The sequence below is a fragment of the Trachypithecus francoisi genome, unplaced genomic scaffold (assembly GCF_009764315.1).
Source record: "Trachypithecus francoisi isolate TF-2019V2 unplaced genomic scaffold, Tfra_2.0 Lachesis_group19, whole genome shotgun sequence".
Taxonomy (NCBI): domain Eukaryota; kingdom Metazoa; phylum Chordata; class Mammalia; order Primates; family Cercopithecidae; genus Trachypithecus; species Trachypithecus francoisi.
In genome coordinates, this window is record NW_022681464.1 from 21,010,658 (window position 1) to 21,587,373 (window position 576,716).

Consider the following 576,716-nt stretch of genomic DNA (forward strand, 5'->3'; position numbering starts at 1 on the left):
CGAATAATATTTTCTCCACACTTTTTTGGTTGTTTTTTTCTGACTGGTATTCAACTTCTCTTTTAGAACAATCTTAAACAATGTAATCAGGGTACTCAGACTTATTCCTGGATTGTTAAAATATTTACTCCTACCAACCATTTTGAAATAAATAAAGATACTTAAGCCCTGTCTTCTAAAATGCCATATCAATGAAAAGGTCAAAGAACTCAAGAAATACAGATTGAAACCTAAATGTAGGGCAACGGTAACTGATGAAAAGAATCAATAAATAGTTACATTTTAAAGTATTTTGTCTTAAATGAGCCTGTTTTTAGGAAAAACTTTTATTTAAGCATGAGGCTCTTCCATCTAGCCCTTTATTTGCTCAATACCACCTTTTTAGATTGGAAAAAGATCGATTTGCAAGATAGTCTGATAGACATTCTTTAACATACTATACTTGCCTGCCAGATACCAGTAGCAGCCCCTTGACAGTTTCATCCAAACTCCAAACTTTGAAGTGTAGTGAAATCATTTTTTAAAGGAAAATAAAAGCTTTTATCCAAACATCTTTATACTCCCCAAAGTTGGCCTGTTTGAATGGTCAGCTCCCACACTTGGTAGCTCTACGGTAGTCTGCTTTAGGTCAGTGGAGATCATGGGCAATCTTCCCGGAAATGACAAGATCACTTTATAAAACCTGGCCATGTTTTGCAACAGTTGGTTATTTTTGCTTCAGAGAAGCAGGCAATGAAGAAATATGGCAAAGTATGAGGAAAAGCACATTATGGCAATATGATGCCATTTTTTCATATTCTGTGTATATTTCAATGCTTCTGTCATTTGGAATGTGGCCTTCCCCTGGTTAAAGATCATGAGATTTAAATAGGTGTGACCCAGCACTTTATAAACTCAGGGCTTTTAATGTTGATCACGTAAACACTTAGCTGCAGTGTGTATAACAAAAGGCATATATGAAAGACCTACCTGTGTGTTAAGCATTATGTTAATTAAAGGTTATAACCACATCATTATGTACTTCAGGAATTTAGATAATGATTATCTATTCTTTCTTTTTATGTACTACTAATTTTAATGTAGTTCAGTGATACATGCTTAAGAATATGTGCTTTTAATACTCTGATAAAAATGACTGTCAGAAAGTGAATATATTTCACACTTCGTACATACTCCATTAGTCATTAGTAGAGGAAAAAATGTGAATAATTTATTGGTGAAAAGTTTGAATTAACCTGCTGACAACTTAAATCATACGTAAAGGTTCCTAAGGGTGTGGGGCTATGGGGGAAAATGGCATGCTGTTTGTTCATAAGAAGGATAACTCCTTGAAGGACAGAGAAAATAATTTTACCTTCTACAGAAAAAGTCAGCATACAACTAACTAATCTATTTCCTTATAGTGTAATCATCTTGGGTAAATTATTTCTTTACACTTTATATTTATAACTGTTTTTAATTATAATGATTCTGTATGGATTTGCCCACAGATATATATATGTATATACACATATTCAAATGCATTTATTTTTATTTATTTTAATATTTATTTATTTATGTTTTAGAGAAAAGGTCTCACTCTGTTGCCCAGTCTGGAGTGCAGTGACATCACGGCTCCCTGCAGCCTCGACCTTCTAAGCTCAAGCAGTTCTCCTGCCTCAGCTTCCCAAGTAGCTGGGACTACAACCATGAACCACCACTTCTGGGTAATTTTTAAATGTTTTGTTGAGATAGTATTTCCCTGTGTTTCCCAGGCTGGTCTGCAGTTCCTGGGTTCAAGCGATCCTCCTGCCTCAGCCTCCCAAAGTGCTGGGATTACAGGCATAAGCCACTGCACCTGGCCTGCATTTATTTTTTATTTTTTATTTTTATTTTTTGAGGCGGAGTCTTGCTCTGTCGCCCGGACTGGAGTGCAGTGGCCGGATCTCAGCTCACTGCAAGCTCCGCCTCCCGGGTTGACGCCATTCTCCTGCCTCAGCCTCCCGAGTAGCTGGGACTACAGGCGCCCGCCACCTCGCCCGGCTAATTTTTTGTATTTTTAGTAGAGACGGGGTTTCACCGTGTTAGCCAGGATGGTCTCGATCTCCTGACCTCGTGATCCGCCCGTCTCGGCCTCCCAAAGTGCTGGGATTACAGGCTTGAGCCACCGCGCCCGGCCGCATTTATTTTTAAAAGATCCATTTTAGATCATTTCATTTAAAAACGAAAAAATCTACATTTAGAATAAAACTAAAAATCACTAAAAAGTATAAATTACATGGAATACTATTCTACATAGAGAAGATACAGACAGGAACAGGAACTGAGGTATAATGAGAGAGAGTTTTTGAAAGTGGGGAGTAAGAATATAAAATAAATGAATTGAGATACTTTGAGAACTGCTAATTCTAGGTAAAATCTAGGTGAATAATAATAATAAAGTTAAAATGTATTGAGTATGATGTTATATATGTAATTTTTTCCATTTAATTCTAAAATGACCCTTTAAGATTTGATGCTATTGTTTTGCCTGTTTTCAAATGAGGAAACTGAGGCACAAGTTATGTCTGAAGGTTGCACAACTTTAAATAGCATCAAACCTAAGAAGTTAGCCCAGCAGCTCATGCTCTTTAACCCTGTGCTATGCTGAGCCTGGCTACTGTGTCCCACCTCAGGGTTTGCCTGCCAAGAGAGTCCACAGCTCAGAGCCATGTGCTATAAGATTGCTGATCAGATGATTTTCCAGCACGATCTTCATTCACTGACTCCACTTCCTCATCTCCCTTTCCCTGATCAGTCCTGCAATCAGGCTTCCATTCTCACCACATTTTATAAAATAATGTTTTATTTTGAAATCAAGTTTTTTTTTGTTTTTTTTTGTTTTTCTGAGATGGAACCTGGAGTGCCGTGACGTGATTTTGGCTCACTGCAACTTCTGTCTCCCAGATTCAAGCGATTCTCCTGCCTCAGCCTCCCCCAGTAGATGGGATTACAGGCATGCGCCACCACATCCGCCTATTTTTTTTTTTTTTTTTGGTCTTTTTGTATTTTTAGTAGAGACAGGGTTTCACCATGTTGGCCAGACTGGTCTTTAACTCCTGACCTCAAATGATCCACCTGTCTTGGCCTCCCAAAGTACTGAGATTACAAGCATGAGCCACCAAGGCCAGCCATATTTTAAAATCATTTAAGACTCATATAAAAAGCAGCAAAACTAGTACAGAGTTGTTCTGTATCCTCCCCAAACTTGGTATTATCAGCATTTTTTGTATTAGCCATTCTCAAAGGTATGCACTGGTATCTCCTTGTAGATTTACTTTACATTTCCCTGATGGCTAAAGATACTGAAGATGCTCATTTGCCATTCGTACACCGTTCAAGTCTTTTGTCCACTTTCAAATTGGATTTCTGTGGTTTTTTTCAATTCTGAGTTCAGAATTCTTGATATGTTTTGGATAAAGTTCTATATCAGTTATATGATTTGCAAATATTATCTCCCTTTCATAGCTTGTCTTTTTATCCTCTTAACAGGATTGCTCTCAGAGTTAAAGTTTTTAATTTTCTTAAAGTTTAAGGCCGGGCGCGGTGGCTCAAGCCTGTAATCCCAGCACTTTGGGAGGCCGAGACGGGCGGATCACGAGGTCAGGAGATCGAGATCATCCTGGCCAAAATGGTGAAACCCCGTCTCTACTAAAAAAATACAAAACCTAGCCGGGCGAGGTGGTGGGCGCCTGTAGTCCCAGCTACTCGGGAGGCTGAGGCAGGAGAATGGCGTGAACCCGGGAGGCGGAGCTTGCAGTGAGCTGAGATCCGGCCACTGCACTCCAGCCTGGGCGACAGAGCGAGACTCCGTCTCAAAAAAAAAAAAAAACAAAAACAAAAAAAAACAAATAAAGTTTAAATCATTGGTTGTTTTCTCTTAGGGATCATGTCTTTGGTGTCATGTCTAATAACTTTTCGCCTAACTCCAAGTCATGAAGTTTTTTTTTTTCCCTACATGAAGTTTAGGTCAAGGTTTTTTCCTATAATTGTCCAATGTTCTAACACCATTTGTTGAACAGACTATCCTTCCTCTCAACTAATTTTTGAAACTATTTTCACCAGGGTTGCTAATGGCCTCCTACTTTCCTGATCTAAAGGAACAATGACCTGTAACACATTTTAGCAATGGAGTGTTGGTGTAGACTGTATGCTTTGTAACAACGGTGACACCAGGAGTTCCTTCACCTGGGCATTGAGTGAATGGAGGGAGAGTGCTGGCCTCATCCATCACCCACCGGAGGGGTGCAACACATTCAGAGTGGTGGGAGCAGCCCTGACTATACACTGCCTGCTCATGTAGCACGAACCAGGTCTGTCTACACATATTTTCCTAAATTGTGATAGACAATGATCTTTCAGGAATATTTTCTATCTGCACTCCTTGAAATAAGAAGATAATATTGTAGTTTTAATTTTTATTTTAAATATTTTTTCTTATTATAAGAGTAATATAGTATATGCTCATTGTAAACAATTTGGAAATTACTTAACACCTCCTCCAGCTCTTCTCTCTCCTCCCTTCTTCCTTCTTTTGCTGCTTTTCTTCCTTTTCATTCTCCTTCTCCTCCTGCTGCTGCCCCTCTTGCCCCTTCTCCTTGTTCATAGAACTCATATACATAAGGGTGGTCTACTTCTGTGGAAGAAGGAAAAAAGTGAGAGAGAGAGGCTTAGATGGATGGAGGATGGAGGTTAGAGCAAATATCATAAAAATAACATGTTCAATCTTAGTAGTAGGGACATGGAAGTCTATTTTTATTTCTTCTATTCCGGTCTGTAGACTTGAAATGTTTCAGAAATAAAATAAAAATGAATAAAAGCCCTCAAGGCATTTACTTTCAGATGAAGAGACACTAAACATTTATGATCTTTTTTATTAAATTATACGGTACTGAACTAAGAGGTTAGAGGCAGAGCATCCCCACCATCCCAGAGATGAAGAAATGCTGCTCCTGAGTATTTAAAATGCACTAGTCCTTTTCTTAAATGATATGAAAAATAAGAGAGAATGTAATCTGTCCTGGATGTTTGGGTAGGTGACAGATGGAAGATGAATGAGGTATTTTCTGTATAGGCATACTGTTCTTTGCTATGTATGACAGAATGAATAAATGACCTGCATGGCAATTTTGGAAAATTTCCTGATGTGTTAAGATAATAAGAGCAGGCAAGTTAGCTGACTGGGAGCTATTAATTCAGCAAGTTAGAATTGCCATTCATAGTCAAGTCACAGATTTTACAGAAGTTTTTCTAGGTGTAGTTTGCTGATGAATCTGTAACTTTTCAATATGTTCCCTTTTTTAGACATCTTGGCCTCCATCTGCTACCTGATTAGGCTCTGGAGACTTAATATTGAAATATAAATATTAATAAGCTCTAAGGATGAAGGTATCTGTCTAAAAGGTACAGCATTTTTAAGTTTGCACCTTGCAATGGTGTCCATGTTCTAAAGTGAAGTAAAGAACTAGCGCAATGATTTAGATGATTCAAGCAAAAACACTTTACAAAGCTCTAATTACCTGGACACTTAGGCCAAATCTATTTTTGGCACAAAGTATTCAGACAGCTACTTCATTTTGCATAGACAGATACAGATTATGTCAAACTCAACTTGTTGCCTATACTTTAACACACACATTTTTACAAATGCTTTTTTCCCCCTTTGGAAAAACTACAGCAATGATTTTGCTTGAGAAATTTTCCTATTCTTGGAATCTTGTCTCTCTTTGGACAAGCCTCTTGCCTCTACGGGGTCTCTTGTTCCTTCGCTATAGAATGTAGGGTTCGGACTTGATGAACTTTAAGCTCCCTTTCATATTCATGCTTTTAGGTAAAAATCTTTGCGAGCTCTCTTTTCTGTTGGACTTTAGTTTTTCAACTGGGATATGATGTTAGGTAATCATTCTCCTGCAGAACTGGGCGCTGAGGGAGGGAGGAGAAAGTGAGCCACCCTGATCCACACATTCTCCATGCAGGCAGAGAAGACAGCATATCTTCACAGCTCTCCCACTGTGTGGCTGCTTGGGGGAAAGATGCTGCCAAATGAATGAAAGAAAGAAGGCTGGAATGGTGAGTGACCAGATCACACCTGTAGGAGTTTGGACTTCAGTCTCTAAGAGCTGGGGTACCACCTGAGGTTTTCAGGCAGCACAGTTATATATTTCAATAAAAGAACCTCTGGCTAAAGTGTGAAAGATGATGGGAGAACTAAACTGGAAAATGAGGCACAAGGTAGGAGGTTACTGCAGTAGTTTAGGTAAAAAATGACAAAGGCATAGACTAAAGCAAGTGGAGAAAAAAGAAACATTTGAGAAATTTTAAGGAGCTGACTTTGTCACAGCTCCATGGGTAATAGGGTGTAATGAGTGAGAGCGAGCACTTAGGGTATCTTGCCTGCTTCTCCATGCAAATTTTGCATTCTTTTCTATACTACATCCTTATGTATTCTAATCTAAAAGTAATGTTTTGATTACTACTGATTACAGTTAAAAATTTCAGATAAAATTATCTATGTTTCTTCTGTGTATTCAGTTTGAGAAGTGCGGGTATAGAAAGGGAAGAAAAAGAGGCAATGGTTAGAACCCTAAAGAAAACTAACATTTAAGGGGCAAGCAGAGGTAGAGGAGCTGGTAAGGAGATTAAGGAGGAATGGTCAGAGAAGCTGGGGGTGACGCTGAGAAAAACGTTACCATGGAAATGGAGAGAGGAGAGAACTACGGGGGCGAAAGACTAATAGGGTCACATGCTGCAGAGAAGTCAAGGAAGTTAATGGAAATATTAACTTTGAGTTCAGAAATTAACAAAGTCTTGTTGATTTTAGTGAAAGCGCATTCTGGTTACAGACACTAGATTGTCATGAGTTGAGAAGTAAATGAAGAGTAGAAAAGTAGGGCAATGATCCTGAGCTACCCTTTTCAGGAATCTTGACTGTAAAAAGAAAGAGCACTGGCAGTTTGTTCAGTGGGAAGCACAGCTTTTTTGTTTTTGTTTTTGTTTTTCAAGTGTCAGAGAGATGAATATTTTTGTTGATTGAGCAGAAAGACTCAGTAGAAAAGGAAAGACAGAAACTATAGATAATTAATCTCAATCTTTCAAATTCTAGAAGGTAAATGGGAAGTTTTAAAGGTTTTAAAATATATATACTATATCCTTTAACTTTGATTTCTAGAATGTTATCCTAGTTTTACATGCTTTGAACAATTTTCTGTAACTTAAACTCCACAATTAGAATTGTATCTTGAATATTTAATTAAAAACAAAATGAACAGAGATTTGTACAATTTTAGCATCAAAAAATTGGTAACTGCTTACATCCTCAACATTGAGAAAATTTCCATTGGCTGCTGTAAGAATATTTAGGTGAAAATTATTGCGTTTTTGTGTTGGATAGGTTAGACAGGCTCAAAATACTTGTCATACCCAGGAGCCCTTTCAAGATGTTCCTCCCCACTTTTTTTCTTAAATCATATTTATTCAGGCATAATTTACATGTAAGAAAATGCACCCATTTTAAGTGTCCATTTCAAAAAGTTCTGACAAGTTTCACACCAGTGTAACCATCACCATGATCAAGATAAAAAGCACTTATATTACCTCAAAGAGTTCCCTTCCCCTCTTCCTAGTTCATCCTCACCCTGCTACTGGCCATAGGAAATCAGGGATTCCTGACCTGTTTTCTGTCACCATAGATGTGTCTTTTCTAGAGTTTTAAATAGCATAGTGTGTACTCTTTTCGTCTGCCATTTTTAGCTCACTATTATGTTTCCAAGATTCTTCCATGTTGTTGCAAGCAAATATTGGTAGTTATGCCTTGTTATCATTGAGTAGTGGAGTCATGAATATACCAAATTTGCACATCTATTCACCAGTTGATGGACATTTAAGTTGTTTTCAGTTTTCAGCTGTTAAGAATAAGCTGCTATGAACATTCATTTACAAGCCTTTGTGTGAAGGTATATTTTCATTTTGCTTGGGCAAATACCTAGGAATGGAATTGCTATATCATAGGGTTAAATGGTAAGTGGTGTTTAGCTTTATGAGAAACTGCCAAACTGTTTTCCAAAATGGCTATACACTTTTTACATTCCCATCAACAATGTATGAGAGTTCCAGTTGTTGTATACTCTTCCCAACCCTTGATAAATCAGCCTTCTTTACATTTTAGCCATTCTAATGGGTATGCAGTGGTCTCTCTTGTGTGTCAGTGATGACTCATGATATTGAGCATTTCTCATATGCTTTTGGGAATTTGTGTATCTATTTTTAAGTGTTGTGTATTTAAATCTTTTGCTTATTTTAAGATTAAATTGTTTGCCTTCATCTTCCTGAGTTGCAAGTCTTCACATATTCCAGATTCAAGTCCTTTGTCACATAGAAGTATTATACACGTTTTCTTTCAGTCCTTGGCTTTTTAAATGATATTATTAGTGATATCTTTCCAAAAGCAGACATTTTAAATTTTAAGTCTGACTACTTTAAAAAAAAAAATCATGTTTTTTTATTACTTAGGAATCTTTTTCTATTCCAAGGTTGTGAAAAAAATATCTCAGTTTTTCTTCTAGAAGTTATATACTTGGGAGGCCGAGGTGGGCAGATCACCAGAGGTCAGGAGTTCCAGACCAGCCCAAACAACATGGAGAAACCCCGTCTCTACTAAAAATACAAAATGAGTCAGGTGTGGTGGCACACCTATAGTCCCAGCTACTTGGGAGGCAGAGGCAGGAGAATCGCTTGAACCTGGGAGGCAGAGGTTGAGGTGAGCTGAGATTGCATCACTGCACTCCAGACTGGGCAACAAGAGTGAGACTGTGTTTCAAAAAAGAAAAAGAAAAAAGAAGTTATATAGGTTTAGCTTTATATTTAGAACAATGATCCATTTTGAGGTAATTTTTATGTAGGATATAAAGTAAAGATGTTGGGGTTTTTTTTTTTTCCATAGGATATCTAATTATTTCAGCACCATTTATCGAAAAGATTAGCATTTTCCCATTGGATTATGTTGGCACCTTTGTTAAAAGTCAATTGATCACATACCAGCAGGTCTATTTTTGGGTTTTCTGCTTTGTTCAATTTATCCTTCACTACTATGTTACTCTCCTAATAACTAACTTTATAATAAGTCTTGACATTAGGTAGAGTAAGTGCTCCAACTATGTTCTTATTCAAAATTGTTTTGGCTATTCTATATCCTTTGAATTTTCATATAAGATTTAAAATCACTATGTTAATTTAATTCTTCAAAGCTTACTGAAATTTTGATTGGAGATGTGTTGACTCTATATATCAATTTGGAGAAAAGTTGCCGTCTTAATTTAATTTGATTTGGAGAAATTCTGAAACAGTTTCTGCAGAATTGGTATTTTTTTTGCTTAAGTATTTTATAGAATTCAATAATGAAACCGTCTGAGCCTAAAGCTTTCTATTAATATGTGGTAAGACTTTAATTACAAATAAACTTAATTCATTTAACAGAATGATTAAGATCTATTAAGATCAATGTCTTTGAACTCACTTTTGTTAATTTTCATCTTTTAAGAATTTTGCCTATTTCTTTATCACATTTACTGATATAAAGTTGTTCATAACATTCACCTATTTTTCCAGTGTCTGTAGGATATGTACTGATATCCGTTTGCTATTTCTGATATTGGTAATCTGTATCTTCTGTTTTTAATTTGTTTTTGATCATTCTAGGTGGAAGTTTATCAATATGATTTATTTTTTCAAAGGCTAGGTTTTGGTTTAATTATTTTACTCTACTCTCTCTTTTTTACTTTATTGATTTTTGCTTTCATCTTTATTATTTTATTTCTCCTACTTACTTTGTTTTAATTTGATTTTTTCTTTAGCTTCTTAAGGTCCATAACTCCTTTTATGGTGTGGCTTCTGCATACTGTGCCTGGGGTCACCAGACTGGTACCATATGGCCCCAGCACACTGAGAGATGATGGACCTCAGTGAGCAGCTGATGCCATGTATTGATTTGCTGTGGCCCGTAAGACGTTATGGAGTAAAAATTCTTTTCAAAATCATTGAAGTGATTAATGGATAATTGTATTGTTTCTGTCAAGAGGTTGAGAGCAAACAACAGAGTGAAAGTTTAGTTGTGAGAGTAGAATATTCTCAGATAGTGAGTATTTGAGTCAAATAATGGTGCCCACTGCCACCGAAGGGACAGCAAAGTAGTTGTTAGCACTGCCTTGGATGCTAGAAGACATTGTAGTTTGTAATTAGGTTCTAATCTTGGTAGAGCCTGGTTGTATGGCTGATCTTGCGTTTCGACAGGGCCTGGACGTGTTACTGAGTTTGCCTTTTCTTTGCATGAGTAACTTTACCATTCACTCTTCTTCATACTTGATGTTACAAAGCAAGTCTCTGATCAACTACTCCTGAGAACCAAATGGGAAAAATTTTAGTGATAAAGCAAAAACAGAAGACCCAATTTTATTTGTGTGTATTGTGTGATTCCATGGCAAAAACATGTAGAAAATAATTGAAAAGAAGTATATGGGATTATACATAACTTTCATTTCCTTGTTTGTATTTTTCTTGCTGAAACCAGATTTCTTTAGACCTCACTTGCCTGTATATAAAGATATTAAGTGTAGTAACCCAAATATCTCTGGCATAATTCCCTGCCTGTTTACGCAGAACTTGGCTCCTTGTAAACCCACCTCCTTTTCCAACATAAGGAATTCCTAAACATTATTGATCTGAGGTAGAAACTAGGAGTATCCTAGACTCAAGTAGGAACCTTAGCGATATATATTTTTTATCACTAGCATGTATTACAATGTCTTCATTATTCTCAGATTCTATATTTTCACATTTATTTATAACCCCAGATGAATGCTTGCAATGTTTTCTGGTCACTCATGGACATGTGCAGAGTGGGGAAAAAAAGAAAAAAGGAGCCACCACAATGTTACCAGCTGCGTGAGCAAGGTGATGTCTGCCTTCTTGCTTCAGCTCTCATGCTGTAAACAAGTGTCCTTCTAGTGGTCTATTTAGTGCCATGTTTTTTACACTTTTGTGCTTTTTGTTAATAATTGTGCTGTTTGAAGTGGCCCCAAAGCATAGTGCTAAAGTGCTGTTTGGAGTTCTTAAGTGCAAGAAAGCTTTAATATGCTTTACAGAGAAAACATATGTGTCAGTCTTGCTTCAGGCATTAGTTACAGAACTATTGGCTGTGAGCTCAATGCTCATGAATCAGCAATATATATTAAATAAGGTGTTTTTAAACAGAAACACAGAAAAACAAGGTTATGTATTGATCAGTTGATGAAAATGTTGTGATTAGAAGCTTGCTGGGACCTAACTCTGTATTTCCCCTAGGAGCAATGGTTCAGGATCTACTAATCCAGTGTTCATGGTGGCTTTATAGAACACAACTATCATAAATAATGAGAATTGACTGTATTTTAAGAGGGAAAATAAAGATCTAACAAAAAATACAGACTAGAATGCATATGAACCAGTAAGATTAACATTAATAATTCTAACTGATGGAGGAAGGCCAGAAATTGTAAAAGGATGTGGGGTCCAAGATCCAGAAGCCAGGTACCTTTCCATCTTAGGCTTGGGGGAAAGAGATAAGGGAGTAATCAGAGGAAGAAAGTTTGAGGGGATGGAAGGGAATGGCAGAGTTGAAGACCAAATTTAAGGAATTAAGGTCATCTACTAAAGATGATGTGGGGGGTTAATCAAGGACTCAAAAAGGATGTCAGCATTTTGGAATAGTCACTGACAGGTACTAAGGCTAAAAAATGAAATTGTACTTAAAATGAAAGAACAAACAACACTATTATAATTTATGACTTTTTTTATTAAGATACATAGAAAAATGAGGTTTATAAGCAGATTGTATGGAATCTATTGTACAGATTGTTTAAACAGGCAGAATACTCATAAAATAATATTGTTTTCCCTTAGCCCTTGGCCAGGCTTCTATATTGGATGTGTGGTGGCAGAACTATCATTTTCAGGCAAAATGTATATGTTCTTGATACTAAAATAAATTGTTTATGTGATTTTCAGGTGCTAGTCTTTATGTTGTATGTTTGCAGACATCCACTTAGTAATAATTGGCAATTATTTATTGAATATCTACTAGATTACAGAAGCCAGAAATACATGTTAAACCTAGCCTCAGTCATCAAGAATCTTAGCTCACAGTATATACTCCCAAATGAAGAGACAATTATTTTTCAGTGTGGTGAGTGCTGCAATGGGATAGACATGGGATACGTGGGAACAGTTGGGAAGCCTGAGACCCAGTCCTGGAGGTTTCATGAACGAGAACTGGACTGAGATAACTGGGCTACAAACAGCTGGCTGGGAGGGATTCTAGGTGGTACAAAGACCCACAGATACAAACCACATAAAATTGCATACCAGAATTAATATCAAAGTATCTATTCTATTCTATGTTTGTATTACATTGTCAAAACCAGTGGTTGGCATGAGTGCTCTTATAATTTTTCTGTGTAAAGTTTTATGGGACAATTATCACAATCATCATCAAAATTTTAATGTCAATATTTCTATAACTTGCATTTATTATTTATTCTTTTAAACTATTACATGTTCTGCCACTTTGATTATAATCAGAATATATTTAAACTTTGAATGGCCATAAAATAAATTGTTATAAATTTATAAACACATTAGGCAGAAATAAAAAGAGACATTTGTATGTCTATCATTAAACTATTTTAGAAACTCCACAAAGATGGTTTAAGAACACATTTTGTCACATGGAAAGGATTTGGGGTGAATTTTTAATTTAATATCTTTATTAACTAGCTTTTCTTAAATAGTTTTTAATAACCCTTAAGCATTTTTTATGAGCCAATAGTTTTCTCCCAAGCAAAGTTGTGAGAAAATGTTCAAGTAACAAACCTTAAAGTTCAGGATTCTGGCAAAGTTTGACATTATAAACACATATATTTTTTGAAGAATAGATAATTTTTATAAATAGTCATCTGGATGAATATTCTCCTTGGAAGTGGTTTGTATTTCAAATATAATAAATTTTACATTGATTTGTCTGTCTTTTGTATATGGAATAGGAAATATAAGTGATTTCAGATGTGTTGGGAGTTATTTTTATTCTTCAATTGGCTTTTATTAAAACACTATCCATATAATACTTCCTTGCAACTAGAGTCTTTTTTGCTTTAGGACAATTTAAAATTACATGAGTATTTCTTTTTTTCACACACAGACTCATTGAAAACAGTTTGGCACTAATTAGAGAAATTCATGTAAGCTATGTGGCCATATATCGCATATTAGCCATTTTCTCCGACCTATCAATTGGAAGAATGTTGCTGTGGAAATATGGAGAACAGTATTTAAAATATATGGTTAAACTGCATTTGGCAGTTATCAGAGCTTGCTAAGGGATCTTGCATAATATTAGATGTATTTGAAAGTGTATGATTGGTTTAAGGAATACCACTGTGGGCTTTTTATTTTCTTCCCCAAATAAGTCATTTGAATTCCTATAACTTTTTCTGCATAAGATGAGTGTTGTACTTCATAAGAAATGTGTTATTTATGTCAGTCTATTTCCATGATGCTGCTGTGGTTTCAATTTTATATTGACATAACATAGAGTCATGAATGGGCATTTGGGATATTTTAAAAGTCATTGAATTGATATATTTGAACGGAAATGCTGTCCATTTTTCTGTTTGCTGTTGGAATTAGATGCAGAATGTTTGCATTATTGATAGAGGGCTTTGGGTTAGTAGTTTCATGCAAGTAAATGGGATGTACTATTAATGACAGAAATGAAATTATTTTAAAAATAGTTTCAGTAGAGGAGAGAGAAAAACTAAGTTATTAACTTGACATTTTAGATATGAATTATTAAGTTCCTGAATATGAAAACTTTATATCACAGAGGTATAGCCAAGGGGAAAATCATATTTGCTTTAGACTAAATGTAGCAGTAAATGAGAACCAGGAATATTCCCTCTTGCGATATCTATGATATATACATGATAGATTTCCATGTGAATATCCAGATGTTGAAGAAATTCTCAGTCTTTTTTCATACATTATAGTGGACAGTTGTTACAACTATTAACTTTATACTGTATCATAGCAAATTGTGGACTGCTATTCAGGTTAAGCTGTGCTTATACACAGTTCTCACATAACTAAAGCAAGTGAGTGAGAAAGATACAAGGACATGCATGAAGTCATTCTATATATGAAAAGAAGCAAATCATTTTAAAATATTGATACTTCACTAAGGCAAGCCATGCATTTGATCATTGTACACCAGTCTGTTCCAATAGCACACTGAAAAACTGCTGGCCTAGAGGACTCTGGCTATAGAGAACACCCATGCATTATAAGTGATCAAGATGTCTTTATTATCAGTGGAAAGTGGCATTACAAGACCTGAATTAATTGCAACATACGGATTTTATTGGATTGAGCTGTTCACCAAGTAGCACTATTGATTAAATGCTAAGATAAATGCTTTGATGAAATCTTGAAATCAATAAATCTATTTGCATTATGACTTTAAATCATTTGTTATTTTAAATGGATGTGATGGTGAGCCATCTGGGAATACAATTTGATGAATTATAGATAAAAATAATGATTGGACTTTACATCAATTTTTGATTTTTTGGGGGGATCTCCAGTTGGGTGCCATTTCTAGAGATTTTTGAGAATTAGGACTTGGGCACATTTGAATAAATATTATCTTCCAGGCATTGTGCTTGGGAAGGATGTATGTCCTTGTTAAAAATAAAAGCATTGTTTTCCTTTGGCAATTGGGTGTTGTTTAAAAGATGTAAAGATGTAGTTACCCACAACGACATCATTCTAAGACCTGGAAAATGGAAAAGGTTAAGATGTGGAGAACAGTGGCTCTCAAGTTTTTCTTCAGTGGAGAGATAAGAAATTAAACAACAAAAAGAACATGACACAGGAAACATTTAAGGTGAAAGAATGTTATTTTTTTATAAGAATAACTGAATTAAATATTTTCCTTCAATATCAATTAAAATTTTTTGAAGGAAATAACATAAGAACTTTTTCTTTGTTTCCTTATAAATTATTTATAGGGCAAACAGAAGACTTTCGAGCAGGACACTAAAAAAGACAAGGAAAACCTTGGTGCCGATGAAATGCTAAGTGAAGTGTTAGGTAGTTTAATGTACAGTGTAGAGACATGTAGTATTGGCTCATTTCTGTAAACAATGAAAGGATTGTGTCATTTTGATTGCACTCCCTCAGGTAATTTCTCAAATGACGAAATGAATGTATCTGCATTTCTAATAATGAAATCAGCTTCATTGCTGGAATGAGATCCTGGTAGCAGACTTCTCAGTCATCTTGCAGCAATGTGGGTAAGCTGTACCTACTGGCTCTCTTATTTATTTAACACCTTTATGTCAGCAGTGGTCTAAGTGGTGGGAGTACATTTTTTTTTTTAAATCCGTGATTTTTCAGTTTACTGAGAAGAGTGAATGTAACAAGTATAAGACATTCACAAGGGAAAAGGGAAAAAACAGCAGCTGCATTCTTCCCCATCTCCCCTGCCTATACATATAAGACCTAGCTTAGTCATTATGACTGATTGTGCAAAAACATTACTCACAAAATACCCACACACATTTCCTAATACCCATATCATGAAATAGGATCATTTGACTAGTTATGGTCAGTGAGTTGGAAGTAGAAGTAGAATTGATATAGTTCACTTCCAGGAGAAAGCATTATTAACAGGTATGTGATGCTCCAGTTCTCTCTTCTTCACTGTGGTGACCCGGAAGCCATGTGTTCTAGATGGTATAGGTATAACAAGGAATTAGACTGGGTCCTTGAGTCATCATTTTGAAGGGAGCTATGCTTAAGAGCCTCTAGACTCAAGGTAGACTTGCTATATGTTAATCCATTGATAGATCATGATTGTTGATCTTGCAGCATAACCTCTTGTGCTGACTAATGGTTTGCCAATATCTGATATTCCCCTGCTGCTGCCATCAGTAATCCAGAAATGAAACTTCTAAGCACATTAACAGTGTTCTAGGAAAATTTAGGGGACTAATTCTTTAATTCTTTAACTTATAGTTTAAACATATGATAACTTAACCTTAATCTCACCTACCCTTTTCCCTTACTACAAACTTTTCACTTTTGGCCCAGTATTTTAGTTGGACAAAGAAAATGTGCTACACTCGAGTAGGCTAGGTGATTCCTATTCATGCCTAACCTTGATGTTGCTGGATTTTTGTTAAACAGGATCTTTGGAACTTGAACCTGCTGAAGGTAACAATAACAAGTCAGCACAGACAATCACTACTTAAGAGAGATTGGTGCTGATAAGCACTCTAATGACTTCTGTTGTCTGCATAATGATGATGGTGATGGTAATGCTAATGTCAGCTAACATTTCTATGGCACTTTAGTATGTACCAATCATGAGTTTAAATTCTTTTCTATATACTAACTCATTTAATTTATAGTTAATGGTGTTCCCCAATTCTACTTCTACTCGCTGTGAATACTAACTTCATTTCACTGCTCAGTGAAATTTCTCCCAACTCCTCCAGAAACAATGATCACTTCTGAGCTTCCTTACCACTTGGTACATATTTTTGTTAAGCATGTATAAGATTATATTGTAATTATTTGTTGATGTGTCTCGACCATCATATAACCCACAAGGGCTGCTTCTTGTTCAATTTTGTATTCCCCAAACTTACACATTGTCTAGAACACCAATCAACATAAGATGAATGATTGAAAACATAAATTTAATAAATGAGTGAATAAAGAATTGAAATTATATGAGTTTTTCTATTTGTTATGGCCAAGAGAGTACCAACAAATAAAAAACTGGGAAAATGGTCTTTTTACAATGAAAACAAAAGATTTTTACAGCTTTAGAGTAACCGTGAAAATTTATAAAAATAATTTTAGACTTCACCTTCAAAGCAGCTTTTAATCAGGTATATTCTTTGGCCTGAATAATCAGATGTGACCTCAATGGGGAAAATAACACAAGAGCATTAGAAAGACAGATTTGTAAGGAGTCTCTTTTCGTGCCTAGAAGTTGGTATTTTATACCCTTTGGGACATGGGTAGAAAATGGCCTAGTGGTCCTAGCTAGGGTCTAGGACTTAATGGAGTGGTTCTCTATAATCAGATATGAGACCTTTTAAGTAACTTAAAGGCAAAACTGCAAAAGCGTAAAATCTAGTAGCAAAGCAACAGTGTTCATTGGCCTTCACTAGGATTCAAGGTTCAAATTGTTATTATTTGCTATTTAATAAAAGAGAAATAATGCAACTGAAGGTTTTCTTTCAGAATTAAAGCATTCTGATAAATGATTCTATTGGAACTTTGACATAATTTTTATTCCAATTGGTTAAAGTCAAGGTCATTGATGGGTATGTGGACTTCCAGGCAAAAAAGGATGTCTCAGGAAGAACTCTTGAACATTCCTTACTGTATTGTCAACTTGGGAAATATTAAGGCTCTGTAATCTTCAAATCCAAAAGGAAAATAAAAAAAATCTACTTCTATGATTAGTAACATTAGTAGTAACAGACGTTTATTGAACTCTTACCATGTTTCAGGCATGCTGCTAATCCTGTATGCATTTTACCTTGTGAAATCTTCCAAGTATCTTTTTGAGAGTTGTGTCATTATTTCCATTTTACTGATAAGGAAACTAAGGCACAGAGAGGTTAAGTAAATTGCCCTTGTCACAATCTCACATAGTTAATAAGCAACCCTAAAGCTCAGTTCTTAATCTAACACTGTACAGGCTCCCTATGGATGGGAATGAGCTTCTTCTTTTTCTTCTTTTCCCCATCTTAATTGGGGTATAATTGACAAATAAATTCATCTATATTTAAGGTATACAACTTGATGCTTTGATATACCCATACATTGTGAAGGGATCACCAAACCACAATCAAACTAATTAACATATCCATCATCTCCCAAAGCTACTTTTCTTTTGATATGGTCAGAACACTTAAGATCAACCCTCTTAGCAGATTTCAAATATAAAATACAGGATTATTTACCATAGTCTCTATACTGTATAGTAGATCTCCAGCACTTATTCATCTTGCATAACTGAAGCTTTGTATCCTTTGATCACCACTCCCCATTTCCCCTAGCCCCCAACTCCTGGCAACTGCTGTTCTACTCTGTGCTTCTATGAGTTTAACTATTTTAGATTCCTCATATAGGTGAGATCATACAACATTTGTCTTTCTGTGTCTATCTTATTTCACTTAGCATATTATCCTCAAAGTTCATCCATATTGTTGTAAATGGTAGGATTTCCTTCTTTTTCAAGGCTAAATAATATTTGTGTGAGTGTATGTGCTTATTGTGTATCACTCCCGTGGCTCTTTTCTGTGTTGCTGAGGTTAGGGAACAAGCTGGACTAGTACAAGGCTCATTCCTTTTAGCACCTTCCCACCAAAAAGTACTTTCCTCCTGGGTCTACTATGGTTGGTCAGGAGGCTGGGGAACATACTCTTTTCTGAGAATCCTTTGCAACCGACAACTCTAATCTGGATTGTGCCTAAGATTGGACAATGGGGACTTAAAAGAAACTGCTGACTCTCTCTGCCATTCAAAGAGACAATCTATGCTGTGTTGTCCAGATATCTCATATATGATTTTTTCATGATTCTCTGCATGATAAAAATTTGAAGAGACCACATGTTTTAAGAAAATATTATAAAAAAGAAAGCCAAACAATCTGAATTTCAATTTAGGGCTAATGAATATCTGGAACTCTTTTCTGCAGACATTTTTATCACAGGTGGTTGGACCATATTTCTTTTTTAAACAGCTCATAGGTGCCTATACAAATTATATAATTAGAAAGATTTCATCTTGTGGTAAATGGAAGTAACCAGGGAATTTTAAAACTATCTGAGCATAGTTTTGTATCAGTAATAATAAAAATAACAGATTATGTTTCACAACTGAATTTTGATATTTGTACAACTCAAAGTACTTTTACTAGTGTATTATATGATTGGATTTATAGAAACAGTTTTTGAGGTACATAGCTTGGGTGTTCTTATGAATTCTTACTTTATAGATGAGGAAACAGATGCTTGTTAGGTTACATGACTTGACCACAACTAATGGGGACTCACATCATATGCTCTGCCTTAAACCTCATAGTTTCAGCTTTGCAGCACCTGACCTCGCTACCCAACCCATAACTCAGCTCTGTGGCCAGCCTCATGAGGGGATTAAGGAAAAGCGGAAGAAGAGGCCTAAGTAATTTTTTCATAGATATTGAAAATTGATTCATAGGACCTGGAAATTCAAATGTTGAAAGCACAGCTATTGTCACAGCTAATTATGGGGTTGCAGATGAGTTCAACTTATCTGGGCTCAATGACTAAGGCTTTTAGATTCTCTCCTTCCCTCCCTCCCTTCTTCTCTTTCCAGAATTTGTTTAGCTAAAGTGACTTATGATTCATTCAACAAATATTTACAAAGCCCTAATCCTTGCCTAGAAAATGTTCTTCTCTGAATGCCAACCTGGCCCCATTGGATTCGAACAGTAAGTTCTGAAAAGAGGATCTAAGCTTTGGCATACTGTTATTGGTTCAGTATTGCCTGGCTCCTTAGGGACTTAAATGGCATAGTAATTGGGAGCAGAAATTCCCATTATTGTACACATGCTATGTATAAGACATAATGCAAGATATTTGGGATGAGCAGAAAACAAAATGCAATAAAACATATTCCTTAGAGATCTTATAATTTAGCAAAATAGTTTCTAGGCCTACATATTATGTGCTAATTCCTATTTTTTCCTGTCTTAAACAATGTAGATTCTTCAGTATTAAAAGACCTAGTGTAACGAGGAAAAAAGATGTATTCATTTGTTTGATACATAGTGAGTATCTGCTATGTGATCAGGTAACATCCCAGGCCCTGGGGAACCAAAGCAGCCTGAAACCACCTTATAAACCCCTGCCTTAACTCAAATTGGGGGAACAATTTGAAAAGAAATAGACATAAAAACTAAATGAAATGGTCCAAATTGTGTTATGTGTAATGAGGCCAAACATAATAATAAAATAAAAAATCAAGGGGCTAAGAAAAACACATTTGAAGAAGGGACCTCCTTTAGGTAGGATGCTCATGAAAGCATTTGGAGGGCTTCATTTAATCTGGGACCTAGGGATGAAAAGAGTTAGTCCTATGAAGAGAAAGGGGAAAGGCCTTCCAGGCAGAGGGAACGGCAGCAAAAAGTCAAAGGGCAGATTTCATTCCCACCAGGGCTGGGGTCAAAGATTCAAATGATGTGGTCAGGATTTGGTCCTGCTCTTCACCTCACAGCTCTGCTTTCCTGTGTAGTAGTTTCATTCTGAGTCATGCCCTCACCATGCTCATGGCCAAGGCCCCATGTCCTGCTTGGGGTCGAGAGTACAGGAACCCACGGAGGGAGGATTTTACCAGAGGGAAAACAGATTCTGGGTAGGTAAAAACAACCTCCCCCTCCCCCATCCCCAATTTGAAAACCCTTGAAGCCTGAAAGAGTTCCAAACAGATGGAGGACGAGTGTGGCAGGTTGTGGGAGGAGAGCCGCCAAGATTGGGTGGGGCTGTTAGTGAGGGATGCATCCTCTAGGTGTTAGGAAGAGCAGCTTGGATTGGATCCTAAGAGCACTGGAAAGCTGTTAAAGGGTTTTAAATGGGACTGATATAATTTGATTCATCTAATTTCTAAGTTTTTTTCAAACGTTTAAAATTATTCTCTATTTGAAAATAATTTCAAATTTATGGACAAGTTGCAATAATAAGAATACTATGTGGGATACTCATGTACCCTTTGTTCAGATTCACCTAGTGTTAACATTTAGTCTCATTAGTTTTATTATTTGCCTCTTCTATCTGTTTCTCTCTCCCTCTGTCTCTCTCTCTCTCTACACACGAGAAAAATCACACACATAAAACATGCACATATAATATTTTTGAGCCATTTTAGAGTAAGTTGCATTTTGTCATCATAGCATTCTACCCCAAAACCTTCAGCATGTTTTTATTACTAAGAATATTCTACGATAAAACCTCAGTACAGTTAGCCCCTTCAGTACATTTAATTGTAATACAACATGTTAATGAAATCTAACATCTGTATTCCGGTGTTGTCAGTTGACCCAGTAATAACATTTACAGATTCTTCCCCTCTCCTGTACAGGATATAGTATAAGATCACATGTTGTATTTGGTTGTCATGTCTCTTTAGTCTCTTTTAATCTGGAACATTTCTGCAGCCTCTCTTTGTCTTTTATAGCATTGACTTCTTTGAAGAATACAGAATGTTCCCCATTTGGGGTTCCTCTGATGATTCCACATGGTCAGATGGAGATATATGTGCCAGACTGAAATACTACATAAGCGATGTTGAATCTTTCTCACGGTTTCACATCTAGAGGCACATCAAGTCCATCTGCCCATCACTGGCAACACTAATTTTGCTCCCCTGGTGCAGGTGTTGTCCAATTTCTCCTGCTTCTCCTCCTCATTATTATATTATTTTGAAGCACATAAACAAGCTGTCAGGAGTTACCTAAGACCATGCAAATATCCTGTTTCTCATGAAAAATTTCCCCAGGATTTGGCATCCACTGATAATTTACTGGAATCAATCTTTGCTATGATGATAACAAAATGTGATTTTTCCAAAACTGCACTCCTTCCACATTTTATCGGTCAGTTCTATAAGCAAGAATACTACCCTCTCTTATTTCTTTATTTGTTATTGGTGTGGACTCACTGACATAGTTTTTCTAATAGTCTATACTTTTTTACTGTTCCTGTTTTAGTCATGAAATTGTACCCAGATTTGGCCAGTGATAGACTTTTCCAACTGAAACCTGAATCTTGTGACATGTCCCCATGAAATTTTTTAAAGTACATTTTTGCTATGTGGAAAAACAAGATGTTTCATGATTACCTGTACTTTCCTTGACCCAGCCTCAGAATCAGCTGTTTTTCTGAGAATCCCTGGTATTTGTTAGGGGGAATGGGCATGGAGACTAATATTTGGGTGCTAGGCATACAAATTGCTATTGGCATGGCTCCAGAGGCAGAGGCAGAAAATATATACACACATGTAAATATGGATACCTACATGTACGTGTACACACACACATATACATCAATGTACACACACACATGCATATATACAAACACCTACATATTCTATTTCTAGTTTAGAAATCATGTATTGACACTTATACCTCCAATTGTAATCCACTCCACAGGGTTGTTCATCCTTATTCCTTTTACAGTTAGAGTTTGACTCTCAACAACATCAACATACTTACATGTTTGCTCAATCCTGTAATGCATCTGAAATAATTTCACACAATTGCTTCTCTTTGTCACTAAACACATCCAATTGTATTTTTTTTTTTTTTTTTGAGACAGAGTCTCGCTCTGTCGCCAGGCTGGAGTGCAGTGGTGCAATCTCGGCTCACTGCAACCTCCGCCTCCTGGGTTCAAGCGATTTTCCTGCCTCAGTCTCCTGAGTAGCTGGTATTACAGGTGCGTGCCACCACGCCCAGCTAGTTTTTGTATTTTTAGTAGAGACAGGATTTCACCACATTGGCCAGGATAGTCTTGATCTCTTCACCTCATGATCCACCTGTGTTGACCTCCCAAAGTGCTGGGATTACAGGCGTGAGCCACCGTGCACGGCCCAAACGTATTTTAAAAGTTCAGGGTTTGGGCCAGGCACAGTGACTCATGCCTGTAATCCTAGCACTTTGGGAGGCCAAGGCGGGCGGATTGCCTGAGCTCAGGAGTTCGAGACCAGCCTGGGCAACACGGTGAAACCCCGTCTCTACTAAAATAAAACAAAAAATTAGCCAGGAGTGGCGGCGGGCACCTGTAGTCCCAGCTACTCAGGAGGCTGAGGCAGGAGAATTGCTTGAATCTGGGAGGCAGAGGTTGCAGTGAGCCGAGATCGTGTCACTGCACTCCAGCCTGTAGGACAGAGCAAGACTCCATCTCCAAAAAAAAAAAAAAAGTTCAGGGTTTGTTTGTTTTTCTCCTTCTCCCCTGGCCTCCCCAAGCCTGAGGGTATATAATAAAATATTGTGTTCACACATGACTTAGATTCACCCTCTCTCTCTTTTTCTCCTTCCATGTGATCATTTATTTGAACTACAACTGGGTTCACTTGTTTTAGTTTTATTTCAGCTACAGTTTTTCCTCTTTCCCAACCTTGTTGATTTAATCTTGTCAAGACATTAACAACCTTCTGAAAGAAAAATTAAATGGGAAGTTATCCTCAGAGAAGTGTTACTCCCTCTCACATCCCTTCCACCCTGTTCACTCTGCTCCCAACCCCTTGGAGGTAACCAACTTCATTGCTTTCTAATGAATCTTCCTTGAACTTCTTTTTTAAGGATAAGTAGGTAAATTCATGCTTTCTTGTTTTCCTCTTTCTTTCTTACAGAAAAGGCACATGTTCTATGTGTTGTTTTGTACTGTGCTTTTTTCAGTTAACAATATCTCCTGAAAATTCTCCATAAAAGTTCATAAATATTGTTCTTTTTCTTTTTCATAGCTGTGTAATACTCCATATGTGTATGTATCATAGTTTTTTTTTCAATCACCTATGCCCCAACATTTAGATAGCTCCCGATATTTTGCCACGATAGATAATGCCGCAATAAAAGCCTCTTCCATACATGTATTTCCATATGTTGGAGAGCTATCTTCATAGTGAATTTCTAGGCATGGAGTTGCTGGATAAACAGCTAAATGCATATTTACTTTTATTAGTTATTGAAAAACTCCCCTCCATAGAGACTGTGCTATTTCTTCTGTCCCTCCTGCAATCCATTTGAGGGAATGAAATCTCTACTACCTTACAAGACAAACTTATCCTTTGCCAAACTTTTTGCCATCATTTCTTATTTGAATCAAGTTCATTTTTCAGGAGATTTTTTGGGAAGGGCACATGAGTACATTAGGAAATAATTTCTTGAGTTCTTGCATGCTCAAAGACATTTATTTACAGCATTGATTATTGAAGAACAGCTTGGATGAATATAATATTCTTAATTTACACATTTTTAGTTTTGTTTGAAAGTGTTGTTACTATGTTTTGAATATGTCCCTGAAAGGTCATGTGTTGGAAACTTAATCCCCAATGCAACGGTGTTGGAAGGTGGGGACTAATAAGAGGTGACTAGGGCATGAGGGCTTTAACCTCATGAACAGATTAGTGTCATTATCATGGGAGTGGGTTATTTATCTCAAGAGTGGGCTTGGTATAAAAACAAGTTTGGCCTTCTCTTGCTCTCTCGCTTTTGTCCTCTCTTGCCCTCCCACCTTCCATCATGAGATGATGCAGCATGAACGTCCTCATCAGATGCTGGTGCCATGCTCTTGAACATCCCAGTCTCCAGAACTGTGAGCCAAATAAACTTCTCTTGTTTATACATTACCCAGTCTCAGATATCCTGTTATAGTGACACAAAATGTACTAAAACAGTGGATCAGTTGTTGCCTTGTTTTGTATGTTGTTTTTGAGAAGGCTGATGCCAGTTTATTTCTCCACCATAAGGTGGATCTTCTAGTAATGACTTCTCTCAGCTTTTGTTTATCTGAGAACAACTCTATTTTCTCTTCATTTTTGAAAGACAGTTTTGCTAGATACAAGATGATTGGTTGACAGATTCTCTTAGCACTTTGGATATTTCATCCCACATGTTTTAGCCTCCATCTTTTCTGATGAAAAGACAGTTGTTAATCTAGTTGGATTCTCTTGTAGAGGCCAATTCATTTTTATCTTGCTGCTTTCAAGATTTTCTTTTCTATTTGTCTTTCAAAAAAAAGTCAGGGTGTGGATCTCTGTGTTTATGCTATTGAGAGTTCATTTTTACTTCTTTGTTTACTTCATTTTTATGTTTTTTTTTTTAATTCTCATTTGAATCTAATTTTGGGTACCTTTTGATTTCTGATATAATTTCATCTTTTTCTCTCTTTCTTGAATTCTGTCAACTTTCTTCTTTCTCATTCCCCTCTATTTCCATTCTTGATTTTTGTGTTTGTAATTCAAGACTTTTTCATATTTACAAATATTTGTGTAAAAATGTTTAATTCTGTTTGGAGTATTGTATTACAATTTCTTCAGCTTTGTGGTTGATTTTTGGGGGGAGGGGTTTTATTAACTAAAATGTCTCAACTCACATTTTCTGAATTTTTCTCCAGTTTTTATATGGATGTGGTCTGCTATTTGTACTCCTATTCATTTTGTAGTCAGTGCTCCTAGTTTGACAATTCTCTATTCTGATGGTTCCACCCTCTATGTTGCTTTTATGGATGGTGATGTTTGATAGTGTGTCAGGAAGACAAAAAATTAGTGTGCTTTGTTTTTTTTTTTTGTTTCTTTAATTATATTATTTAATTTAGTAAATATCTTTAATTTTCTTTTCTCACATTCTACTTTTCTTTTACTGCTTATGTTTCCAAGGGTTACGTCTCCTTTCCTGTACAACTAATTCTTCCCCTGAGTAATGCTTCTCAGACACTGTTGCTTCTGGTGCCATCATCCTCAAACCTCTTCGCCTTTAGCTGGTGTTGTTAATTATCAAGTTCTCCCCTGTGATTAGTGTTTACTGCTGGATTTTTCTCTTTCTGGGGATGCTTTTGTTTGTACCATGTTTCAGTTATCTATACCCCTTTGATCTTTTTATCGTCTCTTAAGGATTGCCTCCCCAACTCTTTTCACCCACAGGCTTGTAGTAGTAGGTAGGCATCAGGAGCTCAGCTGGAGTTGCTTTATTTGTTCTACATACAGAGGATTTGAGTGTCATGATATTCTCTCTCATAATAATACTGCTAAAGGAGTGGATTGTGTATGATTTTATTTGCTCTCTTTGTTGGTTTTTTCTTCTTCTTTTTTTTTTTTTTTTGAGACCCCAGGCTGGAGTGCAGTGGCACATCTCGGCTCACTGCAAGCTCCGCCTCCCGGGTTCACCCCATTCTCCTGCCTCAGTCTCCCAAGTAGCTGGGACTACGGGCACCCGCCACCTCTCCCAGCTAATTTTTTTATATTTTTAGTAGAGACGGGGTTTCACCGTGTTAGCCAGGATGGTCTCGATCTCCTGACCTCGTGATTCACCTACATCGGCCTCCCAAAGTGTTGGGATTACAGGTATGAGCCACTGCGCCCAGCCTCTTTGTTGGTTTTCTGTGTTTTTCCCAGGGGGTGGAGGGTGAATGGTAGATTCAAAATTAGGTGGTCACCACGAACCATTTCTTCAAAAATAATTTTTTTTTTTTGAGACAGGATCTTGCTGTGTCACCCAGGCTGGAGTGTAGTGGCACAATCATGGCTCACTGCAACCTTCGCCTCCCAGGCTCAAGGGATCCTCCCATCTGAGCCTCCTGAGTAGTGGGACTGTAAGTGAATGCCACCATGCCTGGCTAATTTTTGTATTTTATTTTTTTAGAGATCGGGTTTCGCCATGTTGCCCAGGCTGGTCTTGAACCCCTGGGCTCAAGTGATCTGCCTACCTTGGCCTCCTAAAGTGCTGGGATTACAGACATGAGCCACTGTGTCTGGCCATTTTTAAAAATTTTAAATTTCTGAAATCAAGATGTATCTTACAGTTATGTAATAAGAAAGCATTATGTCATAGTCTAAATGGTATGTGCTTTCTGATATACATATCTTGTGGAGGTGTGTTTCTCTGCTACTATTTACAAAGCACGTTAATACTTATTACTTGTTTTTCTCACAATGTTCCTATTGGGGTGGCAGGTCAGGTATTGAAATTATGATTTCACAGATGAATAAGTACAGGTCTGATGTGACAGAAACATTTATAAATGCATTATAAATGTATGCTCTCCCTGGCTGGACCACATTTCTCAGACCCTGGCTCCAACCTTACCATCAAGCATAGCCATTTGGCTAGTTCTAGACATTGGAATGTGAGTGAAAGCGAAATGTGTCACTTGTAGACCAGACTCCTAAGAAGCAAGTGAGACCTCTCCACACTCAGTTTTCTTTTCCATTAGCTAAAAGCAGATAACTCTAAAGCCCCAGTGGATGGAGAAATTTTTAAAACTGGATAAGTCTCAATCCTTGAATCATTGTATGGAGGAAAGTTGCCTGCATTGAATATTTGCATTGAACTGTCCTATGAACAAGAAACGATTTTCTATTACCAATGAAATTTTGGTATTTGTTCTACAGCTGGTGTTATCTTAACTCGTGTATCTGGAAATATTGGATGTCTTACACAATATCTCATAGTTCCTGAATGGTTGAATGATGGCTAAGGCCCAGATCTCTTATCTCTTTGTTAAATGTTTTGATGGGTCTCTATTGCTTAGGTACCATGGGATCTGGGAACTGAGCATGCTTTTTATAGAAAACTCTGAAAGTAGGTAAGTAGATAGTTGCATTAAATGCTCAATTAAAAAATTATGTTTTAGATTTTGAAATAGGTAAAATGAATACATCCATCCTGGATTCCTTATAAGTCTGTGCAACTGATTCTAGAGAATATTGGGAAATAACAACTATTAGTAGGATAATATCAGTTTTTTTGTGGTACAAAATGAAATGCACTTCTTAACAGTGTGCATAACATTTTATCCCAGATGGCTCTCTCTTTTGCCAATTTTATGTGGAAAGCAACAGCTTGTCTGGGAAAATGCCTAAATACTCTTTCAGGTCAAAGTTGTCCTCACATAACAATACACTCATGTGTTTTTCTCTAAGAAAAGAGCTTCTAGGAAGGCTAGGATCATACTAAAGTATAGTCTGTTCTGAAAAAAATTCAATTCTAACAAAAGTATTACATTATATTATCCAGGGACTGATGATCTCATTTATGGATAATGGTCAAGAATTTATTGTTACCAGGTTTTTGGTTAGTACTATTTTGGTTAGTACTCTTTCCAATATTTTCTTTTAAAATAGTTATCGGTCATTGGAGGAAATGATGTCAAAACTTCCACAAGTTTTTTTTTTTTTTTTTTTTTTTAATGCTTTCCTTGTTTGTTACTCTCTGTCCATTTCTGCAGTTTGCAGCTCTGTCTTGTACACAGCTGTTTAAGGTTGCTACCTTAAACCTGACTCCAGTAAATGAACTTGGAGACTTTTTTTTAACTTGAAAAATCTCTCACTGGGTTCTCCATGGTCAATTTGGAGAGTTGGGGAGTTCTTTATAGCGTACAGGATGGGTGGGTGCCCAGAGTGTGACAGAAAAGCAAACACACAGCCCTGTAGCAACTTTGAGAAAGGCTCTGATTCAGTCCTACATGGAGACATGCTGCTGGTTCCTCCTCAACTCCTTACTCCTTTATGGTTATAGTTTCTGTAAGTGCAAAAGTTCCATCTTCTCTTTGCTGTATAAGACAAAGTCTACCCTTTGCATTCAGAAGAGTCCCGTGTGATGGGCAAGTATGCCTTACCCCATCTGACAGGCAGGGAAGACTGAGGCAGTGTCTACTGGGCCCTGGTATGAATGGGTGTCTATAAGGTTAGAAATGGAAACACGAGTGCAATAGGATTTGTTGTGACTGCAGGGTCAGGCCAAGTCAGAGAGGGTACAGGAAAGTTCCGGCTCAAAACCTGGGAAGACAGAATGAGGCAAAGATCAAAGATGGGAATTGAAGTCAACTGTATGAAGTCAAGTGCTCCGAACGAAGATACCAGTATAAGCAGAGCAGGATCAAGACTTAATTGAGTCTTTGATCCCTCCTTAACGACTAAAGTTAACTTAGCCTCTCCCACCCCTTTTTTTTTTGGAATGGTATTTCCTTTAAGGACTGTTTAAGAAATTCCCAGCAGGGCATGGTGGCTCACGCCTGTAATCCCAGCACTTTGGGAGGCTGAGGTGGGCGGATGACGAGGTCATGAGATCTAGACCATCCTGGCCAACATGGTGAAACCTTGTCTCTACTAAAAATACAAAAATTAGCTGGACGTGGAGGCTTGTGCCTGTAGTCCCAGCTACTCTGGAGGCTGAGGCAGGAGAATCGCTTGAACTTGGCAGGCAGAGGTTGCAGTGAGCCGAGATCACACCACTGCACTTCAGCCTGGCGACAGAGTGAGACTCCATCTCAGATATAATAATAATAATAGAAAAAAAGAAAAGAAATTCTCTGGCCAGTTGCGGTGGTTCGTGCCTGTAATCCCAACACTTTGGGAGGCCGAGACAGGTGGATCACCGGAGGTCAGGAGTTCAAGACCAGCCTGGCCAACATGATGAAACCCCATCTCTACTAAAAATACAAAAATTAGCCAGGCCTGGTGGCAGGCGCCTGTAATACCAACTACTCCGGAAGCTGAGGCGGGAGAATCGCTTGAACCCTGGAGGTGGAGATTGCAGTGAGCTGAGATTGCACCAGGGCACTCCAGGCTGGGTGACAACAGCAAGACTCTGTCTTGAAAAAAAAAAAAAAAAATTCCCTAGGGTTCCTAATTCTCTTTAAACCTTTCTGGTCTTTGTCCATTTACTGTGTGTGTGTGTGTGTGTGTGTGTGTATGTGTGTGTGTGTGTAGATATGTTTCCCTATGGGGAAATACTTTCAGAGTTTTGGGGTGAGATGCCAGAAAGTACTCTTTCTGCGGCACACTTGACCAGGATTTTCTCTGACATCTTTGAATTCCTTCTCTGGGCAGTGGTATCAGCTTGGGTAGCTGTAAAATCAAGCACTGAATTTGGGAGTGTGGATTCAGCTGGTAGATGAACTGAAAGCCAAATTTTGATCAAAAGAATGCTTTCTGTGTTGAAGAAGCCCTAGGAAACCGGGGTGGAAAAGCCCTCCCTGACAGAGAGACTACAGAGCACTAGGTCTGGTAGCACAAGAGATTTTGAAATCAGAATTAAAAAGCAAACACCTCTGCTTTGCTGGAGGTGTTATCTGGGGAAGGAAATGCAATTAAAAGATCATGGTCTTAATCAATTTAACTCTCCTGTCCCTATGTGGCTTCCAGAAGAGAAAGTTTTCTTTAGTTCTATTTAACTAGAGAGAAAAAACCCCACAAGACCGCTATCAGATTCTCCTAGTCCTTTGCCTTCAAAGTTCATTAACTGACAGTACTTGATAGAGCCGCTCAGAGGATAGGCAGGGGCCATCTTCAAAGGCCGCGGTACTGACAGGTTAGACTGAAAGGCCAAAAGGCAGCTGGGGAGGGAGGGTGATATAGAGATTTCTGAAGAGATTTTCTGAGGTGAAAAAAAGAGAGAGAGAGAGAGAGAGAGATAATAGAAAGCTGCTGAAGGCAGAAGAATTAAATATAAGTGCCCAGTAGGAAATATTGGGAAGTTTGCATTCCTATCTGACCACTTTCCCCTCCCTTAGGTTTTGAAACTATTCACAGCCAAATTTAATTCAATTGTACTAGGACTTACGTTATTGTGAAAAAAAAAAAGATGTTGGTTGTATAGGGCTCTGATTTTATTTTATTTTTGAGTCATCATCATCAATACAAACAATATCAACAGACTAGATTTATACATTGGTCTGTAAGAACAATTTTGGAAGACACACACATGAACTTTCTAGGATAGTTTTTCACCTCAAAATGACATTTAAGTGATATTATTTATCATCTCCTAAGTGAATGTTGTTCTCAAAATTATCCTTTACTCTTTCCTTACAGTTTTATATTTTCTTTGGTAAGGACAATGGTCATAGTCCCAGAAGCAAACAGAAATTAGGTTGATCCTTAAAGAAAGTGTTTAAGAAACACTAATGACACCATCATTTTTTTCTAATAAAAAATTTTTATTATTAGAAAAAAACGGTGGTCTCAGTTCTTTCCTTCTTCAGAATATGGATGTCATTTCTTGAATTCTGAGTTGTCACTTTGGTTTGTTAATTATAGGCCATGCCTAAGGAAAATTTTATTGACTTATTAAAGTTTTCTAGGCCCAAAGATATATTAAGCCTGCATCACCAATGATAAGAAGTCTAGCAAAAATCCAGACTTCTTCTATCATTCTCTCCTAATAGTTTGTTTTGAAAATTGGAGTTTTATCCAATGTGAAGTTTACCTACACATGATCACTTGCCCCTGCTCAGGTCTTTGAACGCAACTGAATCTGAAGAATCCTAGCTCATGGATGTGGGTTAAGTGTTGCTGTTTTCTTTGTTCAGAAAATATTGTCTAGGGTAACAAAATTACATAGAATACTTTTTAAGCATACACGGAAGAAGAACTTGGCTGTTGATGAAGCTTTTGGTCCACAATTCATTGAGTTTATGTAGAAATTCAGCTTCATTTTAATTCCACCAGATCCAGAGTTTAGTTTGGGCTTTTGTGTCACAAGTAGAGAGCACATAGGCAGAGAATGTATGCCTTTTAGGAACATCACCTTCTGTTTTCTTGCTTTCTCTTTATGAATTTCATGCATGGATATTAAAAACTTTGGATAGGGCCGGGCGCGGTGGCTCAAGCCTGTAATCCCAGCACTTTGGGAGGCCGAGACAGGCGGATCACGAGGTCAGGAGATCGAGACCATCCTGGCTAACACGGTGAAACCCCGTCTCTACTAAAAAATACAAAAAAAAAAACTAGCCGGGCGAGGTGGCAGGCGCCTATGGTCCCAGCTACTCGGGAGGCTGAGGCAGGAGAATGGCGTAAACCCGGGAAGCGGAGCTTGCAGTGAGCTGAGATCCGGCCACTGCACTCCAGCCTGGGCAACAGAGCGAGACTCCGCCTCAAAAAAAAAAAAAAAAAAAAAAACTTTGGATAGTAAATGATCTCCATAACAAAATCTTTCATTTGAGAATGTAGTGAACTCAGTTTTGTCATGCCAAATGTTGGTTTTGAAATTTAATGTAATTTAGCTGCAAAGAATTCTTTGCATTTTTGAGATGAGTTATGGTTCTACTACAAATGCTGAAAGAAATGATAGAATGATAATGTGTTCTTTAGGGTGAAATTTGAGTTGAAGATAGATTGATATGAGAAGGACAAATGTTCCATTGAAACCCACTATGGGTGTTTGTAAAACTGCTCAGAACCCAGTGATTGCTAAGTGTTTATTAATTTTTGTTAGTTGTTCTTCACAACAGACTTCTCAAGTGGGCTGCATTATTATTTTTTATGCTTTAATTGTTAGAATCTAGTTCATCAGGGCTGATACCAGGGCTGACAGTACAAGTAAGAGAGAAAAAAATTCCTAATATACATAAGTAAATGAATAAAAAAGCAAATAAGTAAAAAAGAAAATAGGTGAGTAAATGAATAAATGAATGAATGAATGAATAAATAGAAAGTCTGTTGGGAATGACCTCTTCAGATAATTCTCATAGTGACCCAACTATCACACTGTGAATGGCTGAGGAACTATCATTTGGTACAAAATGGTTATTTTTTTTTAACTTTTTTTTTTTTTTTTTGAGACGGAGTCTCGCTCTGTTGCCCAGGCTGGAGTGCAGTGGCGCCATCTTGGCTCACTGCAAGCTCTGCCTCCCAGGTTCACACCATTCTCCTGCCTCAGCCTCCCGAGTAGCTGGGACTACGGGCGCCCACCACCTTGCCCGGCTAATTTTTTGTATTTTTAGTAGAGACGGGGTTTCACTGTGGTCTCAATCTCCTGACCTTGTGATCCACCCACCTCGGCCTCCCAAAGTGCTGGGATTACAGGCATGAGCCACCGCGCCCGGCCTTTTTTTTAACTTTCATTTTAACTTCAGGGGGACATGTGCAGGATGTGCCAGTGTGTTACATAGGTTAACGTGTGTCATGGGGGTTTGTTGTACAGATTATGTCATCACTCAGGTATTAAGCCTAGTATCCACTAGTTATTCTTCCTGGTCGTTTCCCTGCTCCCACCCTCTGGCCTCCAGTAGGCCCCAGTGTCTGTTGTTCCCCTCTATGTGTCCATGCATTCTCATCATTTAGCTCTCACGTATAACTGAAAACATGCAGTATTTGGTTTTCTGTCCCTGCATTAGTTTGGTGAGGATGATGGCCTCTAGCCCTACCTGTGTCCCTGCAAAGGACATGATCTTATTCTTTTATATGGTTACATAGTATTCCATGGTGTATATATAACAGTTTCTTTATCCAGACTATCATTGATGAGCATTTAGGTTGATTCCATGTCTTTGCTATTGTAAATCGTGCTGCAGTGAACATACATCTGCATGGAGTGTTTACAATAGAAAGATTTATATTCTTTTGGGTATATACCCAGTAATGGGATTGCTGGGTTGAATGACATTTCTGTCTTTAAGTGTTTGAGGAATTGCCACACTGTCTTCCACAATGGTTGAACTAATTTACACTCCCAAATACAGTGTGAAAGCGCTCCTGTTTGTCCACAACCTTGGCAGCATCTGTTATTTTTTGACAAAATGGCTGTTTATACTTGAAGAAAAATAAATGTATTCTGTATTTTTTAAACAGCATCAATAAGAACAATGCTATGTCCAGCTCCACCAGGTGATTTACAAACTCTGTATTATTTGTATTTCCAGGTATTCATGCAGCATGCTCTACCCAAATGAAAACTAAATTCATAATGAGGAGACCTGGATTTGAATTCTAGTTTGCCATGTTATTTGCATGACTATCAGTAAATCACCTAATTTTTCTAAGACTCAGTCTTCTCTTGTATAAAATGGACGTGATAATAATCCTCTCACAAGGATGGTTTTGAAGATCAAGCCTGATAATGGTTATTAAGGTGTGTTGTAAACTGGAAAGAGCTATAGAAATGGTGAGAATTATCAGGTATTACAACTATCACTTTTTTCACACAGACAAAGTGTGAAGGTGCCACTGGGTGGGCCTTGAGCCCATTAGGTTATTATTGTTCCAAACTTGAAGACAATAGAAACCTGCTAAATGAATGTTAACTGTGTTTATGTTTAAATAATTTCCCTTAATAACATATTAAATGTATTACCTAATCTGATAATTAAGCGTGTTATTAAATAATTAAATTTATTTAAATTTATATAATTATTTAAATACTTAAATTTATAATTATATATAATTATTATAACTACTCTATAATTATTTTTATATTATATATAATATATTATAAAATATATAATAATATATATTAAATATGTAATTATTAAAGAATAAGAATTATTAAATATGTAATTATTAAAAAATTAATATATAATTATTAGATATTAATTGCTAATTGGTTATGTTATATAAGTAATCATAATTAAAATATTAGTATACAATTTTGAATTCCATTCTCATCTGTGAGGTTAAAAATCAGCAGGGGGGAACCCTTTGTGAGTTACAAGGGAAGTGTAAGAAACCAGTACCCTCACACAGTATTTAAGTGCTTTTGCAATAGAACTTTGAAATCCGAATGTAGTGCTTTAAAAAAGGCAGTTCCTGGGGATATGGGAATATGCATGACCATACCTCTTCGTATTTGAGTGACTCAAATATCTGCACTGAGACACTGAACTATGTAAAATACCTGAGATACTTAAGCATTTAGGAGAATTTTTGGTTTGTTTTAACTGCTAGACTGGAAGGAAAGTAAAAAGCTTCTCAGTTCTATCTAGTGAAGTTGATTATTGCTACCTTACGTGACATAAGCCTAAAATGATAAACATTCATTAAAAAAATTAAACCTACAATGAATTAATGAAGTGGATAAATCCTCAACTCCATCCACATGAATCCATTGCAGAACTCATGATGAAATTACCGTTTCCCAACCAAGCAGAAACCACTGAGCACATCCCTCACCAAACTACCCTGGGGCTTGGTCTGCAGATTCCAAGTGTCATATACCACTGCTCTTTACCTTCATAAACAAATGCTTCTACAGCAGTGGGCCAGGAGGGGAAAGACGGCTTGCTTTCAACCCCAAGGGACACGAGCCCTGCTTGTGGAGTGAACTCCGCTGGGGTGCGGCAAGCAGGAATCTGGCTCAGGAACACCGAGACCATTGTCTTTAGAGGCAACAAAAGGGGTTGTTGAAAAAACCAAGCTTTAATATAAAGCCAAAAATCTGCGCTCATCATTTTGTGTTTCTTTGGCATTGAACTATGGCAGCCACTCTCCGCTCCTGCTGCTGTTTATGTTTAAAGGAGGCCTGCAGCCATGGAATGGGAGCCAGCTTTCAATATCTCACTCCTAAAAACAAAAACAAAAAATCCCTCTATCGTTTCTACTCATGCATCCTTTGACTTCCTGTCTGAACCTTTGGGGCTGGGGAGATGGTGGTGAGTGACAGATCAGCAGGATTCTTCACACCAGAGCCTGAGAACTCTCCCGGACAATTCTTTCATAACCAGATACACATTTGTGTTTACTTGGAGGAGGGGGACAACATTCCTTTGGCATTGGGTCAGATTTTCTTGTCTTTTACATGTGTGTGTATATATACTTTTTTCTGGTTCTAGTTGGACAATTTCTGTTAAATCTCAGGAACAGTGGAGTGTAATCATTGTGGAGTTTATTTCAGCTTCTTGGCTGGCAGTTACATTGGCCTCTAATCGTGAGTGGTGGAAGAACTGCTGCATTACATAACCTTTACCCTAACTGCCTGAAGAAAGACAGCTGAAGGGGAGGGGAAGGTGATGGAGTGGGACTGGTAACTAGGAGGGGGCAAGGGTCACTACAATGTTAATTGGTGTCTGCAGATCAGACCCATTTTTCTATGGTGAATAATTTAAAAACAATGTCATTCATTAAATGAACAAATGCCCTTGACTTCTTAAAAGAGGTGAAGGGAATTGATCACAGTAAGTTCTCTGAACATAAAAATTAACTAAGTTTATAGTGCTGGAACTGATGTGTGTGTAATAATAGTGCATTATATTTGAAGGGTGAATTATATTTCTTCATAGTGCTTTTCATTTATATGATCATAAATTACTGTATATTTATATTTTATTGTGTTACTTTATTTGGTCATCACCATAAATCTGTAAAGAATTTAGAGCAAGCATCCATACCCTCGGTGAGAAGTTCATTGAAAATAAGAAGTTACGTGATTTGCCTCGGGTCAAGTAAGCCAGTCTCCTACTTGATGCTTGGTGCCCCTTGATTTTTCAATGTATCATTTAACTTTATGGAATGTTAGTCCCCTAGCCAAACTTAATGATTCAACAGTTGTGGTACAATCAAACGACTACATGTCATCCAGTGAAAATCTCTATAGCACATCCCTGTTCTTTAATGTACCCAGTTTTAACCTGGAAAAAAAAAATGCCGCAGAAACATCATTGCTGCTTTCTGTGGGTCCAAGTGATGGCACATGGCACATGGCACATTCCTTTCTATTCCATTTTCTTTTCTGCATCAAAACAGGCTTTTTACTTGATTTCAGTGGTCTTTTCTTTAATTCTCTTTTGTATTAGCTTAGGGCAAAGTGTCTCTTGTCCGCTAAACCTTAACTTTGAAGGAGTTGCATTTCTTTAGACCAATATTTTACAGGTTACAACCAAACCCGAATGTCACCTCTTTCCATCCATATTTAAAATGCTCACAATATATGCTCACAATAATGAATCTTCCCAGTCTAAAGTGGTTGCTGGAGTCCCTGGTCTAAGTAATCCACCCCAAATCCTTTCTTGACCACATTTCTAAAGACCCAGTGAAAGCTGATAAATAAAAAGTAATTATAGAATCCTATGAAATCCCAGTGAGCCAACTACCCCTCTGAAGTGTAACTATTCTATGAGTGTTGTGAACCACATTGGTCCATAAAGAAAGAACCTGGAGTGGCTCATGCCTGTAATCCCAGCACTTTGGGAGGCCAAGGCAGGCGGACCACCTGAGGTCAGGAGTTGGTGACCAGCCTGACCAACATGGTGAAGCCCAATCTCTACTAAAAAATACCAAAAAACTAACCAGGAATGTTGGCATGCACCTGTCATCCCAGCTACTCAGGAGGCTGAGGCAGGAGAATTGCTTGAACCCAGGCAGCAGAGGTTGCAGTGAGCTGAGATTTTGCCACTGCACTGCAGCCTGGGTGACAGAGCAAGATTCCATCTCAGAAAAAAAAAAAAAAAAAGAAAAGAAAAAGAAAAAAAAAGAAACTAAAGGCTCCTTCTACCTCAAAGGAGTTATCTCAATAAATATTTGTTGATGCTAAACATCATAATGGGTAATGTTTCTCTTTATTCATCTTCCCAAATAGATGTTTTGAGGAATGTTGAATGTAAACATTTGAGGCATTCAGTGAAACTCCAGCTATGAGCACTTCCTGCCTCCAGCCTTTTGTTTGTTTTCCAGTGAGAATGTGTAGTAACCCATTTCAAACTCTGGCTTGCGTTTTTTTGTAGTGAAGGCTCCCCTGGAGCTAGGAATGCCAAGGCAAGAATTAGCCAGATTGTAATCTTTGTGCCTAGCAGTCTGACATCACTTGTAATCTCTGCCAAAATTCCTTTGGAAACAGATGTTCCTAGAGGGGGAATGGTAATCATTTATCCTCTTACATTTGTTCAGTAAATGCTGATTTGTGGAAAATACAAGGATTTAGGTTATGGTTAGGAACAATTCACTAAGGATATACCTTTTCAGATAGAATAACCATTATTATTCCAAAACATTTTTTCTTCTTTCACAGCATTTCTCATGCTTGAATTCAGGCTTTTCCATCTACTTACAGTCAGGAACAGTCACGTATATGCTTTCCCATGCTCCACCTGAAGTGGCTCCTGTAGTAAGCTGTAGGTGAGTAATTTACATATCCTGGTAGTATTTTCTAATCACTAGCCTAGTATACAATATAAACTTTAAGCCCTCCTTCTTGTGATTTGTAGATTATCTCTTTCATCCAAAAAAGTGAATGATAACATAAAACTCTAAAAAGGATCATTTTTTTGATGACTGACTTATAAACAAGGAAAACTCTGGGTCTCATATCATTACTGTGATCACAAGGTCCTTGGGCCACTACAATGAATGGATGTATATTGATATATGTATCAGAAAAATACTGTCTCTGATATAAAAATATCAAGGATTTAGTTTTTTTATTTTTGTATTCAAGGAATACATGCTGTGTGGAACATAAAGCTGAGTGAAACTGATGTAAGACTGATTTGTGCTTGCCTAAATCTCTATGCAAAAATTCTTTCTTTATTGGTCGTTACCATTGAACTGAAAGTATTTTCAGTTGAATTTTCATCTGAACGAAAAATCAGCTATTGGTAAGGATGTAAGTTCATTCAGAGGTGAACTCTTTAGTAACTGCTGAAACATCTTACCAGGAAGTCTTAGAGATCTTTTATGTAATTTGTTTGTTCTGTAGTTTCTGGATCATCAGAATTTGCTTATTATGTATTTCAAACCATGAATTATTAAAAAACTAAAAATAAATTATGTTAGGACAAGTTTCCTCCAGAAATTGCAGGATGGGGCATTCAATAATGTAATATATGAATCCCACTGTATGTTGGTAACTTTTTCCAGAAATGTCAGGGTGTTACTCTTATTGTGAACAGAAGTCTTTACAGCATTTATTAGTCTTTGATTCAATATGGAAAAATCTCTAAGGGCCAGACTGTATATTCCCTCTGCAGAGTCCAAGCTCACATGTGTCTTTCCAGAGTCAGTTTCAATGCCCCACTGAGTTTCCAGGGGGTGGGATGGGCAGTGGACAGAACAACGCAGTGGTGAAAATAGGGCTGCATCTCAGCCCTTCTGTCTAAACTCATGTCTGAATAATTTGATTCTGTTCTTACATGAACTAAATGATGTCTTCCCTTCAAGAGAATGGGAGGGCAAGTTAATGATCTAGTCAAAATTTTGGAGGTGGTCTCAAGAGTAAATTTATTCTCATAGCCAATCACTGTCTTTAAAAAAATTTCTATATCAGTTATTGAGATTCAACTTCATTTTAATGCACTCTACGATCTAGATGTGTAAAAAACTCGAATCCTTAGGTTATCTCATTTTAGAAACACCAAAGTAAATCCACAGGTGTTCTCATTTTAGATACCTTCAAGTGAATTCTGCAGCTGATGCAGTCCAGCAAGACATCAGAATGAAATCCTTCTAAAAATTAAGCTTTTGATAGAAAAGATATGTTCATGGTAGAATAAAAAAAAATTTTATTTTGTCCCCAAAATGTCCCACTCTAGATTAACAACTTACATGCTGTATGATGCAGAATTCAGCTGAGAATTGTTACCTGCTGGGGTGCTCGAACATCTCTGTTTTCTAGGGTGACCAGTGTTTTGATCTGACGGGAACTGAGGATTTACTCAGGACTTGGGGCTTTCAGTGCTAAACTGGGTCAGTGTGAGGCAAGCTGCTGAGTCACTTTCTGAAAAAGTTCTGGCTCTGTTGTCAGGTATTTTTGTAGCTCAGGGGTCAGAATACAAATCAGCGTCTCCACTTCTTAGAACAAGCATCACTTCCACCTAGTTTTAGAGCACATGGGTTGCTGCATCAACCTCCTGTTTCTAGTGCTTATCAGGGTCTATTCCAAATAGACTTTCCTCTATTCCAAAGCTTTCATGAAAGATTCTGACTGTGACCACTGATATTTAGAAATGTAGCCCGAGGAATACTTTGTCCTCCTTATTTTCTTCATTTCTTCTATAATTTTTGCTCAATTACTTTGCGTCAGGCATTGGGTTATGTGATGTTTCCAATGAGGGCAGGCACTGCCTACCACAGGGTTAGAATCTGATAAGGCAAATGAGTGAACAAGCACTATTAACAAAGCTCTGTCCCTTCATCAGGCCTGGTCAGATCAGGCCAAAGCTATGGTCCTAGGATAAATTCTGTCCGCTTTGTACAGCTCAGCTTCACAGATTTGCAATGTAGCATTCTGCTAAGTGGTCATATGAAGAAGAACGACTTTGTGCTTTTTCAGAAAAAAAGTTGAGAACTATCCCTTACACAGTTCAATATTCATTAAACAGAGATCTGTATAACACAGTCAGCTCTTTGTATCTGTGGGTTCTGCATCCACAGATTCAACCAGCCACAGATAACAAATATTCGGAAAAAATAAAAAATAAAAAAATACAAATTTTAAGAAATATGGTAAAACAACTATTTGTATAACATTTACATTGTATGAGTGTTACAAGTAATCTAGAGATGATTTAAACTGTATAGGAGGATGTGCTTAAGTTCTACGCAAATACTACATTATTTTACATCAGAGACTTGAGCACCCACGGATTTTGGTATCAGTTGGTGGGGTGGTTCCTGCAACGTATCCTTGGTGGATACTGAGGGACAATTGAGAGAGTTCATGGCTGGAAAATCATCTATCTCTGTAGTTGAACAAATATGCTTCCTTGTAGTGGACAGTGAGAGCCAGGAAATGAAGATAAGTTTGACACGCAGTTTTCAGTATCTTTTCTTAGCCTTGATTTAGTTTTCCGGTAAAATGATATTCTCATTTTTATAGTGTTAAAATATTTTAATCTCTCTCCATCAAGGGCTCTCTTTGCAACAGAGGGAGAATATTTCTTTTCTTCCATATACTAACCCCTTCAAAGACAGCATTCTTTTTCTATTTAAGGCTATAAAGGGGTCAAGCATGGTAGCTAACACCTGTAATCCCAGCACTTTGGGAGGCCAATGTGGGTGGATTGCTTGAGCCCAGGAGTTTGAGACCAGCCTGGGCAACATGGTGAAACCCTATTTCTACCAAAAATACAAAAATTAGCAGGTGTGGTGGCACACACTTGTGGTCCTAGCTACTTGGGAGGCTGAGGCAGGAGGATCACCTTATATATGAGACTTGGAGGTCAAGGCTGCAGTGAGCTGAGATTGTGCCACTGTACTCCACTGTGCAACAGAATGAGACCCTCTCTCAGTAAATAAATAAATAAATAAATAAATAGATACTAGCTGGGCATGCTGGCACATGCCTGTAGTCCCACCTACTTGGGAAGCTGAGGTGGGAGGATTGCTTGAGCCCAGAAGATAGAAGCTGCAATGAGCTATGATTGCACCATTGCACTCCAGCCTAGGTGACAGAGTGAGAACCTGTCTCAAAAAAAATAAAATAAAATAAAATAAAAAAATAAATAAAAAGGCTATAAAGGATTTTGGTTTTCAGAGGACCATTGTTCTGAAATTGACTATGAATCAGAAAAAAGTTCTTGCCCTAAGCTTCTCTAGTGTTCTCCAACCAGGACCGCCCTCTTACTCCTGACTTTTGCCAATGAAATCTTAGGGGAAGGTTTTGAGACTGTGTGGTTCTTAGTGTACATCACAGCATTGCTGCAGAGTCTGATGTCTTAGAAAAACATTTGGTACTGAAAATATCTCTTCACCTTTCCCTAGTCTTCCAGTTCTCTTTTACTAGCACAAATAGTGTTTAAAACAAAAATTTTCATTTTTAATATATGTTGCTAGGGCGACCAGAAGACAGCAGCAGGAATTAAACCGAAGCCAAGAAACTGAGCACAGTTCCTCGGGCAAATCTTAATCTTGGCTGATGCCATATCTGGTGGGGGCGAGCTGAAGTCTACTTCCCTGTGCATAGAGAGAGAAACCTGCTTTTGAAACTCCTTCCAGAAGCATACCATCTTTTCATAAGTGGGAAATGTCTTGTGTTTTGCCTTCTGTTTCTTGTTTGATGGCATGCCTGGCCTTCTTTCCTATTTTTACCTTGTCTGCAGATTTTTCCACCACAAAGACAGTTCCCAGATAATTATCCACTCTTCTGCCTAGTGAACAAAAGGAAGCATAATCTGGACTAACTAGAGGTTGAGTATCCCAGGTTCTTCTCAGGTTATGGTTGGCTGAGCTACACTTATTGAACACCTGTTGTAAATGACCATCATGAAGATGAAGCCATGTAGGTTCCAGTTGTGGTTTCCCCATGGAGTGTTCTGGGCAAATCACTCTGTGATTTTGTTTTCTGTATCATTAAAAGAAGAGAATATTACCACCTTTCTAAAATGGGTATTGTGAGGATTAAATGGAAAGAAAATAGATTTTGTGGAAATTGTAAATGTTACCTTAACACTACACCAATGTTAGTTATTTTTTCTCAGTATCTGAAATTTGGGAGAAAAGAATAAAAGAGAGAAATGAAGAACAAGAGGAAGAGAAGGAAGAAGAGAGGGTGTGTGGATTTTTTACCTTGAGATGTTTATACATGCATGGCAGAGAAACAAAAACAAATGACATGAAATGATGCTGTAAGTTGGGAAATTTTATACATTTAGTTGGCTCTGCTGATTGTTCTAATTACCAGTTCATATGGTTTGGCTGCATGCCCACCCAAATCTCATCCTGAATTGTAGTTCCCATAATTCCCACGTGTCATGGGAGGGACCCAGTAGGAGGTAATTGAATTGTGGAATTGGTTTCCCTGATGCTATTCTCGTGATAATGAGTAAGTTCTCACAATATCTGGTGGTTTTATAAGGGGCTTCCCACTTCACTCAGTTCTCATTCTTTTCTCTCCTTTTGCTATGTGAAGAAGGACATGTTTGCTTTTCCTTCTGCCATGGCTGGAAGTTTCCTGAGGCATCCCCAGCTATCCTGATCAGTGAGTCAATTAAACTTCTTTCCTTTATAAATTACCTAGTCTTGGGTATGTCTTTATTAGCAGTGTGAGAACGAACTAATACAGTTAATTGGTACTGAGAGTGGAGTGCTGCTATAAGGATACCTGAATGTGGAACACAACTTTGGAACTTGGTAACAGGCAGAGGTTGGAACAGTTTGGAGGGCTCAGAAGTAGGTGGGAAAATTTGGAATTCGTAGAGACTGAAGGGCTCAGAAGACAGGAAGATGGTGGGGAAGTCTGGAACTTCCTAGAGACTTGTTGAATGGCTTTGACCAAAATGCTTATAGTGATATGGAAAATGAAGTCGACTGAGGTGTTCTCGATGGAGATGGGAAACTTGTTGGGAACTGGAATACAGGTCACTCTTGTCACTCTTGCCATGCAAAGAGACTGGTGGCATTTTGCCCCTGCCTTAGAAATCTGTGGAACTCTGAACATGAGAGAGGTGATTTAGGGTATCTGGCAAGAAACATTTGTAAGTGGCAAAGCATTCAAGAGGAAGAAGAGCATAAACCTTTGAAAATTTGCAGCCTGACTATTGTGATAGAAAAGAAAACCCCATTTTCTGGGGAGAAATTCAAGCAGGATGCAGATATTTGCAAAGATAACAAGGAGCCTAATGTTAATCACCAAGACAATAGGGAAAATGTCTCCAAGGCATGTCAGACACCTTCACAGCAGCCTCTCCCATCAGAGGCCTGGAGGCCTAGGAAGGAAAAGTGGTTTCCTAGGCCAGGTCCAGGGCCTTCCTGCTGTGTGCAGCTTTGGGACTTGGTGTCTTGCATCTCAGCTACTGTAGCTATGGTTAACAGGGGCCAATGTACATCTCAGGCCATTGCTTCATAGGGTACAAGCCCCAGGCCTTCGCAGTTTCCACATGGTGTTGAGCCTGTGGGCACACATAAGTCAAGAATTGAGGTTTGGGAACCTCTGCCTAGATTTCAGAGGATGTATGGAAATACCTGGATGTCTAGGCAGAAGTTTGCTGCAGGGATGGAGCCTTCATGGAGACCCTCTGCTAGGGCAGTGCTGAAGGGAAATGCAGGGTTGGAGCCCTACACAGAGTCTCTACTGGAGCACTGCCTAGTGGAGCTGTGAGAAGAGGGCCACAGTCCTCCAGACCCCAGAATGGTAGACCCACTGACAGCTTGCACTGTGCACCTGGAAAAGCTGCAGACACTCTATGCTAGCTGGGATGGGACTATACCCTGCAAAGCCACAGTGGTGGAGCTGCCTGGGGCTGTGGGAGCCCACCTCTTGCATCACCGTTACCTGTATGTGAGATATGGAGTCACAGTAGATCATATTGGAATTTTAAGTTTTAATGACTGCCTTATTCGATTTTGGACTTGCATGGGACCTATAGCCCCTTTGTTTTGTCCAATTTCTCCCATTTGGAGTGGGCATATTTACCCAATGCCTGTACCCCCATTGTATCTAGGAAGTAACTAACTTGCTTTTGATTTTACAGGCTCATAGGCAGAAGGGACTTGCCTTATCTCAGATGAGACTTTGGACTTGGACTTTTGAGACCATACTGGAATGAGTTAAGACTTCAGGGGACTATTGGAAGGACATGATTATGTTTTGAATTGTGAGGACATGAGATTTGGGAGGGGCCAGGGGCAGAATGATATGGTTCGGCTGTGTCCCCACCCAAATCTCATCTTGAATTATAGTTCCCATAATCCCCACATGTCATGGGATGGATGTGGTAGGAGGTAATTGAATCATGGGGGTGATTTCCTCCATGCTATTCTTGTGATAGTGAGTTCTCAGGAGATCTGATGGTTTTTTAAGGGGCTTCCCCAACACTTGGTTTTCATTCTTCTCTTTCCTTTCAGCCATGTGAAGAAAGAAGTGTTTGCTTTCCCTTCCATCATGGTTGGAAGTTTCCCAAGGCCTCTCCAGTCATACTGAGCTGTGAGTCAATTAAACCTCTTTCCTTTGTAAATTACCCAGTCTCAGATATGTCTTTGTTAGCTGCATGAGAATAGACTAATATACCAGTCAAGTGTTTGCCTAAAAATTATGGTACTCCCTGGAAGGACATTTATTTTGTTATGAAGAAAAAAAAGAGGCAAGATAGTTCAGAAAATAAGAGTGGCAATCTGGTGTGTTTTACAAAAGGATCTAATATACCCAAATTTTCTATCATATGGAATAGCAATTTCACCTCAAAAAAACTCATCTCCTTTTTATTTAATTCGAATAGCTAAAATTTTAAAATGCCAGTTTGTTTAAAAACATTTCACATTTAACTCTTACAATTTTTGAGACAAACAGGTTACTTTTACACTTTAATACTTCAGTTGTAAAAATAGTTCATGTTTACTTTAGAATATGCAGAAAATATAGAGGAAGAAAGAATGTTTTAAAAATTTATCCAAAGTCCTTTACCCAGGGACAGTCACTGTTAATACCTTAAAATATTTTCCACCATTTTTTTCTATTTATAAATCAAAATTATATTCACATGGCATAAAATGTTTTCATTCTCCCCAAATTTCCTTTCTCAGAAACAACTAATTCCACCTCTTTTTAAAGCTTTTTCTTTTTGTGTTTACCTCATCTCTAAATAATATATTTGTGTTTCTTCTTGTTTTATAAGTTTTAGGCATTGTCTATGGACTTCCCATTACGGAAAATGGCAGAGAAGTTAGCTTTGCCCCTCTACCATGTATGTGTATCATCTCCCACCTTCTCCATAGAGATTTTGGTTGATTAACATGCTGTGCTTACATTATTATATTGCATATGCTATTTGGAGATGAGATTCAAAGCTGAGATATATGGCTTACTATGATTAGTCTTTTTTCTTTCTTTCTCTTTTTTTTTTTTTTTGAGATGGAGTTTTGGTCTTGTTGCCCAGGCTGGATTGCAATGGTGATCTTGACTCACTTTAACCTCCGCCTCCCAGGTTCAAGCAATTCTCCTGCCTCAGCCTCCCAAGTAGCTGGGATTACAGGTGCCTGCCACCATGCCAGGCTAATTTTTTGTATTTTTAGTAGAGACAGGGTTTCACCATGCTGCCCAGGCTAGTCTGGAATTCCTGGACTCAGGTGATCTGCCCACCTTGGCCTCCCAAAGTGTTAAGATTACACACGTGAGCCACTGCACTGGGCCTTATTAGTTTTCTTGAACAAGTTGGGGATGAATCATTACCTAGTTTTTCTTTTTTAGTTATTTTCTAAATGTAAATAAGGGTTAATGCAGGTTTTTCTCAGCATGACCATCATACAATTTTGGGAATCTGCTAAGAAATGCAATTGCAAATTTTCAAAAAGTGAAAGGAACTTGGATCCCTAAATCAATACTTGGAGGAGAGCTGCCTACTAATCAGGAACTCCCATTTTGGGGTTTAAGCCATTGTTCTATGTGGGTTTGATTTTGTAACAGCTGAGATTATCTTATTTAATTTCTGCACCATAGACCACTTTTCTTCTAGGGATTTTTCTTTTTCTTTTCTTTTTTTTTGTCTCTTTGTCTTGGTCTCTAACATTTATGTGAAAGGATCTACTCAAATATCTGATTATACTTGATTGTCTGCTCCTGTTTAAGAGTGGGGGTCTAAATAGCTGATTTGTAGTCTTAGCATATGAGTGGAGCTGATTGAACACGAGCTTTGCTTTAGGGTGCTCTGCTTGGGCCCATGTCAGCATGTCTAGGGCTTTTCTTTTGGATTGGTCAGATGCTCCAAAGAAGGCTCTTTCCTCTCTGATCTGAAGGTAAAGGCCTAACTGCCAGTGTTCTGTGTGTTGAGAAAGGTGGTTGGAGGGTCTCAGAATTTACAATGTATAGGATTACAAAATTCCCATGTGTTTGTATGATACTCATCCTTCAGTTAGGCCTAGTATCCTCTAGAGTAGACCAGACCCCTCTCTCTTGCCCTCTCTGTAGTATGAACCTCCTGTTTTCACCAGAGTGGGAGAAGGACAGTCACCCAGTGGGGTGAAGAAGAGAAGAGGATCTAGGATTTGTTTCCTCATGAGCTTTCAACAAACTCTGTTGTGTGTCCCATTTTCAGAGGTACCTGGTGCCAATTCCTGAGACTTGAGGATTCTGGTTGGTTCTCAGCACAGGAGTCGGCCTGCTCTGATTTGCTAGGTTAGTGACCATGAGCTCATTTGCTTTCCAGTTTCCAAAATGTTATTTCCTCTTCCATTTTCTCCAAATGTGTGCCTTTTAAATATATTATCCAGAAGCTCCTACTCTTTTTTCTGTGCATATTTCTACATAGTTGTATGTTTCATATAAATTTTTAAAATCCCACTTTAATGATTGTTCATAGCAGACACAAGTGTTTGATCCTGTTATTAAGTTCTTCAGTCATTTATAGAGCAGCTTTATCAAGATGCAATTCACACATCATACAATTCATCTATTTAAAGTGTACAAATTAGTGATTTTTTTTAGCATATTCACAGTTGTGCAACCACTAACATAATCAATTTAAAAATATTTTCATCCTCCCCCAGAAAGAAACCCCATATTCACCAGCAGTCATTCTTCCTTTCTCCACAACACTAAGCAGACACTAATCTACTTGCCTCTGTGGATATGAATATGCATGTTCTGGACACTTCATGTAAATGGAATGATACAATATGTGGTCTGTTTTGACTGATTTATTTTACCTTGCATAGTCTTTTAAAGGCTCATCCATGTTGTTTCATGTATCAGTATTTCATTCCTTTTTTTTTTTTTTTTTTTTTTTTTTTAATATGGAGTCTCACTCTGTCACCCAGGCTGGAGTGCAGTGGTGTGACCTCGGCTTACTGCAATTTCCGCCTCCTGGGTTTAAATGATTCTCCTGTTTCATCTTCTTAAGTAGCTGGGATTACAGATGTGTGCCACCACACCCGGCTAATTTTTTGTATTTTTGTAGATACGGGGTTTTGCCATGTTGGTCAGGCTGGTCTCAAACTCCTGACCTCTAGTGATCTGCCTGCCTTTGCCTCTCAAAGTGCTGGGATTACAGGTATGAGCTACTGCACCCTGCCCATTTCATTCCTTTTTATCGTCAAATAATTATTTCATTGCATGTTTATACCAAATTCTGTTTATCCATTCATCAGTTGATGGACATTTGAATTGTTTTCATTCTTTTCGCTATTATGAATAAATGCTGGTATAAATATTTATGTACATATTTCTGTGTATACATGTTTTCATTTTCATAGGAGTAGAATAACAATTCTATGTCATATGGTAACTCTATGCTTAACATTTTTTGGAATCGTCAGACTGTTTTCCAAAGTGGTTCCATCATTATACAGTCTCACCAGTTTATAACCATTTTAATGTCTATGCATACATATTTATTTGCTGCAAAATATTGCATTGTTTAGATATACCATGATTCAGTTAACTGTTTTCTGTTGTCAGATTTTTAAGTATTTATATTTGAGTCTAACAAGTTTAATGTCTTTGAAAGTCCATGATGTGGTGCTATTGAGTTGTAAAGCATGAACGTTTTAGAATCTCTCTTCTACCTCCTTCATTGCCCAACCCCTCTGCCTGACTACCCCACCATACACAATCTTTCACAGGTGCATATTTTTAGTAGCAGATATTCCACTTTCTCTAGCATTGACTGACTTTGCTCATTTAATAGGTTTTTAAACAGGTATAACACAGTTTTAAATTCCAGTCATTTTATTCCTAAATAGGCTGAATATATTTTTCATATTTATCTTTGAGGTAATTTACTTTTGTGTGAATTTTCTGAAAACAAAAAACTATCACCTTCATTTTATAAATGAGGGTCACAAGCTTCAGAAGGGAAAAAGGGAAAGGAAATGAAGTTGTTGATCTTCCATCATGTTCTGGAACCTTGCTAGGTGCTTTGCATGTACCTTTTCACTTAATTTATCTCTCAAAGTAACCAATAGGTAAGATTAAACAAACACACATTGCCATAAAGTGGCAGAGTCATTTTTTAAAGTTTATTTTTACACATCAAAGAGGAGGGGAGGGTTTTATAACTTAGCCTTTCTTCCTCTGAAAGTAATGGAGGCAGATGAAATTGCAGAAGTCATAAAAGAAAGGCTCCTCTTCCAAAAATAATGATTACATATATCCTTTTCACTAAAAAGCTATTTAGAGAGTCAATAGGGAAATATTTTCTATATCAACTTGGTTGTTATAAGCCTATCAACAATATGTAGATTGTCAGCACTATCTTTGTGGATTGATCTCACCAAATGGAAACTAGGAAAAGGAGCAGGCTTGCGAGGGTGTGTGGAGATGGAAATCAGAATCAACTCTGTGGATTTATTATAGTACTCAACTCCCTTGGGGCTTTTAGAGGAAAAGCAAACATGACTTTTCACTCAGTGTTCCTGAAGATTTCATTAAGAACATAGGAGTTCTTCAAGCTTTAAAATAGCAAAGAGATTCTTTGAACATGATTAAATCAATTCAATTCAATACTCATGTGACAGGTTAATTCCCTGTTCTTATCTTACTTGACTTATCCGCTGCATCAACACAGTTGATCACCACCACAGCTCCTGATTTTATTCCTACATTTCTGACCATTCCGTTTCAGTCTCTTTTATTATCTCCGTAGTGATGATGTCAAGATTTGTAGCACCAGTTCAGACTTTCCTCCTGAATTTCAAGCCTGTATTTCCAGTACTCCTCCCTCTTTTCACTTGAATGTTTAATAGGCATCTCGAAGGTATTATGTCCAGAAATTAGCTCCTGAAATTATACCCACCCAAATTCTGCTGTTTCCAGTGTTCTTGGTCTTAGTAGTTTAACTTAATTCTCCCAGTTATTTGGGCTCTCAAACTACTTTATTATCCTTATTTATTCTCTTTCTCTCACAGACATCCAATCTACCCACAAAATCTGTTGGTTTGACCCTCAAAATGTGTTTAGAATATAGCCATTTTTACTCTACCCTTAGTCTAAACTATCATTATTTCTTTTTGTTTGGATTATTGTGGTGATGTCCTAACCAATCTCCCTGAAAGATTATCTGTAAAATTTATTTCTATACACCCTACAGGCACAATGAACTCTAGGTAGAATAAATTCAGTGAGGTCCACATCAAGACACATTGTAATCAAACTGTTGAATGTCAAAGACAGACAATCTTGAAAGCAACAAGAAAGTAGCAACTATCATGTACAAGGGAATCTTAGTAAGATGAACGGTTGGCTATTTATCAGGAACTATGGAAGCCAGAAAACAGTGGACATATTTAAATTGCTGAAAGAAAAAATCTATCAACCAAGAATTCTCTATCTGGCAAAATTGTCCTTTAAAAGTGAGGGCGAAATTAAGATATTCCCAAACAAACAAAAGCTGGGGGAGTTCACTGCAAGTAGACCTGCCCTGAAAGACATGCTACCAGGTGTCCTCAAGTTGAAATGAAAGGACACTAAATGGTAACTTGCAGCTGTATGAAGAAATAAAGATCTACAGTAAAAGTAACTACATGGGCAAATATAAAAGCAAGTATTATTGTGTAGTATAATGGAGAATATATGTGGTCTCTCTGGTCTTTGTACCTGGCTCCTGGCACAGAGCTTCAAAAGCCCTTGGAATTACCTGAGTGACAAGAGTATATCTTTTATGCTAATGAGGTGAATATTTGTAGGCTCCTAGATAGCTTCAGAATGGGGACTGGTCACTGGAAAGATCAACCACATGATTAGATGATGGCAACTTCTGGGAAGGGTATCTTTATGTTCTATATACAGGAATCCTCAAAGTTCAGGTGATGCTAATTCTGCTGGTCACTGGACTGTATTTTGAGCAGCAAAGAAATAACATTTGTTAAAACTGGCCAGACCATATCACCTGAAGCGCTTATTAAAAATACTGTCCAGATTACCTGACCCTACTCTACATCTGCCAAATCAGAATTAATCAACTTCTCAGGAGGCTTTCATAATTCAATAAATTTGGGAAATGCTGAGGTAGGGCAGAGCTAAATGTGGCCCCTAAGAGATGAAGTGGTGAGTCATTGAAATACAGCCCAAAGGGGTGTGGACAGGAGCTGCTGGACATGCCCTTGGCTCTCACCTTCAAAGGGAAGTAAGTGGACTGTGTGAGTTCCCTCTCGTGATTATCTTAGGCCAATATTTGCCTTTGTAATTGATGGAGAACTTCTTAATTTCTCTTTCTAGTGCCTCTAGAGTGTTGACAGCTGTTTCCATGGACTTCAAATCAACCCAACCCTATAAGCACAGACTTTCAGCACCATAGAGTCAGATTTCCCAAAAATGCTATTCTTGAAGTGTAGAGCCAGACTCACAGGTCCTGTAAAGAGAACAGATCTTTGAGCACGTGAAACACCCAACCTTCCATTGCATGGGACTCACAGAGGTTCTGAGGGAGAGATGTGAATGGAAGGAGTGATTATCACTGTGGACTCTATTTCTTCCATCTGTGCATGCAAGATTTATATCTGTATGTGTTTGTTTTAAAGTTTTATTGAGGTATAATTGATATACAATAATCTGTACCTATTTAATATATACAATTGGATGAGTTTGGACATACATATACCTGGGAAACCATCACCACAATCAAGGTAATAGACATAGCCATCACCTCCAAAAGTTTTTGTGTGTCCCTTTGTGGTTTGTTTCTGAGAAAAGAACACTTAACATGTGGACTCTTGACACTCTCCTTGGATCTCTTAATTTGATTGCTGTTGCTGTCACCACATTGACCTCCTAGGCCTGCTGATCCTCCTTTATCACTAGCTCTAGAAAAAAAAACAAACCAAACACCACAAATTCATTTATTCAGTAATTCAACAAAAAAACCTTTGAGCACTAAATATTTGCAGAATACATGGCTAGATGCAGAGGATTCAAATAATTGAGTGAAGTCACATAAAGTGTTAATAACAGTGTGCGACACAAACATGAAATATGTTAGCTGTTAGAATTTCAAACTCACTTCCATATCAATTATAATCAGGATTTCCATAAACAGCAGAATAGTATTTCTATCAGATACCCGCAGATGCTAATAAAACAGTAGAATGGTTAAAAACCATGTGTCCCCCAAGGCAAGAGAAGGTGAGCTATTTTGCCTCAGTGGCTCAATATTCCATCAATGGGTCCCGCTTTAAACTGCAAGTACTTACCTGCCTTCCTTCTTTCAACAGACTGACTCCAGGTTGCTTTAGGAAAGATTCACTGAAACAAAGGAATAAAACACCCAAGATATAGTGTTTTTAAAAACATTTTTTAATGAAGAAATAATTCCACTCCAAAATATAGACACACAATTAAATAGTTTAATCACTTCAAAATATAACATGTCCCCAGGAGGTTCCAACACACACACATACACACAAAACAATACTTAACAGCAATACAAAAATCCATACAATAGTAGTATTTTTTTTACAATACCAATGAATATTGTGAAATCTTTAGTGTCTCTGAATTATTTCAAATGGTGTCAGATTGCAGTAGTCATAATTAAAAATGTCTTACAGTTAATTCGCCTCAAGATGTAACACTTCTGATTTTTTTTTCTCTTTTTGGTTCAAAAGTAAAAATGCCCTTTCTTCTAAGGACAGTGGAGTTCTCACTTGTGGCTCCTGGTGTGGAATCGAACCAAGGTGAATGCAGCAACCAAAGGTTGCTGGATTTACAAGATGTATCTAGAGTTAACAGCCAAGAACTAATAAGGGTGGACAAAGATGATCAAAATAAAAGCAGACATCATTGCTAAATTATGATGCAACAGTTTGGCTCATGCATATAAGAAAATACATAGTATATCACAACAAAGGCCACACACTCTTAATGCAATTCAGTTCACATTACTACTTACAAATGAACCTTCCCTGCCTTATAGGAGATCATTCGAGAATCCATTTTTCACAATCTCCAGCACAACTCCCTCTGACCAACCAAACTTACCCCAACTTCCGTCCTGACCAACCACAACTGTTTCCTGAATCCCATGCAGATTTCACCTTCCTCCCCTCCTCCATTAACATGGCGCTGTGGGGGAGGGTTGGCTGTGTTAGACCAGTGCTTATTAATAGGCTACCAGCTCTGATGGAGATGGATGTGCAATTCATTGTGGAACAAGAAAGAAACAACCCCCACAAGATGTAGTTGTATCTAATGGACACGACAAGTGAAACCTGCTGGGTTTGCACTTAGAACAGGCCCCAAAAGTAAATCTGGAGAGCCAAGGAAAGAAATCCACCAAAAAACACAAAACCCCAAAATAACACACGCCATTTTGTCTCGGTTACAGGACAGGGGTGCTTGAGTCTGGTCTCAGTGCTGACGTGGAGCTAAGAGAAAGAAAAGGTGGCTGGTTAGTCAGAAATTGGTCATTGGCGGCAGTTTCCAGAGTCCTTGCAATGGCTTTATATGATGGTATCAACAACCATGTGATGGAGTTGGTTGGCAATGAAATAGCTATGACAACGGGGAAGGTTATCAGCAGAACAGTTCAAATCTTAGACGAACATTTTGATGTAGAAACACAAAGAAACAACATATGCCAGCTCGGTCCAGTCAGTGGTGGAGTGCCACGTGCAGGATTTAAGTTCTGAGTTCAAGAACTACCTGGCTATGATTTCGAGCTGACAGCATTATAGGTAGCTGGGATGTAGTGGTTTTCAGTACTGAGTATGAGGCACCAGTGGCCACCTGCTCCATCTAGAGAGGTATGGGTTCACAGAGGATGGGCAGTGGAAAAGAGATGAACATTAAGACACCCCAACAAAACCCGCAATAAAAATCAATCTGTGCAAAGAAATCTGAGAACTGTGCAGTTGTGCCACTTTGGTGTCAGCCTGTGCTCAGGGACATTTTTCAGGCGGGTTCTCTGGAGAGATGTATGATTAAGTATGTCAAGGGACAGGATGGGCCTCTCACTAATGCCAATCGAGCACTTTATCCCCAAGGCAAGTGATTTGGTTTCAAAGGGCAGCCAAGGAGATGATGTCTGACCAAACGCAGACATGTGAACATCGTACAGCCACCCTCTGCAGAGGGGGCATGAAGATGTCAGGACTCGGCTGGGCATCCACCAACTACGAACTTTTTGTGTGGGTTTGGAGGTTTTTGCCAGTCCCAGAAGCAAAAGTGAATCACAGAAACTTTCTTGCTTATTCTGAATAAGGCCTTTTCAGAGACTTTATTATACGAACTTCATTCTAAAGCAGTAGTTCTCAACCTTTAGCGAGCATCAGAATCACCAAGAGGGTTGATTAAAACAGATTCCTGGACCCACCCCGAGCGCTTCTGATTCAGTAGGCCTGAGGTGGGACTTTAGAATTAGTATTTTGGAGACTTTCCTAAGTGTTGCAGATGCTGCTGGTCCGGGGGACACACTTTGAGAATTATTCTAAAATGTTCTCTCCTTTCTTTTAAAGGAGAGGCAGGAATTCCAGAGAAACTGCTAATTTAAGCCTAATGTGTTGAATATGTCGCAGGCTTTTAAAAAAAAATCAAATCTTGAAGCAATTAGAAGATTACTTTTTCATTTTCCCCAGAATTCCCAAAGGAGGTCTTTAGGGCCCTCTAAAGAGGGTCCTTAGAAAAGACTATCCCAGTCTTTTATCCTCTTGTCTTTGATAGTTCTGTTGCACTTCCGCTTTTCACTGAGTGCAAAATCCCAACTCAACCTAGAAGAGCCTGTCTCCTTTCACATGACCACAGAAGGCTACATGCAGAACACCAGGTGGCCAGCTAAGGCAATCAACATTCAGAAATAAAAGGAGAGCGAACGTTTGCAAGCGCACTTTAAGCCTGTACATTTAAAGCTGAAGGCCTCCAAACAACTTGATAGGGGAACTTGTGAACGAGCAGTGCTGTTAAAGACATGCTTCCTAAAGCCAAAACGAGAGGAACAAGACCATGGAAGAGCAGAGATAACTTTAGTCCGTTTGGGGATCTTATGGCACCTGTGGTTTATAAACAGCTTTAGTAACGAGTATTTCAAAACATAGTTCACAGTTTTTAAGAAGATCTGTGCTGATTTTTAAAAACTAGATTCTATATAATTTGAATGTTGCCTTTTTTGAATATGGTATCTATTTGGAAAAAAATATTTACACTAAATTCTATGGCTGATTTGTTAGAGTATCTTGAAAGAAAACAACCCCAAGTTGGAAAGAGGCCCCAAAGAATAGATTATTCCTGGTGTGTTTGGTTCAAGTCACTGCTCACAGAGACTTGGAGTCAACTACAGACCATGCAGGCCAAGGACCCTTCTTGGCTTCCAAGCTCTGAGTCTGTACACTCAGGAACCAAATTCTTCAGGGATAGTGAATGATTGCAAGTGGTTGTTTTATTCCAATTGCTGTGAAAAAAATGTACAGTGTATAATCAACTGTTTTGCTAAAATCCAAACAATTCAGAAATCAAACGTCTAGCTATAAACAGTATTAATATTGTCATTGTAAACTGAACAGGTTCAATATCATGTGCAAAGGTTTAAAATGCTTGTTAATACTGCCATTGTGTCTAACAGCAGCATGGGTTTTCAGCCTGTGTTTGTTTGCTTTTTAACCAGAGATGAACCATGTTACAGAGGATGTAGCTGATAAGTTAACTTTGAACAAAAGTCTTTTTTTTCCTTCTCGAAACACATACCTATACACTAAAAATCTTAGAACAAAAAGTTAGCTGCACTATAGTCATCAGAACACAACTTTAGGGGTGGGGGGATTGTCGGGAGCTGCTGGGTGTGGTGGCTCCTCTCTTCGGTGAGGCTGCTGCCAGGCTGCTGTCTTCCTCCTCTGTGTGGCCACAGGGCTCTCCATCATCACCAGTTTTCATGTTACTTTCATCATCTGTCTGACTATAGCTTGCCTGGGAATAAGGAATGTGTAATTTTTTTTAAAGATGCAAATTGTTTCTAAATTAGGGTTATGAAGCTTAGGATCCCTCCCTTTCCCCAATACAGAAGAAAGCACACATGCACGCACACACACACACACACACACACATGCACACACACACTCCTTTCCTATGACAATCAGGAATTAATGTCCTAGGACACTGTGTGCTATTGCATCTTCTGGAAGAGAGGACAGGAAGTCCTCTATGTGGATCTCTTTCTTAGTGGGTACCGGAGGCGTCTGGAGGGGAAAAGCAACACAAACAGAAATATTTGTGCTGTCCTTTGGACAAAGAGATAAAACCAGTGACCCATCATTAGGATGCCACGTTGGTTTTTAAAAAATCTACTGTGGATGGTCCAATCCTCTATCTTCCATTAGGATGTGAATGGCCAAGGAGAGTGGTGTACTATGTGGCCAGAGGATGTAACAGGGACAAATTCAGTACCTAAGTGGGCCAAAATTGAGTCTTGGAGGACCCTAAGCTGCGTGCCATTATGTATACTGTTTCTTCAGAAGTGGCTAGTTGAAAACCAATAAGCCGGGTTTTAAACTATTCACTCTTTTTAGTATTGTATGTTGATAAGTGCGTACTTATTTTCAAATAGGTCTAAAGCTCTTTTTGAGCAGATGTTGCACCTTCTGTGTCTCTGGCATCCACCTTCTGCCCCTTCCCCATGCAAGGCTCTCTCTGCCTTCGCGGATGACTAATGTCAGGCTGATGAACTGGCTTCAGACCCTTGGATAAGAGACACATATACTTTGGGATAATTTCTGGTCTTGCAGTATAGTCAGAAAGTCTAAACAGAAATATTTTAATAAAATAAACTGGTCTAAAATATACCTGTACTTCTTGGTTACATTAAGAAAGAGTACAATAGGAGAGAGCCAGCTGCTAAAATGAAAAGCCACTAGTTTTTGTAACATTCTATCAGGTTTTAAATGAATTTGCCTATGTAGCTGATTGAATGACAGGCTAGTTCTTGTTCAGAGTTCTGTGGAATTCCGGCTAGGTAGACTACAGGATGCAGTAAATGGCAAAGACTACAACTGTCTAATTTTTCAGTGCTAAATTTGCAACAAAAGATTTAAAAAATGGCCTAGGAACTTCTAGCGTACTGACATTTTTAGCTTTTAGGTACCAAATACTACTTTTTATCTGAGTTTAAGGCAAGCACATTTTATTAGACTTTCAAAAATATTTTTCTAAGAACTAGCTACTGGTGTTTAAATAATGTGCAGAACAACAATGATCAAATTGCTGAAGCTAAGAGAAAGAAAATGCTATTAAAGGAAAAGGCCTGCCCCTTGGGACTAAGTTTGTTATAACTGGAGTGAATATTTTCAGAAACAGCTCCTGGGAATTTTTTCGTTCTAGTTGTAATGAGTCAGGAGAGCATGTGGCGTGGCACTCTCAAATCCAAGAGAGGCAGAATAGAGAGTGGTCAACGAGCTCCTTCCTCACCACTCATAAAGTATATAATATGATCATAGCAATGACTCTGTGATTTTCACTTGCTTAATTTTAACCTGAGGACTGAGACAGGATGTCAGTAGCATTTGCACTAGCATGTATTCTTTCTTAATTAGTATGTCATTTAACAGATATTTGTTCCTTTTTCAAATTATTAATAGCAACCAGCATTGATAGCATTACTGTCCACTGCACTATAGACTTATGGGATTCCATGGTTGGGAAAGCGCAAATGTTTGGGCCAGTGCAGTCAGAATCCTTTGAGAGGTATATTCGCTTTGAACTATCATGGGGGTATCTAATTGGCTATTAACTGGAGCCAGAGAAAAAATCTAGACTTAGGGAACAGTGTGGCCCCCAGTGTGCCAAGTCATCACATGTAGCTGCGTCCTAGCCTTGTTTATAAAAGTAGAAGAGAGAGAAAGCCAGTTCTGGGTCCCAGTGTTTCCCGTACACTTAGGTAAACACTATGGCAGCTGCCAGGTGTTGAAGTGCTATAAAGCACTGAACACAGGAGCAGGCATACATGTGAATGTTCATAATAAGTGATAATGTGCCTTGCACTATGCCAAGCTCTTTAAAAACTATATCCCAGTGAGTAGGATATGGTTTTTAATATGGGCCTCTTCTGTGGTGATACATAATACCAGCCTCTTCTGTGAGGCTATTATGCAATATGTTGTATAGCGGAAACTGAGGCTAATACAGGTTTAATACTTTGCCCAAAGTTTTGCTGCTAGGATTTGGTGAAATCCATATTTGAAATGGGTCTATTAGAGTCTGGCGCCTAAGGTTCAGACCACTACAGCCAAGTGATTCTGCCAGTCCAGTGCTAATCTCTCTGCATTAAAAAACTACTGAGGATTCCCCACATATTTAGGTAGGGCTTTGGAGTGGTTTCACATGCCATGAAAATCATATTTTAAATTAATTTATATACTGCTGAATTCCACAATGGATTTGAATCAGGTATTCCAAAAACATACAGCTACAGAATTTTTCCTCTGTTTGGGCTCTTTTGTTCTTTTTAATAATGCATGGCTTTTCTTTCACTCATTGAGACACACACATTTGATCTCTTGAGCCCCAGGTATAGTGTGACTAGTAAGCTGGCCCATCTCTAGAGGTACTGACTTTTCCTTTTCAAGTGCTAGAGTGGCTACAAACTCTGATATTGTCATGGATTGGTGATGTGACAAACTTATTGGTAAGTTTCATAGCCACAGAGGATTACTGGAACATCTCTAGGTTTAGAAGTTTTGTGCCAATTTTCCTAGCTAATAGAGTAAGAAGTCAACTCCCAAGGATGTCTGGCAAATCTCCACTAGTTTATAATGAAACACTCCATAGACTGAGATGATTCTTTGATATCAGCAGGGAAGGAGGGTATTTTATCACATAGAAAGAAATGACTACGAGAAATGATTGTGAATTTACATTACAAGTTATCAGAATTGAGTGTATAGTGGCTATATTTCCTCCTAAATAAGACGGTACTTACTTGAGAGGAGTGTGATAAAAGGATATTGCATTCAACCTTGCAAGCTGACCTGTGGGTGACAAAGGACACAAACGAGAAAGGTGACACGTCAAGTCTGTGATGCAGTCAAGCTGGTGAATTATTTGGCAGGAAGCCATGCGCAAAGACACAGAGAGAGAGTCTATTGAATGAGAGTAGCATTCCAATCCATTCAACAACCATATGCTCACAGAGCATTCAAGGAAAACCACTTTGACATCCTCCAGGGCGTATGTTTTGAGTGGAGATACACAGGCCTGTTATATTCTCCCAGCCTCTTCCCTGTCCTTTTCTTAGAAGTCATGAGGCATGGAAAAGAAAGGAGAGGGAGAGGGAGCTTAATATTTACGAGCGATGGTAAAACCTCCAGTTGAATCTTAAGTCATTAGTAGAAATTCCCTTCATTTTACACATAGAAGGTTACATTTTTAATTCATTCAAATGAATAAAAATCTAATATTTTATATGGAATAGTGTAAGCCTGCCTCCCTTAAAGAAAAAAAAAAAAAACCTAGAATTTCAGTTAACTGCTGCCACTGAAATACAGAAAGTGACATGAGCTCAAAGAGGGAGGCCTAATAGACGCTTCTAATAGCATGAACCAGAACACGGGTTACTTAGTCACATTTTTCTTTCTTTCTTTCTATACAGCAGAGCCTAATGAGATATGTGTAGGAATGCCAACCCTCAGAGTTCCCAGAGATGCCCTGGCAGTTTCATTCCAGGCTGGTTTCCTTCTGTGGAGGAACCATGGAAGGCGCCAGGAAAACTGCACTCTCCACGGTTTGCAATCAGGCAACTTTGCTTCTGAAGCGTGGGAGCATGGCTCTACATATATAGTCACTCATGTTTTTCTTTTCCCCTCTTTCTTTGGTATGGCTAGACCAACATTTTAGTTGCTTCTGAAATGTGGTTGTTAAACTGAAAAGGCAAATGGAACATTCCAAAGAGGCAAAACTTTGTTTTTATATTGCTGGGATGGAATTGGTGGGCTTCCGTTTGTCTCCTGCTACAATCTTCTTGGAAAAATATTTCAAGGCTTTATCTATAGACATATGAGAAATAGGAGATAACTTATTCTTTCTGCTTCTCTCTCTCTTTTTTTTTTTTCAAAGTAAGAGAGGCCACTGCTGCCCTAATAATATCCTGAAAGGCTGGGTATGGTGGCTTATGCTTTGTAATCCCAACACTTTGGGAGGCCGGGGTGGGAGGACTGCTTGAGACCAGAAGTTAAATACCAGCTTGGACAACATGGTGGACCCTGTCTCCACAACAAATAAAAACATTAGCCAGGTGTGGTGGTGTGCACCTGTAGTCCCAGCTACAGGAGGCTGAGGTGGGAGGACCACTTGTGCTCCGGAGTTCGAGGCTGCATAAGCTATGATCGTGCCTGGGCAACAGAATGAGACCCTGTCTCAAAAAGAAAAAACAAAAACAAAAACAAAACAAAACAAAACAAACAGAAAACAAAGAGCAAAAGAATGTGCAGAAAACTTGTCTGGCCATTCGATAGAAAGTCTGACAGGATAAAATAACCAATGAGGCCCAGGAAAAAGCTGGTCTCAACCAGGCAAACATCCCTGAAATACCAGAACCCCAAGCAAACGCCTGTGAATTAAAGGGAAAAGGAACACATCAGGAAGACAAACAAGGCAATAGAATGATCTCCACGGGGAAATGCATGGCTTTTAGGATGAGTCGCTGGTTACATTTATTCCCAATTGTATATGTCATGTTCAGTGAATTTTCAGGTGGCTAACATACTCCAGTACATCTGAAAATCTGTCCGTCCACACCTTGCTGAACACAGGCCTGCAGTTCCCCCAACATTTCTCCATGAGGTTTGCCATTCTCCTACTTACACTTGGCATGAGGTGGGCAATGAGGAAGGCTGAGGGCAAATAATTCAAGGGAGGTGGTGGGTTTTATGCTTATTCAATTTTCTTGTGCCCTGCTCTTTGCATCTATTTAAAAATAATTATGAGAAAAAGCATCTTTCTTAATGGGCCTGAGTTTGGACTGTTAGTTATCATGTTTTTTTCCAATATAAGAAGGCCACTTATCACTTTCTATGGTGGAATTTAAAAGAATACATGGTGAGTGACAGTTATAAGAAGTGGGTGCAGTGGCTCACACTTGTAATCCCAGCACTTTGGGAGGCTGAGGTGGGCGGATCACGAGGTCAGGAGTTCGAGACCAGCCTGGCCAATGTGGTGAAACCTCGTCTCTACTAAAAAATACAGAAATTAGCTGGGCATAGTGATGCACACCTGTAGTCCCAGCAACTGGGGAGGCTGAGGCAGGAGAACTGCTTAAACCAGGGAGGCAGAGGTTGCAGTGAGCCAAGATCACACCACTGCACTCCAGCCTGGGTGACAGAGTGAAACTCTGTCTCAAAAAAAAAAAAAAAAAAAAAAAAAGAAGCATTTACTATTTGTACTGTCTAGAAGACATGGATTAAGGAGTAAAATCAGCATATTTTGGAAAGGGAGGGTGGAAGGAAGGAGAAGGCCTCGATTCTGCAAGTCATGTCAAACACCCAGCTACCAAGGGATTGAGGCAGAAGAGGTGGGGTGGGTGGGCCTGGATCCCGGTACCTGATAGGCTTCATCCTGCAGTTTCTGTTTCAGGTATTCCTCCATCTTGAGCTCATTCTCCAGCTGCCGGACAGAGTCATTTTCATAGTTTTCATCCTCAGGCCGCACATAGGGATCTGCATCCTCCGTAACCCTGAGAATAAACCACAGATGACATTTTAGAGTGAATCTTAAAAGAGAATTACAAGTGGGATTCGTGTGTGAGCTATAGTTTATTGGCACCTTTATTTCTCCTTAGTTCTCCAAGTCACTTGCATGTCTTCTTTAGTAATACCTAAAGAAAAACTTGGAAAAATTTTGGAGGTTGGAAGCAATATATGATCAAGGTATTTTCATACACAATTTTTTTATGGCAGTTGTGGTCATAGGTCATCTCTCTTTTCCTAGGGTTTACTGAAATGGGTTGGCTCTTTAAATGTTCTATAATTTTCAAAATGGCAAACATCTTTTGAGGGGATACAAAGTTTTCCCAATCTGAGGGCTCTTTTTATTCTTCTTCAGAATAGAACCCAAGATCGCTTTCTGTATGGAGAGTGAGCCCTCTAGTGAAGTAATTCTTAAGGACATTTGGTTTTAATTTAATCTCTTTTGTGTTACCCACACATGCACATACACATATGAATGCACACCACATTCATGCCTTATTTTTATAGAATTAAGTCTTAGAATATCAGCTAGTCGATGCCAGGAGGGCTACTAACCCATAACTCTTGATCTTGGCTCTAAATCTGAAAAAAAAAGCATTTTAATTATCCAATTCCACTCTGAAATAAATAGTTAAAAATGACTTCATTCCCTAATGTAGGACTCTGTCTCCATCTTTTCATCCTAGACTATGCAAAGCTCTTCATGGGGCTGGACATAAGCTTGCTACCTAAATCAGAGGACTAAAAGATTCTCAGGGTAAAACACAAGGACATGTTTAGACAATAGAGATATTAAATTATTCCCTAAAATGAAATAAGTGGTCAAGAAGAAGTTTCTAGGCTGGAACTTGAACGTCGTTGTTCGTGTTTATTTATAGCTGTACAACATGTTCTGGTTATTTTTGGAGGTTTGGGGCCAGCCTAAATGGGTCTGCCTCTGCCTCTGTTAACTTTCCTTCCCTAACTCCTGAGTCACATGTTGGTAGCTGGTACTGCTACTGAGCATACCAGGGCTAGCAGATTAGGGTGGCCTCAACAGTCTTGGACTTTAGAATTGGGACAAGGAAATTCTAGCTAACTGCCATATAAATGCTTAATAATAAAAAGTCAAATAGATATGCATTTACCAGACAAAGCAGATGACAACTAATTCACTATTTTGAATAACAAATCCAACAATTCTAGAATACAGAAGAAAGGACAAGAAAGCAAACTCTATTAAGCAGCAGCGTACTGCCATGTTAAGTCCCATTATAATGGTTTTGTTTTGATCCTATTCTCTCTGCTGCTTCACAGCTGACTCTCAGACCACACCTCTTGATAATTCTCCATGATTACTGATGGTTTATTCACTGCTTGGATTGGGAGCCAAACACCAGAAAGGCCTCTGGTTAGTTTCTTCTCTGAGTCTTTAATATGGCCAGTTTATTTTTATACACTAGTCTGAAGTACTTTTCGTATTAAGCAACACCACCCTTCTGTAGTATTTTTAGCGTTCAGACACTCCCTCCCCCAGCTTTTGGGTCAGCGTTTGCCCACGTTTCCCGTAACTCCATGAACCATGGTCTCCTAATGGGCCACTTTCTTCCCTTCTTTGGTTTTCCTTCTTTCCCTTCCAAGTTGGGCTCTGCAGCTCTGTCCCAGCTTTGCCTTTGTTTCTCAGCTTTGGTTTTCTCTGCTGATTACTTTGAGCTGATCCAGGGTCACAGAAAGTCTAGTGGGGACGTCACTGATACTGCTGGTTTCTGACAAGCTCCAGAATTGGGTGGAAACTTTCGCAAATAAGTCTTTAGAGGGTCAGATTTATACATATTCAACAAGTCAACCAAACTGGATTTCTTTATAATGAGATTTTATACATGTACTTATTTCAATTCCAAATATTTATATGATGTTGTTTACACCAATTCTGAACAGAGACCTCTCCAATGTCATGGTATCCTCTAAGTGCAAATACAATAAGTTCAGAAGATAGGATGATTTATCTCCTGAAGTAGTCTGAGTCCTAAAAGGGTGGCAGCAGTTTTTTAATACTATTTTGTATAGAACTAGCACTGTGCCTTGGGCAAGGCAGGCTCTTCAGAGGCACTGGTTGGTTTAGGTTATTGATAACTCTCTGGAAATTGTAAGAGGGGAGATATTAAAATGCCGAATTTAAATGTAGCACCATTCTGTATCTCTGGCAGAAAAGAAAACTATGTCACCCCTTTTGAAGGTTAAAAAAAACCCCTAAACAGTTATGCTTTTACTTTCTTATTGCCTCCTGTGGATTGTTTTGTTACTGAGAAAATGCCTCCAAGCGGAAGATACTCACATGTCGCCATGCATGGTACTTGTGGTAGCTCCACTGTGAATATACCCAGGTTTTCGGGCATGGATTTGCGCTAGAAAAGCCTTTTCAGAGGTTGGTGAGGGAACAAGATCCTCAAACTGAGTCCGTGCAAATTCAGAATCCACATTACTCTCTGTTTCACTCCCAACCTCTAGCAGATACAATTGAAGAAATAAAGAATGACTTGTTAGATTTTTTATGACCTGCAAATAAAGGATCAGGCTTAACAAATCAACCTGTGCTGTGTAAAATGTTAACCAGTTATCATATTTTAATCAAGTACATTTTTATTTTTTCAAAATAAGAATTGATATTGACATGAATGACTATAAAATCAGTTGGTATACAGCATTTTTTAAATCTCAGAAATGTGACGAGGAATTTTTGCCATCTTAGTAACTGATTTAACTTTTTAAAACTTGTGGTTTTTCCCTTCTGTAAGAGTCTTAACTAAAATTGTTACTTTTGCTTAATATTACACTAATTTAAGAAATATGAGTTAAAACCTAAACCTAACCATAAAGTATTCACCTAAAATGCCGAAAATATGAACTTAAAATATGAAGTGAACCCTATCACTTAATACTTTAAAGAATTATGAGTATAAACTAACAGTACTTAAGACTTCTACACCAAGGATAACTTTATACTCATCATTTGCTAGGGCGGTGGCTACCTGCCATTAATCATGATGTATTAACTACTATCATTTAATTCTGTTTGGTAATCTTAAATTAGCAGCAACAATTTTCAATTGAGAGGCTTTAAGAAAGTTAAGTCCAGGATTTTTTTAATACTGAAGTTTTATTTCTCATAGCTGTTGTAATCTCAACCATAAGACCATAGTCTTGCCAGACAAATCTCTTGCTAGGTCGGCCTTAAGGAATAGATGGAGCTGTATTAGTAACTGGTGGGATATTTATTTGCATATTCATACTGCTAAAGTTTTGAACACTCTTTGTAGTATTAGGAGGATAAAAAGTCTCCTTAAATTTTATGCTATTTATTTCTGGGCAGATCTATCTTCAGGGAGATTGCAAAGGTAAATTTCAATTTGAAATTCAAATTCAAATGATCAGGCATTCTAAATGAATGAAACCTAAATAGATAAGGGCTGGAAATCCCAGCACTTTGGGAGGCTGAAGCAGGATGATCATTTGAGCCCAGGAATTCAAGACCAGCAAGACCCCATCTCAAAAAATAAATAAATAAAACATTTGACCCTATAAAATAACTTTAGCATCATGTTGTTTTAGGTCACCATAGATGTGAACAGTGCCTGTCTTTGGATTCCAGAATTATAGGTCAGTTTGAATATTTTTCGTTGTTCTTTTCTGCCTTTTTCAAACTTTCTACATTGAGTATGTATTAATAGTCTTTTAATAAGCAAAATATAAACATTACTTTAAAAATCTGAATAGGCCAGGCATAGTGGCTCACACACTTTGGGAGGAAAAGGCAGGAGGTTCACTTGAGGCCAGGAGTTTGAGACCAGCCTGGGAAACATAGCAAAGACTCTGTCTCTATGAAAACAAACAAACAACATTAGCCAGGTGTGCTGGTATGTGCTTGTAGTCCCAGCTACTAGGGAGGCTCAGGTGGGAGGATTGCTTGAGCCCAAGTGTTTGACATGCCAGTGAGCTATGATGGTGCCACTGCACTTCAGCCTGGCAACACAGAGAGATGCTATCTCAAAAAACAAAACAAAAATTAAAAAAAAACAAAAAACCTCAAATCTGAATGGACCAACAGAATACCACGTAGAGCTTTAAACAATCTTTTGATATTAGACAATGAGCAGATCTCTAGGAGAGGCCCCTAGCACTTATGGAGCCCTCCATGATGAGCAGATAAATGAAAGGGAAGCAAGAGCTCACCAGAATTCAGCTCTTTCACAAGAGAGGACATAGTGTTAGTGATGGAATCCGCAGCCACTAGCAAGTCATTCCTTAAATTTCTTCTCGAACCTTCAGGGAAGAAAAAATAATTTAAAAAACCAAAGCCTTCCTTTTATCCTACATTTTTATGTTGTTTGTTTATCTTTCCCATTAATAACCTAAAGCAAGAAAACTTCTAAGACTTCTCCTTTTCAGAAGCGCTTTGGTGCCTTTCTGGAAAAAACAACAACAGCAACAAAACACCGCTTAGGGCAGTGGGTCCTGCGGCAAGAAGACATGGCTCATGATGGAGCTTCATATATTATTTGTCCAAATGGGGACAATTTTGAAAGTGAAAGAGAGCAGTATGAATCAGACTGGCTGACCTGGCAAAACTGGGATGGTCCCAGGTAAACCAGTGTGTGTGGTCACTTTTCTTAAGAGTAATCCTGGCTGGGCGTGGTGGCTCATGCCTGTAATCCCAGCACTTTGGGAGGCCGAGGTGGGCAGATCATGAGGTCAGGAGATCGAGACCATCCTGGCTAACACGGTGAAACCCCGACTCTACTAAAAATACAAAAAAATTAGCTGGGCGTGGTGGCAGGCGCCTGTAGTCCCAGCTACTCGGGAGGCTGAGGCAGGAGAATGGTGTGAACCCCGGGAGGCGGCACTTGCAGTAAGCCGAGATTGCGCCACTGCACTCCAGCCTGGGCAACAGAGCAAGACTCCGTCTCAAAAAAAAAAAAAAAAAAAAGAAAGAATAATCCACACAGATGAAAAGTCAGGTTTGCCAGGAGAGCTGTGCCTTCCTAGCTGCTGTTACTGTTCTTGCCCTTACCTGGTGGCTGAGCACTTTTGATTCTGGTCTCTACTAGGACATGAGCTGTCTCCTATGAGGGCTCCCGGAGCTCTTCCTGCCAGTATAAGTACCACTTGGGAATGGGAAACCCACATGCACTGAATGCCCCCAGAGTGTGAGAAAGGGGTGAGGATTCTTGTTTCTTCTGCCAAGATATGGGCAGATGCATGTCTGATACTACGAATTGGAACTTCGACTGTGTTTCTTAATGGCAGAGAATGATTATTATTTTGTTTCAGGCACACTAAGGCTTAAATGGATGCTTGTGATCCAGCCTGGGAGTAGAGAAAGTAAAACGAGATAATTACCATAACATCTTTGAGAAAAAAATGGTTCAAGATTCCAAATACCTAACTTACAAATGAACTTAGGTGGCATGAACTCTTTATAAGTTAAAGGCTACCTACAGGCCACATTTCATTCTGTCATTTTTCAGAAAGTAATACTAAATACAATAATAAATATGTTTAAATTTAAAAAATCACAGTAGTTAAGTAAAACATTTATTATAATGGAATCACAAATTGATTTAAAATATAGTAACTTTCTTTAAAATATGATTTAGAGAAGGGATATTTTTCTTTCTAAAAATTAAAATAAAAAAAGTTATTTTGTGAATTACATTTTTAAAAACTCTTGAGTTATGTTCAGTGCCTAGAAGAAAAAGTTCTAATATAGATCCTTCCTTTTCCCTCATCAGAGAGTAGAGAGTTCATCATTCTCTCTCACTGAAGTGTGTTAAGATTTTATCACCCCTCCACATGGATGAGAGTACCTGTTTCCTTGCACTCTTGCTATCCCTGGATATTATGATGTTTCAGAACACTTTTTAAATCTTCTAGGCAAAAAGCGATACTTATTACAATTTATATTTCTACAATTATATCAGAGGTTGAACATCTTTTCATATATTTATTGGCAGTTTCTCTTTGTTCTTCTGTCTGTCCGTATCTTTCACCTGTTTTTGTTTTGGTGGTGGCTTTTCTTTCCGATCTCTACATGATTTTTGTATAACTGAAATTATGAAACTTGATTGACACATATGCTGGAAATGGTTTCCTCAAGACTGTTTTCTGTCTTTTAACTTTGTTTATGATCTCCTTTGCCTTAAAACCCATAGTCAAACACGTCTCTCTTTTCCTTAGATCTCTATGTGAAGACTTTGAAGAATGTTCATGATATATTGCTAATTTAAAGAAAATGCAAATTGCAGACCCCAAAATGCAATGCATGATCCTATTTGTGTGAAAAAAAAACAGTAAAGAGTATGTGCCTATAATCACATCCTTAAACATATCTATTTATACATAAGCAAAACTTTGGGAAGGATCAAACTGTTAGTAGTGGTTACTTCTGTGAATGAAAGTTGCCAGGTGAAGGTCTACAGAATGATTTTTTTTTTCTTATTCTCTATAAATTTAAAAAGTGATAGTAAGAAGAGGTTTTAAAAAGTGTGAAAAATATTTCTAAATTAATAAAGTCACTCTCCCTGTCATGGGAAAGTGCTGGCTGGCATCCCCATCCCTCTTTGTACTCCTCTAACTGCAGAGGCCCAACCCTGTAGCCCTACCTTACAGAGGCAATGGTTCAACTCTTTGGGGAATCTGAACAGGGAATCTGTCAAATGATTAAATGTCCTTCTTGCTTACCTCATTGCTAAAGAGCTGTGATTACTTATCTCAGTCTTGACTTTAATATAAAGAAAAGACAATATGAGATAATATTCTAAGAATTAAAAAAAATGGATTGCATTTATGAAGTTTTCTGGGGGTCCTGGTGAAAAGATTTCCTGTCTTTTGATGAACAAAGACTTACTAAAAAATAAGACAGGATAACAAAAGCCAAAGGAAGGTAAAATGGTGAAGTGAGAACAAATCGGTGTCAGGAGTTCCCAAAATGGCTGGCAGGCCCGGCTCTGACACCAGCCATGAAAGACTCTTCAATATGAAGTCATATGTTGCTCTGACAACTCTTGACCACTCAACAGACCTTGGTGACCTATTTGTCACATAAAAGCAGACCACAACAAAAAATAAAGCCACTTACTTTGTGCAAATGCCTCCTGTACATCTCCCCCTACCCCTGTGAGGGAGTCCTGCGGCGTGTGCGTCGGGGTGGAGCAGGCTGACGCTGACCGGACGGGCATGGGAATTGGCCTGCTGATGGTGTGGCTGGGGGAGGAGCGGGGAGAGCCAGCCCCCTGAGTCTGGAGAGACAATGCGAGTCATTAATTTGCTTTCCCAAGAAAATGTCATATATCATCCCCAATGCCTCAGTTGATGGTTGAAAACAGTGATAATGAAATTTCAAAGCAGGAGAAAATCCTAGGTAATTGAGTTGGTAATCCTAAAGCTAATTTGCAGGTGCAGATAATTTAGGATTTTCTATGTAATCTGAAGTTTGGGTTAAATATTGAAAGCCAAAAATATTTTTTTTTTTTTTTTTTTTTTTTTTGTTGAGACGGAGTCTCGCTCTGTCGCCCAGGCTGGAGTGCAGTGGCCGGATCTCAGCTCACTGCAAGCTCCGCCTCCCGGGTTTACGCCATTCTCTCGCCTCAGCCTCCCGAGTAGCTGGGACTACAGGCGCCCGCCATCTCGCCGGCTAATTTTTTGTATTTTTTTAGTAGAGACGGGGTTTCACCGTGTTAGCCAGGATGGTCTCGATCTCCTGACCTCGTGATCCGCCCGTCTCGGCCTCCCAAAGTGCTGGGATTACAGGCTTGAGCCACCGCGCCCGGCCGAAAGCCAAAAATATTAATACAGCATTGCTCTACAGTATATGAGATGTGTGCCCATAAAATGAAGGTACTGTTAAATGCAGATAATTACAAGGTGTGGATACTTTCTCCTTGAAGGAAGGTCTCCCAGGAATAAGAAGACATTAAGGAGAAAGTTTAAAATACAAACTAGAAGACTATTTGCAATGGATGCTTTCTAAATTTTCAATCTGACTATACTAGCATCATCTTTAGAGGATAAGAGTTTAAATTATGTCATACAATATTGTGCATATTAAGTCTCAAATTAAGAATCAAATGAAGTGTAAATTGTTTTATCTCTATTTTACAGTAAAAGTTGATTTTGTCAAATTAGTGACTCAGGGATTCCAATGGGGAAGAAGAAACCTTGTTTTCTAATTTTTTGGTATTATTTCCTGCAGGAAATGTCCTTCTCTTCTCCTGTGAAAAAGCAGTATTCTATCAGGACAATAAGAATAGTAGGATTTAAAGGCAAGTAAAGAAAAAAGTAGAAAACAACTAAAGGAACTTATCTTTGTACTATAGTTTTTGGCATGAAACTATTCTGAGACTGTCACACCTCGAATCTTAAGGATTTGTCTCTAAATGAGGTGTCTTGTAAATATTCTCCCTGTTTTAATAATTAGTTGACAAAAGAAGTCAATCACATGCATAAGAAAATGCAAAGAGACCCTTGAGTGCATACACAACAGATTAGGTGTTCACATCAATTCCATCCCAGTCTGTTTGCTGTGGTCGCTAGAGTGAGAATTCTTCTCCAGCAAGGCCCAGAGAGTCATCATTAACCCATTCAAACTCCCAGACCAGAGCAATGCTCTGGAATATTCCATTTAGAGATTTGCTTTGGGTTCAGTGGCTTGTGGTTAAAACACACCACATCAATCCTGAAAAAATGCCATGCTGTTAACTCCGGGGCTCAGCATCACACATAATTGTTAAAGCCATAAACTGAGAAAAACCCAGAATTAAAAATGGAGCAAAACAGAACAGAGCACAGAAAATATCTCATGGGGTACCCAGTGGGCTGAGGGTCCCATTCTTTCACTCTTAACAGTACCTTGTAATGGTCTGTCCAGGCCCAAGGAAGAGAACTTTGCCCAGTTGTGATGCTTTTGCAGCCTGCTTCCCTCGGCCTGCTCAAGGAGGGATCTGGTTTTCCCCAGCAAACTCTGGCAGCTCAGCCCCATTACCTTGAAACCTTCTGCTTCTGAGCTACCACTACATCCTTGACCTTCCCATGCCAATAATAAATAATTTCACGTTTGCATTAAGCTTTATGATGTTCAAAGGGTTTTCACATACACTCTCACTGATTTCTCTCCATGCATTCTCACTCTGAATGTGAAGTTGTGGAGCCCAGTACTCAGAGAGGTGAAAATAATTGCTTCATCAGGAGACAGAGCCAGAGCAGCAGGGCTGGGGCTGAGCCCAGGGGCTCTGAGTGCCCTGGGCTGCGCGGGAGCCTTGATGGCCACGGCTGGCAAAAAGTCCCTCAATGGAGACAGATGCTGATGAAGTGCCCTGAGCTCTTCCTACTTTGGCAATTCCTCTTGTACATCCTTTTCGAGGCAGGGCCCTTAGCAGGGCTCCTGAGCCTGTTGTCTCTGTCCTCTTTATCAAGGGACCAATAATCACAGCTGGGAGTGGGGACTAGAGAAGGGAAGTTGGACAGAGTGGTTATTAAGAAGTAGGATTCTCTTGGCTATCAATGTGGGTTACATTCTCATCCCTGGGAACCCAGGTTGTCTTCCATGGTGGGAAGTTCACAATAATAATACAACTCCACTTTTGTAAGTAATTCACAGTGTATTAAGCACTTTTACATACACTGTTTTTTTTCATTTTCCTAGTACAGTGGTGGGAGTGGTACTATTCTATATTTGAATAGCAATTTGCAGTCTGTAAAGCACTTTAGCCCCTCATACTTCATGTAATCCTCTTAACAACCATATGAGGTATTATTATTCCAACTTTATATATTAGCAAACTGAGGCTCAGAGGAGATAACTGGGTTACCCAAGGTTTCTGAGCAAGAGAATGGCAGAGATTATCCCTAGTCTTTAGACTCCAAGCCCAGGCTTTGCCATGCTGATTCTAAGGACTGTGGGCACTGTGGCCAGCCATCATATGCTTCCATCTATGCTTCACTAGTGTAGAAAGGTTCAGCAGCCTGAAGAGGGAACAGGCACAGGGCACAGACCCAGCACGACCACCTTGTGGTGCTGGAGCAGTGTCCTAGGGGTTCCTGCTACTGGGCCAGGCAGTATCTTTTAGTTGCTGGATCACAGAAAAGGTGTGGGGGTGCTCAGGGTGGTGGGAGGGGCTTTGGACTGTTTATCAATTGGTACAGAAGTACAGGCCTACAATCTCTTATTTGCAATTTTGAAAGCCAAAAAAGCTCTGACAAACACTGGTCATTCCATAATGAATTTGGTCTTAATGGATGTGAGGCAACTGATAATGATATCTGCATCATATTGCTTTTCAAAACTAGATACATTTTGAATTCTGGAACATATCTGGATCTAGTGATTTGAGATATGGGGCTAGGGACCTTTTTTCACTACTTTAATGTCTGTTCCGGGGCTGTAGTGCATACCAGCCTTGATTATACCTCTTATACCAGGTTCTCCAGGGAGCTGGGGGCTCCTCCCTCTAGGCAGCGTTTGTAAGTAGACTCATATATCTGGCTCTTCCACCTCCTTTTCTGTGAGCCTCTCCCCATCTCTTAGTGCACTGGGCTCCTCTGCTAATTCCTGTGGGTCTGAGGCATGCCCCACCCTACCTCTCTCTGCTCAGTGCCTGGTCTCAAAGGCAACTTTTGCTACTCCTTTCTGTGGGCATTCTTTTTCAAAATTCCCGTTAGTGGTTCCACATTAAGAAGAAAATAATTGGCTCTCGTTGTGTGTTAAGGGAAAAACAGTTGACTGAATCTAAATTACACCAATGTGTGAATGATGAATAGCCACCATTTCCCAAGGGAATCTCTAATTGGTGCAATTTTGTGCAGTATGATTATGTGAAGAATTTAGGTGGAAGATCCTGTGCTGAAGAGAATAATCAGCTGCATCTTTCCAACAACTGGCAACTCCCATGTCACATCCAGCCTTTACCCAGACTTTTGGGGGTAGGACACTGACACCCTGGGTGATCACGGCTCCATCTCTCCATGTCAGGACACTGTCCAGTTTGATGCATAGCATCTTCCTAGTGCCTACCCACTGTGAGGAAAGCCATCTCTGGCCTTCCTTCCTGTTCTGTTCTTGTAGGAACACTAGGAAGAGGCAGTGGCCTCTTGGCATTGGGGCAGATCAGTGATGATGTCACTGAGTTTCATTTTCACAGGAAGTGGCCTTGGTGGAATGGTGGCTTCCAGCCTGGTCATGAGGCACAGTTGTCTGCTAACAACTGTAGAAGAGTTAGAGTGAATAATCTCTGTGAATATCCCTTCCTGGAAATTACTCAATGATTAATGGAGCAAAGACTTAAGGGACAATGGTCCATGCAGATCAATATATAGATCTAAAATTCCCAAGGAGAGAGTTGATTTATGGAAGAAGGAAAACATATATCACACTTGGCAAATTTAAAATAGCTCACTTCCTGGAGAATAAATGAAAAATTAATTTCTATGCACCATCCTCCAAGTCTACTCAACTTGCTGTTGTATCAATTTTTTAAAAGTCTGACAAGATTCATACATTTTTTGATATTTTCCAGGAAGTGTTTTGGTTTCTATTCACCATCAGAAACGAAGGATGCTTCATGAAAAGGAGCCAATGTCTAATTGTTGAATCAGGACCCCCTGGTGAAAGAGCAGAGAATTATATGTCCCCCTCCCCGCTAGACCTGAAGAGTCTGCCTCTCAGTTTGGCTGAGAGTGCAGTCTGGTCACGCCTGGCTGCACCTAGCATCCTGGGAAGGTGCAGCAAAGCAGTGTTTAGCAGCATTCAACCCTGTTTTCATCCTTATTCTTCCAATATAAATGCACTGACTATCCTCACATTGATGATAATTTTTATAATCAGCCTTTTTAAAGTGGTCATTGTGAATAGAGTGTTGTGGGGGTACACAGGAGGTGATTAATTCTGACTGTTCAGGCAGGAGGCATCATTTGACTTGGGTTTTAACAGTAAAGATTTCCAGGCAGAAATGAGAAAGTGTGGGGAGAAGAAAAGAGCAGAGCAACCTGGGCCTTGGAATAGCAGGAGCAAAGCATGGGAAATCTGAGACGTATTGTGGAGCGGCCAATGGGAAGGCCATTGTGGCTCTGGTGTCAGGCTGGTTGCTGGGTGTAGAGAGAAATGAGGCTAGAAAAGAGAGACGGGCAGGTCTGGGGACATCCAGGGTAGACTTTACTGTGAACCAGAGAGTCATCTTCCAAGGCTTTTAAGCAGAGAAATAATATTTACTTATTTAGAATTAATTATAATAATCAATACTTAATTTTAAAAAGAGTGAGTCTGGGAGGGTATGTTTTTGAACACTAGACGACCATCTTTATATTGCAGTTGATCATTTATGAGGTGAATTATCCCCCTCCCTCGCTTTTGACTGGTTCATGCCTGCATAGAATACCCACCAGAGAGGATGAGCAAGGAAAAGCCAGGAAAGTGAGGCCCAAGCTGGTTATTGCTGGCCTGCTAGTATTCCATAAAGTGTTTGGAAGAAGTAGAAACCTGATGACTACAATTTCCTGACTTAATTGGACCATCCAGTTATAAACAGAGAAGAGAATAAGGGTAGGAGATGGAATTTGGAATGATGCTTGACTTTTTTTCCCCACCAAATTAGAACAATTGTATTACTTAACATAATACCAATGTATAGACATTATCTTCCCAAATAAGAAACAGTTTGATCCCAAAGTTTAAAATGTAGTTTAAAAAAATGAATCCTTATTATAAGTCTGAAAAAAAGTTCTGCAAATTAACATAAACTTAGTTTTATCCTTGACTAAAATGTGCACCCTGTACTAATCACCTCTCTCAAACAAAAATGTTTATTATAGATAAAACTTTCAGAAAAAATATCAGATGTTTCACTGCACTCATATAGAATATCTGTTACTGGCAGCCCTTCACTGTATTAGCTGTTTAATATACCTACTCAAATTTTGGCGAAAGCCACACTCTGTAGATATTAGTATATCTAGGATCATATCTGATGTTACCAGAAATAGGAAATTATAAACTTACTGAACTTGTCTGTCACTATGGCTAACATAAAAATGACTCTTTTTTTTCTACTTTTAAAAGCAATTACATGAGATCTAAACAAATTAAAAGTCATTTTCAAATTTCTTTCCCTGATGGAGACACTGTTAATGAACTGTAAGGAAGAGAAGTGAATGTGTGTGGGTGTGTGTATGTGTATGTGGGTATGTGTAAAATATGGATCAAATTTGAAAAGTTTGTATATACCTGTGCGTATGTATACCTATATACATCCATTCATACTTATAGCTGACATATAAGATTTTACAAAGTGCTTTCACATCCAGTATCTATTAAAATCTATACAATAATCCTATTAGCCATGGATTATCAATAGTTTGAAATTAATGACCATGTAAGTTAAGCTTATAGCTGTGAGCAAAACTCTGGGACCACTGTAATTCAGGTCTAATTCCGGTAACTTTGCTAAGAAAACGAATATTGAGACCTTACTTTGTGGAGTCAAAGTCAGGCTACTCAGTTTTAGACTGGTACATAATATTTGGAACTGGAAGTGTACCAGAAACTCTGGAACATATTGGTACTGCAATTATACCCCAGCTGCTTTCATTATTAAACGTTTTATGAGTGTTCTTTTTATGGTTCCTTCAATAAATCTTAAAGATACACAAAGAAGAAAGAGGGTAGGATAACTTCAATTCAAGTTTTGTAAAAAAAAATTTATTGCTTGTGATATCATAATCATCACATTGTATTACAGGCACTATTTTTTTTTAATTCATGTTCTATCCTCGAGAGGGATAAATTCATGCATTACCTCTATCTAACAAGAAAGAATGAAGTAGAAATTATATATGCCAGTATAATAAAACACTACATTGAACCACACAGACTTATGATAAAGCAAGGAGAGGTTATTAAATCAAGTACAATTTGTTGTGTGGGGTGTTCTAAGTCTGGTTTTACAAAGATAATGTCCCCAAAGGGGAGAAACACTCATAAATAAAAACAGAATTTAGAAGCAGATGCCAGTCTAAAACCTCTAAATTCTCTCCTTAGATCATGTTTTACCATAAGAAGTCTATATTTGGACCGCATTTGTTTATTTCTTTGCAGAACCGCCTCTCTAGGACTGGGATTGATAAGGTTCTGCTTTTAATTTTGACTGAGGTCAGTATAAGAAACAGCCACATGAAATCTATGACTGCTTTCTTTCCTTTTTTATTGTCCAGTACTCCTATAAAGCTCCCAGTGAAGACTTTCATATTTTATGCCAACAGAAATTTTGTTCCCCTGAGAAGTGGTATTTCTGTACCGATAAAACCACCGATATTTTCTTTTGTTTGCGTCATTGCCTGAACGTGCAGAGTAACATCCTTGTCCCTTAAGATTAGCATATTCACATTTTCTTTAGTTTTTGATTTTTCTATTTCAATTTTATGAAGTCACTGTTTATATCTTTTGTTGTAAGCTGCCTCAGGTCCTTTTTGAAAAGAGGTTTGTGTATAAAAGCAAAAAGATAAATGAGTGAAATAGGCAAACGCTGTCACCACCCAGACGATGTATTGCTGACATCTGGGTGATGTGGGCCCTGGTCCTTAGGTACCTACACTGCAGTACCCGCCGTTGGGCCCCTGAGATGCAGAAGCTGCTGAGGGGCTTGGTGGAGAGGAGCTGGAAGGTGAGGGGGCAGTGGTGCCACCTTGGGGGCACTGCCGCAGTTTGGCTCTGTGCATCCGTTTACGAACTTCCTGGTCCACAGGAGCCTTTCAAGATTGTGCTGCCTGGGAAATGGCCGGGAAGGTATCCCCAAGGCAAATGGCTAAAGCAAGGCTGATGACGACACGATGATTGCCCTCTCTCTCTGCTAGGAGGAGGGAGGTTATAATTGAACCTTATTTCCTTTTTCTATGCATGTGCTAAGTAAGAGACAGGAAAGGAAAGAAGCCATTTGCAGAGAAGTATCATGAAGAAGGCATTTTTCTTTACCATGATCTAAGTGTATTGGAAATACAATAGCAATACCCCATGTATACATTCATGGGCAATTATACAGGCTGTAAGTGTTACGTGTCCTTCACCCAGGGGGACTGTCTTCTGTTAAAATTTGACTTTAATTTAGTAAAGTAATTTTTTTCACAAAATACAAAATAATGTAATACATTATCTTTATTGTCTGACATTACAGATTGATTTTACACTTTCCTTTTTTACAGACCATGGGAATGAAGGGTAAAAATGTGTCCAGCATTTTCCAAACATTCTTTGTTACACACAAACACACATAATGAATAATAGAAAAGAGCATACAGAAGAAATAAAAGATATGTTGAAGTTGGACAGGCTGTGGTTCTAATTGATCCATGGAAATAATGTGAAACTTTTAAATAATGCTAGTGAGTGGGATATATTGTCATACACAGCGTAGTACATGCACTTGAAATTAAAGCTGCTTTTAGTTTGCTTTCATTTAATTTGATTTGATTTTTTTTCCCTTGAGTATGCTGCTCCCCCTGCTGGCTCTTGAGCCTGACCACAGGTTCAGACAGCTCCAGTTTAGAAAAACTGGAAATGCGAATGCCCCTATTTCCAGAAAACAAAAACAAAAACAAAAACAAAGTATGTAATGACCCTCTCATCTCCCCGAGCAGAAAGGCTCTTGGTGCTAAGGAAAAAGCTGGGAGTTCCTTTTAAAAAGAGATTATTGTCAACCAACAGTAAGCATTCTGTTTTGGGGAGGAGCCAAAAAGATGGGTAGTGAACAGTCAGTTACGGAGTACAGTCTTTCCCTCACAAGACTGAGCACATTTTGGTGAGCCATGGGGAACAAGGCTCAATAATTGTGTGATGAAAATGGATTTAATTGCCTGATTTTTATAAAAAGAGGTTTCACAGGTTTTTCAGTAAAATGAAACCGAACTGAACACTCACAGCGTGAGGGGGTGTAGAGCTTAGCTTCTGAGTGCTGCAGGTTTTGGGATGACATGAACCTCAGTGTATCTCTAGTGAGTGTGTTGAGTGTCTCTCTATTAAGAGAAGGGTCTGATCAACAATTTGAAAAGCATAAGACTGGTTTGAAACTTATACCTCTGGGGATCTAAAATGTTTCCAATAAATGACGATTCGGTCCCTTTTCTAAAAGATGTCATAGTTCTTCTTTTGATGCTGATAGTAGTGATAGTTATAAAAATGCTAAATTTATATATCTCAATTCAAGCACTACATTGAAAAAGAAGCAAATTAGTATGACTTTTTTCTCTTTCCAAACTGAAGCATGAACATACATTAGAGCAAAAGCAATGAGAAAACCGCAGGTCGGCAGGCCCCTCCACTGTTAGTTAAGACCTGCAGTAGGGGACATAACTTACTCCCTGCTTCAGTTCTTCTTCCTACAGAAAGATTGAATCAATAACAGTTAGATTACCCAGGGTTCCAATAAGAGCATGTATACAGTGTGAAGGAATGCAAGATGAGGAAACATCAACACAGCTTTGATGGCAGGTCCAGGCCTCTGCCACCTCAGTGACTATCACTCCAAGTCTACTTGGTTACTTGAGACTACAGGCCCATCTCTTTTCTCTGCATGTACAACCATTTTTCAACACAATCCATCTCTCTATCCTGATATGTGTACATCCTGATAAAAGGCGGTGCTCTGTTAGGCTAGGTTGATACCAAGATGGCTGGTGGGAAATAGACTTCTAACTCATAGGGAAAGAGTCATAGCTATGGTGACAGAAGCAGGAGGAACATAGGGGGCAGTTTTCAAAGCTTCTTGTCATTCACTGAGGGGAGAGATAGGTTCAGTCCTTTTCATTTGGTATATTTGGAAAGGGATGCAGAGAGAGTTTTTTTGGGGGGTTATCAAATAAGATTAACAGACCAGAAACAGCAGCAGGTTATGAATTATCTAGTCTTGTTTTGCCCAAGATAGATCAACAAAAATTGAATTCTATACTGCACATGTCTAACTTACTGAAAAGTCAGTTTTGTTGAGTAAAGATAAAGTATTCCCAATACCAATTGCTAAAGAGGATACTGATGGAGGGAAAAGTTGACTAAGGAATAAAATAGAGTAAGGAAAACAAAAGAAAGGTTACAAGAACAGTGGCTGGGACAAAGTAGCTTTCAAAAAATATTTGTTAAAAAATAAAAGAAAGAAAGAAAGAGGGAGAAACCAAGAAAGAAATTAAAAAAATGAAGAAAAAGGGGGAAGAAAAGAGAAAGGTAGACAAACAAACAAAAAAAAAAAAGAGAGAGAAAGAAAGGACAGACAAAATAAAAACAACAAATGTTGGTGTGTTGGGGCTGTGGGACATCCATGGACTGAAAGTTGGGAGACCCTGTCTCGCAAATGAGCTGCCCCAGGGTCTTCCCTTCATCATTCTCCTATCAGAAGTTTCATTTCCTGCCTTTGGCATGTCACAGTTCCAATCCATACTGGTTCTTGCTTGTTTATGTCAGGCAGGATGATCACGTGGCACTGATCACATGGGCTGACTATAGACATGTGGCCATAATTTGCCTGCCTTTGACTTGAAATGCAATTTAATGTATACTAAAGAAGGGAATAAGGCTTTACTCAAAGAAGAATGCCACTTCCCAATGTGAAAAATAGATTACAGCACTCTACAGAAGACTTCTGTAAATCATCTTATTTTTTTTTTTTTTTTGAGGCGGAGTCTCGCGGGACTGGAGTGCAGTGGCCGGATCTCAGCTCACTGCAAGCTCCGCCTCCCGGGTTCACACCATTCTCCTGCCTCAGCCTCCCGAGTAGCTGGGACTACAGGCGCCTGCCACCTCGCCCGGCTAGATTTTGTATTTTTAGTAGAGACGGGGTTTCACCGTGTTAGCCAGGATGGTCTCGATCTCCTGACCTCGTGATCCGCCCGTCTCGGCCTCCCAAAGTGCTGGGATTACAGGCTTGAGCCACCGCGCCCGGCATATCATCTTATTAAACACTTTACTTGCAGAAGAGAAAGGAGATATTCTCTCATAGAGTTTGTATTTGAGATCACTAGAAATCATGTGACTTACTGATAAAGCACACTAATGGAATAAAATGTTTTACTGATATTAACAGTCACTCCTCTTAATTTAATCAGAATTGCTGAAAGCTACTAAATATAAAATATTTCTAAATAAATCCAGTTCTATTACTTGCAGACATAAAGAAACTGGAAATAAGCCAAGAAGAAGTTGCCCCATGAAGGCCCTCAGCAGTCTGGTTTCAGGAAATGGATAAGAATGTGTTCTATTACTGACAGCTACTACTACACTGGTCTAAGAAATTGTTTTACATCTGAGTTTGAAACAACATGTTGAGGGAAATCACATACAGCAATTGGAAAAACCATTGCACATTATGTGCAAAAATGTTCACAGATGACACGGAAAATAAGCTTAGGAAAAATTTATTTGGCAGGTCTTACCTTTAGCAGCTTCATGAGACCCTCCAACTGGACCATTAGCTCTCTCCGGCTCTCCTGGAGAGCAGACATTCTCTGTTCCAGCTCATCTTTGCGCTGTCTGAGAAAGAAGCAGCTGACATCAGAAGCGGCATGCAACTCTCTGAGCTAATCACATTCCCATTCTTGAGGGACTTGTGGACTATCAGAGAAAGGGCATCTCTGGGTCTCTGACACAGTTACCAGGCAGGGAACCGTTATCAAATGAATAAACAATTATAGCTGGAGGTGTTTCTTTTATTTGTTAGCAGCCACACTACATCAGAATTAAAGTCCTTTTAGACATTTCGCTTCCTTTAGACCTTTCTACCTTGAATTAATCAACCATTGAATGAAATATTTTCTGAATGCTTACTATGTAGTGGGCCCTGTGATGTGCCATGGGGTCCCTTGAAACAAACAAAAACCAAATTGTCACCGAAAAAGGCAAATCCTCTAGATTATCCAAATCTAAGAACCCTTTTGCAAATTCACAGAAAATACTGATCACCTTAGTATTTGGAAATATGATTTAGAAAAGTACATTTGAAATCTTCAGCACCCATTGAGGTGTCTCTCAGAGGTAAGATATTAATAGCACATAGATACAATCCATTAAAATTTTTGGGTTTGAGTTTGATTTCATAAAGTGAAGTCAAAATAAAGGCATTTCTACATACTTGTTCAGCAAGTGAAGATGATATATAAGGTTCATACTCACTTTTGTTTTGTTTTACAGACCTTTTATTAAACTGTCAGCAAGAATGAAAACAAGTAAGGACAATCTATCCTATCATTTATATTGACACTACGAGGTACCAAAAATATCTTTAAAGGGGGAAAGAAATGAAACAGTATGATGAGGAATGTTAATGGTTCACACTTCTGAAATATATGTATACTTTTCAAATAAATTCCAAATCTATTACTGAATGATTATTACTGAATAAGTAATACATACAATTTTCCCATTGCCCCAAAGATTTCTGAGTTTGAAATATTCATACTTATATACTAAAACTGCACAGAAGCTTTAAACATGTATGTATTAATGTATAAATTGATATGGCTAGTCCCAATGATAGATATCATATTAAATGAAACTGACAAGAACTCTGCAATGAAAAACTGATGATATAAAAATGTCACCGTGAGCTAGGTCAATGACTCATTCAATGGAAAGATATTTTGTGGGAGGACAGGTTAGTGATATAAATGATACTTTTCTATTTTTTTCTATGTTTTTTAAGAGACAAGGTCTCACTCTGTTGCCTACGCTGGAGTGCAGTGGCATAATCATAGCTGATTGTAACCTCAGTCTCCTGGGTTCAAGCAATCTTCTGCCATCGGCCTCATGAGTAGCTGATACTACAGGCGTGTGCTACCAGGCCTGACTAATTTTTTTTTTTTTTTTGGTAGTTTCTCACTATGTTGTCCAGGCTTGTCTTGAACTCCTGGCTTCAAGAGCTCCTCCTGCCTCTGCCTCCCAAAGCAGTGGGGGTCATTTCTAATTTACTTTCTTACAGGCTTCTTCTATAATGAATTATGAATTTAAAAGTTATAAACATTTCTCCATTCTTTTTGAATAAATTGATCTTTTTAACTTTATAATTAAAAAATGTAAATATTTAAATTTATATTTTTAACTATTATTGCCACTTACAAGCAATCCTTACAAGAGTAAGAACTGCTTACTCTTGAAGCAATCCTTCTTTAAATTTCCTTTAAAATTGGTTCTTTTCTGAATCCAGAGTATGAGAAACATTGTAATTTTATATGCTTTAATGGTATCTTATTTTAGTCTTTGTCTTCCTGGGTTGAAGCATTCGAATCTCAAGTCTTGCCCCATTCAAGAATATTCCTCAGTGACAAATCCAGGAGGTGTTCTTTCTCTTTTTTTTTTTTTTTTGACCTTGTTTGTGTATGGTGTTCCAGGTACATCCACAGTAGTCCTTGGCACAAGAGCAGATAATGTTTCTGATTTCTTTTCAGTTCTCTTCTTGATAATGTTCTGTAATTTTGGCCCTTTGGCCACAGAAGCACTTTGGGAAGAGGGTTAAAGCAACCTTCTAAGACTGTAGGTGTGATCCGCCCGCCTCAGCCTCCCGAAGTGCTAGGATTACAGGTGTGAGCCACCGCGCCCAGCCGTTAAAACCTACTTTCTTTTAGAACAGTGTTAGAACAATTGTCAAAATTTATTAAGGGTTTATATTGAATACAATATATCAACATTAACTTTCCTGAATTGAAGATGGTATCATGGTCATACAAGATAATTTTTTTCTTAGAAAATATATACATAAATTACACACAATTATACAAATTTTTTACGAAAAAATTTCTCATGTTATATATCATATATAAATACATAAATATATACAGTAAGTGAAAGGTATGATATCTGCAACTTCTATGTGACTTCTGTGAATCTCAGTTTCCTTATCTATTAAAGGATTAGCATAACAATGCCTATCTCCTAGGTTTGTTATAGCAATTATATGGGACAGTGTATGCAGAGTTAGTATGCAGCAAAGTGTCAGATGAGCGCATAGAAATGCCTGTCATTCCGATTCATTGTCAGTTCTGGCTGTGACTCAGCTTTCAGTTTTCTTGTGGTGAAAGTGAAAAGGGAAAGGGAAACATGATCGTTTAGAAAGTTCGTTGTGGTTTTAAGACAAAAATGAAAGTATGCATTAACGAAAAACAAAGCTCTGCTGTGCTCAGGTGTTACAGAGTCTGAAGAGCAGAGCAAAGATAGAGTCCCCGGAAACATCCATGCAACCAACAGGAACTTGGTAAAATCCATAGTCATAAAGAACCTGCTTCATTTCTTCTTTTTGTATGGCGGAAGAAAACGGGACTAATTCTGACAAGGGTTTCTGCGAAGAGGCATCTGTACTTACTATAAAAAGTGTTACTCAGAGTTATAGATATACCTGGAACATATTTGGCACCCAAACTGAAAGATGAAAAGAATGGGCCGGGCACAGTGGCTCACGCCTGTAATCCCAGCACTTTGGGAGGCCGAGGCAGGTGAATCACGAGGTCAGGAGTTCAAGACCAGCCTGGCCAAGATGGTGAAACCCAGCCTCTACTAAAAAAAAAAAAAAAAAAATTCCAAAAATTAGGCGGGCGTGGTGGCACGCGTCTGTAATCCCAGCTACTCAGCTACTCTGGAGGCTGAGGCAGATAATTGCTTAAACCTGGAGGGGCGGAGGTTGCAGTGAGCCGAGATCACGCCACTGCACTCCAACCTGGGAGACAGAGTGAGACTCCGTCTCAAGAAAAAAAAAAAAAAAAAAAGAATGTAATCAATACTTTCCAACCACAGGTGCCTTGTGAAAGATCAGTATGATACTTACATGAGGGAATGTCTTTGAATTTAGTATCGTGTTGTTTGCCACATAAATACACTGGAATACCAGCCTTATTCAAGGCATGGTATGAAGCTAGTCTGAAATGGAGCCCACAGCAAGACTTTCATTTTGCAGCGTGGGAGTAGCAGGAGAAACCACATTTCTTTTCCAAGGCCTGCTACTCCCTAGCTTCTGACTCTGAGAAGTGCACTGAAATGCAGCGGCAGAATCTGATTGAGGCAGAAGAATAGGGTCTGGAGGCAGCGAAACTAAGGCCGATTTGTACCGACTTCCTAGAACTGAATGAAAAGGAAAACCTCACCTTTCCCACCCAAGTAACAAAAGGATCAGAGGCTACTCCCTTTGTACGGCGAGGCAGAAGAATAATAGAAAATGCCTCTGATTGGTCCCCTCCTGCAACCAATCAAATGTTTGCATTGGATGTAACTTTGCAACTTCACTTCAGCCTCTGATTGGTCGCCTCCTGCAAGCAATCAGAGTGGTCCTGGGCCAAGTCCTCATTTACACAAGGTGTACCCAAGTAACTAATGGGAAACCTCTCGAGGGTATTTAAACCCCAGAAAACTCTGTAACCAGGGCTCTTGAACCGCTTACAGGAGCTGGCTCCTACTCTGTGGAGTGTACTTTTGTTTCAATATATCTGTGCTTTCGTTGCTTCATTCTTTTTTTGCTTCGTTTGTGCGTTCTGTCCAGTTCTTTATTCAAAATGCCAAGACCCTGGACAACTTCGTAGTCAAGACCCTTCACAGGTAATAAGATGACTTCTACAGTCCCTTCTAACTCAAGTATTTTATGATGACAGGCTAAACAAGACTAGGCTTTTACATTCACTTACAGTACAAGAAGGTGTGATGCCTAACACTAAAGATCTGAATATAAAGATATTGGAGACCAAGACTGAGAAAAAATCAGACTCCTTTTAGAGTTGGAGTAAATGTTTACATTTAAAAACCTGTGATGTTTATTTAACTGGTTATTTCTAAAAAGTGCTGAGTTCAAATTGTTCCTAGTGAGACATGTTGTTTTTGATCTAAAGAACACTGCTGGCCGGGTGTGGTGGCACATGCCTTTAATCTTAGCACTTGGGGAGGCTGAGGCGGGTGGATCACCTGAGGTCAGGAGTTCGAGACCAGCCTGACTAATATGGTGAAACCCCGCCTCTACTAAATACAAAAAAATTAGCTGGGTGTGGTGGCGCATGCCTGTAATCCTAGCTACTTGGGAGGCTGAGACAGGAGAATTGCTTGTACCTGGAAGGCAGAGGTTGCAGTGAGCTGAGATTGCGCCATTGCACTCCAGCCTGGGCAACAACAGCAAAACTCCGTCTCAAAAAAACAAAAACAAAACAAACAAACACTGCTTTTCCCTGTACCAAATGAAAGAACAAAATATAAGCAGCTTCCCTCTAAATCCCCCAGATATCAGCAATTAGGTGTGTGCTATGAAAAAAAAACAAAAACAAAAACAAAAACAAAAATAAAAAACGTCAGCAGCTAAGGTAGCTGAGGACTGTTTTCTGGCTAGACACTGCTAGACTTTCTCAAAGATCTCACGCATATCTATTCCCTGAGATGATGTGGGTGCTCTCTTACCTGAGGAGCCGGAGTTCTGCCAGCAGGGTGGGGTTTTGCTGTGCCTTCTCTGGCGTGGGCTGAGAAGCTTGTTCATGCTCTAGCCGAAGTCTCTGGATCTCCTGTAAGATTTCTCTTGGGAGAGAGGAGGAAGGTGAGAAACCAAGGTTAGTTAGCTTTCAGGACACTAACGTCGGAGCAGATCAAGGCCAGCAGAACAAAGGGAGAAAGGATCATCCTATGTTTAGGAGCAGAACCGACCTTCCCTAACCAACAGATTCCAGTGTATTTAAGAGACTTTGACTACAGCTAGGTGCTGTGGGTGCTGTGGGTGAGGGAAGATTGACTTCGTTTCCAGTACATCCAAACCTTGAAGCTTCTGCAGCATGTCGTTGAGTTAAATCACCAGGACCCAGTCATCTCTCTAGCAAGTAATGTAATGCAGTGGTAATGTGTCCGACTTTGGAGTGTGCTGCTTAAGAGACAAAAGTGCATCTTCCTGTTATTTATGATCACACTCTGCCACCATGAAGTACCTGCAGCTACGAAGTAAGAGGAGCCTGAAGGGAAAATAAGGATAAATGGGGCTCATTTCACAAAACTAAGTAACCTCATTCTCTCACCAAGAAGGGACTTCTCATACTGAATTTATCTGAGAAGACCTGAGTTAGACAAAATTCTTTCTCTTTTTTTTTTTTTCTTAAATCTCTCAGCCTTAACAATGGATCTCAGGGAAGTCCACCTTAGAAGGAAAGTGCTTTTAAAAAGATTCACTGTAATTGAGTCTGTGACATAGAGTCCTATTAGTGTGACCTCTGTCGGAGGTGAGATGTGTCAGTCAACTATTGATGTCAGAGCCTGGGCTTCCCTGCATTTGGGTGAGCATTAGGCTAGCCATAAAGGATATGTGACTGGCAAGGCAAATTATCCCTGAGAGAGTCAGAAGCCATTAAGCAGTGTTCTAAGTCATGTATTCTTGGGAGCTGGGGGTGTCAGTTTCCTACTCAACAAAAGGCATAGGAGCCAGTAAGATAGAGCAAAGTACTGCGAATGGAAGGTGAATTTGGTGGACAAGGAAGTAAGTGGCTTTCCATTTTGGAAGGCTGATTTAAAACTGCTTGCTTCACAAAACCCCCAGAATCAGGAGGCTAATGACTAGTGAGTCATTATACCTTTCGTGGGTGTGGTGAGAAGATGGAATTGTAATTCAGTGGTTTTCAATCTTTTTTTTTTTTTTTCTCCTCTTTGGGATTCCATGGAGGAATCCTTTCTTTAAAAGAAATATGCCATGGATACCCAATAGGTCAGACAGTTTAAGGGGAAGGGTGCTGCTGGGGTTAAAGAAATGATGACAAGTCCCTGTGTTGCTGGGACCTGCTGTGCCCTCCCAGGTGCCCCTGCAGAGCCCTCAGGATACCATAGAGCTCAGCCTGAAAATCAGTGCAGTGGGATTTCCAAGATTTCCTCCAGGGCTAACACCCTGATATTCTATGACTCCTGCTATTCTCTTTGTTGATTCTAAAGACAGAAACATGACAGAGCCATTTAGTCCAAGAAAGGAAAAGAGAGCAGCAGCTCTGGTAAGAAAAAATAAGAAGAGCTATATAACATGCATCAAGTAGTTAGTCTGTACCTGGGAACTCTGCTGTCTGCTTTAATATTATTTTATTTCATTCTATAACAGTTCTATTATATATAGGTACCATTATTATCTCTGTTTAATGAATGAGAGAATCCAGGCACAGACCAGTTAAAAGATTTCCCCAAGTTCAATAACAAGTAGACGGCAGAGGTGATGTGAATCCAGGCTGGCTAGCCCGAAAGCCCACATATATCAGCCTGCCTCAGTCTTCTGGTACATGCTTTGCCAGGTCTAGCCAACACAGGCTGTGACTTATACAATATAATTTGAAGATTCCTGATACTCCTAATACTAAATGATTGACTCCACCAAAGGTGCTATAAGGGACCATTATCTTCTAAAGATCATTGCTGAAATGTCCGTGATTACCTGGGGTAGACAGAGTCATTAAATGAAGTGAGGAACTCCATCCTCCCCTTAAACTCACAGACCTGATTACTGGGTTGTCACCTTAGAGACATGGGTTCTCTGGGTGGGTTTTCATGGTGCAGTAGTATTACCTGAAGGAGCTTTTGGCTCTGGGATGTCTAGAGCGCACCAGGCTGCTGACTCAGAAAGATGAGCTCAGGATGCACTTGCTGCTCATCAGAGATGGGTTGGGGGAGCTCTGGAACCCACAAAAGAACTCAGGGACAGAACGTATCTCTCTTTCTGCTTCTCACTCCTGTTTCTTTTCTCTCTCTCTAGTTCTTAAAGACATGGATTTAGAGAGTATGATCCAAAAGTGTTCAGGAAACAAGCAACAAGAGTGATATTAAGGCATGACCAGGGTTATTGGGGCCTTCATGGTGCTTCCTGCTGATTCTGGTGTCAGAAATAGACCCATATGGAGGCAGATATCCCTGGGTATTTCCTCAGAAGAAGTCCTGCTTTCCCCTCAAGTGTGTTATCCCCATGCCTGAGTGGAAGCAGAGTATTGGAAGGGAAAACAAAGTGCTCTGTAGGTTAATTAACACCGCAACCGAGATAAGATATTCGTGAGCTTGTGGATTTCTGTTAGTCTTTTCTTTCTAAGAAGGGATGTAGGCCTGATGCTGCAGCTTGTGAAAACTCTGGTCAGGGTTAACCTCCTTTTGATATTCCACAACACCCCTTTTGACCTTGACGTTTTATCCCTTCTCTTTGTATTGGGACAGATGAATAGGAGGAAGGAAACAACAAGAGAGTGAAAGAAAAGAGGATTGCTAGTAAAATCGGAGTTGTGTGAAGGTTGTCGTTGGAAAATCTGGAATCCCTAATGGGAAGTTTAGAAATGAGTAACAGAATCTTGTAAATTAACATTTCAGCACTATTTTGCCTTTTGTCTAATCATCTCCTTTTTGGGTTCCTTTATTTTTATTTCTGGAACCATCTATCTAACATAGTTCCTCATCACTTCCCACCAGCTTCTGGTCAACCCCTTGTAAATGCAACCTGCATATTTAGTGAGCTGATTACTTTGCCATAAACATGCGGACATTCTGTCACTTGCCTGACCACTGCTGTCCATCATGACAGGATAGAATTAAAATCCTTTGGTCTGGTATACAAGCTTCATATACTGATGTTTTCATTTTATTCTTTATTCGATTCGTCAGTGCTAGCCTGGCAAGTGTCTTGTTGCTTTTCTCAAAGTCTGTGTGTATTTTTACCTGGAATTCTATCTCCGAACTTTCACTGCAAAATTTCACTATCCTGAAATGTCCTAAAAACTCACCTTCCCCATGAAGTTTGCCCTACATAACCTAGACCACAATGATGGTGAAGTGGGTCATGTTGGGGAAAAAGAGTAGAAATAACACCTCACATTTAAATTTTTATCTGTAGAATGGGGATGATAATAGTCAATCTGCCTACATTAAGTAGTTGTTCTGAGGACGAAACGAAGCTATATTTGTACACATGTACTTTAAATGTATTTTAAAGTTGTCCTTATTCTCGCTTCAACTCCCCAAAACAAAGACCCAGGTTTCTTACTGCTGCCACCTGGAAGCTGTGAGCATATGTTATTAATACCAGCTGTGGTCCCTTCCCCATTGGATGGCTCCATGCTCGTTAGCAATCATAATATGTCTTAGAGAAAAGGGACTAAGGGATGGAGAAGGGATTATGGAATGATGTCTGGTAGAAACTCCAAATGAACAGACTACAGGAAAAGTTAGGTCCTTCTTCAGAAAATGGCCTCAGTTCTGGTGTTCATTCAGGCCTCAAGCTGGCATAGCCTTCCAATAGCAGATACAATGGTTGTTTTTATCACTTCTTTCCTCCTCTCTTCTTTAGCTCTTTCTGTTGCCTTATTATGGGACACTGACTGGCTTACTGACATCTGTTAATTCTGAGTATTTTAAATAAACCTCTCCCACCATATATTATTGGTTTACTTTGTGGACTGAAAAAAAAAAAACCCCAAAATAAAACAAAACTGTTTTACATTCCAATTCTAACATTTGCTGAGGTTATCAACCATAATATTTTGTTCCAAAAAAGCCGAAACTTTGGATTAACTCTAATTGTCAATAATTTAAAACCGGTTTATTTTGCTTCTTTTTCTTGCCATATTTCCAGTGCCCGAATTGATGTAAAGTATCAGTACATTTGAGGACGGCCCCTCCATTCTCCTACTCCCCATTGCCATCAATGTCATCAATACTCACACAAGCTTTCCATGAACCACAAAGTCCAATGGTTCTTTTACACTGTTTGCCTTGAGCCCTCTGCCTGCCAGCTCAGCTCATACACTTTCTCCAATGCCTGCCTGTCCCCACTTTTACTTGCATCCCCCAACTGCCCTTTTCCTTTCTGTGGGTTCTTTCTCCTACCTTATTTTAAGTGCCTTTGCTCATTTGAAGCCTTGGCTCCCACTCTCAATGCTTGTTTCTGACTTGGCACAATTGCTTGCACATAGTAGATATAATAAATGTTATATAAAATACAATAGGTAATTTTACAGACTTGTGACTATCCTGAACAACTTCCAATTTGTATGGCTATTTTTTTCTAATTCTTCATTATGCGTCTACTCTTTCCCTTCTTAATTCTTTCCTCCTATTATTTGCTACATTGAGAGGGATCACGTGACACACTTTTTTTTTAATTTAATTTTTTAATTTTTTTATTCCAGCTCTGATGTGAGCACATCTCCCCGGGGCTCAGAGTAGAGCAGTAGTTTCAAAGGTGATGGAGTCACGGTGTCACATTTATGAAGCTATTTCTATCCTAATTTGCGGTTTCCTAATGATGACAACCAGGTCTCAAGACAACTAAGCCAAAAGCTTTCCTTACTAGAAAAAAATATGAAAATGTGCCAACCAGAGTTTGCACCTTCCTTTTTATTCTTTCTTGAGAACTTTAAAGGATACTTTGATCATTTATCCCCAAATTCTCAGGTTAAACTTTACAGGCGTGAAATAATTATCACAACCTCCTCCTTTACTCCACCAGTTCGACCTCAAATGTCACATCAGCGTTTAAGAATGGGATTAAGCGTGGAAATGTTTTAGTGCTGTTTCAAGAAACATGTTACTAGAATGTGTTAGGTTGGTGCAAACATAATTGCGCTTTTTGCCATTAAAAGTAATTAAACATAATGGCAAAAACCACAATTACGTTTGCACCAACCTAGTACAAATTGTTCCATGTTGGGTTTCCTCAGCACCAAGTTTGAGACTTAACTCAGCTATTCATCATTTTCTCACTCAATGTATGCCTACTGAGCTTCTACAATTGCCAGGCCTGGTTCTGGGCTCCAGGGACCATTTAGCCACGGACTCTGTTCTCAAAGAACTTCTGTTTCAGTCAGGGAAGACAGACAATCAACAAAGAAACACACACGGTTATTTCAGACGGTGATAAGTGACACCCCCCCGCCGCCCTCCCCCCACACACAGGGGGATGTAATTGAGACTAGTTTCTGGGCTGGGGCGAGTAGGCAGGATGAGACAGGTGGTCTTTTAGGAGGTGATATATGAGCTGAGACCTCAGTAATGAGAAGGAGCCAGCCACACAGAGACCCGGAGGAAGAGCTTTCTAGGCTGAGGGAATGACAAGTTCAAAGGCTGTAAGACAGGAGGAAGACACGGGAGGCGGGAGTGTGCTGGGCAAGGTGAGCTGAGGCTAGAATGGCAGGAGGGAATCAGGTCAGGTAGGACCTTGCAGGTCACGGTAAGAGGAGTGGGATTTAACTGAAGTGTGATGGGAACACATTAGAGGGTTTAAACCTGGAATAACATAAGATTGATGTTTTTGAAAAGGACAGGCTGAACTGGGTGGTGGTGGAGATGAGCTGGACAATTTTTGGGGTGTATGCCGTGGAGGCAGACTGTGAGTCAATCTGTGTTGAATAGAGGAAGAACCTGCTGATGGGCTGCAGGTGGAGATCTCTGCATGTTTGGATAGAGTAACTGGGTGATGGTGGTGTCTCTCCAGATGCCTCTTTAGCGCAGGGTCCCTCCAGGGGTTCTCTCCAGCGAGCCTCCTACCTGTTTCTGGGTGGTAGAGACACCTTCTACCAAGTACCCAGGAGGCTCCTCCTGCACTAGAAGCTCTTGAACAAAATTAAGTACGTCAGCAAAAGGGAAGTGAGACCGTCTAGAGGGGCAACATTAATTGCATTGACATCTCAGAACTATACACACACACGCACACGCAGTTTTCTCATGAAGCTTCTGAAGTTCTAAAGATCTAAAGACCAGCTTTTCGGAAATGAGCATCACTGACTGTAGATGTCTTCCCTTGAGTATGCACACAGGGTGTAAAGCCCTGAAACTTTAAAGCACGACCATAGGTTACTAATGAATGCGCACGTTGATCAAACAAGCCAGCACGTCTACAAAGCCTCACCTGTTCTTGTTTTCTAGCTCAGCAATCAGCTGCCTTTGCTGCTTATTCGCATCGATGGTGAAAGAGATGTCAGGAGCACTTCTCTGCTGAGTTGGCTGCTGTAAAATAAGTAGTTTGCAAGATTTCATATTGAGAATGTGAACCTATGTATTTGGGAAGGCACGAGTCATGAGATATGCAGACAAGGAGGAGGGAACTATTTCTATCAAAACAAAGAAAGCAAATACATAAAATTCAATTGCCATTCTTCTCCTATGGACCAACTTTTCTGTGGATCCGGAGCACATCTGTCAAGTGGAAGACAGAACAGAATTCTCTGGCAGGCAAACACACAAAAGGTAGGAAAAATGATTTTTCAGTTTTCTGACTGAAAATTTTTGGGAAGTGATTTTATTTTTGCCACATTATCCTCATTGTACCTATTCTTTCATTATAGGTGGCTTTAAAAGATGTTGCACTGTTGAGAGGGTGCTTTCTCTAGAGTTACTGTTCAATTACTGTAATATACAATTAAAAATATAGTTTTAGGCCAGGCATGGTGGCTCACGCCTGTAATACCAGCAATTTGGGAGGCTGAGGCGGGCGGATAACTTGTGGTCAGGAGTTCGAGACCAGTCTGGCCAACATGGGGAAACCCCATCTCTACTGAAAATTCAAAAATTTGTTGGGCCTGATGGCACACACCTGTAATCCTAGCTACTCGAGGGGCTGAGGCAGGAGAATCGCTTGAGCCTGAGGTGGAGGTTGCAGTGAGCTGAGGTCATGCCACTGCATTCCAGCCCGGGTGACAGAGCGAGATTCCATCTCACAAAAATAAATAAATAAAAATATAGTTTTAAAGTCATCGTTAGTAAGACTTACTTTTCTGATTCTTCTAATCAGCAAACTTTTATGTATTTCTTTATTCACACATGTAATTTTAGATTGATGAATTCACATATTCATGTATATTCTTTGATTTGCTTCTTCTACCTTCACACCACTCCAGCCCATCATTTTCAGTAATGCAATCAGCTTTAACAACTGGTATACATGCAGTCATAGCTTTCTCCATTCTCAGATAAATATAGATATCATTAATCATATCATACCATATATATATATATCTGTGTGTGTTTATGTATATTTAGTCAAGGATTTATTTGGTGTTGTTTTACAAAAATGGGGTCAGATTATGTATCTTGCTTTCTTTGCCTTACAGTACATTTTAGAAATTCCTCCAGACCAATTTTTTTTTTTTTTTTGAGGTGGAGTCTCACTCTGTTGCCCAGGCTGGAGTGCAGTGGTGCAAGCTCAGCTCACTGCAAGCTTCGCCTCCTGGGTTCACGCCATTCTCCTGCCTCAGCCTCCCAAGTAGCTGGGACTACAGGCGCCCACCACCACACCCAGCTAATTTTTTGTATTTTTAGTACAGACGGGGTTTCACCGTGTTAGCCAGGATGGTCTCAATCTCCTGACCTCGTGATCCGCCCACCTTGGCCTCCCAAAGTGCTGGGATTACAGTCATGAGCCACCACACCCGGCCCTCCACACCAATTTTTATTGTTTTAAAAACAAATTTTTAAAAATCACAACTAATCTTTCTACTGAAGAATGCAAAGCTTTTAAAAATGGCAACTGTTGCCTAAGCCAGATGCAGAGAATCTTGTCCTGCTTTTTAAACCTAATTGTAGGAAAGATGAACTTTTGTAAAGGTTTTGCTTTTATAAAGCTGTCTATGCATTTTAATTCACACCTCTTTTCAGCAAAGAATGACTTGTGTAGCTAACAAGAAATTTTGAGGTCCTACATTTTAGATTCTAAATTACTTTCGATAGCTAATTCTGGCACATGGCAGCACTGACTTGTGGTTCAAGATTTTCTTCTGATTTCATTACATAAGACTTCCTTTTCTGGCATATACTTTATGTATTGATAAATGGTAGAAACTTATCTGAGCCAGTTGTGAATTTCAGTTATTGCTTTGCTATGTATATTAATTGATCAGGAATTATACAGAAAAACATTGACCCAAGTAAATGACCTTTCCATCTCATTTCTGTCATTTTACTAATCATGATTTATTCAGCTAATCATACTATTCTTAATATGTGGTTATGAAGAGATTTACAAAGGAACTAGAATTAATGTGTGGACGGTATCTTTCCTATGATGGATCCACAAAGGTTATATATAGTGCATGTAGGCAAGGAACACGAGTTACTAATGTTCTCTAGAAAGAAATGGAACAAGACTGGAGAAGTTAGTGCATATATAAATAATAACATGTGCATGGAGATTGAGCAGTCTGCCAGGGATCACTAACTCAAATGCTGAAAGGGGCAGGGAAGTAACCCAAGGGAGGGAGAGGGAGGTGGGCCAGGGTAAGGGTTGTGGCAAAGTGCCACATGCTTGCCCTGTCCGAATCAGCAGAGGAATGCCTCCACTCCAGCTGCCTGCTGTCAGAAGGAATATGCATTTGATCTGGTCAGTCTTTTAAGATAAGATGAAAATCCAGACTTTCAAGGAAAGCCATCTGATTTGTAAGTCCTGACATCTAATAAAGAATTGAAAACACTGTAGGGCTCAACAAAACATTTCTGGGGGACAAATTTGGTCTGCAGGCTGCCATTTTGCAATTGCTGGTTTATGCAGTACTTTCATACATTTTACTGTCTCAGTGGATGCTAATAACAGGCAGCACTGACATATATAATGAGCATATTTACACCCATGTACAGACAAGGAGACTGAACTCAAACAAGCAGTGCTTTGCATGAGGTCATGGAGAGCTGGGACACACATTGCTAATCCCATATTTTGGTATACCATAGCCTCTGTTTATAGAGGTATATGCATGGATAAAGGCAAGAAAACTTGGAAAAGAGGTTTTTCTGGAAACTTTGTTTTGCTTTTACTTTCAAGTGACTCCTGGAGGCATTGCTTGTCCTAAAATCTAGTTCTCCCATATTCTCAGCTGATTTTATATTTCGATTTTCTTTAACACGTTTGTTTCTTACTTATGTCCCTTAAAATTTCATATACTCCAATTACATCTTTGTTTCACCACATCTGATTTTGGGGGCACATAGCACACTTTTAGCCTGCCCTGGATCCCTTCCATCTTGCTCATGGTAGTTTCTAACAGTGTTACAGTTGTGGATGTCACAGAGAGCACGTGCCAGGGCTAATGCAATGGGTCATTATGCAGCTCCCATCTGGGATCATTAGGTTAAATGCTCAGCATGAAGGGCTCTGATAACTGCAACATCTGATGTGAGAGGTGCAGGCAACGGCTTCCTCACTTGCTCCCCACCACTCTTTGTCCTTTTGACGCACTAATTGCAACTCACCCTCAGTCAGCACAGATGAATTCCGAATCAATGTGTCGAGCTGACAGTTGCTTTTGTCTCAGAGACAGACACAAATGGAGAAAGCTTTATTATTTCTACTGGTATATTTTAAGCGTCACTTGCAACTACTCTACCTTAAATTTAGTGCTTTCACTAACCACACCTGCTTTAAATACATTAAAGGAGTCACAACCAGTCCTTGCCCCCTTCCTCGGCCCTTCATATGGAGTTGACACTGAGTGAAGGGGCATGTGAGGATTCCAGTTTGACTCCAGGGTCACACTACTGTGGATGGTTTTGTTTCTCAAGTCTTCCATTTTTAAACTGTAAATTCACCACCAAGACACCACAAACATAGCAACAAACACATGTGCAATAAATTAGCACAAATTGTCCTGGTAATCAGCACCAGCTATAACAATAAACATGACATATAAAATTCAAGGACCCCAGATGCCAACAGATGACTCCTTTTACTCCAGCTACTTACAGATGAAGAGGACTCTGCTGCCAGCCTTGCCGCATACCTGGCGATTAGCCTGTGTTCTTCATCAAGCCGGTTTGAACTCTCAAGCATGCTATTAAGAACAGAGCAAGAAGGAGACTGTTAGGAAACTGAGAAACACTGCCGCAGTCATATTACCACCAGGAGTTTTTACTATTTCAATGTTTCAGTGCAAAAATTTTGCAAGTGACACAAAACCCTGTTAGATTAACAATCTCGACTTGAATTTGTAACATGATCTAGTATGTAGTCAGGAAAGTCATTAATAAATCCTGTCTTCAGTCAATTCAATTGTCTTACTAAGAAAGCCTCATAGAGAGGTGACTATTCTGATCAACACATCTGATGTAAGAAGAATTTCTCCTTTTATTGCCTTTAATGTTTTTTCTTTCCTTATTACACAAGTAACACATGTCCAAAATTAACATGTTAGAAAATATGAAAGCAAGAAGAAAGAAAAAAAATCATTGTGGTCAATGTCCAGTGATCCCTACCTGCTGGTATTACATTCTCATGTAATTTCCTCCCCTGTAGGATGGCCTGGACTTACTAATCTGCTTCTAATGAATAGCATATGGCAGAAGGAATGGAATGTCACTTCCAACATGAGATTATAAAAAGACCATGGCTTCCATCTTGGGCTTGCTTGCTTTCTCTTTAGCTCTCTTGGTCTGTCTGGTGGGAAAATAGCTGTCAGGTCATAAAGCAGCCTTTACGGAAAGATGTAGGTGATGAGAAACCCAAGCAAGCCAGTTACCACGTGAATGAATCCCCATTGGTAGAGCCTTCAGATGAGATCACAGCCTGAAGTGACATCTTGATTGCAACCTCATGGAAGCCCTTGAACCAGAAGGACCTAGCTAAGCCAAACCTGGGTCTCAACCTACAGAAATTCTGAGATGATAAATGTTTGTTGTTTTAAACTACTAACTTTTGGGATAATTTGTTATGCAGCATAAGGTAACTAATACAAGTCTCATCTATACTATTACTACCTATTTATAACCTGCCTTTTATATTTACTTCCAGAGAAACAGAATTATAGTAGTGACTCCCAATGACATTAATGGAATTTTTTAGTGCCTCCTATAAATTTACAGAAACTATTCATACTAGAATAAGGATGATCTGAGTTCCTAAAAACTAATGCAAATAGAAGCATTATTAATTCTTCTGTATTTCAGAAAACTTCACTCTCTGAAATCCTCCATTCAAGACTAAGTTCTGGGTGCCATTAAAAATAATTCTACGAAACATAACAATAGCACTAATCTTGTTAACAGACTAGTTGGTTGTAGTTTGGCTTATCGGTTATTGTGGTATGTTTCAGTTCAGAATCAAGATCAGAAACTAGTTCCTCTCATTCATAAACATATTCTTCTGCATCCATTCTTATACTTACAGCTCGTCCTTAAAGAAATTAACTCATAAATACATATTGTAAAGACACCCTCTTATGCCAATATTAAGGTTGTAAGAATTATTCATTGTAATCACTTAGATCCATATCAAGTAACATACTATTATATCATTTATATGTACATTTACAAATAGAGTAAACATGAAACATAGTGTTTTAACCTTTGTTGTGAAGTGAGAAGATGAGTGAGTAATTATGTTCTTCCAGCATTTTGGCTATGTCACTTTCAAATAGCTCTTCTCTGGTTGGCTGAATCCACTATATAACAGGTTTTTTTTCCTGGTCATTCATAAGACATTCCTGTCTTCATTATCTCTGCTCTAGCCTATACTCCTTATATATATAAGCTATAGCTGTCTTCATGTGCATACTTCCACTCTAGACTTAGCCCTTTTCTCTGAGCTATAATAAATAACTAGAACATTCCTGGATTTCCCTATCTAACAACTGATTTCTCCTTCCTCAGAAAAAGAGGCTTCTCTTTCCTTTTGCTCAAATGAGATAATATATGCAAAAAGCATCAAAAGAGTGTGATGCCTGGAACATGTGAGGTGCTCAAAAATATTAGTTAATACAATGTTATTATTATTTTGCCTTTTAAGTAACATGTTCATATCCATTAGTAATCCTTATCTCCTTCAAAATATCATCTGCCATCTGACAATTATCTAGAGCAGTGCTTTTCAAATTTTAAAGTGTAAGCACATCACCTAGGGATCTTGTGAACATGCAGTTTCTGGTTCTGTGGTGGTATGGTAGGGGAAGTTGGGAGGGTGGGACCTGAGAAAATGCATTTCTAACAGGCTTCCAAGAAATGTCGACAATATTGGTCCAGTGTACTGGTTCAACACAGAGTATCAAGGATCTAGAAGATCTTGAAAACAAAATGGAAAACACAAATACGTGAAATGAAGCCAAAATATAAAGGATATAAAAGAGAACGTTTTTCATGAGTATTTAACAGATATAAACATTCCCTTAAGACAGAAAATTGTCGGATATTGGGCTTACATAATGTATAGTATCAATCCCAGTGGACTGAGATTTTATTCAGTACACAAGTTTAGATTTGGAGTAAGAAAATAATTTTAAGAGCAAAGGCAGAGTTAGCTCTGGAAAACTGATGCTTTAAAGCAGATGTCTGCCTTTATAAAACAATGTCTGCATTCTGCAATTGTTAAAAATAATAACTGAATTCCTTATTACAGCTTCAATGAAAAGGAGAAAGTTACACTGTCTTTTCTTTAGACATCAAACTACCCCACAAAGAGACAACCGAATTTGATTTTAACATGTTTGTCATTTCTGGCTCATGTATTAGGGACTATACATCTAATTCAACACAGTGTGTGTGCAGATTACAATGCCCATTGCTCCAGGCCCAGGAACATGATCTCTTTGACACCTTGAAAGTGACTTTGTCAGAAACATTTGTATTTTGATAAATAATTTTAAAAACCTTGATAAAAACTTCTGATAAAAGTATCTTTTAAAATGAATGACTAGCTAGTGTAAGTAATATGAAGGTTATGTTTTTAAAAAGCTTCCTGGAAATGTAAGACGTGAAGATATGGGATTCTGTACAGCAAGCAATAACTCATACTTCCATGCCTTTCCTCCCCGAACACTGAGTGAATGAGGGCCTGTGTGATATATTACCCCTTTGTGCACATGAACAATTTATGGGTCCACATGTGCCATTTCAGCATGTTCAAATTACACAAGGGTGAAGGAAGCATTCCTCTGATAAATTTCTCTATTTCAAGACTTCAATTACAAATAGTTGAAAATGAATGGTCAATAATCCCTAAATCATTAAAATAAATACCAATTCCAACACTTTCTCCAGCCCTAGCTATTCATTTCAGGACTTTATAATCAGTAATCTTGCTACGAGACTATGATGAATTAAAAAGTGATTGCAGTGTTGACTGCATTTCAGAGCAGGAAAATCCATTATTTTGAAAACACTCCACTTCCTACCTGAAATGCATGGCCAGTGTCTGTTGCCAGTGATTTCAACGTGGCATTCTAGGAAACTCAAGTGGCCCCAGCTGAGCTAGGGCTTGTGAAAGTGTGATTTGGCAAAGATTTCTGGGAACTCAGGGTTTGTTCACATTCCTTTGATTTTTTTCTGGGCCTTTTCTGCTTTCCAGTTTAGGGTAGTCAACCAGAAAATACTGTGATCCAAAGCATATAGCATATATAAATGTAAAAGCAAAAGCATATATAAATGTTTCTATATTTTCTTTTCATATTTTTTCTACTACTCTGGATAGTGATGGGAAATTTATCACTAGAAATTAATTTAGAAGGCCATTGAGTTTCATATACTACTCTTCTATTAAAAGGATTAGTGCCTGAGAAAGCATTATTAGTTAACTTAAATGGAAGATTGCTTTATTAGATTATTTCCTATCTTTGGCAGTTGGTTTAGAGCAAAATGCTAAGGGAATAGAGCACTTTTTTTGGCATTATAGGAGTCAGCGAGCTCAAGAGAGTCAGGGTAGAAAGGAACAAAGTGACAATGGGGACCGAGAAGTGGTTTTATGGGACTAGAGAATGGGGAAAGAAACTAACTCTCAAAGCTCAGTGTAGTGGCCCTCAGTGATTTGGAACAACAAAAAAAGACAGGAAATCATGAAATGGCAATCTTCATGGATAACAATAAGAGTTTACCACAATAATGGCTTCCTTAAGTGAGACCTTTAAACTCCTTTATCGAGACCCTGACTTCAATAACCCCCTACGTTACAGTCAAGGTCATACATTCTACCTTCTAAAAACTCTCAGACTCCCCCATTTCCTTCTATTCCAGCTGTTCCTGATGTGACAGTCTTTAGATTTATATTTCCAGGATTCTAAGGAAATATCTTTCTCAGAAGTCCAGTTCAATAATTGAAGTTCCTAAAAATTTTACTAAAGAAAAGGAGTTATGTTAACAGGAAATGAAAACTCGTATAAAAGAGACACTAAGTGTAGATAACTCTTCTTTTTTTCTTTCAACAGATTATAATTTCTTTTTCAAAAGATTGCAGTAAACTCACATTTTTCAAAATCAACAAAATGTATTAAAGACAGTCAGTCAAATCTTGACCTATACATTAAAAATATTAAAGGCATACAATTCAGTGGATTCAGTAGTGAAGTGGGTTATGGATTCAACTGTGTCTCCCCCAAGATTTATATGCTAAAGCATATGAATACCCCCAGTACCTTAGAATGTGACTATGTTTGGAGATAGGGCCTTTAATTACAGTTAAATGAGTTCATATTGTGGGGCCCTAATCTCATAGGACTGATGTTCTTTTAAGGAGAGGAAGAGACACTGGGGTAGAGAGAAAAGATTATTTAAGGGCACAGCAGGAAGGTGTCCCTCTGCAAGTCAAGGACAGGAGAAACCAACCAAGCTGGCACCTTAGTCTTGGACTTCCAGCCTCCAGAACAGTAAGAAAATAAATTTCTGCTGTTCAAGCCATCAAGTATGGCATTTTGTTTTGGTATTCTTAGCAAACTAATACAAAGATGAAGAATAGAGGGGGCATTAAAATTAAAAAAATTCTTGCCCAATTATCACTTTAAGTTTTAAAAAAAAATTTAGAACACCCTATTAGTTGCTCTGTCCATATCAGTGAATTGCTGGTGCTTACTTTGCCCATGTCTACCCTCTACACAAAGCTTAATACTTTAATTTTTCATCTATTTTATACTCCTATCCTAAATGTTCAATTTAAGTGCTACTCTATAACAGTGATTTTTTTAAATAGTAAAAATTCTAATTTTGCTAGTAAAGTTTCTGACTACTCCTAACAATTTTGTTTAGGGTAAGATGGAATTTTTTAGCTACAGCACTACTGATATTCTACAATATCAACAGATGTTTATAGAGCACCTACTATGTGCCTGTCACTGTGCTAGATGTCAGAGATAAGGTGATGAACAAGTTGGAGAGGGTCCCCGCCCCACTGAAGATACAGTAAGTAGCGAGTCAACCAACCAGCCACCAACCAACAAACTAACCAGCCAGCCAGCCAACCAACCAACCAACAAGCCAACCAGCCAACCGGCTAACCAGCCAACCAACCAAACCATGATTGCAGCTGATAAGAAGAAAATAAAAATAGTATGCTATAATAGAGACTAATATAGGAGACCTATTGGGGGAAGTGTCTTTAATCTAAGATTGGAAGCTAGACAAGCAAGTTCATGTGCATATAGTAGGGGTGAAATGAGAAAGAATGTTCCAGACAGAGGGGAGAACTAGTATTGAGGTCTTGAGGCAGGAAAGAACTTGGTTCGTTGGAGGAATTGATCAAAAACTGACATGAATAAATGTAGTGATTGAATGGGAGAACCCCAAGAGATCTGAGGCTGAGAAAGGAATAGGCAAGGACTAAGTTACATGCAGATTTGTACACCATGGTGAGTGGTCTAGGTTGTAAACTAGGTCCAATAGGAATCTATTTAAGAGTTTTAAGCATGCAAGTTAATTAAAATTTAGACCTTGTAAATGAAATTCTGAAATAGGCATTCTTAGACATCTTTTTTCCCCAAAGCATAAAATATTGTGGAACAATTTTAAACTAGATGGATTATTAATCCACTTAACAAGAAATCTATTGGCAACACAAATGTACACTTTCTTGTACTTGAGAAAAATATAAGCAGAACAATTTTAACCTAGTCATATGACATCAGGTGTCTAATCAAGTGACAATGGTTAGAGATAGAAGTTCTGGGCTGGTTTCAAATCATTTGGTTGGTCCACTACAGACCCTGGCTATAAACTAGCAAGCCCAGGCACTTGACAAGCTTTGGGGACAGGTAGTAAAAGCCTACTGTATCACATTTTCAGACTCCTTCTCCTGCAATGAAGAAGATGCACACAAATTATTAAGGCTTTTAAAACTTCGTTGAATTAGGAAGGAAGCAGAAATTCTCCCCTGAGCTGCAGTTTATTTATTTTACTTATCTGACATCAGAACCAGCAATGACATAAGTGTTTCTTTAGTAGCCAACTATTACAAATAAGTCAGTTTCCCATTGTGTTAAGTAGTTAATATAGGGTATAAGAGCCCCGCATAGAGTTATTCAGGATTATGTCTGAATAACGGCAAAAACAAAGCTTTTCATAGAGAACGGCTGTAAGGTTCCTGTTTGCGGAGCATCTCATGAAGGGTGCACAGGCAAGGAGGCTAAGGAATGGGGTGGAAAATGGATGGGACCCAGTGTCATAGGGCCTGTTTGCAAGCACTACTAGCATGTGACTTTAGATAAGTCACTTAATGTCTCAAAGCTCATATTTTTTAAACAGTGAGATGGAAATAATCATATCCAACCTTCTAGGACTATGAGAAGTAAAGTAAATAATTTGTGGAAAAAGGTTCTGTAATTTTTGAAGCATTTTATAAATACAAAATTTAGTATTCATACTCCAGCTGTTAAGATAAAAGAAACTGAAGACAAAACTCTTGCCCTTTTTGAAGCTTACAATTAACGTGAGAAGTCACAACTCAAGGAACTGCATACATAAAAGGTAACTTTTAAGAATCACCATTCCTGTTACTAGTATGTGCTCAAAATGTTTGCTAAAATCAAATAAAAACACTAGAATAAGATATGCAGTCTCAGTAAATACGTGGAGGATGCAGTGTGAAGGAGGTATCCACAAAAGATCCTGAAAGGCATGTGTTGATGCGGACTTTACAAAAGGTGATGAAACACAGTGGTTATGAACTTGGATGGATAATGGTTAAAATCTCTGTCCCAATTGTTATAGCTGTGGGACTATGGGAGAGTCAGGTAAGCTCTCTAAAATGATACCTTTACTTATCTATAAAAGGTGGACGATCTTATTTACTCCATGGGCTTACTTTAAGAACTAATTTAAGGACTACTTTAAGGAGAAATTATGTATACAAAGCTCTGAACATAGAGCTTGGTATGAGGTAAGTGTTTTACAAACACGATTATTATTACTATTATTATATGTCTCACTGTGACTTGATGGTAAAGCATTGTAGCTACAATGACGTTAAAGGAGGTAAGAGGTCATTACATTACTTATACAATCATGGCAGCTGTGAGGAATTGTTAGGATCTAACAAAACATAAAGAAAAGGGAAGAAAACAAGAAATTTGAAAAAGTTGGAATTTTTTAAGGATAGAAAAAAACGATGAGAAATACGGAGGATGCAGGTATTAAAACCAAGCCCCCTTCATTGATTGGTTGGTCTTAAATTCTGCTTTATTTTCAAAATACAAATCACATTTAGCTTTCATCAAGCAGATGCAAGGTGTCTCTGCTGAGACAGATTTATGGTCTTAAGTAACCATCAAGTCAATATGATGAATCACTTGAGTAGGGAAAATGGCTGGTAGTGACAAACGCTGAGCTTTTCTCTTTGGAGATTTATTTGTTACAACCTTAATTAAGAAAAGGTCAAGAAAGAGCAGTAGAAATAACTAGAGTGTGCTTAGAATGATGAGAAGAGGACACAGGGTGAGATTGCATCATTGCCTTACAATTGAATCTATACTGACTGTATTCTTCTTCAAAGATGAACAATACCATTAACAAAAAAAATTCAGTGCTTAGTTCTACTGTTTCAGCTACCATGTAATACTGGAGTACCAAACTCCTTGGGAATAAAGCAATTTTGTAGTTTTGAGAGGCTGAGTTGTGAAAAAGTGGATACTATGTAATCTAGAAGCTCACAAAATTTGAAGAAAGGGATGGATTTAGGTCAGCTGAAGGGTGCATTTTTATCCCCTTAAACAGTAGGATCTAAGGTAAAATTAAACTAGTATACTGGTTATACATTTTTAAAAACATAAGATACATGTATGTACTAAAGCACATAAATGTTCATCAGTTCATGAGAACTAAAAATTATGTACTAATCTTGCAAAAATAGGTCTAAGAAGCAGTAATAGGAAGAAAAGAAGCAGTCATAGGAAGAAATAAGTCAGCTTACCTGACTCTCCCATAGTCCCACAGCTATAAAGTAATAGGAAGAAAATAGGAAGAATATTTCAAGAAAACTTGAAAATATTCAAGTGAGGAGGAAAGAGGTCCAGAAACAAAGTGGCTAATAACATCAAGGGGTGAGGGCAAGGAGCACGGAGCAATGGCCTAGCATCTGAGGGATGCGTTGGTGAAATACTAGGTTGGTGCAAAAGTAATTGCAGTTTTTGCCATTACTTTTAATGTAATTGTCATTAATTTTGCCAATTACTTTTCCTCTAATAGTAGAGGAAAGAGGACTGGTGATGCTAAAGGTTTGAAACATTTTAATGGAAATTGAACCCATTGGCTCTCTTAATAATTATAACTATGGAAAATCCATGGGCCCTTAGTTCAGAGAAAATTGAAGTGATTGAGAAAAATTGACATATTTTCAAGGAACTGGTTTGCTAAATATGTTTATAAAACAGTCGTCTGAACTAGATTGAAAAATACACATGATAAATACAAAGTTTGTCCTTTTCCTTTAATTCAAGTTGCAAATCCACATTTATTATTAACACCAAGTAACTTTAACCAGCGGAAGGAGTCTCCTACGTCACAATTAAAATGGAGAAAAGCCTTTTGAATGGCTTTATCCAAGCATACAGGGCTATCTTAATTCCTGAATTTAACATTTCTGAAACTAAGTTTTGTGTATTCCAAGATGTAAAAGCAGGCTTTAGCAGGATGATCATCAGAAGCATGTACAATAGAATTGCTGAAAGACAATTGTTCCCACTGTTATCATTGTTAAATGATTTCCATTTTGTGATTCAATTACATCACATTTTTTCTTTTTCACTCTTATCTTGAGTAAAATGAAGCATTGTTTTCCAAATCAGCAGAGACATCCATGTCCTTGGATAAGACAAATTCTTGTATCATCATCCTGTGGTAATTTGGCATGACATGTAGCACAGAACTGAATGGTGGGGCCTGGAGTCCTGAATCTACCTGAAGGCTAATATTTAGCAAGGCATCCCTTATGCAAGTTTTCGCTTTAGCTAATATATAAACAAGGATATGAATCTTATGGTTTCTTCATGGGAAGTATACAAACTAACATCACAAAAGACTTCTTAACTGAATCAGTTAACAGTGCTTCAGTGTCACCACTGGCATCCAGTGACCTTGCTCCTTGCTGAGACTGCTTGTCACCAGCTCAGACTGCATCCCTCTCTAAGGACAGTCAAGCAGCCAAACCTGCACTAACCATGAGGGGTTGTTCCGGAGCATGTTGACATACAACCCGATGAGAACATGTTCATCAGCTAGCCTGTCTGCCACATTCAGGCTGTACTGTATCCTGAAACAGGGCAGGGGGAAAGAAAGGGTGTTGTTAAGAGAGGTGGACAGAAACAAGCAGAGAAGGTAGGAGTGAGTTTTTGGTAGAAAAGGCATTTAGAAAACCAAGCAAGTAAAGGAAGGGTAGTAAGTGATGTGCTATGAAAAACACAAGCGAAATCCAGGCAATAAAACCCACAATTCTATTTCACCAACTTTAAAAATAAAGACTTCCATTTAGGTCAAATAAAGTTTTAGAAAACAGATTTACATTTTTCAACCACTAAGGCCAAGGTATTCATCTGTACAGTAAATACATTGAAATGGGTTGCAAGCAAAGATTAAATATCCTTCAGAAAACCGAATCTTCAGCTTAGTCATTTCAAAAAAGAAAAAGACACAAATCTGGGAAAGTGAATAGCAACACAGATGTGTCTACTGGAAATAACTACTTAGTGCTGTTAATTGGGTTAGAGCAGAGCTGCTTTTACTGAATCAAAGATGGTCTTTCACACACAAAGCATTTTTGACAAAAGAAATCTCCATTTTTAGTTTAGTTAATGCAGGGTTCCAGTACACTCTGGCTGAAACTTACCCTTTGCCCTTCAGAAAAGCTGGAGCAGCCCTAGCCAGCAGTTTGTTCTGCTCTACTTCACTGTCCTTGGGAGGAGAGCTAGTTAATAAGATGGGAAAGCCAAGAAGAGCGTAAACACCGCAATGCATTCAAGAATAGAAACTGGCAACAGACACTCCCAAGTCTAGATCCAAGTTCCATCTGGACAGATTTCTTATTATTTTGAAATGTTCAAGATGTTTCAGATTTCCACAGAGTTCAAGTAGGAGTAGAAACCCAGCCTGAGAACACAACCGCAATCACCATGATCCCAGATTTGACCTCTGCTATTTGCTTAACAAGAAAGCATTTATACTGGGTATGCCTAGACATAATGAAAATTCATTCAACATTTATCATGGCTTAGCATGTAAACAGTCCAGCAGTTCACTGAGTCCTGCCAGCCTTTAGATCCCACTCAAGAACTTTAGCCTTCCCTACATCCTCCAACTTTCTGTGCTGAGTAGAAAGACTTGAAAATTACCTAGCTAGAGATTGCTTCATATTGGAAGTGTTTTACTACTCCATGCAAAAGCCACATGATCTTGGCTGTGGAGCTATAAAGAAAATTTTCAGAGAAACAGAGAAATATACCTTTGAGTCTTATACATATATGTTGTTATTTCTTATGTTTATATTAATTCAAAGCTAGTGAATATAGTCTCATTGCTAAAGCAAATTCTTAACATTATAGATTCATTATGGGAACTACTCATTTTCTTTAGTAATTTAAATGGCAATTTTAAAGTTTAAAATACAGTTTTATTAAAGTACAAATAGAAATATAAATAATAATTCATTAAGTGTGGCTACAGTAAAGTCATCCGAAATCTACTGTGACAATTTGTAGTCACACTACATTGAGAAATATGGTATTAATTCTTAGTATTACAGTTGTATTGGTTGGTAATATGTTTAAAGAAAGTTTGCTCCTCTATAGGTTAAGTAAGAATTTGCCCTGCACACTGGTAAACCTAAAATTATCCTACTCCTTATTCATGGAAAATAGAAAAATAAATTGTCTGTCTTTGTTTGAATGCCAAATATTTAACTACTTGGATATAAATTATGAGATTCTGCCAAAAATTTTCAAGAAACTCTAAATCTACTAAATATATATATAATGGTTTATAAATTAGTTAAAATCTTAAAAACTTTATACTACAAGTTTTAAGGCTCTATTATAAAGCACCATTCTTTCAGGCCATGAAGTACTAAAAAATATAAATTTATACATATCACATTAGAACTATGTACATTATAGTTGGAATTCTTGCTTTATAATACTGTATATTAAAAGATTCCTTGAATAGTGAGGTCTCTGATAAATTTAATATTAAATTTGATTTGTAAAGAAAATGACTAGCAAAGAGTAGACATGCATGTTTGGCAGATGAATGACATTTTCACTCAGCTCTTCAGAAAGGCATCTGTTATACAAATTATTGCTGTACTTAAAAAGTTCAACTGTATCCAAACAAAACTGACATTTTTTTTTTTTTGAGATGGAGTCTCACTCTATCACACAGGCTGGAGTGCAGTGGCATGATCTCGGCTCACTGCAACCTCCACCTTCTGGGTTCAAATGATTCTCCTGCCTCATCCTCCTGAATAGCTGGGATTACAGGAACACACCACCATGCCTGGCTAATTTTTGTATTTTTAGTACAGATGGGATTTCACCATGTTGGCCAGGCTGGTCTCGAACTCCGGACCTCAAGTGATCTTCCCCCCTTGGCCTCCCAAAGTGCTGGGATTACAGGCGTGAGCCACCATGTCTGGCCCAAAATTGGCTTTAAAAATAAATTAGATTGTGTTTTAGGAGAATTTACTTTCCTGATAACCTTAATACTTATCTTTATCCAGCATATTGATGTTTTCCTTTTAAAACTGCAAAACCTGCCCATCAGGGCCAAATAACCACCTTCAGCCATCATTTTCTGTGATGTACCATGATCCCACCAAAACACTGCCTGTGTTCTGTGATATACCATTACCCCACCAAAACTGCATTCCAAACTATGTCTACTGAAGCAGATCTCCATACATTCATTATGCAGTACCTACAGTACCCCTGCTGCCCAATACCCCCCCAATTATTTTTTGTAACTAAAGATAGATGAATCTATTACATAATTTATTTTGGATGCTTGCAAAACCATTCAAAACACTGTGTGAAACATCCATAAGTCTTCCCTCCAAACTAAACTATCTCCCTGCCTTCTTATGCTTCTCTGTTCCTTGAATCCCAGAAATTGTGGCAATAATTTCTTAAGCAAATAGCTAATTGCATAGGGACAACCTCTCACACTGAACGTGCAAGATAACAAGCAAGAATCAGTAGAGAAAAGAAACACAGGAAGGTCAACCACGAAGATGTGTTTGCCACAAATTATTCTGGTGAAGTTCTATGGGAGGAAGAAGATGTGTCAGTGAAGGCCCAGAAATGTGGGTCCACCACCCACCACTGACAAAGCCCAAGCATGGAGGAGCCCTAGCCTCAGCATTGTGTAGGGGTAGGGCTGAGAGAAGGGGGCAATAGGCCGGACTTTCCTTTGGTGGCCTTCTCCTTTTTTTTTCTTCAAATCTTTGGGCTCCTCTCCTCCTTCCCCTACTCCACTTGCCTATCTCCCCTCTCCTCTTCCTTTTCTTCCTTCTTCTAACCAGGTCCCTTCCTCCCTCAAAGGAATGAGACATATTCTATGTATATACATCTCTTAACTTTTGCTGTCATTTTCTTTGTGTTGGCCCTTGCCGGTGTTGGTTTAAAGAAATAGTTTAAAATCTTTTATCTTCCTTTCCTTTCCCATGAGGATTCTTAGAAAAAACAATTCTTGGAAAATAGGGGAGTTACACCATGAACATTTATGAGTTTCTGGAAATAAACTATTTTGTTTTGCTATAGCTCTTAATTTTTAGTGCCAGAAGAACTTCTAACTTTTTAATACTCACTGTTGACATAGTTTCTGTAATTTCTAGAGTTAGCTTCAAATTCTTCTCATCATCTGTTTCTAGGAAGCCAAAAATATGACCACGTATAGAGGAAGCCAAATACATGATGAAAACAAGACAAAAATAGCCACTCTTTCAAAATGAAATGACTCAAGAACCTTGAGAGTTGACTGGGAGACAGGTTTCACTTAAAACTTGGGTCTTTAAAGTCTTTTCACTTGAAGTACTTTCCACCAGAACCTCTTCTAGCAAAGTGAAATTTTTTCTCTTGAGTTGCTGTGAAAACAGTGATTGCTATGGTTTGAATATTTGATCCCTCCAAACTTCATGTTGAAATTTGATCCTCAATGTTGGAAACAGGGGCTAATGGGAGGTGTTTGGGTTATGGGGGCAGATCCCTCATGAATGGCTTGGTGCCATTCTCACAGCAATGAGTGAGGTCTCACTCTATTAGTTCCCTTGAGGGCTGGTTGTTACAAGTAGCCTGGCACCTCTTCTCTGTGGCTTGCTTCCTCTCTCCTCATGTGATCTTGGCACAAACCAGCTTCCCTTTGCCTTCTGCTGTAAGTGGAAGCAGCCTGAAGTCTCACCAGAAGCAGATGCTGATGCCATACTTCATGTACAGTCTGCAGAACCATGACCCAAATAAACCTCTTTTCTTTTCTTTTTTTTTTTTTTGAGACAGAGTTTTGCTCTTGTTGCCCAGGCTGGAGTGCAATGGCGTGATCTCGGCTCACTGCAACCTCCACCTCCTGGGTTCAAGCAATTCTTCTGCCTCAGCCTCCCGAGTAGCTGGGATTACAGGAACCCGCCACCACACTCAGCGTTTTTTTTTTTTTTGTATTTTTAATAGAGATGGGGTTTCACCATGTTGGCCAGGCTGGTCTCAAACTCCTGACCTCAGGTGATCCACCTGCTGTGGCCTCCCAAAGTGCTGGAATTACAGGCGTGAGCCACCGTGCCCAGCCTAAACCTCTTTTCGTCGTCGATTACCCAGCCTCAGGCACTCCTTTATAGCAACACAAAGTACTAAAACGGTAATGATGTGGGGCTTACAATGATCCCTCAAGGCTCTATATTATCACAGTCTTTTATAGACTAATTTCGATTCTAAACTTTCATTTTGTAGCTTGGCAGTTTGCATGGAGAAGTTAAGTTTCTAATTCTTTGTGGGATTTAGGATCAGGCACAATGGAACCTACTTCCTGACTAAGGAAAGAGTGCTTCCAGCATATCATTGTGTCAGAATGTGACAATGGCTTTCATACAACCGAGCCTGAGCTTCAAAAGCTTCTTCTGTTCTACATGCCTTGTCTTCAAATCAGAATGTATTCTTCCTTTTAAGCTCTGAAACTGGGAACTATTTGGGGTTCAACTTGACCATGGGATACACTTTTTCTAATCTGAGTTTCAAAGAGAAGCAAGACTATCATTTCTAAAATTATATGCATACAAATCTCTTTTTCTTATTGTCATCTTTTTCTTTTCACTAATCCCTTGCTACTGTATGAGCACATCCTTTCACACACATATTATCACTGATGGTTGTGGGAACAGCCATGCCTTGGAGAGCATGGCATGGTAAATTCTGAAGTTCATATATCTGCTGAAAGAAAAAAGGTAGGAAATATTCCTTTAGACTTTATTTTCTAACAAAAATCTTTAGCTTCTCACCATTTCCCTTTTTAGACCTTTGGAAAGTAGCATATCTAAAGATAAACATAAATAACTTTCTTCCAAAATTTTTCACACACACACACACACAAACACACACACACACACGACACAATGGGTTCTGGAAAAGTAGAACAATCTCAAAATGTTTCATACTTATGAAAAAAATTATCCCCTTAGCTTTGAAGGGTGATGACTGATGCCAATAGTTTTACTTCAGTGAAAATATTTGGGAGTTGGTCCAAAGGTAACAGAATCACACACAGATGCTTCCTGGATACCTGAAATATTATTTTTAAAAACCACTTCTGCTAATGTTGAGTTACTATGTTAGCCCTTGACAAAGATTATTTTTTCTTTTATTGAACATGATATTAAAGGCCTGGCTGCAGTCTCACAGAGAACAAATATTATAGAAACAAATTATATTAATATAGAATAATTATCACAATGGTTAAAAGAAAAACAACATTTGAAATATAGCAAATTAAGAACAGATATTTTCATTTCTATTCTTACATTATTAATAAGCTTGTGTGACATTTAGATTTGTGAAGAATCACTTACAAAGTTGGCTGTCTCCTTAAGTATCTATAGTGTATAAAATTTTCCTTCTCACTGGAATTACATAGTTTAGTAGTAAGGCCATCACACTAATTTAAGTACAATAAAAAAGAATCCACAAATCTTTTGTCAAGAAATAATGTCTTGAAACATTCTGTTTCTTTTTTTCTAGATTTCAATAGCTTACATCTGAAATATAAAATATCTATTACCTGAAAATTCATAGACCAGTATTAAAAAATAGGTTAGTGTCTCAGTGGGAAAATTAGCTGTCATCAATTCAGGCTGGCATAGAAGCTGAACCATCTCAAACAGGTACCATGGAAAAAATAAGAATTATTAGGTCATATTTAATTTACTACATTGTACCCAGGTATCATCAAGTCACACTAATTACACTTGAGTCAAGAGAGCCTCTAGGAAAGTTTGCTTGTTGGTACAGGACATGCAGAGACAATAGCCAAAGCAACTCTAGTAGGAGAATAAAGGTTACTGAACTGAACAAGACAGGTGACTGTGGTTTTAATCATGCACTAACATTTTAGTATAGAAAATTGTTAGGGTTGATGTGTAGACTGGTGTAATTCCAGTTTGGAAAAATCTAACATATTAGTGGAGCTCTGGGGCTACATGAAGTAAAGAATTATCTGCAGAGAGTGATTATTTCAAATTCATAAAATTTCATACAACATGCCCAGAAAGTTTGAAAAGAGTGAGAAATCTTCAGGGTGGTGCCAGATGTTGATTTAAAAATTTATCTGTTTTATGACTGAAAATGGATGGGCATTAATCTTAGAAAAAAATAGATATGAAGAAAACTTTGATTTTCAAAAGGAAAGGCTACATTCAGTGTCTCAAATTTATTTTTAGCCACTTTTGATTACCAAATCACAACTATTTAAAATGTAGTTTGAACTTTTTGAGTCAGATTAAAAGCCAGGGTTGTTAAGTAAAGAATCTCTGCATAAGCAAAAACATTTTTTAAAAATGAAAAAGGCACAGTATATTAGCATTTCTTGGGTTGAAAACCCAAACCTATCAATCAACTGACCAACAAGTCAACCCAAAAAATAACTCACAACTGCTGCTCCTCTTGGAGGGATCAGGATTTGGGAAGTATCTGGGGTGGGTGCACTCTCCTCATAGGAACTACAGAGCCTAATGCAGTATCATTTTAAAATTTATTTTATTTTATTTATTTATTTTTGAGATGGAGTTTTACTTTTGTTGCCCAGGCTGGAGTGCAATGGCACGATCTTGGCTCACCACAACCTCTGCCTCCTAGGTTCAAGCTATTCTCCTGCCTCAGCCTCCCGAGTAGCTGGGATTACAGATGCCCGCCACTGTGCCTGGCCAATTTTTGTATTTTTAGTAGAGATGGAGTTTCACTACTTTGGCCCGGCTGGTCTTGAACTCCTGACCTCAGGTGATCCACTCGTCTCAGCCTCCCAAACTGCTGGGATTACAGGCGTGAGCCACCATGCCCGGACATCTAATACAATATGATTAATTAACTACTTGTTATTGCAGCAAACCAGAAACTAGCATATTAGATTGTGTTCAACATGCGGTATGAATTATAAGCAATTTCCTAATATTTGGTGGAGTGATAAGACCTGGCTAAATGTTATATAGTATTGTCAACGTGATTCCTTTTGTGAGTGCTTACCACTTTAGAGGTTGCAACTATGAAAATACCTGTGAAGACTTTAAATGATGTTTCTAAAATTGGAGGTAAAAGGAGTGTGACTAATTTTTTTTATTAGTCTTTACCGTGACTAATGAAGAAGTTTGGTCATAGTGAAAGAAGCTTACTTGATGTTAAAAAGTATTGGTTAACTTTCTCATATAAACTAAGTAAGGATTATGGCAAGATAATTAAGATTTTAAAAAGGAGGCATGATGCCAAAAAAGATAGCAGATCCTAAAAGGCTCAGAGCTGTGGGCAGTGAAGGGGAGAAAGAGCCTTTGGGACCTGGCTTTGTGGTCAGTCCTTGCAATAATATCTGCAATAATAATAATAAGCTATCTTGCATAAGCTTAGATAATGTTGCTGGCTCACCATACATAGCTCTTAGAGCTCTTTCCCTAGTGGTGATAATAGATTTCCCTCAAATCAGCCATTCTTTCCTATAAATTTATAAGAAAACAAAATAGATTTAGGCATACAGTTTACAATCAAGAAAATGAATGAAGTGAATCGGTCCATTGATTATGTTATATGACCCACATTCTACCTAACTTCTAACCAGCACTGAATGTACACATGTGCACACACACATAGACATACACACATGTAAGACTTCAAAGGACCAAGGGAGAGTGCCTTTGAGAATCCCTTTTTTTTTCCTTTTAAGTAAAGGAAAAGTGAATCAAGTACCTAGCTAAAAAAGATGTAAGAACAGGGAATAAGACAGATGATGCTGGTAACCAGAGGTACACACTCATAAATCTGTATGAAGTAGATTACTAGGATGTTGAAAGATTTCAAAGTTTTATCCCTGTGTCTTTTGAAGATCAAAGTGGTAGGCTTGTAAAGAGCCCTAGGTGAATAATGCCAGGAGTTTGTGGGGAGGATTCTGGAGTGGGGATTTCAATTTATCCTCATTCGGCTTTATCTTTCTAGGATTTGTCATGATACAAACTTAGGCTAAAGAAAATATGGAGAACTTACCTACTTTCTTGGTGCTGCCCTATACTGACCGGCACTATGCTTGGCTTGCTTAGGTTTTATTTCATTGTTGGGATGGGGTAGGGGTGAGGGCAGAGCTGTAGGTCATATTTCTTTGGTTCTGTTTCAGTGATAGAAGTACAAGACCTTTAACTTTTGCCTACATCTGGCATGATGGATTTCTATCCATCTGAGTTTACTGACACGATGAAGAAATCAAAAGTGATTTACCACCAGCATTATCAAGTGATAGAGAATAAGCACTGAGAACAAGCAACTGTTTTTGAAATTGTTACTTCATTAGGAATCAGACTGCCCTCCCTGGGGGGAAAATGGATCAGGTCCAATGGGACAGAAAGGTACAAGTCCTCAAGTCTTTAACTGCAATGAGGTCCAGCTATATGACATTGTCCTAGCCTCACCTAGTTAATGATCTTTCCAATAGACTCCTTAATTCAAGAGTCTTAGAAGTTACTATCTGGGGTTTTTGCAAATTGTACAAAAGCAGAGACTTGTCCAAACAAGATCCAGCTTGATACACTTCACATATATAAATCTCTTATATACTGGTATGAAGCTATGAAATCCATAAAATATGTGGAAAGGAGAGGAAAGAGCTGCAAAGTCCAGCTCAAGTTGAAAAGTCTCAACACAATTTCATTAAACCCCAGAAGACCTCTATCTCCAATAAGACATACTACGAGAGGATTTTAGTGCTAGAGTAGAATGACTATGAGTCTAGCTATGGAACTACTACTATGATTAGCAATTCAGGGCTGGGATACTGACCGTGCACCGTGATCAAGCTGATTTACGTACTGCTTTATGAGGGAATGCTCTTCAGCCACAGGGCTGGATGCACTTATCCCCTCAGGTAACCTGAGGGATTCAAACAATGAGACCTCATTAAAACTTCCCATGGACAGAGCAAGGCCCACTCAGAGAGGAAAGACATTTAGTGTACACAGCTTTATTGAATAGCACCCTCAAAACAGAAACCGTAGGCCAATCTCTGTGGTGATAGAAAGAAATGTGAGCTTTAAACAACATATCTGTGGTTCACAGAGAACATTCCAAAAGGACTGAAAATGGGAAAAAAGGGAAATAATCATATTTTGGGTTAATGGGTACCATGTACCCTGGAGGAACCAGAACAGCTCAAAGTATTATAGGAATATTTTAGGGTAGAAGAAGTCATGTTATCCATCTAGACGCATCCACCAAAAGCACCGTCCGAGCTGAAATGATATAAAATGACCTTCAGTAAGGATGGGGTCTACCTCTGCTTGACATTTGCAGAATGCAGAGCTTCCTAATAAAAATACATATTTCTAAACATCACGTCAGGTCTTCCCTAGACAGATGCACACCTGTGTCTTTTTACAGACTTTACAGTTTATGATTTTGTTCCAGAAAAAAAAAGGTTGAATTTGCTGGTGATTCTAAAAAAGAGTGCTAAAAGGAAGTTACTGAGGGCCTAAACCATATTATTCTACTGTGGATGTTCTGCTGTATAACTGTCTCCTCGTTTCCACTTGTTACAGACCTCGTTTATACATCAGAAACACCATATTCTGTTTATTCTGCTAATTACAATTATGGGGAACATCTTCATCTCAGGTTCCTGTTGATGGGCACATACAGGAACTCAGAAGAAAAAATCAGCTGTGTTCTTAGTCTCAGTGTCTTCAAATCCTCAGTTGAATGTACCAGGATATTAGAATGAAACTGGCACCTTATAAACCTCTTCAGGGAAAAGATGAATTATGTGCATTTTGTGAAATATGAGGCTGTACATTTTTTCTGCTGAAAGGCATTTGAAATCTCATGTTCAATTACTCACTCCAATTTTCCTTACCTTTATTTTTGTTTTCCCGTGAGCCTTCTTCATGTATTTATAAAATAATTATCTGGTGCTTGATTCGCAATTATTTGATCAAATGACTCAGAGCACCTGTTGACCCTGCATCTGTCTGATGCTAACTCTTAGAGAAATATTTGCTTCTCCTGTTTCTTGCTCACATGGGAATGGATCTTGTGCAAAGAAATGAGATGCAGATCCACCTTTTAAAAAAGTTATTATTATTATCGATGAAATTGCTTATATGGAAACTACATTTCCAAGTTTGGTCTTTAGCCTCTAGCCTCAGGAACTCCAGGGTTCACCAACAAAGGATTCTTTTGTATCTTAGCTTTAAATAATGACACGCTTCACCATTTATATAATAACACACCATTGCATCTTGAAATTCCAGTTCCTTGACTTCAACAGACCACTCTGAGGACTATGAAAGTGACTTCCTTAATAAGATGGGAAGCATGTGTGTCAGCAGTAAAACTGAAACATACCCCACATTCTTACTGTGGATACATTACAAATGCAGGTTTCCAGACATGACATTAATCCCCAAAGCCACCATACCCCTCTTTAAATGCATACAAATGAATGAAATTGAAAACTTATAATGGATATTTGCAAGCTGGTTTCCAGTAATACTCTGCCCTTGGCTTGCATGAGAATATTTTTGTTACCACAAAATCAAGGCTCATTACCAAAGAAAGGGCTTATTTTATAATAGGGTTGGAACTTACCTCCTGGTAATAAAAGGACTTCCTGAGGAGGGAACAGAGTGGGAGAACAGGGTGTCATTCATGCTGGTTACAGGTCTGGGAGGCCTAAAACAAAAGACAGTGTGAATAGAAAGTTAAAACAAATAAAAGTCACACATATAAAACTCTCCCTCATCCTTCCAGGAAAGGGGATGGGAAGATCTGAGTTCTATCTTTCTCAGGATCAACAAGAAATCTTACATTTTCCAATTAAATTCCTTAAGTGTTTTAAAGTAACATTTCCTTGAGAATATATAATCTCAGGTAAACACTGGGAGGCAGATCTCCAGACATCATGTGAATGTTGATGCATGAGCTTTGAGCCTTGATATTTAATTGTACAATATTCTGGAATGAAGCAAGGATGTGAATGTTGATGTGAGCTTTGAGCCTTGATATTTAATTGTACAATATTCTGGAATGAAGCAAGGATGTGAATGTTGATGTGAGCTTTGAGCCTTGATATTTAATTGTACAATATTCTGGAATGAAACAAGGATTTTGAAGAAGGCAGTGGTTTTACTGCTACTGCCTTCTCAAGAAGCCTTGAAGACCTGATCACTTAATCTACGTTCTCTTGGAAAGAGGAAGATTCCTGAGGCTTTGGAAGGTTCTTTCTGTGTTCTCCATGATGACGGGCCTCTCCAACATGCCTGGTCTGAAAGGACACAGGCTGTACAATCGTATCGTACCTTATTTGCCTTTGCTCTAAGTGAAGAGGCAAGTAAGCTCCACAAGGATTTATGAAGTTAGTTTCTGTTGTTTGGGTGATCCATATGATAGAGTATATGGTGTACAGCATCCCGTAAGCTTCACTTGTTTTCTTATGATAAGAGAAGGAAAACAGAGTTCAATTTTCCTCAGAATTGTTCATGGTTCTAAACACCAAATGCATGGAGTCCATCTTCCTTGGTCTGATTTTCATTTCATTCTGTCATTCTTTTCCTATCATGAATGTTTTAGGTCAGGAAAAATGATAGGACTAAGATCCCTATCTCATCTCCAAGCCATTTTGAGTCTTTTTTAGGTTCAATATAGGATAATGAATGGTAATATGAGATGGGATTTAGAGTTCAAAAGATGGAAAATGAGATGGGGCATTTTCTGAATCACAGGAAATTTCAGTTTCACTATAATTCTACATTTGAGTTTGACAGTATAGAACATTTTGAAGATGAGACATTAATTATAGTAGCCTAAATAACCAATTTATGTTGGCTTAAGAGCCAAATTTGTAAATGGTTTAATTTTTACTTTAGAGAACAGCTTTGGATTCTACAACAAAGACATTCTGGGAAAAAAGATAGACTTGTATATCCCAATGTATTGACTGGAATGGACATGAAGCTCTGCAGGTTTTAAAATGTCAGCATTACATGCAAAAATTCATTGAGACTTAGAATAACAGTCTCTGGGGTTAGGGATAAAAGATTACAAATATAGTGCAGTGTATACTGCTCGGGTGATGGGTGCACCAAAATCTCACAAATCACCACTAAAGAACTTACTCATGTAACCAAATACCACCTGTACCCCAATAACTTAGGGAAAAATAAAAATAAAAAAATAAAAAATAACATAAATTCATCAAAACTTTTTTCATGGTAGCTGGTGCTAACCTATATACTCTGAGATTTTGTAAGACATATCATCTGTTGGACGAAGCCAAAACAACAGATTCACTATTTCATCTACTCTAGACAAAACTGAAGTTCTGAAAACAATCTTAGTGTTTTGCATTACTTATCTAAGATGCATCTTTGATATATAAGGGAGCAACACAAGGCTAGTTTAAAACTAATTCTGCTTTGAGTTGAACATTAGCAATTTGGAAGAAGGATGCTAATTTTATACAAATGTCCTCTGTGAATTATGAAAAGTTTGATCTGCTAGATTTTAAAACAGTGAACAGAGTATAACATCTTCGTCGTAGCTTTGCAAAGAGTTGAAAAAAATACTTGACCTGACACTTCTGATTATGTCTTTTTTTTTTTTTTAACTTTTCCATCTTCCTCCATGTCTAAAAATGAGAAAACAAGTGGATTTAGAATGCTTTTTAACTAGCTTGATAAATGTATTCTATTGAATCCGGTCACTACAAAGCTGAAATCAAGGTTTTTCAGCAAATGGCTTTGTTTAAGGTCTACCATTGAAATGTTGAACTTGGGACAAAGAATGGCTAGCCCTGGCACCAAATGGTGGTTTTCAGAGGAACTGAAATTCCTATTTCTTCCACAATCAAATGGCAAGTTACCTTATCTAACAAAAACATATTTGGTTTTACGTAAAAGAAACAGCTCCACAAAATAGAGTAAGTCATAGGGGCCTTCTGGACAAGATCTTCACAGAGGACAATTTTATATAAGTGTCATCCTTGTAAACCGAGTGTACAGCAATAGAAGACTTAGTTCTAAACTAGCCTCATATTGTTCACTTGTTTTGTGTCTCATCCCCACTTATGATCATGATTATACATCTTCACAAGTAGACTGGAAACTACGGCACTACTTACCAAGTATCACTTTTGGCAGCGAAAAATTGAACCGAATAGAGACCATTAATCATGGTAACATTTACAAGCAATACAATAGCTAAGAACAAATGTCAAAGTACCAAAATGTCACCACCTGCTCATTTCTATTTAAGGACTAATACATGACTGGCAGCACCTCTCCACAAGATGGGTAGAAAATCCCTTGGCTATAGTAAAAAAAATGGCATTTTCTGTGGGTCACATGCTTCATTTCCATATGCAAATGTACATGTGTGTTTGTGTGTGACAGAGATATTAGTACTGTAACCTGTTTAAAAATCCTATTGATTCAGTCTCTCTTTTTAAAATTTATTTTTTACCATATCTAAGTCTACCTGTAAAATGTTAATTTGTTATATAGTCAGACTGTGCCATATTTTTGCCACTTTTTTCACATTTAAGTTGTGGCCAGGTGTGGTGGCTCACACTTATAATCTCAGCCTAGGAGTTCCAGACCAGCCTGGGTAATATAGAGAGACCCTATTTCTACAAAAAAGAAAAAAAGAAAAAAAAAAAAAGAAAAAATTGGAACTTGAGTTTTAAACGAGTAATAAAAATATTTTCTAATGTTTTCATTAGGTATTGATAAAGCATTTTCCACTTATTATTTTCTCAATTTTATTTATATCTTATAATGCTTTTGCTGCTCAACTTTGGATGCAGTATGTATTAGAGGACTAGTAGCAATTTTTTTTTTTTATTTTACTTTAAGTTCTGGGGTACATATGCAAAACCTGCAGGTTTGTTACACAGGTATACATGCGCCATGTAATAGCAATTTTTTTTTTTTTGAGTTGGAGTCTTGTTCTGTTGCCCAGGCTGGAGTGCAGTGGTGTGATCTCGGCTCACTGCAAACTCCGTCTCCTGGGTTCACACCATTCTCTTGCCTCAGTATCCCTAGTAGCTGGGACTACAGCTGCCTGCCACCACGCTCAGCTAATTTTTTGTATTTTTAATAGAGACAGGGCTTCATCGTGTTAACCAGGATGGTCTTGATCTCCTGACCTCTTGATCAGCCTGCCTCTGCCTCCCCAAGTGCTGGGATTACAGGCGTGAGTCACTGTGCCCGGCCAGCATTTTTTAACAATAATTAAGCAGCAAGATGTTCATTTAACAAGACTGTATAATGTTCAACATCAAATTTTATGTCCATGAGCTCTATAATGTTCTACATATTTCAGCACTATGTAAGGACATACCATTATCCTTCACTTAAACATTTACATCATGGACTTTTTTTCTGAATATGTCTTTGAAGAATTTATATTAATTTACAAAATCAACACACCTTTTCACAGTGGCAAAAAAAAAAAAAGTGTTTTATTTTGTCTATGCTATAATTCCCAATGCCCAGAACCTCAGGTCATCAGCACAGGACAGAGTATGCCCATCAATATTGCCAATGCTTGCACCCCACTCACTGCTCCCTTCTTACCTCTGTCTGTAAGCTTATCCATGGGTGCAACTGATATGGACTGGGATATTTTTGTGACACTACACCCAAAGAATGACAAAGATGTGGTTTGTACTACAATTAAAGATTGCCTAATAAATTATTTAGGAAAGCACAGGGAAAGGTCAGAGAGGGAATGAGGGTGACCAAGGCAGAGTTACAGCTAGAAAATATATTTTTATTGCTATGTATAGTTCTAAGGAACATACTTTTAGGGTGATTTTTGCTAGAGACTCAATGATAAAGCTTACTTCACATATTTCTGCACTATGACAATATTCCTTCTGCATAAGATCTTTATAATTTAAGTCACATTTGGGAGTAATAAATTAAGGGCATTAAGTGGAGGTGGGAGTATTGGTGTGTTTTATTTCTTTTTTTTTTTTTTTTTTGAGACGGAGTCTTGCCCTGTCGCCCAGGCTGGAGTGCAGTGGCCGGATCTCAGCTCACTGCAACCTCCACCTCCCGGGTTCACACCATTCTCCTCCCTCAGCCTCCCGAGTAGCTGGGACTATAGGCGCCCGCCACCTCGCCCGGCTAGTTTTTTGTATTTTTTTTAGTAGAGATAGGGTTTCACCGTGTTAGCCAGGATGGTCTTGATCTCCTGACCTCGTGATCCGCCCGTCTCGGCCTCCCAAAGTGCTGGGATTACAGGCTTGAGCCACCACGCCCGGCCAGTGTGTTTTATTTCTTAAATTTCACTTATTTTCACTGTACAGCACTGTATAAAAGTAGTGGAATGGCTTATTATAAAATGATATGGTATGGAATGTCATATATTTTTGTCTAATTTATCAAAATATTTACATACATTTGGAAGAAGTGTGAAAATTCATTAATTCCATGTACATGTTCATTATAGCAGATTAAGAGAGCATTCTTTTTATAAATGATTAAGGCTTAATACCATTTTTTTAAATGTCCTTGATGTGCCTATGATAATTTAGAACAGTTAAATGAGCAATGCATTTTAAAATTAGAAGTCTCAGAAAAAAGACGTGGATATCTACTCATGACAATAGCATTTGAATAAAGAAACAAATATGGAAAAAATTTCTATGGCTAAAAATAGAACAAAAATATTCTGTTCTAAAATAGACTTGACATTCTACATCCAGAATGTCTTGTATGTTATTTCAACAATTAAATATCTTGTACAATTTGAATTTTAAAATTAAAACTTTCACCCTGGGAAAATATGTTATCAGTGAGTAGAGATCAGTGTTCTGATTCAAGGACTCTTGAGGATCTGGTAAAATACATAGAGGTTTTCTCAAAAGAAGACACATTTTGTACAGAATTTTAAAATCTCTCCATGGAACATAAACTAAGAATGTATTCTGTAGCTTAGCCCTCAGTTACTTCAATAAATGACAAAACAGATTATATTGCCCCATAAGTCAAAATTTAAAAATTATTACTCAGCCAATTAAATACCTCTCTCTCTCTCTCTCCCATACACACACACACACACAGACACACAGACACACACACCACCCAATCCTAGCACCCACTGGAAACAAGGCCCTGAGCTAGATAATACTCCAATGTGACTCACTGTGAAACAGACTTTTACATTGCAGTACATCACTTCCTAATTCTTTGGAGGACTGGGAAGCAGCAAAGCTCTTAGAGCCAGGCTATTCACACCCACACCCCCTATCTTCATGACACCCAGCAGTTCCGTTGAAGGCTGCTTTCTTGGGGTGAAACTACTAGCAGGGCTGGTAGGAAATTACTCTCAGCATAGCTCAGGGAGCACCAGCTGCTCTCACTTTGTTGTGGTCATTTATTAGCAACTTAGTGATTGTGTCTAATTGGCTATGGGAAGGAAAGTCTAGACCTTAATAAGATCCTTCATAAGCTCCTGTGAGGTAGATTGCTGCAAGTGGTTGGCCCTTTGGGACATTTCCCAGATTTATTTATCCCTGGCTTATTTTAAGGTTTATTTATAGAAGCATAATTTCCAAAAATAACCACATTCTACAGAATTAGTTTACATTAGCTTCTGGAGGCTGAGCCCATGCCAGCTTATAAGCTGAGAAACAGGAGCCTTCAGGCTGTGTATACTGCTGAGGTCAGAGGTGCCTCAAAGCACCCCCAGGAACAAGCAAAACAAAGCCCCAAAGTATTTATACAAAGCTCACAGATGTGACGCAGCACAAATTGTTTGGTGGTATTTGCTAAGGTCCATCGGAGAACGTAGGTGCTGCTTCCATGAAGGTCTCATACCTACCACAGTGCCCCTTCTGGATCATATGCTGAACTGCCTGAAGCATGAACTTTGCATTGTTGAATTTCTATACTGGTAGGTCCCATCAGCCCACCTCTTGATGTCAACATGCAAACACAGGCCCTGTGGTGTGACAGGTTCCACTGAACTGTGGAAAACAACAGGCAGTTCATAAGGAGGCATCTGTGACTACATGGTATCTAATTGTGTATAGAAGCAGGTAATGAGACTCTTTCTTCTTGTGAGCCCAAGGTAACACCAAGGAAAAAATTGTTTCTTCTACCTAAGCCCCCTTGTTATCTTGGCCACCCGCGGGAGGTAGCAGGGATGGCTGGAAGGACCATTTGTTGGTCCAATACCTTCTGCCATGAAACTCACACATACTTTGAAGAAAAGAATCTTTGAATATTCTGATAAATTTTCCCACCACTCCCCCTTCCCCTGCACAGGCTATGATTCTTCTAAAGTTATATAGCTTGGGATGAAAAACAAAAGTAATTTCTAGGTTTGCTGGCATCTTAAACTGGGTCTGCAGAGCAATAAAGAGCTTTTATATTTGGAACTCAAAGCACATACAAAATTCAGGAATAATATGCTGTAAATCATTTTTTACCACAGTGATCCCATTGATCGTTAACTTCCAATGTGCAGGCACCACTAACATCCATATTTTGTAACTAAGCTGTCTGAAATATTTTCCACCTCCAGGTGAATTATGTTAGTGTTGCATATTTCACTTGTCTGCCTGGTGGAAGTACTGTATACCTCAACAACAACAAAAAACTATAAGGGCATTACTCTGACTGTTTTAAAAAATTAAATGAAAAATCTTGGTTGCTGACCACTGATAGGGTATTGCCTTTGTGTGGCTCCAGACATGTGCCCTTGAAGAAAATTTTCTCTTTACTGGGAGGGTAGAGATACTCACACGATGTGAGCCAAGTTGAGTGGCTTCTCAGGCTGATCTGGGAACATGGGGTGCAAAGGTTCACGGCTGGAAGCACAGCTCAGGGACTTGCTTAATGCATTAGTCAGCTTCTTAGCAGGTGATTTCTGGAAAGAAGAAGGAAGGTAGAAGTGACAACAGCTAATATATATGTAATATTTTATCAAATGATTTGCTTTACATAATAGATATTCATTCATGGAAGAAATCCTTTTTCAGTGCTAACTCTGAGTCCGGAAGTTTGCTCAATGCTGGGAAGAGAGTTTCTGAACAAGCTGCCTCCTGCTGCTCCGTGTCAGCAAATGCTACAATAAATGGAAGCAGGCATTGTGCATGGGGCACCTTCGCTGGGACTTAATGGGCCTGCAGGAGTCTTTCTGACAAAAACTCAGCAGACTAGGAGGTCATTCGGGATGGGGGAAGCAGCAACAGTGAAGGGAGCCCTTCTGGGGAGGAAAGCAGGAGGCAGATCATCAAAATCTTTATATGGCTCGTTAAGAACTGTCTCTTTATCCCCAGGACAGAGGGAGACCATGAAGAGTTTAAATCACAGGCATGACAGCATCAGACCTGATTCTAGAAGGACTGCTCTCACTTAAGAACAGAAAATGGTTTGTGAGAAAATAGGTATGGAAGGAAGATGAGCAGAAGGTTTTGCAGGAATCCAGGTGCAAGAAAGATGTTTCAGGTGTGGCTGAACACATCCAGTTAGAAGTGAAAATGAAACTTCAATCTGCGTCTTCAGAATTTGAAATTCAGGTTATTTCCAGAGAATCATGCTGCCTCTTTTTCGTTTAGATTGTTGGGATGTTTATCTTGACATTATGCAGTCAAAATTATATAAAAAGCAGCCTACCACATATATTAGGTTGGTGCAAAAGCATTTGAAAGTAATGGCAAAAACTGCAATTGCTTTTGCACCAACATAATAATAAAACTTTAACCATATTTTTCCTTTCCATAAGGAACCATTTCAAATTTTGTCACTTTCTTTTACATCTAGAGTCCTTAATTGGTAATAGAATGAAGTGACTATTATCCTCATTTTTTAAAAGCAAAGTAGTAAGAGCATTGCTCAAGAAATCCCTCTGGCTTTTGTTAGGAGATGTAATTCTTAGAACAGTTAAGATAGCAGCAACAGCAGCTCTTTGCACCACAAACCATAGGGCCTTCTGTCTTCTCAAGAAGTCTGATCCTTCTTTGTATGGATAGTGCCCTGGAATATAATTTTAGAGTCTACAACCCCTAAGAAAGAGGCTCCTTACGTGGATTTAGCATTTACGTAAAACAACTAAATCTGATTAGTTTTCAAACACCAAATCTTTTAGGATATGGGGTCGAAGTTTGAAAACTGGTCATAAGCTAACAATAAGAAAACAGAAAGTTTTAGCTCCTATCTTCCAAACTAAATTGTAGTTCATGATCCGTGTTAATCTATCTATCTATCCTCAGCATGACATAAACAACAGTGAGGAGTTGCACTGGAATTGGCAAGTTCTCAGTATACTCTGCCTTGGTGAAGAACTGTTACTTGAATTCAGAATCTGACTGGTGATGAAGTACTAGTATATTTACACTGAATATTAGTTCCCAATAATAATTCCTAGGAAGAATATTTTGATTTCAGAGGTATATTCTGAAGACTTCTTTAAGTAAAGACTACAGGTTGAATTGAAATACATTAAAATATAGAAAAACTCATAAATACGTTGGATTTTCTTGTGACAGAACTTTCCCAAGAGGTGCTGGAAGGGCTGATGGTATATCCCACAAGAACCAATCTACATACCCTACAAAAACCCATCCTTGAAGAAATGCACAAGGGCAACACTGCTGGAACTGATCTTTGAGTTTAACTAAGATAAACGTCAATAAATCATAATCCACTTGAACAATGAGCTCACAGAGTCACATTTCCTCCCACAGACCTGGTGCCACATGCTCCTGAGAATACATCTATCACACAGACACTCACATGCCACCTTTGCCAGGTTGGTCACTCAGACTTTTCATGAAAAGATGGTTTGCTAATATAACCACAATCTCCCCTCCCCACCCTCTGCAGAAAAGTAAAATGGAACAGTATTATTAAGTCCACACTCTCCTCTCATACTTGTTTCTTTAATATTCTAGTCATGCACTTAAAAGAACTCCAGAATCTAAGAAAAATAAAACTAACAATAATTTTTAAGCCATTTCCACCAAATAAAACTTGGAAAAGATTTTAACTTACTGTGAATGTAAGACTATGTTCCAGAAGGTCCTTGCTGTTCAGTTGTTATTTAAATTGGTACTGAATTATCTATATTCCAAGAAGTAACATAGTTTTGAGTCTTCCTATATTTTAAGTCTCAGGAAGCTACACTGGGTTCCAACAGAATAAGTAAGAGCACCCAGTGGGGTGGAGGGTGGGAGGAAGGGGGACTGAATACTAGACCTGGGATAGAAGGTAAGTTTGCCCTTTAATTCTGCCACCATCCTTGGTATTCCCTTTAATTCTGGGCAACACTCACACATCCAACTCCAAGTATTGCCTGGACCTTGCCTTACCCATGACGTGTACTCTTTCATTTGGTGCTGGTTGCTATGAGAACCACCGGCATGTCCCCTCCAGAAGCAGTCCTGACAGAGCTGGTAATTGTGACACTGTTGGCATCGGTAGCGAAATCCCATCATACTCTCACTGTGGCAGTAGGAACACTCCACCGGATGGAAGACTAAGGGGGACGTAAGTGAAGAAAAAACAAGAAAACAAAAATATGAACCAGAAGAAGGAAAAATACAGCCTTACAGGAATTGTACCTTTCTTCTCTGCACCACGATTTCAGATGATACTTGATTTGGGCTCAGAAAAACATTTAGTTCATTCCTGGATTCTCCCACAACCCTTTTCAATCATGCCTGCGGGGAAATGAAATGGGATGGAGAAGAGGTGTCCTTTTAACAACAAAAATCTCTGTAATGCCATTTGCTCTTTCTATTCCCATCTCTCACATTACAAGAATTTAAATTGCCCAAACAGACTTGCCTTTACCCCAAACTGCTCTCTGTCTCCAGGAGACCAGCACAGCTCACTGGAAGACTCAGAAGCACGAGGGGTGAATGCCGATTGTCCAGCGGGAAGAGAGCAAATATCAGAGACATGGAGAAGGAGAGGAAGAAAAAAGAAAGGAAGATGGGCAGAGAGTGGAAAACTGGATGTTGATGTGAGAATTAAGTTACTTTTTAAAAAATGGAGTGACTAATGGCTTACTTAACGACTGGTGTTGCCTACATCTGACAAACAGATTTTTTTTTTCTTTCCTGAGGCAGGAGTATAGGGCCCTAAAAAAGATGTGTAAGTTATCTGAAAACAGTTCTAAATAATTCAGATACCTCAAGAGACAGTTAACTTTCTTTGGTAGGAAATTTGAATTATAAAGCAGGCAAAGCAAAATACTACATTTGAAGCAAAGTAAAATATTTACATTTAAGTGATCAAATCCAAGTAATTATCTACATGCTATGAGCTAGATACTAAAACAACAATAACAATTCTTGCCTTTGGTAAAGCTATTCTCTGGCCTAACCAGTCAGGAAAAACAATACAAATAATGAAGATAAAAAGCAAAGTGTAAAAACAAAGACATAACTAGCTCTGGACGCACTGTCTTCTAAACAAGTGTCATAACCTTCCTTTCTGGCTCTTGAGAAAGACTGGAGTGGGACTTGAATCTAGGGACAACTGTTCTGGGACAGTGCCTAAGAAACTGATCTCCTGCAGCAGGAAATGCTGAGAGAGAAGGAATGAAATTATGGCTTTATGATTGGAAAATGACTAGTTCTAGAACTGTAAACAGTAACATGAACTCATTTTGCATAATAACATGGACCTTGATTGCTCTTCACTTCTGCATATGGATAAACAGAAAACTATGATTGTTAGTGATTGCAAAAAAAAAAAGTAAATTCATTCTTTAAATTTTCTCTATTAGAAAAACAGGATAAATTCATAACTTTTAACTAACTGAGATAAATAAGGGCAGATGCTCAAAATTCTGAATGATAATTTAAAATTAAGCTAACTTGAGCTTCAATGTATATTAAAGAAATACACAGAAGTTGAGTAATATATAGAGACTTAAGTTAAATCTCTAGTAAGAGATATAGACTAAATTATTTCCTCGTCAAGTCTGGAGAAATTTCAGTTACATTGAACAGTAAGTAGGAACACCTAAAGATTAGATGGAGGCACTGAACTGTTTCATGTTTAAATTTCTGTAAACTTTGCCCCAAACTGTATTTCATACTGAAATCTGGATATGCCAACAGTAGTTCCTTTTATCCTAGAAATACTTGCGTTAAAAAAAGACATGATACGAAAGTTATTTTACTCTTCTCTTTAACGTTAGTACAACTATTGAAAGCTCACAATCTGGAACATATGACTAAAGACTAACAGGGTGCTATCATCTATTTTTTTTTTTCTCATTTCTCCCACCTATTTCTGGTTGAGTGACTGGGAAGAAATAATCAGTGCCATGTATGCAAATTTGAGAAATTCAGATCTAAAACAAACACAAAATAATGTCACACTCCTTGTTGAAGTTCGCCTTCTATTGTGCCAAGTCTTTGAACCACACCTGACTTGTAATTAAGAAGAACACCGTGAGATTTCCTAAGTTTTTAGAACTGACAGTCCTGAGTTTTCAGTGGTCCTTTAAGGCCCTCCCGAACAGGGAGATGGCTTACTTCTCTCCTAAACAGAACGAAGAGGCACTAAATAGGCTTCCCTAAAACAACAACCTGGGCTTACTAACTGTAGAACTAATGGCCTAATTTCAATAATTTAAAAAATCACCTTTGCTTGGTAGTAACTACTCACCATTTTCCACATTCGCTAGTCGATGCAGAAGAGGCAACCAGACCAGACACTGCGGGGGAGGATCCGACATAAGTGTGTCCAAGAAACCATTTAACGTGACTTTTTTCTGCATTAAAAAAAAAGAAAAAAACAAAAAAACATAAATTTAGGACAGAGAATCATCTCAATTTACCTGCTATGTAAATATCATATCATTTGAGACTGAAACAAAAGAGCACTCAATAAACCTCTAATATCTGAAGAAACAGAACTTGCCAAATGTGTTATTAAACTAGTTCAGAACTGAAAACATTGCTTGCTTTTTATACCTAAGCATACATAGGACTGAATTCTCTCCACTGAGGCTGAGTCAATAGTATCACCAGGAGGAAAAGAATTCTGAGAGCATCATTTGTATATATGAAAGACAGTATAAAAATAATGAAGAAAAATAAAGAATTGAAATTCTCCATGGGATTTTACTCAAGAATGCATCATAGCTCACTTTATAATTTTCCTATCAGTCAGTCTTCTAAATTTATAGAACTTCCCTTTTGAGCTTCCTCAACTTCCTTAAGTACTAAATATTTAGTGGTTAATGTGAATGGTTCTGTTATACAAGAGCAGAAGGGAATCCTGTTAGGACAGAACCATCTAAATTTTTTAAAACTCGTTCCTTTTATTACTTTATATATAATTCCTCTCAATTCAGTCTGCTTCTTTCTCAATATCCAGGTCCTTTAGGATGTACAAAAGGAATGCATTGTATCTATAAGTTCCTTTCAAAATGATAAAAGAAAGCTATATTAATACATGTACTGTAATGGTATAAATAACAAAATACATATTTATATGCAAAAATCACTACTTGAAATTTTGAACTAGAATATCAAAGGGGATGGGATAATTTTATTTATTTATTTTTAAAAAGTATTTATTTATTTACTTTAAAGATGGGGGTCTCACTATGCTGCCCAGGCTGAACTCAAATTCCTGGTCTCAAGTCATCCTCCTATCTCCTCCTACCCACCTCAGACTCTTGAGTAGCTGTTATAGCCAATTCATTAAGTACAAAAATAAACTGGTCTTATTATTTTTATGTTACCTCTTTTCATACTTGAAATGATCTTATTCATTTTGACTATTTGTCATACTGGCTAAAAATCACTCCTGGAAGTTTCCAACAATGTTGTTATGATTTCAACATGTATAAGTTGCCTAACATCAAGGATATGTACAATCATAGAACAGTCTAGAGGATATTTCAAAAGAAAGTTTGAACATGGCAACATCACATATAATTCTTGAACACATAGACACATAGATCCTTTTTTTCTTTCTTTTCTTTTTTTTCGTTTTTTTTTTTGAGACAGGCTCTCACTCTGTGGCCCAGGCTGGAGTGCAGTGGCACAATCACAGCTCACTGAAACCTTGAACACCTGGGCTAAAGGGATCCTCTCATCTCAGCCTCCCAAGTAGCTGGGACTATAAGTGTGTGCCACTACATCTGGCTAATTCTTTACTTTTTTTTTTCAGAGATGAGATCTTACTATGTTTTCCAGGCTGGTCTTGAACTTTTGGACTCAAGCTCTCCTCCTGCCTCAGCCTCTCAAAGTGCTAGAATTACTGTGTGAGCCACCACACCCAGCACAGGTCATTTTAAGACTTAAAAAAAAAAAAAAAAAAAACCCAGTCCTATTACTCCAGCTGATTTTGAATGAGATGTATTCTGAGGCATTAGCACATTTACCAATTCTTCTATAATACACTACCTAAAATTCAAGAATTCAGATATAAATGAAATTATTCTTGTTTCCATGATTGGGTGAAGTAATACAACAGGTAGTTACATTTCCTTGAGTCAGATCATCTGCATATTTGTAAATATGAACTGAAAGTGCACAAAACAAAAGCAACAACAACAACACAAGAGTAACATTAACAGATGGAATTAGAAGACCAGAGTTAAAAACAGCCCCCTGCCCTCACTAGCTATGAACTTTATATTGTTAAAAAAAGAATCATGTTTTCTTTGTTAGGTCACAGGTTTGTTGCAAGCCATAAATCAGATAATTCACTTTGTGAGGCATAAAGCACTATAAAAATAAAAGGAGTCATACATTTAGCATGCCATGAGAAAAGTTGGAAAGCAGTAAAATTGAATGAAAAAATAGATTTGTGTTTTGAAGTGATTGACCCTTTTTTTTTTTTTTTTTTTTTGAGATGGAGTCTTGCTCTGTCTCCCAGGCTGGAGTGCAGTGGCACAATCTCGGCTCACTGCAACCTCCACCTCACGGGTTCAAATGATTCTCCTGCTTCTAGCTGGGACTACAGGTGCCCACCACTATGCCCGGCTAATTTTTGTATTTTTAGTAAAGACGGGGTTTCACCATATTGGACAGGCTGGTCTCAAACTCCTGACCTTGTGATCTGCCTGCCGTGGCCTCCCAAAGTGTTGGGATTACAGGCGTGAGCCACCTTACTTGGCCGATTGACGCTTTTAAAAGTTAATTTCAGTAAAAAGAAAAGACTTCCTGACTCTTAATCAGTAAAGTACAGTGTAGTGAGCATTTGTTTGTATGCATTTTATGGGGCAGGGATATACTTTTTTTTTTTTTTTTTTTTGAGACAGGGCCTTGCTCTGTCGCCTGGGCTGGAGTGCAGTGGTGCCTTCTGGGCTCAAGCTATCCTCCTGCCTCAGCCTTCTGAGAAGCTGGGACTACAAGCATGTACCACCATGCCTGGCTAAGTTTTTAAAATTTTTTGTAGAGATGGGGTCTCCCTGTGTTGCTCACACTGGTTTCAAACTCCTGAGCTCCTGACCCTCGGCCTCCCAAAGTCCTGGGATGATAGGGGTGAGCCACCACACTCAGTCAAGAGGCCTTTTCAGTGGACAAAATGTTAGTTTGGATTTTCAAAAAATGGTAAACTAACCTTTGATGTATGGATTTCTATGCTACTACTAGGCTATGCTGGAGAATGGGCCTGGAGTCTCTTCTACATGACCGGAGAGGTACACACATGGATAGCCCCTAAACTATGCAGCTTCCCAGGGTAGCTTGAGCCATACCCAGTTAAAACACATCACTTGGAACCCCAAATATATCATGGTGTAGAAGATTTAGGCAGCTGTGTTTGCCATATTTTGGGCCTCTCAGGTCATGATGTGGCAGATGTTGGGATTCCTTGCTGGTATCCTTTGTTAAACCAATGTTAAAGCTTGTTGCTGGGTCAAGCATGTGTTTCACATGAGGCTGAATGAGACAATTAAGCCCTTTTGAAAGTGCAGTGATAGTGAAAATAATGACCCTGAGGGTGTGGTGATATGGTTAGGCTTTGTGCCCCCATCCAATCACATCTTGAACTGTAATTCCCAGGTGTTGAGGGAGAGACCTAGTGGGAGGTGATTGGATCATGGGGGCGGATTCCCCCATGCTGTTTTCATGATAGGGAGTTCTCAGGAGATCTGATGGTTTTATAAATGGCAGATTCCCCTGGGCTTTACATTCTTTCTCTTTCCTGCCGCCATGTTTAGAAGGTGGGTCTTTGCTTCTCCTTCACCTTCCACCAGGATTGTAAGTTTCCTGAGGCAGAACTGTGAGTCTGTTAAACCTATTTTCTTTATAAATTACCCAGTCTCGGGTATGTCTTTATAGCAGTGTGAAAAGAGATTAATACAGAAGGGTTGTTGTAAGGATTAAATTAGACAATGAAAGGAAAAAATTTAGCACAGTGCCTGGCTCATGGTCAGTAAACACTGTCTATTATTGTGATCCAGGGGTGCTGGGTTTAGATACTGCTTCAGAGGTCATTTGTCAGAGGCTGAAAAATACACTACAGGTTGCTATCACATAGAAGAATTTGTCCGAGTATTTGTGACCTGGAATGACATCTAGAAGGAGAGCAACCACTGTTTGAAAGAGATACTTCCTTAAACATATTTTTCTCCTACCTGTTGGGAGAAACAGGATCTGGCTGACTGTTCTGTGTAACCAAATGAAGGACCTTCAAAAACTGCTGTGGGTAGTTTGAGAACTTCCCGAAGGAATTGATCATATCGTCCATAAACCATCACCCCACTGGAGTCAGAAATCATTGAGAAAATATCTGATGAAAGGAAAAGGAAAGATATTTATTCATCACATGAACATTCTCCACTGTTTTTGTTCAATATATCTGCTATAAATGACAAAAAAGTAGCAAAATAGATTTTTTTAATGAAAGAATGATATAAAAGCTAATTTTTATGCTTAAATATTCCTGGCATAATGTTTTCTCTGGTTTCTTTTGGTAGATGATTCTGGCACATAGCAATCACAAGTAATTTGGGTAAGACTAACATTTTAATAAGAGAGAGACACTTATTAAATGTCTTTAATAAGACACTATCTTTTTGTTTTGACTCTCATGGAGTTCAACAGGAGAAATTTTTGTATATATGAGAGAGATACTGACTTCATTTGAAACATAATGAGAGTTTTACCGTAAATTTGGGGTGTGTGTACATTCATTTATCTAGCTAGAAATTTACCAATTTATAGTATCACTAAAACTTTCAGATTTTGGTGTAAGATATTTGAAAAATCAAAGACATAGTGAGGATAAAGATGTAATGACAAACACTTGATTAACTTCCTACAGAAGCAGAAAACTTTCTATAAATTACAGTTTTCTGGGTGGAAGGCACTTGATTTACAGGGAAGGGTTTTCTGACTCGTGTAGTGAAGAGGAAGCCTGGCCTTGTGGATGATCAATGAGGTAAAGTCAGGGTCCTGGATCTTTCTCTGAAGGGCCTGTGTCTTCACTGAACCACTGTTCTTCAATTTCTGCCAGTATGTGCACTTAATGAATATTAATGACATAATTTCCCAAGGTGCTTTATAATTCCTCTGTGCAAATCACTATTAGAATGAAAGGGTTTGCTATTATATAGTTTGTCACCATGCTAACTAGCTTGTCACCAAGCCAGCACAGCTGCTGGGATAAACTGCTGTGAATGTGCTACCTCTATTCACTTTAGGTTTAATTTTTCAAGGTCAAAATGTAATCTGGAAACATTGTTTTTACACCAAAGTCAGATGTTAAGCATATCACAGGCTTTTATTGGATTATGGTTTTGAGAACATGAATTGACTCTCATTTTCATTAAATACTCCATTTATAAAGGGTTTCTGCTGTTTCAAATAGTTTATTAACCATAAGACTATAGAGCTTCTATCTGAGTAAAAAAATTAATGTATGTATTTATGGGCTACAGAGTGATATCTTGATACATGTGTTCATTGTGTAATGATCACATCAGGATAATGAGCATTACCCTCATTTCAAACATTTATCATTTCATTGTGTTGGGAACATTCAACATCTTGTCTTCCAACTTTTTGGAAATATACAATAAATTTTGTTAATTATAGTCACCCTACAGTGCTATAGAACACTGGAACGTATTCCTCCTATGTAGCTGTAATTTTGTAGCCATTAGCTAACCTCTCCCTATCCCCCTCAACCCGCTGCAGCCCCGTACCCTTCCCAGCCTCAAATAAGCACAATTCTACTTCCATGAGTTCAGCCTTTTTCTTTTTTTTAGATCCCACATATGAGTGAGAACATGCAGTATTTATCTTTCCATGCCTGACTTATTTTACTTAACATAATGTCCTCCAGGCTCATCCCTGTTGCCTCAAATGACAGGATTTCATTCTTTTTTATGGCTGAATTCTACTGAGGAGTTGAGGTTGTGTTCAGAAGATGTTGAGGGAGATACTGAAGAATTTAAAGTAGATCAGTGCGTTAGAAACCCCAGGGGTAGGCATAGAGGCAAAACAACCAGTTTAGTAATAGAAACTCAATAAATATGCAGTATTTTCCATAATACTAGTATTTTAAAAACAAGTCCTCCCCAAAGCTTTAGAACAGCACATGACATACTAGGCTTACAGCACTGAATTTAGAATACCTTAAGATCCCTAGAACTATCCAGGATCCCTAAGGCAGAAGTATAAACAAATGTTCCAACCCATTAAAACAGTTTATAATTGGGCCAAGAACAGTCTGACCAAAAAGCAGTATTATTAGGTAAGTTTATGTTTAGGTTGCCATGGCACATGACTGCAGGGGGCGCCCTTCATCTCCTAGGCTGTGTCAATGATGCTCCCTGAAATTACACAGGGAACACCCTACCAGTGAATGGTAGCCCTAATTACCGGAAATTATGTTGCAACATAGTGTTGTTTTCTCTTTTAATGCATTTTAAAGCATTAAGAAAATCAACTTCAAATTTTCTGTTGCTTTCTCTTTGTTTTTTAAAATTTCTGACATTCTTAATTATTCTTGCTCTGTGTTCCCCAACAGTAAGGGAGTAGCTGGAACAAGCTAAATATCTCTCATCCCTATGCACAAAAATAGAAAAATTGCCAAACAAGCACAGCTGGCATTTTGGCTTAACGTGAATTAGAAAAACTTTACAGAAGGGAAATCAAAACCCTCAAGCCTGTAACATTCCATATCCCTTCATTTTACTTTTTTCTTATTACAGAAGCAATGTAGAAAATCATGACCTTACCTGTTTTTTTGTTTTGGTTTGGTTTTTTGAGATGGAGTTTCGCTCTGTCGCCCACTGTAGTGGCGTGATCTCAACTCATGCAACCTCTGCCTCCTGGGTTCAAGTGATTATCCTGCCTCAGCCTTCTGGGTAGCTGGGACTAAAGGCATGTGCCACCATGCCTGGCTAACTTATCTGTTTTATCATTAAAATGCAAGCCAGCAAAAGAATACAATAGGAACACCCACAAGCCCACTCACCAAGGGGCAGCCATGGTGTCCGTGGGTAGATTTTGTGGGTAAATTTGCCTACATTCGCTCATTCAATTAATAATTATCACTGAAACTAGAAATATTCATGACTCAGGATATTCATTTTTGACCAGCTAACATTCTGGAGAGATTTTTGTGACCAAATTAACTTTAATTAAATTGTTTTTGGTCAAATTGATTTTAACCAATTTACCTGGAAACGGCTAAAACCATCTTCCTAGGATTAACTATATGAAGAGTGACTCCTCAGTCAGAGAACCAGGGACACTTAAGGGTGTGATTCAGGTGCAGCTGCTCTCAAAGTGGGGAATGCGATTTATTGGCGTCACACTATCTGTATCTCTACAGAGTCTGTGATATTGTGGAACTTGTTTCTGCAGACTAGAAAACTTAGTTACCTCCAAGGGGACACATGCATTTGTTGCTTCTTTCACTGCCCTAAAGAGGATAGACTTTGGCCACTAGAGAGTGCTTTTTGGAGGTTGATGGGATGTGGTGAGGAGAAAGCATTGTAGCAGTTATACTGTTTCCTTTGAACTCCTGGACCTAAGAGAGAACTGGAAGGGTTTTCACAATTGTAAAGATCTGATCAATAACTTAGTTATATCTTGAGATTTGTAATTATGCTGACATTGCTAGTCCCTTACCTACCAACCATTCCCTTCATCTTTATTTGTCCCACATTTGTTCGTGGGTTACTCATGGGTTGAGGGAAAGGGATGGCCCTTCTGAGCCCAAGAGGTAAAAGTGGACTATACAATGACCACTGCTGTCATACTTTTCCTCTAACCAGTAACTAGTTTAGTAATTGGTCTGAGATGCCACCCTAGGTGATGAGCTGTAAGGGCTGGGGGACCTCTGTAGTGAGATGTGACTTCCGTGACTGTCACCCCCACCAGCCCCCCTCCTCCACCCTCCACCCTTACTCGTCGGAGGAGGATGAAATCTTACACTGAGCAAAGCTGAGTGGAAAGATAGCAAACACCAGGACTTCGAGGGCTCAGAATTAACCTGGTATGTTAAAGGTTGACAGACGTTCTGAGATGCAGAAAACTGGTTTTCTTAGTTTTCCTCAAACCTATTTTAATATGGGACCCTTTTATCCAGGTACCTATTAATATAATATTAAATAGGTATTTTTAGATATCTCCCAAGTGGTTTGTTTTTTGTTTAGATTTGTTTTGTTTTTTACATTTATCTGATGTCCTCTTTGTAAATGGCCAGTTGGGGTTGGCAGACAAGGTTCTCAGAACTTCCTTCCTCAGCCTTGGTTCATTTTGCTAAACTTTCTCTTTCTGGCTTAACCCTGAAGGAAATGCCCGAGGATTACTCTGAAGCTTTTTTTTTTTTTTTTTTTGAAAAAAAAGTCCTTGGTGTCAGCACCTTCTCTCTCAAATAAGCACTGAGGTAGATAGTTTTTAATTTTCTATATCTTTCAGGCTAACAAAAGAGAAGCTCCATGGCTCCTCCTAAGGTCTGGCTAGGCTTCTCTGAATCCTGGCTGCATTTGGCTCTCATAGAGGGAAGTCCCAGAAGTGAGGGAAGCTGTGTGGCTACCTGAGGCTACCTGAGGCTTTGTTGTCCCTCTCACTTACTCACTGATCCACTGAAATGATTCCTCCCTGGAGCATCTCCGGGGAAATTTCAAAGGAACAAAAGGTTTTTTTCTGTGTCTTTCTTTATTCTTTCCTTTTGGGTGGATCAAGAAGCAAGAGATCTCATTCAGAAGAGGACAGGCAGCAGGTGAGCCTTGTGCTGTGAGTCACACAGATGGCTGCATGCAGCCAGGTGTGACTCTATGGGTATCTCACAAAATCCCAAAATTTAGGATAGAGAAGGAGGCTGAGGACTAAAGAAGGGAAGTAACTGCCAAAGGATGACTCAGAAAATTGGTCACACAGCTGGGCTTGCAACCTGGAACTCCCAATTCCCAGAACAGTGCCCTTTTTAACACAGTATTATAGCCCCAACTCATACTATTTAGGGGAAAGGATAGGGTTAAATGGAAATTTTAAATTTAAACAGCAGCATCAACATCATTTTAAACCATTTAGAAATAAATATTGTTGTCACCCACCCTCATCCTAGGCCTACTGAGTCAGAAATTCTTGGGGTGGGACCCAGAAATCTACGTTTTATCAAAGCCCCCAGGTGATTCTGATGCACGCTAAAATTTGTGAACCACTGGTGTAGGAAAAAAAAGCCAGGGTTCAAATTCTGGTGTCATCTTAGCCATATGGTTAAACGAGTCTCAGTTTTTTTACCTAAAGCAAACAAACAATCCCCAATGTGTTGTTGGTTAAGGAACTCTACCATATTTAGAGACAAAATATTCATTAAGGCCCATAATTACTCAATGTACTTTAGCTACCATGCTTTTATTGGCATCTAGTTAACTCTGTCAGTGCTGTCTCTATGTAATTCCTTATTCTTCTTTCCTGACATTGTTGGCTTTGAAACCTTTGGAGTTCCTAGTGATTTGAGTAGTGCTGGCTGAGAAGAATGAGGAAATGTGCCAGGAGCCTTGCTTTTAGAAGACTTAAAGGGGAAGGTTTCCCACTAAGCCTTCATGTCCCTATCATCCTGTACCACCTGTAAGGCAGTATAGCACAATTAACTGCAAAGAGCGCTTATTTTACTTTAATTTCAGAAAGAGGCCAGTTGGTGATACTCAACAGGTTTTAAGTAGAGGAAAACATTCATTTCATTAGCATTTATCTAATATGAAAATATCGCTATGACAAAATCCAAACATCAGTGAAAAATGTATTTCAAACAACTCTCATAGAATGAGGAAAGATACAAATGGGCAGGGGACATGGGGGAATGAGGGAGCAAAAAGGGTAGTACCTAGCGGGGAAAAGCAAAGAGAGACACAAGGAATAACTTACATCTTAATTTGTCCATGATCTTCCCTCCACACAATGTGGCTAAAGCCATTTTGACAGCAAATACTGAAATTTTACCATGGCCTTCCCTGTTTAATGGTAATAGAAAAAACAAAAACAAAAACAAACAAAAAAAAACATGATGTAATTTGGAGCACTTCCAGCAACAAGGTTTGACATTTTCCATTCTGTGGAAATCACAGGATACATAGCTGCATGCCTTATGTGAGCACATTCATTTTATAAAAGGTTGTGAAAACAATTCAATGCACATATCTGAAAAACTGTCTATTCAATGTTTCCTTTTCTTAAGAGACATTAGAATCTCTTAGCTTATTCTTTGTATATGTCACTTGCTCAAAATATGGGCTGATAGCCAGAGGAATATCTACTAGCTAACTATGGATTTAAATAACAGAACAAGCTTTTCACTTGGAGTTTCATAAAATGATTTTTGCACACAGTAATTCCAGAGTTTCTATAATTTACTTAAACAAAGCTTCAGAACTTTTTTTTTTTTTTTTTTTTTTTGTCAGAGAATTTCTGAATTTGAGGTTAGGGTAACTATGGGGACTTTTTCATCACACATTTTTTTCAACCATCATTTCCTACCCACAAGCCAACTGTGCTTATGTGATATATTTACTTTTCAAAGAGAGCTGCTATTTTAAAGGGGCAAAAGTAAAAGCTCTGGCCGAGCATGGTGGCTTACGTCTGTAATCCTAGCACTTTGGGAGGCTGAGGTGGGCAGATCACCTGAGGTCAAGAGTTTGAGACCAGCTTGGCTAACATGGTGAAATCCTGTCTCTATCAAAAATACAAAAATTAGCCAGGTGTGATGGTGCACGTCTGTAATACCAGCTACTTAGGTGGCCGAGACACAAGAATCGCTTGAACCCAGGAGGTGGAGGTTGCAGTGAGCCAACATCATGCCACTGCACTCCAGCCTGGGTGACAGAAGGAGACTCTGTCTTAAAAAAAAAAAGTAAAAGCTCTGTTTGAACACTTTCTTTCTACCCAAATGACATAAGTGCTGCCAAATCTTCATTGATTCAGGAAGTATAACAAATCTGTCCTTCACAAATGTGATACAAAGGGGATATGATAAAAAGTATAATGTTTCAGCTAAATGATTTTCCAGCTGGAATCAACTGTTTATTCTCATACTTTGGAATCAGAAACAATACCGTATTAGTAATTCATTTATTTGATAGTTGCTAATCTTAAGAATGATCAAAAGAGTTATTTAAAATAATAATGTGTCTGAAAGGTAAGTAAAGTTTGTATTGGTAAAGCCTTATTTTAGTACATGGAATAAATACATGAATAAGATTCATATACCTTATATATGAGAGGAATAAGATACAAAGAATTGTGGTTTTGTTCCTTACTATGTTTCAGGGAGGGATCATGTGTTATTTATCATTATTGCTGTCATTCTTAGTGTAATACCTCAAGTACAACCAGCCAGAATGCAAAATTGACTGAACCCTATGCTAGTGACTCTTTCATATTTATTTCTAAGCCTGAGCACCAGATTTATGTAATCATTTATCGGAAACCTTCATTTAGATACCTCATGCCAAACTAAGTACGTTCAAAGGAGAACTCATTATCTTTACAGAGCTCTTCCATAATACTCAGACTAACCTTAGTACTAACCTGCTGTTCTTCCTGCAGTCCTTCTGCTGGTTATTAGAAACACCATGTACCTAGTTACCTGAAAATGAATCCTGAGTTGGGATCGCCTTTGATTTCTTGCTCTTCCTTAATTACTACCACCCCGAACAAATGTTTGAAGGACTCAGCTAGACCTGTTACCTGTATGTTGAATCAATTCCCTTCTTTTCATTCCCACTGTCACTGCTTCCATCAGCTCTTGCTTTAACACGGTCATAACCTCTGAAATGATCTCTCTGCTTGCACACTCTTATCACAAATTTGACCATATTATTTCATTGCTTAAAATCCCCTGGCCACCTTTTGCCCTCAGGATGAAGTTCTAACGTTTGCTCTTGGCACACCCAGCAGTCTCGTCTAGTCTCCTCTGCTACCATTTCTGTTGTTGTACTGCACACCATGGTCAAACTGTTCAATGCCTCCTGGCCCCTCCCCTTCCTAACATGGTCTGCCCACAACCCTCTCATCCATTTGTCAAGATGCCACTCAATATCATTATTCACCCTGCTCTGAAAACAGCTTTTCTCCTAGATGTCTAGGAAATCACTCTGCCCTTCACTTTTTACCTATTATGTGTCATCTGTCACATTGAATGACCTTGATGTGTTTTTTTACATGTCTGCAATGTGACTGGATTCTACATTGTGAGATCCTTCAGTGCAGAGATGATGTTTTCTGAATTGCTTGAATTCCTAGCGCCTAGCACTTGGTCTTACACAGAGTTAGTGATTAATACATTTCTTATATTACGGAATGATTAGTAATCATGATAAAAGTTACACCTAGAATTTTGAGTGTCCAACCACTCAGTGAGTTGTTTATTAATTTTAGTGCAGGTAGCTGTCATAGAAATGCAATGATTTTGTAAAAACCATCCTATTCAAAATTATTGCTGTCCTCCCATTATATGGATAACTGGAAGTATCAAACATCTGACTTCAGGAAGTAATTAGCTTTTTTCCTAAACTGTAACATGGTTCAAATAATGAGAAAATCTACAAGGTATGGAAAATTAGCAATCACACAGCAATAATGTGGTCCTCAAAATGCAAAGAAATTGAGGAGTATTATATGTGAGGCTTCAAGAGCAATACAGTTCCTTTCAATGAACCCGAGAGAGAATAATTTATTTAAAAGGAGAGGGTGGACCACAGATGATTTTGGAACAGAGAGTTCTCCAAAGGATGAAACAATGATAGCTCATAGGTGTACTCTTAGACCTTCGCTTTTAATGAAGAAGATCATGGGGAGATTGCCAGTCCTGTATTGTTCCTGGAAATGGAAGACTGATGATATTAGATCCAACAGTGGTTATATTAATAGAGCTATTCTGCCAAATTGACACAATAAATCTAGATAAATCACCAAGTGGAGGGCAGCTGAATGAGAGTTGTGCAGGAACTCAAGGGTGAAATTAGGCCACTGGAATCTATTGTTATGCAAGCTACTGTGCCAGATTGCAAATGTGACTCTGTCATGAAGAAGGATTCTGGGGGTATGCAGGGATTTAGGTCATGGTAAGCACACCAAGACTGGGTAAGTTCCTACTTTGCTTACCCCAGGCACTGGATAAATATTAATGGGGTTTGAGGAGTGGGTAGAGATGACTGACTCTACAACAGAGAATGGGAGCACTAAAGACTTAAATAGAAATGGAGCTTTTAAAAAAGAACATTTTTTGTAAATATAATAGGGTGAAGAGGAGGGTGTCCAATTTTAAAGAGAGGGCCTTTAAAAAATATCAACTTTTTTGGAAAAGTAAATATATCACATAAGCACAGTTGTATTGTGAGTAGGAAATAATGGTTGAAAAAAATTTGTGATGAAAAAGTCCCTCTAGTTAGTTACCCTAATTTCAAATCCAGGAATTCTCCAACAAAAAAATTATGTTTCTGAAGATTTGTTTAAATAAATTATAGAGGCTGTGAGATTATTCTGCACGAAATTATTTTATGAAATCCAAAGTGAAAAGCGTCTTCTGTTGGCTACTTAGCCAACTACAGTTAGGTGGCATATATTCCTCTGGTTATCAGCCCATAGGACCAGGGCCCCTATTTCATTGTGAAAAAAGGCATTGGCATTAACATAGGAAGCAAGGATAGAGAAAAGCTGATACATCCCAAATGGAAAAATGTAAGCGCTATGCTCATCAGGAATTGTCATTAGTTGGGACCAGTTTGATTTACAAACAGCCAATAAAATCTGTTAAGTGTCTAGGAAGCAGAAAGACAAGTGCATGAGGATGGACAATGGGAAGCTCCTCAGAGTCCTGTGCAAACGAGCAGGAAAGCAGCATATTGCTCCAAAGTGACTATGTCTATGGCAATGCCTTTGCAGTAAGGTAGTAAAACTGCACCCATGGAACGCTGGCTGTCAGCCGCAACCCAGGAAGCCAACCCGCCTGTCTGTGCTGAGGTTGAAAAACATAGATTTTCCCTAAAACTTCAGGCCAAACAGCCTGGGAGTGGGGCAGCATCAGGAGGTGCACAGAAAAAGTCTATATACTTCTCTCGCTTTTATGAAAAGCCATGGCAGTATGCCTTCAACTTCATGTGCAATTCTGACTGCTATCTCAAGACATAAAAGAGCCAGATGTGTTTGAGACTGGATGCATCACAGGACACAAGTCTGGATGAATCACAGACTTTTAGGGGCGGGGTCAGTCTTAGGAGTCTGTGGTGTGGTTCAATCACATGGCCACCTAAGTCTTTGTGAATTAAGGCTGCTAGTACAGTTAATTCTTTGGTCATATAAAAAGAACAGTAAAAGCTTAAAGAATTAATATTAGCATACCATTTTATTATTAAAATAGTAATTGGCCGGCGTGATGGCTCACGCCTATTTGGGAGGCTGAGGTGGGCAGATCAAGAGGTCAGGGGATCAAGACCATCCTGGCCAACATGGTGAAACCCTGTCTCTACTAAAATACAAAAAATTAGCCGGGCGTGGTGGTGCACTCTTGTAATCCCAGCTACTTGGGAGGCTGAGGCAGGGGAATCGCTTAAACCCAGGAGGTGGAGATTGCAGTGAGCCAAGATCCCACCACTGCACTCCAGCCTGGCGACAGAACGAGACTCCGTCTCAAAAAAAAAAGTAATTTTATTTTTAAAATAAAATAATAATATTTTACTTATAATGTTTTCCATTTCAATGTAGACAGAAAACACAGTGCATAATACACACTTTATTCATTTTCTCCATTATTGTCTTTCAGCATAGTGGAATCTGTTCTGTTTCTAAGCCAATTACCCTGGAAGTTTTGCCTATACAAACTTTACTTTCTTGTTCTAGATTTACATTCAAAAATTCTCAATAAAATTGTGTATTGGCATATAATTAACATGTAACAATGTATTTAAGAGAACCAAATTATCAAAAGCACAAACTGAAATGGCTTCATAAATCAGTTTCTTTAAATCTTTTATCTTCTTTTACATTTTGTTTTCTCACTCTGAGACTTTTTAAGTTATTCTAGGGGACAACCGATTGAAAATGGAAAGAGGAAGGCACTTACTCTTTGGTTAAAATATGTATAGTGATTTGTAGAGTGTTTTATGTTAAAAATTTGGATTACTTGGAAATTTGACTTGTCATAATAAGACGTGAGAAACTGCTTTAGTCTGGCCTGGGTTTCCCATAATCTTATAAAGAGACAAACTGATTTCTTTCAACTAAGAATATATTATTTATATGGAAAAGTTGCAGGGAAGAGAATATTTGTTTTTGACAGGAAGGAAAAACAACAAATAGATATTGATCGATAGGTGTGGATGCTATGTACAGAAGGTAAATTTTCTCCAAATTGCCAACAGAGTTTCCTGTTTGAAGTTACAAAATCCCATGAGAAATTCAAAGTTCTTTTAAGTAAAATTTGAATTCTGATTGATTCTTTCTTGAACAGGCAGAAGGAATTATTTCTCTATTTAAGAGTACTAAAATCAGAAGCTCTTCTTTTACCAACATATTTTACAAAAACATTTGGTAAGCATTTTTGACAAGCAGAGGCACAGCACTCAAACTGCTCTTTCTCACACATTTTGGTGGCTTAACTAACGGAGAGAATTGCTTCCTCCCTCTGCTTCCACAACACGCCTCTACTATAACACATTTTTTATCTGAAAATTATTTTGCTCATATGGATCACTCATTTAGTCGCTCAATAAATATTGATTAGCATTGCCCTAGAGGCTGGGAATATACAGACGAAAAAGGTGTGGTCCCTACCCTTCATTTGCTCATAACATATTGGAGATAGAGGGTCAGAAACAGTTAATTTTAATACAACACATTTTTCAAAGGGTATCTCATCTCATTTCATCTTGTCTTACTTAGTATTTATTCCCAGTCTATCATAACACCTACCACATAGCAAGCTCTTTACATATGTCAGTTCAATTAATGAATGCACAAGTGAGAAGCAACTTTCTGATTTACCACTTAAAATTTATATTGAGAAATATAATATGTTTGAACATGATGATAATGATTGGCTTTATGGCTGTTTCTTTTAGATTGTGCAGTTATGTGATGCCTTGAATTTAGAAGTGATCACATGCATAATTAACTCTTGTTTTGGGGGTTAGTGAAGTTAACCTGTGAACAGATAGCATCTCTCTGGGCCACGATGTTAGTAAAACACCTGGGAAAAAAGAACTCCCATAGCCCCGGGCTAGGTGAGTTTGCTAGCGGTTTCTCCAGAACAGAAGGGCCAATACTGTTGGAATGCCCCCATATCCCTTGAAATTCCTCATTCCTCTTGAAATTCTACCTGCTACTCATTCAAAGTATGTCAGATAAATGATGAGTGACATTAGGATATTTAATGTATCTACAGCTGTGAAAATTCTTTGGAAAGTGATTCCATTTTAGCAGCATGTAGAAATTTTGAACGAAGTATTTTTCACTAGAACAAGATTTTAGTTAGTACAGGAGAATGTTCTATGGACATCTTGAAATTTAAGACGTGCAAAGAAAAAAGTCACTAAGCCAAGTAAACACTGTTTTAAATATCTAGTCTTGGCTGTATAGATAATAAAAGAGAAGAACATTTGGTTTTTTATAACTCTTCTCTTTTTTTCTTCTTTGCTCTCACAAATCTACATAGTCTCAAACATGAACAATACTTTTTTTGGTGCACAGAGAAATGGTTGTTACTTTGTAGTACATTTTGCATTAAATATCATAATCATTTTTAAAATTCAAAGGGCAGAAGGATTTTGGCAGAGTTCCAGGCATTTCATACCCATGCGTTTGAAACAGTTCTGTGATCTTTTTTGTAGCATTGGAAGGCTCAGCAGTGGGCATGGGTGTTCAAATGGCCCAGTAAGGTGCAATATGGCAAACAGGGAGGAGAATACCAGGATTTTGTATTCTCTACGTAAGACTATTATATGATGGATTTGTAGTTCTGGGTAGCTGTCATAAAACTGATCCTAATGTTACAATGTAAAACATGTTAAGTCCAAATATTTCTTCCACATATACTCTTTCAAATGTGTCTAAATACCAGAAACTGGAAAGATTAGGAATGTGAGCATAAGAATAATACCCTGTAATTAGCACAAGTCTGGGAGAAAAAAATGTTAATTAATTTTCATTTAAAAAAATGAAACAGAAAGCATGAATAGAGCTGAGCTGAAAACAGTTCCTGAAACAAAATGAGTTTTCCCCCATTTACCTCATTTAGTATGATGCTGTATGACCTGCAAATTATTTAACCTCTTTCTATCTCCTCTACTAGAAACTCATGATAATATAATGCCAAGTCAGTAAGACAGTTGACACATAGTAAATACTGAGTACATCTTATTTATTAATACAATTATTATCATTATCATGGAAGACTATAGCTTGACCTCTGAAAATAGGAAAATCACTGTTCCTTTTAATATTTATTATGGTCATACCATGATTTTTGAGTGAGTATATATGATAATGTTATTTGCTAGAAACAAGGCTACAGTCACATAATCTACTTTATGAAGAGCTGTCTTAAGAAAGAAGATACTACTGAATTGAAATGAGATTGAGTCAAGACAACTTGCTTTTAGCGTTTCCTGGGGAAGCAGGGAGAAGGTGAGAGAAGTGCATAGAATTCTTTTGTAAAAATAGGATCACCCACAATGGTAACCATGAACACTTGTTTTTTTTCTCTGTGGAGCAGAAGTAAAAATAGAGGGTCTGAATCTAGGTGACTGGGACTCGCTAGTCTTTGTAATATACTGGAGATCAAGGAAGACTTAATCTCAGAAAAAGAATTAAAAGAAAACTGGCCAGACATGGTGGCTCACACCTGTAAATCCCAGCACTTTGGGAGGCCGAGGCAGGTGGATCGCTTGAGTCCAGGAGTTCAAGACCAGCCTGGGCAATATGGTGAATCCCTGTCTCTACTGAAAACACAATTACTAGCCAGGTGTGGTAGTGCATGCTCGTAGTCTCAGCTACTTGGGAGGCTGAGGCACAAGAATTGCTCGAACCCGGGAGGCGAAGGCTGCAGTGAGCTGAGATTTTGCCACTGCACTCCAGCCTGGGTGGCAGAGTGAGACTCGGTCTCAAAAACAAACCAAACAAAACAAAACAAAAAAATCTTAGTTAAAATAAATTAGTATGACAAGAGCTAAGAAAGATCAACCTTGGATTTTCATTCATTGATTCATTCTTGTGTTGGCTGTGGTCTCAGGAGCTGTTGTTCATTAGAAGAAGAATAAAATATGGTCCTTTCCTAAAGAAGTCTGTGGGAGGCAGTCATATAAACAGTCAGACATGCACTATAAGCCAATAGAGAATCAGGTGCAAGGAGAGGCGGACCTGTGGAAAGGTGATCAACTTGGCCATGGCAGGCGAAGGGCTCCACAGAGCCTCAGAGTTTGTGACTGCACCTCTCAAAAAGGCTGCACATTATAGACTTTTAAGAATTCTTTTCATCTTCTAACTTTCTTTTGAGTTACTCTCTATTTCCTACAAAATAATAAGAACAATGTTAAAGTTCCTTTGAAGACTTCAAAGAGATTTCCCACTCCTCAACAGAATATGGACAAGAGGTGACAGAAGAAGCTGCTGCCAGTTTGCTGGGGGGATTCTGGAGGAGACAGAGGAGTAGAAGGCTCCTGGCAGCAAAGGGGAGGTGGGAGACCAGTTCCTGGGGTGATTGGAGGAAAGGGACAAGAGGAAGAGACTGGCTCAAACTCTGGCTGCTCCCTCACATATGTTCTTCCCTCTCAGCCCCTGGTCTTATTTCTGATATCTCTTTTCCCATCCTTCTCAGGCATACTCATCCATTCCCCTAGACACCTTAAAAAAATAACATCTGGCCGTGGAGAGATTTGCTTAGAACTTGGTTGGTAACTGCTCTCTGGGTGACCCCCTCCTAGGAATACAGCCATTTTTAAAAGGAATGTCACAAAGAACAAAAATCTTCTGACTCAAGGAACTGTGTCTTCAGGGACAGAATGGCAAGAATGAGCATAAAACACTGGGGTTCACTGCCCATCCCCAACATTGTACAAATCATCTACAGATGTAGTTATATCTTCTGAGAGGCTGACTTGCCGATGAGCAGAGAGAAACCTTGTAACCAGGAAACTGATTACAGTCTGCAGTGAGCATCCTGGTATGAAAATTGAGATCCAGGCCGGGCGCGGTGGGTGGCTCAAGCCTGTAATCCCAGCACTTTGGGAGGCCGAGAGGGGCGGATCACGAGGTCAGGAGATCAAGACCATCCTGGCTAACATGGTGAAACCCCGTCTCTACTAAAAAAAATACAAAAAACTAGCTGGGCGAGGTGGCGGGCACCTGTAGACCCAGCTACTCGGGAGGCTGAGGCAGGAGAATGGCGTAAACCCGGGAGGCGGAGCTTGCAGTGAGCTGAGATCTGGCCACTGCACTCCAGCCGGGGAGACAGAGCGAGACTCCGTCTCAAAAAAAAAAAAAAAAAAAAAAAGAAAATTGAGATCCACTTTTTTTTTTTTTTTTTTTTTTTTTGGTGAGAGAGGGAATGCTATACTTGGGGAGCTATGGCTGTGAGAAGGTCAATCTGATTCTCAGAAGTACATCCCAGTAAAGGAGGCATCAATCCTCATCTCAGGTTACCACTTTCTTCACAGAGTTCAACTGCCTGGGAGTCTAGAGAATCTTAAGGCACCACCCACTTCCCCCCAAAATGGCCAGGTTTCTTTGAATCCAAGTTCTTACTCTTCATGAGTTTAAATCACTATACTGCCTGCCTTTCCTTTTTATTTATTTATCTTTAGTATTATTTCTTCAGAGTCTAGGTTCTTAAGGCATCTCTAATTTTTATTTTGGATTTTTTCCCTGTTTATTTATATGTCAATTTAAAATATGGCAAATGGGAGAAAATCCCTTAAATGTCTCAGTGATTCTGTAATAGCAACAGCACATCTTTCTTTTACTAGTATCAGGATCATTCATGCCTGCCAAAATACAGACGGTTCCCTTAAACACTTGGACTCTGTCGTGGGACAGGTGGTAGGAAGTGGCATCAGATTTCCACGCTGGGTCTCATTTGGATAAATAGGAGTTCACTATTATAAGAAATAGAATTTGAACATTTATTTTATTCTTAGGTTTATCTTCTTATATTCACTTCTAAGTTACATATCCAGTTAGCTGTACTTCCTGATGGCTTACATCTCACATCCAAAATTCCATGCCATCAGATGGAAAATTTGAGTGTCAGTAGAACTGCCCATGCTCACTTGCTACGCTAAAGAGGCAAACGCAGAAGTGTCTGCAGAGTAGGATCTCTACATGGATATGTTTATAAATCTTTGCAGTGAAATTTGTCTATGTGGATGAGTTTATAAATCTACTACAATGAGATGATTGAAAGTATACATCAGGAGGCTTCCTATCTGTAAGAAGAATAGGCACCACATAAACATTACTTCTGAACTTTTTTTGTGAACTGTTCCTTACCTTGGGATAGATGTCAAACTTAGCTTTTCATCAGTCTTGAAATGATTCAGCTATATTTTCAGCAGCTATTTAGAGACCATTCGTAGATCTGTATTTAGAAGTGATCTAGCCAGTATTTCTGACCAAAAGTGAAAAATCTAACTATATTAGTGTGAATCCTATATATTTCACAAAATACCCCCTTCCTTATTGTTAGTCTGGTTTCTAGTCTATATTTGTGGAGTGGGTGCAAATGATTCTTTGGCTTTGATTCTTTATGAGTTCTCTAGCAATACTCCAGGATTTAGTGAGATATTATATTTCTCTTTTTGCAGTTTCCATTGTTACATTTCTAACAAATAAGTCCCCTGACATCTTTAGGGGCAAATCTGAAAGCTGTCACACTCTTGTCACAGGGCCAGGTTAGAAATGCCATTATAGAAATGCCATGGCCAGGTTCCATTCTGCTGCTTCTGCTGCCTGTCATGTGGAACCACAGTCCTCTTTACCTGCCCCACCATCCAGTTACCATAGTGATTAAGCCAGAGCAGTACATCTCTTTCTGAAGTGTGCACAGCCAAAGCAAAGAATCTACCAACCTGGAATGCTAGTTGTAAAACTGCTGATTTTAACCGAGGAATTTCTCAAAATACAAACATCACGAACACAATAATGCACACTGGAAAAACTGAGCAGGAACGATTCTGTTAACACTCTAAGTTGCAAAGTGACAGCTGGTAGCCTTTGTGAATTGCAAAATAACATGAGCCTGGCTGGAACATCTCCACTGCGGGGATAAATACTTCCAAGCATTGGCCAGAAAATGAGACTAAGTAACACCTTCTGAGAATCTTAAAATGCGATTGCTGAAAGGTCAGGTTAGCAATTTTCCTTTTTAATATTCAAAACAAGCAGTGGAAGTGGACAGGGTGGTACTAAGTCCAGGTTGGAGGCTACTGGCAAAAAGCCCTCTTGAAATTGTAGGCTGAGAACGTAATTCAGGGTAATCCACATATACCTTGGTAAAGAAACTTTTGTTGAACACCTAAGTCCCCACTCGGCCACTAACATGCTGCGAGACACCAAACAAGTGACAATTTCTTTGTGCTTCAATTCCTTCATCTGTAAAATGAGATATTTGGACGAACAGTCTTTAAGATCTCAGGCAGCCCCGAAATTCTCTGATTCTAAAAGGGCAAATTACACAAAAATGAAGCTGAGCTTCAGTTGTGGTCTGTGGACAGCATCCCATTATTTTATGATTGAAACACTTAAATTGACCAGTTCATTTAACGCAAGTCATAGTTACTTTGACTGGGATAGTTAAGAAACCTTTTTCAATTTCTCTCTTGTTTGCTGTAGGGCCTTGTTAGGACACCTCAGAAACACTGTCTGAAACAATTTGCAAAGAAGAGAGTTAAAAACATCCTCCCACTTCACGCTTCATTAAATCGCTCCACAGGCAATCCTCTCCAGCATCCACAGCTTCCAGGAAGCATGGGATGAGTTAACTAAAGGTCAGTACATAAAATACAACTGTCCTCAAGTTCCTCTGGCACCATTTTACTCTCTAGTCTTTTTCACAGCATTTAAAATTTATATTCAACACACGGAGGCTTTACTGACATAAGCATCCACTGTAAGAAAAAAGAGAGTTAAAAAAAAGAGAGAGATAGAAAATTATTTGGGAAAAAGACCAAGTAAGAGAGGAAGTGGAAGCCAAACATGGAGAGAGGAACAGACATTCAGAGGGTGCTTACGGATCAAACGCTGCAAGCAGGAAGTTAAGGAGGAGGCTGATGGACTGCTCCACATGGATTTGGTGAGTAGTTGGCATCCGTTTGTTGAGCTGGTAAAAAATGGTGGAGAGCACAGCCTCTAAGCGGGACACATTGAGTTCAATGTTTGGGTCCAGGTTGTTCAGAGCATTTTCCCGCAATGCTTCTATGACATTCCATATGTCCACCAGGTGCACTACAATTAAAGCAGAGTTAACACATCAGCCCAAAGTAATGGAAGGCAAATACATTAGTTTACTTGTCCCTCTGTCCTGTTTTTTTCTAGGTATCTCACATGTGTGCAGCTGTTGTAGGGGGTCAACATAAGTAAATGAACATAGGCTGTGCATTATCTCTAAGACTTGATGTGCATTATATAATAGCAAGCAAATGATTTACTGACCACCACAATAGATAGTTATTTCCAATCTTCACAGTCACCCCTGAAATACAGCTGTTATCCCTATGTTACAAGTAAGAGAACTGAGGATCTGGAAACTGAACTGACAAATGCAAAGGTAGAATTGGAGTCAATGGCAAAACTGGCATTCAGATCCAAGTCTATCGGTTTAAAAGTTATTTCTCCATTGCACACCCTGCCCCCTCACAAAGAAAAGACCAACACTTAAATTCTAGTGTTTGAAAGGATGTCCAAATTACATTTGAGTATTTAAAATGTTTTCATTTTTTTATGTGTTTTTTAGTAGTATGCTTTTGGAAATAAGAAAAAAAAGGAAAGTTAAGGTAGGCAGGAAGACAAGGTAAAAAGGAAAAGTTATGTACACATTGCAGCAGCAGCAGAACTAAGTCACAGACCACTGAACTAGGCTAGTCAAGAACAAGAAGTTTCTTGGCTACATTATTACCAACTGATTTAAGTCACGGTTACTTTCACTAGGGTAGTCCAGAAAACGATTTCTATTTTCTACCCTATTTGACCTGAGGTCTTGTTACGAGATCACAGAAACTATGACCACGACCAAGATAAAGAACACGTCCTCACCCTCAAAAGTTTTCTCATGCTCCTCTGTAATCCTCATTCCCTGTTCCAGGCAACCACTGATTTGTTTTCTGTTGCAAATTTCAATTCTTAATAACAGTCATTATGTAGTACACACTCTTTTTTGGGGGCTGGATTTTTTTACTTAGTGTTAACTATTTTGAAATTCATACATGTATTGCTGTATGAATACATGTATTGCTGAAAGTATCAATAGTTTCCTCTTTTTATTGCTGAGTAGTATTCCGTTACATGGATACATCAAAATTTGGTTATCAACTCACTTGTTGATGAACATTTGGGTCATTTTTCAGTTTTTGTTTATGAATAAAGTTGCTATGAACAATCGTGCAAGTCTTTGTATAGATACATGGCTTCCATTTCTCTTAGATAATGGGGGATTTAAAATATTAAAATCATTAAAAATTTAAGTAAATACTTAGAAATGAAAAGTCTGGGTTTCATGGTAGGTGTATGTTTAATTTTTAAAGAGAGTTCGAAGGTATTTTCCAAAAGTAGTTGAACCATCTTACATTCCCATCAGCAGTACACAAGAGTTCCAGTTTATCCACATCTTCACCATTTAAGGTTGACACTTCATTACGCTTTTGCATTTGCAAATAAATATTTTATTCTCAATGAAATGTAACAATTAGTTTCCGTTCTTGAGAAATATGGACTGTATATATACTTTTTCACTAACAGCTCCCTATTTTCTGTCTTCTACCTCATTGCTCACTCCTGGCTCTACACCTAATAAGCAAAACTAGCATCAGCTTCTACTATGAATTGAACTATGTGACTGTTTTCTTGGCTTTTCTCTTTACGTTTGCTTTTCAGAACAGATCTATGGTTTCTGACTTTTGGTATAAGAGAAGCTTATCACCAATTTCTTCCATTATAATAACAAATGGGCCAACTAGCCAACAGTCTTTTGAAGTCAGATCCTTTTCCCAGGCTAAGTTTAATTGCAGGATCTCTAATCACAGGACCCTAAGAGAGACAGCAATCTGTGCAGACATTCTGATTTTAAAATAGGCATGATGAAAAAAAACCCTGAAGTGTGGCTCTCATAACTAACTTTGTGTGCATATTGAGATCTAAGAGATGAGTGGATTATGCAAATATCTGAACTAAAAGCAAAAAAAACAAAACAGGTTACATAGAACCGTTACTGTGTCCTTTACTTGTATTTTTGCTGTTACTTTTAACAATTACTCAAAATAATGTTTTATGTTATGAAGGGAAGATACCTGCGCTCAAGGAGCACTGGACTTGGAATCCAAAGACCTAGGTTGCAAATCTGGCTCTTCTATGACAAGTGCATGACCTCTTAGCCTCTAAGACTTAGAGTCTCACTTCCTTTATCTATAAAATGGGGCTGGCATTCCTAAAAGGGAAAAATGCATAGAGTAAAAAGTGGTAGTTCCTGGTACCTAGCAGACAATGTATTATAGATGAACAAGTGAATAATGTGAGTCATGTCAAAAGAAAAATATATTGCAGTATATCTCTGATTTGGAGCAGATAAGTACAAATCACATACCAACAAATACTTAAATATTTATTAGTTTTGGAAAAATTCAGATTTAAGTGAGTTCAAATTTGCAACCTTCTCTGTGTATCAATAATTAATCAACAAGGAAATTATTTGTATTTCTTGGTGTTATTTATCCAACTCTTCAATCTAGCAAGCAAAACACTCCCAGGGAAATGGCATTCATAAACAAAATTAATTAATTAATTAATTAATTAAAATTCTAGTGGGAAAGAGCTGGGATTCCTCTAATTACTCTCTATAGATTTGATCTGTGAATTTTCTGAATCTAGTCATCAGGATGTGTCTGGGTGCAGGATGCAAAGACAGCAGTGCTGATGACATCCAGCCTGTCGTCCTGCTTGGTCCCTGTGACCCATTCTCACCCAGCTCCTGGTTGTGGATCATGTGGAACAGGCATCTGGGGAGAGGAGCATGGACTGGGAACTTGAGCATGGGAGGGAGATGCGTAGATGTTAAGAAAGCTAAAAGGCTATGGCAGAGGGTGGGAATCTGGATGCTTGTTTCTCTCGATGAGCCATTGTAAGGAACAGGAAACCCTTTTAGAATTCCCAGGTGTGGAATTATCCAGGCCCATGGGAGTGACCACAGGAGTGGCCTACATAAAGTTTCCCACATATGCATGCCCACATAAGGGTTCTTTAGTACTTCAGCCTCAGTGTGAGCAGCCTGTACTCATCTCTCCCCTTGCCGGCCCTGGGATTCCCTTCCTTGGTGAATGCCACCATCCTCCCGCTCCCTATTCTCCCTCCAGGAGATTTAATTTCTGGCTTCTATCAATGACCAAGTCCTATGGACTGTATATCTCCTAAACATCACTGTAATCCTGCCATTTCCAGGAGCCTTTATTGCCACCACCCAATTTCATTACCCAATGCTATCATGCTTACTGGTTGGCTGAGTCAGTTCTTTCTTCATTCTTTCTGTACTCCCTTTCTACTCACTGCAGCCAGAGTGTAATTTCTAAACTGTAATTTGACATGTCACTTGTATGCTGCTTAAAATCGTATGCTGCTTGGAGAATGGCGAGAACTCGGGAGGCGGAGCTTGCAGTGAGCCAAGATTGTGCCACTGCACTCCAGCCTGGGTGACAGAGCGAGACTCTATCACAAAAAAAAAAAAAAAAAAAAAAAAAAAAAAAAAAATTGTATGCTGCTTAGAGTCCTTTAATGACTTCCCATTAATTTGAAATCTAAACAAGGATTGCAGCTTATTTTTTCTTTTCTTTTTTCATCTAGCTCCTGTGTATTGTCATCTACATCTCATCTGCTCTACCTTGGTGTCAACATCACTTCCTCAAGGATATCTTTCTGGGCTGGATCAGAAACCTGTCTCCAGGTTTTATACCCTTCACACGCACCACCTTAGAGCTCTGTCCTTCCCCATCACAGCATGTAGTGGGCACTCTTGTGTGGACCAACAGGTTGTCTGTTTCCCGTTCTGTGTTGCATGTGGCACAGGACGAGACTGTGTCTATTGTGATAACTGTAGACACCCCTAGTGCCCCTCACACTGCCTTACACATCCTTACACATAGGAACTTGGTAAATGTCTTTTGACTAAATGACAGAATGACAAAGAAATGACTCAGCAGTGAAACAGGGTTTTCTAAGGATGCATTTGCTTTCTAAAAAGCAATAAGGCATAGTCATGAAGAATCATAGAGACACTGGTTTGAATCCTAGGTATCCCGTCAGTCTAATTACTTTACTTCTCTGAATCTTCATGTTAGAAAAGTGGAGCTGAAAATAGCATCTACTTTCAGATGATTACTATGAGAACTGAATAAAATAATGCCTGTAAAAACTTGGAATAGGGCATGTCATGTAGGAGATAATAACTGTTAATATTATGAACAAATACTAGAAATCATATGAAAGTTATTAAACATAAATATGCTGCATTTACGTGCTTACATATTCAAGGTCCTAATATAAGGAAACATAAAAGAAAAATATTTCATTAATAATAATTCTGGCTAACTGTGAGAATAGATAATTAGAAAATGATTTAAGTAAAACTAGTTTTCATTATTATGTGCAAACACTGTGGTAGATCGTGAGGACTCAATATAAACAATACAGATGTGGTTCCTGCCTATGGGAGCTAACAGTCTAGGGGGAAATACAGACATGACTCACATAATCACACAAACAGATGATCAGAAATGGTGACATACGGCCGGGCGCGGTGGCTCAAGCCTGTAATCCCAGCACTTTGGGAGGCCGAGACGGGCGGATCACGAGGTCAGGAGATCGAGACCATCCTGGCTAACACGGTGAAACCCCGTCTCTACTAAAAAAAATACAAAAATCTAGCCGGGCGAGTTGGCGGGCGCCTGTAGTCCCAGCTACTCGGGAGGCTGAGGCAGGAGAATGGCGTAAACCCGGGAGGCGGAGCTTGCAGTGAGCTGAGATCCGGCCACTGCACTCCAGCCCGGGAGAGCGAGACTCCGTCTCAAAAAAAAAAAAAAAAAAAAAAAGGTGACATACTGTGACATATAGTATGCTAGGTATAAAATGGGATTATGATATGGTCATGATGGGGCCAGGAGAACAAGATCAGGTTGCAGGAGCACCATAACTGTGATAAGGATGTGGCTCTTTCTGCGGAGTATGAAGACATGGGTTTTAAGTAGGACAGCGACATGATAAGGAATGCAGCTTAAAAATGTCATTTCTGACTTTAAGGTAAGAAAGGAGTGGAGACGGAGAGGCACACAGTGGGAAGTAGTTGGAGCTTATTGTTTTAGTTCCAATAAGGCATGGCAGTATTTTTGTATACAAGGTGGTACTATGCAGAAAATGCTGTAGTCATGCACACCGTACCCATATTTTCCAGCGGTGGCATAGTGGAAAGAATTCAGATATTGCAGCCACAAAGATTAAGGTTTCATTCCTGGCTCCAGAAATAACTGCAAAACTGGGCAAATTTTATTAATAAAAATAAAATGTAATAATATTTTGTTTATACATTGTATTATTCCTTTTTTATAAATGAGGAAACGAATGCCATCCAGAGGCAGTTATAGTGAGATTAAAAGAGAACATGTATTCACATAATAGGTGCTCAAGAAATGAGCTATTTGTGTTAAAATAACTAAATACACTCTGATCTAAAGCCATACTATTCTATTATTAATTTATAAGATCTGTGAGTCCAAAACTAAATTTTAGCCAAGTATCCCAATTTCAATAAGTTAATCAACCCATAATCTTGATGACGTATTATGTGGGTGAAGTAAAAGAATCACAAAGTGCATTGCAGCCACAAAAGCAGACACTTAATTCAGTTTAGTTGTCATACATTTTGAGTTAGCGGAGTTTAAGTTGATTTTACCATATCGGGTCATTAGAAACCTGGTGAGGAGGCTATCTTTCATAAAGGTTTCATGGAAACTTTATTTCATTGGCGACTACCTTGGGAGGTGTAATCATAGTGCAGAAGGTGCAGGAACCGGAGCAGTGGCTGAGTTCCCCTACTGACTGTCCCTATGACCTTGGGCAAGTCACTTAACTTCCTTAGGTTTCAGTTTCCTCACCTGTAAAATGAGGACAATACTATTTTCTCCACTACATGGTTGTTTTGGGGGATCAAATGAGATACTTCACGTAAAGCACTTCACATAGTGCTTATAATAAGCATCGTATAATAAGCATTCAGTATACATTAGTTATAGAGAAATTTAAGTATCATAGTCCTTTGTTTATTTAAATAGGGACACTGAGAAATGCTAAATTGAGATTCATTAGGAAGTTATTAAGAAGTCTGCTTTAAAAGTCTGACAGTTGTATAAATATGTTGCTTACTGTCGTGCTCCTTAAATCATTTTAGGTATTTAGGTTGTGCAATAATGATTATGAACCACTAGATGGCACTGTTCATATTTTACTAAATAGCTATCAAACTTCAGTCGTCCGTAATAGAGCACCTGTTACTAGGCACAGGAAATAGGAGGAATTCCCTCATCTATACAATTGCATATATTTTATATTAATATATAGGAAAGGCAACATTTTACATAATGAAATTCCTTAGTTAATAATAACCACATTGAGAACAGACAAAATGCATTCTTAATCTAATATTTAGTTCTTTATGGAATCTTAAAAGTAACGACATTAGTGTTGATTTCAGGCAGTAATTATTAAGACCTAAGAGTTTGTCTTTATATACATAAATGGAAACAGACAAAGCTTCAATGGTTTTCTATAAATCCAGGCAATCTCAGGTAGAAAAGGGCAAGGTTTGGGTATTGGGGGGAGAGTTGCAGATGGGTAAAGGAGAGTTTGTCGATCTCAAGAGATACTTGTAATGTGTTTTCTGACATCTTGTGCCATTTTAAGGAGAGATGAAGTCCTTCATTCACAAGAGATGACTTAAATCCAAGCGTCCCTGGGAAAAGTGCTAAAATGACAAACCTAGTTATACCTAGACAGAGATGGCTGATGTCGTAAATTTTATTAGAAATAGTAGAATCATAAAAGTTGGATAAAATATGGGGAAGAAAAATATCAAAAAGACAACTTCAAGATTTAGCCTATTTTATGATTGAGTCCAGGGCCAGCCTTTCTTGAACCCCTGAGGCTGGGTCCAAGTCTCTGAATCTAAGCATGATATTCTTTTTCTAAAGCATTTGGTGATCTCAAAATTCTCAAACCCAGACTCTACCACCTCCTGATTCCAAAATATAAGAGAGTGGAAAAGGGTTTTGACAAAACTCTCTGGGTGATTCTGACAACCACTGATTATAAACTTTTAGAAGGTTTTCAAAGAGCTTGCAGCTGAGAGAAAGGTCAGTAGACAATTATCTTATAGTGACTTAGCTTTAGTCATTATGGAATAGTGATTCTCAACTGTGGCTGCAGAATGGAATCACCTACAAGGTTGTAAAATGGATTCCTGGTGATACCGCTGGTCCAACATCACATTTGTAGTAACAAAGCACAGGCTATTTAGAAATGCTGCATGTTAGGCTCCCACACAGACCTAGAGAATCATAATCGGCATTTTAGCAACATATCTAGGCAGTTTGTGTTCACATTTAAGTACAAGAAGCACTTCTTGAAGTCAGTAGTTCTCAGTCCTTTGGCATCAAGACAGCCTGATATGTCTTCACAGGTTGTGAGTTGTATTGCAAGAAGCTGATTACCATCAATTAATTTATGCAGTTTAAGAGTGATTTGTATAATTATGTATATACATATTATTTTAGAGGGGTTTGAGGCTTACATCCATAAGAAGGTCACTCATTGCATTATGATATGCTTTAGTTAGGAGAAAAGGAAATTGCAGTTATGCTGGAAATTGGATATAATCTGTTGATCTGTTATTGGGAATACATATATCCTCTTGCGTGTAGACAGTGTTGTGTTTGTGCGCATGTGTGTGTGTGTGCATCCATGCACACGCTCCCTCAGTCTCTACCCTGCCTTCAGTGCTTAAAGTGAGGGCGACTGGTGTCTGAGGTTTCTGTTATGACTTGTTTTCCCCTCTTTGAGATATGCAGGTATATGCAGGAATCCCCATAGCAACAAGGATAAATTGTTTCTCCTGAAAATGCATCCAGTTCTCCCCTCCCTAGATATAAATTTCCTGACCTTCAGTGCAATATTCCCAGTATGAATTTTCCATTGCAACTACACTCTTCAGAGTACAATAACAAAGTTGAGGTAATATTTCTGATTAGTTTACACAGCGGGTTTGAAGTGCCAATTTGTGTTCTTTCATATAGCAGATTCTTAAAATACGTTTGCTAGTTTGTAGAAAAGTTAATTATGGAGATTCATTCTTTTAGCTATCCAACAAAGTTCCGACATCCTTAGAACGAACAGATGAACACACATATAAGCATTGTCTTGTTCCTACGACAACTCTCAAATGCAAAGTTTCATTCAGTATTCTAAGCACCAAGTAGACTTTAAGTAAAAATGCTTTTAAGGAGCTCACATGTGGGCCAGGCTTCACAGAACTAGGGTGTGAGGAGGTGGGGAGAGGAACTCAGCCCCTTCAGAATGTCAGGAGTGACACTAGGTTCCTCAGACTCATTACCCTAAGCTGCTCACTGGCGCATTTTATAGCCTTCCATCTTAGTCTTATAACTTCTCTCATACAATAAGTATTTATTCAGTCCTTATTGTGTTGCAGTGCTCTTCTGGCTTCTAGAATTGGAGTGTACAAGGCAGGCAGGACCCTGATCACACAGAACTTTTATGTGTGTTGGAGAGGGAGGAGATAGAGATATTAAAGTGCATTGAGCATGGAATAATAATCTATTTTCTCTCCTTTTAGATTTCAAAATGTTCAATTGGCCTATAAAAATTGTACATATTCAAAGGTATACAATGGGATTTGATATTTATATATACATATTATTTATTTTCTCTTATAGAGAAACATGAACTGAGAGATAGACTGGGATTCATGTGTTTCTTCATTTGTACAATGGGAATAATAACATCTTTTCTGATAGTGTTCTGAGGAACAATGAATATGTACACGGGAAAACAGTAAAATATAAAGTACTATATAAATTTTAGGCATTATTCTTATTTTTGAGAGCAAACAGAGAGGCATTAAAATTTACTGTCATATTCAGATAGAATTATAAACATTTTCCACTCACAAAAATTCTTTCAATTCTTTGCCTCACTCTGTCAGTTATAAAGATATTTGTCCCTTAATATGAACTGTCTTCTATAACTCGAAGTTTGTTTTCCCTTTAACGGATGAAATGATGTTATAAATTCATGAGAGACTATATCACAGTGATTACTAGTTCAGTACAATTTCAAATTAAATATTTCAGGGGCCGGGAGCGATGGCTCACACCTGTAATCCCAGCACTTTGGGAGGCCAAGGAGGGTGGATCACGAGGTCAGGAGATCAAGACCATCCTGGCTAACACAGTGAAACTTCGTCTCTACTAAAAATACAAAAATTAGCCGGTGTGGTGGTGGGCACCTATAGTCCCAGCTACTCGGGAGGCTTAGGCAGGAGAATGGTGTGAACCCAGGAGGCGGAGCTTGCAGTGAGTCTAGATCACGCCACTGCACCGGAGCCTGGGCAACAGAGCAAGATTCCGTCTCAAAAAAAAAAGAAAAAAAAAAAGAATATTTCAGTGTATCACTAGTTGCCATGCATCAATCACACATGCAGGCTGTAACATATGGAGAAAGACTGCCATATGCATTTACACACAGAGCTGGGAAATGGAACAAGCAGCTAGATTTCATAATAGTTTCAAAGAAATTAAATCCAACCAGCATTTTTAAGGCTCTGCAATGCATTGTGATTGATGTTATTGATGATTTAACAAAATATGAGAGCCTGACTATAAAAAACATTGTAAGTCTCATGGGGAGAGATACACTCAGATGACCTAACTGAAGATCACCACAAGACACTCTGTTATCCAAAGCCCACATCCATAGTGCAGATTAAAAAGAAAAGTGCTACAGGAGCTCAAAATACAGGAATGCTACTGTGGGCTGGAAACTATGTAAAGATTTGCGAGAGGAGGTAAGGCTCAAGTTGACTCCTAAAACACAGCAGAAAGTGCATAGATGGAGATAAGGAGGAAAGGATACTTCAAGAAGAAGTGGATTCAGTGAACAATGGCACAGAGCAAAGAACGATGATGGTGAATTTAGATTTTCTATTGACTTGATAGAGCCAGAGAAATTTGTGCTGGGGCGTAGAGGAAAGCAGGGTCTAGAACTATTCGTTTCTATTGCCCAGTATATAACGCTCTTAATTTTTCAATGAGTGAATATCTTTGTTTTTATATTTTATTAAAGATTTGAATCTCATAAAGTTAAATGTTTAATTTCATTTTCAGACTACGATGTGAGCTAATTCAGAGCCCCATCTGAAGCTAAGAAGTATGGTGGTGGAAACCAGGGCTGTGCTTTAGAGCCACGAGTGGGTCTCAAACTATCGAGTCTGATTCCATAGGTCTTGAGTGTGGCCAGGGCATCTCTAGGTATAATCAGCTCCTTAGGTGATTTTGTTAGACAATAAAGTTGGAGAACCACTGCTACGGAGCACAACTTAAAGAGTGGAGTTAGACAAGAGACAGGAAGAACAGAAAACTGATGCTCCTTTGATTCAGAGGAATTTCCTGGGAGCATTGTGGCCAAGAAAGCCAGGTGCAAATTACCTAGTTGTTAAGAGTTCTAAAATAAATAATTTATTTGTATGCCCTTATTCAGGCCTCTTATCACGAGAAAATAGTATTTAAAAATCTTTTGGGGAAGAAGGACTCAGTTAAATGGTATGCTTTGCCAGGGTCAAGAGATATATTTTGATGTGATTACACTGAAGCTATTAGCCATCACCCACATTAACCAAACACTGAAATCAGAAAGAAAATGTTACTAAAGGCACAGTCTTCAGATTTGTTTTCCATTAGTGAGCATGAGCTATACCTTTATAAAATGTGAACCCAAACAACAGCTGAGTAGCTCACCAAGCGTTTTTATGCTTCCAAACTCAATGTCTTTCTGGCTCTGAAAGCATGCTTTTATCTTCAAGGCAGTTCTCTTTGCTAAGGATCCTTAGAGAGAAGCATCATATCTTACAGAGATAACATTTTAGTTTCACTTTAATTTCCTGGTTAAGGTGATGTAATAAACCTTCATGAAAAGGTCTACAACATATTTTTGGTGTAAAATCAAATTTAATATCATGCCAATCTTCACAGGCCCTGGTAGTACATCCATTGCCTATTCGGAAAAGGCACTCAGTATTCCTTAAATTGTGTCTGTAGACCAGTATCATTATTCAAAATGAGGTATAAAAATTGTTGACTCAATAACTGTCATACTACAAATTAAATCTAAAAACATTCAATTGAACAAGCATTTATTAAGCCCGTTATTTTCAAAGTATTATACCAAGGATTATAAAAATAATAAGAGAAGGTAAATGAAAAGACAGATCTGAATGATAACTAATTTCTTATTGCCAGTGTTTAACTTTATTCAGAATATTAATCACTTTAGAAGTAAGAAAATCTTGTATCTTATTTCTCCTGGGGATAGTCATTTTATAAAGGGCTTTTAGACCTCACATCTTTAATGTGGTCTTACCATTCCCTACATTCCAGTGCCCTAATCCAGGCTTGTAAAAGCCTTCTACTTAGAAGCAAGCCTCCTACTCACCTCCACTTTCTGTCTCTTTCTTTCTATCCTAAGAAATATTATAAGGTTATGCTCTGGTCATGTCATTCTCCATTGCCTACTGAGTAAAACCCAACAGGGTAAGCATGAAAATCAGTGTTTGGACCTCAGTTTACTAGTCTGTAGTCCCATCTTCCACTATTCTCCAGCTTCTTGCAACAGTCCTATGCTCTAGCCACACTGGATTTCTTAAATTCCAGAACATTCCCTTGGCTTTCTTGTATGTGCCTTACTCAGCCTGCTCCCTCCACCAGGTGTTCCCTACAATCACCGTCCCTCAAGGTAGTACACACATGCCATGTCCCTGAGGATGCTCATTCTGATACCCTCAGGTAGGATTACTTTCTCCCTTTTGTTGCTCCCAGGGCCCTTCACGTATCTATTGGACCATTTATGACACTACACATTTTCCATAGTTATTAATAGACAAGTTTTTTCCTGAATTTTTTATATCATTCCATAATTGGAATAATAAATTCCAATTCTAGCATCTTGGGGACATGGGCTATGTCTTGTTCATCTTTGCATTCCTCTCAATTCTTTGCATAATACCTTGTTCAAACTGGGTTCTCAATAATGCTTAGTGAATGGAATAGAGTAGGGCACCTACTGGATGCCCGGCATTATACATAATTCTTAGAAGCTTTCCCTTTACCTCAGTGTTCTAAGAAAGCTCCATAAGGCTTTACTGGACATAGTTTTCCACAGAACCTTTCTTATTTCTTATGTAGTAACTTGAGCTGTGGCCAGAATCCTAGAAGCCAGAGGCCACATTCTGAAAGAGCATCAATAGGGCCAGCAGCCATGAGGAATTGTCTCCTACTTGTCCTTTAGAACTTTTGAACTCACTGACCCTGAATTACGTGCCCACCTGGCCAACATAAACTCAAATAGACAAAGTACAGCTGGCCATTGAAAAAAGTGAGTAAGCAGCAACTGTATTACTTTTTCTGCATTCATTCTGTACATATATCTATATCTATACAATTCTCTGTACAATGAGAATAAATACAGATAAATAACAGAAAATCTATTTTATTAATTAATTAATTCATTCATTCAGAAAATAGCTGTGGCCCAGCTCCCTAGTGCACAGAAAGTTGCTTGGGAAATAGGACTAGAATTTGGGATGAAGAGATCTCTAGGTGGTTAATCAGCAGTATGGGTCATTAGTTATCTTGAGTGAGGTCATCCATAAATCAATATAGTATAAAGAATATGACGAGTGTATCTTTTGTTAAAAAAAACGTTAAAAGCCAATGCGATAAGTTTTAGTGATCTATTGCACAGCATGGTGACTAAAGTTAATAATGTATATTTCAAAATTGCTAAAAGATTAGATTTTAAATGCTCTAATCACAAAGAAATGATAAGTATGTAAGGTAGATGTATATGTCAATTAGCCTGTTTTAATAATTACACATGTCTACCTTATCATAACATCATATTGTACTCCATACATATTAATGTATACTACTCTTTTTCAATTAAAACAAATTTTTTTAAAAAGCCAATGAAAAATAGTGATGAAGAACCTTGAATAATGAAAATCAAGTGGGTGATATTTCAGATTCCTCTCGTGTACCTTCCGAAATCCTCTTGGCCCTGCCTCTTTCTCCTGCCCCTGCACATGTAACTGGTACCACATAGATTTCAACCAGGTTGATGCAGCTGCAACCGGACAAAGGCTGGCCTCAGGCCCTTTCTGCATACCTCTGATGTCTCAGTACAAACACCTGGAACCTAGCTACCACTCACACATATGCAACCTAGAAGCATGAGGACATTAACTCCTGTAGGTAACCATTGACCAATGCAGGACAGAGCAGCGAGATTAGAACTCCCTCCCTCCTTTTGTCTCCTGAATGGGCAGTTCTGGAGTGCACTGGACAAGGTTTCTTGGAAATTCCTGCACTGTCTATCAGCTTTCCTCCTTTCCTAGTTTCAGTTTGTTCTGTGTTCACTATCCCAGTGAGCTACTTCCATGCAAGCTTTGTCTGGAGGTCCGCTTCCTGGGGAAACAGACTAAACACTGGTCCTAGTAAAGTCTCTTGTCTATTCCTGGTTGAATCCTCCCAGAACAATAAACGAGAAGAAAATGATGATTATGACCATGTTTGAAGCAGATTCTGATTCTTGTTTAGTTATATAAATTTTTCTCAGTTTGTTTTTCACAGCAATATAATATCACTGTTTTTATTTAGCACTGTTTAAATTGAAAGATAAAATGCATCATATTTGATGATATCAAAAAGGTTGATTATTTTTCTGAGAAAGTAAGCTGCTTAGGAATGGTGCCATTACTATCAGTTTTACAGCAGGTTTGCTGGTCCACATGCTTTTCTCAATGTTCCAGTGTTTTTTGGTGACAAGGCTTGACAGATATTGTAGGACACCAACTGTCTACTATAACACTTGGATAATATTGGGAAGTTAGAAGGCTCTGTAATTACATGATTTTATCTGGTATTTACCCAAGGGAAGCCACTTAATATCTCTTGTACTATGCTCTCCTCACCTTGAACAAATAGAACTTTATAATTTCTGATAGACAAGGAGATAAAGCAGAAGTCCTAGCCCAACACCATCAATGGTTAAAAATAGCTACAGACAATTTATTTAAATATGTTATAGATATACTTGATTTTGTAACTACCGTAATTATAAGTAACCCCTTTTTCCTTCAGAAAATGACATTTGGCTCACGAGATTGACAGGGCAGATATCCGTTTATGCAGCCAAGTATGAGAATGGAATTACTATTTGATAGTAGATCCACTATCCACTGTTTGATACTACCGATCTACAAAATCAGAAGCATTATAATAAAGAGAACACATTTGTTAGATTGTAAACTTGAGGTTATTCTATTACTAAATTTGTATACTAAGGAATATTACTATCTAGAATAATTTAAACTAATGGAAAAATCTCATTGTACTTTTCTTATGCTACCCCAGTTAGATTTTTTCCCTTTTAAATGCAAAGATAGTGCCAAGAACAAACATTATCTGATTGACACACTTCTAACTGTTCCTGAGGATAGACTGTTGTTGTTATTATTGGGGGAGGGAGCTTTGAAAAGGGAAGAAAGGGAAAATCCTTTATTGGACAATTCAGGCTTTTAGATTTCTTGCTACTGCTGAACATTTTGAAGATGCTAAAGTACGTTGTACAGACCATGCTGAGCAAAGATTTTGGAAAGGGCCTGGGAAATTAGAGTAAGGGAAAGAAAAATGAAATAAAAACTGGGTTTAGGCCAAGGAAAAAGCTAAGTAAGTTATCAAGATAGCTACCTCTAGAATGTGCATATCAGGTTTCTTATGATCATTTACAAGCAGCTTGAAGTGACACTCCAAATCTGAATAATATCCATGTCCCTCAAGGTACTCAGTAAGTGTCACGCATAGAGTCATTACTCAATAGACATTTTATGAGCCCATCTGCACATATGGGTCAAATGCATTCTGTGTGCTAGACACTGTGCAGGATGTAAACAGTGATAAGACACAAACCAATTCTTATCATCCTGTCTTGTTTTCCTCAGATTACTTGGTCCTATCTGAAATTGTTGTTTTCTAGAATGTAAGCAACATGAATGTTTTTTCTGTTTTGTTTACTGTTCTGTCTACAGAGCACCTGGCACATGGAAGGTGATCCATACATAGTTGCAGAACAATTTTTAAAAATACTTTTTCCCACTAACACGGTGAAACCCCGTCTCTATGAAAATACAAAAAAAAAAAAAAAAAAAAATTAGCCGGGCATGGTGGTGGGCACCTGTAGTCCCAGCTACTCGGGAGGTTGAGGCAAGAGAATGGCATGAACCCGGGAGGCGGAGCTTGCAGTGAGCCGAGATCATGCTACTGCACTCCTGCCTGGGCAACAGAGCAAGACTCCATCTCAAACAAACAAACACACACACACACACAAAAAAACAAAAAAAACCTTTCCCTATAGAATATAGCTTTTATGTTACAAGTCATTGACAAATAGGATTGTTTTGTAAAGTAATTTTATTTTCACAAACATTTTTTAGGGGTACTATGAAGGTCACTTAACCATGTGCTTGACTTTCAGCCATTTTAGTCTATACCCCAGAGGTTAGTCTATTTGGTGGCCATCACTGAAAACAATGGCTGAGACAACATTTCCAGGATATTAAAAAAATTAATGAGTACAGAATTTTTGTTTGGGATGATGAAAAAATTTTGGAAATTGATAGTGATGATGCTTGAACAACATTGTGCATGTATTCAATGCCACTGAACTGTACACTAAATGGTTAAAATGTTACATTTTAACAACCTTTTTAAAAAGCATTGAATACATTTAACTAGAAAAAGATAAAATACGCTATAAAAAGAGTGGAGACAATCAATGCCACTCTACATTGCACTTAATGTAATAAAAAATGCAATTGTCTTTTTAAAAGTCTTTTGCCTGAATACATTAGCTGTTGCTGTTTGGATGGTAAATTGGCTTGGGTTTTTTTTTTTTTTTCTTTTACATTTGTATTTTTAAGGCTTAATGTAAGCATCCCTCCTCATCTCCTGTAGGAGCTTCTATGTATCAAGCTTTAGAATGATCCTCTTAAGTTCCAGTCGATTCTGAAGTCTCCCAAATAACTTAGGAAAAGAAAACCTCAATCTGCTGCAAGACCCTGCTGTCCCTGTGAAACCTCACAAATCCACAGGGCTTTCTCTGTGAGGGGTTTTGTCACATGGCCTTCTAGTCATAGGTTCAATAGCTGGGCTTCTTAAAGCTACTGTGGTTCCCTCACTAACACAATGATGAGGGTTAAGTGTTTTAGAAGCCTTATGGCAAGAAAAGTCAAAGTTCAGATCATTTAAGAGGAAAACAGACCTAGGGGTTGATGTGGTTTGGTTCTGTGTCCCCAATCAAGTCTCATCTTGAATTGTAATTCCCACATGTGGAGGGAGGGATCTGTAATACGTACGTGCCAAGGGAGGGAGGCGACTGGATCATGGGGGCAGTTTCCCCCACGCTGTTCTCATAATAGTGAGTGAGTTTTCATGAGAGCTGATGGTTTTATAAGTGTTTGGTAGTTTTTCTCTTGCTCTCTTCTCTTTCCTGCTGCCTTGTGAACAAGGTCCTTGCTTCCCCTTCACCTTCTGCCATGACTGTAAGTTTCCTGAGGCCTCCCCAGCCATGTGGAACTGTGAGTCAATTAAACCTCTTTCCTTTCTAAATTACCCAGTCTCAGGGAAGTTCTTTATAGCAGTGTGAAAACGAACTAATACTGTGTGAAAATGGACTAATACTGAGCATTGGGGTAAACCTAGAAGAGATCTATACATATTTTTCATTTTTGAAATACAACTTAATGCCAACACACTAGGTAGACCACCAGTGGTAATTTATTCATTTAAAATTAATAGGTACTGAACCCTACACTTTCTCTGACATCATTTTCTTGTTCAAGAGCTTCTCCCCAGTAGTCCCAAAAGGTTAATTTAGTTATTCAGTAAGTAGTTTTTGAACACTTATAATGTTCTAGGTATGGGGGATATGTCAGTACATAAGATATACACTGCTCTTTGCCTTTAAGAAGCCTATACTCAAGTTGGGAAGGTGTAATAAACATAACAACTAAGTAAATTACATAGCATAGCATCTATTAGAATGTAATAAATACTTTGGGAAAAACACAAGCAGTAGGACAAGATGGATAGGGGAACTGGAGTGTTAAATGGTGTTGCCAAGGTAGAGAGCTCACTGAGAAGATGACAAGTGAGCAAAGACTTGAGAAAGATGAGGAGGTCCCCCATTGAGCTCTCTACAGGAAGAGAGTTCCAGGTGAAGGGAACAGCCAGTGCTAAGGCCCTGTGTGGGCACATGCCTGGTATGCTTCCAGTGAAGTAAGGAGGCCAACGGTGGATGGAGCAGAGTAACCAGATAGGAGAGTGGGAGGAGATGAGGGCAGAACGGAAAAATGACTTGAACCTGTGGAGCCAACTGGGCCATTTTCAGGACTATGCTTTTACCATGAGGGAAGTGGGGAGCCACTGCAGGAATCTGAGCAGAGAGTTGACAAGACCTAATTTGGGTTTAGATGTCCCATGGAGATTGACTTCATTTTGTGGTAGAAAATATTCATGTGGGTCAGGCACAGTGACTCATGCCTGTAATCCCAGCACTTTGGGAGGCTGAGGCGGGAGGATCACGAGGTCAGGAGATTGAGACCATCCTGGCTAACTTGGAGAAACCCTGTCTCTAATAAAAATACAAAAGATTAGTAGGGCGCAGTGGCACGTGCCTGTAGTCTCAGCTACTCAGGAGGCTGATGCAGGTGAATCGCTTGAACTTGGGAGGTGGAGGTTGCAGTGAGCTGAGATCGCTCCAATGCACTCCAGTCTGGGTGACAGAACGAGACTGTTTCAAAAAGAAAATGCTCATGTGTTATTTCCCTGTGCAGCTTCTCCATGTTTGGAGGATGTTTTGGGGGTGTTGTTACTCAGAATGGTTGATTTTTGACTTCTCTCTCCCACCTTTCTTATCCTGCTCCTTGTCCAGATCCTGCTTTGGTTCCTTTTTCTCCCTCTACGATGATAAGGAAATTGGAACTTGATATGGGAAAAGCTTTCGATAAACAGTGCTGAACCTCATCAGCTGTGTGAAACAAAGTGTCCACTCCCCTTCTAAACCTACAGGGTTATTCAGTCTCAGTCCTGCTTTGAGTTTTATACAAAGCATATGTCCCAGTGGCTTTTACACATCTGAGCAGTCTTCTTTCTCACAGATGTCACTGGAGTGCAGGTCCATGCTTTACTGTGTATAGCAGAAAGTGCAGGTCCACGCTTTACTGTGTATAGTTTTTTATGGCTGTGTGGCAAATAACCACAAAGTCGTAATCTTTTTTTTTTTTTTTTTTTTGAGGCGGAGTCTCGCTCTGCCGCCCAGGCTGGAGTGCAGTGGCCGGATCTCAGCTCACTGCAAGCTCCGCCTCCCGGGTTCACGCCATTCTCCTGCCTCAGCCTCCCAAGTAGCTGGGACTACAGGCGCCCGCCATCTCGCCCGGCTAGTTTTTTGTATTTTTTAGTAGAGACGGGGTTTCACCATGTTAGCCAGGATGGTCTCGATCTGCTGACCTCGTGATCCACCCGTCTCGGCCTCCCAAAGTGCTGGGATTACAGGCTTGAGCCACCGCGCCCGGCCAAAGTCGTAATCTTAAAACAAGAATCTTATTAACTCACAGTTCTGTAGTTAAGAAGTTAGGTACAGCATGCCTGGTTCCCTGCTCAGGGTATCGCAAGATTAAATCAAGATGTTGGCTGAACTGAGTTTTCTTTGAGAAACTCTAAGGAAAAAAATACTTTCAAGACATTTGTTAGCACAATTCAGTTCCTTTTGATCATAGGACTGAGGTCCCTGTTCCTTGCTGGCTGTGAGCCAGGCGTCTCCCAACATCTAGTGATTGAGCATGTGGCACTTTCCATCTTCAAGCCAGCAATGGCATGACAAATTCATCTGTCCCTTCAAACGTCTGATTTTCTCTTCTGCGGCTGCCAGAGAAAACTCTCTGCTTTTAAAGGGCTCATGTGTTTAGTTCAGGCCCACCCAGGTGATCTCCCTATTTTAAGGTTGGTTGCAACTGTGCAATGTAACATAATCTAATCACAGGAGTAAATTCCACTAAATTCCCAGTTCTGGGGATTATTCATGGGATTGCTCAGGGGATAGGAAATTTTAGGAGCCATTTGAGATTGTAATTCAGGTAAAGATGTTTTGGACCAGGCATTTGTAGTCAGCACAGAAAGATGTGGATAGATTTGAGAGATATGTGAAAGTGTAACTGATGAGATTTTTATAATTGATTCAATTTGGGTTGAGATAAGAGGTCAAAGATGATGCCCAGATTTATGGCTTGAGAAACTTGATGAGTCTTGGTACCCTGTGGGAGCAACCTCTCTTTTAAAAGGATTCTCTGAATAAATCTTCCACTTTTCTATTACCAACTTCTATCTCTCTTTCTCTTTACTCTTCAACAAGTGAGAACAATATACTGAAAAAGAAATTTTTATTGCCAAAGAAGTATACTAAAACAAACATGCATTTACGTAAAGTTTTGGTAAGAGAATATGCAAATAGGGATATTCCCAATGATCCACTTTGTACTCACACTGTTCTCCCCATAATCTAGAATAATGCTTGGCATGCAGCAAATGCTCAGTCTCTGTTTGTGGAGTGAATAAATAAATGACTGATTGCTAATAACAACGAATGTTAACAAAACCTCAGTGAAGAGTGAACCAAGGTGACATCAGGAGTGACTTTCTGATGGAATCCCAGGTGTGATTTCTTGGGAGAAGCTGCTCTCCCATCCCTGTCCTCCCTACTGAACTCTGTTTTATTTCAGTGTGTGCTAGAGGCCTGAGATCCCGGGAGCCAGGCATTGGGAGAACCCCTTCTGGATATCCCTTCATTGCTCTGCTGACTGGCTCCAAGCCAAGCAGGCAGTTTCCCAGAAACAAGGCTTGGCAGACAACCAGGGGAAGGTCACTGAATCTTGCCTTGGCACCTGTTAGATAGGGTTGGGAAGCTTGAAACATGTTCTTTTGTATGCATCACTCTTTCCCAACTCACAGGAGCATTTTAAGATGATGGTTTTTCCTCAGTTGTGAAAGTAAAAGTGTTTACTTGGCACAGATTCCATGTATAATGCAGAAGCAGAAGAAAGGGAAGGAAGTCATTGTGTGTTACATCCAGATGCCTAGAAACGAGACTACAGGTGTGGCTTAGTTCACAGGTTATGCAGTGGTAGCAGCTTAAGCAAAGCTTCCAGCATTCTCTAAAACAAAAGTCTACTAACAAGAAAACAAAACCCTGTATTTTTAAGATCTTAAAAACAATTAACAGGAAGAAGTAGCTTTAATTAAACCCATATCATAACCATCAGGACTTTAAAATCATTGCTTTTGTCATTCAGAGGTTTACTCTGATTAAGGGGAAATAATTTTGCCATAGGTCCAGGGTGCCAGAGAGGAGCAGTTTTTCCACTGTCCTATTACATAAGCATCTTTAATAGGTTTGTTTATATTCCACTGCCACCACCAACTTTCCCACAGGGAATTTTTGGGAACACTGCAGTCTAGCACAATGCACCTTCCTTTATTCTAAACAAGTGTCCAGAATGATTCAACATCAGGAATGAAAATATGCAGTAAAAACATTTGCAACAATACAAAGATAACTATGCTCCAAAGGTTAGTCATCTGCAGTTTATTTCCCCAACTGTGAATATTCCTGCTTTTCCTGCTGGCCTCCTTGACTAGGGAGAATCCTCTGATCCTTCTCCTTTAAATACAGTTCTTTCTCTGGTTCGATTTCTCTTGCCTGTGTTTCCGACATTAAACTTTATTTTTACATCCAAGATTTTCTACATCGTTATCTGAGAAACACAAGAGTCTATGTTCTTGAGCAGTGTGGCCGATTCCTGGTGCGTGGTGTCACATACTTTCTCCTACTTATTCAAACCTAAATCCAGGGGCTGCTGTGAAGGGATTTTGCAGATGATATTATGATCCCAAATTAGTTGACCTTAAAACATGGAGATCATCTGAGTGGGCCTGATATAAACACGCGCATCACTGAAAAGCAAAGAGTATTCTCTGGCTAGTCATAAATTGGGAAGTCAGAGAGGACACACTAGCTGGGCTGGAAGAAGCCACAAACTCCCATGCCCTGAGCAGCCGACAGGGGCCATGGGGCAAGGAATAAGGGAGGCTCTAGGAACTGAAGATAGTCTCCAGCTGACAGCCAGCAAGGAAACAGGGCCCCAATCCTACAACCACAAGAAAATAACATTTTCCCACAACGAATGCACTTAGAGGAGAACCCTGACCCCAACATGAGAACCACAGACCCAACCAGTACTTTGATTTTAGTTGTGTGTAAAGCTAAGCCGAAAATCCAGCCATGCTGCACTGGATTTCTGACCTACAAAAACTGTAAGATAATTAATGTGTGCTTCTTTAAGCTGCTAAATTTATGGTAATTTGTTACCCAAGAATAGAAAATTCATAGTGGCAGCTACAAATCCACATATTTAAACATGAAGCAGGGAAGAGGAATATATTGATACACTAACTGGAAGAAAAATGAGTGGGATATTACTATTTACTACTAAAAACATAGCTCAAGTCTACTCCTGCCACAAAAGACAAGTGTTCTTCTATTCACCTGACTGGTGAGAAATGAATCTAGTGGAGCATATTCATTCATTCACAGAATATTGATTCAGGACCGACTAGTTATATGGGACTCACTTGGATTACTTTTATGGTGATAGAGAAACATTTAGGTAAACAGGTAACTGCATTTTTTTGGTTCACAAGAAATTTGAAAATAAACTCAGAGACAATAACATAGATAAAGGAGGTGTTCTAATAACATATCTGAATGAAGGATACCTTTAAAATACTTCAATTTCTAGAAAAAGAGTATGCTGAGAAACTCTGACAGCCCAGATACAATTATAGACCTTTTCTCCTCTTTGCCTTTTAAACAAAATTTTAATTACATTTTAGTTGATATGACTAACAGAAGGAAAATTCAGGCTGTGACCAACAGGGCTAAAAGATGGTGCAATGTTAGCCGTGGGTGTAAAATAGAGTGTTCCCTTGCCTTCTGAATTTTGTTCCTTCTATTAAACAGGAGGGATTACATATTTCTGATTTATTTCTCTTGTTGTCCTTTGTTGTTCATGAATCTAGGGCTGCCTTTGATTGACTCCAAAGTAATTTCTGAAAAAAAAAAGATCTGCTGACATTACAGGGTATCTGGATCATTAACCACATCAATGCTGACCAAGGAAATAATGTTCTAGTAGAAACATCTATTTGTCTAAAATAAAGGCTGAGATGATGCCATTTTACATATCCTTATGAGAGTTTATGGGGTATTAATTTTTGTGGAAAGTTAACAAAAAATCTGGAAGCTAAAGAGAAGACTATTGATTAAAAAGGATTTAAAATATTATTTGTATTCTTTGTTCTGCTCTATTCCTTCTAGAATATAAAATAATCAACTTAGTGTCCCCTAATTGTTTAGAAACACTCATTATTTTATTCTGTTAGAGAATGTGCCAGTTACATCATGGGGAAGGTATGGCAGGGTACAAAGATAAATGGTAAGGGGAAGAAGCGATTTGGAAAGGAGAACCCTTTGACTTAAAAAAAAAGATGGGTTTTACAAGTGTCTTTTTTTTTTTTTTTTGAGACGGAGTCTTGCTCTGTCGCCCAGGCTGGAGTGCAGTGGTGCAATCTCGGCTCACTGCAAGCTCCACCTCCCCGGGTTCACGCTATTCTCCTGCCTCAGCCTCCCGAGTAGCTGGGACTACAGGCACCTGCCAGCACGCCTGGCTAATTTTTTGTATTTTTAGTACAGACGAGGTATCACCGTGTTAGCCAGGATGGTCTCGATCTCCTGACCTCGTGATCCACCCACCTCAGCCTCCCAAAGTGCTGGGATTACAGGCGTGAGCCGCCACACACAGCCTTACAAGTGTCTTTTACAGCAGGGATTGGTCAACATTCTTTTTGAGGACCAAGAGACAAAATCAGGGATATTATATCAGTACATATATAACAAGAGAGAAAAAGAATTTACACAACATTTTTGCTGAAGTTAAATATCCAATGATTGAGTACATTAAGAAAATACTGGCCTATCAATGAGAAGAATGTAATTCTTCTTGGGAGTATACATTTTTAAAAATTGGGGTTACAAGTTAGTGTTCCATTATCGAATCGATTACAAATATTCATCTGTAAAATCCATTAGTTCATTCTCTATAAAAAAGTAGGTTCTGGGCCTCATTTAGTTCATGGGTGACAGTGGCCTCTTGTTCAGAGTCCTTTTAGAACCCTGGGAACTGATTATTCTTGGCATAAATTAGGAATTGAATAGAAGAAAATAAACATGAATGTCAGTGATAGGAACCAGTTGTCCATATGGAAAATCATAAACAAAGTAGGCAAGCGCTGTGGGGAAGGAACTATAGGGAATTAACCAACATTTATGAAATTTGGATTTAGATAATAGATTTAAAAAGAAATCTCCTGAAAACCTACACAGTCTGTGCTTTATCCAGACAATATTCATCTTTTTCTAGGTGATAGCTTTACAAGAGCCAGTTTTTGTTTTTTCCTCCTTTATGTAGTTTTAATACTTAGTTTTGTTAGTATATGCAATGAATTTTAATAAGGTATGGACCTAAAAGTAAACAATCTATTTTCATTGAAGATCCATTGATTTCTATGAAGTAAATACTATAATAAGTTTCTGCTCGTTTTAATGTTTGTGTCCCCACCAAATTCTCATGTTGAAACTTAATCCCTTAATGCGATGGTATTACCAGGTGGGGCCTTTTAGCAGGTAATCGGGACTTGAGGGCAGAGCTTTCATGATGGGGATTAGTGCCCTTATAAAAGAGGCCCCAGGCCAGGCGCGGTGGCTCATGCCTGTAATCCCAGCACTTTGGGAGGCCAAGGTGGGCAGATCACCTGAGGTCAGGAGTTCAAGACCAGCCTGACCAACATGGTGAAACCCTGTCTCTACTAAAAATACAAAATTAGCCAGGCGTGGTGGTGCATGCCTGTAATTCCAGCTACTCGGGAGGCTGAGGCAGGAGAATCACTTGAACCTGGGAGGTGGAGGTTGCAGTGAGCTGAGATTGTACCATTGCACTCTAGCCTGGGCAACAAGAGCGAAACTCTGTCAAAAAAAAAAAAAAAAAAGCCCCAGAGGGCTGCCTTGCTTCTTCCACCATGGGAGGACACAGTGAGAAGGGGCCACCTATGAACCAGAAGGCTCCTTTCCCTAGATACCAAATCTGTCAGTGCCTTGATTTTGGATTTTCTAGTCTCCAGAATTATGAGAAATAAATCTTGTTTATAAGCCACCCAGTTTATGGTATTTTTGTTAGAGCAGCCCAAACATAATAAGATACTTTCCAATAAAAAAAAGCACTTACAAATATGCTACCTACATTTTGTTTCTTATTTCTTTTATTGTAGAGTAAAACTCCATTATAAGGTATCATAATCTATTGTGGGTTAGGTTTACTGCAGACTAAAATTACTTTCCTCTAATCAGGTCACATATTCAATGTTGACTAATGTTATGTCATGTAAACATCGCTGCTTCCGGTTGGCTAACTTTCTAGAAGGAAGGTTTCAACTTTGATTAAGATAAGCCAAGATCAATTATGTAAGCATTTTACAAATACCTCTGAATATCACAACTGTTGTATTTATTGTTAGAAAGGAAAACTCTGCAAAGACATATAGTACTTGCATTTCATGCCTCTGATCAGGGTAGAAACAATTTTTAAAAGCTTACTTTAGCAAAGCATTCACAATATGCTTGTTTTTCTTCCTTGGACCTTAACTTTGTCTAACTTTTGTAGAGCGTAATGTATTTTCTTATCCTGAAATACAGGAATTTTATAAGGTACATTGTAAAACAAATAAGACTTTCCTGATATCTCCTTCTCTAGGAAAGTCCTACCATGGACCCTCATCCCCAACAAGTCAGGGCACTGACTCCCTGAAGCTCTCACATACCACGTACGTATTTCTATCATTATCTTTCTACATGGTTTTATAAATCTTCTTAAACGTCCACATGGTCAGTTAGATTTTGAGCAACTTGAAGGCAGGGATTACATGTCATTCATCATCACACTATCCTTGGTACCTAGCACAATACCAAACATATGGCAGGAGCTCATTATACATTTACTGAATGAAGAGGTCAATGAAGGGACACACTGAAGGGCCACTGGACAGGTATAAGCTTCGATTTTCACCCAGGGATGGATTAGCATCCTCACTTCTTCCCTACTGTTTTTTCAAGAAATTCCAAGACAATTCTGGATGCAGGATAAGGATGTGGACCAGAAAAGTACAGAAAGAGGAAAAGGAAATGCCCAAGAATGAGAAAGGGTCTTTCTCAGAGAGCAGGAGGCATGGGATAAGGCCTGTGGACCACAATTGGGGACAACACAGTGTGTCTACCTTAATGTTGAGTGCAGTGTTGCCAAGTCCCTGATTCCTTCCCTTCCCTTCCTTTCACTTCCTTTCCTTTTCCTTTCTTTCTTTTCTTTGTTTTCCTTTTTCGCTTTTTCTGGGGGTTCCTTCTTACCATTTTGTAGTCTTTTATTGGAAATCTCTAGCTCTCCTGAAAGGAGCCTCAGCAAGGCTCTGCTTGGCAAAGCTCTAAGGAGGACAGAGCTCCTACCACTTACCCTCTGCCTTCCCCTCCAATTTTGAAGCCATTGTAGTGGTAACACATGATAAGAACGTGGGACAATCACATCCCTTTTAATTGCTGAAAACACGGAGATTCTTCTTTTTGTTTTTAATCTGGGTGATGTGTTTGAGGGGGAAGAGGAAACTTCTTCTGTGGGAACATTTTCCTTGGCCCCTAACACCAGCACTGGAAATGGCTTTATTGACTCGTTAGGACTACAAATACACAAGAAATTCTTTCAACATCTGTAATACTTTTCTCACTACTCATTTTAGATTGCTTTAGCTTCCTGTGAGGAGTCAAAACACATATGTGATGTGTGACCAATGCTATGGTTTGAATGTTTGTCCCTTCTGAAACTCGTGTTGAAACTTAATCCCCAATGAGGCAGTGTTGAGAGGTGGGGCTTTTAAGAGGTGATTGGTCATGCGGGCTCTGTCCTTATGAATGTATTAATCCACTCATGGATTAATAGGTAATCACAAGAGTGAGGCTGGTGGCCTTATAAGAAGGGGAAGAGAGACCTGAGTTAGCATGCTTAGCCTCCTTGCTATGTGTGCCCTGCACCATCTTGAGACTCTGCAGAGAATCCCAGTAGTAAGAAGACTCTCACCAGAGGCAGCCCCTTGACCTTGGACTTCTGAGTCACCATAACTGTAAGAAATAAATTCCTTTTCTTTATAAATTGCAAAGTTTCAAGTATTCTGTTATAAGCAACAGAAAATGAAAATAAGACAGCCAACTTATATTTTTCTTCTAACCTCTCCTTCCCCAAACTTCAGTCCCATTTTTAGCCATTGGGGCTGGGGAATAAGATATAGATGAGAACTTGAGGAATAGATGCATCTTCACAGTCATGATTAGCTGTAAGCCTAGAAGCCTGGGGCTGAGGTGGCCTGCCCAGGGTCCTAGGAAACACCTGCTAGAGACTCTGAGAGGGTAGACATGGGGAGACACCTGGTTTCTACCTTTACCGTGAGTCTAATGACCATGCCAGTTATAGTAGAATTATGTGTGTGTATCAGGAGAACATTATGGTTTTCATTTTTAAGAATTCATCCAGTATTAATTAAAAAATAAGACATTAATTTTTATAAGTTTTTTTTTAAAAGAAAAGAATAAGTTCTTACATATGAACTATGAATCAATATTTTTTTCCAAGAGAAAATGGATATGGTAATACAATGGAGGTGTTGGCCCAGCAGAGAATAAGACTGCTCATTGTGACTAGTGATCTAGCTTACTGCTTACATTTTTACATTTGAAAAAAAACTGGAGCGAGTTCCTTTGCTTCTTTAAGTATTGTCTCTTTTCTTATTTTTGTCTGATGTACACAAATGTAGTTAAAACTCTGACACAAAGGGCTAATTTTGCTCTTTCAGAAAAAAAACTTAAATGTTTTCCAAAAGCTTTAAAATATTTTCCTGTCCTTGTAAAAGAAAATACAAATATAAGGGGGATTTAGTGTTTGATATTTTATAAAGTTCTTGGAAACCATTTTGATGGCACGCATTTATGATACCAAGGTTAGAGAAAAGAAGAAAAACATCCATCCAGATTTAAACCATTCCAAGGTCAGAATTATATTGTTTTTGTATCCAGAGGTTCATCCTTTTAGTATGAATTAAACAGTTCATATGCTTTAGTATTTAAGCATAATTCAGATTTCAAGGCTACTTAGGAGTCATCTCTACCATTTGTACAGCATAATACCCCTTTTATTGTTGTGTAAACGTATATGAGTATTATCAATATTTGTAAGATAATCTAGTTTAATAAACTTAGTACTGAACGTAAACTCTAGGATTCTTGATGGTAATTAGTCCAATCAACTGGCATACTTACAATTGCATTTCTTCTGAACAAACCTAAGCTTGCATGCTGTTCTGTAGGTGGAGAGTCGGATGCGATCCAGATCTTGAGCCCCTAGTGCGGGGAAAAAGGACACATATGGTATGCCATGTACACAGAAAGAAATTTACAATGTTTACAAATAAAACAACTGCCGAGATGATCCTGACGCCTAATTTTATTTTTATTAGAATATAAATATAACTTTAAGAATTGAACAGGTCTGTCCTATTCAAGGACAGGTTCCTCAGGTTCTAGGGAAAAAGAGCACACACATGTAATCAACATTGGAGATCAGGTTGTAAACCATATTCATGGATCAAGAAACACAATGTCATCCCTGTTGTGTCCACCACTTCTGAGAACAATCTGCTCAAGCTGTGACCTACAGTGAAACAGCTAGATGATATACATACTATCATCAAATAAGCATTTAAAGTGCATTGCTATTGGTCATTAGAACCTGGCTGTTAGGTGACCATGTACTAACTGTTGAGCATCTTCTCTGTGTGCCCTTAGGCCAACTGCTTTTAGAGCTTCAATGTTCTCACTTGGAAGATGGGGATGATGATAATAATAGTACTTATTTCACAGGACTGTTGTAAGGATAAATGAGTGAATATACCTAAAGCACTTAAACACTGTCTGGCACACAGTAAATGCTGCATAAGTATTCATTTTTATTACTAATAACTTTCTTGTGATCCTTCCTGTCACTCTCAGAGGAAGAGATGCCTGTCTAAAACAACCTCTACCTTTTCTTTTATTGTGGCTTCCAGTTCCTTCCTAACTTGGAGCATATTCACTGTATTCTTAAACTACTTTCTTTATTCCACTCTTCCACTTAGGAGTCCAGCATGGCTCCTGATGCCCAGAACATCAGGTCTAAAAGCTCCGCTCAGAATCCAAGCTTGTCTGCAGGTTCTTTCCAGCTTACCTACCTAAGGACATTGCCCACTACTTTCTACCACAGAATCTCTCCTAGGTAGGCTTGGTCAGTCTCGTCTCAATACCCTGCAGATGGGCTGCTTGTTACATCAAGACCTGAGCTCCTAGTATTCCTCCCATCCTCCTTTGAATGAGTTAATCTCTAGACTGTGTCTAGAACACATTAGACTTTCAATAAATGTCTGCTTTTCTGAGTTTGTACATATTTGTTTTTTCTAAGCCCATGATTGTGGTTCATAACAGATATAAAAGCATGTATTGAACTTTTATCTTTACCAGTCGTATACTTATAAAATGTGCTATGTGAATCCTTTAGAGTAAAACAGAATAGCAAGTAAATGAACTATCCTGGAAGCAATGATATTAGAAGGCCAATTAAGTGCTTTCCCAGTGGAACTCAGGATGAAGCAGCAAGTGTCCCTCACTAGGGGATTTAGCATTTCCTCAGCTCAAACCGGTATCTTCAGATTCACTGAAAGTGTTGCCAATAGTGCTATTACTTTGTGGTTTTATCAAGAAGATCATTAAATGGTCACTCTTAATAAAGCTTATTATTTGACAAACAGGCTTAGCGACACTGAGCACTTGAGGGATTAAAGAGATGGGGAACTCTCCTCACCCACTGCAGGAATTCCCTTAGAAATGTTCTCAAGAGGCCGGGCGCGGTGGCTCAAGCCTGTAATCCCAGCACTTTGGGAGGCCGAGACGGGTGGATCACGAGGTCAGGAGATCGAGACCATCCTGGCTAACACGGTGAAACCCCGTCTCTCTTAAAAAAATACAAAAAACTAGCCGGGCGAGGTGGCGGGCGCCTGTAGTCCCAGCTACTCGGGAGGCTGAGGCAGGAGAATGGCGTGAACCCGGGAGGCGGAGCTTGCAGTGAGCCGAGATCGCACCACTGCACTCCAGCCTGGGCGACAGAGCGAGACTCCGTCTCAAAAAAAAAAAAAAAAAAGAAATGTTCTCAAGAGATGAACATTTAGCCAATGGCCATGTAGGATTATTTCCAATGATAGAAAAGATTATTACTTATGAAAATAAATGAACTTTAAAGTAAGTAAACTTTGATTCTGTCACTTCCCAGTTGTGTGAGTTTCACCAAGTTTTTCCATGGCATCTCAATTTCCTCATGGATAAAACGAAATAAAAATATCAACTTTACTGGCTGGTAATAGACAGATATAAAGTCTTGACTTCTGCACTGGGAACATAATGACCACTTAACAGTAAATGGGCCATTTCTGAACAAAAATATGTGATAGAAGTGTCTTTTGTATGTTTGAGCTTTGATTTGCCTCTTGTAACTTCAACCTATTTGATCTGGTTTCCCCTGGAGTCACATACTCTTTCCCCCTGCCACTTGAGAATTCATTTCTCAAATATTGCAAAGCAGCTACATTATCATTATTAGTGTCTTCATTACCATCTGAAAATTATGTGCAAAAGTTCTTGTCATCATGGACTTTAAAATTTAGCTGGGCAGGTAGCTTCTCCTTGGCTTTTTTTAGGGTAAAAGATGTTCAACTCCATGGCCATTTCAGGTATAGTGTTTATCTGTTTGGCACCCAGTAGGGCTTCAATTCATGGCAGTTGTTATTATTATTTTCATTAAGATCAAGCATGGTTTGAGACCCCTAAACATTCTAGTCACCCTGTTCTGTGACTGGCTAAAATCTCTGTAAAATTAGGTGTCCAAAATTAATGCCAATAGCGATTGCTTTACCTGTGTAGAATATACAGAAAGCAATTATTACTACCTTTGATAAGGACTCCTAACTAATGTGATCTTTTTGAAAAAATAGATGGCTCATTATGCCACTTTCACTAAGTTTGAAGTTAATTAAAAAACTACTTTTAAAAATCATACGCACTTCTATATAAGTCAAATCTTTTCTATTTGCTATTTAAATGCCTATTTTGGAGCTAAGGGTAAGGCTTCGTATGTATCTGGTTAGTTACTTTTAAAATTTAGCTCATATTTTGAACTTTTCTCAATCTTTTAAAATTCTTCAGTTGTCACTGGAACTTCAAAAATCTTTCCTAGTTTCATGCCCTCTGTAAATCTGAGACACTCATGTGGGGAATGAGCTCTCTAGGGTGCCCAATAACCAGAGACAGAGAGACTATCAGAAATACCTGAATGCTAAATCTGCCTTTGCTCCCAGATGAGGATGTACTTTTATTGGTGCTAAGTTTGGCTCAGCAATCAGGAGAGTCTCAGTATCTGTAAATAATCACTTAAAAGAAAACATTAGGGGCACAGATTATTTGTGTAAGTTCTTCAAGCATAATGATTTAAGCTCCAGATGAAAAGAGGTTTGTGATGTGGTACATAGTTAAGTTTCTCTGTTTCCGCAAGACCTTACCCTCTGAGCACAGTAACCCTGGCACCTCTGCACTTTCCTCTGATGGAAGTCCTGGGGGAAATATGGCAAAGGTGCACTTCTCCAGGATGCAGTAAAGAAGGATGTGGAGATGCTGCTTTGGGCCTGAAGTGCACTGACTGCTCTCTACTGTCCTATCACTATGTGGACTTAACTGACCCTGTGTTTTGTTCAAGAATCAGGAAGAGGTCTGTAGGTCTATAAATGTTGTATAAATTCTTCCTGGTTGATGATGTAAGCCCTGAATATTAAAAGGGATGTGGTGAACAATAAAATTTAGTGTGTCAGATATAGCAGCACACAACCATGCACAATCAATGTATGTGTTAACTGCAGGATCCATCCAGAAAGGAAACAGAAGAAGCGGGCTGAGATATGACACATAGCCTCTTACTCTGTTTATCTGCCTTGTCAAAATAAATTTTTCTTTCTCTGCCCCAACAAACCATGAACTTAACCCAGTTTTACATGTGTGGTCTTTTCTTGAAAGTTTATAAACCCTCAAACCTACTTGCGATTAGTTGTGTGACTTCTGTGTCTTCATTTGAGTCATTGATTAAAACCAAGGACCAGAACAGGGCCACAAACAGAGCCTTCCAGGATACTACTAGAAGCTTTCCTCCAAGTTGATGGACCCATTAGTTGTGGCTTTAGACATGGTCATGACATTCCCTACAAATCTACCTAATTGTATTGTGACCCAGTCCACAATTCCCCAACACATGCACAGTCTAAGAGTTTTTGTGAATATTTTGCTGAAATTAACGTTAATTTTTATCAGATGGTATTTTCCTGATCTAGCAGTCTGGTAATCTCATTAAAAAGTGTTATTAGCTGACTTAATTTATTTATTAAAAAGTTGGAATTTAAATAAATGAGTAAAGAAATAAAATCAGCAGAGCAATCTTTGCTTTTAGCATGTTGACATGTCTAGAATTACCACTATATTTTGGCCAAGATCTAGAAAAACATCCATTTCATTACGAAACTTATAACCAGTTCATACCCTAAATGCCAAAGAATCTATACTTTTTCTTTTTAATAAAAAAGTACAGAATTTTCCCATCACATTTTTTTCAATGTACTCTTCATTATTTTTCAAAATAACGGATAGTGGTTGTTTTCTGAATTGTATCACTGGGATATAATTCTTTAAATCTGGAGATTCCACTCATTTAAGTGATTTCTTAGTTTTGCTTCATACTAACACAGTGGGGGATGACATACATAATTAAGGGTTGAGATAAATACTATTTTCTCTACTTCTACATATATTTGAAACTTTTCATAGTAAGAAAAACTAAAACAAATTTATTTAAGGCAACTTAGTGCTCTTGCACCATCTCCTCAAGCCTCTTGTACCCATGTCATAGTTGGAAGGAAGTAATAAATATGACAACAAAGACACAGTTAAACTCTGATTGTTTGCACTGTTATCAGCAGCTTATATAAAAAATTGGGTGATTTTTTTCCTTTCTTCAGCCCTTTTTAAAAAGATTCTCTTTCTTCCCTTCTCCCTCTATCCCTGCTTCCCTCTCTCCCTCCCTCTCGCTCCCTTCTTTCCTTCCACGTTTTCCCTACCCATTCATTCGTTCATTCAACCAATCAATCAACCAACAAATCAACCAACCAGTCTTACCTAATTTTTGGTTTTAGCTTTTGCACTCTGAACATTTTCACACAGTTTTTGTATGTTTTGCCTTCTATATTTTGAAAGCTTGTTATAAAACCTTCTATTAATATATAGCCATTTGATTCTTAAATATCTCATTCATTTAAAAGTTTTGCTAAACATATATTTACAGAATAAAAATGAAGCCTATGATGAACCTGATGCCTGAACTCTGCCACACTTTATCACTGGCTGTGTGTGTGTGTGTGTGTGTGTGAAGGAGGGAGGGAGAGAGAGAGATACTGAAGGAGAGAGAGACAGAGAGAGAGAGAGAGATACTGAGAGGAAGGTTAAGGAGTTTGGGGGTGAAAAATAATTGCTACCTTAGGTAGCTGAATGGGATAGAGTCTCCCTCACTGAGCTAAGTAAGGTACAAACAGGGAGGAATAGGTTTGTTGATGGGTGAAGACAGTTTTGGGCTAAAGACTTTGAGTTGCTGGTAAGATGTCCAAGTGGAGATATCCATAGGACAGTTGGATATAAGGATTAGTGCTTTAGTATATTCCAGAAATTATCAATAAGCACACAAAATGTAGTAGTGTGCTCGACTGGGCCAAGACAAATATTTTACCAACAGGAGACTGCACAAGTAGGGCTATTCTATATTTCTAGTGACAAAATGAGGCACAAACTTGGGAATCGGAGTGTCCTCCTCGCTTCTGAACTGTGCCCAGCTGCTTGGCAGTTGTTAAAAGACCGTGTGGCTTTGGGAACACTAGAAGGCAGCCGTCTTGGCAGGGATGATAGGTATTTTTGTGATGGGCACTATTAGTGGAGTGACAATGAGCCCTCCTCAAGCTGTTCATTAGAAGAAGACTTGACAACAAGTAGGCAAGGCTGGAAGGGAAGTTTAGTTTATGTGCTGACTATTTTGGATAAGCTGGCTCATGAGAAATGGGAGGTTGTTTTGGGGGACTCTGAACACTCAAGAGTCATAGCAATAAACGTAAAGACTTGAGAGAGAGACAAATTGTATATGGAGAAAACTGGTCAAGAAGAAAACTTTAAATTCTCTGACTTCAGTGTCTAGAGGGTACTAAGAGACAGAAAGAGAGAAGTAGAGGAGACAGAAAAAGCAGGAGACTAGGTTAGGATGGTGACATAGAATTTCTGAGGTGGCGATCCATGGTGTTAGTATCTTAAAGAGATTGAGAAGCATGAGAAACGAAGAAGCGGGTGAAAACAGTCACCATATCCATGATAACCTAGGGGGGCGGAGTCATTCAGGTCATTTTTCTGAATTTTTGAGATTGGTGTTCTTAAATTCATAGTGTACATTTCAAAATCATGCCCTAGGTTCCTTTCCAGTCGTGCATGTGCTGACTCCAGCCAACACTCTCAAGGACGGCCTGCTTTCAAATAATTCAACAGTACTTAGGCCGGGCACAGTGGCTCACGCGGGAATTCCAGCACTTTGGGAGGCCGAGGTGGGTGGATCACTTAAGGTCAGAAGTTTGAGACCAGCCTGACCAAGCATGGTGAAACCCAGGGCGTCTCTCCTAAAAATACTAAAAGTAGCCGGGCATGGTGGTGCACCTGTAGTCCTAGCTACTCGGGAGGCTGAAGCACAAGAATTGCTTGAACCCGGGAGGCGGAGGTTGCAGTGAGCCGAGATCACGTCACTGCACTCCAGCCTGGGCGACAGTGTGAAACTGTGTCTCAAAACATACACAAAAACAAAAGCCAAAAACAGTATTTGTTGAGTAGTTTCATTTCCCTCCCTTTGATTTCAGGTCCCGCTTCTGCTGAGAGACCAGTGGCATCACTCTCATTTCTCCCCAAGACCTTCCTTACCTTCTTAGGCAGACTTCCATGTTCCCAAAGAGTGTTTTCCAATCACGTCCCTTCCATTAAAACCTACCCATCCTGTGCCCCATCGGCTTTTAAACAAGCATTGATTCAGCATCTAAGGTCAATGATTTGAAGGTACATGTCCTAGGTCTGTCCCTAAAAAGGAGTTCACAGCAGTGAGTGGTATGGACACGTTCACGACTACCATAAAAGGCTAAGTAAATGTGCTCTGAGAGTAGAAAAACAGAAAAGGAGAGTTTAATTCCAAGAACAAACAATTTATTCTGTTAAAAGTCAGTCTGATAAACTTACTTGAGCTGCTAAACTTATCTGCTGGCTGAAAAAGCCAAGGTGAGGGTGACGTTTATATATCTATATTTTTTTTCTGAGACGGAGTCTTGCTCTGTTACCCAGGCTGGAGTGCAGTGGCGCGATCTCGGCTCACTGCAAGCTCCGCCTCCCGGGTTCCCGCCATTCTCCTGCCTCAGCCTCCCAGGTAGCTGGGACTACAGGCGCTGGCCACCACACCCGGCTAATTTCTTTTTTGTATTTTCAGTAGAGAGATAGGGTTTCACCATGTTAGCCAGGATGGTCTCGATCTCCTGACCTTGTGATCCACCTGCCTTGGCCTCCCAAAGTGCTGGGATTACAGGAGTGAGCCACCGCGCCCAGCCGATGACGTTTATACTTAACTAGAGGGTTTTTATTTTTTTCAGCTGTAATCCAAGGTCGTAAGCAAACTGATAATTAGGGCATTATTGTGAAGACAATATTTGGTTAAGGGAGAACTTGTACAGAATTTCTTAAAGTAGGTGATCACCCAATTTTTTATATAAAGCTATTATTTCTGTTTGTTTTTTAGTCTATGCTTCTCTTAATTTCATTTCTTTGCTGTTTCTTCCTGCTTCTGCTGCTTATAGTAATGAGCTAAGAGCGAATGTTTAACACATATGTGCTGCAATCACCTGAATTTGCCAAACTTTCTTATCAATTTTTGTTATCAATTGCTGTTCCTTACCTTTGCTAAGACCAAGACCTCCTCAACTTGCCTGACTTTAGATAGACTTCTTCCTTCCTCTAGGCTTCTGACCTCTGTTTTCTTACAGCATTTACTTTAGAAAACTTTTCATTGTAAATTCTTTCTCTGTCCCTTTGAGATGTAAATATCTTGCCAAGTTTACAACCCAGGAATGTCTTTCTCAAGAATGTGGGTGCCAGCCCTTTGAAATATAATCATTGAAGGAGATATCACCTCTATCTCCAAGTCTTATCGGGAGGGTAAAAGCCTAACTGTTAAATGTGACAATTAGCAAACAGATGGCCTAATCACATTGACCAATCTCCTCCCTGAAGTCCTCCAGTATTTTTCCCCAGTGCTTAAAAGTCCTTCCTGCCTTTTGTTCCAGGGAAGTTGAGTTCAGTCTTTCTTCCCTGTTGCAACAGTCTTGGATAAAAGTCTTCCCTGCCTGTTTAACTCTGTCCACGACAACTTTTCTTTCACATTTGCAATTTCTAAAGCAAAGAATCTCATTGGCACTTTCTTTTGTTGTTTTTTCTTTAAATATTTCTATATAATACTTAGATGAGAAGATTTACAAGTCTAGTCCTTTTTGCTCCCTGTCTACAAAGCACAGGTTCCTAGAAGTTACTTTTCGAATCTTGATGTCAGTCTTCTCTGATAAGGGTTTCCTTTCCTTTCTTTGGTGTGCTGCTGATACAGCTGGAATACCCATATATTTTTCAACCATTTAACACATTCTCAATGATATTACCTTTCTCTTTTGTATGACAGTCTACATGTCAAAATCAATTGCTCCCTTTGAAACCAGCCAATTGTTTTATCCAGCAGAATCCTACTTATTGTGGATGTGTCATACTTAGTGCTGATATAAACATGTTGCTCAAACTAATGAATTGTTAAGGTCAGACGTGTTTAGCTGTTTATGCCAACATTTGATTTGGAACACCCAGGGAGGAAAGATACATATTTGTTTGGCTTGTTTATCTATTCTGACCATTAATCACAAGAACTCATAGAACTAATAAAGCTGCAAGACATCACTGTAATGTTTCTATGAAAAGATAAAGTTATAATTTGGGAACTGAATGCACGATTTTCCTAAGTCTCTGACACTTGAAGAAAAATTTAGAGTTGTCTTATTTCTATGTCTCTAAAAACCATATCGAGCTTTCTTTGAGTTGGGCAATTTTAATTTAATAAACATTTGTAACGTATGTATTTGTCTGAGCCAGGCACTATATCAGGTTCAGAAAGCATTGGGATACGTAAACTCAAAAAAGGATTTACAAAATCGTTAAACAAGCATACTTTTATAGTTCTTACAGTGTGCTGTCTGATATAGTCTTTAGTGTTATAATGGTAAGTTCAAAGATTTCCCCCGAGATTTTATTGCCTTTTTAGGGTAAATATTTTTTTCTACTGTGTCTGAGAAGATATTGTCCCATGATGTACTCTTGCCTTTTTAATACAAGAATGTGCTGTTGGAGGATACCTGTGCTGCTTTGGATTTTGTTTAGATGGACAGGTACTCACTAGGCTGCTTGCTTTGTTGGATTTGTAACTGCACAAAGGCCACAATTCCAGGTGAAGACACAGTACCACACATGGGGTCTAAGAAATTGGAAGGCCTGGCTGAAACTCTCCCAAACACTCTAAGCACATTTCTAAAAGTGGAAAAAGCAAGGAACACGATTGAGATTCCCCACATCAATTTTAATTTTCTTTCCTCTTTGTTAGTTCTAATGCTATCTTGGTACCACCAGATTATTGAGGAATGATAAAGGAAAATATGAATCTTATTATCTGGGACTTAACTTTTTCTGTTCTGACCCTCATTCTTGCCAATCCCTTTCAATCTTTAGTAGGAACCTAATTTTGTCTACTGCCTTCTTAGGGAAAAAGGCTTACCACTCACTCCTGCTCATCCTCATTCCACATGCAGGAAGAAGAGATAAAAAGACATGAAGAGAACCATGCTTTTTCCTTTACAACATTCAACTTGAGATGTGTGGTTTTCCCCCTAATGTCAAGTTCTTTTTCTTTATGAAAAAGAAAAATGATCTACGAGGGAGATGCTACCAACCAATTACTTATACAGCAACTATGCACTTACATAAACCAATAGCCTTTATTGACTAGATTCTTCACTGGAGTCAGTAACTTAGTTTGGGTTCCCTTGTGTAGCAGGTCACCTCTAAGATCCATTTATCTTTTATTTTCCTTAGTATTTTTTAAAAAACCAGTTTGCAGAATAGATTCTCCTCATGTAGAACATGAAGTCTGAATGACAGTTTATAGTTTGGTCCAGTAATTGTGCCTAACTTCTCCTTTCCACGTAAACATATGATATCACTTCGCAGGGAAGAAAGTCAATAATTCATTTCACAAATTTTATCTAGTGCCTACAATATGCCAGCTGCTGTGACAGTGCAGGGGGATGAACACAGACTTTAAAGTTTAGTGGATTGTATTAATGTCAATACTAAACAGTGTTTATCAAGTGTCTGTGTATGTGCACATGTGTGTGAATGTAAATATATAGGTTTATAAACATTTTCTTCCATAGAAAATATACAGTCTAATAACAAATTAGGATGAATTACTGACTAACTGAACTCTTGCCAAGTAAGAAGTAAAAAAGGCCAAAATGTACACTTCATGAAAGGAACTTAGGATCCAAGGAAAAGTACAAATATCATAAAGATAAGTGGTTATTTCTAGCCTTTCCATGAGTATTCAATGGAAACTATAGGGTGTTCCTTAAAAGATCCATACTTACTCATCTCTGCAAACAGCTGTCTTCTTTCTGCCATGGTATTTCCTCTTTTCCCACTATCTTCAATCATTCTATGAGACAAAATGGTTACAACACATATTATCCTCACGCGATGGAGGCAAGAAGCCATTTCTCTGTAAACATACTTGCTGTACTTGTGGCACCAACATATAGAAAACCTATTGAAAACCATTTGTTTTAAAAAGTACAGCTTTACTTTTACTAACCTAAATTGCTGCGCATATTTTTCCATATATATTATTGTTGTAGTTGTTGGAGGGGGTATAAAATTTTTATTGTCTAACATAGAAGTAACTACTGTAGCAAATGACCTTGTGCTATAACTAAATACAACCATCTACCATCTGTTAGGTGATTTGTTTCACATTCAGTTTCTCTTTCAATTTTAAGAATACTTAAGACTGGAGAACAGATATTGTGGATCCCATTCAACAGATGATGAAACCAAGAGTCTCATGGACTTGGTGAATGAAGGATGCAGACGTTTGGACTCCAAGACCAGTATGGCTTCCATCTCATCCTGTTGCCAGTTGTCCCTTATGCACTCAAAACCTCAATTTATAAACAGGTAGTCTTCTAAATGTTCATTTCTAAGTTGAGTGTTTGGAACTTGCAACAGTTCCTGTACATAACAACTTCATGCAAGGTGGTTAGATTCAAATATCTTTCCTTAACCATACTATTGTCTGCAGTGGAAACTATATAAACTATACTATTAAAATGCCAACAGTTAAAACACAGAATTAAAATATGATAGAAAAAATTAAATAATGAGAAAGTTAATGGATATGTTTAGTCATGTAGAGGGCTTTGGGCTAAATATCAAGAGTTTTAGAGGTTGATGGATTTTACTTTTTATTACATCTAATTTAACTTTTAAAAACCAAAGTTTCCTCTCATGTGCACATATATAGATGCACATGTATGTCTACCACACTGACTTCTGCCTTGATTCTCAGGCATAGTTAACAAAAGGTGTAGTTGCATGGGTTTTTTTGCCTGTGCCTATGGCCTCTGCTCTTTCTCAAATCTAGGACTTTGTCCATGCTCTTTTCTGACAGGATCGTCCTCTCCCTATGCCAAGCTAACTTGCTGTCACCCTCAGCAAGGTGAGGTGTCAAATCTCAGTTTGTCTATCTTCCTCTGAAATCTTCCCCAACTTTCTACAACTGCCTGGGTTCGGTGCCTGTCCTCTGCATCTCCACAGCACGCATTGCCTTTCAATTCTTGGCACTCACTCAACAAACAGCATGTTCACCACAAAAAAATAAGTTGGTGAGGTGATGGATATGTTAATTAGCTTGGCTGACTTTTCCTACAATGTATACAGGGATCAACGCATTACATTGTACCCCATAAATATACACAATAATTATCTGCCGATTAAAAATAAATGAATGAAAATAAAACAAGCCTTTACTGAGTGCCTTTCATACTCCAGGAACCCTACTACACTTTGAGTGCCCCACAGCAATCAAGCCAGGATCACATTGTCCTATGAGCACATCACAGTGATCAAGTCAGGACCCGCTGTCCTCTGAGTGCACTACAGTGATCAAGTCACAGTGCTTGTCCTCAAGGTGCTTATACTGTAGTGGTAGAGATACAGAAGCATAACAGCGATTAAGACACAATGAGGTAATTACAGCCATAGAAGTGGAAAGAAAGATGTGAACATGAGAGGGGTTGATTTCCTGAGGATCAAAACTACAGCAGAAGACTGCTCAAAAGGTAATGAGCTGTGTACAGAATGACTCAACTGAGGGTAAAATTAAAAAAAAAAAAAGGTGATAAAAGTGATGTTTATCAAATTGATTCAGTAGCCTGACCAGATGCTTTTATGCGTGAAGCCCATTGCCAGGAAGGGAAGGAAGGCTGTGGAATAGCTTTGGTTTATGGAGTCAAGGGAAGAGAGTGCACACATTCACAATGGGTTAGATAATGTACCAGGGACTATCCTAAATAACTATTGAAAAGGAGTAGAGTTATTAATGAAGCTTCATCAATTTGGTAACAATTTGTTGCTGAATATGGTAAAAAACTTGCTTTTTATAAGATTTCATACACGCAGGTAAAGTTGGTATATAGATCTGGAAGAAAACACCCCTTTCCTAATTCATATAACCTCATCTCCTATATTTCAGAAGAATTGGGTAGATAATACTGACTTTCACAAAGTAGTATGAATATAGCTTCCAAAGTTTACTTCAAGGGCTCAGAAGTAGAGTTGAGGCAATAAGAAAGATAGAGGATAGAATGAGTGATGTGTTCCTGGATCTCCGTGTTAGAACGAGATGAAAAGAATGATTAAAAATAAATCACAAAGGATGGCAGTCCAGGGAGCTCTGATAGAAAATATCAGAGGTAAAGACTGGCATCTGAACTTGCAGGCCTTGCTGCCTGTACTACTTGTTTTGCGGTGTTGTGACAACTCTATTTCTATTTAACATTTTGTCTCTTTCTCTGTACGGTTTTGAGAGCACTAACTTCACATATCTTAATTCTTCACAGTGCCCAGCAAAATCCAACCAACAAATGATATGGCCAGCTTGCATTTATTGAATAAATAATGAAAGAGAAAAAAAAAAAACAAAGAGGAAAGAGAGAAAACAGCAAAACAAGCTAAGTTTGGTTTCCATGAAATGAACTTTCAATTATATTTCCCAAATCTGACTTATAGAAGAGTGAAATTCAAATTGTACTAGTTTCAGAGATTACTTATTTGAAATGAGAGAAACTAATTTACATTGCTTATAATCTAGGACCATACATTTGAAAGCAAAATCAAGTCTTATGAAGAAGTTGAAAAAGATGCAAAGTACATTGATGTCAACTTTTGTTTTATTCCTCATTTTTTTTGATTAACTAACTCGTAAAAGAACCATCATTAGTTACACAATAGGTAGTAATTCTCACTTCTAGGTCAAATGAGTACCTTGGAAGAGACAGGAAGAACCTCTGTGGTATGAAATAATAGAAGGCACAGAATATACTTATAAATATAAAAGAAAAATAACACACTTCTCATTTTACCCCCAGAGTTTTCTGGGAAGTAGTACAGTCAGATAAAATTGAGAATATTCACCTATTACCCATTGATCATAGTCGTAATAGTAAAAACGGGAGGCCTGCTAGATTACACTTTACACTGATTCAGTAGAGGGACTCTGGGACAAAGTAAGCTCATGAGTTCAACAGGCAGGGAGCACCACTGTGGGCTCCTTGGTTTCCAATTTAACTGTAATCAATGGGATCTGAGACACACAATGCCTGACTACATTCTCACTGCCTTGGAAAGAGAGAAGAGCATGTCATTCTGTAGGGGAAGGACCAGGTGCTTTTACAGAGAGCAGTTTTGTTTCTGGAGTGAGGGAAATTGACAAGGAACTCTGCTTTTCATGAATTTCAGTACAACAGCTGCCCAAAGTCATATGGAGGAGGTGAAGGGGAAGATAACCCATTTGTGATGACACTGATGTGTGCCACAGGGCACGTGGCTCACTGATGAGCCCAATTTGGTCAGTTTCTGTTGCTCCTTCATGTACATAAGATGCTTGCAACCTTAGATTTTTACAAGAAGATTATATAAATGTCAAAAAGGTGAAAAGAACTAACAGTGATAAATAAGTGATGAGCCCTGTCAGATGTTTCCTTTACTAAAGCTCAGTCCCACAAATTATACAGGACATATGTTGTTTTCACTTATAAGAACCCATCCATTCATTTACTTAAGAAATATTTATAAAGTAGCTATACTTTGTCAAATACACTGGTAGTTTCTTGAGACCCAAAGACTAATACAACATGATCCTTGTCTTCAAGAGGCTTGCAACTTTGAAAGGGGGAACAGATTTTTCTAACAAATAATTAAAATTTGGAGTAATATGTACCATAATGAAAATATGTACTGTTAGATGTAGTAGTTTATTTCTCAGATGATCTGAAAGAGGATCAAAGAAAGAAGGACTCTGAAACAGAATTTTAAAGAATAAATGGGAATTTTTTCAGATGAAAAAGAGTGGAGGAAGGGCAGATAGAATCGTGATGAAAAGCCGGGAGCTTTGAAACAGGGATGGTGCATTTGGGAACAGGCAGTTGCTCAATATTGCTGGGTGCAAGTGTGAGTGGAGACACTTCAGAGATTAACAGGCATCAAATTTAGAAAGCCATCCTTGTCATGTTTAGACAATACAGGGCTTTCCAATCGAGGCTAGATGCCATCCAAGGTTTAAGTAGGAAATTGATGTATAGAGATTCAGGTTTAGGAAACAACTCCAGCATGGTGAATGGAAGGAAGACTGGGTAGGTAGGAGGGTAGGGGATGGGAGCACATGATTAAGGGAAGAGTCCAGTGAGCTGCATACTTCTGTGCTTCAGGAGTGAGACTCATGTCTTGCATTGAAGCATTGATTTGAGAGAGATTTAGAAGACACATTTGATAGGACTTGGTGACTGCCAGACCACATAGAGAATGGCAGACGAGAGGATCTCAGCTTTTTCTGTCCCATATTAGGAAATAATCTTTTGCTCCCATGGCATTAATGAATTTGTGGGAGGTGAAGTCACCGTCACCCTTCTTCAGAATGGTCATTAAAAGAGGGTTGCACCGCTGGACAGGGATGGTTCCAACTCTTTGTCCCCATGTATGGGGAAGGATGAAATAACAGTAAAACAGTTCAGGAACCAGTAAGAAATAAAGAATAAATCCAAAGGTAGGGCACAGGGTGTTAGAATAAATGTGAACTATATTTTGGCGTAGTGAAATGAATTCACATTGAAATATCACATCCTGAAGTTACTTCCTTCATGGCACACCTTTCATCCAACACCATACATAATAAATACATATTACTGTTACACATGACATATAAGAAATTTTAAAGGCAGAAGCTGAAACTAATGGTGCCTTACATTTGTATAACTTATTAAAGATTATAAAATGTTTTTCCCTGTAACTTTGTGAGGAAGTCAAAAAGATATTACATTCTCAAGTTATAGCTAAGGAACTTAAGACTCAAGAAGGTAAAGTGGCTGCCTAAAAACCATAAGGTATTTTCTGGCATGACAAGACATTGAATCCTCTTTTTTCTGTTAATTATTAAATCCCTAAGCTAGTATAGATTCCATTTACCAGTAATCTTATTCCAGATGCTACTGTTCAACGCAAATTAAGATTTTCTGAAATTGGTAAACTGAAAACAGTAAATAGGACTTGGTGATTAACAGGCCAAAAGGAGGATGGAGAAGGGTCATAGCTCTCTCAAACCTCACTGGGAAGTTCCTTTGTGTATTATTTCTTAATGGAATCCTCCTGTTTTAGGACACTGTTATACTGGAAATAATCAGGGAGATTAAAAGAATTCCCAGTGTCCGGATTTATGTAAACCAGACACATAGAAACACACCAAGTCACACACTGATTCACAGTCTCGTGATTTAAATCCACAAAAGGGGGACAATGTTTTTGGAAACGTCTGGCTCTGCTTTCTTTTGCTCCACTTTAGCAAACACTTAAGCAGACTTTGGGTTTAATATGATGACAGCGTTACCATGCTTTATTTCCTACATTTTGCTCCAGGTGAATGACAAGAAAATGCTGCATTCGGCAATCCCCAACTGCTACACTCCCTGAAGTTAATAACCACAATGAAGGCCATTTCAAGCTCCTTTCCTCCTTTAATTGATTTATTGGTGGCATATAAATGCCTGTTTCCATTTCTGTTAATGAGGAAGGCCTTTGATATTACTTTCTCAGATTTACATTCTAGTCCTAATCTTTGGCAATATAATAAAAAAGTATTCAGAGCTCTTTCCTGAGGCAAAATATAATTGCATTTGATTTTACTTCCTAGTCCTTTATCTAGATGAGCCCGTGACAGTACAAAAATGCTGTTACTAAAATACAAGGTTATAATGACTTTCTGACTTTGTCTTTTACTTTGCACATCATCTTCTACTCTTGGAACTGGTGTCTTATTTATTATTATTATTTTTTTTGGAGAGAGGTGCATGAGCTCACTACTTTAGTATAGCGACCAGCTAGATGGGTTATCCAGGATTTGGTTTCCCTTATCAAGTGTCCAGCATAGTAGTTCTCAGCTATGACTGCCCCTCAGACTAGCCTGGAGACCTAATCAAAAATGCAAGTACATGGAGCTACTGAATCTGGAGTTGGACCTGAGCATTTATACTAAGAGCTTCTTGAATGGGGGAAAGTTAAAAGCGTTCCCCCTGGGAACTGAAACTAAATAAAGGATGCCCACTTTCACCACTTCTATTCAACATAGTACTGAAAGACCTGGCCAGAGCAATCAGACAAGAGAAACAAGTGAAGAGCATACAAATTGGAAAAGAGGAAATCAAACTGTTGTTCTTCACTAATGATGTGATTGCACACCTAGGAGGCCCTAAAGACCAGTCCACAAAGCTCCTAGATCTGATTAATAAATTCAGTAAGGTCTTAGGATACAAAATCAATGTACCCAAATCAGTAGCATTGATATACACCAACAATGACCAAGCTGAGAACCAAATCCAGAACTCAATCCCTCTTACAACAGCTGCAAATAAAATAAAATAAAACAAAATAAAATACTTATGAATATACTAAACCAAGGAAGTAAAAAATATCTACAAGGAAAACTACAAAACACTGCTGAAAGAAATCACAGACGACACAAACAAACAGAAACACAACCCATGCTCATGGAGGGGTAGAATCAATATTGTGAAAATAACCATGGTCCCCAAAGAAGTCTACAGATTCAATGCAGTTTCCATCAAAAATACCATCATTGTTCTTTGCATAACTAGAAAATAAATCCTAAAATTCATATGGAACCATAAAAGAGCCCACATAGCCAAAGCAATACTAAGCAAAAAGAACAAATGGAGGTATCACATTACCCAACCTGAAATTAAACTACAAGACTATCATTACCAAAACAGTACATTACTGGTATAAAAATAAGCACATAGCCTAGTGGAACAGAATAGAGAACTCAGAAATGAAGCCAAATACTTATAGCCAACTGATCTTCAACAAAGCATACAAAACGTAAAGTAGAGAAAGGACACCCTATTTAATAAGTGGTGTTGGAAAATCTGGCAAGCCACATGTAGAAGAATGAAACTGGATCCTCATCTCTCACCTTATTAAGAAATCAACCTAACATGGATCAAAGACTTATCTCTAAGATCTGAAACCATAAAAATTCTAGAAGATAACATTGGAAAAACTCTTCTAGACATTAACCTAGGCACAGAATGTATAATTAAGCCCTAAAAGCAAATGCAACAAAAACAAAAATAAATAAATGAGGCCTAATTAAACTAGAAAGCTTCTGCACAGCAAAAGAAATACTCAGCAGAATAAACAGAAAACCCACACAGTGGGAGAAAATCTCAAACTATGCATCTGACAAAGGACTAATATCCAGAATCTATAAGGATCTCAAACAAATCAGCAAGAAAATAACAACTAATCCCATCAAAAAGTGGGCAAAGAACATGAATAGACAATTCTCAAAAGAAGATATACAAATGGCCAACAAACATATGAAAGAATGCTCAATCACTAATTATCAGGGAAATGCAAATGAAAACTATAATGAGATACTACCTTACTTCTGCAAGAATGGCCATAATTAAAACGTCAAACAATAATAGACATTTGTGTGGATGTGGTGAAAGGGAACAATTTTACACTGCTGCTGGGAATGTAAACTAGTACAACTGCTATGGAAAACACTATGGAGATCCCTTAAAGAACTAAAAGTAGAACTATCATTTGATCTAACAATCCCCAAAGGAAAAGAAGTCATTATATGAAAAAGACACAATTTGCAGCACAATTTGCAATTGCAAAGATATAGAACCAACCTAAGTGTCCATCAACCAACGAGTGGATAAAGAAAATGTGGTATACATATACACCATGGAATACTACTCAGCCATAAAACAAAATGAAATAATGTCTTTTGGAGCAACATGGATGGAGCTGGAGGCCATTATTCTTAGTGAAGTAACTTGGGAATGGAAAACCAATTATCGTATGTCCACACTTACAAGTGGGAGCTAAGCTATGAGGATGCAAAGGCATAAGAATGACATAACGGACTTTGGGGACTCAGAGCAGAAGGCTGGTAGGGAGGTGAGGGATAAATTACTACATATTGGGTACAGTGTTTGCTTCTCAGGTGACGGGTACACCAAATCTCAGAAATCATCACAAAAAAACGTATCCATGTAACCAAAAACCAAAAACCACCTATACCCCCCAAAACTATTGAAATAATTTTTTTTTCAAAGGATATGGGTGACAGTGGACAGAAGCCAAACTATGAATTAAGCACTTTTCTGATTATAAAAGGGCAACAACCAGAACAAAATTTACAATCAAAGATAAAATAATTTAAAATAATTTCTCCTGAGGCTTAAAAAAGTATACCTATGTAGAAAAAGAGAGCTCATTAAACATTAGTTGAGTTAATGCAAAGAGACACCAGGAAAAATTATCTTAAACTTCCCATAATAGGTTAATGAAAATAATTCTATACTTACCCAAATTTCCTCGAGAAAACAAAAATCAAGCTGTTTTTGGTGTTCTATTTGCAGTAGATTATTACTGAGCTGATAGTGTCTATAGAGTTTTGAGATTAATTGTTAGTGTGTTTCAAATTTTATAATAATCTACATGTTTTTGATATTTGAAAGAAAAGAGAAAAACATTCTGAAAATGCTCAAGGGCTCAGAAAATTTACTAAACATGCATATGTCTGGACAAAGTGGTTAAAGAGCAACTCAGTCAGCTAACAGTTTAATTAAAATAGAAACACAAGAATATAAAATTACTAGTGTATCTGAATACATGGTAAACATTAAAAATAATAGTTAATAAAAATTGCATCTAAAGGTACTTTAATATGTTACAAATCTGAAAGGTAATGTTAACTTTACTATTATGAGAATATGTTAAATGTAAATGACTTAAAGATAAGTGAGATATTAAGATATATATTACACTTACCAAACCCATGTATGCAAGAATGGGTGGAAAATAAAAATATAGCAAATACTTTATTTATTTGTCATCCTAAGTTGTTACATAGAATAATAAATGTTAAAAACTTTTAAAAGAAAATTTTAGGAGGAAGTATTTGTAATAACTAGTAAACATTGACATAACATTAAGAGCATTGAATATATAGCAAAAGTTTTAAATTTTTGAAAAAGTGAAACAAAGTATGAAAATTAGAAAAGGTTTTGCTCAAAGTATACAAGTAAACATATGTATTATGGTAATAAACACAAATATTTATTTTTTCTCTGTCACAGAATAATCTTAGAAATCTGTGCTGCTTATGTGAGTGAAAACTAAAACTTTCTTAGAAATTTAAAAATGAAAAGAACTATACAGTTTTATTCAATAAATTCAAATCAAATGAAAATAACATGGTTAATTTTACTTGAAATAGTTAAACATATTAAAAAGCACTAAATGAGAAAGAAGGTAATTTTGTATTCATAAGAAGTGCAAGTATTAAAAATATATTTGTAAAGCATTGTGGTTTAAAATCCAGGGTATTAAAATATAAAGAAATATTAAAAATGCAAGAAAATGTTGGAAACATAAAAAAAAATAAAATAAAATAAAACAAAACACCCTAAGTGCATCCAATACATGGCTAGCGTTGAGTGGAAATATGCGAGTTGAGTTTGAACATGAACTTACTTGTACAACGTTAGGTTGGAATTCTTATGCTGCTTTGCAATATGTTTCTATAACTCAAGACCCACTTTAAAATCTACTTTGAGCCAAGGGAGAAGATATTTTTTTCTTTTAGAGGAATATAAGTATACATAAACACATACATACATTGATATGGGTAACTAATGAGGCAAACTTTAAGAAACAGAAAAATGCCATTTAAAAAATGACAGAACCATTTTTATTCTCTACAGAACTACTCTCAGTGGTTCTTTCAAGTCAGGAAGAAACCTCTTGTTCTGAGTAAGAGTGTACAAGTTGCTTAAGGACATTTGGTTTCATTTGATTCATTTGGCTTGGTAAGAGGCTAGGTACTTCTGCTGAATAGCAGCTGGTATCACACCACACCTCCCCTTACTATGAGGAAAGACTGCAGAGCCAGGCTGGGAGCAGATTGGCAAGGGTAGAAAGGAACTTTTTGGAAGGATGATGATCCAAATTCAGACTCTGTCATGCATGTGAGGTTCAAAGTTATTAGAGTATCTCAGAGGGACTGGGGAGCCCTGCCAAAGGTTGAGCTTGATCAAAAGGACCTCCAGAGTCCCTGTGGGGAGACTATCATAGGCGGGGTCAGCTGTACTGCTGCCTTTAGAACTGCACCAGGACCTCAGATTTTTTTCAGATAATCATGTTTTATTCAATATGATGTATCTTGGGCGAATGACTGTGTACATGTATGCATCTGTATTTCTCACTAGCAATAATGTTATACACATAGGCCCACTTTGTCACAGGGGAATGAAGGCTGAGCCTCACCGTGGAGAGAGAGGCTTTCTTGTCCTCCTGCAGGGGTAGCCAAGTCCTTGTCTTGGGGAAAGGGTATTAGGAAATGACTGCCTTCTGATCATTTGGCACTTTCTCAATTCAGTGTAGGACATTACTATTCATAAAGCATGTCTGTTTCTTTTTCCTGCATATTAAATAAATACAAACAAATAATCTGCAGGATTATTTATAAATGAAAAAAAAAAAAACCCAAATAATTGAAAAGTTCCCCTCCCCAAATTAGAAGACTGTTTTTTATTAACCTTGCAATAAGACAACCTTGAAAGACAACCTTGAATTTTGTAATTGAATTTTTGAACTCCACTTATCAAAGTGGGGAGTATACTGCATATATGCATAAACATTTATAAAAGTAAAATATTTTGGAGTACTTTTAAAAATGTAATTCCAAAATTTTTTCAAGTGACTGAGCTAAACTTGGCATCCCAGCAAAGAGGCTGCAACAGCACAAGCAGGTATTTAGCTGGCTAAGCGGTACGATGCTGCCTTGTCTATATTTTAAAGATTTTAGACCCTTTAATGAGCTGATGAAGGTATGGACCCACCAAAATGTTCATGTCTATATACACACAACTAAAGGAATTGCAGTTCTTCCATGGGCAGGTTTAGGAGAAGAAAGTCAGGATTTGGTGAGAATCAAAGGTAGTTTTATTTTATGTGGAGTGCCAACTATTAGTGAAATGGCAGCAGCAGCCAATTACAGTGGACACATCTACAGAGCAACTGCCCATGGGACAGGGCAAGAAGGTTGCTGGCGACCTGCAAAGGCTAAGGTGGAAGAGTGATGGTGGGAGAAGGCGCTTCTCATGCGCTAGGAACCAGAGTGCCTGGATACACAACCCAATATGATGGTCAGGCAGAAACTTGCATCCTGAAAATCTCAAGTGTTTTAGGACAGTATTAGCATGACTCTTGGTGCTTAAAGAATTCTAAACCATTATTTGTTTTTGAAGATCTTAGAAAGAGTAGTAGAAAGAAATAGATCCTTCCTCGTCCAATTCTAATGTGCTGAACAAAAATACTGGGGCTGCTACTGGCCATGGGCTAATTGTGATCTGGGCTTCTGAAATTATGATTTCCATAGGAGAATTGGGGAAAAGAGAGAGAGTAAAAGCGTAGCATTGAACTAGATGTAGGCTAGGGAGGCTTATATGCTTTAACATTTTCTTTCTTCTTTTTTTTAGTGCTGAGTTTGGAGAGTTGGGAAGCAGAGAGGCAGGAAAATATATTGTTTTCTGCAATAGGACAAAGTATCAGACTTCTGGGAGAAGAAATAATAATAAATAATAATAGTAATAGCCACGACACTATTTAAAACAATTATCATTTTAAAAAGCTTACTATGTTCTGAGTACTATGCAGGCCCCTTCTCACTGTGTTCTTGTAAGAACACCATCATGTTGGTATTGTTAGTCTCTTTTTACCAATGTGAAAACCAAGATTCAGAGAGATTAAGATGATGCTTAAGTGGACAATTTAAGGTTTCAGACTAGACATGTCTGACTACAGATCCCACTGAGCTTCTTGAGGAGGACCAAAATGGAATTGTATGAAAAAACTCAAAGGAACTGCTCTGTTTTTCCCGAGGGTACTGGTGGTGGGGCGCTGCCTGCACAGATACACAGGGACATAGGCTAAAGCATAACTGAAGACATGTGTAAGTGAATTCCAGAGGGAGCTGGGCAGGATGGGGTTCATGGTTTGTGCAATGGCCCATTTTTGCCAAGGAAAGAGACTTGTGAGCCATAAGTGCCTATCTCCTCTGCATTCCCCCATTTTCTTCCACCTCTCCTCTTCTTTCCATCTTATTCTCCCATTCTCTGCTCCAACTTTCCCTCCCTGCTCTTTGTTTTCTTTTCCTTAACTCTGTTCCTTTATTCACCTTCCTCATTTCTATGTGTATTACAGGGAATGTGACTAAAACCAACAAGCTAGACCAGGAAAGTATAGTGGGAAAAGAAATACCAAGAGAGTTCCTAACAGTCATGATATCCATGATGTGTGAATCCAACAGTGGCATGGTGCGTTATATCACTGTATAGTCAGAGCACAGACGTGCCTTTGCGTAGTCATGAAGATTCTTGAATGAATCAGTGAGGATGGAGGGGGTTGCCATTTATTTGGGGTGATTTTTAGTGAAACTAGAAAATTCTCTTTAACATGAAACCTCTCATTTACTATGTGTCACTGAGATGTATCTTGAAATTTCACCATGGGAAGTTTATTTTATGTCATTAATAAAGCAAATTTCCTTGGGAAAATCAGAATTCGTATATTTAATTTGGTTGTTTTCTTCTTCATACCTGCTTGAGATAAACACAGTGAAGAGGTGGCAATTTTGATTCACTGGGAAAAGGAAATAATAATGGCTCTTGCCTGCTTTCTGAGGAGTCTAGCTCTGGACGATACTCTCCAGAGGCCACAGAATGAAAGCATCTTTTGAGATAGGGAAGATGAGAGGGTCAACAGCAGATGACGGCTAAGATGGGTGGGTGGGAGGATGTCAATATGACCATCACTGTATATCTACAGATTTAAGACCAATAGCAAAACTTAAGAGCACAGGGTTCCAAAGTCACTACATGAAGGACAGGAAAAGATGATAGAGCATGTCTATTAAAAATTTCTTTTAAATCCCTTTCCTCCCTACTGATTCTACTATATGTTTCTGCAAACTTATTTGTACCAAAAATATTTTTAGAAAGTATAAAAAATTCTAGATTGCAGAAGGAGCTATTTTGATTTTTAATAAACATGCATTTACAATGAGGACATAAGAGAACCTACATTTAACAAGTTTACAATCTAGTTTTATCTATCAGTAACATGTGGCATAGAGATAAATTCATAGCTAAATATTAAATTAATTAATATTATTCTATTTTTTCCTTCCACCACTTAAATTCTTTCTGTAGTGGATATCTTAGGCTGATATCATATAAAACAACTTAGAAAATAGGAATATTTAGAAACAACCTAGAAAACAACATTGTAGGGACTCTGATTACTGTTATACAATGAAAACACAGCCAAGTCAATGGGGTTAATGAACATAGATGCCAAAACTAAATAGGCCACATGGAAAAGAAACAGGCAGGGGGTATGAGCAGCCAAAAGTTACGGCTGCAAGATCTCCAGCAGTAAACAACGGCATTTTGCATACCACGGTTCCTTTTTCCTAAGACCAGGGTTGACTGGCAATGACAGGAATACAGAATAGAAAGAGAAGAAACAGAGACAGCCCTTATTTCTTGCCTCTAGATCTGTTCCTATAAATTATAAAGCTTTTAGTTTTGTCCCTTCCATTGAAGAGATTTTTTTTCTGAAATTAAGGGAAGACTGGGAGAAATGTGTTTCTTAAGAGAGCCATGGCTCTCATTTGGTGACTGCCAAGAATTTGAGTGAGGAAGAATAGCTGGTGGGAAGGAGCCTTCTTTTTCAGTCTTCCAGGCCTCCTGCATTGTCCCGGTGAGGCAGAGGCATGAATGCCAGGGTTATATAGCCGGAAGAGACCCTGAGATTCATTCACTGAATGTCATAACAATAACAATAAACATTTACTAAGTGTTTCCTCTATGTGAGTAGGTGCTGTACTAAGCATTTCGCATGAATTATTTTATTTATTTCTTATCCTAACTCTGAGAGAGGCCATACTATATTACCCTGTTTTTAAGAAGAGAAAACAAAGGTTGATGAAATAGACAGAATAATGGACCCTCAGAGATGTTCACATCTTAAACCCCCCAAATTTGTGATTATGTTATCTTGACAAAAGGGACTTTGTGGATGTGATTAGGGTAAGGATCTTGAAATGGAGAAATTAGCCTGAATTATCCTGGTGGGCCCAATGCAGTTATTTGGAGTCCTCATAAAAGGTTGAGGATTTGAAGATGGAGGCAGAACCCACACACCAAGGAATGCTGATGGCCTCCAGAAGCTAGAAGTGGCAAGGAAATGGGCTCTCCTCTAGAGCTTCCAGAAGGAACGCAGCCCTGCCAACACTCTAATTTTAGTACAGTAAGACCCACTTCAGACTTCTGGACCTCAGAACAGTAAGATAATACATTTGTGTTGTTTTAAGCCACTACATTGGTGGTTGTTTGTTAGAGCAACAAGAGGAAACTAATACAACTGAGAAGGGTTAAGAAATTTTCACAAGATCACATTGCAGATAGCCACAGAACCAGGATTTGTACTTAAGAAATCTCTCCTGCGGCTTCCTAGCCATCAGACTGTACTACCTCCCTATTCCTTCCTAGACTCTACTAGCTCCTAAATATCCTTTAGAGAGGCCTACTGTGATTCCTAATTGTAATGATTTAATTTTATCTTCAAGTTAGTTGGTGTTATTATCCTCATTTTGTTGATGAGGAAACTCAGGCTTAGAGACCTGAAATTTAAAGAACTCAAATTTAAAGAACTCAAATTTGAACCCACGTCAGTCTAACTGACCTTTGTTCCAACTTTTAGCTTCTTCATCATATTGCTATTTGACTAATATTTATTATGTATCAGACATTACTCAATATTTAATAAATTGACTAATATCAGGAAAGTACAGACTAATAATATATTAACTAATATCAGATATGAATATTAGTGAATATTTATTGCATATCTGATAAATGCCAGCATAAAACAGAAACTCAAATTTGAGTACTTTGGACCTTAGTAATTCTTGAAGACACCTAGAAGGCTCACAGAGGAGTCACTGTATCAACTATGCTCCAGGAATATTCTGCTCCAAAGGGTTGGTGATGAAATCCTTGGACATAAAGTTACCTTGACAAAAGCTTTTCAAACTCATGAGTTTCCTGATAAGAATTAGCTAGGCTACATTCTGAAACCATTTAAGTGTCAATATATTTAGTTAGCTCTGATTGCTTAATTAATATGAACAAATTTAGAAGAGGTAAATATAGCAAAGATTATTTTGAGGTTATTAAAATATCAGCCCACATATTTGGCTATCATGATAGAAGAATCATTGCAACCCCAATACCACATATCAAGGACTGCCTGAATGGGAGGATACCCCGCTTATTCTAGCTCAAATATTATGAAACATAAAAGTAGCTAGTTAGCCAAAGGGTATGAAAATGAAGTGCATGCTCCTGGGAACTTTATGATCCCCAAAAGCCAGTACCTCAGTGAATTACATTAACCTAATTAAAATATCACATCCTTTTATTATGTTATTCTTACCATAATATAAAGGACAAAGTTATATACAATACAATTATGTAGAAAATGGACTTGTGCAGACAACCAGAATACAAAGTTAATTTTTGTATTATAATTCCACCAAGTTAGAGTTTGTAAATGGAACAAGTAAAAATACCCATACATACGTCATGCTTCTCTGATTCATGATGCCTGTGCCTCCAATCACCTCCGCTCCACAGACACACTACTAGAAACAGTCACCAGGATACAAAATAAGACTGTGGCACATGAACAAAATATTTGTAGCCAAAAGGCATGAACACTACTGTGGACACTCTTTCTTTTCTTTTTTTTTTGTTTGTTTTTGAGACAGGATCTCACCCTGTCACCTAGGCTGCAGTGCAGAGGTGCGATTATAGCTCACTGCAACCTTCACCTCCTGGGCTCAAATGATCCTCCCACCTCAGCCTCCCGAGTAGCGGGGACCACAGGCAGGCACCATCATGCCCTAATTTTTAATTTTTAAAGTTTTATCATAGAGACAAGGTCTCACTATGTCACCCATGCTGGTCTCAAAACTCCTGGGCTCAGAATATCCTCCCACACTTTTGAGACCATAACAATCATGCTTGCGATGTGTCAATATGTGTCCACTCACTAAATCTCTAAATACTGAAAGCACATGTTCCAGATTCCAGCTTCAGTGTCTGCATTTATGGAAACAAATGTCCCCGAACCTGGTGAGAACACAGCAAAAGGACTAATAAGCAGGAGGCTAAGTGTCTCAGAGTGAACAAGCAGTTCCTTTTTAACAAAGCCTTTTCCCCAGTGGTATTCAAGCCATTTCCTGATGGTTCTGGGCACACAGACAAGCAACCACCACTTCACTGTCCTTCAATGCACAGAGGCAATGATGCACTTAATAGCACCAGTGACTTCAAAGACTTAATGAGTCTAAACTACTACCTGGAAATGATTAGACGCTGAAAGAAATAACTACTAAAAAACTGTCCTATAAAAGCTCCCAAAAGGTGGTGAAAAGGATTCTGGGACTTAGAAAGTTTACTATATGTGATGAATATCTACTTGGAACTCCCACAGTGTAGGAATCAATCACAGAGATGCTCCCTTCCAGCTGAGAGCTGTTACATCATTAGGCTTGAAACATGAATCAGTCCTATCTCTTATATAAGGTCAGGACATCTCAAATAAAAGCCAGACCTGCATAACATGTCAGGGCAAACAAGAATGGTGTGTGAATAATGGAGTCACACCACGAAGTTTCTCACCATTACTTCCCCTCTAGTAATAGGTATCTGTACTACTGTTCCCAACTTGACAATGTCACATGATAGGAACAATGGAACTCAGAAGTCAAGCAATAGGTCCACGGCTGCCTAGTGAAACAGCAAAGCCAAAGCCAGAATTTAACATTTTGGGCTCCTGGTTAGAGATGTTTTTCTGTTTTCTGATTTAGAGATCTATTTCTTTGAGCCAGTTCCTCCTTCTAGTGTAAAAAACACTTCAGAACGCCTAGCATGAAATGAATATGGGATGTCAGGGACTGGGGAGGTGAGGAATGAGAGACCTGGAGTTTGCAAGTGATTGTCATAATTACAGGAGTCCCAGAAGTCCTTTCAAGGAAACAAGTCATTGCTCTATGGCACATCTGCCTGGAAATGTTTTAAACTTCGGTTTTTATTCTCCAAGGTCCATTAATAGTCTGCAAAGCAGGCAAGTAAATGAGACTTTTGAATGACAAAGCTTTTTTTTTTTTTTTAAATTATACTTTAAGTTCTAGGGTACATATGCACAATGTGCAGGTTTGTTACATATGTATACATGTGCCATGTGGTGTGCTGCACCAATTAACTCATCATTTATATTAGGTATATCTCCTAATGCTATCCCTTCCCCCTCCCTGCTCCCCACAATAGGCCCCAGTGTGTGATGTTCCCTTTCCTGTGTCCAAGTGATCTCATTGTTCAGTTCCCACCTGTGAGTGAGAACATGTGGTGTTTGGTTTTCTGTTCTTGCGACAGTTTGCTGAGAATAATGGTTCCCATCATTCTCAACCATCATTCTTGACAAAGCTTTTAAAAGTATGATGTGCCTTTGTTCATCCAAACTTTAGGATTATACCAATATTTTATGGAAGTGTGTGAGGGGAAGACTGTGAGAGTTAAGAATAGAAAACGAACTAGACCTTGCACCTCCAAACAAGAAGACAACGATGATTACTTTAAGTTTTTAAATATGTCACTTTTAAAGAAGGACAAATGTGTTTATTTTTAATATAAATCCCACTTATATCCTAATCACAGAGAATCAGTCATGTATATTTTAGTTTAAAAAGCCCAAGCGTAGTATTCCATGGTGTGCAACAATAGAAACAAGACTACTAGAGTGGGGAGGGAGGAAGGGGAGAAAGGGTTGAAAAACTAACTCTTGGGTGCTATGCTCAGTACCTGGGTACTATGCTCAGTACCTGGGTGATCATTCATATCCCAAATCTCAGCATCATAGCACACAATATACTCAGGTAGCAAGCCTGCACATATACCCCCTGAATAGAAAATAAAGGCTGCAAAAAAAGTTCAAGTGAATTATGCAGCTTTTCTCTGCAAAACTTGTCAGAAGTGATTTGCAACATGATCTCGGAAACTTTCTTTTCTTTAGGCATGCATTCTGCACTAATCCTTCATTAATGTGCAGCTCTGGACTGTTAACTATGTATGCACAAAACGCTAGAGGTGTGCAAAAAGGCATGACTAGCAGACTGGCATTTTTCACCATCACGCGCTCTCCTCTATCAGACATCCTAAACTCTGAACACAGCACAGGGAGAGATTTGTCACATCGGGACAGCAGATAGAAGGAGAGGATAAAGAGACTAAGGTGCAGCTAAGAGGGTACAGGGTGAAGAGAGACGAGTAGGAGGAGAGTGGCCTCCAGCCCAGCTTCAACAAAATGCCTGAACTCAGCCTGGTTTACTTGCTTGGTAATCTAGATTTTTAGTAAATCATATGTTTTAAATGGCAAAAAGCCAATATGGGCATCTTTGTTTTAAATGAAGTAAACATACTATGTTGCTTTGTTTCTGAGGCTCCTGGAATATTCTCCTCACTAGCTGGGCCTGTACTGTGTGTACCTTCCTCTGTTTAGATATTATGCTTCTATTATTGCAGCTCATATTACATGAGCTAATTTAGTAGACATGCTTGTTGTATCTGATGGCCTCTAGGGTCAACTAAGATGCTTTTTGAGAGAATGGCAAGTAAAAGCAGGATGGACTTCCTACTGCCTTTAATTTGAAGTCCCAAATCCTTAAAGTGGCTTTGTATGTCCGAGTCATGTGGTTCCTAGGCCCATGTCTCTGTGTTCACTCATATGTGCCCTAGTGCCTTTCCTTCTGCTGATCCCATTGCTTGGAATATTCTCTTTTCTCTTCACAGTGCATATCCTAACCACTCTTAGCCCCAAACCTGGCTAGTTCCAATAGGCATGTCTACCACAGTGCAGCTTTTCCTAATTTCCCTAATATACTCTAGTATATACTCGAATATACCCTTTTATAACATCCCCATAATTGTCTAACAGTTATAGCAATTGTAGTCATAAAATCTTTATGAAATTGTTTTATGTTGGTGTCTGTTTTATTCATAGGACTGTCGGTTTCATGAAGGCGTGTCTCCATGATGTTCACTAGTGCCACTTGTGCTTAAAATGAGTGAAGTTAGGGAGCACTACACTGACTACAGCCGGGTCAGGTGGCTTATACTTCATAGTGGAGGAAAGAAAGAGCTCTGCAAGGACTCCTATGAACAGGACTTAAACAATGCAAGCAGTAATTACAGAATATAAATCCAACGGTATACACACAGGATGAATCAGAGAGGAGAGAGACTAAAGCCTTGGAAGATTTGACCTGGAAGGGCTGGCAGTGAGAACTCACACATCGAGGCCTATTCCCAAGAACTGGGAGGCTTCGTTTCTCTAAGCATCCCTTGGTTGTATGCATCGTAAGAGGGAGGACACTAAGGAGATGATTCAGTTGGAGCTAAGGGAACTACTTAGAAAACAAGAGAAATCTTTCATTTGTATCCTTATGGCTTCAAATATATTTCTAAGAGACAGAAGAAGAAATAATTACTATTTCACTTAAGTGAGGCTTCACAATCACTTTACCAAGTAATTTTGTACACATATATCATTTTACATTTTAAACTATATGTTGTTTGTGGATATGAACTTAGATAACAGCCTTCATAGGTACAACTTGCCTCAATTTCCTTAACATATATTAGCTAGTGCTTCCTTTGATGATTAAGATAGCCTTTTATGTATACCATATATAGTTCTGTTTCAGTTAAGCCCCAGATGATTAATTTTGGATAACTGAATATTTTCGAAGAATTCAAATATCCTTAGAATACTAATACTTCCACTATACACCTGTTTAAAAATGAATACAAATGAACTTTTACTACTCCCTGGTTTTGAATGAAGCCCATTCTTCCCAAGCCATACAAGGTGAGAAATGCTGCCTGCACTATATGCCCTTCTCACAAAACCGATGCCCTGTGGCAAAGTAGGAAGATCAAATTATATGAAGAACGGGAACAAAGTTATCCCCCAGATTTTGTCATTTCTAGAACCAGACAGACTATTTTTAGGTTTTCTAAATCCATTACTGAATTTTCCATCATTACTTTTAAACAGGACCTATGCTCAGATGACTTGGTTGATTCACACGGTTTTTGGCCAAAATGTACTATGAACACTTTTTGGAGGTTCATAATATCATGTTTATTTTAATGCACAATTTTGAATATCCCAAGAACATACTGGGCAAATGTATTTTAATCCTAAGAAGTTCAAGGCATTTAAATGAGGCCTTAAATTTCAGAATACTGAGACTTTTACCTTTATAAAGTTGACTTTATCTTCTCTGTCCACCCTACTGATTTTAGAACCCAGAATTCTGTCTGTACAATCTTCCATTTTTTCCCCCTTATCTGTGACTCCATTTTAAGATCCATGACAAAATAGCTACGAAAAATAATGAAATTCCTCCTTTGGTGATAATATAAATGGGAAATGTACATCCTAAAATGTTTTGCATGAGCAGATTTATTCGTATTAATTATGGCTCATATATAATTCATTTGAAAAGATTCTCCTACAGCTTTTAGAAATGAAATCTCTAAAAAATGAAAACAAATGACAAATAGTGCATGCATACATATGTGTAATGTGTGAATACTCATTATGGAAAGTAACATTTCAGAGTTTAATGTGGTATTGCTCTCCTTTATAACATTTATCAGTGTTAGCCAATCTGAAGGTGCAGCTACAAACTCCAGTACTCAGTCATTAGTGTTTGTGAGAGCTCTTCACATGCAGGGCATTGAACCAGAATTTTCAACTTCATAGTATACATGTCCTCTAGGTATATTTTCTGTATTTTGGACATGTTTTCCTATTGGCTTCAATTTTTGAGTGAGAAATAAATTCCAAAGGGAGTAAAGTCAAAAGAAGTGGTGACTCTGGGGGTGAGTTGGGGTGAGGATCCTGTGTGAGATAACAAAAGGAGATGAAGGTGAAGAAGTGGCTAGCTTCTCATGCACTGTTTTAGCCATCTTATTTGAAGAGTACACCTTAACAGTTAGGTTGTGAGAGGGACAGCATTAGGAAGAGTAGCTAATGCATGCTGGGCTTAATAGCTAGGTAATGAGTTGACAGGTGTAGTAAACCACAATGGCACATGTTTACCTATGTAACAAACCTGCACATCCTGCACATGTACTCCAGAACTAAAAATGAAAATAAAAATATTAGGTCCAGAGAGAGCTGCCTCTTCTGGCTGGTCCACAGAATGATAACGTGTTGCAACATGAGGCCAGGCAATGAAATAATGCAATGAACTGCAAAGAGTCACATGAATTAATAGTAATAATAATAATAAAATAAAATCAACAGCAAAAAAATCCATTAAAAAATGTCTTTGTGCTCTTCTTGGTCTATAACACACATCCTTTAGTCCCTAAGAGCCTAGCATATAAGGTTGCCACACTTGGCAAACAGTTTTTTAGTATAGGTGTGATGGTTAATACTGAGTGTCAACTTGATTGGATTGAAGGATACAAACTGTTGATCCTGATTGTGTCTGTGAGGGTGCTGCCAAAGGAGATTAACATTTGAGTCAGTGGGCTGGGGAAGGCAGATCCACCCTTAATCTGGTAGGTACAATCTAATCAGCTGCTAGCAAATATAAACAGGCAGAAAAACGTGAAAAGGAGACTTCCCTAGCCTCCTGGCCTACATCCTTCTCCTGTTCTGGATGCTTCCTGCTCTCAAACATTGGACTCCATGTTCTTCAGTTTTGGGACTTGGACTGGCTCTCCTTACACATGTATATATATGTGTGTGTGTATATATATTCTATTAGTTCTGTCCTTCCAGAGAACCCTGACTAATACAGATTTTGGTACCAGGAGTGGTTCTAGAGGAAAAGAATATTAAGAATGGAGTTCTTTCGGCCGGGCGCGGTGGCTCAAGCCTGTAATCCCAGCACTTTGGGAGGCCGAGACGGGCGGATCACGAGGTCAGGAGATCGAGACCATCCTGGCTAATACGGTGAAACCCCGTCTCTACTAAAAATACAAAAACTAGCCGGGCGAGGTGGCGGGCGCCTGTAGTCCCAGCTACTCGGGAGGCTGAGGCAGGAGAATGGCGGAAACCCGGGAGGCGGAGCTTGCAGTGAGCTGAGATCCGGCCACTGCACTCCAGTCCGGGCGACAGAGCGAGACTCCGCCAAAAAAAAAAAAAAAAAAAAGAAAAGAATGGAGTTCTTTCATTGGTTTTGAGAGTTCTGGACTTGGCTGCTTAATATGATTAGACCACAAAATGCTAAGGACTCTACTTCTAATAGTATGGAGAACACTGATAGTCCTTGGTGTGAACTGTTTAGAGAGTTATGCAAAATAAATGTATTTAACACTCCTGATTCACCGCTCCTGAGAGGCAAGGAGTTTAGAGATTCTATACATAATACCTTTGACCACATGTGGAGAACCAAGGAACACAATGAAGCTGGTTGGTTACTTCTAACTTCAGTGGACAGAGTGATGAAAGAAAATGATGAACTCGGGGATTCTGTCTCCCAGCTTCAGAAGCAGATACTGAGCCTCAAATCTGCTAAGATTTCCCTGAGTGAGAGTCTTATCTCCTGTAGAGAAAGAGCTGAAATTGTGGAAAAACAGACACAAGCTCTTATCATGCAAGTGGCTGACCTGCAATGAAAGATGCATGCATAGCCTCGCCAGGTGATTACTGTTAAAGTGAGGGCATTGAAATGGGACCCTGCAACTTGGAATGGGGATGTGTGGGAAGACTCTGATGAAACTGAGGACACTGAGTTTGTAAACTCTGATGAACCTTTTTTTGCCAGAAGAGCTTTCCCATCCCCAGTAGAGGCAATATCCCATCTCTGACCCATACTGCCATCAGCCTTTCCACCTTTGTCTGAAGAGATAAACCCTGCACTGCCTGAGGCAACAGTGACTCTCCTGAGACAGTTGTCAAGCAAGATAATGTTGATTCTCCTCAGGAGCCACCCTCAATACCTCTGTTTGCTTCTAGACCTATAACTAAAGTCGCAGCAGTCCCGTAGAGGTGAGGTTGAGAGTGTGACCCATGAGGAGGTGCTCTACACTCGAAAAGAACTGCTTGAGTTCTCTAATTTATATAAACAAAAATCTGGAGAACAGGCATGGGAATGGATTTTAAGGGTGTGGGATAATGATGGAAGGAACATAGAGTTGGATCAGGATGAATTTATTAATTTGGGCCCACTAAGTAGAAACTCTGCTTTTAATGTTGCAGCTCAGGGAGTTACAAAACATTCTAATACTTTATTTGCTTGGTTAGTTGAAATATGGATTAAAAGATGACCCATTGTGAGTGAGCTGGAAATGCCTGATCTCCCAGGTTTAACATAAAGAAAGTGATCCAAAGGTTAGAGAGATTGGGATGGTGGAGTGGATTAGTCACTTTAGACCTATGCATCACAGCTGGGAGGGTCCAGAAGATATACCCTGGACCAATGCCTTGTGAAATAGATTTGTGAGGGCAGCACCTGCATCTTTGAAGAGCCCTATAATTGCTCTTCTCTGTATGTCAGATCTAATGGTGGGAACTGCAGTCACTCAACTATAAAATTTAAATACAATGGGCATAATTCCCAAGGTAGCAGTGTCCAAGTCGGCATTCAACCATCAAAGGCATGGTGGGCATAGCTACCATAATGGACAGCAGAAGCAGAGCTGCAATCAGAATAGTCTGACTTGTGTAGTGCTCTGGCATTGGCTAATTAATCACAGTGTTCCTAGAAGTGAAACTGATAGGAAGCCTACTGCATTCCTACTTAATTTATACAAGAAGACAACTTCTAGGTCAAATGGACAAAAGACTAATTTGAATTATAAAACCAGAGAATCACAGTCCCTCAATCAATTTCCAGACTTGAGCCAGTCTGCAGACCCAGAACCCCTTGAATGAAGAGGAGGCTGGCTCCTCTTGAGGAAGAACCCCACTACATTACTGACAATTTATGCAGTGAATCTTTCTCCCATTCTTCCCCCAAGGAGACCTCCAGCCTTTTACCAGGGTAACTGTGCACTGGGGAAAGGGAAATGATCAGACATTTCAGGGACTACTGAACACTGGCTCTGAGTTGACATTGATTCCAGGAGACCCAAAATGTCACTGTGGTCCTCCAGTTAAAATAGGGACTTATGGAGATCAGGTAATTAATGGAGTTTTATCACAGGTCTGACTTACAGTGGGTCCAGTGGGTCCCCGGACTCATCCTGTGGTCATTTCCCCAGTGCCAGAATGCATAACTGGCACAGACATACTTAGCAGCTGTCAGAACCCCCACAACAGGTATATCCCAAATATTGAATAGAACTCACTTATACTAAAAAATATTCACCATTTATCTGAAATTGCAATTTAACTGGGCCTCTTGTGCTTTATCTAATATTCCTACTAACATAGCACTTTAGACTTAGAAAATATTTGTTGGGTGATTTAATTTTCTTTGCTTGGGATTATAGAAGAGTGTCTTTTCCAGCTTGCTGATTTTTATTTTTGCCACGGATTTTTTAAAAATTCAAACGAATTCCATAACCTGAGTCAAGCTTCTAAAATGTAATCAGGGAGGTGCTCTCACCAGGGAAGGAGAACAGAACCCAGCTCAGTCCAGGTTGCATCCCTTGCTACTGTTTGACATTTGTTTCTTTAGCTCAGGCTTCTCATTTTAGATGAGGAAAGGAGGATCACAGAGGAAGGTGACTGCAAATCCAGTGTCTTTGCTTTGGATCATGATGTCTCGGCATATACAGGTGACTCTGCTGTATAAGAATGAGTTATATTCCTAGAGTTAATTTACAAGCTTCATTACAGCACAGAGCACATTGTCCTCTTCAGAAAAAAGCTATAACACTAAAGTTAGATTATTAGGCAATCCAACAAGTTGGCTGAAAAACAAAATACCCGCCATGAAAAATATAAGGGGGAAAAATAAACTATTTCAAATAAATTATGGGTAAGATAGATTTTACTGGACTAATCTGAAAATGTACTGATCATAGTGTTAGTGAGACAGTGTGGAAGCAGGCAAATAAATATTCTATTTTCTTTTTTTTTCAGCTTCAGGGATACTGATAAATAGAACATGAATAGGAGGAGACTGATCAGGTGGTGAGAGTAGAAAATACACAGAAATAATGAGTGAATAAAGAAATGGAGTCTCTGGTAATCTTTCCCAAACAGACAGCTGACAACGTTCCAACAACATCTTAAGTGTTTTCACCATCCCTCACATGCCCTGTCATTTCTTTCCCCTATAAAGTTAAACCTCTAAAGAAAGAAAAACTCTCCACATTTAACCCTGTCCATTTGTCCATTTATCTATTCATGAATACAATAAAGAGTTAAATATGTGGGCCAGGCACTGTACAAGGCACTGGCGACACCCAGGTAAACAAGACAGAAACAGTTTCTGCCATCAGGGAACTTCAGGGAGACACACATTAAGAGATGATTACAGAAATAATTAAGTATAATTGTGATAAGTGACACTCAAAGAAGTACAGTTACTGTAAACACTGGCTACCTAATACAGAATCATCATCATCATCATTTCTTCATTATGTACTTGCTATGTGCTGTACATTGTGTAAAGTACTGTATATCCCTTTTATCTAAAATTCGCAAAATCTTGAAAAATAGCAAGGTAGAAATTATTACCGTTTTCAAAAGATAACAGATAACCCTTTTTTTTTTCTATTTATAGCTTTGAGAGGAGGCTTTCAGAGGAGGCCATTGGAAGACCCTTTGTTCTGGGCATCTTGATGCATTTGAGTATGAAAACTTGGAACAAGCACGGAAGAGAGCTAAATTTCTCTGCATAGTAAGAGGGAAAATATTTGTGTTCCTAGGAAACAATCTGGAGGCATATGTGAAGAGTGAAAAAAGAAGATAGAGGTTTCTGGAGAGACAACAAAAGGCTGTGAGCCTTCCCACACTAGTCCTTGCCAACCCCACACCTTCAGTGAAGTTATTGGACACACCAACATGAGTGGGCTCTTTGGTGGTCACTAGTGAAGGGACAGAGTTTCACTTGCAATTTGATAAAGGGGGGAAAAAGAACACAATGCACATAGATATTAGGGTAAGAGGAATAACAGATTAGGGGACAGTAACCCTAAGATTCCCAAAGGTGGTGAAAAGGGTTCGAATTGGTTTGAGCCAAATTTATGTGAGCGCTCAAGGGGCTAGGAAGTCCCAGCCGACAACTGGGTTATCCAAATGAGGCCATACAGACACAGAGAGGTCCCAGAGCTATGGAAATTACTATATTTGAACCCAAATCTGACTCCAAGGTCTATATTCTTCCTACTTTGCCATGTTCCCTCAGTTTTTGTCAAGAAGGAAAAAGGGGCCACAATGCAACACTTCTGACCTGTGATTCTTGAAGGGATTAGCTCCAGACTAACCAGAGTACAGGCTGGCCATTCTCACATCAGAGCCCCCCAACAACTGTGTACTGCTTTAACTTCAAGTTTAAAGCACTTTTGCATACATTACCTCATGCATGGAATTTTACTTCTTCTGAATGAAGAACTAAATAAATTGTGCTAAATAAATCTCAAGCTGTTGTCAGTGCTTTTCACTACAAATTCCTCACCCAGCAGTTCCTCCATGGGTATTATCTGTTAAGTGCAGCTTTGCCCAGCGCAGTCACTCAGCTGGGGAGCAAATGCAGAACTTGGATTTGTTGTGCTATAGACAGGCTTCAAGAGCAACTTGTACATCCTGTAGGCTTCGGAAAGAAAACTGGGGACACAATGTCCTGGTTCAAGCAAATGCCTACATTTATTTTTGGAATTATTCCTTGGAACTGTGGAGAGATGAGTTTTTTCATGCAGAACCAAGGACAAGAAATAGCAAGGTTAAGGAAATACAAACCTTGAAGTCTTAAAGCTCTTCTCAACTTATCTAGTGTGTCCTGGAGGTTTAATCACTGGGTAGAGTAAATCCTCGGCAGGTATAAATAACCTTAGGTTTCTTTTAGATTGTCTGCTTTGGCTGGGGAACTGCCAGATCTACAATAACTGTAATTTCTGGTTGCCATTTATGTCTCTCTACCTTGAATTTCCCATCTTCCGTATTTTCTTTGTGTCTTAATTTAGAGTGTGTTTACTTTTGTATCTTTGAGAGTGCCTCATGTGCCATGGAAAATACTCTTTGAATGCCCAGTATGGAATGTGGCTAGCCTCCTTCAGAAGTTTTAAAAATTTGAATGTTAAATTATTTTAATATATTTGAATCCTACATCTGATTTTACTGTATGAAAAATATACAACATTGTACCTTAGTCACATACTCTGACATCCTGCTCTCTTCCTTAGCTCTCCTCAGAGCAGGGTTCTGAAGGGGCAGAGCAGCAACCTGTCACGTATAGGAAGGTATTAAAACCTCTAGTTGCCCCGTGCCATTTCTCACACACACAAACGCAGAATGTCTCTCTCTGTCCCTTGATTGCAGGTAAAGCAGCCATAAGAACTCAAGAAAGACAAAACATTTTAGAGGGGAGGTTTGGCGATGACATCAGACACACCTGAGTTCAAATCTCCTTGCTGCCATGTACTACCTGCATGTACTTGAGCAAATAACTTAAGTTTTTCTTACCCTCCATGTCCTTATTTGAAAGTGTGCATAATAATTTTCCTTATGTAATTCCATGAGGACTGACTAAGATGATTTTGTAAGACATTTGGTATTATGCCTATGAGTTTCTGCCTTGACATTGGCATCATACTCTCTTTTCCATATTCCCCTTCCTCTTTTTTTCTCTCGTGAACTCTGTGGGACTCTCTTCCAGGTAATTGTGGTGGGGCTGCCTGTGTTTTCCTTCAGACACAGAGATGCACAACTGAAGGGACCCCGGGTGTCAAAATACCCCTCCCACTTGACCATGGTGACCATTCAGGGCTGTACACACACCCCAAGCCAGGCTTTGTCACTTACTTGCTGGGATCTTTGAATTATTAAGAAAAATCCCCTGCTGGGAAAGTGAAGCTAGTGGGGTGTGATTTGGTGGCTACTGGCAGCCATCTGACCTGCTGTTTGGGAAGCCTCCTTCCAGGAGCTAGTGAGAGGCACAAGATTTGGTTTTGCTGTTTGAGTAGGAATCACTGTGAAGAAAGCTAAGCAGAAACAAGCAGAGCCTAGAAACAGAGAGAGAGAACTTGGGGATGTCCTTTAGGCCTCTGGATCTAAATAAGTCTGCAGCCAACTGTACCTAAGTCCTTGTTATTTACATAAGCTGATTCTTCCTTTTTATTATTTTTTTGAGAAAAATACTTTATTTTATAATAGTCGTTGAAAAAGGTACTGGAATGAAATATATAAAGCCCTCAACAGTTTTATCCTGGGATGAGAACAGAAATTTTAGGTGGGGAAATTTTACTTTTCATGTAAAATATTTCTGCATTAAAAATTATTTATTTTAATTTATTTTAATTTTTTAAACTAGTTGAAGTGGTATTTCTCAAACCTGCAACAGGAGGATCCTATTATAATTCCCTTGTGTTCTCCTATATTGCTTTTCAAAAACTAAGAAGTGGGCCTTGTTTTTTGCCCTTTCTTTGTCAAAATCATTTTTGTCCTAACTTCTGAACATATAGAAAAACTCCAATAATTATGCAAAAGAAGATAAAAACCATACTATTAACATTTTGGCTGATAGTCTTCTTGCCTCTTCTATATGTAGCTGCATTCACATTGAGTATGCAATTTCAAATTCTCACTTTTAACTTAATATCACAACATTGTGAAACTAATACATATCTGCTGAAGAAAATTCAGAAAACATGGGAAAGTAAAGATAGGAAAATTAATCTATTACCCATAGATAGCCATTAAAGATATTTTGCTTTATTTCCTTCTTTCATTTTTTGCCTCCCCCCCTTAATATTAGGATTAGATAGAAAATGGTATTTTATAAAAAGCATATCTCTTTCACAAAACATTTTTATAAGACATTTTAGGCACTCGGTGCAGTGGCTCACACCTGTAATCCCAGTACTTCGGGAGGCCAAGGTGGGTGGATCACTTGAGGCCAGGAGTTCGACACCAGCCTGACCAACATAGTGAAACCCCATCTCTACTAACAATACAAAAATCAGCCAGGCAAGGTGGCACTTGCCTGTAATCCCAGCTACTTGGGAAGCTGAGGCAGGAGAATCGCTTGAACCTGGGAGGTGGTGGTTGCAGTGAGCCAAGATTGAGGCACTGGACTCCAGCCTGGGTGACAAAAGCAAAAAACTCTGTTTCAAAAAAAAAAAAAAAAAAGGAAAAAAAAAAGACATTTTAAATGGTTTCCATCATGCAGATGTTCCATAATTTATTTAACCGGTTCTTCACTGTTGGGCATTTAGTTTGTTTTACAGTGAAAATTTGTTTTCACAATACTGTGAATCAATATCCTTGATTCACAACGATATTATAATACTGGGATCAGTATCATTGTTTATAAATTCTGGGCCAAAAATATTTCCATTTTAGACATTCCTAAAAGTAAAATTACTAGTCAATGGTCATAAGTATTTTAAGCAAATTAAAAATATCATCAAGCCAAGACAATGGGAAAAAGGCTTTCAAAGCATTTCAGATGGGAGACAGTTCTGCCATCACCGGTCCAGGATCACAGTAAGAAAGAATGGGTTTTGGGGCCAGGCCCAGAACCCTGCTGCCCTGTGCAGCCTCAGAAAACTGCTTCCAGCATCCTAGCTGCTGGGACTCCAGCCTTTGCTTAAAAGGCTTCAGGTACAGCTCAGGCTGCCACTTCTGAGAGAGCAAACTGTAAGCCTTGGCGGCTTCTACGTGGTGTTGAGCCTGCAGGCACACAGAATGCACAAGTGAAGGAGGTTTGGCAGCTTCCACCTAGATTCCAGAGGATGTATCAGAGGACAGCCTGGGTGCTTGACATGGGGTGGAGCCTCCACAAAAAGACTTTCCTAGGGCAGTGCTAAGGGGAAATGTGGGGTTGGAGCCCTACACAGCGTCCTCATCAGGGCACTGCCTAGTGGAGCTGTGGGAAGGGGGTTGCTGCCCTTCAGTTGGGAAAATGGTAGAGCCACTGGCAGCTTGCATCCTGAGCCTGGAAAAGCGACACGCACTCAACTCCAATCCATAAGAGCAGCCACTTGGCTGCAGTCTGCATAGCCATGGAGGTGGGGATGCCCTAAGTGTTGGGAGTCCATCCCTTGCACCAGTGTCCTCTGGTTTCAGGACAAGGAGTGAAGGATTATTTTGAAGCATTAAGGTTTAAGGTCTGGGTTTCAGACTTGCATGGGGCCTCTTACCCCTTTCTTTAGGCTGATTTTTCCCTTTTGGGATGGGAACGTTTACTCAATACCTATAGTACCATTGTTGTTGGAAGCAAATAACTTGATTTTGATCTTACAGGCTTATAGGTAGAAGGACCTTCCTGAGGCCCTTGTCAGGAGCAGATGCTGGCATTATGCTTTGTGTACAACCTGCAGAACTGTGAGCCAAATAAACCTATTTTCTTTATAAATTAAAAAAAATTAAAAATTATCACACTGCTCTTCAATAAATTTGTAGTAATTCTCACTTCTACCAATAGTTTATGATAATGCTTAGTAAAGACCTCTTTAGTAGGTGCATAGGATTTTTTAGCTATGAAATGACTTTAGCTATTCATTTTCCTCTTATAAGACATTATGTCACACTATAAAAAACATTCTGTACATAACTCTTTATATCCATTTAAGGTTATTGCTTCAGGTGATTTCAAAAATAAAATCTTTTATCAAAGGGCATAATTATTGTCAAGTCATTTATACATACTGATATGCCAAATTGCTTTCCAGAATGATTGTATTAATTTATATTTCACCACCAATAAAGTGTGAGAATGGCTTTCAACTTCACTAACATTACATATTACCACTATTAAAATAAAGCAATAAAAACCAAAAATGACATATCTAAAAATATTCATTCGATAGGTGTCACAGTTTGATTTTATTTTTAATGTATTTGACTAAGAGTGAAGTTCAATATTTTTCATCTAATTTTTTTTTCTTTCTTTCTTTTCTTTTCTCTTTTTTGAGACAGAGTGTCACTCTTGTTGCCCAGGCTGGAGTGGAGTGGCACGATCTCGGCTCACAGCAACCTCCTCCTCCCGGGTTCAAGCAATTCTCCTGTCTCAGCCTCTTGAGTAGCTGGGATTACAGGCACCCACCATCACGCCCGGCTAATTTTTGTATTTTTCGTAGAGATGGGGTTTTGCTATGTTGGCCAGGCTGGTCTCGAACTCCTGACATCAGGTGATCTATCTGCCTCGGTCTCCCAAATTGCTGGGATTACAGGCCTGAGCCACCGCGCCCGGCCCTATTTTTACTTTTTTTTAGTTGTGAACATCTTATGTCCCTTGCCCATTTTATTGCTTTTGTATTCTCCTACATATTTTGCACAAATTATATTTAGGTTATCGACATATCATCTCACGTATGTATTTCAGAGATATACAATATATAAATTATTTCTATTATGTTTCCCATAATTTCCTACGATTGGATATTAAACTTTTTTTGACAAATATACCATCTATATATAATATATACTCCTTCTTCACACAGGGGGGCAGCACTGAGCAGTGGTTAAGTATACAGGATGTGGCACTATAGTGTTTAATCTTTCAGGACTGTTGTGAAGATCAACTGACAGATAAGACAGAGCTGCCAATGCTTTGCTTACGGCAAGTTCTTATCATTGTTAGCTATTACTTATATAGTTTCTTTGACTATCATTTAACCTGAAGTTTGGTTAAGAACATTTTTTTTGAGTTGCAGTAATTTAAAATGTTAATGTTGTCAAATATAATATTTTCCATGGTGAACTTTTAATCCTTATATTTATAAAGTCCTTTTTCTTTCATGGATCATTTAAAATTCCCATAGGTATTTACTCAAAAGGAAAGAAAATATGTATCTGCTTAAAGATTTTCACATGAATGTTCATAGTGGTTTTATTTGTAATAGTCAAAAACCAGAAAGAACCTCAATGTTCATCAAAGATGAATGGATAAATAATAAATAAATAAAGATGAACATATTGTTGATACACACAACGTGGATGAGTCACAAAATAAATATACTGAGTGAAAGAGACCAAAAATGTATGTACTGTCTGATTCAATTTATATAAACTCTAGAAAATGCAAACTAATCTATAGTGACTGGAAATTCATTTGTGGTTCCTTGGGATGGGGGAGGGACAGGTGGGAGGCATTACCAAGGAGCCTGAGGAAATTTTTAGTGATGATGATAAGATATGTTCACTATCTTGATTCTAAAGATGGCTTAGGGTGTGGGTGTGTGTGTGTGTGTGTGTGTGTGTATGTCAAAACCTATTGATTTGTATAATTTAAATTGTTTAGTTCATTAAAGCTCTTTTAAAATCCCTGTATATTTTCTATTAATCCTTATAATTTGATTTATCGTAAGCATTTAACTCTAATTTACCTGGAATTCATTTTGTAGTATGAATGAAAATATTTTCCTTCCCAATAGTATTTTACTGCATAATAATAATAATCTGTCCTGTTGCTATGCACAACCTCCTCTAGCATATTGATACCTATGCAAGTATTTGTTTATACTCCAGGGTTTGTCTGTATTAACACCCTTTTAAATTATAGTTCAACTTAATTGTGATTATAGCTTATAGTATATTTAATAGTTGGTAAGTGACATTCTTCTTTAATATTCCTTTCCTGCCTAACCTTAACCCTAATCAAAAGAATCTCAGATCTTAGCATTACTATCAGAAGAGAATATTTAAACCCAAAGGATTATTTTAATACAATTTTAAATGAAAAAGGTAATAAATGTTGCAATTTGGATTTTTTTGTTTTTAACATTTTAGGAAGGAGTATAAGGAAAGGGGAGCCCAAATAGCTGCAATACTAGCTGAAGTAAGGAGCTTCACTTTAGCCAAACTGGAAAACCCTATTACTGACAATCATATGCCCCACCTTCTTTTCTCCTGCCCAGACTTTAATCACTGGTTCTCACAGAGAATTAGCCAGGGAAGAGCATTTTTGAAACGGAGTCTCGCTCTGTCGCCCAGGCTGGAGTGCAGTGGCCGGATCTCAGCTCACTGCAAGCTCCGCCTCCCGGGTTCCCGCCATTCTCCTGCCTCAGCCTCCCGAGTAGCTGGGACTACAGGCGCCCGCCACCTCGCCTGGCTAGTTTTTTGTATTTTTTAGTAGAGACGGGGTTTCACCATGTTAGCCAGGATGGTCTCGATCTCCTGACCTTGTGATCCGCCCGTCTCGGCCTCCCAAAGTGCTGGGATTACAGGCTTGAGCCACCGCGCCCGGCCGGGAAGAGCATTTTTGATGTCTCCAATAGGCAAGGAAAATAGCTACATTCAAGGGCAATGTCGGGTAAGGGAAGGTTTTAAAGAATACAGACAGTGTGTGATACAAACACAAACCTAGGAATATACCTGGGAATTTCATAGGCAAGATAAAATTGTATATTGTTTGGGCATTGCATGGATATGAGAAGCAGAGTAGTTCTGGGGCTCATGATAATTTCCTTTGATTGGTTTTGCCTAAGTATAAGATGTCTGCCTTGTCGCCTTCTGGCTTTGTCCAGTTATTTTAAGTCTACTCATTTATATGTTAGAGGTTAGATAATTTTCTTAAGTTAAAAAGAGCTGCGTCACGTTTTTTTTTTTTTTTTTTTTTAATTAGTTTCCCATGTTAGGAATTGTAATTGCAGAGTATTCCCTTCTACTCCAAATAAACAACCTTTTAATTCAATGTGTGAGAATCAGAATGATTACTTTGGAGGAGTACAAAGAGACAATAATCAAGCAGTTAACACTTATTAAATACCTACTGTGTACATAAACTACCTTGAAAGTATGTTTAAAGGGAGGATTTAATCTGAACAATCTGAGTAAATTTAAGAGTTCTTTATTTGTAATAGCAATTTTCTAAAGGTAAATAGCTATCACTGAGACAATTTTTACTTTTAAAGGTGAAAAGGTGTTGAATGAAGCAGCATGCATCAGTAAACGAGTAAATTAAAATTTGTGCTTTGCTATCAAACCCAGTGCCTCTAGCAAAGTAATTGAGCTTGATTTCCTTCATCCTTATAAAGGAATTGATGGTGTCATCTACCTCCTAGGATTGTGGGAGATTCAAATATAACATAATTGAATATTTTGCAAACGGTAAATCACCACACAAATTTAGTTATTATGGTTGATAAAAGCTTGTTACTTCTCCAGATAATCAACTACACATAACATTTGCAGAGATTATTTCAGAGACTCTATGAATCACTAACATTATCAACATATTCCCTAATAGTTGGAAGAAAACCATCACCATTTAAGCTCATGGAGAAAAAGCCGCCACAGATGGGAGTAGCATAGCAGAGAACAAACTTCTAGAGAGAGATTCCCCACCCCACATCCCCAGCTCCCATGCCCCAGACGAAGAGTGGTGACAGTTCTGCTGATCCTTCCACTCTCTCTTCCTTGTCCTCTTATTGGGTGATCGGCCTGGCGCACTTGCCCAGTGCAATTCACAGATGAAGACAAAGGGAACTATAGGAGTCAACAAAGTAGATGACAACTTCTGATTACTCAGAATCCAGATTTTGCCTTTCCCTTCTCCTCTGCAGTCTCTTGTACCTCTCTAGCTTTCTCACATTTCTTCCTTCCTGAGCCATGGTATCCTCAAAGCTCCTCTGCCTCACCTGTGTCTTAACCCAAACAGCATCATTCCCTGCTGGAAATCCAGTACAACAGAGGCATTGTTCTTGCATTGCCTGTATCTATAATGTTTAAGTATCTTTAATTCTGCTTTTATTGACTTTCTTATTTCAGTTAGATTTCAGAGCTAGCCAATTTTCCATAAAATTCTTTTTGTACAGAGGATGACAACCAACCCACCCCTACCAGCCCACATTATAGGGAAAGGAGATAAGAATCCAACTTTGAACCTAACTTTGTTCTAGAGTCTGGTTGGGTTCTGCCTGGATCCACCTGCTTGACTTTGACTTTGCTATCCTTCCATCCCCTCATGACTATGCCTTGGCCAGCCTCTGGCCTGATTCCCTTTTCTGGCTGCCAACCTTGTACTAGCTCCCTTAGGTTATAAAAATGTTAGGGCATTTAATTCCTAGTAAGACGGCAATGAACAAATTGACATATTATTCAAATACTAAGCTTGGAAGGGAATTTCATTTGCTCTCATTAGTACCATTAGCAGCAGTCATTCTCTGTCAGAAGGTTAGAGCCATGTAGATGAGTATATAGAACATTTCAATGAGGCCCATTCTTTGAGGTAAAAACTTCAACTGTGCCAGTCAAACTGATTGATAGTATTTGGGTAGAAGAAAAGTTTATCCAATTTATAAGGGCATGCTCCTAAACAAAGCTTTCTTCACACTTTACATAAGAAAAATCCAGAGCTGCCCTAAACATCTTGTTACTATTTCTGAGCAGTGTAGGTGTAGAATGATATCAATACCGGAAAGTCTTCTAAATCTTATTACATAAAGATAATTGCTAACACTTTTGCAGGTTTACTACATGTCAGGCACTTTGTGAGCACGTTACAAGTATCATCTCTGCACACATTATAAAATTAACATAGATTAAGAGTAGGCAGGATGGTGTATTAGTTGAGCTCATTAAATATAGCTCTCTCTCTGATTAACTGTATGCTCTTTGGGGGATTACTTAACCTCTCGGGCCTTAATTTCCTCATCTGTATAATAAAGATGGTAAAAGTACCCTGCTCATGGGGTTGTTGTGAGGATTAATGGAGAGATAATAACTACTTATGTTTTTTTTTTTTAATTTTTTGAGACAGAGTCTCACTCTGTTGCCCAGGCTGTAGTGCAGTGGCATGATATCGAGTCACTGCAACCTTCACCTCCCTGGTTCAAGCGATTTTCCTGCCTCAGCCTCCTAAGTAGCTGGGACTGCAGACTGATGCCACCATGCCTGGCTAGGTTTTGTTTTGTTTTGTTTTTGTATTTTTAGTAGAGACGGGGTTTCGCCATGTTGGCGCCAGACTGGTCTTGAACTCCTGACCTCAGGTGATCCACCCACCTCTGCCTCCCAAAGTACTGGGATTACAGACGTGAGCCACTGCATCCCACCACTACTTGTATTTCTTCAGTGATTTCCATGTGCTATGACTGTTCTCCAAATAAAAAGGGTTAATTACCTTAAATAGGTTAAACAAAGAGTACTTATAACAGTATCTGGCACTTAGAAAGTCTTCTATGTTATTCAATCCGAGAACTCATGGAGCTCTCACATGATGTGCTCCTCTCTGTTCTGCTGTATGTTTGGGTTTCCTACTATCACGCCACACATGGAAACTAACTACATGGTCAGCACATTGCCCAAATGGCTGCTATTCTTTCCTCACTCACTCTGGCTTGTAGTTACTGCCAAAGTCCTCCTTACAGTCAGACTAATGCCCACACTCTTCATTGATACTTTTCTCCTTTCAGTTCTTTATGACCAAGACCATACTCCACCTCTTCCACCATTTTCTGCATTTTTCCACCCTTCTTTTTTTGACCGCAGTGACCATAAGGTTTTGGAAGAAATCAAACCTAACTTCTTACTGGAAAACAGTGGGGACTTTGATGCTGGAATAACAGCTTCTATGGTCTTTCAACCTATAAATGAACCTGGATATACTGCCAAGAGAAAAAAAATCCATCAAAATGGGGTAAAGACTGGAGAATAATAATGTACTCAAATCATAAATTCAACTAGAAGATTGCTTTTCTGACCTTTCTAAATGGTGCCTAACTATATACTTTTAAAATTCTTGTATTTTTGGAAGAAATAAAAACACTATTTGTCAAAATCAAAGAATGTTAAGATTTTAATGAAAGAGGAAGTCTCATAAATATTAAGTTTCCATCCACCACAGTTACATTCATCCCTAAACAATATTGTCATGTGCCATACATTTCAACTACATAGATGATGTAGTTGCACCTGCTTCCAAGAGGATGATTTATGTAAGTTGGTCCTGTTTGAAAAACTTGCATACTGTAAGATATGCTCAGTTTCCTTGGCCACAAAAACCTTGCTCTAGCATTGTGTGCAGTAATTGATAATTTTCAAGCGGGCTTAAAAGACAAATCAAATGTTCTCTTCCTGACTCATTGTAAAGAGGAAACAACAGACAAAACACCTCTCAAGTCTACTGTTTTTAAATTCTACTTTCATCGCCTTAGCTCAGAACCTCCCTCATTCTTGTTCTGAATTGTAACATTAACTTCTGGACTCATTTCTGTCTACACACTAGTCTATTTTCTGTGCTGCTGCCATTGTTACATTTCCAGACATTTCTGATTCTCATCTCTCCCTGGTTTTTCCACACTGTTTGGTTTCTCAAGATCCTCCTTTCCCTAGCCTCCTATTGAACGCTGGCTATTTCTTTAAGGTTTATCTTAGTATTTCCTTCTCCACACAGCATTTTCTCTCCCCTCCTCTGTAATATCTGCTCTGCACCATTTACTCCTAAGGATATTCCAAGGATTTCCTGAATCAAGGAACTCTGCACTACTACTATCTTTTCAATGTCAGTGTCCAACACAAATATATTCAATATGAGGATTTTTAAAAAAATATGAGAAAATGAATGAGCATTAAAATTCTTAAGCAAACAAAACTACAGACTACTTGAGACCAACACTTCTCTGGAAAATTGTGGACTTGCAGTCAGTAGAATCAAAGGATTTCATTGATCTGTATTTCTGTAGAGAAAAGGGAAATTTCACAAAGAATACTCACCTTCTTGTCCTATCTATATCATCCTAATTTATCAGAGGTGCTTTAAATTAACCTCTGACATTAAATAAAAGACCCTATTTGTTGTGCTTAACTCTAGAGTGTCACTGTCTAATAAGATACCACTAGACACACATGGCTATTTCAATTACTTAGCATTAAATAAAATTTGAAATCTGTTTAATCAGTCGCACTAGCTACCTTTCAAGTGCTTAATAGCCATACGTAGCCACATATAGTAGTAGTTCCTATATTGGACTATGCAGATAGAGAGCATTTCTAGCATCACAGAATTTTGAACAGCACTGCTCTGGAGCTCTGCCTCTCCACCACATCTAAACGTAGTGTGGCCCAGTTATTCAAGCCCAGTTATCCTCTGCCCATCCTTATGAGTAGGAAGTTCTTTAGAATAAATTTCAAAAAATAATAATTGGAATGTATATCCATTTAAAATATTTTGTTATTTTCTCTCACAGTCAAGGCATTCCAGATTTTACCATTTGGTATTGCATTTCAGTGACATTATAAAAACGCACACCTCCCACTTGATATGAGACTTCTTATTTGCAAATCGGTGGTGAAGACAAACACATATAGGTGGGTGAAGAGATTCAAAGACTTTTCTACTCTTTAACATTATTATTTTAATAATTTCATAAATGTGCATACTTATATTAACTCTGCTAGTTAGTAACGTGATTCAGGCATTCCAATTCTTAAGCCAAGACTCTTTTTCTACACCATGTTGCCTATACATGTTCCATCTAAAGAGTTGGGAAGTCAACAGTTAGACCAGCATATAACCTATAGCCATGTCTATGACTTCTTGCAGGATTTTTTTTTTTTTAGTTGAGATGGAGTTTCGCTCTTGCTGCCCAGGCCAGAGTGCAATGACGCAATCTCGGCTCACTGCAACCTCCACCTCCCAGGTTCAAGTGATTCTCCTGCCTCGGCCTCCCAACTAGCTGGGATTACAGGTGCCTGCCACCATGCCCAGCTAATTTTTTGTATTTTTAGTACAGATGGGGTTTCACTATGTTGGCCAGGCTGGTCTCAAACTCCTGATCTCAGGCGATCCACCCGCCTTGGCCTCCCAAAGTGCTGGGATTACAGGTGTGAGCCAAGATGGCTGGCTGACTTTGCACAGCTTTATAGCTTCTAGAGAGGAACTATGAGCTCATGTGTTTTTCACATTTTTTGGATTTTCTTTTTCAGACTGCCATTGTTTATACTTATAAATATGACAACAATGAAAAACCATGTAAATATGTTTGACTATTTATTTTGTTAGGACATATTCCTCATAGTAGAACTGTAGGGTCCAAGGATATGAAATTTTTAAAGACTTTCCTACACATTGCCAGCCTGATCAACCCCCAACCCGCATCCAGTGTACACTGCTATATGTATATGGAGAATATACTATACATATACATATAGCAGTGTATATGTGTTCCCATTTTCCAGACTTTTCCTAAACCAGACATTATCTCCCCCTTCCTCCTTTTCTTTCCCCTTTAAAAAATAGTTGCTAATTATTAAAATGGCATTTGTTTAATTTGGAGCTATTTTTAAAATAATAAGGGAAGTGCTTTTTCTTACAGATTTATGAGACCTCATTACATAAGATGGATATTCACTTTTTCTCTTTCATATATGTTGCAAATATTGCTTCTAATTTGCTATTTATCTTTTTAATTTTGTATGTAACATATTCTAGAAGGAATAAAGTTTCATATTACCTTTCCTTTATGATTTTTTGTCTTCGAGGTCATCCTTTTCTATTGTAAACTCTATATTTTCTTTCACTACTTTCATGGATCCACATTTTGTACTGGAATTGCCAACCCATCCAGTATTTTCTTTCATGTTAGGGGTGTGCAGGGTTAAGTAATTTTTCTGAATAAATATTCCACCAAACAAATCAAAATTAACAGGTTTCAGATATAAACTATTGTTGTTTATTTAAAATAAACAATTTAAAATTTAAAAACAATTAAAATATTGAAATGGTGTCTACTGAACATTTCATAATATGTGTGTTTGAGAGTGGGGAAGTATTATAATAATACCACTCTAAAATATCCAGCTAATAATACCATGACGTGAAGACCAGTTAATTGCCCCTTTATATACTAAAAATATAATGAATTGTTCTTTCCTAGAAATGAGTTTACATTTTTCCTGTCAGATACCGATCCACACATTGTACAATTCTTGATACATTTAATCATTTTTGATGACAGCCTCTATTGCTTATTGAACAAAGCCAACATATTTTATAATAAAGTCTGATAATAACATACCAAGCACCTCTATTCCTAATGACTTATAAATGCTATTAATAGAATTAATGAAATTTGAGGGTTGATTTCTGAGAATCATACTACCCATTAGTAATTTCCACTTTCCTTCTAAGAACATTGGCCTTTTACTACACAAAGAGGCAAGAGCTTTCTAAGTCTATCTTATTCTCCAAATTAATCACTATTGTCATTATCATTATCATCATGATCATGGTACCATTACTTTCATTTTCATTTGAAAAGTCTTAGAATTCTAAAAAAAAAAAGTCCAATTCTTTTCATATCAAAAATTACATAGTGGTCAATAATAAAATTCACCTTAATAAAACCATAGGTTAAAAAATTACTCCTAAAAATGGAGTATCTAGATGATATCGAGTCATCATTCATTGGCTCGATCTTCATCAGTTTTAGAAATATTTTCCTGGAGTTTAAATATCATTAATTTTTTAGAAGAGGCTATATACTGTTTTACTCAATATGGTTCTTTTTTAACATGTTAGAAAACTGTTAAATATCTATCTCCTTAGTAGAGGTAAATGTTTGCAGATAATTATCTATTGGTCTATGACTCTAGGCACCTCTAGAGATTAAAGCTAAATGTTAGCAAACACTACAAATCATTCAAAATTAACAAGAAAGCATAATTTAAACAAGAGTTGAAACAAACACTGTACAATTAAAACATCTTGACAAAATTTACAGTTTAAAGCAAGTACATCAAAAGTCAATTCTGCTTCTTAAGAATGTAAATACCAAAACAACTAAAAAAGAATCTTCCATCTTGTGATCTCTCAGTTGAAATTACTTCAGAAGTTTATGTGTACATATGGCCTAATGTCAGATGAATAAAGATCACAGAAATTTGGGCACATATTGGTTTTTACACACTTGTAGCTCTAATATCTAAGCTGGCTGGTAGCCCATAACTACAAAGACTGAGACAAACTCACTATAGAAATTTTTTTCATTTTAATTAATAGAAAGGAACTGTCTATACTTTATCATGTATTTTAAACACGGAATAGTGAAATAAAAATATTTTTTAGTAATTTCCCTCATCCATACTACTCTCTTCTCTGACATATATAGATTTAACCCTTTCCAGTACTGGTGGGAAAGAAAAACGCTTGGGTAAGAGATCATTTACACTTTCATCTTTACCTTTTGTCTATCTTTTCACTTCTTTTTTTTCTCTCTGTGTGTCTCTATCTTGCTTCTTCTTTCCCTCTTTTATTTTTCTTTTAATAAGACATAACACTTTCTACCTCAGATATTGTCAGTTTCAATAATTTCATACTTTAAAATAGTTTGCCAGGTGCCATCTTTCACTAAGTTTTAGAAACTCCCTATTCTCTAGTAATAAGAACTTATGCTTATGAAAGCTATATGGCCATAGCCCATTTGTACTCAAACAACAAAGGGAAAAAGAAAGGAATAAATTCAGATATAAGCATGAGCATTTACAATATTAGGTGCTATTATAATGCTTTTGATATTGGTCATCATGGAAACAGTTTTTATTTGAAATCATGGCAAATAATTTTTTTGAAAAATGATTATAACTCCTTGCTTAAACTTAGAAAATGGCTTGGACATATGGAAACTTGAGGGACTAAGGAAAGAGCAACGAAAATCACAGAGCATAAATACATTTAATAAAATCTAAGTTTTCCTTTTGTAAGAAAGCATGCTGTATGAACAAACTTGGGATAATTTATTGGCTTTTATCCTAATTAGTGCCAATTAAGGGCATATAATTGATTTTAGTTCACTAAGAAAGTATTTTTCGAAAAGATTTTCCTATGTCAGCACTTTTTCAGGTGGATAGGCAATATACTAGAATAACAGTAGGGCTTTGCTACTATTTAGTTAGGTTTTAATTCTAAAAGCTACTAAGACAACTTTGTTCTAAGAGGAAGGAAAGAAGTTGCATAAGTAAACCCCTGGCTATAATTAGAGTAAATCCTAATATCTTATGAGGAAGTAGAGACCATGAACAAGTACTCGAAATAAGTTATTATTAAATAAATTGCTCTCTTTTAACTTGCTCTGTGCGTACCAGAGCCTCCCATTTTGAAACAAGCTGCCAGGGTGATATGTAAACAATGCAGGAGAAGGCGCCTGCGCTCTGGGAACTCATGCTCCACACAGCCACATCGAATTGTTTACATTCAGTCTCTAGCAGCCTCTAAGCAAAAGAGTTCATTTTACACTCACCCATGTTGTATTTACTTCTTTTTTAAACCCTGTAACACACACACAGCCACAATGCCTAAAAGATTAGAATGCTAATAGAAATAATAGATGTTTTAAAAAATATAGATAAAACCGGACTATACATGTTAGATGAGGCTGCCAATAATATGATGAAAGGAAGAAAAACAAAAGCTCACATACAATAAGCACACTAAATAACATGCTGGAAAAGTTTATCCTACTGATTAATTTAGTAGAAAAGACAAGTAGCTTTGGACGAATGCCACTAATAAGGCATCCGGTAAGAAAAGCGGACCATTTTCAAAAAACAAAACAAGAAAACACTTTATTCAGGTCTACGTTGATGTGAAGATACCAGTTATTGCATTCTTATTACTTCCTTTGCAGTTTTCTTTCTTTGACTCACACACACACACGCACTACCATCAAACTATAACATTTCACAACATCTTAGACTTTCAAATTAAAAACAGCTGAAACCGGAGGTGGAAGAGCTGGGAGGGTGGGCAGGAGAAATATATCGGGTGCCCATGTGGGGGTGGGGGTGGGGGCGACAGTGAAATTCCACCCAGCAAGTTATGCCACTGCGACAGAAGTCAGAGAGTTCAGTTTCATAGATTCAATTGTACCTTACCTGGTTTTGTAGTTAAATGCACCAATATGCCCCTAATTCTTCCTCTGAAGTACTACATAAGCTGGAAACTATAGTATTTGACCTTACACATTTCCACAGAAGAAACTCCAAAGTAACCTTTAAGTTCAATAAAAAGCTGTGTTCATTCTTCCCCTTGTGCTCAACACACAGCAATCTAATACACCTCATCATGTGGTCCGTTACCATGGTAGCAATGAATCCAGCTGCTGAAATACAAAAGACTGACAAAAAGTTGCTTTTTTTCCCTCCACCCACCCTGACAAAGTCAGATTTTTTTTTTCTGTATGACAAGTCTAATTTGAATATGCTTCTCTTGCTGACTCAACTTCATGAACAAGAAAAAAATAAGAGAAGTATAAGAATAAAAGGTTTCCCAACTAACTAATGAAATAACTCTATGCATTTTAAGTCACCACTAATCTTTTGAAATACTGATCATTATCTACTACTACATCAGCCAACTAAATTTTTTTAAATGTCAGTTACTAACTTGATAGGAAATGCAGCAATAATCCGAGAGCTCCTTTAAAACCATTAAAAAATGAAGTAACGTATTCAGTAAACACAGATGCTAAAAATACTACATCAGTATATGAAGGGCTAGTTTCAAAGTGCTTTTTTTCTAGAGCAAACTTCTAATCACAGCTTAGATGTGGGAGGTAAAATTCTTCATTTTCTTTTCATCAAAACCCTGTGTTTAACTGTTATTTAAACAGATTTCAGTTCTTTCAAAATTTATCATTTAAATTTAAAGCAGGCAACACAGCCTGTTGGAATCGACCAGGCTATATTTCGGTGGGGGGTGGGGGGGCTCTATATTAAAAGCAGCGGTCCTGGATTTGAAACAATATGAACTCTGAGCAATCCTGGGACTCCTCAAACCAATGGCTATGTAGTTAAGATTTAAGGAATCACCTTCAGTGCATTACCAGTCCTTTAGGGAAAGGCCGAGGGAGTCCCAGGTGACTGGAATTTCCACGCATGCCAGCATGTTAGCACGATCCTTCCTCCCACCATGATACATTCACCAGCCAGTGGGTGCCCCAGTCCTCCAGGGTTGGCTGCTTCATCCCTCAGGCCTCGCATCATCACTCTGCTCTTGCACAACCTTCCTTATTTCCCAAACTTAGCTCATATTTCACAATAATTTGTTTGCATATCTATCTTCTCTCTTTAGAGATGGACTCCCCGGGGAAGGGGAACATCTTTCTCTACCAAGTAACCATCAAAAGACTTGGCAGTAGGTAGGGCTACTTCTTCAATGGATGAAGATGGCATCTGAAAGCTTTCCCTCACCTCCTCCAGGACTGTCTTCACAGCATGTCTCGCTGTGCTTAAACCCTTCAGAGATCTGCACAGAATTTTTCTTAGTACATCACATCACAAAGTGAGGCAAGGCAGAGGAGCTCTTAAGAAGAGCAACTGTGGAATCAAGCAGATGTGGATTTGAAATCTGGCTCTCGCCCATACTCCTTTTGTGATCTTGGACAGGTTACTTAACCTCTCTAACCCTCAGTTTACTCTTCTGTAAAATTCCTACTTTAACAAGGAATGAAAATGGATTAAATGAGATAGTCCAAGGAAAGCACCAAGCATTGAAGAATACTAAATACTCAATAAATTCTGGCTAGTATTATTTAGTAAATATGTGATTTTTGAACAAGAGGGACCATGAGAAAGCTGACTGGCATGTGACTTCCCTTTGCTGAATAAAGTGTCATTTTCAACAAGATATGCATTAACAATCTTATGTTTCCTAACATAGATTTACATAACAACACAGCATAAATATAGAGACCTTTTCAGGCAAAGAGCAAGGGCTGCTTGCTCCAACCTAGAAACCAGCTAGGAGCAACCGATCAGTCAAAAGGTTATGCATATTTCTAGTATGAAATGGACTGTGGGAAGAATGTTAAACATGGTAGTTAATTTTTTTCATCTTTAAATATGGAAGCAAAACACAAGTAAAGCAGTTCATTGTGGTATTCATTTTGGATTCTTAAAAAATGGTCTATATGTTATTTGTTAATGATACTTTCTCAAATTAAGATGAACTGTAAAGAATCTTCATCATAAAGGTCTTTAAAATATAAATTACATACATAGATTACATTTTTAGTAATTAACCAATATTGTGTCAACAGCAGCCTTTACAAGGTCACCTTGATCTCTAACAAGTACTGTAAACTGCTCACCAGTGTAAACTTTTAGCTGCTTCTCTCCATAGTCATCAAATTCAGGAAATTGCCTGACACCAAAGCCAACGGCATAGGAAAATCAGCATTAAAATCCCTTTGAAGAATATGGTACAAAGAAGCAGCCAGGGGTTTAAAAAGCCTGTGGTAGAAAAAAAACAATTTTTTTTCATTGCAGGAAGTTACCAGAAAGAATAAAGTGGATGTTGCACATTGCAAGATTTCTCTATCATTAAAAAGTAAGTAAGAAAGAAAAGCCCTGCAACAAATCAGTTGGGATGATTAAAATAGCTTTGGCACTGCTCCAACCTTGAAAAAATCCTTCAGTGTGGTGACTCATGATGATCCAATCCTATAAAATGTGTGAGGCCGACCAGGCAAAAAGGCAGGGAGCAGCTACACCGGAAAATTAGCACTCCCTAATCCTCTTCAAAACAGTTGATGAAGGAGAGACTATTTGAATAATTTGAACCTCAATTTGAATAATTCATACCTATTCTCATGTGTGGTTGGCTGAATAGAGACTCTCTCACTGCCTGCATTCATTTCATCAGGAGTGTTTATTATGTATATTTTTCCCCTACAGATTGGTTATGTGGCCATTACGTGTATCTCATTGTTTTTCATTTTGTAAATGTAAGAGCCTATCATTGATCTAGTTAAGGTACACTGCTATTAGTGCATTTAATATGATTGATTGCAAACAGAAGGTACATCCTTTGTCAGATGTTAAAGTGACTGTTGATTCTTTAACCCCTAGGGAAATGATGCCAGTATATTTGGTTTCACAAAGTTTTAAACCCCCTTTTGCAAATGTTAAAATTAAACTTCCCCCCATGTGAACAAAATATGTAACATAACCTGTGCTGTTTTGACCCACTTAATTTCATATGAAGAATTCAATCACTTAGAAACAGTTTTTGAGACATAGGTGGTGATGTTTCAGAAGGTTCCTCAGGAAGTCAATTTGCCAAATCCTAATCCCATAGAAGGAGGAGGGAGCTTCAAGGTTATATGCTTCACTGCCCTCTCTTCAGATGTGAGAGCACCTAATTTCCCACAAACTCGAGGTAACAACATGCGCTCAGAGGTCACTCGCTTAAATTAAACAACATGGCTACAAAAAACGCCGACGGCCAGTGTTAATGAAATTAAAACAAGCAAAACAACTTGAACCTCTGAAAATGCAATTTTCACATCATATTTAAAAACTATTATTTATTTTTTCACACCATGAAGTGCTTTATTGTTAGGGCACTGGTTTAAATTAACAAAGAAAGTGTGTTGACAGCATCAAAAAAAGACTGTGATCTACTGAACAATTTTTGCAAGCACATTGTTTCTTGGGCCACTTTGAGCAGCTGACCTAAAAAATATTAATCGGATTAGTATCTATTCTGTTCATAAAAATTTCTTATGAAAGAACAAGTGTGTTGCAAGCCATCTCAATTTATACAATTTCATATCAAGATATTCTCTTTTACCCTTAAGATGTTTCAAACATGCACTTTTCCTTTGAATTGTAACAATGGGGCTATAAATAATAAGGATTTCTTTATGTTTTTCCTCTGTGAGCACATCACAGAAAATATCTGTTTTTAAATAACACTATGAAATTGATGGCTCCATATCTCACAGATAACCTATTGTGAACTCTGAATCATTTTGCCATATCATTTTTGGAAATTTATTCTCAAGCCTCTGTTTTTGTATTTTTTCATGTCTTTAAAATTCATAATTATATACTTATATTCTGGATGTATTCTTAGTGAAAAATATGTTGGTTTTTAAACTTAATAATAAAAAGTCCTTTCCACGTTCTCATGAAAAGATAATGTTACATGTCCATTGTGGAGAAGTTGAAAAATACAGAAAACATTTATGAAATAATATTAAAAGCACTTATAATTCAACTATCAGAAATAACCAGTATCAACATTTTGATTTATTTCTTTATATGTTAAAATTTCACGGCCGGGCGCGGTGGCTCATCCTGTAATCCCAGTACTTTGGGAGGCTGAGGTCGGGAGCTCAAGACCAGCCTGATCAACATGGAGAAACCCTGTCTCTACTAAAAATACAAAATTAGCTGGGCATGGTGGCGCATTGCCAGTAATCCCAGCTACTTGGGAGACTGAGGCAGGAGAATCGCTTGTACCGGGACACAGAGGTTGCGGTGAGCTGAGATCATGCCACTGCACTCCAGCCTGGGAAACAAGTGCAAAACTCTGTCTCAAAAAAAAAAAAAAAATTCAGAATAATTTTGAATATTGCCTTTTCACTGAATGAAAGAGATGTAAAATAAGCATGCTATGGTATTATACATTCTTTGAAAATACCTTTTAATTGTTGCATAAAATTTTAATATTTTTATATATCAGAATTTATTTAACTATCTGTTATTGCTAATATATGTTTAGTCTTTTCCAGGTTTCTAATTATAAGCAATATATCTTTGTATATAAATTTTTGGTTATACCTTGGGTTATTTCCTTAGAATAGATTACTGGAAGTGGAGGGAGATTACTGAGTTTAAGTTAGAAAATCTAAGAATAAAATTTAAAAACTGGCAGAATCAATACTCATAATTTAGTCTTATACCTCACTTGATTGATTTTATGTATGAGGAAGCTGAGGCTTAAAGAGGTGAAATAACTTGCTTAAATTTCCAGCATGAAATTACTCTAGAGCTAGAACAGAAACAGCATTCTTTATGAGTCTACTTTGCTTTTTGTAATTTTACCATGCTGACTCTAAATGGCAATTCGTCTCTGAGGGCCTCCCTCTCAGTTCCAGTTTGATGTCATCTGTGAAACCCCATGGATGTGTTCCGGAGTACAAATCAGGAATGGTAGTTACTTTGAGGTGGGTGATGCTGTTTTGTTCGTTTGCTTTTTTTTTTTTTTTTATCAGGGACAACCCACATGACAGTATATCTAAAGGCACCTTCCATTGGTGGCAAGACGGAATGGATACTGAGAAGTAAATATTCTCCCAGATAAAAATCTGTTCTGTGGAAAACAAAATGGAAAAATTCCACGAGAGTTGAAGGGTCAGGGTGTTCATCAAGTTAGTGAGCTGAGATTGATATAAAATTATTAGGGCTCTTTCATGGCCTCTGAGTTCTTTTACAGCCTTTTAGCATGTTGGGATAGCAGAAAATCCATGTGCTTTGAGTGGAAGACTGTCACGTAACTCAATAAGTACCTGTCTGGTCACTCTCTGTGACAGTCCCATATCCTGTAAACCCAGGTGTGTTTGCACAGCCATGACATCTCCATTTGATGTATATATCCTCTCTCAGCTAAAGGGAAAAGGGAAGGATACTTCTGAAAATTAAGTCTACCTGTGAAGTCAAGGAAACAGGCAGATTCCTGAGATATTACTTTTAAAAGAATTCATTTTCTTAGTCTGGATACAAAGTACTAGAGATTGTTGTTTCGTAGGTTCTTCTGTGTGGCTTATTCTAAAATGAGATGTTCTGATTCAGTACATTTTAATTAAGCACTTTCTAAAATCACTTAATGAACTAGGTGTAGTCAAAGAAATATAAATGGCCTCCAATCTAGATGGGGAGATAAGAACATGGAAAAAGGAAATGTTAACTGTAGCTATAACAATATATGAGAAGGAATATGACCAACTGATTTGAGAGTAGACAGAGAATTTAATTAGGTCAGTTTAGGCAGAATGTTAAGGAGGGAAAAATTACCCAGTCAGTGTCCCCTGAGCTTGGAAAGCATTTATTTGGAGGATATTAGGTGTATTTTCCCAGATTTTTTTACTTTGTATTCAGGGACTTGGAATACATCAGCACAGTACACATTCTAAAGCTCCATGGAGAAATGCCTGACGTACTCTAAAAGCATATTCAGTGACCAAGATGAGATGTAGGAGTGACAGAGGCTACTGACTTTCTCTCTTCCTTCCTTTGTAAGGCTCCCTGGGGAAAGGACAAGTAATTATGTAGTCAGTGGGTAAGGAGAGGGTGAACTATAACTACATATCAAGTAATATGTGTGTATGCATCATAGACAATGGGATGGAGAGAACTGGGAAGCAAATGAGATGTCATGTTCACTGCAAACACACAAAGTTAATTATTGATGACATTATGACAAAAAAAGAATATGAGAAAATAAAGCAAGGTAGAAAAAATTAAGGGAAGACTGTAGAATAAATTATTATGGTAAAACAAAGATTAAGAAACAGTTAGAAAAGGATATAAGGTGATTTGGGGGAAAGAAAAAGAGAAGCATACGTGGTTCAAGAAAACACACAGCAAAATTCCCAAGAAGGGGAGAATACAAAAAAAGGAAATACTGAAGAAATGCACACTATTCTGGAAATTGTTTGACAAAACTGAGACAAGCAATATATGAATATTTGGAATTTCATTCTATACACTTAAATGAATTCCATTATTGGAATGAATAAAAAAGGTCCATCTAGTGATTGAACAAATTTCATATAACTTGACCCATAATATAAAGATAACAGGCACTTTGAACCCTTCTGGGTGTCTGTGGTGGCAAATACTCTGCCAGCAAGGACTGTGCATCTGGTATTTCAGAGGTCCCTGGAGTCAATCTGGGAGGCATGCTCCTTGCTCCACACTGGTCAGTTCTCCATCACACCACTGCATTCTGTTTAGAGCCTCACAGTGACATGTGAAAGGGAGAAACTGGAGAAGGTATGATGGTGAACAATAAACAGGAAGAAAAGTGGAAGAGAAGCCTGTGAGGGAGGCACTTGACCATTTGCAAGTATATCCCAGTGAAAATAATGGTGAATAGATGTTCTTCGTTTTTTACTGAAGCTACCATAGTATGTTTTTGCCAGGCTAGACATTAGGAATAACCTTCTAATATAGCACCAAAATTCTAGCTTATAAGTATACAAGTCAGGAAGACATTAACATTCTATATTATTCATCAAGGACGATTTTTCAAAGGATATTAGCCACTTATATTTGTAGTACATGTAAGAACGCTCTACATCCCAGTGATGACCTAGTTTTGTATTTAAATTCTTCTATACATACATACAGAGCACAGAGAAACCCGACAATACACATTCAATCCTGTGGTTGGGCTTTCCCACTTATACTGTCATACTTGTAGCAACCATATGTAAAGAATGAACATAAAGACTATTTGTTTAATCTGTTTCAGACTTTATGACATCCTCAGTATACACTGCAGACCAATTAAAAATAAAAGTTAGCAAAAATATTTTCTAATTCTTTATAATCCCAGCATCCACAGTCAACATCTTTACAGTTATCATTTCCTATCTGTCTCTATGTAAATATGCAGGTTGGGTAAAATGAATTGTTACCTTTAAAACTGTATATTTTCCCAGATTTTAAGGAAGGCTATAGAGTTCATGGCTTTATGATTGCTCTTTTTTGGAATAAATTTTAATAGGTGTATTGCTTATATATAGCTTAGTCTGGAAGACAGAGGTGGAGGGAAAAGAAACTAAGCCACTTTACATAAAAGAGAAAAAAAATGCTGTGTTTATTATGGGTGATGTAGGTGGAAAATTACAAGTTATTAATTGGAATGGGGAAGGGACTAGGGGATAGATCAAGGGAGAGAATAGGTGCTGAGGTTCTGGATGTGGGGATAAGGGCCAGGTCAAAGCAAACGCCTACCTGTAGGGGAAGCAAGTTCTAAAAACGATGGCCCAGGAAGAAACGGTCAATGGATTCTATTATTAGGATGAGTAAGAAAGGCCAATCTAGTAGTTGTCTTATGAAGGGCAAGACTTACAGTTCAACTAATACTTATGCTGAAGACTAATTTTAATGATTCTGACTTGTATTGTCTCTGTTATTGTGAAAACGGTAGGAAAGCTTTGGGAGCTGGCTGCAACTTCACAGTGATAATTAAGTCTGTGTCCATGCTTGGAATGGGGTATGAGGATAGAATGTCACCTCTGAGGTGATCTGGTGGTATCTCTGACCTCTCTGAGAAAGGGATTTTTGAGATGACACCTGTGAAAAAGGAGGTGAGGGATTTCAGGCAAAGGGAGACCTGAGTCCATGAGTGGGAGGAAGCCTGGTGTGATGGAGGAATGCAGGAACAGCAGTGTGGCTGGAGCACTGTGCAGATGGGGGAGAGGGTCACACAGGGACCAGGACTTTGAAGGCCGTGTTAGGGATTCTGAAACTTATTCCCAGGGCAGCACAAAGCTTCTGAAGAATTTGAATGATAATAGTGATAAAACACAACTTTTATTTTTAAAATATCACTCTGTCTATGGTGTGGAGAGTGGATGGGACAGAGGAAAGGGTGGATACAGTGAAATGAGTTTGGAGGCTGACGGATGATGCTGGACGGGATGCTGATGATGGGGACAATGACAAGTGGACATATTTGAAACATACTTTGAAGGTAGAATGGACAGGGATCAGTCATAGATTGAATGTGGGAAAACGAGTGAGAATAAAGTATTTTAAAAACCTCCCAGCATTCTGAGATAAATGGAGATGCCATTTACTTTAATGCAGAAGCTGGCTTGGAGCAGGAATGCACTGAGGGAATGTAATGAGGTGAGAGGTGTGTGCCAGGGACAGTTTTGAATTTGAGATGTCACATAGGCTGTGTATGTATAAACCTGAAGCCCTGAAAATAGGACTTGGATGCAGATACACATGTGAAAGTTGTAGGTAGAGAGGAATTTTTTTTAAGCCCTGGGAGAAGAAGAGATTGCACACGTAGAGAATCACGCCTAGGATGCCACCCCAGCTCAGGGAGGCCTAGGAAGCAGGAGAAACACCAGGTGAGTGTGCTTCTGTGGACTCTAAGACAAGGGAATTTGTCAGGAAGAAAGGGGTGATCCTTGAGTTGAAAGTTACTGAAAAGTTGAGTAAGATGAGAATGGAAAAAGCATCCATTGGCTTTGGAATATGGAGATTACAATGACTTAGTAAGAACCTTTTTTGGAGGGAATGCTGAGGAAGTGGAGAAGGATAGAGGACAAGGAAGTGGAGTCAGCCTGTGTAGACAACTTTTTGTTTCTTTAGAAACTTTAATTTGTATGAGAGTAAATGTAGGGCAGCAATTGAAAGGAAATATGAAGTCAGAGAAAGATTTCTAAATATAGGAGACTCTTAAAAATATTTGCCTGTTGAGTGGTCCACTAAAGGCAAAGAGATGGAGCATGTGTGAGAGAAAATGGCTGGCTGAATGCACTCAGTCCTTGAGAGGATGAAAGGGGATAGGATACAGAGTGTACGTGGCAAGAAACTGCCTTTCCTGTGGCACTAGAGTAAAAGGAGTTGAAAGCTGCAGATGATGTTATACTTGCACGTTTGGAAACCTAAGGAAGAGGGAGTTTCTATCTAATGACTTTTATGTTTTCAATGAAGTAAGAAGCAAGGTTGGTAGCTAGACACGGAGTGGGGAGAAGAAGTGTGATGCAAATGGGGAAGTGATGAACCAGTCACCATGCAGAGGAGGAGAGTGAGCTGACTATAGAAATAGTAGGATAGCCATGGAGTGCTGCAAGCACACCTGAAGTGCTTATCATGAGCCTAGTAGGATTTTGGCATGGTTTGCTGTGTGGTTTTCTGCAACAAAGCTCAGTTACATAGACACAAGTAATGGTAAATCAGGTGAGTGAGTTCACTAATGCCTGGTGAATGTGATGGCAGGACAGGAGGTAGGGACTTGAGGGTATATAAAAGGAAAGCTTGTATAAGGGATAAACTATGGAAGAGAAGCAAGTAAGTAAGAAAGTGAAGACAGGAGGAGTCTGATAGTGAGAAAGAAAGAGGCCCAAAAAACCCTTGAATGAACATAAAGAATCACAGCAAAAGAGCTGGAAGTGGAGCATGTGGTATTTGGAGACAGGAATATGTTATTTTGATTGTGGAAGTGGTTAATTTCCTGAAGGTAACCAGTGCTAGTGGTCAAACAAGTGGATGGCTGAGGTCAAATGGAGGAATATTTTTCTGGATATGAGGAGGGTATTGATTGGGTCATTCATATCATAGGTATCCTGCAGCAATCAAGATTGAAAACAAGAGTTGGAGTAGGAATGTTTATATGACCTAAGGAGAGCCAATTAAAGTTCTGTGGGAGTCGAAGTTAAGCTCTTTTCTCTGCCATCTATAGTTGGGTAGATTGTTTATGCTTCGAGGTCTGCTGATTTTCTTCATCATTGCATAGATAGAACCTCCTTAACTATTAATTGAATGCCAAAGAGAAATGGTGCTGAGAAAGGGGGAAAGAGACAGGGTCCTGAGTATAACCTTTGAATCTATCCATGTCTAAAGTGCAACTGTCCCTTTTTTGTTAAGCTAGCCAAGTTTTTTTGTTTTGTTTTGTTTTCCTTTTTGTTGCTTGAAAATACAAAGCATAGACTAATATGGATGGGTCTGTTTCACCAAAAAGAAATATATAGAAATGCAACAGATTTGTTAGCTACTTACCTAATAACCATTCTCCCCCTTTACTTTGCTAGCAAAATGCTGAATTATTTGTTGTCTGTGCCTCCACCAAAGTCTCAGGGAAGAGTTTAAGTCAATCACTGCAAATGCAGTTCCCTTGTCAGGCTTTGCAGCAAGGGAATGTCTGCTGGGGGTCATGTATTTGAGTTGTGTGACAGTGAGTTTTATGTGTCAACCTGACTGGGTCACCAGGTGCACAGGTATTTGGTCAAACATTATTCTGGTGTATTTGCAAGCGTATTTCTGGATGAGATTAATATTTGAATTGGTAGACTAAGTAAAACAGATTGCCATCCCCAGTGTGAGTGGGTCTAATCCAATCTGTTAAAGGTCTCAATAAAACAAAAGACTGAGCAAGAGAGTGTGTGCTTTTTCTGCATTATGGTCTTTGAGCTGGGACACCGGTCTTCTCCTGCTTTTGGATTCAGCCTGGAACTTACACCGTCAGTATTCCTGGTTTCCAGGCCTTTGAACTGCACACCTGGGGACTTCTCAGTCTCCATAATCACATGAACCCATTCCTTATAATACATAGTTTTAGAGATGTGTGTGTGTGTGTGTGTGTGTGTATGTGTGTGTGTGTGCACATTTGAGTTACATATTGGTTCTGTTTCTCTGGGCAACCCTGACTAATACAAGGAGTATCCCTCAAAAATTCATATCTCGAACTCATAATATGATCTCTTTTAGAAACAGACTCTTTTCAGGTACAATCAGTTAAGGATCACAATGAGATCATACTGGGTTATGGTGAGCCCTAAATCCAATGACTGTTGTGATGGTTAGTACTGAGTGTCAACGTGATTGGATTGAAGGATGCAAAGTATTGTTCCTGGGTGTGTCGGTGAGCATGTTGCCAAAGGAGATTAACATTTGAGCCAGTGAACTGGGAATGGCAGACCCACCCTCAATCTGGGTGTGCACAATCTAATCAGCTGCCAGCATGGCCAGAATAAGAGCAGGCAGAAGAATGTGGAAATATTAGACTGGTTTACTCTTCTAGGCTACATCTTTCTTCCATGCTAAATGTTTCCTGACCTCAAATATCGGACTCCAAGTTCTTCAGCTTTGTTCCTTGTTCCTCAGCTTGCAGACAGCCTATTGTGGGACCTCACCTTGTGATCGTGTGAGTCAATACTCCTTCATAAACGCTCCTTTATATGTACATCTATCCTATTAGTTGTGTCTCTTTGGAGAACCCTGACTAATACAACTAGTATCTGTATAAGAAGAGGAGAGAACATAAAAAGAGACATACAAATGGTGGAAGCCATGTGAAGACTGAAGCAGGGACTGCAGTGATGCAGCTGCAAGCCAAGGAATGCCAGGACTGCTGGAACCCACAGAAGCTAGGAAGAGCCAAGGAGGGATTCTTCTGCAGAACCTTCGTAGGGAGAATGGCTCTACCAGCACCTCAATTTCAGGCCTTTTGCCTACAAAGCTATGACACAATAAATTTCTATTGTTTGAAGCCACTAATCTTTGCGGTAATTTGTGACAGCAACTCTAGGAAACTAATGCAGGTAGTTTCTGGGAAAGGTCTCTTCACTCACAAAAGGGACTCTATAGGGTGGGAGGACAATGTTGACACGTCAGGCGAGTGATGAATGGTTCTGTATGGCTGGGCACAGAACAAGTGGAGAGTCAAGACCCAACAAGAGCCCTAAAAGGTAATAGAGCCCAGCTGGCCATCAGCAGGAGCACTGACAAGCAGATGACGCATCATGTGAAGGAGTGGGTCAAGGGAATGATGAGTCAAGAAACAGAACCATTCTCTGAAAATAACGTTACTGTTTCCTTTTCACATGCTGAAGATGATGAGGTTCTTTCACTGCAAGTGTTAGCTAAAGTGGATTGTCAGCTTCCTGTTTTGGGATCACCAACACTTCCTGGGCTTCTTCCGTGCTCATGCCTGACTGCCTTCTTTGGTCTTCCAATAGCTCAGATTCCCTCAGGGGCAGGCCACAAGCGGGCCAATGGGTTCCTCTAGCAGGAAGAATCTGCCTGTCCTCTCCTTTAGAACAAGGAAGTTGTCACATCCTCCTGCAATACTTACTACCATAGCCTCACTCTATTTCATACAATCAAATCCCTGGTGCACAATTAGGCCTTTTCTGCACTCTAAGTCCTGTCCTGGAATCCCATTTTCTCCATCAAAGAGGGTCTTTAAGAAATGAAATCTCCCTGTTCAGGAACCTTTTGTCTCCCCTTCTAACAATGTCATCTCTTCTCCAGTCTAGGTCCCTAGAACCCGGTAAATTTACTCTGGAAATGGAATCATGGGCCTTGATTAACTCTCTTGTCAGCCAGCAAAAATGACACACATGCGTTTTAATAGGGGCCCTGTGGAGACAAAGAGTTTCAGAAAGCACAGAAGGCAATTATGTAGGTATTTTTGAAGAAAGAAGCACAGTGACCTCACAGGAGTTGGCTTGTGGAAACTAATCTGCTTTTGAATTCAGGGTCCACTACTTGCTTACTGCATGCCCTTGAGCAAGTTAACCTTCTGAGCCTCCACTTCATCATCTGAAAATGGAGGTAACAGTAATACCCACCTAATGGAATGGTGGTGGGGATTCAATGGTAATGAAAAATACCACATACTGAGCCTGGTACAGAGTTACTTTAGCTCTTAGTACTTTTTAAAAGAATTTCTCAACATTGGCACTATTGATACGTTGGGCCAGATCATTCTTTACTTTTAGGGACCGCCCTGAGCATCATAGATTTTTAGCAGCATCCCTGGACTATACCCACCAGATGCTAGCATCACTTCCACTCCCAGGCAGGACAATCAAAAATGCCTACAGATATTGCTAAATGTTCCCTGGACAGCTAAGCTGCCCCTGGTTGAGAACCAGTGCTTTAGAGTAAAGTGGGCAGGCCTCTGAACAGCTCTCAATAAACAGTGGTTAATAATTTTCTGTCCTGCTTATATGTAGGGCAGAGTCCAAACAAATTATTTTGTTATGAGTAGTGACATTTTTTCTCATTTAAGTAAAAAAATCATCTTTCTTTCCAAACAGTGAAATGTCTATCTCTTACAGCTGTACTTCTTCAAATTTCTCACTCGATGGGCTGGGAAGGTGAAGCAATGGCAGTATATGAGGTGGGTCTGGTGACAGAATTACTTTCCAATGCTGCCATTCCTTTATCTTATTCTTATTTTATTTTATTCTTTGAGCTGGAGTCTCGATCTGTCACCAGGCTGGAGTGCAGTGGCTCGATCTTGGCTCACTGCAACCTCTGCCTCCCTGGTTCAAGTGATTCTCCTGCCTCAGCCTCCTGAGGAGCTGGGACTACAGGTGTGTGCCATCAGGTCCAGCTAATTTTTGTATTTTTAGTAGAGATGAGGGTTCCACAATGTTGGTTAGGGTGGTCTCGATCTCTTGACTTTGTGATCCACCTGCCTCAGCCTCCCAAAGTGCTGGGATTACAGGCATGAGCCACCATGCCTGGCCTATCTTATTTTTCCCTTTAAAAATTCATGCTAATTTTGCTTTCAAGTCAATAGTGTATTTCAGATTGTTTTCATAAAAATGTAATGTTCTCTTTTCCCTTTGAAATGTAACACACTTTAAGACAGCGGTATCTTATCTTGGGGCTTTGAAAGTCCCAGCATATGGCCAAATGTCCCAGGTATAAGGAAAAACACTGTGTGCGCTTCAAACTGTGTGTGTTTTCTTCAGAAGTTATCAGGTATTATTTATGTTATGGGTTAATTTTACCATCCTGCTATCAGTCTGCTTATTCTAACTATTTTTCTCTTTGTTTCTACATTGCTTTTTAAAGCAAGAGCCGCTGAAAACAAGGGAAAATGTTTCAGAATCCTTAACCACTCAACATGAAAAAGATAATAGTATTAGAGAATGGATCAATGCTAAAAAAATTTTTCCTAATGAAACTGACCAAACAGAATCAGGAGCATGTGGAAAAAGCTATTTGGGAGTGTTGAGTCCTTGCAAACATTTCATTCTGTATTCTGTAAAAAGTATTTCAAAGGCATTAGGATCTGGGGTGTTATTTCCATGGTCATTCCCCAAACTCCTATCAGATCAGAGAGAAGGACATTATGTTAAACACTAATTCTTGTTTTTACGATTTAATGAGCTACTTCTGAGAAAGCTACTATTTCACCAGCCCATTAGAAATGTCTGGGATGGCTAGTGCAGAATTAAGGCTTGGGTGACCCAGCTGAAACTAATGTCAATGCTCCAGTTATTTATGTTCTTCAGGCTCTCTGACCCGTCTCCACTGGTTAGTGCCTCCACTGGTTACTAGGCAACCACAGCTTATTAAGGTTGTATATGTTACACATGAACCCCAGGTATGTGTATGAAAAGGACCTGAATATTTTAATGAGAAGGCAATCATGAGCTGAGCTAGACTATTACCTTTGTTATTAGGTAAGACAAAATAGGGAGAAGGTGGATTCAGGAGGTGGATGAATAATAGTCTAATGAAAAACCTTCATGCTTGCAGTTACTACTTTACACACAACAGCCCCAGGGTTGGATGATATGGGAAATCGCAAAGTGTAATTATCAGACGGAAGAATTCCTGTTAAGAACTGAGTTTAGCGGGCATTTACAAGTCCTGCCACATAGGTCTTTTCACTTCTAGTACTGTAGGAAGGGAGAATCCAGGAGAGAACGGGAAGGCTGTTATAGTAGAGTAATTTTACCATTGTACTTAATGTCTGCAAATGTTTTTTGCCAAAGGAGAATTCCAAGTGCCATATGTCAGGGATTCAAGGGTGGCATGCTCTGTCCTTCTCATGGTGGCACCCTTGACCACACAGGAGGAAAAGGAACTGAGAGAGGTTAAATCTGCTTCAGTATAAAACCAGAACCTGTTTAACTGAGGGGATGAGAGGCTCACTTGCTGTGGCTGAATGGGAAGAATGTAACCTTATCTGTAATGTAGTAGTGCTGTTTTGCTGCCAAATATATGCTTTGTGGATGCTACTACCCTGGGAAGAAATTCAACTTCAGAAGGGAAGTCATGTGATACTAGAGCTGTTTACATACATTAGGGAGACATGATATAATAAAAACCCGTTCATAAAAAAAAGACAGCCACCTTACTTATCCAACTAGGATTGGAAGTAAAAATACTGCAATTTTTTTTCTGAGTCTGAAGGCATATTATACACAGACACAAGCGCAGGAAAATTTCTAGCCTACTGTTAGAGAATTGTTAGAAATAGACAAAATTGAGAGCTACATTATTTATCTGCTTTGCTAATTTGAAACTATCAAATTTACAGCTTAAGATTTCACTAAAATAAACTCTGTACAGACTTAACATTTGCATTTTGAAAGTGACAAAAATCAGTTGATGGCTAAAATATAAGCTCAAACAGTAAATTGTCATTACTAAGAATGCACTAACATTAAAGCACATTATTATTCAGGTTTGTAAACCCATCAGAATTCTAGTTTTTGATGAAAAAACATTGCTCCACCCATTCTTGTGATAACATAGTTTTAAAAATCATACTTATGAAAAGGTAAATAGCCTTCTGCAAAGCTCTTCTAGGGAAGTAAAGGGGCAATTCACAAACAAAAGATAACTAATCAGGAACATAACGTGGGAATGTGAACAGAATTCTCATTTTTTCCCTAAAATACTGTATGTTTATCTTACTCAAAGAGATATAGCAGTGTAGGTATGTACTGAGATTTAAAAAAATTATTTTCCACTTCTGAAATGTTTAACAGGAAAGAGTCATAAAACAACTTATTCGTATAACAGTAGGAAATCAAAGACATATACATGTATCTTTTCAATGTAATACATAAGGTGCTTAAGAATTGCACTGTTTTACATTTTTTAAAAAGTAAATATAAATATGTTTTAATCACTTTAGTTGCCATTTTTTAGCATTACATTATATCTGCCATTGCCTGGGCTATTTTAATATTCCCATTAAAGGGCAGTTTAGTGCCTTTAGGCTAGGGTTTTACACACACACACACACACACACACACACACACACACACACACTGCATACAAGATGGTAAGCAGGATGTGGTCCAGAAAGACATTTCTGTTTTTCTCATACATATGACCAGCTCCTAGGAAAGTTCCTGATATTTAGTTAATTCTCAATAAATGCTTGATGAATCATAAATCTACTTCTATTCATTATGTTTAAAAGAAAAATCAACTTTATTTTCTCAGTCTTCTCTCCTTAGACCAGGAATCTTCTCTTGGGGGAAAATAAATTCAAGAATATATAAATATTAGCTAGTTTATTGTACAGTAGAGAGGAGCTGGGTAGTAGGAGACTCAGACATGTCCGAGTTGTGGCTTTGCTGCTAATTATTGGGGTAGTACTTAAGCTCTCTAGTCTTCAATTTCCTCAAGCCAAAAATTAGGAGGTCTGGGCTACATCATCTGAAATATCCTTTCTGATGCTTCAATTCTATGATATTCTATGTCTCTAAGATATAATCTATAGCAAATATAACTAGGATATTACTTGAAATAATTATACTTTATCTCGGGTTCCCAGGTGCCTAACATAGAGCCAGGGAACATAAAAGATGTGCAATATATGTTTAAAAAATGAATGAATGAATGATCTTTATAGGTATAAATGCTGCCTATGCATCCTTACGATTTTTCCCAAAAGGAAAGAACTCTTCTCTATGGATGCTGACTTTTGCAATTAAATTTAATTTTGAGCTTATTCATATACATTATTATTCTTATGCATGGCCCTTGAATAGTGCTACAAAAATTTCAGAACATGTTTATGTATTTCTTTAAGAAGTGCTAATAGTATCACTATATCTAGGAAATTTTTTTGCATTCTAAACAAATTCTTTTATAATTAGTCATAAATATTTATTTCATAAATATTCTTTTTTTTTTTTTTTTTTTTTTTTTGAGACAGAGTCTTGCTCTGCCACCCAGGCTGGAGTGCAGTGGCCGGATCTCAGCTCACTGCAAGCTCCGCCTCCCGGGTTTATGCCATTCTCCTGCCTCAGCCTCCCGAGTAGCTGGGACTACAGGCGCCCGCCACCTCGCCCGGCTAGTTTTTGTATTTTTAAGTAGAGACAGGGTTTCACCGTATTAGCCAGGATGGTCTCGATCTCCTGACCTCGTGATCCGCCCGTCTCGGCCTCCCAAAGTGCTGGGATTACAGGCTTGAGCCACCGCGCCCGGCCCATAAATATTCTTAAGGAGAAAAAAGAGAGACAGAAACTCTTGCCTTAAAGAGACTCCATCTTCAGTGGTAATCCTAGATAACATTTAGCACTAAAATTCTATCACTCTACAGCTTTAGATACCATCATTTCCAGGCTTATGTGCACATCAATAAAGAAGATTTTGTATAAGTAGGTTGCAGAATCACAAGGTGCTACATCTTTTTAACTCTTGTTGAACAGAAATAATGCTAATTTTAGCATCAACCTAAACATAAACTTATTTGCCAATGAGTAAAGATCTGTGCGGTTACAAATAGCTTACTCCTCGGGAAATGTTTTAAATGGAAATTTTTAACACTATCTAACACACATATCCTTCTTATAGGATTAAATTGGAAAGCTCTTTTAGAGTGGCAGTTTGCTGCAGAGGAAAGATCTAACATTCTTATTCTGCCCCTTACCAGAAATACAACATTGGCAAGTTAGCTAAGCTATTGGAACCCCAGTTTTTTTCTCTGAATAACAGGGATAATAATAGTTAATTTGTGGGATTACTATGAAGATTAAATAAGATAATGTTCATGGAAAGTCTGCTTTGGTGCTTGGCACAGAGTGCCACAGACCCCCTCTGTGAGGTTTCCATCCCCAGAACGGAGCTCTTCTTCTACTTCTAATGGCTGGATAAAATATTATGATCTTAACTACACTGAAAGCATTCAAATTTATCTCAAAATACGACCCTCCATACTTCATTCAAAACCAGAAAGGAAGACTACTTCTGAACTTGGTATAGGAACTTCAAAGAGGAGGAGACTTGACATTTGTCTTTGATGAAAAATTCAGAAGAAAGAGAGACAAATAACATGAGAAGTTACAATATGGTGCTGTGATTGATAATGAAGGTTGATTTTCTTTCTGCTGTCTACATTAGGTGCTGATCTCCTAAAAATACCCCAAAGTCTATGTGCATTCAAAGACAGGACACATAACTATAATCCATGAGAAGTTCATCAGTGACTTTAGTGAAAGGGTAACAGCAACAGCTGTGTTGGATATTGAAAGATGACTAGCATATTGCAAGTTATGAAAGAGTACATGAGTGTATGCAGATGAGGGGGATTTGGGGGTAGAGTGTGGATGGGAGGAGCATCTAGGCAGAAGAACCAGCATGTGCAGAAGTAAAGGAACAAAGAGCATGGCTTAGGAAAGGCAAAATATCCTCGTATTAGCAAAGATCAGCTGATGGGGAGCAAAGGTAGGCAGTGAGACTCAAGAGGTGCATTGTACCAGTATTATGACATGCTAAGGAATACAAGACACAGATTTTCTTCGGATGGGGCAGTCAATGCTGGCTTTGAAACCAAAGTGGATGAGAGTACTTAGATGATATTTTCAACTGCTCGTTTCGCACATGCAATGCATCAGGAACTCCACCGTGCTTTGTTTTATAGGTATTGTTTCCTAGTCCTTGAAATGAAATAGACTTATCTTTTCAGCTTGGTCAACTGACGCTCAGAGAGGTTAAGTAACTTGCTCAAGATTACACATCCTTAAGCAATCTTGTAAAAGGAGCAATGGGATATTTGAGATAGAACAAATCACTGAAGAAAGAAAATGATGAGATCTGAACAAAAGTTAGAAAGTTAGTTTAGTCAGTCATGTTTTAAAAGGAAAGGGGAGGAAGAATACAGAAAAGACGGAATTTCTGTTCAAAGTGAGCGTTCATGATTTGGGCAGGTCTGTTAATATAGGCGTACTCTGAAATGACAGAATGTTTTTAAATAATACAAAATGTTGCTTCTGTGTTTTAAAATTACTCGGTGATTATTTTACCTAAGAGGCAGTGGGGCATCATAATTAGTAGCTCAGGCCCCAGTCAGGCTGTCTGGATTTGAATTTTCACCTTCAACTTACTTAACCTCAGGCCGGTTATTTAACTTCTGTGGACCCGAATTTCCTAATCCTTAAAAAAGGAGATGGTAATAGTGCCTATGTCACAGGGTCGTTTAGGCATGAAAGAGAGAATATAGAACAATTTCTCACATAAAATAAGAACTCAGTAAGTGTTAGCCAGCATTGCTTTGTGCCTTTGCCCTTAATCACCAGCCATTTATTTAGAAAGTATTAATAGTGTGCCAAGCACTGTGTTAGTTTCCAGGGATACAAAGATGGATAAAAGATGATTTCTGCATTTAAACACATTTGTGTTTTCTAACATCATACTCTGTGGTTCAGCAGAGGTACTTGAGATTACATCATGATTAAAATCACCTATCTGAATTACTTGAGAACAAGTTATTTAAAATTTCCCATCACAGCAAGATGGCTGAATAGAAAGAGCTCCAGTCTGCAGCTCCCGGTGAAACCAACGCAATAGGCAGATGATTTCTGCATTTCCAACTGAGGTACCCAGTTCATCTCAATGGGACTGGTTAGACAGTGGGTGCAGCCCACAGAGGGCCAGCCGAAGCAGGGTGGGGCATTGCCTCACCTGGGAAGTGCAAGAGGTCAGAGAACTCCCTCCTCTAGCCGAGGGAAGTCATGAAGGACCTTGCCATGAGGAAGGGTGCTATCTGGCCCAGTTACTACACTTTTCCCATGGTCTTCACAACCTGTGGACCAGGAGATGCTCTTGGGTGCCTACGCCACAAGGGACCTGGGTTTCAAGTACAAAACAAGGCAGCCGTTTGGGCAGACACCAAGCTAGCTGTGGGAGTTTTCTTTTTGTAACCCAGTGGTGCCTGGAATGCCAGTGAGACAGAACTGTTTACTCCCCTGGGAAGGGGGCTGAAGCCAGGGAGCCAAGTGGTCTTGCTCAGCGGATCCCACCCCAAAGAAACCCAGCAAGCTAAGATCCACTGGCTTGAAATTCTCACTGTCAGCACAGCAGTCTGAAGTCAACCTATGACGCTCAAGTTTGGTGGAGGGAGGGGCATCCACCATTACTGAGGCTTGAGTCGGGGGTCTTCCCCTTACAGTGTAAACAAAGCCACCGGGAGTTCAGACTGGGCGGTGCCCACCACAACACTGCAAAGCCACTGTGGCCAGACTGCCTCTCTAGATTCCTCTTCTCTGGGCAGGGCATCTCTGAAAGAAAGGCAGCAGCCCCAGTCAAGGGCTTATAGATAAAACTCCCATCTCCCTGGAACAGAGCACCTGGGGGAAGGGGCAGCTGTGGGCACAGCTTCGCCAGACTTAAACATTTCTGCCTGCCAGCTCTGCAGAGAGCAGCAGATCTCCCAGCATAGCACTTCAGCTCTGCTAAGCAACAGAATGCCTCCTCAAGTGAGTCCCTGACCTCCATGCCTCCTGATGGGGAGACACCTCCCAGCAGGGGTCTATAGATACCTCATACAGAAGAGGTCTGGCTGGCATCTGGTGGGTCCCCCTCTGGGATGAAGCTTCCGGAGGAAGGAGCAGGCAGCAATCTTTGCTGTTCTGCAGCCTTCACTGGTGATACCCAGGCAAACAGGGTCTGGAGTGGACCTCCAGCAAACTCCAGCAGACCTGCAGCAGAGGGGCCTATTAGAAGGAAAACTAACAATCAGAAAGCAATAGCATTAACATCAAAAACAACAGAAAAACGACCACCACGAAAAACTCCATCTGAAGGTCACCAGCATCAAAGACCATAGGTAGATAAATCCATGAAGATGAGGAAAAAGCAGTGCAAAAAGGCTGAAAATTCCAAAAACCACAACGCCTCTTCTCCAAAGGATCACAATTCTTTGCCAGCAAGGGAACAAAACTGGACAGAGAATGAGTTTGATGAATAGCCTTCAGAAGGTGGGTAATAACAAACTCCTCTGAGGTAAAGGAACATGTTCTAACCCAATGCAAGGAAGCTAAGAACCTTGATAAAAGGTTAGAGGAATTGCTAACTAGAATAACCAGTTTAGAGAAAAATATAAATGACCTGATGGAGGTGAAAAACACAGCACGAGAACTTCGTTAAGCATATACAAGTATCAATAGCTGAATCGATCAAGCAGAATAAAGGACATCAGAGATTGAAGATCAACCTAATGAAATAAAGCATGAAGACAAGATAAGAGAAAAAAGAATGAAAAGGAAAAAACAAAGCCTCCAAGAAATATGGTACTAGGTGAAAATACAAAACCTACGTTTGATTGGTGTACCTGAAAGTGACAGGGAGAAGGAAACTAAGTTAGAAAACACACTTCAGGATATTATCCAGGAGAACTTCCTCAATCTAGCAAGACAGGCCAACATTTAAATTCAGGAAATACAGACAACACCACAAAGATACTCCTCAAGAACAGCAACCCCAAGACACATAATTGTCAGATTCACCAAGGTTGAAATGAAGGAAAAAACGTTAAGGGCAGCCAGAGAGAAAGATCGGGTTACCCACAAAGGGAAGCCCATCAGACTAACAGTGGATCTCTCAGCAGAAATCCTACAAGCCAGAAGAGAGTGAAGGCCAATATTCAACATTCTTAAAGAAAAGAATTTTCAACCCAGAATTTTCTATCCAGCCAAACTAAGCTTCATAAGTGAAGAAGAAATAAAATCCTTTACAGACAAGCAAATACTAAGGGATTTTGTCACCACCAGGCCTGCCTTACAAGAGCTCCTGAAGGAAGCACTAAATATGGAAGGGAAAAACCAGTACCAGCCACGGCAAAAACAAACCAAATTGTATATACCATCCACACTATGAAGAAACTGCATGAACTAATGGGCAAAATAACCAGCTAGCATCATAATGACAGGGTCAATTCACACATAACAATATTAACCTTAAATGTAAATGGGCTAAACGCCCCAATGAAAAGGCACAGATTGGCAAATTGGATAAAGAGTCAAGACCCATCAGTGTGCTGTATTCAGGAGACCCATCTCATGTGCAAAGACACACATAAGCTCAAAATAAAGGGATGGAGGAAGACTTACCAAGCAAATGGAAAGCAAAAAAAAAAAAAAAAAAAAAGCAGAATTTGCAATCCTAGTCTCTGACAAAACAGACTTTAAACCAACAAAGATCAAAAAAGACAAAGAAGGGCATTACATAATGGTAAAGGGATCAATGCAACAAGAAGAGCTAACAATTCTAAATATATATGCACCCAATACAGGAGCACCCAGATTCATAAAGCAAGTTCTTACAGACTTACAAAGAGACTTATACTCCCACACAATAATAGTGGGAGACTTTAACACCCTACTGTCAATATTAGATCAACGAGACGGAAGATTAACAAGGATATTCAGAACTTGAACTCAGCTTTGGACCAAGCAGACCTAATAGACATCTACAGAACTCTCCACCCCAAATCAACAGAATATACATTCTTCTCAGCACCACATAGCACTTATTCTAAAATCGACCACATAATTGGAAGTAAAACACTCCTCGGCAAATACAAAAGAATGGAAATCATAACAGTCTCTCAGACCACAGTGCAATCAAATTAGAACTCTGGATTAAGAAACTCACTCAAAACTGCACAACTACATGGAAACTGAACAACCTGCTCCTGCTACTGGGTAAATAACAAAATGAAGGCAGAAATAAAGATGTTCTTTGAAACCAATGAGAAGAAAGACAGAATGTACCAGAATCTCTGGGACACAGCTATGGCAGTGTTTAGAGGGAAATTTATAGCACTAAATGCCCACAGAAGAAAGCAGGAAAGAGCTAAAATCAACACCCTAACATCACAATTGAAAGAACTAGAGAAGCAAGAGCAAACAAATTCAAAAGTTAGCAAAAGACAAGAAATAACTAAGATTAGAGCAGAACTGAAGGAGATAGAGACATGAAAAACCCTTCAAAAAATCAATGAATCCAGGAGCTGGTTTTTTGAAAAGACAAACAAAATAGATAGACCACTAGCCAGACTAATAAAGAGGAAAAGAGAGAAGAATCAAATAGACACTATAAAAATGATAAAGGCGAGATCACTACTGATCTCACAGAAATACAAATTACGATCAGAGAATACTATAAACACCCCTATGCAAATAAACTAGAAAATCTAGGAGAAATGGATAAATTCTTGGACACATACACCCTCCCAAGACTAAACAAAGAAGAAGTCGAATCCCTGAATAGACCAATAACGAGTTCGGAAATTGAGGCAGTAATTAATAGTCTACCAACAACAACAACTGAAAAAAAACCCAGGACTAGATGGATTCATAGCCGAATTCTACCAGAGGTACAAAGAGGAGCTGGTACCATTCCTTCTGAAACAATTCCAAGCAACAGAAAAAGAGGGACTCCACCCTAAATCATTTAAAGAGGCCAGTATCATCCAGATACTAACACCTGGCAGAGACGCAACAAAAAAAGAACATTTTAGGCCAATATCCCTGATGAATATTTATGCAAAAATCCTCAATAACATACTGGAAAACTGAATCCAGCAGCATATCAAGATGGTTATCTACCACAATCAAGTCAGCTTCATCCTGGGATGCAAGGCTGGCTCAACATACACAAATCGATAAACGTAATCCATCACATAAACAGAACCAATGACAAAAACCACATGATTATCTCAATAGATGCAGAAAAGGCCTTCAATAAAATTCAATACCCTTTCATGCTAAAAACACTCAATAAACTAGGTATTGATGGAACATATCTCAAAATAATAAGAGCTATTTATGACAAACCCACAGCCAAAATCATACTGAATGGGCAAAAGCTGAAAGCCTTCCCTTTGAAAACCAGCACAAGACAAGGATGCCCTCTCTCACTACTCCTATTCAATACAGTATTGGAAGCTCTGCCCAGGGCAATCAGGCAAGAGAAAGAAATGAAGGGTATTCAAATAGGAAGAGAGGAAGTCAAATTATCTCTGTTTGAAGATGACATGATTGTATATTTAGAAAGCCCCATCGTCTCAGCCCAAAACCTCGTTAAGCTGATAAGCAAATTCAGCAGTGTCAGGATACAAAACCAATGTGCAAAAATCACAAGCATTCCTATACACCAGTAATAGACAACCAGAGAGCCAAATCATGAGCAAACTCCCATTCACAATTGTTACAAAGAGAATAAAATACCTAGGAATACAACTTACGAGGGATATGAAGGACAAACCACTGCTCAAGGAAAGAAGAGATGACACAAACAAATGGAAAAACATTCTATGCTCATGGATAGGAAGAATCACTATTGTGAAAATGGCCATACTACCCAAAGTAATTTATAGATTCAATGCCATTCCCATCAAGCTGCCATTGACTTTCTTCACAGAATTAGAAAAAGCTACTTTAAATTTCATATGGAAACAAAAAAGAGCCTGTATAGACAAGACAATCCTAAGCAAAAAGAACAAAGCTGGAGGCATCACGCTACCTAACTTAAACTATACTACAAGGCTATAGTAACCAAAACAGCATGGACCTGGTATCAAAACAAATATATAGACCAATAGAACAGAACAGAGGCCTCAGAAATAACGCCACAGATCTATAACCATCTGATCTTTGACAAACCTGACACAAACAAGCAATGGGGAGAGCATTCCCTATTTAATAAATGGTGTTGGGAAAACTGGCTAGCCATATGCAGAAAACTGAAACCGGACCCCTTCCTTACACCTCAAACAGAAATTAACTCAAAATGGATTAAACACTCAAATGTAAGGCCTAAAATCATAAAAACCCTAGAAGAAAACCTAGGTAAAACCATTTAGGACATAGGCATGGGCAAAGACTTCATGACTAAAACACCAAAAGAGATGGCAACAAAAGCCAAAATTCACAAATGGGATCTAATTAAACTAAAGAGCTTCTGCACAGCAAAAGAAACTAGCATTAGAGTGAAGAGGAAATCTACAGAATGGGAGAAAATTTTTGCAATCTACTCATCTGACAAAGGGCTAATATCCAGAATCCATAAGGAACTTAAACAAAGTTACAAGAAAAAAACAACCCCATCAAAAAGTGGACAAATGATATGAACAGACACTTTTCAAAAGGAGACGTTTATGTCGCCAAAAAACATACGAAAAAAAGCTCATCATCACTGGTCATTAGAAAAATGCAAATCAAAACCACAATGAGATACCATCTCACGCCAGTTAGAATGGTAATCATTGAAAAGTCAGGAAACAACAGATGCTGGAAGGATGTGGAGAAATAGGAATGAATGCTTTTACATTGTTAGTGGGAGTGTAAATTAATTCAATCGTTGTGGAAGACAGTATGGCGATTCCTCAAGGATCTAGAACCAGAAATATCATTTGACGTAGCAATCCCATTACTGGGTATATACCCAAAGGATTATAAATCATTCTACTATAAAGACACATGCACACGTATGTTTATTGCAGCACTATTCACAGAAGCAAACACTTGGAACAGACCCAAATGCCCATAAATGTTAGACTGGATAAAGAAAATGTGGCACATATACACCATGGAATTCTATGTAGCCAAAAAAAGAATGAGTTCATGTCCTTTGCAGGGATATGGATGAAGCTGGAAACCATCATTCTCAGCAAACTAACACAGGAACAGAAAACCAAACACTGTATGTTCTCACTCATAAGTGGGAGTTGAACAATGAGAACATATGGGCACAGGGAGGGGAACATCACACACCAGGGCCTGTTAGGGAGTGAAGGGCAAGGGAGAAATAGCATTAGGAGAAATACATAATGTAGATGATGGGTTGATGGGTAAAGCAAACCACCATGGCACCTGTATACCTATGTAGCAAACCTGCATGTTCTGCACATGTATACCAGAACCTAAAGTATATATATATTAAAAAATCTCCCATCACAATGTTGTTCATTATTGTAAGGACTAATACCTCCACTCTTCTCACCCTTCTCTCCCAATGTGACATTAAGATCTGTTTAGCCTGAGTTATCTTTGATGTCAGGTGTTTCCCTTGACTCAACAGGCAACATCATAAAGTTGGTGTGATCATTTCCTACATATGTGTACCAAAACTTCCAAAGCTGAATGTTTGTACCATTGTTTCAGGGGTCTCTTCCTTGCTAATTCATTAGATTTACATATTATGTAGTATATATAATTAATGGGTGCATTTTTCTTCCCAAGGGCACTTTTAAAATATTATAATTTTATAAAATCTCATTTCCATAAGCTAGAGAGAAATGTTAATGATTACAATTTTTAGAGCTGTATCAAATAAGGGGAAGACTTGTACTGGCAATATCAGTTATTCATTGTTTTAAACTATATCATGAAGCTCCTCATACCTGTGTCTCCCAGCTTTAAGATGATAAAGGATTTTTAGAAATTCTGCTCATGATGGCATTTGCACACTGTCTGAAAGGATTCTAAATTAGGCATTGCAGGTTCAACATTAACATTGGTTGAACAGATGAAAATTGTTAGTAGAAGGAACACCATGTCCTTTAGAGTCCAACCACAGTACATTAAAATGGACAGATGAGCAGTCGAGATGACCTCTGAGACAAGATTGAAAAGGAACACGTCTACATAAATAAATGAGAAGGAAATGAAAATAGCAAGGCCCTTCTATTTAAAATAACTAAGTGAAGTACCAAAATGATTAAGTGAAAAGCGACTTTAATACCAAGGAATCTCTTTAGAACGAATGGAATTGTTGAGATAGAGTGAACTGATGATCAAGAAAGACAGACACTGGGATCCTGGGCACATTGCTTTCCAATACATCCAGTATTTATTATAGGAAATTTGAAATGTTCAGATCATAAGGCATCTTCAAGTAGCAAACAACCATTACTAAAATAGAGAGGTCAGATCTTTCAACTGTAGGTGAAAAGAACCAAAATGAAGTAAATCAGAAGCTTTAGATTTAAATGTGAATGCTGGAATGAAACTGATTTAAATGTGAATGCTGGAATGAGATTAAGAAGTTCTTATACTATACATAGTAAAATTTGTGAAATGAGGATATTTTAAAAATAAAAATAATACTTGGGACATATATGAAAATTTAAAAACCTTCCCATTAATTTGATATGCAAAATGGGAAACTTGACAATGATTGTGTTAACAGCAATGAATTAATGTTACAATATTGAATAGCTGAGGATATGGTTTTAAATATATTAAGTTTAATTTTTTTCCCAGTTTTTTAAAAAACAAACCTTCAAGAGAATGACAAGAGAAGACGGAGATAAGAGAAATTATTTTCAAAAGACACATGTGATAAAGGATTATTAGCCATAATATACAAAGAACTTTTAGCTCTCAACAATAAGAAAAAAACCCAATTAAAAAATGGGCAAAAGATCTGAACAGACACCTCACCAAAGAAGATACAAAGATAGAAAGTAAGCATATGAAGAGATGTTCAACATCATTAGGGAACTGCTAATTAAAATCAGAAGTATACACCTATTAGAATGACCAAATTCTAAAACACTGACATTAAATGCTGGAGAGGATATGGAGCAACAGGACACTTATTTGTTGCTGGTGGAAATGCAAAATGATACAATTACCTTGAAAGACAGTTTGGCAGTTTCTTACAGAAGTAAACATATTTTTACCCTATGATCCAGCAATGACACTCCTTGATATCAGCTTGGGGCAAAAGTAGTTAAATCAAAAAGTAATGGCAAAACTGCAATTACTTTTGCACCAACCTAAAATATTTACCCAAATGAGTTGAAAATTTATGTCCAGACAAAAACCTACATTGGATGTTTATATCAGCTTTATTCATAATTTTCAAAACAAGGAAGCAACAAAAATGTCCTCCAATAGGTGAATAGACCAATTAAATGTGGTACATCCAGGCAGTGGAATATTACTCAACACTAAAACAAAATGAACTAGCAAGCCATGAAAAGCCATGAAGGAGACTTAAATGCATATTACTGAGTGAAAGAGGCCAACCTGAAAAGGCTACACACTGTATGATTTCAACGATATGACATTTCGGAAAATGTAAAACTATGGAGCCAGGAAAAAGATGAGAGTGAGGTGCGGGGGAGGGATGAATGGGCAGAGCACAGAGGAGTTTTAGGGCAGTGAAACTATTCTGTATGATATCACAATGATGGAAACATGTCATTTATGCATTTGTCAAAGCCCATACAATGCACAACACCAAGAATGTACCCTAATGTAAACTGTGGACTTCAGGTGATGATGGGTTAATGTAGGTTCATTGATAGTAACAAATATACCATTCTGGTGAAGGATGCCCATAGTGTGTGTGTGGGGTGTGTGTGTGTGTGTGTGTGTGTGTGTGTGTGTAGGTGGACATATAAAAACTGTACTTTCCACTCAATTTTTGGGTGACCTAAATTGTTCTCAAATAAATTTTACTAAATAAATAAATGACACACTGTATGATTCCATTAGATAAAGTTCTAGAATAGGCAAAATTAGTTAGTGGTCATATAAGCCATGATGATGGTTTCCTCTGTTGGAGGAATGACTGGAAGGTCACATGAGCAGGACTTCTGGGGGCACTGGTAATCTTCTTCTTGATCTGATTGGAAGTATACACTTTGTGAAAATTCATCGAGATATACACTTACTTGTGACCTCTTTGTATGTATATCTCAATGTCTTAGTATAAAGTATTTTAAAAGTAAAAAACACCCTGCCCAACTTTACATTTAAATTTAATTCCTAGGAAGCATTTGTTTTCTTAAGAAGCAAGTAATCCGTGTTCATTTTTCTTCCAATAATTTTGGGAGAAATTAATGAAGTATTGATGGATTAGTTAGGATTCAACCAAGAGAAAAGAAAACATTCTAAGTATTTAAAATGATAAACTTTAATACAAGGAAATGGTTACAAAGATGAGAGAACTGAGAAGCTAAATTGGGAACGGTGAATCAAATTAAAGATGAGCAGCCTCAGGAAGCCAAAGGCACTATCACTCATGATTCTCAAGGGATAAAAGGGAAGAGGTGGTGTTAATGAGGTTCAGGGTTCAGGGTCACTGGAAGAAGCTGGAGGTAAGGTGTAGGAGTGGAGGGGAGGCTGTGGCTGGAAAATACAGCCCATAGGGTCAGTTCCTGTGGAATGAACAGAGGTGGGGCAGGGCAAGGAATGGCCCTGAAGGTAACAGGCACAGATGGGCACACGTGGAAAATAAAGGATTCAGAAAATAAGTTTTTCATTTTCATTTTTTTCTTCTACAGTAACTGTTACACTAGGCAAACTGATTTACTGGTATTTTTGATGGGCACCAAGTTTAGCTTCTGGGAACTGCGTTCAACACACATCTTGTAAATAAATAGAATTACCATTTTAGTTCTACATCCAATCTCCATAAACCAAATGTATACACCCGCAAGTTTATGAAAGCATTATTTGCCATCATTTTGAAGTTAATCAAAAATATTAAGGAAGCATCTCTGCCTTTCAGATTAGATTTAGACAGTAGCCAATGCTCTGTCAGCTGCATTATTTTATTGGAATTGTAAACATAGGTATATGCTGGTGTTCTGAAGATCACTTTTCTTCAAAGTACATAATAAAGCCACAGTTTGAAAACTAGACTTAGGAGGAGGCAGAAAGCCACACAATATCCTCAATATGACCACCACTCACTTTCTCCATTCCCCTCTATTCTGCTGAAAAATGGCGATGGCATATATCAGACTAATATTAAAGCACCAATTTTAGGCTCTTCTGTTTTCTAACATGGAAGGGTGATGACATATGATAACGTAAAATATATTTATTCATCCATTTTATGGCCAGACAAAACAAAGCTTAATGTGTATGTGTGTGTGTGTGTTGTGCTTAATTGTACATAGCACTTTAAAAATTTAGCACACCTGCCTTTAATCATGCCCTACTTTTAATTCTAAGTAAAATCTCCCAATAAGCAGCATCTAAAATGTTATCCCTATCTCAAACACAGATTTGTTAGTGATTAAACCATTATTATCACCATCAAATTTTCATTCAGTTTATGCCATCAAAAATTTTGTCTCATTCTGGTTTATTACTCTGATATTAAATACATTTTATATTTTACAAATCATATAACCTTTAGAATAGAATGAAGCATTTTGGCATTTGCTTATTAGAAGCCAGGAAGCGACAGTCAAGACAACTTCCATGTTATAGAGCTCACAGTTCAGATGGTTTCTGATAATAATACTAACAATAAATAAACAAAAAATAAAGAGAGTAAGTCTTTCATTTTCTGGAACCTCACTAAAGGTGCGAAACTGAAAGGCATTGATAATATTTATTTAGCCATCTTGCTCCACTTCAGCATTGATAATATTTAAACCCATTTTCTTTTCAGGCAAAAGAGAGGAGCACTTTAAAGAGAAACAGTTCAACATTCATCTTAAGTTCTTTGTCTTAAACACACTCACCTAAAATTCAATGAAGGGACAGCATGAACTTTTCAAAACCATCTATATTCTTTGAAATGGCAGTTGATTATGGCACTTAAAGACTTCCCAAGCACTTCATCCAAGGATTGGTAAATCCTATTTATCTGCAATGAGAAAGTAGACTTTTATTTAGCTAAGCAATTCACACTTCTATATTTATTACACAAACAGGAAGCCAGAATTGGCAGATCTAGAACATATGATATTTTATAAATCCCCATATCCTCTATTAATAACGTATGCAATTTGGAACTTTGCTTTTCATTTGGTATAAGAAATATTTATAAAAATAGACATTTATGGTAGAAGTCATTTCACTGATGAGGACAGTGAGTCCCAGAGGGATGAAGTGATCATCCAAGATTTAAAAGCTGGTTAAAGATAGAGAGTGACCTGGAACCTTGGGTTCCCGATATAGCTCTATGGATTTAGTTGACTGAAAAACCAGAAATGGGAAAACATGGAATCTTCTTTGTTTTCCAAGTAGATAGTTTTCTGGAATATTTTATTGCCATAATTTTTACTAAAGCCAAGTAAAGTACTACTAAGATCAGAATCCTTGGACTAATATTTCCTCTGATGGATTGAGCTTGAGCAGTCATAAGTAGATACCCTGTAAGGGTGGACTATAACAAGGTGGACTACAAAGGCAACCTAATGTTACTTAATAATCCATATGATTATGTTGTATAGTAATAATATATAAATTGTAAATATTTCACAAGATTGGCTGTTCATTTTTCTTAACTAAGCTGAATGATTTTATATGCTTTTGCCTTCTGAGAAAATTTCTAAATGAGAACTGAAAGACACAGCTCCAGACTGCCCTCGCCAATGCCCAAGATCCCCAACTCTATGCCTGGGAGTGACCCAGGCACCCCACTCATCATCTCCCCTCAGCCAGTCCTCCCCAGTGTTCTCTTCCTCCTCACCCTTTCCTCCTTGCTTCTCCCTGTGAACAAACAGGCTGGGTGTTACTATCCCAGGTGCCAGATGGCTTGAAGCAGCAAAAATTTGAAGCTTAGGGAATCTCATGCTAAGATGAAGGAAAAGTGTGGGGAGGAGGGACACAGTAAAGTAAAAGGGACAAAGCATCTGGTGGCAGTGGGGATGGAAAGGGAAGGGATGGAAGGAACCCAGCTCTGCACCTTTGCTGAGTGATGGGTGCCTTCTGCTTCTGACTCCCAACCCATGCTTTCCTCTCCCAACCCAGGTTACCTAAAATGAACACAATAATTATTTTAGCTTTCATGACTGGGTTCAGGCTTCCTATGATTTGAGGTACATAAAGAAAATTCTATAACAAAATCTTCCCCTTCCTCTTATCTAAGTTATCAGACATGTTCATTATTACGTGAGGTTTATTTATGATATGGTTTTGCTGTGTCCCCACCCAAATCTCATCTTGACTTGTAGCTCTCATAATCCCCACATATCATGGGAGGGGCCCAATAGGAGATAATTGACTCATGGAGGCTATTATCCCCATGCTGTTCTTGTGATAGTATAGGGGCTTTTCCCTCTTTGCTCGGCAATTCTCTCTCTTGCTGCCACATGAAGAAGGACGTGTTTGCTTCCACTTCCACCATGATTGTAAGTTTCCTGAGGCCTCACCAGCCATCTGGAACTGAGTCAATTATACTTATTTCCTTTATAAATTACCCAGTTATGGGCAGTTCTTTATAGTAGTGTGAGAATCACCTAATACAATTTAATATGATACAAAGAGACTTTCACTACACAATTAACCACTGTTCTGTGACATGTGGACCCAACAGTCTTTCCCCGTGCTATGATTCTAGGCACACACATCTGTTTGACATTCTTTGAATTAAATGTATTATTACCACAGTAGTACTTTCAGATATTTTTTGTTTCTTAAAGTACATGCTATTATTTCTTTTAAAATTGGAGTTAGAGTAGATTAGACCTATGTATCTGAGAATAAGTTATATATTAAAAATATTTCTCCTCATGAATACAGCTCTCTAAGCCATAGTACCTGGAAAGAAATGAAAATTGCATACAATCTAACGTATTATATTTTCACCTTAGGCTATATCTATGTATATAATAAAGTGAGATAAACTTATATCCTGCTCTATCTGGTGATGTACAATCACTCAAGAAATCACTTGGTATTGTTCTAGGGACCTCTTAGGATTTGGCTGCTGGTTGTTGCTCCTGTACCTGACAATTTTGGGAAGGATGACTTGCATATTTCTTTTTTTTTTTTTTTGTGCAGGTCCAATGGGTTACTCCAGACTGCAGTAGATTTGGAGGGAGCCTAAACAATGCTCAGATAGAGACACTGTGTTAAAGTACCACATGGGTGGTCCAGGTTGACATCTTGACCAGGATCTATGATTCATAAAAGTTGCACCTTGGGTGGTCTCTGGATCACAAGCCAGCTTTAGATTCTGCTGTTCCTCTTCTACCAAGAAGTGGCCCCATTTCACCCCATATATCACAGATAGTGATTAAAAGAAGTTAGTTGTCTAATCTGGAGGCAGATCCATCCCTACCATTCTTGGCTTCTATCCTGCATGGCAACTCCAGAGTATGCGGAGTTAAATATCCTCAATTCTTTCTACTCTTTCTTTCACCTGAGGGTGGCAGCTTCCCAAGCAGCTAGTGAATTAAAGGCATCAATCCTACTGTACTCTTCCTGCAGCCTACCGGACACTTGCAAAGCAAAATTGTCACATGAACATTGGGTGGGAATAAAAATGATACCTTTCTCCATTCTCTCTCTATTTGAGACAAAGTCTTGCTCTCTCACCCATACTGAGTACAGTGGCATGATTGTGGCTCACTGCAGCCTCAAACTCCTCAGGCTCAAGCAATCTTCCCGTCTCCTGAGTAGCTGGGATTGCAGGTGCTCAGCACCACACTCAGTTAATTTTTGTATTTTTTGGAGATGAGATTTTGCTATGTTGCCCAGGCTGGTCTCGAACATCTGAGCTCAAACAATCCGCCCGCCTCAGCCTCCCAACGTGGTGGGATTACAGGCATGAACCACCGTGCCTGGCCCCTTCTCTCTTTAAATTCTTATTTAAATTACAGGTCAGCTAACTTAAATTCTAGGAAGGCTGACTTGTGGTTAGAAATTAAATTTTAGTGTCATGGTATAAAATAAAAATATTGTATTCTTTACTAAGCTCCCAGAAAACCTTTCAACCAGGGTCTGGATTGGAGTTAGGAGCCAGTGTCTTACCACAGAGTACCATAAAGAAAGAAGTACTTCATTTATTTTGGGTGCTGCATTTTAGGCAAATAGGTTGGATGGAAGTTGCAGGAGTCACATTTTTGCTTAATAAGAGGACTCCCTCAAATTGGAGGACACAAAAACAGAACGGGCCACCTAAAAAGGTAGTGATCTTCATATCAATGATATCAATTTAAATAGAGGCTCAATAATCATTTGCAGTGGTAGGATTTGGTAAAGCATACATGTTTATCATACATTTATTATACACAAGTTGGGATATGTAGTCCTCTCAACCCAGATTCTGTGGGACCTAGCCAAGTATTAGACCGGAGAAGAGTTAACCTTTGTGTTATTATTCCTATTTATGCTTGGACTGATGTTCCTACCATAAATAGCACTCTGTCCTCACTCTCTATTGTTTATTTTGATATATTCCTCTGTACTGCCACTACCTGATTATTATTTATTCATTGTCTCTTCACACCAGAATATAGCTCCACAAAGGCAGGAACTTTTTTCATTGTTGTGCACCTGATGCTTAGAATGATGGCTGGCACATAGTATGCCTGCAGTCATATTTATTGTATGAACAAATAAATGTATGAATGAACGTATAGTTTTGGTTGTCACCAAATTTAAATCCAAGAAGTTTGTATTTTTCTTTCGCACAAAGATTTGCAAGTCATATTAAAGCTTCTAGATGATTTTATTTATACATACCCTAGAATAAACAAGATAGGGTGAAATATATGATTAACTAGCAAGAATGTAGTAAAAGAAAAATCCTATTACACTTTCTTATTTTAAAATTTGTCTTCTTTTTCTTATAAACATTTGGTTCAATTTCCTTTCTCTTACCCCTGTGAACTTGCACCATATTAAAAATAATTTCATCACAATCTGAAGAATTCATGATTATTTTATTCACACTAAAAATATAAGGAATCCAAGCAGAAATTTTAGCTACTTTCATTATTATTCAAGAATGGGTAGCCTAAATATTAAAAGGAGGAATAAAAAGGTGCTCTCCAGGACTTCTTTTGAGGGTATGACTTTTGTTCAGTGGTTCTCAGTCTGGGTGATTTTGCCCCCAGGGAATACATGACAATGTCTGGAGACATTTTTGGTTGTGCAGGGTGGGTACATGCACTGGCATCTAGTAGGTACAGGTCAGGATGCTGCTGAACATCTGGAAATTCACAGGACTACCACCCCCCAAACCCCAGCCAAATAATGAACAGTCCAAAATGTTGATTGTACCCAGATTGAGATACCCTGGTAGGTGGTCCGAGTTCCTTTGAGTCCTAATACTATTCTGTAATTTTACTACAGGTCCCATCCAGACCTCTGAAGTTGAACAAGGTAAGTCTAATTCCCCTTTTGAAGCTTCCTCCAACTCTATATACCACGTGAATTCCTTCCTGCACCTCCCAGCTGTGCTCTTAGACCCTCTCTGTATTCCAGTCCTTAGCGCTGCCACACCACTCTTGGGAGGTCTTTCATTGCAGCACCTGTTATCATTTTAAATTACCGTGAATTTTCTTATCCCTTTATAAGAATATGTGCAACTCTGGGCAGAGACTTATTGCTTGTTTCTTCATCATCTCTAGCACATAATTTTTAATGATGAATAGCCATCATCACTAAATGCTTGTTTGAATAAATGATTGATGGTGGAACAGTTAGCAAACACAAAACTCGTGTTTTCACATCTGGTTCCTGTACAGAGTTGCAGTATAAACTTACTCAAGTAATTTCACCAGATTATTAGTTATCAGCCTAAGAACGTCAAAGTGGCTTAGAAAGTTGTAGTAAAATGGATTTGGAATCATGGCCCTTGGACTAAACCCAGAATCACCCCAGACACAAGGATATTAAGTCAGAGTCACGGAGAGGACGGCTGAGAAATGGGCTTTTTGGACAGTTAAAAGCTGGAAACAGAATTAGTGCTATTGGATGCTTAGGCATCCTCTCTATTTTAAGGACTTGTTCTTGTTGACACAGAGCTCAGTGTGAGAGACAGAAATGTCTTGGGTGTCTTTACTTCCTATTAAGGGCATAGCTTATTTCTTCAAGCCCCTAGGATAAAGGGGCTGTGGCTGTGACAGTTTAGTTGTTCACATCCAGTGTGGCACCTTCGCAGAAGGGCAAGATCACTCAGTCAGGCGGGCCTCTCCCATTAGGGATTCTGGGCCCGAAGGAAAGTGCCATTGAGACTGGCTGCATCAGCTCCTATGCTGGGCGGCAACCTCATTTCTGTGAAGTTTTTAAATCTTTGGACAAATAATCAGGGAAATTAATCTAATCTCAGAAGAGGTTGTGCATCTATAATTTGTTTCCATCAAATCACAGCCCAATGACTGCAGAAACATGTGTGTACTTCAAAATTCCGGGTATCCATATAGGCCACTACTGTGCCTCACTTTTCAGATACCTACTTTAATACTTATCTCTGATAAAATTTAATGAGACAGCAAGAAGATATTTGAGAAGTATAAGATAGTAGCAGAGAATTCGGTTTTATTCTTAATATTTCGTCAATAGAAGTGGATAAAAAGTTGTACCTTATCACTTAGGTTAAAGTAAGATAAGGCAGAGAGAACAATATTTGTAGAAAATAGCTGTCAATAGGAAAAAATATATACCTTCAGCAAAGAATGTAGAATTTTTCATGCCACAAAGCCGAAGACCTGCTGACATTCAGGAACACTTAAGAAATAATATGATGGCCTGCCTGTCAATATCAGTTCAGCTGGGTATCCAGTCAACTGTTTTAAAGGTGCTGAGAAAAATGAAGGTGGTTTATAAAGGATTTACCAGCTGTTTCTTGCACAGCATTTTTTTTTTTTTATTTCTGAAAGACTGGCTCTGTGTATCTTTCTGTTGCATTTTATTGTAAGGTTAAGACAGTTGGTTATCGAGATGATACTTGCATTTTTAAAAGGTAAGGTGGCTCATGCCTATAATCTCAGCACTTTCAGAGGCCAAGGCAAGAAGATCCCTTGAGCCCAGGAGTTCGAGACCAGCCTGGGCAACATGACAAAACCCCACTGATTAAGTGTACTTTACTTAAGTATCTCAGAAATTTTGTAGAAATAAAAAAAATAATAATAATACAAAAATTAGCTGGGCGTAGTGGTGCATACCTGTGGTCCCAGCTGCTCGGAAGGCTGAGATGGGAGATAACCTGAGCCCAGGAGGCGAAGGTTGCAGTGAGCCAAGATTGTGCCACTGCATTTCAGCCTGGGTGACAGAGTGAGACCCTGTCTCAAAAAACAAACAAATAAACAAAATGTAAAAATAATTGGCTTACATGCTAATACTTATTAAAAATCAAGTTTTATTAAAAATAGATGAGACAAGAAACATGGAGTTTTTAAAGTGCATGTGTGTGTGTGTGTGTGTTTTAATCAAAGTAACCTTCCTTTTAGGAAATGTGGAAAATATGATAAATTGTGAAGAAAATTAGTATCACCCACATTCCACCTCACAGGAAACCCCATGAAGCTTTTATACATTTACTTCCAGTTACACACACACACACACACAAAGGCATATGTTTGTGCATATATACACACACATCATAATTTGTAAGGAAGTAGTTGAGGGACTGTAAACTATATACAATTTTGTTTTAATATTTGAAACTTTTATGTCCTATTAGCAATCTATACATATTCAGCATGAATACTTCCTCCGTTTATGGCTATGAAATTATTTTTATTCAACTTGCTCATTAAAGGATATGATACATATGAAGATCTGAGACATCAGTAGTGGCTGAATGATCCTTTATTTCATTCACGTACTTTATACACACATTCACACAGAACGTGTGTCAGCTACATTTCAGGGTAAAGCAGTAACTCACTATTTTATTTTTATATTAAGGTTTATTTTGTTATAGAAATTGCTACTGTACAAAACTCAGGCATACCAAAATATCAGAAAAATAGGAGTCACTTTCTTAGAATACACTTTTAAAGGGAGTGATTATCTCATTTTGTATCTTTTTAAAAAATACAATTGAGAAACCAATGAGAGTCTCATTGTGTTTTTACCTACACAAATAATCACTAAACGTAAGTATCTCAGGTTTTCTTAGATGAAAATCTCCTTTTATGAATGTAAGTAGGGAGCAACTAAAACCAAGTATAGATAAAGGCCACCCCACAGTGATGAATCTCATTAAACCTTTACATTCTCCATGTTGAAATTAATTCCAAGGCAGAAAGATTCATGTATTTTTGCTGATCAGGACAAAAAAAAATGTTTTCCCAAGTGCAGTCTTTTGTCTCCTGCATCTCATTACACCCACCAAATTGGCCAAAAAAAGAATTAAATTGAATTTTGCAGGTTAAGTAAAAATGTGTCAAAGGTTGGTCTAACTGGCTTTTAAAAAGCCATATTTGTAGTTACCTGCAAGCAGGTATACCATAGAGTCTATTGAAATATCTCTGATACTGTGTGATCATGATTTTGCTCATAATTTCCATGCATTCATTTGTTAGAGAAGCCCACTGCACACTTCTAAGAGACTGATACAGTGTGATCTGGTATAACTGTCTGTTGATACTATGATGTAAAGTTCAATTAGAAAAGAAGGAAGGAAGGAAGAAATAAAGAAAGGATAAAACCTTATAAAACTAGATATAGAACAAAAAAGGCAAAACAAAAAAAGATTTTGTAGGAACTCCATCAGTTACATTAATAACACAAAAAACAGGGTGAGTGGAGAGGAGAGAAAATGTTTGCAAGCAGAGTACCGTACTTCCCACAAATATAATGAATTACGTTTGTACTGAGCATATGTAATTCCACATTTTTAAACATCATTCTTCTCTAATATGCATTAAACCCCAATCATAAAGCTTGCTTTCATAAAAAACGTGTATGCAAATGTAGCAGTTATTTGGACACAATTTCACTGACAAACTCTTAGGCATGAAAATCAGATTCTTACTATTTTGTTGTCATTGTTTGTAATGTATATCTTGTTTCCCTAAAGAAAAAAATACTTGTGTGCAAAATAAGGGTGGTTGTTTTCTTAGACAAAGAGATACTTTTACTGGAAATCATAAAAAGACAGAAGCATCTAATTCTGGGAACGAATGCTCAGGTCTTGCTGTTAGTGGTGTCTTTGTACCTTAACTGGTGGCCTTGCATATGACATATGCCTTAGCAGCCACCTGAGGGTTACTGAGAGCTTGACTTAGCATTTTCATCTGACTCTGGGGAGATGAGTACCTTTAAAAAAAAAAAAAGAAAAGAAAAGGAAGAAGAAGAAGAAAAGGAAGAAGAAGAAGAAGAAGAAGAAGAAGAAGAAGAAGGAGAAGGAGAAGGAGAAGGAGAAGAAGGAGGAGAAGATAGAAGATAAATCATTTAATTTGGTATCAATAAATTGCCTTGCTACTTTGGGGTTAAAAAAAGTGATCCCGTATCCTACATCAGAGGTTTTTAAACTTTTTGTTCTGAAGACCCCAAGAGCTTTTGTTTGTTTGTTATACCTATCAATATTTACCCTATTAGAAATGAAAACTTACAAACTTTAAAAATATTTATTTATAAATTCACTGCAGATAAAACCCAAAGCTACTTGGCAAGCTAATGGAAAGTTAAAGCTATTGATACGTGTACTTGCCCTTGTATCTCTGTGATAGACCTAGTCTGTCCCCCAGACACCTTCCACCTGTCTGTTTAGAACCCTTCCTCAAACCCTATTCTCACCCCATAACCACACCACCAGTTTGGAAGGCTAGTGTAGCAGAAACGAGACATATGGACATTGTATAACCCAGCATTCAGGTTGTGGAGTTCATTTTATCCCACTTGCATACTATTCTAAGTGCATTAATCCACCCCATCTTTCCTCCCTTGATTCTCATTATATGTTTAAAATTGATTTAATAAACTACATTATTGGAGCATCTTAAAATAATTGGTGTATAAATTCATTTATGTGACAATGATAAACCCATTACATGTGACATAAATAATATATATTTTTAATAAAATAGAAATATTTTCCAAGACAAAATTTTGGTGATAAGCATGGTTTTACATTTTTTGGAAATCCCCTAATATCTGGCTTGGTGGAAGATAGCCAGATTTACATCTCTGCTTCTGCATTTAATCTACTGGAATATGTTTTGACATATATTGACAAATATGAAGAAACTCCAGGCTCACATAGACATGTAGTTTGAAATGGCAGAGTCTTTTCATAGCCTTTCAGATTATTATGGACAGTTTTCTTTGATACAACAGTGAAATTCAACAACTGATTCTTCCTTAAAAATGGAATGTGGAATCTGAAACATATCATATCTATTACAGTAAACTCAATTATCTGTCTCATACTTGGTATAGTTTTTAAAAAAAATCTATATATGATTTTATGACAAAATGAATTGTTCTGGCTCACTTAGTAAAGCAGATCTTCCAAATGTTTACATTTTATTTTCAATAACAAAAAATTACTTTTGTTAATATCACCACGAGTCTCATCAGAAAGGTACTGAGAAGCTGTCAAGCTTATAGTGGCAGATGTAGGCTTTCCAAAATTCTAATTTCTACTTGAAAGTTTGAATTTTATCATTGTCAGAAATTCCTGTCTGTTGTTTTTTCTGAAGCGACAAACTTACTTCACTCATTTTCAAAAAAAATTTGTCAAATACCCCTGCTGAAATAATCATAGTTTGTCTGCTCATTGTTCTTTTAAACAAAAATGTTCTATGAAAGAAGTGACTAGTTCCACTTGTACCTTGAACAATAATACCTGGAGACAACTGTTGCACTTCAACATATTTCCAAAGTGCTTTATGCATACTTCCCATTTCCTTGCACTATTAAAAAGATGTGACCAGGCATGGTGGCTCATGCTTGTAATCCCAACACTTTGGGAGGCCAAGGCAGGAGGATCGCTTGAGCCTGGGAGTTCAAGACCAGCCTGGGCATAGCAAGACATATCAAGACCTTGTTTCTACAAAAAAAGAAAAAATTAGCATGCACCTGTACGTAGTCCCAGCACCTTAGGATAGCAGGATCGCTTGAGACCAGGGGTTCACGGCTGTAGTGAGCCACGATTGTGCCAATGAACTCCCGCTTGGAAGACAGACTGAGAGCTTGTCTCAAAAAAATAAAATGTAAAAATAAATAAAAAATAACATCATTTACACTTCCAAGACTTAATAACATGCTGTTGCTTGCTTTGTTTTTCACTGGAAGTGCATGGGAGTGAAGAAATATAACTACCAGTAGAGCTTGGTGCCATTGCCTTCAACCTCTAGTAATGAGGTTCCAGCAGTTTTACTTACCATTACTTTTGCACATCTGTGTGAATGTCCACATACTGAAAAGGGCAAATAATATGTTAGTTGTTATTAAAATAGTTTTAACCTCAAGAATCGTGTGAAAGTGTCTTCATTTTGAGAACCATTGTCCTAAAAGGAAGGGCATGTATTAAGGTGGCTGAGACAAGTCTCTGAGGTTGAATAACACAGTTGGTTCCTCAGGGTTAAAGGATATCACTTAGCACAGAGTCTGACACAACTGTCAACTCAACAGATGTTAGCTCTGATTACTACTATTTATAGTATTTCTTTTTCAGATCAAGAAGCAATGATATGAGTAAATCAGAATATCAGCTGTGTGTTGGAACTTATCCTACCTAAATCCAAATTTTAGTTCTGCAATTCTTCCGTGAGTACAAGCTACATGCAGATATGTTTTTCCTGCTATTTTGAGCAAGACTGAGATTTTGTCCCTCACCTGTCAATTTTGCAAATCCTTGGGTAATCAGTCATGAGAGACATTTCTCAGTCATTGGTTAGTGGGGATAACTGAGAGATGGTATTTGACTGGGTCTTAGGATCGCCCAGTCTCTGATCTTCTTCCTGCCATAGCATGTTTGGGAAGCAGGTATTTCCAAAGGGTTATGCTAAGCTCATAGGGACATACAGCTGATGTAAATGAGGGAAACAGGTAAGTGTAAGTCAAGGAGATCAGTCACATTGTGCTTGCATATTTTACTCTTAGGAATATTTTCTACTGTCTCCAAGAAATGTGTTCTCCCTCATTTTCCTTGAAATTACAAGAGGCTTGCTTGCTATTTTTACCATCTTTGACTTGAGTACAAAAATTAAAAGAAAAAACAAAACAAAAAAACAGTCCTTAACAACAAAATGGTGCAAGCTTGATAATAAGTAACAGCTTACATTTAATCTTGGTGTTAGAAAAAGAGAGTGATAGTGATGGAGTTGAAATGAAGAGTGTGTGCCTTGTTTATAGAGAGAAGCTCCCTCTGACTGCCACACAGGGGCGTGGATATACAGCGTGGCCACATCTTTCTATTTTCAAGTTCAGGATGGAAATCCAGACATTTATATGAAATTTTCCAATTTATAAATGTTGCCCCAAACTGGGTAGGCCACATGAAACATGCTGGCAGGGTTTGCAAGCTGCCACATTTTTGATTTCTCCAAATATATAACTTAATTTCCCTCCATGATCTCACTCACCATTATCCTCTGCACTTAAAACCTCTGTCACCTCTCCTATCTTGGTGCAAAGAGAGTGGGAATAGGGGATGGAGAGGCGCCTTTATCTCCCTCTAGTGGTAAAAATATGCCAAAACAACTAGCTGAATGCTCCTTCATCCTGTTCATTGAAAACTCATTTATGTGAAACTCATCCTTTGTCTGATTAAAATTAGCAAAACAGACTCTGGCTATTATGTGTGAGATGTGAACTGAAAGGAAATATTATTACCAGTGCAGATTAGACTCTGGGGTAAAAGAAGCCAGAAAGAGGGAGCAGGGATATCAGCCCAAGTAGGAATTTAGAAGACTTAAGCGTTCCAGACCTCGTCACCAGAAAAAGAGAAGAATCTGAAAACTTGTACTCTAACAGGAGGCAGGGCCATCAATACATACTGCAGCTGGAAAGCAAACATTAAATTTTATGGGTAAAGTTGAGTATAGTGTGAATGATCAATGTATCCACTAGCTAGAGCAGTATCTAGTAAGTACTGCTAATTTGATCCCTGTTTTAAGTATTTAATAGTACCTTAGCTCTTATTAATTAATGGAGAGCATCTCATATTCTTTGTTTAGAAGCTTCACTTGGGGAAAATGTTTTCAGGGTGGAGAATGGAATACATTTTGCAAATAAACAGAATTTCAAATAGGTTAGTAACACAGAGCTAATAAATGATACTGTGAAAGATAAAAAGTAGATATCATAATAGTTGTTGACAAAAAGAGCCAAACTCTGAAAAACATTTGAAAAGATAAATTTTGAGCCAAATATGAGTAGGCAATGGTCAGTGACACAGCTCTGTCTCCTAAGAGCATGTGCCCAAAGTAGTCAGGCTACAGCTTAGTTTTATACATTTCAGGGAGACATAAGACATCAATCAATACACGTAAGATGTACATTGGTTGGGTCAGGAAAGGTGGCACAACTCAAAGCAGGGGTGGGGAGCTTCAAGGTCATAGGTAGATTCAAAGATTTCTAATTGGCAATTGGTTGGAAGACTTAAGTTATTGTCTAAAGACCTGGAATCAACAGAAGGGAATGTCTGGGCTAAGATAAGGGGTTTTAGGGATCAAAGTTCTTATTATGCAGAAGAAGTCTCCAGGTAACAGGCTTCAGAGAGATTAGATTATAAATGTTTCTTATCAGACTTAAAAGGTGCCAGACTCTTAGTTGATTCTCTCCTGGATGAGAAAAAAACACCTGGAAAGGGAAGGGGATTCTCTACAGAATGCAGATTTTCCCTATAAGCAATAGCTATGCAGGGCTATTTCAAAATATGTCAAATACATATGTCTTAGAGTAAAATACTTCGATATCTTTCAGGGCCTGCTGTCTGTCAGGTGATGCTATACTAGATCAGGCTTGAATTTGGTGACCTATTGCTACAACAAGTCTTAAGATCTCTGTTTTAATGTTAATGCTGGTCAGTGGTGCCTGAATTCCAAAGGGAGGAGAGTATAATGAGGCATGTCTGACCCCCCACTACCTCTCATGGCCTGAACTAGTTTTTCAGGTTAACTTTGGAATGCCCTTGGCTGAGAGGAGAGGTCCATTCAGATAGTTGGGGGGCTTAGAATTTTATTTTTAGTTTACACAGCTTTGCTTCATTTGGATGCCCATGCTGTCTTAGAACACTACCCAAGTATATGCCTGTAGGTCAAATGTCGACTTTCAAGGATGATTCCCTCCCTTTATACTCATTTCTTTGCCTTCTGCCCTCCTTCATACACTCAGATAATTTAAAGAACTGAAATACAATCGCTTTTAAAGGCTCAATACTTCATTATACTTTTGTTTTGAAAACAGTTTTTGAGTTGAGAGTATGTCAGCAAAAGCAGCCAAAAGAATGTGGATGTTGTTACAAGGTCAGCTTTTCAGCAGCCCTTGGCAGCCATTACTGGCATTCTGTCAAACAATCACCACTGGCAGCAGGGCCATTCACAGGCAATGAGTCAGCAGCTCTGACAACACTAAATACGGTCACCGGTTAATGCGCAAGATAACAGGCTCACATGCTCCTTCAGAAAGGGTTGGTGAGAGGAAACATTTTATTTTTCAGGTTTATTTAGAAGATCAGGATAGGTTGTTAAAACCCAGATGTTAAATGAGTGTGTGTGTGTGTGTACGTGTAAGAATCTAGACTGAAATATTTATACATATGGATTTCTTCTGTAAGGAAAAACAAGTTCAAACTGAGAGCTGAAATATCTGAAGCTAGGCATTTCAAGTAAGATATTGTTGTACAAAGAAGTGCCTGCCTTATACCTGGGCTGTCCAGTCCAGTAGTCATTGGCTACATGTGGCTACTGAGCAGCTGAAATGTGGCTAGCCCAAATCAAGATGTGTTGGAAGTATAAAATCTATACAGGATTTCAAGCATACAGTACAAAAAAGGAATAAAAAGACCTCATTAATAACTTTTTATATTAGTTACATGTTGAAATAATATTTTTGATATATTGGACTAAGTAAAATATATTTAGATTAATTTCACCTGTTTGTTTTTCCTTTTTTAATGTGGCTACTAGAAAATTTATAATTACATATATGGCTTGCATCCTGTTTCTATTGGATAGTACTACTTTAAAGGAAGATATTTGATATCATCTCCTTCCAGTCATAACACACACACGCATGCACACAAACACACACACGTGTGTACAGTAAATGGGTAGGAAGACAGTAGGTGTTTTAAAAATGGAGGCTGTGAAATTCCACTTAAGGTGCTGATTTGAAGATCCCCATTCTCTAAGCTAAAGAACAGTGCAACATAGTCCATAGCACTGAAAGATATTCTACCCTGAATTGTCATTAGGCCTCAGCTGTGGGTACAGTGGAGAAAGAATGTCAGCCATATTTATTTAATTCTGGCCATTTTATTAAGAAAGAAAGGGCACTGTTCAAGATGCTGAGAAATGACACTCTCATAGAAGAACAAAATGAGCTCTGTAGAAATAAATTAGTGTTGTTCTCTGGACTTTCCTGTTCTGTTTTAGACTTGAATGCTCTTAAGGCTGCTTTGGTGGTGGTGATCAAGACAGTATTATAACATATTGGGCTAAAACTTTGACTTAATAAGGATTTTGATAAAGGCCACGTGCAGTGGCTCAAGCCTGTAATCCGGCACTTTGGTAAACCAAAGCAGGTGGACTGCTTGAGGTCAGGAGTTTGAGACCAGCTTGGGCAACATGGCAAAACCCCATCTCTACAAAACTACAAAAAATTAGCCAGATATGGTGGTACACACCTGCTGTCCCAGCTACGCGGGAGGCTGAGACATGACAGTCACTTGAACCTGAGGGGCAGAGGTTGCAATGAGCCGAGATCACGCCACTGCACTCCAGCCTGGGTGATAGAACCAGACCTTGTCTCAAAAAACAAACAAAGAAACAAAAGGATTTTGATAAAAGCAAAATGTGGATACTAATTTGGCTGTTTAATCAGCTACTGATTCTAATTTCTAGATTTGCTTGACTATGTTTTTGTGCTTTGAGTTTGAGTCTGATTTGTCACTGTTAGTAAATTATCCCCCTAAATTCTGACTAGTGTTCAGGGATTCCTAGTAGCCTTTCTCCTGTATCCTGCTGCATGCTCTCTCCTTTTTAGTTTCAGTGCTTGAATCAGTTTCGTTAGTCAGTTTCTTTCATCTTCTTCTTAGCCAATATCTACTTTGAAGACTTTGGAGTTTTGGAGTCAAACAGATGCCAATTTGAGACTCTGAAGTCAGCCAATTCTCCTGAAATTTCTCTTTCATCCATTTTAACTTTAACTATTGACTTTAATTTTTATGAGCAAAGCTGGAAAGCAAGTAGCTGAGTGGAGGTTTCATTAATAGTGGCCGCGCCTTCCTGAATGATTGTCCAAAGGTGTATTCTAGCAATACGAAGATGGCAGTGTGTGTGGCTCCTGAACTATTTGGAAGAAAGCGTGAAATTCTTCAGATTATTTTTCATAATATGAAAGATGTCTCCCCTCCTTCCCAAATGCATAACCTAATTTCATCCCTCAAATTCAGAAACTGAAATTTGGATACACTTCTATCAGAGAACGGCTCATGGTTTTCCCCTAAAATCTCTGTTTAGTAGTCTTCCTTGTCTAAATGGAGAGTGAGGTATGAAAAATCTAGTGTATCCATTTAAAGTTATAAAAATATTTTAAAGAAAAATTCACTGGTTGGTATTCTAATGGTTTTTAAAATATATTTTTGCTTTCTTATTAAAAAAGACATTGTATTACAATAGAAGCATTTACATGATAAATAAAAATAGATTACTTCTACCACTCTAAGGAAATTGTTTATGAACTCTTTCAGTTTGGACAATGAAAGCAAACTGACTGATTTATAACACAGTTTGCTTTTTGACAAGTTTTAAAAAAATTCAAATTCTTGACAAGTGTTGCTGAGCAATACCAAAAATTACCATAGTTGGTAAATACACAAAAGCAAGAAAAGTTAAAGCAAGCTATGACAAGCTTCCAGTGTTTTTAGAATAACAACCTTACATTATCTGATTCCAAAGATAGGGGATAAAAAAATGTTGATTAAGACTTTACAAATATGACCAGGTGCAGTGGCTCATGCCTAGTCCTAGCACTTTGGAAGTCTGAGGTAGATAGATTGTCTGAGCTCAGGATTTTGAGACCATCGTGGGCAACATGATGAAACCTTGTCTCTACTGAAAATACAAAAAATTAGCCATGCATAGTGGTGCACACCGATAGTCCCAGCTACTTGGAAGGCTGAGGCATGAGAATCGCTTGAGCCTAGGAGGTGGAGCTTGCAGTGAGCCAAGATCATGCGACTGAACCTCATCCTGGGTGACAGAACAAGACACTGTCTCAAACAAACAAAGGCTATGCAACTATAAAAAGATTATGTAAAATAGACTATTGGACTATTAACATCATTTCACTAAATTTTTAGGTAACTGTATTACTACGTTTTAAAAAAGCATCTCAACATCTAACAACTATAATTTTCTCTTCTCTTTGTTTCAGTTTTTGTAACCAAGAAATTTTAAATAACGAATCCTGTATATTCTAAAAGTTTATATGTTGTTAATGAAACTCTTTTGGAGAAATCTAACAAAGAAAAATTACACCACTGAAGCTTGTGACATCTGTGAAATGTGGTTTAGGAAACATGGCAGGGCTAGGAGAACTTCAATATGAGAGTAAAAAGCATTTTACTGCTCCCTGACCTGGAAGTTCAGAAGGGAAGGGGTTAATGGTGACTGGCAGCTCATTTCAAGTCTTTTTAGCACCCTGTTCCCCTACAGAGAAGAAGGAAAACAACACAATTGTCAGACATTTACGGTATTCTGTTTTTCCAATTCCTAGCAAGACAACGTGCAGAAAATAAAACTAAACTGTATAGCCAGCCTTCACTGACTCAACGAAGATGAATCACTTTCATGAGTGGCTTACTTTACCTCTTCCAGGACTGACATCTGTGCTTACTGTTTAGCAACACTAAAATTGGAAATAAAATTCATAACTGATACATGTTTAATTAAAGAGATAAAAGTAACTTATAACTATAACTTGATAAAAGGGTCCTATAAACTGCTAACATTTGATAATGATATAAACCATCCTGTAATGCAAACCACAGGATTACTGTCCAGAACATAAAATATATTCACATAATTCGATTCATTCATCTGCAGCAAGAGAAGCAGTTGACAATAAAATATCACTCGGTGTGTGCACGTGTGTGTAAACATGTGTTTATGTGTGTAAAGCCTCCCTTTTGTGCTCATTTATAAGGGTAGAATGAGAAAGTTGACAAATTAGAGAATAGGTAAAATGAAGACTTAATTTCTTTGTATATATGAACAATTAACTTTTTCCTTAAAGCCTGTCTACTCCACAGCAAGGTTATGGGTCTCCTGGCAGGACTGGCCCATTCACACTCCAACAAAAATAAGAGTTTTATTGTGCTCAAATACAGTGAGTTCTTTGGTTAAAACAATACTTGGGCAATCCAGCTGCCAGGAATATTATTATCTTATTAATTATTAATAGCAAACCTATGTACTTATAGAAAAGAGGACACAATTTAACATGAGCAGTTACCCTTTGGATATTTTTAGAAATTAATATCCATGTAATTTCTGTGATAAAAAGTGAACACACATGAGTAAATTGAAAGATACAAGGGTAAAAAGCACAGTAGTCTGCTTATCTATCTGAGAACTTTTCTTTTTCATTTAATAATAGCTAATACCAGTGAACATAATATCAGAAACATCTGCTTAGTTGTGCCTTTAGCCACCATTTCCTTTAACAGATAAAGTTAAGGAAGTAGGATTCTCAGCATCTTTGAGCAGGGAAGTGGAGGTGGGAGGTGGGGGAAGAGGCCCTGGTGGGCTGGAATGGTCTGAGTTACATTTGGGTGATGCTAATCTTCCCCTTACTCTAAAGTACCACCAATTATGTGAGAGAGGAGGAGGCAGTGAATATGTCCAATAACTGATTCAGAAAAGGGCTTGGGTAGGTAGGCAGAGTGTGGGAAGGTCACCTCTTGAACCTAGCAGTTTACTTACCTGTCTACTTAAACTGGGGTTTACATTTTTGCCTGATTTAATAATTGAATATCATATATTGCCTGCATGTTATGGAGTTCTGAAAAACTATGTGTTAGTAAAAAAAATTCCTTAATATTATTATCCCTATTAAAAAACTTAGGCTGGGCACAGTGGCTCACGCCTGTAATCCTACATATTGTGAGGCCGAGGCAGGTGGATCACCTGAGGTCAGGCGTTCAGGACTAGCTTGGCCAACATGGTGAAACCCCATCTCCACGAAAAATACAAAAATTAGCTGGGTGTGGTGGCACACACCTATAATCCCAGCTACTCAGGAGGCTGAGGCAGGAGAATCACTTGAACCCAGGAGGAGGAGGTTGCAGTGAGCCAAGATTGCGCCACTGCACTCCAGCCTGGGCGACAGAGCAAACTCCGTCTCAAAAAAAAAAAAAAAAAATTATTCACAGCTTTTACAGTCCACTTTCTAAACACATACACAGTGGAACACAGATTATCCCACATGGAAGATAAGTTATAAAATCTGCATTTGGATTCAGAGGTATGTTTTTAGAATGTACCCATATGAAGCATGTTTTTAGAATGTTCCCAAGAGATTAACTTTCACAATTAAGCTTTGTTGCAGTTAGTGTTACAGGTACTGGGTATGTTCTGAGTATACACGGGCAAGTACAGCATAGTGACCAACAGCATGGACTTCCATCTGTGACTTATTTTCTCTAGAAGTGTTTCCTCATTTTTAATATAAGGGTAATAATAGAGCTTACTTAATGTTGAGTTTTGATTTTGATAATGAATGTATTGTACCTAGCACACGACTGTCACTCAGTAACTGGTAGTTACCACTTACTCTACCAGCTCTAGGATTATCAACTAAGGTAAGGCATGGGAAATAACTACATTAAAATGGGGTCACAGGGACATTTCCAAAGTGCCGTTTCCAAGGTGAAAATCTTCCTGTCAATCTGCAACAGCTCTATCAGATCAGCTATTTGAGAATGTCACTAATCCAGCTGGAAGACAGTTGGCCAATGACAGGAGAAAAAATTGAGTAAGGTGACCAGGTGAATTACTGAGACCACCCAAGCCCTATAAATAAATCCACAGTTCCTTGGGGAGTTATCCCTGTCCCAAGGCTTCCTCTCATACAAACACTCTGAATATTGGCTTTAGCAAATTATTTGAAATGGCTGACAAGAAAAACTCATCAAAACCCTTTGGGTAGATACAAGGAGACTGAAGTGGGACAATGTATCTGACGACATATACTGTCTTGTGAGTCTCCAATTCAAAGCTGTTTGGTATTTTAGCATGGAGTCCTCGGTGGTATTTTTTATTTTTATTATTTATTTATTTTGAGATGGAGTCTCATTCTGTCACCCAAGCTGGAGTGCAGTGGCACAATCTTGACTCACTGCAACCTCTGCCTCCTGGGTTCAAGTGATTCTCATGCCTCAGCCTCCAAGTAGCTGGGACTACAGGTGTGTGCCACCACGCCCAGCTAATTTTTACATTTTTAGTAGAAATGGGTTTTCACCATGTTGACCAGGCTGGTCTCAAACTCCTGACCTCAAGTGATCTGCCCACCTTAGCCTCCCAAAGTGCTGAGATTACAGGCATGACCCACTGCACCTGACCCTCAGCGATATTTTTAAAAAACTCTTTAGTGTTAAGGGTTTTTCTTGCTCTTTCAATCACATAGATAATACACTGGAAAGAATCAAGCCTTAACTATAGTATTCACTGTAGAGACAAGCAGAATTCAATTTTAGTATTCACTGTGAATCACAGAACCTGCTAGAAGTTAGATTGGTGTGCCTAGGAAATGCAGAAGCAATCACTAAAAATATTAGCTATAAATCCAGGTAGAGGACAATAAAACTGAAATCCTAAATGTGAGGCTGAATTTTATTTTTAGCAATCAACAGGTAGAAGCCTATTCTTTTTTCCCCCTTTTTTGATTTACCATGATTATAAGAATCAATGAAAAGCATGAGTAAATGCGTAGTATGGAACTGATAGCAGTGGTGATACAGTTTCAAGTATTTTAGATGTGTAATGTGTAATAACATACTATTCTCCCATCAGGTTTTTTATGTGAATCTTGGAATCCTGCAGGAAATAGTGACATTTAAGAGAAATTATACTAGATTCAGATATGATCACTTTGAGACAAATAAAGTCATTGTTCTGGCAATGTGGATCATTAGGAAGTACCAAAATAACATTATCATTATCCAGTTTCAGAATATGTATCCACTCATTTGGATATATACTATGAACTTTGCAGCTCCAAGGCTAATGCAGGGTGATGAGCATTACATGATGATAGACTGGATCCCTGGACTTAGTCACCTAGAACAGACGTCTCATGGAGATTTCAGACTCATGTAACTGCTTAGCTGTCATGCAGTATAAAAAGTGGCAACAGACAGAAGAGAGGCACGTTTAGGTTATTAGGACTTCAGAGAATGAAGAAAACTAGAAGAGATTATGTCAGTTGAAGCATCTGGGTACCTTCACAGAAGTATCATTTAAACTAGTGCTGGAAAAGTAGCATGGTACCCTGTATATGTTGGTGCTTAATACATTTTCATCGAAAGAATAAAAGAAAAGACATTGGAAGAGTGATAGCTCACAATGCCTGGCATGTACCAGTTACTCAGTAAATGCTCCCTGAATTGAATTCTAAAATTTGAGGAAGAACATTCTAGTCAAGGAAATAAGCAAACAACTGGGCATGCAGGAACGAACACTGGGTGGGGTATGTGAGGAAAGTAATAGGAAAGGTGGATAGGGCCAAATTTCACAAAATCCAGCTAAGAAGACTGAATGCTATTGGATGGATGAAGAGAACTCATTGATGATTTCTGAGCTCATGCTGAATTTCTTTCAGTTCCTCAATAAACAGTATTTTCTTTCACCTCCAAGTATTACACATGCTATTTCTTCTGGTAATCTTTCCACTTTTGTCCTCCTTCCCCGGCCCTCTGTCTGGCTAACTCCTACTCACCTTCAGGTTTCAGTTTTCGTCGTTGCTGTTTTGTGGTTTCTTTTTTCTTTTCTTCTTCCCTCTCTCCCTCCCTCCCTTCATTCCTTCCTTTTCTTTCTTTTGAGACAGGACCACAATCTATCACCCACACTGTAGTGAAGTGGCATGATCATGCCTCACTGTAGCCTTGATCCCCCTGGCTCAAGTGATTGATCCTGTCACCTCGGCCTCCTGAGTACCTGGGACTATATATGTGTGGGCTACCATGCCCAGTTAATTTTTGTATTTTTTGCAGAGACAGGGTCTCGCTGTGTTGCCCAGATTGGTCTCAAATTTCTGGGCTCAAGCAATCTTCCCTCGGCCTCCCAAGTGTTGGGATTATAACTGTGAGTCACCATGCTCAGCCCAGGTCTGAGTTTTAACATCACTTCTTCCAGGAAACCACAATGGTCCCTGTATTGGGTTAGCCTCCCCTTCTGTGTTCTCCCATTGATTCTGCACTTCTCATTGCAGCGTAAAGAAGTTTTATTATTAGTTTTCCATTTTATGGTAGGCCCTTTGAATGCAGAGACCTTGCCTTTCTGGCAGCTGTATTTCCAGTACATAGCTCAATGCCTGGAATATTAATTAAATTAATTTGTTAAGTGAATGAAACAAACAAGATCAGAAAGGAGTCTTAGCAATGTTGATCTGACTCAAGCATATCCTCTATTATTGAATGAGGAAAGCCTAGGATTTAAAAAACAAAAGTGGCTAGCATATGGAGTATGTCCATTAAAATATTATAAAATCAAAATTAAATAGTAATGACTGTTACCATTTATTGAGTGTTTACCATGTCAAGCACTGTGCTAATACTTTCCATGTATTACCTTATTTTATCCTCATCGTAATCTTATTAGGAAGGTATTGCTAATAAGTAAATGATATCATAAATGCAATTATACATGAACAAAATCTGGCCATTTTTACAAAAACATTGTGTCTACATCTTAAATACCACTTGTAATTCTAGTTGCCACAGCTCACAAGATATATACAAAGTGTCCAAGGAGAATAGGGAGGTAGCTGTATAAAGACAGACTACAAAAATATGGGGCATTTGTTTGCAAAAAGAAGACATAAAGTCTAGAAAGCTTTGAATGGTCTGGAAAAGATGACATGAGCTTATCTACTAGAAATCTATTGTTGTTTCAAGAGGTAAGTGTAAGGTCCATAAAAGGGACCTTATGTAGTGTACTACTAATATTAGTAGGATGGGGTTGAAAATAGAAAATAATTTTTAAACCTTCAAATGATTCAGGGTAGTAGAACTATAATAAATTACTAATGTACATGAAGAATTAGAGGTAAATTCTTAATCTGACAGTAAAAAGAATAACTATATTCTGGATTAACACATATCTTAGTACTACTATAATAGAAAAAGTGTGGTTTTAGCAGGACAAAGGGTCTGATTCAGTGCACTCATTTTATGTTATTTACTAATATTAGGACAGAACATCCAATTGCAGCAGCTTTGCCTTCTGGGCCTAGTATAGTGTCTGTCTCTAAGCTCAATAAATGTTTACTGAATGCTAAGAGAGTGCCCGAAGGTGCCACAGGCTAAGAAACTGAATTTTCATTCTATTTTGAGGTAGAGATATTGGCTTCAAATTCAAACGATGATTAAGTGTGTCTAAAAAGGAAAGGATCTAATTTCCACCATTACTATAAAAAGATTGTGTCTCAAAAGGAGAAGTAGGAACAAAGCAGGTGTTTACAAGTAGGAAAAACAACACACAAACATGCACAACAACACACAAACATGCACATGCACACACACACTCACCACACCCACACATTTCTTTCACTATTTATAGTTGATTCATGTATCTGGAACTTCATCCTTGAAATAAAATGAAGAGTTCAACTGACTCATGGTCTTTCTGCTTGTAGTTCTTATTTAGTGTTTTGGCAGTAAATCCAGATGCTTGGAAGGTCAACATTTTGTCTGCAAACACTTGGCTTTCAGGAAGTGAGGATTTTCAGGTGCCAGGTGCCAGAAAGCAGTGTAATCAGAGATCTGCTTGGCTGATCTGCCCAACGGAGAAACTTGAAACAAATGTAAGTCTTTTGACTCTCAAGTTCTCCTGTGTAAAGGACTTTATCCAAGACATCAGTTTTTTTTTTTTTTTTTTTTCTAGATTGTGAACTACCAGTTTTGGAATAAGTGAAATACCTGCCAGGAATTACAATTCACAGCTTGGAATTTGAAGGCAAACACATGTCATTTTTATATTATTATCCCACAATCACATACAAACTGAAGTCAGAGCAACAAAGTATATTTATAAGTTTCCCTCAATTTCCTATGCTTTGGATCACATATAGCATAATCTTGAAGTGAGGTGGCTATGTGACAGGAAAAAGCGATGGAAAATAAAGAAATAATTTTAAAAGATCTTTGAAAAAATTCTAAAAACAGAATGTAGGTAAAAGTTAATCTGGAGTAGACATCAAAAAGAAAGTGAAGGATATCCCAATAGACATGAAATGAAAAAATGAGGTTATAAACATTAATGTGTTTGGCAGAAACAACCAAAAGTCTTTTTCTGTAGAAATCGTAATTCCCTCAATTTTTTTCTACAGAATGCAAATAAGCGCTTAATTTAATCCAACAACTGGTAGCTCAAAATAGTGCCTTTTGGATGAAAATTATTCAAATAAATTATTTAAAATTGCAACAACATTTAACACATGTAAATGCTATTGCCAGAAGAGTCACAGAAATGAGGCTCTATCTTTAGGATGAGGGAGGGAACCTACCAGAAGTATGCCACTGATTGTGGGTATAACGTCCCCACAGGAAATCCACCAGGCCCTCACAGCATTCTTACTTGTGCAATAGCTGCCATTTTGCAGATATATCAATCCCAAGATCATAATCTTCTTTTGTGCACATCATCTTAAAAGCTGACTTATAAACATTGAAATAGCTCTTTCAATACCTCTGGGAAATCACTATAATGTCCATTTCAAGATGATACATACAGACAGAGATAAATTTGTAACCCAAGAATGAATGGGGAGAGAGAGGACAGCAGAATGGAATTCAGGAACATCAAATTTCTAGCCTTCTGTACACAGTGTTCTTATCTCCAAAAAAAAATTCTAATAAACACCTGAATCATTAGAATGGGCTCCGAAAGAGCAGAACACTGGCTTCAATTAACACTATCAGAATATTTGAATTACTTGCTAAAACATTAAATTGAAAAATGAGAACCAACAGTACCACATTAGAAAAATATTAAAGATTGTCCAAAATTTTACCTTTTAACAAAAATATTTTAAAGGTAATATATGTGGGTACTTAAAAATACATTTGCACATACAACGCACATACAAAATTCTTCACTATGATTATGCAGCTTACCTAATCTATTTCTTGAAGACAAAGGGAAACAGAAATACAATATAATTTGGAACAAGTTTTGAAGAATCCCAGTAATCCAGCTTAAGTTTAAATGCTTGCTATTTGACTGATTTTTGAAAAATCTTGAGAGTTGGAACAAAGCTTCTAAAATAATCTGAAGAAAGCAACACTAACTGTCTCGAAAGGTCTACTTTTAGTGGCAGCTCAGTCATTTTAATGGCATCTCTAAAGAGAACAATAATGACAAATAGAGCCAGAGGACTTTATTGCTGTATTTACCCATCTACTCCAATTTCCCTTTATCCACAAAATGTATTTCAAATCCCTCTATCTGCTCTGCTTCCACCTTGTTTTAAACCACTGCACTGATTTAGGTATCCTATTTGGATAATTTCCAATAGTCTCCCAACTAGTCAAACTTACTGCTTCTACTCTTACCCCACCTCAACCTACTCTTCACAGAAAGCCGGCACGATCTTTTAAAACTAAAATATAATCACATCACCCCCTTTCCTTCCTTATACTTTTCATCATGACAGTGGAAAGACCAAAAGGCTAGACATACCATATAAACCTTGCCTGATACAGCCCTTGCCTATTTTTCTAACCTCACTTCTGCCATTACCACTCAGCCCCTCTGCGGTCTTGTAACTCTGGCATTTTTCCAGCTCCTCAAATGTATTAATCTCTTCCCAACTCAGATGCTTTAACATGCTGTTCCCTCTTCCTAAAAAATTTTGTCCACCACCCAACTCTTCTTTTTGCTAACTCCTAGTCAGCCTTTATGTTATGTCAATATTATTTCCTCAGAAAGACCTTCCCTGATTCCAAACTAATTTAGATTCCCCTACCGCTTTCTTTCACAGAACCTATTTTTCCCCCTCATATATTTTCATTCATTCATGCATGGAGGTAGGTAGGCATTAATTCAACAACTATTGCTGAGCACCTACTGTACACCAAGCACTGTTGTGCCAGAGAAGCATGGTCCAAGCTCTCTTAGAGCCCATATTAGCTAAACATTGTAATGATATATTTATTTATGTGTTGATTTAATGTTTTTCTTTAAGACTGTCAGCTTTATGAGACCAAATCATACAAAAGGCAGAGGTCAGAACTTGCTAAAGTTTTCATAATTCCTTAGTGACAGAACTAGCCCTAGAAGCCAGTCCAAAACAGGTGAGTGCTTTCCTCATTTTTAGGAACATACAGAACAGTAGGTGTGGCAGAGACCACTGGCTGTTCTCCTCTTCCTGGCATGCAGTTCTACTACATTTCCCAGACTACTTTGCAGTGAAGTCACGTGGTTAAGTTGTAGCCAATGGATTGTGAGGATATGAGGTACTTCTAGGCCTGCTCCTGTAAAGCTGCCCTGTGAGCCCTTCTATGCCATTTTCCCCCCTACTGGTGGCTAAAATCTGAGGACTTCTGTGGTCCAAGAGGTTGGCTGAGTTTTGAGATGAAATGGGCCTGGTTCTCCGAATCATCACATAGAGGAAAGCCACCTGCTCATCAGGACCACCCATCCTGGACTGGTAGGTGGAGACATCTCAGGATTTGTCATCCCACCTAATTTATTATACATGTGGCTTTTCTAATAGTGTTAAAATTTAAGGATCTTAGCCAAAGTGGCTATCCGTGTGTTATTCTCATTTTGAATCCTGAGAGTGCTTCCTAAAGAGGGGCCATTGGACAGTTACCCTTGTATTCACATTCACTCAAATGAAAACATGGGTCTATCTCACTTCCTCTCAGAAGTCTGTGAGCCTCTTAAGAATAATAAAACTGGCCGGGTGCGGTGGCTCACGCCTGTAATCCCAGCACTTTGGGAGGCCGAGGCGGGTGGATCACGAGGTCAAGAGATCAAGACCATCTTAGTCAACATGGAGAAATCCCGTCTCTATGAAAAATACACAAATTAGCTGGGCACGGTGGCGCACGCCTGTAATACCAGTGACTCTGGAGGCTGAGGCAGGAAAATTGCTTAAACCCGGGAGGCGGAGGTTGCAGTGAGCCAAGATGGCGCCACTGTACTCCAGCCTGGTGACAGGGCAAGACTCTGTCTCAAATAATAATAATAATAATAATAAAACTAGTAGCTTCAGATGGAGATTTGTAAACAAGAATAAATCATTTGAACATATGGTTTGTGCTTTAAAAAAATTGTAGCACTGTATTTGGTACTTCCAATGTTATATTGCTTCTAAAATAATCTGTAATGTACAGTTTATACCAGGCATTGACTTGTGGCAAATCAAGTAAAGTTAAAAGTGGTGATTATTACTCTGGTAAATTCATATCATTTACTTAATAGCTCAAAATGACTTTTAGACATTAAATATAATCAGCACTGGATGTAAAATATGCCCTTTTTCACAATAAAATGTAAAATATAACACATACGGTTTTTTTTTTTTTTGAGACGGAGTCTCGCTCTGTCGCCCAGGCTGGAGTGCAGTGGCCGGATCTCAGCTCACTGCAAGCTCCGCCTCCCGGGTTTACGCCATTCTCCTGCCTCAGCCTCCCGAGTAGCTGGGACTACAGGCGCCCGCCACCTCGCCCGGCTAGTTTTTGTATTTTTTAGTAGAGACAGGGTTTCACCGTGTTAGCCAGGATGGTCTCGATCTCCTGACCTCATGATCCGCCCGTCTCGGCCTCCCAAAGTGCTGGGATTACAGGCTTAAGCCACCGCGCCCGGCCCACATATGGTTTCTTATCATTTCTATAAGCTGTATCGTCCTAATTTTAAAACTACCAAGTTAAAACGCTTACATCTAGAAAATAAGCTTATTATTTATTCTTAGCATGAATTATTTTTGGTTTATTATAAACAAAAGATAGAATTTAAGTAATGTGTCCAGTTTTTCACTGTGATTTTCATCATCTATTGAGAGATGCTGTATTGTCATTTGTTTATTCTGAAGTAACTGTCAAAATGACCTTTTAAAATATTGATTTAAAGAGTATAGGTTACTGAAAAGGCAGGAAGCACAATAAGACATCTCTTAAAATACTGAACCATAAAAAGAATACCAGCTAAGTGACTGCATATGCAGTCAATGCATTTCAGATGATCACATCCCATGCAGTTAGAAGCATAAATAGGAGGGGCCAGGATGTATGTCTTTCTCTGTTTCTTGATTTCTAGATTAGATTAGGAGAACAGGTGATGGAGATGTACCAAAAGGAAAATATTAATAAATGAGACGCATTTTTTTCAAAAAATGGTTAAAAAACTAGAAAACGAGTTAAAGAGTGGAAAATGATGTAAGCCAGCTTCTAAAGTCAATACAGCTGAGAAAGCATCTGACTTACTTTCTTTCCTTCTCTTACAGCCTTCTAGAAAAGACGTTGCAGGAAACTGAAGAGACTCCCTATTTACTTCAGTAATATTCATTGGGTGTGCTTGTCCAAAGCTCTGATCAAGGAACCCCTCTGGCGTTGATGAAACTCTTTAATCCACCTGTGAGTGTAGTGTATACACACCATCTGCGTTACCAGATCCCTTCTTGAGATTTATTCTCTATCCTCTAAGTGGATTTACACATATCTGTAGGTTTTTCTATGAATCGGGATATCTAGAATGGAAAGGAATACTACTAAAGTTAATATTCCTTCAACAAAGCTTAAATTTTCCTCTTCCCTTAGTCAACAGTAATTCTCCATTACCTGTCCACATTACAGGGTGGGACAAATAGCACTCTCAGCTTTTGCCAACTTCATGAACAGGCTTAAAAATCCATACAAAAATCTTATTAATAATAAATAACACTGCCCTAGTGGGTATATGCAGGGTTCACTGTACGTGTTTAATATTGAGGATAATGAGCACCTTTAACAAAGTTCTCCACCTAGCATGAAAATTGCCAAAGGTCTTCCAGAATCAGAATAGACAGGCTGGAGCCTGACTTTGTGAAAATCCTTATTCCTAAGATGACAACTCCTACATTATGTTGAAAAGCTATGGAGTTAAAAAAAAAAAAAAAAAAAAAGACCTTGAGAAACTTAGGAAAACATTGAGTTTTCTTCCAGTGTGAAAGTGATCATTACGATCATTATTAAGATTCAGTTTGTCATAACCTTACAAATGTGCACTAAGGACTCCTAAAGGGCAATAATTGAAAGCATGAATTTACTATTTTGAAAATAAATTCAAATACTTAGTATACATTAAAATATTTGCTTGAGTACAGGGAACATTAGAAAGAATGTGATGAGCTGTTTAGAATATTATGTCATCTTTTCATATTTATTGTAATAATGGATTCATTGTGCAAAGGTCTCAACATTCTGGCAGGCTGCAGCAATATTAGGAAACACTAATGCCAGTTACATTTTATATCCATATTAGGCTGAAGGAAAAAGACTGGTTGAAATGAACTAAAAAATATGTTCTTCTTTTGCACAAAAATTTTTTTAAACCTCACTGATATTCTTTTCAGATTATAAAGTGAGGTGCCAAATTGTGTATTTCTGATATTCTTGATGATTAAAAATATACAAATCAACAGTGACTAACCCAAACTTGTAACTCAAAAATAGACTTAGAGATGTTTAAGTGACTACAAATCCTTGGAGAGCCTTTTGGCTCCCCAGTAAGATTTAAATGTTTTAATGTCTGTAATCCCAGAAAGCCCTTCGAACTAATGAGTGTGTTTACACTGGAATCTTTTAAAAGTTATTTTATTAGCTGCTATGCAATTTTATTCTCTATGTTCCTCAACTAATAAACATAAACATTACAAGTAGTCACAAATAATTAACATTCACAAAACATCCTCTTGATGATAATGCAGTTGACCCCTACATGCTCTATGAATTATTCAGTTTTGTGGCTTTTTGGCTATCTCCTGTATTTCTGCAGTTTCACTCTCTATATATGTATTTCCACTACTTACTAAGAATTCCACTAGAGGGTGAACAGGACAATAAAAGGATATAAATGGACCATGATCTGGTGAGGGAAGCTTGAAACTACTCACTCAAAAGAGATTTAGCATATTTTTTGATTTAAAATATCAATGTTATTCCCATTTTCTAATATCCCCCCAATTACACTGGCCAGGATAAGAGTGATAGATAATTTAGAGAGAACAACATAATATATAGCTGAAGAAAAATGTAATTTTTGATGAATTATACAGTTGTTTTCTAGCCAGGTATATCTGGGTTATATTATGTAGCAGGAGCTTATAATTTTATAGGTATAAAAGATGATGCTTAATGATGTATGGATATTTAACAAGTCATGTAATTAAGGAATATACAATCTGATTGTTATGAATTACATAATGATAATTTTATTAAGATTTCATGTTGGCATCTACTCCCAAAATGTGGAGCAGAAAACATAATCTCAGCTTTTAAAAAAGACAGTTTCTGTCACACAATCTGAAATATGTTTAAGGTTAAAATTGGGATAGTAGTCAGATGCTTCTGACCAACAGCCTAGACAGGGAAACTGGATCTTGGGATTTTGTTGCCAACATTTCTGGTTTGCCCAATGAATATATTCTCAAAACACCTGCAAATAATAATAAAGAATAAATGGATTTCCTTAAAATCATGAAACGTGTGGAAAGGAAGGTAAAGTCAGAAACAGGCTAATTAGCACATTGCTTATGGGTCTTTTGTCATATTGTGTTTAAGCCTAGGAACTGGGGATAGGCTGCTGCCATAATTTAAGAGTGATTCTTGTAGACTCTTATCACAAAATAAGAATGTGCTAATGCAAATCACATACTTTTAAATGAGTGTTAATTTTGAAAATTAAAACTAACATCATGCATTCTTCTTTTATTAAGTTCAAAATATTTGGGTATGTGCTTTACCACCATGGATAAGAACCCATGGGCTCTAATGATAATTAAAAGCAGCAGTGGTTAACACAGGAGAGGCCCTGAAGAACCAAGTGCCATGACACATCTTGCCACTCTTAGGTACATAGTCACTGTACCCACTAAAGACTGGCCATGTCTCCAGAATGTTACCAGGAATAGTTGTCAAATTCCTTTTTGTTTTGTTTCTAGTTATACCTAATACTCAGAGATGTCTGCAATAGCCTGCTGCTTAGTTATGGCATGCTAGTTACTTGCATGAATTCCAGGTTAGTGTTCAACAAGTTTGGGACAGGGCAGTGCTGCTATGACATTTCTGGGAGGGTTTAAAGTTCTGTAAGCAGAGCGTTTCACACTGGAGCCAAGGCAGCATGATTCCCTGAGAAAGCCAGTCTGGGCCAGGCGCAGTGGCTCATGCCTGTAATCCCAGCATTTTGGCAGGCCGAGGCGGGCAGATCACGAGGTCAGGAGATCAAGACCCTCCTAACCAACATGGTGAAAACCCATCTCTACTAAAAAATACAAAAATTAGCTGGGCGTGGCGGCGCCTGACTGTAATCCCAGCTACTCAGGAGGCTGAGGCAGAAGAATTGCTTGAACCAGGGAGTTGGAGGTTGCTGTGAGCCAAGATTGCACCACTGCATTCCAGCCTGGTGACAGAGTGAGACTCTGCCTCAAAAAATAAATAAATAAATAAATAAATAAATAAAAGAAAAAAAGAAAAGAAAAAAATAAAGAAAGCCAGTCTGAAGTAAAGTGGAATGTGAAAGTTGTTCTCTTGGTAGAGAGAAGCTGAGTTCCCTTTACCAAGGTAGTAATATTGGGTAGTAAGATGGCATTCAAGAGTCTTAAGCAATAAAGAAAAGTGCTCTTCCTCAAATCAGTGGGCTCCTTCTAAAGCCCAGATAACCCCAACATGAAGGGTAGGAGTTTCTCAGAGACACCCAGCTTCCAGTTGGACAACCTTTAAGGGGGGACCCCAGTGCAGCTCCCAGGTGCCTTAATTCTTGTCATCCTGATGCCACACTCAATTTGGCTCTAGGATGCCCTAGAAGGTTCCTAGAATGCCCCAGTGACTCCTCACAGACTCTCTGCTGCTTTGGGAAGAATGTGGTGAGATTTCATTAGAAAGCTTCTGCCTACTGCAGCAGTACCTCATATCCAGTGAATAATCAATGTATATTACTTGAAAGGCAGCTATAAAATAGTTAAACAAGAGTTCTGAATATAGTACAATCCTTATATAATAATGGTGCTGGGAAGGATATTCATGCCTATTTGGTGGGTTATGGTTTGCTTTGCCATAACTTTGTTCTATGTGACTGTTTTTCAGGGATTACTTTTAAACTCTTGGCATATATGAAAGTCAGCACACATGTAACTTAATTTATGAAACTCAGCTCTCTGGCAAACAATGCTTTCTATCCTTGCTCTCTATCTCTCTCCACCACTCAACTCCAAGCTGAAGTCCTTATATCAACTTATTTACATTAAAATAAAATAAGGAACCAAAGAGAGAATTCCCCAGCTCTGTTTATGCCTGAAACACAATGCTTGGTTATCTGGGCCACAATCTGAGAAGCAATGATGTTTGATAGGAGGGATATGGTTGAGTCCAGGGATTGGGGGAATTCCTCCAGAAAAGAATCTCATCCTATAAGTGGATAGATTGACTAAATGAATTATTGATATTGTTCCACCTGGAGAAAAGAAGATTCAGGAAAAGCATGATTGTTGTCAAATATTTAAGGGGCTGTCATAGGAAGAGAGACTAGGCCCGATCGGCCAGGTTCTAGAGGGGGAAGGCTTAGCCTGGGTAAACGGAATAACTCTGTAATATTCAGAGTTGCTCTGAAAACTCTGGGGCTGCTGTGGTCAGTGGCCAGTTCCCAGTGCCGGAGAGGAGAAATTTCCACTATTTAATTAAATCAATCATATGCTTCACTTATAACAGAGTACACAGAAATTCTTCATTAAATGCTAGTTATCACATTATTAAGAGTTATAATTATTTTTAGGCATGGGATTTGATAAGTCACTAATAAGTTCCTGTAGATCTTTGAGATTCTATGATTCAATATAGCAAATAAGTGAAAGAATGAGTATCTGTGATTGGCAGGGGAGGTCCTTGCCATGGGCATTTGGTATTTTTGCTGACAATTCAGTTCCTATAAGAATAGAGATAGAGGGTAGGAAGGACAACAAGGGTCAGCTATTGGACCTGGAGCATCAATACAGAGTAAGGTCAGAAGGACAATTGTCTACAGACCAATGAAGGAGAATTGTTAATCTATGGATGCCTGTCTTTCAGCCTGAGAGTGTTGAGGAAAAGGAGACAGAACTCAGTGGAGAGACAGGCAGGCAGGGAGTCAGTCACACCATCCCACAGCTGCTGTTGGGAGAGGTCATGAACCGGTCTGCAAGGTGCAAATAGGAAACTGCTGACAAAATGGTGATAATCATATGAAAATATAAAAAGCATCATTATCTCTGATTGTCCAACTGTAGATTAACAGAGTTTGAAACTTAGCTCAGGAGAAATTTGCATCAAAGGCTTTTATTGGAACTTTTGAAGTGCAATCTTTTATACCTGAAAAGATAGTTGTTGTTTTTTTTTTTCAAGTATTCACTGGCCTAGGCAGAAAGTAATCTCTGAACTATTATCCTAATCCCATCTCAGTAAATCTTAGGGAAATGTGTCCAAACAAAAACAGAACAGAATGAAGCCAGGTGATGTCACAACTTCTGCTGTTGTTATCTGCCAGGCTGGCAGCTGAGCTTGCAGTCCCTCTTCATTTCTAAATAGAGAGAATCACTGAGACTCCATGGGAGCAGAATAGGAGTAAGGAAAACAAACAAAAACACTGCCACCAATTCTGAGTTTAATTTAACTTGTATTTCTTTCCTTCTGAATCCTGTAGTAGGTCAGGAAGAGCTGTGTTTGTAGCTTGAACATGAGCTATAATCGAAGTAGGCCCATAAAAATCTTTCGCTGAAGGAGATTTTGCAGTACTATGCCACTTAATTCAGAGAAGTTTAGTTTGAGCCGTGCTTTGGGGTATGAAGAAGCCTTGGAGGTGAGGTATCTGACTATCATACTTAAATAGGCCCCTCCCTCCTGCTCTATCAATATTACCTGCAATTCTATTATTTATCCTTGTCTTCTTCTTCTTCTTCTTCTTTTTTTTTTTTTTTTGAGAAGGAGTCTTGCTCTGTCGCCCAGGCTGGAGTGCAGTAGCGCGATCTGGGCTCACTGCAAGCTCCGCCTCCCAGGTTCACGCCATTCTCCTGGCTCAGCCTCCGGAGTAGCTGGGACTACAGGCGCCCGCCAACACGCCTGGCTAATTTTTTGTATTTTTTAAATAGAGACGGGGTTTCACCGTGTTAGTCAGGATGGTCTCGATCTCCTGACCTCGTGATCCGCCCGTCTCGGCCTCCCAAAGTGCTGGGATTACAGGCCTGAGCCACCGCGCCTGGCCTTATCCTTGTCTTCTTTTTTTAGTCCATTCATATAGAAGCTTCGTGAAAGCAGGGCCCAGGCAAAAGGGTCTCAACCGGGAGCAATTTTGCTGTTTCTCTCCAGAGGACATTTGGCAATGTCTGGGGACAGTTTTGGTTGTCACAACTGGAGAGGGGGTGATGCTATTAGCATCTCATGGGTAGAAGACAGGGATGCTGTTAAGCATGTCATAAAGCACAAGACAGCTGCCCACAACAAAGGATGATTTGCCTGAAATGTCAATGTGAACAGGCTGACAATCTCTAGTCTAAAGTGTATCACTAGTACCTAAAACAATGCCTGGGGCCAGGAGTGGTGGCTCACACCTGTAATCCCAGCAATCTGGGAGGCCGAAGCAGGCGGATCACCTGAGGTCAGGAGTTCCGAGACCAGCCTGACCAATATGAAGAAACCCCGTCTCTACTAAAAATACAAAATTAGCCGGATGTGGTGGCGCACAGCTGTAATCCCAGCTACTTGGGAGGCTGAGGCTAGGGATTCGCTTGAACCCGAGAGGCAAAGGTTGCAGTGAGCCAAGATCATGCCATTACACTCCAGCCTAGGCAGCAAGAGCGAAACTCCACTTCAAAAACCAAAACAAACAAACGAAAACAATGCCTGGAAAACCGTAGGTGATCAGTAAATACTGATTTAAAATGTGAATGTATGCCAGGATAATTGCTCAAACCTATTATCCTGAATAGTGGAATATTTCTTTCATTGTGGGCATGAGTACCATGTTTTTCTAATTTATGAATTAAGCAATCAGAAATGCTTATGAATTGAGGTGATGGTAGCATGTTCCCATATAGAATATAGAAATGTAGGAATCAAGATGTCCTCTGAGAATTATAAACACATAAATCAACTGTAAATCAACACATAATGAAATGAGCTAGAGTATGGGAAATCCCCTTGGGAAGATAAAGAATGATGCCTAGACAGGTCACACTTGAGTGTCAGTGTAGGGTACCAACCAGAAACATGGTTGGTGGAGTTAGACTGCCTAGATTCCAATCTCAGCTCTGCCCTTTTCCAGACAGGTAAATTAGTTAAACATTGTGTCTCAGTTTCCTCTTCTATAACACGGAAATAATTATAGCACTTGTCACAGACTGCTGTGAGGAGTAAAGGAAATAATGTATTTAAAAAATTTTTAAATGTAATGCCTCGTCCACAGTGAGCACTCAGTAAATATTAACCATTATTGACAAGACTGAACAATAACTCCACGTCGGGTATTTGCATACCTAAGAGAATAAAGTGTTCGCCAGAAGCATAGAAAAGGCAAGCATCAGAAAGGGGATTAATACTTCCTCTCCTAACTTACACCAGGCATTTTATTATGTGTTCCGTATCCATTACTTCATTTAATTTCTAGGAATACTCTTTAGCTGAAGGAGGCTAAGTTGTAATCAAAGGACAGACAACGATATGAAGTAGTGCTGAGATGACTGGGGCCTACCTGACAATGGACAAGCCTCACTCTTTTCAGTGTGAAGAGGAGACGCCCAGGCAAAAATGACAATGACGAGTTCACATGGAAAAGACTGTAATGACAAATGTGCCTTTGCTATTGAAATATATGCTTAGCTCAGTGCTCTCAAATATTTGCGTGACCCAGCTAATAATTGACCTTATTCTGATTGAATCTTATTAAGCGACTCCCTGGTTCTATTTCCCTTTCTATGGAGAGTATCCTTGTAACACTTACATTTATCACTACAGAATTTAATAAACTGCTTTGGGGTTTCATAAGCTGAGGTAATACAAATGTACCTCTGAGAAAGAACTGTGTCTGTCTCTGCCTCAAATCAGCAGGTCCAGGTCCTGCACTCCAACGCTCAGAGGAAACGCTGCTAGATGCCAGACTGTGGTGGTAAGGGTGAGAGTGCATTATGGAGTGGGGACTAAGAACTAAGCAAATTGTTAGCCTAATAGTATCTGAAAGCCAAATGGAACAGGGCTTTAATTAACTAACTTGCCATATTTACACATGTAAGAAACTCACTCATTTATATATATTCTCCTTTTGGGTACTTTCCCATCCAGTTCTGGGGAAGAAATAGATATATTTTTCCTGCAGTTTTCCCATTTGGGCAGCATGTTTTAGGCAGCAACAGTGGCTTTACACTTCTGAAGGATCTGATAAGAACTGTGAAGGGGGCAATGAACTGCATTTAATTAAATCCTGGTTGCTAAAAGTAAATAGCAGAGTATGCCATTGACAGCAACAGACTGGCCCTGAAACAAGTAATGTGTAGGGCTGAAGATATACCTAGTTTCTTTGCTCTCGGCACAACGTTAGGACATAATTCCAGCCATTTCCTTTCTCTTGGAACAATTAGGGAGCAAATACCACCAGCAATTAAGCAAGCAAGGTATTATGTTAAGTATGGCATTTATTTATTTAGAAACTCAGTCTTTTTGAAGGATATTAGGCAACTGGCAGGTGCCAACAATTTTAATCTCTCTTCTCTGGGCTCCTTTCAGAAGAAATGCCCTAGAAGTTCCAATCAGTGACGGAGTCTCCTATTAAGTATCCATTGAGCATCAATGTATCCTACAGCATTTCAAAACTGTCAGCAAATAGATTATTAAATTCGTTTTAACCAACACCTATTATCTGAATTTTATTCTGAATATTCTTATGGCATAGTCACGATTTTGGATTCTGTAACTCAATGACTTAAAAGCTGTAGGTGAGGAAGGAGATGCTTTAAAATAAGACAAAACAAGGCAAACTTAGAAAGAAGCATTCAGGGTGGTTCTGTTCCCCGAAGTGTGGTCCATGGGCTCCTAGGAGACCCTGAGACTCTTTCGGGGTATCCATAAAATCAATACTCTCTTCATCATAATGCTAACATCTTACCAGTTTTATTCACTGTGTTACCATTTGCACTGATAGTGCAAGAACAATGATGAGTAAAACTTTCAGCACCTCCACAAGAATTGAGAGAGCTACCTCAGACTTCACTAGTAATTTTTAATTACAGTTTTTGTTTTACTTCAGGATGTCCTTGATGAAACATTAAAAATTATTAATTTTCAGCCTAGCACAGAGGGATTACGGTTCATGCCTATAATCCCAGCACTTTGGGAGGCCGAGGCAGGAGGATCACTTGAGGTCAGGAGTTCGAGACCAGCCTGATCAACATGGTGAAACCCTGTCTCTACTAAAAATACAAAAATAAACCAGGCATGGTGGCGGGTGCCTGTAGTCCCAGCTGCTCAGAGGCTGAGGCAGGAGAATTGCTTGAACCCCGGAGGTGGAGGCTGCAGTGAGCTGAGATCACACCACTGCACTCCAGCCTGGGTGACAGAGTGAGACTTTGTCTCAGAAAAATTAATTTTCTTAAATATCACCCTCAAATATATGTCTTTTTAACATTTTGTGTGATGAAATGGAAAGTATACATAAAGACTTGCTACACAACAAAGAGTATATGTGTGCACACACATGTGAAACATCTGTGCAACTGATTGCAAACTAGGCCAGGTGCGTTTTTGTGGAACATCATTTTAAGTGAAAGAAGACTGACAGACAAACTATGGTTATTCAAGCTTGGCTATTTCACAGGGTTTTTTTTTTTTTTTCCTTGAAGAAAATTGAACAAATGAAAGAATTGAGCTGTCACTTCAAGTAAAACAAACGACAGTACTTGTTGCCAGTGACAAAATTGGAGCTTTCTAGCAAAAATTAGAATTTTGGAAAACTTGCCTTTGTCTCCATGAGCATGACAGCTTCCCAGTACCTAAAGTACTTTTGATTGAGATGAAAGATTGATGAGATCAATGGTTATATGAACAAAAGTTGTGTTTTTGTTATTGTTAAGTAAAATGGGTCAATATTTGGAAGGCCTACATAAGATCTATAAACCAACATTCTCCAAATGATCAATGCATGATGTTATAAAATCATACCTCAGTTAAGAATATATATGAACTATGAGACAGATAATGGATTTTAATGTAATAAATTATGCAAAGTTTATTAATATGATTTAAGATTCTACACACTGCAACTCATCTTTAAGAAACAATCACATGTTCAATGTAAGCTAGTACAGCTCTTACGAAGAACAGTGTGGAGGTTCCTATTAAATATAAAACTGCTATATGATCCAGCAATCCCATTAGTGGATATATATTCAAAAGAAATGAAATCTGTAGGTCAAAGAAATATCTGCATTCCCATATTAATTGCAGCATTATTTAAAATAGTCAAGATATGGAATTAACCTAAGTGTGCATCCACAGATAAAGGGATTAAAAATGTGTCATATGCACAATAGAATACTATTAAACCTTTAAAAAGAAGGAAATCCTGTCATTTGCAACATCATGGATGAACCTGAGGGACATTATACTAAGTGAAATAAGCCAGGCCCAGAAAGACAAATACCACATGATCTCACTTAAATGTGAAATCTAAAAAAGTTTAATTCATAGAAATTGAGAATAGAAGGGGTTAGGATGGGGAGTAGGGGGATAGTGGTTGAAGGATACATTTCAGTTAGAAAGGAGAAATAAATCATAATGCTAACATGTTATCAGATTTATTCACTGTGTTACTGTTTACACTGATGGTGCAAGAATAATGGTGAGTAAAACTTTCAGCACAACACAGTGACTACAGTTAATAACAATGTATTCTATTCTTGAAAATTGCTAAGATAATAGACTTTGTTTTCACTATAAAAAAAGGATTGAGGTAGTACATATGCTAATTAGCTCAATTTAGCCATTCCACAATGTATATATATTTCAAAACAACATTTTGTACATAGTATACAATTTATATTTGTTAATTAAAATTTTTTTTTAAAGAAACAACCACTTTTTGAGTTTAGGTGCTATATAAAAGAATCTCCACAATTTTATGAAAAGGCTATGAAAATACTCTTGCCTTTTCTAATTACACATATGTGTGAGACTGGATTTTCTTCATATACTTCAACCAAAACAACATATTGCAACAGATCAAATGCAGAAGCAATTATGAGAATTCAACTGTTCTTTATTAAGCCAGACATTAAAGAGATTTGCAAAAATTTCAAAACATGCTGTCTTTCTTACTAAATTTTTGTTTATAAATTATAGTTTATTTTTAATAAAGTGTCATGGTAATATGTAAATGGTTTGTTATTCCTGACTTAATACGTAAGTAAAAAATTTTTAAATTTCTTAATTTTAATTTCTAAGTTGAAAAATATCAACAGATGTAACCCGTACAAACAAAGTCCTTTGAATAATTTTTACAAACTTGACGGCCTCGGAGACTAAAAAGTTTGAGAATAGCTAATGTACAGAAATGCATTTTGGGCAGAGGAGTAAATGCTTTAGAGAAAACGTGATGAAAAATGCAACCACAATGAATGAAAAACAAACGTCTCTGGAGGTTTTATCTTCCAAATCTCAACCTCAAATCCAAAAAGTGACTGAAAATACACTAAATAGATATGCACTACGTTTTCTTTCCTTTTTGGTTGGGGGCTTGAGGAAGCACATCTGCTTTCTCCTGTAATACTATTAACTACCACCTACTGGATATCTACTATGTGCTGCAAAATGTACTACAGATTTTCCATATTATCTCATTAATCCATTAAATTGATATTATTCCTACTTAAGCCCACAGAAACCAATTTTGATGATGCCCAAACAATTGATTGAAGTTTTAAGAAAGGTATGCTCTGTTTTCCCATTTATTCTCTTTTTTCTTAGGCTGGAAACTCAGGACATTGTTCACTACTCTACGGTCCTTCAGGCATGGATATCCTTGGGCTGGCCCAATTCTGAGCAATTAATGTGACGTGGTTAGACAGGGTAGTAAAAATGTGACCTGTGTGTGAGTGTGTTTGTGTGTGTGTGTTCCACAAAACATACCATACTTAAAAGTGAGAGGAGCCCTTTGGGTGCATGACCTGTCAGTACTGTGTGTATTCAAACAGTTTTCTGCATACCACCTCTCCCTCTGCCATCCCTACCTGCCTACTTTTCTGTTTCTCAGCTTGCAATTTTTCCACTTCATTGAAAATTAGCATGTCTCGTAATGTACCTTATTCAGTTCTTTTCTTATGGCTTTCTTACCATAATAGATCTTTATATTTCCCTTCATTGTATAATTAAACCTAACATTTATTCAAGCAATACCATTAAAACTTTTTTTTTTTTTTTTTTGAGACGGAGTCTCGCTCTGTCGCCCAGGCTGGAGCGCAGTGGCAGGATCTCAGCTCACTGCAAGCTCCGCCTCCCGGGTTCACGCCATTCTCCTGCCTCAGCCTCCCGAGTAGCTGGGACTATAGGCGCCCGCCACCTCGCCAGGCTACTTTTTTGTATTTTAGTAGAGACGGGGTTTCACCGTGTTAGCCAGGATGGTCTCGATCTCCTGACCTCGTGATCCACCCGTCTCGGCCTCCCAAAGTGCTGGGATTGCAGGCTTGAGCCACCGTGCCCGGCCCATTAAAACTTTTTAAAAGTTTCTTACTGTTTTATGTTTTCCTTGATGTCTGATATTGCAGCATCATAGCTTTGACATTGATTACTATAAATATACTGTATTTCACTGACCTTAGATTTCAAATGAGATTTTGTGGGTGGGGCAGAGCACCTGACCTCTCTAGCACTGTATTCTGAGTTCCAAATAATTAACTCACACTGGACTTCTGGAACTCACCAAAGGAGGTAAAGGATTGTCTTAATCCAGATACCAGAATAGTTACCATTGCTTCATCACAAGGAAGATACGTTAACTTAATGTTCTAGATCTTCCTCATTCATTGAATATGGCTCTGGAATGAGACTACCTGGATTAAAATATTGGTTTTACCATTTACTAACTTTCAGAATTTTTTAAATCCTCTCTATGTCTCAGTTTTGTTATCTGTAAAATAGGGATAATAATAGCACCACAAAGAATAAAAATGAATGATAATCTGGTATATAATATAACAAAGGATATACTAATTCTTAATTTAGCATATTATTGTTGTTAATTGCAGGTGGACTAGCTGAACAGAAAAAGAAAATCTCATTTTATTGATGAAAATGAAAATAAGCATTAATATATTTTTAAAAGTGAGAGGAAAAACAAGAGAAAATCTTCAGTGAATTAAAATTAAGATGTCTATATAAAAGTTTGTAGCAAATGTTGAAGTTCCCAGATGAAATTTTTTGCTTCTAAAGCTCTTAGGATGAACAATTAGGATAAGCCACAGTTGGCATATTTTACAGGAACAAAATTTACCAGTAAAGGGCTGAATGATTTCTGAAACAGCTGAGAAATCCCGCTGATAGAAAGATTCTCTCTGACAGGGGACAAGAGTTCAAGCTGAGTTCTGGCATTTTCTGCAGAGGGCTTTTCCAAAATAGCACTAGGGAACTGTTAAATAAGGCACCATGCCCAGCATTATATAGAAATCTACAACAAAGCATAGCAGCATCATTTGCAGCCACCACATTTGAAAGAGCTGAAATGCAATGGGATCCACTTGGCTTGCTTGCTAAGTGATCCTCCCCTTAAATCACCATTAACATAGGAAACATAAGCTTCATGGACTGGTGAGGAAAAGTTGACGCAAAATATCCCGTATGTATGAGCCATTTACGTCTGTGGCACCATACAAGGAGAAGGAAAAGCATGATGTCCTGTAATCTGCTTCTGGTGCCAAGGGATTTATAAATCCATTTTTTGAAAGTTTATATTACAAATGGATTAAATTCTATTAATTTAATTGAAATGGATTAATTAATTTAAACAGATTAAAGAAAAATAGAAATAAATTATACTTACTTTATCTAAAAGCATACTAAATTGAAAATGTTATGAGGCACCAAAACAATAATTTTAAAAAATGAAGTCCATGAGAATGGTGCAAAGTAGTATGCAAAAAACTTATCTGCCAAATGGAGAATCATGAAACTCCCCATAGAAGTATAGCTGACTAAATTCGAGGAGAATCCAATGGTTTCACTGCATGGACATAATTGCAGATCACATCTGTAAGCCCTTCTGTGCACAGTGACTCTCGGGTGATGAACAAGTCTGCACATGGGAGTCCTTGGTACACAGCTCAGGGTGGGAGTGCAAATAGACTCTTTGTAGCTCAATTTCCATGTGATAACAGTTCCTTGTTATTGACCAACTCTGAAACCATGTTATCTTCATCAAATCTCTACTGCTACTATTAGACCAGATGAATTTAAAGAATGTGCTTTATGGATTATTTTCTTGACAACTTCATTGTATTTAGATCTTTTAGTCACTCTGCTTCTTAAAACTATTTGCTTTTTTGTTTTCTGCAACATCCTTTCCTGCTCATTAAATACTTGGACTCTCAGTTAGGTAGATCTCTTTCAAAGATCAATGCTGACACTTGCTATAAGTAACCTTTTAGAATATTAGTTTCCTCAATTTAAAAATAGGGAAAAAATTCATGCCTCCTCATTGAGTTATTGTGAAATTAAAGTTGGAATAATAAAAATAACTGTTAATCCTTATATAGGGCTTTCTATAAGAGTCAGACACTGCCTTAAATGATCCATTAACCATTTTAGGCTTCATGCCAACTCTGTAAGTTTGGCACTTTTATTATCCTCAAGCCATAGCAGCACAGAGCCCTTAAGTAATTTGGTAATGGCTATAGCTACTAAGTGGTAGAACTGTAATTTGAATCCCTCTACTATAATGCATATAAAATGCATTATATATGCATTTTATAAAATGCATGGCAAAACTACTTGGTAGTAATAAGCACTCAATATATGTTAGCTAGTATTATTGTTTAAATTATTTTCATTTGTAACCATTACTTCCTTTTCTGGCTCTGTGTTTGACTCGGTGTCTCCTAGCCATGCCTATGATGTCGGGGTCCTTCAGAAATTTATCATTTCTTTTTCTAATTCTACACCCTCTCCCTGGGTAGTTTCATCTACTCTCATAAGTTTAATAACATTTATATGCTGATGATTTCACAGCTTTATCTTTTACTCTGGCTATTCTTCTGAATTCCAAACACATACATCTACCATTTTTTTTTTTGACAGATTGACTTAATGATATCTGAAATGTATCATTTATTTGCTTCACCTTCCAGCTGCATTAACAGAGCTACAATCCAATTAGTCTCCCAAGCTAGTCACTTTGGAGTCAGCCTCTACTCCTCACTCCTCTCTAAATCCAAGAGGTTACTACATCCTCCCGATTTCATCTCACTCACGTCTCAGGAAACTAACACTCTTTACCTCCTGTGCTACTGCCTCTATCCAGGCATCCAGGAACCTCTTCGCTCCAAATAAAATTAACTTTCCACTGATCTCTTTGCTACTCGTCTCCCCTTTCAAACCCTTTCCATCACTATTCCCAACTCTTGGGCTAAACCTCACAGTAACCTTGTAACATAATGTATGATTATTAGAGAGTAAGATGATCATACATTGCTTGTGATTAGCAGCTAAGGCTTAGAGTTAGGATCAGCTATTTCATTTATGATTTCCTGAATACAGGAGAATTGGGTTACTCAATATTATTATGTGGCTGGGTTGTGGGTTGCCTGAAGTGGGATAGAGAAGACGACTAGAGTCAGGGAAGCCAAGGCCCTATAAGCTCTCCTTTTCATAAATCACCCGCCCAGACGTGAAGTCACTTAAGATGATGGCAGTTGCTAGGGTTGTGATAAAAAAAAAAAAATGTACTGGCTTCTGAACTCTTCAACAAGTAGGTTTACAGTGGTGATAACTGAGGTACAGAGAAGTAAAGGTGGATACCATATATCCCAAAAAGAGATATTCATCCAGTGATGGTAGAATACCGCCTGGAAACCACTTTGGGGAAGGAGAAAAATGCCAACCACATCATTTAACCCTAAGGTACAGAGCATGAGATAGAATAAGCAGCTTTCTCTGGACTGGGCTGCTGGGGAAGCATGGAATCAGAGGCTCAGCAGGCATCTGTCAAGCCCAGGAGATGGAGAGAGATGCTCAGTGACGACAGTGACAGTGTGGAGGGTTGCAGGAACAGCAGTCAGTTCAAAATGGAAGAAGTTAGGAGTAAGGTGGTTCAGGACATTGTGTCTAGTGGTAGAAGCCCACGAGAAAATGAAGGACTGGGGAGGTTTATATGCTGGGTTGTAGTTGACCACAGGTAACAGGCATGGGTGGCCTGGAGGACTGAAGAGGTTGCAGGTTTTATTTATTTACTTTTTGAGGAGTCTCGCTCTGTCGCCCAGGCTGGAGTGCAGTGGCGCGATCTCCACTCACTGCAAGCTCCGCCTCCCAGGTTCAGGCCATTCTCCTGCCTCAGCCTCCCGAGTAGCTGGGACTACAGGCCCCTGCCACCACGCCGGGCTAATTTTTTGTATTTTTGGTAGAGACGGGGTTTCACGTGTTAGCCAGGATGGTCTTGATCTCCTGACCTCGTGATCCGCCCGCCTCGGCCTCCCAAAGTGCTGGGATTGATTACAAGCGTGAACCACCGCGCTCGGCCAGAGGTTGCAGGTTTTAAACAGCACTTGTCCTGGAAGCCCAGATGAATGGGCATCTTATGCTTGCCTGAAAATATCTCACTAAGACTTGAATTTACTGGTTTCTCTGATGAAATCCTATCCCAGGAGAACAGATAGCATATTGAGTGAATTCCTGAGACTACTTCTAGATAACCTCTGAACTAGGGCTGAAAGTACTATATTCATTAGGAATCTGGACAACGATGGCAATAAAATAAAAAGAAAGTAAGATAAAGGGATAAAAAATAAAACCAGTTTTCCCAAGTCTCAACCTCACTTACTGGCTCTTAGTACAATTACTTATGGAAACTCCATCAAGGCAGACTAACAGAGAACACTTTGGTAAGTATTGCTTTAGTTGAAAGGTCTTTTGAGGCAATTTACAATAAGAAAAATTTTCAAGCACTGGGAAAAACCTGGGTTAATTCTTAATATAAATAATGTAGTAAACTTTTCTGTGTTTTATTGAAACTGAAGTTGAGCTGTAGTGAGGACTGCATTGTTCTTTACTAATAAAGAAAATAAAAGAGCTTGTGTAAACATAGCAGAGAATTATTCTAATTATTAAAATATTTATATGATATGCCATTTCATAATTTAATATTTGATTATTAGTTAAACTCATGAAATTATGCTACTAAGAAGAAAGGTTCTGGATAAAATTATTAACATTATTTCAGTTACAGAGCTACAATGAACAGAGCTACAATCCAATTAGTCTCCCAAGCTAGCCACTTTGGAATCAGCCTCTACTACTCGCTCCTCTTTAAATCCAAGAGATTACTACATCCTCCTGATTTTATCTCACTCATGTCTCAGGAAACTGACACTGTTTACCTCCTGTGCTACTGCGTCTATCCAGGCTTCCAGTGAATAGTATGCATTTTAAATTATTTAAACTATGAGTATGGTAGGTATAAGGTGTGTCAACCAGTTTGAAAATATAAGCTTACCAAGTGTGACAAACAAGTTCAAGTATGAAAAATAGAATGTACAGAGTTTGTAAGAAATCCAGGCATCCAATAATACTTCACACATATGTCTTTCTGCATTAGCTATATCTTTAGAAACACTGAAACTTGACAATTACAACAAATAAAGTTGTTATTCAGGGAATATGCAATTTTAAAATGCCAGAAGGTTAGTAGAAATTCTCTGATAAGCAATTCTTTGAAAAGGCATCAAGCAAGATTTATCTGGATCAATGAAATAAATCTCAATAAACGATGCAATTTGAACATTGTGTAAGTAGAGGCCAAGGGACATGAGTCTCTCTCTCTCCACAAATGGATCCCTAACCTGATGGCTAGCTTTCTTTACAAAATTGCATGTCACGTCGAAAGATCCTTATGGCAAAAGAAGATCAAAAGAAATCACTGTGTCACATGAATATGTGAGTCCTTTACCAAATCATTTGAAAACCTTTCAGTAGAACTGATTTGGCACACAGCAATTTTGTATCTTCTAACTTCTTATTGTATTAAAAATAAGATGAGTTATAGATGTTGGTTAGCAGAGAGGGAATGCATAAGAAGGATTTTTAAGTGGCCTTCATGAAATCTAGAGAAATGAGTTAAAGAAGCCTCTGGGTGTTTAATAGCTATTGTAAATAATTCGAGTGTTCTTAAGGATTAGAATCCATATTTTAATAAATTTGAGCCAGGCACAGTGGCTCATGCCTATATAATCCCAGCACTTTGGGAGGCTGAGGCAGAAGTATCACTTGAGGCCAGCAGATGGAGACCAGCCTAGGCAATACAGTGAGATCCCATCTCCGTAGCCTCCCCCCACTCTCCCCCCCCGCAAAAAAAGAATTAGGATACGGTCAGACAGAAGGGTGTACCATGGAATTCCTACAAGTAACTAATGTTAGAAGAAATATAAGCAGCATTGGAAAGTAAAAAATTGAACGAAGATTTTTAAAGAAAATCTTTCATATTTTGCCCAGACTTAGCACACTTTCAAAAGAGAGGCTGGGTTGTGGGTGGAATTCTCAATAAGCACAGCTGCACTGGCACAGATCATGTGCATCATCCTTCCCTGACTCAGGAACTCAAGGTTGAGCACCATGTTCCGAGAGAGGCAAAGGACAAAGAACACTGGCCTGGGCTTTATAAAGATGATGGGGCCAGAGATCTGCGAATAATTTCATTTGCAGATATTGAAAGGGACTTTTCAGATAGCATGTCCCTCTATGATCTCTAAGGCTTATTGATATTGGTGGACCTAAACTTAGCATCTTGAATGGATATGTGAGCACTGACTGGGAGGATGCTACGGGAACTGACAGGGCCCTGAGAAGAGTGGACTGGGAAGGAACCATGGGGTTTTGGGAAGAGTTTGTCCTTCTTGGCTAAAGGGGAGCAGTGGAGACTTCAGTAGCAGAGTAAGAGAAAGTGAACACACTTGACACAGGTACCATTCGGAATAATGGTTGGTTCCCCAACTGTCACACATTCTCACACAGATATTCTTGGCTCCAAGGGTAAATCTGTTTGTTTGTTTTGACCAACCAAGTGAACACAAAAAAGATCAAGTCAGTTAAATCATCAGCTTTCTTGAAGTGGTAGATATTTTGAATGAGTCAACTTTTTTTTTTTTTTACTCTCAGACTCATCCGTAGATACAGACTTTTGCTTAAGCAGAATTTATGGATTTTTTCTTCTAGTGGTGATGACAAATTTATCTTGTTCTATCGTTTTTGTCAGGTTCTTCTAGCTATAAAAACATGCATTGTGAGTCACTGGGAAGGAGTGAGCCCAGCTGGTAATGTGACTGCAGGAGCATGTGAGTCCACGTGGAGGGGATTTCCATTACTTTGATGCCATGAGCACATACCTTTGATCACTGAGCTTATCAGCTACAGACAAATGTTTCCATATTAATGGTGAGACACCCTTAAACAACAAATAATATCTGGATACAAACCCTCATCATCTATGTCCACGTGTGACAGCCCCAGGCGGCATCTGTGTAGCTTCTTAAAAAGAATGCCAACTGGAGCAGACCCTAAAGCCTTACAAAATTTCAGCCACATTATGGCCTCTTTATTACTAAGATCTATCACTCTGTTTTGGGTGGAAATTGAACTGATCTGCCCTGACTTTCCCTTCATAAGGTCATGTAGATTGCTACCTACATTAAATGCTCTGCTGGTTGCTGGCAACCAGTTGGGTCTGCCTCTTCTCGGGTATTAAAGGTATAATGACCAATTTGTAACTCTCAAAGATATTTCCCTCTTTTAAAAAAAAAAAAAAGTCTTACAAAAGGAAATTTCCTGTTTTTTTTTTTTTTTTTTTTTTTTTTTTAACCTCAGGACACTTTCTGAAGGTTCTTAAAATATCTGTGATAAGCCCTTTTTGGACATAAATCTTTTCATGGAGCATTTCCACTTTGGTTTCTCTGACATTGTTTTAACAAATATTAATCCATTATCTCTGTTTTTCATCTACTCCTTTATGGTAGAGCAGGTTAACTAAATGATTTCTTCTAAGTCTTACTTACAAGATTTTACAGAAGACTTTCACGAGTGTTAGGGTTGTATACACACTCATTAGTTCTCGGTATGTGTCTGATGTAATAATAACATTTATTGTACATCTGTCTATAGCTTTATAGATTCCAAACTGTTTAGAGGAACTTCATATAAAACAATTCCTCAAAAAAGCAATAATCACAAGCCTAATCTTTCTAGTTGCTTTCATGTGTCACTAGGCTGCTTGACAGTCTACAAGAATTTCCTGTTCCTATCAGATTAAGTCCAGATTCCTTGCCTTGGCATTCACAAAGCACCTCCATCCTACCCTTAATGCAACCAATTAGTTCTTTCAAGGTTCCCCAAAGGAGACCTCATGCTTTGGCCAGGTCAGTCTCTGAGGTTCATGGAATAGGCTGTAGTCAGTTCTGCCTTCATTCACTGTTTTCATCATTTCAAGTCTTACCTTCTGCTGCTTCTGCAAGTACTTCCAGCACTTCCTCTCCCATATCATGGTCCACCTTCTCCAAGATGTTATTTCATTTCTCACGTTCATACCAACTTCTCCTTCTACTGAACTCTCAGAGCCTCTACATTCTGATCAAAGACTTTTTATTCTTTTGCATGCAATTGTGTATTTGATAATGTTTTGTGTATATATAAGTGTATAAATGTAGACATATATTTTATGTATGTCTTATGTTTCCAAGAAGATAAGTTCCCCAAAGGAAAGGGTCACATCATATGTTTGTATTATTGTCCTCTGTGGTACCTAATGCTTCACCTGATGTACATCACTTAAAAGGTGTCCCTGGCCGGGCGCAGTGGCTCACGCCTATAATCCCAGCACTTTGGGAAGCTGAGGCAGGCAGATCACCCGAGGCTAGGAGTTCAAGACCAGCCTGGGCAACACGGTGAAACCCCGTTTCTACTAAAAATACAAAAATTAACTGGCTGGGCCGGGCGTGGTGGCTCACACCTGTAATCCCAGCACTTTGGGTGGCCGAGGCCGGCAGACTGCCTGAGGTCAGGAGTTTGAGACCACCCTGGCCAACATGGTAAAACCCCGTCTCTACTATAAATACAAAAAAATTAGCCAGGCATGGTGGTGTAATCCCAGCTACTCAGGAGGCTGAGGCAGGGGAATTGCTTGAACCAGGGAGGTGGAGGTTGCATTGAGCTGAGATCGTGCCACTGCACTCCAGCCTGGGTGACAGAGTGAGACCCTGTCTCAAAAAAAAAAAAAAAAAAAAAAAAAAATTAACTGGCTGTGGTGGCATCTGCCTGTAGTCCCAGCTACTCAGGAGGCAGGAGAATCACCTGAATCCAGGAGGCAGAGGTTGCCATGAGCTGAGATCAGGCCACTGCATTCCACTCAAGCCTCGGTGACAGAGACTCTGTCTCAAAAAACAAAACAAAAAACAAAAAAAGTGTCTCCAACTGGAATTAATTACCCCATTCCCTGCAATACTTTCAGCCTTGATGTTGTTTATTCAGCTATTAAAGCACTCCTCACAGCTGTTTCCCACTGTGTATTGTGAGCTCTGGATGAGTCACAGTCCTGTCTAATTCATCTTTTTCTCTCTCAAAGTACCTAAGATAGCATTGTTTATAAAAAGAATTTAACAGTCCTTGCTAATTATGTTTCTATTAAATTTCAACTTTATTTAACATATCAGCCTTCTCAATAGCCATCTTTTTGTGGAACAAATATTTCCACAGATAACATTGATTATACTTGAAATTATATTGGCATTTGGCATGTGAGAAGAAAATGTTTGATGCTTTCCTAATTTTGTTTACTCAAAAATAATGTTAAAGTCTAGATTTAAATATAAGTTAGTGAGTTGTGCTGTCAGATCATCTTTACTTAAGGGGCAGCTGCCATATCAAAAATGCAATAACAGATATTTCATTACAGTAGGTACTTTCTATAGAAATGTTAATATATGAATGTGTTACCCAGTTCTCAGCATAAGATTTTACATTATTGTTAATTTATTTACTTCAGTGTCTTTATGAGACACTGAAGATTTTGAGATTCATTGATCTGCAACTGGCAAAAGTGAACTGAAAATTGAATTTTCATTGTATCATTCAAGAAAACTTCATGACACAATCTATCCATAACTGACTACCTTGTATTTTTCTTGCTTTTTTGATGTAAATATGACACTATTTCTTTCTTCAGAGGTGGGAAGAACTTTTCATAGATTTGGACAGTCATGGGAAATCATTTCACTAGGCCTTTGGGTAATTTTAATTAAAAATTCATTTCAAGTCAATCTCTTATGCTTACCAGAAGCATCTGCCATGTTTTCCCCACTTAAGAACTTGAGCTGAAAATATGAGCATTTTCCTGTTATAAAAGCGCCGCATCTGTGTAAAGTTAAAATAGCTTCTAAGGACAATTTTCAACACATTTGGATCTTCCAAATTACAGTTTTTAAAATGCAGCTTTCAGAGAATAACACTGATGCCTCACTCAATGGTGTGACTGCATTTCTTGCTATACATGATGTCTTCTTTCTCAGCATGTGTTTAATTCCTTGAACCATTAGCCTACTCTTAGTTTCTTCATTAGGCTCATGGCCAGGACATAGCACACTGCCTGCCACACAGCAGTTGCTCAAAAGTACTTATTGATTGAATGAATGAGTGAATGAGTGAGTTCAAGGATATAAGGCCCTGAAAGCCCTGTTTTCATTTATTTCTTCTATGTGTTCTAACTGTAGTTACTGATTCTAACCTAGAATGTTCTACGAATATAAAAATGCCCTTGAGCTCCTGAGACTAATTGGTGAAAACTAAATAGAGCAGCAGAGGTTCTAGAAAGATAAAGTGACTTTGTACAAACAAGAAAAGAAAATTTTTGTACTATACATTTTGTTAGAAAAGTACTTCTATCTGCTAGAAAATTCTATAAAACTCCAACACCAAAAATCTACAGTATGAATGAAGTTTCCCTTGATTTGCTTCTGAGGTTTATTGCAGCCTCTCAATAACCGAAATAAAAGTCTTCTAAAGTCTGCCTTTTCTTGCTCAAGGCTCAGATGTCAGTTCCTGAATCAGATTTTTGTTCCTTGTTTAGGTGAAGCCTGCATTTTTTGGCCCTTGACCCTACACTGGCAAGGTTATCAAGTTATGCAGCTCCAAATGTATTCCATGTGAATGGTGCCCTGGGAGATCTGCCCACAGGGGGTGTCATGTACCTTAACACACACTCATGTTCATTATCCCAGGGTATTTCTTAGAAGAAAAAATATTTCCTATTTTTAAGAGAGTCTGATGTTACCCATCTGTATTAGTCAAAGTGCTTCAAAGAGAACCAATAGGGTATATAAAGATATGGATGTAAACAGATATAGATATATGGGAGAGGATTTATTAAACAAAGTGGCATACATGATTATGGAGGCTGAGAAGTTCCATGACATGCCATCTGCAAGCTGGAGACTTTGGGATGCGGGTAACATGGCTCAGCCCAATCTGAAGGCTTCAGAAACATGGGAGCCGATGCTCTCGTCTGTGGCCAAAGGCCTGAGAAGATGGGTGGAGAGGGGGAAGAGGAATAATGTAAGTCAAAAAGCTAGGGAGCCTGGAGTTGTTGTCCAAGGACAGGAGAGGAAGAGTGTACTCTGGCTCCAGCAGGTACATAACATATTCACCTTGTCTCTGTTTTGGTTCTCTCTGGGCTGCCAGCAGCTTGCACGGTACCTGCCCGCACTGAGGGCAGATCTTCCCCATTCAGGCTCACATGCTAACCTTCTCTGGAAGCACCCTCACAGACACACCCCAAACAATGCTTTATCAAGTTTCCATGTATTCCTTCATCAGGTCACGGTGACACCCCAAATTAGCCATTTCACTGTCATGTAAACGAGACGGAGTCTCACTCTGTCGCCCAGGCTGGAGTGCAGTGGCCGGATCTCAGCTCACTGCAAGCTCCGCCTCCCGGGTTCATGCCATTCTCCTGCCTCAGCCTCCTGAGTAGCTGGGATTACAGGCGCCCGCCACCTCGCCTGGCTAGTTTTTTGTATTTTTTAGTAGAGACGGGGTTTCACCATGTTAGCGAGGATGGTCTCGATCTCCTGACCTAGTGATCCGCCCGTCTCGGCCTCCCAAAGTGCTGGGATTACAGGCTTGAGCCACCGCGCCCAGCCCAAGTTGTTCTTTTGATGGTAAATCACACTAGTTTAAAACACGAGTTAGATGTACAGGGGGCTTCTGATCCCTCCACCTCCCTACTTTACTAGGGTTTAACTGACAAATAAAAATTGCATCTATTTATAGTGTACAATGGGACGTCTTGATATATGTATACATTGTGCTGTGATTAAGTCAAGCTAATTAACACCCATTGCCTCACATACTTATGTTTTTATGATGAGAGCATTTAAGATTTACTCTCTTAGCAATTTTCAAGTACATATTATTACTAACTACAGTCACCAATAGCTCTCCAAAACTTATTCTTCCTAACTGAAATTCTGTATCCTTTGGACAATGTCTCCCAATTCCTCCCCTCTGCCCACCCTTTGCAACCACTGTCCTACTGTCTGCTTCTATGAGTTCAACTTTGTCTTTATTATTTGACAAATATAAATTGTATATTATGTACAACATGTTGTTTTGAAATATGTATACATTGTGGAATAGTTAAATTAGGCTCATTAACATATGCATTACTTCATATACTTATTTTTTATAATGAACACCTACTATCTACTCTCTTAGCAATTTTCAAGAATAAAATACATTGTTGTTAACTATAGTCACTATGTTGTACAATGGAGTTCTTGAACTTATTCCTCCTTTCTAAGTGAAATGTATCCTTTGACTAATATCTCCCCAGTCTCTTCTCCAGCCCTTTGTAACCACCATTCTGCTCTCGATTTCTATGAATTCAACTTTTTTAGATTCCATATGTAAGTGAGATCAGGCAGTGTTTGCCTTTCTGAGCCTGGCTTATTTCACTTAACATGATGTCCTTCAAGTTCATCCACATTGTTACATATGACAGAATTTCTTTCTCTTTTAAGCTACATAGTAGATATTGCAGATCTCTACCACATTTATCCATTCATCCATCCACTGATGGACACTTAGGTTGATTCCCTATCTTGACTTTTGTGAATAATAAATGCTGCAATGAACGTGGGAGTGGACCAGCTCTATTAAGAAAGCATTACCAGTATATATATATATATACACACCACATACACACACACATTATTCACAGTATATATATGTAATATAAAATATGTACATATATACATATTATATATATTTTTATTTGTAATATATATTTGCAATATATGATGGTCCTTAAGAAATCATGTTTCAAATACTATGTAATCATTTGTAGAACTGAGAGAAGATTTTTCTGGATCAACGGTTCACATTTTATCTACCAATTTTCCCTTGGTAAGAAAAAACAGCACTTGAAATTTGTAATAAATAGCTGGGTTTTTAAAAATGGTATTTTATGCAATAGCTCCCAAAGCAATTCAGTTACTCCAAATACGTTTTTTTTATTAGAAAAAATTTTAACTATGCAATGTGCATTTTGTAATAAGTGGTATGGTTTGGATCTGTGTCCCCACCCAAATCTCATGTTGAAATGTAATCTCCAATGCTGGAGGTGAGGCCTGGTGGGAGGTCTCATAGGGGTGGTTTCTCATGAATGGTTTAGCAGCATCCACCTAGTGCTGTTCTCACAAGATCTGGTTCTTTAAAAGCATAAGGCACCTCCCTGCTCTCTCTCTTCTTCCTTCTCAGGGCATGTGAGATGTTCCTACTTCCTCATCGCCTTCCAACCTAATGGTAAGTTTCCTGAGGCCTCCCCAGAAGCAGAAGCTACTAAGCTTCCTGTGTAGCCTGCAGAACTGTGAGGCATTTAAAGCTATTTCCTTTATACATTACCCAATCTCAGGTATTTATTTATAGCAATGTGAGAATAAACTAATACGATGAGTAAGCTGTATTTCACACAAATACCTGTTCTATGGATTCTTCTCTTCATTCTCTGTAACTTAATCATTTTCTATTTTCTGTGTATTCAAATTATCAATTTCCATGAACTTTTTTGATATGAGCATTCAAATATTTTCAAACTTATCTTATTTAAAATTGACATTTAAAAAAAGTTCTCCAATTTGGGTTCCCCATTTAGCTACCTCTCATTTCCCTTTCTACAGCATCAAATTTCCCAGATAGCAATCTTATGTTGACTGTCTATACTTGTCCATCTCCCTTTCACTCTTTAACCCAGTGAAAACTAGCTCGTTTTCCACCACTACACTTAACCTGTTCCTAGTAAGACTGTCTCTGATCTCTGAACTGGGGAAGCCAACAGGCACTTCTGTCTTTACCAATCTTGTTTGTTTCATATAATACCACTTGCAGTGCTCCCTTAAAAAAATTCTTCCCTTGGTTTTGGTAAAATCATTCTGTCCTTATTTTCACCCCTCCATCTCTTTGGCTAATTATTCTCAGTGTCTCCTGATGATACATTTCCTTTTTCTCAACCAAAATCATAAGTGTTCTCCAGGGTTCTTCCCCATCCTTCTTTTCTTTGTGATACACATGCTTCTTGGGATAACTCATACTGCTCATAGCTTTAAACACTTATATACAAATGACTTTTAAATCAATATCTCCACACCAGATATTTCATCCCATTTATCCTAATGACTACTGGATATTTTAGTTTGGATATCCCACTAAAGCCTCCAACTCAAAATGTCCAAAGCCATTGTGTTCATCCTTTCCATACATGAATCTTTTCCCACATCCTCTATCACAGTGGATGACATTAACATCCATTCTGTTGTCAGAGCCCTGGGAACCACCCTTGATACGTCTTTTCCTCCTGGCCTCCCATCCAATCTTTAAATCATGTTGATTCTATTTATGAAGTATCTCTTAAATTTATCCTCCTTTTCCTATCTCATTGACATGATCACTGTGATTCCCTTAGAACATTAGGCTCTAATTTTTTCTTGCTTGGAATTTGTGGTATATTTATTCTTTGCTGTTCTTCCTGGTTTGAGGTTCTCTGCCTTCCATTCTTTCTTTCAGACTGTGGCAACAGTGGTTTTTCTAACTTTGAGATTAGTTATGCCATTGCATGTTCATAATTCTTAAATGGTTTTCCATTGACCCGCTATAAGTGTTAACGTGTTTAACACAGTGTTAAAGACCTTTTATGATGCCTCTCCCAATCTGCCCAGCCTTATTCTGTACCACTCATTACAACACATCTTAGGCTTTAGCAATGCTAAACCATTTGCATTTAACTAAAGATATCATACTCTTGCCCCTCCAATACTTTTTAGATGATATTTACTTTTTCCAGAATATTATTTTACATTCATATTGTAGGCACACACAAGCGGAAATCTGCCTGACATACTTGTAGTCATCTTCCAACTTTCACCACGTTTATCTTACACTGAATTAATCCTCTGCCTCTTCTATAATGCCTTTTGGGGCTTCTATTGTATCTGTCACATGAAATATTGGCAATTTGCTTGTATGTGTCTTTCCCCTACATTCTTTGAGCTCCCTGAGATTGCATTCACAGACTTCACAAAGTATTTGATACATGGCTGGTGATCAAAGTAGATGATGAATGAATGAAAATAAATTTTAAAGATACAGGTTTTCCTCATTATTGAGGGTCATTTACTTGAGCAATATTTTTATGAAAATGAAAAATGCTAAGTCAATATTGCAAGTAATTGTTTTCTTTTATCACAACATGACATTGTTTTGAAGTTCTTTCTTCATCTGCAACACAAAGCCCTTAAACACACCAAAAATTCTACATCCTAAGAATGAACAGTGTGGCATAATCCCCCAAAAGTGACATAGGCAGAAAGGAACAATAACACATGATTGAGAGACTGAGAGGATTGTAAAGTGAATCACAGAATTATGACCTATCTACTCCAGCCTGTGAAGGACACACTTCCATTTGCCTGCTCTATGTATAGAGAATTATCTGACACCATGTTTGAATGGAGCAGTAAGTTAGCAGTAAATAGTCACCACTGATTTAAAATTATTTGCAGACAATTATTAATCCTTCTGTCTCTGGATTTTCGTCATCAAAATGATTTCATAGTATTGTCTACAAATAATTGAAGCAGAATAAACCCCATAAAATGAGATACTTTAGGCTGGCAAACCATTATCATATGTGTCAAAAATGGTTGACATGAATATTTTAAAGGCCCAAAGATCTAACACAACAGAACTAGATTGAGTTTGACTCTTGACCCTTGTACTTTTGGACAAAGCTAATCTCTCTGGACTGTGGTTTCTTCTTCTGGAAAGTTAACAATCTGAACTATTCACTAGATGATGTCTACACCTGCTCCCAGCTCTGACATTTGGTGACCCAGCCCAGAGATTAGCTTCTCTGTATTCAGTATAATATTGGAAAATTATATTCTAAAAAGATGAAGAAAATGTGCAGATAAATTAGTTCTCTAAAACTGTGCATACAGGTATACCTCAGAGATATCATGGGTTAAGTGGCAGACCACTAATAAAGCAAATATCACAATGAAAGAATCACATAAAAGTTTTGGTTTCCCACTGCACACAAAAGTTATGTTTACATTATGCTGTAGTCTTTTAAGTGTGCAATAGTATTATGTCTAATAAAACAATGTAGATACCTTGATTAAAAATACTTTATTGTCACAGCTGACTTCTACCAGACATGTAAAGAAGAGCCAGTACCATTTTACTGAAACTATTCCAGAATATTAAGGAGGAGAAACTATTCCCTAATTCATTCTATGAGACCAGCGTCATCGTGATAACAAAACCTGGCAAAGATGCAACAAAAAAGAAAAAGTCATGCCAATATCCTTGATGAAAATAGATGCAAAAATCCTCAAGGAAATACCAGCAAACTGAATCCAGCAGCACATCAAAAGGCAAATCCACCACAATCAAGTAGGTTTTATCCCTGAGATGCAAGACTGGTTCAACATACACAAATCAATAAATGTGATTAATCACATAGACAGAATTAAAAATAAAGCCCACAAGATCATCTCAATAGGTGCAGAAAAGGCTTCTGATAAAAATTTAAACCATCCTTTCATGTTTAAAACCCTCAACAAGCTGGGCTTTGAAGGAACACGCCTTAAAATAGTAAGAGCCATTTATGACAAACCCACAGGCAACATCACACTGAATGGGCAAAAACTGGGAGCATTCCCCTTGAGAACCAGAAGAAGACAAGGATGTCCACTCTCACCACACATATTCAACATAGTACTGGGAATCCTAGCCAAAGCAATCAGGCAAGAGAATACATTGAAGGCATCCAAATAGAAAGAGAGGAAGTCAAACTATCCCTGCTTGCAGATATGATCCTATACCTAGAAAACCCCACAGACTCTTCCCAAAAGATCTTAGATCTGGTAAACAACATCATCAAACTTTCTGGATACAAAATCAATGGAAATAATCAGTAGCATTCCTTCACACCAATAATGTTCAAGTTGAGTGACAAATCAAGAACTCAATCCCATTTACAATAGCTCCAAAAAGATAAAATACCTTAGAATACAGCTAGCCAGGTAGGCAAAATATCTCTACAATGATAATTACAAAACACTGCTCAAAGAAATCATAGATGACACAAACAATTGGGAAAACATTCCATGCTCATTGATAGGAAGGATCAACATTGTGAAAATGACCATATTGCTCAAAGCAATTTACAGATTCAATGCTATTCCTATCAAACTACTAATGACATTGTTCACATAACTGAAAAAAATCTAAAATTCATATGGAACCAGAAAGAGCCTGAACAGTGAAAGCAATCCTAAGCAAAAAGAACAAAGCTGGAGGCATCACATTACCCAACTTCAAACCATACTACTAGGCTGCAGTAACCAAAACAGTGTAGTACTGGTACAGAAATAGACATACAAATATGGACCAATGGAACAGAATAACAAGCCCAGAAATAAAGTTGCACACCTATAGCCATCTGATTTTCAACAAAGTCTACAAAAACAAACCATGGGGAAAGGACTTCCTATTCAATCAGTGGTGCTGGGACAGCTGTCTAGCCATATACAGAAGATTGAAACTGGACCCCTTCTTTGTAACCATATACAAAAATTAACACAAGATGTATTAAAGACTTAAATGTACAACCTAAAACTATTAAAAACCCTTGAGGAAAACCTAGGAAATACCATTTTAGAGGTAGGCCCCAGTAAATACTTTATGAAGAAGATGCAAAAACAGTTGCAACAAAAAGAAAATTGACAAATGGGATATCGTTAAACCAAAGAGCTTCTGCAGAGCAAAAGAAACTATCAGCAGAGTAATTCGACAACCCAAAGAATGGTACATAATATTTGCAAACTATGCATATGACAAAGATCTACTATTCAGCATCTATAAGGAACTTAAATTAACAAGCAAAAACCAAACAACTCCATTAAAAAAACTGGGCAAAGGACATGAACAGATGCTTTTCAAAAGAAGACATATACGTAGCCAACAAGCATATAAAAAAATGCTCCACATCACTAATCATCAGAGAACTGCAAATCAAAACCACAATGAGATACGATCTCACACCAGTCAGTATGGCTATTACTAAACTGTAAAAAATAACAGATGCTGGCTGGGCTGTGGAGCAAAAGGGAGCACTTACATGTTGCTAGTGTAAATGTAAATTAATTCAGCCATATGGAAAACAGTTTGGCAATTTCTCAGATAACTTAAAACAGAACTACAACCTGACCCAGCTGTCCCAATATTGGGTATATACCCGAAGGAATATCAATTGTTCTATCACAAAGGTGGTAGAACACCTAGGTCTCCATCAACCTAGGTCTCCATCAACAGTGGACTGAATAAAGAAAATGTGGAACATATACTCTATGGAATACTATGCAGCCATAACAAATAATGAGATAATGCCTTTAGCAGCAACATGGATGGAGCTGGAGGCCATTATCCTAAGTGAACTAATGCAAGAAGAGAACCAAACATTTCATGTTCTCACTTATAAGTGGGAGCTAAACATTAGAGTACATAGACACAAAAAAAGGGAACAGTAGATACCAGGGCCTACTTCAGAGTGGAGGGTAGGAGGAGTTTGAGGACTGAAAAGTTGCTTACTGAGTACTATGCTTATTACTTGGGTGATGAAATAATCTGTACAACAAACCCCGGGACACGCAATGTATCTATAAAACCAACTTGTACATCTACCTCTGAAACTAAAATAAAAGTTAAAAAAATGTTTACCTCCAAAAAATGGCAACAATCATCTGAGCCTTTACTGAGTCATACTCTTTTTGCCCATGGAGGGTCTTGCCTTGTCTCTGATATCAGCTGACTGATCAGGGTAATAGTTGCTGAAGGTTAGGGTGGCTATGGCAATTTTAAAAAATAAGATGATATAGTTTGGATGTTTGTCCCGCATAATCTCACATTGAAAGGTAATCCCCAAAGTTAGAGGTGGGGCCTGGTCGGAGGTGTTTGGGTCACAGGGGGGCATTCCTCATGGCTTGGTGCTGTCCTCGCAAGAGTGAGTTCTTGTGAGATTTGGTTGTTTAAAAGAATGTGGGACCCTTCCCTCCACTTTTTCTCTTGCTTCTGCTTTCACTATGTGTTATGCCTGCTCCTGCTTTGCCTTCTTCTGTAAGTAAAAGCTCCCTGAGGCCTCCCCAGAAGCTAAGCAGGTGTCAGCACTATGCTTGCACAGCCTGTAGAACCATAAGTCAATTAAACCTCTTTTCTTATAAATTACCCAGCTTCAGGTATTTCTCTACAGCAATACAAGAATGACCTAATACGTAAGGAAACAATGATATTTGCTGCATCAATTGGCTCTTCCTTTCATGAAAGACTTCTCTGTACTGTGAAATGCTGTTTTATAGCATTTTACCGAAAGTAGAACTTCTTTCAAAATTTGAGCAAATCCTCTCAAACCTTGTCATTGCCTTATCAACTAAGTTTATGAAATATTGTACATTACTTTCTGTCATTTCAACAATGTTGACAGAGTCTTGACCAGGAATAGGCATGAAACCACTTCCTTTGCTCCTCTGTAAGAACTAGTTCCTCTTCTGTTCAAGTTCTATCAAAAGATTGCAGCAGTTCAGTCACATCTTCAGGCTCTACTTCTAATTCTATTTCTTTTGCTATCTGCACTACATTTGCTGTTACTTCTTCCACTGAAATTTTGGACCCCTCAAAGTCATTCATGACGGTTGAAATCAACTTCTTCCAAATTCCTGTTAATGATATTTTGACCTCCTCCCATGAACCACAAATATCCTGAATAGCATCTAGGATGGAGAATCCTTTCCAGAAGCTTTTTGATTTACCTTGTCCAGATCCATCAGAGGAATCACTGTCTATTGCAGCTACAGCCTTGGAAAATGTATTTCTGAAATAATGAGACTTGGAAGTTGAAATTACTCTTGATCTATGGGCTACAGAATGGATGTTGTCTTGGGAGGCATGAAAACAACATGACTCTCATTTTACATCTCCATCAGAGCTCCTGGATGCTCCAGGTGCATTGTCAATGAGAAGTAATATTTTGAACGCATCAGTATCAACAGTGGGCTTAAAATATTTTAAAAAAATTCAGTAAACCATGCTATAAATAGATGCACTATCATCCAGGCTTTGTTATTCCATTTATAGAGAACAGGCAGAGTAAATTTAGCATTATTCTGATGGGACCTAGGGTCTTTGAATGACAAATAAGCATTGGCTTCAATTTAAAGTTATCAGTTTCATTAGACCCTAACAAGAGATATCTTATCCTTTGAAGCTTTGAAGGCAGGCATTGGCTTTGCATCTCTAGCTATGATAATCCTAGAAGGCATCTTCTTCCAATAGAAAGCTGTTTTGTCTAAATTGAAAATCTGTTGCTTACTGGAATTATCTTCCTCAGTCTTCTTAGCTAGATCTTATGGATAACTTGCTTCAGCTTCCACATCAGTACTTGGTCCTTCACCTTGTTCTGTTATGTTAGTTATAGAGACAGCTTCTTTCTCTAAGCCTCATGAACCAACCTCTCCTAGCTTCCAACTCGTGTTCTGTAGCCTCCTCACCTCTGTCACCCTTCACAGAATTGAAGAGTTAGGGCCTTGATCTGGATTAGGCTCCGGCTTAAGGGAATGTTGTGGCTAATTTGATCTTCTTCCCAGATGGGTAAAATTTTCTCCATATCAGCAATAAGGCTGTTTCACTTTCTTATCATTCGTGTGGTTTACTGGGGCAGCACTTTTAATTTGCATTTACAATTTGGCTGACTGTTTGGTGCAAGAGACCTAGCTTTCAGCCTATCTTGGCTTTCAACATGTGCTCCTTAACTTAATCATGTCTAATTATTGATTTAAAGTGAGAGACACAGGATCCTTCCTTTCACTTAAACACTTAGAAGCCATTGTAGGGTTATTACTTGGCCTAATTTCAATATTACTGTGTCTCAGAGAATAGGGAGGTTGGAGGATAAGGAGAGAAATGGAGTAATGGCTGGTCAGTGGAGCAGTCAGAATGCAGAAAACATTGAGTGATTAAAATTATCTGTGTTATACGGGTGTAGTTCATGGCACCCCAAAACAATTATAATAGCAACATCAAAGATCACTAGTTACAGATCACCTTAATCAATAGGATAATAATGAAAGAGTTTGAAATATTGTGGGAATTACCAAAATGTGACACAGAGACACAAAGAGAGCACATGCTGTTGGGAAAATGGCACAGATAGACTTGCTTGATGTAGGGTTGCCACAAACCTTCAATTTGTAAAAATTACAGTATCTGTGAATGGAAATAAAGTGAACTGCCATAAAATGAAATATGCCTGTACTTGTTTTTAAAAATAATATGAGTATAGCATGAAGGTGGACTCATTATAATTGATTTATGCATTGAAAACTCTCCTAGTCATGATTCATTCTAATGAGTGTAGTATCTTCATTTAGATTAATATGTATAGTGTTTCATAATTATAAGGCAAGAGCAAGGCACATTGGTGGGGAAATGTTTACAGGTAAGCTCAGCACCATGAAAATGTCAAAGTGTAATAACGTTTACTGATGAGTGCAAGTGCTGCAAAATTAATGACAACATCTTTCTTTGTTTATTGCTTTTGAATATAGCTAATCACAGCATAGGCAGAAAATACTCTCCCCGTTTTTTCTTTTTTCTTTTCCAGAAAGATGGAAGTGGGCATGGCCCTTTATTACAGGGTCCACACTGTGGGTGCCAGGGTCCCCTCCGCTGAAGGTAGGCTGAGACTCTAGTCAGGGTTGACCATCTGGCCTCCTATGAATCCATTCTCCTTCTGTCCCCTTAATCTCAGGCTGGGCATTGGATCCCCGGGGGCCTGTGAGACCTCCTCGGCCACCATCGCCCACTGTCCCACGTGCATGAGAGCATCACATGTCAGTAGCGGTGAGTCAGGTGGCCTGTGGGTCACCTGGCATGGCAGGCCTGGGCCTCGGGTTCCAGCCAGCAGCTGTGGGGTCCCAGGGTTCCTAGGCTCGAGGTCCAGGCCCTCGTAGAGGGTGGGGAGCAAGGTGCGCAGGCCGAGCAACAGGGGTTGAGCCAGGGAGGCCAGGCCCCCGTTGTTGCCCAGGTCCTCCCAGGCCAGCGTGGGAAACGTTGTGGTGTCCTTGACAGTCTTGGTGAGCTACCGCGTCAGCTGGTTGCCGTTGAGCAGCAGCTGGGTGAGGCTGGGTGGTGCCCACAGAATGCAGTCATAGGAGGCCAGATGGTCAGCCCGGGCTGGGCAGGTGGACAGCCATCAGTGAGTCCCATGAAGCACATGTTGCCGGCCCAGCTCCGTGACTGCCCAGGTAGCACGTGATGTGCTGCATGTCCTGCCAGTGAGATGCCCGAGACCCCTCTGCCAGCAGAGTCTTCTGGAAACTGCTCTTGAGGTGTGTGCCCAGCATCTCTACACCTGCTATATCTGTCATCTCACTTATTTTTCAGAGAGGTGAAGTAGTTCCTCCATGGCCACACACCACTATGTGGGGAACCAAGTTCCCAAACCGAGATACTCTGATTCCTGTCTCCGGAGCCCACATGGTTTTGTTTTGTTTTGTTTTGTTTTGTTTTCCCCCTGAGCCCCTTCTGAGATTGATTCCACTCTGGGTCTTCCCCCGGGTGCTTTTCATTTCTTTAGCAAAGAGGTGCTACAGAGTATGTCTGCAGTCTCGGGTGCCACTTTTCAGTTACACACCCCCATGTCCTTCAAGAATACATGATTCTTCCGAACTTGTTCCTTGCTTAAGAGCGACACAAGTTCTAAAGAAAGAAATGAGTTCATATGAATAAAGTTATATAGAGCTCAGCACCTGAGACTGGAGGAAACTTCTGGCATCAGGATTTAATCACTCTCTACCTGCTAAATTTTCATTACAGGTGAATGAACCTGTCTAAAAAGCTAGAAGGGATTTGCACTACAGTTGAATGGTACTGTTTCCTTGGTGTATTAGAGATGTACACTCACAGGTAAAGGTTTGTAAGCTAATAAACCACACAGCTACCTCCCAAAATCCAAGAATTGTTAAGATCCAAGAGAATTTTTTTGTGGGCACTTAGATCTATATTTATGAATTATATATTTTTTCTGGGCATATGTTGTATATATTTTATAGAACATTTGCACAATACAGGTGAATACAAGAAATAACATAATCTCCTGTTTCTCAAAATCTAAAGTAACTGCAATTAATGTTTCCATCTTAGCCTTTTCTATCAATATATCCACACAATTCTAATTAACTGCATACTTTGTTTCCTGGTTACGGTATTGTTACATTGTGACATCAGCCTTTCCCTAGGTAATTAACACTTTTCATAGACTTTATTTTCCTACATGTAATAATATAAGCTCATCAATTCTTTACATGGATTATCTCATCGAATCTTTTTAACAATCCCAGGCAGTAGCTCTATTACTGTCCCAATTTAAGAGACGAGAATAAAAAGTTAAATAAGTTATACTGAAGTCATACAGTTTAGAGCAAGACTTTTGTTCTAGATCATGAAAGAAATGGATAACAGCCTACATGCATAAAAGGCCACATGTTATTTTACTGAGTGGATTTATCACAATTTTCTTAACGATTTCATTTTCAAGTGTGCACTGTTACTTATACAGTTCTCTGCACCCCGTCCCAGATCCTTTTGGATCTATATATTTTTAAAATGTACCTGAAAACAAACTGTATATGCTATTGGTACAAAAGATAAGTTGACAACATACCACACTTGAAAATCATGCTCCATATGCTCACTTTTTTTTTTCTCAATACATTGTTTCAGAGAATTTATGAGACACATCTGAGAAGCTTCTTAAAAAGAGTTCTGGACTTTAAACCAGAAAATGTGTGATTTATACTTCCATTTAGACTGATTTGTTCTGGTCTTGGATAATTTACTTAATCTCCCCTGCCTTAGTCTCCTTAGATGTCAAAAGATTTCCATGAGAGAAACACCAGCTCTTGGTTGGTTTGACACACCCCAGTTCTCATAAATCCAGCCTCACAGGTGAAATCTTCCTTAGCCTATAGAAGTCTCCTCACGTACTTGACTAGTGGCCTTGGCTGTAAGAATAGGACAAACTGATGACATAAACACATTGTAATCAGGCATGACCTTATTGCTTAACCATTCTGTCTAGATTCCTCTGATGCAAACTCCAACAAAGTTAAAACTTGCTGAAAATAAAACTCAATACAGTAAAATGTGACCTGACTGAAAATAATATATATAGATCTGGGCAAAAATGGAGGGAGGATTAGAGGATATCGCTAAGCTCTTTGGAGAAAATTGGTCTCAAAGTGTCCCTAAGAATTGTTATTGTTTTTATTTATTATTCTCAACAGTTAATCAGTTTGTTAATCATTCCTGATGGTTTAGAATTTTACTTCCTATTTTCAAAATGGCGTATTTCATTGTTAAAACATACAAGACAGTGCAAAGTAATGTCAATTCACTAAACATTATTTGCTTGATGATGACAAACAGTAGAACACTAGACAGTTATCACCTCAGTCCAAAATCATAAGCAAGTAGACGAGGAAGGAATTCCACCTTCATGAGATAAAGGTTATAGAAGAGGAAATAAAGGGGACTCTGCAAAAGTACGAGTCAAAACAAATTTTGAAGACAGTAGCTGTATCAGGCACCCAAAACTGGATCATTAATAAAACTGAGCATTCAAATTTAGCTTTAAGAATTGAAGCAGTGGCCGGGCACGGTGGCTCACACCTGTAATCCCAGCACTTTGGGAGGCCAAGACAGGCAGATCACGGCGTGAGAAGATCAAGACCATCCTGGCTAACATGGTGAAACTCCGTCTCTACTAAAAATACAAAAAATTAGCCAGGTGGGGTGGAGGGCGCCTGTAGTCCCAGCTACTCGGGAGGCTGAGGCAGTAGAATGGTGTGAACCTAGGAGGCGGAACTTGCAGTGAGCCAAGATCACAGCACTGCACTCCAGCCTGGGCGACAGAGTGAGACTCCATCTCAGAAAAAAAAAAAAAAAAAGAATTAAAGCAGTCAAAACAAAAAGGGAAATTTATATATTATATATTTTCTCTTGTACAACAAAGAAAGCTTACAAGCTTTTCTTGAATGATAAACTGTTTCTTGGCACAATTCCTATGAGAATCACAGAACTGGAAAAAACTACTTTGAAATTCATATGGAACCAAAAAAGAGTCTGCATTGCCAAGACAATCCTAAGTCAAAAGAACAAAACTGGAGGCATCACGCTACCTGACTTCAAACTATACTACAAGGCTACAGTAACCAAAACAGCATGGTACTGGTACCAAAACAGAGATATAGACCAATGGAACAGAACAGAGCCCTCAGAAATAATACCTCACATCTAAAACCATCTGATCTTTGACAAACCTGACAAAAACAAGAAATGGGGAAAGGATTCCCTATTTAATAAATGCTGCTGGGAAAACTGGCTAGCCATAAGTAGAAAGCTGAAACTGGATCCCTTCCTTACTCCTTATACAAAAATTAATTCAAGATGGATTAGAGACTTAAATGTTAGACCTAAAACCACAAAAACCCTAGAAGAAAACCTAGGTAATACCATTCAGGACATAGGCATGGGCAAGGACTTCATGTCTAAAACACCAAAAACAATGGCAACAAATCCAAAATTGACAAATGGGATCTAATTAAACTAAAGAGCTTCTGTACAGCAAAAGAAACTACCATCAGAGTGAACAGGCAACCTACAGAATGGGAGAAAATTTTTGCAATCTACTCATCTGACAAAGGGCTAAGATCCAGAACCTACAAAGAACTCAAACAAATTTACAAGAAAAAAACAAACAACCACATCAAAAAGTGGGCAAAGGATATGAACAGACACTCCTCAAAAGAAGACATTTATGCAGCCAATAGACACACGAAAAAATGCTCATCATCACTAGCCATCAGAGAAATGCAAATCAAAACCACAATGAGATACCATCTCACACCAGTTAGAATGGTGATCATTAAAAAGTCAGGAAACAACAGGTGCTGGAGAGGATGTGAAGAAATAGGAACACTTTTACACTGTTGGTGGGACTGTAAACTAGTTCAACCATTGTGGAAGACAGTGTGGCGATTCCTCAAGGATCTAGAACTAAAAATACCATTTGACCCAGCCATCCCATTACTGGGTATATACCCAAAGGATTATAAATCATGCTGCTACAAAGACACATGCACATGTATGTTTATTGCAGCACTATTCACAATAGCAAAGACTTGGAACCAACTCAAATGTCCATCAATGACAGACTGGATTAAGAAAATGTGGCACATATACACCATGGAATACTATGCAGCCATAAAAAAGATGAGTTCGTGTCCTTTGTAGGGACATGGATGCAGCTGGAAACCATCATCCTCAGCAAACTATCACAAGACCAGAAAACCAAACACCACATGTTCTCACTCATAGGTGGAGACTGAACAGTGAGAGCACTTGGATACAGTAAGGGGAATATCACACACTGGGGCCTGTTGTGGGGTGGGGGGGGGAGCAGGGAGGGATAGCATTAGGAGATATACCTAATATAAACGACGAGTTAATGGGTCCAGCACACCAACACGGCACATGTATACATATGTAACAAACCTGCACGTTGTGGACATGTACCCTAGAACATAAAGTATAATAATAAAAAGAAATTCCTATGAGAATTGTGTGGGCTTAGCTCCTTATTCTGAAGATAGCAAGTAGCATTTAGCACAATGTTACTGCAGTTGTTCACGCCTTATGGTAAACTTCACCCTTGATTAAGGGCATAAAATTAAATAGTTACTCAGTAATGACATTATATATGTATGATTAGGCAGAGAAAGTGTTAAGCGAATATGCTGTAGGTCTGAGATCCAATATACAATGGCACTTAGAGAACGTATCTTGGCTATAGCACAGCCAATCCAAGGTTACATTTGTGGACAGCTGTTAGAAGTGCCGATATTCTGCATGGCTGATTGAAGAAAGATCTATATGTTTAAACAGCAGGTGAGAAGGCAGCAGAGTTGACATTCTGATGGGAAAACTACCTGACTTTTATTCTGACAAAGAGATGGGTCACTCTAATACATAGAGATGGATAAACTTTTTTTTTCCTCAAAAAGGAAAAAAGAAAGAATTCTGAATCTGCTTTTGTGATTTCGTAAGTCCCATAAGGCATGATTGAAGCAATTTGGGCCTAGAAATTTTTATGAATAGTTCTCACCATTACACTGCCTGAATCCACAAAAAAAAAAAAAAAAAAGAAAAAAAAGAAAACCTAACAAATACTTTTGTCAAATTTCTGAATATTTGAGTAGAAAGACATATTGTGGGTGTTCCAGGGTATTAAATATTTCAAGTAGATGAACATATTGACCTAACAGGATTATTTAGTATTGCTTATTTGAATAAAGGATATATATTTTATTTTTAGCACTGCTAATTTAAAATCTTTCTTCCTGGCAGCAGTTAGTAACAGACAGCTACTTATTAAGGCTATTCCTGATTGTGATAGCAAAACCACGTCATCACAGGTCAGGCTGCCTATCTTTATGTAGGCTTGGGCACATAAGCATGCTTCCAATTCATATAAATACCAAGCCAGTTACTTAGATCTATAGAACGAGGAGGACATGGCACAGTTCTTTTTGTAAGATTGAAAATTATAATTGAGTCTGTCAAAAGAGTAGGGTAGCCTCATCAGGGATTGGAGAGACCTTCTGGGCTTCCTTAATTGGCATCCATCACAGCAATTTAAGATTCAAATCATAGGGATTTGGAATCCTTGCCACTTCTAGATCGAGCACTGTTATAATCCTCTATCTTGCATTTCACTACTGTATCTATTAAACAGAGCCATCTGTAGAAAGCCTTCCTCACTGAGTATCGAAATGCTACCTCCTTGGCCTTTTTCCTAGTTGTTGAATGCAATTCTTTATCTTCTGATCTATTCACACTGGATGAAGTGGATTGTGTGAATGCATGAGGAAACAAAGTACCCCAATTTCCAGCAAAACCCAGAACTTTGAGTGTTTGTGGAAGACTGTTACAAGATGTCAAGAGGTCATGAGAAGAAATCAGGACCTTCAGGACAAACACCTCTCTCTGTGTTATAAATGCTGGTAACAGTGACAAACATTTCTCCCATGTCTCCTAGTAAGTGTTTGTGGTATTACGAAAGGGCTGAAACTATGAGAAAATGATAAACTATGGTCCATTTTTTACATATTTATTTAGAATGTCTGCTTTGCAACAAGTTTGGAAAATATTCAGCTATATCACTTCGATTTCTACAGAATCAAAGTAGAAAAAATAGGGGAGCTCCCCTCAGTGGTCAAAATAATATTCCATCTAACTAGGCATCATGAAATCTGTTAAATCTAACATTTTATGAGCAGAGTATTGCGATATTTTCTTTCTCCTCAGTCTGTATTCTTGCCTTCTTTAAAATCACCATCCAGAGTGATCGATTTATCTGAAATACATTTCTTGAAACTCTGAGTTTAAATAATCTTTGCTACCTACAGTTGCACTTCTCAATCAAAAAAGATTTGTAATCAGAGAGAATTCTAAGGACACAAACAGTATTTCAAGGGATGAGAGCTATTGGATAAAAATGGCGCATCTTACTAGAAATGTGGAGAAAAATACTTTTATGCTGAATGAAACAAAGATTCATTATGAAGTAAAATGCAAATACTTGAGAATTCAAAGAACTGGATACAGATGGGAGGCCATTTTGAGCTGTGGCTTCAGTCCCTTGTGTGGGAATGTATTCATTTTATTTTTGCTTTGTTTACTTTGGGGGAGGGTTTTGGATTTCGGAAGCACTAAACCTCTAAGGAATAGAGACCAAACCCCTTACAATGACATGAAAACCCTTCCATGTCTGGATACCTATTTACCCCTCCAAATTCATCACCTTTCATTTTAGCCTCAGAGTTCACCCTATTATAACACCAAACTGTTGGGTATCTCCTCTGCGTGCCATGCCCTTTCATATCTTTGCTCATGCTAATCCTTCAATCCTGAAAGCCCTTCCCATCTTTCTTTATCTAAATACCTCTTACTCATCTATTAAGATCCAATAGAAGCATCACCTTCTTCTGGATGTCTTCTCTGGGCACCTTAATACTCTGTCTATAACTTACTACAATTTACCTAAACCATCACCATATGTATCTGTCTTCCCACTGGGCAGTGCATTCCTCAAAGGCAGGGACTTGGCACTGTGAAGGTTAAGACTTCTAATGTAGAGTAGAATGCTGAGATTTAGGAATGTCTTACTCCAATATACATGTTATTGATAGTGTAATTTTGACATGAGTCTTGATTGTGAAATGATTATGAAAAAATAAACACATTGCTAATGTCTCATTTTGTTGTTGTGAACTATTTTTGTTGTGACATAGTCAAAGAACATAGTAAATTAAATCTGTTTTCTTTTATTTGTATTTTGAAAATACATACCATCATACGAGCTAAGAGACAATATAGACTTTATAATGGCAAGATTTAAATTTGTTATACTGAAATTGCAGCTATATCAAGTAGATTTCTAAAGAAATAGCTTAAAAAAAAAAAAGAGCCCTCCATGGTCAAAATAATGCATGTAAATACCCAGTTATTTACTCAGTATTTTTCCCCTCCACAGAACTTATAAAACTCCAAAGTCTTCCTTTTACAAAACATGCCTGATGTGATTACTTTCTTATATCCCTATCTTGAAGGTCATTCATAGATACTAACTGAACTGGATGTTTTTCACTAACATTACATAAATTGTTTTTTAGCACTATAGGAGAATAGATGTTTATTTAAATCATTTAAATAAACCACAGACAATAGTGGCCCAAATCACCCACTTATCAATGAGTGATTCTGGGTGGTAGTTGGAATTTAACCATGTGAAGGCAATGCTAAATCCTGTCCAGATATGAGTAATTTAATTATTTGTACTGCAGCCATTGAGAGAAATGTTGCTATTTATTAAAACCACTCAAAGTAAAGAAAGGATCCAGTCAACCCTAGCTGTGTCTGCTACTTCTTCATTGCCCTTAAGCATGGAGTTGTATTTTAATGTGTATATTCCTAGACTTGTAAAAGCACTGTGTGTGTGTGTGTGTGTGTGTGCCTGAGTTGCAATTTTGATGGTTTGCCTAAGAAATGTGTTGGCTTCTCTTCTAGAAAATGCATATCTAACTAAGCCAGACAGCAGCACTTTCATTTGCTTCATCCCTTGTCATCAGATTACCAGTAATGGTTTGGCAGAAAGCCTGGAGTAATGTCTCTGCTTTGAAAATTGTCAAGCTCTAAAATTTACCCAAATGTTGCAACACTGATTGGTGGGGGGACTTTGTTTTGTTTTAATTACATTCTTATATTACCTGACTAGAAAGTAAAGCTTGTTTAAAAAGTTCAAACACACATTTGGACATTTGGGTCCATACATTTGATATTCAAAATAAGTTTTTTTTTTTACAAATGTAGAACAATATATTTAATTATTATAGTTCTAAATCCTCAAAGACCACCTCCAAGAGACCCATGCTTATTTATTTTAAAAAGTTTGCAGCAACAGTGGGAAAATGCCAAGAAAAAATTGTATGCCCTATAATTTAATTTCTTACCCAGATATTTTTTGCTGGTTTTCTAAATGTTTGAGACAAAGAAAATGGCCATTGGGTTTCCTTTTTGTAAAGTAATGTATGCAGACTTACCACTTGGCTATTTCTAAGTAAAAAAAGACAAATCAAGTTAAGTTGGTATCTATGAATGACCTTCAAGAAATTCAGCCTATTGTAAGAAATGTTATGGGTAATTCTCAGAAAGCATATTCTCTGAGAGCAAGTTATGGCCTAAGACAAAAGTTGGCATTTCGGGAAGCTACATTGTGTCTTTGAGGCCACTGGGGTACCATATAGGAAACTGGAGCAATAATTTACTCTTGTGCAATGAAAAATATAATGTAACTTGCACAGCAGGATCCTCTGCCTCATTAAGTTAAACATTTCCCTCATGTCCTTTTTAAAGGAGAAACGGTAATACTGTAAATCTAAGTAACTTAGATTTATGTCCTGGTGTCTGGCAAATGGCTACATAGGATATTTTTCAGCATTCCAAATGTTTTAGGTGCTACGCAGTTTCAGAATATGAATACAATTAACTTCATAATTTGGCAAACAAGAAATGGAGTTCTGCTGTGTGGCTATTCAAAGAGTTACGAGGACCAGCCCTGCAATGCTGAACAGAGATCCTCTTGCAATAAAATTTTAGAGGAGTTACTGACATCATTATAGCCTCTGAATCTCATTATGGCCCTATGAATAAATATAAGCAAAAATTAATTAGAGGAAAAAATGTGTGCTAAGAATTTATGCTACCCCCAGTTTTGATTGAATGATCTCTCTTTTTTTGGTACAGAACAAAGTTATATTTCCCAAAGATTTTTTAAAGTATTGATTTATCTCTTATTTTGAAATGATGGGAGAGGAACTGAAATTACTAATGAATGAAAAGCAGGATTATCTTCTCAGAGTGGACAAGTGATGAAAGCACACACACCTGGTCACACCTAAGCCACCTTAATATTTATGGGTGAACCTTATATCTAGGGTTTTCTTTGAATGGAGTTGCTGGTAGTATAACAGTTCACGGAACAAGCTGCTTCATTTTAAATGGTCATAACACTTCACAAATATAACATGTATTCTAAAAAGAAATGTGGATATTTTGTTTTTGTTAGTCTATTGCTTTTCTTCTTGCACAGAAAAATTCCCATACATGATAACTTTAGTAGAGCAATTTTTTTGAAACCCAGTAAGTTTTTTCTTTTTAAGCTTTAAAACTTCTGAACTTAAAGGAAACTACCAAGAAAAACTACCAAGAAAGAGAAGTTGAAGTTGAAGATGACCTTTCTTTTCACAAGGTCTTCATAAATAAATAATAAGTCTGATAAATTTAACGGTGTGTGATCATATTCTAAAATGAAATAATAGTTTTAGATTTTTGAATGAAATAGGTAAAATGGAGCAAATCACTTTAGAGTTCTGCATTCTGAAGAACACAACCAATCTCCTTACCTGTGGTGTATCAAAGAAATATTCCTCAATAGTATTAAACAAATATCATTGCAAGCTCTGTCAATTTAAAGTTTGATTTCTGCTGGTGTTGAAAATCAATGCCATTTAACAAGAGAATGAAAACCAAAAAAGGTGAAAAAAAGAAAACGAATGTATTAGCATTGAACTGTACACTTAAAGATGGTAAATTTTACATGTAGATTTTAGGTGAATAAAAACTGTAAAAAAAAGAGAATGAAAATAAAGTGTCAAATACTAAGAATACTTATAAAAGTCCTTTAAAATTCTTAGCTTTATGTTCTAAAAGTACTACATGAGCTGCAATATTATTGCACTTTTAATTATTAATACAATGTACTAGAGGTAATTATTTTATTTTTATTTTTTAAATGGGATTTTTTTTTCCTTTCTTTTCTTTTTCTTTTAGAGACAGGGTCTCACTCTATTGCCCAGGCTGGGGAGCAGTGGCACAAACACTACTGCCTCAAACTCCTGGGCTCAGGTGTTCCTTCTTCCTCAGTCTCCTGAGTGGGACTTACAGGCACACACCACCATACTCAGCTAAATTTCTTTCTTTTTTGAAATTAAATTACTTTTTAAAATTTTTAAAATTTTTATTTTTGAGATGGAGTATCACACTGTCGCCTGGGCTGGAGTGCAATGGCACGATCTCGGTTCACTGCAATCTCCGCCTCACCGGTTCAAGCGATTCTCCTGCCTCAGTCTTCTCAGTAGCTGGGATTACAGGTGCCTGCCACCATGCCCGGCTGATTTTTTTATTTTTGGTAGAGACAGGGTTTCACTATGTGGCCAGGCTGTTCTCGAACTCCTGATCTCATGATCTGCCAGCCTACCAAAGTGCTAAAGTGCTGGGATTACAGGCATGAGCCACCACGCCAGGCATCTTTTTTTTTTTTTTTTTTTCATAGAGACAGGCTCTCACTACATTTCCCAGGCTGGTCTTGAACTCCTGGCTTGATGATCCTCCATGTGCTGGGATTACAGACATGAGCCACCACACCACTCAGCCTTAGAGGTTGTTGAAACCAGAATTACCAAAGTGTGTTTTGTGGTGTTGAAATGTGATATATCTCTATCTATCTGTGTATCTATCTATAATTATAAAGTTCCATGGTCAAATTATATTGGAAAACACTTGGTTAAAGAAAGTCAAACACATCCCTTTAGTGTAGAACTTTTATGCATTCTTAATGCAAATGTTCACCTAAATCTCCAAGAAAGGGATATGGTATACAGCATGTTCCAAATTCATTTGATCCAAGATTCTTACCCCAGCCCTCCCCCCAACACACACATAATATTTCCTAAAATTACTGGCTTCCAAGGACACAAATTGGATTTGCTGATTTAAATTACAATTCAAAGGGCCTTGAAATATTAGCTTAAAAATTTTCAGCTCTTAAGTGTCTCAATCTTTAAATTCCTGAGTTTTATCTATTATAGTTAGTGCTTAAAACTAAATGCTAAGCAAAGGGTAGAGTACCAATAATATAAATGCTATTCAAGACTATGTATTTCTAATATATAATATATATTACCATTCGTCTGTGCCATATTCCCTGAGCCTAGTCCTTTTACTTTGTCTACTGGTAAAAGTGGGGGCTGGGGACTAGAATTGCATTCAATTTCCTTTTTCTCCATTTCTCTACTACACATGAGCAGTTCCTAGAGATGGGAAAGCTTAACATTTCACATCTGCTCTCTACATTCTGTATGAATTGCCACAGTGGAATCTCCTGTCACTTCCCAAAACTGTTAATGGGCAGGACTCTCTGAGTGGTTAAGTATAAGGAGTGGTAAAATCCTAGAATTCCATAGCGGTGGAGAAGCTGACAGAAAAGGTCACAGACATGGAAATGGTAAAGATTTAAACAGCTGAAAAGTCTCAGTGGAGATGAGAGCCAAAAGATGTAAACAGGCAATGGACATTAGTATCAGATTGCAGGTAGCGTACATTTACCAAGTATGGACCTGTTCACAGGTATATATAACTTTAAGCCTAAGTCTGTGTTACTAAGAGAGTTTTAGGCTGCCTATTATCCAATAGTGTGGAAATTCCTCAGAGCTCTACATAAATATTCCAGTCCTTTCTCTTTCTAAGCACATGGTGGGGTAGCAGGAGGGACTTGACTCCAGACGCTGGGCTCAGAGACTGGAAGGAATTGAGGACTAGCTAAAACAGGGCCAGTATGGAAACAACTTTCCATAAGACATGCTTAGCAGTATGCCATGTCAGTTCCCTATTGCTATGGCAACACCCAAAGTTACCACCCCTTTCCATGGCAATGACCAATGACCTAGAAGTTACCACCTTTCTCCTAAAAGTTTCTGCATAAACCACCCCTAAATTTGCTTATAATTAGAGATATAAATATGACCACAAAACTGAGTCTCAGCTGCTACTCTGGACATACTATGGGGTAGCCCTGCTCTGCGAGGAGCAGTACCTCTGCTGCTGATGTACACTGCCAGTAGAAGTTGCTGTCTAACACCACTGGCTTGCCCTTGAATTCTTTTCTGCCCTAGGCAAAGCCAAAAACCCTCCTGGGCTAAGTCCCAGTACTGGGGCTCACCTGTTCTAGATCAATGGTAGGATCATATTATACTTCCCATCCAACTGAAGTTAGGTGTGGCCATATGGCTTGCTTTGGCTAAGGGAATGTGATCATAAGGAAAATGGGTCATTTCCAGGTGAAAATAGCTGCATAGAGAAGAACCTTCAGCCAGTCTGTGGTGGCTAAATTGTATAAGTGAGAGAAGGAAATCTGGTTTCTATATGTCACTGAAATTGAGAGTTGTTTGTTACCTGAGGAAATGGCCCATAGTATATCTGGAACACTTCATATGTCTACATCTTAGTTTTATCATATATAAAATAAAATATATGTCTCTTACCTACAAAATAACTTCAAACATTGGATGCATCTTGGAAGAACTGCTACATTTATCGGAGGTGTTAAATATCTTTTCGCTAGTAAACATGATTCTACAAATGTGTAGAAATGAACAATCTAAGACCTGGAAGTTCATACGCATTGGAAGACAAATTTCATTCAAAATTATATCTTTTAAAAAACTAATTAAGGCATCTGTATTCCTGAACTGTGATTAATTCAGTAAATTCATTGCTTCAGCATCTATAAACCTATGAACTATCACACTATATAGGAATGAGTATAAAAAATAAACTGAGACTTAGAAAACTAAAGTAACTCTATTGCTCTTTTTAAATATTTAGAGGTTTACAAAACTTTCATGATTCAGAGTGTCTGAGTCATCTTTACATCATTTTTATTTTGTAAAAATGCCAAGTCCAGCTTTATTTATATAAATAAATGTATTTCTATTTTATGTTAAGATTTAATTCAATATGTAATAAGAAATACACATTTAACTTAACTTTTTTTTCAGAATTTATTCAGGTATCTTTAAACTCTTCCGTAATAAAAGTATCTCCTAAACAAGAGACTTTTTTAAGAATCTCAAGACTATCCTCTAAACTTTCTGAGAAGAAAATATTAGCTGTTGAGAAAGGCAAAATGACTTTTTAAATATGTGTGGAGATTAGGACAGATACATTAAAATATCAATGAAAGATACATAAAGAAACTTGTTGGCTGGACACGGTGGCTCACACCTGTAATCCCAGCACTTTGGGAGGCTGAGGCGAGCAGATCACTTGAGGTCAGGAGTTCGAGATCAGCCTGTCCAACATGATGAAAGCCCATCTCTACTAAAAATACAAAAACTTAGCTAGGCGTGGTGGTGCATGCCTGTAATCCCAGCTACTTGAGAGGCTGAGGCAGAAGAATCACTTGAACCCAGGAGGTGGAGGCTGCAGTGAGCTGAGATTGCACCACAGTACACCAGCCTGGGCGACAGAGCAAGACTGTGTCTCAAAAAAGAAACAACAACAAGAACACAAAACAATGACAATCCCAAACAAGTAAAGTCATGATTTTCCTACATTGCTTCTATAATAAGAAAAAGTAAAATGAAGGGATATGGAATTTTTCAGGTTTGAAGGTTTTGTTTTCCCTTTTCAACAACAAAAAAGAAAAAAAACTATTAATTAAATTCATTGTTTTAACATGGTATCCTTCAGTACCAGTTTCCTGTGAAGGGGGTGAATAAGTAATTTCATTGCCTACACAGCTGGAACAAAATGTGGGAGCTCAAATTATTGAATTAATGAGAAACATGAGTTCAGCTATTTGGAAGTTATGATTTAGAAATCAGCCATGATTCAAGAGCTAGTTTAGAGTGCTTTCATAGATGAGGCAAAAAAGAAAGGCCAATGTCATATTTTCATATTTTGTGATGAAGAATTTTGGGATCTCAAACACTGAGTTTGAATATTTCATTAAATTCAAAGATGTTTTCTGAAGACACATTTTGGCCCCATCCATACTGGGGCTTTTCTCTTTGTGAAGGTAGGAGTGTCCTGTATGAGAAATAATAGAAGCCAAGTTTATTTATCTAAATCTTAGAAGTTGGCATATCAAAGATTCACAATAAATGTGTAAAAAGTTTATAAGTGGTCCAAAGAATATAAAATTAATTAAACATCCTTGGAATTAATAACTTATATTTCCTCTTCCTGTGGTTCCATCAACTATATTCAATGTTTAATAAACAAATACCGTTTTTCTTTGCTTAGCATAGGCTTTTAGAAAGATGATATTCAAATTGCACTTCAAGGACTGACTTTTTTTTTTTTTTTTTTTTTTTTGAGACAGAGTCTTGCTCTATGGCCCAGGCTGCAGTGCGGTGGCGCGATCTCGGCTCACTGCAAGCTCCGCCTCCCAGGTTCATGCCATTCTTCTGCCTCAGCGTCCGGAGTAACTGGGACTACAGGCGCCCGCCACCACACCCAGCTAATTTTTTTTTTTTTTTTTGTATTTTTAGTAGAGATGGGGTTTCACCGTGTTAGCCAGGATGGTCTCAATCTCCTGACCTCATGATCCACTTGCCTTGGCCTCCCAAAGTGCTCGATTATAGGTGTGAGCCACCGCTCTTGGCCAAGGCCTTAAAAATTTTAAGAAAAGTTTTCCACAAGCTTTCAAGATTAGGGTCACAATATTGTATTACATAAACACTCAACTGCTTTCTTTGTAGCACCACACTGTGATTTGAAACAACCCAGTGTTTTCTAATGGTTGAAATTGAGGTTGTGTGCAATGAGATAATTTTCATTTAGTTGTGCCTCACTGACATTTTCCCATTGTGCTATTTAACATTCTGGAGTAGATTTGTTGAAATATGTCAGTTTTCCCACTCTATGACTCTTTTGATTATGAATCTCTCTGATAATATGCAGCTGATTCACCATATTTAAACTTCTACTTTCTCTCTTGTCATCACAATCAAGTTATACATCATATTTGGTTAAAAAAAAAAAAAAAAGGAAACACAGAACTCCCTTTCCCCAAGACAGTGACAACAATCAAACAAGTAAACATGCTTTTACTGACTCCACTTGACATACAGGATTACTAATGATCACTATTCTAGACAGAGTCTAAGGTCAAAAGAAAAAATGATGTTTAGAATGGAAAAGAATATACTAACAAAAGAAATTGCTCAGAAACAAACTTCTTCGGAATAGTCATCTGTTCATTTCTTAAACATTTTTTGAGTGGTTCCTATGTGTCAGTTACTGAGAATAAAAAAATGTGTAAGACACCAGCCACAGCAGTAGGGACTCCCAGAATAGTGGGTGAGTTTTACACTTAAAAATAAAGTACAGAAAGTACAGTGAAGGTGACTTATGAGGTCAACCTTAAAGGAGAAGTAGCATTTTCCCACAAAGGAGGGAAGCAATAGGCATTCTGGTGGTGGGGGCGGGGGGGGGGATGGAGGTAGACTAGCACAGAGCTAAGACAGTATATGCCATGTTGTGGAGGCAGCCATTGTGTGTGATTGAAGTATTGGTGATAACCAGGGAAGTAGTGGAGTCAATGTTTGAGAAACAGGTGGAGGCTTTGTGATGGACCTTTTAAGACATACTAAGGACAGTAAGTTTTATTTTGAAGGGAGTCATGAACCACTAAAGATTTTTAAGTAGGGGAGCAATTGATTGAAGTCTATAGTTTTTAGAAAATGGGTATGTTGGTTTCAGCAAGATGTGTGTGTAGTGGTGGGGTCAGGGTGTGGATGGAGCTTAGAGACAGGAGAACAACTAGAAGGCCATATAATAGCCAAGTTAAATGACGAAGACCTGAAGTAGAGCAACTGCAGAGAGAATGGAAAGCATGGGATTTAAGATGATTTTTTAAATGTCTTAATACTGGATATAGGCCAAGAGAAAGCAGAAAGAGTCAAAATCAACCTCTGAGAGTGAAGGATGCTTGTGGGGTGGATTCCAGATTAAAGCAATTGCCAAGGAAAGGGGCCAGCTCAGGACAAATAATACTGCACAGCCATCAAAAAGAATGTGTTCATGTCCTTTGCAGGGACATGGATGAAGCTGGAAACCATCATTCTCAGCAAACTAACACAGGAACAGAAAACCGAACACCACATGTTCTCATTCATAAGTGGGAGGTGAACAACGAGAATATATGGGCACAGGGAGGGGAACATCACACACTGAAGCTTGTCGGGAAGTTTGGGGCTAGGGAAGGGATAGCATTAGGAGAAATACCTAATGTAGATGACAGATAGACGGGTGCAGCAAACCACCATGGCACATGTTTACCTATGTAACAAACCTGTACGTTCTGCACATGTATCCCACAACTTAAGTATAATAAAAAAAGAACTTTTAAGTGGTGTTGACAGCTCAAATAAAGTCAGAAAACACGAATCTTTCAATCAGCATGTATATGCAATTTTCTCCAAAAAGTCTAAATATATCAGGTCACAACTAAAAAATAAAATCAGAAAAATTATCTGAAATCATTAATGATATCAGCAAACTTTGATATCTTCTCTAGAATGAAAAGTGTAAAAAAAAAAAACAACAACTATAATAGCAGTAGGATGAATTTCCATTTCTGGTAACAGTAATGAGAGAATTTGGATTGATATACCCAATGTAGTAAGATATTTGAGATATAAAAGCAGTAAAGACGCTGGGCATGGTGGCTCATGCCTGTAATCCCAACACTTTGGGAAGCTGAAGCAGATGGATCACTTGAGGCCAGGAGTTCGAGATGAGCCTGGCCAACATGTTGAAAACCCAACTCTACTAAAAATACAAAAATTAGCCAGGCATGGTGGCATGCGCCTGTAATCCCAGCTACTTGGGAGGCCAAGGCACGAGAATCGCTTGAACCCAAGAGGCAGAGGTTGCAGTGAGCGGAGATCAATCATGTCATGTCACTGCACTCCAGCCTGGGCAACAGAGTGAAAACAAAACAAAACAAAACAAAACAAAAAACTAACCACAAACAAAAAACAGCAAGGAGCCTTTAATAAGATGGTGAGGATTTGGCACATGAAAACTTAGGAGAAGATCAGAAATCAGAGGGGTGAGGTCACTTTTAAAAGCCCTTGGGCATATGACTATCAGGAAAAAAGATCTGAGAATCCAGCTTTATACTTCAAGTAGCTGTCTGTGCTTCATAGAAAAGTCAAAGTCCTTGGCCCTCAGGTGGGGCTTTAATTAACTAACCTAGCTTTATGCTGGTGTCATGAAAGGTCATACTCTCCTTTAGGGGAGGAGTGAACCTGCCATTCCTCTCACTGATTTGCAGCCTTCTTGTCACAGAGGTGATTCAGGGAACATCAGGAGTTGTACTTTGTCTAAGACGATTCTGGTCTGATATCGCCCCCAGGTGCCTGGCAGAAGCAAACCAAAGTCTTCTCTGGAGGAAAACATTATCACTTAGGTCTCAACTTACTCTTACGATCTTTAATTATAACGTAATTTTAAAAATACATTTCCAGCAAAGAGTCAAAGATATCCAAGCAACCAAGAAATTAAGACACCATGAATGAGAACTAGTAGGAACAGTAATAATAGAAACAAATTCAGTAACACTTGAGATATTACAATTATCCGAAATATATTATAAAACTACACTTAGGATGTTCAAAGGAATAAAAGCCAAGACTGACAATTTTATACAAGAATTAGAAACTATAAAAGTGATATAATAGTAGCAGAGAAATATTTGTCTCTTTTTCTGTTAACACTATTTGGCCACACAGTTTAAAATTCTTCATTTTAGAATTTTACATTTTGTATTCTTTTTGTGTGGTTTTTTTTTTTGACACACTGAAAAAAAACCCAAATCCCACACTGATAAACCTAACATATTTTCATTTACTTTATAATTCAATCAAAAACATATTAGTTACATAAATGGCATGCCTACATGTGTTTGTGTGCGTACCCGAGTGTATGGTAAGCACCCAGGTGCATGCATTCACAAACTTCTTGGAAGCACGTGTGATTTCTGCCAGGTTCATTCTTATTGTCAACCATTCAGTACACAATTGGTAATGCAATGTCACAAGGCATCCAATGTGACCACAGAAAATTTACAAAGTTAACACTTGGTCATGGGGAAATGAAAATTAACCACAATTGGCAATTGTTTGCAACCTAAAGGGGTTAATTGTAAGTATTACCCAAGCTTAACTATCATTTAACAAATTGTCTAAACTGTCACAAGGTCAGATATTTATACTGAAAAGCAAATATTACTGGTGGACTTAGTACATTGACTTTAAAACTCTCTTAAGTCAGATTCTTTCTTGAGTATAGGTCTTGCTTGACAAGAAAAGCGGGGGGCTAAGTAGTCATATTCATCAGAGGTCTGGAGGGAGAAGGAGGACTAAGAGGGAGGGAAAATTGGACAGAGAAAGGAGGAAAGGGACATCAAAACTGAGCTCTGCCAACTTCACATTTGTTTGGCCTTACTAGATTACTCAGTTGTAAAATCAAATGACTTTACCAATATAATGACCATTTTTCATTTTAAAAGAGTAACACAGTATATTACTATTCTCATCAAAGTTGAATGAAAAATCCATAATAAGCCCTTCATTGTTTGTACCTAGTTTAGCCAGCTTAGTTCATTAGAATCTGGTCTATTTGACAAGACAAAAAACTGGCCAGTTACGTTTAACAACTGTTCATCTGTGCACTCTGTAATAACAGCGTCAGCAGATTTATTTTCCCCATATAAAGTAGAATTTCCAATTCACACCATGTACTCTGTGACTATTATGGACAGTATTTATTCAGAAGGAATGCTGTGCAAGTTTGGAAAAGCTGTCTCTAAGAGCAGAGGGAGAGGTCATTTGACAAAACAAGACACAAAACCTATACATGGGCAAAACATGAAGAGAACTAAAGTTTGTCATTCTTTTCAAGAAGAAGTTTGAAATCCTAGAACAGTGCGACAACAGCAAAATCAGACAACCCTTCCTCTCCCTCGTCTTCTCTCAAGCTCTATAAAATCAGAATGCCTCCATTCACTTAGCAAATATCAGCTTTTCTTTTTCTTTTGAAGGAGGGGAACCTGCTTGGAATTAATAAGGCAACACTAAAAAATAACTTCTATTAATTCTTCTCTTCCTGAAAATTGCCTATTTTTCTTTCAGTTCTTTTTTAAAAAGTAGAATATCTTCTAAAGGCTCCTTATGCAGTTTTAGGCCACCTTTAAGAGCACCTTTCCTCTCCTTTTTCATTCTTTTTTTGTTTCTCAAATTGGGAAGTGACTTAGTACCATGCAGGGGAAACTGAACTCCATCTCACAATAATATACTTTCATCCAATGGCATAACAGACATGGTAACACTCAGTCTGTGTTGTGACATAAAACTACTGAGATTGTAACTCAGTAAACTCATAGTGCATAGAGAAGAATAGAGGAAAAAACAAATAAGGATAAAGTCAAAACTGAAGTTACAGACCTGCAATGTAAATTTCAAAACTAAGCTAAAATCCTCTTTCTGCTGCACAAAATGTAAAATACCAACTATGTTAAGAAAGATAAGCAAGCTACAATAGTGAAAAATCTTTACTATCACCTTTTCATTCACACAGATAAAAAGAAAAATTCAACATTAACCGTCCCAGAAAAGCGATGCACCTTAAAAACCAATCTTTTCACTTACCCTACAGCATGCACACCATGATTTCTTAAATCCTTTTAATTCCAGTACATCCAGAACATACATGAATTCTTAGCATATTCATTTAAAGAACAAACTGGAACCAAATTGTTAATTACAACAGAGATCATAACAGAACTCCCTGAACTTCTAGGGAGAGCTATGAGTATGAAATCCAGCCTCTAGATCCTGGTGTATACTGTGTCTATCTTTAACTTGAAAATGATTTGGTTTCACATTCCATTGAAGTCCCACTGGCAGATGCCTTTGGTAAGCTCGCCAATGGCAGGCTTTCACGCGCCTTCCTTCCCCCCTCCCTCTCACTGAGCTTCCTCTGTTACCTCTAATGCTGATTTACTCAGCTGTCTTTTTACCTGTCTCTGCGTGGGTAAAAGGAGATGCTTTCATTGATGGATATTACGGAAACACTTGGAAGCTGAACATCAGCCCGAGGACTCACTGTGCTTCCCCTGCCATCCCCTCCCCCTACTCACTGCCAGAAACCAACTGACTTCCAAACTTGGCTGCCTGAAAAAAGAATGTTCTCTGATTGGCATTCCTGGAAGCAGAAAACAAGGCAGCTCAAGTTTTGTACTGTTACTCAGCATGAACAACTTCCCAGGTACACAAAATACAAATCCGTTTTTTTTTTTCTTAACTTTGAGGAGAACCGAAAAAATATTCTAGGGTATTAAAAATATTTTTATTGTAGGACAGCATTTAAGTTTTAATATCCACATATAATTTTACAGAGGATGGCTATGACTGTAGCAAGAAAGGGAAACGGCAAATTTTTTGTTAAAAGTTGAATGAGTTAGTAAATGAGCTGGGATCCGTTAAGAGAAAGAAATCATCATGCTGCCTGCTTGCCAGTGTTTTGGAGGGCAACTGTTCAATCTGTACATTTTCTGTTAGAGAAAAACTTGCTGTAAGAATTGTGGAAAAACTGATTTCAACAGGAGAGGGTGCAAAACCACTTCTACCTTCCTATTGAAACTTCTTTTTCAGGACTGTCTTGCAAAACTTGAGTGCGGACTCAAAAAGGAAATGAATGTGTGTGTGTGTGTGTGTGTGTGTGTGTGTGTGTGTGTGTTATACACGTGTATATCTGAAAGAAGAGAAATTGAGTGAATGGAAACAAGGAAAAAGATACATTTCATCAAATAGAGTCTGACATGAATTAACAATAATGGGTCCCTTTAAATCACCATTAATTAACTTTTGTTTAATATTTATTAATATTTAGTGGTAACTGGGGCCAAAAGATCTCCTGCCTCTGAAAATAACTAACCACTTTATGTTCAAAACATGCAATTCTACAGACCACACAACTTCTTCAAAAGCCTAATGAAGGCTTTATAATTTTGGTAATTGGACACATCTCAACCCTAAGCATTTCGGGGTTTCCAAATTTCAGCTAGCTGTGGCTGCCAACTCTAGGCAACTGTCAGCTGGCTGGGCTCAGGGTGGTGGTGTGGCTGCAGCTGCTCCTTGGAACTTACGTGGACATCTCAAAAATATTCAACGGCAAAACAGTGATGCCAGAAAGCAAGCTTTCTGTTTTTGTTTGTTTGTTGATGGTTTTGAATCTTCTATTTTAGGTTATATTTTACCATATCTAGAGCAACACCATTTTGAGAAGCCATGAGGGAAAACTTGATTAACTGGCATCATATTACTAGCCTATTTCAGTGATATTTTGATGCCCCATACAGATTGGTGGCAATCAGCTTTTAGCCTTTTAGCCTAACTTTGTTACTAGATGTCTTTTAAAAAGATCAAAAGATAGAAACCGAGGAGTAAGAAACTTTCCTTAATTTTGTCCCCAAAGTTGACAGTTTCTTAGGGAAACTGCAGGCTTTATGTAATGCTGACAGACAGGCATTCTGATGACTTCACAAATAAATGGAAAGAAATAACCCAACAGTCCAGAAAGTACACATTTCTGTCCCTGTGTTTCTTTATCCCTCTGTCAAAAACACGCCTTCTCAAGGCTAACAGATGGTGTCAAAACACAAACAAACTAAGAAGGGTGGACAGAGGTGCGGCCATCAATGGTTCACATTCAGCTGCTCTGTTCACCTTTGTTGTATCTCAGAGTGAGCACTGGCACATAACTGATACTCCAAAAATGGCTGTTGAAACTGAAGAACTGCTCATGTACAAGTGTACATCTTAACCTAGAAAATGGTTATTTGTTGGCCCACATCTTGGATAAATACGTTTTGTATTTGTCTTGGGAAAAATACGCTTCTCTTCAAGCAATTAACCAAAATATTATACAGAATGTATAGTATGTACCAAATACCTTTACTGAAGCCAAAAAAATCATTATACATCTTATGTATGTATGTATGCATGTGTGTGCTTCTAAATGTTAACATGGCAAATATTTGTTAAGAGCACTTCTACCAATCTTGGTGGCTTATAAGAAAAATAGAGAAAAAATGAAATGTTTAGGTTTGCTAATATTTCCCAGTAATGAGTAAACTATAACAATATTCCTTATTGAACTGTTACTGGCCACGCCTTATAGTCAACATTCATCAATCAAATATCTCCTAAGATTCCCAACTTTATCTCTGCTGCTATTTCCAGAAATCTCAGAACACTCTGCAACGGGAATAGGAGCATTAGTCCATATACAAGTGTGAGTGAGCACAATCAGTTTTTTCCTTCCTTTTTCCCCCAACCTTCACAAGGCCATTGATAAGATTTATAATGGCTAGAACTCAGTCTTTATCGTGAGTAAATGTTTTTCTCTTTCATAAGCACTAACATGAGAGTCAGGATTAGATCAGAAAAACAGCTTCTAGGGCTTGCTTCCAAAGAAAACTGGGCACATAACAGGCAAATCAGATACCCTTGATTTATCATGAACAAGAAGTTAATCTCTCCTCCATTCTCCAGAAATAGATTCTATTAGCACAGTTCTGTGGATGGCAAATGCTGGTAGCAGGCTCCTTGCAGGGGTGACCAAGGTGTTCAAACATAGTTCTTAGCTGATCTGTGAGACATCCACGTGTATGAAGAACATGGTCACTGAAAAGCAAATGACCTCTGTAATTTTTTTCCTCCATAATAAATATCCTTAAGAGACTAGGACAGGCAATATTCTCATGGTAATAGTTTTATAGCTGATATTTTTGTCATATCACTTATTTTTAAAAGCATATAGTTTTTATGCAAAAATAATTTGGAGTATAATTGTGATTTTTGTTAAAAGAGAAAACATCAGTACATCCAAGTCATTTAAAAGTAATTAAAATAGACACTGTCCAAGAAAAAGTAGAAAAACTATACATAAACTGCATTAGAAAACAGAGGCTCTACAAACAAATATGGAAGATTCAAAGCAGCAGCATGCTATTTATTATCTTATTAAATGCCAATCAACTTAAAAATATACCCAGCAATCTCTCTTATGGGTATATACCCAAAGGAAATACACCAACTCCTAAAGGTATCTGCACTTCCATGCTCATTGCAGCATTATTCACAATAACCAAGATGTGGAAACAACCAAAGTGTTCATTGACAGAGAAAAGAAATTGTGATATACACATGCAGAATCTTATCCAGCCCACCAAAAAGAGATCCTGCCATTTGCCATAACATGGATAAACTTGGGGGACATTATGCCAAGTGAAATAAGCCAGGCACAGAAAGACAAATCCTGCATGATCTCACTTATATGTGCAATCTTTTAAAAACATCAAATATATACAAATAGAGTAAAGCAATAGTTACCAGGAGCAGGCAGAAATGGGAAGATATAGATCAAAAGGTACAAAAAGAGAGTTATATAGTATGAATAAGTGTAGAGATTTAGCATACAGTATGCTAAGGCGCAATCTCGGCTCACTGCAAGCTCCGCCTCCTGGGTTCACATCATTCTCCTGCCTCAGACTCCTGAGTAGCTGGAACTACAGGCACCTGCCACCATGCCCGGCTAATTTTTTGTATTTTTTAGTGGAGACAGGGTTTCACCGTATTAGCCAGGATGGTCTTGATTTCCTGACCTCGTGATCCACCCGCATTGGCTTCCCAAAGTGGATTATTAGGTACTCTTAACACACACACACGTGCACATACACACGCATGAAAGTAACTATAGGAAACAATGAAATATTAATTTGTTTAAGTGTAGTAATCGCCTCACTATATATATCAAAATGAGTATATCAAAACATCATGGTGGCGGAGCAAGATGGCCAAATAGGAACAGCTCCAGTCTCCAACTCACAGCGCGAGCGACACAGAAGACTGGTGATTTCTGCATTTTCAACTGAGGTACTGGGGTCATCTCACTGGGGAGTGCCGGACAATTGGTGCTGGTCAGCTGCTGCAGCCCAACCAGCGAGAGCTGAAGCAGGGCGAGGCATTGCCTCACCTGGGAAGCGCAAGGGGGAAGGGAATCCCTTTTCCTAGCCAGGGGAACTGAGACACACAACACCTGGAAAATCGGGTAATTCCCACCCCAATACTGCCCTTGAAGCAAACGGGCACACCAGGAGATTATACCCACATCTGGCCGGAGGGTCCCACGGCCATGGAGCCTCCCTCATTGCTAGCACAGCAGTCTGCGATCTAACCGAAACGGCAGCAGCGAGGCTGGGGGAGGGGCGCCCGCCATTGCTGAGGCTTAAGTAGGTAAACAAAGCCGCTGGGAAGCTCGAACTGGGTGGAGCTCACAGCAGCTGAAGGAAACCTGCCTGTCTCTGTAGACCCCACCTCTGGGGACAGGGCACAGCTAAACAACAAAAGGGGAAGCAGCAGAGGCCTGTACAGACGCGAACGACTCCGTCTGACAGCTTTGAAGAGAGCAGTGGATCTCCCAACACGGAGGTTGAGATCTGAGAACGGACAGACTGCCTGCTCAAGTGGGTCCCTGACCCCTGAGTAGCCTAACTGGGAGACATCCCCCACTAGGGGCAGTCTGACACCCCACACCTCACAGGGTGGAGTACACCCCTGACAGGAAGCTTCCAAAGTAAGAATCAGACAGGTACACTCGCTGTTCAGCAATATTCTATCTTCTGCAAACTCTGCTGCTGATACCCAGGCAAACAGGGTCTGGAGTGGACCTCAAACAATCTCCTACAGACCTACAGCTGAGGGTCCTGACTATTACAAGGAAAACTATCAAACAGGAAGAACACCTATACCAAAACCCCATCAGTACGGCACCATCATCAAAGACCAGAGGCATATAAAACCACGAAGATGGGGAAGAAGCAGGGCAGAAAAGCTGGAAATTCAAGAAATAAGAGCGCATCTCCCCCTGCAAAGGAGCGCAGCTCATCGCCAGCAACGGATCAAAGCTGGTCAGAGAATGACTTTGACGAAATGAGAGAAGAAGGCTTCAGTCCATCAAAATTCTCACAGCTAAAGGAGGAATTATGTACCCAGTGCAAAGAAACTAAAAATCTTGAAAAAAGAGTGGAAGAATTGATAGCTAGAATAATTAATGCAGAGAAGGTCATAAATGAAATGACAGAGATGAAAACCATGACACGAGAAATACATGACAAATCCACAAGCTTCAGTAACCGACTCGATCAACTGGAAGAAAGAGTATCAGCAATTGAGGATCAATAGAATGAAATGAAGCGAGAAGAGAAACCAAAAGAAAAAAGAAGAAAAAGAAATGAACAAAGCCTGCAAGAAGTATGGGATTATGTAAAAAGACCAAATCTACGTCTGATTGGGGTGCCTGAAAGTGAGGGGGAAAATGGAACCAAGTTGGAAAACACTCTTCAGGATATCATCCAGGAGAACTTCCCCAACCTAGTAGGGCAGGCCAACATTCAAATTCAGGAAATACAGAGAACACCACAAAGATACTCCTCCAGAAGAGCAACTCCAAGACACATAATTGCCAGATTCACCAAAGTTGAAATGAAGGAAAAAATCTTAAGGGCAGCCAGAGAGAAAGGTCGGGTTACCCACAAAGGGAAGCCCATCAGACTAACAGCAGATCTCTCGGCAGAAACTCTACAAGCCAGAAGAGAGTGGGGGCCAATATTCAACGTTCTTAAAGAAAAGAATTTTCAACCCAGAATTTCATATCCAGCCAAACTAAGTTTCATCAGTGAAGGAGAAATAAAATCCTTTACAGATAAGCAAATGCTTAGAGGTTTTGTCACCACCAGGCCTGGAGACCCTGAAGGAAGCCCTAAACATGGAAAGGAACAACCGGTACCAGCCATTGCAAAAACATGCCAAAATGTAAAGACCATCGAGGCTAGGAAGAAACTGCATCAACTAACGAGCAAAATAACCAGTTAAAATCATAATAGCAGGATCAAGTTCACACATAACAATATTAACCTTAAATGTTAATGGACTAAATGCTCCAATTAAAAGACACAGACTGGCAAACTGGATAGAGTCAAGACCCATCAGTCTGCTGTATTCAGGAGACCCATCTCACATGCAGAGACATACATAGGCTCAAAATAAAGGGATGGAGGAAGATCTACCAAGCAAATGGAGAACAAAGAAAAGGCAGGGGTTGCAATCCTAGTCTCTGATAAAACAGACTTTAAACCATCAAAGATCAAAAGAGACAAAGAAGGCCATTACATAATGGTAAAGGGATCAATTCAACAGGAAGAACTAACTATCCTAAATATATATGCACCCATACAGGAGCACCCAGATTCATAAAGCAAGTCCTTAGAGACTTACAAAGAGACTTAGACTCCCATACAATAATAATGGGAGACTTCAACACTCCACTGTCAACATTAGACAGATCAACGAGACAGAAAGTTAACAAGGATATCCAGGAATTGAACTCATCTCTGCACCAAGCGGACCTAATAGACATCTATAGAACTCTCCACCCCAAATCAACAGAATATACATTCTTCTCAGCACCACATCGCACTTATTCCAAAATTGACCACATAATTGGAAGTAAAGCACTCCTCAGCAAATGTACAAGAACAGAAATTATAACAAACTGTCTCTCAGACCACAGTGCAATCAAACTAGAACTCAGGACTAAGAAACTCAATCCAAACCGCTCAACTACATGGAAACTGAACAACCTGCTCCTGAATGACTACTGGGTACATAACGAAATGAAGGCAGAAATAAAGATGTTCTTTGAAACCAATGAGAACAAAGATACAACATACCAGAATCTCTGGGACACATTTAAAGCAGTGTGTAGAGGGACATTTATAGCACTAAATGCCCACAAGAGAAAGCTGGAAAGATCTAAAATTGACACTCTAACATCACAATTAAAAGAACTGGAGAAGCAAGAGCAAACACATTCAGAAGCTAGCAGAAGGCAAGAAATAACTAAGATCAGAGCAGAACTGAAGGAGATAGAGACACAAAAACCCTCCAAAAAATCAATGAATCCAGGAGTTGGTTTTTTGAAAAGATCAACAAAATTGACAGACCGCTAGCAAGACTAATAAAGAAGAAAAGAGAGAAGAATCAAATAGACGCAATAAAAAATGATAAAGGGGATATCACCACGGACCCCACAGAAATACAAACTACCATCAGAGAATACTGTAAACACCTATACGCAAATCAACTAGAAAATCTAGAAGAAATGGATAATTTCCTGGACACTTACACTCTTCCAAGACTAAACCAGGAAGAAGTTGAATCCCTAAATAGACCAATAGCAGGCTCTGAAATTGAGGCAATAATTAATAGCCTACCAACCAAAAAAAGTCCAGGACCAGATGGATTCACAGCTGAATTCTACCAGAGGTTCAAGGAGGAGCTGGTACCATTCCTTCTGAAACTATTCCAATCAATTGAAAAAGAGGGAATCCTCCCTAACTCATTTTATGAGGCCAACATCATCCTGATACCAAAGCCTGGCAGAGACACACACAAAAAAGAGAATTTTAGACCAATATCCCTGATGAACATCGATGCAAAAATCCTCAATAAAATACTGGCAAACCGGATTCAGCAGCACATCAAAAAGCTTATCCACCATGATCAAGTGGGCTTCATCCCTGGGATGCAAGGCTGGTTCAACATTCGCAAATCAATAAATGTAATCCAGCATATAAACAGAACCAAAGACAAGAACCACATGATTATCTCAATAGATGCAGAAAAGGCCTTTGACAAAATTCAACAGCCCTTCATGCTAAAAACGCTCAATAAATTCGGTATTGATGGAACGTACCTCAAAATAATAAGAGCTATTTATGACAAACCCATAGCCAATATCATACTGAATGGGCAAAAACTGGAAAAATTCCCTTTGAAAACTGGCAAAGACAGGGATGCCCTCTCTCACCACTCCTATTCAACATAGTGTTGGAAGTTCTGGCCAGGGCAATCAGGCAAGAGAAAGAAATCAAGGGTATCCAGTTAGGAAAAGAAGAAGTCAAATTGTCCCTGTTTGCAGATGACATGATTGTATATTTAGAAAACCCCATTGTCTCAGCCCAAAATCTCCTTAAGCTGATAAGCACCTTCAGCAAAGTCTCAGGACACAAAATTAATGTGCAAAAATCACAAGCATTCTTATACACCAGTAACAGACAAACAGAGAGTCAAATCATGAATGAACTTCCATTCACAATTGCTTCAAAGAGAATAAAATACCTAGGAATCCAACTTACAAGGGATGTAAAGGACCTTTTCAAGGAGAACTACAAACCACTGCTCAGTGAAATAAAAGAGGACACTAACAAATGGAAGAACATACCATGCTCATGGATAGGAAGAATCAATATCGTGAAAATGGCCATACTGCCCAAGGTTATTTATAGATTCAATGCCATCCCCATCAAGCTACCAATGAGTTTCTTCACAGAATTGGAAAAAACGGCTTTAAAGTTCATATGGAACCAAAAAAGAGCTTGCATTGCCAAGACAATCCTATGTCATAAGAACAAAGCTGGAGGTATCACGCTACCTGACTTCAAACTATACTACAAGGCTACAGTAACCAAAACAGCATGCTACTGGTACCAAAACAGAGATATAGACCAGTGGAACAGAACAGAGTCCTCAGAAATAATACCACACATCTACAGCCATCTGATCTGTGACAAACCTGAGAGAAACAAGAAATGGGGAAAGGATTCCCTATTTAATAAATGGTGCTGGGAAAATTGGCTAGCCATAAGTAGAAAGCTGAAACTGGATCCTTTCCTTACTCCTTATATGAAAATTAATTCAAGATGGATTAGAGACTTAAATGTTAGACCTAATACCATAAAAACCCTAGAAGAAAACCTAGGTAGTACCATTCAGGACATAGGCATGGGCAAGGACTTCATGTCTAAAACACCAAAAGCAATGGCAGCAAAAGCCAAAATTGACAAATGGGATCTAATTAAACTAAAGAGCTTCTGCACAGCAAAAGAAAGTACCATCAGAGTGAACAGGCAACCTACAGAATGGGAGAAAATTTTTGCAATCTACTCATCTGACAAAGGGCTAATATCCAGAATCTACAAAGAACTCAAACAAATATACAAGAAAAAAACAAACAACCCCATCAAAAAGTGGGCAAAGGATATGAACAGACATTTCTCAAAAGAAGACATTCATACAGCCAACAGACACATGAAAAAATGCTCATCATCACTGGCCATCAGAGAGATGCAAGTCAAAACCACAATGAGATACCATCTCACACCAGTTAGAATGGCAATCATTACAAAGTCAGGAAACAACAGGTGCTGGAGAGGATGTGGAGAAATAGGAACACTTTTACACTGTTGGTGGGATTGTAAACTAGTTGAACCATTATGGAAAACAGTATGGCGATTCCTCAAGGATCTAGAACTAGATGTACCATATGACCCAGCCATCCCACTAGTGGGTATATACCCAAAGGATTATAAATCATGCTGCTATAAAGACATATGCACACGTATGTTTACTGCGGTACTATTCACAATAGCAAAGACTTGGAATCAACCCAAATGTCCATCTGTGACAGACTGGATTAAGAAAATGTGGCACATATACACCATGGAATATTATGCAGCCATAAAAAAGGATGAGTTTGCGTCCTTTGTAGGGACATGGATGCAGCTGGAAACCATCATTCTTAGCAAATTATCATAAGAACAGAAAACCAAACACCGCATGTTCTCACTCATAGGTGGGAACTGAACAATGACATAACTTGGACTCGGGAAGGGGAACATCACACATCGGGGCCTATCATGGGGAGGGGGGAGGGGGGAGGGATTGCATTGGGAGTTATACCTGATATAAATGACGAATTGATGGGTGCTGACGAGTTGATGGGTGCAGCACATCAACATGGCACAAGTATACATATGTAACAAACCTGCACGTTATGCACATGTACCCTAGAACTTAAAGTATAATAAAAACAAACAAACAAACAAAAAAAACATCATGTATACCTTACACACATACATTTTAAAAACAAAGAAAACCACAGCAGCATGCTATATATAATCCTACTAAATGCCAATAAACTTAAAAATTGGTTGAAATGGACACTGTTATATATGCCCATCACATGAAAATAACTGTAATCATGCAAAGGCCTGTATGTACAAATATACTAATTACAAAAGATACTTAGTATTATGTATATAGTTAGTAGGGTATTATAAATATAATTCATATATTATTATATAAAATATAATTAGTATATTTGATAGCAAATAATAGGGAACAATGATAGATTTTGTTTGTTTTTTTTTTTTTTTTTTTTGAGACGGAGTCTCGCTTTGTCACCCAGGCTGGAGTGCAGTGGTGTGATCTCGGCTCACTGCAAACTCTGCCTCCTGGGTTCATGCCATTCTCTTGCCTCAGCCTCCTGAGTAGCTGGGACTAGAGGCGCCTGCCACCATGCCCGGCTAATTTTTTGTATTTTTAGTAGAGACGGGGTTTCACCGTGTTAGCCAGGATGGTCTCCACCTCCTGACCTTGTGATCCACCTGCCTCGGCCTCCCAAAGTGCTGGGATTACAGGCGTGAGGCACTGCGCCCGGCCTAACAATGATAGTTTTGATAAAAAACAGAATGGTATAGGCTAATGCTTACTTAGGTTAAAAATCAGCTTGTATGTGTATGTGCACCATGATTTCAACTCTATTAGAACACCTGTTAGGCACCGGAGAGGAACATAAAGGCTGAAAAATTCCTATCAAAATGATTGTGGATCCTTTATGAAAAATCTTAATTTACTTTTTGTAAATTTTTTGTAATGACATTATTTTACCTTCATAATCTACACACACACACACACACACACACACACACACACACTATAATATTCAAGTAGAAATAATTGCAGCATTTCCTCATTCCTCACCCTCTTCCTCATCTTTGAAGAGGCATTTCTGGTTCTCTGGATCTTTGTTACAGGAGCTTATGGGGGAGAGGAGCATAAGGGGATGAAGATGCTCTTTAATGTCTAAAGAGACATAGAAGAAGATTAATGGGACTTATGCTAGTTTTAAGAAAGGGGAAGGAGGGAAATAACCAAGAAAAAGAACACTCTTAAGACAGTGAGAATGAGAGACGAGCAGGCAGGAAACAGAATCTGGCACACTATAGGTAGGGGTTGAGGGCAGACTGTAAGTCGGGTTGGAGAGTAGCTACTTCAATGAGGCAGACTTTGAGGAGATCAAGATCTCAAAAAGAGGTTTAGGATATTTGACCCTAGGATATCTGTCTGAGTGTTTTGTGATTTCTTCTCATAAAACACTTGGGAGGTTTTACTTTTGAAGATATGGTAGTACCAAGCTTGTGTGTCTTTGGGACACTTCATTATATAGACATGAATCTTAAATCTATAGATATATTTGGTTACATAAACATTTTTGAAAAGTTGGTGCCAATTGTTGGGTTGTGGTGGCTGTTATAACTGGTTTTCTTTGATAGGGTAAGAAATCAGTTTTACTCTTTTCTATACAAACTTTCTGGATCATTTTCTTCTACTTGCATTTCCTTTCCTGTGTCTCTCTCAGTTCCCATGATGGGTATCTATTACTGTCTCTTGGACTGACTGCTGAATGTAAAGTGGCCAGCCATTCTGTTTTGTCTGAGCCTGAGGGATTTCCTGGGATACAGGATTTTCAGCCCTGAGACTAGGAAAGTCCCAGACAAACCAGAATTGGTCATCCTATATATGTGATCTGGAAGTTTTACGTATAAAGTTATAAGTATGCTTTTGATAAAGATTAGCCTTTTTATTAATTAGAAAGTGTTTGGCCCAAGTAGACCAAAACTCTGAAAATAAAGATTTCATTTGGTCTTTATCCCTTGTTAGCTGCACAACCTGGGAGAGGTCCACCACCAAGGGTCACTATTTCTTCATCCCTACAATGAGAATAACAATACTTGAAAGAGTTGTTGTCAACTTCAAATGAGATATGCATATAAGTTCAGAATACATAAAATGTGTAAATCTATACTTTATAGCAAATATATTTTATATAAACTTTATATTAGATTACATATATTTTTCAAAGCAGATTTTAATTACTTTATATTGAGAAATAATGGAAGCATAAAGAACAGGCACAGCATTTCACACTATGTGGAGTGCAGAGGAGAACAAAGAGAATGAAAGAGAGAGACTGACTAAGGAAGTACATTTTTTCAGGAGTGTCTGTTTTAGCATTTGATTTTCTCCTAGATTAAACTCACCAAGTTAAGGATGTTTTGTCTTTAAGTGGTTATAAAGCCCCAGTAACAACCAATATAACATGCTTGCAAAACATATGCGTTATCTTCAGTATAAAAGAAATAAAGATTTTTAGCCTGTGCAATATAGTGAGACCCCATCTCTACAAAACAAAAAAAAAAATTAGCCAGGCATGGTGGCATTTACCTGTGGTCCCAGCAAGTAGCTGGGACCCCCCCAAGTAGGGAGTCTGAGATGGAAGGATCGCTTGAGCCCAGGAGTTTGAAGCTGCAGTGAGCTGTGATCACACCACTGCACTCCAGGTCTGGGTGACAGAGAAAGACCTTGTCTCCAAAAATAAAAAATTAAAATAAAAACTAAAGATTTTGTTGTATTTTTTTCTATACCTTGGGGTGGGGATACTTTTCCTTTGTGGAACCAAAGGCAGCTCTAATTGGAGCACAATCATAAATATATCCATCACTCAGTGAAACCAGAATGTTCAACTGCATCCCAGGGACAGAGGACCACCTCTACTGGATTACGTATTTGAACTCTGCCAGCATATACTGTATGTGGTACTGCTTAAGAAGTGAGGGTAAAATTTGGTTTTGGAGCAAAATGAAAATATACTTAATGTCATCATTTAAAACATACAAATTTTCATAGTCAAATGTCTAATCCATATTTGAAATCCAAGTGAAAACTGGTTCTAATTCAAGTTTTTTAAAAGATCTATCCAGGGTTAGAAATAGGACAATTCTGAAAATGACAGGTGATAACCAAACTGGATGGAGTCTGGTAGTTTGAGTCAGCATATTCATTTGTGTTCTGGAGGCTGGAAAGTCCAAGACGGGTGGCTGTATCTGATGAGGAACTCATGCTGCTTCATAACAGGGTGGGAAGGTGAGAGGGGAATGTGCACCCACACACACACATACACATACACACACAAAAAACCAACAGGAGAGGCAGCTTTACTTTGTAACAACCTCGAAGTAACTAAGAATTCACTCCCATAAGAAAGGCATTGCTCCCTCTTAATGACCTAATAATCTACCGTTGGAGGTCCCATGTCCCAACACCACTACATTGGGAACCAAGCCTCAACATGAGTTTTGGTGGGGACAAATCATATTCGAACCACAGCAATTTGGGAACAGTTTTTCTACAAATAAGCTTACTACTATCAGTGTTTTTCAAACTTGCTGTTGTTTTCTATGGAACCTTTTCTTCAAAGGAAATAGTTCACTGAAAAATAACAATGACAAGGCATAGCTCCTTTAGCAGTAACAGGTGTAAAGCCTGTGGCCCCATTTATTCAGCCCCCTCCTCCATGAGACAGTCCCTGTGGGGACTCCAGGAGCCCTCCGGGAACCTGGGAAGCACTGCTTGAAAACCACAGAGCTCTAGTATTCATGGCATTCATGTTCTTTACAAACAATTAGCTTTGTCATATTAATAAAAATTCATGCACATATTCTTAAAAACCACACATAAAACTGTAGAGCTTAAAAGAATTTCCTATACACTTCTCTATACCTTTGAAGTCCAGAGGCAACCATTTTCATCTAACTGTTCATTATGATGATGATTCCATATTCCCACATAATACTCATATACCTACTTTTTGATTTTCATATGTTGATATTATCTGTTGACCTCCTACTATGGGAGATAAGGATTCTATATAGGATATTATACATAATATTTCCTCCAGCATGTGTGTCTTCTCTTCCTATCTCTCTTTCTTCTTTCCCGCTTCCCCGTCACGTTTTCTCATTCTCATACCACACACATGAGCACACACATGCTTCCCTTAGCTTAATCTTCCCAATTTAACCACATAACAATCTTAGATAAAGCACTAATTAGTGTTTACATTATTTTAACTTGTATATATCATCCACATGTAAGCCACATGGGAATTTATAATTATATTTCTTTTACACATTTTTCTTTTTCTTCTTTTTCCTGACATTAGTTGTGTCATATTTTGTTTTCTTAATTTTTCATCTGCCCATCTTATATTTTCTCAAATTCTCCAATAGAAATGCAACACTCCTCTTAAAACAGTCAAATATGTTAGTTCTTTTTTTTTTTTTTTAAAGTATCCTCATGCTTTTTGTGGCAAGATTCTACCGAGCTGTCACCCTAGGACCGCTCTTTGCCTCTCTGTAGTTTGGGTCCTGTTCCCTGAATTCTTTGTTTTTCTTTCTCGATGGACTCCCTCACGGGTGGGTGGGTGGGTGCGCATGCAGGAGCTTCCTGAGGAAAATGTTTGGGACAAACACATTTTTGGAGAACTTAGGTGTTTGAAAATATTTCTTTATTCTTTTCTTACATTAATTGTTTCTTTGACTTTATACATAATTCATTGTTTAGAAATACTTTTTCTTCAGAAATTTCTTTCTTTCTTTTTTTTTTTTTTTGAGGCGGAGTCTCGCTCTGTCGCCCGGACTGGAGTGCAGTGGCCAGATCTCAGCTCACTGCAAGCTCCGCCTCCCGGGTTCACGCCATTCTCCTGCCTCAGCCTCCCGAGTAGCTGGGACTACAGGTGCCCGCCACCTCGCCCGGCTAGTTTTTGTATTTTTAGTAGAGACGGGGTTTCACCGTGTTAGCCAGGATGGTCTCGATCTCCTGACCTCGTGATCCGCCCGTCTCGGCCTCCCAAAGTGCTGGGATTACAGGCTTGAGCCACCGCGCCCGGCCTTTCTTCAGAAATTTCAAGGGATTTTTTTTTTTTTTTTTTTTTTTTTTTGAGACAGAGTCTGGCTCTGTCGCCCAGGCTGGAGTGCGGTAGCCAGATCTCAGCTCACTGCAAGCTCCGCCTCCTGAGTTTACGCCATTCTCCTGCCTCCGCCTCCCAAGTAGCTGGGACTACAGGCGCCCGCCTCGTCACCCGGCTAGTGTTTTGTATTCTTTAGTAGAGACGGGGTTTCACCGTATTAGCCAGGGTGGTCTCGATCTCCTGACCTTGTGATCCGCCCGTCTCGGCCTCCCAAAGTGCTGGGATTACAGGCTTGAGCCACCGAGCTCGGCCTCGAGGGATTTCTTTACTGTCTTTTAGCTTCCAGTGTTATTAAGAAGTTATTTTGTTCCCCGATTCATTTTATTTGACTTTCTATCTTTCTTTGTTCCTTTTGTTGCTTGTTCATTTCGTCCTTCTCCTCTTCCCTCCCTCTTTCTTCTCTCTGAAAACACTTATGATTTCTTCTTTATCCCTGGTATTCTATTGTCTCTTAATAGTATATTTGGTGTGATATGCACGAGTTCCCCCAGTTGATTGTGTTTGAAATTCAGGGACTTTTACTCATTCATTCCGTTCCAGGAAATTTTATTATGTACTTTTAGCAATTTCTGACCTCTACTTCTTCTGTTCTTTCATTCCGAAACTAATTTAGACTCAAACTCTAACGTTATTTTCTATTTATCTTCTTTTTGTCATCTATCTCTACAAGAGTCTCTCATCTTTGTTCTGTTGATTATATTATTTCGCCTAACATTTTTAATTTTTAAGAACTTAATTTTCTCTGATTTCTCCTTTTTCATAGCATCATGTTTAGTTTCATGAACACCATTTCTTTTCTACTATCTACATAATACACATTTCAGCTTTTTAAAGCTACATGTAACAGCTTTCTGTTCTCTCCCGAGTCTTTGTTTCCTTCAATTTCCTGTTGGTTAGTTTGCTTTGGTCTCTTTTTGTTGGAGACTTTCCTCCGTATCTGGTATTCTTTAGCTGTCCGCTCAAGCAATGTACTATGGGCTTCAGGACATTACCATAAAACCATTAGACAAAGCTGAGTTGTTTCACTGAAACGCCCTCAAGAATAGCAAGATTTCTTCCCCCTTGGGTAGTCAGACCCTCTAGCAAGGTGCCCCCTCCAGTGTTCCACCTGGGAAGTACAGCCTGGGTGCCAGTGTCGTGGGAGCTGAGCCACCTAAGAAGGCTTGAAGGAAAAGGAGAGTTTGTTACTACTTGGCATGCAGATTTCTAGTCTCCCAGATTTCTATATTGTATCTCACCCTCTCCTGCCACTGTCCCCAGTAATGCTAAGCTTGTAGCCTCTACAGTTAAGTTACTCGAGAGAATAACACCCACCATCTCTCTTAACAGGGTGAAAGAGGGGTAGTTGTCAGGCTGCAAAGAGTTGAGAAGGGGATTTGGGAGTCCAGTTCTTGTTAAGAATTTCAAACAGTCCTGTTTGCAAGTCTGTCCCTTAGCGTCAGCAATCCTTTTTGCCTCCAGTCTTTGAGGCTTTCCAGGGTTCTCAATGGAGTTCCCATTTGTTTCTTTTTGGCATCTCCTCTGCAGACACCTGGGTTTCTGTATGTTTGTTTAGCTAAAACACATACCACTTATTCATTCCATTTCCATTAAAAAGAAAAGTCAATAGGTCTCTGCTGTTGTGTTCTCTCCTGTTTTCTTTAGAAAGTGAGTTTCTTTTTCTTTTCTTTTTTTTAGTTGTCATTATAGGAGTTCCTTTGAGAGGCAGAGGGGAGACTTAAGCAAGTGTCCCATCCACCATTTTAATTGTAATTCTCTGCCTTCACTCTTTAGCCACTGCCTTATAAAGGGAGCACATTCTCAAACATTTCTCCAAAATGATCCCACCAAATTCAGCAGTTGTGTGTTTGGGGGTGGGGGCCAATGGGGACAACACAACGTTTCATTTTTCTCCACAAGTACACCCAATGCTAAAATGAAAAGCTAAATCCCAGCAAGGTATGTCATTATTTCTATCAGACATAGCGAAGTACAACATTCAATTAGGATAAGGAGATCCTTTTATTCTGAAGTTACATGTTGTTCCCTATATTAAAACTTCCATCATTTATCTGTGGAATTAAATATCTGAACATATATAATTATAAATAATTCCTTCCTAGGCAAAACTATCTCTCTTAAAAAGTGAAAAATACATTTCTTTTGTAATTGAAGTTCTCCCTAAACTATTAATTAAGTCATAACCTAGTCAAGGCAAGTAAAATTACTTAGCAGTCATTTTATATTTGCTTTTTGTTAGAAGACAATGTAAAATCTAATAGTGAACTAATTTCCCTTTCAAGTTGTCATGATGATTCGCATATGGACCTCATTTGTGTCTTTTGTTATTTGAGGTAGGGTTTGTCTTGAATCATTTTATATACTAGTTTTGCTCCTTATAATATGTCAATCTGGAGACATCAGTCTTCTAGAAATATTGTACCCTATTTGTTCAAGAGTATCCCATCAACACTGAAGCTACCTTTTACACTTAGAGATATATACACATTCAATTATTTATCCAACTGCAAGACTTGGCCCTGAGGAGGGAATCACAGGTTATTCTTGGCATCCTTTACTTTATTCCCACATTTGCACTCTCTATGCAGTCTGCTCATCTAGCTCCAAAATATTCTGTTGCCATCAGTACTGCCTGAAGACACAGTCAAGGGAGTTGAGAGGTTGTGGGGATGGGCTGCCCTGGGCCTCACATGTTAGAGGGCCTTGATGCTGTCGTCTTCCTCTGCGTTCTATGTCATCCCCAAAGAGCTATGAGTTAGAAGAAAAACAAGTGTCCCTCTTCTAACCAAGCTCTGAGCATGTGAGACTCTGGAGTTTCCTGCCCAAAAGGCCTTGAGACTGCATCCTGGTCTGTCTTCCCAAGGTGAACCTGCCTCTAGTATACACACCTTAGATACTTAAGGGTAGTTGAATAGTAGTTGTTTTTGGGGATGTGGATGTAGGGGGTAGGAGTCAATCTTGGAAGAATGAGCTAAGGTGTTCATACACACCTTAGTGCAAGGCCCTTTCAGATACAGGACAGAACTAGGGATGGGAAGAGAAGGCAGAGTGGGTGCTCTCTCTCTCTCTCTGAGTGGCCATATTTAAGAGAATTTCAATATGAAAGTGGCCTTAAAAATCATTATGAAGATACAGGTATTAAGGTAGGAAAACATATCTGGTTTAACAACTTATAAGTTTGCTTTATAGCTTTTAAATATTTAGACATATTGTTTGTATGTCCCTCTTCGTATTCGTGCCTCAGGTCCTACAAAATACTAGGGGCAGGCTGGGCATGGTGGCTCACGCCTGTCATCCCAGCACTTTGGGAGGCCGAGGCAGGTGGGTCATGACGTCAAGAAATCAAGACCATCCTGGCCAACATGGTGAAACCCTGTCTGTACTAAAATTACAAAAATTAGCTGGGCATGTTGGTATGTACCTGTAGTCCCAGCTACTTGGGTGGCTTAGGCAGGAGAATCATCGCTTGAAGCCAGGAGGAGGTGGAGGGTGCAGTGAGCTGAGATCACGCCGCTCACTGCACACCAGCCTGGTGACAGAGTAAGACTCCGTCTCAAAAAAAAAAAAAAGAAAGAAAGAAAAAGAAAAAAAAAATACTAGGGGCATGTCTGACTGCCAAATTGATAGTGCAGTGTTCTAAAAGTAACTATGTGCCTTCCCACACTTTCTCTTCTCTATGAAATTTATCTGTCCTTAACAACAAAAAGTCTCAAAATCATATTTTAAAAAAACATATCAGAAAGCTGAAGACAAAAATCCAAATACATTAATTTTCAAAATGAGGTTAACCTTTTCTTGGAGAGAAGAATTCTATAGTTGTTGTCACTCCTGAGGGCACAGCAACAGGTGGAGCACCTTCGCCACAGAGCTGGGTAAGGACAACCAGCCCAGCTATTAACAGACTTTCTTTTTTTCTTTTTTGAGATCAAGTCTCGCTCTGTCACCCAGGCTGGAGTGCAGTGGCACGATCTCAGCTCACTGCAAGCTCCACCTCCCAGGTTTATGCCATTCTCCTGCCTCAGCCTCCCCAGCAGCTGGGACTACAGGTGCACACCACCACGCCTGGCTAATTTCTTTTTGTATTTTTAGAAGAGACAGGATTTCACTGTGTTAGCCAGGATGGTCTTGATCTCCTGATCTTGTGATCTGCCCGCTTCGGCCTCCAAATGTGCTGGGATTACAGGCGTAAGCCACTGCGCCTGGCCTTAACACAGTTTCAGGTGGGCAGGCCCCCCAACCACAGAAAGAATCCATGCCTTCTTGTTAATTCCTTTCCACAGATTGGAAATGGAATATTTGGGGGTGGCTGATACAGGCTGGGGCAGGGCAAGAGAGTTGATGGAGATCCTCTCAAGGTGCACAAGTCTTCATTCAGTGCACAGTAGCAGTTCTCCAGAAGTGAAGAGAGATATCCATACACCTGGAAAGCTGGGTGCTGGAGTGTAAAGAAGAAAGAGAACCCCCCACGGTCCACAAATATTAGCAGGTAGGCTTTAAGTATGAAGACATCTCTGAGGTAATGCTACTGTCAGTCTTCCTAAAGATAAATTTCTATTTCTTCCCCAAATACATCTAAAGCCAATGACAAATCACATTAAAGCTATAGCAAAGCTTACATTCATATCTAATCATATTAGATTAATCCAGTCTCCCTGTGTCCCCCCGACACCACACATGTTAGCAGCCCAATAGAGAAAGGGATGAGCCCTTTTATGGGAGTAAATACTATTTATTTCTGTGCTTTTACCCACTGACATACAATAAACATTTATAAAACACATGAAGAAGCTGAAAAATATGACTATGAAATAAAAAATAAACATGAGAAGCAGACCCACAGATGGCTCAAATGTTGGATATAGCAGGTGGAGATTTGTTTAAAAATTATGATAGATATGTTAAAAGATATAATGAAAAAGTGAGAAGCATGCATTAACATTGGGAAATTTCGATATATGGGCATTATCAAAAAGTGCAAAATAGAGACGATCAAAATTATGTATAATAAATGAAGGATTCATTCAGGGAGTCGAACAGCAGACTGGCCCAGTAGAAGAAAGGGTCAGTAATATTTAAGATATGTCAATAAAATCATTCAAACTGAAACACTAGAGAAAAAAAGAGTGAAGAAAATGGGACAGAAATCCTGTGACTGTAACATAATAGCTAATGATCTAAGATATTTGTAATTGGAGCCTCGGAAAGGTAGCGGGGAGAAAATCAAGGAGAACAAATATCTGGAAAGGTGATAGGTGAACAATTTCCAAAACTGGTAAAAGATATCAACCCATGTATGAAAAATGTTAAGTAAAATCCAAGCAAGAAAATTCAAAAACAAACAACTAAACAAACAAAAAAACTTCACCACCAGCACCAGCACCACGTTGAGGCAATTCTGTGATTAAACTATTGAAAGACAAGGATAAAGGGTAAATCTTAACAGCTGCCAAAGGAAAAAGACGTTTCACACAGGCAACAACAACCTTACGAACAATGTCTGAGTTTTCAGCTAAAATACTGAGTGCCTTAAGACATGCAATGTCTGCAAAGTATTGAAGGAAAGCAACTCTTAATCTAGAATTCTATGTTCAACAAATATATCTTTCAACATGAGGGTGAAATAAGATGAGAAAGGTTCAGAGTGTTTATTTTTAGCAAATACGTACTACAAGAGACAAGGAAATTTTTCAAGGTGAATTCTTGCTGGAAGCCTGAATCTACAAGGAGAACTGAAAATTATTAGAGTGGATAAATGACTAAATATCTGGGTAAGTATAAAAGATCTTTTAAAAATTACCATCTATCTACCTACCTACATATCTATCATCATCTACCTATCTATTCACATTTTAAAAACTTGTGACTATTTAAAGCAAAAATAATAACACATTTTGTATCTGTTACCTATAAGTAAATAAAATACATGACAACAAGAAAGCAAAGGACAGCAAGTAAATAGAATTATACTTTCTAAAGGTTCTTACACGGTTATTTTTGAAATATTATTTAAAGGTAAACAATAAAAAAGATGCATGTGTGCAATCTTAAGTCACAATGAAAAATAAAAACACTCCATTGAGGTATAGTGGAAAACATCACGGAGGAGATAAAATGAAATAATAAAATATTTAATTAACTCAAAGGAAAGCAAACAAATAAGGAACACAGGAACAAAAAACAGATGTGACAAATAGAATACAAATACCAAGATGATAGAGTTAAATCTAATGAGAGTAAACATTACATTAAATGTACAGGTCATGGTCACCAAAACAGCATGGTAGTGGTATAAAAATAGGCACACAGACCAATGGAACAGAATAGAGAACCCAGAAATAAACCCAAATACTTATAGCCAACTGATCGTTGACTAAGCAAACAAAAACATAAAGTGGGAAAAGGACACCCTGTTCAACAAATGGTGCTGGGATAATTGGCAAGCCACATGTAGAAGAAGGAAACTAGATCCTCATCTCTCACCATATATAAAAATCAACTCAAGATGGATCAAGGTCTTAAATAAGACCTTAAACTATACAAATGCTAGAAGATAACACCGAAAAAACCCTTCTAGACATTGTCTTAGGCAAGGATTTCACGACCAAGAACCCAAAAGCAAATGCAATAAAAACAAAGATAAATAAGTGGGACTTAATTAAACTAAAGAGCTTTTGCATGGCAAAAGGAACAGTTAGCAGAGTAAACAGACAACCCACAGAGTGGGAAAAAAAACTTCACAATGTATACATCTGACAAAGGTCTAATATCCAGAATCTACAATGAACTCAAACAAATCAACAAGGAAAAAACAAACAATCCCATTAAAAAGTGGGCTAAGGACATGAATAAAAAATTATCAAAAGAAGATATACAAATGGCCAACAAACATATGTAAAAATGCTCAACATTACTGATGATCAGAGACATGCAAATCAAAACCAGAATGTGATACCGCTTTACTCCTGCAAGAATGGCCATAATAAAAAAATAAAAAGAAAAGAAGATTATGGTATGGATGTAGTGAAGAGGGAACGTTGCTGATGGGAATGTAAACTAGTACAACCACTATGGAAAACAGTGTGGACATTCCTTAAAGGACTAAAAGTACAACCACCATTTGATCCAGCAATCCCACTACTGGGTATCCAACCAGAGGAAAAAAGTCATTATACAAAAAAAAAAAAAAAAAAAATACTTGCACATGCATGTTTATAGCAGCACAATTTACAATTGCAAAAATGTGGAACCAATCCAAATGTCCATCAATCAACGAGTGGATAAAGAAACCGTGGTATGTATATATGTATATGTGTGTGTGTATGTATTTATATATATACACACAATGTAATACTACTCAGCCATAAAAGTGAATGAATTAATGGCATTCACAGCAACCTGGATGGGATTAGAGACTACTATTCCAAGTCAAGTAACTCTGGAATAGAAAACGAAACATCATATGTTCTCACTCATAAGTGAGATCTAAGCTATGAGGACGCAAAGGCATAAGAATGACACGATGGACTTTGGGGACTCATCAGGAAAGGGTGGGAAGAGGGTGAGGGATAAAAGACTACAAATTGGGTTCAGGTGATGGGTGCACCAAAATCTCACAAATCACTACTAAAGAACTTACTCATGTAACAAAATGCCATCTGTTCCCCAAAAACCTATGGAAATAAAAAATTAAAAATGAATTCTGTAAATGGACTCAATATTCCATTATCAGACTGAATAAAAAACCAAGACCAAACTACATGCTGTTCATAAAAAAAAATGCTTTAAATATAAAAACACATATTGATTGAAAGTTTAAAAATGGTAAAAGATATACCATAAAAATATTTGTGTGCCTATGTAAGACACATTAGATATGTTAGACTTCAAGACAGACTATTAATATATTATCAGATAAAGAGAGATATTTCATGGTGATAAAGGGTCAATTCATCAAGAAGATATAAAAGTAAAAATACATATAGGGCTTCCAAATACATAAAGCTAAAATGAACAAAATTAAAGTGAGAATAGACAAACCATAATCATTATTTAAAGGCAAGCAGAAACCCTTTGGAGGCCCTTTATTTCAACACACATACACAAACACTATTACTGACCCACAATAAACTGGGGTGGGATGTGTTTTGAGAGAGAAGTTTCTGGGACCTTTCAAGGCAAGTTGTATCTCTAAGACTGTAGCCTAGAAGTCTCATGCAAAATGTGGGAGACTCAGTGCACAGTTTTCTGACAGCCAGCAAAGTTAAAATGCTCACACGTATGACAAGACATGGGTTGTTTGTCCCTTGCAGCCTCTAGGTGGAGTGAGTCATAAACAACCTCATCCATTTACCTTGATTGTCATACAAATATCACCAACTTACAACCGGGCATCGTTGCTCACGACCTGCAATTCCAGCACTTTGGATTGCTGAGGCAGGCAGATCACCTGAGGTCAGGAATTCAAGACCAGCCTAGGCAACACAGTGAAACCCCATCCCTACTAAAAATACAAAAATTAGCTGGGCATAGTGGCATGTGCCTGTAATCTCAGCTAATTGGAAGGCTAAGTCAGGAGAATCACTTGAACCAGGGAGGAGGAGGTTGGAGTGAGCCGAGATCACACCACTGCACTCCAGCCTGGGTAACAGAGTGAGACTCCATCTCTAAATAAATAAATAAATAAATAAAACAAAGCAAAAACAAAAACATATCAACAATTTATTTGTGTTCCATGATGAAACAAAGATGAGGAAAAATGTGTTCATATTCTTGATTCCCTCCCTGCAAGCTTGTCTTGATTGTCAATTGCTGAGTTGGGATCTGAGTGGGACATTCTGGGTTCCTGGAAGACTACGGTGATCAATAGGACATTCTCAATCACAGGCAATTCTGTGGCAGTCACTTGTGTGACAGAGGCCATGCAATAGGCACACAGCTTTACCACTGGCTTACCCTGAAGGCTCTGTGCAGCACTGTGAGCACTGTGCCTGCAGGTGTGAGCCCATGATCAGGACTCTAGGGTTTTCCCCAGAAGGTGGTTCTATGGGCAGCTCTCACTGGGTTTCATAGAACTAAAGCTTGCTTTACAAATGTAGGGAGAAAGAACATCATGGAATGTTTTCTGCTCCAGATGAAGAAAAACTTAAAATTTCTGACAAGTTCTGGCATTTTAAGAGAGGCCATTAAGCACTGGAGAAGTTTTGGTTGAAGACCAGACTTCAAATAAAGTTGTTTGAAATGCTGTCTGGAGACAGATATATTTAAAAACTGATTAGTCCTACTCTTTATTGAGGTTAAAATAGACTTTCTAGGGGAAAATGGGGAAGAAAAATCTAACTATCCAGAAGAAGATGGCATGATGGTTGATGTTACACAAAGGCTATAACACAGTCATTGAAGGATAAATCAGAATCCATCCAATCCCAAGTAGGTAAACCAGAATCATCTTGAAATTTATGTCAGAAAAGTAAAACACAGCTATAAATAGTATTAAAGAAAAGTTTTGATGAAAAACCCAATCTTTAGGAAAATGGAATATAACTTTTATACAAAGGGAAAAGAAGACTGAGTGGTCTCAATTTACATAGAAAAAAAGGAGGTTGAAATTTCAAAACCGTATTTGGAAAAAATTCTATGTGAGAAGGAACATCAGATCTAGCATTTGACTGAATGTTTGTTGAAGATGACAGATCTGTTTGCTGTCCTTAGAGATGAAATGGACAGTGGTCATTAGGTGTTGGATATAATTAAGAGAGTCAGAAATAAGAGACAACTTAGATGAGGAGTTTTGAAGAATCATGCATAACATCAAGTAAAAAATTCCTTACAAACTCTTGAAAAAGTAATCAAATATATAGTAAATTCACTAAAAGAAGCTTATGCATTATATTAAAATATTCCAAGCAAGAGTGCATCAGAAAATGTGAAGATGGAGAATGAAGTTCAAAAGCTTGACAAGAAATGAGTGATGGAATTTTATCAAAATGAAACCTCACAAGAAGTTCACCTTACAGGAAAGAGACTCTAGAAAGAGAGAAGAAATGTTTCAAAGCAGATACAAGATCAGCTATGCCTCTGAGGAGCTGGACACCTATAGAAAAGAATTATTTCTACGTTGTTGTACTATTTTAGTAAAAGCATTATATTATGACTTGTTTAACCAGACTACCATGACATTAAGAAAAACAGGCATTTCTTACGAACAATACAGTAACTAGAGATATCTGAAACTTTAAGAGGTAATTCTAGGCTTAGGCAGGAGGATCAATTGAGGCCAGAAAATAGAAACAGGTCTGGGCAAAATAGCGAGAACCCATGTCTACAAAAATAGTAATAAAAATAAAAATCAGCTGAGCACAGTGGCTTGTGCCTGTAGTCCCAGCTACTTGGGAGGCAGAGGTGGGAGGATCACTTGACCCCAAGAGTTAGAAGATGCCTTGAGCTATGATCAAATAATTATTGCATTCCAGCCTGGATGACAGAGTGAAACTGTTAAAATAATAACAATAATAATAAAAATAATAATAAGAAGAAGACGAAGAAGAAGAAGGAGGAGGAGGAGGAGAGGAGGAGGAGGAGAAGGAGAAGAAAAAGAAGAAGAGATATTTCTGTTGACTTCAAGCTGTTCTGCAGTTCCACCTTTCCAAAAACATGTGGGCATGTGAGGTTCCTGGATGGCCCTAGCACTGCCTCCTGCAGGGTGTGGCCCAGACCATTGCTCATTGTGACTCTAAGAAGAAAAAACACTTCTGGGGCATCATTGAGATAAAGTGCACACCCCACTTCCACTCCTCTGTGCGCATCCTGGGGGCCAGTAGCATTGTGACAGGCCAAGGCTATGGAATCCCCCGTATGGACCTGGAGGTACTGGAGAAACTCGACAAGAACAAAAGGCTGGCCAAGAGGTATGGTACCATTAGGCCCTGGAGTCTCAGATCAAGCAGATCCCACAGATCCTTGGCCCAGGCCCAAATAAGGCTGGCAAGTTCACTTCCCTGCTGACACACAACAGAAATATGTTGGCCAAAGTTGATGAGGTAGAGCCCACAATTAAGCTCCAGATGAAAAGGAGGCTATGTCTGGCCATGGTCATTGGCCCCCTAAAGATGGCAGATGATGAGCTTGTATGTAAGACCCACTTCACTGTCAGCTTCCTGGTGTCACTCTAGAAGAATTGGCAGAATGTCCATACTTTAAACATGAAGAGCACCATGGCAAGCCCCAGTGCCTGTGTGAAAGCACATTCAAATACATTTCAGTGCCATGTACACACAAATGAGCGAAGAACCTCCCCTTATATGTAGAATCTAAGAGTGGAACTCGAGAGTGGAGAGTGGAATGGTCGTTAGTTATTAGGGGCTGGATGGGTAGGGTTTGGAGAGGTGTTGGTCAAAGCATACACAATTTTAGTTAGGCAGGAGGAATAAGTTCAAAATATCCAGTGTACAACATGGTGGCTGTAGTTAGTAACGATGTACAATATTTCGAAAATCACAAAAACAGATTTTAAGTGTTCTCACCGCAAAAAAATGATACCTACATGAGGTAATGCACAGGTTAATTACCTCAATTGAGCCATTCCACAATATATACATACTGTAATGCATCATGTTGTATATGATAAATGTATAATACAATTTTAATTTTTCAATTAGAAGAATTAAAAAAGAACCTACCCTTTATCCAGTCCTTTACCCACTCTCATGTCAATTAATGGAGTATATAGAGCATATAGAGTATGACAACACGTAGCCATGTGTAAACAAAATGAGGTAACAGGTGCCTATTTAGACTAATGCATATTCTTCATAAGTTCCTTAGGAGAGATCTTAAAATGGGATTTTAGGCATTTGGATATATTGGTAGTAGTAGTGACAGGAGAGGAGGGAAACAGGAGAGGCTGTAAAGTTTTGAGACGCATTTTTGTTCCTCATATTTATTTAGGGCCCTAAAGTTGTGTTATGTGTGTAGCTCTCTGCTTTGCCCAGCAGACCTTTCTCATATAAAACTTTGGCTACTTAGCACAGCCTTTTAAACACAAGGAATAAAGGAAAAAAGGAATAAAGGAAAGCAGAAATGTAGAAGCTAAACAAGAGTTGCCAGGTGCAAAGTTAATTGTATATGTGACATGGCAGCAGAGCAAAAGGGAAGGAACCCATGTTTACCGAGCACCTACTGTGTGCAAAGGAACCTTCTATATGTTATTATACTTCATCCTTCTAAATCCTGTGATTTAGAAAACATTATTTTTATTTTATGGATTAAGAAATAGAATGTTAGAGAGATTAAGTGACTTGCACTGGGCTCAGGATTAATAAGAGAAAGTATATATATTTGATCTTGTATTTGTGTGATTCTTAAGTCTTACATTCTTTCTACTGTTTTCATGAATAAAGAGGCCACTTTCCCAAAGCAGATGAACCACCTAGCTGTATTTCCTTGAATCCCAAAGACCTGGTTCTGTTCCACTGCAAGGTAAATACAGCAGGTGTGGCAGTTAGATGGAAGTGGGGGAGAACCTCCTAGGCACCTAATAGTAGAACCGGTGAGCCTATACCTAGATTAGACTCTGCAAAAGTCAAGAGGAAAGGGGAACCTGATGGGAGGGCTGGGGAGACATGATATGGTTTATTTCATAAACTCACTTCAGTCTCTAAGAGTATGGAGTGCCAGAAGCCCTGAACTCACATTCCGCCTCTGCTGTGCCTGACAGTGAGTTACTTAATCTCTATATTTTTTATCTGCAAAAAGATAATAATATTGGCCTCACCCAGTAGCTGTGGTGAATATTAAATGAGCTACTATATGTAAAAGAGTTAGGAAAATTGGTTAGCACATAGCAAGCTCAATTAGAGTAATTATCATCATTATCATGGTTGACAGAAAATATATGAATCAGAGTATTCTCATTTAATACACATTTTCTACAACAGTGGAAAGCCCGAGAAAGGTAAGGAAAACAGCAGATTTGAATCACTTAGGGATAACAATGATTGGGCCCAGTAAGACTGGGCCTGAATCAGAATCTCCAGGGCTGGGTTCTGAGCATCTGTGTATCGAAAAAATCCTCCCAGATTCTAATGCGCAACCCGGGTAGAGAACTTTTACTGTTCTACTCACATTTTTGTGTTTTTCTTCCCCAGTCTCTCTTGATTTTTTACATATATATTATGCATTAAGATACCTGACTGAATTTTGATATGATGTCAGGGGCTTGCACAAATGCATTTTGTTTCACATGTGGTTGGTGACCCTGGACATTAGTTACAAGTTTTTATAATACAAAGAAAAATGAAGGCTGTGTTGCCAAAATTAATGGAAGAAAATCTGATATGAAACTTAATTGCTTCGTGATACCTATTCTATTTAATTTGTACGGTGAATGTGTGTGTGGCCCAGGGAGCACCTACTTTTTGGAATGGGATAGGTTGAAAAAGCATCAGCTGTGCTAGAAAGCTTACAAAGGAGAACGGTACTGAGCAGGACCCTTTGCAGAGAGTCAGAGACTAGGCATGATGTAATCCATTTGGTTAATTTAAAGTAAATAGGATAAAACTCTTGCTAACATCAAAGTAACCACCAAGTAAGAGCATCTCAAATCACAGGGCCCAGGCATGACTATTCAAGATTTTCTTTTTTTCTTTTCCTTTTTTTTTTGTCGAGATGGAGTCTCTCTATGTTGCTCAGGCTGGTCTCAAACTCCTGGACTCTCAAGCCATCATCCTGCTTCAGCCTCCCAAAGTGCTGGGATGACAGGGGTGAGCCACCACACCCAGTCTGTTCAGGATATTTCATCTGAATTTAGGGTGGGCCATTCATAAACTGACTGAGTCAAGTCTCTTTTCTGGGTGAGAACACCCGTAAGCACACAGTATGAGAGCTGGCAAAATGGAAGAGTATCTACGATGTTTCTGATAGTGGTTTTCAACCCTGGAAACATTTTAGAAATACTGATGAGACTTAAAGTTAAATATGGAGGCCTGTGTCTCTTACTCAGAGCTTTTCATATAACTGATCTTAAGTGGGGTACAGACTTGGGTGCTTTTGCTCTGTAGTTAGAGTTGAGAACTGCTGGTGTATCGGAAAGAACATAAACTTTGTAGTCAGTCAATATAGGCTTGAATTTTTTTGCTGTTCTGTTGGCTTGATGTGAGGAACTTAACTGAACTTCAGTGTCCTTATCTGTGACAAGAATGTAACACTATACCTTACAAGGCTACTATGAGACAAGTGGCAATGAATGTAAAGCACTTAGTATTGTGCCTGATACATGGTAGATACTCAGAGGTGCTTACAAAGTACCTCATAGCTTTCTTTTCAGCACTTCTTTCTTCTCTTTAGGTATCCTCCACTTCTCCCCTGGAGACCACTCAAAGCTTCCAACCTGGTATCCCCATGTAGCTCTGCCTTACATAGAGGTACCCAATATTTTTAAATTTCCTAAACAATTTTTCCACTTTAACTGTATCTAGTGCAAGGATTTATGACCTCTGGAATCACCTGCAGGTATTTAAAAAATGCTGATTAAAAAATCCTACCACCGGTATTTTGTGATTTATAACCCTTATTGCTAGTAGTATTTCTCCAGATACAGCAATGCAAATCTGTGACAATTCTTCAGAATGTGGTTTTTAAAAAATCTTTGGAATAAAAGTGAAGTATTCAGGGACAAGGTAAAATATACAGTAAACATTTGGTAAGTCACATTTCCATTATTTCTGTAGTAAGCATTTACTGAGTTCTTAATTTGTGCTAGATGTTAGGTATAAAAAAGTAATTAAGACTCTGTCCCTCCTTTCGAAGAGTTCACAATGTGGTAAAACTGATAGAAAATAAATGCAACTTATTACCTCTTTAACCATCACTTTTATTGACTGCCTACAATGCAGCTGGGGACATTTTAGATGCTGGAGATACAGGTATGAATGAAAAAACTCCCCAAATGGGCCGGGCGCGGTGGCTCAAGCCTGTAATCCCAGCACTTTGGGAGGCCGAGACGGGCAGATCACGAGGTCAGGAGATCGAGACCATCCTGGCTAATACGGTGAAACCCCGTCTCTACTAAAAATACAAAAACTAGCCGGGCGAGGTGGCGGGCGCCTGTAGTCCCAGCTACTTGGGAGGCTGAGGCAGGAGAATGGCGGAAACCCAGGAGGCGGAGCTTGCAGTGAGCTGAGATCTGGCCACTGCACTCCAGTCCGGGCGACAGAGCGAGACTCCGCCTCAAAAAAAAAAAAAAAAAAAAAACTCCCCAAATGACTAGTGGCTTAGATTTTGTTGGGGGAAATTCAAGAAATATGTTTTTATGATAGAAGTAAACACAGGGTAGTCTGGCAATTTAGTTCAAAAAGGCAAACACCCACATGGGGATAAGTTTACAGGAAGGCCTTCTGGAGAGAAGACGGGACAACTGATTTTTGAAGAACAAGGAGTTAGCCTGGCAGCTCATGGAATGCATGTGTCATATGGTTATTTTTATGTATCAACTTGGCTGGGCCACGATGCCCAGATGTTTGGTCAAACATTAGTCTGAATGTTTCTGTGATTGTGTGTGTGTGTGTGTGTGTATGAAATTAACATTTAAATCAGTAGTGTTTGTGTAAAGCAGACTGGCCTCCATAATGTCATAATGTGAGTGGGCCTCATCCCATCAGTTAAAGGCCTTAATAGAACAAAGATTGACTACTTCCCCCAACCAAGAAGGAATTCAGCAGGAGACAACCTTCAGATGTGCACTGCAATATCACTTCTTCCTGGGCCTCCAGACTGCTGTCCCACTCTGTAGATTTTTGACTTGTCAAACTCTATAATCACATGAGCCAATTCCTTAAAATAAATCTCTCTATATGTGCACATCCTATTGGCTCTGTTTCTCTGTGGAATCCTGACTAATGCAGTATGCATTTCAGTCAGATGAATCCTTCCTGGTTCTTCTGAAGACTCAGTCCCACCCCTTGCTTTTTTTTTTTTATCACTATCACCAAGAAATAGATGTCATCCAACATGATATCTTTCAACTGTTTCCATTTACCTCAAAGGTTCCCCTTATCTTTATTGGTTCACTCCTCCTTTTCTGTTTAAGAGGAAAAGTACTCCCTTTCCTTCCTAGGGCTAACCTTCCACCTGTGCTCCAGGTCCTTCACAAGCATTCTGTTGGGAGTTCGGTCTAATAATGATCTCCTCTCTCACATCTGCAACCTCTCCTCCTCTCCTTTTGCTTACAATTCACTCAAGCCTTCTCCTGTACACACATTTCTACACACACAAATGTCTGGGTGTGTGCATTCATGAACATGACTCAGTCTCTAGATAGGCTGGATCCAATGAGCTCAGATCCTGCCAGGCCATTCCACAAGAGGTAGGTGCACAATTTACTTGACTTTGCATTTATGGCCTCCTGTTAAGGGTCAAAGTTTTGTGCTGGAAATGTCAAGGATTCAGCGTAGTAACATGGGTTTCCTCAGCTGTTCAAGAGTCTTGATTTACAGTCATGAATATATTTGATTAGTTAATTATCACTTAGTAAATGAGAAATGGGCCAGGTGTGGTGGCTCATGTCTGTAATCCCAGCACTTTGGGAGACCAAGGCAGGCGGATCACCTGAGGTTGAGACCAGCCTGGCCAACATAGTGAAACCCTATCTCTATTTAAATACAAAAATTAGCCAGGCATGGTGGTGCGTGCCTGTCGTCCCAGCTACTCAGGAGGCAGAGGCAGGAGAATCACTTGAACCTGGGAGGCGGAGGTTGCAATGAGCCAAGATAGTGCCACTGCACTCCAGCCTGGGTGACAGCAACTCTGCCTCAAAAAAATTAAATAAATGAAAATAAAATAATTATAAATGCTTTAGGGATAAACTTTTAAAAGGAGTAATAATAAATTGAGATGTTTATGATTATGCAAGGGGAAACTGTAGGAAAATAAAAGGACAAAAGAGAAGGAGGATAGAGGATAGGAAATCTGGAGATAAAATGAAGATGAGTGGCAGAAGGGAAATTGTAGGGAATGAGATAAACCCTGAACAGAGGCACCAGGAACTCACATTACCTAAGACCTTATCTTTTTCTTTATGAAATAACATGATTTACAACCAAAATCCAGTAAAGATCTAAGTCTCTCTCAAATTTTTAATGCCAGAATGCCTTGACAAATCGTATCACTGCACAAACACATACATATATACATGTGGTGTAGAGTAAGGTTTGAGGCTACATTGTGCTGAATTATTGGCAGAATAAAATGGCTTGACTTATAAACTATGAAATCCCATATTTCATTCTTTTCTTGGCCTTATTTTTATAAAATTACTCTTCATCTAGTGTGAACAACAAAGACTCAGATTCATACTAAATGTGCCTCATTTCCCAATCTATGCTCAGAGTATTCCTATTTCTACAGAAACAATATTCATTTTTTTTTCTGAAAATTCAAAGAGCATTCTCTCCATAAAGCAATATTCATGTAAGAAAACTGCATAATTGCAACATGCAGGAAAATAACGTATAATCGTATTTTTAAAAACCCTGCAGAATAACGAACTTGATAGTGACATTAAAAGTAGGGCAAGGATAAAAGCTTTACAGAGACCAAAATATTCTCTTGGGTGAAAGCCTTCTTAAATTCTAATTAGTTACATGTATGTGTTTTGTGAATATAAAAAAGTAGAAAACATATACTATTGAATTTTTCTAAGACATGCTGAAGTCTTGGAGTAATTTCTTAATTGAATTTGATGTCAAAATAGCAGTTAGGTAAAAAAATTTTTTAAAGATCTGTAACACTGCATGGTTTAACCCTAAGAAAAAGGCTGTTGACCTATTGATTGATGTTAGTTCCAAGTTTATAGGTTATCAGTTATTACAAGTGACATGATACAATTTCATAATCAGATTTTGTATATGCTTCAACTTAAACATTTCTTATCAATCTGTATACTTTTAAAGTCTGGTTTATTAAGTCTAACACAACGTATTTATAAAACAAAATTTTAAATGACTTCCTTCATAATCCCATTTAAATTATTAAATTGCCAATCTAAAAATATCCTAACAGCCAAAAGCTGATTTTTAAATAACATCACTTATTTCCCCTAATTTTAAAGCTCAACTTTTTAAGGTAATGAATAATAAATTCACTTTAAGTTTTAAAAGAAACATACTTACCATAATCTCAGTTCATAAGGCTGAGAAAAGGATTAGAAACTTATTAATGATTGTTAACAATTAAAATAGACACCTAAAATGCCCAAATTTACCCTCCTTAAATTAAAAAGAAAGTGAGTTGACACAAGCATGCTAGAACACAGTTACCACTGTGACTAATTCAAAAATTGTGTGGGGGAATATCAACTGGTCAAAAGAAACCTCAGAGTTCCACCATTCCTTAACATGAAATTGAAAAGGCAAAATTTATGGTACATTGATGACATACCATGGAATGATTTGTTCAGTGTCTTTCCAACAGTTGAGATTACAGCGATCAGGGTATTTCAATTATTAACTTAAAAAAAACTAAATGCACTTAACAACAGATGTCATTGCAGAGAAAAAAGGTGATAGTGGCTTCAAAGTATAATGCAGTTTTCAATCTCTATGGTGTATAAACATTAAGGCTCCTTTTATTCTCAAGATCTTTCACACCACTGATCAGGAAGGTCTCTGATCTACTTTATGTAGGCCTGACTGATCTTTCATAGCGGATTCAGTAGGATCCCTGGAGAACATGCTTTTACATGGAAGATCAGAGTTAGAATTACAGTTTGGAAACTGGATTCTCCCACTGTGAATATAATAAGATGTCCTGCAACGAGAAGAGAGGTTACAAGTAGACGACTCCCACACAGTGGCTCTAACAATCTGTGGCAACTTGCACAGTCTGTCTCATATTTCAAAGGAGACAGGTCACAGACATGTGTCCTCACACAGAATTTTAAAAGAACTTTCTCTGAAACATGTGCATTCAGTGTTATGAAGGGAAGGCCATGTATTGGTTTAATTTCTTTGTCCATCAGGAAAAAAATTCTAGATGTTTGTCAAACTTTCTACCATGTTTAATCCATCAAAAATTGGACTTTTAACTTCTGAAACTGTGTACATCAAAGTTCCCAAATGCAGGCTTTATACTACTTAATCAGCTTAACCTAATCTGACACCATTTTTTTTTTTTAAAGATTAATTTCTCTCTTCTCTCCTATGCCACACTTCTCTGCTGGTTTCCTTATTGTTTTTCCAGAAACTCCTTCTCAGCCACATCTTCAGAGTTTCTCAAGGATGGACATTACTTTACTTGGTCATTGCTTTACTCTTTTCTCTTTTCGCTTCTCACACAGCTTGCATTGGTAATCTTGTCCATTCTTCTGTCCAACCCAGGACTTTCTCCTGATTACTAGACTTATGTCCACATGCTAGTGGTCATTTTCATTGAGTGTATTTCATTAATATTCCCACAGTCACTGGGTGCTTGCTATTTGCCAGGCATTATGATGTCAATGGGAAAGACATCTCACATTGTCTACGCCTAAGAGACCTCACTATGTGTTTTCCCTCTCTCCTCAAACCCGGTCTGCAATGGAGGTGTCACCTACGCTAGGTGGCTGTAGCAGGTTGAATGCTGGTCTCCAAAAGATAAGTCCATCCAGTACCTGTGGATATTACACTATTTGGGAAAAGGGTCTTTATAGACATAATTAAGTTAGATCTTGGGATGAAATTATCCTGCATTAAGGTGGGCTCTAAATCCAAGGATACAGGTTCTTAGTAAGAGAGACAAAAGGGAAGACAGAGAGACACAGAGAAGAAAGTCACGTAGAGGAAGGCAGAGATTGGAATTATTTTGTCATAAGCCAAGGAATGCTCTGGGCCATCAGAAGCTAGAAGAGGCAAGGGAGGAACCACCCACTTAGCCTGCAGAGGAAGATGTGGCCTTGCTGGGGCTTTGATTTTGGACTTCTAGCCTCCTGACAGTGGCAAAATGAATGTCTGTTTGTTCAAGCCATCAAGTTTCTGTTAATTTGTTACAGCAGCCCTAGGAAGCCAATACAGTACCCTTTCTAAATTTCCCCCAGCCCAAGGGCCCAATTTTCTCCTTAAGCAGATTATTAACTGTGTGTTTATTATTCCTCTTCCCTGTTAAAACTATCACTCCTTGAAAGCAAGACTCTGAATTTCTTCTCTATTTTTAATAACTAATACTTAGCACATAGTAGAAGTGCTGAAAAAATGAAACAGGGATGTGTTTGTATGTTTGTTTTACTGGTTAGAGAAATAGCATAAATCTACATATAATAAAGGTAGATCTCTTAAGTCATTTAAATTATTTTAGTGCAGTTGTCTTCTTATTAAATGTTTATTTTCATTTGTATGACTTTTAAAAATGTCTACTTATATATTACAATATAGACGCTTTGCTAAGCTGTTTGGGACAAAATAGCAAAGTCACTCAGAATTATTACTATAAGGTAGATTGCATGCAAATTAATTTTATTAAGGCAGGATTCCTAAATATATCACCCATAATTACATATGTTTTGTTTTTAAGACATAAAACTTTGCTTGGTAAATCTCCCTTCTTTATCTTAAGTCTACAGCAGGCAGCCACACACATGCATGCGCTCACGCCCATACTCCAATTAACCCTGTCTGTGGAGGGTCAGTGCATTCATGACACAACTAAAACAGCAACAGAAGGAGGCACAGATACACTTAATAATATTACTTATTTGCATATAAAATAGCCAAATGGTCTAATTTAAAAGCTTGGTATGTATTTGAACAAATGAGTATAAAGCAGCTTAAGAAGCATAGTACACCTCAACTTAAAATTTTAATGAAAGACAGATGAACGGCAGATAATAGGTATAATTTCTAACTAAAAATATACAAATGCTTTATTTCTCCACAATGAAAAGGGCTTTGTATTTAATATGCTCCCAGTAGTTTCTTTTTCCCCAACAACAAATAAGACTATGACTTTCCCAGCTGAACCTAGACTCTTCAAAGATCCTTCAAAAGTGTGGGGGCCGGGCACTGTGGCTCACGCCTGTAATCTCAGAACTTTGGGAGGCTGAGGTGGGCCAATCACTTGAGGTCAGGAGTTCGAGACCAGCCTGGCCAAGATGGTGAAACCCCATCTCTACTAAAAATACAAAAAGTAGCTGGACGTAGTGGCACGTGCCTATAATCCCAGCTACTTGGGAGGCTGAGGCAGGAGAATCACTTTAACCCAGAAGATGAAAGTTTCAGTGAGCCGAGATCGCGCCACTGCACTCCAGCCTAGGCTATACAGTGAGACTCCATCTCAAATAAATAAATAAATAAATAAAGTATGGATATGTTGGTCAAAGGGCACAAACTTGCAGTTGTACGATAAATGCCTTCTGTCTTCTGGAGACCTAACATACAGCATAGTGGCTGTAGTTAATAATAATGTAGTACATACTTGAAATTTGCTGAGAATAGATGAATAGATCTCAACCATCCTCACTACACACACACAAAAGCATCTGTGTGAAGTGATGGATATGAATATCCTTAAACTGATGAAGAACTGTAAGGATAGAATGAACTGGAATTATTACAACGATCTTTTCTTCGTTGGGGGTTCTTGCAGAAGTAAAAACATAATTTATATCTGAAAAACAGGGGAATTTCTCCCCTGCCCCACATTTTCTGAATGTAGTTTAGTGTCTCTAAATTTTGGTGGATTTAAGGCAACTTCAGTGGAGAGTAGTATCACTTTGTACACCTTGAATAATACATTTTTAATTTGTCAGTTATAACTCAATGAAACTTAAAACCAACAAACAAATGTGTGGGGTGGATACAGCAGAAGAGGAAGGAGGAACTGATGAGGTGGGAAGGATGGAGCACATTTCTTTACAAAGCACATTTTAATGAGAAGGTCTTTATAGACTAAGAGCAAGGCAAAGAATACTCTTAAAATATAAACCCAACAAAAACCTCTGTTAGTTTTCCCAGGCTTCCATAACAATTAAGCAAAAACAAGCTGGCTTAAAACAACAGAAATTTATTCCATAATAGTTTAGGAGGTCAGAAATCCAAAATCAAGATGTCAGCAGGGTTGGTTCCTTCTGGAAGCCCTGGGGGAGAAACTGTTAATGTCTCTCTCCTAGCAAAGGTGAGTGGCAGCAATCACTGACATTCCTTGACTTGTGGCAGCCTAACTCCAATGTCTGCCTTCATTGTCACACAACCTTCTTCCATGTGTGCCTCTCTAAATGACCTTCCCAGTAGGAAACCAGGGATTGAATTTAGGGCCCACTCTAATCCAGTATGACCTCATCGTAACTGTTACACCTGCAAAACCCTCCTTCTAGATAAGGTCACATTTGGTAGTTCCATGTGAAACTGCCACTGGGAACATTTTGGAGGAAGCTAGTCAATCCAGTACAAGTTCTCAGTCTTTGAAGTTCTCAAATTCACACTGTAACTCATTAGGTAAATTCTCCATTATCAAAAGTTTTCAGGGACAACTTTTCTTAATTTGCAATTTGTCCAAAGGTACAGTACTTCATTATATCGTTTCCCCCGCACTTAAACAATAAATTTGGAAAAGATCTTTAAGGATAGCATAGAATTATTTGTGCACTCTCTAATGGGTGATTAATGTGATTGTCATGGTAACTATTCCCTAAATCAGTAGTCCTCTAACTTTAGTGTTCTTCACAATCACCAGGAGGCTTGTTAAAATACAGATTTGCTGGGCCTCACCCTCAGAGTCAGACATTTGTGTATCTAACAAACCCCTGGTGATGTTGATGTGGATGCCCTGGGGATCACACTTTGAGAACTACTGCCCTAAGTGATAATCAGGTAAGAGTCCCTATTACTTGCAGGGAGAAAAATCTTTTCCCTCATTATCAAGTTCCCTTCTGCCAATGTTACGAATGGCAGAGAAAAGTAGAATGCTGCATGGGAAAGAAAGAAAAGGAAGGAGATGCCACTTCCGGTGGCATCATATATCTATTATTAACTTCTGACTAATGACAAAGTCTAAGTATAGAACAAAGTGGAATGATTACACCAACCTTTTCTTAAAGTTCCTGCAGAACTATAATTCATACTCGAATAACGGGAAGTTCTTTATACCCCATATTTTGTGTGTTTCTAAATTTTGGTGGATTTAAAGCAACTTCAATGGAGAGTAATAAATGTGGTGAAACTAGGGTCAGGGTTCGTTTTTCTTAACTTATTTTAAAATTTATTTAAAGATGTATGTGTGTGTATTTATGTGTATGTATTCTTTTAAAGAAGTTTTTTGTTAAATTGATTGTTGTTGTAAAGTTTTATTATAACAAACAGTTTTTTAATACATAAATGTCCTTTGACAGTAGAGTAACAGTTAATGGCTCCAAACTTGTTTTACAGAAAACACCACATAACTTTACCACAGTCTCTAGTATATGGGAAAAAAGGAAATTAGTTTAATAATCTTAAATACAAATAAAGATAACTTGGAAAGTGGAAAGAAAAAAATGCAATCATTTAACTGGATTAAAATGTATTCTCTAATTTAATAATTGTCATGATACAACATTCTCACTTTCCCTCAGCACAAGTATAAGTACATAAAAGTAGTTTCAAAAATGAAATTATTACTAAATCAATAAAAATCACAATATTCAATAAAATTGTCAATAAATGAAGGATTATGCCAGGATGTTGCTATAGCATTCATTTATAACCTTTTTCTCTAACGTAGTAAGCATGTGCAGCAAAATGTTAATACTTTTTCTATAAATGATGAGGTATGATAAAAATCGATTATTTCCTATACTGTTCAATCATTGATTTGTAAAGAAGACAAAGCAAATAATGCCATTAAATAGCATTACTTCATTATTATTGAAACAATAACAAGCCACCATGCCCAACCTGTTATTCATTATTATTGAAATAATGCTATTTCAATAGCATTGTAAGTAAGCCACTACTGTTTTCAACTCAACTATGATGTTGAGAAGGCAGCAAATATCAAATATATAATTTAGAAGAGTTAAACAAGTTATTTTACCGTACTTCAAAATTCTAAAAGTATAATCTTTCACTATAGCATGTGTTTTAAGACACATGCAAAAATATCCTGAGAGAGTAGTGATTTCAGCACTGAGAAGTTCTGTAAACTTCTTAAGGCTCCCAATGATAGCATTATAAATTTCATCTGAATCCTTTTTTTAAATGTTAGGAAGATGGAATATTTTTAGGGGAACCTATTTTATCTTTGAAAGTGATGCTAAAATCCGTTGTCATAGTCATGTTTGCTGTAGTATATATTTGTAAAGTTTTGCCACATCTTGAAAAAATAGGACTTTTTTTTCTTTTTTGGTAAAGCTATCCTCTTCACTATCAAATTACATCTCATAACTATCAGATTTATTGTGTAGATTATAATTAACATTCAATTTAAATGATCAAAAATGAAAATATAGAACTTAATATGTTAAACCAAGTAATTTTAGATTCTTTTGATTCAATGTCAATGTTTAATGGAAAGAAATCAAGAAATGTTATTCAAATTTTATTTTTTGAGATAGGGTCTCCCTCTGTCACCCAAGCTGGAGTGCAAGTGGCATGATCTCGGCTCACTGCAACCTCCATATCTTGGGGCTCAAGTGATTTTCATGCCTCAGCCTCTCAAGTAGCTGGGACTACTAGGCACATGCCACTATGCCTGGCTAATTGCGCGTGTGTGTGCACGTGTGTGTATTTTTTGTAGAGATGGGGTTTCACTATGTTGCTCAGGCTGGTCTCCAATTCCTGAGCTCAAGCTATCCAACCTCCTCAGCCTCCCAAAGTGCTGGGATTACAGGAGTGAGCCATAGCACCCGGCCTCTTATTCAAATTTTACATTGCTATAGATTCTCTATAACTACCATGAAAAACTAAGATGTATGATATGTTCAGAATATTTTGGAAACAAAACTCATCTCAATGAACATCAAAATAATTGAGTAAAATATGTGTGGGCTTATTTCAATTACTTATGATAACACTGAAGTGCATTTACTTTAAAAGGCACTCTAAGTCATAAGTATCTTTATGACCTTGGAATTTATAACTTTCTCATTACTTACTTATTTGGTTAAATAATATATTTGTTTTGAAATTTTGTTCATTCAATTATTCAACAAAAATTTGTAGCACCCAGCTGTGTTCCTGGCATTATAGTACATATTGTGAATATAAGGAAAATGAAAATACAGTTCCTGCTCTCAAGGAGTTTGTGGTCTGCTACAGAAGACATATCTAAAATGAAAATCAACACAGCTGAGGTATAAAGAGGTATCTAACCTAGAGAGGATGATTAGGTAAAGTCTACAGTGTGAGATCACTTAAAACCTCAGCCCAGAAAGTACAAATAAAAGTTTGTCAGGCCAAGCATGGTAGTATGGGAAAGGAAGGCATATCAAATAAAGGGAAAAGTCTATATGGGAAAGGGTATGTCTGAAAAGGAACAAGGTGAAATTCCAGAATCTCTAGTGTTTTATTAAGGTCAGCACAACCTAGTTTACAATCATAATAATTCTAAAACAGGAAGTAATATATTTCAAGCACTTTATAATTTGTATTTGCCTATACATATTTTGTGGTCCAATGTATGGGATGACAGAGGAGAGGCAACATTAATTCCAGTTTACTAGTAAAGAAATGGATGGCAAATGAGGAAAAGTTAAGTCTAGTTGTGAGACTGTGTTTACCAAAGACCTCTGGAAACTGGCTCTCCTTAGTTCTGATTTCAGGAGGAACTACAGTAAGGGAAAGAGAGGATGCAACCTTTATTTCTGTTTCAGTTGAACATAGCCAACATCAGATTTAAAGGTCTTCATTATAGGGGGCTTGGTGAATGAAGGAAATTGATAATTATACCAAAGAGTGAAACCAGGCACTTATTTCCTTTTGAATTTCCTGTCCAGAACAGCAGCATGTTCTCTTCATAGTATTAGACATAACATTTAATCCTTATCCCACATCTACAAAATGAGGATATAACACTCATTTGTGCACTAAGCACAGCTTTCATATTTCAATTAATAAAAAAGGTTGCACACATTTAAATGCCAATTCAGTATTTCTGGGATACTTTAATTCTCTATTCATTTTTCCCCCATATATCCACAGTACTTGAGTCAGTTGCTTACTCTGATGACATTGTAATATAAGAAAGCAATTAAACAACTGTGAGTTTTGAATTTTAAATAACTTTGAAACAATTAGTTCATTTCCTTTTAGAACTATTTCTAATTACTTTTTTATAATATGCCCTAATTATCTTTACTTTCTCTTCATCCTATCTACCTTTCTAGAGTCAATTAGGGAAATCAGGCATTATGGGTATCATGTATGTATTATCGTTACTAGAACTTAGTTATCAAATAATGTTTTGAGTTAAATCTCACCACACAGCTTGCTTCTACTGGTGAAACTGTTGCCATGTTCCAATGGACCAACATTAAGAGTGGCCATGTGTAACAAGCATATGCAGTTTGTTATAGGCAAAGTCTGTCAACCATCTCCATCAATGGTCTTATTCTGGCTATCTTAGTATTGGCCTCATCTCTTAGCATTGCTTCCTCCTTCCCTAAGCTCCAGCCACATCAGTGTCCTGTTGTTCCTCAATAAGAGCACACAGATTTCAGTCTCAGAATAGTTTGTCCTTAGTCTTCCCTTTGCTTCCCCTAGATATCTGCATGGGCTGGCTTTCAATTTCATTAAGATCCCTGCTGAAATACCACCGTATAACAAAGAGATCTTTCTGGATCATTGTATGTAAAAAATTATTCACTTCCCTATTCCCAGCCTACTCCAATCACTTTCTCTTGTCTTAACCTGCTTTGTTTTGTATTCACATCACATAATATATTATGCATTCACTTCGTATTTGTGTATTATTTTCTCTCCAGTAGAATGTACACTCCATAAAGGCAGTAACATATTTTTGTTTGTGGCTGTATTACTGACAACTAGAATAGTGTCTGGCACACAATAGGCACTTGGTAAATATTCATTGAATTAATCAATGAATTAAAAATAAGCAAACTAAAACTAGCAACTGGGCCCGTGATGACATAGTGATCTATCATGCAGGGGCTTTTTTCATACTTGTTTATGAAATGGTTGATTACAACATACTAACACCTTCCATCGAGGTGTTTGTTAAATGCTCCTTTCAAAAGATTAAAAGGCTAATTTGGGAACCTGTTCATATAGATTATGGAAAGTAATGATGGAAAAATATTAATTTCTGAAGAAAATTTAAACATAGGAAAGTACGAGAAGAATATGAGATAAGGTGGCTTGGGAAGGACATTATAAAGGAGGGAGCATTTAAACCAGAGGCTGAGATGGAGCCAAGCAGTGACAGCATCGATGACAAATGGCTGAGACAAAGGGAACAACATGGGGAAAGGTTCTGAGTGGGAAAAGAGTCTTTGTTTATTCAAGGAAATGTAAGGCCAGCTTGAATAGAATGAGAGCCACTGCCATATAAATATTGCAGAGACAGGCCAAGATCACATTATTTGGGTCTTATGCGTCACAGAGGTAAATTTTCATTGTATATTAAGAGCAACAGAAAGTCACTGAAAGGTTTTAAGCTTGGTACAAGGATGTAATGTGATATATATTTTTAAATGACATTCAGGACTTTCAGATCTAGACCAAAAGATATACTTTTTCCTAGCCCTCCTGCTATGTTCAGCTTAAAACTCTAGACATTATATATAAAGCAAATACAAGTATATTCTGAAAGCTGGAGAGATGAAGACAGGCTGCTAGGGACCTCAGCTCTTGAGGAACAATGCAGCAATGAGTTCCCTGAGTTTTCTTTTCACCTTATACATCCCAGATTGGGCACTGGAGAGGCAAATACTTTGGCAATGCCAACAAGCATTGACAAAACAATCTCCAATAAAAACTAAAACAAAAAGGCTTTCTGGCTGCTGAATGGAGAGTGCATTAGCTGAGTGGTAGAACCCATGGAGAAGATGCTGCAATAGCCGAGGTAAGTGATTTTGGGAACTTGGTTTGAGTGATGGCTCTGGTGAGGCAAACACCCGTGGGATATAGTTTGGAGGCAGAACCACTTGACTTGTTTTTTGCCTACACATGGGTAGGGTGGAGAGAAAAGCCTTCATATGAATGAGACACAAACTGTAAGAGTTTGAGTGGGAAATTATCAATCTCTTGTGAAATAAGATAGGCGAGCTAAAACAAAACTCTTTTGTCTTCATGGTTGACAAGACAGATCCATCAGGAGAGCATGAATGGAGGCCAGTCTATTCATAGTGATGATAAAAATAGTAAAAGCTCAGGCTCAACAGATGGCCTTATGTTTCATATCAAAGTAAATAAGGGCAATCTGGATTAAAAGAAATTGGAGTTAATATGAGACTAAAAGCAGTGCCTAAGAAGGCGCTCTATTGAACAATACAGAATGCAATGTCATCAATGAAAGCTGTACAATTAACTGAATAGTTATAGGAATAAATGTAGTGATCAGAAAAAGTGAGGACAAAGCAAAATATAATAGGAAAATGACATTTTTTTCTTTTAAAGAGATAGATAATCTTTTAAAGACATTTTTGATTGGAAATATAACATCCAGACTATTTGGGGTTCTACTGGCTCTTAGAAGTAATAGAAAAAAGTTGAAGATCCCTGAATAACAATGCAATGTACCTGAAGAGCTGAAATCACTTGATGTTTTAATTCATTTTAGGTAAGAACACTAGAACAAAACTAGATTAATTTTCTTGTTCTTTTGACAATGCATTTAATTTGGTTTATTTATTAAAATGTAGACAGGCCCAAAATGACAATTATCAGACTCAAAAGGCATCTAAGAATTTAACGAGGCAATTTTGGAAAATGTATTTAAAAATGTGTCCATTCACCTTCTCACCACCCTGATGTGACACAACTGTTAAGTTAAAATCTGGATATTTTTCTGATAATCCAATATCCGTTCTTACTTGCTTCGGGTAAGCAAGGAGGTCCAGTGTAGCACTGCATATAGATCTCCTAGCCAAAAATCAATAAATCAGTCAACCAACTCCATGCACCTTCCAGTGGACTCAGGAGTACTCTTTGCTCACTAGTCCCTTAGAAAATAGTGTATGAAAAATGCTGACAAAAGGCCGGGCGCGGTGGCTCAAGCCTGTAATCCCAGCACTTTGGGAGGCCGAGACGGGCGGATCACGAGGTCAGGAGATCGAGACCATCCTGGCGAACACGGTGAAACCCCGTCTCTACTAAAAAATACAAAAAAAAAACTAGCCGGGCGATGTGGTGGGCGCCTGTAGTCCCAGCTACTCAGGAGGCTGAGGCAGGAGAATGGCGTAAACCCGGGAGGCGGAGCTTGCAGTGAGCTGAGATCTGGCCACTGCACTCCAGCCTGGGCTGCAGAGCGAGACTCTGTCTCAAAAAAAAAAAAAAAAAAAAAAAAAAGAAAAATGCTGACAGAAGGATTGCAGAGAAAATCCCACTCTCGTCCTGCCAATTCCTAAAACTCTCTAGTTTATAACAATGAAAACAAGTTCCTTTTTATGAAATTTTAGGGAATAGGCCTAATCCAACTGAGGCTGTACCCTAGGATAAAAGAAAAAGGATAAAGTATCACCGTTAGGAGCTTTCTAGAGTTGTTTATCTATCTTCCCAGAGAACACTTTGGGATTTTTAAGGCAGAGAGTATGATTTCAAACATTTCTTTAATAAGGTACTTATGGAACAAAAGATGACATCTAAATTCTGATAATAGTTACTCTAAATCTTTTTTAATGGCCAGAATTCATCAAGACAAATTCATTCATTTAATTTCAAATTTTGATTCACTTGCCAAATGTACAAATCACCAGATCAGCCTCAAAGTTACCCTTTATAAGGCCCCATTTAAAGACTAACTTTTCAAGTACTACAGTCATTATCATTAGTAATAAAAGGCAACAGTTGTTACAAATAATACAAAATTGTATTTGAGATGGCCGTAAAATAATGCTCAGAGAAGCAAAGGAGAAAAAATCAGCAAAAGAAAAGGAAATACATTACAATTAAAGCTTGCAATTGTGAAATAAGAGAGCGAAAATAAAAGTCTTTTGTCAGGACTGAGTTGAGTCTGAATTACAAGTAGGATGTAACTATGGAACAAAGTAACATAAACAGCAATGGTAATCCAGCCACTCCTGTAAACTAGATTAAGAGGAGAGTCAGAAAAGTGAGAGAGTTAGGATGCAGTCCAGGGACTTTGTGAATGAGAGGGAAGCTTTTTAATTAACATTAAAAAGGATAGATATTTCTTTCAATGCCTTTAAATCAAAGCACATCCTTTGATTTCCTTTTTGATCACTTGATATTTTTCTTTCAATACTCTAACCACTGAAAGGAATGCTTCGATTATAAAATGCTTTACATAATGTTAATTATCATCAAGTCTTCCTCAAATGAGATTGTTTCTACTAAGAAAGAAAAATATTGAAAAGAATTCAGCCTAAAAGAGATAGAGCTGTCCATCTTTAGGCTTTCTAGTGGCTTTTACCCTCACAGTTTTGCTTTCTGGTCTGGGACACACCTCTAACCTATGTGAATCACCAGAGTACAGGGACACCTTCAGGCAAGACTACAATCCTGTCTTTTGAGACAGGGTAGGCCTACAATTTTTCAATTAAATGTGCTACTATAAAATTTATAGCACAAAAATACATATAAGGCAGCATGGAAGAGGAAGAAGTCATTCGTTAAAAGAGGAAAATCAAAGTCTCTAACTACCCAAAAATAAATCTCTTAAGCCTCAAGAAACAGGAGGTAAAAGGTTTCCCCAACTTCCAAAAATATTGTCTTCAATCATTAACATTTAGCTATGTTTATATGAGTCTTTTAATCTTCCATTAATCCTTGTTTTGTCTCATTTATTTTAGATTTATCTCAAAAGCATCCAAGAAAGATTCTGGCTGGGTTAACACTTAGTTCGGTTGCTGTGATTACAATTTAGCTGAAATATGCTGAGACAGATTGCACCCAGGATATATTGAAATTCAAATTCGTAAAGCAAAGGCTTAATACCCAATAGTCTTCTCCTAAACAATCTATTCCAACTTCTGTCATTTAAGTTCAGTCCTACGTCTTTTTAGAAGTGATTTTCAAATGTTGAATTTGTCCTTCATCTATACATGAAGAAGCAGTTTATGTAAACAGGTTTGTTTTGTGACAAAAAAAAAAGTGAAGACAACTCACTCAAGGATAACAGTAAGGTATATTTCCAGGAACTCAATATAGTTTAAAAAATAATAATGGATGTCTTTCATAAACTTGTCCAGCATAAGGGCAATGTGTAATTTTCATTGAGTTAGGCCTTACGCACACAGGTCAGAGCACAGAGTAATTCCCACCCTGTAGACTTCTCCCAAGACATCTCACAGTGACACATACAATAGAGTAATTCCTTGGCTGGTTGCAGCTCAGAGCAAATCCGTAGAAAGATCAATTTTTGCTACTTACAGCTTTCTTTGTGATGAACATGGGGGGAAATGATGGCATGAAGCTGACAGGTTGACTGAGGCTCCCTGGCATAAATAGTTAGAAATTTAATAATTTTAAAAAGTATCATATAATATAAAAACAGCTCTCTATGCTGTTGAAATATGTATATATTTTTCTTTTGTTGGTGAGCAAGAGGGCCTGATCAAACTTATAAAAAGCAGAAAATAATTTCTTTCAAAAAATTATTATACAAATTTCCAATCTTTTGAAAATTGTCTATATTTGCAGTAAATCACCAGTATATGGTAACTTATGTTACGCTTATTCTTTCTATATCATTTTAGATAATATCATAACAGCAGATTTATAATCATGAAAATTACAACAGAGTGGGGTGTAGTGGCTCACACCTGTAATTCCAGCATTTTGGGAGCCCGAGGTGGGTGGATCACTTGAGATTGGGTGTTCCAGACCAGCCTGGCCAACATAGCAAAACCCTGTCTCTACTAAAAAGTACAAAAATTAGCCAGGCATGGTGGCACACACCTGTAATCCCAGCTACTTGGGAGGCTGAGGCATGAGAATCGCTTGAACCTGGGAAGCAGAAGTTGCAGTGAGCTGAGATTAAAAAAAAAAAAAAAAAAAGAAAATTACAACAAAATAAGGGCAGGTAATTACTGGGTGGCTTCTCCTCCCCCATGGACCTTACTCAAATTACTCACATTTTACCCACAAAATGTCACTTCAACTTTGTTTAAAGGTTTGGTTGATGGCCGGGCGCGGTGGCTCAAGCCTGTAATCCCAGCACTTTGGGAGGCCGAGATGGGCGGATCATAAGGTCAGGAGATCGAGACCATCCTGGCTAATACGGTGAAACCCCGTCTCTACTAAAGAATACAAAAAACTAGCCGGGCGACGAGGCGGGCGCCTGTAGTCCCAGCTACTTGGGAGGCGGAGGCAGGAGAATGGCGTAAACCCGGGAGGCGGAGCTTGCAGTGAGCCGAGATCCCGCCACCGCACTCCAGCCTGGGCGACAGAGCCAGACTCTGTCTCAAAAAAAAAAAAAAAAAAAAAAAAAAAAGGTTTGGTTGATGACTTGGTGTTTGTGAGATACTGTTGGATGTATTGATTATGCCTTCATTTTTGAGTTTGCTTGGGATATTGAACCTATGTGACTAATTTTTCAGTGGCATATTTACTAGCATAGAGTCAGTCAAACAGGAAATCATGCATGATTCTAGATCCTTTCGTTGATCTGAATTAATCTTTGAGACTCTTCCTTCTCATTGATTAAAGAGGCATGATTGATTCAGAGTTTCAGTATTATACTGATTGGGCTCACTTTATAGGGCAGATCTCCATGTACATTAGCCAGCTTTACTGACCCAGAGTTGCAGAACAAACATAAGGTGTTCAGTTAGGATGAACTGACATGTATGCCTTTGGTTAGACAAAGGTCAGGAGGAGGGAGTATGACAACATGAGAAGAAATGTATTCTCATTGCTGGGGGAAGGGGAGACCCATGTTTTTTTTTTTTTTTATTGTGTGTCAGTAAGTTCATTTTTCAAAGCACTTGGCCATTTCTTATGCTCTTGTACCAATTAGTTCATTTTTCGAAGCACTTGGGCATTTCTTATGCTCTTGTACCAATTTACAGGAAACTATTTTAAACGTTCTTCCCACAGTATGATTATATGAGTACTACAGAGCCAAGCCTCCCATAGATCCTTAATGAATGATCTCTGAATAAGTGTGCTGCACACTGTGCTTTGAGAAAGCTGTGTAAGCTTGGGACCTGGTGTTGTGCTCAGAAAGTGTTGACACAGAAGAAACTGACCCCATGAATTATTAATGTTTCCTACAGCCTGCTGAGAAACCAATAGAATAATTTTCTCTTACCTGAAAAAGAAATGGACACAACTGAACAAACTGCATTAAACTCTACCTATTGCATTTATAATAAAAATATTTAAGACATTAAATAGAATTTATAAAATCTTAGAGTTAGGCAGAAGATTGAGTTGAAGGTAGTGGGCAGCTCTGAAATACAAACTTGCATATCTGACATTTTGTTACTCATATTCCTTAAACAAGGAGGGTAGAATAAAGACACATTACTAACCATTTCGATGTTTTACATGCTACCATGAAAATAAATTGCTAGATCTTTTTTTTTTTTTTTTTTTGAGACGGAGTCTCGCTCTGTCGCCCAAGCTGGAGTGCAGTGGCCAGATCTCAGTTCACTGCAAGCTCCACCTCCCGGGTTTACGCCATTCTCCTGCCTCAGCCTCCTGAGTAGCTGGGACTACAGGTGCCCGCCATCTCGCCCGGCAATTTTTTTTGTATTTTTTAGTAGAGATGAGGTTTCACTGTGTTAGCCAGGATGGTCTCGATCTCCTGACCTCGTGATCCGCCCGTCTCGGCCTCCCAAAGTGCTGGGGTTACAGGCGTGAGCCACCGCGCCCGGCCGCTAGATCTATTTTTTAAGTTACGCATGCTATAATTAAAATTAAACTAATGCTTCTTTGTTGTTGTTAACTACTGTGGTGCCTGGTTAAGTTCATCACACATTAGAAAATATATAACAAAAATGTAAGTGAGACATTTTAAAAATGTAATAATTTTCCATGGAGTACATATCCTAGTAGGAATATAAACTTAGGGTTACATCATATCCTTGTCCTCCACTGACTGCAACACCCAGCAGTGGTTCTTCCCTTCTACTCCAAAGGGACTCAAGATTAATTGTAACTTCTAGATCCAGTATCCACTGGCTAGCCAGACTGCAGAGCATCTCATATCACTACCATCACCCCTGCTGCTTATCAGATCCCTTGTTCCAAGTGCTGCCTGGACTCATACTTCCCTATGTCCCCTTCCCATTAGCCCCCACAAGCTCTAAGTTGAAATTCGGTATCTTGCCAAGGACTTACATCAATCCCCCTCTGGTGATAGGATTCTGCACTTGTGCTTTCCACATTCACTTTGTAGGGGACCTTGCTAGACAAGGATAGCTACCCTTGAACTTTATCTACCACTTGTCGGAATCACAGTATTAAACAACATCATCTTTTCTTGAGGCCACAACTGCAAATGGTGATAACTCGGTCAATACCAACTGCTTCTGAGAGTATCCTAAGGGCCCCTTTTGGTAATGGGCATTTACTGCCCAGTCAGTTTTACCCATTGCAAGTCTCCAGGCTTTCTTCTCAATACCGAGAAACCAGCACTCTTTTCTGCCCAGTAATTACCTGACCTTGAGTAATTACCATAGCCAAACACACACTACGAGTTGCTTCCTCATGAATGCATAGACAGCTATCTAAAACTTTAGGCACGAGATTCTAAAGGTGTTATGAAAAATGGTTTTTTCGAAAAGATAATTTCTCAAAACCTCAATACAATGTAATTATAAATATATGTACTTTAATTTAAAATTCTGATTTATCAACTAAAGTTTAGAATGTTCCATAAAATGTCCACAATTATATGGAAAATTCCATTGAGACGGAATTCCTTGATTTTCCTTTCTAGTTCTCCTTTTAAGATTGAAGGAGAGTTCCCAAGTATCATTCTCTTGAGTTCGTTGAGCGTTGCATTATTTCCTTTTTCAGGGGATAGTGCTCTTTGAAACAAGACATGTAAATATGTCAGTAGGCTTCAGCTATAGCAAGAGTTTCTATCATTAATTTTTTAAAATGTATTTATTTAATCATAGACTTAGGAAAGAAATATATAACATTGTAGTGTAATACATTAGGTATTTTTAAATGAAGACATACTGGAGTGTAGTGTGATTTACATCAAAAACCCCAGGCTTGCCCAACCTCTGCTAGTCCTTGTACTTATAGTCCTTGTACTTATTAATGATGCCACAGATGATGGCTTCCATTAGGTCAGTGGCTAGAAAATACGAATCTGCACAAACTTCTCACTAAGGAAGTACTCTCATTTCCACTTTGCATAATCAATATTTTCCTGTATCACACCTACTAACTGGCTTTTTATGTAAGAGTATCTACTGCTTTCACAGCTGTCACTCTTTGCAACTCCCCCTTGAAGTTAACAGCTGGCTCTAAAATGTCGTGCAAAAACAGCCCCCTTCCTTCACACCTTTCTATCCTGATTGCTGTAGCTCAGGCTAATTTTTCTCATTTTTATGGGTTCCCAGATGTCTATTGGCCCTGCTACAAAGTTGAAAAGCACTTTCAGTGAATTGAATATTAAATTCCAATTGTTTCTTTGTATGTGTGTGTGCAGTATTTGTATGATGCTTCCATTTGGTGGGATTTTTCTGTTGTCACCTACTGTCCACACTTTTTAAATCCAGTACACTGACTGAATTAATAAATGCTTATTTGGGCTTGCTAAATTTCAGAAATTGTGCAAGGCCCTTTCATATACTCTATTCTACTGTGGTTAGCAGGTAGCCACAGCATGGAGCAACAGGCAGTATTCTCGGTTTTCCTTTTGGATGACATGCTGTTTAATATCCATGAGAATTGAAACAGGTGCAGGTGTATTAATCTATAAGGCAAATAGAGTACTTTCATCAGCACAGCTTTCCTATCAAAGAACAAATGCGTTGTGTTAACAATGCTTTATGAACTTTCAGCTGGGTTTAGAACTTCATGCTATTTTACACATATTTGATCTATTGTGTGCTGAAAGAAAGCTTTTTCAGAGATTCCTCTTTTGTTAGTATTTTTTGGGGAAATTATGTATTGCCTACATGATGGTTTATGTATTTGGGGAAATTATGTATTGCCTACATGATGGTTTAAAATAATTACTATATTTAATAAATAATTTCATTATTTAATATATTTCTTGAACAGTCTGAACAGCAGTATCAAGTCTTGTGCAATGACTGACAACACTGCAGCAAAGTAAATACATAGAGAAACATCCAGATGTAACTTCTAATATCATTTCTGGAAATTTTATTAAAGCTGCAAGTGAGATTAATAAAGCAGACTGAGTTTGGTACAGAACCAAACACACAATTATGCATTATACTACTAAATAAGATTGTTACAGAATATCATGTTTGTAAAGGCTCAGAGGTCAGTTAGTTCAGGTTCTCTAACTCAGGTCTGCAGCTTGTTGGAGATCCATGCTGGACTTTTCATTAGTATGATGTAGAAATAAGACAAAAAATGAGGACATACATGTTTTTCATAATGTGAAATGTAGTTGCTTTTTAAAGTGTGAAAATAGAAATTCTTTAATAAAATGCTGGTGTAAGCAGGTATTTAGTTGTGGTGGTGGTTGTTTAAATGGCTGTTGATTCTGTGCCCATTTTTCCATTTTTTAAAATTATAGAGGTATATGAAACCCCAAAGCCTGGCAACACCAGTGACAATACGTCTCCACTCTTAATTCTTAATTTTTCACTTATTTTTTTTTTCACAGAACAGAAACAACTTCCTTCAGTAACTTGAAACAACATTTCTTCAGTAACTTGAATGAAGCAGAACATGAACTGAAAACTTTGAATTCCACCTCTGCCTCCACTGGGAGGCATGCTAAGTGAAACACTTTGGCAGTGTAGACTGGCACTCGTGAGAAGTGAATTACTATGTAGTCATTAATGAGTAGACATAAAACCAAAGAAGCATTCAGTTCAGAAAGGAGACATAGTCCACAGGAGGGAATGGATCACCACAGTACCCACACACATTGATCCAACTTCCATGAATTTCATGAGATTCAATTCTGGAAGCTAGGAAATATTAACAACATAATCCCTGAAGCAATTTGAAGTTGGACTGTTGTTCTGAATTGTGGATTCTCAGTGGCAAATTACAATGATAAAAGTGAATTTGTAGAGTTTTAGATTTAGGCTATTTACTAAATCTAAATTTAGTAGACACTTACTAAAATATAAGGCAAAAGAATGAACAGAAATCAGCATCAGTAAAAATGGAACAACTTACTACATGTTCCTGGTGAGCTCTCTCTCCCCCAACCTCTCCCAGCCCAATGAAGGCACTGTCCACAGTGAGACTGAGGGGATGCCCAGAGATTTCTGCGTGCTCCCATGACACCACTCTTCTCTGCCTCCTCCCCACTGCCCCTGGAGTCTCCCTGTTCCCCATGCCACAAACTTTCTGATTTGCTTATTTCCAAGAAGGAGGCATTAATTAGGGTTGTTGACCTTCACTCCTGATCAGTCACCCGGACTAGATTCATCATACCTTGCAGCTTTTTTACTCTGGTCACAATCAGAAGTCCACAGCTCCTATGCCATCCTTTTTCTCAAAGACAACTCTCTTCACATTTTCTCAAGGACAACTCTCTTCACATTTCTGTGGATATCTTCTAATCTCACTTTATCTCCCACTATTTAATAAGCCCTAGACCGTTCCCCTGTGTCTATCATCAGAAAAAATCCTTTATTTTCTAACCTATTTCCTGAATGTTCCTGTATTAGTCTGTTCTCACACTGCTAATAAAGACATACTGGAGACTGGGTAATTTATAAAGGAAAGTGGTTTAATTGACTCACAGTTGCACACGGCTGGGGAGGCCTCACAATCAGGGTTGAAGGCAATTGAGGAGCATCTTACATGGTGGCAGGCAAGAGAGCTTGTTGGGGAGCTCCCCTTTATTAAACCATCACATCTCATAAGACTTATTCACAATCAGAGAACAGCATGAGAAAAACTCACCCCTATCATTTAATTATCTCCACCTGGCCCTGCCATGGCACGTGGGGATTATCACAATTAAAGGTGAGATTTGGGTGTGGACACAGCCAAACCATATGAGTTCCCATCACATTCTTGCTCTAGTTGAAATGGTTCTCGTTCAAGAACATGTATCTCAACTGTGGGCCCAGACTCCTGTAAATATCCAACTTGTATCATTCGTATCATTACCCAACTTGTAAAATGGTGTTGTATGTATCATACGTAGAATTTTGTTTTCAAAACTAAACTTTTTATAGAGGTAATTTTATAGAAAAAGGATTAACATTTTACAGTGCTTTTAAAGTCCCATTTCGTTCTCACCACTGAAGAATATTATGTCTTACTGCATAGCCCAATTTTTAAAACCCATAAAAATGTTAATATCATTGAATCCAGCAAGGATTCCTAAATTGGCTTAACAGGTCCTCGAGTCAATTATGAATGCAGAAGAGAATCAGAGAATCTGTGCAAGATGAAGACCCCACCTTCAAGGAGCAATCTGGATACTGAAAATGTTTAATGTGTTAAACATGCACAATGACTACAATAAAATCTCAAACTCTTGATTGTCCAGCACATGTCTGGTTTAGAGAAGCAATTTTTATAGGGCACAGTTTTAATGATATGAAGTTGATTTTTTATTCTGGATAGTTTATGTTTTGCCTAAACAATCTAGATTTTCCCTGTGGATTAAAGTGGACTGTCATAAAGGGTAACCTTGGGCCATATATTCTTCACTTCCCATAGATCTTCTTCTATTTAGTTGTATGCTTTGGTGTCACACCTTAACTATTGTTGAAGATGACACTAGATGTTGTTTTATGGACTATGATAACGTGTATGTTGAAGAGATGTTAATAAGGTCACTGTCCATCCACTGTATGAGTGTCTTTTATAGAAAGTCCCCAGTAGGGTGATGTTCCAAGATAAACTTTTCTTTGCATGGAGGTTCAGCATATTTTCTATGTTTCATACAATGAAAATCATATAAATGATATGTTTCTTTATTGTGGACAACAAGAAGCCCGGAAATAAATGTTAATATCCACTATTAGGAGCTACATAAAATCTTATGGCTTGCATGTTTGTGTTCTATTCTTTCCTTTCCTCAACTGTAATATTTTTGGTTCTTGAATTTTTAAAAATCCCTTTTATTATATGATCTCTGCCAAGTTATTTTTGTAATAAAGGGAGAAATTAAGTGAAAATATAGGCATTAATCCACATTTTTTGGACATCCTCAATTTTATGTAATATTATTTTCAATGAAGGTGATTTATTAAATAAAAAGTTTAAAGATATTTAATATTAATATCCAAGAGTTCATAAAAATGAATTATTCAAAAATCAGATTAATGTTTTCCAGATTTGTCACTTGGTTTAGTATTATGTTTAATTACATTTTTTTGTTAATTATAGTGACTACATTGATAAGTGGCCTTAAAAGCATATAGCATAAATTAATTTTACCAGTCAAAATTTCTACTTAAATTTAAGTAGAAAAAAATCTTTTTGAACAATATGTAAAATAGAAGCAACATTTTTTAGTGCTTATATATTGCAACTGAAAAAAACATAAAGACAACAGTTTCCAATTCATGGACTTCTTTAACAGAATTCCTGAATCACTTCAGTCCAAAGTTTATATCTTTAAACACCCTACCCTAAAAGGAAAAGATACATTCATATAGACAATGATACAACTACTGCTGGTAACTTAGAAGTCAGGATCAATGTGGGAAACAACATAACTGCCTCCACGGGCCAAAGGAACAGTAGCTAGGTTAACGGAGATGGAATCCTAAGCATAATGACCTTGGTAATCACACTGAACTAGCCTGCCTGGAACCTCTGATTCCTGACATTTTATTAGATTACTTGAAAGAAACTTGGAAATTTAGATTGCCCCTAATTTTCTAAATTAGCAAGTCAGCCAACCACCATTACCTTTATAGCTCATAAAATTTCCAGTGGACATCTGAGAGTACTTTTTCGTTTTCAGTTTAACTTTAAGAAACTAGAAACTAGAATCAAATTTAGAATCCAAATTTTGAATTCAAAATGCAAATCTGTCTTCCTTGGACAAACATCTTCATATTCATTGCCAACATTTTTTTTTTTTGAATGGAATCCTAGAAGTAAAATTTCACTGATTCTACCAACCTTTCTTCTAAAACAGTTTTCCCAAGAAAACTTGCTTTAAGAGATCAGTGTGCTGTCTTACTCCTGGATCATCAATGCATATTCTTGATCATTTTAAATATTTTGCCAATCTGATATGTGAACAGTGATAATTCATTATTTTACATTGCATTTACTTGTGACATTTAACATATTTTCATTATTGGTCATTTGTATATTCTTTTAATAAAATTTCCCTTTTGTTCTGTTGAACTATTTTTCTCTGAGTGTTGTATTTGTTTTACTATTCTTTAGTGTCTCTTGTGTTGAGAAAATTTTAGTTTATAAATAAGCAAATTGGACAAAATTGTCCTGTGTGGATTCTGCATTTGCTGTTTGTTCTTAGGAAGATCATTCCTACCCAAAGACTGTAAACATACAATTATATATTATTTTGTGATGCTTAAATTGATTTATGTTTAGATCTTTAGACCATGTGGAATTCATTTTTGCATGAGGTAAATATTGTTTAAATAATACCAAAGAACATGTATGGGGTATTTACCACACATCAGGCATTGGGATACTTATTTTTAATGGGTTACCAAATTTAACCCTCCCAACATTTATACAAGACTTTTTTATTTTCTTACTATCTTCATATGAGGAAATTAAAACAAACAGGTTATTAACTTCCTTAAGGTCATAAAGCTCCATGAGAAAACTATGATTTGAACTCAAGCAAGCTCACTGCGTAGAGATTCTACCGGTCAGAACCCACTCCATTGTTAATATTTAAGGACTCATTAGGTTAAAGTTGCTCTTAGTTCTCACAGTATTTTACTAGGATAAAGGATCAATTTCCATTTTTAAGAAATCTGTGATTGCATCGTCTTTGTTCTAATCCCACAATAACTTAGAGAAATGGAATTTGGGACTCAGGACATACATAAAACAGTGGTTTCCAAGCTGGATTGCTGGGCCCTAACCCCACAGTGTCTGTTTCAGTAGGTCTGGGTTGTGGCCTGAGAATCTGCGCCAACAATTCGACATTTAGGTTAGCAAAACTGCTCTCTTTTTGTTAGCACTTGCCTGGTATAACTTTGTCTATTCATTTTTCCTTCGTTTTCAACTTTTATTTACCATTTTGCTGAGCATAGCTCTTATTAAACAGCATAGAGCTATTTAATCAGACTGAGAAATTCAGATTATTTGATGTGTTCAAGTGTATCGTGAATGTTGACAATTTGAATTTCTTTTTTTTTTTTTTTTTTTGAGGCGGAGTCTCGCTCTGTCGCTGGGACTGGAGTGCAGTGGCCAGATCTCAGCTCACTGCAAGCTCCGCCTCCCGGGTTTACGCCATTCTCCTGCCTCAGCCTCCCGAGTAGCTGGGACTATAGGCGCCCGCCACCTCGCCCGGCTAGTTTTTTTGTATTTTTTAGTAGAGACGGGGTTTCACCGTGTTAGCCAGGATGGTCTCGATCTCCTGACCTCGTGATCCGCCTGTCTCGGCCTCCCAAAGTGCTGGGATTACAGGCTTGAGCCACCGCGCCCGGCCTTGAATTTATTTCTTACATTTATTTTAAAAATATATTATACTTTCATGTTGCTTCATTTTGCCTTTTCCTATCATTTTGAAAACTATCTTTGTTTTTTCCCTCTAATGATTTTAAAGTTATGCATCTTATTTGTAATCTTCTAATAAGTACTCATAGATTTATAACATACTTTTTCAAGTGTATAATCTTTCATCAAAGTCTAGAGACAATCTACCTCTCTCTCCTCCTTCCTATAAAAGCATTACCACACGTTTCCTCCATTTCCCCATCTTACCCTCTTTACTAGATCCCAACTATATGCTAAAGTCATCTGAAATTATAGTTCCAGGGTATTGTTAATTTTACTGCAGACCTATCTTCTGTGTTTTGTACTATTGCCATGCCTTCATATTTTGCTGCATTTATCACATTTGAGGTGCCTAAAATTTCAGAATTTACATGCATTGAGGTGAATTTCTGATAATTACAACTTTCTTTGTAGAGAATATGGGATTGTAAATGTGCCTTTTTTGCTTTTAAAAACATGTTATTTATGTTTTTAATCAGCATTGTATTTTAATGTACTAATACAATATTATTTCCTTAATTATTTTCCTTTTTAAAAATGCTATTGAGTCATGCTTCTATGACTTTTCTTGTGATACTCATATTATTTTCAGCACTGCCATTTTCTCTCTGTAGATTGCTATGCTTGCTATGTCAGCAAGAAAGAGTAAGATAGTTAATAGAAAATTACAAATAGACTCTGTTGCCTTAAGAATAGATTAGGTACTCATGTTTTGAATTAACAGTAACTTTAGTAGGATGTAAAAATTCATCTAAGTCCATTAGCTCAAGGAGTTTAACAACCAGCATTTCAAAAATTAAAAAGGACACAGCTTTACCCTAATAGTCATGGAGATTTAGATAGGTGTAGCTAGTAATAGCAAGTTGTACTGATACTTCACAGAACACAGTTTGACTTCAAGAGAGCAAAGGAGAAAATATCTTTTATTGTCCCTGAATTTTTATTTTCATTTTTCCATGTCATGCTGCTAGTATAAAAGCAGCTAGCTGACTTACATTATCTCTGTGCCCGAAACTCAACAAAGATACCTGTATCCTCTTTCTTCCTTCTCCTCCCATATTATTTGCTATTCAACAAAGGAGAATATTTTTGCTCTGATATATTTGGCCACTTTTTCACTTTTTCATAGGCACTAGGAATATTATTGTGATAGCACATAAAAGAAGGTAATTTGGTATATGGGTTTTTATTTATTTAATTTAACACATGGGTAGTACATATTTCTCATGTGCAACTTAAAAAGAAAGCCAAATTAGATGCAAATTAGATAATAGCCATACTTCATTATGATGGAAAAGTGAATTGTTTTCTAGGTACAAGAAAATAGAGAATGTGTTTATATTATAGTAAAACTAATATCACACTGACAGAAAAATAACTCAATAGGGCAAAAAGGAAATTTATGAAAGGAAATACAAACGGCCAATATAAAAACATGCTAAATGTCAGGAGTAAATGCAATTTAAAATAATGAGCTCTCACTTTTCCCGGATCAGACTGGGAAAGTATTTAAAAGAATCAATAACATGTTTTGATGGTTCAGGAATAAGAACCTAGAACACTCATCGCCTAATAAAAGTTTACTTGAAAAACCATTTAGCGGAAAGGCTTGTAGTATCAGATAAATACCACTTCCAGGAATCCACGAGAAAAAAAAGTTGGCAATGAGCAGGAAGATGTTTGCCTCAAAAAAGACAAATTTACATTCAGTTTGCTTAAATAATTAGAATCAAATGACATGTGAATCAATAGGGGAATTATTTTACAAATTACAAGCATCTATTTATAATTTATCAGGTAACCACTTAAAATGAGAAAGGTCCTTATATTGAAGTATAAAAACACTGTCACAATAAATTAAATTAAAAAATGGAAAAATGTATTTTACACCTTATTTTACGTTAGAAAATTATGTATGTGCCGAGGCGGGCAGATCAGGAGGTCAGGAGCTCGAGACCACCCTGGCTAACCCGGTGAAACCCCGTCTCTACTAAAAAATACAAAAAACTAGCCGGGCGAGGTGGCAGGCACCTGTAGTCCCAGCTACTCGGGAGGCTGAGGCAGGAGAATGGCGTAAACCCGGGAGGCGGAGCTTGCAGTGAGCTGAGATCGCGCCACGGCACTCCAGCCTGGGCGACAGAGCCAGATTCCGTCTCAAAAAAAAAAGAAAGAAAGAAAATTATGTATGTGTGTGTATTTATAAATTCTTAGGAAAAGAAGCATAAAATTTCAAAAACAGAAAGAAGCAGAGGTAAACTCATTTTTCAGGAAGCGAGAGAAACTATTAGAATAAAAGAAGATAATTTTACTCTCTAAACGTCTGTAGTTTAAATCTTTATCACGAGAACACATTCACGTGCTACTTGTCAAATTAAAATACTGAATTCTGGTATTTATGGGCGGGAGGTAAAAAATGCTTGATGTCTCTACAACCATCTGATCTTTGACAAACATGACAAAAACAAGCAATGGGGAAAGGATTCCGTATTTAATAAACGTGCTGGGAAAACTGGCTAGCCATATGTAGAAAACTGAAACTGAACCCCTTCCTTACACCTTATACAAAAATTAACTCAAGATGAATTAAAGACTTAAATGTAAATACTAAAACCATACAAACCCTAGAAAAAAACCTAGGCAATACCACTCAGGACATGGACAAAGACTTCATAACTAAAACACCAAAAACAATTGCAACAAAAGCCAAATTTGACAAATGGGATCTAATTAAACTAAAGAGCTACTGCACAGCAAAATAAACTATCATCAGAGTGTACAGGCAGCCTACAGAATGGGAGAAAATTTGTGCAGTCTATCCATCTGACATCCATTCTGGATATTAATCCAGAATCTACAAGAAACTTAAATTTACAAGAAAAATAATCAAAAAGTGGGCAAACAATATGAACAGACACTTTGCAGAAGACGACATTCATGCAGTCAAGAAACGTGAAAAAAAGCTCATCATCACTGGTCATTAGAGAAATGCAAATCAAAACCACAATGAGATACCATCTCACGCCAGTTAGAAGGACAATTATTTAAAAGTCAGGAAACAATAGATGCTGGTGAGGCTGTGGAGAAATAGGAACGCTTTTACACTGTTGGTGGGAGTGTAAATTAGTTCAACCATTGTGGAAGACATTGTGGAGATTCCTCAAGGATCTAGAGAACCAGAAATACCATTTGACCCAGCAATCCCATTACTGGGTATATACCCAAAGGATTATAAATCATTCTACTATAAAGACACATGCACACATATGTTTACTGCAGCACTATTTACAATAGCAAAGGAACCAACCCAAATGCCCATCAATGATAGACTGGATAAAGAAAATGTGGCACATAAATACTATGGAATACTATGCAACCATAAAAAGAATGAGTTCATGTCCTTTACAGGGATATGGATGAAGCTGGAAACCATCATTCTCAGCAAACTAGCACGGAAACAGTAAACGAAACACGCATATTCTCACTTATAAGTGGGAGCTGAACAATGAGAACACATGAACACAGGGAGGGGAAATCACACATCAGAGCCTGTAGGGGAGTTGGAGGGAAGAGGACGGAGAGCATTAGGACAAATACCAAATGCATACGGGGCTTAAAACCTAGATGATGGGTTGATAGGTGCAGCAAACCACCATGGCACATGTATACCTATCTAACAAACCTGCATGTTCTGTGCATGTATCCCAGAATTTAAAGTAAAAAAAAAAAACTTGAAGCTTGATGTCCTGCCTGTCTGCATGGGATAATGTCTCACAACTAAGGGCTGTCCTGATGTTTCATGCTCTCAATCATATTATTTTAAACCTTTCAAAGTATTTTAATAGCAGAGTGAATTTAATCAGTAAAAACATTATTACAAAATACTACTTTAAGTGAGTGGCACATAAGCCTCAATAATATAAGAACAGTAGGTGAAAACACAGGTTCTCCTGCCTCAGTCTCCCAAACAGCTGGGATTACAGGTGTGCACCACCATGCCCGGCTAATTTTTATATTTTTAAAATTAGAGATGGGGTTTCACCATGTTAGCCAAGCTGGTCTCAAACTCCTGACCTCAGTTATCCGCCTGCCTCGGACTCCGGAAGTGCTGGGATTACAAGTATGAACCACCATGCCCAGCCAAGAATGCATTTTTGAAGTCCCATCTGTTTCCACTCTGAGCTACAAAAAGTGAGGTTCAACATAGTTAAGGTCTTAGAAGACTAATAACCAGAAAATCCTTACTCTCTTAAAAATTCATTCATTTCTCAAAGCCATTCAAATTGCTCCTACAGAATCCAAACAAAAATGTCTCACCAAACTTAAGCAACACAGAAAAGCTGAAGCTCTTGCTTATTTTTATTTTATTTATCTATTTATTTGTTTATTTTTTATTATACTTTAAGTTCTAGGGTACACGTGCACAACGTGCAGATTTGTTACATATGTACACATGTGCCATGTTGGTGTGCTGCACCCATTAACTCGTCATCTACATTAGGTGTATCTCCTAACGGTATCCCTCCCCCCTCCCCCGCACCCCACAACAGGCCCCCCAGTGTGTGATGTTCCCCTTCCTGTGTCCAAGTGTTCTCATTGTTCAACTCCCACCTATGAGTGAGAACATGCAGCGTTTCGTTTTCTGTTCTTGCGATAGTTTGCTGAGAATGATGGTTTCCAGCTGCACCCGTGTCCCTACGAAGGACATGAACTCATCCTTTTTTATGGCTGCATAGTATTCCATGGTGTATATGTGCCACATTTTCTTAATCCAGTCTGTCATTAATGGACATTTGGGTTGGTTCCAAGTCTTTGCTATTGTGAATAGTGCTACAATAAACGTGTGCATGTGTCTTTATAGCAGCATGATTTATAATCCTTTGGGTATATACCCAGTAGTGGGATGGCTGGGTCAAATGGTATTTCTAGTTCTAGATCCTTGAGGAATTGCCACACTGTCTTCCACAATGGTTGAACTAGTTTATAGTCCCACCAACAGTGTAAAAGTGTTCCTATTTCTCCACATCCTCTCCAGCACCTGTGGTTTCTTGACTTTTTAGTGATCACCATTCTAACTGGTGTGAGATGGTATCTCATTGTGGTTTTGATTTGCATTTCTCTGATGGCCAGTGATGATGAGCATTTTTTCATGTGTCTGTTGGCTGCATAAATGTCTTCTTTTGAGAAGTGTCTATTCACATCCTTTGCCCACTTTTTGATGGGGTTGTTTTCTTCTTGTAAATTTGTTTGAGTTCTTTGTAGGTTCTGGATCTTAGCCCTTTGTCAGATGAGTAGATTGCAAAAATTTTCTCCCATTGTGTAGGTTGCCTGTTCACTCTGATGGTAGTTTCTTTTGCTGTGCAGTAGCTCTTTAGTTTAATTAGATCCCATTTGTCAATTTTGTCTTCTGTTGCCATTGCTTTTGGTGTTTCAGACAGGAAGTCCTTGCCCATGCCTATGTCCTGAATGGTATTGCCTAGGTTTTCTCCTAGGGTTTTTATGGTTTTAGGTCTAACATTTAAGTCTCTAATCCATCTTGAATTAATTTTTGTATCAGGTGTAAGGAAGGGATGCAGTTTCAGCTTTCTACTTATGGTTAGTCAGTTTTCCCAGCAGCATTTATTAAATAGGGAATCCTTTCCCCATTTCCTGTTTTTGACAGGTTTGTCAAAGATCAGACGGTTGTAGATGTGTGGTATTATTTCTGAGGACTCTGTTCTGTTCCATTGGTCTATATCTCTGTTTTGGTACCAGTACCATGCTGTTTTGGTTACTGTAGCCTTGTAGGATAGTTTGAAGTCAGGTAGCGTGATGCCTCCACCTTTGTTCTTTTGGCTTAGTACCACCTTGGCAATGCAGGATTTTTTTTTGCCTCCATATGAACTTCAAAGTAGTTTTTCCAATTCTGTGAAGAAAGTCACTGCTAGCTTAATGGGGATGGCATTGAATCTATAAATTACCTTGGGCAGTATGACCATTTTCACGACATTGATTCTTCCTATCCATGAGCATGGAATGTTCTTCCATTTGTTTGTGTCCTCTTTCATTTCACTGAGCAGTGGTTTGTAGTTCTCTTTGAAGAGGTCCTTCACATCCCTTGTAAGTTGGATTCCTAGATATTTTATTCTCCTTGAAGCAATTGTGAATGGGAGTTCATTCATGATTTGGCTCTCTATTTGTCTGTTATTGGTGTATAAGAATGCTAGTGACTTTTGCACATTGATTTTGTATCCTGAGATTTTGCTGAAGTTGCTTATCAGCTTAAGGAGATTTTGGGCTGAGACGATGGGGTTTTCTAAATATACAATCATGTCATCTGCAAACAGGGACAATTTGACTTCCTCTTTCCCTAACTGAATACCCTTTATTTCTTTCTCTTGCCTGATTGCCCTGGCCAGAACTTCCAACACTATGTTGAATAGGAGTGGTGAGAGAGGGCATCCCTGTCTTGTGCCAGTTTTCAAGGGGAATCCTTCCAGTTTTTGCCCATTCAGTATGATATTGGCTGTGGGTTTATCATAAATAGCTCTTATTATTTTGAGATACGTTCCATCAATACCGAATTTATTGAGATTTTTCAGCATGAAGGGCTGTTGAATTTTGTCAAAGGCCATTTCTGCATCTATTGAGATAATCATGTGTTTTTTGTCTTTGGTTCTGTTTATATGCTGGATTACATTTATTGATTTGAGTATACTGAACCAGCCTTGCATCCCAGGGATGAAGCCCACTTGATCATAGTCGATAAGCTTTTTGATGTGCTGCTGGATTTGGTTTGCCAATATTTTATTGAGGATTTTTGCATCGATATTCCTCAGGGATATTGGTCTAAAATTCGCTTTTTTTATTGTGTCTCTGCCAGGCTTTGGTATCAGGATGATGTTGGCCTCATAAAATGAGTTAGGGAGGATTCCCTCTTTTTCTATTGATTGGAATAATTTCAGAAGGAATGGTACCAGCTCCTCCTTGTACTTCTGGTAGAATTTAGCTGTGAATTCATCCGGTCCTGGACTTTTTTTGGTGGGTAGGCTATTAATTATTGTCTCAATTTCAGAGCCTGTTATTGGTCTATGCAGGGATTCAACTTCCTCCTGGTTTAGTCTTGGGAGAGTGTATGTGTCCAGGAGTTTACCCATTTCTTCTAGTTTTTTAAGTTTATTTGCATAGAGGTGTTTATAGTATACTCTGATGGTAGCCTGTATTTCTGTGGGGTCGGTGGTGATATCCCCTTTATCATTTTTTATTGCATCTATTTGATTCTTCTCTCTTTTCTTCTTTATTATTCTTGTTAGTGGTCTATCAATTCTGTTGATCTTTTCAGAAAACCAGCTCCTGAATTCATTGATTTTTTGAAGGTTTTTTGTGTCTCTATCGCCTTCATTTCTTCTCTGATCTTAGTTATTTCTTGCCTTCTGCTAGCTTTTGAATGTGTTTGCTCTTGCTTCTCTAGTTCTTTTAATTGTGAGGTTAGGGTGTCAATTTTAGATCTTTCCTGCTTTCTCTTGTGGGCTTTTAGTGCTATAAATTTCCCTCTATATACTGTTTTAAATGTGTCCCACAGATTCTGGTACGTTGTATCTTTGTTCTGATTGGTTTCAAAGAACATCTTTATTTCTGCCTTCATTTTGTTATGTACCCAGTAGTTATTCAGGAGCAGGTTGTTCAGTTTCCATGTAGTTGAGCAGTTTTGATTGGGTTTCTTAATCCTGAGTTGTAGTTTGATTGCACTGTGGTCTGAGAGACAGTTTGTTATAATTTCTGTTCTTTTACATTTGCTGATGAGTGCTTTACTTCCAACTATGTGGTCAATTTTGGAATAAGTGCGATGTGGTGCCAAGAAGAATGTATATTCTGTTGATTTGGGGTGGAGAGTTCTGTAGATATCTATTAGGTCTGCTTGGTGCAGAGTTCAGTTCAATTCCTGGATATCCTTGACTTTGACAAGTTGAGAGAAGACTTAAAATCAAACTTGTCTGAGCTAAAGGAGGAATTACAAACCCAGTGCAAAGAAACTAAAAACCTTGAAAAAAGATATGATGAATGGCTAACTAGAGTAACTAATGCAGAGAAGTCCTTAAACAACCTGATAGAGATGAAAACCATGACACGAGAGCCACATGACAAATGCATAAGCTTCAGTAACCCATTCAATCAACTAGAAGAAAGGGTATCAGTGATTGAAGATCAAATGAATGAAATGAAGTGAGAAGAGAAGTTTAGAGAAAAAAGAGTAAAAAGAAATGAATAAAGCCTCCAAGAAATATGGGACTATGTGAAAAGACCAAATCTATGTCTGATGGGTATACCTGAAAGTGACGGGGAAAATGGAACCAAGTTGGAAAACACCCTGCAGGATATTATCCAGGAGAACTTCCCCAACCTAGCAAGGCAGGCCAACATTCAAATTCAGGAAATACAGAGAACGCCACAAAATACTCCTCGAGAAGAGCAACTCCAGACACATAATTGTCAGATTCACCAAAGTTGAAATGAAGGAAAAAATGTTAAGGACAGCAGGAGAGAAACGTCGGGTTACCCACAAAGGGAAGCCCATCAGACTAACAGGGGATCTCTCGGCAGAAACTCTACATGCCAGAAGAGAGTGGGGGCCAATATTCAACATTCTTAAAGAAAATAATTTCCAACCCAGAATTCCATATCCAGTCAAACCAAGTTTCATAAGTGAAGGAGAAATAAAATCCTTTACAGACAAGCAAATGCTGAGAGATTTTGTCACCACCAGGCCTGACCTACAAGAGCTCTTGAATGACTAAACATGGAAAGGAACCACCAGTACCAGCCATTGCAAAAACATGCCAAAATGTAGACCATCGATGCCAGGAAGAAACTGCATCAACTAGCAAAATAACGAGCTAACATCATAATGACAAGATCAAATTCACACATAACAATATTAACCTTAAATACAAATGGGCTAAATGCTCCAATTAAAAGACACAGACTGGCAAATTGGATAAAGAGTCAAGACCCATCAGTTTGTTGTATCCGGGAGACCCATCTCACGTGCAGCGACACACATAGGCTCAAAATAGAGGGATGGAGGAAGATCTACCAAGCAAATGGAAAACAAAAAAAGCAGGGGTTGCAATCCTAGTCTCTGATAAAACAGACTTTAAACCAACAAAGATCAAAAGAGACAAAGAAGGCCATTACATAATGGTAAAGGGATCAATTCAACAAGAAGAGCTAACTATCGTAAATATATATGCACCCAATACAGGAGCACCCAGATTCAGAAAGCAAGTCCTTAGAGACTTACAAAGAGACTTAGACTCCCACACATTAATAATGGGAGACTTTAACACCCCACTGTCAACATTAGACAGATCAACGAGACAGAAAGTTAACAAGGATATCCAAGAATTGAAGTCGTTTATTTTTAGAATGATTGTCATAAGATTTCCATCTGTACCACAGAGTGCTTCAATCAAGATATTTTGTAATAATGTCCAGAACAGGATCAGATATTTACATATAGAACATATATTTTGTTTCTTGTATGGTTTATATACACACTATATGCATTTTCAGATTTTTCCCTTCTTCACTATCATGATTTCTGTGTATATATATTTTTATTGTGAAAAAAGACTAAATTTTCAGAAAACATGTGCTGCAAATAAGTTACTCAATTATAACACTTCAACGCAAGTCTTTGATTATCTACAGAGGCGTACTAAAATATAGTTTTTGCCATATGGTTGCCTCTAATCCCAGTTACACATATTTGAGAGCTACCAACTAGACTCAGCAGCGGTTACTTGCTGATACTGAACCAGCACGGAAGACACCAGACACTGGGGCCATTACACTTGGCAAGCTTCTTCATGTCCCACTCTGTGCATTTTTTTTTTTTTTTTTTTTTTGAGATGGAGTTTCACTCTTGTCTTGCAGGATGGAGTGCAATGGTGTGATCTTGGGTCACTGCAACCTTGCCTCCCAGTTTCAAGCGATTCTCCTGCCTCAGCCTCCCAAGTAGCTGGGATTACAGGCACCCACCGCCATGCCCAGCTAATTTTTTTTTATTTTTAGTAGAGACAGGGTTTTACCATGTTGGTCAGTCTGGTCTTGAACTTCTGACCTCAGGTCATCCACCTGCCTTGGTCTCCCAAAGTGCTGAGATTACAGGCATGAGTCACTGCACCCAGCCCCACTCTGTGCATTTTGATCAATGAAATACTGAGTCTACTTTTGATATCTCCCAAAGTCTTCTAAATTATTTCGCCAGCATAAGTGTCCTGCATTCCTGCATTATGGCACTAATGGTACTGTAAAAAGCCAAGCCCCTGCATTATGGCACTAATGGTATCGTAAAGAGCCAAGCCCCTGCATTATGGCACTAATGGTATCATAAAGAGCCAAGCCCCTGGGTTAGTCTGTGTGGGTTTTAATCCTGGCTTCAGCACTTGACAACTGCATGAACCTGGGCAAATTATATAATCTCTGCTGGCCTCCATGTTCTCATCATAAAAGAGAGATAATCATAATGATGAATTGATTGAATTATTTAAAGATCAAGTGAGCCAATACATGTATAAAGTATCTGGAAAAGCATCCAGCAAATGTTACAGGTAAATAAACAACGATTACTTGGATGGTTTAATTCCATTGTTTATCTTTGATTTCACTTTCTGTAACTGATACTTAATACTGTAGTAGTCATCGACAATGATTACCCCAGATTCACTATATCCAAAACAGAATTCATCCTTTCCCTCTACCATATGTCTTTCTCAAACATACTCCTTTTATTCTATTTTCTACCTAGCTGATAGCATAGTCAGTTCCAGTTTTATAAACTAGAAAACTCAAAAAAAAAAAAAAATCTTCATTCTCCCTATCTCTTCTTCTTTGGTCCCAAACCCAAGAAATTACCAAATCTTGTCCAAATAGCACCCTCAATATTGTGCTTCAGGTCGTTCTTCCTTCCTCCCAGGAGGGCTACAAAAACTTTCCCTGTATCCAACCATTCCTCACCTCTCCACCTTCAATTCCATCCTATATATGGTCACCAGGCTTCTCTTCCTAAAACATAACCCTGACCACATGGCTTCCAATTTTTAAAATCTATTCGTTCTATGCATATATGTAAATGCATAGGTTTTACTTTATATATATATTTACTATATATAGTTTTTACTTTATATATATTATATATAAATACATAAAATATATTATATATAACACATAAATATATTATATATAAATACATAAAATATATTATATATAGTTCTATATATATATATATAGTTCTATAGAGAGAGAGAGAGTTCTTATTCTCAGAGGTCTTACAGCCCACTAGGGAGGTAGCCAAGTGAGCTGGTGATTTTAACACAGTGTGACACATGCTATTTTTGTTGATATGCACAAAATTGTATAAGACTAGAGAAGAGGCAGTAGCATGGACTAGGGACAGGAGTATAAGAACAAAGACTTCCTTCCGGGTGTTAAGTGCTAAACAAAACAAAACAACAAACTTCAATTGCTTCTTACTGCAAGTGGTGGATACCAAATTCTGCAGTTGCAATCTGGCATTCCAACTCTCCATACAATGATCTCAATTGAGCCTTAGGGCAGTTTTCCACACTCTATAATCTAGCCGACTTGTCTTTTTACAGTTCCACAAAAGAGCCCAAGCACCAGCACTTTTTTTCCCACTTATTTGCACATTTACTTCTCTCAGCCTGGAGCAGCCTTCTTCCCCATTATTATTTTTCAAAAAACAGGTTAAATGCTCCTACCTCTACAGTGAAGTCTACTAAAATGCCCTCATCAGAATTAATTTATGTCATTTTTCCTCCCTTGACCAGTGTGCCGTTTTAAACTAATCTACGCATACATCTTTCTCTCCCATTGCCCTGTGTACTAAAAGGAGGCGGGTGCCATGTCTCATTCATCTTTGTAGTTCCCAAAGGGGCTTTTACAATAATGGGCAGCACCTAGGAGGTACTCTGTGAATGCTGTTTGAATTAAATTAAATGAAAATGGTTGAGAAGGCATTTTCATTCTTCATGATCTTTGGGCACTTCCCTGAAAGGCCCTCTATTTAAAGGATTTAACCTTTTGGCAGAAGATGTTCATGTTCTTTCTTTCAACTCGGAGGGAGGGGTTTTTAACAGAAATAAAAGCCAAAAAAACTCTGTTTGGCCACTTAAAAATTATGTAGAAATAAAGTATTATCATTCTTTGTTTCAGAGCTTCTCAGATGCTTTAAAAATTGTTTTGAAACCAAAAGTCAGAAAGGGTTTAAAATTCCTGTCTGAGAGGACAGAGAATAATAAATAAACTTAGGATGACTTCAAAAAACTGGACAGAAACTAACTGTGGTGTTCACACTGCCTTGTGCTTGCTGTCTACAGAGTCTTATTTATTAAATATTTTGTGTTCCCACTTTGCAGAGTTAAATAATTTACATAGAATGTAGCCCAATAAATGAAGTGATAGTTAACAAACAAAAAGAGAACAGAAAGTTATAAAATGCATAATGGATGAGCAAATGTAAGATAAAAGAAGAGTAAAATACTTTTGCTTTCATTTACTTATGAGATAGTTTTAAATTTTCAAAGGAAAAAATAGCTTATGTAATTATGTCTTCAAAATACTAATGCACCAGGGGGCCCTATCAGAGTTATGAATGTATCTATGAGAGAAATAAGGAAACAATGACTGGCTTAAAGTCACACAGCCAGCTAATGAGAGAGAGATTCGAATCCACATCTCCTGACCATCAGTCCTCCACCTGTCTCAACAGTGTTAGGTCATGATGCCTCCAACAAAGCATCATGAATTTTATTCAGGGTTACAACACAGAATGTATATGCTAAAGTAAGAGATTTCCAGGAAAACTATGTTTCTCATGTGTCCATTTTCACTTTTAATATTGTGTTTCCATTCAGACAAATCTCTTGACCTAAGTGACTGTGTAATCACCTCTACCTCACATCAATGGTTTTCCAGAAAAATAAATATCTTAAGTTCCAACTATTCTATGACTGCACAGAAATGTCCAATTTGATGCTTGAAGCACCTGTAGATTGTAACTGGGTGGAGAGAGGAGGAGACAGGTGAAGAAGAAAAGAGGCTGCTGATGTATTAGTAGAAGCATTCCCTGATATTTTCTTGGTGACAGCAATAAACAACTTTTGTTTTACACTTTATCAGCTGGACTTCTAGAAATTAGCAGAATGGTTAAGAATGGTAGGAACTGGATCAGATAGCATTGGTGTGAATTCTGGCTCTACTATTTAGTGTGACTTCAAGCAGTCTTCCCTATGAGTAAATTGGGATAAAAATAGCTATCTTCTTTAAAGCGTTGTTAGAGGGGCTAAATGATATATGCGAAAGTACTCATGGATTTTGGCATTTGATAATTCCCCATTAATTTAGCTATTATTGTTAGTGGTAGTATAAAATTATTAATTTTGCTTTTCCATGTACGATAATATGATAGGAAAAACGGGGGTCTGGGGATGGAGATAAGTAACTAAAGAAAAGGACAAGTACTTGTGAGAAGAGACTAAAAGTGATTTGGAGACTGATTTCCAAGGGACGAACACACCATAAGCTCATGATTTTAGAATGATTTTATTTTCCTTGAAGGAGAAGAAAAAAGAACTATAGTAAATTTCAGGGGGATCTAGAATGATGGAGCATTTATGAAAAGAGAGGACTAAGAGTAAAAGGATCCTTTAAAAGATTTACCATTTTTATTAAAGTGTCACCATTCATTAAAGTCCCCAGTTAGGATAAATTAGCCTTGATGAAGATGTTCACATCCTCATTTTGGGAATCAGCCTTGACTGACCACTGTGGGAGTTGCTCTGTCCGGGCAGACAGAGGGCTGCCTGACCAGCTCATCTGTATCAGCTATGAGCAGGAGTACAAATGCCATCACCACCAAGTGTTTTCTCAAGGATAAAGTGGCTTACAGTGGACTACGCAGCTCTGGCTTTCGTATATAATCTCATAGAATAAAAGGCACACACTATCATATCCACGTACTCAAAGAAGCTAGGAAAGCCCCTGGTAGTTACATGTATTGAAAAGATTTTATGACAATGTTTCTTAATAACTACTAAAAGTTTGGTTGAGAGAACTGAGGAACTTCTGAAGCATATTTTCACATTCCATTTTTCTAAATACTCTTTGCTCTACCCTGGATTAAAGTAGACTTTCAGAGAAGCATGAATATGTACTGCGTCATACGTTATAAAGTTGCTTTTACTAACGTGCAATTTGACACTGTAATATCAGCTTGTATGAAGAGACAGTACATAAAAAAAGTATAAAAATGTAACTGTATGACAACGGTTACACAGATTTTGCTCATTACAGTCCACAATAAACACTTTGTGACCATCCATGGGGAAAACCTCTCTATCATTTCCTAGTCAGTAGCAGTCGGCTTTCTGCTAAGCAACTGATCTGTTTGTTATTCTCCTATGGACACTGCGAATTGTATAATTCATCTTGTGTTCCCCTTTGCACTGGATGCTGGAAATCTTGAGGCAAATCTTTGTTTGATCTTGAAGAATACATATAAATCTTTTAGACATATTTTTGTGTTCTTTTGGCTTTATTTTACTCTTCTACCATTATATTGTCTTCAACTTATATTTCTTTTTATTAAAAATTTAGTTTACCTTGCCATATTATATGCTGACTTCAATCATATACTGTAACATAAAGAATGAATTAATCAATTATTCTAATAATAAAGAGGTTATACCATGATATGTACTAGGATAAAAGGCAGAGCATATCTCAGCCTATACAAATACATAGAGTTCTAATATAACAAGAATTCTAAAAGTAAGCAGTCACTAGAATGGTTTCTGTTGCTCACACAAGTTGGACTTAATGTCTCTTATATCCTTTAGGTCTTTTCCTCATGTTAACATAATGGCTGTGCAGCTCCACTAATTTTGCTGTTTATTAGAAAAAAATGAAAGGAATAGGGGCAGAAGCAGGGCCAGTGGACAGCCACCTACATCTCAATGGCTATGCCTGAGTCACACTGTCACCTATTACTTATAAGGGAGATCAGAAAAAATAATCTGTAATATTTACAACCTATAGAGCAGGGTCAGGTGAGTCAGTTGGGTTGGAATTAGGTATTGGATGTGAAAACATAAATTATGCTACTGGTATCAACTATGTAAATACGGCAAATTTTCAACTGTAAGTTTAAGTTCAAGTCAAATTATCTATTTTCCAATTTTCTAGGAAAATGTAGGCCTGTGTTTAAGAAACAGAAGCATTTACACAATTAGTGATTTGATTTAGGGGTTAAAAAAAGCCCAATGAAGGAAAGGCATTTTTTTTTTTTTTTCTAGACAACTTAGCAGGCCCTGTGCCCCAGAAGCTTGAGCCAACTGTGAAACATGCCACTAGTGCATTAGTTCTGGATAGTTTTTTTTCCCCCCATTTTAGAAAGCATTTCAACCTAACACACTCACAGTTATCCAGAGTATATCATCATTTGCTTAGCCTTATTTAAGTCGGAAAAAAAAAATGTGTGTGTGTGTATGTGTGTGTGTGTGTGTCTGTATATATATACATGCATTGCTGAAGGTGAAAATAATAGGTCACTACCTCTTTGGCTTCTTTTTACTGCAATTCCATGCTTTGTTTTGTAGCCATACCCTCTTGCATGAGCTAATAGGAATAACCCATGATTGTCTGTAGGAGGCACTACCAGTTGAGGTGACAATTCTAGAATTTTTAATGGAACAAGCTCCAAACCATGAAGTTATTCTCTTCTTCAGCTCCAAGTAACTTGAACAATTAATTCTAATAGATTTGGCAGAAGTTCCTCGAGTCCAGTCAACTGTCTGACTTCAAGGTCCTGCACAATGCATAATAGTTGTACAGGAAATCCAGGTTTCAAGGGCATGCCTTCATAGCAGCCATGTATTAGAAACAGATGGAGTTTTTAAAACAGAAGCATGGAGACTCTAACTCATTAACATAAGATACAAAAATAGAATTAAATAATAAATCAACCATAGTAACAGGTATATTAACATTCCTGTGTACTCCAAAAAGAGAAAAAAACTGATGCTGCAGTCCTTTGCTAAACGCTGGGCATAAAAGCACTTTCAATGGACAATAGAAGTGTAAGTAATTTCACTTTAAGAAGGAATTCATAGAGAATTTCCCCAAATAGGTGACTTTATTGAGCTTGATACAGGTTCAAGCAATGCTTGGGATTTTACCTAACTGCAGTATCTGGACTCATTTATCATGGCTTAGTGGTTTAAGTAACAGTTTAATAGCTGAAAACTGGTCTTACCGATGATTTTTCTCTGACCTTGAATCAGGCACTCGCCTCCACAGAACTGCTTCTCTAGCTTTCATTTTTGTTCTGTAGAATACAAATAACTCTAAAAAATCGTAGCTCAAATAAACAAGTAACAAAACTGGAAACATTAAACGAGTAACAATGTCTTCAGTGATATCTCAACATATTTTGGAACTCTAAATACAGATTTGTTTTGCAACCTAAATAATTTCACCTTCTCTGTAGGAAGCACAGGGACTTGAATAAAAACAAAATGAAACATTGTCTCGTTTTGCTGAAGTTTCTGTCTATATCTGGAATGTCTACTATTAAAATGCCATTCTTTATTAACTTTTGGCAGCATCTGGTGAACCACTAAAATACGCTTTTGTATGGGACAAAGGGAAGATAGGAAATCTATTTCTTGATGAGCAGGCAATTCTCTTTGGTTTGTGGGAAGTATGACTTGAGATAAAAGGATTTGACTAAATGACCTTTTGAGCTCCAGTCTAATGTGTTTTATGTTGCACTCCTTTAGCAGAGAGATCTTACCTACTAGATGCAAGTATGGAAACACATGTACTGCACATTTCCATGCACATATATACCTATGTGTTTGCACATGAGGTAAAGGAGGTTTAAGGTGTTACAGAAAGGACAGTTGTAGAGAGACAACAGAGTGGGAAGAAAATCATGGTCAAATGCTTAAAAAATATCAAACCTGAGAAAAATAGCCTGGAAAGCAAAGAGCTTTTCATGAGGATCTGCCTAAGATTTCAGTGTATGTTCCTTACTAGTGGAACCAACAAATCACAGCATTGAAAATTCTTCCCTGCACCTCTTACAGATGAAAACCAAATACACTTGCAAAATGATGTGTTCCAGCTTTAAATAAAAACGTAGACTGAAAAAAAAAAATAGCCTCCATAAAAATGGCTTCTCATCTCTCTTGCTCATTGAGAAAACATCAAAATTTCGAGAATGAGCGAAAACCACAAATCACGCATTCTTAAACAATAGAAGAGTCAACTTCTTATGCTGGGGATAGTCAGATCCTATTTGCATAAAAATGACTCCCTCTATGAAATACAGTTCCATCAAATCATAATTTTACTTATTCCTATTACTATAATTAATGTTTATTTGATTATGTAAGTATAGGGATATGGCTATTTTCTGTTATTGATTAATTCTAATAACAGTAATAGGTAATAGTGTAATGTGTTCTAGGAACTGTTATCAGTATTTTATATTTAGTATACATATACTCACCAAAATCCTTGATGGAGGTACCATCATTATCCCTATTTTCACACATAATAATGTTTGAAGCTAACTGCCCAAAAGCATGCAATTGAGACTAATATCTGACATCAGTCAATGTGGGTCTAGAATCCCTACTCCTAACCATGATACTGAACTCCTAAGAGTGTTTTATTTTTAAATTAATTAATCTTAGCCTGAAAAGTGTAAGGACAACATACTCCAGAAGACAAAAAGTCATTAAATCACAACTATTTCTCTTTAAGTCTCCAACTTCATTTGAGTGAAACAACATTTTATGAAATTCTGCTAATCTTTCAAGAGCCTAATAGCAAAAGCCCAAGTGAATAATGGATCTTTGATTTCTATCCAGAACACACGTGGCCATGCTGTTTTATCATGTAGCACCAGTCACTCCTTTCTACTGTCAAATATTCTGCTAAAGACCATAGCTTCATGTTCCGAAAGAGTGATGAGCTCAGGGATATACCCTGCCCTTATAATTATAGGACACTGAGTAACCTACAAGAGAGCACTGAGCTAGGTGACAGTGCCCTGGGACTTGAGCCCCGTTTCGGTTTTGTGATGTGGAAATGATACCAATCTATTCAAAGCCAGGGTAAATATATGAATGAGAAGACAGATTTGTGGATAATTTAAAATTCCTAGAAGACACCCTGAGTAGCCAATCAATTTCTGTGTTTTCATTATGTCCAAATAGGTCACATTCTCTTTGGATTCCTGGAAAACCTATTGGATCTTTCTGGGTCAATAAAATAATTGAGGAATTATTTATTTCTAGTTCTGCCACTCAGTGTCAGAGGAGTAGTTTTACTTGAATTATGGGACTTCCCACTATAAAACAATCTATTGTGGAATATGCCCTCCTTTAAGAGAAAAACCTGAGGGACAAACAAAAACCTCTGGTCTTACAATGCATTTTCAAAACCTATGAACCAAAGATCTAAATATTTCCTCCAGCAGGGGTAAATCACATTCACAATAGTATAAGACAGGTACTGATGAACTGTGGGGCTCAGAAGGAGCTGAAAGGGCAGCAGAGGGCAAAGGAAGAATTAAAGCTGGAGGAAAGACAGTGTGAGAGAAAGCCCAGTGAGAGATAGAAGAGTCTGAAGGGTAGTGGAGAAAGGAATGGTAGCAGAGGAATGGCACCTCTGCCCTGGTTGTTCAGCATATTTTTATTCCCCTGATTTTGCAGGCCAGAAGCAATTACTGTGGATCTCCCTGAACCTCTGTCCTAGAGAGTGGAGTACTTATTCACTCCCTCTTCGCTCATTATTCTTTGGGAATCATGGAGTCTTTCCAAGGTTGAACAACAAAGAACTTCATCTCAGTCCCCACATGAATGATTACTTCCACATGTACTCTAAAGAATATACATACTTCTGATTTCTTTCAAAAATTTGTCTGGTTTCTTTCAAATTTGTTTTGAATATTGTTCCCCTTTTATGATCTCAAAGCAGAATTAAGGAATTAGTGGGTTTTAGAAATTCAGCTTTCATCCAATCCATGCTAAATAATTCACCTTTTATGTACAGATCCAGTATGCCCCAAACTCACTTGCTTTTAAGTGCTTGGTTTTCTGCATAAGTGATTACATTTAGTTCTCTATCAGTCGGACACAAATGTTTGGGTTGTCACGGCTTCCAGGAATATTTTTCTTTTAGATATTCAGAAACATACAAATCTTTAAAAAAAAAAACCCTCTTGGGCCGGGCGCGGTGGCTCAAGCCTGTAATCCCAGCACTTTGGGAGGCCGAGACGGGCGGATCACGAGGTCAGGAGATCGAGACCATCCTGGCTAACACGGTGAAACCCCGTCTCTACTAAAAATACAAAAAAACTAGCCGGGCGAGGTGGCGGGCGCCTGTAGTCCCAGCTACTCGGGAGGCTGAGGCAGGAGAATGGCGTAAACCCGGGAGGCGGAGCTTGCAGTGAGCTGAGCTCTGGCCACTGCACTCCAGTCTGGGTGACAGAGCGAGACTCCGCCTCAAAAAAAAAAAAAAAAAACCCTCTCATGTCTCTACAAAGTTTTAAAAATTATAATTTCTGTGCAAGTTTCTGACAACAGAAAAGACATACTGTGTTTGCACACCACAGCACTAGACACCAGAAAAAGTAATTTTGCTCTGTCCAAATCCAGTAATGGATATCAATTACTTGGAAAACAGTTTGTAATTTAACTCACTCTTATCTCTTCAAACAGGCTATTTATAATAGAAGTCAGATGATATCCTACCAAGCTTTATGAGGAGAGTGGTTTTCTGGGTTTCTTTAAGAGAGCTGACTTCCAAAAGATTTTTTGATTGATTCTTAAGACTGGAAAATTTCATTATCAGCCTCATGTCCAAAGGCAAAAATCTGTAATTTTTAATGGTAAATACAAACAGTAATTATCACACACTGTTTGTAGCATGTCAAAATAAGAACACAGCATTTCCAGTTGGGAAAAAATCACATGCAAAGTAGTACAAAATTATAAAATACTTTTATAATTTTACAATTATATTTTCATACAAAGGTGCACAGAGCACAGCAATTTAATACTATAGAGTTCTATTTATTGCTGTTATTTTATTAATACACAAAAGTCAGTATTTGTGTTTATGTGTAATATGGTCCAACTCATAGCTTTTGAAGAGCAGTAATATTGTTTTAATATCTCTAAGAGAAACCATAGAGAATACAGCAAACCAAAGATCAGGAACAACCATCTTCATGTTTACTCAATAATTTAACACACACTAGGCAACACAGTGACCTACTCAAATCCCTAGAGGACTTTACCGTTATCAAAAACATAAAGAGAAGTCAACCAGCAGCCCTCAAATGCTGAATTTCCATCAATGTCCAAAACACTTGAAACGTAAGAGTTTCCCTTAAGTCTTCATTGTCAGATTTAATTAGCAAAATCAAAACCAGAAAGCAAGATTGTAAGACTATGATCATTTGATATTAAAAGCCATCACTAGATATTGTCTCATTATAAAATGGCCTTCAAATTAAAATTCATATAATAAAAGACAAATGATCTTGAAGTTTGAGCTTGAGTCATTTTACCTGCAATCTTTAGTTTCCTCAACTGCAGAGAGACCAACAGGCCTGCCTTAATTACCTCACAAGGTTATGGAGAGGTTCAAAGGAGTTAATATATATGAAAACTGTGGGAAGCACAAGGTGAAATATAAATGTGAAATATTATTAGAAAATACCCGTGAATCTTATGTAGGGTTTGTGAGAGGTTTTCTTTTATAATTTAGATGGACATGATGCTTATAAATTATCTAAGGTTATCTGCACATTTTTAAATAATTATTATTATTCTAATCTTTTTCAGATTTTCCACTCGGGCAAATGGAACATTACACAGGTGATATTAAAGTAGATTTTCAAGGTGTAAATGTTTTTGCCTATACTACAAGCTGAGTCCTGTCTCCATATAGTCACCTTCAGCAGTTAGCAGGAAAGGAAATTAAATTTAGTTCTCATTTTATTAAAACAAGAAAATTAAAAAGAATAGTTTTGGAAAAAAATTTAATAATATTTTTTAAAAAGGAGTATATTAGTAAAAATAATTCATTGCATACAGTGATTCTCCTACATCTCTGGTCTTTTTTTTTGGAAAATATTAGGTTACCTCATGATTTACAAGTGAAAAACTGCTTAAGCAAGACAGAGCATCTCCTTTAGTGAAGAGTGACCTGGGAGTTAAGAGGGCCTCTAACAAGTTACTTCACAAGTTTTCTAAAGTGGGACTGAAACACTGATTTCTTTGCTTGAATGTTTTAATTAGGGGCTGAAAGCTCATCTTTCTTGACTCTTAGTTTATAACTCAGCCTTTCTGTTCAAGAATTTGTCTCCTGTAAATGAAAGACACGAATGATAAATATGTGCATGTGTCCAGAACAGACATGCGTGCTCTGCTGCCTGCCCCTGCTTGGGCCCATCTGCTCTGATGGCAAAGTGCCCATTGGCAAGCTGGTCCATCTTACTTCAGCAGAGCTGCCAGCCTTCTAAGGGTCTGTGTGTGGGTATACTGTGGTGAGAGCTAGCTTTCTGCAAGGAGCCCTTCCACCCAACATACATATGGGTCTATTTGCACTTGACCACACTTGTTGGCTCTCATATGTCATAAAACAAATGCTCCTAGCATGAATAAAAAGAGGGAAGAGCTGCACTAATATTTCAGGCATCAGTGAACACAGAACACATACAAAACTTCCTGTAGGAAATGGCTCAGGGTGGACAAGGAGGCCACGGACAAAGGGAGGAGGAAAATGATCCACTTTTCTATTATTAGTGTGAGAGGTAAGAAGTAATGTTAGCTTGAAAGTCCCAGTGTGAGCATTTTATCATCCCACATAAAAGTGCATTTCCCTCTCTCATACAGTTCTGTAAAGGTCTAGAAGAGACAATACATGTACTCAGAGTATTCCCCTGTCTTTGGGGTCACTGTTGACCCAATATAGCATGCCCTTTTTATAGCCCTCTTTCAACCTAAATCTGAAAGCCCCAAAGCCAAGGACAGGATGCAAAGCTCAGGACTTTATAATAAAGGGATAACAGTGAAATATTTTAAGGACTAAACTGATCTAGGCACGGCTCCGTTCTTTATAAATATTAAAGTGCAGCTACAAAAGGCAAACAAGATCCTGAATAAAGTGACTGACAGAGATCAAGACATGCCATCTAAATTTTTAGGAATTTCATGCACAAGCATCAAAGGCACTGCTGCAGAAGAACCCAGGAGAGTGACAACTGCTATAGTTACTAATTCATTCATTCAACAAATACTTAATGAGCCTCAGCTCTGTGCCAGGTGCTAGGGATACAAAAGAGAACAAGAAACAGATAAAAATCCCTTCCCTTGTGCAGCTTACATTGTAGTGGGGGAGAAAGACAATGAACAGCCCAATACATGTATGCTTCAATGTCAGGTAGTAAAAAAGGCCATAAGGAAAAGTAAAGCAGGAAAAGTGGATACAGAGGGACAAGGTGCTGTATTAGGCAGAATGGTAGAGAAGGCGTCACTGAGGATATGTGAAGTGAGAGAGAAAGCCGCGGAGATCTGGAGTAAGTGTTCCAGGTAGGGGTCAGAGCAAGAGCAATGGTCCTGAGCTGGGCAAAAGGTTGGCTTATTCAGAGAACAGCAGTGAAGAAGAGGGATGGAAGGCAAGGAATAGAGTAATATGAGATGAGGCTAGAGAGGGAGGTCCAAGCAAGGTCATCTAGGACTTACAAGTCATGTTTTGCAAGGGAACTGATGTTTAACCTAAGTGTGATGGGACATGACGAAGATTTTAGGTCAATGAATTATATTATCTCTGATTTATACTTTTATATGATTATTCTTGGTTCATTCTGAAGGACTAGCCACGGAAACCAAAGTAGGAGCAGAGAATACAGTCATCCAGCTACCAAAATAATATAATAGTCCCTTGGATTGAACGGCTCTTGGTGGAGTCAGTAAGAAGTGGTTAGATTGGGATATATTTTGAGGGCACAGCTGACAGAACTTACTGATGGATTGGTTATGAAGTGTCAGGGGAAATGGGAGACAAGAATAACACCTACTCAGCATTGGATGACTGCTGGAAACATACTGAGATGAGGGAAGCCTGGAGGAGGAGCATATATCAGGAAAAGGAGTAATCAAGAGTTCTGTTTGAAATATTGAGTAAGCAGCTGTAAATAAAAGTCTATGGTTGATACTTCTATCATCAGAAAATACAGTCCAAACACTAAAGACACATCTGTCACCTAGTGAATGCTCAATAAGTGATGGCTTTTATGTTGTGGTTGTTATTGTTACTACCAAACTGACACCATCTTTTGCCTCTAAGATGTTACTTTATGAAGGAATTTGATATATGGGAGCAGGGGGACTCAGATAGGGTAGGAATTGTTTAAAACATCTATCAGCACATGTTCTAGTTCTGAACTAGAGAGAAAATCTGAGGAAAACTATGAAGTGTTCAAAAGCAGTAGTTACCAAGGAAGGAAATGGCAGGAGAACAGCAACGAAAACTTCAAGAGGCCTGAGATAAACAATAAAGAAAGAGTTCTCAGATGTTCCATCCTCACCTGGAAAGATTTTTTTTTTTGAGATGGGGTTTTTGCTCTTGTTGCCTAGGCTGGAGTGCAGTGGCAAGATCTCGGCTCACTGCAACCTCTGCCTCCCGGGTTCCTCTCCTGCCTCAGTCTCCCTAGTAGCTGGGATTACAGGCATATGCCACCATGCCCAGCTATTTTTTTTTTTTTTTTTGGTATTTTTAGTAGAGACGGGGTTTCGCCATGTTGGCCAGGCTGGTCTCGAACTCCTGACCTCAGGTAATCCACCCACTTCTGCCTCTCAAAGCGTTGGGATTACAGGCATGAGTCACTGTGTCTGGCCCTGGGAAGATTTTTTAAATGAGATGGTAAAGATCCACTTTGGATCAACTGACTCAGTCTTCAAGGATCCATCCCAGAATCTATTATTTAAAAGTGTTCCTTGGATAAGTGCATGTTTGAAACCGCCACCCAAGGACACAGTCTTCTAAACCAAAATGGGAAATGTTTGTCAGCACTGGCTGTTAAGAGAGCAGGACACAAAAAATATCATGATTGTCTTTTATATCAAGTGGGCCCACAAAGCTCATTTCTTAAATATATCAGAAGGTACCTATCAAAAAGAGGCTTTTTCAGAAGGATGCATTAGAGGCCACAATCACAGAAATGCCACTGTACCTCAAAGAACATTTAAGACATCAGCAAAAAGAGGCTTTTTCAGAAGGATGCATTAGAGGCCACAATCACAGAAATGCCACTGTACCTCAAAGAACATTTAAGACATCAGCTTCTTCCAGAACTGTAACTACAGTCACCTATGCAAGTAAACATTATAATGTGAGTTATGGGTACTATGGTATCTCAGAAAGAATATGAAGAAGGGATGAGATAACCAAGGACTTAAACCCGGGTGTGCCTCCAGCAAATCATGTGACTTGAGAAAACTTTCTTTACCTTCTTAGATCACAGTATTCTTAACTTTAAATGGATGATCTTATTATCTTCTTGATTTACAAGAGTCCTATGTTGCCACATTGTTGCTTCAATTGAAAACTTGGGTAAAGAGGAGATTGCTTTGCTTTTAACTGTTTTCCAGTTCTGTATGAGACTTCACTTGAAAAAAGAGTTCCCTTCCTTTAAAAAAAGTAGCTTGAGAAACATAGTAAATAATCTCAAAAGTATTTTGTAGGAACAAAGGAACTAACATGTGCTAAACCTTCATTACAGGCCAAGAATTTCAGGCTTGTCATCTCATTTGGTCCTCAATGCAATCCCAAAAGCTCTAGGGCCATGAATACACCCACTTCAGAGATGACGAAATTGTGGTTCAGAAGAGTTATTTATTTATCTAATGAAGTTTGTAATCAGAATCACTCTATTTCAGATTCATACGTGAAGTGCACCAAACCTCACAACCTTTACATTAATCCTTAATGTTTCCTTCTAGAGTTTTATGATTTCTGTTTTTGACTTAAAACAGTACAGCCTAAATTTGTAACATCTTTCCTTAGCTCTAAGTGATTTTTGGCAAATTTCAAAAATTGTCTGCCATGAAATTCTCCCACAAGCTTTAGCTTCATATTGGAAAACCATTACTAGGACACTTCCTCCTGGATGTTTAATGGCTTTCTCAAACTCAAGAAGTTTAAAACAAAATCATTATCTTCAATCCAAACTTGTTCCTTGTTTATCCTTTTGGATAACATCACCATCCACTGTTTACCTTTGACTCTTCCTTCTCACTAAACCATTCCCTGCAAGGCTCTGATAAATATTCCTCAGATCTATACACTCCTTTCTGTCTGTAAGCTCCTGCTTTAATTATCTCTCATGAAGCTATTGCAATGGCTTACACCTACTCTGCCTGCATCCACTTGTATCATTCAAGTCCTTTTCCTCTGTGCATTCTTCTATATTATAATTTAAACTGCAATTTTGAAAATATTTCTATATGTACCTCCCCAACTATACCAGGAGATATTTCCAGTGCTACATTCTATTAATGTTCCTATCTTTACTGCCTAACAGTATCTCATACATAGTAGCTTTTCACACACAATAAAAAGTTTGCCAAATTAAAAAAAAAGCAGTAAGTCAAAATTGAAAACATTTTTGTTGGAGCAACTGGACATTCATAGGCAAAACAATAAGCCTCCACTAAACCTCAGACCTTATACAAAAATTAACTCCAAATAGATCATAGACTTAAATGCAAAATAATGAAACTTTTAGGAAAAAAAAAGAGAAAATCTTCAGGATAGAGATTTAGGGAAAGAATTCTTAAACTTGATACCAAAAGCACAAGCCATTAAAATAAAAACGGATTCTTATCAAATGGTCCTCATCAAAATTAAAACTATTTGCTCTGTGAAAGACTTAGATAACAAGAATAAAAGACAAGATACATACTGAAAGAAACTATTTGCAAACCACAAATCCAACATATAGAATATATAATGGACTCTCAAAACCTACCAGTAAAAAGACAAACAATCCAATTAGAAAATGGGCAAAAGATATGAAGAGATATTTTGAAAAAAGGGTTACGCGGATGGCAAATAAGCACATGAAAAGATGTTCAACATCATTAGTCATTAAGGAAACAGTAAAACCACAATGAGATACTACTACACATGTATCAGAATATCTAACATAAAACATAGTGTTAACACTAAATGCTGGCAAACGCAGAGAAGCTTAACCTCTCACGCATTGTTTATGGGAATGTAAACTGGCACATCCATTCTGAAATACAGCTTGCAGTTTCTTACAAAACTAAACATCTAACAATCTCACTGTTGGGCATTTATCCCAGAGAAATGAAAGTTTACTTTCACACAAACCTATTCACAGATGTTCATAGCATATTTACTTACAATATTCAAAAACTGGAAAAAACTGAGATGTCCTTTAACAGGTGAATGGTTAAACAAAATGTGGTATATTCATACCTTGGAATACTACTCAGAAATTAAAAGGAATGACCTATGGACACGGGGCAAGGTGGATGGAACTCAAGGAAATTATCCTGAATTTTTAAAAATCTCAAAAGGTTTTACATACAGTAAAATTCCATTTATATAACATTTTTTCAATGATAAAATTATAGAGATGAAGAGATTACAGGTTGTCAGAGGTTAGGGATGGAAGGATGGAGAGGGGAAGAGAAATGAGCACGGCTATAAAAGGGCAGAACTATGGAACTGTTCTCTATCTTGATTTTAGTGATATTTATGCAAAGCTACATATGAGATAAAACTGCATGCACCTAAATACACACACACACGCACACGTGTATATAAAACTTGTTAAATCTGAGTAAGGTCTGTGAATTATGCCCAGCTCAATTTTCTCATTACGATATTTTATTACAGTTTTGCAAGCTGCTACCATTGGGTAAACTGGGTGACAAGTTCAAGGGGCCTCTGTATTATTTACTGCAACTGCATGTGAATCTGTAATTACCTGAAAATAAAAAAATTTTAAACACTGAAGGCATTTAAGAGTATTAAAGAAATTTAGGGTAGCTTCAGCTTAAGAAGTTCCAACAAGTTTTTGAGCAGCAGCAGCTGCTTTGGTTAATCTTATCCAACAGTTATAGGGATGACTGAGATTCACTGTATTAGTTAACATTGGTTATAGAAAAAGATTGGCTAAAAGGTCTTGACCCTTAGTCATTTTCTGTGTGACTAATTTAGTGTGTGACCTTGAGCAGTTTGTCTAACTTCTCTCTTAAATAAAAGGGTGGGGCTAAATGATACCTCAGCTTCTTTCAATTTTAATGTTCCACAAGCACATCATGATCCTAAGACAAAAGAGGATAAGAGCCGAGTTCCACAGAAGAATATGAAATATATCACTGGGACCTGGTTAGAAGAAAATGGCAGAATCTTTCCTTTTGGTAAGGTCGCCAAGGTGGTTTTGGGACAGCATTTGTTGGTTACAAGAAATTCTAATCTCTGGAAACAAGACACAGTAAGCAATGAACAGTGCCTAATACTTTCTTAGGAAAACTGGAAACATAACACAGCACCATCCTATTAAAACACAAGTAGTAGAGAACAATAGTAACACATTTCATCTATTACAGTGATCAGGATGCTGCACAATATAATTGAATACAAGGCTTATTTCACAAATACAACTATGACTATGGAATAGTAAGATGTTTTTAAGAATGGTTTTGTTGTGTTTGTGTGCATGTGTGTGCAAGTATTTTTAAAATAATTGACTGAAGTACTAACATCCTTTTGCATTGTAATAGTATTTTGCAAGGAAAGGTCTGTGTAGGAAGTTAAAACTGGAGATGCACAAGGACCTCCTGAGCAATAATTAAAACTGTAAGGATTAGCTGACCAACAGTCCAAACAAAAATTAAGGGAGTTTTTTCTTCAAGGGAAGAAAACTCAAGGGAGTTTGCCATCTAACAAGCCAAACAAAGCCAGTGAGCTTACTGAGAGAAGTGAAAAATCCTGTTTGGAATGGGTCAGAGCTGATGTTAGGGTAGAGAAAGTCAGGTGGAATTAGTTGAGCCAGCTGTTTTGCAACATTTTGAGCAAGAATTTTAAAAGGCATCAAGCACGGGGAGTCTACCCTAATAGATGAACTAAACAAACCCCCAAAGCTTTATCAACCCATAAACTCAGTCTACCCTCCCAACCTGACACTGCAAAATTTCAAGGCCAGCACAGGGTGAGTGTCATGGGTTATTAAAACACACATCTTGCTATGGTCTCAATATTTGTGCCCCCCGAAACTCATACGTGGAAATCCTAACACCCAAGTTGATGGTGTTAGGAGTGAAGCCTTTGGGAGGTAATTAGGTCATGAGGACAAAACCTTCATCAATGGTATTAACTCCCTTATGAAAAAAGTCCCATGAGAGACTCCTTGCTCTTTCCACCATGTGAGGACACGGCAAGGGGTGCCATATATGAGCCAGTAAACAGGACCTCACCAGGCACCAAAACTGCCTTAATCTTGGACTTTCCAGCCTCTAGAACTGTGAGAAATAAATTCCTGTTCTTTCTTAGTCACCAGCTTATGGTATTTTGCTATAGCAGTCTGAACAGACTAAGACACACTCATTTGGCCACATTTCAGTACCCCATTTCTTCTTTAAGACTGCCTTAGATACTACATTTAAATGATTTACTTTTTAATAAAGCCACTGTGATTCACCGTGGGCTTTATGTGTCATATCGATGACTCTTGAAGTGTGGTCCCTGGGTCAGCAGTGTCAGCATTGTCTGGTAACCTGTTAGAAATGCAAATATTTGGTTCCCAGTCCAGACTGATTAAATCAGAAACCCTGGCAGTGGGCCCCAGCAAGCTGTTTTCAAAAGCTCCCCCCATCAACCAGGTAATTCTTATGCATGCTAAAGGTTTGAACTACTGTTTTATACACACATTTATACACACACACACACACACACACACACAAACACATGCACACACAGAATTGATGTGGAATTAGGACAAAGATAATAAAATCATAGATTTCCTTAAAGATGGAAATTGATCCTTCACCCTAATAAAATAACAGATAACTTTAGAGTCCTTAAATAGCCACTGAGGAGTGAATTCTGACCACTAGAATCTCCACACACAATTTAAACCAGATTTTATCTTTTTCTGGTCCATTCTCCCAGTTTCCTATAGGTAGGGAAATCTATCTTGTTAGGAGTCATTACCCGCAGAGGCAAAGAACTTAGAATTTGGAAGTATCCAAGTAGGACTCAAGTTTTATTTTGGAAGTATCCAAGTAGGACTCAAGTTCTATTTAGGTTTCTATTGAAGAGATTTGAGGTAGGGTGCACGTAATAGTTAACGGTAAAATCTACTTTTTTATGCAGTTGTTGATTCAAGAAAGCCACTAAAATGTTGTCACATATCTCCTCATAGCCTTCCTGCTTCTCAGAATGTTGAGATATTTTCTCATGTTTCATACAACACAATTTTTTCTTTATTCATCTCATGTTGTTTCATTGTTTCTTAATTGCATCTCCCAAATAGAATGTAAGCTCCCTGAGGACAAGGGAGTGGTGTCTCCAGGTGTTCAGTGTGGTCCAACTGTACATAGACACTGATGAGCAGATGCCTTCATCTTCCTCCAGTCCCACACTGGATCACCTAGATAGCTGAGATGTCACCTTGCAGTACATGATGGCTTCCCTAATGAAAATTCAGAGCAAATCATTCAATTGTCAGCTTTGTATCTGGCAGAGTCAGAGTAACACTTTAGGTATTGCTAAAGAAAATGATGTTACCAACAAAACACTACTTTTGTATTTGAAATTTGCCATATTTTCCTCTTAGCCTATCACTAGGTAAAGACTGGCACATGTTATGACCATAACTATTTAGTTTTGCAACTATTCTATGTCAAATTTACTATTAGCATATAAATGTTGTTAATTAAGCTTTCTGCTTGTGTTACAGATTTCTATCAATCTCAACCAGTGTTTTCTGGATTAGCATAACAAATCCAGCTCACAGTAATGTGCACCTTGGCAGTGTTAATGGATATGAGGCAAAAGGCTTCGGGAAAATAAACAGAGCTCTAATAGCTATGTCTTTAAAAACATATGACAATCTAAAACAGTGCTGCTGTTAGGTTTACCATCAATCTTAGGCAACTATTAAAATTTTCCATGGATTATTAGATTCATGCAAGCAAACTTCATTCACTGTTGTCATCTTGATTATAGCAGTGGTCACATCTTATGTGAAACCAGTTTTCTTCTATACTAGTTTGCTAATTTGTATTCCATAAAGCAGTGGTCACTTTTCATCACACAGAAAAATTGTTATTTTTATTTTTTGACCAAATATGCAAAATCTGGTAAACTATAACCTGCAAGATGCACACAATGCTTATGTAAGCATTGGAAAGGGTTGTTTTCTGAAAGACATCAACTCAAGGATATATCATGTTTTTATGACTAGGGCTAAAGTTTTTATGACAAAATTTTCCATTTTAACAATTTAGGTAATTTCAACAATTTAGGTAATTCTCACATATACCTTCCAGAGAAGAGTAACACCACCACCATTGTGGAGTTACGGTTGCACTCCTACTTAAAAGAATCCCATAGTATCAACTGCAATACCACACACTGTCACTGTACCATCCATCTGCTGGATTCACCACCATAAAAGAGGTAAGGGTTGTTTATGCTGAGGGGTTTTCAGGGACTGCTGGTGGCAGACATTTATTTCATAGATGAGAGGGCCATTCGCTTTTCCTTTCTGAGAGAGTAAGGGTTACATTTCAATAGTAGCTAACAATCTAATAGTTCCTAGCCGACTGAGGAAAACAGAAAGCCAGAAATACGACTTACTAGTGTGTACCTGCTGTTTTGGGATGAATTTGTACACTTATAAATAACCCCATTTCTCATACAGTAAGGTACAGAAGCTTAAGCTAAAAAGGAGAACTATGTTTTTAGAAAAAAATAATGATTGAGGGAGTTTCAATACTAGGGATATCTAACATTTTTGTCCCATAACACAACTCCATTGCCTAAACCTACAGCAAAGTCTCCTTAAAACACAGCCTAGAGCCAGTGGGACTTCTGGGATTAAAAGAATCAAGGGCATAACCAGCAGGGTGACCTAAGTTGGCACTGTGCTTAGGAAATAAAACTCAGAGTAATGATTGGGCATTCAATATGTGCAGAGACTCAGAACAGAGTCACAGGAGAAATGTAAGCTCCACAAAAATCCCCCAAATAACAGAAAATATGCTTGAGTTGGAGCTAGTGGAAGTTTAAGCCAATTTCACTCAAATTTTCTGAGTCAAAGTGACCTAAGGGCTTGGGGACATGCAAGAAACTGATATATGCATACTCACCTAATATATTCAGATATGCCCCTATTATTATATGTTAATATTTATACTAGCTGTTTCTATAAACTGTGATTCATTTTTCCAAATGCAACTTTGAGAGCAGACTCTGATTCTGTACCTCTTTCGCTTAATCACAGTTCTGGAGAGGTAATTTAGACAAACCACAAGGTTCTGACCATGATATCACTCTTGATCCACCCAGGGGCTATTCATTCTAGTTACACATGACTTGAAAACATCCTTTCCATGTGAATGGCAGTTTGCACATTTCTTTCTTCTTCACCAACTAGGAGCTATGCTGGCCCCACCTGATTTCTTTCTTAGATGCTAAAGCCCAGCGAACTCTTAAGTTATATACAAATAACTAAGTCATAGAGCCCAGGAATTTCAGCTCTACCTTTTGGTGGCTCTGTCATATTCAACACGTTACACAGGATCTCTTTTCCTATCTTTTTCTCATCTAGAAATTAGAGCTAATAATACTAGCACAAAGGGTTACTGAGTAGGATTGAGATAATACAGATGAAATGTTTAGAATTGTTCATGATAGATAAGTCTTAAGTATATATTCACCATTTTTATTCAAATAACTTTCTTTAGTCTGACTCCAGGTTCAAGAGGAAACTTATAATAATTTTTCTTTCCATGGGGATCAGCCAGTAAGGTAAGACTGACTTACTCATGCTGATCCTAGTAACAATGATAATTCTAATTGTGATTAAGCAAATTCTTATTTATAGTTCAGTCTCTATAAGCTTAATGTGGCTTTGTATTTCAGAGAAGGATCTGGGTTCTGAATTTATAAATGAAGATAGATCCATGGACCTTCATGAATTCATTGAAAGTAATGGTTCTCTGTCAATACCAATCTCCATTCTTACATTTCAACTTCTACAGCACATTTCTGGTTGTTACCATCAGCTGCATGATTAAAACACACAAGGCCATTTAACTGGGAAACTTGGGGATGAGATCTACGCATTCCGAATTTTTAAAAGTTGCCTGGATTGTGACTCGCAGATCTGGATTAGCCCCTATCATTACTGTTAGCCTTAAAATTCTAAACTCGTAAAGACAGGTTCTGATTCAATGTGTGGCTCCAGAATGGGTTTTAGATACCTGTACTTTTAGCAAAGCCCCCAGATGATTCTGATGCAGGTGGTCCTTGAAATATATTTGAGAAGCACCTAAAAAAAATGGCCAGTGTCCTAGTCACATTGAGCCACAGGAGCTAACAAAAGGTGTGGCAAGGATAAACTATGCCAAAGACTAGTTCTGTCACTGATTATAAAATACTGACTCCCAGTAAATAATATGGAATGACTGACTGATGGAACAGGGAGGAAGGAAAGCTGAAATATGCAGTCTTGTCAGGGCCTTGGTGAAAGCTTTGAGAAGCGCAAGCAAGGTACCAAAATGTTTTTAATTTCACTATGCTAGAAGCACGTCTCCTTTCATGACCATCCAAGATGCTAGATGCTAGTTGGGGTACTGAGGCATGAAAACTCAGAGAAAAACAGAAAACACACAAAAACAAAATAGATGGAGAGAACAGATAAATTTGTAGGGAAAAAAAATCTAGCTGGCATAGATTAGCATCTATTCATAAATGGGCAGGAGCAGTCAAAGCTAAGAAAGAAGTGAAACACTGGTATCTGTCACCTTCTCCCACCTGTGACCAAGCTCAGTCTTTTAAAAAAAAAAAAAAAAAAACCAAAAAACCACACACACGCGCACACATGCACACACACACAATTACACATACTCACATGAAACCCACAGGACTATTTTTATCCCTTAAACTACTATTGGCTGAGTGAAGTTAGATTATTTTGCTTTTATAACCACTATAAAACCAATCCATAGCAGACTGGTAATAGAATACCATTTCCTTTGGGTTCACTTCAGTCGTTTTTCCTCCTTGTCTACACAAGGATTCAAATTGTAGAAACATGGGACAACTCTCAATCTCATATCTAAGCTCAATCTGAAATATTAAAGGTATTTAGAGAACTTTTATTTTTAGCTATTATATCATATGTTTGGAAAGTAAGGCATCAAACAGAAACAAAAACTTAAACTCAAAACAAGCAAACAAAAAGCAGAAACAAAAAAAGGTTTAAGCACTATGTTGACACTAAGGCAAACAAAAAAAAAGAACAGCGAGATGTTTTGAAATGTTTTCCTGTTTTGAAAATGATTCATATTTTGATAAAATTCTCAAAATCAATCTGACTCATATATTGCTTCCTAAAGGGTATTTCACATCATTAGCAAAAATTATTATTTTGTACACACTCTTACGATAAACATTATTTTTATAGTGTTTGGGTTAAAAGGAGGAGGCAGAATTTATTTGCATGTGGGAAAAAAATCACCTGACACATTCTGTGTTTATAAATAGCAATGAACACAGTAGGGGAAAATCTGGACCACTACCCACAGAAGGCACAGTGTGCACTTCCTATCAAAGCATTTTGGTAGTGATTTAATTACCACATTTTAAAAATGTCAACCAAGTAATGATTATAAGAAAGAAGACATCTGATTAGTATTGCCATGGCTGGGGGCCTTTATTTTAGAAAGGATGACTCTATGTAAGAGGAAACACCTGCTATACCGTTTAAAAATCTGTTCTTAAAGGAGTGGTTCCTCCAACCTGCCCAAACGGTATTATTGAACAAACATTGTATAATGAAGGTTTGGAAAAGTCTTATCCCCAAAACATTGCAGAGGCTCAACCATTTAAACACCCAAGCAAAATGAGTAAATGATAAATAGTATCAAATTGAATACACAAATGAAACAGAAGGAATAAAAAGAGCCTAAGACAACCAGTGGTGAGGAACAGTGAAAGGATAGAAAATAATATTTTTCTAAACCAAGAATATGTGCCATCTCAAATGAAAAGCAGATTTTCTCAGTTTACACAGAAAAAGACATTTTCAAAAAAGTGTATAAGGGGTGTATGTAATTGAAACATATGATTTATAGAAACTAAAAAATTCAGCTTATACACAGTAAAATGTGATGCCTAATCCAAAAGCTAAAATATTATTCATCAGAAGAGGTGGACACTATGTGAATACCAATTATGCCCTCTCAGTTTAGCAAATTGCTAGCTGAAAGTGTAAAATTATATACAATATTGTCCTTAAAATACAATGAAATAACCATATTCAGGGCTGGAAGCCACAGACTACTTCTCAAATCTGTATCTGTCCATATTTCGGTACCATCACAAAACATTTTAAGACCTTTTAACCTTTTACTTCTTGTTGATTTTGTCTTACCCTATCCTGGGGTTTGGAACTATATCTCACTTATAAAATATCTATATAAAAATGCAGCTTTTCCTTCATCAGGACAGCCTTTTAGCCAAGATTTCCTTTAATCTCACATGACCCCAGAGAAAAATGCCAGCATACAGTAAACAGTGAATCCCCCATGGTGGAGCTGATGTGGTAATGACAATGATTAATTTGGACATCCACATATGCATCTGTCTCTAACAATACTGTGTGACAAGATCTCCTAAAAAGCATCTTCTTCAAATAATGCAGAGACACCCCCACTCTCGCCTCCAAATACCTTAATGACGGGTGTCACCTCTAGAAAAGAACGTAAAAACAGCTACAAAATCCATTAATGTATGACTTGGCAACTATGAGAAACAACATGAGGGAAGTATAGGCCTGGCTCATTTTTTTGATGTCAACCACAAAATCAGACATGGAGTAGATCTGGGTTAAGGACAGAAAATAACTGCATAATCATTCATATGTATCAACCAAGGAACAGTTTTAGGTAATGCATTTTTAATTTCCTTACTATATTTACTTGAAAAAACATTTATAATATAAGCACACAAAATGTTAAACACAATAAATACATTTTCCAAAAACCTAAACTGATACATCAAGGATCACTGAAAGCATAAATTTAGCATATTTTACAATGGTTGGAGGGGTTACTCTAGTGCAGTGGTTCTCAACTTCAGTGTGTAGCACAATCCCTTGGAGAGGTGACTACAAGACAGATTGTGGGATCTATCCCCATAGTTTGTCATTCAGTGGGTCCAGGATAGACACTTAGAATTTGCATTAACAAAGAGTTCCAAAGTTGTGCCGATGCTGCTGAGGCCAACACTTTGAGAACCATTGCTCTAGTAGAGTGAGAATTTCAAGGTTGGCTACAATGTTAATAACTTGATTTGTCTTTTTTATGAATTTCTCTAGACTGTTGTTCTTTATGATCTCCTCTGTGTCAGCTGTAATTCCTCAGCATATTGGTTTCAAGCAGGGAATTCTTAGCTCCATCTTTTGTACTTAACCTACCAAGTAGTGATCAAACAACTTGACAAATCAGTACATTTATTTTTAATGCATAATTTTTACATCAAAAGAAATTAATAAGAATACTTTCTAGGAGGTGCTCCTTAGAGTTTAAATATGGATTTTGTGTTCACCATTTCTTAGTTTATAAACATTTTCTCATGCACTTACTGGTTCAAAACTACATTTCAGGTGGATGGTATTCCTGCAAATAAAGAGCATTTAGTGAGAGTAGTGCAAGAGCTGGGATGATGTGGTTCCAGAATCCCACTAGAGAAGACACCTCTGAGAGTAGGGGAAATCTCCAACTATGCCACAGCCTACAGTAATGGCTTTCCAGGAGGGGAGAGAGAATTGATTTGGGGGAGTAAGAGTACCTGCCTAAGGTCCATGAATCCTACACTGATGGACTGCACTGTGAACACATCTATCTGCATCACCACTTGAGGACTCACTCATCCCAGTTACCTGTCAAGTGCTGATTATTCAGAAACAGATAAGCAGTAACCCTCTGAGATTTATCCTCTGAGAATCAATGGGAGTGATTTTTCTCAGATTACGCTTGCATAAAACATATAGATTGGGCTTTTGCTTCTGTGAAGGAGGAGAAAAAAACACTTCCCTACTCTTCTTACTAAGTACAACTAAAACCCCTGTATTTTATACATAAAATAAACATACAAAGACACTGAAAGCTGGAGAAAAGAAGACAAATCAGCTAGGGTACCTCAGAGCTCAAGGAATGACAAGATGGTGAGTTCCCTGAAATTGTGTGTTGCCTCACATATCCAGTACTTGGGGCTAAAGAAACTGGAAACCCAGAAATGCCATCAGGCACAACTTTTAAAAGGGTGCCAATAAAACCACACTCTCTCTGACCTAAGGAACAGGAAAAGAGCATCATAGCTAGATAAAAAACCAATTTAGGCAATAACTGCTCTATTATAGCCACAGATGACAGAAATAATTGTGCCTCTACCACACTGATGCCAACACAAGCTGTGTAGAAAACCTACACTTCCACCCTTGCCAAGCTGTAACGAGACACCCCAACTTCTCGCATCCCCACCGTGATGATGCCATAGAAGGCCAATTAAAAAGCTGGGACTTTCATTTTCACGAATGGTAATAAAGACTCCCCTATTCTTCACCACCACTATGTTGTCAATAGTAACTATGGGAGGATCCTGGAGTTCTACACCTACCTTGCAGTACTGAGTCTCCCTTCTCCTTCTCTGCTGGAATGGTGTCACGGGTGGCTTAATGGAGAGTCAATAGCCGGTTGAGGTGGTGGGCGCCTGTAGTCCCAGCTACTCCGGAGGCTGAGGCAGGAGAATGGCGTAAACCCGGGAGGCGGAGCCTGCAGTGAGCTGAGATCCGGCCACTGCACTCCAGCCCGGGCTAGAGCGAGACTCCGTCTCAAAAAAAAAAAATGGAGAGTCAAGACTGTCATTAAGACCCAGCAGTCACTAGGCCACCTCTTCTGTCCCCCTAGTGTGTCAGTGGAGAGACCACATGGGGAACAGAAAGGAGGCACTTCTACCCTTCACAGTTGAAGAATCAGTGAAGACCTGGTGAGAAGCCCGGATTCCCACTTTGCCCTACAGTAATGTGAAGTCCCTTCAGGTGTCAAGGGAGACTGAGTGAGGAACCTGATTTCTACTCCCCACCTGCCACTGATGCTCACTGAGGTGATGTTAGTGGAACTTGGCTAAATCAGAAAGTTTAAATAAGATTCAGTCTCTTAATATATAAGAAAATGGCCAAGTTTCCATTGAAAATCATTCATCATACCAAGAACCAGGAAGATCTCAAACTGAATGAAAGATGACAATCAACAGATGCCAAAAACAAGATCCCAGAGATGTTAGCATTATTTGACAAAATTGTTAAAGCAGTCATAAGAAAAACATTTCAATTGAATGATTAATAACACTCTTCAAACAAATGAAAAAACAGAAATCTTTGGCCAAGAAATAGAACACATAAGGAAAAACTAAGTAGAAATTTTAGAATTGAAAAAAATAACCAAAATATAAAAATCAGTGGGTGGGCTCCATAGCAGAATGTGAGTGACAGAAGAGAACATGGGAGCTACAAGATAGAAAAATAGAAATCACTCAATTTGAGTAACAGAGAAAACAGATTAGCGAATAAAAAGAGAGAGAAAGAGAGCCTCAGAAACCTGTGTGTGGTAAACTGAATAATGGCTCCCAAAGGTATTCAGCAGAATGGCTCCAATCCCTGGAAGCTGTGAATGGAAAAAGAGATTTGGTAGATGTGATTATACTACAGCTCTCCAGATAGGGAGAGTGACTTGCACTATCTAGGTGGGTCCTAAATGTAATCACAGTGTCCTTAAAAGAGGGAGGCAGAGAGCAGAGATAAACCTGGCCACAGAAAAGCAAGTAGGAGATACGATCACATCGGAAAGAAATTGGAGTGATCAAGGAAGGGATTGTAAGTCAAAGAATACAGGTGCCTCTAGAAGCTAGAGAAACCAAAGAAATAGATTATCCTTAGAACCTCCAGAAGGAAGCAGCATTGCTAATACCTTGATGTTAGCCCTATGAAACTGATTTTTGACTTCCGGCCTTCAGAACCACAAGAAAGTAAATGTGCACTTCTGTAAGGCACGAACTGTATGGTAATTTGTTACAGCAGCCATAAAAAATCAATACACTGTGTGACAATAACATAAAAAGGTCTAACATTTATGTCTTGGAGACCTGAAGAAAAGGAAAAATTGGACGAGGCTGAAAAATTGCTAAAAATGGCTGAAAACTTCCCAAATTTGACAGAAGTCATAGACCTACAGATTTAAACACCTGAGTAAATCTGAATGCCAAAAAAAAACTCTCCAAAGATATCCATGCCAAGACACATCATAGTCACATTTACGAAAATTAAAGACAAAACAGCAAGAGATAAATGTTACTTTACCAAAGGAGAAAACCCATTAGAATGACAATGGATTTTCATCAGAATACATGGAGTACAAAGGAAGTAACACAACATTTTTCAATTGCTTTAAGAAAAGGCCTAGAATCTTATATCCAGTGAAAATCTTTCAGGAAGAAAGGAAAAATCAAGACATTCTCAGCTAAAGGAAAACAAAAATATTTTGTCACTAGCAGATCTGACCTGCTCACAAAGGATGGCTAGAGAAAAGTGCTTAAAACAAAAAGGAAACAATAAAAGAAGAAAGGTTAGAACTTCAAGAAAAAAGAACATGGTAAGCAAAACATATCAATAAGTGCAACAGACCTTCCGTCTTTGCTTATTGAAGCAAAAATTATAACACTGTCTGATGTGGTTCCAAATGTATGTAGAGGAAATATCTAAGACAATCATATTATAAATGGAGGTTGTAAAGGGAGGTAAGGTTTCTGTACTTCATTCAAATTGATAAGATGACAACAGCAGTAGCCAGTGACAAATTATGTGTATATGATGTAACACTTAGAATGATGATAAAAAAAAAAAAAAAAGAAAACAAAACACCTGGCCAGGTGTGGTGGCTTATGCCTGTAATCCCAGCACTTTGGGAGGCCGAGGCAGGCATATCATGAGGTCAGGAGATCGAGACCATCTTGGCTAACACAGTGAAACCCCGTCTCTACTAAAAATACAAAAGAAAAAAAAAAAAAAGAAAAAAAGAAAATTAGCCAGGCATGGTGGCAGGCGCTTGTAGTCCTAGCTGCTCAGAAGGCTGAGGCAGGAGAATGGTGTGAATGCGAGAGGTAGAGTTTGCAGTGAGCTGAGATTGCACCACTGCACTCCAGCCTGGGCAACACAGTGAGACTCTGTCTCAAAAAACAAACAAACAAACTTTATACACTGACACACTTAAAAACACTATACACATAAAAGTGGAATTCTATAAATGTTCAATATCAGGATGGTAGGAAAAAAAACCCAGTGAAATCCAAAATAGAGATAACAAACAAAAAATGGCAGATTTAAGCACTAAAGTATGGTATTTATATTTACAGTAAATGTAAATGGTTTAAATATACCAATTAAAAGACAGATATTAGCAGAGTGCATTAACAAGAGCCAACTATATTTTGTCTACAAGGAACTCAAATAAAATATAAAATATGGGCCAGTACAAGGATGGAAAAAGGGATATGCAAACATCCATTAAAGGAAAAATGACATTAAAAACGTCTATATTAATATCAGACAAAGTAGACTTCAGAGCAAATAAAACTACCAGAAAGAGAGAAGGGCATTATTTAATAATAAAGTCAATACACTAAGAAGACATAACAATTCTAAATATGTATGCACCAAATAACAGAGCTATAAAATATGTAAAGCCAAAGTGGTAGACGTGAAGGGAAAAATAGACAAACTCACAATTATAACTGGAGACGGCATACACTTTTTTATTAATAGGAAAACTAGACAGAAAATCAGCAAAGACATATAAGAACTTGACAGCAACATCAACCAACGTGATTTAGTCAGCATTTATAGAACACTCTGCCCCCAAATAGCCAAATTTACATTGTTTTCTAGTGCCCATGGAACATATACCAAGGTATAACACATTAAAATAAACCTCAACAAATTAAAAGAATTGAAATCATACAGCATGTGTTCTCACTATAATTCTAAATATCCAATTAGTCAGAGAGGAAATCTCAAGGAAATTTAAAAATACATTCAACTAAATTAAAATGAAAATACAATATACAAAAATGTATGGGATACCGTGACGGCAGAACTGAGAGGGAAATCTACAGCACTAAATGCATACATTAGAAAAGAAGATCTCAAACCAATAATCTTAGCTCCCTGCCAAGAATATAGAAAAAGATATTATCTTTCTCCAAGAAAAATAGGATAAAACAACAATTATAAGAGCAGAAATCAATGAAATAGAGAACAGAAAAATAATAGAGAAAAATTAATGAAACAATATGTTCTTTTAACAGATGAATAAAATTGAAATCCTCTAGAAAAACTGACAGAAAAGAAGAGAGAAGACACAAATTAGTAACATCAGGAATGAAACATGGAATAGCACTAAAGACCAAGCAGACATCCAAAGAATAATTTGAAATATTAGGAGTAATTCTACACAAATAAATTTGACAACTGAGATGAAATGAACAATTCCTCAATCAACTTAAACCACAGTAACTCACACAATATGAAACAGATCATTATTGTGTCACCCTACAAATTCATATGTTGAAGTCCTAACCCCCAGGATCTCAAAACGTGACTTCTCTACTAGAGATAGGACTTTTAAAGAAAGTGATTAAGATAAAAAAAAGTTTAAATTAAAATGTAGCTGTTAGGGTGTGTTTAGGGCCTAATCCAATCTGACTGGTGTCCTTACACAAAGAGGAAATTTGGACCCACGGAGAGACACCAGGGATGCTTGAGCACGGAGGAAAAGATGATGTGAAAACACAGTGAGAACTTAGCTATCTACAAGCCAAAGAGAGAGGCCTCAGAAGAAACCAAATATGCCAACACCATGACCTTAGACTTCTAACCTCCAGAACTGTGGGGAAATAAATTTCTGTTGTTTAAGCCACAGTCTGTGGTATTTTATGTCAGCCCTAGCACACTCATATAGATATTAAGGAAATCAAGTCCCATAACTAAAACCAAAAACACTCTAAAGAAGAAATCTCCCAGCCCAGGTGATTTCACTGGACAATTCTACCAAAGGTTTTTTTAAAAAAATAACACGAATCCTATGTAATCTCTTTCAGAAAATAGAAGAGCAAACACATCCCTATTCATTTTATAAAGCTAGTATTATCCTGATATTAATATCAAAAACAGTACCAAAAAAAAGAAAACTACAAGTCAATATTCCTCATTTGAATATAGATGTAAAAATCTTAAACAAAACATTGGCAAATCAAATTGGTAATTCATACAAAGAATTAATCATACATAGTGAATAAATGGAGTTTATTGCAAGGATGCGAGGCTGGTCCAATAGTTAAAAATTGATCAATGTACTCCAACATACTAAGAAGCTAAAGAAGAAAAATCATATGATCACATTATTTGGTGAAGAAAAGCATTTGACAAAAATCTTATTTGTGATTTTTTTTAAAACTCAGGAAAAAATGGAAATCAAAGTGGAATTCTTCAATGTGATAAATAACATTTACATAAAACTTACAGATAACATTATACTTAATGCAGAAAGACTGAATGCTTTCCACTGAAGATTAGCAAAAGGCAAAGATGCTTGCACTCTCTATTTTTATTCTATACAGTACCAGAAGTTCTAGCCAGTGCAATAGGACAAGAAAATGAAACAAAAGGCATATAGATTAGAAATAAATAAAATTTTCTCTGTTTTCAGATGACATGATGGTGGTCTACCATCTGCTAATTAATCTGTTAATTAGCATGATTCAACATATCACATTGAACACACATATAAAAACATCACATTTTACCTCATTAACATATACAACTATGATGTGCCAAAAAAATATAGAACTGCTTGGGCACGGTGGCTCATGCCTGTAATCCCAGAACTTTGGGAGGCTGACACAGATGGATCACCTGAGGTCAGGAGTTCGTGACCAGCCTGGCCCACATGGTGAAACCCCCCTCTCTACGAAAAATACAAAAATTAGCTGGGGGTGGGTTCCTGTAATCCCAGCTACTCAGGAGGCTGAGGCAGGAGAACTGCTTGAATCGGGGAGGTGGAGGTTGCAGTGGGCATAGATCATGCTACTGCACTCCAGCCTGGGCAACAGAACAAGACTCAGTATCAAAACAAGCAACAACAACTATACACACACACACACACACACACACACACACACAGACATATAGAATTAATAAGTGAGTTCAGGAAGTTCCCAGGATACTAGATAAACATAAAAATCAATTAAATTTCAATATATTTGCACTGAATACCTCAACACTGAAATTAAAAATACATTATTATTTTAAATTGCTTAAAAGTTACTCATATGTAAGTCCAGTAATATATGTACCAGACTTAATCCCAAAACCTACAGATCACTGATAAAAGGTATCAAAGATGTTCACATAAATGGAGAAACATGCCACGTGTATGGATTAAACATCAGTTGTCCTTAAACTGCTAAGTCGTTTTAACATAATTCCTATCAAAATCCCATTAAGATTTTTTGTTAATATAGACAAGATAATTCTAAAATTTATATGAAAAGTCAAAGGAATCAGAATAGCTAAAACAATTTTGAAAAAAAAAAAACCAAGGTGGGAGGACTCAATCTATTATGAGTTCAATAGTTACTTATATATAAATCTATGTAATAGGTTTCCAAAGAATAAGAAACCCCAAAATAAATCCAAACAAATATTCCCAATGCAAACCACATATCTTACAAAGAACCATTATTGAGAATATATAAAGAATTCTCAAAACATAGCATAAAAAATTCCCAAACATTCCAAATAGAAAATGAAAAGACATCTCACCAAGGAAGATATTTAAATGACAAATAGGCACATTAAAAGATGTTCACCGTCATTAGTCTTAAGGAAACGCAAATTGAAATCACAACGAAATATTGCTACACACCTATCAGAGTGGCTAAAATACAACACAGCAATAACACCAAATGCTAGTGAAGATATAGAGAAACTAATTTCTCATATATTGTCGATGGGGATGTAGAACGGCACATTCACTCTGGAAAAGTTTGGTAATCTCTTATAAAAGTAAACATGCAACTTCTGGGAATTTATCCCAAAGAAATTAATACTTATAATACATTAATACAAAAATATTTACACGAATGTCTATAGTACTACAAAACATTTTAGTTGTAGTAGTTAAAAAAATTGGAAAAAAAAACCCAGATGTCTTTCAATAGGTGAATGGTTAAACAAGCTATAGCTCATGTATGCCACAAAATACTATTCAGCAACAGAAAAGAATAAGCTATTGAGACATGCAACAACCTAGATGAATTTCCAGAAAACTATGCTGAGTGGAAAAACCAATCCCAAAAGTTCACATAATGTATAATTCCACTTATATAATATTCTTGCAATGACAAAATTATAGAAATAGAGAGCATATCAATGATTGCAAGGGATTAAGGGGTTGGAGGTGGGTGGTGGTTAGAGCCAAGTTGGTGTGGCCATAGAAGAGCAATAGGAATTATCATCCTGGTGCTGGAATTTGTTCACCAATGTATCAATGTCAACATCCTGGTTGTGATATTGTACTATCATTTTGCAAGAATTTACCATTGGGGAAACCTGGGTAAAAGGACCACGGGATCTCTGTATTACTCCTTACAACTGCATATGGACCTCGAATTATCTCCAAATAAAATGTTTAATTACAAGTACTGATTGAATATATTCCAATTATGCAGATTACATTTGGCAACGCAAAATAAATGTATAGTATGATTTATATGTTTGCATACTTTTTATAACAATGTGTGATAGCAGAAATTATACTTTTGTCTATTTTGGGGTAGGTGACAAGAAAAGATACACACATAGCTGTTCTGATTTCTGTACCATGTTGATACTATCAAATCTGTTCAGAAAACCCAATTTGGTTGCTGTGGGCAGGTATTGGCACTGTTCTTGGCTTTCACTTGCTGTCAAATAGGCTACCACATGCATTCACTCAAAAATAAACCATTGCTTTTATTATTCCTTGACTAAATACAACTCTCACTGGAAAAGAATGAGAGCATCAGTTATTGATGAATCTACTTTTAAATTGAGGAATAAATCATTTTTAGATGGTTACATTATTATTATTATTTTAATTTTTTGAGATGGAGTCTTGCTCTGTTGCCCAGGCGCAGTGGTGCGATCTCGGCTCACTGCAAGCTCCACCTCCCAGGTTCACACCATTGTCCTGCCTTAGCCTCCTGAGTAGCTAGGACTACAAGTGCCCACCAGCACTCCAGCTAATTTGTTTTCATATTTTTAGTAGAGATGGGGTTTTACCGTGTTAGCCAGGATAGTCTCGATCTCCTGACCTCGTGATCTGCCTGCCTCAGCCTCCCAAAGTGCTGGGTTTACAAGCATGAGCCACCGCGCCCGGTCAATTTTTGAATTTTTAGTAGAAACAGGGTTTCACAATATTGGCCAGGCTGGTCTCGAACTCCTGACCTCAGGTGATCCACCCCCTGCCCCAGCCTGCCAAGGTGCTGGGATTACAGGCTTGAGCCACCGCGCCCAGCCTTAAAATTCTTACATTAATGAATGATCACAGAATCTTTAGCTGTTAAAGATATTTTGCCTGATCATTTAAAATGCTAATATAGATACTCTTATACTTTTGATTTTAACAACTTTAATAGTTTCAAATGGTGCTTAATTTACCATTTTTGAATTAAAAATACATAATATAATGAAACATTTCTCATAATCTACTAGTCATCTGTTTTTGTCTAGTATTTATATATCTTCATGTTTTGTATATTTTTCACCTATAAAATATGGGGCAAAAACATTCATATAAAGGAAGTTCTATTTTTCCACTGCTTTTTAAAAAAAGAACAATCAAAACATCAGATTAGGTAGTGTTATGATTTTCAACAGCAATGGAAATTTAATTCAGCAGTAAGATTCTGAGCCAGGTATTATACATCAATATTTAATAGTATGAAACAGGGAATCAGAATGCTTTGTTTTAAAGACCATCTCGAGGCCGGGCGCGGTGGCTCAAGCCTGTAATCCCAGCACTTTGGGAGGCCGAGACGGGCGGATCACGAGGTCAGGAGATCGAGACCATCCTGGCTAACACGGTGAAACCCCGTCTCTACTAAAAATACAAAAAAACTAGCCGGGCGAGGTGGCAGGCGCCTGTAGTCCCAGCTACTTGGGAGGCTGAGGCAGGAGAATGGCGTAAACCCGGGAGGCGGAGCTTGCAGTGAGCTGAGATCCGGCCACTGCACTCCAGTCCGGGCCACAAAGCAAGACTCCGCCTCAAAAAAAATAAATAAATAAATAAATAAATAAAGACCATCTCGAACTATGTGACAGTGGTCAGGGTTACTCTCCTCCTTGTGCTTCAGTTTTGGATAATGGTATGCAAGCCTCATATGGCTTTTGTAAAGAATACATCACATAATTTATGTAGAGACCACAGAATGATGCTCAGTACATAGTAAGTGTTCAATAAATTTAGTCACTCTTACGTTTGCTTGAACTCATTATTATGAATTTCCCCAGCAGCTTTAGCACTCAATATCATCTCCATCACTATGGAGCCTCCTCTTTTCTTTTGGGTACTTGAGAGAATGTCAGTGACTGTGTGATAAATCAATTAAAGTTCTATTTTGAGACATCCTGGCACTTTAACAAAAACAACAACAACAAACCTCCCAAACCACAGAGAACAACTTCTTTTAGTTTGAAAGCAGTTGCCAAGGAAAAGAAAGAAAATGACTATATTACATTAAATCTAAATAACTCTTTGCAAATAGGTGAGTAACCACATAAAGCTAGCACATGCCCCACATGCTTTGAAAAAAGTACTGACAGTTTTGTAAACCCTCCCCCCATGTCCACGGATGGATAATGAGGTGAAACAGTGTGTCTCCTGGTGAATACAGAAGTAAAGAGATAACTAGAGTGATACACATCTCTGATTCAGAACACAATTCAGAAAATTAACATGCAAGCATTTAGTAAAAGATTACTGGAATTAGTACACACCCTCTCACGTGTCATTCCTGCACAAATATGTGACTTTTCAGGCATCTTGTCCTGACCTCCATGTCTAGTACAGAATCCTTTAATAGATATTCTCATAGAACTCCTTCTTTCATTCAGGAAACTTACCTCAACTTACAAGTAAAAATTTATTGGTATAATTATTTTATTAAAGCTTGTCCCCCTATGCAGTCAGGGCTCACAGATATTTCTGCTCACTATTGAACCCCACTCTTGCACCCCACACCTGGAGAAAAGAGGCTCTGTAGAAGCAGAGACAGTACAGTTCTTTCAAACTAGAGGTGTGGGACTTGAAAGGAAAAGGTCATGTCAAAACTACCAAGTGAGATAAAAGTAGCAAGCTGTCTCTAAAATAAGTAACAGAAGCTAGAAAACTGGAACACTGAGTTAAGAAAGGATATATATATGTATCACAGAATTTGTCTTGATAACAATCAACACTATATATAAATGGACTTGGAAAAATCAATTCAATTTCAATATCAAAAACACTTGTGACTGATGGCATACAACCACTCTGACCACAGGACTGCACTGTAGCATCCCAAAATAAAGATGTAGCCATAATTCTGCTGTGTGTGTGTGTTTGTGTGTGTGTGTGTTGCGGGGAGGGGATGGTTAACCATTGAAGAGATGAATATTTTTTCTCATATCCACAGATCATGGTTCCGTGCTGTTTAGTTGGATTCTAGTCTCTTTTTACTTATAATGTTGAGTGTGAGTTTGAAATTATATATATTGAATTTAATTAAAGTGAAAGATGAGAATTAAAGGAAATCTATGAATGTCAAAATAATTTTGAAACTCGTTATGTGAAGAAGCAATTAAAGTTTACTTGAAAAAAAATAACAGATGAAGACTTGAGACATCTGCCCAATAAAATGAATACTGTGAAAGCTCTATGATAAGCTCAAACGAAGAGTAATTCTCTAAATATGTGAGAGTAATTCTCCATGTAAGTTGGAGTTCACCCCATTGAGACCTTTCTTCACATCATGGTTCATTTAAAACAAGTGGAGATTTTAAAAGTATTTCAACTTAGAACTAATGAGAAAATTTGATTTCAGTCTTCACTGCTACACAATTCTGTATAAAGTACATACAATTGGCTAAATGACATGACAAACTCGAATGCCCTTAAAATACAGCTTGCTTCTAATCACTGATAGTCCAAAGAGAATTGCATAATTCTTTTAAAACTGCCCAACTCTCGCCAGAGTGAGTGGATTAAATACAACTAAACTTGCTCAAAAATCTGCAAGATGGTGGTGTTCTGAAGAAAACGATGGCCATGATCTGAACAAAGAACAGACTAATAATCTAGGAAATTTAAAATTAATTGCAAACATATAGCTTTAGCCATCTGCTTTATAATAATTTACTTTGCTGATATATCTTAACTGCTGAAAATCTCAACTTTGTTGTGAAATGCAACTTTAGTCACTGTAGGACATGCAACTTTAATTATTGTAGGACACTTGGTTAATTGTGGTGAAAGGAAACTACTCAAACATTATTTGCCATAATTTTAGTATTGAAAGTTAGAATAAGAAGAAAAAGTAGAAAAAGAGTTAATTATTCTGAACATGCAGCACATACCTATTAAGGCTCATCTTCATAGAAAGATGTGGTCAATACAGAAGACTTTAGGTATCATGAGTTGATTCGGGGCGCATGAAAAGCCCAACTAGACTCTAACACTTAATAAATGTATGACCTTGGGTAAGCTATTTTGCCTCTCTGTGCCTGGATTTTCTCACCTGCAAAAGTTGTTTCTTAACATTATCTACCCCCCGGTGGTCTAAGAATTAAGACGGTGAATCAATCTAAACCATATAGAGCCATGGAACATGTGGAACACTTTTTTCCTAAAGTTTCCACCTTTGGAATAAGCAAAAGAAAAAAAAACACATTTTTTTTTTTAAAGAAATCAGTAACTGTACACTTCAACAGTACAAGTATCTCTTAGATTCGAAAGGAAACACAAGCACATTAAATGCCAAGTGATGACATATAACAGGAAAACATAAGCATCAACTAAAAAGACAATTTTTAGAGTAAGAACCTAAAGCATGGTAAGCTTCACTGCAAGGTACATCCAATATTTGCGTCTCCCTCTGCCCTCTCCCTGCCAAGTTCTACAGTTATCTTTCCAAAGCCATACCCTAAGCCTGCCAAAGAGCAAAGTTTTACCATCAAGTCCCAGGAGTGGTACCATTGAGTCCCAGCCCCACCGTCGCCACCCCTCTTCTCTCTTTGGCTTTGGTCTTTTGACAGACACCTCTCTCCACCTCCCACTCCGGATAACAGAAGGAACCTCCCGCCTGCCCTCTGTCCAGCAGAAAACTTCGAAGTGGGCAACAGGCTATAAAAGCCGAAGACACTAACCCCCGTCCCCACCCGCCCCCGCCGCCCCCGGTCCCCAGGGCCCAGAGCCCACTCCCACTCTGGCATCGGCCCTGGCACCGCAGTGCATTGCAACACGAGAGGACGCCGCTGGCTGCAAAGGAACCCATCACGGATGTCCCGGTCAACACCCCTCAGACTGTTCCCCGACGTGAGTATCATCCCTAATGGAGGTAGACACGCCACCTCCCAGCAGCTCAGCACGCGAGGATGACCAAGAGGGCAGCGACCACGACAAAAACAACTCAACCCGCGACGCGAGGGAGCCAGCTGCCATTGCGACCCCCCGAGCGGCGCCACGGCAGCAGCGGGGGCTGCCGCGCTGCGGGGGCCCTCGAGGGCGGAGGAGATTTACCTGCGCGGCCCCGCGCCCCCAGGCCGGACATCCTGCAGCAGCCGCTACCGCCGCCCCGCGGGCCCGAGGCGCCGCCCGCCGCCCGGGGAGGCGCCGCGCCGCAGTCCTGGCTGCGGCGCCCGGCACATGCTTCGCGCTAGCCGCGGCCGGCGCCGGCGCACAGGTGGGAACCCCGCGAGTGGGCGTTGAGGCGAATCCCTGCCCCCGCCGGCGCTCTCCGCTCGCTTCCACTCTTGACTTTGCTCGGTGTGCGGCGCCTGCCCTTGCTCCAGCGCCGAGCCGCCTTTGCCCGCGCCCCGGCGCCGTAGGCGGCTGCGGTCCCTGCGCATTCGGGGCTGCGCGTCATGTGCACCTCCCGCCCCGCGGCGGGCCCCGCTGCACCGGGCGGCCGTGGGCAGCGCGGCAGCCCGGTCTCGCGCCCACTCCTCGCCCGGCACACGGACCTCCTCCACCCCCGCGCCCTCCCCCACTCTGGAGCTGTCAAGGAAGAAAACGCCTTGCACACACCTTGGAATGGACGGGCGCTTCAGTCACCGACTCGCCAAACTCTTAGAAGGCGTCCATTGGTCTGCAGGGAGGTTTGAGCCTGGAGTAGGGGCCGCTTTCTTATTATTTAATAATGTTGGAAGTGCCGGGTCCGCTGCCAGAGTTGTGGGTCATGTGGGCACAGCAGAGGCTGGCTGCTGCCAGTACCAGGGTTTCCTGAGGATCCTGAAACTATGATCTCATCCTCCTCATCCGCCTCCCCCGCCCCTCTCTCCGCGGGCGCGCACGCACAGCACACACACACACACACACACACACACACTCACACTGAATGCACTATCCTCCTTCCTGGACCGAAATATTCCTCTAGGGAAATAGTGGGCACGCTCATCATTGAAAAAAAAAGAAAAAGAAAAAAAATAAAAAAAGAAAAAAGAAATCCTTCCAGATAGAGATTTTTCTCTTCCAAAGCTTGATTTATGTGCTTTGTTTATTTCCTACAGTTTTCCCTTACACGTGCAGGAGATGGGAACAGAGACTCAGAATTAACATTAAAAATAATTATTCTCTTATGTTGACCCAGATTTTGGTCAGAACCCAAGAACTTAAACAGTACAATTTCAATTTAAAACAGAGGCAAAATATACCAGGCTTGAATATGGAATATTCTTCGATGTATGCAGTGGGTTTCTTTCCCAAGCTGCAAACATTCCCCAAACATTACCTCATTTATTTGCAGAGCATCTTTGCAGAGGAGGTGGATGAAAAGGCAAATAGTATTGTCACTTCAGAGACACAGAAGCATAAGTAAGATAACATGACCTACCCAAGTACACGTAATAAGTCAATATCTCACTATAAATATTAATTGCACAGCTACTCACAGGTTGCTTTTTCACTGTAATCAATTCCCAGATACTTAGGTTACTGAAAATAATGAAAACATTGTTGATTATTTTTAATTACCAAGATTGAAAATTATTTTTTCTTACTATATGTATGTTTTCATATAATTTTCTCTAGTAATGTATTTCCAATTTCATGTTTTCATATAATTTTCTTTCTTTTGGGGGGAATGTGTTGTGTGTATGCATATGTATGCATACATTTATATCCAGTTGCATTGTTTAGATGCTCAGATAGTAATTTCAAGCAATTTGAGCCAATGTTTCTGAAGTAGTCACCAATTTCATAATTTGTATATGTCATTGAAACCCCTTTCACCTGGTGTATATGAAGAGCTATGCTACATTTTGAAGGATATAAAAAAGTTTAATACAAGTACCTTTTAGTTTACATCTAGTTGTTGAGACAAGATACATATACTAAATGACTGCAGATAAAAACCTTTGTTATTTTGGTGTTGTGAGTTATCACAAAGAAAGCACAAGATACACTTCTTTTCTTTTTACTTAATTTCTGTTCCATGTTAAAATCATCTCATTTGCCTATGTGCCCTATATTTCAGTCTGTCATTAACCCTCCTACCTTCTAAATGGCCAAGGTAATTATGTGTAACCTTGCCCTTCTCTTACACTTGCACCATACTCACATAAACAGTAAATGGGGATTGATTTACATTGTAAAAGTTCTCAGAAAGAACACTCCTGGGTAGCTTCTTTTCAGTGTAGATAAGAAACTCCAGCAGCTAACTAGCCTTCTAATAACCCAAAAAGAAAACAAATGGTATGAAAGAGAGAATGGTCAGAGAAAAGGCAGAAGAGAAAGCAGTCAAGAGGGGGAAAAAGGAGGGGGAATGAAGTTACAAGATAAGAAAGTAAAGAAGAGAAGGAAACAAAAGGAGAAGAAAAAGAGGATCAACGTTCATGTGAAAGCTAAAATTTTCCAAATTTTGGTGCATGGAAGACAAATTCAGGAAATTGTGGACTTTCTTATTGAATTTTTTCTTTCTTAAACAAACTTACAGGAATTTGATGGTAACGACACCAGGTATTGGTTCTGCAGAGGATGTGCTGAAAGATCTCAATTTTTAAAAAAGTATAGAATCCACTAAAATAAATAACTAGACTTATTAGTATAATGTATTAATAAAAGTGACAATGGGATCAAATAGCCATGGTATATACATTTTTAAGAAGAAATTAACACTGAAATTCAGGGAGATAGATGGGAAAGCAAAGACACTGGTATAATGAAGTAGGCAATGAAGAGATAAGCTTGCAATATTTAAAGAAAATAATAATAATATATTTTAAAGCACTTTCAGATTTTTCCAGATCTTTTCATACATTTTTATGGAGTCTAATAATAATCAGAAATAGACCCCTTTATGGACTTCATTTTTGAAGAGTGATAATTCTTCCTAATTTTTTATAATACATGTTGAATGGAGAAGTACTGAAAATTTTCACTCATTGTTTTGAAACTATTATATTTTCTGATAAGTCAACTCCAACTGTCGCTTAGTGTATCTTCTTCCAATACTTCTCCTAAACAATACGTCTAGATGGATTTCTGGGCATAGATTTTACACATGCCATTTGAGTTAAACTAGAAGCTTTAGTATGTAGCAGACTCTAATGGCTTTGCATCATCCTGGGAGATTTCTGCAAAAGAGATGGAGGGCTAAATCGAACAGCAATATATCAAGAGCACTTTCCTTTTGATCAGCATACTCATAGCAGGATTTGTTTTAATTAGAGATATATTTAGGTTTGATGATTATTACATGTGTTTCAGAAGTGCATTACAACTTCAGTGGCTCAACGATTACTAGTAGTTTGTGTCAGAATTCCTTCATGTAGGGAAAAATATTTTTAATGTGGTTATGCACAAACATTTACGGTTTATACTAATTTAAGCTATCATTATCAACGAAAATACATTCCTGATGTTTGTTTTGCTCTTATAATTTCTTGCTTTTTAAAATTATAATTGATATGAGAATGGCCATGGGTAAAATCAGAATGTTCACTATATTATGTTAATAGTAAAACTCTATGTGTGTACCTATGGTTTAATATGTAATGACATATAGAGTATACATGTGCTTTAGGTCAAATGGGAATGTTTACTATTATCTATGAACTGATAATAGTTTGGGGGCATGAGGAATTAACAATTTTGGAGTATTTAAATGAGTCAAAAGACTTAAAAAATAAAGACACTGCTGTTTTATCAATTAGAAACTCTTACCCCTTGGATGTAGACTGTTTCAGGGAAGAATGGGGTCTTGAAAAAATAAATTTTGCTTCCCCAACCGACTGGTTAGCTTTCAAGAATGAGAAGTATGTTAGCAGTCCCACACAGGTCAAGAAAATAGATCAACTGAGCTGTGGCTTGGGGAATTAATTCATGGTTAGTTTTTTTAGCTTGTGAGCACTACCAAATTTTGAGGCTAAGGTGGGCCCTAGGCAGAATTATGAAACAGATGAATTTTGTCTCTCTCCATTTTTTTCCCCAATGTCTCCTTCTTCCTGCAGAAGCCCTGACTGTCCCTGGGCTCCCAGGGATAGTCAGCAGCCACTTGCTGTTCTCTCGCTTTTCCGCATACCCGCATTGTGGAACTCATCAGCAGTGTAAGAAAGATATCATGTTCCGACCTCCCCTGAAATGTGTAAAAGGTGTCCTAAGTATTCATGAAACCCGAGGGGATGTAAGTATGTGTTTGTATTAAAAAACGCCAAGGGTGTCTGTTCATTCAGTCTCCTTCTGCATCACTTCAAGATGTATATTTATATAAGCTTAATATGTATTTGCCTATGAAACTCAGCATTAAGACATGGCCCTGTCAGCTGTTAGGGGGTAATTGCTAAGTCTAAGAGAGCAGAGGTGGTCTTCCTTTCATCCCACCTATGCTCTGTCTCCTTAGCTAGACTGAAGCCCCCTGCACATGGGCAGGGCCTCCGAGCTCAGCAGTCCCTGGCAGTGCCTATTATGGTGCTCTGTTGTGATGTCTCCTCTGTTGATCTTCCTGTCTGGCTGACAACCTCAGGAGAAATGTTGTTTCCATTCTCCACGGTCTTCTCGAACTGAAGGAGAGAACCTAGCTTCAGAACTGGTATAAGTGGTCAAGTATATTTTGTTTCCCAGTGTTAGAATGAACAAATCTGTTGACATTCTAAATGGCTGTAAGTCCACCTTATAATGGCAATTCATTAAATACATATTATGGTGTTCACATCTCTCAATGGCATCACACCAGCATGCCCTTTACTCCTGGGGGAATTTATTTTCTCAATGAACCGTAAACAAAATACAAATGTTTTAGATGAAACTTTAATGCACTGTCACAGTGAAGCCACAGCAGGAAAAAGTCACCTGGAGAATAGCTTTTCAGAAGGTGCTTATAATCTACTCACTTTACTGCTAAAACTGTTTTTAACTCTACTTTAAATTGCTTTTTGACTGAATGTGTGTGTGTGTGTGCGCGCCCAAGAATACAGAATATCTTGATACATGTAACCATGGATTATATTGAATAAATCAGAGATATCAATGGCAAATACTGGCAAATAAATGTGACCAATGTAGATGACTCACCCAAATAATTAAAGACCAGAAAACCCCTACTACTTATTGCACATTAATTATCTGAATAGCTATCTACTTATTTCAGGAAAATGTCAAACTTTTTAAAGTGATTTCTAAAGAAAACCTCGGCCGGGCGCGGTGGCTCAAGCCTGTAATCCCAGCACTTTGGGAGGCCGAGACGGGCGGATCACGAGGTCAGGAGATCGAGACCATCCTGGCTAACACGGTGAAACCCCGTCTCTACTAAAAAAATACAAAAAATTAGCCGGGCGAGATGGCGGGCGCCTGTAGTCCCAGCTACTCGGGAGGCTGAGGCGAGAGAATGGCGTAAACCCGGGAGGCGGAGCTTGCAGTGAGCTGAGATCCGGCCACTGCACTCCAGCCTGGGCGACAGAGCGAGACTCCGTCTCAACAACAACAAAAAAAAAAAAAAAAAAAGAAAACCTCATGTTTTTAAAAAATACCGAAGAAGCTGTTACAAAGTGAAAAGCTTAGTCAAAACAATTTTATTTATGAAAAATCAGTTTGCCTGATTTAATTTTTCCCACTGAAATGATTCTTTACATATCAAGTAGATACAGCCCCAATCTCTTGTAGACCATCAGGAACTATGTTAACAAGCACACATTTTAATTTGAAAGATAATTCCTACAGGAAATACCATATAATTTATTTGATGCTGAGAAGCCTTATGTGTTATGAAAAACTAAATGAAAAATAAAGGAGGGAGGATGAAGCTAAACTAACCAATTTGTCATCTTTAAAATTGTGTAGTAAATATGTGGGTAGATCCATAATTAAAATTTATTGTTGGGAAATAGAATATTTTAGCCTTTAGGGGATACATTTTGAGATAGTTCAAAGTGTATGTATATGTGTAATGATTTTTCTAATAATATGCAAATTTTCTTTGTTAATCAAGATGCTTGTATTTTATATGTGCCACAAATATCACACAAGATTATCTTGATCTTTCCTCTTTTTTGTCCCTGGCCTGCATCACCAGATCAGCCTGAACATTCCACCTTGTTTCAGTGCTTTTTCATTTACACATTGCTTTAACTTCCCCCTTTTTTATGTCAGTCAACTAGTCTGAAAGAAACAGGGGTAGCAGGGATTTTACGAGTTTTATCATAACCAAAAACCAAAAGCTTTAATTTGTACCCAATTCTTAGTCTGCGGTCAGCATTGTCTTTGCTGCTCAGTAGACATATCTGAAAATTTCCTGATATTGAAATTGTTGCTATTTTCATTTGCACATATCTCAAAAAGCATTTTAAGATTCTCAAGGACAGTGTCTATAATGAAAAACATTCTATTTTCTCTTCCCTAGAGAATCAAGCATGTTTATATCATGTAGAAGGTGCTTGGAAAATGTTTATAAGATTAGGATGATGGGAATATTTTTTAAAATTACCTCTGGCATTACGCAGCATATGGAAATAATTTTTTGAGCTTGTGAATTCCTTTGACAGATCATGATTTTATGTTTTATATGAACAAGATGAACTGGATACCTTGTTTGGTTTGCTTTTGCCATTGGAGTACCTTTTGGTTTGTATGTTTAAAACAAATCAAAAAAATTTTGGATGGCAGAATTATGTATATGGAAAGGTTTTCATTTAAATTGTGTGATCAATACCATAGCCGTCTACTTCTTACTGTAATGACACTTCTTTAGTTTAATGAAGAAAAATAATTGCAACTTCCCTTATTTATATCTGTCTTAAATGATTACAGTAAAAGACTGTAAGCATTTAAAAAATATTTTATATAGCCAGGCATGGTGATGCATACCTGTAGTACTGGCTGCCTGGGAAGCTGGGACGGGGGAATCACTTGAGCCCAGGCGTTCAAAGTTACAGTGAGCTATGATTGCACCACTGCACCCAGTCTGGGTGACAGAGCAAGACCCTACGCTAAGGTATATATAAAAGAAATAGTGGATAGTTTAAGATCTTTTGTTTTTTATTTCTAAGAAAATAAAAACAATTTACTTGTTTTATAGTAGAAGTGGAGTGAATACTTTAAGGATTATGGTACATAAAGTATTCCATAATAAATATTCTCTCTCATTTTCTTACCATCATTCAAAGTGCATCCTTCAGCCCAGTGTTATTTATTTTCTTTGAGCTCATATCAAAGACTTACTCATGGAAACACTATCTTAAAACCTATTCATATAATGTGCTGTATTGTTATCTAACCATTTCATGTGTATTAGACATCAAGATTGTAAACTTCTAATCCAATATACCAATTGTACATTTCACAGCATCTTGCAGTTATTCTAGAAATACTTGCTGATAGCTTTGTTGATTAACTGAAAATAGACTGCTATTTTGACATGACAGTGCCCCAAATAGGAAAGAGTAATTTCTTCTCTTTCTGTTTATTATTAATATCTATGAGTTTCCAAATATTTAAATATATTCCTAGTACAGCATTAAAGTTGTTTATAATAATGTCATAAAACTGATAACAAGTTTTGTATCTGTATTTATACATAAGTAAATAAATAAAAATTAAACCAAAATCAATTTATTTATTTGTACATGTGTTCTTTTAAGTTCCTACTTTAACCAGACAGGATTACTGTAGTTACCATTCATGTTGGGTAATGTAATTTTATTTCTTATATTAAGAAACTTCTAAAAATGCATCTGGAATTAATTAAATACAATTTTCTCTCTGCCGTTTTTTCTTTGTTCTTACAAATTTTTGATAATTTAAAATTTTAAGCTGATTTACTTTTTCAATTATTTGTCAGTCATATTACAAAATGGTTTATATTTGTTCAAAAAATGAACAAATATTTCAACAATCAAAAATATTTATTGAATGCCCAATATTTAATAAGCACATTTGTTTAGCAATAGGTCATATCAAAGAGTTGCTATCTACAATATCTAGTCTTTAGGAAATTCAACCTGAGTTTTCTTTTCTAAAATAAAAATCCAAATTATAGTATTTTTCACATCCTGGATAGAAAAAAAAATACGCTAGGACTCGCTCCACCGCTACCTCCACCCCATCTGACATGAACACATTTCCAGTCACTTTCCTGTTAGTTGGGATGATCCTTACTGGGCAGAGATGAAGAATTTGGCTCATTCCCTTCACTTTTATTTTTACTGCCCACCTGGGGCACCTTTAACCTGTGAAACTTTCCTGATTTAAAACAAGCAAAACCAGCAATCCTCAGTCTAACCGGAACAGGATAATCCAGTAGGTGCACTATGCATGGGTTTTTAACATTAGCAACAGGGGTACTAAAATACTTAAAAGATTCTTTTAAATGAAAACTTCTCTGGAATTAGCACACTGATTTTATGGTCACTACATTTTTTTTTAAGCTTGCTTTTTTTTTTTTTTTGAGATGGAGTTTCATGCTTGTCGCCCAGGCTGGAGTGCAATGGCACAATATCGACCCACTGCAACCTCCGCCTCCGGGATTCAAGCTCTTCTCCTGCCTCAGCCTCCTGAGTAGCTGGGATTACAGGCATGCCCCACCACGCCTGGCTAATTCTTGTAGTTTTAGTAGAGATGGAGTTTCACCACGTTGGCCGAACTTTCCACATACCCGTTCATCCCTCTATCCATATTATTTTGAAGCATAGCCTAGAAAGAAGATCTATCCATCCATATTATATCATTATTACAATTTTAATTTAAAATTACATCATGTGAGTAGGTAAGTCAGAATACTGTATTTCCTGTGCATGGAGGTTCTAAAAATCTTAACTTGTCTTCTACTGCAGTACACGTACATGCTTAAAGCCGATGTGATACTTTATTATAAAGTGGACATTACACAAACACAATTACATATGCTTAGAAGTACAGTAAATAACTTAGATTGCTCATTCCTGGAAGCTTCTATCCATTCTCTAAAGGCTGTTTCTTTTTATCTTAGTGTTTATTTCTGAATTTTTCTCAAAGTTGATGTTTTGCTATTCTTCTATGCTTTTATCCCTGATCCAGGTTAAATTTTTCCTCTAATATCTGGCCATTTTTTTCTTTTCCATTTTTTTGTGTCCCTTTATAGTCTCTCTCTCTCCTGTTTCCCTCCCACTTTCCCCACTTTCTGCCTCCCTTTCCCTTCCTCTCTAGCTTTTTCTGATCTTCAGTGCAATCTGACTTTTTGAGAAATGTAACCAATAACCGATCAAGATGCAGACACTGATATCACCAAGAAAATTCCCTGTGCCCTTTCCTGGTAAATCCTTGCCTACCTCCTCCACCCAGAGGTAATGTCTGTTTTACATTTGCCATTATAGATTCCATTTGACTGTTCTAGAATTTTGTGTAAAAGGAATTATACAGTATTGCATGCTTTTGCGTCTCTCTCAGCACAGCATCATGTCTGTGACATTCATCAGTGTCATTGCGTGTATCCATAGTTGGTTTCTTTTATTTTTCTTTGCTCAGTTCTAATCCATTGTGTAAATATATCACAATTGGATCATCCATTCCCGTGTGGATCGACATTTGAGTTGTTTACAAGATTTGACACTTATGAGTAAAATTGCTACAAATATTTTTGTATAAGTATCTTTCAGAGTTTCTATTTTTATCTCCTGGGTAAATAGACGATCAGTTTTATCTTTTTGGATCTATATTTTTGTGTCCGGAATTGGTGGGTTCTTGGTCTCACTGACTTCCTGAATGAAGCTGCAGACCCTTGCAGTGAGTGTTAACAGTTCTTAAAAATGGTGTGTCCGGAGTTTGTTCTTTCAGACGTTCACATGTGTCTGGAGCTTCTTCCTTCTGGTGGGTTCGTGGTCTCGCTGTCAGGAATGAAGCTGCAGACCTTCGTGGTGAGCATTACAGCTTTTTTTCCCCCCTTTTGAGACGGAGTCTCACTCTGTCGCCCAGGCTGGAGTGCAGTGGCCGGATCTCAGCTCACTGCAAGCTCCGCCTCTCGGGTTTACGCCATTCTCCTGCCTCAGCCTCCGGAGGAACTACAGGCGCCCACCACCTCGCCGGGCTAGTTTTTTTGTACTTTTTTAAAAGTAGAGACGGGGTTTCACCGGGCTAGCCAGTATGGTCTCCATCTCCTGACCTCGTGATCCGCCCGTCTCGGCCTCCCAAAGTGCTGGGATTACAGGCTTGAGCCACCGCGCCAGGCTGGTTACAGCTCTTAAAAGCAGCACATCTGGAGTTGTTCGTTCTTCTCAGTGGGTTACTGATCTCGCTGGCTTCAGGAGTGAAGCTGTAGACCTTCACGGTGAGTGTTACAGCCCATAAAAGCAGTGTGGACCCAAAGAGTGAGCAGCAGCAAGATTTATTGCAAAGAGGGAAACAACAAAACTGCCAGCATCATAGGGGAGTGGAGCAGGTTGCTGGGGCTAGCTGGGGCTAGCTTGGGCAGCCTGCTTTTATTCCCTTATCCAGCCCCACCCACATCCTGCTGATTGGTCCATTTTACAGAGCACTGATTGGTCCACTTTACAGAGAGCTGATTGGGCCGCTTTGACAGGGTGCTGATTGGTGTATTTACCAACCTTGAGCTAGACACAAAGTACTGATTGGTGTATTTACAAACCCTGAGCTAGACACAAAAGAGTGCTGATTGGTGCATTTACAATCCTTGAGCTAGACACAGAGCGCTAGACAGAGAAGTTCTCCAAGTCCCCACTAGGTTAGCTAGATACAGAGTACCAATTGGTGTATTTACAAACCCTGAGCTAGACACAGAGTACTGATCCATGTATTTACAAACCCTGAGCTAGACACAGAGTGCTGACTGGTGGGTTTATGATCCCTTAGCTAGACATAAAAGTTCCCCAAGTCCCCACCAGACTCAGGGGCCCATCTGGCTTCAGCCAGTGGATTCCTCACCAGGGCCACAGGCTGAGCTGCCTGCTAGTCCTGTGCCCTGCACCCGCACTGCTCAGCTCCTGGGCGGTTGATAGGGACTGAGAGCCGCGGAGCAGGCGCGGCGCTCCTCAGGGAGGCTTGGGCCGCACTGGAGCCCACGGCGGAGGCGGGGCTTGGGCATGGCGGACTGCAGGTCCTGAGCCCTGCCCCACGGGGAGGCAGCTGAGGCCTGGCGAGAACTCGAGCGTAGTGCTCACCCGCCGGCACCCTCTGCAGCTGCTGTCGCGGGTGCTAAGCCCCTCACTGCCCTGGGCCGGCGGCGCCGGACAACCGCTCAGTATGCGGGGCTCGCCGAGCCTGCGCCGGCGCCCGCCGGAAGTCACTCTGGCCCGGTTCCCGCCCATGCGCAGCCCTGGTTCCCGCCCACGCCTCTCCCTCCACACCTCCCTGCGAGCAGAGGAAGGCGGCTCCGGTCTGGGCCAGCCCTAAGAGGGGCTCCCACAGTGCCATGGCGGGCTGCAGGGCTCCTGAAGCACGATCAGAGTGGATGTTGAGGCCCAGGAGGGGTCGAGAGCGAGGTCTGCTAGCACGTTGCCACCTCTCGTTTTCACCTTTCTTTGATAAATAATTGGTAAGTCTTACAGAGGTTATTAATTTCATTTACCTATTCAAAAACTCAGCTTTTGGTTTTACTTGACTGTCTTTTTTATTTATCTGTTTTTTTTTTTTTTTATTGGTTTCACTCCTTATGCTTACCTTCTGCTTACTTGAGATTTACTTTTACTTGTTTGTTATGGTGGAAATGTAGATAATTGATTTGAGTGCTTTCATCTTTTCTAATATTAGAGTTTAATGTGATAATTTTCTCTCTAAGCACTGCTTCAGCTGCATCTCTCATATTTTGATTTGCTGTTTCTCATTTATATTTAGTTTATTTTTTCCTGATTTTTCCAGTGGCTTTTGTTTGATCAATTTTATTTGGAAATGTGATTTAAATTTCAGTATATTGGGTGGTTGTTTTTAGACATTATTCTGCTATTGATTTCCCTTTCCATTGTGGACAAAGAACCTTCTCTGAATGATTTCAATCCTGTTTAATTTATTGAGGACTATTTTATGGACCAGAATATGATCTATTCTAATGAATAATCTGTGTTCACTTGAAAAGAAAATATTTTCTTTTGTTATTGAATGAAGTGTATAAATTACATTTAGGGAAAGTTGGTTGGTAATATTTTTAGTCTTCTGTAATACATCCTGAGTTTTCTATCTATTTATTTTATCAATTATTGAAAAAGGGGTGTTGAAACCTTTAACCTGTAATGGCTATGGTAGTTATCTATTGCCCCACAGCAGTTTACCACAAAATGTAGTGACATAAAGCACGTATTTATTATTTCAGAATTTCTGTGGGTCAGGATTCTGAATGTGCTTAGCTGGGTTCTCTGGCTCTGGATCTCTCACAAGTCTTCAGTCTTCTCAAGGTTTGATGGGAAGGACTCACTTCCTGGTTCACACATGTGCTTCTTGGCAGCACTCAGTTTCTCTTGGGTTGTTGGGCCGAGGCCTCAGATTTTTAAGAGCTGTTGCCCAGTTGGTTCCTTTCCACGTGAGCATCTTACAACCTGGCAGTGGTTTCAAAACAGTGAGGAATTGAAAGAAGAAGTGAGAGTGCCAGGGAGATAGGGAGTTCTAGCAAGACCTTGTATCCTAATTGCAAATGTCACATCCTATCACTTTTACAATATTCCATTGATTAGAAGCAAGTCAGGAGGTTCAGCACAAACACAGGGGCACGAACACTAGGAGATGGGATAATTGGGAGCCATGTCAGAAGCTGCCTATTACAATAGTGGATTTGTGGCATTCTCTTTTTATTTCTATCAGTTTTTACTTAATGCATTTTGAAGCTTTTTATTAGGTGCATAAAGATGTAGGATTCTTACACTCTCTTATAGAATGGACTCCCTTTTCACTATCAAATGGCCTTAATTTTTTCTTCACTCTCTCATTTGTGTTCTCTCCTGATTTTCTCTCTCTCTCTGTCTTATTTTTCTTGAACAGTTTTGCTTTTTAGGTTAATCCATTTTGTTGATACTCTCGAAGAAACAACTTTTAGCATACATTTGGGTCTTGCTTTTTAATGTCTTCTGAAAATCACTGTATTTTAAATGGGATGTTAAGTTAATTAACAGTTAATGTAATTCCTAATATGGTTGGATTTAGGTTTCCTATATTGTTATTTAATTTCAACTTGTCTCCTTTGTCCTCCTTTTCTGTCTTTGTTGTGAGTCATAGGATATTTTTAGAATCTTAAATATATTGGCTTTTAGCATAGCTCTTTGAATTATTGTTTAATGGTTGCTATAGGAATTACAACATACATTCTTAGGTTTTTACAATCTACTTAGAGTTTCTATTGTACCACTTTGTGTAAAGTATATAAATCTTTCAAACATATAGGTCAATGTATTCCCCCACCTTAACCTTGATAAAACCTTGATGATGATAACCTTGATGATGTATATATTTTTTCTATTTATGGTATAGGCCCCATGCCTTAATCCAATTTTTGTTGTTATAACAGAATACCTGAGGCTGGGTAATTTATAAAGAAAAGTGGTTTCTTTAGCTCATGATTCTGCAGGCTAGGAAGTTCAAGGACATGGCACTGGCTTCTACTTAGCTTCTAGTGAGGGCTTTTATACTGGGTAAAAACATGGTGGAAGGTCATATAAAAGCAGACACCTATAAAGAGGGACCAAACATTAGTAGGAACCTCCCTTTATACAAATCCATTCTCAGGGGAACTAATCCATTCCTGTGAGAATTAATCCAGTCTCTCAAGAGTGAGAACACACTTGCTACCTGGAGAAAAGCACCAAGCCATTCATGAAGAATCCACCCCATGTCCCAAACACCTCCCACTAGTCACCACCTCCCAACACTGCCATATTGGGGGTCAAATTTCAACATGAGTTTTGGCATGGACAAACCACATCCAAACAATAGCATCCCAGAATTTGTAATTTTTTGAAACAGTAATATGCATTTTAAAAAAATAAAGAGGGATCAATAGTGTTTTATATTTACCCAGATATGTGCTATTCTTTTTTTTTTTTTTTTTTTTTTTTTTTGTTGAGACGGAGTCTCGCTCTGTCGCCCAGGCTGGAGTGCAGTGGCCGGATCTCAGCTCACTGCAAGCTCCGCCTCCGGGTTTACGCCATTCTCTCGCCTCAGCCTCCCAAGTAGCTGGGACTACAGGCGCCCGCCATCTCGCCCGGCTAATTTTTTGTATTTTTTTAGTAGAGACGGGGTTTCACCGTGTTAGCCAGGATGGTCTCGATCTCCTGACCTCGTGATCCGCCCGTCTCGGCCTCCCAAAGTGCTGGGATTACAGGCTTGAGCCACCGCGCCCGGCCGATATGTGCTATTTCTAATGTTCTTATCTCTTTTTAAATACCTGAGTTTCTCTCTAGTATCATTTCCTTTATCCTGATGTAACTCTATAACCTGCAATTGGTAAATATATGTTTTACCAAATTTTGGATATAGTCAACCACTATGTATTAGAATATTATTTCTGCCCCATTTTCTTACTCTTGTCCTAATAAACTTTAATTACATATATATTAAACCATTTGGCATTATTCCATAGGAACCTGAGGCCCTGTTAATTTTTTCAATCTATTCTCAGATTATTATTATTATTATTATTATTTTCCTGAGACAGGGTTTTACTCTGTTGTAGAGGCTGGAGTGCAGTGACATGATCACAGCTCACTGCAGCCTTGACCTCCTGGGCTTAAGTGATTCTCCCAACTTAGCCTCCAGAGTAGCTGCAAATACAGGCATGCACCACTATGTCCATTTAATTTTTGTATTTTTTTTTTAGAAATGGATTTCACCATTTTTCACAGGCTGATCGACTCAAGTCATCCACCCCTCTTGGTTTCCCAAAGTGCTGGGATTACAGGTTTGAGCCACCATGCCAGGTGCAGACTGCATTCTTTATAGTTATATATCTTCAAGTTTACTGTCTCATTTTATTGTCATCTCCATTCTGCTTTTGAGCCTATGCTGTGACTTTTTATTTCATGTATTTTATTTTTAAATACTAGTATTTAATTTGTTATTTTTGATATTTTTTACTTCCTTGTTGAGATTTCCATTTTTTACTCTGAGAATATTTTCTTGTATGTCATTGAGCATTTTTTTTTTTTTTTTTTTTTTTTTTGAGATGGAGTCTCACTTTGTTGCGAAGGCTGTAGTGCAGTGGTGCGATCTCGGCTCATTGCAACCTCGACCTCCACCTCCCAGGCTCAAGCGATTCTCCTGCCTCCGCCTCCGAATGTCATTGAGCATAATTACAATAGCTGCTTCAGAATTTTTGTCTGCTCGTGCCAATGCCTTGATTGTCTTGGAGTTGGTTTCTACGTTTTTCTTCCTTGAGAATGGGTCACATTTTTTTTTGTTTGTTTTTGCTTTTTGAGTAATTTGGGATTTTGTCTGAACACTGTGTATATAATGTTGGAAATAACCTATTTTAAATTCTTCCAAAGAGTGTTGATTTTTTCATTTGATTGTATTAGCAGGTAATAAACTTGGTTGCAGTCAAGCTGCAAACAATGTGTTTTGCAACAGCTTAAATCTCAGTATAGTTATTTCATTCTTAGTTAGCTTCTGTGGTCTGCCTCATGCATGCATGTTTTAGGGTTCTGCAGAACTTGTTAAGAAAACTTGGGGTTTCTTTTCTCTGTCTCTCCTTTCCGGGGATTATTCCTTTACTTTTCACAAGTTGTGGTATCTTTGAACTCTATCCTTTGTTTCTGAGTCAGGAAATTTGCAGATTTTCTATAGGAATTGTATCCAGTCTGCATGGTGCCTACTGCAGCATTCTTTTAGCCTAAGAGCTGTAAAAAAGGTAAAATATTCTGTGTTATTCCATTTTAAAGTGTTGACCACCTCCAATATCTATTTGCTTTTGTTCACTCTATGGTGCTTTCAGATGATTGTTTTGTTATAAAGGCAGTCCTTGCTACGCACAGTCCTTGCTATGCACAGTACTGTGTCAATGGAAACCTGTGAATTTTGTAACTGCGTCTTCTCTTTGCACATTAACTGATACTATAGAACTATATAAAGCAATGACTTGGTTCTGATATGCACGACTTTTAACATGGTTTTAGGTAACACGCGGACTGCCTATATTTTTGTCCAGAGTCTATAGTTGTCTTCAGAAGGATTATTCTTGTTGGATCTTTCTTGTCTACATCAGAAGAGGAACTCTTTCTCCTGATCATTTTCTATAATGGTCTCATGCTTTTTTACCTCATAGCCCTTTTTACAATTTGTAACTATTTATAGTTATAGCTATGTCTGTGTACTTATTTATTTTCAGACCGTTTTGTTAAAATTTTGTGACAAATTGCAAGCAATCAATAGATATGCCTGAAATGAAAGGGTGAAACATTGCATGCCTAAAATGATGTCTTTCATGATGATAAAACTTAGGTGGCAAAATGGTTTTAATTATAGTCTCAAAAGATACTTCCAGGGACTGCAACCAGGTAAACAATATAATCACAGGGGTCCACATCAGATCTCTATGCTTGTTTAAGAGCTAAAATAGACATTTTATTTGGAAATTATAATAACAAGACCACTTCAGTCTTACTTTTAGATATTTCTGAATAATGCCTAACTGGGAAGGTGGGAAAGGCTTGACATGTTACTATTCAATAATAAAACATAGTTTTAAACACATAGATTTTTGTGTCATCAAATGTTTAGGAATCAGTATTTGTATAGTTTTAACAGATCACAATACTGCCACATTTATATGATTAGAGAGCAGATCTCAAATTTAACAGTTTAGAGACTCTCTTTATATAAGACAGCTACTATAGCACTTAGCATACTCAAGAAATATTAGTTTATTTCTTTATTGCCTCATCCTTCTGGTATTCATAACAGATCAAACAAGTACCCTTTTCAAACAGCTCAGTTTGCTAGTTTTCAAGTATAGATGCAACCCTCTATGTTAATAAAGCTTAATGAAGCTTAAGTGGAAATTGTCATTTGTTTGTTACTTAAAGCAATCTGTAGAGTAGATAAGAGTGGAACATTTATTGTAAAATAAATAAGAACATATGGATCTTTTGTGTAGCTTTCTGGATTCACTTTGCTTTTGCCCTGGTGAATGAAGGTACAAATAATAAAGGACCTCGATGAAGATTTTAAGCTAAATTTCTCCAGGCGCTAATTTCTTGGCTAGAGTGGAGGAGGTCTTCATAAATGTTCTGCATCATTCTTAAGAGAAGTCTAATTCAAGCTATTTCCTTCATGAAGGACCTCTTTAGGTTTACATATTTTCATTTACTAAGTGTGTGACATTAGAGTGGGTGGTATCGTAAAATTTAATTAACTGAAGACAAGACAGATGGGATCGCTACAGATAGATGGTATGAATTTCCCTATTTTTGGGGTATAGTTTTAGTGGGATTATATATCACTGTCTCTCAAACTTTAATGTGCTGATAAGAATCACCTGGAAATCTGGTTAACATGCAGATTCTGATTCAGCAAGTTTGGAATAGAATCTGGGTCTGCAGTTCTAACAAGATCCCAGGTGATGCCTGTACTGCTGATCTGAAGACCACACTTCAGTTGCTAGATTATACTACAGACTTGCTTGCTATGTCAACTGAGATGGGGCTTAGGATATTTGCTGTTATTTTCTCCCTTTTAAAAAGGTAGTTAATGCAACCCTGGAAATCTTTACATTTGCTAGATAGAATACGTTGTGTATTAGGTTGGTGCAAAAGTTTTTGTGGTTTTTACTGTTACTTGCAATGGCAAAAACTGCAATTACTTTTGTGCCAACTTAATAAATTCCAGGTGATATTAGTGAGGAGACTCCATGACTTTAGAATTTCTTGGAATTTTAAATTTGGACACATTTTTAGTATGCCTGAAATATTCAATAATAAGCTTTTTTTTCAATGATGTAGTGTTTATATGTAATAAAATATACTCACTGAAAGGGAACTTAGCCGTCATTCCAATTTCTCATTTCACAAATAAGGAGACTGGGGCTAGTTTAATTACAGGACTTGACCACTTACGTGTTCTGAGGCTCTTTAACATGCAAAAAGAAATTATATTGATTTGGAAGAAGATCATAGTGTGGTGCTACCCCAAATATATTAAATTAACTGCTTTGATTGGGACTTAAGCAATCAGTTCCATAAAACAGAATTATTTTCCCACTGCTTTGAACCAGTTACTTTGGCCCTAGTAGGCACAATATATTCAGAGACCTCTTTTGCTAAGAAAACTAGCACTTCTCATTTCTGTTCAAGATATTAATTGGGAACACTTAATTAAATGGTAAAAATTATTCTTTGATAATAAACATTCAGTTTACAGAGCTAAGCTCTGCCAAATCAGAAAATATTGCTTACAATGTTCCAGCAAAGCACATGTATAAAAGAGACATGATTGAATTGAGAAGATAAATAATATGTCTGAGTATAAATTAAAAACGTGGTAAGTAATATAAATGACTGAATCTCTTCAGTTTTTCAATACGATGTTCAAATTGAAACCTTACTATTTTATCTGTCTGTTTTTTTAAGTGAAGTTTTATTTAAAATTAAAATGGATACAACTCTGACCTCTCACACAGGCTTGCGTTTTTCACTGCAAACAGCATATTTCCTTTCTGTCTATTTATGCTTCAAATTAAAAGCCTCTAAAACTGAACTCATTTTCTGTTTTCTCTAAGAGCTTTCCATGTTGAACAAAGTAAAAATATATTTTTCCCAACATAAAATTGGAATTGTCTTTGACTTTCTTCTCATTAGCTTGGTATATCAGCTAGTTTCACTGATTCTTTTTCCAGGAGATTTTGTTAGTCTATGAATTTTTGCTATTTTATGACATCACCTTGCTGAAACTATAATTAGCTCACACCTATTTTTACAAACATCCCCTCTATTGATTTTTCTTCTTCCAGCCTATCTCACTTTTAATTCATTTGTAATTGTTAACACTAGATCATTCCTTTTAAACCATTATTATGCTCACTTTAACTCGAATTCCTGAAATAGCTTTCCATTATCTGTAGAATGATACACAAATGTTTTAGCCCACTGTTCAAGGCTATTTATAATTCTGCTCCAAACTACCGTTCAAGCTATACTTTGTACTAATCTCAACATAAACCCTCTACTGTAATCCAGTTGCTTGATTCTATCTCCCAAACATGTCGTGTACTCTCTGTCCCTTATATCTTTTGCCATTTTCTTAGTTTTATAGGCATTCCCTTCTCCTCTGTTCTGGTAGAAGTAAATATAAGTGGAATGTGAAAAGTACAACATTTTTGACTGGGAAGAATCTTTAGAGTTAATTTAGTTCAACTTCTTACCTCTTGTACCATTTTAACATTGAAGAAACTAAGAATCAGAAAAATTTAGGTTTATATTTACTAATATCTAATGAGAATTATACTAATGGTTATTTAAAAATTATGTGATTCATTTCACATCTACCATATTATATAAGTTTAGGTCAAGGTAAAATTTTCTAAAGACCAAAAATCTGCCCAATTTGGCTATCATAAACTATCTCAAGAAAATCCAAATGAAGCTCAATTTCCTAGATGTTCTGTGGACTGGCTAGCAACAAGTTCTGAACTGACTTCACTGACTCTAAGATGTTCCTGGTTCCAATAAAGAAATGCTCAGTTTGTCTTGCTGATATCATGATCAGTTCTAGTAAGAGTTCAGAAGCTGGGCTTTTAAGTAGCATGTTAAAATCTCTCAAGCTGTATTAGTGTGTGTGTGTATGTGTGTGTGTGTTTAGGGGTTTGCAGACAAATTAGATGACTGTAAAAAGTAGGTCAACTAAAACTTGGTAAAAATAGCCTTTTATAAGAAATGATAGTGATATAGAGGAGAATTATTCTCCTTTATACTAAGGATAAATAGAACCTGCCACATACAACTTAACATTCTTTTTCATTCTGGGTACCCATTAAACATTTATTATTGAAGAATGTATGTTCTTATAGATAATAATAATTGTATATCTTCATGGGGTACATGTCATATTTTGATACATGCATACAATGTGTAATGATACATCAGGGTAATTGGGTTATTTATCATCTCAGACATTTACCTTTTCTTTGTGTTGGGGACATTACAATTCTTCCAGCTATTTTAAAAAGTAATTATTGCTATCTTCAGTCACCCTACTGTGTGCTATTGAACACTAGAACTTATTCCAACTGTATTTTTGTACGCATTATAGATTAACATTCTTAAAAGTAAGAATTAAAACATATTCTATGTTGACCTTGAAATAACCTACTACAGATGATTGTATTGGTTATAGAATATTTTCTTAGCCAGTTGGCACTACCGTAAAGTGAATCAGCTGCAGATACTCCTGAATGATTTGATATAACCTAAGGTTAAAAGGGATATGATTTCCAGACAACGTTTGCACTGCGATTTAAGTTTTACACACAAAATAATTGCAGATATTTGATAATTTATTATAACTTATGAAAATAATATTTTCAGTTGACAAAGTATTAATATAATGAAATAGTATATAAATTCTCAAAAAAGAGTGAACACCAATGAGATAAAGAGTCCTCTAGAGAATTTCTTTTCAGCAAGTTCCAGACAGGGAAGATCAAGATGTCACCTCTTCTCCAATATAATGGCACTCTCTATACTCCAGAGCTTAGATTCAGGGAGAGAAATGACAGGGAGAGAGAAGAGGAAGGGGAAGAAAACAAGTAAGAATAAGAAATTTTTATTGGCTGAGTGAAATCCTGAATCAATTGGTTTACTTAGAAAAGATTAAGCTTGCATATGCTGTCACCAAGTCAATTGGTGGCTCAACAAAAACATATGTTTTAGGAAAATAAAGTTACTTCTATGCATACCTGAGTACATGGCCTGTGTCATAATAATTGATGATTCTCAGAAAGAAGTCTATTAACAGTAAGTTAGATGTTCTATTCAAATCTGTTTTCTGCAGAGAATGTCCAGTCCCCCAGTGCCTAGTGAGTTACAAAGCTCGTTATGTTGGGTGTGATTCATTTTCTGTAAAGAGATTTTACTATATACAGGTGCCTTATTGTGATCTGTGGTTTAGTCTGAGTCTGGAATTATAAAATTAATGATTGCTTATGTCCATCATAAGCCAGTTAAAAGAAGGTTCACAGCAGCTTTATACATAACGGCCAAAAGCTTGAAACAATTAAAAAATCCATCAACAGGATAGTGAATAAAAAAATTGCCATATTTATATGATGGAATGCTACTCAGCAATAAAAAGAATAAACTTCTTGCTTATTGTTCTTGTTTTAGCACCAACATGTAAAGAGCTTGGAACTCATTATTCCTATTTATTCTTGCTGAATACATAGAAAATTAATAGCTCTCTTTGGATCCATCAAAAAACTGAGGTTGGAGCTAAGTGTCCATCAGCGGATGGATAAAGAAAATGTGGGACATAGACAGTGGAATATTATCACTTTTTAAAAAGAAGGAAATTCTGTCATTTGTGAACAACAAGGATATTATGCTAGGCGAAATAAGCCAAGCCAGACACAGACAGATAAATAACCTGTGATCTCACTTATATGTGGAATCTAAAAGGTAGAACTCAGAGAAGTAGAAAGTAGGATGGTGCTGTGGGAGGCAAATGGGTAGGGAAAAGGGAGACAATGGTACAAGGGTACAAAGTTTTAGCTAGACAGGAGGAATAAGCTTTAGTGATTTATTGCACAGAATGGTGACCATAGTTAATAATAAGGTACTTTGGATTTCCAAATTGCTTAAAGACTAGATTTTAAATATTCCCACAAAAAGTTGACAAGCATGTGAGGTGATGAATATGTTAATTAGCTTTACTTAATCATTCCACAATGTAAACATACATCAAAACATCACACTGTACCCATGAATATATATATGATTATTATTTGTCAATTAAAAATAAAACAAAATTTGAAAAAAACTGCGGTTATGGGAAGATTTAAATGATAATTTTGATGAATTGTTGGAAGCTGAATGTGGACTAGTATGAGGGTAAGAAATTCTTGGGGGTGCATTTTGGGGAGCCCCACACTTTTATGGGTATTACTTTCAGGAACTCCTCCAAATTTTCATGATAAAGAGCTAAGAAACATCTCCTTATGGCTCTGGAAAGAGAAGGAGTAGGGTAATAATTGTGCAAAAAGCCCAGAGCATTCTCCATAACAAAGTTCTACTCTCCAAGGAAGACTATATTTTTTAACAGAGTATTATCTCAGCTGGGGTAAGCACACTGCTGTTACTTCAGCTCTCTTGAGCCTTAGCATCTTACCTAAGGGTGAAAAAATGTTACGACATTAGAGATGCACTTATGAAGGTCACAGCACAGAGATACATGCCTAAAACTTTAATAACTAAAATAAAATGGACCAAACTATGAGAACTCATGCAAATAAAATTAGATAATCTAAATAGGTCTATATTTCCTAAAGAAATTAAATCAATAATTAGTAACTTTTCAGAAAAAGAAAGCACCAGGCTCAGATGGTGTTATGGGTGAGTTGTACTGAACATTTAAAGAATAAATAATACCAATTCTTTACAGTATCTTTCAGAAAATAGAACTAGAGGGAACACTTCCTAATTTATTCTGTGAAACTAGCATTACAACGATACTAAAACTAGTTGAAATTTATGTCCATGTAAAAACCTGCATTTGAATGCTTATAGAAACATAATTACCCCAAATTGGAAAAAGCCAAGATGTCATTCAGTAAGCCAATGGATAAACAATGTACATCGATACAATGTAATATTATTTAGTAATAAAAAGAAATGAGCTATGAAGCCATGAAAAGACATGAATAAATCTTAAATGCATATTACTAAGTGAAAAAGGTCAGCATAAAAAGTCTACATAATATATGATTATGTGACATTATGAAATAAAGCAAAACAATGGAAGATCAATATTTGCTAGGTTTTTTTTGAGGTAGTGAGGGAATGTGCTTCAAGCACAGGAAATTTTTCAGGGTGCTGAATCTATTCTATATAATATTGTAATAATAAATATATGACACTATGCATTTGTCAAAATCTATAGGGCCTTAATCTATAAAGTAATACTTAATCTATGCACATTAAAAAGTAATTTAAAAAGTTAAGAGATGGAATACAGAACGTGACAAAACAATCTCAATCTAATTATAGGGGGTAAGGGCAAAATGTACTGAGATAAGTAGCTTTGAAAATGTGTGGAGTGTGTAAGACTAATGGCATAACTATACCAAGCATTGTATTCTAATGGATAAAATTGTTCCCACAGGGGTATGGGTTAATAATTCTGATACCACCACACATATATATTGGAATTAAACAACTATATAAATGGATGGTGGATGTTGGGAGCCACATTTCCCACTTTTGGAATGTGAGATTGTAGATGAGTAAGCAGAGGAGGCTAGAATGAGACAGGGATAACAGATCAGAGTGTGAGAAATCAGTATGAACTGATGCTTAGCTTAATATAGATACATATGGTATTGTAGGTGTATTCATTTGCTAGGGCTGCCTTAACAAGATGCCACAGACTGAAATATTAGAAATTAATTTTCTAATGGTTCTGGAGGCTAGAGTTCAAGATCACAGTTTCTGCCCCTTTGGTGTCTTCTGAGGCCCCATTCCTTGGCTTGCAGATGGCTGCCTTCTTGCTGTGTCCTCACATGGTCTTTCTCCCTGTATGTGTGAACCTTTGGTATCTCTTCCTCTTATAAGAACACTAGTCAGATTGTATTAGGGCCCACTCTAATGACCTCATTTAAGGCCCTGTATCCAAATATAGTCAAATGCTGAGGTATCGGGTTAGAACGTAGGCATGTGAATTTTGGAGGTGCATAATTTAGCCCTCTGTAGGCTTAATAATGGTATTTCAAAGAAATCCACATCCTAATGCTCAGACTGTAAATACATTATTTTATGTGAAAAAGGGATTTTGCAAATGTGATTAAGAATTTTGAGTTGAGAACATTATCCCAGATTATTCAGGCAAACCCAATGTAATCACATGAGTTCTTATAAGAGGGAGACAGGAGAGTCAGAGTCAGAGTGAGAGAAAGAGATGTGACAATGGAATCAGAGGTAAGTGCAATGTGGAACCATGAGCCAAAAACATGTGCCCAGGAACTTACGGCCTCTATAACATAAAATGTCAAGAAAACAATTCTGCTCTAGAGCATCTGGAAGGATGACAGCCAAGCTAACTCATTTTAGAATTCTAGCCTCCAGAACTAAAAAGATAATACACGTTTGGCATTTAGATTTTTGGCAGTGTGTTACAGAAGCAACAAGAAACTAATACAGATGCTTACATATAGAAATATTTGTAGATATGTATGTACACATGGGTTAGTATACAATCATATATTTCCTTGCTTTGTCAGCTGACAGGGACTAGAATTAATGGCACCCGAGTTACAATGAACATATGTAGCACTCAGATCTTCATTTTTAATACCATTCTCCAGTAAAAGGATCCAGGAATTCTTAGAGAAATGGCTGATTCTAGGGCTGGAGGTGGAAATATATGAAATGAGCCTGGAACTTCTTATTGTGCCAAAAAGTAAGGGAAAGAAGTCAAACCATGTCTCTTCACTGACGATATGATTCTATATTTACAAAATGCTAAAGACTCTACCAAAAGGCTACTAGAACTGATTAATGATTTTAGCAATTTTTCAGGATACAAAATCAATGTAAAAAATCAGTAACATTTCTATACACCAATAACATCTAGGCTGAGAGTCAAATCAAGAACACAACCCGTTTACAATAGCCACAAAGAAAATGAAATATCCAGGAATACAGCTAACCGAGGTGGTAAAATATCTCTAAAAGGAGAACTACAAAATATTGCTGAAAGAAATCAGAGACAGTAGAAATAAATGGAGAAAATATTCCATGCTCATGGTTTGGAAGAATCAATATAATTAAAATGGTCATACTACTTAAAGCACTTTACAGATTTAATGCTATTCCTTTTAAACTACCAATGTCATTCTTGACAGAATTAGAAAGAAAAACTATTTTAAAATTCATATCAAACCAAAAAATAGCCTAAATAGCCAAAGCAATCCCAAGCAAAAAGAATAAAGCCAAAGACATCACACTATCCTACTTCAAACTATACTACAGGCTACAGTAACCAAAACAGCAAAAATCGAATAACCAATTAAAAAGTGGGCAAAAGACATGAACAGGCACTTTTCAAAAGAAGATATAAAAGTGGCCAACAAACATGAAAAAATGCTCATCATCACTAATCATTACAGAAATGCTAATCAAAACCATAGTGAGATACCATCTCACACCAGTTGGAATGGCTATTATTAAAAAGTCAAAAAACAACAGGTCCTGATTAGGCTGCATAGAAAAGGTGGGAATGTAAATTAGTTCAGCTACTGTGGAAAGCAGGTTGGACATTTCTCAAAGAACTTAAAACAGAGCTACAACTTGACCCAGCAATCCCATTACTGGGTATATACCCAAAGGAAAATAGGTAATTATACCAAAAAGACACATGCACTCATGTGCCATTGCAAATAGCGAACACATGTGTTAGTCAAGGTTGTCTAAAGGGACAGAACTAATAGGATGTATGTATGTATGAAGGGTACTTTATTAGGAAATAAATCAGAGACACCACAAATTAGGAGAATTGACTCATACTATCACAATGTGAAGTCCCACAGTAGGCTGTCTGCAAGCTGAGGAGCAAGGTAGCCGTCCAAGTCCCCAAACCTCAAAAGTAGGGAAGCTGACAGTATAGCCTTCAGTCTGGCGGAAAGCCTGACAGCCCCTGGCAAATCGCTGGTGCAAGTCCAAGAGTTCAAAAGCTGAAGAACTTGGAGTCTGATGTTTGAGGGCAGGAAGCATCCAGCAAGGGAGAAAGATGAAGGCCGGAAGACTCAGCAAGTCTTCTCATTTCACTTTCTTCTGCCTGCTTTATTCTAGCCACACTGGCAGCTCATTAGATGATGGCTACCCAGACTGAGGATGGGTCTGCCTCTCCCAGTCCACTAACTCAAATGTTAATCTCCTTTGGTAACACCCTCACAGACACATACAGGAACAGTACTCTGCATCCTTCAATCCAATCAAGTTGACAACCATCACAACGTGGAATCAACCTAGGTATCTATCAGTGATGGATTGGATAAAGAAAATGTGGTACATGTATATCATGAAATACTACCTAGTCGTAAACAAATGAAATCGTGTCCCCTGCAGCGTAATGGATGGAGCTGGAGGCCAATAATCCTAGGCAAATTAACTCAGGAACAGAAAACCAAATAATAAATGTTCTCACTTATAAGTGGGAGCTAAACATTGAGCATACATGGACATTAACATGAGAACAGTAGACACTGGGGACACTACTGTGGGGGAGTGGAGAAAAGGGGACATGGATTGAAAGACTACTTATTGGGCACAATGCTCACTACCTGGGTGCAACGTAACAAACCTGCACATTTACCCCCATGCCTAAAATAAAAGTTGAAATTTAAAAAAAAATGCTCAAAAAGAAAAGAAAAAAGCAAAATAAAAATTCATGGGAGAATGTCAAAGAGACACAGGAGTTGAAACAGTTTGAGCAAAAAAAAAAAAAAAAAAAAAAATACTGGATTGAAGTCCAGAGTATAAGGTGAATATACAGACTCTATGCTGATATAAATGATTAAATAAGTAAATAGATAAATTAGGGAAAACAGCTCCTGTAGAGGAGAATTCCGAGTAATTTATATAGCTAGCCCACCCTCAAGGAGGCAGAGCATAACTTCCCATTCTTTTAGTATGGGCACATATAGTCGTTATCTGACAAAAAGTATAGTATGGAAATGGGGGGAAAGTAACTTTACAATGGAGAAATTTGACAAAGACTACTTCAGCTAGGTGCTCAAGGTGAGTATCAAGAGTGACAAATTACGTGATTATATTTATTCTTGATAAGATCAGATGAAAATTGCACCTGGCCATTGTGGCCTTCCTTCCGAAACCTCATAATTGCTATCTAATTATGAGACAAACATCAGATAAATTTCAGTAGAGAGCCATCCTACAAAATGCCTGACCAGTACTCCTTAAAACTGTTAAGGTCATTAAAAACAAGGTAAGTTTAGAAAGCTGACACAACCACAACAAGCCTAAAGAGGTCTAAGGAGCATAGTGTGGTGTCCTTGATGGGATCCTAGAACTGAAAAAGGACATTAGGTAAAAACTGAGAAAATCTGAGTAAAGTGTGGGCTTCAGGTAATAAAAACAAAGAAGAATAAATGACTGTTACACATGAACAAGTCTTAGGGAACTGATGTTGAGCAAAAGAAGCCAGATAAAAGAGAGGACATATATGTGAAACTTAAAAGGTGGCAAAACTAATCTCGAACAACAGTCAAAATAGGGGTTACCTTTGGAAGGGAGTATATCTGGGAAGGAGGAAAAATGTGCATGCTAGGGTAATGGAACTGATCTGTTTCTTATCTGGGTGGCAGATACATGAATATTACATTAATAAGCATGTATCAAACTATACACTAATGCAGTTGATTTTTCCCTCAGTAAAAATATTAAAAATAGAAATAAAGAAATCACAGAATTAAAAAACTTTGCTTGTTCTGAAAAGAAGAGCTATTTTCCATAATTCAGATGATGTATATATATATATTTTTAAAAGGCTCTATTGAAATCTAACTTAAATACCTTATAATTCACTCATTAAGTATTCAGTGATGTGTGATCATTCCCACAGTCGATCTTAGAACATTTTCATAACCTCAAAAAGAAACCTCCTGGCCTTTAACTGTTATCCCTCTAATTACCCAATTATCCTCCACTCTCCAGCCCTAAGTAACCACTAAATTAATTTCCGTCTTTGTATATTTCTCTGTTCTGGACACTTTATATGAATGGAATCATATAATATGTGGTCTTTTGCGACTGGCTTCTTTAACACAGCATAATATTTTCAAGGTCCATCCATGTTGTAGTATGTATAATACTTCTTTCATTTTTATGGCCAAACAATATTGTATTTAAAATCTATATCACATTTTGTTGGTTGACGGACATTTGGATTGTTTTAACCTTTTGGCTATTAAGAAGAATGCTACTATAAACATTTGTGTAGAAGTTTTTTGCATGGACATATGTTTTCATTTTTCTAGGGTATATACCTAGGAGTGGAATTGCTGGATTATATGTTAAATCATCTGAGGAACTACCAGACTGCTTTCCAAAGTGGCTGTACCATTTATATTACCACCAGCAGCGAAAAAGGTATTGATTTCTCTACATCATTACCACCATTTGTTGTTATGCGACTTTTGGAGTCTAGCCATCCTAGTAGGTGTGAGTAATATCTCACTGGTTTTGATTTGCATTTTGCTGATGACTAATGATATGAACCATCTTTTCATGTGCTTGTGGGCCACTTGTATATCTTTTTTGGAGGAAATGTCTACCATGTCTTTTGACCATTTTGAAATTGAGTTGTCTTTTTATTATTGAGATACAAGATTTCATGATAAAATTTGGATACTAGTCCCTTTTCAGGTGCATGATTTTCAAATATTTTCTCCCATTTTGTGGGCTATCTTTGTAGTTTTTAAGTTGTGTCCTTTGAAGCACAAAAATTTTTAATTTTGATCAAGTCCAAGTTATTTTTTTCTTTTGTTGCTTTTGGTTTTTGTGTTCTATCCAGAAATCTTTTGCTGAGTACATAGTCATCAAGATTTACTACTATGGTTTCTTCTAAGAATTTTACAGTTTAGTTCTTACCTCTAGTTATTTGATCCATTTTGAGTTAATTTTTGTATATGGTTTGAGATAAGGGTGCCAATTAATTTATTTGTATGTGGCTATCCAGTTGTCCCAGCACTATTTGTTGAAAAGAGACCATTGGATGGTCTTAGCATCTTGCCAAAAATCAGTTGACCATAGATGTTTGGGTTTATTTCTGGACTTTCAATTTTATTCCGTTGAACTATATGTCTATCCTCATGCAGCTACCACAGTGTTGATTACTGTGGCTTTCTAGTAAGTTTTGAAATTTAAAAAAATTGTGAATCATTCTACTGTTTTTTGTTTCAAAATTCTGTCAGCTATTCTCAATCCTTTGCAATTCCATATAAGTTTTAGAGTCAGTTTGTCAATTTCTACAAAGAAGTCATCTGGTATTCTGATGGTGATTATACTGAATCTGTAGATCAGTTTAGGGAGTATTACTATCTTAAAATAGTCTTCTGATCCATGAATACAGGACATTTTCCCAATTATTCAGATGTTCCTTAATTTCTTTCAACAATATTATGTAGTTTTTTGAGTATTCATTTTACATTTCTTTTGTTAAATTTATTCCTAAATATTTTATGCTTTTTGATGCTGTTGGAAGTGGGATTGTCTTTCAGCTTTCATTTTCAGAATGTTCTTTGCAAGGGTATTGAAATACAATTAATATTCATATACTGATCTTACACCTTGCTAACTTGGTGGACTTGCTACTTTGTTCTAATAATTCTTTAGTGAATTTTTTAGGATTTTCTTTATGTGGCACATGCCATATGCAAATAGAATAGTTTTACTTTTTTCTTTCCAATCTGGATGACTTTTTATTTTTTGAGATCTTCTTTCTTAACACAACATAGACATTTGCAGCTATAAATTTTCCTCTTAAACAGTGTGTTAGTGCATTCCATAAATTTTTGTATGTTTTATTTTGGTTTTCATTCATCTCAAAGGATTTTCTGATTTTGCTTTTCATTTCTCCTTTGATGCATTGATTATGTGGGTGTGTGTTGTTTAATTTATACACATTTGTGATTTCTCAGTTTTTTCTGCTATTGATTTATAATTTTATTACATTGTATTTAGAGAAAATACTTTGTATTGTGTTTTTCCTTTGAAATGTATTGAGGTTTCTTTTATGACCTAGCATGTGGTCTATCTTGGAGAATATTTTATGTGCTCTTGAGAAGAATGTAGATTCTGTTGCTATGAGTGGAGTGTTCTGTATTGCCTGTTAGGTCTTGTTGGTTCCACTTCATTAATTCTTCTGCCCAGTTAAATCCACTGTTGGGCCCCATTAGTGAATTTATTATTTCAGTTATTGGACTTTTCAACTCTGTAATTTACACTTGATTCTTTTTGATAATTTAAATCTCTTTTTTGATGTTTCTCTTTCTGATGCATCACACAGTGCAGCACATATCAGATAATCAAAGAACATCATTGGGTGAAAAAATGACTATTCATGTAAATGGGCATTGCTTTACCTCCTTTTAGTTAATCTTTTCCAGTTACTTGATTTTTATTTTCACCCTGTTTAGCCTGCCATTATCACTGTTCCTTTTTAACCCTCTCTCTAAACCATCATCATTTACATGCTTCTTTACTTACTAGGGTATTCCCAGGGTAACTGGAGAAGGTAGGTAAAATATAATGCCAACAGGAGGGGGAAACAGAAGATTCTCCAGTGTAATTTGCAAATTAAGCCTCATCAATTTTCAAAAAGAAATGTAATGGCAATGTTATAGTACTTTAGGGGATCAATAAATATTTGCTAAATGAAGGAACAAAGGGGAAAACACTAAATATTCTTAATGATGAGGATAAATGGGCAGATACAGAATCCAAAGTGAGTAATGTCCCCCAACAACAGATGAAGCAGAACGAGAAGGTAACTATTCCCAGAGATTGCATAATTATCTGAAGACTTGATTTGCAGATCTGGGTAACTGAGAAACCAAGTAAAATTTAAACAGTCCTCTAATAGTTAATATTTAAGTTGAGAAACTTTTTTTAATTAAAGTTTTATTTATAGGGTTTAAAATTTATTTACTTTTATCAAAATTTTATATTTATAGATTACAAATTGCATATTATATATTATTTTACATGTTACATATTATACAATTGACATGGTTTGGCTTTGGGTCTCCACCCAAATCTTATCTTAAATTGTAATCCTGTGATTCCCATGTGTCCTGGAAGGGACCTGGTAGAAGGTCTTTGGATCATGGGAGCAGTTTCCACCATGCTGTTCTTGGGATAGTGAGTTCTCTTGAGATCTGATGGTTTTATAAGCTTCTTGCATTTCCTCTGCTGGCACTCATTCTCTCTCCTGCCACTCTGTGAAGAGGTGCCTTCTGCCATGATGGTAAGTTTCCTGAGGCCTCCCTGGCCATGCAAAATGGAGTCAATTAAAGCATTTTTTTTTAAAATAAATTTCCCAGTCTTAGGTATTTCTTCATAGTAGTGGGACAACAAACTAATACAGTAAATTGGTACCAGGAGTGGGGTGCTGCTGTAAGGATACCCAAAATGTGGAAGCAACTTTAGACCTGGGTAACAGGCAGAAATTGGAACATTTTGGAGGGCTCAGAAGACAAGAAGATATGTGAAAGTTTTGAACTTCCTAGAGACTTGGAGGGCCCAGAAGAGGACAGAAAGATGTGGGAAAGTTTGGAACTTCCTAGAGAATTGTTGAATGGCTTTGACCAAAATTCTGATAGTGATATGGACAATGAAGTCCAGACTGAGATGGTCTTTGATGGATATAAGGAACTTACTGAGAACAGGAATAAAGGTGAATCTTTCATGCTTTCACAAAAAGACTGGTAACATTTTGTCCCACCCTAGAGATCTGTGGAACTTTGAACTTGAGAGAGATATTTTAAGGTATCTGGTGGAAGAAATTTCTAAGCAGCAAAGTGTTTGAGAGGTGACAGAGCAGAAAAGTTTGGAAAATTTGCAACCTCACAATGCAGTAGAGAAGAAAAACTAATTTTGGGGGGGATAAATTCAAGCCCACTGCATATATTTCCATAAGTAATGAGGAGGCAAATGTTAGTTGTCAACACAGTGGGGTTGTCTCCAGGGCATGTCAGAGGCCTTCACGGTAGCTCCTCCCACCACAAGCCTGGAGGCCTAGGAGAGAAAAATGCTTTTGTGGGCTAGGTACAGGGCCCCCACTCTGTGTGCAGCCTTAGGGCTTGGTGCCTTGCATCCCAGCCACTCCAGCCATGGCTAAAAGGAACGAAGATACAGCTTAGGCCATTGCCTCAGAGGGTACAAGCCCCAAGCATTGGCAGCCTCCATGTGATGTTTGTCCTGCAGATATGCAAAAAACAAACAAGAACTGAGGTTTGGGAATCCCTGCCTAGATTTCAGAGGCTGTATGGAAATATCTGGATGTCCAGGCAGAGGTTCACTGCAAGGCAGAGCCCTCATGGAGAACTTCTACTAGGGCAGTACAGAAGGAAAATGTGGGATCGGAGGCCCACACAATGTCCTCACTAGGGAACTGCCTAATGGAGTTGTGAGGAGAGGTCCACTGTCCTCTGGACCCCAAATGGTAGTTCCGTCATCAGCTTGCACCATGCACCTGGAAAAGCCACAGGCACCCAATGCCAGCCCATGAAAGCAGCCAGGAGTGGGGCTGTTCCCTGCAAAGCCATAGGAGCAGAGCTGCCCAAGGCTGAGAGAGTTCACCCCTTGCATCAGCATGACCTGAATGTGAGACATGGAGTCAAAGGAGATCATTTTGGAACTTTAAGGTGTAATGACTACCCTGTTGGATTTTGAACTTGCGTGGGGCCTGTAGCCTTTTGTTTTGGCCAGTTTCTCCCATTTGGAAAGGATGTATCTATACAATGCCTGTATCTCCTCTGTATCTAGAAGTAACTAACTTGCTTTTGATTTTACAGACTCATGGGACTTGCCTGTCTCAGGTAAGACTTTGGACTGTGGACTTTTGAGTTAATGCTGAAGTGAGTTAAGACTTTGGGGGACTGTCAGGAATGCATGATTGTGTTTTGAAATATGAAAAGATGAGATTTGGGAAGGGCTGGGGAAGAATGATGTGGTTAGGCTTTATATCCCCACCCAAATCTCCTCTTGAATTGTAGCTCCCATAACCCCCATGTGTTGAAGGCAGAACAGGTGGAGATAATGCAATCATGGCGGTGGTTTCTCACATGCTATTCTTCTTAAAGTGAGTGAATCTCATGAGATCTAATGGGTTTTGTAAACATCTGGCATTTCTCTTCCTTGCACTACTCTGTCTTGCCAACCTATGAAGAAGGTGCCTGCTTCTCCTTTACCTTCTACCATGATTGTAAATTTCCTGAGCCCTCGCCAACCATGTGAAACTGTGCGTCAATTAAATCTCTGTTCTTTATATATTACCCAGTCTCAGGCATTTCTTCACAGCAGTGTGAGAATGGACTAATACAATAATCTAAATACTATAATGCTATTAAAATAATTTTTGTAAATCAATATTTATATGCAAAGAAAATTGCGATATGTTGTTATTAAGTAGTTTATACAAAAAAGGCTTCTGTATTTATTAGAAGAAGTAAATATGTAGATAGCCATATATATAGGAAACTCTCTGGAAAGATTAGACAAAATGTTAATTGTAAATGCCTGTAGGCAGTGAGGCAAAGGGGATTTTTAACTTCTTTTGGTATCTTTTTAAAGTTGCATATTTAAAAATGAAATAAATCTAAATCAAATTTTAAAAAACAAAATGAAACAGTCTGGGTATGCTCAATAATTTGTTGTATGCTTTTAATACCATCTGCTGCTAATATTCAGTGATATTAAACAGTATCTGGGGCTTACAGGGAGGAAGAATGGCTGGCAAGAGACACAGAAAATGTGAGTGAATTTAGGAAAAAAGAACCCTCCCAGAAATATTTAAAAGTTATAATTGGGTTCCAAGTGAAGGCTGCCTTTCCCTCCTTAAAAATTTATCTTTATTAACATTGCCTAACATATGAGGAATTTGAGAGTGTGGGGCCCCTGAGGTTGCAGCAGCAAGGAAAAAATGCTATATCCCAGTGGTGAGAGTAGAAGAAAGAAAGACGAGAAGATGATCAGTTAGCCTAAAATGGTACTCATTGGCGTCTGTCAGGTAAAGTACCACATAATCTACTTACAGATTTTTAAGTTTTAAAGCAAAGTGAAATCAAGTATTTTGAAATTTGCTTAAATCAGCTCTTTGGAATTTGTTCCATGTCTTTCAACAGATTAAACATGTAAAAATAGATAAAATATCTATTTTTAATATATTTCACCCCAATATAACCAGTTGTTGCACAATATGGTGATTATGAACTGCTAAAATTCATTAATTACATTTTGAAAACATTAAATAATGCCACCATATTTTAAGAGTAAAGTCAATTTAAATTATTTAGTCCTCAAATTAGTACTTTTTAAAACAGGGAAAGATTATCTGGGGGTGGGGGACAACCTAAAGGAGAACTCTAACTTTTATGGTATTGTTGTTAACAATGTAAAATGACTATAATGAATAAAAAAAAAATAAAATATTTAATATATAGAGTTTAAATTTTTCCTCTATATCATTAATTCTGTAATACAAAGGTGTTACTGTATTATTAAGAATAAAGTAAAATTGATGTCAAAGTTAACAAATAATAAATAATACAGTATATAGTTTTCAAATGGTTATATTAATAATAGTCAAGGAGAATGTCAACATCCAAGAGAGTAATTGAACTGACTGAAATGTTGGTGACAGCTGATTTATGGGTTTATCGCTTGGCCTCCTTGATTGTGTATGAGGCAATTTCCTTGCAAACCTTAAGACCCTATTTTAGGTATGTATTAGTGCATTCTCACACTGCTATAAGAAATACTCGAGACTGGGTAATTTATAAAAGAAAAGAGGTTTAATGGACTCACAGGTCCACATGGCTGGGGAGGTCTCACAATCGTGGTGGAAGGCAAAGGAGGAGCAAAGTCATGTTTTATACATGGCAACAGGCAAGAGAGCATGTGCAGGGGAACTGCCCTTTATAAAACCATCAGATCTCATGAGACATTCACTATCACGAGAATAGCATGGGAAAAACCCGCCCTCATGACTCTACCTCCCACTGGGTCTCTCCCATGAAATGTGATTATGGGAACTACAAGATGAGATTTGGGTGGCGACACAGTCAAACCATGTCAGGGTAGTTGCTCTCAGATGAACCTTAAAAAGTAGCTTATAATTGTTTACAAAAAGCATGCTTTCCTTGAATTAAAAATCCCAAAGAGAAAAAGATGATGAACACACAATTGAGTCATTTTCTGCTTTTAGTGACATAAAATATTTTTATTAAACTAAAGAATAACTGTCCCTGTTTACTTTCTAATGCTTACAGACATATCTTAATCATCATATTATTCAGCAACTTGTAAAGCAAATTCAAACTTCTGACTATAATTGGGTATTTCCCTGACCAAACTTCATCTGCTTCCTATCTTTTTATTTCAGATTTCATCTCACTCACTCTGAACTTTGAATTAGTCAAAATTATTCAGTCTCCATCTCTGATTTTTAATTCCATAGCTCACATTTTAAATCTTATTTATGACTCTTTAGAGAAAAAATTATTGTTACTTTTCTAATATTCCTATTATTTATATGAGAATGTTGGGTAACTATAAACTGTAAGTGTATACTAGTATTATTGTCATTCTTTTATTTTTTCAAGAAAAAGTAATGTTTTAAAGTAAAGATGGAAGTAATATTGACTAATGGAAGTGATACAAATCATTGCTACTATTCATACATCTTGATAGGACTCACATTTAGCAGGAAATAAATGATTAACATCAAAACTTCAGCAATCCAGCATGTGAAAACAATTTTAAACATGACTTCAATTTTTATGGATTGAATGAAGAAACAATCATAGAAAAAAAGCTTTCCTGGTTAGTAAAAATGTTTTTCTGATATTTAATGATGGCATGCATTGGTTTTGGAGTGAGATGTACCTGAACTGTTTTTCAAAACTGTATTAATTTTTAATCACACAAGTGCCTTCTGAATACATTTTCGCGATAAGAATTCAAATACAGTAGATGAATTGAAATCTAAATCTTTCCCCACCTCCAATCCCAGTCACTTTACAGAAATAACCATTGTCAAGTTAGATATACTACCCCAGAGTTTTTCTAAACTTTTATACAGATACACCCTATAAATATATTATAGCTGTTAGTATATACAAATAGAGTTCCATGGAAAACATATTTTTCGTTGATATTTGTTCACTCAACACTGTGTCAAGAATTTTTCCATAGCTAGCAATGAACATGAAAGTTTGTTTTCATTCATGTGCTATAAGAATCAGTACAATAATAGCAAAATAAATATCCTTGTCTTACCTTCTTTGTACATAGTAGTAAAATTGTTAACTCTTGGTGTATTTGTGTTTTTTGTGTTTATGGAGCACTTATGTATGTACTTAGCTGTCTTATGAATTGAGGTAGGCTGTTATTTCTCCATTTTACAGACAGGGAGACTGTCTGATACAGGGAGGTTAAGTATTTTTAATAAAAATATAGAAACCAAGGCATGAGAGATTAAGGAAGCTGCTGAAGATTACATGAAGATTAAGTAGTAGAACAAGGATTTGAACCCAAAGTATGTCTGCACGCTTCACCATGTTGTTATGCTGTCTCTGTAATACATACTACCAAACTGAACAAGTACCTAAGCAGATTTGCACCCTTCCAGGTGAGGGAGGCAATCAGCAGGACTTGTTTTCTGAGTATTGGTCACAACTCCACCGATCAAAATAGGATGCATTAAATAAACCAACCAAAGCCAGCTAAAACCAAGATGGTGATGAAAGCAAGCTCCAGTTGCCCTCACTGCTCATTATATGCTAATTATTATATATTAGCATGCTAAAAGACACTCCCACCAGTGACATGACAGTTTACAAATCCCGTGACAACACCCAGAAGTTACCTTATGTGGTTTCAAAGGGGAGGAACCCTCAGTTCCAGGAACTCCTCATCCCTTTTCTAGAAAATTTGTGAATAACCCACTCCTTATTTAGCATACTGTTAAAGAGTTGTTATAAATATAGCTAGCCAGCAATCCATGAGTGCTACTCTGCCTATGAGATAGCCCTGCTCTTGGGGCAGCCATTTTCCTGTACTCTGTTGCTCTAATAAACTTGCTTTGCTTTCGCTTCACTCTGTTGGCTCACTCTTGAATTTGTTCATGCCTGAAGCCAAGAACCCTGTCTGGCTGAGCCCCAATTTTGAGATTTTCCTGCATCATTATCCCTGTATGTGAGTTCCCATTACCCCTCAGCTTTACCAATACCAATTGATATTATAAAATGTTTAAATACTTGCCAATTTGATGAACAAGAAAGTGTCTTTTTATTTTAATTTGCAATTTCACAGATTTCTGGCAATGCTGAACATTGTTTTATAGTTTATCAGACATTTGTATTTCCTTTTGCTGTGAATTATTTTTAATATCTTAAAATGGAAGATTAGAGGTAAAGGTGAACTGAATCCATATTCTGAATCTTTCGCTACACACACACATACACGCAGAAGCTGACGTGTTTCTATATGCATAAAGTTAATATATACAAAATACATGAAACGTACAGTTAATATGTGCACACATTTAATACAAATGATTTGAAATGTACAGTACAGACTTGGTGCTGATGAACAGTACATTTTGTTCTGGTTATTGTCAGCTTGTCCCTTCTGAGTCCATTGTCTATCTTTCTGTGTCCTGCCTTGAGAGAACAACCTCTGAGGACTGCATCACACTGGCTGCTTTGCCCTTTGGCTTCTAGTTGTCTTTGTCAATGGAAAAAACTGCAGGAGATCAGAGGGCAGTGGGAGAGACAAGCTTGGTATTTATGTCATTTCTCCAGTGTTGTCTCCCTGTGGTTCTGGCAGTGGTTACCTACTTCACAGCCACAGCTCCTGTAGGGCAGATCTCTTGCAGGGCAACAGCTCTTACTGGATTCAGCTTCCCACTGTCCCACCTCCTGAATGTTTCCTAACCCTTATTGGTCCCATCACTCTGCCCTCTCTTCTGCAAGTAGTCTTTTCATCGAAATCTCTTTAGTTAAATGATTTGGGGTATCTTATCTGTTTCCTGCCTCGACACTGCCTGGTCTACCTTCTAATTAGAGTACTAATGACATCCTAATCTAAGAGTAGCTAGGAAAATACCTTTCCTGATTTTGATCCAAATCCTCTTCTTTAGAAAATCAGATTGTACATAATCTACTTATTTATTCTGCATCAAGCAGATTCATGCCAGTCAGCTCTGTATTGAGCACTTGCACATCTCATAGCTGTGATTCTTTCTAGTGAGAGTAAAATTTGAAGTTCAAGCTGATGTTTAGATACTTTCACCAATTGTTTTGTGTAAGTTTAAGCTGATGTCCCAAATATTATATTTATTTTTTATTTTGGAAAATTTTGAACATATACAAAAGTACATAGAAAAATATAATGAACCCACATATACCCATAAGTCTGTTTTAATAATTATCAACACATGGCCAATTTCATTTTATATACACCTCCATCCACTTGTGCCTTCCATATTATTTTGGAGAAATCTTATATACTTTGTCAGGTATTTCTAAAAGGTCAGGAATCTTTTTAAAATACCTAGCATTAACCATTGTTACAAATAAAAATAGGAATGATTCCTTAATGTCATCAAAATGTATAGTGCTCAAAATTTCACCTGTCTTATATTTTTAATAGTTTGAACCAAGATTTTAATAAGGTTCTTATATTTCAATTGATTATCATGTCTTTTAATCCTGTTTTCATTCATAGTTTTCTCTCTCATTTCTCTTTTTTCCCTTGCAGCTTATTTGTTTGAAAAATTTCTCACCATTTGAAATTTGCTGTTTGTATCTGCATAGTGTTAATGCAATATGTCTCTGTAAACTGTATTTCCTGTTAAACTGGTAGTTAGAAGGTGGTAGGACTTTGTCAGATTCAGGCTAGTTTTTGCTTTTTTTTGTTTGTTTGTTTTTAAGGACCATTTCACAGGTGGTGGTGGTTTATTCTTTCATCAGGAAAGAATCTCTAGTTGCCTCTCTTTAAGTGGTGTTAGTAGCCATTGATTCTCAAAATGTGGTTCCATTTGTTATTGCAAAATGGTAAGAGCTATATTCTATTATTTCTACTTCATTTATTGGTTGGAATACTTCTGTTAAAAAATGAAAACAAACCCAGAAGCAAAACTCTTCATCTACTGTTTGGTTGTCCAGGGGTACAGTACATGATGGAAAAGCTGAATTTTTTAATTACTTTTTTTTTTTTTTTTTAAGACGGAGTCTCACTCTGTCACCAGGCTACTTCTGTTAAAAAATGAAAACTGAGAAGCAAAACTTTTCATCTACTATTTGGTTGTTCAGGGGTATAGTACATGTTGGAAGAGCTGAATTTTTTAATTACTTTTTTTTTTTTTTTTTTTTTTTTGAGATGGAGTCTCACTCTGTCACCAGGCTGGAGTGCAGTGGCATTATCTTGGCTCACTGCAACCTCTACCTCCCGGATTCAAGCGATCCTCCTGCCTCGGCCTCCCGTGTAGCTGGGACTACAGGCACACGTCACCATGTCCAGCTAATTTTTGTGTTTTTAGTAGCGACGAGGTTTCACCATGTTGGCCACGATGGTCTTGATCTCTTGACCTTGTGATCCACCTGCCTCAGCCTCCCAATGTGCTGGGATTACAAGCACGAGCCACCGTGCCTGGCCCCAATTACTATTTTCAGAATATTCAGTTGGCTTATACTCTCCAGTAGTGACTAATGAATGTATTTTAATATTATTATGAATTCATGTATTAAACTATGGATGTTCTTCAGTTATTCTTATTGACAGTTAAATTGCGTATCTTTGACTAGTGGGAGTTTCTTCAAGTTGGTTACATGTCTGATTGACATAATTCTAATAGCCTTTGACAGCTTTCTCACTATTGGATGTTCTAAACTCATCCTATACATTCCTGGCCCTAGATTGGAAATCAGTTCCTTCTCCAAGGATCCCTATTTTATCTATCTGTCTATCTATCTATCTATCTATCTGTCTATCTATCTGCCTACCTACCTACCTACCTAGCTACCTGAAAAATGGGTTTCCAGGATCAGAATCTGGGCATTAAGGGTATTACCATTGTTTTGGTCAGTGTTTCCAGGCCTTTCAATGAGTAGAATTCAGGGGAAAAATAAGATTTGAAATACATCATGAGTTTTTTGTTTATACTTTCAATGCAAATGCAAACTCAAAGTCAACCTTTGAGTTACTTTTCTCCTGAACTGAATGCAAGTCTCAAGTTAACTGGGAATAAAAATTAGAGCATCATGTAATTTTATTTGTTTTATGGTCCAAAAATGTGTATAGACATACAACATTATATTACACTTTGCTTTATTGTGCTTCACTAATACTGTATTTTACAAATTGAAGATTCATGGCAACCCTGTGTCTACCAAGTTTGTCAGTGCCGTTTTCCCAATATCATGTTCTCACTTCGTGTCTCTGTGTCCATTTTGATAATTCTCACTATAATTCAGACTTTTTCATTATTATTTTATAGGTCGTGGTGATCTGTGATCAGTGATCTTTGATGTCAGTACTGTAATTGTTTTGAGATGCAAAGAACTGCACTCATATAACATGGCAAACTTCTTTTTTTTTTTTAACTTTAGTTTAAGTGAAACAAGTGGAGGTTTGTTCTATAAATAAATTGCATGTTGCAGGGGTTTGGTGTACATATTGTTTCATCACCCATGTAAAAATTGTAGTACCCTATAGGTAGTTTTTCAATCCTCAACCTCCTCCCACTCTCCACTCTCAAGTAGGTTCCAGTGTCTGTTGTGCCTTCCTTGTGTCCATGTGTACGCAGTGTTTATCTCCCACTTATAAATGAGAACATGCAATATTTGGTTTTCTGTTCCTGCCATAGTTTGCTTAGGATAATCCCCTGTAGCTCAGTCCATGAGGTTAGAAAACCAAAAGCAGGCACATGATCTCATTCTATGTTATAGCTGCACAGTATTCCATGGTGTATATGTATCACATTTACTTTATCTAGTCTACCATTATAGAGCATCTAAGTTGATTTCATATCTTGGCTGTTGTGAATAGTGCTTCAGTGAACATATGCATTCATATGTCTTTATGGTAGAACACTTTGTATTTCTTTGGGTATATTCCCAATAATGGGATTGCTGGGCCAAATGGTAGTTCTGTTTTAAGTTCTTAGAGAAATTTCCAAGCTGTTCTCCAAAGTAGCTGAACTAATTTACATTCCCACCAGCAGTGTATAAGTTTTCCCTTTTCTCTGCATCCTCACCATCATCTGTTATTTTTTGACTTTTTAATTACAGCCATCTTGCCATTTCCCCATCTCTCTCCCTCTCTTCAGGCCTCTCTATTCACTAGGACACTATAATATTGAAGTTAGACCAAGTAATAACCCTACAATGAGTTCTAAGTCTTCAAGTGAAAGAGTTGCACATCTCTCACTTCAAATCAAAAGCTAGAAATGGTTAAGCTAAGGGGGAAGGCATGTCAAAAGCCGAGATAATCCAAAAGGTAGGCCTCTTGCACCAGTCAGCCACGTTGTTAATGCAAGAAAAATTTGTCGAAGGAGATTAAAACTGCTACTCTAGTGAACACACGTACGATAAGAAAGTAAAACAGCCTCATTGCTGATGTGAAGAAAGTCTTAGTGTTCTGGATAGATCAGACCAGCCACAACATTCTCTTAATCCAAAGCTTAACCCAGATCAAGACCCTAACTTTCTCCAATCTATGAAGGCCGAGAGAGTTGAGGAAGTTGCAGAAGAAAAGTCTGAAGCTACTGGAGGTTAGTTCATGAGATTTAAGGAAAGAAGCTCTCTCTGTAATATGGACATGAAAGGTGGAGTAGCAAGTGCTAATGTACAAGCTGCAGCAAGTTATCCAGATGATCTAGCTAAGATAATGAGAAAGATGGCTTCACTAAATAACAGATTTTCAATATAGATAAAACAGTTTGCTGTTAAAGAAGATGCCACATAAGACTATTTTAGAGAGGAGAAGTCAACTCCTGCCTTGAAAGCTACAAAAGCTGCATCAGGTGACTCTAAATTGAAGCCAATACTCATTTACCATTCTGAAAGTCCTAGGGCTCTTAAGAATTATGCTAAATTGCTGTCTGTGCTCTGTAAATGAAACAACAAAGCCTGGATGACAGCACATTTCTTTATAGCATGGCTTATTGAATATTTTAAGCCCACTGTTGAGATCTCCTGTTCAGAATACAAAAGATTTCTTTCAAAATATTACTGTTCATTGACAATGCAGTTAGTCACAAAAGAGCTCGGATGGAGATGTACAAAGAGATTAATGTTGTTTTCATGCCTGACAACACGATATCTATCCTGTAGTCCTTGGATCAAAGAGTAATTTTGACTTTAAAATATTATTATTTAAGAAATACATTTTGTAAGTATCTAGCTGCCATATATAAGGATGTATTTGAGAAATCTGGGCTAAGTAAATTGATGTACTCCCTCAGAGAAGGAAGTAACTGCAGATGTAGTACACATAGCAAAAGTAGAATTGGATGTGGAGCCTGATGATATGACTGAATTACTGAAATTTCATGATGAAACTTTAATTGATGAGAAGTTAATTCATGCTATTGCTTCTTGTGGATGAACAAAGAAAGTGGTTTCTTGAGATGGAATCTACTCCTGGTGAAAATGCTGTGAACATTATTGAAATGATGGCAAAGGATTAAGATTATTAAATAAATTTGGTTGATAAAACAGTGACAGGGTTTTAGAGGACTGAATTTTGAAAGAAGTTCTACTGTGAGTAAAATGTTATCAAACAGCATCACATGCTACAGAGAAATCTTTTGTGAGAAGGAAAGTCAATTGATGTGGCTGACTTCACTGTTGTCTTATTTTAAGAAATTGCCACACAGCCAGGTGTGGTGACTTATGCCTGTATAAAAGTGCTACTCCAGTGAACACACATATGCCAAGGCATGAGGATTGCTCGAGGCCAGGAGTTTGAGACTGGCCTGGGCAACATGATGAGACTGGGTCTCTACAAAAAAATAATATAAAAAATTAGCTAGTCATCATGGCACATACCTGTAGTCCTAGCTACCTGGGAGGCTGAGGCAGGAGGATCACCTGAGCCCAGGACTTCAAGGCTGTAGTGAGCTGTGATCATGTCACTGCACTCCAGCCTGAGAGACAGAGCAAGACTGTGTCTAAAAAGACAAATAAATTGCCACAGCCACCCAACCTTCAGCAACCACCACTTTGATCAGTAAGCAACTATCAACATGGAGGCAAGATTCCAAACCAGCAAAAAGATGATCACTTGCTGAATGCTGAAATAATTGTCAGTATCTTTTTAGCAATGAAGTCTTTTAAAATTAAGGTGTGTACATTTTTAAGACATAATGTTATAACACACTTAATATAATATTGTATAATTATAACTTTTGTATGCTCTGGGAAATCAAAACATTTGCATGACTAGCTTTCTTGCATATCTGCTTTACGACAGTGCTGGAGTAGACCACAAAATATCGCTGAGGTAAACCTGTATATAACAATTTAAGAATACCAGTAGTAGGCTGGGTGCGGTGGTTCATGCCTGTAATCTTAGCACTTTGGGAAGCCGAAACGGGCGAATCACTTGAGGTCAGGAGTTCGAGACCAACCTGGTCAATATGGTGAAACCCTGTCCCTACTAAAAATGAAAAAAATGAGCCTGGCGTGGCGACTCATGCCTGTAATCCCAGCTACCTGGGAGGCTGAGACATGAGAATTGCTTGAACCTGGGAGGTGGAGGTTGCGGTGAGCCAAGATCATGCCACTGCACTCCAGTCTGGGTGACAGAGTGAGACTGTCAAAAAAAAAAAAAAAAAAGAAAGAAAGAATACCTGTGGTAGCACTACCATCAGCAATGTTTATTTAAAATAGCTGAATTATGAGTACTATTATTGCACTTCTTTTTGTATTAGATTATATCTGAGTCAAATTATTATACTTTGAAGCCACTGGGAATTGTGCCTCTCTGTGTGATTGTGCCATAAATTGTATTTTCGTTTGGGTTCAGTTGTTTTCATATTCTTCAGAAGCCTTCTCTAACATTGCCCATGTCCAAAATCCTTTTTTTCCCTCGACGCTTACAGTTTTTACACAGTACCACTTACCTTGATAATGTACTTATGTAGAAAATTAATATATATCTTGAACACAATTCAGTTATTGACATTCACGGAGTGGGCTAAATTTGAAACCTGGAAGCAATTCTGGAATCTTCAATCCCTCCACATAATTTTTTCCAATTTTTCCCCACCTTTCTACTGAATCCATTAGTTTCTCCCTATTTGCACTATTTCTACCAAAGCCGTCTACATTTCTCTTGCTGTTAGCTGGATTTCCCTTCTAACTAGATGCCCTTTCCCAAGTCTTGACTCGTATGCGTCTATACCCTATATAACAACTTAAGTGATCTTTCTAAAAGGCAAATTCCCCCCCCCCCCCCATTTGAATCCATCCATGGCTTATGGCTTCCTATTGCTCTTAGGCCAAAATGTAAACTCATTAGCATGGCTTACAAGACCTGTACAGTCTGTTCCCAGGCTTATTTTAAGATTTCCCCACTGTCCCTTGTACCGCATGCTTCAGTCACCCTGATCTCCTTGAAGCTCTTCTTGTGAGCATGCTCTGTTCCTCCCCAGGATCTTTGAGTCTGTTATTCTTCTCTCTGCCAGGAAATGTGGTCTCCCTTCTGGCTCCCTTGTCTTGGATAACACTCTTTTCTCCCGTCTCAGCCTAGACATCACTCATTCGTAGACACCTTCCCTAGGTCACCAACTCTGAACTAGCCATTCTTCCTTTGCTTTTCTATACCATAGTGTATTTTCTTTGTCATGCAACATATGATTGTATGACACACAACCATACTGCTCTTGATTGCCTGTTTACTGTCTCCAGAGAGTAAACTCGAGAGCAATGGCTACGTCCATCTCACTATATTTCTATTGCCTCGCACAATTCCAGGCACAAAATAGACATATAGTAAGCACTTATTGAAAAAAGGATGGAAGAAAGGAAAGAAGGAAGGAAAGAAAACAAGGTGGAAGAAGGGAAAGGTAGGTAGGTAGGAAAGAAGGGATTACCCATTTCATCTAAACTATGAACCCTTTACAGCAGGCAGGATATATGCCTCATAGGAACTTCATCAAAGTATAACTCATAGACTCTGTTAATTGATTTATAACACCCCTGGCATACTCCATCCAGCCTTAAGGACTTTGTAGATGTTCTCAATGCTGGAAAGTTCTCCTTTCAGATATCCACAAGGCTATATAGCCAAGGATATCCTTTACCTTTTTCTATATTTTACTCACATTTTGCCTACTTTTAGACTTGCAATGCTACCCATTCCACTCTTATTCCTAGCATGCCCTGTCATCTTTCTTCTCTTTCTTACATAGCACTGATTAGCCCCTAAAATACTGTATTCATTTTCTGTTGCTGCATAACAATTATCACACTTTTAACAAGTTAAAATAATACCCATTTATTAGCATACATTCTGAAGTTCAGCATAGTATGGTTGAATGTTTTGCTTAGTGTCTCACACAGCTAAAATCAAGGGATTGCCAGGGCTGAATTTTCAGCCAGAGGCTCTAAGGAAAATCTGTTTTGGGGCTCAATTGAGTTGTTGGAAAACTCAGTTTCTTGCAGTTGCAGAAGTGATGTCCCCCTTTTCTTTCTGGCCGTCAGCCTGGGACTGTTTATTGCTCCTAGAGGATCCTTCAGATTCTTGCCATGTAGTCCTCCTCCATCTTCAGAGTCAGATAATATTCCTCACATTGAATCTTTGTCACACTTTGCATCTTTCTCTGTTTCCGACTCTAAGATCCAGATGTAAAGAGTTCATGTGATTAGGTCAGGTCCACTCAGATAATCTCCCTGTCTTAAGTTCAACTCATTTAGGATCTTAATTACATTAAAAAAGTATTTTCCCAGATATGGTGAAATAATCACAGGAGTGATATATTTCATCACATTCACAGGTTCTATCCCAACTCAAGGGCAGAGGATCACACAAGGGCAAGGGTCTAGGTGACATCATAGAATTCTTTCTAACACAAATACCATACAATTGCCTTGTTGATTTTTGTTTGGTGTCAGTCTCCCTCTTTAGAATAAAAGCTTAATGAGACCTGAGATTTTTATGTGTTTTGTTCACTAATGTGTTTCAGTGGTGCTTAAAATGGTGTCTGAACTATCATAGATGCTTAATAAATATTTCTTGAATGAGTGAATGTCTCAGATGGCTAAATATAAATTTTTGCCATAAAATTTGAAGGTATTTTGGAAAATCTTTGAAATGCAGAAATGAAGTTCTAATATCTAAGGGGATATGAGTTAAACTCATATATTTTTGTAATTTACTGTTTCTTAATCAATTCTTTGTGTGGTAGTCATTTCTATTCTCCCCTTTTGTCACCTTGAGCATGAAGCAGGGATAACCCTAGCTGACAAGGAAACAATTCAGAGTAGCTTTCATAAAATATTGGTGTCATGTTTTATCTTCTTTGATCGTTTTTCTAGACCTTGAAAATCCAAGAGAAGTTGGCATGCTTTCTGTCTCTCTCTTTCTCTTTCTCTCTCTCTCTGCCTATCACCAGGACACTAGTAAGAAGTGATTTAACATGGCATTTATTCAGCTCACTCGGTTAGACTTGAACTCTAGTTGGCCTAATGAAGGAATTAGTTATGCATGGAGGGTGAAAGATCAAATTTATATATATTGCTCTAGGATAAAATAAAAACTGAACTTATAGTATGAGGTACTATTAGAGTGAAAGGAATATATTAAGACATGCTGTTCTGGTAAAATAATACATTCTGCAAAAGGAATGGAATATATTAAGAAGCACATACCTAAATATAAAGCAGTTACATACCATTATAGAAACAAGACTTTCAAGAATGTGAATCAATTTCTCTATCACATGCTTGAGTCTTTTTTTACTCACAATTATTTTGAATTGTGATTTTGAATAGCACAAATGGAGTGACTTTCTAAAGTCATGTTGAGAATCAGTGATCCTAGATGCATTTAAACCTATGCATGTGTATTTTTGAAACATGGATTATGACTATATGATGATAGAGAATTAGTGGCTATATCGCAATATTTAAATTCATTTGGTTTTAATTAAACTAAGCACATAAAGAGCAATAAAAATGCTTTAAAAATTCTGGAAACCCATTTCATTCAGATGAAGTATTATGACAATGTATTTGGAAGAAGTGTGAGGGTGGTGATATTCATTAAGAATATAAATTTACATTGTCTTTGATACAGCACATCTAAAACATTCTCTTATAAAAATTCAGGTGTAATGTGACTAAAGTAAATAGTAAGGCAAGAATGTACACTGTACCATAATATGTAATGGAGAAAAAAATGAAAAATATCAAAATGCAATTCATTAAAGAATTAGATATGTAAATTGAGGGAGAGATAAAATATGACTCAACAGTCTAAAATTTGACAGTAGAGCTATATATATGGAAACAGAACTTTATCCATGTTTCTTGTTAAGAAAGATAAATTTCAAAATAAAACCAGGTATAGTCCCAATTTTATAAAAACAAAGTAACTGTACGCATAAAGTTATTTTGCATAGGAACAAATTTTCAAGTAATATATTCTAAATATGCACCTAAGCACAAATAAGGAGGATTAATATTTCTGCCTTTTATTTTGTGCATTTCTGTATTACTGAATACATTTGAATAGGCATAATCTATGCTTCCAGCCACAAAGAGTTAATGGGTATAGGATTTGCCCTCCCAGAAACAAGAGAAATAGATGGAATGCTGACACAATGTTTTTTAAACATTGGAAAAGAGAAAGCAAATGATTGATTATTTAACAAAGGGAAACAAATGAGGTTATGCCTACCACTTGGCCCTGGCTTACTGGTAGAATTTTGACACCACAGTTTAAAAATGGGGAACCTGGACTGAGTTCAGCAGACTTACTGAACTGAGGAAACAAAGATAGGTGTTTAGGGAGGCAAAAGTTGCTGTGCCAGAACACCCCAAGATGAAGCTGCACAGAGAGACAGATCAGGATAATTGTAGGTGACAAACTGGAGAGAACCACACTACAATCAATGATACACAATAATTGAACTGCTGAGAACCATTGATAGAGAAAAATTGTAAACATTTAAAAAATCAGCCAAAGGTAAATCATATTACCTCTCAAGCATAGTTTAAAGACTAGATCAATAACTACACAAGCACAACAAAAAGTCATACCTAATAAGACATTAATGGAGATAAATGGAATTTAAAAATTCTAAATGCAAAAAACATAGGAAAAAGAAAAAAAAACACAAATAGAAGAAATAGAAAACACATAAGATATTAGATTTTAATTGCATAAGTATATTACATTACATGTAAAGGTATAAAATTTCTAATTAAAAGGCAGAGAGGATGGAGTTGAAAATAAGCAAGTCCCAACTATAAAATATATATAAGAGCACCATTTTAAATATAAAGATTCATAGGTTAATAGTAAAAAGATAGAAAAGATTTACCACAACAATATTAATTAAAGGAAAGCTGAAATATTTATATTGATATTAGACAAACTAGACTTTGGAGAAAGGAATCAAAATGAGGGGTAAAAAGAGACATTATATAAAGACCTCAATTTACCAATAAGACATAAAAAGCTTGAGTGTGTATTCACCCACTAACAGATCTTCAAAATTCATACAGAAAAGTCTTATACATTGAATTGAGCAAGAAATAGAAAATTCCATAGTAATAAGTAAAGGCTTCAGCAGTCCTTTTTCAGTAAGTTACAGCACAAACAAACAGAAAATCCCTACAGTTATTAAACAACTCAAACAGCTGGACCAAATTGATATTTACGGAACACTTTACTCAATAGCAGCAGAATACACATTCATTTCAAATGCATATGGAATACCATATGGTCTACATGATAGACCATAGTTTGGGTCATAAAACAAATCTGAACAAATTTAAAAGGATTTAAAACAAAATATGTTCTCTGATAACAATGGGATTAGATTAAAAAATCAACAACATAAAGGATGTCCATCAAATCCTCCAATACTGGGAAATTAAACAACATACTTCTGAATCAATAAATCAGAGAAGAAATCACAGGGTAAAGGATACTTTGAAGTGATTGAGATTGGAAGTGTAACTGTGGTAGCCATGGGAGTGTGCCTCTTGGAACAGCTTTTAAGAGAAAACTATTGAGAACTGCGAAGAATCTGAGTTTTTACCTTGCTTTCAACTTAACAAGTTAGTTAAGTAAGTTGTTAATTTAACAAGTTGCATTAAATTTAAGAAACTTAACACAGTTTCTTAAATGCTAGATTAGAGACAGAGTACTTTATTACCCATGGCTTAGCAAACAGCATGAGAATCAGCATATTTACATCAGTTCCCCTTGTTCCCAAGTCCCATGAGTGTATCAATAATTGCTGTATCAATAACTGCTGAACATAGACTGGATCATTCTTACCCAATATGAAACTCTTCTAATTACTTTGATGAGTAATGTTTACTTTGGGACTGCCTATCAGCTTTGCTATGATACTTTCAGAATTTTCATTCAGTATGAGGCTTTTTCCATCCAATCATTTTTCCCCTCACTCTTTTCACTTTTCTCCATCATATGCTGAAGGTTCTCCACACCTGTTCCTGTTTCCTTCTCCTTTTTATCGCTTACAGGTGTTTTTCCCAAGGAAGTTATTAGGTATCGAATTCTGTATTGACATCAACTTCTTAGGAATCTAAACTGACAGCAAATACTGGTAAAGGTCTGAGAAAATATGCAATAAAATTGAGTTTTGCGACTGGATCTCCCACTCTCTAGCTGCAATGTGGTGCACAAATAATCTCTAACGAGAGGTGATGATGCCTTCATTCTTAAGAATTTAGTGGTGGTGACCATGGAAAATGTCCTCAGCCAGCATCACTAACTGGGAGCTTGTAGGAATGCCTGATCCACAGGTAAGGAATCCTACATATTGTAACATGTAAATAGATGACTCATTTCATAGTGAAGGAGGTGTAAGATTCAGATTAATTTTAAAAATATAACATGCAACACCATCCAGAAAAAGTTTGTCCAATGGAGCATTAAAATGGTCTGTGGAGTCATGAATGAGGCACAAGCTCCAAAGCAATACGCTGCGGTGATGGGGTGTCATCCTTTGCTTCACAATACATGCACTACATCAAAGACTCCTATGGCTCTGTGTTTCCAATAGGAAGAATTTATGGGTCTAGAAACCAAGGAATTGAAGCCAGATTAACTTCACTTACCACTTCCAATGACCCATTTGGAAAGCTTTGTGTCTTACATTGACACAACTCTAGGATCTGCTTGGTTAAATGTCCTGGTCTGCAAAGAGGATGTCCTCTTGATAGAGAACATAGCATGGATATGTCTGAACTATAAGCCACAGATATTGCCTTGCCACTTTTGTCTCCTTGTTTCCAGAAACCAAATGTCAAGAAGTCAGCATGCTGACAGGGGTAATTGACCCTGATTAGCAGGAGGAGTAAGGCTGCTTTTACAGTGGGGAACAAGGGCTACATGTGGAACCAAGGTGATCCATTTAGGTCCCTTTTGGTATTCCTTGTCCAGTTGTAAATGTGAATAAACACATACAGTGACTCCATCCTAAGAAGCTGATTATTTTCTTGTAAATTAGACCCCTCAGGAGTGAGGGTTATGGTAAGCTACTGTTAGGTAGATGGAGTGCCCTGATGAGTAAGCTATAAAGATCTGTAGAAGTTGGGATGGATAAGCTACTAAGATCTTCAGAAGTGATAGCCAAGAGTGAGGGCACTTTTAATGAATAGATAGTGGAGAAAGACAGTGAACATCTTGTGATCTGGAGACCAAATGGAATGATGGGGACTGGAATTTGTCTCACTTTCCCTTTTGTAAGTTTTCTCTCAGAGGGAAAGAACCATAGAAATTGTGGAGAAGTTACTTGCTGAAAATAAATGAAGAAATGGATCATTGTGGCAGAAAAGATGAACTGTGGCAGCCATGGGAGTATGCTGGTTAGATTCTCCCACAAGAGAAAACTTGCTGAGGAGTGTGATTAGGTAACATCTTTGGAATCTCTGGCAGCACTAATTTCGAAGGCCTTGCTCTTCTTGTGCTGTTTCTTGGCTATTTCCGAACATGGTGGGGATATAGAGTTAGGCCATCTTGCTTAATGAAAGTTCCTCTAATAGGCAGTATTTTCACTGAGGCTCTTCAGTGGCCTTGCTGAGATTGCTACAGAGCTCTGTTGCAGTTTTATGTTCTTTCTAACCAATTTATCTTCCTTCCTTCTCTCCTTTCACAGGTACCACATAGGCATTTTAGTCTGAGGTTGTGCTAGACCTTATGTTTCCTCCGAAACATATCTGCCCCTCAATAAATTTCTTGAACATGTAACCTTATTTTTAAAACTGCTTTTGGAGAACCTGAGATAATACAATTTATCAAACATTGTGGTATGCAGATAAAGCAATTCTTAGAGGAAAACCCACAGCATTATACACCTATGTCATAAAAAAGTCTAAAATCAGTTATTTAAACTTCTGCCTTAAGGAACTAGAATAAAGCAGACTTATCAAAGTAAGAAGAAGGAAAGAAATAATAAAAACTCCAAAATTAATAAATTGGGAAATATACAAAACAATATAAGAAAATCAGTGAAACCAAAAGCTTTGAAAAAAATCAATAAAATTGATAAGCTGCTAGTCAGGAAAAAAGAAAAGATACAGTCACCAACATATGGAATGAAAGAAGAAACATCAATACAAATGATGTTTAAGATGCTACAAAACACTTAAATATAACAAGGAAATAATCTTAGCAATACGTAGTAATAAAATAAATCATATGTGATAGAACAATTACTGAAATACACAAACTACTAAAGCTCACTCATAAAAAAATTTAATCTGAATAACTGTATATTTAGTAAAGAAACTTAATTACTTACTCAAAATTTTCCTACAAAAAACCTTATGGCCCAGATGCCTTTGCTTGTGAATTCTACCAAACATTTAGGAAAAAGTAATACAAATTGATACAGATTTCCTCAGGAAATAAAATACCTGTGAACTATTTTTACTTAATTTTATGAGGACAGCATTGCCCTGATACAAAATTAGAAAAAAAGACATTGTAGAAGGAGAAAACTCCATACCATTATCCTTCATGAGAATAGATGCAAAATTCCTTAACACAAGTGTATCTAGCTACTTAAATCCAGCGATACATAATAAGGATAATAATACATTATGACCAAGTGAGATTTTTCCCAGGAATGTAAGATTGGTTTAATATTCAAAAATCAACCATAATTCATGATATCAACAGACCACATGATCATCTCAATAGGTAAATAAAATATATTTGACAAAATTCAACATCTGTTCCTGATGAACACTCTTAGAAAACTAGGAATATAAGGGAACTTACTCAAACTGATAAAGGGTATCTATGGAAACTCTATATCTAATAACATTCTTAATGGTGAAAGACTGAATGGTCTCTTTTAAAGGTTAAGAACACAAAGTATGGCTGTCTGTTCTCATCACTTATTTTCAGCATTTTACTGAGGTTCTAGCCAGTGTAATAAAGCAAGAAAAATACATGAGGAAAATAATTGCAAAGGAAGAAGTAAAAACTGTCTTTGACAGTAAAAGCTGCCTTTTTTTTCAGTGACATTCTAATTTTTATAACCTAAAATGCCAATAGAATTTGGGAGTGGTGGGTAAAATTGAACTATGCCAAATTTTTGCTGCCTCTATCTTGTTTTCTGTCAACAGGTAGTTTGAAATGGCTATTTTTAAAGACAAACCACAGTGCAGATACAACTAATTTCACTGAAGGTAATAATACAAATATGAGTTCTTTTCAAACCAGACAACATTAAACTATCTGCACATGTAAAACATATTATCCTTTGTGCAGGAGGTGAGTGTTATGGAAAATGAAAACACATATTATCCTGCAAAGTCAAACAGTCATGAAAATACTACAATTAATTTGAAAAATAGCCTGATCACTAAGCATGGAGGAAATTACATATAAAAATATGAAATAAACCAATGTAGTACTATTTTCTTCCCTCAGAGTTATCCACGTAATTTAAACATTAGTAGATAAGTTTGTTCGTTGTTTTTTTTTTTTTTTTTTTTAATCTCGGAAATAGAATGTAACTGCCGTATTTCTTAAATTTTATTTTTGTAAATAAAAAAAAGAAAGGAAATATAAACATAGCCATGACTGTTTGGTTCATAATTCAACTTCTAAATGTAGGTTGTGTAAAACTACAATGAAATACTGGGCAAATATAGATAATGACTTTTAAATCACAGAGGTAATTCTGGCTTGTGAAGCTTCAATTCTCAGATTGGCTTTATAATAACTGCGGTTTATAAGTTCTGTTCTACAAAATTATAATAGAAATAAGGCAGCTGTTAAAATCCTGAATGCAAAATTATGTATTTTGACACCAAGTATTTTCTGTCTGGGAACTTTATTATGAAAGGTCCAGAAAAAATGTTGCCTTAACAAAGTGGTCAGTAAAATTCCTGTGAAAATATTTCATATCCTAAGCATTGTAAAGAAATTTTGTCCTAATCCTTACCTTACAACTAGTAAATAGCCTACAGTTTTTTACTATGATTTTTTTTTCTCTCTCTCTCTTTTTTTTTCTTTAATGGAGTCTAGCTCTCTATCACCCCAGGCTGGAGTGCAGTGGCATGATCTCGGCTCACTGCAACCCCCGCCTCCTGGGTTCAAGCGATTCTCATGCCTCAGCCTCCCTAGTAGCTGGGATTATAGGCACATGCCACCATGCCCGGCTAATTCTTGTATTTTTAGTAGAAACAGGGTTTTACCATGTTGGCCAGGCTGGTCTCAAACTCATGACCTCAAGTGATCCACCCACCTTGGCCTCCCAAAGTGCTGGGTTTACAGGCGTGAGCCACCGCACCTAGCCTACTATAATTTTCATATTCAGACTTTCACTGCTCATGTTTGAGAGAGTGAGTTAACTACAACTACACAGTTCTTTCCTACTATTTTGAAGAAGGACGTTTAAATAAAGTTCTCTTTTTCTCACCATTTTAGTTGGGACAACCACTGCCTGGGTACCTATCCACATTTATCCAAATAATCTCCATTATTATGCATAATATTGTGAAATAAACAAGACAGGAAAATCAGGATATTTTCTAGTTTCATCTCTGTCGTTAACTCACTTTGTGTCTGTGAATATTTCAGTCTGCAGGGGGCCTCAGTTATCAGTAGACTGTAAATAATGATAGCCCATATTGCTCAGGTATTAAGGATGTGAAAATTATTTAATTTATTTAAACATATCATTAAATGGGAAATTTGTCAATTAAACTTGATTGACAACATTTGTAGTTTGACAACATCTGTAGCTTCTATATCCTATGTCAGGAAATTTATCTTAACAATACAGATAGAGTATTAGAAACAGCACAGTTCTAAGAACTGTAAAATCTTACTAGCTGTGAAATCTCAAGCAGGTTACTCAAAGTTGTCAAGCAAATTTACAAAATAAAATCAATGTCCTTTTGTGGAGTTTTGGGTAATTAGAGTTAATATATAATATGCCTAGTGCATATGCTTAATGTAGGTGCAGTTATTATTAGATCATATGTACTGCAGGAGGGCATTTCAGAGCTGGAAATGGAATGATAAATATCTACATCATCACTTCATACCACTCTGAACTCTGCCTCATAGAGGCAGCATGTGTGGGAATTTTACCTCTGCATGGTAGTATCTGAATAACTTGCACAAGTCAACTCCTTTATTTCTGTATCTGTAAAAGCATATAATAATAATAATATCATCTTCCAAGGGGTTTGAAGGGAAGATATCTGTCTATCTATATCTATATATCTATATCTATATATCTATATATAGAGAGATATAGATATCCATAGAATTATGTTTCCTAGCACTGTTTGATAGATAGTAAATGACTGATAAACATGTAATTCTTTTCTTAGTAATTATTGGCCGTATATATATTTTTTTGTTTTGCTACTTACCTATTACACTAGCTTACATACATTCATTTTTATGTTTCCTACATAAGATTGCTGACATGCCCCATAGTTTTTCTTACCATTTTTAGTCACAAGAACAAATTTTATCTCAGCAATTTAAATGCGTGCTCCAGTATAATAAGCAAAACATTAAAGTCACTCAACTTGAAGTTTCACCTCTTTCCCTGCTCAGGCCTTGGGGCCTGCAGTGATGGCAGGGAGCAGGAGTTTCTTCTTCTTTCTTTTTTTTCCTTCTTTGATCCTAGTTTCATAGATGTCCTCTGTCTACTAGGCAGCATTTTTGATCCCACTAGGATTAAGCTCAAGGAAAGAAGCATTAGGGGAGAAAGCACCATATTGCATGGCCCTTGGCTGTTTCTTTGGGGGCTAATGCACAGTTGCTGACTTTTTTGTCATGAGTGCATTTGTAAAACTTTTTATTTTTTGGCGATCTTTCAATGGTGTTCCTGGTCCAGGGGAATGTCTCTCTTATAATGGCCATCTTTTGCTCTCCCTCCACCTGCTGTTGTTCTGGCTTTCCAGTCCACACAGATGATCCCTATTGGGATTCCTTTGTTCTCCAGAAAAGTAACCCTTTTGAGCAGAATTCCTTTTATTTTGCAACGGCCTCCCTCGGGTTTGTGTTTTTCCAAAGATTAGCTTGGCCCAAGAGAAAATTCATGCTTCCTTGTCCCATTTTTTTTTTTGTTCAAGAACTGTTTCCTTCTACTTTTTTGTTTTCCTTGCTGACTTCAGGCCAGAATTCCATGGGACACTCATCAGGTTCTCTGAGTGATCTCCTTGAAGCCTCTCTGGCAGTTAATGTTTATGATACCCCTGTAGGGAATGGTTGAGGGTGGAAGATGCATGCAGCCCAACAACAAGTATCCCCAAACACACTTTCTCTTGGACTCCTTATTTTCTAGGCTCTTCTTACCTTAGCTTGTAGTGAGGGGAAAGATTTTAGCATTTCAAGGATTTTTCTCCAAAGGTGGTCTCTTCTTTCCTCTTAAACAAAGAGGGAAGTGATCTAAAGTTGGCAGAGCCAGTTTCACAGTTGAGTAGTACGTTTTGCATATAATCTCTCACTCTAAGATCTAAAAAATATTTGGTGTCAATTGTATGGTTCTTAGACTTTGAGATCTCAGCATAAGGCAGAGTAATCTCATTTAAACATTTGTTGGAGATATTGAATATTGCAACTGAAAGTTGGTCGCCTCATGCCCGGGCATATAATAGTTCTTTATTTAAAAGAAACACAATGCTAACATCTAGAAAATATAGAAAGCATTAAAGAGTAATTTAAAACTTTACAATTTGGTTTCACCAAAAAATTCTGAAGCTGGAATTCTATTGTGCTATCACATCATTATTAACTAGTATAGTTATAGTTATAAGAGAGTATAATTCACAGATCGATTAAATACCTTAGTGTTTATAAATGAATGTTTGCATGGGATGAAGAATTAGAAGAAACAGATAAATATGACTTTCTTTAATTAATTCAGAGTCTGAAGTTGTATGATCAGTCCATAAAACTGTTTTAATGATAGAAAGTAACTCTCTTTTATTACATAGAATTAGTTTAAAAAATTATAACAATGTTAAAAAGTCTTCTTTAACGTGAAAAGACATTACAAATTTTTCCCTAATGTAGACATGATTATAGAAACACTATACTTACTTATATAAAATATATTTCTCAAAGGATGAATTTATTTGGAAAACTGGCCAACCAAGCAACCAACCAGATCTTTTAGATCTTTTTTAGTCTATAAACAATTGAACATATTCAATGTTCCAAGTACTACCAAAGTAGACAAAGAAGACATGAACCTACACCCATGTAGCTCACAATTTAATCAAGGATGGTAGGAGCAAACCTGATCAAATGATTGCTAGATGTCCCAAAGACATTGCTGAGGGTAGCAATAGAGGTGTAGGAGCCTGAATTTCATTATGGCTATATGTTAGAATTTGGGATAAGGAAAAGGGGTCATCCATGGAAAAGAGTAAAGCTGAATGGCTGAAGTGAGACTAGATCATGCAGTCTTTTAGGGAGTTTAGACCTGATCCTAGGGACAATAGTAAGTAAATTAAGAATTTTAAGTTAGATAATACCCTTATGTGTCTTGACTTCCTTTATAGATTATAAATCCCTTACTGGCAGAATTCAGTTTCCTGTGCTTTCAATGATATAAACATTTAGTCCAGTGTTTTATACATAGTAGGGGGCTAAATATGCTCATTACTAATAAGAAGGAAGACGTGTTCCTGGAACATTAGTTTTATGAGGGCACATAACTTAAAGTAATCCCCTAAGAGCTACTGAATATCAAGTTAAAGAGGAGATAATTTAAAACATTTAAGTAGACTGGGCGTGGTAGTTTACACTTTGAATCCCGACACTTGGGGAGGCTGAGGCAGGAGGATTGCTTGAGGCCTGGAGGGTTGAAATCAGCCTGGGCAATATAGTGAGAGAAAAAATATATGTCTTAGCAGGGCATGGTGGTGCATGCCTGTAATCCTAGCTACTCAAGAGGCTGAGGTGGGAGGATTGCTTGAGCCCAGGAGTTTGAGGCTGCAGTGCACTTCAGTTCAGCCTGGGCAACAGAGGGAGACCTTGATTTAAAAAAAAAAAAAAAGGAAATAAAGTTTAAGTATTTAAGTGTTAGTTTCTCTGTATGTAGCACTGGGAAAAATTTAAATGGCATTAATGAAAAATTAAGTTTTCATTAAAGATGGTTGTTACGAAAATACCAGGTATTCAGAGTAGGTCCTGCTATTCAGTGCACAGAAAGCTAATCACTGAAACAACCAGTATTGCCCTGGAAGAAGACCTATTTGGGTGCTAGCCCAGCCAAGGAGATGGAAGATCAGTCTCAACTCCATCTCCCTGTCTGACTAAAATTAAGGGGTTTTGTAGCAAAAATGTAACTAGATGCAGAAAAGAGGAATTAAGGAGTGGTAAGGAAGAGGAATTGGTCAACAGGAAGCAGGTGATTGAATTAGCAATCATGATGGGTAAGAGGTTTGGCTCTTTATTTTTTAGAGGCAATGGTCTGGTAAGTTTCAGCTCCTTGATACTATCTGGGCAGCCTGATGATTAGTTTCCAGAGAAAGGAACTCAGATAAAACAGTTGTAAATTTCTCAGGTTTGAAGACTGGGAGGGTCACTTTTTATATTTATTTAAAAGGAACCATGAACATCAGTTCTATGGGAAAACTGAGCAGGTTTCATAGTCAAACCTAAATTTTTATTCTCTACTTCAGCATATCTACTTGCTATGCAACTTTGGGCCTCACTTTTCCACCCATGAAGCCAAGTTGTAAAAATCAGACAGCAAAATAAGTGTGATAAAATACCTGATTTAATAAATAATAGTGAGATTCCATACACATATTTCTGTTTCGTGACCTAAAAAATGTTTTTGCACTCACAGTGAAATTTATTCAAATAATTGAAAAAATTCCATTATCTTTATTACAAATGAGAAATCCTAACTCATAATTTTTTTTCTAAAAGTTGATGTTAATTTATTTTTTTCATGGTCAGTAAGTAGTAAAGTGTTGAATAAACCCAATGTACAAGTAATCTATGGAAGAAAATAAATGAATTCAGCTCTTAGGGTATGAGGGAGAAGGACACAAGGTTATGTGGAAAGATTATGTTCTGAATAAAAGCTCTTAGTCAGTAAAAAAAAACTCACTGATTTAAGTGGCTAAACTCAGGGTTCCTTTGGAAAAATAGCAGTGCGTTGAAATTTTGTTTTGAGACCATTTAGTAGAGAAAATTTTAAATTATTTCCTGCAATTAACAAATTTTATGTGCTAATACTTTAACATTATCAGTGAAAATCAAGGTTGAAAGTAGATTATATGTGTATTTCTTCCAAAATTAAAATAACAATTAAATACAGTTTCATGCTTGGGGAAAAAAGAGATATTCCAAATTCTCTGCCACTTACAATGCATAGTTACATAAAAAACATAATCTAATGCTATCTTATTCTAAACAAAAGCTTTAGAAAAATATTCTTAGTGAATACAAACACATACAGGCTTCATTTATCATTTGACTCTGTGACTGTCCAAAAGATGCTATCATGACCATTCTTAGGAGATGCCCTTCCACAATTTCTTCTCTTTAAAATGTTGGGATTCCAGATGGAAGACTAAAAGATAATATAGGAGTAATGATGGATGAAGGCAGAAATAATGGAAGAGCAACAAATGCAATATATAGCTGGAATACACATTCTCATTGTTCCTGCCTTAGAAATTCAGATTCATCCTTAGACGTCAGCTCAAGATGATCTCCTCAGAGAAGTCTTCCCTAAACCCCTGTTGTGGATTAAATTATGTCCCCCCAAAAAGATAGTTGAAAGATATTTGGAGACATAATGATACACAAGGAGGAAGGCCATATGATAATGCAGGAAGAGACCAGAGTGATGGAGCTACAAGCCAAGGAATGTCAAGGATTGCTGGCAACCACCAGAAGCTAGAAAGAGGCAGAGACGGACTTTTCCTTAGAGCCTTCACAGAGAGTATGGTCCTGCCAACACCTGGATTTGAGACTTTTAGTTTGCAGAACTGTCAGAGAATAAATTTCTGCTGTTTTCAGTATGTGGATGTTTGTTATGGCAGCCCTAGGAAGCTAATTTACCCCAGACTAGATCTATTTCACTTTTATAAACCTCCATGAGATTTTGTTCCTCTTCTTTACAGCACTTTCAAAATTAAGATGAATGTATTAATGTGTAATTAGTTTAAAATATCTTCTTGCTTGCTAGAATGTAAGAAGAATATTCTGTGAACGGGTACCAGACAGGTTTTGTTTACTCCCTGTATCTTCAGTACTACTACATTCCCTGGAATAAATAGTTACTCAATAAACATTTGTTAAGTGCAGAAATGAATTTCTACTCTGTTTCTTCTTAAATACGTATACGTAACAACTCCATGTAATACTGAAATCAAATCTGTCAGTTCCTATGTCAGTAAGAAATCTTTTGGTTGCATGGAATAGAAAACAAAATCAAAAAGCTAAAATAAACAAATGAACTAAATATACATTGGCTTTACATCTTAAAAATCCAGTGGTACAACTAGCTCTGGATGAAACTTTACTCAGCTGTTTAAACAATATCACTAACATCTGGATTATCTCTCTCTGTTCTGCCTTCACTTATGCCAGCTTTATCCTTAGGAACTACATGGTGATTCCCCTGCTGGTCAAAAAACAACTAAGTCTTTGCCAAAAAAACTGTTAGAACTGATAAACAAATTCAGTAAAGTTGCAGAATACAATATCAACATACAAAAATCAGTAACATTTCTATATTTAAATAATTAACTATCTGAAAAAGGTATTAAGAAAACAATCCCATTTACAATCGTAACAAAAATTTAAATATTTAGATACAAATTTGACCAAGAACGTAAAAGACCTGTACACTGAAAACTATAAAACACTGGCAAAAGAAACTGAAGAAAACACAAATAAACGGAAAGATAACCCTTGTTCATGAATTGGAAGAATTCACAATGTGAAAATGTCCATACTATACAAAGCAATTCACAGATTGAATGTAATCCTTATAAAAATTTCAATATTATTTTTCAAAGAAATAGAAAAAAATTCTTAAGTTCACATGGAACCACCAAAGACCTCAAATAGACAAAAAAGTCTTGAGCAGAAAGCCCCAAAACTGGAGGTATCACATCTTCTGATATCAAAACATAACGCAATTGTTATTTAAAAACCATGGTATTTGTATACAAACAGTCACATCAACTGAAGCAGCAGGAAGAAAACCCAAAAACAAGCCCCTGCATTCTTAGTCTATTGATTTTTCACAATAGCACAAGAACATACAATGGAAAAAGAGAGTTTCTTCAATAAATGGTGTTGGGAAAACTGAATATTGACATACAAAAGAAATTAGACCCTTGTATATGAAAATCAACTCAATATGGGTTAAAGACTCAAGTATAAGACCTCAGATTGTAAAACTATTAGAAGAAAACGTAGGGGAAAAGCTCCACAGCATTGACCTGAACAATAATTTTTGAGATATGATCCCAAAAGGACAGGTAACAAAAACAAAAATAGATGAATTGGATGACATCAAACTAAAAATCTTCTGCACAGCGAAGGAAACAATTAGTAAAATGAAGAAACAACCCACAGCATAGGAGAAAATACTTGCAAACCATGCATATGATAAGGGACTAATATCTAAAATATAAAAGGAACAGCTTGAAAAACTCAATAGCAAGAAAACCACTCAATTAAAAATTTAGAAAAGCTCGAACAGGTATTCCTCAAAAGAAGGCATAAAAATGGTGAAGAAGTACATGAAAAAATGTTCAGCATTACTAATTAGGGAAGTGCAAAATAAAACTACAATTAAATATCACTGAGATAAGTGTTAGAGAGGATGTGGAGAAAAAGGGACTCTTGCACAGTGTTGGTGGGAATGTGAATTAGTATAGCCATGATGGAAAATGGTATAGAGGTTCCTGAAAAAACTAAAAACAGTACTACCATATGATCCAGCAATTCCACTTTTGGGTATGTATCCAAAGGAACTGAAATAAATTATATTGGGGATATCTGCACTCCCATGTTCATTGCAGCACTATTCACAATAGCCAACTTATGAAATCAACGCAAGTGCCTATCAACAGATGAATGGATAAAGAAAATGTGAGATATATATATGATATATATATATATATGTGTGTGTGTGTGTGTGTGTCACACAAAGGAATATATATAATACTATATATACACACATATACGGTACTATATATATACACACACATATACTATATATACACACAAAAACAAACGGAATACTGTTCTATATATATATACTATATACTATACTACACACACACACACACACACACACACACAAAATGGAATACTACTCAGCCTTTAAAAGGGGGGAAATCCTGTCTTTTGTGAAATATGCGTAAATCTGGAGGACACTGTATTAAGTAAAATAAGCCAGTCACAAAAAGACAAATACCACATGATCTCACTTACATGTGAAATCTAATAAAGTTGAACCATAGAAATGTAAACTAGTGGTTACTGGAGGCTGGGGTAGAGGAGTGTGGTGGGAAGAAAGGGAATGAGAGTTGCTGATGAAAGGGTACGATGTTTCAGATAGAAAGGAGGGATAGGGTGACTACAGTCAATAACAATGTATTGTATATTTCAAAATAGCCAAGAGTAAATTTCAAGTGTATCACCATAAAAAAAGATAGGTGAGCTGGTGGCTATTTTAATTAGCTTGATTTAACCATTTCACATTGTAGACATATATCAAAACATCATATTCTACCCCTACACCTAAGGCATCCCCAAGCCTCACACACTTACATCTTATCTAAAAGGACAAAGATCAATGATTATGGCTATCCACATCATAGACTTTTTTTCTCTTTATTGGTACAAAATTGGACAAGTCTGCATTCGTGAACAAATCAGAGGGCTTAATTCAAAGGCTGTAGATGGGATTCATCTTACACCCAACTACTGGTTGAGGACTTGAGTAGAGTAAACTCCTTATGGAAAATCTGAGTAACGTTGGTGAGAAATAGGAGTGGATCCTGAGGTGATAACCAATGAATATCTACATTGGTTACAATAAAAAATCCTCAGGTTGAAAATATTTGGCTTATTCATGAGGAATCTTGTGCAATAAACTAGATGAACTAGTTTTAAAATATATGATCATATTTGAATGAACGAATGCCAAGTCAATTTTCTAGATGTGGTTTTAGGATTCCAATTGAATTAATTTAAACTGTCATTCTTATTACATTTTACATATGTATTAAGAGTAGAATGATGTAATTTTTATTGCTAATATTTATTCACCTCTCTTAGCCTGCTTAGAATAAAATCATGAACCTAGCAGATGATAAATCATTATTATAGTCATAAGAGAATTCAGACTCAAATTTAGTACACATTCTTCAAATGACTCATAAACATAATTCCATCATTTAAAGTTAAATTTACAAATATTACGGACATTAAATTGATACAGAAAATGTTAATAAACCTGAGAAGTAAAGCATAATCTGCATTTTCTTTTTGTACATGACAGTGCATTGCTTAACAATGATACTTTAGTAGGAAAGTTAGTCTGTAAAATAGATTATTTGACCCAGATGTGAACCTGGGAAAATTTTGATTTATACAAAGATTGTAGTAGATAGTTATCTTAGGCTCATGATAGGCACTGATATACAAAACTATAGTAATAGTAGATAACATTTGGTGACTACTTATAAATATATACAAAGTACAAATTCAGCTTGAGTGAAAGTGATACACAGAATGTTGCAATCTACTCAGAAATGTTCATCAATTTATGCTTTATTATGTGGAATCACTGTCTGCATGTCTTTTAAAAAGTGGACAGGCAGAACATGTGTGTGTGTGTGTATATATATATATATATATATATATATGCAACATTCTTCTGGGGGGGGGAGAAAGGAATATTAATTTAGCAGGCTAAAGTACTCTGTCTCCAAAGAGAGTTTCTCTATAGTGGGGAATTGATAGAGTTTCCTACAATCTGAGTGAAATATTTTTCAAGAACATCCAATGATCTTTTATTTTATGCTCACTAAATAGATTTTTCTGATTCACTTCCTGAATATCTGATTTATAGGAAAAGATTTGCCCTGGCTAATGGGCTGAGGTATTGATATACACTCTAATTTAAATTAATAAACCGGCATTCTGGTTTCAACAGTGTCTTGTGGGCTTGACAAATTTGTCTTATCAGTTCAGGGAGAACTGATGAAACTGAACTCTTGGAGCAGTCCACGTAGAACAAAACATGGTACCATGGTATGGTGGCCACTTCACTGTGTGGCCCCTAATCATCTCCTGCTTCCTTCTTCAGTTGCATGTACTGGGATAATTAATGCAAGGAAGGGTAACAGAAGAAGTATAATTGTCATTTGATAAAGAAAATGAAAGTGGACATAACACTTTATAAATAAGCTTAAACAAAAAGTGTTCAGAGTTCCTAGTCAAGAAACTCCACTAGAGCTAGATAAATAAAGCAGAGTAACTATAGCATATCTATGAGGGAATTAACTGTAATGGGTCTTATCTGAAAACATGTACAGTAAATCTTCACTATTGTCCATAGGTGCTTGAAAACCACAACTTGAAGCAAAATGATGTTTAATGAAACCAATTTTACCATAGGCTAATTGACATAAGAGTTAAGTTGCTACTGCATATTTCTGGTCACAGAAAACCTCACTACACTTCTAAATAAAGATTCCAAGCACTTATACTAAACATTGAAATAAATGTGAGCCATATATACATTTAAGAAAGATTAATCAAAATGAGTAACATGATTATTTACCTAATTTTTTGGTGAATCAGGAATGAAGGAAGTTGTAGTGGTGATGGGTTAAGTCAAGGAATAAATATTTGCCAAGCAAAAATTGTCAGAGCACCCCCTTACCACCATGCAGTTCAAAAACAGTCATAAAAATGGTGGGCTCCCAGTCAGGGACTTACAGATAAAACCTCCTTATCCCTGGGACAGAGCACCTGGGGGATGGGGTGGCTGTGGGTACAGCTTCAGCAGACTTAAACGTCCCTGTGTGATAGCTCTGAAGAGAGCAGCAGACCTCCCAGCACAGTGTTGGAGTTCTGAAGGCAGCAGTGGACCTCCCAGTACAGTGTTTGAGCTCTGCTATGGGTCCCTGACCCTCATGTATCCTGACTGGGAGACACCTCCCAGAAGGGGCCAACAGACACTTCATACAGGAGAGCTCTGGCTGGCATCTGGCAGGTGCCCCTCTGGGACGAAGCTTGCAGAGGAAAGAACAAGCAGCAATCTTTGCTGTTCTGCAGCCTCTGCTGGTGATACCCAGCCAAACAGGGTCGGGAGTGAACCTCCAGTAAACTCCAGCAGACCTTCAGCAGAGGGGTCTGACTGTTAGAAGGAAAACTAACACACAGAAAGAAATAGTACGTCCACTCAAAGACCCCATCTGAAGGTCACCAACATCAAAGACCAAAGGTAGATAAATCCACAAAGATGGGGAGAAACCAGCGCAAAAAGGCTGAAAATTCTAAAACCAGAATGCCTTTTTTCCTCCAAAGGATCGCAACTCCTCTCCTCACCAGGAAGGGAACAAAACTGGACAGAGAACGGGTTTCATGAATTGACAGAAGTAGGCTTCAGAAGGTGGGTAATAACAAACTCCTCTGAGCTAAAGAAGCATGTTCTAACCCAATGCGAGGAAGCTAAGAACATTGAAAAAAGGTTAGACGAATTGCTAACTAGAATAACCAGTGTAGAGAAGAGCATAAATGAACTGATGGAGCTGAAAAACACAGCACAAGAACTTCATGAAGAATACACAAGTATCAATAGCTGAATTGATCAAGTGGAAGAAAGGATATCAGTGATTGAAGATCAACTTAATGATATAAAGAGAAAAGGCAAGACAGAGAAAAAAAGAATAAAAAGGAATGAACAAAACCTCCAAGAAATATGGGACTATGAGACAAGAACAAACCTATGTTTGACTGGTGTACCTGAAAGCGATGGGGAGAATGGAACCAAATTGGAAAACACTGTTCCGGGTATTATCCAGGAGAACTTCTGCAATCTAACAAGACAGGCCAACATTCAAATTCAGGAAATACAGAGAACACCACAAAGATACTCCTCAAGAAGAGCAACCCCAAGACACATAATTATCCGATTCACCAAGGTTGAAATGAAGGAAAAAATGTTAAGAGTAGCCAGTGAGAAAGGTTGGGTTACCCATAAAGGGAAGCCCATCAGACTAACAGGGGATCTCTCAGCAGAAACTCTACAAGCCAGAAGAGAGTAGGGGCCAATATTCAACATTCTTAAAGAAAGGAATTTTCAATCCAGAATTCTGTATCCAGCCAAACTAAGCTTCATAAATGAAGGAAAAATAAAATCCTTGACAGACAAGAAAGTGCTGAGAGATTTTGTCACCGCCTGGCCTGTCTTACAAGAGCTCCTGAAGGAAGCACTAAACATGGAAAGGAACAACCAGTACAGCCACTGCAAAAAATACCAAATTGTAAAGAACATTGACACTATGAGGAAACTACATCAACTAAAGGACAAAACAACTAGCTAACATAATAATGACAGGATCAAATTCACACATAACAATATTAACCTTAAATGTAAATGGGCTGAATGCCCCAACTAAAAGACACAGACTGGCAAATTGGATAAAGAGTCAAGACCCATCAGTGTGCTGATTTCAGGAGACCCATCTCATAGACAAAGACACACATAGGCTCAAAATAAAGGGATGGAGAAAAATCTACCAAGCAAATGGAAAGGAAAAAAAAAAAGCAGGGGTTCCAATCCTAATCTCTGATAAAACAGACTTTAAACCAACAAAGATCAAAAGAGACAAGGGCATTACATAATGGTGGTAATGGGATCAATGCAGCAAGAAGAGCAAACTATCCTAAATATATGTGCACCCAATCCCAATACGGGAACACCCAGATTCATAAAGCAAGTTCTTAGAAACCTACAAAGAGACGTAGACTCCCACACAAAAATAATGGGAGACTTTAACACCCACTGTCAATGTTAGACAGATCAACGAGAAAGAAAATTAACAAGGATATTCAGCACTTGAACTCAGCACTGCACCAAGTAGACCTAATAGACACCTACAGAACTCGCCACCCCAAATAAACAGAATATACATTCTTCTCAGCACCACATAGCATTTATTCTGAAACTGACCACATAATTGGAAGAAAAGCACTCCTCAGCAAATGTAAAAGAACTAAAATCATAACAAACAGTCTCTCAGTCCACAGTGTAATCAAATTATAGCTTAGGACTAAGAAATTCACTCAAAACCACACAACTACATGGAAACTGAACAACCTGCTCCTGAATGACTTCTGGGTAAATAAAGAAATGAAGGCAGAAATAAAGATGTTCTTTGAAACCAATGAAAACAAAGACATAAGATACCAAAATCTCTGGGATACATTTAAAATAGTGTGTACAGGGAAATTTATAGCACTAAATGTCCATAAGAGACAGCAGGAAAGTTCTAAAATTGACACCCTAATATTACAATTAAAAGAAGTAGAGAAGCAACAGCAAACAAATTCAAAAGCTAGCAGAAGGCAAGAAATAAGTAAGATCAGAGCAGAACTGAAGGAGATAGAGACATGAAAAACCCTTCAAAAAAATCAATGAATCCAGGAACTGGTTCTTTGAAAAGATCAACAAAATAGACCATTAGCCAGACTAATAAAGAAGAAAAGAGAGAAGAATCAAATAGATGCAGTAAAAAGTGATATAGGGGATATCACCAATAATCCCACAGAAATACAAACTACCATCAGAGAACACTATAAACACCACAGATAAACTAGAAAACCTAGAAGAAACGGATAAATTCCTGAACACATACACCCTCCCAAGGCTAAACAAAGAAGAAGTTGAATCCCTGAATAGACCAACAATCAGTTCTGAAATTGAGGCAGTAATTAATAGCCTACCAACTAAAATACATGCAGGACCAGATGGATTCACAGCCAAATTCTACCAGAAGTACAAAGAGGAGCTTGTACCATTCTATGAAGCTAGCATCATCCTGATGCCAAAACCTGGCAGAAACACAACACAAAAGGAAAATTTCAGGCCAGTATCCCTGAGGAACATGGATGTGATAATCCTCAACTCAAACCGAGTCCAGCAGTACATCAAAAAGCTTATCCACCACGATCAAGTCAGCTTCATACCTGGGATGCAAGGCTGGACATACGCAAAATGCAAAACTCGATATTCATAATCCATCACATAAACAGAACCAATGGCAAAAACCACATGATTATCTCAATAGATGCAGAAAAGGCCTTCAGCAAAATTCAACACTTCTTCATGCTTAGAACTTTCAATAAACTAGGTATCAATGGAACATATCTCAAAATAATAAGAGCTATTTATGACAACCCCATAGCCAATATCAGACTGAATACTCAAAACCTGGAAGCATTCCCTTTGAAAACCAGCACAAGACAAGGATGCCCTCTGTCACCACTCCTGTTTAATATAGTATTGGAAGTTCTTGGCCAGGGCAATCAGGCAAGAGAAGGAAATAAAGGGTATTCAAATAGGAAGAGAGGCAGTCAAATTGTCTGTGTTTGCAGATGACATGATTGTATATTTAGAAAACCCCATCGTCTCAGCCCAAAATCTCCGTAAGCTGGTAAGCAACTTCAGCAAAGTCTCAGGATACAAAATGAATGTGCAAAAATCACAAGCATTCCTATAAACCAATAATAGCCAAATCATGAGTGAACTCCTATTCACAATTTATACAAAGGGAATAAAATACCTAGGAATGTAACTTACAAGGGATGTGAAGGACCTCTTTGAGAAGAACTACAAATTACTGTTCGAGGAAATAAGAGAGGACACAAACATATTCCATACTCATGGACAGGAAGAATCAGTATTGTGAAAATGGCCATACTGCCCAAAGTAATTTATAAATGCAATGCTATCCCCACCCAAGCTACCACTGACTTTCTTCACAGAATTGGAAGAAACTACTTTAAACTTTATATGGAACCAAAAAAGAGCCCACATAGCCAAGAAAATCCTAAGCAAAAGGAACAAAGCTGAAGGCATCACCCTACCTGACTTCAAACTACACTACAAGGCTACAGTAACCAAAAAATCATGTTACTGGTACCAAAACAGATATATAGAGCAATGGAACAGAATAGAGGCCTCAGAAATAACACCGCACATCTACAACCATCTGATCTTTGACAAACCTGACACAAACAAGCAATGGGGGAAAGATTCCTTATTTAATAAATGGTATTGGGAAAACTGGTTAGCCATATGCAGAAAACTGAAACTGTACCCCTTCCCATACCTTATACAAAAATCAACTCAAGATGGATTAAAGACTTAAATGTAAGACCTAAAACCATAAGAATCCTAGAAGAAAATCTGCACAATACCATTTCAGGACATAGGCATGGGCAAAGACTTCATGTCTAAAAAACAAAACCAATGGCAATAAAAGCCAAGATTGACAACTGGGATCTAATTAAACTCAAGAGCTTCTGCACAGCAAAAGAAACTATCAGCAAAGTAAACAGGCACCCTGCATAATGGGAGAGAATTTTTGCAATCTATCCATCTGAAAAAGGGCTAATATCCATAATCTACAAAGAACTTAAACAAGTTTACAAGAAAAAAAAACAACCCGATCAAAAAGTGGGCAGAGGATATGAACAGACAATTCTCAAAAAAAAAAAAAAGACCTTTATTCTGCCAACAAACATATGAAAAAATGCTCATCATCACTGGTCATTGGCGAAATGCAAATCAAAACCACAATGAGATACCATCGCATGCCAGTTAGAATGGCAATCATTAAAAAGTCAGGAAACAACAGATGCTGGAGAGGATGTGGAGAAATAGGAATGCTTTTACACTGCTAGTGGGAGTGTAAATTAGTTCAACCATTGTGGAATGCAGTGTGGCGATTCCTTAAGGATCTAGAACTGGAAATACTATTTGACCCAGCAATCCCATTGCTGGGTATATACCCAAAGGATTCTAAACCATTCTACTATAAAAACACATGCATACTTACGTTTATTGCAGCACTATTCACAATAGCAAAGACTTGGAACCAATCCAAATGTCCATCAATGATAGACTGGATAAAGAAAATATAGCAGATATATGCCATGGAATACTATGCAGCCATAAAAACGGATGAATTCATGTCCTTTGCAGGGACATGGCTGAAACTGGAAACCATCATTCTCAGCAAACTATCACAAGAACAAAAAACCAAACACTGCATGTTCTCACTCATAAGTGGGAGTTGAACAAGGAGAACACATGGATGCAGGGAGGGGAACATCACACACTGGGGCCTGTTGGCGTGTGGGGGCTAGGGGAGGGATAGAATTAGGAGAAATACCTAATGTAGGTGACGAGTTGATGGGTGCAGCAAACCACCATAGCACCTGTATACCTATGTAACAAAACTGCACATTCTGCACATGTACCCCAGAACTTAAAGTATAATAAAAAAAATGGTGAGCTCGCTGAGCTCTTTTCTCCTGCGTCATTTATTGCAATGCATTTGTATGATTATCTTATACTTTATGAATTATTATTTTACAGTCATCTGTATTCATTCATTGATTTTCCAACCCACTTTTTCCAGTTCAGGGTCACTTCAGGGTGCAATGCAGGATCCAGCCCCCAAGAAGATGATGCTATTCCATTGCAGGGCACGCTCACACACAGCTATTCCACTGCAGGGCACGCTCACACACAGCTATTCCACTGCAGGGCACGCTCACACACAGCTATTCCACTGCAGGGCACGCTCACACACAGCTATTCCATTGCAGGGCACGCTCACACACACACACCCTCATGCCAACTGACACAATATACACATGCCAGTTAACCTAATGTGCATGGCTTCGGGATACCGGAACAAACCAGAGGACCTGAACAAAACCCATGTAGACATGAGGAGAATGTGCAAACTCCAAACAGACAGTGGCCTCAGAAGGAATTGATTATTTTTCTCATCAACGTTACAACAAAATGTTATTCGAGGACCTGTTGCATATTGCAATTCGTTTTTAGTCTAAACTCAAGGTTTTGTGTTAATTTCTCAGAAATTAACATTTATTTACATTTCAAGGAGGAAAACAGCTCACCATTTTTAGTAAGGTTTCTCAGATATTTTTGCTTTCTTCTCAATGTGTATTCCAACTTAGATGGAAAAAAAAAGGAAAAATAAATAAATACATTATTTTTAAGGGTTTGGAAGATTTTTTTCTGTAACATTTAATTCACTCAAACAGCCAAGGCTACACAGCCAAATCACTTACAGGAAAACTGAAATGCCAGTTCTACTGCTCTGATTTTAACTATTAAAATGACACATTTTGAAGTATACTACACAACTGTTTTATTTTTGCTGTACATTCATCCATGTATTCAACAATTATGTACCAGGATATAATGATGAACAAGACATCCAAGTTTGTCCTCATAGAGTTTATAATTGAGTAGGGAAGAAAGACAATTAAAAAACCAATTACCATAAAGAATAATAAGGGCTCATGATGTATCACATAGAACTTCCATGTTAGTTAGTTCCATTAGTTCAAGCAGCAACTCTCAATTACTTTTCTGCCACAGACCCCCAAATAGATGATATTTCCAGTGAGATACCGCCTGTTTGGCAATAGTCAAGGTTATGTTCAATTACCATCAAGGCTACTAACTCAGTTCTTTTTCTTTCCATTAGAAAAGTTTATTGGAACCTAAACGAGAGAGAACGATATAATGTAGATGAACTTTAATTAGCTTGGAAGTGAGTAAAAGTAGCTTGAAAGTAAATCATTCTTAAATTGACCTGCTTGCTGCAAACCTCAAAGCTTTGGGATGACATACCAGAGTCTTAGGATGATTTATATGCTCAACACTCAACAACCATATACATGATATATATTTTTTTGAGATGGAGACTTACTGTATCACTCAGGCTGCAGCACAATGGTGGAATCTCGGCTCACTGCAACTTCTGCTTCCTGGTTCAAGCGATTCTCCTGCCTCAGCTTCCTGACTAGCTGGGATTACAGATGGCCACCACCACGCCCAGCTTATTTTTGTATTTTTAGTAGAGACAGGGTTTCACCATGTTGGTCAGGCTGGTCTCAAACTCCTGACCTCAGGTGGTCCCCCTGCCTAGGCCTCCCACAGTGCCAGGATTACAGGCGTGAGCCACCGCACCTGGCGCATGTACATGATATTTATTCAGTCTTTCAAAATGGTTTTTGAGACACAACTGATTCGGATAAAATATTTATGATAAATATGACGAAAAGTTTACAATACTTTTTATACATGAAGAATTCATGATCTTCTCAAAGAAAATGAACAAATACCAAGAAAAGATCATGTGTAGATAAAGAAATCCAATGACTAATAAATAGATGAACAAATAGTCCAATTACAAGTAGAATATGAAAATGAAAATAACTAGATAACTAGATATTATTTTATGTATCAAATAAGGAAAGATTAAAAAGAAAATTACTATCTATTGCTAAGGAGGCTATAGTTGAATTTGTACTCTTATGGACTTTTGGTAAGAAGACATGGTTTATTGCTTTTAAGAATATTTAATTGCAAGACAAAGAATACACAACATAATGCCATAGGAGAAAGAGTTAAAATAAATGATTTACTTCTTTAAATTATCACATCAAGAATCCTTATATTAACCTTCAAACAATGTCAACAAATAGGCTTTCAAATGGATATATAAAGAGGCTCCTATTATGCTAGGAACACAGGGTGAGAAAGAAAATGACAGTGAAGAGGAGGGGTGCCATGAGCCTCCTGAGGCTGGCCACCCATCAACCTATGAAAATGGTGGGGAACTTGGCATGCTTTCCTTGGCAGACTTCAATGCAAGGGCAGTAATGAAGAAATCAAGGCACTATGGAGGTGGAAAAAAAAATGGATGGAGTGGAGGAAAAGAAAAAGCTTGCTGTATGATGCATTAGACCATGGAGGAGGAAAGAACTAGTTCAGAAGTAGAATAGCTGTGGTCAACCCACTGTAGAGACCTGCCCTTCACTAGGATCTAGATAATAATGATAGATTGGAAATGTTTGAGAAAGGTACCTTCCTGCTAAGTTCACACTGCTTGGTGCACAGGCTGCAATATCAAATTGGAGTTCTAATTCCTCTTCACCTAAGAGATAATGGGGAAAAAACTTCTACTCTCCTCTGCTAGGTGGCAAAGTGTCCCACTTAACAAAGTGTGCGAAAGGATTGAACATCCATTCTTACATCTCCACATTCAGGAATCAATAAAGGAATTTTTGTCCTTTTTAAATTGTGATTTTTAAAATTATTTGCCTTCTTCTTTCTTTCCTTCCTTTCCTGCTTTCCTCCCTTCCCTTCTTCATCCCTCCCTCCCTCCCTCCTTCCCTTCCTTCCCTGCCTCCCTCCCTCCTGCATTCCTTTTCTACCTACCTTCCCCTTTTGGGTATGAAACAAAGGAAAACACCAATCCTCTTCCCCCACCCGAAATCAGCTTCTAGAATCCTAGAAGGAATGGAAAGAAAAGAGTCTATGAAGATTTCCCTGACTACAAAGAAAGTGTGTGTGTGGAAAGTGTAAGTGAGGAATATGTGAGGCCGGGCGGGGGAGGAGATAGTAAGAAGAGTCAATGTGCTATAGAGATGGAAAAATGCATGAAAAGACAGAAGGGAGTCGTGTGGGATACTCTCTGGACACTCTGTGCAAGTTGAGAGTATATATAGCAAGAGAATAGTAGCAAAAATATGTAGCAAGTTTACAGAGTAAAGCTTTAAATTCATTTAATGTGCTCAAGCACAAATTAGTTAAATTGAGTTTGCCGTGCTCAACATTCATGCTTCTCAGGTCTATGTATAGTTACCATCTATCATTCTAACCTGAGGTTATAACATGTGTGGGCATGCTTGCTTGAAAAACGGGATCATTCCCTGCCTGTTCCCCTAATCAATTGATAGCAGCTACTGGAGACACCTTCAGGATGGAGAACAAACATTTTTTAAGTCCAAGCTAAGAAACATAGTCTGAAATGAAATATATCAAGCTGTTGCCTGTGGTTATAAATGGGAACAGATCCTGGACAGTCTTTCTTTTCTTTTCCTATCTTTTCTCTTGCTCTTTTTTTCGTATTTAAAAATTTTTAATAGTCTTTATTTTCTGTAGTTTATCCAAATAAAAAAATAATGCTTTAGAAGAGCACCATTGGTTTACGTGTTTGCAAATCTCTTTAACATTTAGCTTAATAGATTCTCATATCTGTGTTCAATTTATTGCAATTTATCATTTTGATTGGGGTATGTTTGATAAGTATTTGGAAAAGGGAGCAGCAGTATTTTAATAGCTTTCTTTTTAGATAGTTGTGAATATTCTTTGATACTACACCAAAACTTGACAATAATTTCTTAAAGGTTAGTTGTGATGTCTTATCTGAAAAAATATCAAATAACTTTGCTTAATTTGTTATGTGCTTGATTACATTAAAGTCCATTGATCAGTTTTGCCTTTTGAATGGATGTTTTTCTCCACCAGGATTTTGTAACATCTATACATCATGGAGATCTAAATGTTGACACATTTCATCATAATATATTTTTAAAATCCTTTGTTTCTGTCATCACTTATTCATCACAAAATGTGCTAAGTATTGAAAAACTGAAAATGTCATTGTGGCAGATACAAGGTTTCCAAAATTTAAATTTTCTCTTGAAAGCAAAATTTTGTCCTTGACAACAATTTTAGGAAAAACAACATCTTGATATATGTTTGCTTTTCTTAAAATGAGAAGCTCACTTTTATATTAAAAAAGATGTCGATAATACTCTAATCTGATAATCATAGTGTGTCTGAAAATTGTTCTGACAAATAAAAAAAGCGTTCCATAAAATGTAAAGTTTGTTCAACTTGCAACTCAGTCATACAAGTGCTTCTTCTCAAGACAGCTGTCCTATTCCACAGTACAGCAGAATACTTTATGCAAACTTCCAATTTTGTTGCACATAATATTAAAAATATATGCACTCGAGATTTGCAATGTAATATAATGAACTTTTAAATTCTACTTAAATGGCATTTTGAAGTAAATCTATATTTTACTGTGGATGGATGCATATCTGTGATTACTGGTACAGTTGGGTGTTACTGCCTTGAATCATGCTAAGGTGCCAGCAGTCTTACCTTGTTTTTGTACCATCTGTGCAAATGTCAACCTAATAAAAAAGACTAACATTTTTGAATTTTGACCTCATAAACTACCTCAAAGGGTGAGATTTTTAAAAAGTGAAGAATGCAGATATATTTAAAACCCTATCTCCTCCAACCTAAAACTTATTTGTCCCTCTTCCTTTTAGGGAGGAACACTATCCTAAGGAAGTGTGCATTCTTACCATAGTGCATGTAAACTTTTTCAGCATATGTACATACTGATCCACAATATGTACCACTTTAGGTAGTTTCAAACATTACCTACATTATATTTATATATTTTATTATGTTAAACATATTTTTATGCAAACCATTTTATTCCTGTCTCCAGTATGCCCTAATATACATGTTGGTACATGTAGATAAACTTTACTTATTTTAAAGGCTGTACAACATTCCATTATATAAATATTCAGCTTTTTATGTATAAATAAATATATATGTAACATTGATCTAGTTCCTTTCCCCTATCAATAGAATAGACCCGTGGGTAGTTTCCAGATTTTGGCATCACAAACACTGCTAGTTTTAACACCCATAGACATATCTCAACATGTATAGATATGAGAGTTTCTTTATATGTATTTATGTAAAAGAGGTACTGGGCTATGCTGGTTGGTTAAAAAAAAAGAGGCCAGGTGCGTTGGCTCACACCTGTAATCCCAGCACTTTGGGAGGCCGAGGCGGGCAGATCACAAGGTCAGGAGATTGAGACCATCCTGGCTAACACGGTGAAACCCTGTCTCTACTAAAAATACAAAAATTTAGCCGGGCGTGGTGGCCACACCTGTAGTCCCAACTACATGGGAGGCTGATGCAGGAGAATGGTGTGAACCTGGGAGGCAGAGCTTGCAGTGAGCCAAGATTGTGCCACTGCACTCCAGCCTGGGTGACAGAGCGAGACTCTGTCTTGGAAAAAAAAAAGAGGAAAAGAATAAAAGAAAGAAAGAGAGAGAGAGAGAAAGAAAGAGAAAGAAAAGAAAGGAAGGGAGGGAGGGAGGAAGGAAGGTAAGTGGATGAATTTACTCTGTTACTGATAATATAAATCTATATATTTATAGGTTGGCTACATTATGGAGCAAGCCTTTCTGGTTTTAACTGGGAAGCAAGTTACTATAATAAACTATTTGTAATATCCCTTCTACAAGAAAATATATTTCAAATATTGAAGAAAATGAAATCAAAAGACAATGTAATGAAATGTAATGTGCTTTTAAATTGAGGATTGTTAACCTTTTTTATTTCTTCCTCCAGAATTTAGTAGTAATATAATAACAGAATAACTTCTAGAAATAATATTAACATATGGCACATACATCTCTAAAATCATCTACTCAGCAAAGATAAGCTTAAAGAGAATCCCATTTCCTAATATTTAAGAGAATCAAAGAAAGAAAATGGGAAAAATTTTTTACTAAAGCCTATAATCATTGTTAGGTCTGAGGGTAAAGTAAAAATGGTGGATAATGGAGAGTCATTATCATGACTTAAAGGAAATAAATTACTCTCCCATACATTCTGGGTAATTTATCTTTTTCAAGCTATCTAGTAATGAATTTCTATTTGTTTACAAATCAGGTAGGAACACCTTTTTCACAAATGGCTAGGGCAACTTGCCATATTTTATCTGTCTTCATTTATCCAAAGTTTGTATGGATCTAGAATTTTTATTTCTTTTTTGACTTTAAAGCAGATAGATAAGTATAAAATTCCATATTTGCTGACTGAAAAGGTATAATCATTTCTAAGGGCTAACTTCATTTAGTTACAAGTGTGCTATCACTGCATTGATAAAGATCTAAGTGGAATGATCAATATGTGGGGAAACTCTGAAGAACTGAATTGGATATGAGCTGATAAAAAAAACTTAACTGCTTCCTATTAACAGAATATTCTTGTTAAACTTCTCAGGTATTAGGAAAGACTTTTCATGCACTTATTTTTCTAAACAGCTGATAAATTATTATTTCTCTGTATTTTATTTATTCTTCATAAAAGTCATACACTGCCTGTGTGAGGTTTTTAGAGCCAATTAAGTTCATCAATTCCTATAATACACCAGAAACTTTTAATATTCAATTTAGAGTAATTAGCTATAGTAATTTTCAAACCATCTAATAAATATGTTTATTATTCGTTTCTAATAGGTGGTCTAAAACTATATGAACTTTACAAAGCTGTTTATGGTTGCATTTATCAAGATTCATTTAAAACAAAGGGATAAAAGCCTACCTAACCTCTTTAACAATATAAAAGTTGGAAAAGTAAATGTAATGAAGGTCACTGATGATTTACATAAAAATCTCACAGGATAAAGTTGAAGGACTTAAGGACAAATGTAACTTTTTTTTAACATTTGTTACACTGAGTAGTCAAGGGATTTATTCCTGACTTCAAATAGACATCTTTTTTCTGCTGAATTGCATCATAATTTTAGATTTAAAAAATGAAGCAAAGACTACTGTGTAAATACTATTAAGCTCTTGTCTAACTATGTTATTAAAATTTATATGTAAGTTCCAAGACATTAGGTTTACAAGCAAAATCAGAATGAGAACATATATAAACAGAAGAGTCACTCACCACCCACAAAAATTCCTCCAGGCCCTCCAAACTCTTCCTTCCCACAGGCTAACAACAACAACAGCAACAAAAAGGCAACTATCAAAACTACATAAAGCAGCTATGTAAATTATAAAACATAAATCCTGTTTTTATTTTGTAGTAGTGTAAAAATCAGAAATAGTCTACAAGATCAGAAAATAAAATCACAGAAAAGATGAGTACCTTATCCTGGAAAATTTCACTCTTACAACAATCAAGTAATGTGTCCTCTTCCCTACCATTTTAATCATCTATGTCTCTGTATTTCACATTTTGAAATTTTTACCAATGCAATGATATATTCATAACAATTAAAATGACGAAAACATATGTATTGTGATTTGTTGCTATGGAGAAGTTGGTATTTTTATATCTGGCATCTATTAGCTATTTATTTCTGCCTATCAGTTTTTCCCCTTGAGAGGTGATACTGGATGATTGTTCAGAATATAAACTTTGGAGCATGTGATTTCAATCTGAGACCCACACTTAACAACCTGTATAACCTGGTAGAAGTTACTTATTCATCTAAGCCTTTTTCCTCATCTGTAGAATGGAAATAATATTAATACCTATGGCTAATGTTTCTTTTTCTGGGGATAAAATATATTAATATATGTAACATGCTTAGAAAAGTGCTTGGCACATAGTAAACAATGTAAAAGTTTTTGCTATCATTATCTATTTGTTTAAATACGGTCTATAATATTCACTGAAAAAAAAAAAAAAACACTAATATCTTCAAGAAGGATACAGTCCGGGTGCAGTGGCTCACACCTGTAATCCCAGAATGTTGGGAGGCCAAGGTGGGTGGATAACTTGAGGTCAGGAGTTTGAGACCAGCCTGGCCAACATGGCGAAACCCTATCTATACTAAAAATACAAAAATTAGCGAGGTAGCCAGGTGTGGTGTGGCATTGCCTGTAGTCCCAGCTACTTGGGAGGCTGAGGCAGTAGAATTACATGAACCTGGGAGGCGGAGGGTGCAGTGAGCCGAGGTCACATCACTGCACTCCAGCCTGGGTGACAGAGTGAGACTCTGTCTCAAAAAAGATAAAAAGGATACAGAGAGTGACAAAAAAAAAAAGTTATCACTTTTTTGATCTTTACTTCAAAGATTAATGAAGTAAAGGATCTTTGATTGTAAGGGAAACAGGTGGCTGTGACCCAGTGGGCTACTAATGTCAGTGACTGCATTGGTCACCAGGGTCACTTCAGCTAATGTGGATGGAGATGTCTCACTCACAGAAACCTGAGCTTGTTTGAGGAACTCAGAGACAATGGGCATAACAGCGTTTTGTACAACAGGACTTGTTTCTGATCAGCTCCTCCATGAGTTTTACTGAGTAGGTTCCTCTGTGAGGAAGCTTTTTGTTTTCAGTGCTACACTGACTTTGTCAGTCTGATACTCAGATTTGATATTTGAAGGCCCACATGTGTCATATCTGCCTTGTCACATTCTCAATAGTTCTACCAAAACTAAAAGTCATACTTTTATTTTCCCGCCTGCTTTTTAACTTTTCTTCTTGCATAATTGGTTCAGAATTTGGGAGGAAAAGTGGAAGGATCAAATTTCTGGGATCTTAAGTCATATTCTTGTGTATTTTTTTCACAAGAAACATCAAAAAAGAAGTGTAATTTCTAGACAGAGGTTTTTCACAATAATATTTCAAAAATATATATATATATATGTTTTCCAACTAATTGCTGGAGATGGACTTCAAGATTTTACTATACTTAAGAATAACAGACAAAAGTCACAATTTACAAATTTTAATGGACACCTAAGGGAGAGGAAGATGTCATTAATTATAAGAACTGGAACTTAAGCATATAGACGGAAATGGGAACCTGACATTTATTTGAAATCATTATCTACCCAGATTGAGTAAAAACGTTCATTAGGCAAATGTATGAGTACTTCACATGCGTTATAGAGCCAATGATTATATTGTAAAATGACATTGGAAAGATGGCAGTAAAGTTATCTATCTATATATATATACACACACTTCTGATTTCTTCAAGCATATATGAAGGAGGAAGGAGGAAATGGTGTTAATTGGGGATAAAGAGTTGATGTATCTGTGACTCCTTCCTGGAGAGTGGGTTCTGGACAGCAGCTTTTCTGTGCCACGTAACCACTCCTAGAGTGTACTTTTCTGTTTAGGATCCTACCCAGTTTAATCTGAGGGCGTGGACTAAAATTGACTGCCACAGATGCAACACAGGATCTCCTCAGAAGTTTTCTGAATAAAGACCACGTAACACCCAGCAATGCTGGAGAATCAGGTTCTGTGCCGAAACCCTCAAGTTCTCAGTGTGTTTGTGCTCCTGCTGCCTTGATCACAGGGACAATAACCATGAATCAGGGGCTGGAGGTCTGTGTGTGTAGCAGGGATATTCTAACTCAGTTATTGTGGAAGAAATGAAAGTATTTTCTAGGCGGTCAAAACTGTTACCATTTATTAGGGAAGAGGAGGAATGATGCTTGCTTGGGTTCTGTGTACCTTCTTACAGTCATCAGTATTCTATTAGGGAAATTTTGGGGAATGGAATAAAGAGTCAGAAGTCTGTTTAGGAAAACTAATTTGGGGCTAACCATCTTATGCATGGGAGGACAATGGTCTGTGTTTATTTGGTGGGCTCTGAGAATCGTTCATTGTTTTGTTCTTCCTCCTTCATATATATATGCTTGAAGAAATCAGAAGTAGTTTCTTCTTCTGATATATGTTGAGAAGAACAGATAAGGTTGCTTAATTAACACCAGCTGAGAATAGGCTGATAACAGATGGGAACAAACTAATGTATAATCCCAAGATATTTCAAGGTGAGTGAATTTGAAAAAATAGCAACATTTTATGTATGTAAGTCTAAAAACCACTTACTCATTTTACCATTATGACTATTTAAATCAGTTTTTTTAGTTTTATATTTTTTTCATCATATATAATTATGGGTAGAAATTGGTATAATTTAAGCATATGTGCTTTTGCAAATAAATCCTTCATTTTTATAGAAAATAAAACCTCAAAGAATGAATGGTGTATCATATTCTTGCCCACCTAGGTTATTTAAGCCTGACCTACTGAGGGCTTACACTTATTGGTAGTTACTGCGTGCAAGATATTGATTGGTCTAAACATTTTACCTCATTTAATCCTGACAATAATTCTTGCAGATAGTTACTAATATCATCCACATTTTTCAGATAAAGTGATTTTTAAAAAAATTATTTTAGAGAAGCTAAGTGACTTGCAAAGTCCACACCGTTTTTATGCAGTGAAGTTGCGTTTTGGAGACCAGAAGTGTAACTAAGCCCTGCTCTAAAACTCTTTGAGGAAAGCTTAACTAATACATCTATTAGAAACAGGTTATCAGTAGGCATCTCAGGAGGCATAGAGATTATAACCCTGATGAAAGAAAAAGAAAAGTTATACAATGGAATAATAGATTTTGGATATACCTTGAAAGAAAAAATTCCAAGAATGGGAGTTATAAATATGGCCTAAAATCAACCAAAGCCTAATGATATTATACATCATAATATGAAAAAAAAATTCATGCAAAATTAAGCGCATGATGTGTTATAGTTTATGGGTTTTTTTGTTTCTGTGTTTGTTTTGCTTTGCAAGTAAAAGACCGTATCATGAAAGTCAGGACTTTCAGAATGACAGAGTGATGAGCGTGGCAGACTCCCCACCAACCCAGAAAGTAATCATCTAACTGGATAAAATGATTAAAAAGAAACCAGTTATTTAAAGTTGCTGGAAACAGCCATCGCCATAAGAGCATCAAGAAAATAGCGAAACAATCATCTAGGAAAATCAGTTAAGTCACTGAAAGAACAGCAAGAATCTGTAGCACTTGAGCCACAACTTACTCTTCTGCCCCATCCCCATCTATGTAATCTTTTCTCTGGGCCACTACTGTGGGAGAGTGAAGACAAGAAGATAGTGCTCTCTCTCCCACCAGCTCTAAATCTAGGGCTATGGGAGGGGCAAGCCACAGATATTTCTTGTCACCACAGACCAGCCCCGTGTAGTAGAAACATGATTCTAGACATTAAAAAAACAGCATATTATGTAATTTCATTTATATGAAATGTGCAAAGTAGGCAAAGCCATGGAGAAAAAAAAAATCTTATTAGTGGTTGCCAGGAGCTAGGGGGAAGACAGAGTAGACTGTTACTGCTCACGACTATGGGGTGATAATAAATGTTCTGGAATTAAATAGTGGGGTTGGTTGTACAATCTTGAGAGGGTACCACAGACTACTGAAATATACAATTTGAATGAGTGGATTATGTCATGTGCATTATAACTCATAAAAAAGGAAAATAACAAAAAGTGAGAGCACCATAGTATTTTACTCATTGATGCTGCTAATCAACATTATCTCTAGCATCTCAGAAACTGAAAACAAACATAAACTCCTTAAACTGTGATTGCAGCCTCCAAATCACATACAAATCCAACGATAAAACATTGAAGTGTAACTAGCCAAGAGAGCTTAGATACAGCCTTTAACCAGTAAGTGACCTATGCTGACCCAGGGTGATGTAGAAGTAGACAAGCTAAAAGATAAAAGCAAAGAAAAAAAAAATGTAAGGAGAAACCTCAGAGGCTGCACACTATGTGATAACATCAAGAGCTGATTTCTCTTCAATAGCAATAAAAGCCAGAAGAAAATTGGATTCTATAGTCAAAGTATTGAAAGTCAAACTACATATGTGAACCAAGAATCTAGTATGCATAATAATTAAGGCAAAAAGGAGGACAAAATAAAGATCTTTCCTGATAAACAAAAGGGGATAAAATTAATTATTAGTAAACTTTCCTTACAAGGAAAAATAAAGAAAAATTTTTAGGCTGAAAGCAAGTGAAACCAGATAGTAATTTGAATCTACACAGAAACTCAAAAAGCATTGATAGAGGTTATTTGTAGACTGCTATTAACAATAATGTAATTTTGTACTTACTCTCGTTTGTTCTCCTGACTTATTTAAAAATCAGTTATCTATATACAATCAAAAAGCAGAGAAAATGAAACTGAATTTTAAAAAGATTCATCTGTATGTTGTCTGTAAGACTCTTTATACGTATGCACACACACACACACACGTTGCATATGTTATTAGCCCAACTATACAATTATATAGGTGTGTATGTATATACATATATGTGTGTGTATAGGTATATAACTGTGTGTATGTAATTGTATAGTTGGGTTAATAACATATACAAGTGAAATTCATTAAACAATACCAGCATAGAGGAGGCAGGTAGAAACAAAGCTGTATTCAAGTAAGAAAATAATACCATATAGTAACACAATTCCATAGAAAGAAATGAAGAGAATCAGAAATGGTAAACATAAAGGTTAATATGACAAACCTATGCTCTCCTTTCATCTTTCAACTTCTTTTAAAAAACATAAAATTGTATGAAGTTATAATTATAACAATGCATTATTGATTTTGTTACATATACAAATGCAGTATTATAATAACAGCGGCAGAAGGAGAAAAAAGGAATGGAACTATACAGGAATTACGTTTCTATATTTTCCTGGAATTAGTTAACATTTGAACTAGATATTTGATAAGTTAAAAGGTATAAGACAAAACCAACCACTAATAAAATAATTTTTAAATACAATTTAAAATTTGTTAAATTAAAATGTTACACTAGAAAACATCTACTCAATTTAAAAATATGGTAAAATGAGGAATAGAGAAGGAAAAGAGATTGAGATATGTTCAAAACAAAAAGCAAAACAGCAGACTTATTCTAACCATATCAATAATAACATTAAATGTGAATGGATTAAATAATACAATCAAAAGGCAGAGATTATAAAACTGAATTTTAAAAAGATTTATCTGTATGTTGTCTGTAGGACTCTACATTCAAAAATACAAGTATTTTGCAAGTACTACGAAAGACCTATGATATAAATAGCAAACACCAGAGAAGTGGGATGTCTATATTATTATTCAAAATGTAATTTAAAATAAACAAATAAAAATGTTACTAGAGAAAAATAGCAATATTTCCTAGTGATTAAAGAAAGATACAACAATTATAAACGTATATGTACTCAATTACTGAATCCCAAGATACATGAAGCAAAAACTGACAAAATTGAAGGAAGAAATAGAAAATTCAAAAATAGTTGAAGACTTTAATAATCCACTTTCAATAATGAATAATAAAATAACTAGAATAAAGATTGACGAGGAAATTGAAGACATTAGCAACACTATACATGTGTATGTATAACCATATATATAGTTAAACCTAAGAAACATCTATGGAACAGGCTGCTCAATAGAACCAGAATACATATTCTTCCCAAGCATAAATGGGACATTCTCCAAAATAGACTATATGCTGGGCCATAATAAGCCTTAATAAAATTTTAATAATTGAATAATACAAAATATATGAAGCATGTTCTCTAATCACAATAGAATGAAATTACTAGCAAATGACAGATGGAAATTTGAGAAATTCAAAAAGATGTGAAAATTAAACAATAAGCTCATAAGATAACCAAAATGTTGAAATCACAAGAGAAGAAGCATCTTGAAGTGAATAAAAAAACATCATATATGAAAACTTGGAGATTCAATTAAAGTAATATTTAGAGGGAAATTCATATTTGCAGAAAACAAAGATTTCAAGTCAACAACTTAAGTTTTCACCTCGAGAAGGAAGAGAAAACGAAGTCTAAAGTTCGATTAGTTTTCTAAAAGCTAATCTAAAGCAAGGAGAAAGAAAGAAAGAAAAAATATTAGAGCAGATAAAAATGAAATACAGAGTAGAAAAAAATGGAGAAAATCAGTAAAATCAGAAATTGGCTCTGTGAGAATACCAACAAAATTGACAAGTCTTTATCTTGAATTATTAGGAAAAAAAAAGAAGACTCAAATTATTAACATAAGGAATGACAGATGGGACATTGCTACCAAATTTATAAAAATAAAAAGGATTACAACAAATATTATGATCAATTGTATGCCAAAGTATTAGATAACTTGTATGAAATGGGAAAATTTCTAGAAAGACAGAAATATCACACCAACTAAAGAAGAAAGCCCAGTAAATATAAAAAGAAATAAATGAAAAGAAATCTATACCTCAGCATGGAATAGTAAAAACTAGAGGAGATAACCAATAAAGGGAAAATTTTAAAATAGGGCTAAAAAACAACATCACCTATAAAGTAGCAACATTTGACTGAAAATAGACTTCTGTTGTTACTCACATCTTAACAGGTATGGACACTGATACAGAGAGTGGATGAGGAACATGAATAGGTCACACAGTGGGTTAGTGGAGACAGAACATGAATCCAGGTGGTCAGTTAAGAGTCCATGGTGTAACCCTGAAACTTTCACTGCCATATTGACTCTCCCATACTCATTCCTTATTCCTCAGAAAATGTTGGGGTCAGAGAAAGGAATGGAAGAATTTGAAAATGGAACTATTGGGACTGTGACAAAATGTTGAGGGTGAGGGAGAAGGAAAAAATAATATTTAGGTTTAGACATTTTCAATTTAAATTTAAGTTATATTCATAGTCACATCTTCTGAATGCATTAATTAATTTTATTTTTACTAATTATTAATAAACTAATTCTATTTTTAGTTTTTTAATTACTATTTTTCTCAAATGAAAACAAAATGGCCAGTAGACAAGCCATAATTTTTTAAGAAACACCAACATCTCTTATAGGAAATGTATTAATATAACACATTTGGTTTAGACAAATTTGGTTACTCTTAGGCTCCCAATGTTTACTTTGAAAGTAAAATGGAAGGACATTGCCTTCTTAGGGAATGTAAGAAAGTTAGTTCACACAATGAAATCATATTATAAAGCATTAGGTGAAATACCTAATGTAGGTGACAGGTTGATGGGTGCAGCAAATCACCATGGCACGCGTATACCTGTGTAACAAAACTGCACATTCTGCAAATGTGCAAATGTACCCCAAAACTTAAAGTAAAATAAAAAAATGCCCCTTTTGAACCATAAGGCACTGTTTTAATATACTATTACATTCTAAATCATATCACACACTCTTAAGGTAAGCTTTATTGCAACAGGACAACAAATAAAACTGAAAACTCTCTCTGATTTTTAATTAGCACTTAGATTTTAGTGAGCTATTGTCTTATTTAAATATTTAAGCCTGAAGCCCTGATTGAAGACTTTTTATTTTTTTCTAAGCTACAAAATTTAACATGTTAGAGCTCTCTGTATGAAAACAAATCCTCTTCTTGAGAAGTATCTTTGTGGCGTTCTCTGTATTTCCTGAATTTGAATGCTGGCCTGCCCTACAAGGTTGGGGAAGTTCTCCTGGATGATATCCTGAAGAGTGTTTTCCAACTTGGTTCTATTTTCCCCTCACTTTCAGGCACCCCAATCAGACATAGATTTGGTCTTTTTACATAATCCCATACTTCTTGCAGGCTTTGTTCATTTCTTTTTCTTCTTTTTTCTTTTGGTTTCTCTTCTCGCTTCATTTCATTCATTTGATCTTCAATCGCTGATACTCTTTCTTCCAATTGATCGAGTCGGTTACTGAAGCTTGTGGATTTGTCACATATTTCTCGTGTCATGGTTTTCATCTCTGTCATTTATGACCTTCTCTGCATTAATTATTGTAGCTATCAATTCTTCCACTCTTTTTTCAAGATTTTTAGTTTCTTTGCGCTGGGTACGTAATTCCTCCTTTAGCTCTGAGAAGTTTGATGGACTGAGGCCTTCTCTCATCTTGTCAAAGTCATTCTCTGACCAGCTTTGATCCGTTGCTGGCAATGAGCTGCGCTCTTATTTTTTGAATTTCCAGCTTTTCTGCCCTGCTTCTTCCCCATCTTTGTGGTTTTGTCTGCCTCTGGTCTTTGATAATGGTGCCATACTGATGGGGTTTTGGTATAGGTGTTCTTCCTGTTTGATAGTTTTCCTTCTAATAGTCAGGACTCTCAGCTGTAGGTGTGTTGGAGATTGCTTGAGGTCCACTCCAGACCCTGTTTGCCTGGGTATCAGCAGCAGAGGTTGTGGAAGATAGAATATTGCTGAACAGCGAGTGTACCTGTCTGCTTCTTACTTTGGAAGCTTCCTCTCAGGGGTGTACTCCACCCTGTGAGGTATGGGGTGTCAGACTGCCCCTAGTGGGGGATGTCTCCCAGTTAGGCTACTCAGGGGTCAGGGACCCACTTGAGCAGGCAGTCTGTCCGTTCTCAGATCTCAACCTCCGTGTTGGGAGATCCACTGCTCTCTTCAAAGCTGTCAGACAGAGTCGTTCGCATCTGCAGAGGCCTCTTCTGCTTCCCCTATTGTTGTTTAGCTGTGCCCTGTCCCCAGAGGTGGATTCTACAGAGACAGGCAGGTTTCCTTGAGCTGCTGTGAGCTCCACCCAGTTCGAGTTTCCCAGCCGCTTTGTTTACCTACTTAAGCCTCAGCAATGGTGGGTGCCCCTCCCCCAGCCTCGCTGCTGCCATTTCGGTTAGATGGCAGACTGCTGTGCTAGCAATGAGGGAGGCTCCGTGGCCGTGGGACCTTCCCGGCCAGGTGTGGGTATAATCTCCTGGTGTGCCCGTTTGCTTCAAGTGCAGTATTGGGGTGGGAATTACCCGATTTTCCAGGTGTTGTGTGTCTCAGTTCCCCTGGCTAGGAAAAGGGATTCCCTTCCCCCTTGCGCTTCCCAGGTAAGGCAATGCCTCGCCCTGCTTCAGCTCTCGCTGGTTGGGCTGCAGCAGCTGACCAGCACCGATTGTCCGGCACTCCCTAGTGAGATGACCCCAGTACCTCAGTTGAAAATGCAGAAATCACCCGTCTTCTGTGTCGCTCGCGCCAGGAGTTGGAGACTGGAGCTGTTCCTATTCGGCCATCTTGCTCCGCCGCCGGAAAACAAATCCTAACTCAATTTTATTGGTAATAGTCTTATGTGGACCAAAAGTTCAGACAAAACAGAAAAAAAAAAATCAATCACACATTCAGATGTTTAAATAACACAACTATGAATATTTGCAAATATCAGTATATCTGAATTTTAAATTTTTTATTCAATGTTTGGCATGATATAATCACCCCTAAAGGTTAGGGTGCTTGGAAAAAAATACAGTCTTTTTCTCAGAGATAGAAAGTCTAATTAGAGAAACATCACACACAATATTTTTTGTATGATTATACATCATCAATGACATTTGTTTAAAATATGTATATGGGAATTCCAAAGGTTATCACTAATTTGGCTCTTTCAATCATGTTGTTTTAATGATTGAGTTAGAGATTTAGATTTTTTTCTTTTTAACCACTAAGCAGAGGATGCACATGTTTGGGCTAATAGTCATTTACAGGTTTTACCAAATCATCATCTACCAAATTTCTGAATATTTTAAAAAAATAATTTATTATAGGTGAGTTGTTGAATCTTGTAAGTTATTATTTTTTTTGAAAATTACTCTCTGGACCCCACCCACCAAATAAAGACCACCATTATTGATTTGAAATATTATAACAGACCAGTAAAAACAGTTGCAAATATTTTTATTGGTGTATTAGAAAATTTTTCTAATTAAAACAAAATTAACTCAGTTATTTATTCTAAATTGTACTTTTAAAATAAATTTATTTAGTAAATTACAATGATAATCTTTAGTAGGTTTGTTTTATTTTTAGTAGCTTTGTTTGGTTCTCAATTTTTCTTGAAAATATTTTCTGGCCTATGAAATTACAAAAACCTAAGAATCACTGGTTTAGATTATTACAAACCACAGACAAAGAAACACATCGAACAATGACTTTTGCATTCAGTTAACCAGAGGGGAGACACATATAACACTGGAAGACAACTCTTACCTACTTTGTTGTAAATTTCCTTTTGCTCTTAAAACTGGTAATGCAGGAAAAGCTCCTCTAGTAACCATCCTTAAAAATATCCAGGAATATGCTTCTATACAAAGTTTATTTAAACTTTCACCATGAGGGGAGAAAGTAACACCTAACTCTAAGCACTAAATAATGTTTTTCAGTTTTGTGGGAAAGTTAAAATTAAAAACCAAACAATAACCCAAAGGACTATAAATCATTCTACTGTAAAGACAAATGCAGATATATATTTACTATTCACAATAGCAAAGACTTGGAACCAACCCAAATGCTCATCAGTGATAGATTGGATAAACAAAATGTGGCACATATACACCATGGAATACTATGCAGCCATTAAAAAGGATGAGTTAATGTCCTTTGCAGGGACATGGATGAAGCTGCAAATCATCATTCTCAGCAAACTAACAGAGCAGCAGAAAACCAAACACCGCATGTTCTCACTCATAAGTGGAAGTTGGACAATGAGAACACATGGACACAGGCAGGGAAACATCACACACTGGGGCCTGTTGGGGTGGAGGACTAGGGAAGGGAAAGCATTAAGAGAAATACCTTATGTAGATGACGAGTTGATGGGTGCAGCAAACCACCATGGCACGTGTATACCTATGTAACAAACCTGCATGTTCTGCATATGTATCCCAGAACTTAAAGTACAATAAAAACAACAGCCAGGCACGGTGGCTCATACCTGTAATCCCAGCATGTTGGGAGGCCGAGGTGGGAGGATCACGAAGTCAAAAGATCAAGACCATCCTGGCCAACCAACATGGTGAAACTCCGTCTCTACTAAAAATACAAAAATAAGCTGGGCGTGGTGGCGCATGCCTATAGTCCCAGCTACTTGGAGGCTGAGGCAGGACAATCACTTGAACCTGGGAGGCGGAGGTTGCAGTGAGCTGAGATTGCGCCACTGCACTCCAGCCCAGGTGACAGAGCCAGACTCCATCTAAAAAAAACCAAACAAACAAAAAAAACCAAAACAACAACAAAAGAGAACAGCAACAACAACAGCAACAACAAAAACCGTCTCATGAAACATATAACAAAGTCGGCTTTTTTTTTTTTGTCAAAAGACTATGTAATTGGAGAATACTGTTTATCTCATCTGTAATTTGAGGAGTATTACATTCTACATGACAGAAAAATCACAGAGGAGACTAATTTTTTTTTTCTGTTGCTTCAGCCATTATCAACTAATTTTTCTAATACTCTCTTCTTAGTTCCATAGCTTTTACTTACTGTTGCTTTTTACAGATGTATAGTATATGTGCACTCTTTCTGATAATGTGTTCTCAATATCTATTCCATTGTCAAACTTCTAAGATAGAATTTTGCACATTATTGTTATTGATGTAATCAGCATAACCATTGGTGGGAAAAATTCTCATACAAGCCACCTTACAAGCCATTGTAGAATCTGTAGATTATTCTTTCTTGGGTAAAGTAATAATTTCATTTCCATTTACAGTGGCCAAGAAAAGCTGTTCTTCTGGAACAGAATATGGCTATTTATAGGACTCATTGAAACAGGTACAGTCTGAATGCCTAGCCTGTAAGATGGGGAAATAGTGGGGCTATGGGCGAGAACATTTACAGACATTAGGGCATTAACCTATCCAGCAGAACAAAGGAATAAAAGTGGCTTTTTTGAGCTCCTTGCAAATTGTGCTAATTATTGGCTAACAGTTAATTCAGTCTTCACATAAATCCTGTAAAGTAGGAATTATTCTCCATATTTTATAGATGAGATAAATAAAGCTTAGAATAACTGTTCAAAGTCATAGACTTCAAAATTTAGAAATATGTAGATTCATATTTAACCATTGTGTCACTATGTCTTAATTCCTTTTCTGTTGTTTATAACAATAGCTGAAACTGGGTAATTTATAAAGAAAATGAATTTATTTCCTACAGTTATGGAGGCTGAGAAGCCCAAGGTCCAGGGGTGGCATATGCTGAGAGCATTCTTGCCGGTGGGGACTTTGCAGAGTCCCAAGGCAGCACACTGGATCACATGGCAAGAGGGATAACGTACTGGCTCAGGTCTCTCTTTCTTTTCTAATAAATCTACTGTTCTCATTCCTGAATAACATGTTAATTCATTAACCCAGTAATCCATTAATCCATGAATGGGTTAATCCATTCACAAGGGCAGGACTCTCATGACTCAGTCATGTCCTAAAGGCTCCACCCCTCAAAACTGCCACATTGGGGATTAAATTTCAACATGAATTTTAGAGAGGATGAGTATTCAAACCATATACTGTATCAAATCCTTTCTCTTCCTACTATATTCCTCAATACCAGCAGATAGATTACATTCTGGAACTTAGAGATAATCTAATTTTAACGAGATTCTTAACTTATATTGATACAACTAATTAAATAATTGGCCATGCTATATGTGAAAGTCTAAGTTTCACAGTTGTTTAAGAGGAGGATTCTGTATGAATATGAAACATAGATTTTTCTCTGGAATACACTTTCTTCAAGCACACAGTTACTTACTGCTTATTAGTATGGTGCCAACTATACATAGTGGCCCAGGAGCCATCTGAAAAGGTATGTTAATTAGAAAGCACTACATAAATAAATGTACTACATTATTTTTCTACTACTATCACTAAAGAAGTTTCTGGAAATAATATATAGTAGTAAGTATTATATTAATTGGCATCCAAAATTAGATACATGTGAATGGTTCATATGGCAGAGGTCTCTGTACTTTGAAGGATATTACACAGAGTTTTATAGAGTTACAAACTTATACGGAATTTCTGAAAAATAAAGCAAACGATGTTAACACTCCACATACTGCATTTTATATTTTGACATATTCAATTTTTGTATTTTACATACCCAAACACATTTTTCTTTATTTCTTTCTTTCAGAAAATTGGAATTCTACTATAATGCTTTGAGTTGCCTTTTAAATATTTTACATATCTTTAGCATTTTCTTATGTCATTAGGATCTTTTTTTTTTTGAGACAGAGTTTCGCTCTTGTTGCCCAGGCTAGAGTGCAATGGCTTGGCTCACTGCAAACCGTGCCTCCCGGGTTCAAGAGATTCTCCTGCCTTAGCCTCCTGAGTAGCTGGGATTATAGGCATGTGTCACCACGCCTGGCTAATTTTGTATTTTTAGTAGAGACGGGGTTTTTCCATGTTGGTCAGGCTGGTCTCGAACTCCAGACCTCAGGTGATCCGCCTGCGTTGGCTTCCCAAAATGCTGGAATTACAGGCGTAAGCCACTGAGCCTGGCAAGTAGTTTTCAAAAACATCATTTTAATGACTGCACAATATTCAAGTGTATAAAATGGATTATATTACATTAAACCAGTAGAGATTTTCATAAATTTTTATAAAGGAGCCATATTACTTTTCTTCCTATTGTTCCAATTTTACTGTGTATGTCCCATAAATGTACTCTCATAAGGCTTTTCTTTAATGTTTCACAGACATCTAAAGATTAATTTTGATTGCAACATTTAGGATCTTTGTGTGACCTCGAGGTTTCTTATTTTTCACTGCATACAACTCAATGTCCTTGAGTAGAACTGATTTTCAAGGCCCTGCTCTGTGTTAACAAAACTGGCCTGTTCTCTGGTCCATATTTATGGTTTGCTCCATGTTCTCATGCATTCACGCTTTTGTTCATATGCTTGTGTCAAACTGCTTAGGATTTTTTTCTTGATTTCTCATGTGTAAATTCTTCCCCTTTTCTAGGCCCACCTCATGGTTTACTCTCACAGTGAAACTTTCCTTTCACCAATCAACCAGGAAAATCTATTTATCTCTCAGCTGTCACAGCTCTGTACCCACATAGATTTTTCTTTATGACACTCATTACTTCTAATCTTTGACTATTTTAAGGAACTGTATGTATCAAACAGCTAATACATCAGATTCAAAGTGGCCCAGTACACACAGCTATCTCTTTTCTCCCTGCATTTTGAACCAAGTGACAAATAAGAGTCTAACAGATGAATCAGATAGCCCTTTAATTACTAATAAAGCAAAAACGTGATTTCTAGCACTACTTACCTTGTCATTAGCAATGCTGGCTTTGTACAATTTGTGGTATACAAGAAGAGACTCCATTCGGCACTTTGTATACAACTGACTCCCAAGTGGAAAAGGAAGAAGGGAACTTGACTTTGAATATCCAGTTCCTCTCTCAAATTCACTGTCAGGTAATTTATTTCACATTTGTGGGAAAGACTTGAGAAGAAGGCAATAGTATTTAGTGATAGTCCTTCCTCATGAAAACCCAAACATTCCCCAACAACACTACTTAGCTTTTTTTTTGGTCTCTTAATTGATTGGACTTAATCACTGAGCCCTGGTTGCTCAGAGGTGTACACAGGTGTATCTATTTTCCTCGGGGAGGTGATCAGCACCCTATTGGAAAGTCCTGCTTCTACCTTCCTGGTCCTGCTTCTCAAACCTCACACCTGTGTGGATTTCCTGTCGGGGTCACTATTTTGTAGCAGAAGACTTGGGAATATGCATGGAGAGCTATTTTAAAAGATTCCAGGGCCACTCTGTATTCTGTATTCAAGACTAAAACTTCACTCCCTATTCTATTACCACCCCAGATTATGTCCAGGCATTTTGCCTCCTGTAGAGTTAGACTCTTCAGTTCCACATCGGGGGTTAAAATTCACTGGAGTGGGTACAATTCCTTTTAGGCTCTGACATGCTTCACTGTGATAGCACAGGTCACACACCCTTTCACTCACGATGTTTAAAAATGAAGCACACATTGCCAATGCCTCATGAAGTATTCTAAGGAAAATATATGTTGCCAGAACCCATTACTTAATGTTGGCATAATAGAGATGTAGTGAATCCTGAGGGAAGAAGGACCAGACAGGGAAAACCTTGATATCTGCTTCTCCAGAATCCCAGTCAATCTAAGCCAGTTGTCTTGAGTCCATGACCTGCAAATAAACAGTCGGGAGAACTCTCCCTGCGTGAGAGATTCATTATCCATTATCGTATCTGGGGAACAAACATTCACCTATGCCTATTACCTTCTCTCATGGTGACATTTGACTGACTTCTTGCAATTTTTAAAAGGTGCAATTGCTGGCAGCAGCCACAGGCAGAAATTTACTTTTTATTTTCCGTTGTATTTTTAATCCATCACATTCGGATCCCTTTAATTTCCATTTCTTCTCTGAACCCCAGGGATATATTATGAGAGAACCTCCTCTCCACACTTTTGCAAGAGGCATTGTTAATCCTTTGCCTCCAACATGTGATCCCCAAACTGTATGAATGTTTCAGGCCTTGCCTGCAATAGCAAGAGCAGTTAGGAGTCAATTAATTATCCAAGTGTCAGAAAATGGTACCTTGGATCCAGGTAGCAGTGTTGGGAGAGGGTGAAATGATCAGAACCTGGGTGCATTTTAAAGACTGAACAGCCAGGATTTGATTTTGGATTGGTTAGGTGTTGTGGAGAGAAAGGGAATGGTAACAAAGATTCTCGTTTATGTATTTATGTTAACCTGAGCTACTGGAAGAATGGAGTTGCCACCTACAAATTGGAGTATCACCTAAAACTCACCCAAGAATGCTGTTATCCCAGCACTTTGGGAGGCCGAGACAGGCGGATCACGAGGTCAGGAGATCGAGACCATCCTGGCTAACACGGTGAAACCCCGTCTCTACAAAAAAAATACAAAAAAAAAAAAAACTAGCCGGGCGAGGTGGCGGGCGCCTGTAGTCCCAGCTACTCGGAGGCTGAGGCAGGAGAATGGCATAAACCCGGGAGGTGGAGCTTGCAGTGAGCTGAGAACTGGCCAGTGCACTCCAGCCCGGGCGACAGAGCAAGACTCCGTCTCAAAAAAAAAAAAGAGAATGCTGTTAAGTATTTAAAGTCCTATCTCCCTGGTCTTATCCTTCAGATCTGCCCAGAGATTTTACAGTCACTTGATATGTCTGTTCCTATATTTGAAGAGTTGCTTCCCAGTTACTTACACTGTGGCTTCTCTGTCAGGGATTCTACCAGAACAGTTCTCAGCAGCATCTAGATATAGGCCGTCTCTATGGTGGCAGTGGGATTGGGGGTTCTTAACTGTTTTTCCATCACCCTTTTGTGAAGTCTGGTGTAGCCTGGTTGCCTTTTGTTAGAATAAAGGGAACCAATAATACTAAAAACAGTTATCAAACAATATTTAAAATTTGTGTTATGGTTATGTATGTGTTTTTTTAATTAATGCATTAAATAAAAAGATCTAACATTGAGCCCAACATATAAATGATATTTTTATATCTGGGCAAACAGGGTAATGTGGTATAAAAACATGCATCATTTATATTAGTAACAAAGTTATAGGTACTGCAAATACCATTGTTGTCTGTTGCCTACAGTGGTCATTAAAAGACATGCAAAATTTCAGTTCTCCAGATGAAATTAATGAAAATGCATTGTATTTTCATTGGTGTCCAAGTTCACGGACCTCCTTTGAGGATGAAGGAACTGACCTGAAAATGTGTTCTCTAATAGCACATGCTTGAAGTTTGGAATGAGGTGAAAGTAGTATGAAGGAGGGGGAAAGCAGATTCACTACAAACACCTGTTTTATATGTAAGGCACTACACCTAGATTTTTAATGTACATCATCCCAAATAATTGTCAAAATAATGTTGCATGTTAGATAGTATTTTTATTTCATAGACTGTGAACTGGAAAATAGAGAGTCAGAGTGATTTGCCTAAGTTCCTGTAAGTGGGAGTTTCCAACTTGGGGCATCAATTCAGGCCTGCTCCATTCCAAAGGATATAGAGTTTCATCTAGGAATAACTATGAGATCTCAGCATGTGGGTAGAAAATGTATCGCCTCTACTAGTCTGTAAACTCCTCATGCCGGAGTTCAAATTAAAGTCTTCTCAGCACCCATTACCAGCTTTGCAGTCTCATGTGTTGCCTTAAGCCTGTTATATTTTGATTTGTAATTACTAAAATAATTTGATACCTTTAAAAGACAAAACGAATGTCAAAACATGTTTAAATGTCACTATTTTTATCATCTTTACAGAAAAGCAATGTAGGAGTTAATGGAGATGACTGCAGGGGAATCTGATCCAGAGAGATCCTGGTTAAACTTATACTGTGTCAGCTGCTGAATAATATCATTAATTAAATGCTTTCCTGGAGTTCCTCACCTTGCCAGTGGATGTATTCTTGCTTAAGAATTATATACAGAAACTGTACAGGGAACTGCATCCAAATCTGTAAATTAATAGTAATCATACTGAGAATAAACATGCTAATTAATATTAACTATCATGAAAATACAACTACTTATTCAATGATCCTGATTACATAGTCCACTTAGTAAAGCAAAGGCTTAGAAATTTCTTAAACTGAGAGAAGTAATGGCTGTTAACACGAAATCTTCTGTTTTTCCATTAAAGGCTTCTAGCATATTAATTGCATCTTCAGATCATTTATTGATCTTAGTGCCTTGCAGTTTGCAAAAAATAAAAGTCTCTTGGGTTGTTTAAAGATTCCTTGAAATTTAATACATGCAGTGATTTGGGGATAGAGAGGTTCCATTGGCCAGTTTTAATTAAAAAATTACAATACAAATACAATACAATGAAAAATAAAACTCTAGGTCGGCCAAATTACTTTTTGTTCAGTGGGGAAAAAATGCAGATAAATCAGACTTTCTTGCATTTACATTACTAATGAGAAAGTACAGACCAAGAAAAATAAATCTTTTTTTGCTGAAATGGCAGTTTGTTAGAATGAGAGGTTTTATTTCTTGTTGATTAGGTAATAGATACAAAGAGACTAATTAGTCTTGAGTGTCCTGACTTGAAAAATGATACCACAAGAAAACTTCAGAGGGATTTGAGTTACTTAAAGGATACGTATGTTCTATTTTGTTGTTTGCTTTTTACCACAGACATTCTTCAAAAACAGAAACAAGTACAATAGAAAGTACTGGCATTTCCAATTTATTTTTTAAAACATAATACAGCATTAGAAACCATAACATTGAAAAACTATTTTCTTTTCCTTAAATAATTTTAATTTCTCAAGCTTGATGCTCCGGCTCATTTAGAAAAGATAGCACATTGGATTACTGAAAAAGGTCTAGAACCTGAAATACTAAAAAAACAGCAGGATTACCCATCACATCTATGTATCAGCAGTGGTCCCCAGGCTGCAGTAATATTTACACATACAGTGTGGGAACTATTCCTGAACTCTTCCTAATGTGACATTTGGGGAACATCTTTCTATTTTTTGCTAATTGGCAGAGTACGTGACAGAGACCAAAAAGTATTAGTCATTCTTATTTTTATTGTGCTGCTGTATGATTGAATAGCTTGCCACAAAACTATCCTTGGCAATGCAGGGAGAGTTCTGACTACACTCAGTGATTTGATGGGCCTTGAGTGAAGCCAGATTAACTAATCCTGCTGTGTACTTTGTTTTCCACTGGAATTCTGTTTTCCTAGTATGGAAAATAGGTGAAGCCAACTGCGGGCTTCAGGAGTTATAAGTCAAGGAAACTGATCTCAGGTTTTATTTTTTTGTTTTCTTTTTTTCCTTAGCAATCTCATAGTGTCAGTTTACCGAAGCACATTCAGGCTAATGGAAGTGATAACATATGGGCTTAAGAAACCAGATGCTTCCAACTGGGCAGTTTCTCGCTCAGGTAGCAAATGCCTTATTGGCCTAGATGTATTTGCTTAAACTCTTTGAGCCTCATCTTCTACAAGTGCAAAATGGGGAGAATAAGACTAACCCTATGGATCTGTGGTGATGAAAAGTAATCATAGGTGCAAACTGCCTGACTGAACTCCTAACACACAGAAGGTAATCAGAAAAGGAGAGCAGTGTGGTGGCATTGGCATAATATAAAAAGACCTGACATTGACTTTTTTTTAAACCCTATTTTGACTTTTTATTTATATTTTTAAATTTTGTTTATTTCCATAGGTTTTTGGGGAACAGGTGGTATTTGATTATAAGTGCTTTACTGGTGATTTGTGAAATTTGTGTACCCATCACTTGAACAGTATACACTGAACCCAAATTTGTAGTCTTTTATCCCTCACTCCTTTCCCACCCTTTCCCCTTGAGTCCCCAAAGTCCATCGTGTCATTCTTAGGCCTTTGCATCCTCATAGCTTAGTTCCCACTTATAAGAGAACATACGATGTTTGGTTTTCCATTCCTGAGTTACTTCACTTAGAATAATAGTCTCCGATTCCATCCAGGTTGCTGTGAATGCCATCAATTATTTCCTTTTTATGGATGAGTAGTATATATATATATACACACACACACACACATATATATATATTTCTCTCTCCATATATATATGTACACACATACACACACACACACACACACACTACAGTTTCCTTATCCACTTGTTGGTTGATGGGCATTTGGGTTGGTTCCACATTATGGCAATTGGAAATTGTGCCCCTATAAACATGTGTGTGCAAGTATCTTTTTCACATAATGACTTTTCCTCTGGGTAGATACCCAGTTGTGGGATTGCTAAATCAAATGGGAGTTCTACTTTTAGTTCTTTAAGGAATCTCCACACTGTTTTCCACAGTGGTTGTACTAGTTTACATTCCCACCAGCATTGTAGAAGTGTTCCCTTTCCACTGCATCCGTGCCAACATCTATTATTTTTTTATTTTTTGATCATGGCCATTCTTGCAGGAATTAGGTGCTATTGCACTGTAGTTTTGATTTGCATTTCCCTGATCATTAGTGATGTTGAGCATTTTTTCATATGTTTTTTGGCCATTTGTATATTTTCTTTTGAGAATTGTCTATTCATGTCCTTAGCCCACTCTTTGATGGGATTGTTTTTATTTTCTTGCTAATTTGTTTGAGTTCGTTGTAGATTCTAAATATTAGTCCTTTGTCAGATGTATAGATTGTGAAGATTTTCTGCCACTCTGTAGGTAGTCTGGTTACCTCTACAGGGAAAACTACAAAACACTGCTGAAAGAAATCATAGACGACACAAACAAATGGAAACACATCCCATGCCCATGGATGGGTAGAATTAATATTATGAAAATGACCCTACTGCCAAAAGCAACCTACAAATTCATTGCAATTCCCATTGATACACCACCATCATTCTTTGCAGAACTAGAAAAAAAAATCCTAAAATTCATATGAAACCAAAAAAGACCTGCCTAGCCAGAGGAAGACTAAGCAAAAAGAACAAATCTGGAGGCATCACACTGCTTGATTTCAAACTATGCTATAAGGCCATAGTCACCAAAACAGCATGGTACTGGTGTAAAAACAGGCATGTAGACCAATAGAACAGAATAGGGAACCCAGAAATAAACCAAAATATTTACAGCCAACTGATCTTCGACAAAGCAAACAAAAATGTAAAGCGGGGAAAGGACATCCTATTACATACATGATGCTGGGATAATTTGTAAGCTTCATGTAGGAGAATGAAACTGGATCCTCATCACTCACCTTCTACAAAAATCAACTCAAGATGGGATGGATCAAGAACTTAAATCTAAGACCCAAAACTATAAAAATTATATAAGATAACATCAGAATATCCCTTCTATGTATTGGCTTAGGCAAGGATTTCATGACCAAAAACTTAAAAGCAAATGCAATAAAAACAAAGATAAATAGGTGGGACTTAATTAAACTAAAGAGCTTTTGCCTGGCAAAATGAACAGTCAGCAGAGTAAACCGACATAGACTTTAATTTTAGATATGTTTGATAAACAGAGTAGAGTGAGAGCTGGGGGGCTCGGTGTAAATCCCAAAACTGAACTCTGAAAGTCTGGGACAATAACATAGTGCAAAAGGCTGATTCCGAAGGCAAAATGTTAATTTACTTACTTGTGATAAGGTCTCTACAATATGGACACCTACTGTATGTGATACTGATATCCTCTACCCTTTCTAAAAATCATTATTCACACAAAATATATGGGGATACAATATAGTATTAATGATTTTCCAACTCTACCTACTATTGCACTGTCATTACGCCTCTGTGTGAAGAGAAGCAAAGGTTGTGTTTCACTCAATAGTTAAATGAATTGTGCATTTCTCAAGAGTCTGAAGGGCACTCAGATATTGCCCTCATGGATGGTTTACGGAAGTGAAGCACAGCAAATGACACTTCAAAAACTAAGCAAAGATGGACAGACCCACTGGAACATGGTAATTGACATTTGTTTTGCATATGTTTTATTTTCAGAGTTAATCTATTTCAAGGGCTCACTCTTCCAGCTAGGATCCCAGACTGGCAAATCCATTTTTAACTCCTCTCAGATTTAACCAGATCAGTCTTCATGTCCTGCTGGCAGTCAGCACGCGTCTCCCTTGGTCTATGTAAAATCAGGAGGCAAGGTGTTCTTTCTGGATGTAATTGAATGGTTAATCCTGATAATCACTTAATGTTTAGCTCTGAGCCACAAAACCTTTATCTCATATTTTACCATGGTCAGAGGTACACTCTCACTCATAACACAGTGTATTCCACAAATGGTCCAGGCACTATCTGCTTCAGAATCATTTAGGCTGCTCGTTACAATATTGATGCTGGAGTTTATTCCAGATCTGCAGACTCTTTGGGGTTGGGTCCCGGGAACCTTTATAAGATCCACTATTGCTAGTGATGATGATGGAAAGGCTCCTAGAATCCTTCCCTCCCTCTTCTGCCAAGAGGAACTCAGAAACCAACTGGGAACCTACTATGTCAAGGGGCTAGGAGTAGGATTTTTGTGGGAAAAGCACCATGCTGTTTCCATGTAGGCTTGGCTTTCCATCTTTAGAGGCATGTCCCATGTGACACATGCAGTAAATGAATTCAGATGTCTCCATCTTCACTCTTTAGCAGAGGAACTAGAAAACACAACTAGGCCTAAGAAAGAGAAAGGAAGGGCTCACACCTGGTCTAGCTCAGTTCATAGGGGTGGCAGATAGAACAGAGTTTAGGAAACCAAACTTCAGCTAGTGATAAAAATGGACATTTGCTACAGCAATGATTTTCAAATTTGTTTAAAATCTCAGTCTCCCTTTACACTGTTAAAAATTACTGAGTATCTTTTGTTTATGTTCAATTTATCGGTTTTTACCATATTAGAAATTAAAATTGAGGAATTTTAAAAGATTAATTGATTTAAAAATTTATAAGTTAACATAATTAGCATATTTTTATTTGAAAAAATACATTTATCCAAATAAGATAAATTATGAGAAGAGATATTATTTTATGGTTTTATAAATATATTTAATGTCTGGCTTAATGTAAGACAATTCTTACATATTCTTTTGCAGTTGATCTGTTGAAAAGTGTTGTTTTATTTGAAGCACATAAAAAGTGTAGCCTCATATGGACATATAGTTCTAAAAGAAATATTTTAATGGATTTTTCAGACAGTTGTAGATTTTCTTCTTCGATGCTGTACCAAAAGCTAACAAGTGTTAGTTTTTAAAAACTTCATTGTAATATATTGTGACAAACCATTTAGTGAACTTTTTGCACTGTTACATTAAAACCCATTACAACCTTGAATGGATCTGTTATCCACGTATAATTTTATAACTTCACACATCATTATTTGGAAAATACTAGTTCACTTTAACATGAAGATCTTCCAAAAGTTGACCTAGTTTCATTTAACAGTATGAAAAATAAATGCTGTATCAGTTTCTTATGGCTGCCATAAAATATCACAAACTGAGTGAACTTACTGTCTTACAGGTCTGGAGGCTACAAGGTAGAAATCAAGATGTCAGTGGGCCATGTTCCCCTTTGAAACCTGTAGAGGAATCCTTCCTTGCCTCTTCCTATCTTCTGGTGATTTGCTGGCAATTTTTAATGTTCTTTGTCTTGCAGATGCATCACTCCAATTCTTGGTGTTTACATGGTGTCCTTGCTCTGTGTCTTCACTTAATCTTCCCTGTGTTTATATCTGTTCTGTGTCCAAATTTTCCCTTTTTAAAAGAACATCAGCTGTATTGTATTAAAGCCTAGATCATTCAACCGTAATGTAATTATCTCTGTAAAGACCCTATTTCCAAATAAGGTCACATTCTGAGGTAGGGGCATTGGAACGTCAACATATCATTTTGGAAGGAGCAAAATTCCACGCTTGGGAATTGTAATCATTAATATCACCACTGAATTCATTCAAAGAAGTCTTTAATTATTATGAAGAGATCAAGATCACAGCGATGGCTACAAGTTTTACAAAATTCTAATTTTTGCTTGACAGTTTGCAATTTATCATTGGCAATAAATACTATTATTTATTTAGTTATTTTCCTTGAAGCAACAGACTCACTTTATTTTTAAGAAAATGCCTGCCAAATACTTAAGTTTCAGTAGCCAGTTCATCTGTCAGTAGTTCTTTCAAATAAAAATGGTGCTTCATTAAAAAGGAGCTAGTTCAGCTTGCAACTCAGTGACTTTTCCCTGTGACATTGTGAATGAGGAGTCAGTCTCTTGGTTAAAAACTTATCTGTGACTTTTCAAGCCTGACCATAGGCAGCTATAAAAACTTTACCTGGCACCCCTCACTGGGAGCGCTGCCTTTTCCACACTGTGGTTGGTGCATGGTCAGCATATTGCAGTCTCTGAAAGCAGTTATTGTGGTCATGGACTCAGCCGCCTGGTTTGTCTTGCTCTTCCCGTATTCACAGTACTAGCTCCAGGACTTTGATTTCTAGGTCCCTTTATCTAAGGCTTTGGTAGAGGTCTTCTTCACGAGCCACTTCATGCAGGGAGGAGATAGAAAACTTGAAGATACTTTTCCTCAGTCTGACTCAGTACCCAGTACTTTTCCACTCCCAGTCCTTTCCTTCACCCTCTCCTACCTCAACTCAGGGTCCATAAAATTGTCAGAGCTTTCTGCTTGGGGCTCCCTCAATGGTGAGCCAATGTCCATGTCCCTGCTAATCTACCCGACCCTCCACTGGTGCGCCTTTCTGGTGGGGGGAAATGGAAGAAGGGAATTGGCTTTTTCCTTATTTTAGCTTCTTGCTTATATCATCACAGTAACTGATTACAACCCTTACTTGTCCATTTTTGGCTTATTGCTTAAATTAGCTACTTTGTCACATGAAGGCTCAACTCTCAGCTCAGCTGAGCTCTGGAGCTTTTGCTTGCAACAACTCTCATACTTTGGAATGTAGCAAAAGTTGTTTATGTGTATTTCCCATTTAGTCATACAGAATATTCAAAAGTCATGCACTCACAGGTTGAGTTTAATAATGTTATAATTTTTTTTTACTACGAAATCAAAGATATCCTTAATTGAACTTGGCCTTTTTTTTTCTTTTGCATTGGAAATGAAAAAATGAATGGCGGTAAAGTTACAACTACTGGTACAATTTTCTTGCCACTGCCTTGGTTTGTTCTAACTCACCAGTAGTTTTACAAAACATTGCTTCTGTATCATTGGTGCAAATGTCAACACAGTGCAAAAGGCAAACAACATTTTAGTGTTGTTGTAAAAATGGTTTTGACCTTGAGGGCCCTCTGAAAGGGTTTCAGGGACACCCAATTATCGATGCATCATACTTAGAGAGCTGCTGTGTAAAGGTATTCTCTTAGGTAAATATCCTCCCTTGTGGTAACTTGGCAGGATGATATTACAGAAGCTCATAAGGGTTGTAAGGATTTGGTAACTCAGAATCTCAGGGATCTTTCCATCTTGAATATCTGGTTGTTTGTCAGACTAAGTTAAGTATGTATGCATTCCAAAACATCAACTGCAAAAGCTAGGCATATTCAAGTGTATTTAGCAAGATCCCTGAACCAGAGGAGAGTCTGATACAGATTTGCTTTCCTGGGGCCAAAGCCAAAACAAGAGAAGTGTATATCCATCCTTTTACTTGTGAACCAAGTTCTATATGGAGAGAGCACAGCATCTGCTATAAGAGAGACCAGCAAATTTCTGATACTGGCAAGGTTAGAAATGTTGGTTTTCTTAGAGATACCTGCAAAATCTTTCAGGGACCTCAAATGACAACTGAGGGTTTCCATTTGAAGTGCTTCCTCTGCAAAATTTTGGAAACCTGTGATTTTAGTAATATTTTGAAAATAGTTTTGTCCTTGAGGGCCCTCTTAAAGGGTTTTAGGGACCCCTAAGTAACTGTGTCACAAACTTTGAGAAACCTGTGACAATAGTAGCTAATGATGTACAGTAATTATGTACAATATAGATTTGACAAAGAAAGGAGGGATTTTTGATCTTGTATTAATATTTATAAAACAAAAATATAGTCATTCCACTCCCCTGCTTACAATCTCCCAGGAGTGTTCAAAATGATAATCATGCTTTACTGAGAACACAACACAAAGCCCTGATTATTATTTTGGTCTCATCTCTAACCCTGCTCTAACCCTGATTATTATTTTGGTTCATCTCTTGTAGGTTCCTGCCCCAGCTTCCCAACCTCCAGCCATCCAAAGTGAGAGGAGCCACATTCTCTAACATTTCTCCATCACCACCTACCCTGTCCTTCTGCCTGTCACAGCTTTCTTCTACTTTCCCTGATCTTTTCACCTGGTCAGCTCTCAGTCATCCTTCAGAACCCAGCTGATGTCTACTGAAAGTCTTTTCTGTGCAGTACCTGACATTTGGATTTTGTAGATATTTTAGCATTCCAGCTATTTGTGACCCTAAAAGCCAAAGCATTTTATCTCATCTGTATCAGTCACTCACTCAGTCGCTGCACTCAATCCATTCTCCTATTTCCATAGCTCAGATCTGGGCTCAGGAATGGGACAACATTTAGACAAGGAATGAAGTTCAAAGGCATGGTAAAGGAGCCTGTTTTATACACTGTTTGATAATTTTGAAAATGTGAAATTTAATTTTAAAATGTTTAGGCTATGAAATATTCATGGCCTTTGACAGTTGCATCCGAACATCATGATTTATAACCTAATGTTGCCAGGTTTATTTTATCTTAATTGTTTACTTATTTGTTTATTCCACTGGGTTTTTGGTAGCAAGGCTTTCCTCTCAATCTTCCCCCAACGTGGAAATAATTCACACTCCCTAGTTTCTGTCCTATCCTCTGTGCCAGTTATAAATCTATCATAGCACCTGTAACATATGGAGATTTTTTTTTATTTATATGTTTCAAAATTTGGCTTCTAGACCACAAAGCAGTTAATCATTTGGACCATTATTTATTGGTCCTGCGTCCCAGTTCCTGACATTTTGTCACATGTGTTGAACGTTGAGTTACATGAACTGACTTCCTGCCTCTCTAATGTCATCACCTCCAATGTGTCTTTTTCCATCTCATACTCAAGTAGCTCCTCGAAGTGTGAGGTTTTATACTTGTGTTCCTGTTGCATAACTTCTGTCTTTGCTTCGTGGATGCATACACACACATTTTCAAACCAATAATTCTATGCTTTTAGAATATCTTGTCTTTTGCTTTGCTCATCACAGATAACTTTCTATGCTATCATATTATTCATTTAGTTAACTGAAAATATATGCATTCATTGCCTATTAACAGGCCTGTGATAAAGACTCACTTGAAATGGCATTCTGCCTTGCTATTTTCTGAAGGATAGGCTCTGTTATACCCGGGGTAGCTCCAGTTATCATGGCCTTAAGGAATCTGGTCGTTTAGATGGCACTACTGAAATCTCAAATAAATCTATGACTACATCCTCCTGGAGAATACAGAGACTACTGAAGGCTTGTTTTGTAAGATCAGGAACAAGACAAGTTTGTTCACTCTCACTACTTCTATCTAATATAGTACTAGAAGTTCCATCCAGAGTAATTAGGCAGGAAAAAAGAAATACAAAGAATCCAAATCAGAAAAAGAAGAAGTAAATTTATATCTGTTTGCAGATGACGTGATCCTATATGTAGAAATCCCTAGAGACTTTATAAAAAAGTATTAGAATGAATAATCAGATTTGGTAAAGTTTCAGAATAAAAAAGATTAACATAAAAATTTATTGCATTTGTATACACTAATAATGTAACATTTGAAAAGGGAATTCTGTGTAAAATTATATGATTTTCCTTATATCTCAATCTAATGGTAGTAAATATTAGCACCAAGTTTAAAAACAGCCAAGGTAATATAACAGCTACAGTATATTTATGATAAAGAATTTAATGGTTTGTGCAAAATAGTAATTGCGCTTTATCATGTAAAAGCTAATTTCACAGTCAAAGATAGCAATGACTATAAAATTGTGTCTAACATTAATATATAATTTTCTCAAGTTAGGCTTCATCATGTCTTTTGTTCCTTTAGTATTTACTTTTCATCTCCTATGTTCTAGAATTTGTTCAAGCAATGAAGCACTTTCTTGTACTCCAGGAGTTCACAATGTGGTTGGCTAAATGTACATATATTTTTAAAAAGTCATTATATTTTATTGGGCTGAAATTGCTATAACATTTATTCACATATTCATTCAGAATATATTTTTTGAGGCTATACTATGAGCCATAAACTGTTGTGGGCACATAATATTAATGAATTATGACTTCTGTGCTTAGAAGTTGTATGGTTTTTAAATATTTGTTACTCTTCTGTTAAACCTCTTCATTCTTTTTATGAATGGCTTCAAAAATAATTTAGAATTCACTGAAATGAAGTCTTAGTAAATAAGTAATAGTGAGTTTAAAAGATGCATGATATCCTTCATTAATATAAATTTTATCTCCTTATAAGGATAAAATATCTCCTTATTTCTCTATAAGGGAGAAAATGGTCTCCCTGAGCAATTATTCAATTCTACTTTCTAAAAGGGGACAATAGTATTGTCTAAGAGTCAGAGAAAAAGAAATTATTTTGTTTTTAAGTATATTCTTTGAAATGTGAAAAATAATGATCTACATGTATTATTGCAATGGACTTCAGAAGAGTTAGTTAGCTTAGTGTTTGGAGACATGTTTATACTACTGAACTTACCATTAAATATTATAGTTTACCATGTCCTTAGTGTGAAAGTATTTGAGATGATACAAAAAGACTTAAAGATGGCTTCAAATCAAAAGGAGAAGATGGTACCTGAGTATGACTATGAACTGTTATTTTCTCGTAGAAAAAAAATAAAAAGAAGACTAGTATCTTTTTGCTGAGTATACTTATTTCTTCCATCAAGCGTGTCCTTGTAGGAAAATAATGGTTATTTTTTTTCTCCTAGTGAGAAAAGGCAGCTTTAGAGTAAAGAAGTAAAAATTGGCTTGATAACTCAGAATCAAAGAGAACTGCCTTTACCTGAAATATTCAGAAATCAGAATTGGAAGCTTCAAAGATCTAACACAAGCATTAGAGGAGAAACTACTCTGGTGAAGCTGGAGGCATCTGAGCTTAAAACTAGGGGAGATATCTAATGGCATTCCCTATTACAGACAAAGAAAACATAGTCACACATTGTGTGCAATATTTATTTAATTTTTTTAAATCTAAAAAATAGTTTTAAGTTGACATTGTATATATTTATGGAGTATAATGTGATGTTTACATACATGTATGTATTGTGGAATGATCAAATCAGGCTAATTAACATATGCATCACCTCACATACCATTTGCTTGTGGCGAGAACATTTAAAATCCCATCAACCCAATTTTCTTAAACCAGAAGAAAATTCTGTCATTTGTGACACATGGATGAATCTAGAAGACATTATACTAAGTGTAATAAGTCAGACATGGGAAGATAAATACTGCATGATCTCACTTTCATGTGGAATCTAAAAAAGTAGAACTTGTGCATGTAGGCAGTAAAATGGTGATTACCAGAGTCTTGCGGAAGGTGTGGGCCAGGAAAGAAAAATGTTGGTCAAAGGGTACAAATTTCATTTAGATAGGAGAGATAGGTTCTGGTGGATCTATTGCACACAGCATGGTGACTGTGATTCATCATAATACAATTTTTACAATTAAATACATTATTACGAAAGTGTAACTATTCTTAAATTTCAAAGCACTGAGATTTGGGAGGGTGCCATAATAAGGAAAATGATTTCCCAGAAACATAATCAAATAGAGCAGTGCTTCCAAGAAGACAATCAGCACTCTGGAATAGTGTTTTCATTTGAAATGAATGCTGTAAATCTGAGTTTAACATTCCTATTTTTACAGACAATAGATTTACTCACTAAAATTTGTAATTTGTATGTGTGATAAGAAAGGTTGGTGATCCAAAAGGAAAATAAAAGTTTTGTAGTTTTCTTTAAGCACTTTGACCTATTTAATTTCAAAATTCAAAGAATAGAATTGCTTTTTAATGTTTTTGAATTCATGCAGGATGTTGTATTTATTTATGCCTTCTTGGCTGCTCAAATTCCACTGCCTCTGGATAAATTAACTGAAGAGATTAAAAACACAAATTATCATAACTAATAAAAGCTTCCATAGGCCATATAAGAGAAAAAGCTATTGCTGTGGTCACATGTTTCATACTGACCATGCTAATTACTAGTCTCATCAAAATTATGTTTTCCTTACGCATATATTTTATAATAGAAGAAAACAAAATTTTCAACATTTTTGACTCTTTGACTTAACTCATTAATTATTCATAGCCATCATAATAGTTTATGTATTTTTTATCTTTTTTTAAGCCATCATAACAGTTTATATATTTTTTCTCCAATTGTTTGAGTCAGGATTTAGTAAGTCATATTTTCTGATTGATTGGTAATGCTTCTCTGGACTTCCCCACAGTTTGGATTGTGCAGATTATATCCTTGTGAAACTGTTCATCATGTTGCTCTGTTTTATGTATTTTCTGTCAATCAAAATTAGCTGCAAAGGCTTGATCAGATTCAGGTATGATTGCCTTGGCAAGACAGTAAATTCTGCCATCAGGAGGTGTTCAAGGTCTGGCTGTTTCTCATTTGGTGATGTCAGCAACCATTGGTAGTTACTCATTGTCCAAATCCGGTAGTTCTTAGGGATTATATAAAAATGGTATTCTTAACTACTATTTTTTCTGGTCATTTATTATTTGGGATACTTTTATTAAGTTTCTTTTGTTCTCTTTACCTATTACATTCTTGTGCGGCATAATAATGTATCAGTTAAGAATGGATTGCCTATACAGTGGGGGTCTCATAAGAGTATAATGGAGCTGAAAAATTTCTATATCTCAGTGGTACCATACCTGTCCTAATGTCCTAGTGCAGTGCATTACTCATGTGTTTGTAGTGATGCTGGTGTAAACAAACTAACCTCACTGCCAGCCATATAAAAGTCTAGCACATACAATTATGTACACTACGTGATACTTGATAATGATAATAAATGACTATGTTACTGGCTGATGTATGTACTATAATGTACCTTTTATCACTGTTTATAGTGTACTCCTTCTACTTATAAAATTAAAAAATTAGCTCTAAAACAGCCTCAGGCAGGCCCTTCAGAAGGTATTCCAGAAGAAGGCATTGCTATCATAGGAGATGAAGCTCCATGTGTGATATTGCCCCTTAAGAACTTCTACAGGGACCAAAATGTGGAGGTGGAAGACAGTGATATTGATGATCCTGTGTAGGCCTGGGCTAATGTGTGTGTTATGTCTTAGCTTTTAACAAAAATAGTTTTTTTTTAAATTTAAAATTAGAAACAGAAAAAGCTTATAGAATAAGGACATAAAGGTAGAAACTATTTTTGTATAGATGTATAATGTGTTTTAAGCTAAGTGTTATTACAAAATAATCTAGAAGGTGACTAATTAGATTTTTTTACTGCTATTATGAACTTATGGACTTAATCATAGTTGATTTCTCAATCTATGGTAATTATTACCAAAGTTAAAAGTAACCCATTTGTGGCCACTGTGTACCAGTTTAAATCACGTTAGCAGTCATTGAGAACTTCCTTGCTATCTGGTATAACAAGGTGTTTCAGAGTTATACATTGCTAACCCTAGATCTGGAATCCGCCATTTCTCTAAGGATCTTTGTTTCCTTTTAGTGGAAAGTAGCATTTAGAGACCACAACCTGGGTCGTAATAAGGGGCTCCTTTCTATCGGTTTCATCATTGTTTTCAAATTATTTTCAGAGGATAAAGTAAAAAATATATATAGCCCAAAATATAAAAAATCTATAAATAAATATTAATATAAATATATGTATATATCAGTATGAATTCTATTGATGCATCCATTTCAAATTTGAATTCAGGACTACAGGGTTAATTTTGATGAGTTTGTTGTTGTTTTTTAATCTAACATCTTTTATGTAAATTTCTTCATCCTCCTACACCAAAAATCAAGAATCATGATTTAAGACCACACTGGGAATTATAGAACTAGAATATCACATAATTACTCAATTACTTTATTCCACAACTCACAAATAACTGTTTCATAATAACAGTACCAACATGCCAACTACCAACACTACTGCCAATAATATAATAAGTGAAAAAAGAGTAAGGTTTTGTTTTTGTTTTTACAGTTATTTTTGTCCTTAAATTATACACCACCAGGCAGTGAAATTACTCTGCTTTAAGGTCACTTAGAGCGGTTCTTTTATATGTGGTTATACCACCAGTTAGATACAGATTTAGTTTCATTTATTTCATTTTATTTTCTATTTGTAAAGATTGCTTTACATTTTAATTTTATTTTATAAGGGCCAATTTAATCCTCACAATTTTCTTCTTTTAAATTTCACAGGTAAAGAAATTGTGGCTCAGAGAATTCTACTAAATCATGTAAGTCAAACAGCTAGAATTTGAATCTGTATTTCTGCCAAAGTACAATTTTTAATTATATGACTAAATAAATTTGTTGTAGGTCTAAATTAACTATCTAGTTTATAGTCAATAAGCGAGCTTCTGATTTTGGGTATAGTTATTGCTGAATGTTTAAGTGAAGAAAAAGTGAATTTTTGCTTCCACTCTAGTGTTTCAATATTTCTGTAAAATTATGCAGATAGCCTATAGTTATTGTTCTGATTTTGGATTTATAATCGGCATGTTATGTAAGACAATTTATCTCTTTGCTATCAGTTCCTTTGTCTATAAGGTGGTACCAACAGCCACTCTTTTACTTATTTAGCAACTATTTATTCAGTTTCTACTATGCTGGTAAATATGCTGGTATGGGAGAGAGGACAACAAATAAGATCCTTCCTATCTCAAGGAGATTTCACTCTAGATGGGAAGACAAAGAATGCTAAACAAGCAATTACAATGTAGGATGATACATGTCATACAAGGGTAGGTGCTAGGTGCCATAGGGACAAGTAGGCATGACAAAGCACCTAGTACTGATGTAGGATTTTTCTTCTTGTTCACTTTGCAAGCTGGGGACCCCCAGCCAGCAGTGCTCTGCCTGGGCCTGGCTCGAACATGCTAGCATGCCCCAGCTCACCTGTGTTATAGCTTGTACCCACGATCAGCAATTCCCAAGCTCTTGTACCATGCCCAAGAAGAATGAGGATATACTGGACATTGAAAACAGCTTTAGGCAAACAGGGTACATGGGATTGGTGCCCAAAGGTTAGAAAGTTTCTCCTTGTGACTGGGTCTGTGTCCTTTCATGGGCTCAGAATGGGGAGTGCATGCTGATTGGTTTGTGAGTATGCAAAAAAGGTTAAAGACACCACTCAAAGAGGGGCATGACAGTGTAGAAAACCAATTAGGAAAGGGTCAGTATATGTAAAACAGGTGAAGGATAGGAACCAATCAGAGGTAAGTGTGCCAGACAGGAAGCCGAGTTCCCAATCCTGTGGGAGGATTTAACTTACAGCTTGGCTTTCAGGCTTTAAACTCTCTGGCTTGGAGGTGGGTTTCACCAGGGACCTGCTCCTATCTGCATAGGAATTTGGCTGCCTCTTGTTGCCATCAGTACAGCTGTGGGAAGGTACAAATATGAATCCTCAGAAAGTTTTTTCTTGATTGAGTACTGAAGGAATAGTTCAAATCAGGTTAGGTATGAGAGAAATAATATTTTCAATATGAAAGAGTATAGAAGATTGATAAATTGAAATATTAATATTATTACATTGAAAAATGTGTGTTTCTTTCTCTGTGGCTCCTTTTTCCCTGAAACCTTTCCAACATTAAAATCAGACTTCAAAAAATAAAAATAAAATAGGAAGAAATCTTCATGTATTAATGTTCTTAAAATGGACTTTGCTAACTTATTAAAACCAAAGTTGAATTATTTTAAAGAAAAGAATCAGTGTTCTATTTTATTTCTTAGAAATGTAGAAAAAAGAATAAAGCAATTTTTATTTATAAAGCACAAAGTGAAGTAATAGTTAGGAATTATTCAGCTAACTTCATCATTTCAGGCCAGACGGAACAGACTATATTGATAAAATTTACTCTGTTCATGGTGTTACCATGTACGAAAGTTACATTTGTTTTACGGTTTTCTTTTCACTCTGCAAATTTCCTGGCATTGTACTAAAGTCCTTATTGAAAGTCTAAAATCATAATGGTTTGTTGCCATAAGTATGTGGCTGTGAAAGCCAACATGTCTGAATAATTTATAAAACCTATGTTCCAGCAAAGTAGCATTTGTTCATATGCTTGTGTATATGTCAATCCTAAAATTATATCTTAATGGACTGTAACATTGTGCTTTAGATATTTTGAATTGATGTAAATAAATGTATTCTTTTTTTTAAGACTGGATTTATTGCTTGGGAAAGGGAAGAAAATAACCCAAGAAGAATGGAGTCAATTCTTTTCTTCATTTTGAGTTTCATTATGTACTTTTTGCTAAGTTCATAGCAGGCAGTATCTTGAAAGTAATTCTGAATTGCAAGAGGCAGACACTTGAGAGAGAAAAATGCTTTGGAATGCTAAGGACTTTTCTTTACATGTCAAGTGTAAAACCTGGATGAATCAGGGCATTGAATTCCACCTCTTAAACCACCGGGAACAGAAAGATGTATAATGACAAAAAATAGTTTTTCTGTTATACAGTGAGAAGACTTAAGATCCTTCTTAACTGAGGTGGAGCATGAAGAACATTGTTAAGGGCAAAAAGAACATTTAGGTTAGTGTAGAGTTCTGCAGTTGTCCTCTGGCCTTTTCTTCAGAGTGAAGACCTTGAAAAAGGAGGGGCAATGAAAGTCCTGTATGGGTTTGGAGATCTGAACTCTGAGGAGAGACAGTATTGCAGCCTGCCTGAATGCCAGCAGAGTAGAGGGGCAATGCAGAGAAGGTAAGAGATGATGTGGCATCCGAAGTCTTTCAGCCTCTGTGTGACATAATATAGACCAAAGAGTTCCAGTGTGCCAAAGAAGGGTGCAGAAGAGATCTGGGAAGAACCAGCGTGCTTCTTGGGGGATTCCCTTCTCCATTCAGAGGGTTGGTAATGAGAGATGAGATAGGGGATGAATTAGCAGAATGGGCCACTCATGCTGGCCTTGCCCCAGTGACCACCTTACTTCATCCATGCAGAGAAAATGGAGAAGTACTTAGAACAGTCCTCAGCAGAGAAAGCCAAGGGCAACACCATGACAAGGAGAGACAAATCTATCAGCAGAGCCCAACAATAGAGGACCGCATTGGGGCTGGACGCCCCTTTCCAAATGTGAGGAAGACGTATTATCTCTCTAGTGGCAAGAGAAAAAGGCCATAGTTGAGATTATAGGACTTGTTCTTAAACATGTTTTTTGAATTGAAAAGATTATGTTTTCTGCTAATAGAGATGTGTCAGAACTCATGAACCAACTTAATTTCTGTTAGAGAGAAATTACAAACATTGCATTTGTTACCTTAAAAATCACAGGATCTATGAATTTGGAAAAGGAAACTTGATTTCTTAGAAAAAGGCTGCAGCCTGCACAGTGGCCATGCTGTAGGCTGGAAAGCTCCAGCAAAGACCAGAGACAGGCGTTTTGAAAAAGAGGTAAGGGCTTTATGTTGAATGGAATGGCTAAATATACATTTTCAGCAGGTTACAGAAGGAGCTATGCATATTCATAAAGATTGTGCTGACACATACATGTTAACAAACATGCACGTGATGTATGACCCACATTCACCTTGGGGTGGAGACTTAACATTTATATGTATTGCAATTAGGTCCTACATGTCAAAATGTCTTTTCAGGATACAAAGACATTCAAGGGCTCAGCTTCTGTAAATTGGCTAGAACCAATCCGTGGTTGGTGGTTTTCTTACCAGTAAAAAGTTACTGAAATCAGTCTTTTTTTCAATCAAAGCTGTAGTTAAGGCTGGTGAAGCAGGTGTTTGGTTACTTGGCATCTGTGAGCTGGATGAGTTGCAATTGTTTTTACATTGCTTACTTTATGACCAGTGCTTGTTTAGCTAAGAGAGAAAAAGAAAAACCTTATGACAGTGTTTGTAAAGTCTACAGTAAAATTCTCTGTAAAGACTACAGAGAAGAACATCATTTATTCTCTAAGTGTAGGAGTGCATGAGTTAATCCTTGCCTGGCATGATCTTAGGCCTTGTTTGTAATTTGGTATCTTATTGCCACAAAGAGTCCATTCTGTCAGTCTTGAGATCTCTATTTTAACATTAATGCTGGTCAAGTGTTGTGTCTAAATTGCAAAAAAAAGGGGTATAATGAAGTGTGTGTGTGAACTCCTGTCTTGTTATGGATGGGAACTCCTTTTTTAAGTTTTTTCTGGGGTCTCATTTGCCAAGGGCAAGTCCATTCACTTGGTGGAGGGCTTAGGATTTTACTTTTAGTTTACACATTTTTCCAAGCATGTGATTAGAAACCTTACACCTGCACACCTGCAAATATAAGCGCGATGGACATAATTCCAAGGAAGGTTTGTTCACAGAACTGCAGCATGTTCTGTGACAATGAAGCAAAGAGTTTGAGAGTTTGGTGAGGGAAGCAAATTGAAGTACAGATAGATGGAGGGAATGGTCAGATGTGGCGGAAACATCAACTGGGGAAGACATTTATCCCATGTTAAAGAGTTTAGTAGTTGTTTAGTGAGGAATTTTGATAGATTTAGGCAGAAATGTATGATAATAAGGTTTATTTTAAAGGCATGATCAGTTTAAATGTAGTATGGAGAATGTATTGGGGAGAGTTGACACTAGAAAACCCTGCTATCACAGGAGAATGTTGCTTAATCAGAAGAGATTGACAGAGGCAGGCAAGAGAATTTCAGAGTGTAAATCAGGAGTCAAGAGGGTTCAGTGATACTTCATACCTCTCCTGACATATTTTCAAAGGTGTATCTCTGGTGTCATGCTTGGGCAACTGCTTGATAATTACACCTTTCATTGGAACCCAGGAAACAGAAGAGACTCTGATGAGATTGGATTTTGAAATACTGCTTTTTGAGGTCCTTGTGGTGTGTATAAAGAGAAACCTTTATAGGAGCCAAAGTGAGTATTCTGGAATAGAGATAGAACTTTGTAATTATGTCTGTAAATGATGAAAACCTTGTCAGTGGTTGTGATCACCCACTGAGACTGTGTGTATGTGTTGTCTGGAATGTGGCAGAAAAAATAAAAGGTGGGAAGGAAAAGGATGCAGAGGAAAAAAAAAAATCATTTCTGAAGCAGAGGAAAGAATAATGAAGACACAAATGGAAAATTTCCCCTGGATTTAGTAGTAATACCACCTTTGACTATGAAGTGGTAGAGAAAAATAGGGAACAAGCCAGAGAGGGCCATGAAGCTGAGGCAGGTCAGTGTAGTTGTCAGAAAGTACAAACTCTGGAGTAACACAGCCTGGGTTCTGAATCTTACTAGCTGTATGGTCTAAAGCATGTTTCTCAGCCTTTCTATGGCTCAGTTTCTGCTTATTTAAAAAGGGAATTTTATAAATATGTGAAATTATTATGTATCAATAAAAAATTAAAAAACCAAAAGGGAATATGTGTGTGTGTGTGTGTGTGTGTGTGTATGTGTGTGTGTGTGGTGTGTGTGTGTGTGTGTGTGTAGTGATACAGCCTATCTCATGGAGTTGTGAGGATTACGTGGGTTGACCCCAGGTTCACACTCTATTCATGTCGGCTGTTACCGTGAAGGGAGATTTTGTTTAATGTGAGATTCTGAGCTGGTTAAAATTCCAGTGGGAAGGTGATAACAAAAAGTCCCTAGAGAGACTGCCATGCCACACTGTGGCGCCACACTTCCCTTCAGTCCGCTGGTGGTGCCTTTGTCTCCTTCATGAGGTCCTTTCCTCATAAAGAACTCTTTAGCTTGATAAACAAGTCTGTGTGATAGGATTCCAATGGACTTTCCATCTTTACCTCACTATTTATCATCTCATACTATAAGCTCCAAGTATATTGAATATCTTTTATTTGTAGAATACCTTGGCTTTCTGCACATGCTATTTAAATTACCTGAAGTATTCCACTGGTGATACCTTTCCCATACTTAGAAAGAACCTCTGCAATCTTCCACCCCCAGCCTCATTTGATATCTCCCATACATCTTTTTTTGGCATTTTATATGCCTTCATTTTAGTTTTTATCAATTAATTGCAATTCTCAGTTTATCTGTTTTGTTCAAGAATCTTGTAGTTCTTGTAAGAACCCCTCTGGGATCTTGTAGAGGAATAGAAACTATAAGATCCAAGAAGGATCTTATAATTTAATGAAGAACACCCAGGGTGGTATTTGTTTTATATATAATTTATTCCTGCCCCGGGATGAAGTCTGGGATATATCTTCTCTCTCTCTGTCTCTCTCTCTCTCTCTCTGTGTGTATCTCTGTCTCTGTCTCTCTCTCTCTGTCTCGATCCATTCTAAATGATAGCATTATCACTTGTCTTGGCTAATGGCACCACCAGTAATCCTGACATCAAATCAGAATCTACTGTCTTCCCTTTTTTTCATCATGTTTTATTAATTCTGTCTTCCAACCATTCCCCCTTCAGTCCCACTGTTACTGTTCCAGTTCAGACCTTCACCATTATTTACTGGAAGCATAGCACTGATCATTAACCAATTCTCTTTCTTTCTAGCTTTGCTCCTTCAAGCTACCAAAACTTTAAACCCAATATATTGCTACACTATTTAGAACTTTCCTATTTCAATAGCTCCCTCACTTACAGTCTACGTATCTGGCATTAAGAAAGGAAGTCCCTTGTTATTTCTTCTTTGTTTGCTTTATGTCACGCCATCCCCCCAGCCCCAGGCTCCCTCTTCTGGTCCTGCTAAACCAAGACTTGGAACATTTTTTGTAAAGGACCAGATAATAAATATTTTAAGTTTTGTGGCCACAGAGTCTTTGCCACAAAGATGTTTGCTGTTGTAGCAAAAAAGCAGCCTTGGACAATACAGAAAAAAATGGGCATTGCTGTATTCCCATATATCTTTATGAACATTAAAATTTGAATTTCATAAAATGTTCATGTACCATGAAATATTCTTCTTCTTTTCATTTTTCCTTTAACCATTAAAAAATATAAAAAGCGTTCTTAGTTCATAAGCTGTGTAAAAACAGGTGGAGAGCTAGATTTGCCTTGTGGGCTGTACTTTGTTGACCTTTGCTCTAAACCATTCTAAGACCTCTGAACATGACATGAGGTTTCAGGCACATGTTTCCTTTGTCTGATATGGCCCTGTTGTTTAGACTGGAGAGCTCCTCCCTAAGTGGGGCTTAAAGAGAAGTTGAGCATTAGTGTCATCTCCAGGGATGTTCTCTGATTATTTCACTCAAACTGAGGAGATGTTTATCACATCTTCTTGTATGTTTTCAAATTTTCTTGTAGATACTTCTACCATAATAATTTTCATGCTATCTTGCCACTATTTATTTATTTGTGTGTCTCCACCATTCCTTTGGGGTATGGATTATGTCTGATCTATTTTTGAATTTCTGGCTCCTTGATACCTAAAACCACCAAACATTTTTGGTTTACGGAGTCCCCAAGGAAAAGGACAGCTGGGAAGACTAAGTTCTACTTTGTAGATAGTCATCTCATGAGAAAAAAAATTTCAATATGTAGAGTGGGTGGTGGCAACTTTATGGGTTTCTGAGCTGCGAACTAAAACTGCGAATGGTGCCCACTGGAGTTGGGCAATATTGTGTGTCTGAACCAACTGTAGAGAGAAATTAAACTAAATGAGTATCTGGGACCTTTTAACAGGGAGAGTAAACAAGTATAAAGATTGGATCTGGGCCTAAGAAGTGGCCTGTATTTAATAGTAAGACTGTCACCAGAGTCTGTTTAGTCTGTCCAAGGCAGAAAGACCCTCTACCCACCACGGCAGCGTGAAAAGCCTTGAGCGGGTAGGCCATGATAGAGGAGAACAAAGTATGAGAAGATGGACCATCACTGGACTCTTATTTGCCTCTTTGGAGGATCAGATTTTGTAAAACTAGTCTATTTGATTATTACAGTAATGGGAAAATTAGAAGAAGAACTAATTCACTTAGAATCTGGCATTGAATTAAACAATTCTTAAACATATCACTAGTGATTTTTGCCAACAACCAATATAAAAAATCAGTTTCAAAGCTGACTACAAGTACAGAATAGTATAGAATTACTTGGTAGGACTTTAATCAACATTTATTTCTATTAATTATTGCTATTTCTAAAATAAAAATATCTAATGCCTAATACAGTTAAATTATTGGAAAAGATAGAATGAATCTATTTTATTATTAATATAGAAAATGAATGCAAAAAGTGTAATGTAACTAATATTTGTGTAGCGCTGTATACTGTATATCTCATTGAAGAATCATACAGTTTTTATGGATTAATCCAATTATTAACAAAAGTTATATTTTAAAATATCTAAACTAAAATATTTTTGCTCCATTAACATTACAGAGCTGGACAGAATCATGCGATTTCTCATTTATTATATCTTATTTGTGAGTATAAAAGAGGCATTTTGGATAGTAATAAAAAAGAATCCAAATGAGAAATAAAATTAGTGACTGGATGATTGGTGTCTAAAATAAAATGTACTACAATGTACATTAAAATACACATTTCTTTTAAACTGCAAGAAAAAATTTATTTGGAAGTTAAACACAAAAGTTCAGTTCTACAAATTAAACAATGTGTAACTCTTACGTCTTTTCTTGCAATTTATATTTCATGAGAAACTTAAATTGTGCGTAATATTTCATCTTCTCTTTTGTAAACATAATATTAAAATATTATAGAAGGACTTCTATCAATTATGTTATCCTAAAACTAATTATAGTAAATGAAGGAATGAAAATATAAAGCATGAAAAGTTATATCAGCACTTAACCCAGAGCATGATGCCTTCCAAACTTTATAGATTCTGAGAAACCTCCTTTACATATAGTGTAGAGAGAAATAGTTTTACACAAAAAGTAAGATCACAAATTTTATTTTTAATTAAGAGGTATAGAAACAGAGATAGCAAAGGATCTGTAACAAATTTACTACCATCCTCTAATTTTGGATAGTAAGAGTTAGAAGCACAGATAAACCACAGAAAAGATTAGGACCACCTCATTTTAGACATCACTTGAGTGTAAGTCAGGAGCATATAAATGTATATGTTGTCTGTGTATCTCCATCTATCTATCTATCTCTCTCTCTCTCTCTCTCTCTCTCTCTGTGTGTCTCTATCTATCTATCTACACTACCAGGGGCAAAGTTGCCCATATTTCATATGCATTTTCCAGGAAGTAGGGCTTCTCTTTTATGTGAAGGCTTACTAATGATGGATTGGGAAGTTGAAACAAGAAAGAAAGAAATCATATCCACCATTCCAAATGCAACAAAAATTTTAACATGTGAAGATTAGTGTGAAGACTAGAGATGGGAGATTGGTCATTATTGCAGTAACATTAAAGTGTGCAGAAAAATGCAAGCAAAACAAACAACAACAACACAAACTTACAGTTTTTGAAACTTAAATAGGTAACAGAAATAAAACAATAAATTCAATTGCTTGGGTCTAGAGTTAAATTTTCATAGCGCCAAGTTGGAAAAGTCATTTCCTATATAATGCATTGAGTTAATTACAAAGTGAAGTTGATGGGGGAGACAAAGGTCCAGAGACTTTTTGTGTAACTTTTATTTATTTATTTTTAGAGACAAGGTGTTACTCTGTCACGTAGTGCAGTGCAGTGGCATGATCATAGCCCACTGTAATCTCAAACTCCTGGGCTCAAGCAATCTTCCAGTCTCAGCCTCCTGAGTAACTAGGACTACAGGCATGCAATACTACACCCAGCTACTTCTTAAATATTTTTAGAGATGGGGTTTCACTATGTTGCCCAGGCCGATCTCGAACTCCTGTACTTAAGTGATCCTCCTGCCCCAGTCTCCCTAGTAGCTGGGATGGTAGGCATAAACCACCACACTTAGCCTCTGTGTAACTTTTTAATGAAGATGTTTGTTTCTCAACATGTAATTTGGAGTATAATATATGTAATTATGTGTGGAATTTTGTAGCCTGTCGGGAAGATTGTCACATAAAAATTTGTTTGTAAAAATATGTGTGCGGCATCCTGCACTTGTAACCCAGGAATAGAAATAAAAATTAATTTTAAAAGTGGATGTCAGATAGTATTCTGTAACTCATGAAAGATAGGGACTGCATACAGTCCTCTTGAGCTATGACTCTTAATAACAGCTACAGGTACGTCTGATCTCATTTATGCTGTTAGCTTTACAGTGGAAGATCCACAAATGTGCATAATTATTCTGGTCAGAATCTGTAGATTATCTCTGCTTTATGGGAAAAAAATTAATGTCTAGGCAGGTTTTCTAAGATGTCTGTGCCCATCAAACAGTACCAGATTTACACTTGTTGAATTAATAGTGCCTGAAAATCTGAATTTTGTCAGAATCCAGTACAATATAGTTGTCATGGTGCCTTTACCCAAAATAAGCTTGTCAAAGAAGTCCAGAAACAAATTATAAAATCTGTTATAGACTGAATGTTTGGGTCCTCCCAAAACGAATATGTTGAACTCCTACTCCACATTGTGATGGCATTAGAAATGGAGCCTTCAAGATGTAATTAGGTCATAAGAGTGGATCGCTTATGGATGGGATTAGTGCCTTTATGAAAGGGAATTCAGAGAGCTCTCCGGGGGCTGTTCCCACCACGTGAGGAGACAATTTGACAATGGCAGTTGGAAACTTAGAAAAGGTCCCTCAACAGAATTGGACATGATGGCACCCTGATCTCATATTTCCAGCCTTCAAAACTATGAGAAATACATTTCTGTTGTTTATAAGCCAGCCATTCTATGGCATTGTAGCATCCCAAACTGACTAAGACAAAAAATCAATAGCTACCAATGTTGTTAAATTCTAGTTGTTGTAATTCTGTGATACCTTCCAAACCCATTGAATTTATTAAGGAAGTAACCATAGGAAAGATGATTTATTACTTTGTGGGAAAACGATGAACAAGATCAGCATTGAAGCCATATATATCTGTAAAACTTACTGTTATAGGACGACAATAGATATTTTTCCCTTTGAGGTTAAAAAAAAAAAAACCATCCAAAATCTGAACAAAACTTGTAATGAAGACAGCAATGGGTTTAATGGCAATTAAACAAATATTCTGCCACAAAAACTTTCTTTTCCACTCTTCAGAAGGTTAACAATAATTTTAAAAAGAATGTTTTGCCACAAAAACCAGCTTTCTCAATTAAAATAATTGTATTCCCAAATAGTAAAATCATGAATGCTGATTCTACTCTTCAGAGAAAAAGTAAATCACCATTATAAATAGGAATCTATTATTTTTCTTTTGGTAATTAATATTTTAGCTGTAAGGCATATATTCATTATTTTATGAGTATTATTGCCCCATATGAAGTAATTCATAAACCAAAATAGATTTTATTTTTTATGGTGAAGGCAGCCTTTGAAACTGTGACTAACTTTGAGGCAAGGAGATAATAACAATTTGTAAGTTATCTCTGCTTTCAGAGAAATTGATCCTGATCAGTGCAGAGACAAAACTACTCCAAGAAATTCAGCAGAAAAATTATTTATAGCCAAATGAAATCATTATTTTGAGGAGCATAAATGAACAAACATTTGTTCATTTATGATAAGGAGGAAGATAAGGAGGAAGAAATCTTGTCTTTTGGTTAGTTTTTCTTTTGGACAGATTAACTTTTGGTTGAGGAAATATATCTGTCACATTTAGGCACATTTGCTTGAGTTTCATGCAACTAATTTGCATAAAAATAAAAATTTCTCTCTTATAACTGGGGAAACAGAGATATACACACAATAAATGTCAGTCCCTTAATTTTTCAGTATTATTTATTTTGTAATGGGTAATGCAAAATATGTAAAACACATAAAAAGACTGTATAAATCATAAAGTCATTTATACAGCTTGCATGAATCCCTTACATACATATTTCTTTTAGGACATAAAAAGATCATTTGGAAAATCAAGATAAAGTCTTTGCTGAACAAATTATAGAATCAATCACCTAGTAATAATAATATTTCATATTTATATGATGTTCTACAATTTATGAAGTACTTCCTTACATATTATATCATCATGGCTTTAACCAATATCTTCCCTTAAATTAAATCTGTGTACTAAAAATTATCCAGGTACCACAGGTAGAAGGGATAGAAAAGAGAAAGCAAATGAAAGATGCTGACGTGAATGAATCAAAATAGATGATATCTTAGAAGGCAGCATAGATGATTTCAAGGAGGGAATGATCAATATTATCCACACCAATTACAGGAGAGAAATCAAGTCAGATTCAGACTGAAATTGATCTGTTAGAATAGCCAATTCTGCGTATCTGTCACATATATGGAGGGAAAGTAGGGGAGCAGTTGGAGACAAGTTGTGGGCAGAGGGGGATTTATTGTGAAGGTAATGGAGTTTAAGCATCAGGATCACTCTAATGCACATTCCCCTTCAGATTCCTAATTTGTAATTCATTTCTTTGAGCAGGCCTTAAAACTGTAAGCTTTAGGTCCCATGAAGCCTAAGTCACTCCTGATTTTGGTGATGGAAGCCCAATAGGAGTTGAGATGTGAATGGGCTAGGAGATGACGGCTGGTCAGCGTAGTCTCTTCTTGAATATTCCTAGCACAAAGAAATGATGAATGCTTGAGATGATGCATTTCCTAGTTACCCTGATTTGCCCCATATCACATTGTGTGCATGTACCAAAATAGCGCATGTACCCCATACGTATGTACAACTATTATGTATCAATTTTGTAAAGGAACTTTGCCTGTGGCCAAGGGGGTTGTGTATGTATATACTAAGCCCACCGTAGGGTTGTGTGCCCAGTACAGTCACATGGTGGTTTATGCTAGGAGGGGCCCCACACTTGGGGCTTAATGCCCTTCCAATGCTATCTTGAGATTCTTAACAACTCCATATTTAATTTATGTTTTGTGAGGTCTGATCAGATAATGAAACATGTACTGGAGCTATCCCTCACCCTGCTACCTCCTGCTTCCATGGGAGAAGCTTTCTGCTATCCTCTTCCCAATCCTCTGGCCTTTCGGGTCCACCTGGCCTTCACGTCCCTTCTCCCCATCTGCAGCTGCTATAGCCTCCGCCCATGGAAGGAACCTGGATGAGGCATGAGAAGGGTCAGGGTTGGATGTAGAAGTCCTGTTGCATCTTAGGGCTGAGAATGGTGACAGCTGTCCCCATGCTAGCTGGCAGTATCACAGAGTGTTTGGTGAGTGGCTAGACAGAGGCCACATGATAGCTCATCTTTGACCCACCACTGTGCAGGTATTTACTTCTTCCTGGCATGGAGGTTTAAAGATCCTTAGGTTTCACCCATCTGCTGTGACTTGGAGTCCCAAGCCTATGAAAAAGGGAGACGATGCCTGACTACATTTTCCAGCCCCCACCCCTGTGGTGCATCGGTGAGGCTGGTGCAAAGGGGATCCTGGCTGTCATAAGGCAGTAGCCAGCACAAATGCCCCACGTGATGCAGGAGCTCCCTGAGTACCTGTCAGTGTCTTTACTCACAGGCTGTCAGGATGTGACTGGAGGGATTTGCTCTTCTTTTCAACTTTTCTGGGTTGTATTTGTCTATCTTGAATAGCTTAAGGCACTCTCTGGGGATGAACTACAAAACATGACTTTTATGATTTTGGTGATGACACATAAAAATTAAATGTGCTAATATTTGCATTTATGACTGGCATTGCACAATGTAAACATGAATGGCAAAACTTACACTAGAAATTTAACATTTTAACTGTACTATGCAGTACTTAGAATTACATTAAATAGAAAAAACCAGCGTGACAAATGGAGAGAGGGAGATCATGGAAGACAGGAAAAACGCTGTACATGTACTTTTAAGGCCACTTCCTGTTTTTTTTTTTTTAAACAAAAGCACTTCATTTTAATTTTCACTAGGCTCTGCAAGTTTTGTAGCCAGCCATGTGTGTGTACATTTATGGGAAAGAGTGACGCACATTTTACATGGTTTCAGAAAGCAGCAGAAAGCAGCACAAGCTAGAGACAGAAGAAAGCTGGAAAAAGCCATCTGTTGATATATTGAATTTTGATAGCTAAAGATAAATAAATATTTAATAGATAAATTAGCTATCACCTCTGATGGAAGGAGAGAGTTTTGCTGAGCCTCCTGCTTAAATCAATCAGGTGTGTCTGATTGGTGGAACCTAGTTCATATGCCTGTGCCCTAGCTGCAAGGGAGGCTGAGAAAGCATACATCTCACATTTTGTTTCTATGGTGTTAGGTATCTCTTTTTTCTACTAAGGGTTATACAATTAGAAATTGTCTAAACCTAAGAAGTAGTTCAGAGGCTGAAGGTGAAACTGTTGGTGGCTTGCTCTTATTTTAACCTTACCACTTTGTCAGGCTCTGGATGACTGTAACATCCAACTTCCAGAGTCTTTGCTTGAAGGCTATTTTGAAAGTCAGTGAAGACACTCGGCTCGGTCACAGGGCTGGCCAGATGCACTGGGAAAACTAAGCACCCTAGAAGAAGTCTCCAGCCAATGCCTGATGGGAACTCCCTCTCCCCTCTCTCTTTGGGTGGGATAACTATGAGATATGTGTTGTAGACCATTTCCCAGAATTCTCAAGTGAGGTTAAATTCTAATCTCTCACTGTGTCAGCTGGCTTGATAACACACTCTTAATTGGCTGTCATCCCTTCCGTAAGCCAATTCCCCTCTCCGGCAATGTTTCTTTTACCTCTCAAATAATTACCTTGCATTGGAATATTTTTCTCAGTGTCAGCTTTTGGGGCAACTCAAACAGATAGATGCTGAGCAGCTGAAAAGAATAACACATGTCTGCCCCTCGTGATATAAGTATCTGTTTCTCTGCTTCAATAGCAGATTTCCGTGCATATTTCTTTAAAAAGACATCTCTTCATGATATAATATTTGTCTAACTTGCCCCTTGGTTAGGCCCACAAGATCCAGTACCACATACCT

The 576,716-nt window shown here is 37.8% G+C and overlaps 1 protein-coding gene across 27 annotated transcripts; it reads right to left on the reverse strand.

The window, feature by feature from the left end:
* Positions 1-51,271: 51,271 nt before the first annotated feature.
* Positions 51,272-452,765, reverse strand: DTNA (dystrobrevin alpha). 27 transcript variants are annotated; one of them, XM_033178000.1, is made up of 26 exons: positions 345,421-345,636; positions 262,626-262,750; positions 188,140-188,207; positions 177,539-177,619; positions 149,659-149,872; positions 137,309-137,394; positions 131,557-131,711; positions 127,626-127,731; positions 125,312-125,478; positions 122,744-122,868; positions 118,109-118,117; positions 115,579-115,662; positions 113,776-113,865; positions 105,108-105,185; positions 104,442-104,534; positions 94,785-94,872; positions 90,963-91,060; positions 84,524-84,637; positions 79,540-79,636; positions 77,476-77,496; positions 68,219-68,378; positions 65,314-65,403; positions 63,419-63,587; positions 60,959-61,091; positions 58,344-58,392; positions 51,272-55,339 (listed from the first exon to the last, which is right to left on the reverse strand). In XM_033178000.1, exons 3-25 carry the CDS (start codon positions 188,204-188,206, stop codon positions 58,375-58,377), a joined length of 2,343 nt encoding a protein of 780 aa, XP_033033891.1. In that variant the 5' UTR covers position 188,207; positions 262,626-262,750; positions 345,421-345,636; the 3' UTR covers positions 51,272-55,339; positions 58,344-58,374. The 27 variants fall into 27 exon arrangements, 24 of the variants coding, with proteins under 24 accessions (XP_033033891.1, XP_033033892.1, XP_033033887.1 ...); XM_033178001.1 differs by lacking the exons at positions 77,476-77,496; positions 118,109-118,117; XM_033177996.1 differs by lacking the exons at positions 58,344-58,392; positions 118,109-118,117 and having other exon boundaries at positions 51,272-52,809.
* Between the last annotated feature and the right edge of the window lie 123,951 nt (positions 452,766-576,716).

What these genes read in the sequence shown, in the direction of transcription:
- DTNA (XM_033177996.1), bottom strand. Translation starts at nt 188,206, where the DNA reads ATGATTGAAGATAGTGGGAAAAGAGGAAATACCATGGCAGAAAGAAGA. An exon ending in GTCTCATGAAGCTGCTAAAG is followed by an intron (nt 77,497 to 79,539) that starts GTAAGACCTGCC and finishes ATCTTTCTGTAG; the next exon opens with GAAGAAGAACTGAAGCAGGG. An exon ending in TGTGAAAGAGCTGAATTCTG is followed by an intron (nt 63,588 to 65,313) that starts GTGAGCTCTTGC and finishes TGTATCTGCTAG; the next exon opens with AGGTTGGGAGTGAAACAGAG.